General features: G+C 41.2%; 5 protein-coding genes, 4 long non-coding RNA genes and 1 pseudogene across 24 annotated transcripts; 8 read left to right on the top strand and 2 right to left on the bottom strand.

Annotated features, from left to right (window-relative positions):
* Positions 1–20,698: 20,698 nt before the first annotated feature.
* Positions 20,699–48,815, top strand: Znf207 (zinc finger protein 207). Of its 14 annotated transcripts, none has more exons than XM_078042473.1 (15): positions 20,700–20,885; positions 22,418–22,544; positions 28,596–28,734; positions 29,765–29,935; positions 30,076–30,151; positions 30,636–30,683; positions 31,884–31,954; positions 33,075–33,232; positions 34,757–34,849; positions 35,815–36,057; positions 37,084–37,243; positions 37,384–37,567; positions 37,785–37,867; positions 40,482–40,536; positions 44,814–48,815. In XM_078042473.1, exons 1-12 carry the CDS (start codon positions 20,845–20,847, stop codon positions 37,542–37,544), a joined length of 1,488 nt encoding a protein of 495 aa, XP_077898599.1. In that variant the 5' UTR covers positions 20,700–20,844; the 3' UTR covers positions 37,545–37,567; positions 37,785–37,867; positions 40,482–40,536; positions 44,814–48,815. The 14 variants fall into 14 exon arrangements, with proteins under 14 accessions (XP_077898603.1, XP_077898599.1, XP_021583734.1 ...); XM_021728059.3 differs by having other exon boundaries at positions 37,785–38,554; XM_078042475.1 differs by lacking the exon at positions 37,785–37,867 and having other exon boundaries at positions 44,817–48,815.
* A 57,576-nt stretch (positions 48,816–106,391) lies between these two features.
* On the top strand, positions 106,392–143,265 carry Psmd11 (proteasome 26S subunit, non-ATPase 11). Its single transcript, XM_005327780.5, has 14 exons — positions 106,392–106,552; positions 108,884–108,985; positions 115,737–115,861; positions 123,664–123,735; positions 124,129–124,186; positions 126,839–127,033; positions 134,813–134,957; positions 135,852–135,912; positions 138,131–138,193; positions 140,083–140,208; positions 140,655–140,690; positions 140,930–140,981; positions 141,467–141,609; positions 141,729–143,265. The coding sequence occupies exons 1-13, from the start codon at positions 106,462–106,464 to the stop codon at positions 141,607–141,609; spliced, it is 1,269 nt and encodes a 422-aa protein (XP_005327837.1). The 5' UTR covers positions 106,392–106,461; the 3' UTR covers positions 141,729–143,265.
* On the top strand, positions 127,040–134,848 carry LOC144376115 (eukaryotic translation initiation factor 1 pseudogene; annotated as a pseudogene).
* A 4,447-nt stretch (positions 143,266–147,712) lies between the features above and the next one.
* Cdk5r1 (cyclin dependent kinase 5 regulatory subunit 1) lies at positions 147,713–151,404 on the top strand. Its single transcript, XM_005327779.5, has one exon. It carries the CDS (start codon positions 147,713–147,715, stop codon positions 148,634–148,636), a length of 924 nt encoding a protein of 307 aa, XP_005327836.1. The 3' UTR covers positions 148,637–151,404.
* Positions 151,405–153,650: 2,246 nt separating this feature from the next.
* On the bottom strand, positions 153,651–458,399 carry Myo1d (myosin ID). 3 transcript variants are annotated; one of them, XM_040269138.2, is made up of 22 exons: positions 457,960–458,397; positions 376,322–376,530; positions 374,515–374,608; positions 372,111–372,276; positions 370,645–370,698; positions 368,728–368,823; positions 365,388–365,504; positions 363,230–363,433; positions 360,575–360,720; positions 360,207–360,321; positions 355,913–356,083; positions 351,742–351,812; positions 348,105–348,179; positions 345,794–345,926; positions 335,813–335,979; positions 326,052–326,259; positions 285,531–285,754; positions 279,634–279,778; positions 279,029–279,130; positions 271,762–271,875; positions 241,935–242,089; positions 153,651–156,026 (listed from the first exon to the last, which is right to left on the bottom strand). In XM_040269138.2, exons 1-22 carry the CDS (start codon positions 458,052–458,054, stop codon positions 155,870–155,872), a joined length of 3,018 nt encoding a protein of 1,005 aa, XP_040125072.2. In that variant the 5' UTR covers positions 458,055–458,397; the 3' UTR covers positions 153,651–155,869. The 3 variants fall into 3 exon arrangements, with proteins under 3 accessions (XP_040125072.2, XP_005327835.2, XP_077898595.1); XM_005327778.5 differs by having other exon boundaries at positions 279,029–279,133; positions 457,960–458,396; XM_078042469.1 differs by lacking the exons at positions 153,651–156,026; positions 241,935–242,089; positions 271,762–271,875; ... (5 more) ...; positions 345,794–345,926; positions 348,105–348,179 and adding an exon at positions 348,513–348,609 and having other exon boundaries at positions 457,960–458,399.
* LOC144376113 (uncharacterized) lies at positions 158,234–162,635 on the top strand. Its single transcript, XR_013436207.1, has 2 exons — positions 158,234–160,403; positions 161,345–162,635. It is a non-coding gene; the product is annotated as an uncharacterized LOC144376113 (long non-coding RNA).
* A 1,069-nt stretch (positions 458,400–459,468) lies between the features above and the next one.
* Positions 459,469–468,202, top strand: LOC144375798 (uncharacterized). Its single transcript, XR_013435672.1, has 3 exons — positions 459,469–459,817; positions 464,877–464,961; positions 467,997–468,202. It is a non-coding gene; the product is annotated as an uncharacterized LOC144375798 (long non-coding RNA).
* Positions 468,203–469,866: 1,664 nt separating this feature from the next.
* LOC144375799 (uncharacterized) lies at positions 469,867–472,562 on the top strand. Its single transcript, XR_013435673.1, has 2 exons — positions 469,867–470,331; positions 472,364–472,562. It is a non-coding gene; the product is annotated as an uncharacterized LOC144375799 (long non-coding RNA).
* Positions 472,563–483,316: 10,754 nt separating this feature from the next.
* Tmem98 (transmembrane protein 98) lies at positions 483,317–494,718 on the top strand. Its single transcript, XM_078042468.1, has 7 exons — positions 483,317–483,469; positions 485,697–485,908; positions 487,272–487,403; positions 488,241–488,274; positions 490,495–490,610; positions 491,786–491,845; positions 493,896–494,718. The coding sequence occupies exons 2-7, from the start codon at positions 485,778–485,780 to the stop codon at positions 494,101–494,103; spliced, it is 681 nt and encodes a 226-aa protein (XP_077898594.1). The 5' UTR covers positions 483,317–483,469; positions 485,697–485,777; the 3' UTR covers positions 494,104–494,718.
* On the bottom strand, positions 490,223–492,136 carry LOC144376112 (uncharacterized). The gene is made up of 2 exons (XR_013436206.1): positions 491,897–492,136; positions 490,223–490,657 (listed from the first exon to the last, which is right to left on the bottom strand). It is a non-coding gene; the product is annotated as an uncharacterized LOC144376112 (long non-coding RNA).
* Positions 494,719–527,095: the final 32,377 nt, after the last annotated feature.

Raw genomic sequence — 527,095 nt, 5'->3', positions numbered from 1 at the left:
CCTCAAACTTGGACTCCTCCTGCCTCAGCCTCTGGACAATCTGGGATTCAGGTGTGTCTCATCATGCCTGGCTTTTACAGTTAACATTTATTGAACATTTATTCTGTGTGAGAATTGTTTTAAATGCTTCACAAATATTAACGTGTTCAATTCTCCCTACCCCGTGAGGTGAATATTACTGTCCTGCTTTACAGAGGAGTAGTAACCCTGGGGCTGAGGTTACTTGTCCCCAGTCAATAGATAATAAGTGGCAAAATGGCATTCTAACCTAAACACTCTGGCTTTAGAACTTAGTTATTTTTTTCTTTTAGTGCTGTGGGTGGAACCCAGGGTTGGTATGTGCTAAATACACTTTGAGCTCAAGAGCTACAGCCCCAGCCCCCTGAATCTAGAACTCTGAATACCAAAGAAATGAGTTAAAGGTGACTTGTTGGCATAACATTAAGTTTTGTAATCATTCAAATGAATGGTTTTTAATTTCAGCAGCTTGTTTGGTTGGTTGGTAGGTTTCCATATTTTGGAAACTTTTTCTATAGGTCTCAAAACATTTTCATAGGCCTTTAAGAAAATACTGTATGCCCAGGGGATGGATATGCTGATGGTGCATTTTGAAGACAAGAGACTTTTCCAAGATGGGATTTTAGGGCCAATATTACAACTTGAACTAAAACCCAAGTGCTACCCCTGACTAAGCTGTATGACTTTGGGCAGTTTAGTGAGCCACCATGTATTTCAGTTTTCTCATGTGTGAAATGGGAAAAATATTACTATATTGGATTAGAGGTTGCTGGGAAAGGGCAAAGAGGAGCAGTTGAGAGCGATTATGGAGGGATACTAGGAAACTTGCACATGATGGGTATGTTCATTGTCTTGATTGTAATGAAGGTTTCATGAGTACATACATATGTCCAAACTTAATTGTATGCTCTTGCATGAGGCCTTGAGTTCAATCCCCAATACCATATACACACATAGATTCAGATGCTCTGAACATGTGCAGTTTACATGAGTCAATTAAACCTTGATGAAATTATGACTGGTGTCTGTTTTTTTTTTTTTTAAATCTTTAATTTTTTAGTACTGGGGATTGAACCTAGGGGTGCTTTACCACTAAGTTACATCCCTAGCCCTTTTTATTTTGAGACAGAGTCTTTTTTTTTAATTTTTAATATTTATTTATTTAGTTCTCAGTGGACACAACATCTTTGTTTGTATGTGGTGCTGAGGATTGAACCCGGGCCGCACACATGCCAGGCGATCGCGCTACCGCTTGAGCCACATCCCTGTCTTAGAAAGACAGAGTCTTTCTAAGTTGCTGAGGCTGGCCTCAAACTTGAGACCCTCCTGCTTCAGCTGCCTCAAATGAAATTACAGGTGTGCACCCCATGTACACTTTGATTTCAACTTCTAGCTTCTAGGACTGAGGGAATAAATAGCTGTTGTTTTAAGCTACCTAGTTTGTGCTACTTTGTTATGGCAGTCAGAGAAAACTAATACAGAGAATTCCCTCCTATGGTCCTTTATCCAACTCTAGTCTAAATCTCTTTTTCACATTTGTCTCTGTTGAGTTCTATTTTCCTGGATTATAGTTAATTCTCCAACAGCATCCTATGAAAGGGTAAATATGAGGCAACCTTTTTCAGCCCTTGCATGTCTTAAAATATATTCTCACATGCCTTTATTATATCATCATGCTTCATTAGATATTCCTCAGAAATCAGATTTTAGGTTTTATTTTGTAAGGGTCCGGCGGAGAAACAGACCACAAGAGACCAGCCTCATGCAATAAGCAGGGGGAAGTTTTATTGAACCAGCATGCTGCTGGGGCTCTGTGCCCACTCAAGAAAAGAGAGCAGCCCAGAGCCCAGAGCTGAGGTCAAGCAGAGCTTAAGAACACTTTTTGGGGAGGGTGCCTTTGCATACATCAGAACAAATCATCTTGAGGCGCGGAAAAATTGAACAACAACTCTGAGACAGGATTAGTACATTCATTGGCGGGGACAGTCTGGGTAGGGGTGATTAGTCACTCCTGAGCCGGGTACACATTTAAACTGATTGGTTTTGGAGCCTGGATGCTTACGTGCCAAGCTACTTGGAGCCCTTAGCTAATAAACAACCAGGGAATCAATGGAAATATTTACTGGGCAATTCAGGTATTGTCCTAACAACTACAGAGATTACAGGTTGGGGGGGGGGGTTGCAGAGGAATTTTAACAATACCTGGCCTATTTTTTTTTTTTTTTAGCCCAAGCCTTTCAATTTAGAAACTTTATAATGCCCAGTCTTTTACACTTTAACTCAGACTCTTGCAGCTTAGAATCAGCTTAGAAATTTCACCTTTGTAAAGGTAAAATTTCCAAGCTGATTCTATCTAAGCCGCAGAGCCTGAGTTAAAGTGTAAAAGACCAGGCATCCTAAAGTTTCCAAAGTGCAGGGATTGGGTTAAAAAGTAAAAGACTGGGTATTGTTAGAGTCCCTCTGCTACCCCCAAAACCTGTAATCCCTGTTGCTGTTAGGACAATACTGGAACTGCCCAGTAAATATTTCCACTGACTTTCTGGTTGTTTAATAGCTAAGGGTTCCAAGTTGCTTGGCATGTAAGCATCTAGGCCCCAGAACCAATCAGTTTGAATGTGTACCCCACCTAGGAGCACCAATCACTCCTGCCTGATTGTTCCCGCCAACGTATGCACTAATCCTGACTTAGGGTTGTTGTTCAATTTTCCCGCGCCTCATGATGATTTGTTCTGATGTATGCAAAGCCCCCCACCCTCTCCAAAAAGTATACTTAAGCTCCGCTTGAACTCTGCTCTGGGCTCTGGGCTGCTCTCCCTTCTTGAGTGAGCACAGAGTCCCAGCGCGCTGGAATGGATCCCCACTAAATATCCCCTTTTGCCAATTGCATGGAGTCAGTCTCTTGGGTGGTCTCTCCCTCCGACGTTTCGCCAGACCTTTACACCTTTACAATTTGATTGGATATTGAATTCTAGGTTGAAAAGAATTTAATATATTTTGAAGGCTTTACTTTTGTTACAATGCTTTTTTTTTAAAACTTATACTTTCTATCATTTTTGTTGTGGTGGCGATGGTGGGTTTTTTTTTTATTGTTGTTTTGGGTACTAGAGATGGAACTCAGGGTGCCTTATCATTAAGCTATATCCCCAGCTCTTTTTATTTTTTGTTATGAAACAGGTTCTCGTGTCACAGGCAGTATCGCATGCCTATAATCCCAGTGCCTTGGGAGACTGAGGCAGGAGGATGGCAAGTTGGAGGCCAGCCTCAGGAACTTAGTGAGACTCTAGGCAACCCAGTGAAAAACCTGTCTCAAAATTAAAAAAAGAAAGAAAGAAAGAAAGAAAGAAAGAAGGAAGGAAGGAAGGAAGAAAGAAAGAAAAGAAAAAGGGCTGGAGATTCAACTCAGTGGTAAAGTGCCCCTGGGGGATAAATCTCCAGTACAAAATAAGGACAGGAAAGGCGGGGGTAGAGATAGGATCTTGCTTAGTTGCTCAGGGCCATACCAAATCATTGAGGCTGACCTCAAACTTATGATCCTGTTACCTCAACCACCATGTCTCCACCATGCCTGGCCCTCTATTGGGTTTTGCTGAGTTTTTCTTTTGAGTGGATTGGTGTTATGGGTTTTGGGGAGGAAAGTCACAGATGTAAATTATTATGTATAATTTCATATCAAGGGTACATATTCTCAACAAGATTTATTACTGGAAATATTGACCTTGCTCACCTGGCAGAGGTAGTGTTTGTCAGACTGCTTTACTGTAAAGTTACTGCCTCCCAGCCCCTGTACTCTCTGGAAGGAATTTGCATTCTATGTAAGTGTGTGAACAACCACAGTTAAGGAAGGAATGGGGATTCATGTTCTCTTTCTTGAGGGCAGAGTATCTATATAAATTATTTGTAGTTTTTCTTTAAGGTGTATTTATCTGTTCTCCCTCAAATATTCCAAATGTCTTCCCCCAAAGACTGTTCTTAAAATTTTTTAATTGACAAAATACACGTATTGCTCAAACATTTTCTCCTGTCTAATGGTTATATTGGGTTATAATGCAATATGTATTAATTTTCTTATTCAAACTGTTCCCAGCTATGGCCATTGAGAGCTCTTTCAATAGGCTCCTGTGTCTCTTTGACATAATCCCATCTCTATAGGTGCTATTAATTGTTGTTTGGAGTACTTTCCCTTTTTTTATTTTTAGTTTTAGATGGACACAATATCTTTATTTTATTTATTTGTTGTTTTATGTGGTGCTGAGGATCGAACCGGGTGCCTCACACATGATAGGCAAATGCTTTACCATTGAGCTACACAACTCCAGCTCTGGAGCACTTTCTTACTTTCGACACTACTTCATTCTCCAAACTCATTTTGTATATTTCCTGCTCCAGTCCTAGAATCACCCATTACTCTAAGGAGCCCAGATTGCTTTTATTAGATGATGGTATTATAAAACAAGATATGGGTGCTAAGTGTCCTCTGGGACCTCATGATTTCTAGGTCATCTCAAGAGTAATGAAATATGTGTGTGTATGATAACCTTGGTATATATGCACATTTATAAATATTTCCATATGTAACTATTTAAAAATAAATATGAATTCATAGTGATTCTTCAACTCAAATCCATTGCCTCGTGGAACACTGAAACCTCCTTGCTTGTCTACTAATTCCCTTTAGAATAATGAGACACCTGGCTCTAACAGTTTACCATCCATTTACTTAATCCCAGTGTTACTGCTGTTGACTGGTGATGAGTCCTCGCTTCCCCATTGTTGAAGAATAACATCAGAGAAGCACACCGAGGCAAGGTCAGAGTAGAAATTAGAAGTTTATTAAAGGACAGCAGAAAAGACTTCTCCTGGAGGAAGAAGGGGACCCAAGAGATGGAGTCTGTGGAAGCGTGGTTGTCTCTCCATTTTATAGTTTTTAGTGATGGAATGTAGGTGGGAAGGCCGGAAGGCTTGGGACACAGGTGGGCCAAAGAATTAACACTTCTTTGGGATGGGCTATCTTTAAATCTGCTGGGGCTGTTTATTAACATTTCTTTGGGATGGACTTTGGGCCTAGGGCTTTTCTCTGGACTTCATTAACATTTCAAGAGTTTCCCGGAATTTGGGCTGGGGATGTGGCTCAAGCAGTAGGGCACTGGCCTGGCATGTGTGCGGCCAGGGTTCAATCCTCAGCACCACATACAAAGATGTTGTGTCCGCCGAGAACTAAAAAATAAATATTAAAAAAAAAATTCTCTCTCTCTCTCTCTGTCTCTCTTTAGAATAAAAAAAAGAGTTTCCCGGAATTCATTCTCAGCATGGCCTCCATTTTAAATCTTACTCGATATTAGACCCGATTTACCTAACTGCACTGACTACCTAATTTTAAATCTGGCTTCACCAGTATACATGTATGGCACTGTAAGAATTTTTAACCCATAACCCATGGGAAATAACTTTGTCAAATAGAGTACAATCCTTGGGCTGGGAATGTAGCTCAGTGATAGAGCGCTTACCTAGCATGCACAAGGCCTTTGATTCAATTGCCAACAACCTAATCCCAGATACTACTTCATTTTAGTTTTTATTTTGAGACAGGGTCTTGCTTAGTTGTTTAGTTGAACTTGTACTCCTCCTACTGGGATTGCAGGCAGGCACATGGCTCTCTGCTCTTTTTTTTTTTTTTCTTTAATAGCAACTTTATTCTGTAAGGGACTAGCAAACGACGGAGGAAGAGACCACCAAGAGACTGACTCATGCAACAGCAAAAGGGGGTTTATTGAAGATCCAGCGCACTGGGGCTCCGTGCTCACTCAAGAAGGGAGAGCAGCCAAGAGCCCCAGCAGGGGTTGAGCAGTGCTTAAGTACACTTTTGGGGGAGGGCCCGGGCTTTGCATACATCAGAACAAATCATCATGAGGCGCAGGAAAATCAAACAACAACTCTCAAACATGATTAGTACATTCATTGGTGGGAACAGGTCGGGCTGGAGTGATAGGTCATTCCTAAGGAGGGGGATACATTCAAACTAATTGGTTTGGGCCTGAGGTGCCTACTTGCCTAGCTGCACAGGGTCCAAGTTGTTAAACAACTAAGTGGTCAGGGGGGATTATTTAATGGGCAGTCCCGGGAATTGTCCTAACAGCTACAGAAATTTCAGGCTTTGAGTGTAGCATAGAGACTTAACAATACCTGGTCCTTTACATTTTAACTTCAGTTTCTTTTATCCTTTCAATTGACTTATAATTTACATACTGCACAATCATGCATCAATGGTTTTTAGAATATTCATAGTTATGTGCAACCATCACATTACTTCAAAAAGAAATCCTATATGCTTAACTATCAGCTCTATATTCTCCATTTTTACCTGCCCCAAACTCCCAATCCTAAACAGTTACTAATCTACTTTCTCCCTGTACAGATGTGCCTATTCTGAATATTTCATACAATTGGAATTATATATGGACTTTAGTGAGTGACTTCTTTCCACTTAGCATGTTTTCAAGGTTTTTCCATGTGGTTTGTTTCAGTACTTCATTCCTTTTTATAGCCAGAGAATGTTCCATTGTATGAGTATCCTTTGTTTATCCATTCTTCAGTTAATTTATATTTGTTGTTTCCACTTTTTAGCTATTATTATGTTAGACCAGGATGCAAGAAAAGACCACTGACTCCAATTAAAATCAAATTAAAGCAAGCTTATTATTTCGACTGGCCGGGCTGCCTTTCCCTCCCAAAACGGCAGGAACAAGACAGCAGCCCCACCTTTCCTACAGCCCAGCTTTATAGCCCAGAAAGTTACATAAAAGGGGGGTTACAGATAACAGAACTCTGACAAGCATCACACTAATAATGGTAGTTTACAATTTTTTTTTTTGCTGGCCCCAACATCAGAATTTATGAGGACCATTAGAGCCTCAGAGAGGGTCGTTGTCTGGCCAGGGAAGGCCAATATTTATGAGGTGTCACTAAAGTTTCAGAGAGGGCTGCTATCTGGTCAGAGAGCCAGGCATGGGTGAGTTCAAGGCACGGGCAGGCATTCCAAGCAGGTTTAGAATTTGCAGTAATTTATAGTAAAGCCGAAATTAGCTTTTCATGGCTTTGTGGCAAGATGGCTCCCAATTTTAATAAAAGATCAGGTTGGGTCTATCAATTAATAATGCTATTATTAATAATGCTACATAAAGTGTGTAGCATTATTAATAATAATGCTACACATTTTTATGTAGACTTTTTTTAAAGAAGAGAGAGAGAGAGAGATAATTTTTTAATATTTATTTTTTAGTTTTTGGTGGACACAACATCTTTATTTTTTTATTTTATTTTTTTTAAAGAGAGAGTGAGAGAGGAGAGAGAGAGAGAGAGAGAGAATTTTTAATGTTTTATTGTTTAGTTCTCGGCGGACACAACATCTTTGTTGGTATGTGGTGCTGAGGATCAAACCCGGGCCGCACGCATGTCAGGCGAGCGCGCTACCGCTTGAGCCACATCCCCAGCCCTTTATTTTATTTTTATGTGGTGCTGAGGATTGAACCCAGCGCCCTGCACATGCCAGGCGATCGCGTGTTACTGCTTGAGCCACATCCCCAGCCCCAATGTTTTCTTTTTTCCTGAATACTTACAGATGGAACTGTGGGGTCATATAGTAATTGTTTTAATAATTTGAGGTACAACTAGACTGTTTTTCAAAGTGAACACACTTTTATGGTCTCATGAGTACATATGAGAGTTCCATTTCCTCCACATCCTGGTTGACACTTGTCATATCTCATTTTGTGTATATACATATGTATTTAGGCACAGAGATTGAACCCAGAACTTTCTGTATGCTCTCTACCACTGAGCTATGTTGCCCAACTTGGCCTCAAACATGTGATCCATCCTGCATTAGTCCCCTGAGTAGTTGGGTTTATAGGCATATGTTATTGCACCTGGCTATAACTGACTTTTTAATTTGGCCATCCAAATGGGTGTAAAGTGGTATTTCATTTGTGCTTTTTTTTTTTGTGTGTGTGTGTGTGTATGTGTGTGTGTTTTGTTTTAGGTGGACACAATATCTTTATTTTGTTTTTATGTGGTGCTGAGAATCGAACCCAGTGCCTCACGCATGCTAGGCAAGCGCGCTACCACTGAGCCATATCCCCAGCCCCTCATTTGTGCTTTTGATTTTCATTTTTCTGATGCCTAAATGATATTGAGCAACTTTTCATGTTTTAAATTAAATCTTTTTTTACCAGTGCTTGAGACTGAACCCTGAGCTATATCATCAGCCCTTTTTATTTTTTGAGTGAACTTGGCATCTCCATCAAAGACCAAAGTCTTGATAAATTGCCTAGTTTGACCTTGAATTTCCAATCCTGCCTCAGCCTCTCAAATTGCTGGGATTAAAGGAGTGTACTACCATACCCAGCTTTAATTTTAATTTTGAAACAGAATCTAAATTCCAAGGCTGGCCCTCCTACTTGTGAGCCTCCTGCCTCAGCCTCCTGGTCGTTGGGAGGAATTGAATTTTAACAAAATTATATTCTGGCCATGAACATGGAATATTATAAATAAAATATTTTTAAAAAATTTCTAACAATATTTTAGTTTTTCAGAGTGAAAGTGTCTTATATCATTCATGTTGCTATAACAAAATGCCACAAACTGGATAATTTATTTATTTATTTTTTTAAAGAGAGAGAGAGAGAGAGAGAGAGAGAGAGAGAGAGAGAGAGAGAGAGAGACACAGAGAGAATTTTTAATATTTATTTTTTAGTTCTCGGCTGACACAACATCTTTGTTGGTATGTGGTGCTGAGGATCGAAACCGGGCCGCACGCATGCCAGGCGAGCGCGCTACCACTTGAGCCACATCCCCAGCCCACTGGATAATTTATAAAGAATAGAAATTTATTTCTTACAGTCTGAAGGCTAGAAAGCCCAAGGTCAAGGATATGCATTTAGTGTCCAGTAAGAGAGTTCTTACTGCATCTTCATATAGTGGAAGGTAGAAGGTAGTGCTTGACTAAAAATAATAATAAAAATAAATAAAATAAAATAAAACCTCTGCAGGGCACGAGGGACAGTGCTTAGTTCCATTTGATAAGATTGCTAGTTTTGTGGCTGGGAAAGTAGCTCAGTAGAAGAACACTTGCTTGGCACACATGAGGCCCTGGGTTTGATACCCAGTACCACAAGAAAAAGAAATTAAAAACTGCTAATCTTTTTTTTTTTTAAGAGAGAATGAATTTTTTTTTAATATTTATTTTTTAGTTTTCAGCGGACACATCTTTGTTTGTATGTGGTGCTGAGGACCGAACCCAGGCTGCACGCATGCCAGGAGAGCGCCCTACTACTTGAGACACATCCCCAGCCCAAAACTGCTAATCCTATTCATGAATATTATTCTGCCCTCATTACTAAATCACCTCCTAAAGTTTCTACCTCTTAATCTACTACATTGGCAATTAAGTTTCAACATAAGAATTTTGGGAGATGTTTAGCAATTAGGTTTGAACATTTTTTGTTAAATTTATTCCTAAGGCCAGGTGTGGTGGTGCATACCTGTAGTCCCAGCCACTCAAGAGGCTGAGGAGGAGCCCATTTGAGCCCATGGGTTCAAGGCCAACCTGGGCAATCTAGCAGGACCCTGTATCAGGGCTAGGGCTGGGGCCCAGTGGTAGCACATGTGCCTGGCATGTGTGAGGCACTAGGTTCAATTCTCAGCACTGCATAGAAATAAAATAAAGGTCTATCAAAAACTAAAAAAAAAATTTAAAAATACCCTGTATCAGAAAAAAGTAAGATGAGGCTGAGGCAGGAGAGCTGTCAGTTGGAAACCAGCCTCAGCAATTTGTTTTAATTTTTTTAACAGTTTTCTTTTTTTAAATTTTTTTTACTTATAAGTAGACACATATCTTTATTTATTTATTTATGTGGTGCTAAAGATCGAACCCAGGGCCTCGCACATGCTAGGTGAATGCTCTACCTCTGAGCCACAATCCCAGCCCAGCCTCAGCAATTTAGCAAGGTCCTAAGCAACTTGGTAAGACCCTGCCTCAAAATCGAAAATGTGTCTCAGTGGTTAAGCACCTCTAGGTTTAATTCTCAGCACCAAAAAAGTAAAATAAAAATAACCCTAAATCTTATTTAATAGAATTGTTTTCTTAGTTTCAGTTTAGTTATTCATTGCTGATACATAGAAATAAAATTTGTGTATTTCTATTGTATTGTGAACACTGTCAAACTCTTAGTAGTTTTCAAGAGTTTTTATCCTTAATTCCTTAGGATTTTCTATATATAAGTATATTCATTTGCTAGGACTGCCATAACAAAATACCAGAGACCGAGTGGCTTAAACAACAGACAATATTGCCTCATAATTTTAGAAAACAGCACAAAATCAAGGCATTAGAAGGGCTGGTTTCATCTGAATGTTGTTGGGGAAGGATCTGTTCAGACCTTTCTCCTTAGCTTATAAAAAGTTGTCTTTCTATGTCTCTTTATTTGGTCTTCCCTCTATGTGTATCTCTGTATCCAAATCCCTTTCTAGAAGGACACCAGACATATTGGATTAGGATCACCATAATGATCTCACCTTAGCTTGATTATCTCTGAAAAGAATCTATTTCCAAATAAAGTTACATTCTGAGGTACTGGGGGTTGAACTTGCCATTCTCCTGCCCCAGTCTCCAGAGTTGCTGGGATTACAGGTATGCACCACCGCACCAGGCTGCTTTTTATTTTTTGAAGATTGAATATGTGACTTCCTGCTCCCATTTCTTTACTTCAGACTCTTTTCTTCTCTCACCAGGGTTGCTGTCACATTCTCTAAGACTTGCCTTTATCCAACTTCTGACAAACCACTACCCAAATGGCAGCAAGGATGATCTTTCTAAAACTCAAATCTATCCAGGTGTTATGTCTGTAATCCCTCGGGAGGCTGAGGCAGGGGGATCCTGAGTTTAAAACCAGCCTCAGCAATTTTGTGAGGCCCTGTCTCAAAATAAAAAAAAAAATGTGGAGAGTGGATGAGCCCCTGGTCATTAGCTGATCCTGTGGCTTGGGCAGAGCCAAGCCCAGGAAACATTCCTTGCCAAAGGCAAGGAGTTATCAGCCTTGACTCTGGGCTCTAATGCTAACTGTTATAGGAGGTCTCAGGACAATGGGTGTCCTGGGTGCAGCAGGGTAAGTACAGAATGCTCTTAGCACTGCAACAGTATAGCAGGATAACTGCTGCAAATGTTTCTAGTTCTGTAACTTTTTAGTGCACAAAAAAGCCTCTGACAACTTACAAGCCTTGAACAATTTACAATGCCCCTTAGTTAACTTTCTGATTATATAATAAACTTGTGAAGCTAGGTCTGGGTCACTGTTCCTCCATCAGAGTTCGGTTTCCCACCTTCTCATGAAAGTATCTCTGTGTCTTTTTTTGTCTCTTGTGTTTTTCTTCATCTGCTGTCACCCCTACTCAAAAATCCTTTGTTGATGCTGCGCGGGTTGAAGCAGTTGCTGCTCAGTGAGGGACTAAAGAGTACAAGGGAATTCAAACAGAATCAGAGGACGAAACGCTTTTGGAACATGCACACGGTTTTTGAGATCTCGACATTAGCAGTAATCACTGTCAAACTTCAAGGTAAGGAGCGCATATTTATAGCAGGTTATCAGTCGCTGGATGTAAAACGTGGGAAAATCGGGTTCTCAGAAGAAAATTCTTTATGTACACTTAATGTAATTCTTAAAGATTGAGGATGCACTTTAAAAAGTAAACAGCTTGTTACATTTTTTAAATTTGTTGATAAAAATTGTCCTTGATTTCCAGAGGAGGATACTCTTAATTTAGATACCTGGGGGGGAAAGTAGGAGAGCAGATGTGTGCTTGCTGTATTAATAAAGGTTCAGATAATATTTCCGTGTCAACTTTTACTATATAGACATTAATTAAGGACTGTTTAAATCCTATCCAAGAAAAATCAAGATTACCTTCCTCTACCAAGGCAACAGATTCAAAACAAACTTTAGATGGGTGTCAGAAACTAAAGTCTTATCTGCCCTTTGTACCTTCAAAGGTTACAGCGTTAAGCTAAGCTACAGGTGATAAATCATTGCCCTTACAATATAAACAAGAATTAAAATCTGAGGTGAATCAAGATCAACGCCAGCATGCAGAGAAAGATGTTTCTGTTAAAAATAAGGACATTACTAAACACTTTGCTACTGTAATTCTTTTTTTTTTTAATATTTATTTTTCTAGTTGTAGTTGGACACAATACCTTTATTTCACTTATTTATTTTTATGCGGTGCTGAGGATCGAACCCAGGGTCTCACACGCACGAGGCGAACGCTCTACCGCTGAGCCCCAGCCCCAGCCTGCTACTGTAATTCTTAGAGAGAGAGAATTTTTTTTTAATATTTATTTTTTAGTTCTTGGCGGACACAACATCTTTGTTTGTACGTGGTGCTGAGGATCGAACCCGGTTCACACACATGCCAGGCGAGCGTGCTACCACTTGAGCCACATCCCCAGCCCTGTAATTCTTAATGTATATTCAGTGCCCTCTACTTTGGGTGCCAATCAGAAATGTCAACTGTTGCCTGACATGGTGGTGGCACGCCTGTAATCCCAGCAGCTCAGGAGGCTGAGACAGGAGGACAGCAGGTTCAAAACCAGCCTTAACAAAAGCAAGGCACTAAGCAACTCAGTGAGACTCTGTCTCTAAATGATATACAAATAGGGCTGGGGTTGTGGCTCCATGGTCGAGTGCCCCTGAGTTCAATCTCTGGTACCAACTGCCAAAAATGTCAACTGTTTTCCTGTTCTTTCCTTTGTCTCTATTTCAATTGAGCCCATGAGAGGAGAGAAAGCTGAGGAAGATATTTTACGCTTTCACATTTTCCCTGTAATTGAAAGGTATGATCCTAATAATTCTGGACAAATATTACCCATATTTGAGCCTATTCCTTTTAAAACTGTAAAGGACTTTGGAACAGCTTCTAGCTGCTATGGGCCAACTTCTCCGTTTGTTATTAGTTTGCTTGAAAATATCTCTAATGAAGCTGTAACTCTAAATGATTGGCAAGCTCTAGCTAGGCATGTTTGAGTCCGGGAGATTATCTAATGTGGAGGACAGACTGGATAGAAGCCAGTGTGACTAAGGAACTTGAAATCAGTCACAAGCACTACTGTGGAAATGTTAACAGGAACTGGAGCTTTTCAAAAATGTACAAAATCAGCTAAATTATACACAAGTTTATCAGCAAATAAATATATGTACAAAAAAACATGGAGGAGTTTACCAACTAAAGGAGAAAAACAACAGACATCAGTAAAATTAGACAAGGACCAGATGAACTTTATGCTGATTTTATGGCTTGTTTATATCAGACTACAAGTAAAATTATTACAGATCCTGATGCTGGAAACATTCTCGTAAAACAATTGGCATAAAACAAATAAGACATGCCAAGACATTGTGCCTTTTTTGAAAAAAGGGTACTGTGAGTGATTTTATTCATTTAGGTACAGACATCGGGCCAACATATATTCAAGGGGCAGGTTTTGCCACAGCATCAAGAGGCTTTTTAACTGGAAAAGCAAACAGATATGTTCAAGGGACTTTGTTTTAATTGTGGCAAGTCTGGGAATTACACTAATAATTGCAAACAGTTCTCTGTTCCTGTAATGGTTAGTGGAAGGAGGGCTCTCCAAGGCCATCAGAGAGATGCTCTTGATATCAGAGAGGTTATCATTGGGCAAAAGAAAATAGATTAAATATGGACACCGTTTAGTTTCTTGGCCGGGAAACTGTCGAGGGGACCAGCCCACCACCCCAACAAATAGTGGAGACACTGACACACCACCACAGCTGTATCAGCTGTGGCAACCAGCAAACCCACAGTGAGAGATCTCTACTGTGCCACCCCCAGAAGCACAGGATTGGACCTCCGTCCTACTTCCAGATTTGTACTGACCCCAGAGATGGATCCTCACGTTATCCCTACAAGGGTTTATGGAACCTATTTTGGGAAGTAGTTTAACCATGAAAGGTTTTCAAGTGTTACCAGGAGTCACAGGTCCTGACAATCAAGGGGAAACATCATGGCTCAAATGATTAATACTATTGTTCAAATTCTTCCAGAGATTAGGATAGTGCAAATTGTTCTTTTACCCTACAAGCTAACTGGTAAAATTCTTTCCCCAGAACCTAAAAAAGAAAGAGGTGTGGCTCCTCCAATCAGGTGTACTGGCACAATTAATTAAACAGGGGTGTCTACAACTTAAAATTAAATGGAAAATCTTTTCAAGATACTGGAGCTGATGTCTCTGTCATTGCCCTACAGCAATGGCCAAGGGCTTGGCCTCTATATATGGCCTATGCATACTTACAAGATTTTGGTCAAGTTTCCCTGCTTCAACAAAGTACATCTTTTATTTATTTGTTTATTGTATATGGTGCCAGGAATCGAACCCAGTACCTCACACATGCTAGGTGAACGCTCTACCACTGAGCCCCAGCCCCAACCCAGTACTCAACATCGTAAATGGGAGGAAGAATCGGCCTGGTAATACCAGATTGGTTAAGCCTTATGCTCTTAATCATCTTCCTATTAATCTTTGGGGTAGAGATATATTGGCTGAGATGGGTGTCCTATTATTCAGTTCCAACTCAGTAGTTACCTCCCAAATGTTAAATCAAGGTTTTGATCCTACTAAAGGATTAAGTATGCAACAACACCGTTTCTACCTTCTGCCTCCCCCCAACAGGGGTGAGTAGGGCTAGGCTATAATGACTCCACACCTTTAAGGGCCTTAATCACCTCTCCCACCAAAAAACAGCAGCTAAAATCACCTGGCTTTCTAGTGAACCTTTTGGGTCAATCAGTGTCCCCTAATGGGAAAGAAGTTCCAGGCAGCTCAAATATTAGTACAAGAACAGCTTCAGGATGCTCATATTGAACTTATTTTTAGTCCTTGGAATACTCCTATTTTTGTGACTAAGAAAAAAATCTGGAAAATGGAGACTACTACAGGACCTTAGAGCAGTTAACCAAACCATGGAAGTTATGGGTCTTCTACAGTCTGGACTACCATTACCTACTGCTATTCCTTATCTTATCATTTATTTATACTGGAACTAAAATATTGGGTTTGTTTTTTTTTTCTTCACAATACCTTTGCACCCTGAGGATTGTAAATGTTTTGCTTTTAGTGTTCCTACAATAAATTTTAAAGAGCCTGGCAAATGTTATTGCTGGAAAGTATCACCACAGGGAATGGCTAACAGCCATACCTTGTTCCAACATTTTGTAGATCAAGCTGTTTCCCCCTTTTGTACAAAATATCCTAATGCATGATTATCCATTACATTTAATTTTTTTTCTGATGCCATGGATTGAACCCAGGGGTGCTTAACCACTGAGCAACATCCCCAGTCCTTTTAAAAATTTTGTTTGGGGGCTGGGGATGTGTCTCAAGCGGTATGCGCTCGCCTGCATGCGTGCAGCCCGGGTTCGATCCTCAGCACCACATACATACAAACAAAGATGTTGTGTCCACCGAAAACTAGAAAATAAATAAATAAATATTTAAAAAAATTTTTATTTGGAAACAGGGTCTCACTGAATTCCTTAGGGCCTTGCTAAATTGCTGTGACTGGCTTTGAACTTGAGATCCTCCTGCCTCAGCCTCCCAAACTGCTGAGATTACAAGCATGTGTCACATATGAGGCTTACATGGATGATTGTTTTGATAGTTGTAAATGAACAGAATACCTTAATTTTATTTGTTTATTTTTATGTGGTGCTGAGGATTGAAAGTGCCTCACTCATGCTAGGCAAGTGCTCTACCATTGAACTACAGCCCCAGCACCATGGATTTTGCTCATGCAAAATTGCTCATGCAAAATTGCTTGTGCTCCAAGAAGTCTTTCCAGACTTACATATTTCTCTTTACATGGGTTATGTATAGCTCCAGAAAAGGTTCAGAAGACTTCCCCATTTCAAAACCTTGGAATTCAGATTGAAGTGCACACTGTTCTTCCCCTTTGGCTTCAAATTAGAATAGACATCTTACATACTCTCAAGGACTTCCAAAAACTTCTGGCTGATATTAATTGGATATGTCCTTCTTTTTTTTTAATTTTTAATGTTTTATTTTTTGGCGGACACAACATCTTTGTTTGTCTTTGTTTGTACATGGTGCTGAGGATCGAACCCGGGCTGCACACATGCCAGGCGAGCACACTACTGCTTGAGCCACATCCCCAGCCCATGTCCTTATTTAAAATTAACTAAATCAGAGTTGAGGCCTTTGTTCAATATCCTCAAAGGGGTTCTAGCTCCATGTTTTTGGCAACTTACTCCAGAAGCTAAAGCTACGCTGATTGTGTAGAATCTGCCCTTCAAGCAGCCCAACTTATTAGGGTTGATCTAAATAGATCCATTCAAGTACTAATTTGCCTACTACTCATACCCCTACGGGTGTTCTTTAGCCAGAAGCAAGAATTATAAAATGGCTTCACTTGCCCATTCTTTCTAAGTCCTTAACACCATTTCATGATTTCGTTGCTGAATTAATTGAAAAAAGCTTGATATTGAGTGTTGCAGTTTTTAGGGCTACAGCCTTCCCTATTGTAGTTCCTTTTACTACTGAGCAACAATTTTAGCTTTGGCAAAATTCCACAAGTTGGTAGACTGCACTTGCTAATTTTTCTGGTCAAATAAATAGTCATTATCCTGCTAATGAAATTTTACAGTTTGCTTCTATGATTACTTTTGTTTTCCCTAAAATTGTTTGCACTAAACCAATTTCTCAGGCTTTTACGGTTTTTACTGATGGGTCCACCTCAGGGAGGGCCACATTTTATAGCAAAAAAAAAAAAAAAAAGAGTCCAATGGTCATCAGACAAATTTCTCCTCTGCACACTGTGCTGAAATACAAGCTATAATTTTTGCCCTGCAATATTTTTCATCAGAATCTATAAATATTTACAATGACAGTGCTTATGCAGTAGGGGCAACTCAAGTAATTAAATCAGCTACTACTGGGCGTATTAACTCTGAGGAATTATTTCAGCATTTAGATCTTTACAAAATACTATACAACATTATCTATGTTTTACTGCTCATATTCAAACTCATTCAGGTTTTCTAGTACCTTTAGTAAAAGGTAACAATATTATTGATCATCTTACTACATCAATAAAATGTATAGCACCTTATTCCTTAGTTCAAGCTTCACATGCCCTATTTCACCAAATGTTTCCAGTTTGCACAAAAAAATTTAATCTCCTAGGGTACAGACTTTGACCATAGTTAAAAAATGCCCTTGGCCAGGTGTGGTGGCAAATGCCTGTAATCCCAGAGGCTGAGGCAGGAGGATCATGAGTTCAAAGCCAGCCTCAGCAATTTAGCGAGGCACTAAGCAACTCAGTGAGACCCTGTCTCTAATAAAAATACAAAATAGGGTTGGGGATATGGTTCAGTGGTTGAGTGCCCTCGAGTTCAATCCCTGATACCCTCCCCCCAAAAAACAATGCCCTCAATGTGCTATTCACCTCCTGGTCTTATCAATTTGGGGGAAATCCTCGGGGGCCTAAAACAAAATCATATTTGGCAGATGGATGTTACCCATGTACAAAAGTTTGGAAGACAACAATGGGTACATGTGTCTATTGACATCTATTCTCATTTTATTTTTAAGACAACACAAAACAGGAGAAAATGTTAAACATGTCATGAGTCACTGTCTGGCTGCTTTTACAGTTATGGACAAATCTCTGAAATTCAAAACCGATAATGGTTTAGCCTATGTCAGTTCTTTTCAACACATCTGTGCTTCTTATCAAATTATTCATGACAGGAATCCCATACATTGCTCAAGGATAAACAATTGTAAAACATGCCAATAAAATGATAAAAATTCAACTTCAAAAACAAAAAGGAAAATAGGTATTCCATCTCCACAGAATCAATTGTAACATGTTCTTTTTACTTTAAATTTTTAAACATTGATAAGGTGGGCCGTACTGCAGCTGAAAGATAGCAAGTTTCTGGTTCAGTTTGTAAAGCAAGAATGGAATGGTGGAAAGATTTATAATCAGGAAAATGGAACAGGCCAGATCTTGTAATGATGTGGGGAAAAGGTTATACCTGTATTTTTCCAGAAGGTGCTGAGAATTGGAGTTGGGTACCTGAGAGAACAGTGCATCATCAACATGGATCCAACAGCCAGACTTGAACCTCAATTCAAAAGATTAAGGATTGCTCCAAAACCAGTGGTTTCAAAAGATTAAGGATTGCTCCAAAAACAATGGTGCCTTAGCAACAGCTGACTCCCAAATCTCAGAAATGCTGAGAGAAACAAGCAACAAGCGAAAAGCACACTAAGTGCAACTCCCCCAACTTGGGGTCAGATCAAGAAGTTGACGATCAAAGTTCAGAATATGGTTGAGAGTGAAGGGGCCCCTATGACATTAGTTACCATATTTATGGCAATGCTGGCCATTATAGGTTTTCAGGTATGTATGGTAACAGGAGAAACTTATTAGACTTATTTTCCAGATCCTCCCATTATTAATCCTGCTACTTGGGCTGGAGAATCTATCCCAGTGTTTACAAATTATTCTGCCATGGGCAGTGGTTAATCTTTTTTTCATATTATTCCCTCTCATGACTTTAATTACTTATTCTGGATATAGTGCTGAGACTCCTATTTGTCTATTCTTCAGAAAACTGGGTGCTTACAAGTGTCCCAAGAATGTAAGATAGCCTATGGTGGTACTCGTGTTGCCACAGTTTCTAGTCCTTGGGACTTAAAAATATATGTACACAAATGTATGAAATATGATTGAAATGAAATATGAAATATGTCAAGAGCTTTGTAATGTTTTGAACAACTAATAATAAAAAAATATATTTGTACAAATTACTGTCAAATTAGCTTTTCCTAATTCTGGTGATAAGGATTCTGTCAAATACCCTCTGTTTCCTTATTGCCCTAATTCCACCACTTCAGAACTGGGAACTTTTCTTCCCTGGCTAGATTGTGATAACCTCTTTTATCTGATACTATAGTAATAGGTCAATAAAAATGGCACCTACACCAAACGTTTGTTGAGACAAACAATATAAAATTTCTGGCACATGGTAAGGTCTCCATGGATGTCTGCTAGTATTTTTTTTTTTTTGCATTTACTACCAACACATAACTCACATTACTAGTTATTACTACCTACCAAACTCTTAAGTGCAGTTGGATCAAGTTAAATAATTTTCCAGTCATGCAGCTGGGCAGTGGAATATGAACACAAAGGCTGGGCCCCTAAGCCACCTCTTACTTGCATCATTCTCTAATCGCCCTCTAAAACTCCTTCGTGGCCACCCATACTTCAGTAGGAAATCCAACTCCTCAGAATGCTTTTAGGGAATGCTACAAAACTCGCCTGAGCCAACCTCTCTGGGACTCTGTCTTGCCATCAGCACCTTCACTATGAGTGCCAGTCCCACAGTAGGTTATTTCAGATGCCTTTTTTTTCTGGTGCTTTTCTTCTTGGTACTAGAGGGTGAATCCAGGGGTGCTTAACTGCTGAGCCCCATTCCCAGCTCAGGTTTTTTTTTTTTTAATATAATTTTTTTTTTTTTTTTTTTTTAATTTTGAGACAGGGTCTTGATAAGTTGCTTACAGCTTCACTAAATTTCTAAGGCTGGCCTCGAACTCGTGATCCTCCTGCTTCAGCCTCTGGAGTCCTTGGGATTACAGGCATAAGCCATCGCGCCAGGCTCAGGAGCATTTTTTGCCCCGTTATTGCCATACCCTGTCCAGTCCGCTAGCTCCCGCGGGCCCTTCAGGAAATCTCTCAACCTCTCATCCCGCCAAAGCCGTGTTAGGTTTGCCTTCTTCTGAGGTCTTGCAGCACCTCGCACTTCCCCCAAAGCCATCGATGCTGACTACACTGCGTCATTTACTTGCCTGTCGCTACTTTTGAGACTGTGACTTCTTTCACTTTTCATGTAGTGTGCACATAACCAACACTGTAGAAAAGCTTCATCAGATAACTGAAACAGAATTCAAAAATTGGGTGCTCTCTCAATTATTACCATCATTATTATTGTTGTTCTGCGGTACTGGAGGTTGAAGTTAGGGGCGTTCTACCTCCGAGTCACGTCCCCAGCGATCCTCCCCCCTTTAAAATTTTTTTATTAGTTATTGATGAACATTTGTTTATATGTGGTCCTGAGAATCAAACCCATGCCAGGCACGCGCTCCACCACTGAGCCACAACCCCCGCCCCTCCCAGCCCCTTTTTAAATTCGACTTTCAGACAGGGTCTAAGTTTCCCAGGCTGGCCTCGCGATCCTCCTGCCTCAGCCTCCCGATTACATCCGGGCATAATCGCACCCAGCAATTTTCCTTTATTTGTAACCTGCCTTTAATTACATTGGTAATCGTTTTTGTTTGTTTTTTGGTTTGTTCGTTTGTTTCTTCCCGATTGGCGTGCGTCGGGGAGTACCTACGTTGCTGGCTCCTTTACAAAAGAAACCCACGGCAGAAGACTCTCAGAGCCTTTGAAAGCAGAATCCACTTAAACGCTCAAGATGGCGTCTGCCTCTCTGCAGCTGTGCGTCTCCACCCACTCAGGGCGGAGGTTTGCGTCATGTGATCCTCCCCTCTCTGGCCCCGCCTTCCGCCGCAGTGCCTGACGGGAGGCGGAGAGCGAACGAGGGCGTCGGCCATTTTGTGTCTGTTTCCTGTGGGAGGCGGTGGTGGCCGTTGGGTCGGAAAAGTGAGCGATTTATTTCCTCGTTTTCCTGCTTTTTTTCCTCCTCCCTTTAATTTTCCGAAAGGACGCAGCTATGGGTCGCAAGAAGAAGAAGCAGCTGAAGCCGTGGTGCTGATATCCTTTGTCAGTTGGAAGTCGAGGCCGAGCGGGGGTGCCGGTTGATGAGGACAGGGACCTGGAGGCCCGGATTTGTCGTGTGGCGGGGAGCGCCAGGGTCCTAGGCCTCAGTGTGGGTGGCCTGGTGGCTTGGAGGCTTGGATTAATTTAGGAAGGTTTCTCAGAAAATGGGAACCAGAGGTCCAGAGGCTCTGGCGGGTGTAGGACTGGACTCGGTGACTCAGGAGGATCTCGTTTGGTGCGAGCGTTGGCCCACGGGGAGGCGGCCTGGACCCTCCACCAAGGGCAGTGTCCCCGAAGAACTCTTAGGCCGGTTGTTTTGGTGACGCTTCAACAAAGGGACTTTCTTCCAGTGTAACATGCTAATTGGCTCCATCGAGGATTGGGAAGAGCTTCCGGAGTTTGTCTCCTACTTAGTTTATTTTAGCCGGTCGTTTAATCAGGGTTCAAGTTAGTCCGCTCTGGTTTCGCGCACCTCTCCGTCCCGTCCCCCCCACCCTCCCCACCCTCTCCCCACCCCGGGTGTAACCCACAACTGGCTTCCGTATCTCACCCAGAGGCGCCTTGAATCCGAAGGAAGCATTCTCTCGTGGGGCGGAGTTTCTTGTAACTTGCCCAACTTTGTAGGGCCAAAAAAAAAAAAGCCCAAAACAGCTTTCTCTTTAGAAAGGAAAAGTTGTTAAAAATGTGGCATCTTTTTAATACTTTCACCGCAAATGTTAATTTCCTTTATGTTAAAGTTAATTTAGTCTCGTACTTAAATAGATGTGTTACAGAAATAAAATTTATTCATTCTAGTTCAATAATAGCTTAAAATCGATTATGCGTTTTTAAAAAAATGTTGCTTATGGGAAAATCTTGAGTGGTAAGAATTCTAAGCATTGTAGCCTTAACTCATCAAAGTTAATACATTCTCCGACACCATAAATTAGTACGAAGTTACTAGCAGTTTTATGGCTTGTTCAGTCGAAATGCGTAATTATTCTTCACCATACAATTAGGTGTTAGACTCGAAATATTGGTGAATTGGTAACATTTCAATTGTTTTTATTTCCTTTATAGCTAATGAACTTTGTATTGAAGTGATTTTTAATTTTTTAACATGAATTTGGGGACTTAATATGGGAACCTTTTGTGTGCACTCATAAATGTTAAAATATTGAACAAAAGTCAATGTGTCTTTTCTATTAAACAAGTATTTTGCAAAATTTTGCCAAATACTGAGATGTATTTATTGGGGGTTGGTGAAGAGTTGGGTTTCTAGGAAATTGGTATTATAAATGTGAAAATCAAATTTACTGTAAAATGCCATTTGATTTGAATTGTTTCCATGTTTTGATGCCATCCCTATGATAGTTCTTTTCATTTTTTTAATTAAAGAGGTGGAGTTCCACTTTGTTGCTCAGCCTGACTCTAAACTCCTGGGCTCAAGTGATCTTCCTGTATCAGCCTCCATGTTGGCACCACTCAAGATTGTTTTGGTTGTACACTGTCATTATTGTACTTTGTACCTTAACAGTATCGATCAGGTATTGTAATAGAGATTTTGATGATGAGAAGATCCTTATACAGCACCAAAAGGCAAAGCATTTTAAATGCCATATATGTCATAAGAAATTGTATACAGGACCTGGCTTAGCTATTCATTGCATGCAGGTAAGGATTTTCTTTTCTACACTTAATTTTTGTCCCCTAATGTTGAATTTGTCATTGAGAACTACAGTTATTTTGTTCATTGCAATAAGATAACTAATTTGCTTAAAACAACTCAAATCTGTTCTTTTTCTACTTTTTCTTTGGTGTTAGGAATGGATTTTAAGGCCTCATACAAATTAAGCATATGTTCTATTACTAAACTACATCCCCAGCCTCCCCCAGTCTGTTCTATAACCATCAAAAGAATAAATTGACTTTGTGTGAAAAGAAAGTTGATATTTATATTAATCTTTAATTATTTGTGGGACTTTTCGCTCTAGGTTAGGTTAGCAACAGTTAAATTGAGATTAGAATAGCCTGGAAATACCTGGAGTAGAGAATAAGGATTGGTGTTTTAAATTTTGTGGGCATTCTGGCTGTATGAATTAATATGTCATTAGCTTCCTCACTGACTGCCATTGAATGATATATTTGTTATAATAGGTTGCTTGGGGCTAGGCTTATTCCACAGGCTGTTCTAGGATCTATTAAGAGTGGCAGTATTGCATTTCTAGGGTTTTTGAGTCTTCTCACTATGAGATAGCAAGAACTTTAAAACTTATATTTTTATGATATACTAAGTTTGTCTCATTTAACATTATTTCTTCTACTTTTGCCAAAGCTGCCTTCTACTTTTTTTCAAGGCTGCCTGAATTTTTTGCTAAATAAGAGAAATGTGAAATGAGTAAATCCCTATGCCTTAAGAACTACTTGCAAGGCAGGGAGACAATGCTTCCCTCAGTTTAAGAATAAATTTACAAAAGGGTTGGGCATGTAACTTAGTGGTAGAAGCTTGCATAGCAAGGACATACTGTGTTATGTCCCCAGTACTATAATAATCATTTCTATTTGGCAAGGCTAGGTGGTGCCTACCTGTGATTCCTGTGACTCTGGAAACTGAAACAGAGTTGCAAGTTTGGGGCCAGTGTTAGCAATTTACCAGTACCCTTAGTAGGATCTTTTCTCAAAAATTATAAAGAGCTAGTGATGAAGCTCCATGGCAAAGTGCCCCTGGGTTCAATTTCTAGTACCAAATAAATAACTTTTCACTTAAGTGCTTTATTGTAATAGCAATTCAGTATCTATTTAAAATTGAGAACCTACTACTTAATAGACTCATAGCTGTTCACTGCAGCAACTAGTAGTTTCATGCAGCTTAATTTTAAATTAACAATTTATTTAGAATTAAGTAAAAATTTAAAATTATGTTTTCAAGTCACTTAGTGACATTTTCAGTGGTTAATAGTCACATGTGGCTGTGGATAACTGTTGATATGGTAGATATAGAACATTTAATCACAGAAAGTTTTTATGGAACAACACTGCTAGACATTGTAGGTATACAGCAGTGAAAAGTCTGCCATTATGGGGATTAGATTTATGTTGTGAAGGAGTATAACCTCTAGATTGTCTTAAATTGATAAGTGATAGAGAAAACTAGCATAGTGAGGGCCATAAGGTAGGAAGGAAAGGCCTAAATTAGAAGCTAACATCTGACAAGATCTGAAAGGAAGTAAGCAAGTTTCCAGGGAATAGGAAATGAAAGCCCTTAAATACATCAGAATTCTCCTATACTGAAGGAAACAGAAAGGGCAGCACTGTGTTACTTTAATTTTTTTTTTCATTCTGCGTTAAATGGATTTGAAAAGCAATGGAACATGCTGATATACTACTATTTGTTTAGGTACTAGGGATTGAACCCAGAGGCACTTTACCACTTTACCACATTACCTTTACCACTGAGCCACATCCCAACCCCTTCCCCCTTTTTTTTTTCCAGTTGGAAACGGACACAATAACTTTACTTATTTTTTATGTGGTGGTGAGGATTAAACCCATGACCTCACACATGCAAGGCAAGCACTCTACCACTGAGCTACAACCCTAGCTACCCACCAACCTTTTTTACTTATTTTGGCACAAGGTTTGAGTTGTTTAGGGCCTTGCTAAGTTGCTAAGGCTGGTGAACTTCCTGCCTCAGCCTCTCAAATTGCTGGGATTACAAGAGTACACGGCTGCACTTGGCTGATACACTTTTTAAAATGATCATTCTGGCTGGAGGGTTGGAAATAGATTGCAGAGTGCACTAAGATCAGTTAGGGGAGCTGGGGTTGTGGCATTCACTTAGCAAGTGTGAGGCCCTGGGTTCCATCCTTAATACCACATAAAAATAACAAAAAATTAAGGCATTGTGTCCAACTACAATTAAAATATAAATATTAAAATAAAGGACCAGTTAGGGGACCTGAAATATTCCACATGAATTAAATGGTGATAGACCAAAATTTGATGATAGATTAGATATGGGGTATAAGAAAAAAATGAGAAATTAAAGATGACCTTGAGGTGTTCTCAGCAGTATGAAAAATGACTTCCCATGGAGTGAGAAAACTGCAGAAAGAATAAGGATTAGGGGGGCTGAGGCCATAGCTTAGTGGTAAAACACTTGTGTAGCATGCCTGGTTCATTTATTCCCCGGTATCTTGTGTCCACTCCCCTACCCCAAAAGAAGCTAGAAACAAGGATAACATGGTGGGTTTTTTTTTTTAATTTTTATTTATTTATTTTCTTAAACAGAGAGTGAAGGGGGGGGAGAGAAAATTTTTTAATATTTTTTTAGTTCTCAGCAGACACAACATCTTTGTGGTGCTGAGGATCGAACCTGGGCCGCAAGCATGCCAGGGGAGCGTGCTACCGCTTGAGCCACATCCCCAGCCCTTCTTTTGTTTTTTTAAAGATGGAATTTTATAGCATAACAATATAATCCATAGTAAAATTCAAACAAGCTTCTTTTTTTATTTTATTTTTTTAGTTGTAGTTGGACACAACACCTTTATTTCACTTATTTGTTTTTTTATGTGGTGCTGAGGATAGAACCCAAGGTCTTGGCACGTGCGAGGCCAGCGCTCTACTGCTGAGCCACAACAACCCCAGCCCCTTTTGTTTTGTTTTTTAACATGGTAGTTTTGTCATAATTTTGAGATCTACTGAACATCCAGTTGGAGATGTTACATAAGCCGTTGGATGTATGAGTATGGAGTTTAGACAAGTTGAATTGGAGATAGGAATTTGAGGGCATGCAGGATGGTTAGTTTAAGGCTTGATAATAGGTGTAATTTTCCTAGGGAGTATAAGCTCCGTGCTCTTTCCGCGACTCCCCCCATTTAGAGGTCAGAAAATTTTAAATAATAATCTAGGGAGATAGATTGAAATGAAGGAAAATCAAGAGAATAATGTCCTGGAAACCAATGAAAGTGTTTCAAGGAGTGAGTTATTTAAGAGGTCAAATACTGGTGGAGGTGAAATAATAAAGAGAGAGAATTGATCAAAATGGAGGTCATTAGTCAAGACAGGAGTGATTTCCTAGAATGAAGAGAATGAAAGCTTGATCAGAATACTTTGAAAATGGAGGAGGAAGTAGAGGCACCCATGCCATTTTTTTTTTTTTTAAAGGAGTTGTGCCTTGGAGAAGAGCAGAGAAATAGAATGAAAACTAGAAAGATTTTTAGGAATTTGTACTTTTCCTCAGAATTTCATACTTTTTCCCCCCCAATGCTGTGGTGGAAATTGAACCCTGGGCCTCACAGACTAGACCAACACTTTACCTCTGGGTTACATCGCAACTTGTTGACAACATTTTTTTTTTTATTCAGTGCTTTTATTTATGTGTTTGCGCAGCAACCTCTGAAGTAGACATTGCAGTAAAATCATATGTACCCTAGCTTTAAGATGGTCTGTAGTAGGTTCTCATCAATGCTTGGCCATATTTTTTTTTTAACCAAAGAAAGATGATGCTTTTTTGGCAAAGTTTAAGAAATCTAGTTCTGGGTATACCATAATGGGAGGATTTTAAGCAAATCGTTATTTTTCTTCTAGTACATATATGTTTATCATTGACCCTATCACTCAGAAATGTACTGATGTATGTGAATGCAATTGTATTTCTTTCCTTTTTTTTTTTTGGTGTGGAGATTGAACCCAAGGGTACTTTACCAGTGAGCTAGGTTCCTGGCCCTTTTTATTTTTTTGAGAAAGAATATCTCTGAAGCTGGCCTTCAACTTGCAATCTTTTTGTTTCAGTCTCCTGAGCCACTGAGATTACAGTTGTATGCCACTTCACACAGCATGGTTGGATTTCTTTAAGAATATGAGTTGCTTCATTGCACTTAATAAGAATAGCACATATTCCCCCCAAAACTTAGGAGACAGGGTCATTAAATCATTTCTTATAGTTTATTTGTGGATCTTTTAGTGATAGCACAAGGAAAAGCTGTTAAAGATTAATTAGGTACTAAGATAATTTCTAAATTTGATTTGCATGTTACATTGTATTGAGATGTTTCTGAGGAGAGTCCACTTATTTGTTTTAGTTTTTTACAAAAAAAAACTAAAAGGGACTTGCTAAGTTGCTTAGGGTCTCACTGGGTTGCTGAGATGGTTCTTGAACTTGTGAACCTCCTGCCCCAGACTCCTAAGTTGCTGGGATTACAGGTTTCTGTGCTGGGCTTTAACTTTTTAAAGGTACATCTCTATTTTTAGATTTAATTGTCTTGAGAGGAAAGAAAAGCAGTATTTCTTGGCAATCCCAATCATTAGCCTAAATCAGTTTGAGCATATATCAGGATCACTTGGAGGAACTGTGTTTGTTAAAACACAGGTCACTGGTCACACCCAAGAATTTTAGATTCAGATCTTTGGTAGAACCCGAGATTTTGCATTTGTGTAGTAGGCTTCTGATTATGGTGATAGTCGAGGCAACATATTTTGATATTCACTAGCATAAACAAAAGGCTTTTTGTGTGTAGTGGCAGGCTGCTTAGGAATTGAACCCAGGGGCATTCTACCACTGAGTTACATCCCCAGCCCCTTTTATTTTTCATTTCAAGATGAAATGGGGTCTAAGTTGCCCAGGCTACCTTCAACTTGTGATTGTCCTACTTCAGCCTCCCTGGTAGCTGGGATTATAGGCATCTCCCACTGTGTCTGGCAAGTGAATGACTTTTGCTGAAAAAACCAACTCTGTGTAAGGATATAACCATATATTGTGAGTTATTCATGTTTGAGGCTTAGAAACATTTGATCTTGCAAAAGCATACAGGGAAGAAATTATAATAACTTCCTCAAGTAATTATTAGTTATGGGTGGTGCTAATTATAATGTACATTTTCATGTTTGTAACTGTAAGCCAGACTCTTTCTTGGAAATTTTATTCTAATTTTTTTTTCTTTTTAAGTGGTGCTGTGGGTTGAACGCAGGGCCTCCTTTGTGGCTAGGCAAGTACTGCACCTCTGAGCAGCATCCCTCTAATTTAAAAAAAAAAATCTTTTTAGTTATAAGTGGACACAATACCTTTATTTTTATTTGTTTTATTATTATGTAATGTTGAGGATCAAACCCTGTGCCTCACACATGGTAAATAAGTGCTCTACCACTGAGGTACAAACCCAGCATCCCCTCTAATGCTTTGTATAAGACTGTTTGGTTAGGGATATAGCTCAGTGGTAGAACACTTGGTGTGAAACCCTGAGTTCAGTCTCCAACACTACACACAGAAGAAAGTACATTTTATAATCTTTAAAAAATTTTTCTAGTTGTCAATGGATCTTTATTTATATGTAGTGCTGAGAATCGAACCCAGTTCTCACACGTGCTAGGCAAGTGGTCTACCACTGAGCCACAACCCCAGCCCCCAATCTCATAATCTTAATTTATTTTTTATTTTTTTTAATTTTAATTTTAATTTTTTTTAAAGAGAAAGAGAGAGAGGGGGCAGAGAAAGAGAGAATTTTTAACATTTATTTATTTTTTCTTAGTTCTCGGCAGAAACAACATCTTCGTTTGTATGTGGTGCTGAGGATCGAACCAGGGCCGCACGCACGCTAGTCGAGCGTGCTACCACTTGAGCCACATCCCCAGCCCCATAATCTTAATTTAGACATGAAACATTATTCCTAAAAAGATTTTTATGAGGCACTTTTGTGTATTTACTGAAATTTTTGTTTTTAATGTTAGGTGCATAAAGAGACAATAGATGCTGTACCAAATGCAATACCTGGGAGAACAGACATAGAGTTGGAAATATACGGTATGGAAGGTATTCCAGAAAAAGACATGGATGAAAGACGACGACTTCTTGAACAGAAAACACAGGGTAAAAAATAAGATTATTATTATTTTTTTAAATATATCTTCACTTTAATGAGACTATTACTATTTTTAGTGTAAATTTATAGATGTAAATTAATAGATGATAGATTTGTTCAGAACTCCAATTTTGAGTTAGTTTTCCCCCTTATTTATGCTTAGTGGTTTTGTTAGACTTGGAATTTGAAGCTATGTACTAACTAGATGGTAGAAATTGTTATTAATCTATTTAATCACCTATGTTTTTTATTTTGATGCGAATTTTTTATCTTGTGGAGACGTCAGACTTCTTTGTCATGGTTGACCCTTTTTTTTTTTTTTGGTACTGGGAATTGAACCCAGGGCATTCAACATCTGAATCACATCCCCAGCCCTTTTAATTTAGAGATAGGGTCACACCGAGTTGCTTAGGGCCTGCTGAGTTGCTGAGGCTGGCTTTGAATTCATGATCCTCTTGACTTAGCCTCACTTACTGCCACCATGCTTGGCTCATGGTTTACTTTTTATTTGGAATAGAAATAAAATTTGGGGATTGAACTCGGGGTGCTTCACCATTTTGAGATGGTTTTGCAAAGTTGCCAAGGATGGCCTTGGACTTGGAATTCTCTTGCCTTGGTCTCCTGAGATTCTGGTATTACAGACTCCCAGCTAGAAAGCTTTTTTGGGGAAGAGGGTACTGGGGTTTAAACCCAGGGTCCTTAACCACTTAGCCACATCTTCAGTTCTTCTTATTTTGTCAGGGTCTAAATTATTGAGGCTACTCTCAAAAACTTGGGTTGATCCTGCCTTAGCCTCTCAAGTCACTAGGATTACAGGAATTCGCCACCATGTCCGACTTAACTGTGTTTTGAGTAACTTAAGTAAAACTGACTTAGGATAATCACTTTTATCTTTTATAGGATATTAATTCTCCTTAATATAGAGTAAAGGCAGATTTGAATAGTGGAGAATAATTATTGAATTATTTGAAGTTAAATGTCCTAAACTCATTCACTCTCTTTTTTAACTATCAGAAATAGTAATTTAAATTTTCTTAGCAGAGAGTCAAAAAAAGAAGCAACAGGATGATTCTGATGAGTATGATGATGATGACTCTGCAGCCTCGACTTCATTTCAACCACAGCCTGTTCAACCTCAGCAAGGTTATATCCCTCCAATGGCTCAGCCAGGACTGCCACCAGTTCCGGGAGCACCAGGAATGCCTCCAGGTACCACATAGAGTTTCATAAAATGTAACATTCTTGTGATTTTATTGATATGATGTAGAAGTATTGTTTTTGTTCCCCTAACTCTTTAATATTAATTGATGATTTTTTTTTTTTTTTTTGCTTGAAATTCTTATTTGTAGGCATACCTCCACTAATGCCAGGTGTTCCTCCTCTGATGCCAGGAATGCCACCAGTTATGCCAGGCATGCCACCTGGGTAAGAAAACTTTTAATTGTCTTGTGGGCTTATGCCTAGTAATAATATGTTTCAACTTAGGTATACTTTAAGTAAATGTTATTTTGCATTTTTGTTTCTAGAAGATATGGGCTCTTAAGTCTAAACTTTGTTTAATAAGGGGTCAGTCAATGAATTTAAGGTATAAGTTTGCCTCTAAAGAGTAGATTTTTGGGTTTTAGTATGTAGGCAGCCATCTGCTTCAATTGCATATGCTGTAATTAAAGTAGTTGGTTGTATATTTGAGTTTCTGAGATTCAGAACTATCCTTGACACTTTATAGTTGTGACAAGAAGCAAACTCTGTAAATGATTGTGTGTTGAAGCATCAAAAGTTAAGATGAAGATGAGGTGCTCATGCCCATCACTTTTACTTAAATATTGTTGGATGTGAGGTAAACAATACACTTTCCCACTGTATTTTGAAAATCACAGTTAGATTTTGATTTTGTCATACATTTTCACAGATTGCATCATCAGAGAAAATACACCCAGTCATTTTGCGGTGAAAACATGTAAGCATCTCATTCATAATGTAATTCAGGAAGTATAATCATAATGTCATTTTTTTGTGTGTGTTTAATGATATTTATTCATTTGGCTTCAGAAATTTTCTAACCTTCTCTAGAACTTAAAAGTTGCAAGCTGCTTGACACAGGTCTCTTAAAAAGAAGGAATTAAAACATCTCTGAGGAAATAGACCCATTAAATAAATCATTTTCTAAATGTGTATTTTCCCCTTATTGCTAAAATTAATGGGACCTGATAGTAAAAGTGTTTGTGTTTAAGGAAGAATATATATTCTGACAAATTTTTGTATATTAATGTTTGAATATGATTGAATTTTCTTTTAGTTAGAATTTATGTATAAAGTTAAAACTTCTGATATAAGTTCTAAGTTGTGGTATTTTGTCTATCTACGACTCTTTTAGTTGTGGAGTTGGGGTTGTTGGCTCCACGGTACAGTGGGTGCTTAGCGAATGTGAGGCCTTGAATTCAGTCCTCAGCACCAAAAAACCCCGTCCAAAATAATAATACTAAACCAAATTGAAAAACTTCTAATTTTTTAAAAAATGAATTATGCACTGATGAAGGTGAACTTTTTAAAGGAAAGAAAATAATGTAGGTTTTGGTTGTAACTCGTGGTTTAATGTTAGATAACTTGTAAATAAAAATTAGACAATAGTGAGTTTGCTTTTGACAGTATTAATTTTGGTGGTAGGTTTTCCTTGCCTTTCCAAAACAAAAATTCTTACTTTATAGTATACATTAAATATTTTCTTTTCGAAAAATCTAGCAACTCTAAAATATAAATATTTTATTTATGTTCTGTGAGTATATTTTTCAAGTGGAATAAAAGGAGATTTTGCCTTCCAATACACATTTTTGATGAGGCCTCCTGTACATGTTAAATATTTTCTCTATAACTTTGAATGTTTTGTCAACAAAGACTGATTTTCTCCCCTTTACTGATAAACCCAAGAGCTTGCTGGCTTTTTTTTTTTTTTTTTTTTAGGATTTATTTTGATAGGACTGTTGTGCATAGTTTGTTTTTTCAGCTTTTTTGATTTCAGTATTAGAGGGCAAATTCGAATCTTTAGCCAAAATATTTTCTTATAGTTTAGCCTAAATATTTTGGATTTGGCCAAAGTATTTTCTTATGGTTTATACTGCTAATTAACTTTAGTTGTTTTTTGAAATTTGCTTTCTAACAGAATGATGCCAATGGGTGGAATGATGCCACCTGGACCAGGAATACCACCTCTTATGCCTGGTATGCCACCAGGTATGACATGTTAAACAGTTTTCTATATTAATATGACTAGAATGCTTTATTCGTAAGTTTCTTGTGAAGTAGACGTAATAGGAAATAGTTCAACACACATTATGCTGAGGTATTTGCAATAATTTAAATTAATACAGATAATAATTGTTCACAGGGTAGGGTTGTAGCCCAGTGATAGAGCACTTGCCTATTATGTGTGAGGCATTGGGTTCAATCCTCAGCACCACATAAAAATAAAAAAATTAAAGGTATTGTGTCTGTCTACAACTTTAAAAATGTTTAAAAAATAATTTTTTGTAGTATAACTGGTAAAAGTTATACTACAGAAACTCAAACCCATTAATAATGGGTTTTAGTAAAAATAGCTTAGGGTGTCCAAAGGAATAACAAAATTTATAGGTTCTAATATTGTATGGCTTATGGAAATTTTACTGTCATTCACATTAAAGTTTCAGAGTTCAAGGAACATTTAAAATGTCTGGTAAATTGAAATAATTCTGATGACTGAAATAATTATATATATTTGAATACATTTACTAATTCAGTTATATCAGTAAGCTTAATTGATCATATGCCAGTTCTAGTATTATTTTCTTCTGTTACTTTTTGTTTTACTGGGGATCAAAGGGGCACTTTACTGTTCAACTACTACAGTTCTTTGTTTTTTAATTTAAAAAATATATATATTCAATTTTATTTTATCCTTATTTATTTTTATGTGGTGCTTAAGATCATACCCAGTGCCTTTCACATGCTAGGCAAGCTCTCTACCACTGAGCTACAACCACAGTTGCTATTATTTCTTTTTTTCCTAATATTTTTCTCTGGTGCATTATAGTTGTACATAATGGTGGAATTTGTTGTTACATGTTTGTATGTGCACACAGTAGAACTCTTTTTAGTATTTTGAGACAGGGTCTTGCCAAGTTGCTGAGGCTTGCCTGTAATTGATGATCTTGCCCCAGACTTCCAAATTGTTGGAATTACAGGTATACACCACCATGCCTTGGACTCTATAGAGTTGTTCAGGAGTCAATTAGTAACTTTCTAGTATAGAAACATTTTTGTCTGAACTAACTGTTTCATTGACTAAATTCCCCACTACCATTTTTTTCTTTAGGTATGCCCCCCCCTGTTCCCCGTCCTGGAATTCCTCCAATGACTCAAGCACAGGCTGTGTCAGCACCAGGTATTCTTAATAGACCACCTGCACCAACAGCAACAGTACCTGCTCCACAGCCTCCAGTTACTAAGCCTCTTTTCCCCAGTGCTGGACAGGTAAGGTGAAATTACTGCAAAAAGTGCTCTTACATTTAAAGGTAAAGCATAGTTGTTTACAAAAAACTTTGAAATTGTCATAGGTTAATTTTTTAAATAAAAATTTAATATAATTAAATATACTAAAAAGTGGCCTATCCTTTTCCATATTTACACTTCTTGACTTTTCAACCTATTGAATGAAATCAGAGATAGTTTTTTTTTCTCCCATCTTGTAATTCTTAACTGAGTTAGAAATTAAAATTGAGTTGGGATTGGTGATACAGGCCTGTAATCTCAGTGGCTCTGGAAGCTGAGGCAGGAGGATTGCAAGTTCAAAGCCAGCCTCAGCAATTTAGTGAGACCTTAAGCAACTCAATGAGACCCTGTCTCTAAATAAAATATATTAAAAGGGGGGTGGGGTGGGCTGAGGATGTGGCTCAGTGGCTAAGTGCTCTGGGTTCAATCCCCAGTACCAAAAAAGAAAGAATTAAAGTTGAATTTCTGGAGACTTAAATACATACTGTTAAGAGGCCCTCCTTTCCCTATTTAATATTAAGTAGAATGAGGCCAAAGATGAAAAGTCCTTAAGAGGTTAGGGGCTGGGGATGTGGCTCAAGCAGTAGCGCGCTCGCCTAGCATGCGTGCGGCCCGGGTTCGATCCTCAGCAGCACCACATACCAACAAAGATGTTGTGTCCGCCGAGAACTAAGAAAAAATAAATAAATGTTAAAATTCTCTCTCTCTCTCTCTCTCTCTGTCCCCCTCTCTCACTCTCTCTTTAAAAAAAAAAAAAAAAAGAGGTTAGGAAATAATTTATTGGACTACTCTTATTAGAACTGTGGTAAATTACAATGCTGCATTCATGCTAGAAGGACATCATTTAATGGCTTTATATTTCCTAGTGGTCTTGTCTTCCTTCAAAACTTTCTCCAAAACATAAGTGAGAGATGTTTGTGTTATATGCAGTATAGATATAATGGTTGGGATCTTTGCTTTTTTTCAGTTTCATTCGGAACTAAGCACGTGTATTTAAGTTCAGGATGTATATTTATTATTGGTTCTTTTTAAAAATTATCTCTTTGATGTTTTCTTGTATCACTTTTTTGTGGGTGCTAAATTAATAAAGTGTCCTTTAAGCATATTAATTATGTTTTGTGGTGGGTGGGGATTTTGTTTATTGAGAATGTGAAACTTGTAAAAATTTTTTGTAGAGAGGCATTGATGAGGATTGATGTGTCCACAATAATACTTTTTCTCAGTTTAAGGTATCAGTTCTTGAAATATCTCAGTGGAAAACACAGTTTTGTTAAAAACAAAACTGGTTAACTAGGTTTATTCATGTCAGTTTTTTTTTTTTTTTTAAGGCTCCTACTTTCACCATGTTTATTGTAAATGCATTAACTGCCTGCCTCTTAAATGACATTTGATTGCATTAAATTTTGCATTTACAAAAATGCAATCTATACTAAAAAGTCTGCCACATGGCTTATTTCACCCATTTGTTTGGAGACTTTTCATTGTTTCCTTTCTTTTATGCTACAGATGGGGACACCTGTAACAAGCTCAAGTACAGCTTCATCCAATTCAGAAAGTCTGTCTGCATCTTCTAAAGCTCTGTTTCCTAGCACAGCACAAGTACGCAGGAAGTTGCAGTTTAAAATTGTTGAAATGGCTTTATAACTTAACCCTTTGGACCCTACATGAAAATTAAATTATCCTTAAAATCTTTGTTTGATTTTTTTTTTTTTTAAGTAAGATGTCATTAATAAAATCAAATGGCTTTGGAAAATCTGAATTTATATTAACAATCCCAAAAAAGTAACCTTAACTTCTATGGTTCTAAAGGGTTAAAAGCATGTAAGCAGTAAATGCATTATCGTGGCCAATGTATTCTGATGCATGGTTTTGATTTATGCTGTTTAATGCATCACATACAATGTAAGGAAAGTAGTATTCTGCATATAGTTCAAAAAGTTGACCTGTTTGACGTTTTAGATGTTTGGCATTTTAGAGAGTAACACATTTGTTTCGTGAAATTCTTTATTTAGAAGAACCTGCTGAATTATAACCCTTTTGTCCATGAGAATCTCTCTAATTGGAGAGTTTTGAATTATTGTATAAAAAATGCTAGTAAGGACATAACTTTATTAAGTCACCATTGACAATACTGCCATATTTAGTAACTAAAGTTTATCTGAACCTTTGTATTCTTTAATTTCTTTTTTTTTGAGCTGCTTGAAAGATTACTTTTAAAAAACTATTTAAAAAAATAGGTCTGTTTATAGATTTTTGTTACGTGATACTGTATTTCAGCTATTTGAAATAAAGCTTAATTTAGAATAAAGTTACTAGTTAGGAGCTGTAGAAGGCATCTGAGAAGTTACATATATAGTCATCTTGTTTTCTAATACTCTGATATAACTTTAATCCAGTCTTTTGATATGGGCTGTCTTGAATTTTGTGAGGCATTTATTATATGTTAACTTTTGTTTGGATTTAATTTAAATTTTGGTACTTTAATGTTGTATTTTAAGTTAATCTCATAGATATACTCAGCTTTGGGTTTTGAAGTTTCATTAATGAAAAATTGTGTTTTACAGGCTCAGGCAGCTGTGCAAGGACCTGTTGGTACAGATTTCAAGCCCTTAAATAGTACCCCTGCAACAACTACAGAACCCCCAAAGCCTACATTCCCTGCTTATACACAGTCTACAGCTTCAACCACTAGTACAACAAATAGTACTGCAGCAAAACCAGCAGCTTCAATAACAAGTAAGCCTGCTACACTTACAACCACCAGTGCAACCAGTAAGTTGATCCATCCAGATGAGGATATATCACTGGTAAGTTGTTTTCTATGTCTTTCCTAGCAGCACTTAATTTTTAATTTTTACTCATTGGGTCTGATTTAGTGGTTCCAAATGGTTGTTACAATTTTGATATTTGGGCTGGGGATGTGGCTCAAGCGGTAGCGCGCTCGCCTAGCATGCGTGCAGCCCGGGTTCGATCCTCAGCAGCACCACATACCAACAAAGATGTTGTGTCCGCCGAGAACTAAGAAAAATATAAATAAATGTTAAAATTCTCTCTCTCTCTGTCCCCCTCTCTCTCACTCACTCTTTAAAAAAAAACAAAAAAACAATTTTGATATTTAAGAAACCACAAAATACTTATAAAGTGGATGGATTCTACATGTTTTGATTGCCTCCTCCCTCATTTCTAAAAGAAGGTAATAAGTCAGTTTCTCAACTTTCTTAAAAATCATTTTGGTTAGACATAAATCTGCATTTATTGACTAAAGAAACAAGTATGAGGTAAAACCTGCAGATCCTTTCAAGCCCACATAAAGGAATTTATTTCAATAGAAAGTTTTATAGTCCCCCTCTTTTGTTGATGATACTGTGATTAAACCAGAAATGTTTTGCTTCTGAGCAAGGTCTCAAGCCTGTTTTATTTTTGTTTAGATGGAGGCAGGGTCTTCATAAGTTGCTCAAAGTGTGCCTCAAAATTGTAGTCCTTCTTCGTCAGCCTCTTAAGCAGCTGGGATAATAGGCACGTGCCTGGCTAATATTTAGAATTTTCATAGCAGTATTTAAAATCTAGACAGTTTCTTGTTGAAACATTTGTCATTCCTGTGAAGTTGTTAGTCGTGCTTCAAGTATAAAAATAGACGAGGTTTTTTAAAGCATGGACATTTCAGGTATTTGAACTGGTTTGTGGGGACAAAAATAATTGATGGATAGTAAGTATAAATTTTAAAACAGGTAATTCTTATTCTGTAAATTATAAATGTTTTACGTGCTTGCCTTAATGCTTGATGGATCTCTCTGCATACATGTGTATAATATTGTTCTTATTTTTATTCCTAGGAAGAGAGAAGGGCACAGTTACCTAAATATCAGCGTAATCTTCCTCGGCCAGGACAGGCCCCAATCGGTAATCCACCAGTTGGACCAATTGGAGGTATGATGCCACCACAGCCAGGCATCCCACAACAGCAAGGAATGAGACCCCCAATGCCACCTCATGGTATTTTTCTCTTTTTATTGCTTTATTGGATTTTAGAGGATACACATAAAATGTTATCTGCAAAATATGTTGAATTTATAAGTACAATGCACTGACCAAATCAATCTTTTTTTTGTGTGTGTTTTAAATGTTTTTTTTAGGTCAGTATGGTGGTCATCATCAAGGCATGCCAGGTTACCTTCCTGGTGCTATGCCACCGTATGGGCAGGGACCGCCAATGGTACCCCCTTACCAAGGTGGGCCTCCTCGACCTCCAATGGGAATGAGACCTCCTGTAATGTCGCAAGGTGGCCGTTACTGATCTTGCTTCATCCAGTTTAATAGGTTTGGAGATTAAACCTTTTCTCAACTTGTGCTGTTTATATAGCCGAGCTTCCGTCAATAAGGCTTCATTGTGACTTTAACAAACATTATCTTCCCACATACCAGGAACTATTGGACATTTATTTTACATGGGAAAAATTATTTGGAATAATAAAGCAGGAACTTTTCCTGAGGTTGCAATTTATACTGTATGGCTTCTTTTTCATGTTTCATCTAGGTTTTTAGAAGTGAAGTATAGTAAATTTGGTTCGTTAAATTGTGAAGGCGCTGGAATTACATGAACATACCACCTTAATAAAGGCAAGTTCTGTAAGCTTACATTGCTATTTGTAAAGTTATGCCTTCACAGCATTTCAGATGCTGTTGGACTTCATGTCCCCAACCTAGCTTGGTGAGGGCTGTAACTGTTTCCAAGTACCTGTACATTGGAAGTCTGAATGTGTAACAATATTTAATGTATTTAGAGTTCCTCATGTTGCAGGGTTTAAGAAATCTGACCCACAAAGGTCATGTGACTTTTCTGTACTGTTAAACTTCATTGTAATAAAATGAGAGAAAAATTTATGCCTTTTTATTCATAACCCAGCTGTGGACCACTGCCTGAAAGGTTTGTACAGATGCATGCCACAGTAGATGTCCACATAATAAAATTCAGTTACCAATGCAGTTTTGATACATCATTGAATTCTGTCCTTTGAGTAGTAGATTGTTTCTTAGCTGCATGTTTTAAACTGAACAGTTTATATAGAATTGTATGTTGATATTTCAGTTAAAGATACATATATTAATCATTATGCAATAAGTTTGAAATCTTCATATTGTCACCTTTCCACACCCTTGGGTGTCATCAGATCTCATAGATATTTAAAAATGTATAAGCCTTAATAGTTCTTCCTTTAGCTATTTAGAGCCTAGTGCCAGACTCATTAATTTCATGCTGATTATTTTTGAGATTTCAGTACTGCATGGACCTCAGAAGCTTTTCAGGTACAAACTTCTAGAAGCTTAGATGCATGCAGTAATAGCTACATATGTTGTTAATGGGTTGTTATATGTTATTCTGAGTGTAGTACTGTGCCTCTTAGGGTAGTTTGGTAATTGGTGGACTGACAATTTTTAAATTTATTAGGTTCCTAAAAGGTAACATTACTTATTTGATTAGATGGATACCTTCTGTTATTAAGGCTACTTGGCTTTACTGTTTTTATCCTTGGCTAATTTGAATATTATTGTGTTCTAATAGAGAACTTTTCTGTAGAGATAACTGCCATTGTGCAGTATTTTGTGTTGCAAATCTTTTATAATATAGCCCTTGTTGGACTTTTTGTTTTTCCTGATCAAATAATCCATAAAGTAATTATCAATGAATACAAGTAGAGTTTTCTCTAATTGTAAGGCTTCTAAAAAATGATTACTTCTTAAAATAACTTACATGAGGTTATGGGCAAAAGGTTAAAATATAAAGTTTTAAGGCAAAAAAGGCCTTAACTTTGTAGGAAAATGTTTTCAAATGTTTACTCAGTACAGAAGAGTTTGATTTAAGTGACAGGTTTTGGTCATTCAAAATCATTTCAAGTACTTTAAAGCTGAATGATTTTTTAAAAAATGGTGCTGTGCTCTTCTGATATGGCTTCTGTGCTCTGGTACCATTGAGGTGCAAAAAATTCCATACTTTGAAAAGACCGAATCCATTTATCATCAAGAAAGCTTTTGCCAGTCCCACACTCCTTTCCACTGTTTGCATAGCTAAATTGTTTTGTAATATGCATAAGCTTCTTAGATTTGACCACTTTGTTTTTTATACTTCCAAAGAAAAAACTTAGTTGAAAAGTATTTAAGGTAAAGTGGCCTGATCAAAAATGATTAATCATTTAGAATGATTAAGTAGGAAATGTTCTCCCAAATCAGTGACAATAAAGGATTTCATATAGATTTATCCACAAACTTCATAAGAGTTGGTAGATCTGTTTTAAAAATTATGTAACGCTTTATTTGCATTTTATGAGAAGACCAATATTTTATAGCAAAATTTATTGCTCTCTGGGGTCCAAAGGGATAAAAAAATTAAATGAGTGATAAAATTCTAATAAACAATTAATTGCTGGTGTTATTCATGGCATCTAAAAAATTAAGTACATGATCTTTCCTGTACCTTGTAAGTTATGTGGCTCATAGGTGATGTCCATTTAGTGTATTTAATCTGTAATTTTCATGCACCTAAAGATGATTAAGCTTCTAGAAAATACCTTTTACCTAACTGCTTCTGGGGTCCTTAGTGTAGTTGAATCTTGAGTGAGACAAATTATGTTGAAATAACTCTTTGACTTGTGCTTCTTTAAAGTAGTTGATGAAGTTGAGTCAAATTGAATTTTAATTGTCCTACTTTGGAGATTTGATGAATTCAGGAGGCACTGTGATTGCCATTATTGAGGAAGTTATAAGATTAATAGAACTGGCAGTTTTGGCTCTTTCATCTACTCCTCTTATCACCCTTTGTAGAAAAGCAAAAATAATATTTTGTCTGGCACTAGTTTCTATTTTATAAGATTTACTACTGATGATAGTAACAAGACCGGCAAATGAGGATCAATTTTTGAGTGACTGCTGGAATTATTTCATTTGAATTTGTGTTTTAGAAGTCTCTCACAGTGTTTGCCATTAGATATGGGAGAATACCTATTCCATTGATCAAGTTATGTGTTGAACTCAGTTTAATTAAACTTATATAGGGGGAAATCCCCCTTCCCCAGGAAAAAAAAAATATGGGCTCAAAATGGAATTGTAATAGATAAAAGAGCTGCTCTTTTCTCCTTTGCTTGCTTGATCATTGGGAATTTTTTTTTAAATTTAATGCATGTCTTTTAAATTAATTGGGTAATGTTTTTCTAAAATTAAAATTTTCTTCTTCCTATAGCCCTGCCATAGGACAGGCTGAGGCTGAGTCTCAGTGTTGCCCTGTTCAGTCTGAGGCAAGTGGGATTTATTTTATTCCTTATAGGGGCTTTCACAGCTTTATGGCTGTTGGATATTTATGTCCCCAAACTTGCAGCAAGTTTGGTGAAGGCCCCTAAATTTAATTAAACTTAGGATTTTTATATTCTTTGGGCAGAGAAGGCTCTATATTAATATTCACGTTTGACTGTGGTGTTAACAAATACAAAGTACTTTATATTACATAATTAACAGCCTCAGTAAAGTTTATATTATTGTATTGAACCTTAGTGAATTGACAATTTGACATTCTTAATTTGGAGGCATGAAATGTTTCATTCAAAATTTTCACTGTCATTTCTAGGAAAATCTTACTGGTTATTTTCTCCTCAAACTATTAAATTTAACCTCAAGGATAAGTTAATTATTGGAACTGCCACAGGGTACTGATACATGTTATTAATCTTAAGCTTATACATTGACATCAAGGTTGAAAGGTCATCTGGAGATGTTTGTGATTTTTAATATTTTCAGACCTCACCACATTAGAGCAAATGTTAATGTAGAGCCCTGTGAAGAGGGGGAAGGTTGTATGTCTTTGTGTGCTTGTGTGGTATGTATGGGTGTAGAGTACACATGTGATAGAATAAAAGGGTTTGGGTGTTACAGACCTGTCAACCTGGATAGTTTAATAATTTTTAGGAAACCAAACTAAAATTGGATCATGTGGCAAAGTTACAACTATATTAAACTGGTTTTGGAAATGATTATTTCATAGTTCATACTCACTGAGCAGTGTTTTATGCAGTATGCACAAATGAATAGTATCCATGTTTGTTTTCAAGCAAGATTTGCTTTTATTTGGTGAGAAAAGTTGTATGTCTGTGTGTTTGTTATAGAAGATAAAAGAGAAAATTGGAAGAGAGGCCAAAACAAACCTGGTTATGTTTGTTCCTTCTTGTGCGTTAAGACACCATCCTAGCCAGATAGCATTTCCTCTGAACGAGAGCAATTAACATATAGTATGACATAGACCTGTATTGTGTTTTTATTCTTGGAAACTTAAAAATCATTAAAAGAATTTCAAATTTGGACCCATTTGTTAGAATACATGATTTTCATTGTAACTGAATCATGGGAATGGATTTTAAAATAGCAAAGAATATTGTTGTTTCAGTGACAAAATAGTTCACTGGAATATTTTATAACAATAATTACATGTTTTAAGACTAATTGGAGATCTGTTTTATATTGCATCCACCATTCTCCAGTGTACTGGAATCTCTTGAAGTTGCTTGGCCTAATTCAAATAGTAATAATTGGAATAAATATATTTGGAATAGGCTTTGGTTGAGTACTAGGTGGGGCTTTACTCATGGTGGCATAAGTTGATAATATCTAATTTAAAATATATCATTTATATATTTGTAATTCCATGACTCAGACACAGTTTTGAGAATTACATAATTTTCAGGTAGTCTGTAAAGACTGCTAGTAAAACTTGGTAAATGAAAGAAAATGTTGAAGTCACTTCACTCAGTCAGCTGATAAAAGTAGACACAAAAGACACTTGTGTTGCTGGGTACTTCTGTAATTCCAGCAACTTGGGAGGCTGAGGCAGGAGGATTTACAAGTGTGAGGCCAACCGTGCCAACTTAGAACTTAAAAAACTTAGTGAGACCCTGTTTCAAAATAAATGCAAAGGGTTGGGGATGCAGCTCACTGGTAAAATGCCCCCTAGTTAAGTATCCACAACTACTACAAAAATACTTGCACTGTTTAGGGAATAAAGAAACATTAAATGTATACCCTTAATTTTTATAAATGAAATATTTTTTTTTAAAAGGTGGTGTTACCTACATAGTATTAAAATCTTTGTATGTTCTTCCAAAAATGAAACTTTGTTTTATCTTGCTATAACTTTTATGAAAAGTCCTCCAAAAGGAAACTGTGGCCTATAGGGCAGGTTTTTGTAAGTAAACATTCTGCTAACTACCCTTTTAGGTATCTCATGACAATGAAGTTTGCTTGTTTCTTTTTTACCCTTATTTCTCAGTATATACTTTTGTTTTCTGTCATTCAAATCATTTTTATTTTATTTTTTATGTAAAGAAACCATCCAACTTTTCTGTGTCCTATTTGTTAGCAAAAATAAGCACTTTTAACAGTATTGTACATGTGGGGTCATGCATATAGTGGATATTCATAATTTTTAATTGCTGAATTTTCAAAACTACAAAATTTTGAGCTCTTATGGATTTAATTTAAGTGAATGTGTAGGGAATGTGTAAGAAGTGGAGAAAATAGGTCTTCAGTTTGAACTCCCTAATATTGAATGCATCAAACTTTTCCAAGTTTTTTTTTCAAAGTTGAATTTTTTTCTGACATGTTTTAAAAGTGATATGTGATATATATGGGGTACAGTTTTCTTAAGTGTTTAAACCTTTACATTTCAAACATTTTAAACATTCTTGCATGGCATTTTTGTTAGGATATAGATTAAAGTAGTATTTTTAAGAAAATGTCTTCAGTAAGACTCCGAATAAGCACTGTTTCTTCCTCTGAGTGTACATTCTTGCATAATATTTTGGGCTTTAAAGGAAGAGCCTTTCCTTTTCTTCCCAACTGAGACAGTATTTGAAAACTAAGTTAGTTGGAGCCAGGAGCTGTGATGCCCATCTCTAATCCAGTAGCCCTGGAGGCTGAAGCAAGGACGATCACCAGTTCAAAGCTAGCTTTAGCAACTTAGTGAGGCAGCACAGTGAGGTCCTGTCTCTAATAAAATACAAAACAGGGTAGGGATGTGGCTCATTGGTTAAGTGTCTCTAGGTCTAATCCCCAGTACCAAAAAAAAAAAAAAAAAAGTTTAAATATTTCGATCTATTTCTCTTTAATTTTCAGTTTAATTTCATGTTTTTGCTAAGCAGGATGTAGAAATAATATAGACAGAATTTTACACCCTTAAAAAGATTTTTGTTGAAACTAATTTTGAACAGCTATTGGAACCAAATTAAACATTGTATTAAATCAAGACTAGCTCATTAAATGGAAACTTTAAATATTAGGTTCTTTAGGAAGCAGATGAGAATTTTTTTTGTGTGTATGCTTTAACTTCAGAGGAGACACATGTGAGTACCTTATTTGACTACTTGAACCATTCCCCCAGTTGTTTTAAATGCTGCAATGATGTGTAAGGTGTTAGGGCCCAGTTTCAGTAATGTACTCTGTGTGTTTGATAAGGAGTTTGTGTAATGCTGTGTTTGTAAAAGATGAAATTCTTATTGGCATTTTTAAAGCCCACTAGATTTGTTTTTAGGTTGTTTTTGTTTTGTTTTTTACTATTAGCATGTTAAAAGAAATTGTGTGTCTTCGCCATTTCTAAATTTTAGGAACTGGTTATAAAATTCATTGATGCCCAACTTTGATAAAAATGAACAATAAACCTGGAGTATAGATCAGTGGGAGAGCTTGTGCTTTAGCATGCATGAGCCCTGGATTCATCCCTAGTACCAAAAACAGAAAAAGAAGAATGAAGAATGTTTCCACAGTTTATTAGACACAAATAGTGATTATGGGGGAGGAGGGAGGAGACCATTATATATAGTTTTTTTAGACTTGAGAACCTTAAATGTAATGAAAAGTAACAGCATTTCTACTGTTTTATTTTTTAGGTTTTACCATATTATCTCCATTGATGTAAATTATTAATGTTTTATTTATAAATATCTTAATCTTAGAAATCAGAATAAGGATTTGCAGTATCATTTCCCAGGCTGCTTAATTACCCACATAGCTTGAGATAAAAATTATCATAGTTCCTGTGAGTTTGAATCAGAAACATAATAGGTAAATGCCATATTCTTTTTACCTATTAGCTTGTTAGTGAACTTTAAGGAGTAAGTAATTGAACTTACTTTTCAGCTCATGTTTTAAAAATTTTAAAATTACTAATAATATGATTCAATTTCTTGAAAATTAAAAGCTTTTAAAAGTTGCCTCTGAGGAACCATTTCTAATTTTGAAGTAATATATATGCTTAAAATATACTCATCCACTTTTTAGGGTAATCAAAATTTCCAGCACAATTCACCTATTAGAATACATAGTATATTAAAATTGAGATGTATTCAAGAGATATTTAGTATTAACAGCACATTCTCATAAGGTCACGCTAAATTTAATAGTCATTGTAAGTGGTTAAATTTAGGGAAGAACTCTAAATGTATAACAGACTCTGAGGAATTTAAATGCACATTGACTTTTTAAACTGGATTGAACTCCTCAGTTTAATACAATTTGTGTTTTTGTTAACTAGCAGCAGAATTTCAGCATTTGCTACTTACTGGTAGAGAAGAAAAATCCCACAGCCCTGCCAGTACAGGTTAGTTTAATCTGTAAGTACCTGATGTTCCTTTTTTTTCAAACATATCCATATAACCCACACAAAGAAGAAAGCTGTGCAGTTACTTACTGTGAGTATAACTAATAAAGAGAATCCATTGGACACTTTTCACACACTCAATACTTGGGCCAAAGTAGTTCTAGGTTTGCTAACTTCAGTTGTAATAAAGGTTTAGTAAATTATGCCTTTATTATATGGTCTGGGTTGAACCTGAGTAGATAAATTGTACATAAAAGGAGAGGAGAGTGAAAGTTTCAATTCTCTCTGCCTTTATTGGTATATACTATGGAATCTCCAGGGCGCTTTGGGTCCAGGGTCTTTTGCATAGAAGCTTTTCCATAGTGGTTCTCATATTCAGCTTTTAGTTTTTTGGAGTATGAATCAAACTAAGAAAAAAAAGCAAGTTCTCTCACATCTAGCAGTGAAAAATGGTGTATTATCATAAGCCTGAAGTTTTTTTAATACTGCTTTTTTAAAAATTTTAAATGTTTTTAGTAGCAGTTGTAATTAATTGTGTATATTTTTTTTGTTCATTTTCTTTTGGTAAGTTATAATCTGTTTACCTAGGTATACCAATGTGGGTCAATTTTACTTTGAACCTTATTTTTCACATTAATGTTGAAATGAAGGCTGACTCCCTAGCAAGAAACCTAGCCAGATTCTCATGTAATCCCCTTGAGGGGCAATGGGGATATAGCAGGTTTGAAAGATAACATTTTTATTAATTTTTTTTGTTTTCATTTTACCAGAGTTCATTGACTCATTCTTAAAGCGATTGTCTTTAACCTTCAAGTATTGTGCTTTTGTGTTTGATACAAACTGAGAACACTGAGGAGGGAGGAATAAAGCATACAACTTAATTTCTACCAGATGGAATCATCCTGTCTGTAACATTGATACTTGAGTACATGGTTTCCTCCTCTTCAAGTGTAATGATGTTTAGTTTGAGATGTTCTAACCATAAAACTAGCTAATCTTATACTTAAGAAAAAAAAAAACTGGGTGGTGATTACCACCCTTTATTACCATCCTTTATTGTATCTTGAATTCATGTGTTCACATTAAAATTTTAAAAAATCCTTAGTGTATCAATTGGTGACAAGTTTTAAGATAGCCACCTTTTTTTTTTTAAATGTGAACTTGCCCAAGGGCTACAGTTTCATTGCCTTTCGCAGTTTAATATGTATAAGAAATGGTGTAGATACAATGGAAATGGTTTTCCTTAAAACCATCTCTTTAAAGCTGCCTTTCTGGTGAGTAATACTTTTATACTATTATGTACCAATTTTACCTTTTAAACTGAAACGGACATTAATCAAAGAGGTGAGCAATTCAAATTTCTTGATTTCTTTGGGTATTACTTGAATCTGAAATACTAAGATGATTATTTTATTGCTAGCCATTTCCCTGTTACTCTTGGTTTACTTTTTTCTAACCGTTAATTAACAGGTTAAGTACAAAAACATTTAATACATAAATCATTTTCTTTTGGTTAGTTGAAATAGTGTTTTTACTCAAATCCCTCTAGCACTTAAGAAAATCTTTGTAAGGGTAAAGTTTTCTTTTTAGTTTATAGTGAAAATTTTTTCTCAATGCTTGATTCTCACATTGCACAGGAATAATATTAAAATACCAGAATTTCTTTCTCTTCTTGTTAAAGCTGTTACTGCAGTTATACATGAGTAACTAAGATGGAGGATAGAGTAAAAGGAAGGTTTATCAGAATTGTTCATGCAGACCAGTTTTCAAGGTTCTCCTGAGGCTCAAAATTGTTAAGCATAGTAATTCTTAAATCATTCTCTGCATGAAAAACTTGGTTAAGAAATACTGATTTCTGGCACTTATATATCAGTGAAAGGCCTGGGAAGATATTTTGCTCGTTTTATCCTTACTAAATTATAACACGAAAGATTTCTTCCTATTTTTTAGCCACAACGTACATCATGTTGTTATATCCTAAGGGTGTTTTCACATTGTAATTCCCATTTTGACCTTAATAGTCAACTCTGATGTTTTTTAGTATGAGCAGTGATAGTCTTCTAAAGTAAATCTGAAGTTAATAATCTGAGTGTGTGATATGGTAATGTATTCTTCTAGATAAGTACTCAACAAAGTATGGACCCTCAATTTGTGTCTTTAAGATTAAAAATGAAGTAAATTTCTAAGGAACTCTGTCCTTTCCTAGCAGGGATAAGCAGACAGTGAAAAATTGGTAAGTATGTAACTTTAAATGCATGTAATAGTGATGAGAGTAAGTCACCAGTTTTCCATAGTATGTGATAATATTTAGAACTGAACAAGAAGTCTTTGATCTCCTTTGTGACTTAATGTAAATGTCTTAACATTTTTACAAAATTCATGTTGCACAATGATTAAAAATGAAATATACCTTACTCATTTTGTCCGTCTTTTTTTTTTTTTTAAGTTTGTATGGTGTTTTAAATACTAATTTTCTATTTCCAGCTCTTTTCAGGGTAGAAATAAGTGGCTGTTAAAGAAAATATCTTCAAGAAGAATTATTTAAATGTCTTTTTAAAAAACCCAATGATGACTTTCAGTTTACTTAAGTCTTCTGTTTTTCAGCTCCAGTTTAAACTGACAAATGGAAAAAAAAAAAGTTTGTGCTCTTTCTGGAATATCATAGTAATCCGTGCATAATAGCAAAATGGCATTAAGCCAATGTGTGATTTGCATAGAGATAATTTTTATTATTTCAATTAATTTATTTTGGTATTTGGGATTGAACCCAAGGGGCACTTAACCCCTGATCCACATCCCTAGTCATTTTTAGTATTTAGTTTTGAGACAATTCTCACTAAGTTGCTTATTAGGTCCTTGCTAAATTGCTGAGGCTGGCCTTAACTTTACAATCCTTCTGCTTCAGCCTCCAATGTCACTGAAACTATAGGCATGTGCCACCATACCCAGCTAATGAGGCAGTGTGTTTTAAGTTAATGAAGAAAACACATCCTCACTACCGGCTGATTTTTTTCGTAATAAAAAGATAATTACTTGAACAGGAAAAATGCCTGAGTTCTGGGAAATACGTCCATTTTATTTCCAAACTAGCATTTTGTAAAATGGTACAAAATCCCACAGGGTTTTAGGAAAAAAGAGGCCTGTTTCTTAGACTGTAAGCTTCAGTTGTACTGCAGGGAATGAAGATGAAAAGCAAGTCTCTGGGGTGATACATAAATATATTGTATTGAGGATGTGAACAAACCACATAAAGGAGAATAAATGGCTAGTCCATAAATGTGTTTAAATGTCTGGCTAGCCAAAAGTCTTGGCTAATGGCATTTTAAAGTTTAACTTAATGAGCTCAGTGAAGGAGGTTATTGAATGCTGGTCTTTTAATTTTTCCAACATTAAAACTGTAATTCCTAGATTTTGTGGAAGGTTAAAGTAAAAAAAATTTCTTGCACAAGTAATATCTTGATGTATCACCTGGTTAATACCTAATAGCTCTGTAAAAGAAGTGTGTGTGTGTGTACTTAATTTTTGTCTACTAATAGGATTTGGGAGAGATGTTCATTAGTATATGTAGCCATAAAATAATTCATTGTACCAGAACTTGGTGGACTGGGGATGTAGCTCAGTGTTAGAGCACTTGCCTACCATGCATAAGCCCCTGGGTTCAATCTCCAGTACAGTATAGTATATTCAAGTTCAAAAAGGGCATTGAAGTTTTTTGTTTGTTTTTGGGGTGGTCTGGAGATGTTTACTATGCTTTGAGTAAGCCAAAACTACATTTGAAAGTGGTGCTTTATTTTCTTATCTAGTGATTTTTAGTTTGTTTTCATCTAAAAATTGATGATTAGTAGGAGATGGTGGACTGTCTCCCATCTTTCCTTACCAAATCTTTGAGTGCCTGTTATACACAAAGATGAATAAAATTTTTTATTTATTATTTGATACTTGTCTCAGTTCATTTCATTAATTTTAATCCAGAAAAATTTATATTGAGGATGGATTATGATAGGACATAATTGTCCTAAACAGTCTTTGGTGTGCCCTGAGAATAATAAAGCAAAAGTTATTTAATTACATATACATGCTTATAGGAAGAAAGTTAAGCAGTGAAAAGCACATTTAGGTAGTATGGATATGAGGTATGTAATACAGTGCTAATTTAACTTGGGTAGGTAAATTGAGCCATATTATGATTTAGAGTAAGTCTAAAAGTTGCAGTCAAAATCCTTGCTTTCCCATCATTCACTAGTTATGTCACCTTCAGCAATTTACTATCTCAAATAATAGTAAATTTCCTCAGTTTGTGAAGCTAGTATATATTTAAAAAAGAAAACTAGTACTGGTACAGACTCAAGTGTTTTCTATGTATGTGCTTGAGAAAAGACATGATTATATGAAGAAACCTTTTCAAGCCAGTGGAAATAGTGGGGATAAAGTTTCTAAACCTAAAAAAAAATCTGTTTAGTAAATACTAGATGGATACTTTGATGCTGTCTTGTGTATAGGTAGGAAGGGAGTGCATCACAAGAGAATCCTTGTAAATGGGGTTTTAAGAAGCCAGCCATTGTAAGAAGTTAACAATACTTTTGATGGGGGTGGGTACCAGGGATTGAACTCGGGCCACTCAACCACAGAGCCACATCACCAGCCCTATTTTGTATTTAGAGACAGGGTCTCACAGAGTTGCTTAGTACCTCACTATTGCTGAGGCTGGCTTTGAATTCCCAATCCTCCTGCCTCAGCCTCCCAAGCCACTGGGGTTGCAGGTGTGTGCTACTGTGACCAGCAGTTAACAGTATTTTGGACAGTAGGAATGAAAAGTGCAGGAACCACGAGATGGGAAAGCATAGTATTCTTGGAGGAAGGAAAAAGTGAGTCTTGAGTGGTGGGTGTGAAGGGTGTGCAAGAGATATGTGGAGATTGGAGAAATGCCAAATCACTCAACGGGAACGTGGTTTGAATTTTATTCTAAAGGAAGTCTGAAGAACTTGAAACTGGTGAGTAATGTATGGTTTGTGTTTAAGCACTTATTGTAGGTTGAATGGTGGTGATTATGTTATCGGAGATTTGTGATGGGGTGAGTTTCTGGGAAGTTACAGGGATCAGTTAGGTGAGAATAAACCTGGGTGAAAACAATGTGATGAATTATTGACTGGATAATCATTGAAGAAGTTGAGGAGATGCTTACCCTCAATGTGAGAAGCACAGAAAAAGGGGTAGATTGGAAAGTGTCTTATTTTTTTTTAAATTTTATTTTAGTTGTCAATGGACATTCATTTATTTATATGTGGTGTTGAGAATTGAACCCAGCATTCTGCCACTGAGCCACAACCCCGCCCTGAAAGTTTCTTTTTCTAATGGTTGTAATAATGGTTTAATGGACCTGTGAGAGTCATATTTACTATGTGGATGGAAAAAAAAAAGTGAATAAGGTGGGGAGGGAAGTAAGGGTCAACTCAGTACCTCAGTTTTTATTCCTGCAAAATAATTAACAAGATGAACTGCCAAAATATGGTTTAATGTGCCATGTTGTCTCTTCTGTCCTTATGTGGAAGTAGTGAAGGGCACAGCAAGCATTTCAGTGTCTTTCATCAGTAAGCTCTTTAGCACATACATTTCTACTATATCTTCCTTTTGAACTTTCCCCCAATTGGTTATTCATTCTTCTTGATTTTATTCCTCATGGCAGGTAAGCCTTTGCTAACAGTTACTGCAGCATCCCTGGAATGACTTCTTTGCTTGTTGTTGCTTCCCCTTTTTTCAGGCTCCCAAGGCTGAGGCAGACACTAGGGTATCCAGTTGGGGCAACCAGTTGGGTTGGTTGGTTGGTTGGTTGGTTTTCTGATACTGGTGATTAAGTCTATTGCATGCTAGGCAAGTGGTCTTGTTTATTTTGTGGAGGGGTGGGTATTGATTGAACTTGGGACTTCCATGTCTGCTTGGTTATTGCTCTACCGCTGAGCTATATCTTTAGCCCTTTTAAAAATTAATTTTTTCCATATATGTATGTGTGTGTACATATTTTGAGGTGAAGCTAAAATAGTTGTTCATGGGTACTGTGGTTGGGGATGAGGCATGAAACTTGCATATTGGATTTTTTTTTTTTGAACTGAATTTTGAAACCACGGTTGCTTTACCACTGAGTCTCATCTCCACCCTTTTTTGAGATAGTGTCTTACTTACTTGCTGAGGCTAGCTTTGAACTTGTGATTCTCTTGTCTCAGCCTCCAAGTTGCATGGATTATAGGCATGCACCACCATACCTGGCTCTCATTCTTTTAATAACTTCCTTTCATGTAGAGTAAAACTTGAGTGATTGAAAATGGCATAGTAGGTGGGAATCAAGAATGATATACCTTTTAATTCTAAAAAAAATTTTGTCCTTTGGCGTCTAAAGGCACCCATTATCTGACCCCTGCTTATTGTTACAGCTTTATTTTTGGCCATTTCCTTTTGGTGTTCAGCTCAGGCTCACAATTCTCTTTGCACACCCGTCTCCTCTTACTGCTTTGAAACATGTTTCTAAAACCTGCCAAATTTTAGTTCAGAGATAATTTCCACTTTTATATATCCTTGATCTTCCACAATGACTTTGATTCCACCAGGTACTTAGCCACTGTTGCCCACTTACATCATTCTGAAGCATGACATGAGAGGCACTTAATTGCTGTAATGAACTAAATTGTCAGTGGGTTAATGTCATCAAAACAGGTCCAGAGAGATGTGCCTTTATTGGACATTGTGCAGTTTAAACAAACCTGATTTAGTCATGATTTCCTTTGAGCAGAATCAGTTAGAATAGCTGTTAACTAAATAATAACCCTTTCGTATAGCAAAAGATCTCAAAGATTTTTCTATTTGGAAAAATGTAACATGGAGGCTGGGCATGTTGTTGCATGCCTATTAATCCCAGCCATTTGGGAGGATGAGGCAGGAGGATCAGCAAATTACAGAGGCCCTAATCAACTTGGTGTGATTCTGCCTCAAAAATTTAAAAATAAAAAGGGGTGGTGGGTTCCTGTCCCTTCCTCCCTCTTTCTCTTCCCCCCTCCCCTTCTCCCTTTCCCTCCTCTTCTCCCTCTCCTGGCTCCTGGCTGCTATGGTCCTGCTAATAAAATCTCAGGTTAAAAAAAAAAGTTGGTGGCGGGATGGGCTGGAGTTGTGGCTCAGCTGTAGAGTGCTTACCTAGCACATGTGAGTCCCTGGATTTGATCCTCAGCACCACATAAAAATAAAGGTATTGTGTCCCACTACAACTAAAAAATAAATATTGAAAAGGGAGGACTAAGGGATACATAGTTCTGTAATAAATTGTTCCCAGATTAAGGCCCAAGGTTCCCCTTATCCCCTCTCCCTTCTTTGTTCATAAAATGGATCTTTTTTTTTTTTTTTAATTCGGGGGCGAGTACTGGTTACTGAATTTAGGGGCACACAACCACTGAGCCACATCTCCAGCTCTATTTTGTATTTTTAGAGACGTGGTCTCACTGAGTTGCTAAGTGCCTTGCCAATGTTTAGGCTGGCTTTGAACTCATGTTCCCCTGCTCAGCTTCCCCAGCCGATGGGATTACAGGTGTGTGCCACTGAGTCTTGCAAGAGAGGGTTTTTGAAAAGTGACTCTGGTATATATGTCAGAGTAAAAAGTCCTTGTTTCCTGCTCGGTGCAAATTAGCTCTTGTTTGAAATAGAGGTAGGCTCAATAAGGAATTGCAAATATGTACAAGAACAAGACAGTTAATAGAAATGAATGAAACAAGCCAGTTGGAGAGTGGTGAATTTATGACCCTTATAAACAGGACTTGTTTAAAGCATGGCCAGGGTTCAATCCCCAGTCCCACCAAAAACAAAACTAAACATTGTGCCAAATACAGTTATGCATATGGATCACCAGTATAGCTTCTTTTTGGCAGGCTGGGTAAGTTAGGGAATTTATTTTTTTATTTTTTAAAGAGAGAGGTGGGAGAGAGAATTTATTTATTTATTTATTTTTAAAGAGAGAATTTTAATATTTATTTTTTAGTTCTCGGCAGACACAACATCTTTGTATGTGGTGCTAAGGATCGAACCCGGGCAACACACATGCCAGGCGAGCGCGCTACCGCATGAGCCACATCCCCAGCCCTTTATTTATTTAAGTTCTCGGCGAACACAACATCTTTCTTTGTATGTGGTGCTGAGGATCGAACCTGGGCCTCACGCATGCCAGGCAAGCGTGCTACCGCTTGAGCCACATCCCCAGCCCCATGTTAGGGAATTTATTTACAAGAGGAAAACTAGACAGTTTCAGAGAAGATGATTTGATAATGGACAAGAGGCAGATGATATGTCAGCATGATGTACTGTTTTTTGAAAAGGTGGCTGAGTAGACTGGTATAGTTGAACTCATTGGCTGCTATTATCCAAGGGTAGTTTGTAGGTGTGAATTAAATACAGGACTTCGTGTTAAGCCTGAGGATTTGGGTTCCTGAAAAGACAGTGTACAACCACAAAAGAATTGTAATCATAACATCTGGAGTGCACAAGGGGATATCTTGAGAATAGTTATAAAACAGACTTAATAAAAGTTCTTTCATAAAGCCTGACAACTACTGAGAATATTTTTTATATTGAGGTTCATCTCTAGATGTTTTCCTCATGATCAAATCATTTAGGGTGCTGGCAAAACATACTTTAGTCCTCAGTTTCTCAATCAGCAAATAATGGTGACACAAAATCTGAATTATTTAATTTTAGAAGTTCATAATTACCAAAGATACATCATGTTACCTATGTCCTGAAATTTTGTATGTAGGGTTCATTCTGTCCTATCCTTTTAAATTTTTTTTAAATTTAAGGTGGTGGTGTGGGGAATTGAACCCAGGGACTTGCCCCCTGCTAAGTAAATGCTCCAACATTGAGCCACATCCCCAGTCCTTAAAGTTTAATCTGTATTACTTAAAATATCTTTTTTGCCGTGTTGGAGAATCAAAATCAGGGCCTTATGTATGCCAGGGAAGTATTCTGCCAGTAAGTTCCTACCCCTATTTATTCACACACACACACACACACACACACTTTTTATGCTGGTCCTCCAGCTTCACCTCAAGCGCCACTACGAAGCCACTGTCCTGTACTGTACCAGAGGGATGGATGGACTTGGGGAAGGCTCCACATGCTGGGTCCACCACCTCACCCCAAGCGCCACTACGAAGCCACTGTCCTGTACTGTACCAGAGGGATGGATGGACTTGGGGAAGGCTCCACATGCTGGGTCCACCACCTCACCCCTAGCGCCACTACGAAGCCACTGTCCTGTACTGTACCAGAGGGATGGATGGACTTGGGGAAGGCTCCACATGCTGGGTCCACCACCTCACCCCAACAGGCTGCCCACCCCTCTGGTTTCTTCTTCCGACTCACCTTGCTGTTGCCTGGCTGAGGGTTGCTGTCCTCAGGGTACGTGGGGACCTCTGTGTCTGGGTGGTCTTCCACTGGCACTGACTTCACTGCCAGCAGCGCCTGCAGGGAGCACACAGTCCGGGGTAAAAAATCTATCAGGATAACCAAAAGCAATAGTTTGCTGTCTACTGGTGCACACCTGTAATCCTAGTGACTTGGGAGGCTGAGGTAGGAGAATTACAAGTTCAAGGCTAGACTAAATGAGACAGTGGTAAAGCAGCTATAAGTTGAATCCCCAGTTACCACCAGCACCCCCCAAAAAAGGCAATAGTGTCAAGCCCCACCCCTAGCCACAGTACCCATAGAGAACTACTTTTGGCTTCACCTCAATATATTTGAATTTCCTTTCATTACTGATTATTTATAAATATCAACATCAGTTGTTTTTCACATTTATTTTCTTTTCAGGAACCCAAATCCTTATGTATGCCAGGGAAGTGTTCTACCAGTAAGTTATACTCCCTATCCCTATTTACATATACATATATATATATATATATATATATATATATATATATATATATATATATACACACACACACACAATCATAAATAAGGATTTAGTTCACTTTTCCATCTACCAAACCTTACATGTTGAGGTAATTATATTTTAAGTTTTGTTCTACTGTTACTTTTGTATGTTTATTCCTTTTTTCATCAGTTAAATGCAGTTATCCTTGAGACCTCATAAACTCCTCATAAATTGGGGCTGAAGTGTAATGTGCGTGGCATTGTGGGACTTTGGGTTCAATTCCTTTTTTTTTTTTTAAAGAGAATTTTTAATATTTATTTTTTAGTTTTCAGCGGACGCTTGAGCCACATCCCCAGCCCCTCAATTCCTATAGTTAGATATCTATTTTTGCAGTGTCAAGACTGAGTCTTTAATTTTTTTCTATAAATAATTACATGTTTTTGCAGCAAATGACTTTTATTCTTTGTACCAGGAATTGAATCCAGGGTGCTTAACCACTGAGTCACATCTGCAGCCTTTTTTTTTTTTTTTTTTTTAAGTTGTGGATGGAAATAATAACTTGCTCCCCTGCCCCCTGCCATCTTGCTAAGTTTTTGGGATCTTGCTAAATTTCTGAGGTAGGCTTTGAACTTGTAATAATTCTGCTTTTTCAGCCTTCTAAACTGCTGGGATTACAGGTGCACATCACTGCACACTTGTAAATGATTTTTAAATTAGAAATCAACAAAGACCTATTGTCTTTTTCTGGAGGGGTCACTTCACCCCTATCCTTTTTATTTTTTATTTCTAGACAGGGTTTCACCAAGTTGCAAAGGCTGAGATAGGCAGCCTGAGAGAGTGTTTCTCTGGACTTGGTACCCAGAGTTGCTTAAAAAAAGTTTATCTTAAATATAAGAACATGAGGGGCTGGGGTTGTGGCTCAGTGGTAGAGCACTTGCCTAGCATGCATGAGGCACTGGGTTTGATTCTTAGCACCAGATAAAAACAAATACAAAACAAAGGTCCATCAACAACTTAAAAAAAATAAGAACATGAAATGATGTTATGCAAAAAACTTTGTTGTCACATTTATTTTTGAAATTTAGATGTTTCTTTTTAGTGAATATAACTTTCCAAAAGCTCTTCACAGTTTGAAAGGATATCATTTATATAGGACTTTAGCAACATAAGATGCCTCATCAAATTGATGATACGAAAGGTACTTCCTTTGTCCTAGTTATAGTTACTGTTTATCATTGCATATATTTTCTTAAAATGATTTATACTCTAGACAACAGTCAATACAAATTCTAGACCCATATCTTGACCAGCTTCCTCAAAACCTTTGTATACTATTTTTTTTTTTTGAAGGGTGAATTTTAGAGATTTTAAATAGAATTTCGGGCGCTGGTGTTGTGGGTCAGTGGTAGAGCGCTTGCCTAGCATGTGTGAGGCACTGAGTTCAATCCTCAACAACACAAAAATAAAGGTCCATTGACAACTAAAAAAATATTTAAAAAAATGAATTTCAAAGATAGTCATGAGCCTCTTTACATAATTAACAGCTAAATTTTCCAAATTTTGTGCTCACCCAGCAAAACTTAGAAAAAGCAGGCAGGAAATAGTTAAAAGGGATAAAGACTTTTGATATCTATAAGGACATGTACATGAATCTTAGTCATGTTACTATGTCCTCCCTGGTTCTCTTTGCACATGACCTCTTTAAATTGCTTCTATGACTTAACCTTGTTATTTTTCTCTCTTGATGTGTTTCTTCTCTCATTAGAACATCTTTGTTCACTAGCCTAATGGTGGAAAATGCAAGTCGTGGAACAAAGGCACCTGAAGTGGTTCTTCCCAACTCCCTACCAGGAGAGGGATTTCACATTTAGTTTATATTTTGGTTTAAACCTACATTTGGAATCAGACATACTGCATCTGTTTTGAAAACTGGATACTTTATCTTTTTTATTTTTTAAAAATTATTTTTCGAGTTTTTTTAATCTAATGAAAGTTACTCTGTGTAGGACTGTAAGATAATGGAACTAGAGGTTACCTTAAAGATCTGTCTAAACTTATTTTACAGAGACACAGAGATGAACTTCTTGAAAGCACTTTATTAGAACTAAATACTTAGTTTTTGTAAATGACATCTTAGGCAACTGTTTTTTAAATAGTATGACTTTGGTTCTTTCACTTGCAAATATAGATAAATATTCCTCCCTTTTGGTTTTTCTTTTTGTTTTTGTACTAGGGATTGAACTCAAGGACATTTAACCACTGAGACATAACCCATGCCCTTTTTATTTTTTATTTTGAGTCAGGGGTCTCACTAGATTGCTTAAGGCTTTACTGAGTTCCTGAGACTGGCTTTGCTCTTGTGATCCTCTTGCCTCAATCTCTTTATTCAGTAATTTATTTTCTAATGAATTATTGGGTTTTGCTAAACGTCTTTTAGTTTCCCTACTCTAGCTCAATGTACTTTTTGCATGTTTTCTTCACGTTAACACAAATTTGTAAAGAATACCAGGTATAATTTTTAAAATTTGTGCAAACCTGCTTGGTGGTTCACATTTGCAATCTCAGCAATTTGGGAGGCTGAGATAGGAAGATGTCAAGTTTAAGGTCAGCCTGGGCAATTTTAGGCAAGGTGCTGTAGATGGATGGATAGATCGAACCAAAGAAAGAATATATATAGCTCAGTGGTAGTGTACCCCTGGGTTTAGTTCCCAGTAAGGCCAAAAAAACAAAAACAAGAAAAACAACAATGAAAGACAAAACAATACATTTGCCCCTTAATTTTATTGCTGACAGACTACACCTAAATATTAAAGAAACTGGACAAGGTGGTGCACCCCTGTATTCCCAGCAACTCGGGAGGCTGAGGCAAGAAGATTGCAAACTAAAGGCCAGCCTGGGCAACTTAGCAAGACCTTTTCTCAAAAAAAAAAAAAAGTTATAAAAAGAGATGAGGATGTAGCTCAGAGTTAAGAAGACTACTGGCTTCAATCACCAATAAGGGGGAAGGGAGAAGAAAGATTAGTGTTACTTTGAAAATTTGTGTTGAAAATTGTGGTCATCAGTTTTATTCTTCCAGTTTACTCACATTCAGGGCATTGTTATAATCCTGGACACTCTTGGGCTGAAATAGGTGCTTATGTCCTATGTGTTCTCATGGAACTTTGTAATGCTTCCATGAATTGGGGGATAAGATAGTAATAATGCCTACCTCATGGAAAGATGAAATGAGTCAGATTGTAATAAAGTATTTAATAAATATTTAATAAACAGTTCTAGCTCAACAAATGTTAGGTGATTTTTATCAGTAGTGCTTCCAGTAGTGTATTATTTATTTTGAGTGTGTGTGTGTGTGTGTGTGTGTGTGTGTGTGTGTGTGTGTGGTTTTGCTAGGGATAGAACCCAGGCAATCTAGGCAAGTGTTTCACTACTGAGCCAGATCCCAACCTCAACTATATTTCATTTATATTTTAAGTCACTATATATTCTGCATGTTTCAACATTACATGGCATCCTATTATTATGTATAGCTTCTTTGTTTTTGTGTATCAGTTTTGAGAATTTTAAAAATATGTACATACATTTATTAAATAAAGATCTACTATTCTAGATGGGGCACTATAAGCCAGGTACAGTGGCACATGCCTATACCCAGGAGGGTGAGGCGGGAGGATTGTGAGTTCAAATCCAACCTCAGCAACTTAATGAGACTCACTCTCTCTTTTTTTTTTTTAAATATTTACTTTTTAGGTGTAGTTGAATACAATATCTTTAATTAATTTATTTATTTTTATGCGGTGCTGAGGATTGAACCCAGGACCTCGTCGCGAGGCTAGCGCTCTACCGTTGAGCCACAACCCCAGCCCTGAGACTCAATTTCTTAAAAACAAAAAAGGGCTGAGGATGTGGCTCACTGGTTAAGTGCCACTGGGTTCAGTCTCTAGTACTAAAAAACCAAACCCCCCCCAAAAAAACCCGATAGGGGACTAGAGTTGTGAATCCGATATGGTTAGCTTTTAAATCAGAGGCCTAATGTAATCTTCAAAGTTTACAACTAATGTTTTTCACTTGGGGCTTGGGTTGTGGCTCAGTGGTAGCACCCTTGCCTACTAGCATGTGTGAGGCACTGGGTTTGATCCACATAAAAATAAATAAAAGTATCGTGTCTGTCTACAAATTCACTTATATCCACCACAAAAATTCTAAATGTGTAGTGTAGTATTCATATTGGTAGATATGATCAGCTCCAAAGTGAAGTCTATTTTTTTTCTTATTTTTAAAAAATATATTTTAGTTGTAGAGGGATACAATACCTTTTTTTTTGTTTTATTTTTATATGGTGCTGAGGATCAAACCCAATGCCTCACACATGCCAGGCAAGTGCTTGCCACTGAGCCCCAGCCCAACTTTCTTATTTTTAAATATAGCATTTGATTAAAAATACATGAAACATGTTATACTTTTAGAGTTATATGTATTTGTGTCTACACAGTGGTATTGTTCTGTTTGTTTCTAAGCTTTATAAAATTGGAATCATGCCTAATCATACTAAGATTCAGTCATGCTTTCTGTGTCTACTGTGCATTCATTTCCGTTGCTGTATAGTATTTCATCATCAAATGTACCAGAATTTATTCATCCATTCTCCTATAGGTATTTGGGTTTCCAATCTTTTGCTTTTCCAAAACAATACTGCTGCAGCAATGCAGCCTGTGTCTCCTGGCGCATAGTGAAGGGATTTCTCTAGGAATGAAATTACTGAGGAATAGGATTTGCAAATGATAAACTATTAAGAGAATATTGAAGTATTTTCAAAAGTAGATGAATCCAGCAAAGTATAAAGATTCACATTATGGGCTGAGGATGTGGCTCAAGCCGTAGCGCGCTCGTCTGGCATGCATGCGGCCCGGGTTCGATCCTCAGCACCACATACCAACAAAAAGATGTTGTGTCCGCCGAGAACTAAAAAATAAATATTAAAAAATTCTCTCTCTCTCTCTCTCTCTCCTCTCTCTCTCTCTCCTCTCTCACTCTCTCTCTTAAAAAAAAAAGATTCACATTAATCTGTATTCACTACAACATTTAGGGTTCATCCACTTTTATATTATTTTGTCATCAGTTTGCTTATAATGATATGGTCTCATCTTTCACTTTTTCAGCTGTTACTTTTTCTGCTTTTATTTCTTAAAATAGTTTCCAGTCCTTGGTTATCTCTAGCTTTTTCACTTTTTACCTTAACAATAATTGCACTTTTATGACTTAATTCACTAAAAGCAGAATACATAGTGGTTAGGGTTTTCCATCCTTGAACAAACTGGAGTTCTAATTATATCCTACCTATCTGTGCTTGGACAAGTTAATCAACCTGTAAAATTGAGTTTTCTCTTTATTTATTGGTACTGAGGATTGAACTCAGGGGCAGTTAACCACTGAGCCACGTCCCCAGCCCTTTTTATTTGAAACATTGATTGTAAAACAGCACATGAAATCTGGCACACAACATGTAATTAGATTTGTTTTTGTTAATACTATTATTATTAATTCATGGCAAGCTCCTTAAGAACCAGATCTAGTGCTTGACACAGTGTTTGGCTACAGAATTAGCACTCACTAAATATTAATTGCCAAATTAACATTAATGCTAATATTTCAGTAATGTAATCTCCAAATACTTTTAAGATAATGAGTGGTTTATTCCAGGCCCTGAGGAAATTTCTTTTTTTAATACTGCTGGAATCTTTCTAAGCAATAATTGAAACTCACCTTGCTGGCAGCTATCCTAACTAGCTAATGTCTTGTTCATACTGCTTAATTACTAAAAACCCACCACCTTGGGATTATGCATATCCTAACTGGCCATTTCTGGTCCCTGATGTGACATTTTTGAAGCACTGAAACTTTTTTTTTTTTTTTAAGTACCAAGGATTGAACCCTGGGGTGCTTAACCGCTGAGCCACATTCCCAGTTCTTTTTAATTTTTATATTGAGATGGTGTCTCCTTAGGATCTTACGACCTTGCTAAATTGCTGAGACTGGCCTTTAATTTGTAATCCTCCTACCTCAGCCTCCAAATCACTGGGATTACAGGTATGAGCCACCATGCCCAACTTTAGAGTACATTATTTTAAAGTTATAATATTTTTAAAGACAATGACAAGTAGAAAAAATGGTGGATTTGTCTGTTTAATTTTTAAAATTTGAGATGGAGTTTCTCTGTAGCTCCAGCTATCTTCTAATTTACAATCTTCCTGCCTTTGCCTCCCAAGTAGCTGAGTTTACTGGAGGGGCCATCACTATTGGCTCATACCTTATTCTGTTTTCAAATTGGTTCTTTCTTGAGGAATCATCCAGGTTTCTATAGTTTACCATTTGTAAATTAATGTCTACTAATAACAAAGAACTACAATGTACTGCTACAATATCTAAAGTTTCATTTCATGCTGTTCACTTATGTTGATACTGGGGGTCTCTTACTCTGAATGTATGGAATTATTTGTATAGCTTCTGCCTGTCTAATCAGTGGTGCTAATGATTGAACCTGAGGGCCTCATGGATGCTAAACATTCACTCTCAGACTGAACCATGCCCATCCCTCTATTTTGACTTTAATGTATGTGTCCAAGCCCATGACTTCTTTCCACGTTCTGTCATACTCCAGTTTTCACATCTGACCCTCTTTCTTGGCCTGCCTGATCTAGTTTATTAGGACTGCTTTGCTCTTATCAGTGCTGTCCATGAACCCATAAGCCAACTAATGCTTCACTATATGTTGCCAGTTCTCAAAGCAATTCTGCTAAGCTGACTCAGTGTGAGGATCAAACCCAGTGCTAAGCAAGTACTCCACCACTAAGCCACAACCCCAGCCCTGTGATAAGGCCTTTTCACCAAGTATTGCCTCACTCATTTTTCTCACAAGCTCATTAGATGTGACTGAACGTTTCCTTTCACTCCTTCCCTTCTGGTTCCAATGAGTCCATAGAAAATATTAGGATGCTGGCAAGTAAGTGTTTTTTGAAGTGATGTGTGAAGCCTTTTCCCTGTTCTTCTATGAGAATTGGGCTCATTCTCCACTCTTTATTTGTTCTGTCATGGTATATATAGTAAAGAAAATAAATTTTAAAAATAAAAGGTTTTTGGGCTGGGATTGTGGCTCAGTGGTAGAGTGCTCACCTAGCACATGCAAAGCCCTGGGTTCGATCCTCAGCACCACATTAAAAAAAAATAAAATAAAGGTATTGTGTCCAACTACAACTAAAAAATATTTTTAAAAGTTTAATTATTTCCTATTACAAAATACATTGGCATTCTTTCAAAATGTTGAAATAATGTATTTCCTGAATGAGATGTTAGAGTTCATTCTTCAACACAATTCCTCTGCTTCAAACACTGGCAATGACAGATTAAATGTTTGAAGAGAAAGAAAATTTATGTAATTGAAAATGAAAGAGAACCTCTAGGGTTGAGTGACACTCAACACGGAGATCACAATGGTGACCTTTGCTGTCCAAAGAGACCTTCATGAAAGCTCCATGAATGAGGAGGACTGGAGCTGGGAATATTGCTCAAAGTCAGGGCTTGGGTTGAGTTTTCCTTTGTGCAAGCAGAGTGATAAATGTGTTGACTCTCTGCCTGCAATTTGCTTTGTATGAAACTGGGCCTAATGAGGGTAAGAAAAGCTTGGCTTTTTGATCAAAAACTGCCAAGTAGCCTTTTACCTTTGTGACTGAATCTGTGACATTAAGGTATCAGAACTGTAGGCTTGGGCTGGGGATGTAGCTCAGTTGGTAGAGGCTTGCCTCACATGCACAAGGCTCTAGATTTGATCCCCAGCACCACAAAAACAAAAAACAGTAGGCTCAAAACACTGTGTACAACCTAGTTTTGTATTGGAGGCTCTGGAGAAATGGTTGAAGGCAGCTGGGAACCTTCCAGAGTCGGGTAAGAAAAAGAAAGACCCAAAAAGTAAGCAGGCAGCTGGGCGTGGTGGTACTTGCTTCTAATCCCAGTGGCTCCGGATGCTGAGGCAGGAGGATTGCAAGTTCAAAGCCAGCCTCAGCTACTTAGTGAGACCCTATCTCTATATAAAATATTAAAAAGGGTTGGGGGATGTGGCTCAGTGTAAGCAATCTGTGTTCAATCCTTTGTACCAAAAAGAGGTAAGGGAAAAAGAACTTTAACCTTACTTTATTTGAAAAGAGAATTACTGAAATTTTTCTAAAATTAAAAAAAAGCCTAAAATTTCAGAATAGGTATATACCTGGAAAACCACACAGGATATAAGATAACTCCATCTTCAGACTTACCATTGTGAAATTTCGGAACATCAGGATAAAGTTGAGAGAAAACACTTGTCTACAAAGGATTGCAGACTTCTCATCAGCAAAAACAGCCAGAAAACAAGGAAATAAAGTCTCTTACATGCTAAGTAAATGTATGTCAACCTTGAACTTTATACACAGTTTAACTAACATTGAAAAATGAATGCTAATTATAAATACTTTTAGACACGACAAAGTTTTATACAAACTCACTTCAATATTAAAGGATGCTTAGCTTCTGCAATAAAAAAAAGTGAATTTGGGCTGGGGTTGTGGCTCAGTGGCAGAGCGATTTTCAGCACCACATATAAATAAATATAATAAATATCCATTGACAACTAAAATGTTTTTTTAAAAATGTAATTCAGAGAGAAGTTGTGGGGTTCATAAGCAAAGATAATTTCTATATTGAGAAGAGTATGACTAAGTAAATAAGAGTATCTGAACATAGAAATTGATTTAACAGGCCAGTAAAATTAAGTATTGACTCTAAACGTGTCAATTTTAAATGTAGAACATTTAAAATAAATATAAAGTGTGTGTGTGTGTGTGTGTGTGTGTGTGTAATTCAGTAGAGCACTTGCGTAGCATGTGCAAGTCCCTAGTTTCAATCTCTAGTATCTCCCCCCCCGTTCATTTACAAAGAATGACCCCAGTACAGGTTAACATAACATTTTGATGAAAAATAACCTTTTTCCAGACAGATTTTATGAGTGTCATTATTTGTGCAATTTTACAAATATAACGTTTGAGAAGAAAAATCAACTGGACTCTCATATGCTTCTGTCTTCAATCTGTCACAGTATGTTTTCTGGGTTGCAGTATGTGAAGAAAATCTAGCCTTACAAAGATAAGTAGTTGGAAAAAAGGAGTCTTGTAATAGCCTTTTTTCTTGAAAGCTTAACTGTGTGTGTGTGTGTGTGTGTGTGTGTGTGTGAGAGAGAGAGAGAGAGAGAGAGAGAGAGAGAGAGAGAGAGAGAGAGAGAGAGAGAGAGAGAAATACTGAGTTGTTTTCCTTGAAGTGGCAGGCTCATTTCTTTTTGCGGATATGTCCAGCCAAATACCCACTTCTGTAGACTAACGATTGGTCTATCAGTTGTTCTTTCAAATAAAAATCGTGGGGCTGGGGTTGTGGCTCAATGGTAGAGCACTCGCCTGGCACGTGTGAGGCCCTGGGTTCAATCCTCAGCACCACATATCAATCAATAAATAAAGGTATTGTGTCTACTACAACTAAAAAATATTTGAAAAAAAATGGTGTTTCATGAAGAAGTGGCTGGTTCAACTCAGTTCATAGAATTGCACACGTGTTTTTCCACAAGACAGCCATTGTACTTTGTGTACAAAAATGCTTTATTATGCCCCTCATATCACTCAGAATTTTTAAAAGATGTGTATTCATGAGTCAGGATTTAAAAACAATATTTACTACTTTATCAAGGGCTTTTTTTTTTCTCCATGAATGCATGACAATGAAGGGTACAATGACTACTGGGTCAGTTTGGTACCACAGTCTTGAATCATAAGACACCAGCTGTTTCACCCATCCTTGCTTTTGTGTCATCAATGTAAATGTCAGTAGTGTCCAAAAAAGTCTTATTATTATGAAAATGGATTGAATCCTTCAGACTTTTTTATTTTTTTTGACAGAGACTTGAAGAACATACTCTCAGAACTGTTGTTCTAGCTCCTTTTTCTTCTACTTTTTTCCCCCAATTTTCTTTTTAATTATGGTGGGAATCAAACCCAGGGCCTTACTGCACGGTAGAGAAGTACTGTATCACCGAAGTATACACCTGGCCCAGAACTGCTGCTCCTAATAGTAATAGCATTAGAAAGGGAATGGTTAGTGGTGTGCTAAGAACTTCACATTCAAGATGAGGACAGCACTTGGCTGTAGAACATTTAAAATAAATGTAAAGTTAAGTATATCCTTTAAAATCAAGAGTAGCTGGGCGCGGTAACTCATGGCTATAATCCCAGTGGCTCCAGAGGCTGAGGCAATGGCGACCCTGTCTCTAAATAAAATACAAAATAGGGCTGGGGATATGGCTCAGTGATTTAGTGCCCCTGAGTTCAACCCCCAGTACCCCACCCCCCCCAAAAAATCAAGAATACCAGGAAACAGAAAAATACATTTAAATTTGTTTTCAAACAAACAGGATGTAAAAAGAGAATATAGAAATCTTATGGATTCAGTTGAAGGAAGGAAAAGAGAAAGAATCAGAGAAAGGGGGTAATAGAAATATATAAAAACTGGGGCTGGGGATGTGGCTCAAGCGGTAGCGTCCTTGCCTGGCATGCGTGCGGCCCGGGTTTGATGCTCAGCACCACATACAAAACAAAGATGTTGTGTCCGCCGAAAACTAAAAAATAAATATTAAAATTTAAAAAAAATATATATATATAAACTATATATATAATCTGGGGGAATAAGTCCAAGTATATCATTGGTCACAATAGTGTGAACTTAAGGCTAGGGATGTAGCTTAGTGGTAGAGCACTTGGCCAGCATGTGCAAGACCCAGGTTTGTTCTCTAGCGTTACAAAATAAACACATGTACTGATTTGACTTCTTTGTAAAAGATTAATTTGTCATATTAGAATTTTAAAAATCCATCTGTAGGCTGTATAACTAAAACCCCTAATTTTGAAAAATATTGAAAATAAAGAAGAAAGCAATAAAAGGGAAAGGCAAGTAAAAGAAAGCTCGTGCAGAATTATTACTGTGAGACAAAATAATATATAAGGCAGAAATCAGTAGTGAAACTGGGCGTGGTCGCACACATCTGTAATCCTAGCAGCTTTAGAGGCTGAAGCAGTAGGGTTGAGAGTTCAAAGCCAGCCTCGGCAAAAGTAAAGTGCTAAGCAACTCAGAGAGACCCTGTCTCCAAATAAAATACAAAATAGGGCTGGGATGTAGCTCAGTGGTTAAGTGCCCCTGAGTTCAATCCCTGGTTACTCCCCACCACCCCTGCCATCAGAATCAGTTGTGATAACAGGCATTATCTGGCAGTGAAAAAAGTTATCTAATTAGGGGCTGGGGTTGTGGCTCAATGGTAGAATGCTTTCCCAGCATGCTTGAAGCCCTGGGTTCGATCCCCAGCACCACATGAAAAACTAAAAAAGTTATCGAATTAGAAGATGTAATAATGAAATTCATTGACAGGATTGCAATAATTGAAAAATATGTCAATTTTTCGAGTTGTGGTGGGAAATTTTGAAGCACCTTTATCAGAAATTGATATAACAGATTGAAAAAGAAAAAAACAGACAGGTACAATGGTACACAACTGTATTTCTAGCCAGGGAGTCTGAGTCAGGGGAATTACAAGTTTGAGGCCAGTCTCAGAAAATTTGTGAGACACTGTTTAAAAAACAAAAAGGGCTGGGGGATATAGCTCAGTGATAAAATGTCCCTGTGTTCAATCCCCTGTACAAATAAAATTATATAATATATATAATACATTATTGTACACTTACTGAGAAAATTATTTGTAGTAGAAACATGATACTTGCTGCAAAGTTACAGTTTTCATATAAAAATGGACAAGGAAAATTCAGGAAAGGAAATTAGAAACCAATCTCATGAGTATAAAGATAAAATGCTGCAAATTTAGCAGTTCACTAAATAATATGTAACAGACAAGAAGGATTTATTCTGGAAGTGTGAGAAATAAAAATTTCTTTAAAAACACACCACTCATTTGCTCAAAAATTTCCAGTGGCAAAATACAAAGCTCTGTCCTGAGGATCTTTGTACCTCTGATTCCTTCAGCCTCCCATAGGCTTTCTTAGACCTTTTTACACCTAAATGAGACTCCTCTCATTGAACCATTTATTATTCAGAAACACTGCCTGTCTCCTTTCTCCACTTTTTTTCCCCTCAGAGAACTTACCATGACCTATTATGTATTTTATTTTCTGCCTCCCCAATGAGATGTTTTTGGGGGGGGCGGAGGGATTGAACTCAGGGATGCTCTACCACTAAGCTACATCCCCAACCCTTTTTACTTTTTATTTTGAGACAGTACTAAGGCTGGCCTCAAACTTGTGATCTCCTGCCTCAGCCTCCTAAGTCCTGGGGGCTTCACCACCCCTAACCTCCAGCTAGAATTTAAGCTTCATTAAGATGGGGTTTTCCCCCCTTTTTTCTTTTTTGGTACCAGAGGGTTTTGTTTTTGAACCCAGAGGCTCTTAACCACTAAGCCGCATCCCCAGCTCTTTTTATTTGTTTTGAGTCAGGGTCTCACCAAGTTGTTAAGGGACTTGCTAAGTTTCTGAGGCTGGCTTTGAACTTTCAGTCCTCTCGCCTCAGTCTTTCAACCTGTTGGGATTACAGGCATATAATGCACCTGCACCTGGCAGGTGGGGATCTTTTTCTCTTTGTTTCCTGCCGTTTTTCCCAAGTCTAGAACAGTGCTCAGCACATTGTAGGCACTCAACAAATATTTATTGAATAAATAAATGAATGGCTAGTTCAAAAGTAGAAGCCTCATCAACAGATTAATAAAAGCAAAATTATGATAATTTCAAATCATATACAGAAGAATTTGACAATATTGTTCATAAGAACTCTTAGAAAACAATAAAACGAAGACAACAGAAGAGAGTTTTGACTTGCTAGTGATCAGACACATAGAGCTGTTATACTTGATGGTGGAACTTGAACATTCTATGAAGTGAGAATCAAGGCCAGAAAGTTCCTCCTGTCTACCTATTCAGCATAAAGTCTAAGAGATATAAAAATAAGGAAGTAAAAACATAGCTATTATATTTGCTGAGGAAGTCTACATTGAATATTCAAGAGAGTCTACCAGCTATTAAAACTACTAGAAAGTTCAGCAAGCTATTACTTAAAGATCAACCTTCTTACACACTTGTGGTAGTAGCTGGCAATAATGCATTTAATAGGAAAAGTGATCTAATTTATAATAACCTAAACATATGGCTATTTAGAAATTAAAAGATGTTAGCTCTACATGGAGAAAATTACAGAATGTTATCAAGGGACAATAAGGACCTGACTAAATGGAGATATATTTATAGATGAGAAGAAATAACATATGACAAAATGTCTATTCTGTTCACGTTAATCTATAAATTAAATTGTATACCTGGGACTGGAGTGTTGCTTTGTGGTAGACTATTTTCTTATCATACCTGAGATTCTAGGTTCAAAACCTAGCACATGCACACACACATGGGTATTCTTAATGATTTTGCCTAGAATTTGAAAGTTTAACCCAAAATTCATGTGAAAAGACAAAAAACCCAGAATGGTTAAAAGGCAGCTTTTTTATTTTTATTATTTTTTTGGGGGGGTACTGAGAATTGAATCCAGGGGCACTCTACTACTGAACTACATCCCCAATCCCTTAAAAAAATTATTTTTTTTTGAGACAGGGTATCATTAAGTTGCTGAGGCTTCTTGAATTTTCCATCCACCTGTCTCGGCCTCCTGAGTTGATGGGATTACAGACATGTACCATAGCATCTGGTTTCCTTAAGACAACTTTGAAGATGAAAAATATTATAGGGGACTTGCCCTCAGAGATATCACAACTAATTAAAAAGTCATGGTTGCTCTTGAGTCTAGAACAGTGCCTGACACTATGGTGTCATTGAATGCTTGCTAGGTAAATTGATGGGTAAATGAATGGACTAGTGTTTAGGAGACAAGTGAAAAGCAGGTTAACTTGGGTCCAACTTGACCTGATGTTACTACTCATCTCTGGTGATAGTGGGTAGGTGGAACCTGAGGATGGTGGTGACTCAGAACTGTAAAGATTAGGGAAGATGATGGGCTGGGGTTGTGGCTCAGTGGTAGATCCCTCACCTAGGACATTTGAGGCCCTGGGTTTGATTCTTAGCACCTCATAAAAATAAAATAAAGATATTGTGTCCATCTACAACTAAAAAAAGAATGAAATAAAAAAAAAAGATTAGGGAAGATGAGTTCTGACAAAGGTCAGCACACAGAGATGGCTGATTTGTTTCATTTTCCTACTGATACTACTATAGCCTTAGGAAATTTTTATCTTAAAAAATTTGAGTATGAGATTAGTGTTTCCTTGTTTTTAGCAAGTGTTTAACAGGAATTTATTTATTTATGTGGTATCAGAGATTGAACCCAAAAGTGCTTAACCACTGAGTCACATCCCTGGCCCTTTTAATTTTTTATTGTAGGTCAGGAAATCACTAGGTCACTAAGTTGCTCACAGCCTCCCTAAATTGCTGAGACTAGCTTCAAACCTGTGATCCTCCTACCTCAGCCTCCTGAGCCTCAGAGATTACAGGTGTGTCCTAACATGCTTGGCCTTTAATAGGAATTTACTCTGTACTAAGTGTGGTATCTGTTTAGTTGAAACATAGGAACGCTTTTGATTTGATGGAAAAGCTTTTTTTTTTCTTCAGCATGCATTTATGTTGCTAAAGATTTAATTATTTTGAATTTATAGTTGACATAGTGCCCTAAAGCTGGATGCTATGGTGCATGCCCATAATCCCAGTAACTCAAGAGACTGAGGCAAGAGGATTGCAAGTTTGAGGCCAGCCCCAGCAATTTAGCAAGGCCCGAAGCAATTTATTGAGACTCAGTCTCAAAAAAGTAAAATAAAAAGGACTGGGTAGCTCAAAGGTAAAGCACTCTTGGGTTCAATCCCTGGTGCCACACACACACACACACAAAAAAAAAAAAAAATAGAAAAAAAGGAAGAAGAAAAAAAGAAACATTGTCTTAAATTGGGAACATTTCATATTTGGGAAAGTGATTATTTAGGAATGCCAGCATAAATGAAAAATAAATATTGCCAGAATCAAATTTGGCTATACATAATATGGGCCTTAGTGAGAACCCCCCCCCTTTTTTTTTTTTAAAGAGAGAGTGAGCGGGGGGAGAGAGAGAGAGAGAGGGAGAGAGAGAGAGAGAGAGAATTTTTAACATTTATTGTTTAGTTCTCGGCGGACACAACATCTTTGTTGGTATGTGGTGCTGAGGATCGAACCTGGGCCGCACGCACGCCAGGCGAGCGCGTTACCGCTTGAGCCACATCCCCAGCCCTCCCCCTTTTTTTTTTTTGTGGTACTGAGGATAAACCCAGGAGCACCTTACTACTAAGCTATGTCCTAAGCCATTTCCAGTTTTCATTTTGAGACAGGATCTCACTTATTTGTCCAGGCTGGCTTTGAACTTGTAGTCCTCCTGCCTCTGTCTCCTGAATTGCTGGGATTATAGGTATGAACCATCATACCTGGTTGTTACCTTGATTTATATATTCCAGTAACAGAGGTGTCAGCCAATATTGATGTGCTGTTCTGGTAATAACCAGTTCTTGTATAGCTCTTTTTTTTGGTATTGGGGGAGGTACTGGGGATTGAACTCAGGGGCACTTAACCACAAAGCCACATCCCCAGTTCTTTTTTGTATTTTGTTTAGAGACAGGGTCTTGCTAAGTTACTTAGCACCTCACCATTGCTGAAGCTGGCTTTGAACTCTCCATCCTCCTGCCTCAGCCTCCTGAGCCATTGGGATAACAGGCATGTGCCACCCACCCGACTTATATAGCTCTTATAGTTATCAAAGTACTTTTGCCCACTTCCTTTCACTTGTACCTCAAAGTTATGTAAAGGTCATTTTTATTCAGTGATCCTTTATAAAATAGAATTTTTTTTTGTCCTAGATCTTGAGAAACCAAAGAAAGGACAATGACTGTGACTTCAGGTAACACAGATAACACTGGGCTATACAACCAGGAATAAAAACGTGAGACAGTGATTAGAGAGGGAGACTTAAAATTAGGTGTAATGATAGATAGTGATGGCATCCATAATCTTTGTTATATTTTTGGTCAAGGAAGAATTGGTGTATCTTCCACCATTTTGAAATTATACTTCACAATTTACATAGACCATATGATGTACTTTTGAAAATTATATTACATTTTCTATGGTTACAGTTTTTTCCCTCTGAAAAATCTGGATGACATATTAGAGCGTTCAGTTTAGGTCAGCTTCCTTAATGCTGTTAGTAGAAGGATTACTTCCGTGCCACAATTTGGCCTTTTTGCATCCATAATGCAGTTTTGTTTATTAGAAATATAGCTTTTTAGGTTTTTGCTGTTAAATCTGAAAAAGATGAAGATAAAACATGACAAGTCTAGAGGAGTGTGCTGTTTGACATGTTAAACAAATCCCCATGTCAACAAAAATGGAAGCTCTTGAAATGAAGAACAGAAAAGTCAGTGATTATTCTTATTATCTGTGATTATTATCATTATTATCTCCACTTGGGTATTGAAGTGGGGTATCAATGATAGAATTAAATGAAAATGTACTTATAAAATTTGAAAAACAGAGAAACCATTGCTTTTCAATATCTGTTATATACTCAGAAAAGTTTGCTTTTGTCAAGTAAGCATTCATGTTGAATACATAGTCCATTTGTATTAATTGCACTGATAAAATTATGTATGACAAAGGAAATCCAAATTTTCTGCAGAATCTTTTGTGGATTTTGTAGAATCCCTCATTTCATATGAACTTACCCTATAAACACTGTAATAAAAGCTTTCTTAGGGGTTAGTTTTCTTTTGGAATGGTATCCCTTTATTTTCATACTTGATTCCAACAGAAAACTTCTACCCAATATAATAATGAAATGATTTCAATTTGTTTTTGTTGTTGTTGTTGTTTTTGGGGTACTGGTGATTACCCAAGACTTACATGTGTGTTAGGTAAGTGCACTGCTGCTGAGCTACACCTCTAGCCCAATGGAATGATTTTTAAGCAATGTTATTATCTTATCAGGGAAAACTAGCCTCCACGAGAATCCTGAGACTCTGCCATCTCCTCACCATTGCCAAATCAACATTTTTCATTAGTACTGGTCTTTGGATTGTATATTTGCACTGTAACAACACATTACAGATGGATGCATATTTTAAAATGGCCTTGTAATCCTCTCTGTTTTTTTTTTATGGAATTAAGATGTAGATTTTATCAGTGACTAACCACGATCCCACATGTGAAACACTGTAAGATATTTGATAATTTTTGGAAAATTTCAAATTGGTTGGATAATTTGATCTCCGTGTTTGTGTGTGTGTGAGTGAGTGTGTGTGTGTGTGTGTGTGTGTGTGTGTGTGTATGTGCGTGCGCGTTCGTGCAGGTTTTGGGGATGAATGTGGCATTCTGTAGTTGAAAGAATGGAATTTTTGTAATCAAAGTGATTTTGGTTGAAATCCTTGCCCTATCACTGATAAGCAATGTACCTTTCGTGTGTGTAACTGAACCTCTCTGAATTAAATTTCTTCACTTGTAAAAAGGAACGAATATTACTTTATAGGGTCTTATGAAAATTAAATTAAGCCTTAACATGATGTCTAGCATATATTAAATTAAATTATTCTATTTTCAATAATACAAAGATATAGGGTAATATTTAGTACATTTCATTTGCAGCTCAAAGGTTCATAAACTCAATAAAGATGAGTTTCCTCCCAATAGTAATTTCCCATTGTTATATAGAGTAATTTTGATAAAAACATTGCTATATAAATTATTGGAATTGTTGTTAACATTTGATCACCAGTGGAAATGTAAACATTATTATATTCTGGTTTTATTTATTTATTTATTTATTAGTTATAGATAGACACAATGCCTTTATTTTATTTATTTTTATGTGGTGAGAGGATTGAACCCAGGACCTCACATGTGCTAGGCGAGTGCTCTACTACTGAACCACAACCCCAGCCCCTGTTTTTTAGTTTGTTAGGGTCTCCTCCTCCCCCTTCTCCTCCTTTTCTTCCCATTCTCTCTCCCCTTATTCTTCCCCCTCCTCCTCCTCTTTCTCCTCCTCCTTTTTCTTTTTTTGGTATGGGGCATTAAACTCAGGGGCACTCGACCACTGAGCCACATCCCCAGCCCTATTTTGTATTTTATTTAGAGACAGGGTCTCACTGAGTTGCTTAGTGCCTCACTTTTGCTGAGGCTGGCTTTGAACTTGTGATCCTCCTGCCTCAGCCTCCCAAGCCACTGAGATTACAGGTGTACACCACCATACCTAGCTTTTTCTTTTTGAAGTACTAGGGATTAAGACCAGGGACACTCTACCACTGAGCTACATACCCAGTGCTTTTTATTTTAAGACAAAGTCTCACTAAGTTGCCCCACTGGTCTTGAACTTGTGATCCTTCTTTCTCAGCCTTCCAAATTGCTGGAATTATAGGCATGCTCCACCATCGCTGGTTAGATTTCTATTATTATTATTATTATTATTAACTTCTAAGGAGACAGGGCCTCTCTTGTTGCCCAGGCTGGCCTCCAACTCCTGGGCTCCAGTGATCCTCCTGTGTTACCTTCCCAGGTTGCTGGGGCTATAGTCCCAGAGTACTGCTTCCAGCTTGTTCAATTTATTTATTCAGTTGCTATTATATTAAATAAATGCATCATTGTTTCTATTGCTTATAGTTTTCATGTATAAATTGAGGATGAATAGAGACTAGTCCATATGAATAAAGTTTGTGAAAGAAATCTTATAAAATAAAAACTAAGATTAAGAAATATTAGGTAGATAAAAATGAATCAGGGGGGCTGGGGATGTGGCTCAAGTGATGGCGCCCTCGCCTGGCATGCGTGCGGCCCAGCTTCGATCCTCAGCACCACATACAAACAAAGATGTTGTGTCCGCCGAAAACTAAAAAATAAATATTAAAAAATTCTCTCTCTCTCTCTCTAAAAAAAAAAAATGAATCAGGGGTTGGGGTTGTGGCCCAGTGGCAGAGCGCTTGTGTAGCACTTGTGAGGCACTGGGTTCAATCCTCATCACCACATAAAAATAAAATAAAGATTTTGTGTCCACCTAAAACTAAAAAAATAATATTAAAAAAAGATTTGTGGGGGCTGGGGATGTGGCTCAAGCGGTAGCGCGCTCGCCTGGTATGCGTGCGACCCGGGTTCGATCCTCAGCACCACATACCAACAAAGATGTTGTGTCCGCCGAGAACTGAAAAATAAATATTAAAAAAAATAAAAATAAAAAAAGATTTGTGAAACTCTTAAGATATTTAAAAAAAAATAAAAAATGAATCAGAGGGCTGGGGATGTGGCTCAAGCGGTAGCGGCTCTCGCCGGGCATGCGTGCAGCCTGGGTTCGATCCTCAGCACCACATACAAACAAAGATGTTGTGTCCTTTGAAAACTAAAAAATGAATATTTAAAAAAAAATGAATCAGAACACATAGAATTAATAGAATACAAAGTGCTGTTGAAAAACCTTATGCTTCAGAACTGATTGTGTATTTTTAAACAAGGATAACCCTATATGTCCTAAAAAGTTATAAAGGTAAGTTTACCTTTATATTACAACTCATAAGTTACTGCTTATAAGATGGAGAGAATTCAGCAGGCATGGTGGCTCATGCCTGTAGTCCCAGCTACTGCAGGGGGATGGGGGAGGCCTGAGGATCACAAATTTAAGGATAGCTTCAGCAATTTAATGAGGCCCTAAGCAATTTAGTGAGACTCTGTCTCAAAAAATAATGAAAAGTATGGGAATGTAGCTCAGTGGTAAAGCACCCCTGGGTTTAATCCCCAGTTCACAACCCCACCAAATAAAAGAAGAGAATTGTGAAGATGTGCAGGGCTCCAAAAGTACTGGGGAATTTTCAGTAGTTCAAGGAAATGAGAGAGCGTTTCTGTGTGTCTGCATGGGGAATTTATGGGATGGGACCTGTTGACATTTTATTTATCCTGAAAGGCCTCTTAGTGTCCACTTCCCCCGAAGTCTTTCTAATGTTTCTACTAACTTGTAAGAACTCTTTTTTTTTTCCTGTCTTTCCTTTTTATTTTTTATTTTTTTGGCTTGTGATTTAACCCAAGGGTGCTTTACTACTGAGCTCCAGTTCCACCCTTTTTATTTTGAAGCAGGGTCTTGCTAAGTTGCTGAGGGTGTCACTAAGTTGTTGAGGCTTGCCTTCAGCTTGCAATCCTCCTGCCTCAGCCTCCCAAGTTGCTGGGATTACAAGCATGAACCACTGCCCACTGTGCCCAGCAGGAACTCTTTTCTTTTTATACTAGACAAGAGGAACTATGAGTTTGGGACAGAATTTTTTATTTGCACTTAGAAGAAGTAATGTTATGGTTGTTATAAAAATGTGTCTGTCTCCTTAAATCATAGTGCAATAAGAACTTGAATTCTTAGATTAAAAATACCTGGTTTTGAATACTAGTTCTGATCTTTTCTAACAATGTGTCTTTTTGCCATATAATATCTATTTTGATTTGTTGGGAGGATTAAATGTGATAGTATACACAATGTACCTTTTATTACCTGTTAATCTACAGTTCAAAACCTAATGAATTGTATAGAATTTCTGTTCTGTGCTCTCTGATAAGTGTTATAAGGGGATGGTTTGGAAAGAGAAATTTTAAAGATACTGTATGGAATCCAAAACCTATGTATATAAGGAGTTATATGCAAGATCTTTGTTCTTTAATATAATTAAGATGATGAATGTAAAGAAACTATGGTTCATCAGGAAAAGCTATCATTAGTCACTCAGGTTATAATAACATTTACATTATGTATTATATAATGGAAATGTTACCACTTTTTGCATCAGAAAGAACTTCTATGGGAAAAATTAATTCTGAGAAATTCCTGTTTATAATAACTGTATTATCAAATTAGCCATGGAAGAAGAGGAAAAATTGTAGCTTGTCATTTACCTTTTTCAAAGAAAACTGCTTATTCATCTGGTAACCACACAGCTCTACCAACCATGTCAAAATCATCTACCCAAGATGCAGTATGGACTAATACAAAGTCAACCTGTGGTAGAAATCAGAAGAACTGGACACAAGTCCTGATGTTATCTGAGAATAGCCCTCGGTTATTTGGGTCTTATGTGTCAAAGACAATGGTAAAATACAAACTTATTAGAAACATTGTACACAGTGAAATTATACAACTCTGTATATTAGTGGTGGCAAGAGCATGAATTATTAAAGATAGCTAAAACTGACCTGAAGCAGTAACCTTTTATCTCTACAAACAAAACCAGAATCCCCATAATTCCTCAAAATAAATGTGGGTTTCAGCCCAGCACAGTGGTGCATACCTGTAATCCCAGGGGCTTGGGAGGCTGAGGCAGGGGGATCACAAGTTCAAAGCCAGCCTCAGCAAAAGCAAGGCACTAAGCATTTCAGTGAGACCTTATCTTTAAATAAAATACAAAATAGGGTTGGGGATGTAGCTCAGTGGTTGAGTGCTCCTGAGTTCAGTCCCAGGGACCCCCAAACAAACAAACAAACAAATAAATAAATGTGGGTTTCCTTCCGGTCCTCTTCCCAACAAGACCCTGACCAGACTTGATAGACCTAACTATATGCTGGCGATTCTGTATTCACATACCTTGAAGAAATGTTCATCAGGCCTGAGAAGCAAAGGCAGGGAAGAAGTCCTTGGAGTGTACCAGTTTACATAAGAACATCAGGTAAAGATAGGCAAATTATGTGGCTGATGAAATTCTGTCCAGAGTGACAGTGAAATGTTCTTGTGATCAATCCAGTTCATCAAAAGGTCAGGCAAAATGTTTTGAAGAAACAAATAAATCAAGAGGACATGGTGACTCCAGGAGAAAATGAACTTATCAAATGTTTGTGTAGGGAAACAGTTGCCAAGAATATAGGCATTGAACCAGTCGTGGTGGTGCATGCCTATAATCCCAGTGACTTGGGAGGCTGAGGCAGGAGGATTGCAAGTGAGAGACCAGCCTCAGCAATTTAGGCCCTAAGCAACTTAGTGTAAACCTGCCTCAAAATTTTATAAAAATAATAAAAAGGGCAGAGATGGAGTTCAGTGACAAAGTGCCTCTGGGTTCAATCATCAGTGCCAAAAAACCAAAAATGGCTTTAATGGGGCTTGAGGGTATAGCTTAATGGCAAAATGCATGCTTAGCAGGGACAAGGTTCTATGTTAAATCCCAAGTATGCATGCAATTGTTTTTTGTTGGTGGTGGTAGTACCGGGCATTGAACCCAGGGATGCTTAACTACAGAGCTACACCCCCAGTCCTTTTCTATGATTTTATTTAGAGACACAGTCTTACTCAGTTGCTTAGAGCCTTGGTAAATTGCTGAGGTTGGCTTTGAACTCTCAATCTTCCTATCTCAGCCTCCTAAACTACTGGGATTATAGGCATATGCCACAATGAACACAAAGGCTCTTATGAAAATAAATCCCTCTTGTTTTGCACAGAATGCATTTCCATACAAGTTCCATACAAGTACTCTAAACAAGTTCCATTGTATAGAGTACAATGTCAGAGACTAAAGAAAAAACCTGAATACTTATTACAAAAAGGCAGGTGTTTAAGCAACCAATTTATTCTTTTTATTTTGAAGTTTGATTGATGTATAATTTATATGCCATATAATATACCTATGAAATTATATAGTTCTATGAGGTTTTTGCACATTCATAGACTTGTGTAACTATCTTCATAATTTTACAATATATTTTTTATCATCCTTAAAAGAAACCTGTTACCTATTGACACTCCCCATTTTCCTTCAATGTCCCCAGCTCTAGGCAACAATCTACATTATGTCATTTATAGATTTGCCTACTCCATTGGGTGAGGTGGCATATGCTTGTAATTCCAGCTACTAGGGAGGCCAATGCTGGAGGATCTCAGGTTCAGGCAAGTTGGGCAATTTAGCAAGATCTGACTCAAAATAAGGTACTAGGGATTAAATCAAGATGCACTCAGCCACTGAGCCACATCCCCAGTGCCCCCGTCCCTACGCTTTTTGTATATTTTATTTTGAGACAGGGTCTCACTAAGTTGCTGAACGCCTCACTAAATTGCTGAGGCTGGCTTTGAACTTGCAATTCTCCTGCTTCACCCTACTAAGCTGCTGGGATTACAGGTGTGCACTACCACACCTGGCTCAAAATAAAATTTTAAAAGTTATGGGGTGTAGCTCAGTGGTAGAGTGCTTGCCTAGCATATGCAAGGCTCTGGGTTCAATCCCCAGTATTGCAGAAAATATATATCTGTTTCTGCATATCTATATTTGTCTACCCTAGACCCTAGATATATCATATAAATAAATGATTGACTATTTTTCATTTAGTGTGTTTTCAAGGTTCATTCATGATGTAACATGTACCTTATTCTTTTTAATTGCTGAATAGTTTTCTGTTGAATGGTTATACCACATTTTATTTATCAATTTATCAGTTGATGGTTATTTGGAGCAGTTTGTTCTGTACTCTTCTCTTTTGCTTTTGGTCTTCACAGAGAAGGGACTTTTAGAAGAGCACTTGAGTGCCATTACAACTAAACTAAAAGTCCTGATTTAAGTGTTTCCTATGTGTATGTTATCTGATCTATATTATTACCTAAACCAAAATATGAAGAATCAATCAAATCACCTTTATTTAAAAATAGCAATACTCCTCAACTCTTTTAACATATTCAGTTATACTATTGAACTCTTTGATGATCCTTGTGACTTTTGATTTCTAATTAACTTTTGAACTTTTTCTTATAATAAATACAGGTACATTGATGAAAATGGGAAATACACATACACAAAATTAAAAAATTACCTGTAATCTCAACACTCAAAGACAATTAACTTTAACATGTTTTTAAGAACAAATTTATTTGTAAAAATAGTACATAAGTTCAGAAAAATTCAGAAAGTACAAATTGTAAAATAAACTTTGCCACTCAGAAATAACTATTTTAATAATAAGTTAAAAATATTCCAGGCATGGGGCTGGGGATGTGGCTCAAGCGGTAGCGCCCTCACCTGGCATGCGTGCGGCCCGGGTTCGATCCTCAGCACCACATACCAACAAAGATGTTGTGTCCGCCAAGAACTAAAAAATAAATATTAAAAATTCTCTCTCTCTCTCTCTCTCTCTCTCTCTCTCTCTCTCTCTCTCTCTCTCTCTCTCTCCTCTCTCACTCTCTCTTTAAAAAAAAAAAAAAAAAAAAAAAAATATTCCAGGCAACTTGACTTCTATGTATATATACAGAGAGAAGGACAGATAAACAAACAGATAGAAAAATACATATAGAGCTGGGGTTATGGCTCAGTGGTAGAGTGCTTACCTAGCATTCATGAGGCACTGGGTTCGATCCCTGGCACCACATAAAAATAAACAAACAAAATAATGGTATTGTGTCCATCTACGACTAAAAAAAACTTGAAAAGAAAAATACATATAAATGAAATTATATGCTATGTGATTTTTTTTTTCCAGACAGGGTCTCCTTATGTTATCCTTATGTTACTCATGCTGGCCTAGATTTCCTGGGCTAAGCAGCCTTTCTGCCTCAGTCTCCAGTCTGCTGGGACTACAGGCGTGCACCACTGTGTGTGGCTTTACCTGATGATTAACAGAGGTAATATTTTACTAATGGTGAACTGGGTGCATTCTGTTGTTTCCCTCCTTTTCTCCAAACTCTAGGGACTTAATATATTCATAAATGTGTTAAAAACCAAGATGAATTCTCAGAGATTGTGAGAAAGTTCTGACTAAAATCAGCTGAGACTGAATTGAAGGGGTAATGCAGTCTAGTGTACATCTGTGAATCCAACAAATCCAACATATATTGCTGCCACAAGAAGTAGGAGCTGGGCATGATGGTATATATTCCTATAATCCCAGTGATTCGGGAAGTTGAGGCAGGAGGATTGCAAGTTTGAGACCAGCCTCATGAACTCAGCAAGGCCCTTTATCAAAATAAAAATAAAAGGTCTCGGGATGTGGCTTATTGGATTTAAACCCTTTCACACACACACACACACAAAAAAAAAAAAAAAAAAAAAAGGAAGGAAAAAAAAGGAGTGGGAGCTCCATTCTCATATTGCAGATTGGAAGCTGGAAGCAAGAAGATGACTCAAAATGGAAGCTGGAATAGTACAATGAAGTAGCACCCCAACCAATTCTTCCTGAACCCCATCCTGGCCTCCCTTCTGTAAGTCATGCTACTGTAACCACTATCTCCAGACAGGAGTAGTGTCTCAGAGAGAGAGTATTGTCTTTATGTGGCTGGCAACATAAGGGAGAAATGTGAAACCTGTAAATGTGGGACACTGGCTGTGGAGGCATCTTTTCTTGTATCATACTTTATCCACCTTTCAGTGTCACTGAAAACTACGTGGAAAATAAGTTCCCACAACCAAATAAATCATCACCTCCCTTAACTACACTCCAAGATTATCTCCCCACATCAAGAAAGTTTCAATCTAATAGGAATCTCAGTGGAAAAAACAGACTCATGCTGAAGAATATTCATACACATGAGCAGCTCCTTGAAGTAGAGTTAAAACAACAACAGTAACTAAAAAGCAAAACAGATGAACTTCACTTAAGAAACAAAGCTAATAGAATTGGAACAAACCTATAGAAAATGCATAGATAATGTTGTTCAGGAGGTGCTCTGGTATTGCATCCATGAAGCAAAACAGGCATTATGGAAAGGAATCAGTAAGATGTGGTGGCACATGCACACAATCCCTGCTATGGGGAGACTGAGTCAGGAGGATCACAAATTTGAGGCCAGATTGGGCAATGTTGTAAGATCCTGTCTCAAAACAAAATAATAAAAAAAAAAAAACTGGAGATGCAGCTCTGAGATAGAATGCTCCTGAGTTTAATTCCCAGTTCTGAAAAAGAAAAAAAAAAGAAAAGAAAAACCCAAATTGGAGATCTTGAAAATGAAAAACAGTTTTGAAATAAGTCACTGAATGGGCAGAATGAATTACAGAGTAGATAAACTGAAGAATGAATTAATGAACTGGATGACTGTAGAGAGAAATTTTCCCAGAATGCAATAAGAAATGGAAATAGATGGAAATATGAAAGAGGATTTAGACAACATGGTAGATGTACATGTGCTAATTCTAGTCAAATGGGAGTGCCAAGAGAAATTGGAGAAACTTGGGAAGATCCTGTCTCAAACAAATACAACAACAACAACAACAAACCAGGCACTTAGAGATGTAGCTCAGTGGTAAAAGCACCAACAGGATTCAATCTCCAGGATCTTTTTAAAAAAGGAGAGAGAGGGTAAGAGCAAGCTATTGGAGGGGAAGATATGGCAAAGATACTTTATGCTGCAACTCTAATCCCTCTTTCTTGCTGGACAGTCTTTCTCCCACTTATAGAGGCCGAAAATGTCCACACATTGCTTTTCCAGCTTTTCCAGCTGGGTCGAGGAAGTATGATTCAGGTCTGATCAATGGGATCTGACAGGAATTCTGCTAGGAGACTTACATGAAAGTAAGTATTTCCTCATAATACTAAGAGATGCACAAGGAGAAATTGCTTTCCTTTGTTTGAATCTTGTGTGAATAATCTGGAGCTCCAAGGGTCATCTTGCACCCAAATGGAGATGAAAGCCCTGCTGAGAGTGTCAGAATGGGACAGATGACCTTGGTCTTTGTACATTTAAATATTAATCCAAAGTATGTTTTAGATGTGGCAGATAACCTTGTTTGATTGTTACATGTCTATTAATTTTGTTTATGTCTTGCTTTTCATAGAAATAATGTTGATGTAATCAAATTTATGTTTTGTATGTGCTTTTGAAGTTTTTTCCTATTTCCAAATCACAAAGTTCATCTGACATTTTATGCAGTTAATTCCATAGGTTTCATTTCATAGTCCTTTAATTCATTTGAAGCTCATCTGGACAGATAATGACAGATAGTGATCCAGTTTTGTTTTTCTTCATTTAGTGAACCAGTTTTTCCAACTTCACCTAATAAATGCTCTCTTCTTTGACCATGGGGTCTGTGATGCTTCCTCTATTAGTCCATTTTATGTTGCTAAAGACACAGCAGATTGGGTAAAGTTTTAACTGATGGAAGTTTATTTTGGCTCATGGTTCTGGAAAGTCCAAGGTTGAGGGGTCACATCTGGTGATGGCCTTATTGCTGGCAGAGTCCCACAGAGTCCCAGGAGGATCACATGTCTGTCCTCTGATTGCTGCCTCTCCACAGTATTCAATGTGGCTTCCACCCTAAACATGTCATTGGATTAAGTGTCCACCCTTCTGTACCTCACAATAGGAATTAAACTCCAACTTGAGTTTTGAAAGGAACAAATGGTATTCAAACCATAGCTAAGCTAATGCTTATTTATTTTATATCAAGTTCCCATATGTCAGTGATTCCTTCTGAGAATTCTCTACTTTGTTCCATTGGTCTATGACATTGTAAGATGTCTTAATATTTGACCCCCCCTTTTGTTGTTATTATTTTTTAAAAACTTGAATTTTATTGGAATTTACAGACTGGGAAACAAGTACTCAACAAAATGAATAAGAAAAAAGCCCATACATGGGCTAGGGATGTGGCTCAAGTGGTAGTGCGCTCGCCTAGCATGCGTGAGGCACTGGGTTCAATTCTCAGCACCACCTAAAAATAAAAAAAATGAAGTTATTGCGTCCTCCTGAAACTAAAAAAAATAAATATTAAAAAAAGCCTACAAAAGTCATGTAAAAGTGACATTTTCAGAGCATTAAACAACAACAACAACAACAACTTGGACTGTGATTGTAGCTCAGTGATAGAGCACTTGCCTAGCATGTGTGTGAGGCACTGGATTTGATCCTCAGTACCACATAAAAAAACAAATAAAATAAAGGTATAAAAATATAATAATATTATTAAAAAAATCTTAACTGGAGAAAAAGCAGATTACTGAGAACAACAACAAAAAAGAATCTTACTGACATCTGACATTTCATCAGCAACATCAGATACAAGAAGGCAATGGAACATGTGGAAGATATAGAACTTTATGAGCTTTTTTATTTTGTTTTTCTAGAAAACTTCATGAGATACCTTTAACTCAAGCCTGATAGCAGCAGCTGCAGGGAGACAAGAAAATTGAAATGCTCTCCTTGCCCCAAAGCTTTACAAAGTATCTATACCTTGGGTGGAAAACCAAAAGAAATGTATAAATAAAATAATCAAGCCCTATCCGCACCCCCACCACCACTTTTTTTTTCTAGTACTGATGATGGATCCTGGGGGCACTGTACCACTGAGCTACATTTCTAGCCCTTTTTATTTCTTATTTTGAAACAAGGTCTTGCTAAATTACTGAGGATCTTGCTAAGGTTTCCAGGCTGGCCTTGACCTTGTGATTCTCTTGCCTCAGCCTACTGAGTCACTGGGATTACAGGCTTGTGCTGTGTCTGGCAATTGAATCCATTTATAATCTAAGTGAATAGCAATAGGAATATATTATGGACCAATATTTCTTATCATTGATAGTTTCAGTTTTATGAAATTCTTTAAAATATGCTTTCTGAGGGACTGTGGCTGTGGCTCAGTGGTAGAATGCTTGCCTCACATGCGTGAGGAACTGGGTTTGATTTTCAGCACCACATATAAATATATAAATAAAGTACATTAATAGCTAATATATATATAAAATATATATTAGCTAATAATATATATAAAATATAGCTAATAATATATATAAAATATATATTTTTCTGAGATTTGGAATTAACAAATATTGGGGTGAAGTGAGGTGATGGGGTTTTTATTTATTTATTTTTTTTTGATACTGGGTATTGAACCTAGGAGCACTCTACCATTGAGCTATATTCCCAGCCCCTTTAAAAAAAATTTTATTAGTTATTGATGGACCTTTATTTTTTATTTGTTTATACATGTTGCTGAGAATCGGCCCCAGTGCCTCACACATGCTAGGCAAGTGCTCTACCACTGAGCCACAACTCCAGCCCTTTTTTATTTATCTATTTTGAGACAGGTCTAACTAAATGGCTTAGGCTGAGTTGAACTTGCTATCCTCCTGCCTCAGCCTCCCAAATTGTTGGGATTTCAGGCATGTGTCATCCCACTAGGGGTAAAGGAATTTTATTCCATGTGATAAAAAAGAGGATTTTTGTTTATTTTTTGGTACTAATGATTGAACCCAGGAGTGTTCTACCACTGAGCTACATCCCCAGGAGTTTTTATTTTTTTTATTTTGAAACAGAGTGTTGCTAAATTGTTTTGGGCCTCACTAAATTGCTGAGGCTGGCTTTGAACTTGGTGACCCTCTTGTCTCAGCCTCCCAAATTGCTGGGATTATAAGCATGCACACTTCACTGGGCAAAAAAAGAGGGAGTTTAACAAAATAATTTGATGCTCTAGAAGATATCTTCAAAGAGCACAAAAGGATGATGATAACTTAAGATAGGAAACAAAACATGTCAAATTTAACTTGAGACCTTTCACTCTGCTTGGTCATTGGGTTGTGAATTTAGCTCATTGGGTTGTGGGTGTTTTGTATTTTCCGTTTCCCATTAGCATAAGAGATTAACAAGCTGCACTACATCTCCTGTATAAACAAAATATTTTTAGGTGAACAAAATTGCTTCCTTCAGGGCTGGGGATATAGCTCAGTTGGTAGAATGCTTGTCTCACATGTACAAGGTGCGCTGGGTTCAATCCCCAGCACCACACACACAAAAAAAATAAATAAATATATATATAGTAGTTTTAAATGGACAGAATGCCTTTATTTATATTCATGTGGTGCTAAGAATCAAACCCTCATACATGCTAGGCAAGCGCTCTGCCACTGAGCTATTGCTCAGTGTTTTGTTGTTGTTCTGGAGATCAAACTCAAAGGTGCTTTACCACTTAGCCACCACATCCCTAATCCTTTTTTTTTTAATTTTTAATTTTGAAGCTGGGTCTTGCTAGGTTGCTTAGGGACTTGCTAAGTTGCTGAGTCTGGCTTTGAACTTGGGATTCTCTTGCCTCAGCCTCCCAAATTACTGGGGTTACAGGTGTGCACCACCTCATCTGGCCATTTCTCTTTTTAAAGGCAGAATTATACTTTGCAATTTCATTAACAATATCTTCAAAGTGCTGAAAGGACAAAAAAATGTTACAACTGGGCATTCTTTTGCAGCCACACAACCACTCAAATTCGTTGACAAAATATTCATAATTAAAAGCACTGAAGAAATGTAGAAAGTTTGTCACCCAAAGACTCACTCTGATATAATGAAGTTTAGTGTTTTTTTTTTAATATTTATTCTTAAGTTTTAGGTGGATACCACATCTTTATTTTACACTTATGTGGGGCTGAGGATCGAACCTAGTGCCTTATGCATGCTAAGCAAGCACTCTATCACTGAGCCACAACCCCAGGCCCCATGTTTAGTTGTTTTTTAATTAGAATGTCTGAGGACTGAAGCTCAGGTTCAATTTTATCCAGGAATAAAACATCTGTCTCACCTTATCTTATTCTAGGTGCACTCCAACCAATGTATATGCAAAGGGCACACCAGGGGATATGTCATTTATGAGGGTTTGTTTAGCTAGAAGATGTAGTCTAGAAAAAAATGAGTAAAGAAATTTAATATTAATCCAGTGGATGGCAGGAAAGTGGCAATTTGGGGGTTAAAAGGAGAAAATACATAGAAAACAAAATTGTCAAGAATATTTTATAAATTATAATATTTTATAATTATAAATATTTTATAAACTTTCTATTTTGTAAATAGAAAGTTGTTAAATACACTATTTTTTTTTAAAGTCACTGCTTGGATTAGGGGACAGGGGTGTGTCTCACTGGTACAGTGCATATCCAGTGTGTGTAAGGCCCTGGGTTCATTCTCAGCACCAACAAAAACTAAACCCAGGGGCTGGGGATGTGGCTCAAGCGGTAGCGCGCTCGCCTGGCATGCAGTGCGGCCCGGGTTTGATCCTCAGCACCACATACCAACAAAGATGTTGTGTCCGCCGAGAACTAAAAAATAAATATTAAAAATTCTCTCTCTCTCTCTCTCTCTCTCTCTCTCTCTCTCTCTCTCTCTCTCTCTCCCTCCCCCCCTCACTCTCTCTTTAAAAAAAAAAAAAAAAAACTAAACCCAAATACATGAACACCAAAATCAAGTATATGATGTTGATAAGAGACATAGAAACCAACATGGAAAACCTAAATATTAAGAAATAAGAGCTGGGGCTGGGGATGTGGCTCAAGCGGTAGCGCGCTCGCCTGGTATGCGTGCGACCCGGGTTCGATCCTCAGCACCACATACCAACAAAGATGTTGTGTCCGCCGAGAACTGAAAAATAAATATTAAAAATTCTCTCTCTCTCTCTCTCTCTCTCTCTCCTCTCTCACTCTCTCTTAAAAAAAAAAAAAAAAAAAGAAAAGAAATAAGAGCTGGGCATGATGGTGCATGCCTGAATTCCAATAATTCTGGAGTCTTAGGCAGGAGGATTTCAAGTTCAAGGCCAGCCTCAGCAACGTAGCAAGGCCTATAGACAGTGAGAACCTATTTCAAAAATAAAAAGGGCTGGGGATGTGGCTCAGTCAGTGGTAAAGCATCCCTGGGTTTAATTCCCAGTAACAACAACAGCAAAAAAAAAAAAAAAAAAAAAAGAATGGAATAATTATTTGGTGGAATATAAGTAGTTAATAGAAATGAACTAAATTTATATGAAGTATACTCAAAATCTATTAAGAAAAAAGCAGGTTGCAAAACACAGTTTACTATGTTTGCCATGATACTATTATAAAAATGATTCTCATGCAATACTATATATCAGCTACAGATACATATTTATCATCTATCTACATACATATTTAAAACTCAATGAAAGAGTTTTTGCTCTTCATGGGAGGGATGGTGTTTTAAAGGGGACATATGCTATATTTTAAAACAATGACTCAAGCCGGATGTGGTGGCATGTATCTGTGATACCAGTGACTCAGAAGGCTGTGGCAGGAGGATTGCAAGTTCAAAACCAGCTTCATCAACTTAGTAAGACCCATCTTAAAATTAAAAAATAAGAAAGACTGCTGGGTACAGTGGCACACACCTGTAATCCCAGCGGCTCGGGAGGCTGAGATAAAAGGATTTCGAGTTCAAAACCAGCCACAGTAAAAGTGAGGCACTAAACAACTCAGTGATTGAGTGCCCCTGAGTTCAATCCCAGGTACACCTCTGCAAAAAAAAAAAAAAAAAAAAACAATAAGAAGGACTAGAGATGTAGCTCAGTGGTAAAGCACCCCTGGGTTCCATCCCTAGTTAAAAAAAAAAAAAGATTAACGTCAAATTAGACACATTCACAGTTTATAAGTTATTAATTCTGGGTGGTAGGGATGTAGGTGTTTGCTTTATAATTTTTATTACTTATTTCTACTTAATCTTTTTTCTCAGAATTTAACCAAAAAAAAAAAAAAAGGAAATTAAAGTAAAATTGAAGAAATGTTTGAACTTCAGTATTTTTTCATCCAAGAGCTGTTATTTTCTGGGCTATTTGTTCAGAGATAAGGAAAAGGATATGATAAACAGTACCATTCTTGAAATCATTATATATTGTAGTTACATGTTTTATTTTTGAAAAATTTTGCTTAACATCCTTTTAAAAAAATATTTATTTTTTTTCATTGTATTTGGACACAATACCTTTATTTTTTAAAATTTTTTATTTTTATGTGGTGCTAGGTGAGCCTTCCACTGCTGAGTTAAAACCCCAGCCCCCTTGCTCAACATCTTACTATGGGTAGATGAATTGAAAATAACACTGATAAACATCCTGTCTTCTCTCCTTAATTCATTGGTTTTGGTAGTTATTATTTGTTGAGTTTTAAAACATTTCTATTATATTCTGTTTAGTTTTAATTCTATATTTAAAGGGAACCACTGCTTACCACCAGGAGTACTTTTATTTTATTGAACTCTTGTTTTGATCCATTTCTAAATTAGATTTCATCAAGTTTTTTTTTTTTCCCTAAGAGCTTTTTGTCCTATATTTCTTTGAACTTCTTGGCCAGATATAATGTTCTTGAGCCACATTTTCTTTCTGAAATTTGCAGCAATAGTTCTTCTGGTGTTGAACCTTTAGAGATGTCGGAAACAAGCCAATTCCAATGCCACTTCACCCTTCACAAGCAAGTTGATTGACCTGTCTAGTTGTTCAAGGAATTCTTTCTTTAACTTTCATGTTGAATAGTATGTCTAACATTGTGTGTCAGTTTTTGTTTGTTTGTTTGTTTTTTAGTATTAGGGATTGAACAAACCCAGGGGCACTTAACCACTGAGTTACATCCTCAGGCTTTCTTAATTTTCATTTTGAAACAGTGTCTTGCTAAGTTGCTGAGGTTGATCTTCCTGCCTCAACCTCCCCAGCTTCTGGGATTTTAGATGTGCACCACCATGGTGTTTTTGTTTTTTCCTAGAACATGGTGTGCTTTTTCCATCTGCAACTTATTTCTTCATTTATTTACGTGAAATTTTCAGGGCTGGGGATGTAGCTCAGTGGTCAAGCACTTGCCTGGCATGCATAAGGCCACAAGTTCAAATCCTAGCACTGCAAAGAAAAGAAAAAAAAAACAGTGAAAAAGGGCTGGGGTTGTGGCTCAGTGGTAGAGTGCTTGCCTAGCATGTGTGAGGCACTGGGTTCGATTCTCAGCACCACATAAACAAATTAAATAAACAAAAATAGGGGGCTGGAGTTGTAGCTTAGTGGTAGATTGCTTGCTTAGCTTGTGTGATGCACTGGGTTCAATTCTTCGCACCGAATATAAATAAATAAAATAAAGGTCTATTAACACCTAAAAAAATTAAAAAAAGAAAGAAAAATGTGGGACATATATAAAAATAAATAAACAAAAATAAAGGTATTGGGTCCATCTACAACTAAAAAGTATATTTAAAAAACGGTGAAAAAAGAAAATTTCAAAAATTGCAACTTTGAATAGTTTTCCTGCTATATTTGTTAGATTCTTTGCTTCAGTTATTTTTTAAATTGCTGCCCTTGTTCTTCATGGATACTATCTTTTTTTCTAATTCCTTTACTTTTCTCTGCTTTTTACCATGATCATGTTTTACCTTTTTTTCATCTTCCCCCTTCCTACTCCTCCTCTTTCCTCTTCATCTTCCTCCTCCTCCTCAACTCTACCTCCTCTTTTTTTTCTTTCTTTTTGTTTTTTATTTTTTATTTTGGTGCTGGGGATTGAATCCAAGGACACTTTACCAGCTACTCCCCAGCCCTATTTTGTATTTTGTTTGGAGTCAGGGTCTCACTGAGTTGCTTAGAGCCTTACTTTTGCTGAGGCTGGCCTTGAACTTTCAGTCCTACCTCAGCCTCTAATTTGCTAGGATTAACGGGCATGCACCACTGCACCCAGATTTTAACCTTTCTATAATATGTTATTTCTATGATATGATATTTAATGATGCTTTCTTGATCCTCCATTTCTTTCCTTAACTCTGCATTCTTGCTTTCATCTCAAGTTTTCTTATCATAATATAATTGAGCCTTTTTAAAACATAGAATTTCACTCTCCTATTAGATTGTTGTATTTAAAAAAAAACTTCTCACCAGGTGTGGTGGCACCTGCCTATAATCCCAGAACTCAGAAGGCTGAGGCAGGAGGATCTCAAGTTCAAAGCCAGCCTCAGCAACTTAGGGAGGCACTTAGTAACTCAGGGAGACCCTGTCTCTGAATAAAATATAAAAATAAAGCTGGAGGTGTGGCTTAGTGGTTAAGCACTCCTAGGTTCAATTCCCAGTACCAAAATCAAACCAAACTAAAACCACTTTTGGGATTCCTTTCATTTTGGGGGGGTTGGTTATTCAGGTTCGAAAAATGGCTTTATTTTTCCTCATCTGTGACTAGTAGTTTAACTGTGTGTCAAATTCTAAGCTAAAAACAACATTTTAGTTTTTATTATATTTTATTGTTTATTATTATTTTTTGGTACTGGGGATTGAACCCAAGGGTCCTCTACCACTGAACTACATCTCCAGCCCTCTTTAAATTTTTTATTTTGAGACAGGTCTCACTAAGTTCCATATCTGTATTTTTTTTAAGAGAGAGAGAGAGAGAGAGAGAGAGAGAGAGAGAGAGAGAGAGAGAGAATTTTTTTTTTTTTTTTAACATTTATTTATTTTTTCTTAGTTCTCGGCGGACACAACATCTTTGTTGGTATGTGGTGCTGCTGAGGATCGAACCCGGGCCGCACGCATGCTAGGCGAGCGCGCTACCGCTTGAGCCACATCCCAGCCCCCCGAGAGAGAATTTTTTAATATTTATTTATTTTTTTTAGTTTTTGGTGCACACAGCATCTTTATTTTATTTTTATGTGGTGCTGAGGATCGAACCCAGTGCCCTGCGCATGCCAGGTGAGCGTGCTACCACTTGAGCCACATCCCCAGCCCAATATCTGTATTTTTTAAATTAGAGCTTTAAACATAGTAGTGCGTGGAAACTCACACATGCATGGAAATTGATTTCAGTTCATGGAGTCAGTTCAGTTCCCCCTTTTCCCTCCTGTTTTTCCCTCCTGTCTCCCTTTCTCCTGCTTCTACTAGACTTCCTTTCCCTTATCTATTGATTTGTATTTGATTAGTTCTTTATGTTATCCTATCATTCCCTCCTGTTTCTTTGATTTTACTCTATATGAGAGAAAACATTTGATCTTTGAGTTTCTGAGTAATGGCTTTTTAAATTTAGCATAAGATTCTCCATTTCCATCCATTTATAGTCAAATGCCATAGTTTCATTTTTTTTATGGCTGAGTAGAACTCTATTTGGTGTGTGTGTGTGTGTATGTGTGTGTGTCTGTGTGTGTGTGTGTGTGTGTATCACAATTTTTTAATCCATTCATCTTTTTTTTTTTTTTTTTGTACTGGTGATTGAACTCTGAGGCACTTGATCCCTGAGCCACATCTCCAGCCCTAGTTTGTATTTTGTTTAGAGTCAGGGTCTCATTGAGTTGCTTAGTGCTTTGCCTTTGTTGAGGCTGGCTTTGAACTTGCAATCCTCCTGCCTCAGACTCCTGACCCACAGGGATTACAGGTATGTGCCACTGTGCCTGGCTCCATTCATTTATTGATGGGCATCTGAGTTTTACCAGGGATTGAACCCAAGAGTGCTTAACCACTGACACACATCCCCATCCCTTTATTTTTATTATTTTTTTTTAAAATTTTGAGACAGGGTCTCACGAGGTTGTTTACAATCTCACTAAATTGCTGAGGTTGGCTTTGAACCTGTAATCCTACTGCCTCAGTCTTCTAAACCACTGGGATTACAAGTGTATGCCTCCATGCCCAGCTGTGTTTCTTCTTTTGAGAAGTTTCTATTCAGTTCTTTCATCCATTTATTTGTTGGGGTATTCTTTGTGTGTGTGCTAAGTTTTTTGAGCATTTTGTATATTCTGGATATTAATCCCTTATCAATTGGGTAGCTGGCCAAGATTTTTTCCCATTCTGTAGGATCTATCTTCATGCTTTTAATCATTTCCTTTGCTGTGCAGAGGCTTTTTAGCTTGATGGCATTCCACTTATTGATTCTTGGTTTTATTTATTTTGCTTTGGGGGTCTTATTAAGGAAGTCAGTGCCAGCACCAATGTGATGAAGTATTTCTACCAGTTGTAAAGTTTCTGGTGTAATTCCTAAGTCTTGGATCCATTTCAATTTTGTCTAGTTTTCCCAGCACCATTTGTTGAAAAGACTGTGTCTTCTCCAAAATATATATTTTTTGGCTCCGTTGTCAAATATCATATGGCTGCCAGGCATGGTGGTGCATGCCTGTAATCCCAGTGGCTTGGGAGACTTAAACAGGAGGGATGGTGAGTTCAAAGCCAACCTCAGCAAAAAGCAAGGTGTTAAGCAATTCACTGAGACCCTGACTCTAAATGAAACACAAAATAGGGCTGGGGATGTGGCTCAATGGTCAAGTGCCCCCTGAGTTCAATCCCCAGTAGCAATAAATAAAAAAATAAATAAATTTAAAAAATAATAAAAATAAATAAAATAAAATCAAGTGGCTATAGGGATGTGGATTTGTCTCTGTGTCTTTTATTCTGTTCCATTGATCTTCATGTCCATCTTGATGCCAACACCTTGCTGTTTTTGTTACTACAACTCTGTAGTATAATTTCAAATCAGGTATTGTGATATTTCCTGCTTCACGTTTCTTGCTTAGGTTTGTATGGCTATTCTGGGTCTCTTATTTTCCAAATGAATAAAATAATTCTTTTCTTCTAATTCCATGAAGAATGTCAGTGGTATTTTGAGGGGAATTGCACTGAATCTGTATGTTGCTTTTGTTGTGTGGCCATTTTGACAATATTGATTCTGCCTATCTAAAAACAGGGGATACCCTTCCATGTTCTAAGGCCTTTAATTTCTTTCTTCAGTATTCTATAATTTCTTTTTTTTTTTTTATGGTGCTGGGGACTGAACCCAGGGCCTTGTGCATGCAAGACAAGCACTCTACCAACTGAGCTATATCCCCTGCCCCAATATTCTATAATTTCATTGTAGACCTCTTTATCTATTTGATTAGATTAATTCTCAAGTGGTTTTTTTTTTTGAGTTTATTGTGAATGGGATGGTTTTCCTGATTTTTTTTCCTTTGCTGAATAACTATTCAAGTAGGAAAGCTATTGTTATGAGGGTTGATCTTGTATCCTGCTGCTTTGCTAAACTCATTTATAAGCTCTAGAAGGCTTCTGGTGGAGTTTTTTTTGAGTCTTCTAGATATAATATCATCAGCAAACAGTTTGTCTTCTTTTCCTATTTGTATCCCATTGATGTCCTTGTCTGTTTGCTCTGGCTAATGTTTTGAGAACTATTTTTTTTAAATATTTATTTTTTGGTTTTCAGCGGACACAACATCTTTGTTTGTATATGGTGCTGAGGATTGAACCCGGGCCGCACGCATGCCAGGTGAGAGCGCTACCGCTTGAGCCACATCCCCAGCCCAAGAGAACTATATTAAATAGGACTGGTGAGAGTGGACAGACTTGTCTTGTTCCTGATTTTAGAGGAAATTATTTTAGTTTTTCTCCATTTAGTATAATCTTGGCTTTGGGGTTGTCATAAATGGCCTTCACAGTGTTGGGTAAGTTTCTTTGATCCCTTGCTTCTCCAGCATTTTTAACATGAATAGATGTTGGATTTTATCGTAGGCTTTTTCTGCATCTCTTGAGATGATCATGTGATTTTTGTCCTTAATTCTGTTTAAGTGGTGAGTTACATTTATTGATTTGTATATGTTGAACCAACCTTGCATCCCTGGAATGAACCCCACTTGATCATGGTGTATTATCTTTTTGATGTGGTTTTGAATGAGGCTTTCTAATATTTATTAAGGATTTTTGTATTTATGTTCATTAGGAATGTTGGTCTGTAGTTTTCTTTCCTTGATGTGTCTTTGTCTGGTTTTGATATCAGGGTTATTATACTGGCTTCATAACATGTATTTGGGAGTGTTCCTGTCTTTCAATTTCATGGAATAATTTGAGAAAGACTGATATTCTTCTGTAAAGGTCTGGTAGAATTCAACTGAGAATCCATCAAGTCTTGGGCTTTTTGTTTTTGGAAGACTTTTAAATGCTATTTCAATTTCATTACTTAATAATAATCTGTTAAGGTTTTCTGTATCTTCCTGATTCAATTTGGGCAGGTCATATGTGTCTAGAAATGTGTCTATGTTTTCTAGATCTTCCAGTTTTTTGGAGTCCAAATTATCAACATAGGTTTTGATAATCATATGGATTTCCAAAGGGTCTGTGGTGATATCTACTCTTTCATCTCTGATCATGTTAACTTGAGTCTTCTCACTCTTTCTTTTGGTTAGTTTGGCTAAGGGTTTGTCAATCTTATTTATCTTTTCAAAGAACCAGCTCTTTTTGGATATACAATCCTGTGTATTATTTTCTTATTCTCAATTTCAATGATTTTGGCTCCGATCTTATTTATTTATTTTCTTCCACTATTTTGGGGCTTAGTTCTTCTTTTTCTGAGGCCTTAAGGTGGACCATAAATTAATTTACTTGTGATTTAATTTTGAGGGGAGGGTACTGGGGATAAAATTTAGCAGCACTCGACTACTGAGCCACATCCCAGCCCTATTTTACGTTTTATTTAGAGACAGGGTTTCAGTGAATTGCTTACTGCTTCACCATTGCTGAGGCTGGCTTTGAACTCACAGTCCTCCTGTCTCAACCTCCTGAGCTGCTGAGATTACAGGTGTGCACCACTGTGCCAGGCTGATTTTGTTAAAAAAATGTTTTTATTTGTAGATGGACGCAATAACTATTTATTTATTTATTTTTTTTATGTGGTGCTAAGGATTGAACCCAGTGACTCACATGTATTAGGCAAGGGCTCTACTACTAAGCCATAATCCCAGCCCCTAATTTATGTTTTTATGACTTATTGGTGATGTATTGAAATCAACCATTGTTATTGTGTTGGGGTCCCTGTGGGATTTAATATCATGGAGTATTTTTTCCATGTAATTGGGCGCATTGACATTCAGGGCATAAATGTTATTATTCTTATGTCTTCTTGTTGGATTGTTCCATTTACTAAGGTGTAGCAGCCTTCTTTGTCTCCTCTGATTAATTTTTGCTTGAAATTTGTTTTTTGCTTGAAATGAGAATAGCTACTCCTTTTTTAAAATTTTTTTTTAGTTGTTGATATACCTTTATTTTTTATGTATTTATATGTGGTGCTGAGGCTTGAACCCAGTGCCTTACACATACTAGGCAAGTGCTCTGCCACTGAGCTACAACTTCAGCCCTGAGAATGGCTACTCCTGCTTATTTTTTTTCCAGTCCATATGCATGGAATCATTTTTGCCATCTTTTTACCTTCAGCCTATGGATGTCTTTTCTGGAAGATGAGTCTCTTGTAAACAGCATATAGTTGGATCTTGTTTTTTGATCCATTCTCCTAATCTGTGTCTTTTAATTGGTGAGTTGATACCATTAACATTCAGCCTTAGTATGGATTTATGTTTGTGCCATTTTGTTTTTTTGAGTATATTTTACCCATGTCTTGAATCTTATTTAGCAGATTATTCTTCTATTGAACTTCCTCTGGGAGCTTTGGGAATTGTTTTTCAGTTCCTCTGTATGTAGTTTATCTTTGAGCATTCTTTGTGGGGCTGGCTTGCTGCTCATGAATTGTTTTAATTTTTTCTTGTTTGTGGAAAATTTTTATGTCCCCCTTGAATTTGAAATGGAGCTTTGCTGGGTATAATGACCTTGGCTGGGAGTTGTTTTCTTTTACTGCTTGGAATATCTCACTTTAGCCCTCCTTGAGTTTAGGATCTGAGCTGAGAAATCAGAAATGAGCCTTATTGGTTTGCCTCTAAATGTGACCTGATGTTTCTCTCCTGTGACTTTTAATATTCTTCCCTTGTTTTCTATGTTAGGCATTTAATTATGGTATATCTTGGTGAGCTTCTTATTTGACTAGGTCTATTTGGGGTCCTTTAATCCTCCTATGTGTAGATGTCTATCTCATTTCTGATTTGGGGAAATTTGTCTGTAACTATCTTACTGAAAAAGTTCTTTATGCCTTTAGTTTGAATCTCCACGTTCTTTTCTATCCCAGTGATTCTCATGTTTGGTCTTTTAATGTTGTTCCAGAATTCTTGTTATATTTTTTCCCATGTTCTATAATTTTTCCCCTTTATTGCATTCTCTGTAATCAAGATCGTTACCCTATCTTCAAGGCAGTTCTATCTTCAAGGACTGAGATTTTATTTCCTACTCATTCTATTCTGTTAGTGATACCTTCAAGTGAGTTTTTAATTTGTGTCTTTCATTTTTAGGGGTTTTTTGCTTAGTTTCTCTTCACTATTTCTATTTCTTTATTAAAGTGGTCTTTCATCTTCTATAATTGCTCTCTTAATTCCTGGTTCACTGAACATTTTTTAATATTTATTTTTTAGTTTTAGGTGGACACAATATCTTTATTTTACTTTTTTTATGTGGTGCTGAGGATCGAATCCAGTGCCTCACACACGCCAGGCAAGCCCACTACCACTTGAGCCACATCCCGAGCCCACTGAATATTTTAATAATCAGTTTTCTATAATCTTTCTCTGAACTTTTGTCCACCTTCCTACCAGTGGGATCCTTTGTTGGGGGATTGTAGATTTTGGGGGGAGATTTTTTTTTGCCTGTTTCCTCATGTTTTCTGAGATTTTGGACTTGTCCATCAGTTGAAGCAGATTCTCCACCTCTTTTATATATATATATATTTATATATATATGTGTGTGTGTGTGTCCTTTTGTGTGTAATTATCTTATTTGTTCTGGGACTTCTCTCTGGTTTTGGTGTATGAGTAGATGTCACAGGGTGGGGCATGATTTCCCTCTCTGATTGTTCCTCCTTACGTCCTTATTGTTGATTTGGGGCTTTGTCTCCTCAATTCTTTAGTGGAGTAATGTCAGGGGATGTTTATTTCAGCAACAGAGTCTCTAACCTTTGAACTTTTAGTGTCCTTCAAGGTTCCCAGCACCTCACAGAATGGGTCAAAATAAATAGTAGCCCATACCTATATTCTTAAATATGAATGGACAGCCAGGGATTCCTAGACATTTGGGGGAAACTGCATAAGACACAGAGGAGATCCAATATAAACAAACAAAAAATTCTACCTTGGAGAAAATGAGATAATTCAGAGAATGGAAAGAAAGTATTTTTAAATTTCAAATAGTATCCTCTGAAAGTTTATGCATGCTACACATATATGTCAAGTGTGGATACTATACTATGTATAGGTAATCTGTTTCTTCAGTAAGTTCATGTGTTTCTTCAAGTTGGCTCAGGTTTTTTTCTCTAGAGGTGGCATGTGTCAACTTGTGGGCATAGGAACACATGCTAGGAACGGACTGGGAAGAAGTCTTTTGAAATTTCAAAATGAGAGAGGTTGCTATCCTTGGTGCCAACTCTCAACACTAGAAGTCCTAGATCTCTCCAGGCTGATTATCCTGTTTGTAATTCTTTTTAATCTTTGCATACCTGATGTGCAAAAATTAAGATTCTCTTATTATTAAGAAAGAATGAAAAAAATAGCCAGGTATGGTGGTGCATGACTGTAACCCAGCTACTCAGAAGGCTAAGGCCAAAGGATTGCAAGTTTGAGGTCAGCCTGGGAAATTTCAAAAGACTTCACCTTCCCAGTCTGTTCCTAGCAAGACCCTTTCTCAAAATTAAATAATAATTTTAAAAAGCACTGGGAATGTAGCTCAGTGGTAGAATACTTGCTTAGCATGTGCAAGGCTCTGGGTTCAACCCCAAGTATAGGGGGAAAAAAAGAAAGAAGGAATGAATGCAAATAAATGGATTAAGCATTTTTCTTTTTTTTAGTCAGAGTTTCACTACGTTTCCTAGGGTCTCACTAAGTTGCTGAGGTTGTCTTGAAAGTTGTGATCCTCCTGCATTAGTCTCCTAAGCCACTGGGATTATAGGTGTGTTCTACCGTGCCTGATGGACTAAGCAGTTTTCAAAAAAAACTGAAAAATGAGCAACAGAATAAAAAAAAAAAGAAAGAAAAGAAAAAGGAGTAAAGGTTAAAGTAGAAATTAATGAATAACAAGCCTAGAGAACAAATGAATTAATGAATAAATCCAAGAGCTACTCTATAAATAACATTGAAATAGACAAATCTCTATTAAGACTAAAAACAGCGGTTGGGGTTGTGGCTCAGTGGTAGAGCGCTCACCTAGCACGTGCGAGGTACTGGGTTCGAAAAGGTATTGTGTCCAACTACAACTAAAAAAACCAAAAATATTTTTTAAAAAAACTAAAAATGAAGTAGCAAATATATTGCATTGGAAAAGAGAAAGATAGGTGGGGTCAGATTTTTTTGGTGTTTCAAAAACTTAAAGAAAATTTTATGCTAATAATTCTCAGAATCATAACGAAACAGATATTTTAAGAAATTATGCATTTGTACACATTACCAAAATTTACTTGAGAAATAGAAACGACAAAATTAGGTAAGAAAGTAAAAACCAGTTCAAAAACAACCCCTTCCCTCAATCTGTACTAGTTCTATACAGTTTTATGGGAAAGCTCTACTTTTAATAGTTTACTTCCTGAGTTTTACCCCACCTCTAATAAAACATTCTTTTTTTTCTTTAATTAATTAATTAATTAATTTTATGGGATGCTGAGGATAGAATCCAGTTCTTCAAACATGCTAGGCAAGTGCGCTACCACCAAGCCACAACCTCAGCCCCCTAATAAAACATTCTTTTTTAAAAAATTATTTATTTTTCAGTTGTAGTTAGACATAATACATTTATTTAATTTATTTATTTTTTTGTGGTGCTGAGGATCAAACCCAGGGCTTTGCACGTGCTAGTCGAGCACTCTACCCGTGAACCACAACCCCAGCCCCCTAATAAAACATTCTTTTTTTTTTTTTTTTGTGAGAGAGAGTGAGAAAGAGTGAGAATTTTTTAATATTTATTTTTTATTTTTTAGTATTTGGCGAACACAACATCTTTGTCTGTATGTGGTGCTGAGGATCGAACCCGGGTGGCACGCATGGCAGGCGATCGCGCTACCGCTTGAGCCACATCCCCAGCCCATAAAACATTCTTAACATTTACCTTCTTCTATTCAGCTTCCTGGTAAGTTAGGATAGAAAAATCAGTTGTAAACCTGGAGGATCCATCTACCCAACCAACAGCAACCAACAGATGCTAATAGGTGCTGAGTCTTTCCCTAAGAGCTGTTATCACAAAGATCAACAAAATACTCTCTTACTCTGATACCCTATAAACATTAATATCTCTTTCCTCTGTAGATATATTCATACCATTTCATTCATCAGATGGTAGCAAAACTCCTCTTCTAGCATTCATTGATTTCCTACTTGTGAAAAATACTAACATTTGCATCTTATGGTGTATATGATCTATGATTGTCTAAAATACTTGGAAATAGCAGGGGGAAAATTTAGTACTTGGAATGTCCATATAAAATTTTTTTTTGGTACTAGGGATTGAACCCAGAGATGCTTTACCACTGAGCCACATCCTCACCTCACCTCATTTTTTTTATTTTATTTTGAGACACGGTTTCAATAATTTGCTTAAGAATCCTCTTTTAAGTTGCTGACGCTGGCCTTAAACTTGTGATCCTCCTCCCTTAGCCTCTAGTTTCTGGGATTATATCATGTGCTACCACGCCAGACTAAATTAATTTTATATTATGACATAGTAGAACATATAAAAGTTAAAGAGGAGGGGCTGGGGTTGTGGCTTAGTGGCAGAGCACTTGCCTAGTGTGTGAGTCACTGGGTTCTATTCTGAGCACTGCATATTAATAAATAAAAAGTAAAGGTCCATTGACAACTAAAACTATATAAAAAATGTTAAAGATGAAAAATACTTAAACATAACTTTTTACTTAAGAGAATATCTTGAGTAATAGTGATATAAATTCCTATTTCAAATATCTTCCTTTTATTTATTTTTTTGTCAGATCTTAGACCATTGTGGTTGATCTAATGATCATTAAATGATTATGGTTACTCTTGTGGCTTCAGCTTATATTAGAAGTTGAAGAGTTTGCCTGCTGTTTTTCTTGGTTTTCCTATACCCATGTTACCTTCAGTTCTTTAAAACCTTTTATATATTTTATAAAAACAAGTGTTTTTGAATTGAACAAGGTCTTCACAAACTGTAAAATATCACCAAATACAAGGTGAACTAACATGTGAAGGTAGCATGGAATTGTGTATTCCTGCTCTTCCTGAATCTTAGTGAGGGAGCTTCTGGTCAGTGTTCATCCATGTGTTAAACAGGAATAAACACTAGTACCTTCCTTTTTAAAAATATATGTGTGGTACAGAGGATAGAACCCAAGAAACCCAGGGCCCCATCCATGCCAGGCAAGTGCTTTACCACTGAGCTACATTCTCCGTTCATTATTATCTTATTTTTTAAGTTAAAAGTTCTAATTTTTCCCAGTACCTTGCTTGCTTAGGAGACCACTGTTTTAGAGGAGTTTGTAAATATTGCTGATTAAGTATCAGGAAAAGCCTCCTGTGATAGAACATGTAGACATGCTCAGTTAAATGTAACAAAGACCTCACCATAAGCTACAAGTCAAGACTTGGTGCAGTTGGGTGCAGTGGTGCACACCTGTAATCTCACTGACTCTAGAGGCTGAGGCAGGAAGATCTCAAGTTTGAGGCCAGTCGGGGCAATTTAGTGAGACCCTGTCTCAAAATAAGTGAATAAATAAATTAATAAGTGGGGTGGGGATATTGCCAGTGGTGGAGTACCCCTGTGTTGGATCTCCAGTATCAAAACCAAACAAAAACTGTTCTCCAACTACTCTTAAGGAAACAGTGCCATATGGGAGGTGAACAACATCAAGGCTTGGGCAATAGTAGACCCTCTGATTATATCTTCCACTATTCTCCTTTTTAGCCAATCAGTTCCAGCTATACTCAATCTTCATACCAATCAAATACTTCCCTGTTTTCTGACAGTCCATCAGACTTTTCCTCTGTCTAGAATGCTTATCTCCCTCCCAGTTTTCCACATGGCTAAATGGCTTGCTCCTTCCTCTCTTTATTCAGCTCTATGCTTAAATAGCATGTTCTCTGCATCTTGTTCCTACCACTCTATTATAACACCTCATCACTCTCTTTTATAGTATCTTGCCTTCATTTTCTTTGTAACTACTTGGTGTTACACTTACTCAGTGTCTTTTTAATTGACTGAGGACTTTGCTTTTGCTTCTGTATATTTCCAGTGCTTTGATTAGTGCTGGAAAATAACAGGGGCTCAATAAATGTTTGATAAATGAATGTGTATTTTACACTCAAGAAGCACACATTTCTAGCCACAAATGTGGACTAGCCACATTTCAAGTGCTCAATAGCCATGTGGCTATGCAGCTCCAACTTACATCTAGTAGGATTTCTAAGAGTAAAGGGAGAGGAGGTACTATTTGAAGAGGGAATGGTTGAGAATCTTCCAGAATTAATGTAAGGTATGACTTTTCAGATTCAGGAAACATACTGTGTTTAATCAGTATGTAGTATTTTTAAAAAATTTTTTTAGTTGCCAGTGGACTTTGAGTTTTCAATTGAACCCAGAGGTGTTTAATGCTGAGCCTGATCCACAGCCCTTTTTATTTTTTATTTTGAGACAGGGTCTCACTAAGTGGCTTATGGCCTTGCAAAATTGCTGAGGCTGGCCTCCAACTTGCAATCCTCCTGCCTCAGCCTCCTGAGTTGCTGGGATTACGTTGTGCTCCACTATGCTCAGTCCCTGCAACCTTTTGGAAGGAGATGAGCTTTAAATAAGTTATAAGATCACAGACTGGGGTTTCGTGTGTGGCTCAGTGTGGAGCACTTGCTTAGCATGTGTGAGACACCGAGTTTGATCCTCAGCACCACATATAAATAAATGAATGAATGAATGAATGAATGTAGTAAAAAATCGAAAAAGATCACAGGCTATGTTAAATGCTAGGAAAGAAATAGAGTGATGTAATGGTTATTAGAATGAAGGCATAAGAGATGATTCATAATGGAGGTGGCACAGAAGGCCTCTTGGAAATAACCTTTGACCTAAAACCTAAGGGGGAATATGAAGGCTTTGAGGTGGGGAAGCACTTGGCATATTTAAAAGGGAGGAAGAGGGGGCTGGGGATGTGGCTCAATCGGTAGCGCGCTCGCCTGGCATGCGTGCGGCCCGGGTTCCATCCTCAGCACCACATACCAACAAAGATGTTGTGTCCGCCGAGCAGAGTATGGGGCAGAGTGATAGGAGTAAAATTTGGAGAAGTAGTAGATAGGGGCCTGATATAATTCTTTGTGGACCACAGGAAGGAGGGATGCTAGCCAAATTTTTACAAGTCCTAGAACATTAGACATATGGAAAGAAGGTATGAAGAATCTCAGATTTTAGAATGGCAAGACAACTAACTGCAAGAGAATGGGTGGGAGCTTTTAGTGATCCTGAGAATGTCACATTCCTGAGAAGAATAATGTTTATAGTCTACTTAAGTTTAGGGACATTGCTTACCTCTAATGTAGGCAATGACAGATAACTAATAGTTTGTCATCCCTGTGATATAGATCACTTCTCAGTATTATGTAATAAAGCTACTTCATAGAAAAAAATAACATTTATTCACCTGTCCCCATATTACAACAATCTTGTGAGCTAGATTTTATCATTCTTGTATTCTAGATGAGAACATCAAAGATCAGAGAAATTAAGAAACCTGTTAAAGTCACCAAGCTGCAAAGTGGCTGGAATTTGAAAGCAAATATTGATTCTAAAGTCTGTGGTCTTTTCATTGCATTTTCTGATTGATGATACAATTTAAAAAGATTAAGAAAAGGTATAGAGATCATTCTGTTGGACTTGATGTGGAAAAGGGGGATAATCAAGGGTGACAAACGGAATAAACCAGTCCTATAGGTCTCTTACATCTCCTGGGAGATCACTTTGTACCTCCAAACAGAAGGAGCAGCAGGGCATGGTTGCTCATGCCTGTAATCCCAGCAACTAGCGAGGCTGAGGCAGGAGGGTCAGAAGTTCAAGGCCAGCCTCAACAATTTAGGGAGATCCTCAGTAACTTAATGGTTGGGGATGTGGCTCAGTGATTAAGCACCTCTGGTTTCAATCCCTGGTAAAAACAAACAGACAAACAGAAGGAACAGTAGGAGCTCATATATATAGCATCCTTCAATCATAGTCTTTAAATGATATAAGAGGAGATAGTGTGGAACCAGTGATCCTGAGGAACATATTCAGGAAAAACTAAGAGGTAATAATTAGTTATGATGATAATGGTTGGGGGAGAGAGAGGAATCAATTTAGGAACTGTGATTGTTAATGTGATATGTCAACTTGACTGGGACGAGGTGTCCATATACTCGACTGAGATCAGGGATGCCCATACACATGGTAAAATATTATGGATGTGTCTGTGAGGAAGTTTCCAGAAAATATTAATATTTGAATGGGTAGATGGAGTAAAGAAGATAGCTCTCACCAGTGTGAGTGGGCATCATCTAATCCATTGAAAGACGGAATAGAAGAAAAAGAGGAAGAGTACATTCAGTCTGCTTGAGCTGGTATATTCATTTTACACTCAGATTGGGACTTACACGATTATCCCTCTGATTCTCAGACCTTCAGACTCAGTCATTGGCTTTCTTGGTTTTCTAGTTTGCAGATTATGGGACTTCTTACCCTCCATAATCATCCCCGGTCATTTTTAATTTTTTATTTTGAGATAAGGTTTCTCTAAATGGCTTAGGGTCTTGTTAAATTACTGAGGCTGTTTTTGAGCTTGCAATCCCCCTGCTGGGATTACAGGCATATGCCACACAACCATTTTAAATTTCCTTTCCTTTCTTACCTAGCTATCTATTTTGTCTATCATTGACCTAATCTGTCTTCTATTGGTTTTGTTTCTCTGGAGAACCCTAACTGACATAGGAACCTAGGAAGTTGAGCAGATAATGGTACCGTAATAAATACTGCTAAGGTCTGAATGTCTGAGTCACCTTCCATATTTTGAAGACCTAATCACCACTGTGATGGTGTGAGGAGGTGAGACCTTTGGGAAGTGCTAGGATCTTTTGGACAGACGCCTCATTCCACCATGCGGCCTGCACAATGGTTTCATTAATGAGGTTCTAGGCATAAAGTTAGCTAGATGAGATCGAAATAAAACACACAGACTCAGTTACCTTATTTATATTGCCAGGTCCCCTCTCTGGTTCCCTCCTCTAACTGCCCAGCAGGGCAGCAAGGATTACTCAGGGCTAGCAGGAGAGAGAGAGTTTGAACACGCCTGGGAGTAGCCTTTTATTGGGGAACAAGAGATTCAGGGGAGAATTCCATCCAATGAAGGCTGAGGGGGGACTGCACTCCAAGGTCAGGGTCAGTGATTGGCCCCCCGGGGACAGTGGTCAGGCACACCCCCACACAGATGGGCTCTCTCATCAGGAAAGGGCCAGGAAAGCTCCGACACAGCCAAAGCGCCTCAGACCCTTAACGGGAGCCACCCAATCACGCATCAGAAATGGCTTCCCACACTTCATGAATGGGATTAATGCCCTTATAGAAGAATCCCAGAGAGCTGCTCTCCCTTTCCATATCATGAGGACACAAGCAGAAAGTACACCTATGAATCTGATCTTGGATTTCCCAACCTCCAACTGCACTTCTAGCCTCTAATTACTGGGTCTCCTTATTTTGGCAAATGGTTCTATTGAGTAGGTTCCATCAAAAAAGATCCTGGATGCCAGGTGTGGTGTTGCACACCTGTAATCCCAGTGACTCAGGAGGTTGAGGCAGGAGGATCACAAGTTCGAGACTAGCCTCAGTAATGTAGTGAGGCCCTAAGCAATTTATCAAGATTCTGTGTGAAAATAAAAAACAAAAAGTGTTGGAGATATGGTTAAGCACACGCTGGGTTCAATCCCTGGGACAAAAAAAGATCTTGGATAATCTGCCTTTTCAGTATCCACTTTGCCCCTAAGAACACAGGAGAGGCTGCCCTGCCCCATTGCTGCCCTTTCTCTTAGTCTTATTGTAGAGTGTGCCAGCCAGACTCCTTAATTCAGAATTCTTTAGGCCAGAATGAGTAACCATCTTCACAAATATATATGAAGGCCCCAAACTGGAGAGATGTGTCTAGCTGACTTCTTTGGGGAGGTAACACCTAGGGGTGTTCTAACACTGAGCTACATCGCCAACTTTTTTTTTTTTTTTTTTTTGGTACTGGAGAGTAGACCCAGGAGCACTTAACCAGCCATATCCCCCCTCCCCACCTTTTTTTGGTGGTAGTACTGGTGATTAAACCAAGGGCCTATGCATGCTGGGTGAGCACTCTACCAAATGAGTCATATCCATAGCTCTCCAGCCCTTTTTTTGTATTTTATTTAGACAGGGTCTCTCACCTAGTTGTTTAGGGCCTCGCTAAGTTGCTGAAGCTGGCTTTGAACTCATTTTCCTCCTGCCTCAGCCTCCTGAGTCATTGTCCAACCCTTTTTATTTTTTGAGGCAAGATCTTGCTAAATTGCCCAGGATGGCCTTGAACTTGCTATCCTCCGGCCTCAGCCTCCTGAGTAGCCAAGATTACAGGCATGTGCTACCATGCCAATTTATAACTTGTTCCTTTTAGAATGACAACTTTTGGCCTGTTCTCAGTTTTGTAGCCCATTAACATTCTGGGAAACTAGGGATGTAACTCAATGGTACAATGCTTATCTAGCATCCTAATTTCTGGGTTGAATCCTCAGCACCACACAAAACAACAACAACAACAACAACAAAATAGGGAGGAATACTTTTCTTGAACAAAGACTCAGTTTTACACTCAGAGTTGGGAGAAATTTAGAAACAATTTAATCGAACTACTAAACAAAGTCAGGAAGCCTGATTGCAACTTTATGAGATGTTATCTGATTTTCATTTAAACACACCAGGAATTAGGAACATATTCCCTGTCATTCTCAGTGCTGTCAATTACTATATGAGCTTTATCAAATCTCTTAAATCTCCTGTTTTCTCATTTACTAAAGAAGAATAGATAATATCTTCTTCAAGAGCATTGTTGGGAGGATAAAAGGCAGTGTATACATTGCATAGTTCAGTCACAGAGGAGTGCAATGTTGATTCCATTTACAGATGCTTTTATGGGTCAGGAAATTCCACTTCTGGATTGTCATCACCCAGAAAAAGCCCCCTTTTGAACTGCTTTTATACAGTTTTGGCAGCTTCTTTAAGTTTTACTTTCAGTTGTCAACAGAATGTCTTCCCCCTCTCCATTTGACATCCTCACAGATACCCAATTTTAGCTGAAGGAACTGGAGAAACACAATGAATTTTTTAATTGAGGAGCTGGGGTGAGATTTATGTGTGAATCATAATAACTATTTATTGAGACAATGTTCATTTCATAGCGAGCAGCTCTGTCCCGAGATTGAATGGACTGCTTAGGAAAGACAGTGTTCTGTGACACTGGTGGGTTTAAACACAGGCTGGCTCGGATTCTGTAGGAGTCAAGTCCGGACTGAGCGCGCGCCGGCAAGTGATAAGACACTTGAAATGCATTTGAATGGTGCTATTCCTAGCAAGCAATGTTAGAAGGTCATTTGTCGCCCTGAACGCATGGTTAAACGTGGAAGCTACAAAGCAAGCCAGCTTTCTTTGAATACTTAGCTAGGTGTCGAAAAACTCCTCTCGGAGGAATTTGAGTGAAGTGGACTTTGGGGGTGGAGTGGACTAACCTTGAGCATTGCCCCTTTCCTCGAGGGAGGGCCACCAGGCGGTGCTGCGGGGCTGGCAACCCACCCCCGAAGCGCCTCCACTCTCCCGGTCACCAGTCGCCCACCGCCGGGCAGAAAGACTACAACTCCCGGGGTGCCCCGGGAAGGGAGGCGGGAGACCCCGGGGGAGGGACGCGAGGGCGGGCCTTCCGGGTGTGTGTTTCCGGCGTCGGCGGCCGCGGCCGGGGACGGTGTGAGAGCGGTAAGATGGCGGCGGCAGCGGTGGTAGAGTTCCAGAGAGCCCAGTCTCTACTCAGCACCGACCGGGAGGCCTCCATCGACATCCTCCACTCCATCGGTAAAGGTTGCCGCGCCGTCCCCGCGGCCCCGGTGGCCCAGCGCGACCTGTGTCGGTCGGCGGCAGCGGAGAGGGGCCGGGCTAGCCGGCTCTGGTGCTGCTGACTCACTGTGTGTGTGAGGGGGGCCGGGCCGGGGGCACAGGCCGCTCGGGGTCCCCGAGAGCCCCCGGGGTCCCAGTCCGATGGGAAGCCCCGAGGCATCCCGAGCGTCCACTTGCTGGCTGCTGACTCACGGTGGGCTCAGTGTGGAGTGGGAGGGAGGGCCGGACCGGGCCCCCACCCCTCCTCAGCCTTGTCCCCTGCTCCGGCCCGCACGAGCTGGTCGGGGACCCGGAGCAGTGCCGGCCGGCCGCCTGGTTACAAACCGGTCCGCGAGTGTCGAGTTGAAAGGCCTTGGCTCAGGGCTGGGGTTTCCCGCCGTTGTTATCAGCACAGGTTGCTCGGGGTGGGAGCGCGGGTGCTCGCACTTCTCTTGGAGTTTGGTTCCACAGGACCGTGGGAGCTGCTACTTATCCCAGCCCTCAACGGAAGGCTCCAGTAAAGGAGGGCATATTTCTGAATGTTGGAAATTTAGGGGTGACACACTCCTCAGGTTGGCATTTGTTTGAGGAGATGGCCGAGACGTTCCTATGCTCGGTGTAGAGCGAATGTAGGAGCTAAGTATCCGGTGGGACTGCCGGGCTGGAGGAGGTGACTCACAAATCGTCCGGTTCTCTTCTGTAGCGAGGGTTGGAAGTTAGTTCAGGGAGTTAGTTGTCAGTCGCGGAGTTCAGGAAACTGGAACCAGCCGACTGCACGATGCTGGAGAAAAGGAAAAAAAATAAATTTCTTGACACTGTGGTATGATTGTCTTACACCTGCACACAACAGGAAAGTTGAAAGTGGTGTCCTATCCAGTTGCTTTCTACTGGGATTCAGGTGTGAACAGAAATAAATTTGTGATGACAGAGAAGGCTTTCAATGTTTAATCATGAAGGGTTCAATTAGGGCATGGCTAACTCTTCAGGCACTTGTAGTAATGTGGTCTTTTAAATGTTTCGGGTTTGATCAACAAGTAGTACGGGAATGCACGTGTTTGTGGGTCTTCCACGATGTTAGTATTTGTGTTGACTTACTGAATCTGTTGAATTTTGGTGCTCAGACTTGCTTGGAGAAAGGACAGTGACAAGATTTTGATGTCTTTATCTTTGTGGGTATTAGAGAAAGAGAGGAGTTGGGAGTCAAGATGCATCTTTGAAGGAATGATATGGTAAAAGGTGTTCCCTTTTGAAGTTTTGATCTCAAGTCTGTTAAAGTTGCAAAACCAGAGTCATGTCAATCACTGTTACCTATATCTTTTTATTCTGAGTTCACATTGATATTTAAAACTGATGTGAGAAGCATGTGTTTTATGTTTTAACCTTTTTAAGCCTAGTGCCTAATATTTTGTCTTCCAGATAGTAGAAATTATGGTAAACATTACCATTAGAGTATTTCTCTCTGGCCCACTATACTAGGAGGGAGTTCCCTGAAAGCTTCTCTGTAAGAGCAAACTTGAGTCATGATGGTGACAGCTTACTTTTTTCAGACTCGATGCATCATGGAGTATCAAAATCTTGGTTTTTGTCAAGTCATGATGCTTTGTAAGAGAAGTGGTAACTAGTAATGATCACTAAAATTATAAACTTGGAGAGGCTATTAGATGTTCACATGTTCAAATAATTATTAACAGTTGAAAGTGGGACAGAAAGTTATTTTAACAGCACCTGAATCCATTATGAAGCAGCAGTCTCTCCTAAGTGTAACTGTTCAAGATCACACTGGAACTTTGATAGCAGCTTTGAGCCCTTCACAGAATTGTTTATCCCTAATAAACCTATGGGCTGAAGCTTTCCACAGACCTGAAGTTTAATAAAAGGCTTTTGATTTATAGTCATCAATAATTTGGTCATTTGATTTTAGTTTATGGTAGAGATGCATAGGCATGTTTTATATCTTCACATAAAAGAGTGATTAGCATGGAGCTTAGCATCATAGGTATGAAGGACTTGTTTTAATTTTAATCAAGTGGTCACAACAGAAATCTCAATGTCTCTGGGCAAGGGAAATTCCCATGGATAGACTGAAAAAGCACGTTTAAAGAGAGGAATCCATTTTTTTTTTTATGACTTACATATATATGACCATTCTATTTGTTTAGAGAGTTTTTTTTCCCCTTTTGTTAGTTTTTAAACTTAGAGTTTGTTGGTTAATATGTTTAAGTTCATAATAGGTCTTGTGAGTGTGAACTTTCCCTCAGTGTTCTTACTTTTAATATGAATTTTAAGAGGACTTTTATTTTTCTCTCCCAGTGAAGCGTGACATTCAGGAAAATGATGAGGAGGCAGTGCAGGTCAAAGAGCAGAGCATCCTTGAACTGGGGTCTCTCCTGGCAAAGACTGGACAAGCTGCAGGTAAGTGCTGCAAGTGGATCATACTTGAAATGCTTTTACCTGAAGTTCTGGGTTGAAGGCCCTGTATTTTGTTGAAGGGAAGGGACATGAAACTGCTTTTACACACCCAGTTCATTTGTGATATAAATTCAGTTTTGTTTACTTGGCAACTTATTGATCTTCAGTTTTTTTAAGAAGGAAATTAAATGACCTTTTAAACTTTTTTGTTGTTGTTTGGGATTGAACCCAGGAATGCTTTCCCACTGAACTATATCCCCAGCTTTTTCAAAAATTTTTTTATTTTGACAGTGTCTCACTCAGTTACATAGGCTGGCCTTGAACTTGTGATCCTCCTGCCTCAGCTTCCTGGGTTACTGGAATTATAGGTGTGTGCCATCAGTGTCCTGGTTCTTTAGCGATATAATTTTATTCTACAGATAGGGAAATCCATTTTTATTGGGATATAGGAATCTGTGATTTGTTTCTGGTTTTTGAATAGTCAGTGTATTTCCTTACACATGGGCAATAGTAGTCTCTAGTGATTTTATTGAGCAGCTTTGATGTATTTAATAAGGGTAGTGACTTTAAACCCCTTGCTTAAAAATGATTGGGTTCTTGTATCCAAGTGATTCACCATTTTTTTTTTCTGAGACAGTGAATAAGACATTAAATAATTTGTTCTCAACACTTTTCCATTGGTATCTAGGACTTTATGCATGTTGTTGCCAAACACTTTAGTTGTAATTGAACTATTGGCTAGGTTTAAGATGATATTCTGATGATGGGTGTGTCCTTGGAATGAGGGGAGAGTTCTGTTGTTCACAAAAGGCCTTTGACCAGTAAAGTGGTAATAGTATTAGAGAGAAGTTTGTGTAAACTTAAAATGGGCTATTTTATTTATTTATTTATTTTATTTAGTTTAGTCCATTATAAAGTGAATTTTGGATTGTGGGCATGGCTAAATGTAGGCTGTTTAGCATGTGTGAGACCCTGGGTACAACCCCTAACACTGCAAAGAAAAAAAAAAGTTAATTTAGAGCATATTTGAATATTATAATAAATTAAACTATGGTAAGTGCCTTTGTGAATTACTTTCCCCCAAATTATATGTTGTTATCCAAGAGAATGATGAGAAAAATTTACCAAAACTTCTTGAACTTGAGAATTAATTTTTTTTAAAATTAGGGTAATTTAACTTATTGGCTCAATCAGTAGAAAGTTGAGTAGAGATGTATGAAATTCTGAGGATGTGTTTACATGGGTTTTTTTAGTTTAAAATATTATTTATCTATTACTGGTGATTGAACTGAGGGATACTTTACCACTAAGCTTCATCCCCAGATCTTTTTATTTTTCATTTTGAGACAGGGTCTCACTAAGTTGCTGAGATTGGCCTCAAACTTGGTGATCTTCCTGTTCAGCCTCCAAAATTGCTGGGATTACAGGCTTACACTACCATGCCTGGCTAAATTGTCATTTTTAAATAGCTGTAAGAAGGACCATACCTAATGAGTTTTGAGTACTAACTATGAACTCTTTTAAAAATGCACATGTTTTTGAGTTCTTGAAACAATTTAAAGGTAGGTACTGTTATCCATTTCACACAGGAGGAAACTGAGCACAGAGGAGTTAAATAACTTACCAGTAAATGGTGTGGCCAGGGTTTGAACTCACCATAGTCCCACTTCAGAGCTCCTTGCCGCATGGCATAGTTATTGCTTTTCTATAGTTATTTACTTATGGATTATCATTGATGGGTGTTGGTTTTTTCCAATTTAGGTTAACTTCTTTCTTGTTTGATATTATTTATGGATTCCTTTTGCCTGTGAGTGAATTTCCAAAATAATTGATAATTAGTTCATGCAAAATATAATCTATAATTTTACTGAAAGAATTATAAAGCCAGGTGAAGTGACTTAAAATTTTTTTTGTTGTTGTTGTTGAAATATTCACATCTCTGCTTTCCTCCAGGAGTATGGATAATTAAAAATTATAAATAAATAAATCTATATCTTTAGTAGTAGATATAGTCAGTGCTTCAGTAATTTTTATCTAAAGAAATTATTATTTTATTGAAATTCCTATTTTTTGCTTATTTATCTTTCATCCTTGCCCTCCTTGCCTTGTGACCCGATATGTGATCAGTTTAGAAGTATGTTGCTAAACCTGTTGGAAACTTATTTTTATTTTTATTTTTTTGAAAACCCAAAGGTACTCTACCACTAAGTTATATCCCCCGCCATTTTTCAAAGTTTTTTATTTTGAAATAGGATCTTACTAAGTTGCTAAGGCTGTCCTTGAACTCAATCTCTCAAGTCTCTGGGATTACAGGCATGCAGTACTGTGCCTGGCTTTATTAAAATTAATGAATTATAAGGGTTTTCAAAAACTTTCCTAGATTTCTTATCATTTTTTCTAAGATACTGATGAATGTAGGTATATACACAATAGAAATCCTAAAGAAGTCTTGGGGCCCATTAAATTCATTTACCTGCCTTTGTTGTTAATAATTGATAGATTTATATTGTTTGTTTTCTTTGATTTTGAGTTCCCTAAGAACAGAAATCTGTTCCATTAATCTTCCATTCATTTTCAGTTTTGCTTTATTATGCATTTAGTCTAGCAGTGTGCTAAGTACTCTGATTTTGAGTTTAAAATTAGGTTCCTGACTGACAATAGTCACTTGGATTAGTGAATAAGATGATGTTTAATGTATAATAGTGATTGAAAGTAGTGCTGAGTGTCACAGACATGAAGCCTAGGCTCACAATCTGCAGATTTCAAAGCCTGAGACTCTTTAAAGTAATCTGTTAGTTTCTAAGGAGATTTAGGTCATATAATTGCAAATACCAGTGAGAATGGGGGGAAGACATTAGTATGATTTTATGGATATTTTAAAATTTAACTCTGAACATATGAAAATGGAAAGAAATAGGGAGTACATGTAAGAATGAATATAAAACAATAGTAGACTAAAGTGGAAAAAATGAACTCTTGAACAGTGACAACTGAGCTAATTTGTTTCTCTGTTGGCATGAAGAATAACACTCATTGCTTAAAGGAAATATTGTAATGTTGTCATGCTGGAGTGAAAGGCAGAATGCTTAGCTCATGTTTTACTTCTGCCTTTTCTAGGAAGGAAAATGATTTTCAAACAGAAAAAAGATAGAAATAACATCAGAAAGAGAGAATTAAAGCCCAGGTAGGTGAGAGACAAGACAGCAGATAGTCTCTTTAAATAAATAAGGTTCTGACAATTTCTGTCTTTGAATATCAAAAGACTTGTTCTATCAGATTCAACCATAGAGCTACTTACCCTAGAAAAGTCATAGAGGATGGAGAAGTATAAGGAAACTAAGGATAGGTAAATATTATTTCACCTTTCAAAAAGATAATGAAGAGACTAGATCTAGATATTATAAACTGTATTATAAACTAAAGTCAAAGAAGCTCTGGAGAGAATTTTTTTTCTTTTTTTTTTTTGAGAGAGAGAGGGAGAGAGAGAGAATTTTTTTTTTAATATTTATTTTTTTTTAGTTTTCGGCAGATACAACATCTTTGTTTGTGGTGCTGAGGATCGAACCCGGGCCGCACGCATGCCAGGCGAACACGCTACTGCTTGAGCCACATCCCCAGCCTGAGAATTTTTTTTTTCTTAAAACATTTCTTTTTAGTTGTAGATGGATAGAATTTATTTTATTTGTTTTTATGTGGTGCTAAGGATCAAATCCAGTGCCTCACATTTGCTAGGCAAGCACTCTGCCACTGAGCTACAACCCCAGCCCTGGACAGATTATTTGATTAGGAGATTTTAATGACTTATAGCAGTGTATTATGAATAGATTACGCCAAACTTTCCTTTAGAACTGGTAGATTTGCAGGAATCCTGCCACCTGTTTTTGTAAACAAAGTTTTATTGAACATGGCCACACCCACTCATTTTCATATTGTCTTTGATTCCTTTTCTACTATAATGGCTTAGATGAGTACCTGCCAGTGAGACCATATAACCTTAAAAACCAAAAGTATTTACCATATGGCCGTTCATAGAAAAACAAAACTTCAATTTGTGAATTAGAGAAATGATATAGGCTGTATTATTTGGTTTAAGCAGAATATTTGAACATTTACCATGATTTCTAATATAGCAGGTACAGTTAGGAATTTACAGTGGGCTAAATAACTGTATCTGAAATGTGTTAATAAATGTGTCATTGTCTACCTGAAGAAAAGTCTCTAGTATCGTGTCATAGGAATCTATCCTTGTTTAGCTTGTCAGCATCTGGTATCATGATTAAAGCCATTTCAGAAGGCATGCTTATTTTTGTAGATGACTCAGTACAGTAGAGGACAGAATTAAGATTCACAGTTACTGCCAAAGCCAAGAAGATTAAATTCATTTGTGAAGTATTTATCACAACAGAGGAAGATGGGGAATTACCTGTCTTAACAGTAGTTTATGCAAAAAAAAAAGACCTTTGTGGTCTGAACAGTCTGAACAAAGAATGCTATTGGAAAAAAGCAGAATATGCTATCTTGTGGTATATGTAATAACCAGAGAAAGAATTAAACCTACTATTATACCCCTCTTGAGCATTTTCTTTAGTTCTGGGTTCAGTAGTGTATCAAATGTACCTTTATAAACTAGAGCTTATTCAGAGGAGGGCAACTGTAGGGATAAGTACTCTAGAAACTTGGACATTGGAGGAACAATTGAAATAGCTAAAGATATTTAGCTTGGAGAAAGGGAAAGTTAGGAACATGTAAATGATAGTTATTTTTAAATATTTGAAGTCATATGGGAGGAGGTATAGGCTTGAGTTTCCTAAAAGGATAGTTTGGTTTGATCAACATTGGAATAGATTACTTTTGAATATTTTCGTCACTAGAAGTCACATTGTTCATGCATAGGAGAAAATGCTATAGGAGAAGGGATGTTTAAAAAGTTATGTTGGGGGCTGGGGCTGTAGCTCAGAGAGCACTTGCCTCACACATGTGAGGCACTGGGTTTGATCCTCAGAACCACATAAAAACAAACAAATAAATAAATAAATAAAATTTTAAAAACAATTATGGGCATGTAGCTTAAGGTAGAGTGCTGTTCAGCATGTATGAGACCCTGGGTTCCATCCCAAGCACCACATAAATAAATAAATAAGATTAAAAAAATTAAAAACTGTCATTATGTAATTGAAATTTGTATTTGCATAAATGTAAAAAGCAATTTGAGGGGGAACATCGCTATAGACTGGAGTTAGCATGGAAAACTTAATAGGACTATTCCTCAAAGGCTTTGTAAAACTTATATAAGTCAAGAAGATGGGAAGACATATCAGATGTCAGATGGCATGGTGGGATGAGTGCAGCTTGAAAGCAGGAATGTAGTGTATGTGAAGGTGAATGAGAGGGCAGAATGGGAAAAAGTTGTAGACATTGGGAATCAAAGGTCAGTACTGGGGAGTGAAAGGGAAAGATGAACTCTGTGTAGAGTTCCTTTTAGTACCTGACACAGTCCTGTGCATCCTCTTACTACTCAGGCAGATGAGCATTTCAGGACACAAATTAGTGTTCTCAGGAGGGTGAAGATCGCTTGTCCTGAATTAGAGTTCTCATGGGGGTGAGTCTACAACAGGAGAGTACTAAAGAGGCACCGAGGTAGTTTTAACCTATATTGCAAAAATACTTCCTTTTGTTTAGTAGAGACATTCTCTAATTTTTGTTTGACAAGCATGTATCTCTTTTTCTAAAGTCTCTCCCTTAGTGTTCATGTACTGTTCTCTTTTCTTCTACAAGGGGGAAGAAGCAGGCATTTCTCTCACTGAAAGAGAATTGTTTTTTAAGACTCAGATTTTGTAGATTAGTAGGATTTAAAAATCTTTTTTAAGATTGATATAATAGGGGCTGGGGATGTGGCTCAAGCAGTAGCGCGCTCGCCTGGCATGCGTGCAGCCCAGGTTCGATCCTCAGCACCACATACCAACAAGATGTTGTGTCTGCCGAGAACTAAAAAATAAATATTAAAAAGAAAAAAAAAGATTGATATAATACCTGTATTTTATTTATTTGTTTTTATGTGATACTAAAGATTGGACCCAGTGCCTCACATGTGCTAGGCAAGTGCTCTACTACTACCCCAGCCCTGATTAATGGGAATTTTTTTAAAAAAATAGGGTATAGTAAAACTTTTAAGGGTAAAACACCTTAACCTCTATGTGGAAAGTTTATTCAGAAGAATGCTGAGGAAGTGATAACTACTAAAGGCGATATTGGGGATCCTTCAAGAATTACTTCAAGAAGGGAAGGAAACTTGGTATTGGAAGTCTCTATTTGAGGAGAACTGCAAAGGTAGACTTGGGATATATATACTCCTTTAGCTTGGTAATTGTTGATTGTGAGAAAGTGATTTTTGTACAAGGTGGGCAGAGGTATAGCACATTTCATGGTCTAGAAAACTGACTTTTGAGAATAGGAGTACTTTGCACATAATCTTTCATTAAGATGGGTAAATGAGGCATAGATATAAGATTTTTTATTCTGGGTTTTCATCCAGTGTCTTGAGAAGGAAATAAAATACAAATTTGGTATATGATATTAATCTTTCTTTTGCTACTCTATTTCCTGCTGGGAATGCTTTAAATTCCTAGTAAGTTTCATTTAGATTAATTTCAATGATGTAAGTACTGATTTTTATTATTTTGGGTCAGTTTTAATGGGTATTTTGTCCCTGATACTGATGCTTACTTTTTTCTTATCTCAATTGCCTTCTATACAGAGCTTGGGGGACTCCTGAAGTATGTACGACCCTTCTTGAATTCCATCAGTAAGGCTAAAGCAGCTCGCCTAGTCCGGTCTCTTCTTGATCTGTTTCTTGATATGGAAGCAGCTACAGGGCAGGAGGTAAGCTATGGTAATGACAGAAAGTAGATTATATGGAAAAAAGTGTTTTAGTGAGAGAAATGCCTGCTTCACAGTGGTACTAGGTGGAAGGGACAGCTGGGAGGATGGCTCAGGACTTATCATGTCAGTTTCTCTTTGTTACAGGACATTTGATACTTTGGGTCTGTTCCATGCTTTGCTTTGTAAGTGGAGATTGTCAGTGGTCCCTGGAATCCTCATTACATCAGGGTCACAAACTGATTCTTGTCTTTGAGGTATTGTATTGCCACACCTTTGTAATGTTTTCTGTGTCTGTGGTACCTTTCATCTTGTGTGACAATGCTCTTTATGAGCAATAATTAAGTCTTGTGGCAGCCCTTCTTGGCATGTTTATATTATGTACATGCCTTTATTGAGGGGTGAGCATTCATCTGTTGTGTCTCATGTGTGCGGAAGTGACTCTGATGTTTCTGTACATGTTCTCTCTCTCTTTCTTTCTTTCTCTCTCTCTCTCTCTTCCCCCCCCAGTACTGGGGATTTAACCCAGGGGTGCTTTGCCACTGAGTTAGATCCCCAGTCCTTTTTGTTTATTTGAGACAGGGTCTTGCTAAGTTGCTAATACTGACCTTAAACTTATGATCCTCCTGCCTCAGCCTCCTGAGTAGCTGGGATTACAGGCATGTGCCACCATGTCGAATTCTGTACATGTTCTTTACAAATTCAAACTAGATCTTGAACTGAATGGAAGAGTGCCTCTCTGTAATGACTGAACTTCTTAATTAAAAATCATTCTGTAAACAGTGACAGACTTAAGGATATATTGCAATTGCTTGAATCTTTTAGGAAGAATATAGTTGTTACCTTTCCTGTAGATACATTTATCAGGATTTATTGAGTATCTGCTGTGTGTTAGGTACTGGGATACAACTGTAAAAACACACTATCACTGTTCTCAAGAGGATTTTTAATAGGGAAGACAGATAATTAAACCATACATAAAAATTTAATAGTATGTAGTCAGGAGTTAAAATTGTTAGTTGGCTACATGTCTAGTTGTTTGCTGTATATAGGGAAAAGATATGAAAGGCCACAGTAGCATATTGAATAAATCATGAAGAATTTTAGAAACCTAAGAGCTCATGGGTCTCACTTGGAAATCATGTCTTTTGTTAAATCTGGTTTCTTGCCTTAATGATTCTTTGAAGCTTAGTTATAAACTTTATTTGTGTGAAATATTTAATTTGGGCAAAACTGTGTTTAATTGATAGTAGATCACAAGTAATATTTAGATGACTGCCTTTTGAACCAAAGTATTAGAGTTATTTTTTAATTTTAATCTTTGGGTACTAGGAATTTAACCCAGAGATGCTCTGCCACTGAGCTATATCCCCAGCTCTTTTTATTTTTTATATTTTAAGACACTGAGTAGCTTAGGGACTTGCTAAGTTGCTGAGGCTGGCCTCTAATTTGTGATCCTCCTGCCTCAACCACCTGAGCCTCTGGGATTATAGGCATGTGTCACTGCACCTGGCTTAGACTTATTTTCTATTTTTTGTAGTTGTAGATGGACAGAATACTTTTATTTTATTTGTTTATTTTTATGTGGTGCTGAGGATTGAATTAGGCAAGCGCTCTGCTGCTGAGACCCAGCCCCAAGGCTTATTTTTATAAATAAAAGAAAAGGTGACTTTTTATTTGGGACATCAGACTTATCTAACCCTGACTTTTTAAAAAATTGTACTTTGTACTCATTAAACTGGCACCATCTTTTGTTTGAAGTAGGATACTATAAAGTAGAGTGATCAATAAATGTTAGTTTGAAAATTATTAATAAATGCTACTTGAAGCTGGGAGCAGTAGTACAGGCATATAATTCCAGCAACTCAGAAGTCTGAGGCAGGAGGCTTTTAAGTTTGAGGCCAGCCTCAACAAATTAGAGAGGCCCTAAACAACTTAGTGAGACCCTGTTGTGTGTGGGAGGTGAGCGCTCTACTGCTGAGCCACAATTCCAGCCCCTTAATGGAACTTTTTAGGCAGAAAAATTATAGAAGCTGCTCCTTTGCACATGAAAGTCTGTGGAATTTGATCTTTCCTAGAACATAGAGCTGACTTCAGTTAGCAGAACTGCATTTGTTTAATGATCATTTCTTTTACATCTTTGTGAAAGTATATGCAAATCATAGTTTAATGGCGTCTTTTAATTGACCAGTGAGATTTACTGGCCTTTGTCATATGGTTCTACATCAGGTTAGGCTCTCCCTTAACTGTGTATATGTTACGTTGCATTACATATTACATTTTTGTGAACTAGCCACCTTTCTTTTTTTTCCTTGAGTATGAGGAAGCATATGTAGGCATTTTTCATTTTTATCATCAGTGTTACTTTACTGTTAAATAAAGGCTAATTTTTTTTTTTTTTTAATTAAGTGCCAGAGTCTTAACGGAACACTTCCCCCCAGGGGCACACTCCCACTGAGATATATACCTAGCCTTTTTGATTCTCTATTTTGAGACAGGGTCTCACTAAGTCCAGAAACTGACCTTGAACTTGTGATCTCTTCTTGCCTTAGGCTGAGTTCTGGGATTATAAGTGTGTACCACTATTCCTTACCCTTTTTAATTAGGGGTGTATATGTGTGTGTGTGTGTGTGTGTGTGTGTATGTGTATGTATATATAGATACACACATATTCTCCCCGCCATTTATATTGGAGATTGAACTCAGGAGCACTTTACCATTAAGCTACATCCTCAGTTTTTTTTTTTTTTTTGTTTGTTTGTTTTTTTGAGGCAGAGTCTCACTAAATTGCCTAGGAGCTTGCTAAATTTTTGAGGCTAGCTTTGAGCTTGTCATCTTCCTGGTTTAGCCTCCTGAGTTGCTGGGATTATAGGCATGCACCTCTGTGCCTGGCTTGACCTCCCTCACCCCCTTTTTTTCAAATCAGGTTCTTGATAGATGGCAGAGTTTGTGATCCTCTTTCCTCAAACTCCCAAGTTGCTGGATATTTTGGTAATTTTTGTGGATAATAGGTTATTTATTTTTTGGGGAAGAGATTATGAATCAACCTGATGGTTTCAGCTATACCCCTACTCAGTATCACCAACTTCAGTATCCAACCATTTGTTAAATTCTTTTCATGCAGCTGTCTTCAATGTCTGCTTCTCCACCTCTTTTGTATTTGTTTTCTCTTTACAACTACCTTCTAATTTAGTTCCTAATAATTTGTTATTTGGACTATAGAAGAAACTTCACTATTCCAATCATTTCATTTCTCTCCTTTTTTCCCTCCAGCTTGAGCCTTCAGTGGCTCTCCATTGTCAGTAGGTAGTTCTTGATATTTTATGATACAGCTTTCTACAGCAGCTTGATCTACTGGCACTCTACTAAATTTACCAAATATGTCAGTCTTGTTAGATGCCTGGATGTTTGCTGAACAGCCCTGTCTGCTCCTTTTGCTGTACCTTTACATAGTTCTATCTCAAGGTCCACCTTCTCTGAAATCTTTCCTTATAGACTTTGGTGTGATCATTACTCTTTCAGTGACCCATATTTACATATTATGTGTATAATTATTCTGCTTTGTATGACAATTACTTGTACATTTACTTTCTTTAATATAATCTCAGGTGAAGCATTTTATACCTTACATTACCTAAGGATCTTCCTCATTCCCAGTATAGTCCAAATTCCTTAGCCATAGCTACCTCTGACTGTATCCAGTACCCAGTACACTGATTTCTGTTTTACTTTCTTTAAAAAAACAGCTGGCATATTGTCCTTTTTGCCATAATCCCTTAAACTGTTCTGGCTGTGGGGCATTTATATTCATCTGGATTGTTCAGCCTGACCCCCCCCCCCAATCCTAGGCTTATTCAATATAATTCTTTGACTCTACATAGTGTTTTTGTAAAATGCTACAAAGTTTAAAAAAAAAAAAACCCACCTCAAACATGGTGGGGTTGTAGCTCAGTGGTAGAGCACTTGCTTCACATGTGTGGGACCCTGGGTCGATTTTCAGCACTACATAAAAATGAATAAATAAAAATAAAGATATTTGTCCATCTACAATTAAAATAAATAAACAAACAAATAAAAACTAAAAAATTTTGTATACTGACTATACAGTAAAAACCCAAAACAGCATGCAGGTGTTTGAGTAACCTGCAAGACCACCGAATGGCAGGTGAAATGGGATCTCAGCCTGATGATAACATGAGTGTTTTTCTTCATATTATTTCAAGTCTTTGCTCACATATTGCTTCCTCAGAGATCTTCTTTGAGCAATCTCTGCTTTACTTCATATTTACTTGTTTAACGTTTCTTTTCCACTTAGGATAAATGGTTCGTGAGGATAGCTGTTTTTTCCTATTTACTGCAGTATTATTGGTACTTGGAATAGTTTTGTCTCAGAGGAATTACATAACTAGTACTTGTTGAAGGAGTATGTGGATTATGCCTCTATTGTGGTAGATGCCCAGAAAATACTGTTGAATTGAGATCTGAGTTTACTGAATAGAGATGTAAGCATGGGGTGCTTGCATCTCAGTACTCCTTGTCTAGGTGACACAGAGATATCTGACTTGGAAATCAGATATAGTTTTCATTTTTGGTTCTTTTAAAATTCTTTGGGTGATGGAAAAGGATGGAGAAGTAAGACAGATGGATCACTGTCACAGTATTAATGAGGCCTGAAGCAAAATAGGAAGTTTTAGATCATTTTTAAGAGATAGAGTTTTGTGTTAAAGAATTTGTTACTTTTTTCTGATTAGGGACCAGCTGTAAGTCAGGGGTATTTACAGAACAATCTTCCAGCTTGCAGTATTCTTAAAGATGATGTGATTCAGGGTATGATCTGGTTGTTTGTGTTGCTAAGGTTTGGAATCCAGAAAGTAAGGACAGGGAATAAGTATAGGAGAATGGAGGGTGGGGGTGAAGACGGGTGGTTGGCATGATGAGGGAATTTGGAAAAGTGTGATGAAGAGAAGACTGAGCCAGATTCTTGCCAAGCGGTAAACTGAACTCAAATTAATGTTTCCTTTAGGGATTTCTAGGGAGTTGCTAGAGATGTGGGAGGCCATTGTTGGGTGTAGTCTGTCCAGCTGAAAGTAATAGCACATTTAATTTTTTTTCATATGCATACTTTTATTAAATATAATTTCCAAAAAAATGAGAAAAGTGGTATTGCTTTACATTTCTGCTTTATTACTTTTTATATAATAGCATACTTTAATAAACCAAAGGGTTAGAGAATTAGAGAATTTCAGTCGTGAAATAATGGTTGCTTTTTTCCTTAGAGGAATTTAGTTAATTCAGGTATTATAAAAGAAAATATAATAGAGGCTGGGGATGTAGCCCAGTGGTAGAGCCCTTGCCTAACATATGCAAGGCCCTGGTTTTGTTTCCCAGCACTGAAAAACAAAAAGCAAAACAACCTACTGCTCTATCCCCAAAAAACAAATAAAGAAATGGCTTAGTGTAATAGTTTAAAACTTAAATCCTTAATTTTGATTATGTTGAGCTTTTTAAATTCAAGTCAGGGCTTTCCTTCAGAAGCTTGGGCTTATGCCCTTTTTGTCAGTCACTGTTACCATTAACAAAGCACAAAGCCTCTCACACAAAAAACTGTATAGCAAAGCTTAGTGGCCTTTATAAATTTTTTTCTGGGAACTGAAGTGGTGGTTTCACTAATTACAGTTCTATATAATGCAAATTATGTACTCTAATTGAAAATAGAGTGCTGACCTTAAGTCTGGGTTGAGGTAAAAAGAGCACTGGGGGTAGGGATAAGTTCTGGTCCCAGCAGATATTATGTGACCTTGTGCTGGTCACTTCATATAATGAGTATTAGGCTGAGGTAGAAGGATCACAGGTTGGAGGCCAGCCTCACCAATTTGGTGAGACCCTGACTCAAAATGAAAAGTAAAAAGAGCTGGGAATGAATCTTGTGGAAAAGCACCCCTGGGTTCCAACCCCAGCACAAGAAAGGAAAATATCTGGACTATCAGGGAAATTAAAGTAGGTGAAATCTTGGGGTAGAATTATGTATTTCTTAGTTAGATATATATTTCATAGTTTTATTGAAGTGTAACTTAATATAGTTCCAGGCATCCATTTTTGTCATTTAAAAAAGCTCTTTGAGTAAAACTAATAGGCATTTCTTAGGCATGTGGGACTTAAGACTCTTGTATTTTTTTTTGTTAAAATATTTTCAGTTCCATATATTATGAACAGAGATATTACTTTGAGTTTGTTTTTTAAGAACTTACCTCAAAACTCCGAAATTTGATTGCCTTGCTTTTGGTTTAGTTTTGGGTTCTTATTTTTGTAGAATGTTTATGAGATTAGCCACTAGAGGGCTGCAGTGAGGAGTATGTAAAGATTTCATTGAATCTTAGTGGTGAATCATCTAAATACCATTAGTTTATTGCTGAGCTTGAATTTAGGATCTAAAGGCAAAAGGCCGATTTATTTATTTATTTAGGAACTGAGATTTGAACCCCGAGGTAGTTTACCACTGAGCTAAGTTGCCAGGCCATTTTAATTTTTTATTTTGAGGCAGGATCTTACTAAGTTGCTTAGGGCCTTGCTAAGGTGCTGAGGCTAGCTTTGAACTTGTGATCCTCCTCCCTCAGCCTCCTGAGTCCCTGGGTCTCTTAAGAGAATTTTGAATTTATAATAGTATATTAGCACTTAATTTTCTGGAAAATTGAGGGTTTTTTCCCCCCCTTATGATCTAATTAGCAATCTTCATAAAAAACTCATAGTAGTGGAAGTGACATAATATCTGTAGTACTTCATAGGTACTCTGTCAAACCTGGTCTATCAGAGATATCTGATGGTCTGCTAGGCTAGCATAGAACATGGTTTTGTATCAGTTACTTTGTATCTTACATTACTGCTTGGATGACAGAACTGGAGGTTCCAGGGTTCCTTTAAATAAAGCTTAAGAGCCCTTTTAAATTTTATGCTTTTTTTTTTTTTTTAACTCCTTTAACACAAGCTAAGTTTACTGTATCTGTTTGCTTTGTGGGTGATGATGAATTGGTTAGTCGTACTTAGAATCTGAAAAGAACCAGCATTTGTGAGTAGGCTGAGAACATCTCTCCTTTACTGCCAGTATATTCACAAATGCACATTGCCATTACTATTTCCAACTATTCGGGGAGAAATTTTGGCTTTAAAAATTCTAAGCTTTCGGGGCTGGGGATGTGGCTCAAGCAGTAGCACGCTCGCCTGCCATGCGTGCGGCCCGGGTTCGATCCTCAGCACCACATACCAACAATGATGTTGTGTCCGCCGAGAACTAAAAAAATAAATATTAAAAAAAAAAAAAAAAAAAAAATTCTAAGCTTTCCCCCAAAATACACACTATAGGGCTACATGTGTTTTGGAGAGTTCTGGGTGGATCCTAGAAGAGTCTTTTTTTTTTTTTTTCCTTTTCTTTTTGGTACTGGTCATTGAACTAGTTCTTTTTATTTTTATTTTGAGATCTTATTAAGATAATTGAGGCTGATCTCAAACTTGGATCCTCTAGCCTTAGCCTCCTGAGTAGTCTGTGCCACTGCACCTAGCTAGAAGAGTCTTAAAGAGGAAGCTCTTTTCCAAAAGAGCAGTTTAAACACAAAAGAGATTTTATGTGTAAAATACCAAGTTGATTTTCTATTATGATGTACCCTTTATATATTTGAGACACTGTGTATCAGACACTTAATAGAGCAATGTGGGTAATTCGTAAGGAGGAATTAAAGCTCTTCTGTTCTCCAAAGCATAGTTGATTGGAAGAATATGAGGATATAATGTTGCATGTACTGTCTTCATTGCAGGTCGAGTTGTGTTTAGAGTGCATTGAATGGGCCAAATCAGAGAAAAGGACTTTCTTACGCCAAGCTTTGGAGGTATGTATCCACATTAGCACTGATTTCAGTTCTCAGACATTAGTGAATATAAGTAATATCATCCTGATCAAAAGCATCTTCAACAACTTTGTGTTATCCATTTACTAAAAGATTATCACTGAAATAAGTCACTGAAAGTTGTCTCATTTCTGAGAGTTGCCCTGGTTGAAGTTTTGAGACAAACTTGCTAAAGCAGCAACATGGTAAAGTTAACAGTCTTTGGCAATAATAGGAGACAATACTGGGGTCTGGATCATTTGTTATGCTGCATTTTATCATCAGGACATGGATATTCAACAGTAACAGTTCTGTGACTGTTGATCTTTGATTTCTTTCTGTGGCTTTTTTTTTTTTTTTCTCCTTCCTTCAGTCAATGCCTTTTCTCTTTCCTAGGCAAGACTGGTGTCTTTGTACTTTGATACCAAGAGGTACCAGGAAGCATTGCATTTGGGTAAGTAAACTGGTAGAAATTAATAAGACATCTTAGTTAGCTAAATGATTATATTCTAAACCTGGCTATTCTTATTAATTAACTATTAATAATTTATATTCTACCTACTTCTGAGGATTCAAGGTAGTTTACATTTATGGAATTTGTCATGGAAAAATGCTATTTGAAAGTTATGAGAAATTGTTAGAGAACAAACATGTCAGTTTTTGTTTCCTTGAATTTGAACAATCCATTCCATTGAAGTAGCTGAAGTTCTTTTCAATATTTCTGTTTTGTATATAGCATCCTATTAAATTTCAGACTTAATTTTTAATTTTTTTTTTTTTTTTTTTTTTTTTGGTGCTGGGGATTAAACCCAGGGGTGCTTAGCCACTGAGTCACATTCCCCTCATTTTTTATTTTTTGAGACAGGTTCTTGCTAAATTTCTTAGGGCTTCATTAAGTTGCCGAGTCTGGCTTTGGACTCATGATCCTCCTGCATCAGCCTCCTGAGTTGCTGGGATTACAGGTGCGTGCCACTGCACCTCGCCAGATTTAATATTTACATTGAAAATGTTTTAAAGTATTACATATGCTACATTTGGTTTTAATTGTACTTACAATCTATTTAAAAGTCAAAAAGTGAATTTTGATTGCAAATATATTTGGAGGCCAAAGTGGGCCAGTTGAAGGCATTCCCTGTGTAGCCTGAACTCTTTCCCTGCTGCTTAGTTTTTATTAATGGGTAGATCTGGACTATTTTCCCCAAACAGAAGAAAATGGCCTTTATGATCTATTAATTTGAATAGATTGCCAATATTTAATCTGTCAGAAATGGCAATTAATATGTTTTAAACAAATAGGTCACTCTTTTAAAGTATATGATTCATTGTGTTTTTTTGTTTTTGTTTTTTGTACAAGAGATTGAACCCAGGGGCACTCAACAACTAGTGCCCTAGCCCTTTTAAATATTTTATTTAGAGACAGGGTCTTGCTGAGTTACTTAGGACTTACTAAGTTGCTGAGTCTGGCTTTGAACTCAGGATTCTTCTGCCTCAGCCCCCAGTGCTTGCTATGATTATAGGCATGTGCCACCATGCCTGGCCATTGGTTTTTTAGTATATTCAGTAAGTCGTGCAACCATCACCACTATCTAATTTCAGAATGTTTTTTCATCACCCCAGAAAGAAACTGTGCCCATTAGCAGTCACTCTCTAATAATTCTCTACACATACTTAGTGTACATACGGGGCAACTGGGCAACTGGAGGATTGTATAACATGTGGTCTTTTGTGATAAGTTTCTTTTACTTGGCATAATGTTTTTAAGGTTTATCTATGTTGTAGCATAATCAGTATTTTATTTCTTTTTATTGCTTAATAATAGTCTATTGGGTGTTTTACATTTTACCCATCATTTGGTGGCATTTGGAGTTGTTCTTACTTTTTGACTATTATGAATACTGCTGTGAAGAGGTTTCAGGTGGATATGGTTTTCCTTCTTTCTTTTTTTTTTTTTTTTGTAGTTGTAGATGGACAGAATGCCTCTATTATTTACTTTTATGTGGTGCAAAGGATCGAACCCAGTGCCTCACACATGCTAGGCAAGTGCTCTGCCACTGAGCTATAGCCCCAGCCCCTGATATGTTTTTTTTGTGTGTGTGTATATCCAGAAGTGAAATTGCCAGGTCACATGGTAACTGTTTATCTTTTTGAGGGACTGTCAAGGAGTTTTCCAAAATGGATGTACCATTTTACATTATCACTAGCAATGTATAAGCGGAGTTATAGTTTCTCTACATCCTCATCAATACCATCTCTCTTTTATTTTAGTTCTCCTATATATATGTACTGGTATTTCATTATGGTGTTGATTTGCATTTCCTTAATTGCTGATGATGTTGAACATCTTTTCATGTACTTGTTGCTCATTTGTATGTCTTTGGAGTAATGTCTGTTTAAATCCTTTGGACATTTAAAAATTGAGTTAGTTATTTGTTTTACTCTGGATACAAGTCCCTTACCAGATCTATGATTTGCAAACATTTTTTGCTATTTTGTGGGTTATTTTTTTCACCTTTTTTGTTTTTAAAGCTTTTTTTTTTTTTTTTTACTCAATACCTTTATTTTATTTTTATGAAGTTTTAGTTCTTTGGTCTGTTTTTAGTTAATTTTTGTTTGTGGCATAAATCTTTTGGTTCTTGATATTCTCATGCAGGATGGGGGAACTAGGCATATTTATATGAAGAATACTGGCATATCCAGAACTCTTTACTTTCCCCAACAGCCCCAGTGCCTAGTGTTTCTGGTATAGTCTTATGATTGCTGGACAGGGAATGAGTGAGGTCAAGTCTGTGTCTGAACTGCATAACTAGTTTTAGTATTTTATGGGTAGAGGTTCCCACTATATTTAAATCTTAGGAGTGAGCTTAGAGGGCTCTTGGCTTCAATACTGTCCTTGGGAAGCAGAATAGTTTCAATGAGATGTGTGTTTCTTTTTTGGAAGGTAGCACATTAGAGGAAAACAATTCTTTCAAGGGCTCTAAAGGTAACTTTTTTGAGTTCAGGCAGATTTCTTTATCTCAAGTGTTATTAAGGTGAGAGAATGAGATTTTTCAGCAATATGGTATTAAGATTATGGTTAACAAAGAGATACATTTTTTTCCTCTTCCAGGTTCTCAGTTGCTGCGGGAGTTGAAAAAGATGGATGACAAAGCCCTTTTGGTGGAAGTACAACTTTTAGAAAGCAAAACATACCATGCCCTGAGCAATCTGCCGAAAGCTCGAGCTGCCTTAACCTCTGCTCGAACCACAGCAAATGCCATCTACTGTCCCCCTAAATTGCAGGCCACCTTGGACATGCAGTCAGGTAACCCTCATAGCTATTCCTGGGATGTGTTTTCTTAGAGCTCATCTTGTCTTAGGTATGGAAGGATTGGGATTTGGGGCTGGAGATGGGCTGATTTGACTCAAAGAAACCAATTAGAAGGCTACCTTTCTAACCAGCTGTTCCCTTCCTATTGAGTGCCTTACTTTGTGTTTCAGCTGATTCCTTGAAGAAGTCAACTCCCTTATAATCTCTGACTTTTGGGGATGAGGGTTCAGCCCTGTTGAACCCTAGACTTCCTTGACATCACCATCTTCTTGGTTTGCCTCCTTTGACTATTATTTGTGGCCCCATGTTGCCATTTTCTTTTCCTTCCAACTGCCCTTTAACTGTGGCTGTTCCTCAGTGTTTCTTTCTTAGTTTTATTTCCCTTCCTATTTTTCCTGTTTTCTCTCTACTCCTATATTCTCTCATGGTTTTACTGCCATTATTGGTCTCCTCATCTAGATTTCTAGTAGCTTCCCTCTCTAGATCTAAATACTAGATCTAAAATTCTAGCTGCTTAAAGGATATACATACCTAACTATCCTATTGCTATCTCAGTGGGAACTTATCAAAAACTAACATTCAAACTTAACATCCAACTCCCTTCTCCAGCTGTCATTTCTGGATTTCATTTCATTGTTAATGGCATCATTGACTTAGTTGTTCAAGCTTTCATAATCAGAGTAATTTTTGACTCTTTTCCTTTTTTTCCCCTCATACCAGTCGGTTAGCAGATCATTTTGAAACTGCCTCCATATTTGCTCTTTTTATTATTTTAACATCGTGGTAATTAGGCTTTAATTGTCTTTTACTGTTGTAACTGTCGCTAGTCATTTTTTCTAATCCATCCTCATCTGGCCTTAATGTCATTTTTTTTTGAAACCAAATCTGTTTTGTAATTCCCTTGTTTAAAATTTTCCAAAAATGCTGGGCTTGGTGGAACAATCCTGTAATCTCAGCGGCTCGGGAGGCCGAGACAAGGACGATCGAGAGTTCAAAGCCCGCCTCAGCAATTGTGAGGCACTAAGCAACTCAGTAGACCCTGTCTCTAAATAAAATACAAAATAGGGCTGGGGATGTGGCTCAGTGGTTGAGCGCCCCTGAGTTCAATCTCTGGGACTGCCCCCGCAAAATCTCTAGTGGTTAAAGTAAATGTTACTTTAACATGATATTCAAAAGGAAGGCATCCTTTCCTTTTCATCCTAACCTCTGAATTTAGTCTTAGTCACTGAAAGATTTCATGGTCTCTGGGTATTCCAGGTTACTTCCTGCTTCTGTCTATATTTTGATTCTTTGCTTAAAATTTTCTCTTTTACCTCGCATTCATTGCAAACTCATGTATTCATCTGGATCTAGTTCAGATGTTTCCTTTCCTCCTTTGTACCTTCCTCTTTGATTTTGGATTTTCCTACCAAAAGAGAGAGAGAGAGAATTTTATTTTTTTACTTTTTAAAATATTTTATTTTTTAGTTATAGTTGGATATAATACCTTTATTTTATTTATTTATTTTTATGTGATGTTGAGGATCGAACCCAAGGCCTTGCTCGTGCAATATGAGAGTTCTACTGCTGAGCCACAACCCCAGTCCGATATATATATATTTGTAGGTGAACACAATATCTTTATTTATTTTTAGGGTACTAAGGATTGAACCCAGTGTCTCATGTGTGCTAGGCGAGCGCTCTACCACTGAGCCACAACCCTAGCACGGCAGGTGCTTATTAATGTTTGTGTTGAATAAGTGAGTCTAGTTTTTTGTTTTTCTATAAATAAACTTCATGCTTACCATGATATTCCTGATAAAAACATGGCCTTTGTTTACTAATGTGTTGGAGAGAACAATATGTCAGCTCTTGGGCGTTTTATTTAATTAATATTTTCAACTGTAAATGGACATGGTATCTTTTTTTTTTTTTTTTTAACATGGTGCTGAGAATCTAACCCAGTGCCTCACACATGCTAGGCAAGCGCTCTACAACTGAGCCACAACCCCAGGCCACCCCCGCAACTTTTTTTTAACTAGACTTATTTTGGGTATGATCTGTTAGCTCCTAGCTCTGTCCTGAGGGATGTGGTTCAGTGGGGATGTGCCTTATTTAGTTTGGCAGCATTAATAATTGGTTGTTGTTTATTTTTTTTATTTCTTTATTTTTTTATTTTTTGATATTGACGATTGAACACAGAAACACTTTGTCACTGAGCCACATCCCCAGCCCTTTTTATTTTTTGAGACAGGGTCTTGCTAAGTTGCTTAGAGCCTTGCTGAGTAAGTTGCTGAGGGTCCTAACTTGCACTCCTGCATCTCAGCCTTCTGAGTTGCTGGGATTACAGGTGTGCACCACTGTACCTGGCTTAATTTTGCTGGGTTCCATTAGGGGCTTTCCATGACTTTAGAGAGGGACACATTTTCCTTCAGCTGTCTCTAGTTTAGAAGAGTAATAGAATTAAAGTGATTTGAATAGGAAAAGAAGAGCTCAAACAATCCCTATTTGCCGACTACATATATTTAGAAGACCTAAAAAACTCCACTAGAAAGCTTCTAGAACTCATAAATGAATTCAGTGAAGTAGCAGAATATAAAATTAACACCCATAAATCAGTTGATTCCCTGTACATCAATCAATCAGCTGAAAGAGAAATCGGGAAAACTATCCCATTCACAATACCCTCAACTCTGTGCCTACTAGAGGAAGAAGAAAAAAATATTTGAGAATCAATATAACAAAAGAGGTGAAAGGCTTCTATAGTGAAAACTAGAGAACATTAAAGAAAGAAATTGAAGAAGACCTTAGAAGATGGGAAGACCTTCCATGTTCCTGAATAGTCAGAATTAATATTGTCAAAATGGCTACACTACCAAAAGTGCTATACAGATTAAATGCAATTCCTATTGAAATTCCAATGATGTTCTTCATAGAAATATAAAAAGTAGTCATGAAATTCATTTGGAAATGTAAGAGGCCCAGAATTGCCAAAGCAATCCTTAGCAAGAAAAGTGATGCAGGAGGCATCACAATACCAGACCTTAAATTATACTATAGAGGGATAGTAACAAAAATGGCATGGTATTGTCACAAAAACAAACATGAAGACCAGTGGAACAGATTAGAAGACAGAAACAAACCTACGAAAATTCATTCATCTCATACTAGACAAAGGTGCCTAAACATACATGGAGAAAAGATAGCCTCTTCAAGAGATGATGCTGGGAAATCTGGGAATCTATGTGTCGTAGAATGAAATTGAACCTCTGTCTCACACTTTACAAAAATTAATATTTTCAGCTGTAAATGGACAAGATATCTTTTGATATCAAAATGGATCAGGACTTAGGCATTAGACCAGACACTCTGCACCTACTAGAGGAAGAAGTAGGCCTAACTCCCTACCATGTCAGCTTAGGAACCGACTTATTCAATAAGATTTTTTAAAAAATTTTTTTTTAGTTGTAGATGGACACAGTATTTTTATTTATTTTTATGTGGTGCTGAGGATCGAACCCAGTGCCTCATGCGTGCAAGGCAGGTGCTCTACCACTGAGCCACAACCCCAGCCCTTCAATAAGATTTTTTTAAAATCTTTTTTTTTTAATATTTATTTTTTTTAGATGTAACTGGACACAATATCTTTATTTTATTTATTTTTATGTGATGATGAGGATCGAACCCAGTGCCTTACATGTGCAAGGCAGGTGCTCTACCACTGAGCCACAACCCCAGTCCTTCAATAAGATTTTTAAAGTGCAAGAAGTAAAATCAGGAATAAATAGATGGGCCTACTTACTGAGCTGCCACCGAAGTCTCAGCAGCCTCGCCCTGGAGCGTCCTCACTTCCTGACACCCGTTCCCCCCTCCTGGAAACACCTTCTGTAGCCATTTCCGCAAAGGAAAAGGAATTGTATTGCATGTCTGCTATTCAGAACCTCCATTCTTTCCCCTCTGCCGATGCAAGTAAGGGTGATGACCTGCTTTCTGCTGGCACTGAGGATTTATTATCCATATAAGAATTCAACAGAAAAATGGCAGGAAGAACCTTACTACAGTTCAAGGGATCACTGATGATTATGATAGAAAGAAACTATCTTTCTTTAAGTGAAGGCATTTAGGAAGAAATTTGCCTGCAATGGTACTGTAATTGAGCATCCAGAATACAGAGAAGTAATTCAGCTACAGGGTGACCAGCACAAGAACATATGCCAGTTCCCGGTATTGATTGGACTGGCTAAGGACAATCAGCTGAAGATTCATGGGTTTTAAGTACTTGTGGCTCACTGAAGCTTAAGTGAGGGTTTCCTTACAACGAGTAGAATTGCCCTTCTGTCCCTTGTCACAAGTTTAAAAACCTCACAGCTTGTATAATGTAACCAGTGGGGTCCGTTTTTAACTTGGACTAATGTAACTCCTTCATGCAATAAACTGAAAAGAGCTCAAAAAAAAGAATAAATAAATGGGATTGTATCAGATTAAAAAGCTTTCTTTAAAAAAAATATTTATTGGAGTCCCCTGAAAAGCTTTTCCTTTTCCTTTTTTTTTTTTAAGTTGTAGATGAACATGAAATATTTATTTTTATGTGGTGCTGAGGATCAAACCCAGTGCTGCACACATGTGAGGCAAGTGTTGTACCACTGAGCTACAACCCCAGCCCCCTAAAAAGTTTTTCATAGTAGCCGGGTACAGTGGTGCATGCCTGTAATCCCAGTGGCTCAGGAGGCTGAGACAGGAGGATTGGGAGTTCAAAGCCAGCCTCAGCAATGGTGAAGTGCTAAGCAACTCAGTGAGACCCTGTCTGTAAGTAAAATATAAAATAGAGCTGGGGATGTGGCTAAGTGGTCAAGTGCCCCTGAGTTCAGTCCCTAGTCCCTGCCCCCCACCAAAAAAAAAAAAAAAAAAGCTTTTTCATAGCAAAGGAAACAATCAGGAACATGAACAGAAATATTACAGAATGGGAGAAAATCTTTATCACCAGCACCTCAGTCAGCATGAATATCCAGGATTTACAATGAACTTAAAAAACTTAATACCAAAAATAAATAAATAAATAATCATATCAATAAATGGGCCAAGGAACTGAACAGGCATTTCATAGAAGAAGAAATATGAATGGTTGGAAGATTTATGAAAAAATGTTCAACATCTCTGGCAATTAGAGAAGTGCAAATCAAAACTATACTGAAATTTCATCCATCTCACCCCAGTCAGAATGGCAATTATCAAGAATACAAGCAGTAATAAGTGTTGAAGAGGATGTGGGGAAAGAGGTTCGCTTATAAATTTCTGATGGGAATGCAAAGTGGTACAACCTCTCTGGAAAGCAGTATGGAGATTCCTTAGAAAACGTAGAGTGTAATCACCATTTGGCCCAGTTATCCTACTCCTTGGTTTATACTCAAAGGACTTAAAATAAGCATATTATAGTGACTCAGCCACTTAAGTGTTTATAGCAGCTCAATTCATAATAACCAAGCTATGGAACCAACCTAGGTGCTCTTCAATAGATGAGTGGATAAAGAAAATGTGGTGTATATACACAATGGAATATTACTCAGCCTTAAAGAAGAATGGAATTATAGCATTTGCCAGTAAATGGATGGAACTAGAGAGTATCTTGCTAAGTGAAATAGGCCAGTCCCAAAAAAAGCCAAAGGCAGAACATTCTCTCTGATATGGATGCTAACCCACAACAAGAGAGGAGAAGATTAGAAGTTAATTGGACTAGACAAAGGGGAATGAAGGGAAGGGAGGGGGTTGGTAATAGGAAAGACAGTAGAATGAATCAACATATCTTTCTTATCCTCATATATAAATATACAATCAATGTAACCACATTGTGTACAACCACAATAATGGATCCTAATTAGAACAAGTTATACTTATTCAATTTATGTATAATATTTCAAATATACTATTATGCAAAAAAGACTTTCAAAAGGTGATTATTTGTATATATAAATATAAATTAAAAAGAAGAGTAATGGAAAAGAGATTTAATACCTCCAGTCTCAAAATGTACCCCTTTTAAGCAGGTTAAAGGGCTTAATTCAGTAATTGGTTAAGTCAAAATTCCCAGTAAGCAAGCATTCCATGTGCCATAGGTTTGTTGTAGGTGGGTTAAAGGTATGTCAAAACATTGATTCCTTGGGACCACATGTGAACAGCTTCACCTTTATATTCTACTGTGCTAAGTACTCTTCTGTGTGTATCTTGATGTGAAAATGTTGGAAGCACTGTGGTAGACAAATGATTGGGATAGAGGTCTGTAACTTCATTAGGGACTAGACAGTTGGAGTTAATACAAAGAAGTGCAGAATTTTAGGGCTTAGATGCATCTCAAGCTGGAAAGAACTAATTTTTATATTATTCCAAGTGATGGAATAGATTGGAAGTAATAGTGGGTTTAATATAGTTGGTTCATTGGGAACAAACCCACCTTCTGAACAGTGGAGAATTGGTAAAGTGAACTATAGTATCAGCCTAAGGGAATACTGCTTAACCATGTATAATTAAGTTTATGGATTTGGCATTATGTGAGATAACATGCACTGATTTCATCTAGGCAAAAGCACATCCATTAATGACAAGTGTTTGAGATAGAAATAAAGGAATTGGTTTTTTTTTTTTTTGCCCCTTATGAAAGCTTCCTTAGCTTTTCTAAGTTTGATTTTTTTTTTATACTATCTTGAAGTAGTTAATGTTATTTCTTTGCAAACATAGTGGATGTTCCTAAAACCTGTTGGATATTCTGAAAGAAGTGTGACAAACAACCCATAAAGTGACACAGTACAAGAAGGGCAAAGATTTTCTGTATGCACAGGGAAAGTGACGTTATGACAGGAAACATAGTGACTATGATGGGAAGACTAAGCAGATTTTCCATGAAAAGGCTAAAAATAAAGAGGGTGCTGAGGCTTAGGTGTGTGTTGAGCTTAACTGCAGATCTAAGAGAATGCTGGCTATTAAGAGATCTAAGCATTTTGAACTGGGAAATGATAAGAGAAAGTGACCCAGTGCTAAGTTTCATTTTGTTTTATTATGAAGATAATAAATTGTTGATGTTTTGTTCACAATAACAGTTATTCAGTTACCTAGGTGTGTTTGGGTCAATTCTCTGACCCTGTGTAGGTGATGTCATGGAGGGTAAATGACTTTTGCCAATGGCTCTAAAAGAAAGCAGAACTAGGATGGTGGTAGGCATGGGAGAAAGATGGTGCACTTTATCTTTTTAGGATCCACATTGAGTTGGATCTCTTAACTCCTTTGGGAATTTAATATGAGGTTGAGCTGAGAGACTAGAAACAGCTTGGGTTCTAATCCCAGCTTTCACTGTTGATTGTAACTTTAAGCAGGTTCTTTATCATTGCTTTTTTTTGGTACCAGGAATTGAACCCGGGGGCACTTAACCGCTGAGCACATCCCCAGCCCTTTTTATTTATTTTGAAACAGAGTCTCTCTAAGTTACTGAGGCTGGCCTCAAACTTCTGATCTGCCTGGCTCTTTAGTGTGTCTGTCTCTCTCTCTCTCTCTTTAAATTTTTTTTTTTAATATTTATCTTTTAGTTGTAGTTGGACACAATACCTTTTTTTAAAATTTATTTTTATGTGGTGCTGAGGATTGAACCCAGGGCCCTGCACCTGCTAGGCTAGCGTGCTACCACTGAGCCCCAGCCCCAGCCCTAGCCCTCTTTAGTCTCTCTTGACCTTATCAATAGGTTAATACAGCTAATCTTTTATAGTTTTTTTATTTTGTTTGGATCTTATTCCTTTTTTCTTCAATGCCCAGGTATTATCCATGCAGCAGAGGAGAAGGACTGGAAAACTGCATACTCATACTTTTATGAGGCATTTGAGGGTTATGACTCCATCGATAGCCCCAAGGCCATCACATCTCTGAAGTACATGTTGCTGTGCAAAATCATGCTCAACACGTAGGTGCACATTAACTCTGGAATATAAGAACTGTAGTCCTTCAGCCAAGTTTGTCTACTGTGACAAATGACTTGGGCAGGGAGTTTGGCCAGTTATATATGTGGTAGCACCTGTAGCCTCCGAGGCTGGTTGAGGTAGAGTGGGAGGATCAGAGCTGTTCTAGAGCACTTTGCTTGCTAGTCTTTCAGACTCAGGAGACAGATTGTAGGAATCCCTTTCCTATCTCCTCTTGGAGAAGTCTCCTTATCCTTCAGAGACTCTGTTCTCATTGGTGCTTAACCATAGAACAGACTATGCCAGACAAACTGGGCCACCCAGAATATGAAGGATAGGCTAAGAGACATTTGAAAGAGAGGACAACAATAAGTGTGACATCTTTTTTAAAAAAATTATCCTAATTTTATTGGGAATTAATAAAATATTGGCTGGGATTCTGGATCTTTGGATTACACATGGGTTGTATTTTGGTAAGACCTGTTATACTGGAATTTGACTTATACTTCCTGTTCTACCTGTTTGGCCTATTGTTTTTGGTAGATTCAATTGGGCTTCCTTTTTAGTGTTGGAATTTTTCTATTTTTCATTACTGACCTTTAGCCCAGAATGAAGAAAGCCTAGCTTCTAATGTGAGGAATATATAGGTTTTAGGGGTTGGGGCTGATTTTTTTTCTTTGGGTGGTCTTTTTTTTTTAATATCTTTGCTTATTAATTTATTTTTTATGTGGTGCTAAGGATCAAATCAATGTCTCACACATGCTAGGCAAGCGCTCAGCCACTGAGCTATAGCCCCAGCCCTTCTTTGGGCAATCTTTATAGTGGAAGTTCACTGAAACCTGTACTTAGAATCATAACATCCTGGAGCAGTTGACCAAGTATATCTTTTTTTTTTATAGCCCAGAAGATGTCCAGGCTTTGGTGAGCGGGAAACTTGCACTTCGGTATGCAGGGAGGCAGGTAGGAAATGTATTGACTGCAGTTCTACTTCATATGAGACCAGCATGTTGTCAGATTCATGATGTTTGGTGAGACCAGAGCTCTTCAGGTCTCCATTTTGCTCTTTCCTCTTCCCCACTTGTTTCCTTCCCTGAAGCCCATTCAGTGTTTTTCCTATACTGTTGGATTCTTGACCCACAAAGTCGGTATTTGGTGCTTTTACAGACATAAGGTGGTTTAAGGTAGTTACAGAACTGAACTGTAGAATTCACAGATGCTACAGTGAGTTAGGTTGCATTTAACATTGATCTGTCTCATGAGCCTGCAGATTTAACATGTGCAAAATATATGACCTGTTGGATTCTCTGAGTCAGGAGTGTGGTTAGGTCTGGGACATGTGTGCTTTAGGGAGATCTGATTATTTGTTGTAAAAACTAGATTTTGAGACCCATACTATTCAAATCAAGCCTTGAGTTTTAAATGTAAGGCAAAAAGGACCTTTGATTGTTGGTAGCCCTTCTTTTGTTTTTGGTAGTAGGCATTGAACCCAGGGTTGCTTTACCATGAGTTACACTCCAGCCCTTTTTAGTTTTTAAAAAAATTTTTGAGTTAGGGTCTCACAAAATTGCCAAGCTTAGCCTCGGATTTGTGATCCTCCTGTCTCAGCCTCCTGATTTGCGGGATTACGAGCATTCACCCCCATGCCTGGTTGAGTATAAGTTCTGAGAGCAAGCAATTTTCACCTTTGTGAAGATGATATCTAAGATTTGTTATACCCATTTTTGCTCAAATATCACTAGTTAAATAAAAGTAATCTTTTGGATTTCAAATGGATTTGTTTCTGAACAATAGATTGGCCATCTCACTACATCTCTGGAGGAATGACCACAACAGATGATTTTTTTTTTTGACAAGTGACCCTAATTGGTTTTGTATTTATTTATTTATTTTTTAGATTGAAATAATGGACATATTTTTTAATTTACACGTTGGGTTTTTGAACTGGTTATGGGCAGTGTGACTGTCCTTAAACTGACAGACAAGTGGACCAAAGTTCAAAATTGGTTTTGTATAAACAAAAGTTTCAGGTTAGTTCCTATTTTGGGTCTCAAGAATACTGGTTATCACTATAGTGAAAGATGTACTTTCCTAAGGACTACAGTTGAGATAGGTCATGTGTTCAGGATAAGATTAGATAGCTAATAAATGGTAGAGCCAGACTTTGAACTTGGGTTATCTGGCTCTAAATTCCAGGCTTTCCTCATGATGACATTTGTTCTGTCTACAAAACAGATGCTGGAGATAAACTGTTCTTGATAGCCTTGTACCACTTAGTCTGCTATATAAGGCATCCCTATTTAAGTATGTAAGCTGACACAGGGGGAGCTCCTTCTGTCTCTGTGAGCCTTGATGACAACTTTCAACCAGGTCGGACTGATCTAGAAAGATGGGTATTTCTAATTTCTTCCTAAGTAGACTTAATAGCTTGGACTATAATTTTATAATTAGGTTAAAAGTTGCCATTAGTGGGCTAGGAATATAGCTCAATGGCCAAGCCCTGGATTTCATCTCCAGTAATACTCCCCACTCCCTAAAAAAAGTTGCCCTTAGCCATTGAATGTATCTCTAATATTCTCTCTATAATTTTTTTTAAGTTATAGATGGACAGAATACCTTTATTTTTTTTTTATGTGGTGCTAAGGATCGAACCCAATGCCTCACACGTGCTAGGCAAGTGCTCTGTCTGTCACTGAGCTATAGCCTCAGCCCCCTTTGTAGGGTTTTAATGTTCAAGTGTAATATGTAGAATATATTAATACCTTAATCCTAATAAAATAGACCTCATTCAGTGCCTTGTATCGAACTTGGTAGAATGGATCTTGATAAAGCACAGGTGTATACTCATGTTTGAGCACAGGAAGGAGTTGGGTAGGTATGGAGATAAGGATTCTTAGAGGAAGGGGAAAGAAATCACAGTTCTGTCATTTTTCCCTTTCAGCTTGTCATATCTGGAGAATTCTGTATCAAGGTCTTTTGGGGAGACTTCTAAGTCACTTGAGATTTCAAAAGGAAAATGGTTGGCATACAGTGATATTTAATCCTCAGAGGCCCAGGCCTCTGAAAAAGAATCCTTATAGCACAAGTTCTGTGGATATAAACATATTATCTCTGAGACTTTTTTGGGTGTATGTAAACATGCAAAATAGATCATTTTTATGATTTATCTCTTTATTCTCAGACAGAAGCATTAAAATGCGTGGCTCAGGCTAGCAAGAACAGATCGCTGGCAGATTTTGAAAAGGTGAGCATGGTATTGGGTTGGTAGGGAATGGGGTGGAAGACCATTTAAAAACTTTTTAAAAATAGTTCTATAAGAAGTTGCAAAGATAGCATCAAGTGATCCCATGTGCCCTTAGTACAATCTCAAATCCAAGAAATAGTTAAGCACTTTTGTACAATGAAACTTGTTGATTTAGATTATATATCATATATAATACTTCTTAGTTTCAAAAAGTTCTCTCTGTCATCCTTATTTACAGCAAAGCTCTTATCTTCATTTTGAGGTTGAGGGAATCAGGAGGATGCCCAAAGTCACATAGTTATATGTATCATGGTTTGACTCCAAGTCTAGTGCTTATCTCACACAATATAATCATAGGTATTCCTTCAGCTCCTGAAATGTCAGGTCTGCTTCTTTGTGATCAAAAGAGAAGTTTTATGTGCACATTTGCTCTAAAGAAACTTCCTCAGGATGATAAAACTGTAAAGAAGAGAAACTTCCTCAGGAGGATGTTCTAGATTTTGACTAGTTAGTCAGGTTTTCATTACTGTGACCAAAATACCCCACAAGAACAATTTAGAGGTGGAAAACTTCATTTTGGTTCATGGGATGACCTCTTGCTCTGGGCCTACGGTGAGGCACAACAACATGGCAGAATGGTGTGGTAGAGGAACACTATTTCACTCATGGTAGCCAAGAAACAGAGCACTACTCCCTTACATAGGGAAATGAACCCTTCTAGGACATGCCCCCAATGATTTTCATTCCTTCATTACCACAAGAGCTTTTGGGGGATACTTCATAATCATACCATAACAACTCCTATGCCATTTGCTAATTGGGAAGTTTCAAAAGGAGAGACACTTGTTTTAGGTATATATATTCTTACTTGAGCCTCTCTCCTCTTTGTGTGATTAGAGTGACCAACTTAAAAACAGAACCTAGATCCAGCTAGATGTGGGGCACATACCTGTAATCCCAGCAACTCAAAGAGGCTGAGGCAGGAGGATCACAAGTTCAAGATCAGCCTCAGCAATTTAGAGAGGCCCTAAACAACTTAGACCCTGTCTCAAAATACAAAGGACTGGGGATGTAGCTTAGTGATAAAGTGCCCTTGGGTTTAATCCCCAGTTCCTACCCCCAAAACAAAAACAAAAAACCCTCCTAGATCCAGAATGAAAAAAAAAAAAAACATGTAGATGGATAATAGGCCATGTGGCCTGGATTATCCCCAAGACTCATCATTTTCCTGAGGACTCTTGCTGATTCTTGCCATCTCTTACTTGGTATGATTTGCCTGCTTTTTAAAACATCTTATAGTACAGTGGACATGAGACTTGGATAGTGAAACCATCGCTAAAGGTACATATGTCATGTACATGAATAAATAATTTGTCATTTTACCCCCAGCTTTGGATCTTACATGGAACACTTTTATTCCAAGTGATTCCTTGGGAAAAGGGTCCTGTGATCAGATATTTGGGAAATATTAGGATTAAACAAAATCGGTTAGGTTTTCTGTTTTAACAGCAGAGCTATACTATACTGATATTCCTCACAAAACTCCCAAGATCTTGTTGTACAATTTAGCGTTTCTCATTTAAACTCAGAATTATTTGAAATAAATGCTGAAAAATGCTTATATAGTTGATTTGGCTTACAAGTGGAACTGCTCCTAGGACTTACATGATTTGAACTGGTGACATGAAGGTTTTAGATAGAAAGATTGTGACTTCACCTTTTTGTTTGACATTCCTTTTTTTCTGCTTTGTTAATGGCTTTTCTTTGATCTCCTCAAAATTCCCAGAACTTCATTCAACCATGTAGTTAGAATGCTACTCGGGAAGTTAGGAGGAGTGTGACTTTAAAGTTCTTCTCTGTGCCAATCTCTGTGCTGGCTCTTTGGACAGGCCCTGACAGATTACCGGGCAGAGCTCCGGGATGACCCAATCATCAGCACACACTTGGCCAAGTTGTATGATAACTTACTGGAGCAGAATCTGATCCGAGTCATTGAACCTTTTTCTCGAGTACAGGTAAGAACCATCCTGGGGATTCTGTCTGGTTTTGGCCATACATTCCCACTGTAGCCACCTCCCTTTTCACATCTGTACGAAATAGGAGCTCACTTCCAAGGTTATGCCTGGTGAGCAAGAGGCCACCAAGAGCTCGGTTTATCTTGATGGGAAATGAGTGGCTATGGCACCTGCTTGTGCCCTGAGTACAGTTTCTTTCTTGATTTTGTAGTCATTGTGCATGTGGTACTCATTTTCTGTATTGGGTATGTGGGACAGGAGTGGGTTTATTATCTGTAATGGTAACATCAGGCAAATGGACCGCATAAGGGAAGCTAAGTATGGCCAGGGAAAATTTTTAGAGACATTCAACAGGTTCAAAAGACAGCAATTTCCTGTCCCCTGCTTCTCATATTGGAGGCAAAAGTAAAACTTTCAGTGTTGTGTCTCTCTGCCTTTCCTTTTAGATTGAACACATATCTAGCCTCATCAAACTCTCTAAGGTAAGGAGTTCAGAGGCCTTCTGGTGGGTAGGGATGGGAAAGAGGTGGTGTAGAAGGGATAGCATTTGTACCTGATGGGCCTTATTGGAAAGCTCCTAAGCTTCCCAGGGAATGGGAAATGTCAGAGCTGAAGTTGCTTTGTTGCTGTTTGGTTTTCAATCCATTTGCCCTAAGGTCTTTTCTACAAAGCTTTCATATCAGGGTGATATGGTCCCTTTAATCATGTGCTTTGATTTTAGGCCGATGTGGAAAGAAAATTATCACAGATGATTCTTGACAAGAAGTTTCATGGTGAGTAATAGTCACATAGGCAAGGGGACTAGTGGTGATAAAGATGGTTTAAGAGGCATTTATTTATTTATTTGTGGTGCCGGGGGTTGAACCCAGGAGCGCTTAACCACTGAGCTACATCTCCAGCCCTTTTTTAAATTTTATTTTGAAACTGGATCTTGCTAAGTTGTTTAGGGCCTCTCTAAGTTGCTGAGGCTGGCTTTGAACTTGAGATCCTTCTGCCTCAGTCTTCTAAGCTGCTGGGATTACAGGCATATACCACCGTGCCTGACAAGAGGTTTATTTTTAAAGAAATTGTTTGGTTCTCTGGGATCCTGGTCCCTCTTCCCTGTGTTAAGTGTGTAATAACATGCAAATGGGACAGGAAGATGAGTTCTATTCCCTTTTTCTGGAGAAAATGAGGCAACTAGGGATCAGGCTACTTTAAAATTGCTTTTAATGTCTAATCTATTCTTTTACTTGGGTTGCCCTTGTGTTTCCTGCAGGGATTTTGGACCAGGGGGAGGGTGTCCTGATTATTTTCGATGAACCCCCAGTAGATAAAACTTATGAAGCTGCTCTGGAAACAATTCAGAACATGAGTAAAGTAGTGGATTCCCTCTACAACAAAGCCAAGAAACTGACATAGGTGAGTGCCTGCCCTGGACCTAGGGCTGGGCAGCGCTGTCTTCTGCCTGTTGGGACTGAAAACCTCCTCCTGGTGTCCTCGTGGCTTCCTGATTGACACTGCTCTGTCTTCTCTTGCAGAATTGGATCTGTAGCGGTCCTTTGGAGAGTGTGTGTGGCGGGAGAGTGAAACCTTGGGGCAAAATGCTAGGAGATTTCTTTTTTCTTTTTGTTCTACTTTTCGCTCGGAAAGTTTTTAAATCCTCATTTGGTGCATCTGTATTCCAACCCATAGGTGTGCCAGTTTTCATGTAATCTTTACTGGCCCAACTTGGGAGTGGGAAATTGCTTTAAAAAAAAAAAAAAAAAGAAAGAAAAAAAAGATTATTCTAAATAAAAGGAAAAAGGCTTACACTACCTAAAGCTGTGCTCTCTGCCTCCTGGGAGAGGGCCGCAAAGCCAGGCACCCTGCCAACCACTGGGGGCCCTAATCTACCCGCTGGGCGTCACCTCTCCTCTTCTTCAGAATTGGGTGTTTGCTGACCATCAAAAGCAATGACTTTTTATTCTGTTTGTACTGAACCAAAACAAACAACTGTGTATAGACTGCTATTTTCTTTTTTATTTGAAATGAGGCGTTTCGATGTTCTTTCCCTTGCCATTTGGCCTGTCCATCCTTCCTTTCCTGATATTGGCTCCAGCAGACTAGCCGAAGGTCCTTCCACTACCGCCACTGCCGCCGCGGCCGCCACAGCAGCAGCAGCAGCAGCAGCAGCAGCAGCACCTGCACGGCTCCACTCTGACCTGTGAAAGGAATGGGGACAAGGCCAGGAGCTAGTGTCCACCTCGGCCACACAGGGAGCAGCGTGGGCCCTCAGCCCCCAGGGGACCTGCTGTGCATGTGGCTTTTTTTAACACAGTAATTAGACTAGATGTCAGTGTTTTAACTGCCCCTCTTCTCTGTCCTCTACTCTTCTTTCTCTTCTCTTTCCCCTCTCTCAATCAGGAGACCACTTTTTCCTTCCCTCTCCCACTCTCCTGCTGTCAGATGGATTTATTCCTTTTTAAAACAGTGAACATCGGAAATGAGACTGTGGGGTGTTTTTTGTTTCATTTTGTTTTTTAATTTTCTCTGTTGGGTTTTCAAGCAACCTCATGTCTCCTTTCTAGGGAGCGTCTTTATTTACCTCTTAGAACTCGAATGGATGGGCGGTAGAGCACTGTATTTCAGCATGCTTTGTTTTCTGATATGATTACATAGCAAGGCTTTAATGCCATTTGGGCAGGTAAGCTTCAGCACCTTGTCGCTGTGCTCAACAATATTTTCTTCTCTCATTTTCTCTTTTTTCTTCTCCCCCTCTTCCTGTCTCCTTCCTGCTGGCCTCCTTTTCTCTTTCTTTACCTTTCTCAGATTATCCTTCCAGGTTTTCGTAATAAATTTATATTTTGTAAAAGGATTTTGTTGTACCAGGTTTTGCATCTTCACTGAATCTGACTGGCTTTTATTTTCCTCTCCGAAATCAGGTTTTTGTTCTTAACATCTTTTCTCCCCATCATGTCCAGTCACTGTTTTGGTTTTGGCACCATCAATATCCAATGTACAAACGGTTCTTGCTAACCAACACCAGGTATATCTGATGTTCAGATGAGTTCCAATAAAATAATTTTTTTTTCAAAAGGTGTCATTTCTTGAGTACTGGAGGTTTTCTGAGCAAGTTCAAACAGCTCTGTGTAGCTCAGCAATAGTCTAGCCCTCTAGATTGGCCAAAGCTCCATTATCTCATTTGCTTATATTAATGTTAGTATCCTTTAGCCGAATCTGTAGTCCACTTTGGAGGGCTTTGGGCAGGAGACTTGATCTGTGATGACTGAAAGCAGAAATGGAGTTCAGGTATGTCTTTCTAAGGCAGCATGTTCCAGCAAGAACACTTGGATTCTGTCAGTAAGATCCTCCAAGGTTGATGCTTCTATGGTAGGTGATTGTGATACAAAAGTCATATGAAGTAATGGAAATGCAAGTGTGTAGAGGGTTCTCACATTCAGCTGTGGTTTAGTTTCCTTTTAGAATCTTCAGAAGCAGTGGTTTTCATGATGTTCTCAGACCCTGGGAACGATTCTAAGGGATTTGCCGACTCTTCTCCAGTTTGAGTATTTTGGTATTCTCAGTTTTAATATTGTGTTTCTGTGCATAATTTTACTTGCATAGAGGTTTGTTTCTATAAAGGACTTTAAAATAAATATTCCATAGAGTTCCTAGTACTGGAACAGAGAGGAAAGGGTTTCCCAAACTTAGGGGATCCCCTCCCCAAGAGGCTCAGGGCAGCAGCCCTTTTCTCTGCTTCCCTGCTCAGCCTGGTGACTTCCTCTAGACCCGCGCTGTCCAATGAGTAGCTGCTAGCCACATGCAGCTGTTGAGTACTTATAGTGTGGCTAGTTTTGAACTGTTAATGTGCTGCAAATGTAAAAAAAACAGATTTTGAAGGATAAGAGTGAAAAAATGTAAAATATCTCAAGTTTTTTAAAGTGTATGTTGGAATATTTTGGGTATATTGGGTTAAATAAAATATTATTACAAATCACCTGTTTCTTTTTACTTTTTTAACGTGGCTACTGGAAAGTATCAAATTATCTATGTGGCTTGTCATTGTGACGCATGTTATACTTCAGTTGGACAGCGCTGTTCTAGACCAACAAGGACCAGCAGTTGTGCCACTACTTTCCCTCCCAGCCCTCATGTGAGCTAGTTTAGGTATAACTGAGAAGGTCATCTGCTCCATAGGCTGGTCTGGGCTGGGCTATCTCACCAAGGGTCCCTTTTAGGCACCAGTCTTCACAGTGCCAGGACTTTCTTGGTTGTTAAGGAGTCACTACTGGTGTTAGGAGCAGAGGCTAAGGTGTCTGCACTGCTCTGGTGCCCTGCTGTGCATTGAATTATGTAATCTGTGCTGCCCAGAAGGGCCACTAGATGCTGCTCTGTGATCCCTAAAGAACAAAGACTTCCTCAGGAACCAGGGCTCAGCCCAGCTTTATATGGAACCCTTTCTGGAAGCTGTAGCTGGCTGCTGCTTGGCCTCCCTTCTTCAGGCTCTCATGGAAAGTGGAATATGCAGAACAGGGAACTGGTATCATAGTCCAGCAAGGCAGCCAACAAAATTGTTGGCCCTTCAGGTAACTAGAGATAGGCTGTAGGATAAGTAGGCTGGTTGACAAGGGTGCTAATTGGACATCTTTCCAGAGTTGATTGATGAAGAGGACTGGGAAGAAAATCCTACGTCTTGCCTTTTGGGTCCTTGCTTTCTGCCATTTGGGGCAGATTGTTGTCCTCCTTTTCCTGATGGAAGCTGGGGTCGGGGAGCTGTGTGAAACAGGCAGGGCTGGGGTGGGTGGGGACAGTCTCTTCCCTCAGCAGCAGGTAGGCTGGCAGTGCCATCCCATACCTGCTCTGCTGCAAATAAAGATTTTGCTTCTGACCAATGTAAGAAAGGTTGGGATAGTTCTGTGGAGGCTCTTTGAGGTGATAATGAAGGCCTGACTTGAAAAAGGTAAGAGAGAACACAAGTGTAGCCAGGCTGGCAAAGACCCAAGCAAATGTTGCCCTGTTTGGGGAAGCAGGGTGGTCAAATTTGGTATTGCCAACTAGGAATTGGAATAGCTAGTATTGAAATGCAGTTTCTAAGGGGTGGATTACAGGCTTGGAAATCTGGTTATAATTTAGGAAATTGAAAGCACTTAACCCTTGCTTAACATTGGGATCAGAAGGGAGCGCAAGACAATGGACACAAGGCCAACCTAGGAGCTGAGCCTCTAGTAGGGGCCTGGGTTCATCTTTTCTTTATAAAGGAAGAGAGACGTCTGACCAGAGGACCTGAAGGACCCAGAATTTACTTCTCACTTCTTACTATTAGGGGAAGGGGGAACACAGATAGCTTTATCTGAAGAGTGGGTAGGTTGCTGAAGTGGTTTGAACATGGTTTGTCCCTTCGAATTCCCAGGGCTTAATGGAGTTCCTTTGAGAAAGTGGGTGGTTATTGGAAGCAGGTCATCCTTGCACCTGTGCTTACTCACCCACACTGCTTACTTGGGCTTCCCATTGGCGAAGCCCTTACCTGGGCATATATTGTGCTGCAGGAGCTTGGCGGTTCAACCTCCAGAACTGTGAGCCGCAACCACCTATTTTCTTTGTAGATTATTCATTGTCATGTATTATGTTCAGAAAATGGGCAAGATGTGTAGCTTGAGGGATGTTCAAAAGGAGTATATTGAATTAAGAGCCTGCCTTCCTCAAAGTGATGAGAATAGCTATTGTGGACTTTTATATTATTTAGTACAGAGCAGTTTTGCACTGTGTGGTCACCAAGGACCCTAAAGCTTTCAGTTGCCACTATTGACAATAATCTGGGTAGTACATAAGCTCTTAGCACTTTGTGACTTGGCAGCATTCATCTAGATGATATGAGATCCCCTTCTCTGTCGCCCTAGGCAGTTGGCAGAGTATGCAAATGGTCAGTAATGGGATATTGATAGCCTCTTCTTGGGAAGCTTCCTCATCTCCAGGTCCAGATATGGTAATCTGAATTAAGAATCAGGTTTATAATCAGGTTTGCATCAGTGTCCAGAACCATACACAAATGAACCAGCAATAAACAGTAGCTTTTGCGAAGGTTTTGGTTTCATTTCTGAAGCAACTCTTACCCAGACCAGAATTTTGCTCAGTTTTACAACTACTACTGTGAAGTTTTCAAGTTACATTTAGAAGACATTTAAATCAGGGTCAGAGGCTCCTTGGAGGCGCCGCTGCCTTAGTATTTACCATAATAGATGGGTTTAGGTCCAGCCTGTCGGTTGGTGCAGTGGTCCAGAACGGTCTTCGCCTTTTTGGCCTGGGTTTGGGATCTACCTAGTGGCGGGCGTTTACAAGGATGAAGGCATACATGTGCGTGACACTAGGGCGGCCTCTAGTAAGGACTGTGCCCTCCCCGCTCAGTGGCGGACTTTTCATGCCCTGGGGGCGATAGTCTGCGTCCAGCGGCCGCGCGATGCCAGGGCTGGCGGCGGCAGATCGCCCTGGCTGCCGGCAGCTGCGGGCTGCGCGGCGGGAACAAAGGCAGCACGTGGCGGGGCGGGGCCGAGATCGGCCCCGCCTGCCCTCGGCGCGCCCCACCCGCGAGCCCGGCAGGCTGCGCGGGAGCCTGGGACTCACGCGGCCGCGCCGCTGCCGGCGAGCTGTGAGGGTGGGGGCGGCACCAAAGGGCCGGGGCGGGGCGGGCGCCGGGTGTCCCCGCTGCCGCCCGAGCTGGCTCTTAGATGGGGCGCGGTGAGTAGAAGCGCATCCCGCTTGCGGCCGCATCTGCCGCACCGTGAGCGGCTCGGGTCGAGGACCCTGGCGGCCGCGGTTCCGCGAGGAGACCAGGCCCGCCAGAGCCGACTCGTGGACGGCGCGCGCTCCCGAGGAGACTGCTGAGGCGCGCGCCGGGGGCGGTAACGCGGCGGCGAAGGCGAGGGCAGCCGAGTGGGGGGCGGGGCCGCGACGTCTGCAGAACCTTGGACAGAAGCTCCGGAGCTGCCGCCGCCGCCGAGCGCGAGCCCCGCGGAGTCCCGCCGAGCGCCGGGACTGCGGCGGCTGAGCCGCGGCGCGCATTGCGGAGGGCTCGGAGCACAGGAGCCGCCGCCTGCCTGGTAAGCCTGCGCTGGGCGGTCGTCCGCTGTCCGGCAGAACCGGGTCCCGGCCGCGCGAGGTGGGGAGGCGGGGGTCCGCGGCCGCCTCCGTGGGCGACCAGCCTCCTCCCTGCTGCGCCTCCAGACCGCGGTAGCGGCGGGCGGGGGTGCTGCAGTGGAGGCGGCGGGGGCGCGGGCGGGGCCGCGGAGCTCGAGGAGGCTCGGGCGAGGGTCTGGAGGTGAGCCCGCGGGGGCCGCGAGGCGCGGGGCAGAGGGGGCGCAACGCGGAGCATCTCTTGGTGTTGAGAACCATCTTGTTTTCCACGCAGATCTGGAGGGGCAGCACGCGTGCCGGGAGCGTCCCCTCCTCCTTTTCGGGGCCGCCGCAGGCTCAGTGAGCCGTTTTTTCCCTCTGGCCGGCAGGCTGGGCGCGCAGGGACGCGGGCCCCCGCTGGGCGCGCAGCGGCACCATGGGCACGGTGCTGTCCCTGTCCCCCAGCTACCGGAAGGCCACGCTGTTTGAGGATGGCGCGGCCACGGTGGGCCACTACACAGCCGTGCAGAACAGCAAGAACGCCAAGGACAAGAACCTGAAGCGGCACTCCATCATTTCCGTGCTGCCTTGGAAGAGGATTGTGGCCGTGTCAGCCAAGAAGAAGAACTCCAAGAAGGTGCAGCCCAACAGCAGCTACCAGAACAACATCACGCACCTCAACAATGAGAACCTGAAGAAGTCGCTGTCCTGCGCCAACCTGTCCACATTCGCCCAGCCCCCACCGGCCCAGCCGCCCGCACCCCCGGCCAACCAGCTCTCAGGCTCCCAGACCGGGGTCTCCTCCTCTGTCAAGAAGGCCCCGCACCCCTCCGTCACTTCCGCAGGGACGCCCAAACGGGTCATCGTCCAGGCATCCACCAGCGAGCTGCTGCGCTGCCTGGGCGAATTTCTCTGCCGCCGGTGCTACCGCCTGAAGCACCTGTCCCCAACGGACCCCGTGCTTTGGCTGCGCAGTGTGGACCGCTCCCTGCTTCTGCAGGGCTGGCAGGACCAGGGCTTCATCACGCCGGCCAACGTGGTCTTCCTCTATATGCTCTGCAGGGATGTTATCTCGTCTGAGGTGGGTTCAGACCATGAGCTCCAGGCCGTCCTGCTGACCTGCCTGTACCTCTCCTATTCCTACATGGGCAACGAAATCTCCTACCCGCTCAAGCCCTTCCTGGTGGAGAGCTGCAAGGAGGCCTTTTGGGACCGTTGCCTCTCTGTCATCAACCTCATGAGCTCCAAGATGCTGCAGATCAATGCTGACCCACACTATTTCACACAGGTGTTCTCCGACCTGAAGAATGAGAGCGGCCAGGAGGACAAGAAGAGGCTCCTTCTAGGGCTTGATCGGTGAGCCCTGTAGCCCTGGTCATGGCTCAAGGATTCATTTTTAAAAATTTATTATTAAATCAGAGTTTTGTGTACAGTATGTGTCTAGCAAAGCCACCAAGGGCCTCCCCCTTCCCATGTTCTCTCCTTGGGATTTTTTTCAGCCCTGTGAAGAATTCTGGAGACTTGAACTCTCAAATCTTGTGCAAACCCAGATGTACTCGAAGCCACCCAGGCTGACCTCCCCCTTTGGGGAACCCAAGGGGCTGACTAGCCCCTGCTGCCTGTGCCCTTGCTGGATCCATGGTGGGTGAGGCTGCCCACTGCTCCCTGGATGGGAGCTGGTGAGGGGGTCTCTGGCTGCGGGCCCAGGGAGGAATTGGGATTTCTGGTCAGAGGTCCAACAGTTTTGGATGGTTCATTCTCCCAGAGGCTCCTCAAGCCAGCTACCCTGACTGAGCCTCAAAGACAAGGGTTTTGAAGCAAGATCCCTATAGCCCTGGGACATCTTCAGTAGAGGAGGGGCAAAGTGGGTCTCGTGCAATGATTGTGTCCAGTGGTTTGCCTGCGCACGGCCCTGGTTTGCGTTTTCTTTTTTAGGGAGAAGGGCTTTCCTTTAGTGGAGAAGTGGAACTTGCCCCTCTGCCCCTTGCCCACTACTCCCAGCTCCCACATTAGGGTTGGCTAATGAGCTTGTTTTCCTCATTAGGTTCTTATTTTGGGTCCCAGCTGAAGGGGTGGGGTGAAACTGGGGACAGCTACTTTCCTGGGTGAATTTTTCATTTGAATAACACAGCTTAGTCACCCTGTGGTGAAAGCCAGGACAGTGGCAGCTGCCCATTAGCAACAGCCTGTCTTCTGGGCAGGTGGAGAAGTCCACACCTGAGACCAAGCTGGTGCCCACCTAAGTGCTAAGGCCTCTTGCTGGTGCACATGACATTTGTCCTGCCGAGTCGGGGGAGGTGAGATCAGCAGTAGGGGTGATGTGATAATGGTGTATCCCACCCCCACCCCGTGTTAATTTAAAGCTGTTTCCAAGCAGTTCACTTTCTTCTGGAGAGGAAGCCTTGCTCTGTAAGGCCCAGTGAGACAGCTGGATCTTGGAGATAATTACAAGATGGGAGTTTGACTCCTGATTGCTTTGGAAGCTTGGTGATTCTGTAGCTGATTACTTGCAGCTGCTAGTTTTGGTGTCCACCTTACCCCAGTTCTATGAAAACACATGTTATGTACTTTATCTGTTTTCTTTCTAATTCTCCCAGACTGGTGGCTTGGGAGAGGTCCACGAAAAGGAAGCAAGTCTTCCTGTGTGGCCCCCACTCTTCCTTTGGGGAACAAATAGCAGTGTGAAGATGCTGTAGAGGATTCTCTCTTCCAGTCCTGGTCACCAGGGAGTGCTGGAATTGGGGGCTGGGGTGGGGGAGGCAGAGGTCATTTTACATAGGATTAGGTTCTAGGTGGCTGCCGACTTCTGCACAAGCACTACTGAAATTCACATTAAAAAAAAAGAAAGCTGTGAAATTGAGGTACCAATTTAAGAGGCCTGGAGCAGAGCCTTTTGGTCTGAGGCTTTCCCAGAGATGGGGAAGAGGGCCTGCCCTGCTGGAGAGCCTTTCTCCAGCTACTCCTTGAGGCCCACACTGAGCCAGTTCCTGGGACTGTGAGATAATCGGATGCAGAGCTGGAAGGCACCTGCGGCTGCTGGCACAGACTTCACCACAGCCTCTCTTCTCTGCTGGTTTTCATGCAGCCTGTCTTTACATCCTGCTGCCACTCGTGACCCAAGGTGGGAGGCCTGTGGGGGCAGCTGGCCCCTTCGGGCACAGAAGAGGAGCTTCAGGTGCCTAGTCTCAGCAGGAGGGTGCATGTTTGTAGTCCATACAGCTGGCTGAACCTGGCCTAGAACTGTGCCATTAAGTTGCATCCACAGGATTCCGGTTTTTTATCTGTTTCCTTCTCTCTCTGTAAATTTTTTTTTTGTTGTTGTTGTTTTTTGTTTTTGTTTTTGGAGGAGGTACACATTTCAGGAGATGTTGTGGACTAAGAAAACAACTCTAGTTCCACCAATGTGAAGCCTGTGTGTTCTCTTCTCTTCCCTTGCACTGGTCATCAGTATTGTAAAGGAGCAACTGATATACTTGAGTGTGCAAGCAATGAACCCATTTGACATGCTGCTATGAAGACTACTTTTAGAACAACAACAAAAAACTAACCTACAAAAAAAAAAAAAACCTTTATTCTTTAATTGTTGCTTTTACAGTGATATTGTGCATGCAAACCAGGAGCATTTTGTGTCTTAAGAAAAATAATCTTAGAACAGATGGCTGTGAAAATTACACCCATGCACAGAACAAGCCACAGGAATAATAGTTCAGGATTTGGTTTTTCTCTTTTTCTTGTAAACCCGAGGGTTGATATATTCTTTCCATGCAGTTACTAGAATTTAGTTTTGTTCCAACAGTTGTTAAACTTGCAATGAAAAGAAAATGTGCCATTTTTTTTCCTCTCAGAACTATTCATAGCTGTATATTTGAAACTGCTAATTATACATGTGTGATATATGTTGGTTTTTTAGTGCAATTTATTCTGTAGCTATTCTTTGACCAAACTGTGGGTATTGTTAATATTAATTTATATTTGTCTCATTTTGTATGTATGTGTAGTGTGTGAGTATGTGTGGTTTATAATCTGACAGTCATGAAGCTCAGTTTGGCTGTAATTTAATTCCCCTTTCCTTATTTTTATTTATTTTTGTACTGTGCTGATTCAATAAAATGCACTGACCATCCATTACATAGACCTCTTTTTGTGGGCCCGTCATTTGTGAGTAGGCTGGGATACTTTTTAATGCATGATTTATGCACTTGGAATTAAATTGGATTTGTGTTATTGGGGAGGGCAGGTGGAACAGAGCTGGGGGAAAGGGCTGAACACACTAAGGAGATTAAGAAAGCAGCACAGGTTAAGTAGGCTTTGGGTTAGTGGTGGGGGCTCCCTTTGTGGAGGCGGATGACTGGTATGTTGAGCCAAGGAGGGTCAAGCTCACACATATGGCCTGGCCAGTGCTAGCCAAGTGGGTTTCTGCATGGGCACTGGGCCTTGGACCAATATGTTGAGGCTTGTTGCTTAAGGCTGCTGCTCCTGTGTCCCTGAGCCTGGCCCTGCTCAATGCTCACTGCCCAAAGGCTCCTGGGCCAGTAGGGGTGGACTTGTGTCCATGTTTGGGTTTAGGTCTATGTAGGTTTCCTGCAGAGAAGCTCAGTTCTGGGGCTTCCAGAAAAGCAGCCAGCCCAGCCTGCAGTTTGGGCAGGGTAAGAGCCTCCCAACTCTGGTGGTTTGGGCCCAGTCCTGTCGAGCTCATGCAACCAGCCTCAGCTCAGGGAGAGGGCAGTGGGGACTTGGTCTTCCCTTGCTCCTGCACCTGGTTGTTAGAAGCTGTCAGCCTGGGAACACGGTTACTGGTTTCCTCAAGGTAACTCCCATGGGCTGAGTCATATTTTCCTGCCAGTGACTGGGAAGCACTCTGAGATGGCAGAGCCTCAGGTGCTGGGAATGCCCCATGGCCCCCTCTAGGCCTCACCTTGTTTGCCTGCAGCTCCCACTCCTACCTGAGAGCCCATTTTTGCTTTCTCCTCTCCTTCCACCCCACCCCTTCTCCAACCAACTACCTTGGAAAGAGGCCATTTCATCCTCTGCCATAAGATTCTGAGCCCATCCAGTATACATGTTTTTTATTTCAGTTAATGTTCTCTGACACCAAGCAATGGGCTTCAAGATTTATTATTTATGGAACCCAGGGGTGCTCTACCACTGGGCTCCATTGTTTTTTGAGACTTGAGGATTTTAAAAAAAAATTTTCAGGGCTGGGGATGTGGCTCAAGCGGTAACGCGCTCGCTTGGCATGTGTGCGGCCCGGGTTCGATCCTCAGCACCACATACCAACAAAGATGTTGTGTCCGCCGAGAACTAAAAAAAAATAAATATTAAAATTTCTCTCTCTCTCCTCTCTCACTCTCTCTTAAAAAAAAGATAAGCATAAAGTTGGGAGTTCATAACCCACTTGAATCAAACTGTGAAAGATGATGTATTAAGAACTGTGTAATGTTTTGAACGACCAACAATAAAAAAAAAAATGAAAAGAAAAACCACAGGTTTAGAGAAAATATTTGCAAAGATATATCTGATAAATCCAAAATATAAAAAGAACTCTTAGAGTTAAATAATAAGAAAACAAACATTACATTTAAAAAGTGGGCCAAAGGCCTAAGCCACCTAACCAAATAAGATATACAGATGGCAAACAAGCAAATAAGAGAATACTCCATATTATATGTCATTAGGAAAAAAAAAAAAAAAGATAAGCAGGAACAATGTTTCTGTCTTGCTGGATTAAAAAAATTTTTTTCTTTTCATTTGTAGATGTTTATTTTTATGTGGTGCTGAGTATTGAACCCAGTGTCTCTACCACTGAGCCACGACCCCAGCCCCTGAGACTTGAGGATCTTGCTAAATTGCTAAGGCTGGCCTTGACATGACATCCCATCTTAGCCTTCTGAGTCACTGGGATTACAGGAGTGTGTTGTCATGCCCAGCTCCAAGCTTCTGGATTCTAGAACACAGGCTTCAAAATGGTATAAAAAAGTGTTTGGATCTAACTCCACAGCCTTCTCTCCCTACTTCCTTATTTTTCCTTTCCGTTCACTAATAACTCTTTACTGGGATTGAACCCAGAGGTGCTTTACCACTGAACCACATTCCAGCCCTTTTTATTTTTAGATTAGGTCTTGTTAAGTTGCTGAGGCTGGCCTTGATCTTTGCGACCCTCCTGCCTCTCTGCTTGCCCAGGGGCTGGGATTACAAGTGTCCACTACCGTGCCTGGCCTTGATAATGTTTTTGTTGAAAAGCCTTGGACAAATTATCCTCTATTTTACATTATTTGTGCTTAGTGCTCTCTTCTGTCCTCTAGAATAAGTTGACTTTAAGCTAAAATTTTACAATTATAATGTTCAATGACAGATAAGAAGAACACCTTTAAAAATAAGATTTAATGCTTTATTGCTCTTAATGTAAATCAAAATATGCTTTAGAAATAAAGTTAATTTAATGGAAAATAGGAATATATGCACCAAACCATAAAACTGCATTTAAGTCAATCAGGAGAACCCACTTCATTGCATACAATCACTGCCTTCTTCCCTTTGCACGCCTGATGCATTCCCATGGTCAGTCCTATCCTATAGTCTTCATCTTTCTTCGGTTGCCACACCCTGTGACTTCTTTTAGTACATTATAAAAAAGTGCTTGTGGACAGCAGCGTCCAGTGGCCTCAACAGGAAGGCCCTGGTGCTGGGCTGAGGGGCCCCAGGCTACATCAAAGGGTGGGAAAGAAGAGTCCAAGCCCTTCATTTTATCCAGCCTTTGACAGGCAACTCATTTGGCATGATCTATTTTGGTGTGTTTAAAACATGTGCAGTGTCTAGTGTAAAGCAACAAGTTTGGGGCGATAAGTGGAAAGGGGAGGTGAAGTTCCAGTTAGATGGTTCAACTAGTGTCTACTGGTGATTGGCAAAACTATGAGCGTTGCTAAACTGGGCTAGTGGCACCTCTGCACTGTGCAGGCAGTTGACCAGGTTGGAGAATGAGAAAGTGTTCCCAAGGACAGGATGCCAAAAGGATTCTTTGTTGCAAATTGCACATAGTGCAAATCTCTGCAAATCCTGGGAAGGGGGTGGGAGGATGGGGTGGGATGTCCAGGATGGTGGGACCACCTTGGGTTAGCCAGGTGACCGCATCAGGCCCAGGAAAGACACAGGAGCTGGCACACAGGCACTTGGTGAGTTCCGCTGGGTCAGGGTGGGAGGATCAGGAGGGGCAAGCATCTGTGGCAGAAGCTGAAGACAATTTGTCAGCCCACTTTATACCCTAGCAGCTGCTCCTGAGGCACGGGCATACCCTCACCCCCTTTCATTATGGAGTATCTGCTCCAAGGTTATTTTTTTAAGGCTCCCCAAAGAGAGGCCTGGGCTGCCCAAAGGCCTCAGTATCCTTAACAGCTGAGGCTTGGGGAAGAGGGAGAGTCTCTGAAGTGCGTGTGCTATTTTGCTGACAGAAACTGGCAAAATGGCAGCATTCTCCTGGCAGGAGGCCCAAGGCCCCGGGCTCCAGTGGGGATATGTGCACAGCTTTGCAGGGGGATGTGGGGACCCTGGCCTGGCCTGCAGTGTCAGGACCCCATGCTCTTGATTCCTGATGCTCTGCCTCCTATGGTTCCTGTATGCTCAGAACCCCACCCTGGTCCTAGTTCTCCCAGTGAGTAGGAAAAAAGGAGTGAGAAGAGGAGAGCTGCCAAGCACCAGCGCTCCCCTCACCCCGCACCTGCATTTCCAACACAGTGTGGCCACAGCAGAGACCATGTTTGATTAACAATCCTGTAAACTGCAAAAATCAGTGTAAGATGGACGCGGGCTGTAGGTAGGGAAGTTAGAATATCCTCAGGGCATCATCACACTGTCTCCACAAAGAGTTGGTCAGAAGGCCCAGGCTTCTGGTTCCTGGTGACACTGGTAGTCTCTGAGGGGCAGGCTCTGGGAAGGAGGGACTCTCTGTTGGGGTCTATAGGTGAACCTGCTCACCTGATGGCTTTGGCTGGCTGGGGAAGGAGGGTCTGCTTAGGCACTCTGAGCTGGGTCTCCAGGACTGCAATCACCTTGGGGGAGGAGAGGCAACCGGCAGGACTCGGGGAGAGAACAGGCTACAGCTCAGCTCAGCCACCAGGTCTCCTCCATTCTGGGCTCCCCCAGCCCATCTCTTTGCAGGGGTCAGCAGCTAGACTGACTCAAGGCCCAGTGGGTTGACCTGGCCATTTGAGGGATGGCTTCACCAACTAAAGGTACCATCCAGTTGCCTCTGAGGTGAGATGTGTTCTGGGTGTCAGCCCAGGGGTCTGGAGCAGGGTATGGGGTCTTTGGTTTTCTGAGCAGGGACTGTGGAAAGTCAAGACAGCAGAAGATGAAGACCAAAGGTAGAAAGCTGGGAAGATGAGCTCCCAGGGAAGGGCCTTAGAAAGGCAGGCGTGGCCCTCCCCAGGCCTGGGCCCTCGCCAGCTGCTTTCTGGTGGCATTAGTGGGGATGCAGCAATCGGGCTGGAAGGAGGCTGAGCGGGGCCAGCGCTCGAGGGCCTCAGGGGCCAAGCCTCTCGGACAGCCTCGCCCTAGGCCCAGCCTCCTGCTCCCAGGCCAGGCCTCTGTGATGCAGTGGTCAGTTCCCAGGCACGCTGAGGATGAAGCCCGAGCGGTTCTTGGTGAAGTCCGGCTCTGGCTGGTTGAGCCGCGTCTCCACGGAGACGGTGCACTTCTTCCCATGCAGGCTGCACTGCACTGGATTGGTGACGTTCACTTGAAGGTGGCGATTCTCACTGGAAAACCCAAAAGACCAGGCAGGCAGTTAGCAGGCAGATTTAGAATGGGGTGATTTCCCTGGCCACCCACAGGGGCCTGCCACTTGCCAGGCTCCTGTGGGCTGGTGGGTTCTGATTTAACTTGCTTCTTCACAGATGTCCAGAGAGGGCTCGAGAGTGCTAAAGGGAGGTGGAGGCTGGGAGAGAGCAGAGTCGAGGTGCTGGGCGTACCCTCCACCACCAGTGGCAAAGCACAGGGCCCACCGCTCATCTCTGGAGAAGCCAGCAGGTGCAGCTGGTCCAGGACAGGCAGGTGTGGCTGAACCATGAGCCCCCAGGTCTTGGGCGTTAGGTGTCCTGGGGGCAGGGTTCTCTGTCTTGTGACTATTAATTGGTTATCACTGATTGTGACAGGGAGACCCATAGGGGACAGTGCCTGTCTGGGGTAAGTGGACACTTCCCCCCCACACATACTCCCCGATGAGAGGAGGGTCTGCTGGGAGTCTGATCCTGGCCCCTCTCTATCATGCAGTCCACCTGTGAGAAGACTGTCCCAGTTGACCACAGCTCTGAAGGCTGTGGGCCTCCTGGAGGCTGGGGTTGTGACCTGGCGTTGCCAGGTCAACTTTGCTGATGGTGCCTACCACCCTGGCAGATGGGAATGGCGGGTACAGGTAGTGGCTGCTCCCACCCCTTTGTCCACTAGGAGCCCTGTGTGGTAGGAGCTCACGTTCCCCTGGCCTGGGAGCGATGAGCCTCCTACTGGCCAGAGAGGGGCCTCATGCACGCTCTCCTTGTTCTAAGTGGGGGGTCAAGAGCTGAGGGGCAGCATGGCGGGGCTGTCCCTGCTGTAGAGACAGGAGCCCTTTCCTTCGGCTTCTCACACTGCACTGAATATACTTAAGCTGCTGCTTATTTTAAAAGCTGAGAATCCTGTCGAGCTAGGCTGGCACCTAACATCCAGGCACACACCAGCCTGCGCTGGGGAGGGAGAGGAGAAAGGCAAGGCCTGGGAGCCTCTAATCAGGTGGGCTGGCTCTGCCCCATGTGCCTAAAGCCTTGGGAATCCCTTCGTGACTCTGGGGTGGCACGTGGGACGTGGACAGGCTGGGTGCCCCTGAACACTCTTCTGGACCCACTGGTCTGAGGTTGCTCCTGGCGTTGAACAGTGAACGCCAAGCTGCCATGTTCACGTGTGGCGGGAAGGCCAGGCCTGAGGTCAGTACATGCTGAGCGTCTGTCCAGCCTGGATGTGCCCTCACTGGGCCGCTGTGAATGTGAGGCGCTTTTTGAGCACTGGCCTGGCCGGGAGGCGACTGCCCGGAGGCTGAGGCAACCTGTCAGGCTGTGTTCACTGCCAGAGGGGGCCTGACAGCAGCAGGCCCAGGAGAACCCAGGCTTCCCCGGAGTGCCCAGCCCAGGGCACCATGTCCAGGGACTCCCCATGATGCACCCCAGAAGGCTCTGAAGTTTAGGAAGTAATTTTAGGTGTTCTTAGGGGCTCTTCTCACAACCACTTCCTACCTGCTATGATTAGCTATGATGTAGAGGCAGAAAACGGACCAGGAAGAGGCTCGTGGTTATCACTTATGGGCATTAGGCATCTAATACTTAATATCTTGTCAGCTGCAGCTAAAAGCTTGGCTTAGAAGCTATTTTTAACCAGACTTGGACATAAAAATAGCAGAGCCCATCAGAGGCAATGACTCAGGAGTCTTCTTCCTGCAGGAGTCAGGGCTGCTCTGCAGGTAGAGTGTTCACCTGGGGTCCTGGTGCAGGCCCGAAGCAAGCAAAGCCCCAGCTCTGTGGCGCTACTGTGGCTGGGGATGTCTCCAGAACCAGGCTGGTTCCTGAGCCTCCCGTCTGGGAGCCAGCGCCCTTCCTTCCCCTTCCTGGCTCTGCCCTCCTCCTTCCCCTGTGGAACCTGGTAAAGTACACCTGGTGGGTTCTAGAATCACCTGGGGAAAGGGCTTAAGTGGCCATACTCCAGGCTCTCCCCACCCCATGCTCCCGGGCCAGTGCAGTCCTCCTAGCAGGGTCCTCCTTCCTGGCCTGGTGCCCCGAGTCTGCAGAGTGGCCCTTCCCCTCCTGTTCAGCTGCTGGACCTGTTCTAGGTCTCTAAGAGGCGGTAGAGGCTGGTGAGGAGAGAGGTGTGAGGAGCACCCAAGGTACAGGGACAGACTTGGCCTTGAACACGGAGCCCTGGGGGGGGGGGGCGGGGTGAGGGAAGCTTTGGAGGGCCCTGGCTCTGGGTTGCTCCTCCCACACTGGGCTGGGCTAAGAGCTCTTGTCCCTTTCTGTCCCAGTCAGTAAGCACTGGAGTAAATACTAGCTGGGGAGCAAGCGGGAAGCAGATGACAGAAAGGGAGGGGGGCAGTTCCCTTCCTCAGGGAGCTTCCTGCAGAGGGGAGAGCAGAACACATGCTGGAAGGCGCAAGATAGGTCCTGTGTGGCTGGGGCGGGCTCTCTTCCCTCCTGGAGGCCATCAGGAAGCAGGAGCTGCTGCACTTGACCCTCCCCAGCTCTGACCCTCCCCAGCTCCGGGCCCTCTCCTCCACTCTCCCTGTCCTACCCTCCTGGGCCAGCCCCACAGCTGCTCTGTCCCCCCCAGCGGGATGCACGGTCCCAGGACAGCGGTTGGTTGTCCTGTCCTTCTGGTGGGCAAGGCTGGCTCTTGGGCATTCTACGCCACAGGCCCAGCCCACGGGGCTTCTGGAGCAGCTGTACCCAAGTGGACAGAAGGGCCGGTGTACATGTCAAGGGGCCTTGCTGCCATCTCCTCTCCCGACCACATTTCTGAGCTGCCCCTGACCTGGACCACAGATTCTGATCTGTGGCAACAATGAATTCCTACTTCCTGTGTCTCAATGCTGACCCTCAACTGAATGAGTCACAGACATATTAGGAAAGAAAAGGCAGCGTTTAGTGATGCTCCCACATCCCCTCTCCACCTCCGGGGGTTTCTGGGTGATGCTTTCTAAGCCCACGTGAAAGTTCTCCTGATTCCTTTGGGGTCTTAATGTAAGATCCAGAGGCCTGGCTGGAGGGTCTGGATTCTTATCCAAGTCTTTCATACCTCTACGAAGGTCTTTTGCAACTCTCAAATATATACAGGAAATCCATTGCCTATTTTATGGTGAAGATGAATGGAACGAATACTCTCATCCATCCATTGATCTAGCCTCTGCCCTTGGACGCCCTGGCACTTACCCAGTGCTCACTCCCCGTCAGACACTGTGCCAGGCCCTGAAAGACCAAGTGAGTTTGTAGCCAGAGAGCAGGGGAGGGGTGGGGTTCCCCTGAGCCCTGGCAAGCTGCTTGCCCTCATGGGATTTGCAGTCTGGCGAGGGATCTGCACCGGGTGCTTGGTCATAAAGCACCGTATGTGGGAAACCCACACTATGATTTTGCTTCACGGGGGAAATTTTACTCCTTTCTCAAGTGCTAAGAACCTCCAAAAGAGATTTCAGGAGAGCTATTATTACAGACTCAGTTTATGTTCTCTTCACACCATAAAAACCATACGAATGCTTCTGTTTTGAACAGTCCCTTCCTGACTGTCTTCATGGGGCGGTGGATTCTCAATCTATTTAAATCTGACAAGTTTACGGAGCATCCTGCCTTGTGCACTGCTTCCACTTTGAGGATGCAGGTGCCTGGAGCGCGGAGAAGCCTCTCACAAGGGCTCAGACACAGGGCCCTGGAGGCTGGGGATGCCTCCCAGGACAGATGGGCAACACTAGCCAGGCCGCTGGCCCTGGGCTTGCTAGGTCCGTGTGACGTTGCAGGCCTTGGTGCACCTGCTCTGCACACTGCTCGCCCAGCAGCAGAGCTCCATCCCCTCACTTCCCCAAGTTCAGATGCCCACTGCAGTCTCTCAGCCGGGGACAGCAGAGGGCACGACTGTCAGCATTTCCTAGGACGAATGCACACCCAGTCTATGAAGTGCATTCCAAAGGAAGAGTGGCCAGAAGCCGGTGAGATGGAGGGTCCCCGAAGGAGGCCTGTTCCTTAGAAAAGAAACATTTCATGTTGACTCCCCAAGTGACGGGATGTCCCTGGGCTCCTGCTCTTTTCCTTGCATAGCCCTGCGTGGCCCTGGCCTATTGGGTCTGGACCGAAAAGGGGGCTGAGATCATAACTCAACAGTGAGGGCAAGAAGAAGTGCCTCCCTCATTCTGTTCTCAGCTACACTCAAATGGTGCCATCTACACACTACCATCGACAGACCACAAAAGAAGACAATGTGGATTCAAATGGCAGTTCCTCAGTAAGTGAAACACAAAATGACAAGACAACCCTGCAATTCCACTCCAAGATATGTATCCAAAGGAAATGAAAACAGATGTTCAAAAGCTTGTCCACAAACATTCAGAGCAGAGCTATTTACAAAAGGTGAGAGCAACCAAAATGTCCATCAGTGGATGGAACCACAAAATGTGGTATGTCCATTCATTGAAATATTATAATTCAGTGGAGAATATTACTCAGCAATAAAAAGAAATAAAGTTTTGACACATGCTACAGCATGATGAACCTTGAAAACATTTTGCTTAGTAAATAAAGCCAGATACACAAGGCCACATGTGTATGGTTCCACTTAGAGTAGGAAAATCTATAGCAGAGAATCTATAGAGACAGAAAATACAAGAGCCATTGCAAAGGGCTGTGGAGAGTGGGGTGTGGTGGGGCTGCTTAATGGTTATATAGTTTCCTTTTGGGGTGATGAAAATATTCTAGAACTAGATAGAGGAGATGGTCGTGCAACACTGTGAATGTACTAAATGTGGGATTCAATTCTTGGTGAATTTCATCACGAGAGTTTTCCTTTAAAAGTGGACTGATTTTGCTAGGTATGGTGTCGCACGCCTGTAATTCCAGCAGCTCAGGAGGCTGAGGCAGGAAGATCACGAGTTCAAAATCAGCCTCAGCAAAAGTGAGGTGCTAAGCAACTCAGTGAGACCCTGTCTCTAAAATAAAATATAAAATAGGGCTGGAGGGTGGCTCAGTGGTCAAGTGCCCCTGAGTTCAGTCCCTGGGGAAGGAAGGAAGGAAGGAAGGAAGGAAGGGCTGGCAGGCATGGTGGTGCATGCCCGAATTCCAATAACTCTGGAGGCTTAGGCAAGAGGATTGCAAGTTCAAGGCCAGCCTCAACAACTTAGTGAGGCCCTAAGAAACAGTGATAACCTGTCTCAAAAAATAAGAAGGGCTAGAGATGTGGCTCAGTCAGTGGTAAAGCATCCCTGGGTTCAATCCCCAGTACCCAAAAAAAGTGGGCTGATTTAGAGGAAATAAAAGACCTGCCCTCTCACCGTGTTTTCTCTCCCTCTTTCAAGTACGACCCAAATGATTTCAAGACCGGCAAGAAGTTGCTGTGGCCGAGCAGCGCTCGGGCTGCTCCAGGGCCTCCTGACTGGCTCTTGCTGGAGCTCTACCACGTCCCGGAATCTTTATAGAGTGTGAGCCCTTTCTTCATTTTTTAAAGAAAAGAAAACAGATTTTATACATGGAAACAGGGTGTCTCCTGTGACGGCGTGCCAAGCCGAATGACAGCTGCGGACGGAGGCTGGCAACGGGGGGAGGGCTTTTTTCTGCCCATCTTCTGTTACAGGATTTAGTGGCTCAGCAAACTGTGGAATTTCGGGGGACTTTCATCTCAGTCATCTGTTCTCAGCCATCATTGCAGGCAAATGGCCTCTGCCAAGTCATTTTGCTTCCTTTTTCGTCTACACTCGCTGTGGCCGCCCAAGGGTAAATGCAGGAATGGATCAATGTGACGACCCAGGGTGGACCCTGGGCTGCTGAGGAACTGAATCAGCCCTGAAAACGACCCTACCTGTCCAGGCCCTGGTCAGTTGGCAGTGCAGGTCTCTAGACTGAAGTCGGCCCATGAAGTGGGCCTGGGCAGTGGGTCAGGTGCCCTCAGCCAGGGGCAGGATGGTTCTTCCCCATGGTGGTCCAGTGGTGCTCCTTCTGGGCACAGGGTGATGCATTTTAAATCCAACAGATGCACCGAAGGGAAGTGCAGTGAGAGTGGGGTGCAGCCCGGTGGCCTGAGAGCCCTCAGGGTGTGGGCAGGAGTGCCCTAGGGCAGTGGAGGCTGATGCCAGGTTCTGGTGTGAGGTCACAGGACATGGCAGGAGGCACTTCCTCTGCACCAAGCCTAGACAGGCAGTAAACAGACGCTTCTCAAAGAGATGAAAAGAGTCTTCAGTGCTTCATGAGGAATCCTAGAGGCTAGGTTTTTCCACCCAGATGTCACCAGGACAGGTGTGCTCTCCAGCTCCCTGAGGACAAGGACCTCGGATCGGGGTGTCTGGAGAGCCTGGCTGAGCTCTGCACTGTATTTCATTTCCTTCAAGCAGCAGGCCCCTTTGTGGGCTCAAACCACAGAGGACCCCTCTTTCACAACCCTGCCATAGGAAATGCCACTTCTGCTTTTGTTGGGGTACAACAGACACTTGTACCACAGTCACTTCTAAAGTGAGACCAGGAGGCCAGCACCCAGGCAGCCAAGGGCAGCGGGTCTGCGCTTCCCGGACTAGTCCGTCCTTTCTGGTTCCATGGTTGGTGAGGGATTGGGGCAAAACCATTTTAACTTAGAAAACAAAATTTCTTGTCATGTAACAGCTGGGTCAGATCCAGGTCCTGTCACCAGTCAGCAACTCGGAGGCCTCACCTGAGCCTGGCATCTATCTGCCAGGGCCCAGGTGGCAGAGGCTGCACTTACCACCCCGCCCACACTACCCCAGGACCCTCCTGGCCTGGGACACCTTTCCCCCAAGGTGCTCTCCTCACATGGCCCCCAAGCCCCTGGCAGCTACTGACCATGACAGGCAGGGCCCTGCCTGGAGCAAGTAGGTCAGGCCCAGTCATGGCCCTTCCATCAGAGACGGGTGATGGGCAAGGTCAACACCCTGTAGTGACTAAGCAAGGGATGCACAGAGGAGGGTGCCCTGGCCTTGGGTGGCTGAGGTGGGCTCCCAAGAGGCAATGACAGCAGACTGAAACCCCAAGGGTGGTGAGACTTCTTGTAGGAGCTTTTTTGGCTCTGTTTTCTCATTTCTGAAGTGTTACTGTATGTTCAGTTCTCCTTGTTTTGTATGTCATTGCACTGTGGTGTCACCTATGCATGGGGTTTCAGTGACAGTACCCAATCCTTGTCCCCATCTTAGCATGAAGCCCAAGCATATATTCTCAGCCACCTCTAGACAAATCCCCCAATGCCCTTCAGCCAGTCTTCCTGGGCCCAGTGCTGAGCTCATCCTCCTGACCCCCTCTCCCAAAGTGCTTCCCTCCTCTTGTCCAGCCTGTCGGCCAGAGGCTCCCCAGTCAGGGAGGCCAGGACTCAGCCCAACTCCCTTTTCTTTCTCCACTGCCCACGCAGAGCTGAGCTCTTCCGACTCTCCCCACGGTCACAGCCACGGCCCAGAGCCACGCCCCTTCCCTAGTTCCTGCCCCCAGAGCCACGCCCCTTCCCTGGTTCCTGCCACAGGGCCACGCCCCTCCCCTGGTTCCTGCCACAGGGCCACGCCCCTTCCCTGCTTTCTGCCCCCAGAGCCACGCCCCTCCCCTGGTTCCTGCCCAGCCCCCTACCTGGTTTCTCTGCCCTCCCTCCCTCCGTGCCAGGCCCTCCTTCAAGCACATCCCTGTGGTGTCATCAGAGAGCTCTGTTCCGGGCACACGGACATCCCGTGGCTCTCTGCTACCATTTCTTGTCATCCTCCAAGCTTTTGAGGTGTCCAGCCTCACACTGAGTGGTGTCCACCTGTGGCCTCTGCTCTCCCACGGCCCCTAGCATGAAACTGGCCCAGCAAGGGATAAGAGGGACAAACCTGACTCCTGCAGGATTCGGCAAGTCCTGATTATGGTTCCCAAAAGGGAACGGCTAAAATGGACATTAAAGGAAAGAAGCGGTGACCTGCAGGTGGCAGTGGGCTGCAGGGGGCAGGAGGGGACGCTGGAGCCAGCACGGGAAGAAGGCTGGGGTGCCAGAAGCACTGACTGGGGAGTCACACCTGGGGCCACCAGTGAGGGAACAAGGACTGAGCCCTGCTTACAGACAGGCCCTCCTCAGGCTCCTGGCCTGTGAAAAGGACATCAGAATTTTTGCCTCTCCAGCTCTCCTCTCTGTTGACCTCTTGAAAAGCAAATCCACTGCGGCTCACCAAAGGCAGGGAGAAAACCTCAAGAACCGAGCTCTGAGCGCAGAGGCAGGCCGGCCTGCTCCAGTGGGGGGACAAAAGTTCACTCTTCAAAGAGCTGACCGAGAGCAGAGCAGCCGTCGCCCGGAATTCTGCCTCCGTCTATCGTCTGAGCGAGGACAAAGCAAAGACTTTCTCAGAACACAGGGCCTCTGTCGCTTGGCCAATCTCTGCTGTCATGGGAAGAATCACCGCAGGACACTTCATTAGGGAAGAGCCAGGGCAGAAGGAGAGTGTGAGGTGCAGTGGAGCGAGTAAAGGGGGGACTTAGAGGCAAAATCTAGGCAGGTCAGAGCGGAGGAAACACCACTGTAACGACAGGAGTGAACCGGAATGAGTTCTAGGGTGTGAACCGTCAAGGTGAACCGAAATCCAGGATGACCACAAGAAAGGGGGGGTGTCCCAGCGGACCTTCCAAGGTCCTGGTCTCAGTGGAGGAGAGTGGGGACGCGGAAGGACCTCAGCCTTCCTTCAGATAAGCACACACGTGGGAAAAAAATAGGGGAAACAAGAACAGCAGGACACACGAATCCCTGACGATAGGAAGGGCGAGAAGAGAATCTGACCCTTCGGTGAAGGTCGGAAAGGAAGACAAAAGTCGCAAAGAAGAAACAGAACAGGAAAGACTCCATACTCCTGAATGAGCTGAACGAGGGCCCTGGATGTGTGAACTGTTGAAAGGGATTTCTCAGATTAATTTAAAAATCCAGCTACACACTACTCCCAAGAAACACTCCTGAGTCATAATGACACAGAAAAGTTAAAAAGGGGTGGAATAAGATACAGGAGTCAAATGTTAGTCAAAAGAAAGCTGGCCAGCGGGTGTGGTGGCAATGTGCCTGTGATCCCAGGGACTTGGGAGGCTGAGGCAGGAGGATCTCAAGTTCAAAGCCAGCCTCAGCAACTTAGTGAGGCCCTGAGCAACTGGATGAGACCCTGTCTCAGCATAAAAAATAAAAAAGGGTGAGGATGTGTCTCAGTGGTAAAGTGTCCCTGGGCTCCATCTCTAGTACCCTACCCCTGCTCTCCCCAAAAAAGCTGGCAAAAATCACTGCTGGAGAGAAAGCTCATAGGTAGTTGTTTTCTTTATCAAGAGCATCCTCTCGTGTGAGCATGTGAGCGTGTGAGTGTGTGTGTGTGTGTGAGTGCGCACGTGCACATGTGTGGTGCTGGGGTTCAAATCGAGGGCCTTGTCACACGGCACACTCTATGACTGAGCTACACGTCCAGTCCCAAGCGTGGGGAGACACCTCAGCAGGCAGTGCTCTCCCCTCCCAACCCAGGAGGAATACAGAGAGAAGGCGGCAGCCCTAAGCCCACCAGGGCTCTCCCCAGAACCCGACTGCCCTGGATTTGGAATCTGTGATGTCCTGGTCTGTGGTATCATCACGGGAAATAGCAGAAAAGTAGCAAGGGATTTACAAACATCAGTTTGTGGAGTCCTCAACATGACGCAAGTTCAAGTTCCACTTTCAGAAGAGGAAATGAGGCCCAGAGAGGCTCAGAACTCACCCAGAGTTACACAGTAGAAGCAGGACTGGAGCCTGGGCACTGTGGGCCAGTCATCCTGCTGTAAGAACAGGTTGACATCCTAGCGGTGTCCCTTCCCTGTGCTCTCTGCTCAGTAGGGCACTGAGCATTGTTCATGCCCCATGAAGAACTCCTAGGAGTCCATCAATGTCCACAGAAAGAATGAATTTTTAAAAAGTGACACGATGAACCCAGCAGCCAGGGTTACTTCAACCCGAGACACTGACCTGAAGACGAGGCCAGCATCAGGCATCTTCGAAGGGGGGTTGTTAGGAGGTGAGTCCAGCATGAGCGGCCAGGCCTGGGGCCCATGGAGGTCAAGTGAGGCACATGGGTGCTACTGGTTCTTTGCTCCACTCAAGGGACTGTTTATATATGTGGTTAAAAGATATTAAGACTTTAGGGACACTATCCAAGGCATGCCTTTTGTAGCTGGAATCCTTTTACAGAATGAACCGCTACACTTCTCTGTAAACCCAGACTTCCACAGATTAGGTGCTGCCTCCTCACTTTTTAAGGAAATGAAAACACTCAAAAAAATTGTTTTTTTGACAGTACTGGGGACCAAGTACAAGGGCTTTGTGTGTGCTAGGCAAGGGCTTTGTCACTGAGTTATATCCCCAGCAGGACTCATGGCAAACATATGTGCAAGTCGGAGAAGTTGCAGGAATCATATCAGAGAGCATGCTGTCACTTTTATGTCCTGAGGTTTAAGGGAGCAGTGGTTCTACGCACATTTCTCTACAGTACGCTACGTAGTGTGGGCAGGTATTCCTAGTGGTCACTTAGCTGTCTGCCGGGCTGGGGCTGCTTTGTGCCTTGGGCAACTGTTAGTAGGTCTTGGGCTGGGGCAGGGGTTGGCAATCATCATCCATTTATTAAGAACCTGCCATGGGGTAGGTATGAGCATTTTACACGCGTCATCTCATTTAATCCAAGACTGTCATTATGAGGCCCTGACATCATGCTCCCTTTATAGATGTGGAAGTAGCAGCTTAGAAAGGTCAAGTGACTTTTCACAGCTGGAAGATGGCGAGGCAGGGCCTGTACCCAGAGTGTCTGCCTTGAACGACACTTTTAACCTCCATTCCATTTGGTCCTGGTATTGAAACGCTGTTCTAGCCTGGTGTGGAGTGTCGCCTCCGCAGCATGCAATTTGTTAACCCCAGGCACGTGTGAGTCACAGGAAAAAGCACTTTGCATCTGCCGCAGCAGTGGCAGGTTTGGACATTCTGACCCATGACCCAGGCCCCCGCGGCCCTCTCTCCGCTCCGTGTCCCCTTCCTGGGCTGGTGCTTTCCACTCCTCGGCCTCCATCAGGCCCAAAGACATGTCTCCCAGGCGTGGACGGTGCCAGCTCTCCATGAAAGGAGTGTTCTCCCGGTGCTTGGAGAAACTGCGCCCCATGGCACACTATGTCTTGACTGTCCAGCTGGAGTCCCCGGGGAAGACCACTGCTCCAGGGAGACTCTCGGTTGCTGTTTTCATCAGCTAAATGTCCCTGTTCATTGTGCTTCAGCATCTTCCTCTAGCAAAGGGGACCAGGGCAGAGCCTCTGAGCTGGAGGGGACCTCTGTAGCCTGAGTGGCCTGGTGGCCGCCATGTGCCTCTGATTTATTTCCCTGCCACCAACATCACAAGTGGGGGTGGTGAGAATATGCCCCAGAGTAATCTGGACTCTTTAGGGCTCACTCCTCTGTCTCTCCCTCCCAAGGTGTCCAAATTGATGCCTCTTCGCACCAGGGATAATGAAACTTCCCCAAATCAAACTGAAGAACCAAAACTGTACCGACGGCTCCTTCAAATGTGAAAAAAAGAACAAAGAACAGGAAAGAACAGAACAACACCAAACCAAACAAAAAGCCAACCACACCACAAATCAGTAGCTGGAAGCGGGGGTGTCCCATGCCATGAGGTCCTGGGCCCCTCTGTGGGTGCCCTGAGATGGCTCCCTCCCATGAAATGGCAGTGGGCCCCCAGCCCTCAGGTCCACGGGCAGCAGCCCTCCCACCCTCCCCTGCACACCTGTCTGCCTCCCTTCTTCTCTTCTCCCCAGCCTCCTTCAGTTTCTCATCTCTTGGTGCGTCTTGCTCTGATGTCCGTAGGGCTTTATTTTATATCTGAGAGATTTTCCCCTTTAGCTGTGTTTTTTTTTTTTTTGACATCTTTTCTGTTTCCTGCTTACATTTCTATTTCTCCTCTCTTGACACTTCTGTTCATAGCACCTCCACAGTTAGCACCATCTGTGCACACTGGTGTTTATTTTCTGTTCACGTTGTTAATGAAGGTACTAAATAAGAAGAGACGGAGTCTGACCGGCACCCACACCTTTCTCTGAACAGATGATTCTTAGTGGCTTGTCAGGAACACCAGGGCACATTTTCTTTTTTAGGGGGAAGGGGTATGGGGATTGAACTCAGGGGCACTCGACCACTGAGCCACATCCCCAGCCCTATTTTGTATTTTATTTAGAGACAGGGTCTCACTGAGTTGCTTAGCGCCTCACTGTTGCTGAGGATAGCTTTGAACTTGTGATCCTCCTGCCTCAGCCTCCCGAGCTCCTGGGATTATAGGCGTGTGCCACCACACCTGGCACATTTTTCTTGTTCAGCTTGCCATTATCAAGAAGGAGTTGGATTTGCATTTGTCAGTGGCCAGAGGTCACTGAACAGAGAAGCTAACAGGATCCCAGTCTCTGCCACCTGAGAACTGAACATTTAAAGCAGGTCATATCCACACACAAACATGGGGGCTGGGGTTGTGACTCAGTGGTAGAGCGCTTGCCTAGCATGTGTGAGGTGCTGGGTTTGATTCTCAGCACCACACATAAATAAAATAAAGGCCCATTGACCAATTTTTTTTTAAAAGGATGCACATGTAAGATTAATTATTTCTATCCATCAGGGTTGTAGGACAGCATTTTTGAACTAATGAAAAGGGCGTCTGTCGTGAGCTCAGGAATTTTAGGCATTGTTTTAAAACCTGTTCTACATGGATCATCTGAGCTATGGCTCTGTGACACAAGATAATAAAATAGCTTCTGCTTCTAAGAAGTTCAGTCTGGAGAGGGAGGCGGACGTAGCAGGGTGTGACAGGCAGGGCCACGGGGGTCTAAAGAGCCTGCTAAGAAGTGCCCGGGACTCTCTTGTCCTGCTGCCAGGGGCTCTGTCTGATAGGCGCACACACACACATCTTCCAGCACCCTGGGCCAGAATGGCCCTGATTTCTCGCCCTGCCCTGCTCCCCACACAGATGATGCCCGAGCCCGGGAAGCAGGTGCTCAGCCCAGTGTGCCAGGGGCCAGCTTGCCTGCGCGGCCAGCTTGCCCCTTCACCAGAGACGTCCTCAAGTTCTAACTGCCTTTCCCACCCACAGGGATCTCTAAGATGTGACAGACGAGGCGGCCATGGGCTTCCCTGTGGAGGACGAGGAAGACTTGAAATGCCACCCCACTCATCTTGGTCCAAGATGAGTGGGGTGGCATTTCAGCGACCCTGAAGGACAACCAAGAGCTGGAGCTCTGAGTTCCAGCATGTTTGGGACAGTGTGGTGGGAGAGGAGGCCAAGCAGGCAGGATGACAGGCAGGGATCTGGGTTTGATTCTGCAGCCAGTGGGCAACCTCAGGATTCCTGAGGAGAGAAAGTGGAGGCCCTTCTGTCTCCCTAGGCACCCTGGCCACTCTCTGCAGTGGGCACGGTCCTCGGCCAGCTCCTTCTCTCCTTTCCTCTAACTCGCCATCATCTCAAAGGAAGACCCACTGTAGGGGACCTTGTCTGTATCCCCCGTGCCTAAGAGAGCATCTGGCATACAGTAGGCACTTAATGAAAGAGTCAACCCAGGAAATTGGTAGAGATGTAACAGGTGGGGTGAAAGATAGATGGATGGAGGAGTTTTAAGGCAGGAAGACGAATTAAAGAAATGGAGTCCTGGAAGGAAGGGTTAGGAGCAAAGACCATCGGCTCTGAGCCTCTGTGGAGTGGGGACTTGGTGACTGATTGTGTGATAAACCCTGTCCCCAGGTTTTCAGCTTGAGTGGTCGAGAGGAACCTAGAGAGAGAGAATGAGTTTGGTTTGGGACGATGTTGAGTCTGACTTCCTCTGAAAAGTCCAAAGGAGTTCACGATACTTTATGCAGACCCAGGAGGACCCAAAACTCACCCTCTCTTCCTGCAAGGTGATCTGGTAAGAGTGAACGTGTGTGCTCCGTGAAGGTCTCTCACATATCAAACCTGTTTTACAAGACCTATTTTATAAGCAAATTCTACTACAGAGTCAGTATTTACAGTGCTGTAGTGGTGCTATGACAGCGAGTGACAGCAAACGAAACGTCTGGGACTTGGAAACCGAGTGTTGAAACGGCAAGCGGGGCACTCAACCTGTGAAACGCCACCTCCAGCCACTGGGCTGCCACTCTGGTCCACCCGACACACCTGCAGATTCTTAACTTTTTAGTCAATGTTGTCTTGTTGTTTACACTTTCTCCACTATTCTTTCCAGTGCTCTTTGTCTGAAAATGTCCCGATTTTTAAAAACACTATTCTTAGGAGCAATAGCGCAATTATTGAGGAGGAGGAGGAGGAGGAGGAGGAGGAGGAGGAGGAAGGCTTAACCTTTGCTCTGCAAATTACCTAAAATTGTGCTGACTTACAAGAATTTGGAAATTGGTCAGTGAAAATGAGTGAAGTACAGTTTGCTGAAGAGTCAGATCAAGCCACCATTTAGGGGTTGTCAGCACATCAAACTGCTTGCTGAGCCTCGAGAAAGAGCTCTCTCATATATTAACTTTCGGAACTTCAATGATAACACATCCAAGAGTTAGATGTTCCATCTGGGAGTAGAAGGAGATGGGGACAGGGACTTCTAGGACTTTTGGGACTGTTGCTTAGTCAGAAGAGGACAGAGTGGGCTCCTAGTGCACAGAGCCCCAGGTTTGGAATCAGCTGGTCCAGGGCTCAATCCAGCTGTATGGCACTAGGCAACTCATCCTTTGGAACTCAGTTTCCTTATCGGGGATGATTGGCGATGACTCTCCCTTACGAAGGGTTTTGGTGACAGTGAAAGGAGAAAATGTGTGTGCTGGCTGGTGCAGTGCCTGACACCAAGCAAGTGGCCCGTCTATGGCTGTGAATGGGGTAAAGTACTTTAGCGAGGGAGGTTCTTGGGTACAGAGGGCTGGCTGAGCGTCCCAAGGGTGCAAGGACCCCAGGACTCACCCCTCAAGGCCTCTTCCCTGACATGTATAGCCTTCCAAGCCCCAGCCAGGCCACCTCCCAGGGCTGTCCTGGTAGAAAGGTGTGCTTCCAGGAGGCCCTATGACTTCTTGTTGGGTATTTTTAAGTCCTATTTAAGCTGAAAATGGTGCTCACCTCTCAGGACTGATGACACAGTCCTTTTTATACAGTTTCCACCTTACTGCCACTAAACCATGCTGCCCACCCAGGCAACCGTCACCCATGGCGATGCATATTTGATTGGGTAGCAAGGACCTGGGGATTTTTTTTTGTACTGAGGGGAATTCAAAGAGGTTGAAACAGAAGCGAGGATCTCATAAACCAACCCCAGAACACCAAGATGAAAAGAAACAAATTGTCCACTTTCTACCACCTGTTTGAGAACAGAAGGATTGGCACTCAGTTATGTCAGCTAAAAACGTTGCCCTCTTCTCACTGCGGTAAAGGCGCCTCTACCACACCGACGCCTTTGATGGAGAAATCTGCCCCCTGCTCCGACACACACTTACATGCTGGAGATGACAGGCACGGCAGGCCTCTCTATCAATATGTTCTGCACACTGCCTCCCAGCTCCGCTTCTCCTATTCTGCATTTGCTATTTTAAGTGAGTACATAATGCATCAATTTTCAGACTCTTACTCAATGCCTCTGCTACAGAACTGAGAACTCAGTAATCTTGTCAGGCAGAGCAGAACAATATTCCAACAGTCGAAACATTCCATGCAGGCTTAGACTTCCCCTTTCCTGGGAGGGGGCATCTATTTCTGGCCCTGTAATGAGACATGGGCCTGTGGTGGGATCCAGTTCTTGCTCAGGAATCCCACATCACAGAAGTCACCATGCTGGCACTGGTGGACACATCAGAGGCCCCACGGGGACACAAGTCCCTCTGACTGCCTTCTTATTTTTTATTTTAAGTTCCCCCAAATGGGTTGTTTGGACCTGGGCTGGAGATTGCTGGCTGGAACTGAGTGTGGGTTTTCTCAGGCCACATTTGTGCTCTTCCTGCCTGCCATGAAGAGTTGCCATTTTTCTCCGGGATCACTTGATTTAAGAGCCCAAGTCTTTTGCTGTCCCAAATCCCCTGGGAGATTCAATGTGAAGGGTCCCCGGGGGGTTTCTTGCCAAATTTGGTGTGACCTTGAGTGCAGACATCCTTCTAGCAGCTGACCCCCTGGTGGGCAGTTGAGGGAGGCTTCCCTGCTGACAGCTTTAGTGGCTTCTAATGCAGCCTTCTGATTGCGGCAGGGTTACCTGAGGGAGACAGCAATCTGCTGCCACACGTCCTAGGCCTGTTTCGTGGCATTTTCCAAAGATTTACTCGTTATTTAACTGTAGCTGGCTGCCATGAATGGGTGGGGCTGCTTCCATCAAGCCCTCCGTTCCTGCTCACTTTATCTCACATATTTATAAAATATGGTACAACAAATGAGATTGAGTGGGCGCATAATTGATTCTATTGGAAAGTGATAATTCAATAAAAACTGTACACCCCTGTTTTCTAGCTGAAGAACTAATCCATAGCATCAAATGATTCAGCCATCCTGATGGGGATTCCGGCTCAACTTCATTAGCACGAGAACAATCAAACCCCATACACTCTTTCTCTGGGGCTGGATGTCAGACACCCCGAGTAATATTTAGGTCACTGCTGCCTGGGCAAGTCTGAAGAATGGTGTGCGTCCTGATTAGACAGTCGCATGTTTGTGTTAAATGGCTGTCATAGGAGACCCTGGGGCTATGAACAGCCCCCAAACAATGTGAAGCACACTGAGGCGAATCACCCTGTCAACTGGTGCCCCACCTACTCAGCAGCAGCTCTGGAGCTGAAATCAAATATCTGGGTTCGGTGAGTCTAAGGGTTCCCACTTCCCACTTCCTCTGGTCTCTGTTTCCGGGAGACGGCAGAGCAATGATCCCTACCTTGATTACACATTAGGGTCACTTGAGAAGCTCCTGAAGAGCAGTGGCTCTGAAAGTGGTCAGCCCCACCTACAGAGGCCGCTTCACTGGCCACTGAGGCCTCTGCTGCATCACCTTCCCGAGGACGACGGGAGAAAAGCTGCTTGGCTTTGCCTCAGATGAATGCCCCAATTACCTGCCTGTGAACTGGCTTAGCAGTCGGTAGGGTTCCCTTACAGCAGTCCCCCCTTATCCACTAGGAGACATTTCAAGACCCCCAAAGGGTGCCTGAAACTGTGGACAGTACTGAGTCCCATAACATACATTTTTCCTGCCGAAGTCTGGGCTTGGCACAAGATCACGAGCCACCACACAGCTTTGTAGGTTCAAACAGCAATTCTTTATTCCCAATCTCACACCGCCTCCACACAGGTTCAGGGGCAATCCCCATCCCCCCGCACAATTCACGTCCTAAATACTTTCTCTCCAGGAGAACTCAGCGGGAACTCAGGCAGCAGGCACGCCCTACTATTCAACCTCCAACTTCCCTAAAATTCCTATTGTCACGCCCTAAACCCAAGGATCGGGATACTTCCTGCAGGATACACCCTAATCCTGGATCCACCCTGGTCATTGAGCAGGGTCACCTTTCTCAAACACACAAGCAAGGTCGCAGCAAATTAACATGGGGCACGCTGGCAAGGATTACGATGCGTCCTACTTGGCAATGGCTCTCAGCATTTTCCTATGCATACATTCTTACAATCAGGTTTGATTCACAAATTGGGCACAGTAAGAGACTAACAATAACAATAAAATAGAGCAATTCCAAGAATATATTATAATAAGACTTATTTTAAAATTATAGAATGTTATTTTTGGAATTTTCCATGTAATATTTTTGGACTGCAGGTGACCTTAGGTAACTGAAACCAGGGAAAGCAAAACGGATGGGGGCGGGGGCCAGTGTAGGTATAAATATGATTGGTTAATCAAACTTTTTTTCTGACAAGTTTCACATCTAGACTGGAGAGAACAGGCATATAAATTATTTACAGCCCCTTTAGAGAGGTGCTTTATAAAGAGGGGTGGAGCCCCGAGGGTCACCTGAGTTCAGGAGGCCCCTGCCGAGGGTGCCCCTCCTGCCACCCTGAGGTCACTCCTTATGCTCCTTATGCCACTCCTTATGCTGCCACCTCCCTCTTGTCCTCTTCTCTCTTCATTCAACAGACATTTGCTAATTCTTGTCCACGTGCCAGCCCTTGGGAAGTAAAAAGCCTTGCTCCTGCCCTCATGCAGCCTACAGTTTGGTTTAGGAAACTCTTAACATAAACATGAATTATATACTCATCACTATTTATAATTCTGGGAAGAGCTCTGAAGGAAAGAGCACAGGATCCAATGGAACCACATGAGGACAGACCTGACCTAGTTTTATTTCTTGAAGAACTGATACTAAAAATGTTTTAGTTTTTAAAAATGAATAATAGCCAGGTGTAGTGATGCTTGTAATCCCAGCGATTTGGGAGACTGAGACAGAAGGATCACGAGTTTGAGGCCAGCCTCAGCAACTTAGAGAGGCCCTCAGCAACTTGGTGAGACCCTGTCTCAAAATAAAAAATCAAAAGGGCTAAAGACATGGCTCAGGGGTAAAGCACCTCTGGGTTCAATCCCCAGCACATTGAAGAAAAAAAGAAAAAAAAAAAAGAGATAAATGCACATGGTATAATATTCGCAAATACTAGAGTAGATATATAAGAGAGGGAGAATACATTTTTCTTCTACTCTTTTCTCTGGCCTCTCTGTTTCCCTTCCATCAAGCTACCACATCTCAGTTTACTGTCTATCAGTCCAGAGATAGCTCTGTGAAGTAAATACACATACAAATACATACATAAATGTATTTTGGGGGATGACTCTGAAGCCAAAAACCTCAATCCTTAACCATTTTAAAGGTAGGGCTTTTATTTCTGATGTAGAAATGGTAGCAATGGGCACACGGTATGTTATGGAAGCAAGAAGATACTGGAGAGCCGCTGACTCGGGAATATGACAGGAGCTGCCCAAGATTTCTGGCTGCTAATCAGTTTTTATCCTTTAAATATCAGGTTACTTTCAGAACATGGAAAAAGTCCTTTCAAAGTATACTGTTAAACCAAAAGCCTATTTATGTGTTGGATAAAGTCCATGCCTAGAGAAATTTTGAAAACTTTAATTAGACCATGTTGTGTTCTTTTTTTTTGTGGACACTCAAATAGAGTGGCATAAACCTGTTTTCTTTCTGACATTTTTTAAAGAAGAGAGCCTCAGCAAGTATATGAGCTAATCTGACATTTGAAGCCAGTGCCTTAGAACAGTTTGCTAAATCTTTTGATTTGGTGGTACACACCTGTAAATCCCAGCAACTCTGCAGGCTGAGGCAGGAGGATGGCAAGTTTGAGGCCAGCCTCTGCAATTTAGAAAGACTCTGTCTCAAAAAAATTTTAAAAAGGCTGGGGATAGAGCTCAGTGGTAAAGCAGTTTAATGCCCAATACCGAACACAACAACAACAACAATAACAACAACAAAACTGCTTGCTATGTTGCCCCAGGACAAAGGAAAGGCAGGAGAATAGTTATGGGTAGGGGTCATTATTGTGGCCCAATCCCCCAGTACCCTTCCTTTCCGGGCCAGAGTGAATGCTAACAGCAGCACAGTTTGCTAACACAACAAGCCCTGTCCCCTTAATCCAGAGTTCAAATCCAGAAGTCCTGGAAATGCTAATATGGGGATAGCAATTCCACATAGATGAAAAAACTCAGGTTGTGGATGAGTTGACTGAGGTCACATGAGGTAAGTGACCAGGGCCTTGCCTGGGGAGAAGAATCAGCAAGCCAGGGCTAAGATGGAGCTGTCCCTAGGGCTCCCCAGCCTTGCCTTCTGGCACAAACCATCTCCTTCTGAGGATCATCTGCCTCTGCTCATTTTCTCTAGGTGGGGAGGGAAGGGGAATGGAGGACCAGAAGGGAATTTTTGGATCCTTTCACAGTTGTCCTCCACTTCCCACTGCATGGAGCAGCCATGTGCAAGATGGTAGCCCAGGCAGGGGACCAGAGGGGACCTCCAGCTGGGGCCTTCACACCAGGCTAGACACAGGGGCCATGGCCAATGTGCCAGACTGTGGGCCAAGGGGTGGATGTCCAGGTGAGGGAAGAAAAGTGCCTGCTGGGGGCTTCAACCCTGAATTCTTTTAAGACACTGATTCCAAGCGAGGCATCAGGCCCGGTCTGCTGAAGGGGAGGTGGGGGTTGGCGACAGGGTCCCTTCCCTGCGCTGCATGGCACCTCGCCTCACCCTCGCCTGCAGCGCTCCCAGAGCCACGCACCTGAAGGGGAGCGGAGCTCCGCAAGGTGGGGGCGACAAAGGAAGGGGGGCAGGGAGAGGGTGGCGGAGGGGGAGGGGGAGCCAGAGCGAGACAAAGAGGATCCTCGCCGCCGCCGAGGGTGGGCTGCGGCGGGGAGGCGGCGCCGGCCGAGGCTGCTGCTTTTAGCTCCGCAGCTCCGTGGTCGCCATGGCAACGCGGTCCCTGAGATTCCAGCTGACATTAAAATGCCACCGCCGCCGCCGCTGGCCCAAGAGGAGCGGGGTGCTGCTGCCGTGGGTGGAAAATATGTGCTCAAACACACGCGCGCGCGCCCACCGAGGGGGCGCCCGGGCTCCCGCTCCCCGGGCCCCGCATCATGATGCTGCCCCCCTCCCGACCCTCCCTCCCTTCCGGCGGTTTTGTCTTTCTAGATGGAGAGGGTGATGATTTGGGGCTTAGATCATCCGCTGGCATATTGATGAGCTCACTGGGTTGCTGAAGGGGAAGGGGGTATGGATTTGGATCAGGGAATATGATCAGTGTAAGACAAAAAAAACAAAGAAATGGAAGATTTGGGCATTTTTTTTTTTTAAAGCCAGGAATATCTATCTTAAGTGGAAATAGTTAAAAGGAAAGGCAAGAGAAAGAGCTACCCCGCAGACACATGAAACGGGATTAGTGGAAGCCACGAAGACTGGAGGCCCACGGGAACCGTCCTGCCGCAGCTGATTCACGTGACATTTTCTTGCTCAGATTCCTGCTCCAGAAAAAGAAAATCAATCTGTGCACTTTTTCCTTTTTTTTTTTTTTTGGACTCAGAAGCTCCACCTCATAATATTATCTCTCAAACTCTTTCAGCATGGACAGGGAAAAGCTGGGGAACGGCTCTGGTGTCAGTCACTGTAAGGGTTAGCCCACGATGGGACTTGTATGCCCAGGCAGCCAGGTGATGGCCCTGCCACTGGGCACAGGCCAAGTCCACAGAGGCCTTCCAGGCTCAGCTTCCTCCACGCCGCAGGGATTGAACCCAGAAACACCCCGTTGGCACAGATGCCTTGCTATGAAGTCAAACAAAGGGCCAAGGGGTGTGGCTGGGGAGTTTTTGAAGACTCACTGCCCAGCATATTGTGGGCAGGGACACAGGCCTTTCTACCCACTAGGAAAAGTCTCCTCTTTATGACACATCTCTTCTGGGTCTGCAGCATCATGCTTTGTAAGATAATAAAGAGGCACGTTGGTGAATAATAGGCGTGTGACAGGCTGGTGTGGGCTGGTGGGGACTTGGCTCCCTGCTGCTCCGTCTCTGGGCTGTGGGACTCCCAGGCACAAGAGGACACAGGGCTGTCTGGAGTGTTACCTAACTGCTAGCATTGATTCTTCCTATCTAAACAGATGCTGTGTCCAAGAGTTCCAAGTGCTCCCTGTGGTAACCCAGGGCAGAGCAGCCAGGCCTTGCCACAGCCATGGTCAGGAAAATTCTGGATAATAATAAGTGTAGACTTAGAATTCCTGCATTGCAAAATTCAAACCTTATTATCTTCAAAGAGGACTGATGAAGTTCACCCTCCTTGCAGGTGGTGTTTGAAATGGCAGTGGGTGAACAATGAATGGGGACTGATGGACTGAAGGACACGGGGCAGGGAATGACAACACATGGGTTCTCAGCTGGCTTACCTAAAAGAACAAGCCTCCATTGGGAAGCTTAGAATTCTAGAATGGGGCCTCGAAAAAGGATCTGACCTTGAGTTTGGCTTGAGTTCAGCAACCATCTGGCCAGAAGGCTACTTACTTCCTAAGGACCTCTCCCTTGGGGACAGATGGCCTGTCCCTCCCGCAGCTGCCTACTGCAGTATTCTTACATCTTGACAGTGAAGGAGGTCTTTGTAAGCCATGACAACCAACCTACTCCTTAGAAACACACCTAAATTAGGGAGAAGGCCCTGCAACGCACATCGTAGTATAAATGAGTGCTGTGGGGTAAAGCACTTTTCCTTTAGAGATGGACACGTGGGACAAAGGCCCCCGCATTCCCACATGGTCATGACCAAATTACTTCCAACTCTGAGGAATTCAAAATAAGAAGAATTTTGATTCCTCTCACAAAAATTCCTCCTATGGTTGACAGCCAGAGTTTTAGGGAATGCTTAAATACACATATTAGTGAAATTAATGACCAATAATTGACAGTGACTTGGGCAAACATCAGTTTGCTGGGCCATGGGTGGTAGTTACTTTTGGGTCCATATAACCCAACCAGCCAAGCTGGATTACACAACTCTGTTTCTCTGAAATACTTCAAATATTCATGTATAATAAAATTCATGCATCCTCCAGGAGCAAGTTATTTGATGTTTTGTGGTTAAAGGAAGAATTAACTAAGCACAATAAAGTGTCAAGTAAATGCTCTAACACCCTCTTCCCAACCCTACGCCCAACCCACCACTGCAGGCTGATATCGTCTCCTATGGATGAGTTCAGAGTTAGGAAGACTTCTGACCAAAAACAGGTCCCTCACTGGTGGTCACAATGGAAAAATTTTGTTTCAAGCTATCCTATTCTTTTGAAGACCTTGAACTTTAAGACTTAAAATGAGCTAAAGTATTATAGAGCCTGGAAGGGATATGGATATGGAGATATAGATATATATAGCCAGGCCTACAGAGTTGGGAACCTCCAAGATTGAGTAGGCAGGTAGTGGCGAAGGTCATATTTCCAATTCATGGTACCTTCATGTTCATGTCGTTTGCGGGAGAAAGGGAGAGGGGAAAAGTGTGAAATAGTGCCAACAATGAAAGAGCATAATGTGATTGAGAAAGACAAACTCTCTGCAGGAAACTCAGGAGACTAGAAAACCATTCCTTTCAGTCTTCCCAACAAAACACTACCTGAGGCACCCAGCAATCCAGAGTCAGGTGTGGGGCGACAGTGGCTGGGAGCAAATTCTGACTTCCTCTTAGACCAGCTGTGAGCCTTGGGGCCAATTTCCTAACCTCCCAGGCCTCATCATCCTGGACCTTGAGCTGGGCATGACAGTAGCATCATGCAGATCTTCTAAAGATTAATATATATATATATATATATTCCCAGCAGAGGGTCAGCCTGGTGCCTGGAGCATTAGAAGGAGCTCACTGAGCACGTGCTGTTATTATCATGACTGGGACCGTGGAGCCACTACTCTATGGGGTCAATTAGTTTTTCTTACAAGAAAAATGCAGCCCCCCCAATCCAAAAAAAAAAAAGTATTGATGGTATGGTAAAGCATATCTATTTCTTCTGGGGTTCAACATATTGGGTGTAATATATATATATAAAGCTCTTTAAAAATTTCCCCCCCACACAAAAAAAGTCCTCTTGCTTTTGTCGTTGGTGGAGCTTGCTTCCTTCTGAAGTCACCTCACTTTTTCCTCTGTTGGTGAGAAAGCCCCAGTCTCAGTTTCACAACTAAAAACAGAACCACTTCTGGGTGGAGAGTCCCCCATTCTCTCCTCTAACAAGCTCAGGTATAGGATGGAAACAGAAAAGATACTTATTTCTACATTTTGCTACTTTTGTTTCCCTTAAGCCATCAACTGAACTCCGGTTGCCTAGACTAGGAATTCTCAATGGGAAAGAGGCCAGGGGCCAACACGCTTTTTTCTCCATCTGTAAAATGGGTAGCACGAGGTTCAGGCAATTCATGCCAGTGGGCCACTGCAGGCTCCTCATATCATTTCTTCAGCTGCCAGGCTGATATTCCCTGGCCACTCATCCAGCGTCCCCAGGATAAGCCTCCCCTCTCTCCTGCTCCCGTCCATGGGTTTCTGTGGCTGCCTCATTGAGAGACCTGATCCTGCAGAGTTTCTACGCTCTGGGTTATTTTTAGCCCCACTAACCGAGGCCAGCATGGCATGCAGCTGTGGAAGCAGCTGCTGTGGTTTGAGCTCCCGTCACTATAACTTGATGTTTTTTGGCAGGTGATTTCTAAAATTCTTTGTTTTTTTAGATGCTGTCAAGAGCTGTTTTTTTCCTAGGGGGTACAGTATGATATCAGAGCTGTAAATCTGATCAACTGCTCTAGGTTGGGGACACATCTAGGGCCCCACTAGAAAGAAAGATTTATTTCTCTGTTCAGGATCCAAATTTCTCTGCCCCAGAAATATCAGATCTGGGGCAGAGAGATAATCTATGGGCTCTGGTCCATACAGCTTTCTGAGGGCCCCCTCTCCAGTTTCCTTCCTTCCTTCCTTCCTTCCTTCCTTCCTTCCTTCCTTCCTTCCTTCCTTCCTTCCTTCCTTCCTTCCTTCCTTCTCTCTCTTTCATTCTTTCTGTACTTAGAATGGAACCCAGATATACAACAGCTTCATCTCACTGACGAGTCTTAGCCCTTTTTATCTTTTATTTTGAGACCCGGATCATGCTAAGTTACTGAGGCTGGCCTTGAACCTGTGATCCACCTGCCTTAGCCTGCCGAGTTGCTGGGATTTCAGGCCTGTGCCACCACACCCAGCTCCAGTTTTCTAATTTGAGCTCAAGGGAGCCACTATCCTGGACTCTCAGATGTTGTAGAAGAAGCAGCTGCTGGCCTGCCTGGAGCCTGGCTTCAGGACCAACAGCTAAAGCAGACGGAGGCTGTGTCACTCTGCCCAGGGGAAACCCGAGCAGACATGTGCTTCCTCCCCCTCCCTTGCCTCTCTCTTCTTCCCTGCACACACCCACTCACCTTTTCCTGGAGGCCCCTCACCTGCTGGTCTCTTGGTTCATCAACTTGCACCTGTCTGCCATGATGCTTCTGCTTTAGGCTTCTGTAATGTGTTATTTCCGGTCTAGAATCTGACTCTTTCTCAATATCAGCATCACACTGGGGAGCCTTTCCTAATCCTCAAGACAGAGTTAACTAAGTTCCTTCAACATATATGTCCTATTATCATGCCCAATGCCTGGGGTTGGAGTAGCTATCTTCCTCACCAGATGAAACTCCTGGGCAGGCTCTGGGTTTTGTTTACTGTTGTATCCCCAATTCTAGCCCAGCACGTAGTAGGAATCAGTAACATTAGTTCAATAATGAACTGCTTTTCCCTTTCACATATATATTTATAGACAGTATCAAATTCTTCTTTTTTTTTTTTTTGGTGTGGTGTTGGGGATGTAATCCAGGACCGTGTGCAGGCGAAGTAAGTGCTCTACCACTGAGCTACACTGCAGCCCCAAATTCTTTGTTCTTCACATTGCCTAAGTCTTCTATTTTAATGGATCATAATATCTGTTCAAACCAAGTTCCTTCATCAGCTCTGAGATTAAAAAAGGTTTTACACTGTGTGTACATGAAGATGTGGTACCATCACCCCTCAACAGTGCCTGTGTCTAAATACACACCATAACAAGTGAAGATAGTGGCAGGGTCACTAAACTCAGCTTGAGGCTGTCCATCTGCAGCCCTGTCACCCACCTTCATGGAGCCTGCCATTTGTGGGCTGGTGAACTTGGATCCCTTTTCAAAGCACAATTATTCGTGTGTGTGTGTGTGTGTGTGTGTGTACTTGCAGATGGACACAATGTCTTTATTTTATTTATTTATTTTTATGTGGTGCTGAGGATCAAACCCAGTGCCTCACATGTGCTTGGCAAGTGCTCTGCCACTAAGCCACCACTCCAGCCCCCAAACACAGTTATTCTTAACAGGGAGGTGGCCAACCAAGAAAGCTCTCCAGTGATCTGGAACTGTTTTACATTTCCTTTCAAGAGAATCCTTACAGTGACACGAAATCTCCACTAATGCTCTTCCTTCTGCAGCTCTAGCCTCTCTGCTCTGGCAGACAGGCACTGAAGCCAAGAGCTGCAGTCACGGGCTGTCACACAGCATCACTGCTGGGTTCCCTATGGTGACTCTGTAAGAACACTATGGCTGTCTCTCCCTGTCCTCCACCATCACAGTGTCTGGCACAAGATTCAACCTTCTGCCTTAAAAATGGCCCCATAAACAAGGCTTCCATCCAAACGGGAAGGGCTTGTGCTTCAGAAGAACACTAAAGGTACCTGCAGTGTGCCTGGTGTGCCCAATCCACCCTAGGTGCTGGTGCAACAGTGGCTGACCATGGAAAGTCTGCCAAGGGACAGTGGGAACTGAGTCTCTCAAGGGACCAGCAGGCAGCACTGTGGACTGCAGCCAGGGATCTGGTCTCTGTCCTTGCCGGCTTTGTAATTCTAGAGATGTCCTGATGAAAAGGCAGAGGCAGGACATTGCCACACTGGTCTAAGTTGCTAAAAAGCTAAACAACTTGATTCTTATAGTAATAAAATTGGCTCCTTCGAGGTCTACTCTCTCCTGCCCCGTGGTTTGGGGGAAGAAGGTGGCCTAATGGGAGGAAATGTCTGACCTCCTGTGGCCTCTGGAGAGGTGCTGGCAAGACACTGCAGGGGGTGAGGACTGGATGGCAGGAGGCCCATATGCAGTGCTGGGGGGTGGGTGCCTCCGCATTGGAAGCTGGGGCGAGAGGAGCTGGTCCTGAAGCAGGATGAGGGGTGGTTATGGGCAGGGGTAGTGTGTGCAGCTGGATGATGGCCCCCAGGATGTCCACGTCCTCACCCTCAGGACCTGTGAATGTTACCTCATATGGCAGAAAAAGGACTGTAGCTAAGGTACAGAAGACCCTGGAGCTGGGAGGTTACCTTGGATTATTCAGGAGGATCTTAAACTCCATCATGAGAGAGGCAGAGGGAGATGTGACACAGGCAGAAGAGTGGGGTAGGGGACAAGGTGAACAGGGAGGCAGACTGGAGTAAGTGGCCACAAGCCAGAGAGCATGGCAATCGTCAAAGCCAGAGAGGCGAGGAACAGGTCATCCCTCAGTGGCTCTGGAGGGAACACGCCCTGTGACACCGAGACTTCAGCCTAGAGATACTGACTTGGACTGCTGGCCTTCAGAACCGTGAGAAAACAAATCTCTGTGCTTTTAAAGCCACCAAACCTGTGGCAATAAGGAACACAGATAGGTCGATTATGCCCTCCGTAAGCTTCTGATTCAGTCCCAACAGGCATTGCAAATCTTTATGTACAACACTCAGTGCCAGTCTAAAAATCCTGCTCACAGGTGCACACAGGTGCACACAGGTACACTCAAGGCCCCAGATCAGATCAACATCTGCCCTTCTCTAGCTCTGAGGTCTTCAGTCAGCCCTGAGAGTAATTCCTGGGACCCTGGGCCAGGAGCTGGGGCTGCGAGTGAGAACAGCAGAAAGAATCAACCAACAAGCTCCCCACCCAGTCAGGGAGGCCCAGAAGCACAGGGAGAGCAAAGGGTGCCTGGCCCTTCTCTGCCATCTCACAGCTCCTTCCTCAGGGATGAGCTTCAGTCTTGCGTGCATGGGAGTTATTTTACATAAGAGGACCAAGGGGACATGGACAGCTGCAGGAGGTGGCCAGGACATGGTACTGGCAGTGCTGCGTCTTTAGGTGGGAGGCCATGGTCCCCACAGCACTTTAGCTTCAGGGTCCGGTCACAGCAGTTCTTCTAGGTCTCTCGGAGGGAGTGGGGTGAAGGAGCCCAGTGTGAGGAGTCCTGAGTTGAGCTGAGACATTTCTCTGCACTGCTGTGGCAGGACATCCAGGGCTCCCCAGGGACCATGTCCCACTGGGCAAACAGGGAGCGGCCTGGCAGCCTCCTGATCTGGTCTCAACACCGAGTCTCAGGCACCCGGGCTCACTCCCAGCCAGCACGGCTCCCACATTCCAGGAGGTTTGGCAGGGCTTGGGCCCAGTTCTCCAGGGACAACCAGACAAATGAAAATAAAACACAGGTGACACCAGAAGGAACAGGAAAAGGGGCAGACCCACCCTCATCCTGTCCCTCAAATACACCCCTTGTGCCCTGGTGGGTGCCTCACAGGACCTCTCTCAGTCTTCCTATCTATCTGTACCGGGTTTGTTTAATAAAATAACAAATGGCTCAGACAGGGTAAGAACTGAATGAAATAATACATGTGCACACCCCTTTAAAACTAGAATAATTGCATCTCAACATGATAAACTGTAATGCATAAGGAAATATTAGAAATTAGACTAATGAGGGGAATAGAAAAACACACACTTAGCGTTAGTTTGATTCCAAGAATATGATAATCTTCCTGTGATTCATCATGACACTCTGGGACAAGGATGCTGTTAAGAGAAAAGAACACCTGGAGGGGCTGGGGTTGTGGCTCAGAGGTAGAGCACTCACCTGGCATGTGTGAGGCACTGGGTTTGAGCCTCAGCACCACATAAAAATAAAATAAAGATATTGTGTCCACCTATAACTAAAAAATATATGTTAAAAACAAAAAGAACACCTTGATATTGAGGGCACCAGTTTTTCTCTGCTCTCTTCCTTCACATCTCCACTTTCTCTTCCTTTGGAGCACTGACCCTCCCACATCCAACTCTGGGTGGTGCTGCCCATCCTAGGACTAGGCTCCCTGGGAGGGCAGGCTGGACTGGCCCATCACTCCCAGAACCCTGTTCCCAAGCCCTGGCTGTGAGCCTGTGTTGGGCGGTGATCCACGCTGAGCCAATCAGAGCCTTTCCCTGAGACGGATAGGTTTGGCTAACCTGGCAGGATGCAGGCCTGGGGCCACGGACACCCACTGTGCAGAAGCCTAGGTAGAGTAGGACCAAAGGAGGTCGCGGGAGGTCAGAGGAGAGCCAAGCGGAGGGAGCAAAAGGATCTGGGTGCTGACAAGACTGCAGTGCTTCTAGTCCCTAGATCCTTCCAGGATAGTCCATTTTAAGTTCAAACTGGTCACTTCGTTCGAAAGACTCAGATTTATATACTAAGTTTCCTTTGAAACACCAAATAAAGCTTTATGGAGGGCGAATAAAAGTGTTTTGGAAAAAGATTCCATAAAGCCCACTGTTATTCCAGCCCGGCACACAGAGACAGAGACGTGCATCCCCGGTTTTCTGAACCTGGCTCAAGGCACTAGCCGGCTCCTGGGTGAACTGAACAGAGACGGCCGTGCGCAGGCCTGGCGAGGAACGCTGGAACCTTCCACGAGGGCTTGGCTAGAGGATTCTAACACCTGACCAGCATGGGCAGCATGTGGAAGTAGATTCAAAACACACGCAGACAATCATGCTGAACGCAGGGAAAAGTGACCGGACGCCACGTGAGCTTCTAGACAGCGCGCTGTGTGCTCACTGAACCGCAGCGAGTCGCGTCTCAGCACGGCTATCCGAGTCCACCCACTCCTCACGGCTGCACACCACCGAGACCAAATAGCCAAGCATGGTGAAGGCGCGTCCTCGCCACCACAGGGACAAGGACCTTCCCAAGGCACTGCCCTGGCGCGTCCCTGGCTCCTAAGTGACTGCTGAGAGTTCCACTGGCAACTTGCAGTTGAAGTGGTGAGAAGGTGATTTTTCTGAGCCAAAATCGGAAGGAAGGAGGATAAAAATGTCCTTTTACCTTTCAACCAGATAGGATCTGCTTTCTTTTGAAAAATCTCTGTACAAGTTAAAAACCTGCTACTAAGGGGGCTAACTCGGTGACACCAATTCAGAAAAGAAGAGACTGCGAGATTAATGGCAGTGCCAACATCTGGTGGTGACCTACGGCCCCCAAAAGGGCTGTCCAGAGCGAGATATCTGGATGAATCTAAAAAGCACAAATGGAATATTAAAAGTAGAATAGAGCCAGTATTAGGTCTAAGGTCTCACTACACATCCTATGTACATTTTAGGGTATATAGAGAGATAAGCCCATTTTACCACAGCTGAACTGAGGCTTCCCTACTGTACTTGGCTTTGTCTACACTAAGGCTACTTTGTTGGGTGGTTACAAGCACATGACAGCCGTCTTCTCCTCGGAGGAACCAGACTCCCTCATTTCCCTTTGCTTCCCTGGGTCTCCCATATTGGGGAATTTTGTCAAGGTGGGTTTCTACCTTCATGCCTGTTCCCTGAGTTTCTTGAAGTCACTGGATACAGCTGCCTGAGAACACTGCCAAGTGGCTTCCACACTGTGGCATGTTCTCCTGCTCTTCTACCAGGCCTGCCGTCTCCTCCTCCTGTAACACTGCAGATATCATCCTGAGTGCCGATGACCCCCAGATCCCTCCAGTACCTCTGGCCCACCTGAACCACACACCTGACATCCAGCTGCCCTTAGATGGCTCCACGTGGACAGGGGGGCAGCTGGGTTTACTGACTGTCCACTCGCCCACGTACCCCAACACTCAAGCCTCACCGCTGCAGTTAAAGTCCTAGAGTTTGTAATAATCCATTCCAAACCTGCCTTTGCTCCTTCCCTCCTTACTGCCACTCCCTTTTCAGACTCTCCTGGTATCTTTCTTAAGTCATTAGAACAGAGTGCTCTCTGATCTCCCCGCCTGCCATCCATTCTATAAACTGCAAACAGAATGATCTTCCTAAGCGCACATCTCTAAGGTGCAAGTCTAGCCTCTGGCTTGAAGCCCTCCTTTAGCTTCCCACTGTGCTCAGGGGAAAAAGTCCAAGCTCTTGCTGGTGTCTCTGTGGCCTGCCGTCCCTGCTCCCCCTGGCTCTCACGCTCACTCTTGCCTTGGACAGTCCAGGCTTTCTTCTTCACCCCTCCCTACAGCAGGTTTTTATCCTGAGGAGAGATTTGAAATGCAACATGAATTTAACCCACAGATGCTCCATATACAGATGCACATTACAATTAAAAAAATTTACAATTTAAAAATTAAAACTATTAAAATGCCCAAAAGTAGAAATTAAATTATTTTTTGTAATTGTAGATGGACAGATTGCCTTTACTGTATTTATATATTTTTATGTGGTGCTAAGCATCGAACCCAGTGCCTCACTCATGCTAGGCAAGTGCTTTGCCACTGGGCTACAGCCCCAGCCCCCCACTTTTAAATGACACAAAAACTTCAGTGTCAATGAGAAATCATTCATGGTTTGTTAAATGAGAAAATCAAATTACGAAAGTTTCCATCATAATGTCACAGATATCAAGGCAGGAACAGCATCTGCCTCTGACTGGCAAAATAATGGGTGATTTCAATTTTTTCTTTACGTTTATCTGTTTTACAAAATTTCCCCATGAACCCACAATAATTACTTTTGTAATTAGGAAAAAAAAATACTTTTAAAAGAAGACCAGCCTGGAGCAAGGTAATATGAGGGTGAAGATTCTATTTCTCAGGGAGGAATGCTTGGGATGGAAGTTTAATCCCACGGGCATGATATCCAGAGGCTCACCCGGGAGTCCTGTAACAGGCAAAGGGTGCAGTGGAGACAGCTGAGGCGGGCGGGGGACTTTCTGCTGATGCATCCTTGACAAATGCTAGGGCTGATACTAACTCCTGGTCTTGGGGATCTGCGTTTCCCTTATGGATTAAGTCCCCCCCCCTTTCTTTCCTCTCTGCCCTGTTGAGATGGGTGCTGCTTGGGTATCGTGGAACCAGCTGGGGGCCACAAGAGGTGGGATGGAGTGGACAGAAACAGGTTGAGTCTCAAGACCTCGCTGCAGCGGCTGTGCTTCCGTCAGCAGGGGGCAACAGGTGTCACAGTCCGTTGGCGTCTCAAATATGGACAGAGAATGGAAAGTTCATGTGCAAAAGTTTTGTTCTCTAGAAAAATGAGTCATTCAGCTAAGTCCCCACAGCTGTGTCCAGGGGCTGTCAGTGGTATTTCAGTCATTGCAAACTGACACAAGACATTTGCTGAGACCTGAGTATATAACATAGAAGGGGGGAGAGGGGTTCTTTTTAGTCTTAATTAATTAGGTTTGTTGCTTAATCCACAAATTGTTAGAAGGGAATGGTAGCCAGGCATGGTGGTGTAATCCCAGCAGTTCAGAAGGCTGAGGCAGGAGGATCGAAAGTTCAAAGCCAGCCTCAGCAAAAGTGAGGCGCTAAGCAACTCCGTGAGACTCTGTCTCTAAATAAACTACAAAATAGGGCTGAGGATGTGGCTCAGTGGCTGAGTGCCCCTAGATTCAATACCTGGTACCAAAAAAAAAAAAAAAAAAAACAAGAAGTGAATGGTATACTTTAGGATCATGAGACTAAACTTTCAGCTTATGCAAAAAGGTTGCTTTAAAGCATACAGTTGAAAATATAGCCTCTTTTATTCACTTTAATTGCTAAGTGTTTACATTATGACCTACCACATAGTACTTGTTGCAAAGCATATCAAATATATAAATTGTAAGCATGTACTTCCTTATTTTTTGTGGGGCCAGGAATTGAACCCAAGGCCTTGTGCACTTGAGTCAAGTGCTCTACCAACTGAGCTATATCCCCAGCCCCAGCATGTACTTTTTGAAACAAAGATTTCAATCTGTTTGATGAGAAAAAAATATATTGTTTTATGTAACATTTATATAAAACAAAATAACATTTATATAATATTTTTGAGGTTTTCTTGAGTGTTTTGCCTGCAGAAACAAGACTGCAGTCATATGAGGTAGAAGGGCAAATTTCTTTTCTGTATTTAACTCTATTCCTGCAGAGAGGGAGAGCATAGTTGGACAGTGCAGTTGGGATAGTGACAGAGAAGGGTTATGGGTCTCCTAGCCACAGACTCTGATTCTGCCATTTTCCAGATCTGGAAAGGAGAGAACCAATGTGAATCACCAGTCATATCTAGATAAAGGAAAACAAGAGAAGATCCTAGTGTGGCAGGTTGTTTTGAACTCCAAACCGACTTTTATTACTACAGTTGATTAAAACAAGTGGGTTCTTATTGGCTTAGACAGTAGAATGAATCATACATATGGCTGTGGGTTATGTGGGTGATGAGTCTTACGTGTGGCTTACTTTGCCTGATTTTCAAGTGGCTAATTCCCAAGCCAATGACAATTGATAAATTTCCTGGAATTAGATTTGAGCAGGAAAAAAAAATACAGCATAAATAAGAAGATGCTATTATGCAGTGCGCATGTCACTTTGGAGTCTGCTTATGTCTTAGAATCTGGGCTGGTTGTACCCCATGGCGTTACTGACACCCTGAATACGGCAGCATTCCAGCAACTGTCACTGACTCCTTTCAAGCTGTCTGCCCAGGATTTCATCTTGGTGCTTTGAAAAAAGAAAAAAAAAAAAAGCCCTATGAATTGCATCCTTTCACAGTTAGAAATTCAAGGGTTCACACTTCTTGTCAGCAGGAAGTGGGTTTTGGGAAGAAATTCTATTTTTGGAATTGAAAGGCCACCTTTGACCCAGAAATGTGCAGTTGGATGAAAGCTGTTTCTCTGTTCTGTCTTACTTGATTTGCTCAAGGAATGGAGAAATGTGGAAGAGTGCAATCTCAGCAGGCCTGTGTCCTCCCAGGGCTCCAAGATGACCCATATTAACCACATCTTAGGAATTTCAGATTTTCAAGTGTTTATATTGGTCTGTGTGACCCAGGTCACAGTCGCCTTGATTATTCAGAGCCTTCATATTGTTCTTAGACAGGAGAGGCAGGATTTATTCTTCTAGATCAGGCACTGACAAACAAGGGCTCGTCTAGTTGAATGCACGTTTTTTTTTGCAAATAAAGTTTTATTGGAACACTTTTGTATCCATTTGTTGACATACTGTCTGCAGCTACTGTCATGCCACAGTGGAAGAGTTACAGGCTAGTGACAGAGACCGTAGGATCCATGAAGCCTTAAACTATTTACTGTGTAGCTCTTCATAGAACAGATTTGTGACCTCAGTTCTAGAACGTAAGCTGAGGAATTAAAGAGGGCATAAAATAGCAGTGTTGAAGAGTAGGACTTACACAGGCTGGTTTCATAAGTGTCTAGCTTTTAGGGTAAAACTACTTTCATTTATTTATTTAGTTTCTGGTACTGGGGACCCAGGGGTGCTTCACCACTGAGCCACATCCCCAGCCCTTTTTATTTTTTGAGAGAGGGTTTTGCTCAGTTGCTTGGGGCCTCACTAAGTTGCTGAGATGGACTGGGGTGGTGGCTTAGCAGTAGAGCGCTTGCCTAGCATGTGCAAGGTCCTGGGTTCAATCCTCAGCACCACATAAAAATAAATAAAATAAAGTTATTAAAAAAATTACCATCTTTGAGGCTGAGGTTGTGGCTCAGAGGGAGAGCGCTCGCCTCACATGCGTGAAGCACTGGGCTTAATCCTCAGCACCACATAAAAATAAAATAAAGATATTGTGTCCACCTATAACTAAGTTGCTGAGGCTGGTCTTGAACTTGCAATACTCTTGCCTCAGCCTCCTGAGTCTCTGGGATTATAGGTTGTGTGCCACCATGCCTGGCTGGGTCTAATTACTTTTACAGCTAGTCTGAGATTTATCAATCATGGAAAAGATATTAAGACTCAGTTATGAAATGAACAGTTTGACCTGAGGGCTGGCCATCAAGAACTCAGGCTCCATAGAGAAAGAGGCGAATCCTAAGAGGGAAATGTGACCCTAGTACACTACGTGGCTCCGAAGGAAAGGATGCTTCTGAAATTACAGTCATATAAATACTAGTGATCGATTTTTGGCTTTAGGACCAATCATCAAAGCAGAAAACAATGTAAATAGCACTATTAACCATGTAAAAGTAAAGCCATAGGGGGCAAAAGTTCAGAGAGAGAAGAGGAATAGCAGGGGAAAGCAGGCCACTCGCACCTCCATTTGTCATCCTGCGGAATCAGGAGACAGCAGATGGAGTAGACAGGGCAGGGGAAAGAGATCCCTGTGCCTTTCCGTGTTTCACTGATATTAAGGCCCGTTTGTCAATCTTTACTATCTTTGAACTGGGACGCTCCTTTCTCTGGACGGTACCTTAAAGGTATGATTACAGTGTTGTTTTTCCTTAGTGGGAGATAAAAATAATGGTGTGTCTAAGAAGAGATGTCATCTTAGATTCTATGATACTGTATCTATATCTGTATATATCTATACGTATAGCTATAAATGAAGAAAGATCTATCAATAATAGCTACATTTATATGTATGTGTGAGTGTACACACACACACACACACACACACACACACACACACAAACACACACACACACACACTTCTGAGACAGGCTCTTGTATGTTGCCCAGGTTGTGCTTGTCAAACTCCTGGCCTCAAAAGTGAGCCTCCTGCCTCAGCCTCCCAAGAGCCTGGGATTGCAGGTATGCAACACCACACCTGGCTTATGATACAGTATTTTGAGTTATGAAAATAACCAAGAGTAAACTAAACATACTGAAAAACACCAACTAAACTGGGAGGGAGTGACCGCCATATTTTTAATTCAAAGTTTAATAGATAAAGTCTAGACACAATAAATTAAAAAAGTAGCAGCACAAACATATCTTGTATTTATATTTTCATTTTAAAACTCTTCCACTATGATACTTTTTTTAAAAAAATATTTTTAGTTGTCAATGGAACTTTATTTATCCTACTGATTCTTTTAAATAGTGTTGTACTAGTTTTGGTGGCTGCCTTAACAAATTACCATAAACTTGGTTGCTTAAAACAACAGAAATTTATTCTCTCTCAGTGCTGGAGGCGAGAGGTCTGGGATCAAGGAGGTAGCAGGCCAGGCCCCTCCAGAGGTCTGGGGCCCCTGGTCTCTTCCAGCCTCTGGTGGCTGCCAGCTTTCCTTGATTTGTGACCACACCATTCCAGGCTCTGCCTCTTCCTCACTTGGTTTTCTCCCCTGCGTGTCAAAGTCCCTCTGCCTTCCTCTTATAAGGACACTTGGAAGTGGCCCTTGGGTCCCACCTGAATAACCCAAGATCATCTCCTCATTTCTAGATCCTTAATTATCTCTGCAAAAGACCCCCTTTTCCAGACAAGGTAACAAGCACAGATTCTGGGCATCAGGACATGGACATAGCTTTGGGAGCCAGCATCAGCTTACCACACAGGTGCATGTATTAGTCTGCTTTAGACAAAGATGACGTTGGGAATGGTGGCTCATGCCTTTAATCCCTGGGCTCAGGAGGCTGAGGCAGGAGGATCACGAGTTCAAAGCCAGCCTCAGCAACTTCGAGGTGCTAAGCAACTCAGTGAGACCCTTTCTCTAAATAAACACAAAATAGGGCTGGGGATGTGGCTCAGTGGTCAAGTGCTCCTGAGTTCAATCTCCGTTATGCCCCCCACCAAAAACAAAACAAAAACAAAAACAAAAACAAAACAAAAAACCCAAAGATGACAAAAAATCTTATTAGGTCATACTCTTACTTCCTTCAGTGGCTCCCCATAACTTCCAAGATCAAGTTCAAAGGATACATCGATTAAAAATATGGTCTCTAAACCGAGAACACAAGCAACAAATGAAAAAATAAATTGGACATCATCAAAACTTTTTATGCCGGGTATGGTGGTGCACACCTATAATCCCAGTTATTCAAGAGGTTGTGTAAGAAGCATGGCAAGTTCAAGGCCAGCCTGGGCAACTTAGTGAGACCCTGTTCCAAAATGAAAACTGAAAAGGAGCTTGGGGTGTAGCTCAGTGCAAAGCACCCCTGGGTTCAGTCTCTAGTACTGCCCCCTTAAAACTGTGCTTCACAGGACGCCATGATGAAAGTAAAACCCCACAGAATAAAACAGGAGAAGTAAACGCAAATCATATATCTGATAAAGAATTTTTATCTAGAATATATGAAGACGTCTAAGAACTCAATAATGATAAAAAATAGCTCAATTTAAAAATGGCCAAAGGATTTAAATAAGTGATTTTTTTTCAAAGAAGATAAACAAATGACCAATAAGCTCATAAAGAGATGCTCTCTACATCATTAGTCACCAGGGAACTGCAAATCAAAACCACAATGAGAAACCGCTTCATGCCAACGGGGATGGCTAGATCGGAAACGAAGACGTGGCCCACGTGGGCAGGGATGGCCGGAGCTAGAGCCCGTGTGGGTTGCTTGTGGAAATGGGAAATGTGCACCTGCTTTGGAAAGTCACCAGACAGTTCTCCAAGGCTGTGGTTTGATCTGGAATGTCCCCCAAAGGCTCAGCTGTGGAAGTCCTGGTCCCCAAAGCAGCAGTGGTCAGAAGTGGGATTTTGGGATGTGATTGGGTCTGTAATTTCAGCGCAGATCAACCACTGATGGCTTTAAGATTTGCACGGCCTATTGGGAGGTAACAGAAATATTGGAGGTGGGACTAGTTGGAGAGAAGGGATCCTTGGTGGTGTGCCTTGGGGGACTTGTCTCCTGCCCTTTCCTCTCTCTCTCTCTGCTTCCCAGCCATCACAAGGTGAGCAGCTTTGCTTTCACCATGAAGCTCTGCCTCGCTGCAGGTCCAGAAACTATGGTATCAGCTTCCCATGGACGAAAACCTCTGAAACTGTGAGCCGAAATAAATATTTCCTTCTCTAAGTTGTTTTTCTGAAGTATTTTGTCACAGTGATTAAAAGCTGACACACTCAAAAAGTTAAGGATGCAGTTACCATGCAACTGGTTTAACTCTAATGTAAATATTCAAGTAGAAATATGTCCGGACAAGAACTTCTACACGAGTGTTCATACCAGCAATATTCATAATAGACAAAATATGGAAACAATCCAATTGTTCATCAAATGACATATAGATCAATAAAGTGTGGTATATCCATACAATGGAATATTATTTGGCAAATAAAAGGAATAAACTTCTAATAATAGACCTTGAAAACATTATGCTAACTGAAAGAAGCTGGTCACAAGGAACCGTATATTATGATTCCTTTTATATGAAATGTCCAGAGCAGGCAAGTCTGTAGGGGCAGAAAATACATTGATTATTGCCTGGGGAGAGGGGATGATTGTCAAAGGGTTCCCATTAGAGGAGATGAAATAAATATTCAGTTGATTATGGTGTTGGTCATACAGCTCTGAATACACTAAACCCGTTGAACTGGACACTTTAAATAGGTGAAATGTATGGTATGTGAATTATATCTCAATAAAGCTCTTTAGGAAGCTAGCTAATTTGCTATGTAGAAAGTATTCAGAATCAGAGTCGTGGGTCCTGTTCCAGCTCCAAGAGAATGTACAGATGGACAGAGGGAGCAACACACCCAGCCTTCCACAGTCCCTGGCACAGGGCAGGTACCCAACGTGTGTGTGTGTGTGTGTGTGTGTTGTTATTTACCTGGTGGTGGGAGCTTTGCAGGGTTGGCCCCTGCCTCAATCTGGCTGCTTTTCATCACTTTAACCCATTAAGGTCTGTGAACATAATGTGAACCTAGTACATATTCAGATATTTCAAAGTTACCATAGTGATATATTTGTTGCCCAATTTGTGTGTGTGCGTGTGTGTGTATTGTGGATTGAACCCAGGAGCACTCTACTACTGAGGCATATCCCAAACCCTTTTTATTTTATTTTGACACAGGCTCTCACCAAGTTGCGGAGGCTGGCCTCGAACCTGTGATTCTCCTGCCTCAGCCTCCTGAGTTGCTGGGGTTACAGGCACATGTCACTGCACTGAGACGGATTTAAGTTTTCATAGCTATTCCACGTTTGGCACAATGGGACAAAGCAGTGAACTCTCCTCTAGAGTCACCTCCTCGCCACCCACACCCATAGGTAGGGGTCCTTAACTCAGCCTCCCCTGGAACAATTTCAGCACATCCTGCTCTTACTAGAACACTCTCTTCCTCCCCTGCCTTCCTCCCCCTGGCTAATTCCTCTTTTCTTCCCAAGGAGGCTCTGGAGAGGCCTCCCCTGCACCCCTCAGGTTAGCTCCAAGTGCCTCCCAGGAGCCTGGCTGCTCCCAGAGAACACGTCCACCGCTGTGCTGGCCATTCTCAGGGGCTCTGTGGGCCTCTGCGGTATCCAACTGCACATGCTCAGTGCCTCGAACAGTGAGGAGCAGAAGGAGGTGCTGACTCACTACGGGGGGGGGGGGCAGGAAGAGAATTACTCAGCACCAGCTGTGAGGCCTGGGGAGGAAGCAACGTTTCCCCGGGCTGTCTGCACCGGGGACCTGCCTGGTTCTCTGGGCTGGGGAACCTGGCACAACGTCTGCTGCGCCCTCTTTTCAATGCACACTTGTGCAGACCTGCCCGCCGCCTGCTTCCCACAGGGTGACAGGGAGGTGAGACACACTGCCTCTCCTGTGACACCGGGCAAGCCCGGTTTCAGCTGTGCCCTGACAGTTTATTAACACCTTATTGATCCGCACGTCCAGACTCGCAGACTCTATGGGAAGGGACATCTAAAGCCTAGGAACAGTGTGACATTTACACCTTGCTGCATTTGCAAAACCCCGATGGAGGTAATGCTTAAAGAGAGCCAACGGCTTAGGGACAAAAGGGAAAGCTACCGTATAAATATTCCCTGCGTCATAAGCTTGGCCTGGTGATGAGTCCAGTGAGGCTAGAGTGCCATGGCCCTTCTCTAACCCCGGGAGTGGTGAGTTCCTGACCCCAGAGGCATCTAAGCCTGGGGTGGGGCTATGTGGGGTGCGCACATACGGAGGAAACTGGATTCCATGGTTTTTAGCTCTACCCCAGTCCTGAAACTCCACGATTACACATGATTTTGCTGATTATCTGTTGAGAGTTATTTAAAATCCATGGGTTGCTGTGCTGTTCAACCCCAGGGTGCCCTTCACATTGCAGCCTAGGCAGGAGGCATCTGTGGAGAGCACAGAACAGAGACTGCGGCCATAGAGGTGGCATGCTAAATCTTTTTATTTTTTAATTTATTTTTTAGTTGTAGTTGGACACAATAGCTTTATTTTATTTATTTATTTTTATGTGGCGCTGAGGATCCAACCCAGGACCTTGCACATGCTAGGTGAGCACTCTACCACTGAGCCACAACCCCAGCCCCCCAAAATTATACTTTTTTGGGTGCTGGGGATTGAACCCAGGGCCTTGTGCATGTGAGGCAACCACTCTACCCACTGAGCTATATCCCCAGCCCCCTAAATCTTGATTAGATAATCCCACGGGTAGTAAAGCAATGGCTTGTTTACTTTCATATGACACTAGCTTTGTTGTTGTTGTTGTTTTAAATAATAGTCAAAAGTGTGTCTGTGACTGAATGAAATTGTGATACATTTTAAAGGACTCTCCCAACAAGAGGAGGATTGGGTTGGCCAGAGTGTTGTTACTGGCCACATCTTAGGGCATGCTCTTAGAAAATACTAGCAACCTGGCTAGGGGGCAGCTCAGTGGTAAAGCACTCGCCTAGCATGCACAAGGCCCTGGGTTCAATTCCAGGTACTGAAACATCCAACCAACCAACCAACTAGCAGCCTTCTCTGATCTTACTGCATTTGATTGGTTAGGATTAGAAAACCACGGATAGGTCAATAACTCTCAACCCAGGAAAATATGCCAGATGCCATTTTTGAAAGTAAATACGTTTTACTTTCATGTCTTTGTGAGTGCCAGCTCAGTCTGGCAATTGCTTTTCCTTGTCTTCATTCAAGTAGAAAAGGATCAAAACTGGCCCGAGTACACACACACACACACCCTGACACACACACCCTTCACCTTGAATGCTATTCAAAGCATAAAAATACAAAGACCAAATAGGCCAAATACCAAGTTCATTAGCTGATCTGGTAAATGATGTGATAGAAGATAGGGAATATTTTTAGTGCTCTGAGATCTCTTTCTCCAAGTTTCCTTTGTTCTTTGTAACGGAGCACAGATCTGGCCACAGCCTTACAATATGGATGAGGAGTCGGAGCTTAGTGTAGGGAGGAGGCACCTGCGTACGTTCTTTGGCTCCCCCAAATATCAGCTCCTTTCTCAAGCTCTCTCTCCTGAATGCCCCGGACCCAGTCTGTGCCTCTCTGAAGGTCACGTGGGTAAGAACATGGGGAGTCAGAGAGAACTGAGCCGAAAGCCTGACTCTGCTGTTTGCTAGGGGTGGTCACCTGCAGCAAGTGACACAGCCTCTCTAGGGCTCAGTTTCCTTATCTGGAAAAGGGGACCAATGCCCGCCTTCAAGGGGTTACACAAGGTTAGGTGAGAAGGATGTGGGAAAAGCACACGGCTCCCGTGGCACTCCAGAAGTAGTCAGGAAATGGAAGCACAGGATTTTCCCATTTGATGCGTCCTTCTAAATTTATTCTGTCTTTATTATTAAACACTTTGGGTGTGAACACTTTATGGGGAACGGAACACAAGAGGGAGGGAATCCATTTCAGTTCCTACTAACAAGAGCTCCTGGACCATCACCGCCCCCTCACTTCTGCCCCCACCTGGCCCTGAGTTACGAATCAGGCTAAAGCTACATGATTCTACCGGCCAGATGGCAGGTTTTCATTGGTAAAGAGAGTAGTAGGAAAGGTTAGTTATGATACATTTTATTGTGCTATTTCTTAGTCTCAAAAAAAATGTTGCCCGGGTTGGCCTTGGAGCTTGCCCCCTGCTGCAGCCTCCCAAGTGCTGGGATGATAGGTGTGCCCTGCTGCATGTGGCTCAGCTCGAATTTTATATGTGGTTGGCCATAAATGGCACTCCGGAATTATATAGATGCTTTTTGTTTGCTGTCTCATGCAGGTGTTCTATACTGTACCCAAGAAAGTACGGGCCACCCCTTCTCCCTCTGCTATTTGTACCCTACAGAATTTAAGGTCTGTTTCTCTGTTCTGGGTCTTTTGCTAAATACTGGAGGGTATGTGTCTCAAGCCCTGAGCTCAATTCCTGTGATCATTCATTTCACCAGGTTTGAAACAGGGCAAGCTTATCACGGAGCCTCATGTGATTCACACTCCCAGAATAACTGGCACGGAGGCCTTCTAGAACACAAGGTTGCAGGTTCACGGTCTGGACTCCCTCTCCCTGGCCTGCCACCTTGGGGTGCCCAGGCTGCCTGAGCACTGGCTGTGAACACTTTGTCCATTCTGATGCTGTACCAGGTAGGAACTACTCCCCCACCAAGGATGAACCATTCTGAGGACTGAACAGCAGTTCATCCACTCTCTGGCTTTCCTTTGGAATTCAGTAATGAACTCATTAAATCACCAACTTGTTGTGACAGGAAGTCATTCAGATGCTGATGCCATTGCCATGGAAACCATCCCTCTGCTCCGAGAGCTCTGTCTGTCTCTGCCAAGGAGCACTCCAGCTCCATAATTACTGTCACCCCCAAATAGCACAGAGCCCTCACGGTGCGAGCAGGTCCAGAAGCAGGGGCATACCGCGTCTATTTTGCTTTCAGATGATGGATCCTTCCTTGATGGTTTTAGTATTTTTAGCACACATTTCTGTTCGGTACCAGTTGTCTTTTAAATTCCTACATGCTGGCTCTTTTCTAGAAGCTTTCCTGGAGAAGCACACAAAGTATTTTTTGGGGTGGGGGTGGGACGGCTGCCAGGATACTCATTTAAAGAGAACCGACTGCTTCCCTAAATCTTCATGCTTCCAAATATGGAACAATGTGTTTCCCCGCCTGTAGCAGAGACTCCAAGAGAGAAATCTCAAATCCCATTAGATCACAGTCTGTAAAACCTACAGGCAGTACCGATAGGTCAGTAATGCTCAGATGCAAGATGCACCTCAGAGAACAAAGGGCGGTTCGCTTCATTCGGTTGGGGTTATGTAGGTTTCACTGAGCTCCATTATTTTATTATTTTATTATTAGTCTTCAGACTAACCACATCACCAAAAAAAAAAAAAAAATGGAGCACTCATCTTACTCAAAGCAGCAATCAAGACTTTGCTGTGTATGTTACAGCACAGGGTATATTGTGAATCATCACACATCATTATCAGCCACAAGCACCTGACACATACTGCACCAGGCAGTTTACATTTGTCTCCTGATTTAAATTAATGTGCATGAAAACCCCACGAGGCAGGTATTTTTATCCCAATTTTACAGCTGAGGAATGCGAAGCTCCAAGTGATTAGGTAAATTAAATAAACGCCATGCTCTTCCGTCCTGCACAGTTGTTACCGTATCTGCCTGCCGTGACAATAGGCATAAAGGTGACTTCTGCAGCCTTAGAATCATAGACGCGTCCATTAGAAACAGCTTTTGAGATTATCTTGTCCACACCTTCCACAGCATCCCAAGTTCACAAGCCCCTTAGATCCTCAATACTCTGGATAAAGAGTGATTCCCACTGGGGGCTGCTGCGGCACCCTCCACCTCTTCTTCTAGGCTTATCACCCACCGAAGAAATTTGGCTTTGTCTAAAATTTGTCCTCTAGAATATCTAGGTTAAGGAAGGGAGGTGGGGAAAAGAGAAGGGGTAGAACCGTTTGAGTTCCTCGAGAGGGACTTCGGCAGGCCATGGCTAGCCCATGTGGAAAAGCGACCTGCTCCCCAGTGCCAGGTGAAGCCACAGGTGCACAGCGTAGGAGCAGGGATCACGAGAGGCAGAACCTTTTCTTACAAACACATACTTAAACACTTAAAGGTGGGCAGTGGGCAGTGATCTCTGGGCTATGTCCTGCCGATGTCAGCAAGGCCACAGGAGGGGACAATACTGACTTTCCAATTGTAAATCTCTATTGTTGTGGTGTTAATGTCATTTCTGTTCATGGGAATTATCATTTTATTTCTTTATTTATTTTAAAGGGACATTTGTTTAATAGTAAATTGAAGTTATACCCAACATTCTTTATTTGTTTATTTTTATGTGGTGCTGGGGATTGAACCCAGGGTCTCACACATGCAAGGCAAGCACTCTACCACTGAGCTACAGCCCCAGCCCCGGGAATTATGATTTTAAATGAACATTACGTAGCTAACATTTGGAGACGGTTTACCACGAGTTAGATGCCTGCTAGGAGGTTTACTTTCATAAATGGTCATTTGCCTCACACTGTGAGCTCTTGGGTAGCAAGGTCTGTGACGTATGCAGATACCTGTGACCCGTGACCTGTTCAGTCTAAGTGCCTCCTTTCTCTCATCTGTCAAATGAATGATATGGTGACTGTGTTTTCCATGGTCACCTTACATGAGAATCGCAAAGAAGGAGTAAAATGCAGAGTGTTAAAGCCCTTTGAAAAGAAAGAAGTTCTGTGGAAGTTCACCTATTTTTATTTATTTATTTTTGTACTGGGGATTGAACCCAGAGGTGCTTTACCACCAAGCTACATCCCTTGCTCTTCTTGTTTTTATTTTGAGACAGGGTCTCGCCAAGTTGCTGAGGCTGGCTTTGAACTTATGATCCTCCTGCCTGAACCTCGGGATTACAGGTGTGTGCCACCACACCTGGCTGAAATGTGCCTAATTTAATGTTCTGAGCAATGAAAAGCTCAGTGTTGGTAAGAGAGTAAGTCATATCTCTTTGATAATGAATATTATGAACAAAATGACTTCAAACTTTAAGCAATAATTCATTTTAAGCAATATGCCATATAATATTTCTTCAATACTACAGAGTTTTGGGGGTTGTTTTCAAATGTTTTTGGTGTTGGTTTTTTAGTGTTTGGTGTCTCATAATCTAACCTGTTGCAAAGACTAAAGTAAACAGTTCCCCAGTTAATAGTGAAGGATGAGGAGGATGAGGAAGGCCTCATAATATGGCATCATTAAAAACACGTGAATCATGAGTCCAGCGTCCAACCTCTGTGTTCTTTGTAGATTTGTTTTCTAGGTCATTGAAAAGGCACTTGTGAATATACTCTTCCCATTTCTACAGTGGTTTTGAGGACTGCCTATAATAAAATGAATAGAAATAATAAGGGAAGTAAGTAAAAATAATCTTTTCATCCAATTCAAAGACAATCCTTTCAGTATCATCTGTAAAACAGAATCTGGAAATATAAATGAGCTCTGTGGTTTCTGACACTGAAAATATTTTGTTCACTCTCTCTAACCACAGAGTACGGTGCCCTGAGTCTTCAGGGCAGGGGCTGCGGTGCTGTGAGCAGACACCACTCAGGTGGGGAGCCGGGGACAGCGTCTGACCACACGACCACAGGAGAACACGCATCGACACAATCCAGGCAGATCCCGTCACACGCAGCGCTGCTCCGGCACAGACTGTGTGTCTTTGGATGTGACAGTCAGCCTTAAGCAGGATATGGTAAGAAAACCACACAGAGGGAAGTGAGTCATTTATACAAGACCGGAAAGGCTCGGCTGCCTGGCTAGACGGAGACTCAGCCATGTCTTTTCTGCCCTTGTTCCAATTCTACATCCTGAAAGCACCACCTTGTCTGAATCGTGGGCACGACACATTTTTGCAGGTACACGTAGAGCCACCCAGCTTCACTCCTGTTCTTTCCATGTCCCAACGCGCACACACACAGAGACAGCCAGCTTCAGAATGTGTGTGGGTTATTTTTTAAAATTTTTTTAGGTGTAGTTGGACACAATACCTTTATTTGATTTATTTATTTTTATGTGGTGCTGAGGATCAAACCCAGGGCCTCATGCATGCAAGGCAAGTGCTCTACCACTGAGCCACAGACCAGCCCCAAGTGTGTTGCTATTCTTCAGCAATCTTACCTCCATAATTGTGTGTGACCTGCACGAACATTAAAACACGTTCCTCTTCCGAGAAAACAACAGCATCTTGCCTGTGAGCCCATCTCTCCCCCACCCCTATTTTCTTTTTTTTTTTTTTTAAGAGAGAGTGAGAGAGGGGGACAGAAAGAGAGAGAGAGAATTTTAACATTTATTTATTTTTTCTTAGTTCTCGGCGGACACAACATCTTTGTTGGTATGTGGTGCTGCTGAGGATCGAACCTGGGCCGCACGCATGCTAGGCAAGCGCGCTACCGCTTGAGCCACATCCCAGCCCCCACCCCTATTTTCTGCTAGAATGAAAATTCCATGGTACAGAAACAGTCTGTCTCGCTCACTCTCTGGCAAGGTGCCAGGGACGTTGTTGGTACTTAATAAGTACTTCTTGAGTGAATTAAAGAAATAAACATTTTCAGTCTTTTTTCTACTCTCTGCTTTTTCCTTAGCCTATAAACATGTTCAAATCTCTTTCCTAGATCAAAAAGCCCATGTCCTGTTGTAACCACCCCAATGCCACCAAATGTCCTCAGATTTAACCATCCATAACTACTGCCTTCTCTCATCACACCTTACAGCTTCTTAAAAAGTAGTTCACATACATTCACTTTCCTTCCGCTTTGCTTATTCTTCAACCTTTGTAATCCCAACTTCCCTCCCGCTCCCCCTCCCACCCACCCACTCACACGTCTACTCACTCCCTTCCCCTCTCCTTTCCTTCTTTCCACGTACCTGTTTGTCCACCCCCTTCTTTCCTCCCTCCTTCCTTTGCCCACTCTCCCAGTGCCTACTCTGACCTAGATACTGAGCTGGGCACTAGGGATGGGGTGTTGGAGAAGGCAGTCTCTGCAGCAGAAGTGCTCTTGATTTGGTGGGAGACACATATGTGTAAATTCAAGCTTCTTAAACTGGGCCACTAGTTCCCTTGGATACCCAGCATTGTAGGATAGTAAGTGAGGTCGGGGAACGAAGATGCTAGGGAATCAGCTCTGCACCACGGAAGTACCTGGGAACATGTAGCACTCGATTAAATTACAACCCACACCTGCCATGGTAGAATGAAAACCAGCACTGATTGTTTAAAAAACACAAACACAAACACAGGGCTTTAAAGGAAGTATGCCATAGGCTGTTCTGGGCTATGTCCTCAGCAAATGTGGAGGTAACATCTCTGTTGCTGGGGGAACTTCCTTTGAAAACTATCACCCAAGGTGACATATTAGCCCAAAGGCAGCAGCAATCATGTCCAGGGAACTCTGAGAACCAGGCTGTGATTATGGGGAGGGATGACCAGGGTGTTGCTGCTGGAGGTGAGTGGCTCTCCTGATGGAGAGGACAGTCTGTGTGGGTGGAGGAATTCCACGGACCTGACAATGAACCCGGTGGGTGGGAAGAACAGGGAGGAGTCTAGCACTAGCTGGAATTGGAGGGCTCCATGCTAGAAAGCTTCAGTGCTGGGGGCCAGTCCCTGTCCTTGAAACTCTTTTTCTCTTGGCCCTGTTGTTATTCTGAGTTCTACTTCTTTGCTAAATTCTTAGTTTCTTTTGCTTATTTCTCCTTTTTGACCCCTACCCCACCCCGGTCCTTGAGTTTCAGTGTCCCCAGATCCTCCTTGATGAGCTTCATTCACTCTCACTACTTCAACTTCCCCTAAGTAGCTGGTTCCCAGCCTACAACCCCCAGCACAGCCCTTGGTCCAGACTCCTGTTCCCCATTGCTTGGGCATCTCGACCTGAATGACTTATATCCCTTCAAAATGCATGAATCCTCAACCGCCTGTATCATCTTCTCTGTGCCTCCCATTCTTGCCAAGGCTTTGACTGCGCCCCCTTCCCCCATCAGAGTCTTTAGGTTAATGGAAACACAACTATCCAGTCACCCAAGTGAAAATCCCGACACTCACCTGTTACTCTGCTCCTCTTCTACGATCAGTCACTTGCCAGCTCTGCCAGCAAACCCCATAAACCTCTCTCAGATGTGCTCCTTCCTTTAACTCTCCCCAGGGAGTCCTAACTGAGCCAGGAGTTCCCATCCCTGTCCCCCACCTGAGGTGGACAATCAATCACTGCATGTGAGGAAGGACACCACTGATGGGTGTCTGCTGCAGGGTGGCACTGTGTGGGGCAGAGAAAGAGAATCACAGGTACAAACAGATCCCTGATGACCAAGTGCAATACCTGGTTCCTTCCCCTTGAAAGCCTCCTCCACAATTTTGCAACTATCTTTTAAACATAGAAGTCTGATTAAAGCTAACCTATTGCTGAGATTTACAAAAGTATTGAAGAGTGAGTGGGAATATCAATGAATATTTACCTGACTTCTGGGTGGGTGAGACTTTAAAACTTTCATGCCAAGGCTAAAGGAGAAGACAGGTGTGACCACATAAAAATGCAAAACTTCTGTAGAAAAACTAATGCAGTTTGAAAAGGTAGATGGGGAAAATATTGCACCAAATACGAGGACTAATGGTTGATGTATAAAGTGCTCTTAAAATTTGGCAACCAAATGAATATCCCAGAAGAAAGTAAAGCAAAGGATATAATTCACAAATGACAAGCAGACCCACAGGACAAAACGTTCCATTTCATTTAAGAATTGTAGACGAAAACAATGGATATAGAAAGCTTTTCCCTGTCACATTGTCGAATTAAACTAGTACCCAGAGAGTGATTTGGCATGGGAGGTACACTCACACTTGGGTGGTGGGAACATGAAGCAATGTAAGCTTTCCTGGAGCTAATGTAGAAATATGTACAAAGCCTTGAAAAACACATACCCTTTGGCCCCATAATTCTATTTCTAGGAACTTTCAGGAAACAATTATTGATATGAGTAAACACATCTGCCTGAGGATAATTATTACAGCAGTTTTTAAAATGCTGGAATTTGGGAACATTCTAAATGCTCAACATTATGGGCTGGTTAAACAAATAGCTCATTTTAAGCATGAAATGCCATGTAGGTATTAAAAGTACTAGAAAAAGAATAGCTAATGACACAGGAAGACATTTTCAGAATGTTGGCTCTATAGTTAAGTGAAATAGCAATTATGCAATAGAAGATGTAGAGAAATCTCACCCTTGGAAAACCATATATATGTATGCATAGAAGCTATTAAAATTTAAAAAATGGTTTGGATGTGTGCTTACAGATATTTTTTCTTCACGTACTTATTTATATTTTCAAAAATTTCTTTTTTTTCTTCCTCCCTCCTTCCCTCCTTCCCTTTTTGTACTAGGGACTGAACACAGGGGTGCTTTACTACTGAGCTACATCCCAAGTCCTATTTAGTTTTGAGACAGGGTCTTGCCGAGTTGCCCTTTAACCTGTGATCCTCCTACCTCAGCCTTCTGAGTTTCTAGGCTTACAAGTGTGCACTACTGTGCCCAGCTCACTCCCCAGATTTCCACAGATGGAGGTCCTTTGTTGTTGGAAAAAATATTTTGACCAGGAAGCACACAATCGCCCTGTTTTGGCTGGCTGTCGTCTGCTGGGTGAAACCACACCCCTGTGTCTGCTAGATGAGGCCTGTCACGGTCTGTCCCCTCCTTGGCTTCCCAGCCTGCTCTTCCTGCTCTTCCTGAATCTCACATTTGTGGCCCATCAAGTCAGGAACATGTCCACCAACAAGCTGGACTGTTCCAGACCCTGGGCTGCAAGAGCCACAACACCCCACGTTTCTCTTCTCCCCAATGTCTGGTCTTTCAGTTCCTCAGCATTCCAAGTCCGTTTCTGCCTCAGAGCCTCTGCTTAGCTGCTCATTGTGTCTGGACTGGTCTTCCTACAAGCAGCTCCTTCTCATCTTCCAAGTCCTGGTATAAGCGTCACCTCTTCATCTGGCCTTTTCTGACCACTCTATCAAAGGAGGTTACCCTTTAATTTTCTATCTCACAACCCTGCTTAGCCCTTATTACCATTTAGAATTATTTTTAGTCATCTGCTTTCTTGGTGTGTCTGCCCTCGTGGAAGGGACGGTTGAGGACAGCAGGGCTGCTATCTATGTGACCCAGGGCTGCTGAGGACATGGCACATGCGCGTGGTTCCTTATGGAATGAACAAAACTGAAAGACCACTGGTCCGTAAACCCTTCCCTTGTCTTCCCACGGGTCTGCACTTCATCTCTATCACCTCTGTCGACCTATGTTTTTCTAACTCTGCCGCAGTTTATAGATGTGTCCGGTGTGCGCCCCCTGCCCCCACCCCCACCGTGAACTGCAGGTGCTCTGCGTCTCCACCAGGCATGGTGGTCAAGGCCTGGCATGATGCTGGTGATCGATAAGTGGGTGAGCTGAACGAAAGGCCACGTGGGCTCCTGAGGCGCTCCAAGTGGGAGGAGGTCAGCATTCTGGGACTGAGCAGTTGTTCCCAGTCATGAAACACTGCCCACAGGACAGCTGTAGCTCACAACGAGCCCATCCTAAACTGCAGACGTGGGGGGTTGAAGATGAATTTCAGCAACTATTGGGTCAGCAACTCATTCTTGAGATTCAAATTTTATAAACTGGACAACAGCGAATTTAGCATTCAGGTCATCAAATTAAAAGAAGGAAAAAATAGGACTATTACAGGTGTTTTGGGTTGTCAAAAGGTGAATCCTGCTTAATTCCTTAACCTAAGGAATTTACAGACTCCTTGTGGGACCTGTATCTCAGTGATGTTTCTTTGGGGATGTGGCTTGATGCTCCTAGGGACTTCAAATAGTTATCACACATACAATGTCGGGACACTGCTCCAATTAAGGCAGCTGGATATTTTAATGAATGCAGTGAATGGTTAGCGACTTGTGAGACCAAATGACAAATACAGAGTTTCAGCACTGCAGTTATTATGTAGCAAGACAGCACTAGGCAGCCTGAGCTCATCTTTGGTGAAGGGGATCCACCTGGGTGGGGCGGAGAGGTTGTTGGTCCAGTTCAGGAGCAGAGCTTGTGGGCCACACAGCCTGCATTGCAACTACTCACTTGGCCAGAATGGCTTTGTTCCTACATTTTATTTAGGGACACTGGATTTGAATTTTATGTACTTTTCAGGCACCTCAGATTATTATCATTCTTTTGATTTTTGTCCCCTCAGACATTTTAAAAAATGTAAAAATTTCCCGGTGGGGAGTCAGATTTAGTTTGGGGGTTAGTTTGTCGACCTGTGGTCTAACTTAAAACAGGGCAATGACAACCAAGAGTCTGAGGGACAGGGCCCTCCCTGATCTCAAGAGTGAGTTCCACGCTGAGTTTCTGGGCTCCCCAGGAGCAGCTCATCTCAGGCACGACAGACCAGAGAGACACGTCGACTCGACAGTTAACATCAGAGTTAGGACAGTGCAGAATGGGAGGATTTGTCCTTGGCAGTGGAGAGCGTTCTTTGAAGTCTGACTAAATGTGTTTTACTCCACACTTTACGGAAGCGCATTATATGAATGCTTTTTCACTGAGGATAAAGAGAAAATAACTAATGGGAGGCTGTCATCACAGGCCCACCTGTGCCTTGAAAACAGCAAACAAACCACTCTCCATTCAATGGCTGCCGTCAAATAACACCACACTGACAACAAGGGCCCAGAAATGTTTCCTGCTCCAGAGAAGGAGGCTCCCCCACAGCCCCCGCCCTGGGTTTGCTGTGGTTAAGAATTCCCAGGGAGATGAGAGGGCGCAGAGGTCATGTTCAAGGTCCGTCTCTGCTGCCCCTCTCATTTTCTATTTTCAAATGCACTTTGTTCTGAATATTTCCCTCCTGCTTTGAATACTGAAGTCTTACATCTGAGAGGCAGTAGAGTCTAGGGGACGGGATGCTAGGCCTAGGGACACTAGATCCAGACCTCCTGGGTTCTTGTCTGTTACTAATTAGCTGTGATCTTGAAGAAGCTATTGAATCTCTCTGTGCCTGTTTCTTCAGCCATAAAATGGGGATGATAAGATCCGCCTTCTAGCCTTGGGAGGTTTATGTGAGTTAACACACGTACAGTGCTTTAAATAGAGCCTAGCGTGGACCAGGGATGAGGTCATTAACTGTTTTTATTATTCTCTGCACAGGTTTACCAAGCATCTCAGAATGTGTGTATGTATGTGTGTGTGCATGTACATGCACAATTTAAACTTGGTCCTCAGGCTGGTCGAGCATTATTCCCCCCTTCTTTTTTTTTTTTTTTTTTAATTTCCTTTTTATAGATGAAAATAGGCTTAATGGCTAACGGCCATTCAGCTACAAATCTTCTTTGTATTACAAATTAGATTGCCTTTGAAGAGATTCTAAATTACTGAATGGGATCCTGAATGTCCTATTCTTTGCTTGTTGGGGGAAGTTTCTGAAAGAAAAGGCTTTATTAAAAAATAAAAATCATATACTGTACTTTTAATGTAAATACAATTGGGATCTCTATTGTATGTCTGAAGTTCAGTTTATTTTTCTCACATACTTTATTACCATCGCCTTCTTATTCTATTATTTCTATCCCTGACACTTTTTTTACTACCTTTAACTTCTCTTTCTTTCTTTTTTGGGTACCAGGGATTGAACCCAGGGATACTTTACCACTAAATCACATCCCAAGCTCTTTCCATTTTTTATTTTGAGACAAGTTCTCACAAAGTTGCTGAGGCTGGCTTTGAACTTGCAATCCTCCTGCCTTAGCCTCCACAGTCACTGGGATTACAGATGTGCATCACTGTGCCCAGCTGAACCTTTTTCTTTATACTGATTTTACACTCACAAATTTTTTGAAATCTACATAAATTATAACCATTCCCAGCTACAGAACTTTATTATTTATCTTTATTTCTGTGGTGCTGCAAATTGCACCCAGCTAAGCACTTGCTCTCTCCCTGAGTCACACCTCAGTTCCCCTCAAACTTTAAATGAGGTATTTCTTGATTCTTCAGTGCTATCTTATATATATTATATATATATAATATATATATTTATATATACATTTAGATGTAGATGGACACAATACCTTAATTTTGTTTATTTAGTTTTATATGGCGCTGAGGATCGATCCCAGTGCCTCACACATGCATTAAGTGCTCCACCACTGAGCCACACCCCAGCCCCAGTGCCACCTTTTGCATTTATCGATGTTGTGTTGTTGTATGCAGCTACAGAGTGGTCATCCCACAGCAACCTCATTCAACTGCAAAAAAATGTTTGTGGCAAAATGAATGTGCCTGAGGTTAAAATATGCAACTAATCTGGAGAATGGTCTAGTCCCTTATTTTCACATGAATATGGTGACTAACACATAGCTATGGCAGGTCATCAGACATAGAGTTCTTAAAGTTTATAAATATCTCAGATAGTACGATTTCATGAAAACTACTGCAAGAAAGAAATGTCTGATATGGAGGTGCTTAATTTAAGAATATTTTAATACCTAGATACAATTGCAATAAATGATTCACAATACAAAGCTCTTACACCTAAAGTTAAAAATTCTGACTCTCATGGTTAGTAGGTGAATGTTTCTGAGAAAGCAACATTTTAAAAAAAATATTGTTTTAGTTGTAGATAGACACAATATCTTTATCTTATTTATTTATTTTTATGTGCTTCCAAGGATCGAACCCAGTGCCTCCCATGTGCAAGGCAAGTGCTCTGCCGTTGAGCCACAACCCCAGGCCCAGAAAACTACATTTTTGAAGATGTTTACAAGCATATGAGCATTTCTAGCTTTTGACACGAACTCAGTCACATTTACGTTTTGAACTTTTCTTTTTTGATTTCATTTTTTCCAACTACTTTTTCTAAATCTGAAAGTCATGCAGGTTCATTGTAGAAAATTTGAAAAGTATGAAGAAACAAAATTTCACCTATCTATTTTACCATCTAGAGAAATATTAATATTTTGACATGTTAATAATAGTAACATTAATATTTTACATATTCTTCTAGTGATTAGCTTTTGCCATACAGAGTTAAAATTATGTTTTCTTTCAATACCTTCTCCCCCTTTTATTTAGTACTGGGAATTTAACCCTGGTGCCCTTTATCACTGAGCTATATCCCCAGGTCTTTCTCTCTTTTTTAAAAAATGTTTTGTTTTGAGACAGGGTCTCACTGAGTTGCTTAGGGTCTGCCAAATTGCTGAGAGCTGGCTTTGAACTTGTGATCCTTCTATCTCAGCCTCCCAAGTACTGGGATTACAGGCGTGCGCCACCACACCTGGCTCCGATCTTCCTTGATTATCAAGTAATACATGTTCATTGAAGTAAAGAAAGAAAATACAGAAAAGTTCAAAGAACATCTTTGAACTTTCTTGCTTTACTTCAATGAGCATGTATTAAAAAACAAAAACCTTCAACTTTAACCATTTTGGTACATTTCTGCTCATCTTTCTTTTAATGTATATTTTCTCAAAGATGAATGAATTGTGATTACAATTTGGATATAATCTTACCTACTTTTTTTTTTTAAAAAAACCTTATTATCATAAGCAATTTTGGCATCAAAAAGATTGTTTTTTCGATACTGGGGATTGAACATAGGGGTGCTTTACTACTGAGCTCTATGCCTGGCCTTTTATTTTTTTCTAAGTTTGAGACAGGGTCTCACTAAGCTGCTGAGGCTGGCCTTGAGCTTGTGATCCTCCTGCCTCGCCTCCCGAGTGGCTGGGATTGTAAGTGTGCACCACTGTACCCAGCTGGGAAGATAAATTTTAATGGCCCTAAAAAACTTCATCATGACTATCCCAATATTTGTTTCCTCCTCTATTGCTTAGGCTATTTCTAAAATTTTCATGCTTTATAAGTAACTTCTATAGGCATCTTTACATATAAATTTGGCCCCATTTCTGATTATTTTCTTAGGACAAGTTTTTCTCAAAAACATAGCAAGAGCTATGTGCATTAAATAAATAAATAATGTTTATCTTCCCTCGGATTCTAGATGTATAACATAATCCCTGAAATAATTACAATTAATATTTTATGATATTTCCTTTCCACCTTTTAAAGGGGAGGAACATCTGGAAAACTTCAGATTCATCTTTTCAAATGGCATTGCTTTCCTCTCAGCAGCAAGATCTCAGTGCAGACTCTTACTTCATCTGCAAGACTAAAGACAATGACTGTAAAGACAAACCACAGTGAGCTGAAGGACAAACGGTATCTTATTGTTTGGTTAACACACCCTCTGATTATGATGGTCATCATTACCCTAGGTACATGTATGATGGCACAAATGGTGTGACCCTACTTTGGGTACAACTAGAGAAGTGAAAAATTCTGCTCCATTTGTGTACAACGAACCGAAGAGCATTCTGCTATCACGTATAACTGATTAGAATAAAAAAAAAAGATAAGCTAAAGATAAAAAAAACCCTGATTATTAATGAAGTTGAACTCTACCCCCCCCCCCCAATTGTTTATCAACCATTTGTACATCTTTCTTTCTGGTGAATTGTCCATTTTCTTATGTATTTCTAAACACACAGATAACAAGTTACTGTGGGATGACTGTGTTCATCTGAAGCTCAGATGTGGTGTCTCAGCATGTGCTGCTGAATACATGTAAGGTCTGCTTTGTGCAGGAGGAGCTAAAAAGGGGCACAGTGCTTCTCTTTGCTTGTCCTGTCCCTTCACTGTCTGTGTGACATTTGATCATGCCTCCAACAGCTACAGAGCAGTTTAAGGTGAGCTACCATATAATTAATTTAATGTATTTGGCTTTTTAAATGCCACCTGAATTAAGTATAATAATTTGGTTTACTACTATTTTTGCTGGGCTAAAAGATCTGAGGAAATATAAAAGTAGCAAGAGACAGTGAGATGTATCAACAATTGACTGAAATCTGCTTTGGTTAACTGTAGGGAATCTGGAAGCCATCACATGCCTCCAGCATGCCCACTGACCATCAGGAGATAAGGTGAAGTCCTTCTCTTGTTCACTACCAGCTTCCAATGATCTGTGTGGAGTTGCCCCTGCCACAGGTGCCGGGGCTCAGTGGAGCTGTGAGCAGAGCCCAGGCTACACAGGCGAGGATCCTCACCCCTCTCTACTTCCTTCCCTTTGGGTGGTTGAAGTGACTGAGTAGGGGGCTGTCAAATAGCCAGCAGATTTTTCTTACTCTTCCTCTGAAGTTTCTAACTACTCATAAAAACCTGGAAATGAAGCTCACATCAGCTTCCTTCACAGCATCACCCAGGAAAATGTGTTGGTGTGAGGTCCCTCTCTCTAGGCCAACACCCTCCACTTGGCAATTACTGCTGCGTGGCTCTTAGTGCCCATGGTGTGTGGAAGGCCCAGGTGGCGTTCACAAGCTCCTGTCCTTGGCCAGAGCTGACCGCCCTGGCTGCAGCCTTCCTTCCCTCCTTTGGTATTTATTTACTGCTCTTGTGCTAGGTGCTGTGGGTGATTCAGACACACATGGTATGTTCCCTGCTCTCAACGGACCTCTAATTCATTTATGGGGAGAAAAGCATACAGACAATTATAAAGTAAGAGGATAAAGAGTTCCCCTAAGAGGTAACAGAGCATCACAGAGGCCCATCTCTTAATTCCATTTTCAACTGTTCCTCCGAGGTTGGAGTGTGTGTGTGGGGGTACAGCTTGTTTGGAGAAGTCAAGGTGGGGACAGGAGAGGGGTGTGGAGAGGGGCGTGAGGAGCAGCGGGCCACACCACATAGGTCCTGGGAATGATTTCAGACCTTATCTAGAGGGCACCAAAGTGGGGAGTGGCATGATTTGAGTGCATTACTGGACCTTATCCAGAGCTGAGAAAATATCTTTTGACCTACTTAATTGAAGCCCCAAGGAATCAACTCAGAGGAGTCACATGCATTAGTCAGGGTTGTTGTCTTAACCACCGGAAGCAGTTCTAATAAATGTAGAGCCTTAAATGTAAACTTCCAAAAGTTCTTTAAAATACTTAAAAAAAAAACAAAAAAAACAAAAAACAAAATAAACAAAAACTCAGGCCCTCATGCAGGCTAGGCAAGGTTGTTTTTTTTTTTTTTTTTAACCTTTGAATTGTATCCTCAGCCCAAAAAAGCAACTTTTATAACCCTCACTCAAAAAAAAAAAAAAAAAAGGTTTCACTCTTTTCACTCTTTTGGTCTTTCTTCCTTTAAACTTCTTTTTAGCCAGATCAGGCAGGGGCTGTGCCAAAGCCCTGGCGCACACTCCTCTGATCTTCCAACCCATGCAAGGAAGATGAGCTTGGCCTCCCAGGTAGGAGCCTCGGGCTGGCCCGGGGGCAGACCGCGATGCTGAAGCCCTGCTCAGGCTGCTCAGCCAGAACTGGCCAAGAGGTAGAAGCAGCTAGCCACAGGGGTGCTGGCCTTTGGGGGTCTTAAGAGGAAAAACCACTGAGGAAAAGGCAGCTTCTGGTTGAGGGCAAGGGCACAAATGAGATGGTGGTGGCAGAAATTAACACAGTGAGAGGGAAACAAAGAGAGGAGAGCTGAATCTGTGTCAGCATCCTGAGAATTGTTGTTTCTCTTGCTCACAGTGTACCCCCAGGGCACAGAAGAGTGCTCCACAAGTTAATGTGCTTAAAAAATATATGCTGAATGAAGGAATAAGGCACTGAGCCAGAACCTATGGTGTCATAGGTGTGATGAAATGAGCTACTGTCAACTGAGCACCTACTGTGAGCCACGCCTGTGCTAGGTGCTTGATTACATTAACAAGTGAAGGAGGCGCTGTTGTCCTCACTGGCTGGCCAGGAAACAGGTACAAGGCTGAGGGAATGTCCCAGGCTCCCATCCAGGAAGTGGCAGGATGTACTGAAAGCAGACTCCAAGCAAAGCCTGAGTCTCTCTCTCTGCCTGTCACGCTGCTTCTCAAGCAGGAGCACGTCAGTGCCTCGGGCTCCACCTGCAGCCACCCCTTCAAGATGACTCGGCCACTGTGGGGTCTCATTCTGCCCTCATCATTCTTAGTCATCAAGTCCAAGCAGCCTCAGAAGGAGGCACTTGAACGCCAGGAGTGGGTGATCACAGGAGCACACCTACGGAGCGCGTTTGACTGACTGTGCCTTGTGAGACTGAGGCTGTGACTGATTCTGTCTTTGTGTCCAATTAACTCAGCTCTGTGCCTCAGAGACTACACCCCTATCCAGGTCATCTGTCGCAGAGATACATTCACTAGTTTCAGTAATGAGAGCTGAGAAGTGTGGGTGGCTTGGTAAGACCTGTTTGCGAGACCTAGCAAAACATTCCAAAGGGTGTGTCACAATCATGGTCAGTGACACCTTCCCAGAAAAATATCATGCCAACCCAAACCTGGGTGATCGGAGCTCCTCTGCATTAAGACCTTTCCCCAACAAAGTCTTAAGATTCTTTTTCCTCTCAAGTGTTTCTTAGAATCCTTTTTATATCTGTGTGATATTATTAAAAAAAAAAAACAACACAGGCAGGTTCACAGGTAGCAGGCAGCTAGTATTATTTTTGAAGATTACTAAGAACTTAAAAGGCTCAGATACATTTAGAACCTCTACGCAATTTGATACAGTTCAAGAAATTATAATTGGAAACGGAGACATTATTCTAACCAAGGTTTAGGCAAATTTGTGTTTAGAATATGGTGAGTTTTCAACAAGAGTGATGGCTAATTCTTCTTCTCTGGTTTCATCCCTCTGCACACTGTTTTCCTTAGGGTCATGGGAATTGTCTTTCTAAAACACAAATCTTATCAGTTCGCTTGCCTTGAATAACCCACCAGCACCCTGTGCATGGTGCATAGGTCAGGTGGCCACAGGATCCGTCATCTGTTGGCATACTCTTGGGAGCTGAAGGAGGCAGCTCTATTATTCATATGGGCAACAGGCAGAAACCAGGACTGTCCCTGGCAGTCTAGGGCCTCCGGTCACCTACACAGGTGTCTGACAAGCTGACAAGAATCCATGGGCCTGGTGAGGGCCTTCCTTCCCTGAGCTCCCTGCTGGACGGGTAAGGGTTTTCCTTTACGCAGCTCCGAGGCACAGCTGGGGAGTTTCTGGTCTTTCTGCTCCCAGGCACTTCAGTGTGACCTTTACTGGGCCGTTGTCATTTGTTTTTCTGCATGTCGTTCTCTCTGGACTGTGAGGTCCTGGAGGTTGGGGGCTGCCCCCCACATGTAGGAGAGTATTTTGTAAGTTCTAAGTGCTCAGGAAATTTTAGTTGATAATGAATAAGTAAATTCCATGATAACATGACCTGGTACCCTTTAAATAAACATGTTGAGATCTATGCTGTCGATAAATGTTTTATGACACAGCTACTGACTGCCCTGGTTTCACAGAAACTTCTGTGGATTTCCACATAAGTGAGTGTGTAGAAGGAGAAACCTTCTATGAGCAATCTGCTTTCTCAGGGTGAAGACAGAATAGGCATATTTCACTTCTATTGTTTCCTGGAGATAGGTTTACTCTAGGCCAAAGCCAGAGCCTGCTAAGCAGTGACTAATCTCAGAAGTGTTCCATATGGTGCGGGCAGCAGCCCATAGGTCCCCTCAACTTTAGCTGGAACATGGTGCTCGCCACCAGCCGGGCCCAATTCTGTATTGGTTCCTGCTACGGAGGACACACGGAAACTCCAGGGCAACTCTTCCCTATCTAACCTGTTTCCTGTGGTGGGAACTCCCAAGGGAGCAAGAGGACATGCCCCAGACACTGGAAAATGACACCTCCCACTGGGTGAGCAATGGCACACGCCCTAGAAGGTGAGTTCCCTTTCTCAGGGTTTTCCCTCTCTGAGATCACTAATCCCGGAGGGATAAGCGATGACTGGGAAGTGCTCACATCCAACTAACTCTGCATTTCCAGTTAATCAGAGAGCGAGGACTGGAACCTGACTCCCAGCACGGGAGCTTTCCAGCTGTGGAGGATCTGTAGCATGTGTAATCTGAGCCTATTAAGGAGCCAGAAAAACGAGAGCTGGGGGTAAAGGAGAGATAAAAGGTCAGGGGATGAGAACATGGGGTGAGTCACTAGATGGGGACAGCTATTTCCCACAGTCCCTGAGAAGGAGAAGAAACACAGGGGATTTTGGTTAGAAATAGGACCAGATTTCTTGAGTGGGATGTTTAAAGTCATTAAATAAATCACCACGGGAACTGTGGGATATTTTCCTCTGGAGGTCTTTAAAGCAGCAGTAATTCAGCCAGCAGGGATGAGCTCTTGTTTAGATCTGACCACTGCCCTGAATTGGCTGGAATCTTTAAGGCCCTCCTGGCGGTATCTCATCCTCATATGCATGAACTGCCTGCTGGTGGGAGGTGAGCAGAAGCCAGAACCAGGGGTCTCGTGGAGTGATCCGATCTGTACCCCATTCACCATATAAAATGTCTATTCTTAGGTGTCGTGAGGGAGGAAAAGCAGTGCTACCCAGAGTCTGCCATTGTCTAATCCGTCTTGGATGGTCAAAACCTCACCCCCATACTTAAACCTCCTGGGTTGACAGATGGGGAGCAAGAGGTGGTCTCCTCCTGTCAGACCTTGCGTGTAGCACACTGGGAACACTGCACGCACGTTCTGGGGCTCTTCCAACATTCTCCACGCTTTCAAAGTTCCTTTTATAGCCACTGCTGTAAAGTTAAAGCAAATCTAAGACTAGGTGAGATCCCAGTTTGGCATGATTCATCTGTACATGGGTGGGTTCCATAACACCCAGCTTCAGGCCCTGAGATTAGGCTAAATATTGAGGAACTATGGATGGAACGCCGGTGGATTTCTAACATAACTTTCCTGCTTCTAACACACACACACACACACACACACACACACAAATGGTGTCTATTAATGCTATAAAGGATCTTTCATGAATCCAAGTTACCTAATGCACCTATCTGTTTTCCGGGAACACGAGGTGAGGAAAAGAAGAGGCTGACTAGTTTTATCCTGAGGTTAGAAAAGGCTGGCTCCCGCAGGCAGGAGTGGGAGAAGGATGGGCAAAAGGGAAGGGGAAGTCATGCCACAAACAGGCTGAGGGAGGTGAAGGGAAAGTAAATAAAAACACACTGAAGAGAAATTCTTCTGACTCAAAATGGCACTTGGAAGAGAGAGCTTAGTGGGGTCTTTCTACTGTTTATGCTTGGGTAGATGGATCTGCAAGAGGTGTGCTGGGCAGGAGAGAAGGAGATCAGAGGGGAAAGGAGGGGAGAGGAGAGTTGGGGTGCAGCAGGCGGGGGCAGGGGATGGAGAAGACCTCACTCTAGTAAGTGGTCAGTAAATGGACCACACAGTTGAATAGCTGCAACCTTTCAATCAGCTCTGCCCTCAGCTAGAAATTTGTAAGGGTCCTGTTACTCTGTTCTTCTGTTCCTTTGGACTGTGCCCTATGTCAAGCTTTTCTCTCTTTTTGGGAACTCTCAATTCCATTAAATTTGCCAAATAGCCTAGAAAAACTGTACATTCTGGTAGGAACTGGAATGGTAATGCCCTGTTCTCTAGACAGAATAGGGTTTAAATTAGAAATTTAAATGTTGACATTTCTTCAAGGCAAGGGAGGATTAACCCTTTTTTCCTGACACTTGGTAGCATACCAATAATTCCTCAGTACTATTTTCAAGAGATAAGACCTTCAAACCCTCTTCCCCCCCCTGTTCATTTAATTTTGGGAAATCAGAAAGCACTTACTTCCATTCAACAGCCAGAACTTCTATTTTGTTTGGATGATAAAAAAACATTACCTTTTTATTCCCTGGCAAAGGAATTTCACACAGAGGCTGAAACAAGGGAAACGTAAAAGCCCCTTGACCCAGGATCAGTTATGTTTGTTTTAAGTTACTTCTATTTTTAATTTTTTCATGGTTAGCTCCAGTCACTAACTAACTTGTTTATAGTGCTCTTAATTTATAAACTTTACATGTTATCCCCTGAGTTTATGACAGATCAGAGTTTATAACACTAATAATTCCCTTTCTCCTCATCTAAAATTTAATCAGTATAAGCCTATGCCTATTCCTCCCCCTCCTTCTCCTTCCCTTTCCTCCTCCTCTTCTTCTCCTCCTCTTTCTTTTACTTCTTCTTCTTTTAACAGTACTGGGAATTGAACCCAGGAGAACTCTACCGCTGAGCTACATCCCCAGACCTTTTATTTTATTTTGAGACAGAGGTCTCACCAAGTTTCTGAGGTTGGCCTTGAACTTGTGTTCCTCTTGCCTCAGTTTCCTGAATTATGATTAGCTGGGATTATGATTATCTTGACTATATTAAATAATATGTGCAACTTTTATTTTTATTCAATCAATAAGGAACTGGAAAAATATATATTTCTTAATTCCTCATTTTCTAAGGTGAAGACATTAACATCCTCCCTTCTCTTGGAATTTCCACTTCCCTCACCAACCTTCACCTCCTGTGAGCTAAACTTAGTTAGCAAGTGTCTAAATCTGAGGCTCCTTTTGGTCCAGGCCAAATGCCCTTTATATTTCTGTAGCTCCAATCCCAGGATCTTTCAGTGACCTTCTCTATGTAGCTCAATCTATTTAAAAAAAGTCATTAGGCAGGAGCCTCAAGCTACAAAGTTCTGCATTCCATTTATTCCATTTATTTCCAGGTATTTATATTTATTTTATATCCTTTTATTTACTGATGAAAATTTTGAATAAGTACAATAGAAATTAATGAGTTTTTATTATAAATTCATTCTCTTTATATTGAATTTTGTTAAGTGAAGTATTGATTGGATATGGGATGTGATCACATACATGCAACTAGGAGAGGGTTTTGGAAGACTTATGGACACTGACCTTGTCATTTTATTCCTATCAGCTGCTCAGTTGGCTGTCTATCTGCTTAGGGGCTCCTCTTCCCCTGTGGTGCAACCCTCTGCAGTGTGCTTCTCTTAATTTGTATCCCTTCCATTATGATTCAAGGGTTCCTGTGTCTTCTCCTAGAGTTTGCCTGGATCCTGCCCTTCAGAGAAACAACAGCTAGGTTGACGGGTCAGGGACAAATCATCAAGTAGTCTCCAGAATTCCTGGGATGCTTCTCTGTTCAATGACCTCCAACGGCTATCCATCCACAGTGGTCAGCATACCCATGACGGTGGGAAAGGAAGCAGGACTTTTTAAAAGGTAGGTTCCAGTTGTGCTTATCACCAACAGAGTAAGCTTTCTGGTTTGTGGTCAGTCAATACCCTCATCCGAGAGAGGTGAGAGCAGCGAGGGTTCAGAAACAAGGCAGACAGGAACCTCAAAACCACAAGAAGCCTCCGTTGCCTTCTTTTTGCCTACTGAGGAGAATCCACTAATAGAATTTAAGAATAAAATTGCAACAAAATTAGCTCATCATTAGGTAGATCAGGGTGAGTCAGGGAGAAGGAAGAGGAAGCATGTCAAAGTCTCTATTTTCCAAAGAACACTGCAGAATTGGCGAGCTCGCTCCTCTGCCCTATTTGCTATTTAGGTTCCAAGTGCTATGACTGATGGCGAGTTCTTAAACCACAAGGTTTCATACTTAAAGGCGCCTGGATCTCCTGACCTTCTTACTCCTCTATCTAGGATAGACGCCACAAAGGAGAGCACATTTAGCAATCTGGAGTTGGAGTCATCTGCCAAGGCTTCCTGAGGACAACTGGGACTTTCTACCTCTAATCTGTCATAAAAGGAAGGTGAAAAAGTCTTTTGAGCAACACAGAACTTTAAAGAATATTCTGTAATCCATATCCAAAGCATGTCACATCCTGTTCAGAATGCCAAAACCACCTAAATCGGATCAAAGGATGTGGGGGTTGTCCATGTGCCTTGGAAATGTGCTTCTGTGGGAGCTCTGATGTTTTAATATAATATCAGCTTTGATTTCCTACTGCCTCTCTTTCAAACGGGAGGCTGTAGAACAGAGGTAAGATGTAATACCCAACAGCTCATCGAGATCTGCCAGGGGTCCGGATGTTTATTTTCACACCTTACCTTTTGCGGGAGGTGCGTGTTCTGTAGGAGTCTACTCCTCTGAACAAACAGATGGCTATCGTTGAACTAACAATGCTGCCTTTATTTACCAAGGACTCCAAGGACAGTCACACAAAATAATGAATCTGAGTTGGTTTCCCCGAGTGACAACTGAAAATAGAGCCCACATAAGAATCTAACAGATGGAGTTTTCAAGATTCAGAAACAGGTTTCGAAGAGACCCTTGAGGTAGCTCTTTGAGTGCTCAGGTTTCTAAAACATCAGAATCGTTGGCAGCAATCGCTTAGGAGAAAATAGCAGAAGATGGTTTGGGAACCTTATAAACATAAAACAAGTTATTTGGTGAAAATATTTCTCTTTGTTAGTGGCCCTGCATTCTTTTAAAAACCCATATGAGAGGAATAGAAAGTTACAGTCCAACCAGAGAGGGAGCGAGCCTCCTGAGGGATGGACACAGAATCCGCATGTGCATAATAAGGTTTGCAGACCATACCTCTGCCTTCTGGGGATCACTCACCACTGCTCAGTTACACAATTAGGCTGTCACCTAACAGAACAAAAGCTTCAGCACTTTGCTCTTGTGGGAATCAGCGTTAACTTGCCAAACTGAATGATTTTTTTTAATTTTTGAAATTATAGTTGTTAATGCATATTAATTATACAAATTGATGGGTTTCTCTGTGCCATTTCCATACATGCCTATGTCATTCTTTGATCCTTCCACCCTCTCCTGCCCTCCCTTCTGTTCCCCTTCCTGATGGTCCCCTTCACTAATAGTCCCTCTTCTAGGTTTTCTTTTTTTTTTTTTCTTTCCAGTTTCCATATATGAGAAAAAACATGCAATACCTGTATTTTTGTGTCTGGCTTACTTCTCTCAATTCAATGTCCTCTAGTTCCATCCACTTTCCTGCAATTGACATGATTTCCCTCTTCACGGCTGAGTAATACTCTACTGAGTATGTATACCATATTTCCTTTGTCCATTTATTGACAGGCACGCAGGCCGATTCTGTTTCTTGGCTATTGGGAATAGTGCTGCAATCAACATGGGCATGCAGGCATCTCTTTCGTAAGCTGACTTCATTTCCTTTGGGTCTATACCCAGGAGTGGTATAGCTGGATCAGATGGTAGTTCTATTTTTACTTTTCTAAGGAACCTCCATACTGTTTTCCATAGTAGCTGCACTAATTTACATTCCCACCAACGGTGAGTAAGCGTTCCTTTCTCTCCACATCCTGAGCTGCCCAAATTCAGAACACATTTACCACTGGGTTTTCAGGTTCTCACCTACAGATCAGACACCTGGAACTGGTTTTCTTGAATCTGTTCAATATGAGAAATTTAACTTTTGAGCTTGACTAAACCTCAGAATAGAGATAAGAACACTTTAAGGATCAGTCGCTACTTTCTAACCAGTCTTTTAAATCAGTTGGTAGGTCCAATTTGGCTTTTATCCCAACCCCTCACTGAAGACACTTTCAAAGCCCAGCAGATCTCCTCTTTGGCTGAGGCATGACCACGATGTCCCCCTCTGCTTTCTGTGAGACACCTCCCGAGTCTCCTCCTTTCAGCTTGGTCATCTGTTCAGCACAGGAGTCGCCTGGGGTTCCAGCCTGGCTCTTCTTCTCATACCACTTGTTCTCCTAGGCGATTTCCTTCTGCTTTGGCATAATTCAAACTCATCTATGTTACCTTCATGGTCCTGACCACCTGGCCATACCTAGAGACCCTTCTAGTATTTCTTGCCACATCCTTCCACATCCTTCCACGCAACTCTGACCTTGACACACTGGATGAGTTTTCAGAATAGTGTCAGTGTATTTTCAAATAGATCCTTTATGTCTTTTTCCACGCTGTCTCCTTATATCCAAAATGTACTGGCCTTTTCCACCTGGATCCCCTCCCTACGTTCCAGACCCCAGTCACCTCTAGTGACAGCCTCGTTGAAGCATACGTGGCATACAGTAAGCTGCTCATATCCAGTGTACAGTCTGATAGGTTCTGAGAGGTGAAAACATTACCACACTCAAATATCCACCCCGCCCCCAACAGACTCTGTGTTGTCACACAGTTAGACGGGACTAAGGAGGTCTGGCGTGCTACTGCCAGTAGGGTGACCACAGATGATGACTATGTACATCTAAGAGAAAGGAATTTGAATGTTTTTTTACCATGCATGATGGATGTTTGAGTAGGCAGGTATGTGTAATCTGACCAGAACATCACACAATACACATGTCAAAATATCATACAATATCCTATAAGTAGGTATAGTTTTTATGCTCTTGTTTATGGGTAAAAAATAAATTTAAAAAAGCAAAAAACAAACCTCTTATTCTGATGTTGGGAATTTTTCTTCTGTTTTTCATAATCAGTCTTACCAGATGGTTCTAACTGATATTTGCTATAATTTTTCTAATTTTGTTGATTTCTGTTCTAATATTTTGTTTTTCTTCTTTTGCTTTCTTTAATATGTTCTGATTTTTCCTTCTTCTCCTTCTCCTTCTCCTTCTTCTTCTTCTTCTGTTGTAGATGGACATAATACCTCTATTGTATTTATTTATTTTTATGTGGTGCTGAGGATCTAACCCAGTGCCTCACATGTACTGAGCAGGTGCTCCACCACTGAGCCACAACCCCAGCGCCCCTCTACTTTCTTGGAGTGGAAGTTGAATCATTATTTGAGATCTTTCTTTTCTAATCTAGGCATTTAGTGCTACACACTTCCACCTAAGTGTTGCTTTAGCAAGAGAACACAGATGTTTTCATCTTAATTCAGTTCAAAATCTTATCTTCTAATTTCTTCTTTGACCCATAGATTACTTTGGAGTGTTATTTGGTTCCTACTTTTGAAGGAATTTTTAAAAGACCTGTTTGCTGCTGATTTCTAATTTGATTTTATTATGGCAGAGATCTCGAAACCTTTTATATTCATTATGACTATGACAAGGCCCAGAATATACTCTATATTGGCAAATAAGTACTTGAAAATAACATGTGTTCTGGTGTTTGTTATAAGGTAGGAAGTTTTAAAATATGCTAATTCATTTCCTTTGGCACAGTGTTCAGGTCTTCTGTAGGCTTAATAATTTTATGTTGACTCTTATATTGATTGCTGAGATAGGAGTACTGAAATTTCCAACTACAATTGTACATTTGCCTAGTTTTACCTATAGTTCTATTAGTTTTTGCTTAAGATATTTTGAAATTCTCTCATTAGGGGTATAAATATTTAAATTTGCTATGTTCTATTCATGAATTGACCCACATTTCTTTGTTACTGTTATTTTTTAATATTTATTTTTTAGTTTTAGGTGGACACATCATCTTTATTTTATTTGTATGTGGTGCTGAGGATCGAACCCAGTGCCTCATGCATGCTAGGCGAGCACTCTACCACTGAGCCACAACCCCAGCCCCTGTTACTGTTATTTTTAAACAGAAAATTTTAAAAAGTCTTTTAAAAAGATTTAAATAATAAGAAAAAAATGCTATGAATTTACTCATGTAGCAATTTTTCTAGTGTTCTTCGTTAGTCTTTGGAGATCTATATTTTCATATTTTTTTTCTTCCTGAAGACTTAAACATTTCTCATAATGTGCATTTCCTGTGAATGAATTGTTTCATCTTTTGTGTGTCTGAAAAGTCTTTAATTCACCTTTGTCTTTAAAGGTATTTTTGCAGGGTGTGGAATTACAGGTTGACAGTTTTTTCCTCCAGTTCTTTAAAGGAGTCGCTACACTGCTTTCTTGCTTGCACTGTTTCCAATAAGAAACCTGTTATCATCCTTATCTTTATTCCTCTGTGTACAATGTGTCTTCTTCCTCTGGCCACTTTTAAGATTTCACTCTTATCCTGGTTTTTGAGCAACTTGATGGAGATATGTGTTTCATTCTGGATGGTTTCTATTGCTGACTTCAAATTCACTAATCTTTACTTCTGCAATGTCTAATATACTGTTAAATACATCCATTGTTTTTTTTTTTTCATGTCAAACATAGTTTCTTAGAAATTTGATTTGGGTGTTTTTAGAGTCTTTTACAACTTTAACTTTTTGTTGAAATACAGTCAATAACTATTTTAATGTCCTTGTAGGCTATTACTATATCTGTGGCAGTTCTAGGTTAGTTTTCATTGATATTTCTTCTCATAATAGGGTGTATTTTCCTGCTTCTTTGCAGGCCTGCCAATTATTGGTTGGATGTCAAACACTGTGAATTTCACATACTTGGGTGCTAAATAATTATGTATTCCTCTAGTTACTTGGGAAAATTTAGTTCTTTTGGGTCTGGCTGTTAAGATTTGTTAGAGGAGATTAGTGTTCAGTTTAGGGCCAATGATTTCCCACTTACTAAAGCAAGACCCTTCTCTGCGTGACACTCAGTGCTCCAAGGATTGTTATAGGTTTTCCACTCTAGTTTCTAGGAACAGGCATTACTTTTTGCTTTCTGCAAGTGCCAGGCCTTGGTACCTCTAATCTTTTTGGACTGTTCTTTCGTGATCCTCAAGTAGCTGTATCATACACATGTGCACATCAGCAGTCAGCGGAACAACCAGAGTTCTCTCCCTGTGTGGCTCTCCTCTCTGCTGCTGTCCTGAAAACTCTAGCCACCAAGCTCTACGGCTCCCCTCTAGGTGCCGCGGCTGGATACTCGCCCAGGCAGTAGGCGGGGGTGACTGTAGTGCTCCTCTCCTGGGTTCTGGTCTCTCAAGGATGGCTGTGCTTCACTGTTGATAACCAGTGTCTTAAAATCCACTGTTTCATTCAGTTTGTTTTTTGGTAAGTCTAAATCTCATCTTGTTACTCCAACTTGGCTAGAAGTTAAACTTAGAGATCTCCTTTAAAACCCCAGCACAAATACAACCCATCTTTGATGACCTTTTCCCAGAACACTTTTCCCATCTCTCACACATGTCTGAAGGTGTACTCTGACCTTTGTGCTGTAAGCCACCATATTTATACTTCTACAAATGTTATGAGTTATGCATTTTTTTCCCCTGGATAGACCACAATGAATGGTAGGAGGTTGGTTTTTGCAATCCCATGCCTAAGACAACGTCTGATATGTTACTGAGCTTGAAGAAATAGATTTTTCTTGTTTCTATGTTGCTGGCTAACAAATACCAATTTTTATGTTACTTTTTGAGATCTTAACCACTTTAAAGTGTACTGTTCAGTAGCAGTATTAAGTATATTTACACTGCTGTGAAACAGATCTCCAGATCTTTTTCATCTTACAAAAATAAATATATATATTTTTTAAATGAGCAAATTTGGTACAGTCTTTTAATCTTTCAGATAAATCACAGAACAAAAAAATTTTGACATTCTCAAAGGCTTACAGCTAGCTGATGGTAGCGTTAGGACCAGAAGCCACATTGCCTGTTTCCTGTCAAATACTCCTTCCTACTAGGTCTGTTAATTCAGTGCATATGCTAAACAGAGAAGGCCAAGAATTGCCATGCATCAAAGAAGCTTCAGATGTGGAAAGTTACTAATTCTGAATGGCATAATTTAGCTAGGCTGGGCTTGGTTTTTTTTTTTTTTTTCCATTTGTCTTGGTACTCAAGAAATATAATATCCCTTAACAAATTGTTCCCTGATTTTTTTTTCTCTTTTCTGACAAGGAGTTCTGAGTCATCTGGTCCTGTAAGGCTGCTGTGCTTTTCCATTTTATACCTAAATTTCTTTTCTTCTTAAGTTCTCAGTCAGATTCTTTTCATTTTTTTGGTGATATTCTATGCCTGGTATATTTCTCCCTAGATCAGGATGTAACTCTTTGCTTCATTTTGTAATAATTCTGTCATACCAAGGATCAAACTGATTTTTTCCACTATGAAAATTTTATGCTCATTTATTGGTTAACTAGTTGCTTTGTTTCTGGAAGAAAAATTATCTAAAATAATTTTATAACATTGAAATATTTTTTTCTGGCTACAAAATGTTTAAAAATCAGAAAATTGGACATTCCATATTTTTTGAAATAAGTTAAAAAGAAGTCCTCAAGTAATATATATTAAATGCAAAAACCATTTTTTTTTTGGCCATAAATATGTTGGATATTTCTTTTAGTTTCAGGTATTGAAGAAAAGGAAGCTTAGGAAAAAATTTTCAATGTGTCAAAGAGAAAAGCTAAAGGAAAAAAGTGTTGCTATCTTTTAAAGAAGGCCAGGGGTCTGGCCAGGAACATACACCATGTGAAAACACCTGGGCCCATGTCAATATTCTAAGCCAACATTCTAGAAAATAACTTGCCCCTTGCCGTGTGCAAATTAACCCCAAAGAATGATTTCTATCTCTCTTCTCTAGTGCTGAGTTTCTTACTTGCACCCCAATGCTGCACGTGACTGGGAGAATCACAAGTACTAGAGTCTTGGGGACAGATGTGGCCCCAGAGGCTTTCCTTCTCCACACGCAAACAAATGCCAGACCAATTCCAAAGGCAGAACTTCACATTAACTTCATTGTGTGGTGGTTTCTTGTTGTTCTAGCTTGTCAAGATCATTTGAATCCTGATTCTGTCATCCAAAATATAAGTTCTCTTTCCTGGGATTGTGCCACTGGCAAGTCTGGTGAGTAGGTCTTCATCTTAGATGTTGTTTAAAGGAACTCCGTTAGTTTTACCCAATTTCTTCCCATTAGCTTTATGCTGATTTTTGTAGCTTTTTCTAAGTACTTGTAAATTCTGACAATTTTCGAATTTTGTTGAAAATTTATGTCAGGTTCTACAGTGATTTTACTCTTGGGGGGGTCTCTGTTCACATTTGGGAAACTAGGAGATCCTTTGCCTGCCTTTAGTTTTTGGGCCCCTTCTCTCTCCTGACAGCACAGAGATTTCTGAGTGTGCCGGGGTCATCTGGCCTGGAGGTCTGAGCTAATAAAGCACCCAGTCGCTCCCTTTCTACTAGCTGGACTTCACATTCCCTGTTAGTGCTTATTTTTAGTTTCAAAACCTCACTTCCTGATGGATAAAATAAAATACCTTCTGTCTGCAGGATACCTTCTGAGTGGCGATATCTGTCCCTTGTTCAACAAGCCGCACTCCTTCCTCATTTTTTTTTTTTTTTGTCCTGGGGATTGAACTCAGGGGTACTTGACCACTGAGCCACATCCCCAGCCCTAGTTTTGTATTTTATTTATAGACAAGGTCTCACTGAGTTGCTTAGTGCCTTGATTTTTGCTGAGGAAAGATTTTCAATGTGTCAAAGAGAAGCTAAAGGAAAGAAGTGCTGTTATCTTTTTAAGAAGGCCAGGGGTCTGGCCAGGAACATACACCATGTGGAAACAACTGGCCCCAGTCAATATTCTAAGCCAACATTCTAGAAAATAACTTGCCCCTGGCCCTGTGCCAAGAGGCTTTGAACTTATGATCCTCCTGCCGCAACCTCCCAAGGTGCCTGGCCTCCCTTATTTTTGTTATTGTTTTTCCTGAGACTCATTAGGTTAGGATTTTCTTGGATTTGAGTGACAGAAACCTGATTCATATTAGCTTAAGCAAAAGAGAGAACTTTCTATGAACTAGATTCATTGGTAAAAAGTGACTTGCCAAAAGGTGAATTCACCAAAGGTTCAATCTGCTGAAAATCCAATTTGCCAAATTTACAAAATTTGCGTATTTAACAAAGCTGTTTTCCTCCCTATTTTTGTTGGGCGGACTATCAGGGCTGGTATGAGCGCCTGGGGTTCTTGGTGTCAGACTCTTCCCAACCTTCAGCCCACCCCTTGCTGTCCCCTGGGCTTTCCCTCTGGCCCCCCTCAGCCTCCCTCCTCAGTGGGATTAGCAGCTGGGAATAGGCTCTCCTCTCTTTCCCCGTTTCTCCTCTGTTCTAGCTACCCCCAGCTGCAGTGAGGCCAGAGTCATACTGTTGAAAACTGTTAGGAAAACAAAATACAAATTGATCACTTAGAACTTTGTAGAAATCCTCAAAAGTCATCCATTGCCATCCTGCCTAAGTGAATTGTTACAAACTGTAAGGAGTCAAGAGAGAGGCATTTTTTGGTAAATTGGTGAATTTGGAAAATTTAAGTGAATTAGTCATTTGGCAGATTTGATGGGATAATACTAAATATCAAATGGAAAAGATCAGAAAAGATATCAAAATTTAGCATCTGGGCTGGGCTGTAGCTCAGTGGCAGAGCACTTGCCTAGCATGTGTAAGACACTGGGTTCGAGCCTCAGCACTACATCAAAATAAACAAACAAAATAAAGGCATTCTGTCCATCTACAACTACAAAAAAGAAAATTAAAAAAAATTAGCATCAACCAAAATTCCCATAGGAAATGCTAAAACCTGTGCATTTTTACAACGGCTTTGTATTTTGGGAACTAGTTTGCAAAGGTTAAAGTGCCAGATGCTAGGAACAATGTGGATCTGCATGACATGAAACGTAGGTAGATGATTTTTAAACGTTGAACTCTACTGTCTGGCACTGTGAGGTGGGAATGGTCATATGGATTTCACGACCTCCGTAGGAGCACTATGCTTATATAAAAGCACCTAGGAGCAGCACATCCTTCCTTGACCCTTCTACATAAACTCCAAACATACCTGCAAATCTGAGCAAAATACATTTTTCTGCTATAATTCGTTAAAAGACTAATCCAACCCAAAAGCCTTAATTTTCTTCAACTTGGACACACTTTAACAGCTGGGCAAGGTGATACACACCTGCTTACTCAGGTGGCTGAGACAGGGGGATCACAAATCCAATGCCAGCCTCAGCAACTTAGCAAGGCCCTGTCTCAAAATAAAAAATGAAAAGAGCTGGGGATGTGGTTCAGTGGTAGGATGCCTCTGGGTTCAATCCCCAGTACTGGGGAAACACGCTGCTAAGAGGAAAATATTTAAGAATTCATCCTCCATGTATAAAAAACTCAAAAAATTTAAACACGAAAACAAAACAAAAATCAAATAATTCAATCAATTAATGGGCAAAGGAACTGGACAGGTACTTTGCAGAAGAAATAATATGGATGGTCAACAAATATATGAAAAAATGTTCAACATCTCTAGCAATTAGAGAGATGCAAATGAAAACTACACTGAGATTCCATCTCACTCCAGTGAGAATGCAAATATCAAGAATATAAGGAACAGGGCTGCTGCTGGAGCTTGGTGGTAGAGCGCTCGCCTGGCACACATGAGGCACTGGATTCAATCCTCAGCATTAAATTAAAAAAAAAAGATAGTTAAAAAAAGAATACAAGTATCAATAAATGTTGGTGAGGAGGTGGGGAAAAAGATACACTCACACTTTTTACTGGTGGGACGGCAAATTGGTGCAACCACTATGGAAAGCAGTTTGGAGATTCCTAAGAAAACTTGGAATGGAACCACCATTTGAACCAGTTATCCCACTCCTTGATACACACCTGCTTACTCAGGTGGCTGAGACGGGGGATCACAAATCCAATGCCAGCCTCAGCAACTATCGATATTGATCGATATTGATCGATATTGATAGCAGCTCAATACACAATAGCTAAGCTGTGGAACCAGCCTAGGTGCCCTTCAATAGGTGAAGGGATAAAGAAAATGTGGTATATTATGATATTTGCTGGTAAATAAATGGAACTGGAGACTATCATGCTAAGTGACATAAATTAATCCCCCCAAAACAAAGGTTGAATGTTTTCTCTGATATGTGGATGCTGACATACAATAAGGGGGATGAGAATACAAGTTTATTGAATTAGACAAAAGGGAATGAAGGAAGGGGGGGGGATGGGAGTAGGAAAGATAGGAGGATGACTCAGACATAGCTTTCCTATGTTCACATATGAATGCATTACCACTGAAACTCTGCATCATGTACAACTGCAAGAATGGGATCCTAATTAGAATAAGTTATACTCCATGTAAATATAATAGGTCAAAATACGCTCTACTGTCATGTGTAGCTAAAGGGAACACATAAAATAAAAAATGAAAAATAATGAAGCTGGACATGGTGGAACATGCCTGTAATCCCAGTGGCTTGGGAAGCTGATGTAAGAGGATCAAAAAGAGCCTCAGCAACTTAGTGAGGCCCTCAGCAACTCAGTGAGACTATCTCTAAATAAACTATTAAAAAACGGCTGGGGATGTTGCTCAGTGTTTAAGTACCCCTGGGTTTAATCCCTGATACCATAATAATAATAATAACAACAACAACAACAAAGAACCCATCCTCCAACAATTCCTATAGTAAATTCTGCCAATCATCTGCAGTTCACATTTGGACTATACAAGACCACAGTGTGGATGACCTCTCAGATAAGCCAATCTGTCCCGGAGGGAGTCAGGCCCATGTCACTCAAGCCTCTGCTTCTCCCTGTAGGTCTGCTCTACTGCATGCTGCTCTCCCACTGAGACCAGCTTCTGCATTGGAAACCTGCTCAGTCATAGCTTCCAAGGGTTCCCCTCCAGACACATGAGCGGCAGTGACCTGTGGGTCTTCTCATCCCCACGCCTGAAAAGCCTGAGGATGGGAAGCGGTCTAGCTTGGGTCAGGTGCCTCCATTCCCACAAACCCAGCTCCTGGGAGGAGGGCCATGGAGGGAGGAAGCGCCTCTGCTAGAACCAGACAGACGTGTGTGGGGGGAGAGGGAGGTCCTTGAAGGGTGGCTGGACAGACCAAATGACAAATGTCCCCACACTCAAACCTTTCCTTCCCCCAAATAAATATTTCCATCATTTCCTGGGGATTTTCTCCCCTGAACAATGGCTGCAGAATGGGATGAAGGTTCTTTAATCTCCTGCTTCCTTGCAGTCCTTGAAGGTGGTGATCGAGATCCTTCTCATTTTAGGGATTTTTTTTTTTTTATTGCTAATAACTATAGGGGCAGCCAAAGAAGCAAGCAGCTGGGGGAGCTGCAAAGATGAAGAAATTTTATTACAGTTTTTCTCCTGTGAGAGTTTCTGATTTCTGGTTTCATTACTGAGGGTTGCATCTACCCTTCTAAAGAACTCCACCCTTGCTGGCTCTTTCTGTGCTCAGTGCAGCCATTTTGGCATGTGATGGTCACGTTTGTGTTCTACATCAACTAATCCCCAGGTCCCTGCTTTCCTTACGTGGATAAATAGTTTGCATTTTCGATCATGTCCAGGCAGGCTGGTGTCTATGTCATCCGGTTTTGTCTCACTGGAGAGTTTTACATTTCTATGCTCACTTCTCCCTATTACTTACATGCCAAAGTTCAAGTGGGCCGACACAGGGGTTTTTATAAGCTCCTGCTTAGTTTTCAGGTCTCATTTCTTGCTACTGTCCCTTTGGTCCCCTATAGTCACCCAGTTCTCCAAATGTGCCAGGATGCTTCTCTCCACCAAACTTTTGCATTCTGCTCCCTTCTCTGGGGAAAATCTTGCTCGATTTCCCACTTTGTTTCTGCATGCCCTCTTTCTCATGGAATTCAGAGCTGGAGTGAATGGCCATCTTTCTGTCCCTCCACACCCATAGCTGACTGGCGCAGGCACCTGCTGAATGACGGATGGCGTGGAAATGGAACGGTGTTCCCCGCAGACGAGACACTTGGCTAAGTATGTTATGCTTACATAAGATCCTGCTTCCAATATAGCAGACAGGACCCGAAATAAACACTTTAAGAAAGCTTTTTAAAAATCCCATTATATCTGACATTCAATTTAGGAAAAAAAAATCCAAAAGATAGCACAAACCAGGGTATTGTTCACTAATCATTTGCCAAATCCATGAATACCTCGCAGTACCTCCATTTTAACCTGTGTTGTAAGGTTTGGTGCTATGGCCTTTAAAAAAGCAGTATGGCTACTGTGAATGTGCATTATCTACCTGCAGAGATGCTGAAAAGATCATCAATTTTCCGGCACTTTCAGATTTACTCTTTGAACATGAAAGGCAATGATGGGCACATCATAAAGCATATAAGTGGCTTTGATCTGCAACAATCCTCCAAAAACCCCTATCATAAAAGCAGGTACAGCTTAGGATGACTGTGTGGATGGGCACACCCTCTCAGGGAGCCCTGGCTGAGGGAAATTGGGCCGGTAAGTGCTCACAGCAGACAGCAGCAGCCCCGCCTCACCAGGGACCCTGGCTTAGTCACATGGAAAGCCTGAGTGGCTGAGTTAACAGGTTAAGTTCCTGGTGAAGAGGCCTGCTACTGCAGGTGGGGTTTCCTATTTGGGAACAGGCAGGTGGGACCTCGCTACAAACTTCTTATGCTAATTAAAAACCAGTGCCGAGAATGACTGACAGCTCTCTTCTGGGATAAGTAGATGTCAACAGATTCTGGGCCTGGGTGGCTTCTGTGCCAATGGTCATCTCATTTCTAATTTCCATTGCTCCTGTACCCCTTCGGACTTCTCTTCATGGGGCAGTTGAGGATGTTTATTTTGCACTTCGGTAATAACAAAAAAACCACGAACGTGTAGTGGTTTCATTTTTTTTTTTTTAAACTTACATTTGTCACAATGGCTTCAGCAAATTGGCCACATCAAACCCAATGTGCTTATCTGGGTTGTTTCCTAAGTCAGCTCATGAAGCCAGCGGATCTCAAACTTTGTGTGTAGGGACCACTTTGGTGGCTTAGCAAAGGTGTGGATTCCTGGAGATGATGGTTTAGATGCCTGGGATGGCCTTGGATTTGCCTTTTGAACAGCAACCTCGGGGATGCCAGTGCACATGAGCATGCATTTTAAGGAGCCCTGATACAGAAAGCTCTTTTTTTATCCTCAATGGCATGCTATTTTATTTATTTTTAAAATCTAAAACATCTAACCACATTGACTCGGATGGACTTTTGTCCAAAACAAAGCTCTAGTATTTGTCTTTCTCACCTAGCTTCATTTCTACTTCTTGTGGGAAATGCTGGCTCCATTCACTTCATGACCCCAAGCACTCCTACCCAGCTCTGCCTCACCTTCTTCCAAAAAAATGCTTGCCCTAGGTCTTATTGGAGACCGCCATGTTCTAGAAGCTCCTACTTATCTGGTCACAGTGACCCCCATGGGGGTAGGTGTCCCACAACAAGTGGCAATCCTGCTGTTCTGGCTATGGTTCCTGGCTAGTGGGAACACTCCCCTGGGATTTCTGGACACATGGAAGAAGCTACTGTGGGAGAGCAAAGCTGGCGAATGAAGAGAAGTGAAGATGAAAGACGGAGGTCGTGACAGCTTTGACTCCGCACTGCAGCTGCTCCCCTTCCTGAGCGCCTCAGGAGCACGCGCTTCCTTAGGCATCTGACTGTTAAACACACATGACAACTTGGTTGGGCATAACATTCTTAGACCCTAACCTTTTCCTCTCAAAAAACAAAAGCTGTTGCTCCAATGCATTCTGGCATTTACTGTCTCAGAAGGCAATCCCGATTTTCCTTCCTTTGTAAGGGCATCTGACCCCACCCCAAGGTCTGTGTGCTTAAAAAAGAAAAAAGAAATATCTACCTATATATCTATGCACACATTATATGTCATATATAACATATGTATAAATATACTTAGCTGTGATGTATATATATTTATATATTAAAAATATACTCAGATGTAGCTGAATATATATATCACATATCATAAATCATATGTAATAAATATTTGTTACTCTTAAATTATAAAAGGTCATTATGGTAACAAATAGGCACTCTAGATTTTCAGACAAGGTACTTTCAGTATAGGAATATTTTCTTCTAGAATGCTTTAAATTACCATATTTTACTGTGTCTTATGTTGCTAAGAAAGATAAAGAGCTGTCCACCGTATCTGTGAGAATTCATTAATTTATATCCCAATTTTCACAGATGTTAAAATTTAAAATACTATATTTAGAAGCCTTAAGATATAGTATCACTTGCACTTATTCTGTATCTGTTTCAAGTACACCTGTTCTTTCAGTGGAAGCTTTTGGGGTTTGGTCTTCTCTGTCAACTTTTAAAATCAGTGCCCTCCTCTTCTGCCTGAGGGGAGACTTTTCCTTTCTTTCTTTTTTGTTCTTCTTTTCTTTTGGTGTTGGAGATGGCATCTAAGGACACTTTACCACTGAGCTACATCCTCAGTCCTTTTATTTTTTTTGAGAGAGAATCTCTGTGAATTTCTGAGGCTGGCCTCAAACTTGTGGTCCTCCTGCCTCAGCCTCTTGCATGGCGGAGATTACAGGTGTGCACCACTGCATCTGGCTTCTTTCAGATCAATCTTATCTTCTGCAATATCAACTGCTACTTTCAGATTTTTATATTGATTTAAGTTGTTAATATTTTTCTTACTTAATTCAAATCACTGAACATTTGCATTCATTTCTCAGCCAGCACTGTCTTAATCTGTTGGTCATATTGCCTTTATTCTTCTGTCTATGTAGAATCCACAATTTCTTGAAGCAGATAGTTGCTATAATATGAATTTCCTGTTGTAATCCTTTTCAGAAATAGCTTTGCTTTTTTCTTTTCAGTCTTATTGTTTACATCTTCTTACTGCTAATCTCTTTCCCCATAGGACCCATAAATAAGGAGACATCTTTTCATCCTACGGTTCTCACATAAAAGGGGCAAATGGATTCTTCTGGATTCCTTCTTATGGTCCACCTGCTTGTAGTTAGAATCCCTGGCTCAGCTCTTAAGCTGGAGAGCTGACTTATGTGCACAGCCTCTAGTTGTGGTTTCAAAGTCTTTCACTTATTAAGAAACTGCTGATCCGAGCAGGAACCCCTACATCCTGCTTCCTCATCAGCTAACTGACAAGAAGAGTCTGAAATTATTTCTAGTTCCTTAGTGGTTAAAGAAAAGTGAATGAAAAGCTGCAGCCCTCAGCATATAACATACCCAGGCCTCTTCAGCTCAGAGCCCCATTAACTGCTGACTTAATATCTTGAAATATCTAATCACTCTGACCCCAGATGCATTACAATGCTTAGAGCTGTAATCCTAGAATCAATGCAAGAAAACAGTATTCATGAAGGGAAGGACACTTCAAAAGGATGCTTCCTTTCTTTCTTACGGAAGGAGGACTGAGGTACCATCTTCTGGTAGGCAAGGTGCACACATCAGGAAGAAGAGCTGGATATATCATACTGGGCTGTTTCAGCCAGCAATGATCTATCTAACAATCATCATTCAACTAGTGTTTACAGAGAACCTTCCAAGTGCCAGGCACTGTTTTGAACACTAGGGAGACTGCGGAGCACAGCAGAAATAGCCTCTGCTCACATGGAGCTTATATTTCAGTTGGAACATGTGCAATAAACAAATGCACAAGCAGAGGTGTGGCATGTCAGAGGGAGGTGAGCACATGGGGAGAAGCACAGCTGGGGGGGGAGGTTGCTGTTGGGGTGGAGTGGAGAGCTGCTCTCCATGGGACAACTGGGGCAGGCCTGATGGGTGTCCTGAGCAGCAGCCAGGCATATCAATGGCCCACGGCCGAGTGCTGTTTCTAGTTTCTCGAGCTGTGGAAAGTTGGTCTCTCTGCAATGTTTTTATGTACATCTCCAGTGGAAGGTAAAGGAAGGGAAATTGTGGTCACTTATTTTTCTATCATCATGAATTAGATGCCTTCAATAATTACAATTTCAAATAGCCCACATATGCCCTTGAGATGACCAACATTTAATCAACCAGTCCCCTAGGTTGGCAATCTACAATTATTTTCAACTCTGCTTATTTTACTTGTATATTTTCAGTTGGAATATAAATTACCAGGACGAGTAGCCAGGCATTTGGGGGAGAGCTGCCTGGGAATACAGATCCAAAACCATGAAAACCTGTACAGACACACAGGCAGCAGCAGGAAGGCAGTGGGCAGCAGCCGGCTGGAGGGGGGGGGGCTGGGAGCCAAGACCTCCAGGAGGCAGCCCAGCCCCTCTGCTTCCTTCACCTCCTGCCAAGGAGGCCTCATCTCTCCTGGCCCCTGGCCTGCGCTCCCTGGGCAGCAACAGTGATGTGCAGCTGCCAAGCAATGGCCTGCTTCTGCGTATGAGGCTGCCCATGGTTTTAAGGGAGAGTTAAAAAGAACACAAGCAAACTGCATCAGAGGAGCAGGTCAAATGTTCAGAGAAATCCAGGAACCGTGCTCCTTCAATGAAGCAGATATTAAAGACACTGCTATGACAAACAAGAAGCAGATGGCATTGGCTTCTGGCCTTCCTCCACAGAAACAGAAGAGGAAAAATAAGAAATCTCAGTCCCTGAGAGTGGGGTTATACTGAGGTTTCCAGCATCCAGACAGGCAAATGCGTGGACAGCTGCTGAGGGCAGATGGGTCCTGTGACAGCTTAATATTGCAGGGTTTCTGGTGACTCCTTAGTTAGGGCAGCCGATGTGCGACCATCTGTTTACTAGTGGGCAGAAAGGCTCACTCCCAGCAGGTCGTCACTGCTGAGAGCAGGACATGCAACCCAAGAGCCCAGGGCGCCACCTTTGTGACCTCTGCCAAGCGGCTGGCTGACCCCCAAGCCACAGAAGGCGACCCTGCCCTGCGCTCACGTGAGGTTCACCCGACCTGACACCACGGTGACGGTCCAGGAGGTTCCGCTGGGATGATTTCAAGATTCTGCACCGCCAGGAGATGGATCGTTGGCTTAGAAAGTGCTTTTGTCTTATTGTGTTTTTTTTTTATAAACGAGGAAGAAAATAAGGAATTCAGAGCCATCTATGACATGCTAAAAACTAGCTGCCCTTTATTGTAGTAAAGTGAAAAAATTCAGAGAGTGACACATATTTGTTGCAAAGGTTTATGGTGAAAAATAAAAAAATCTGCCTACTGACTCTTTTTTTCCAAGTACTGAGGAGTTCTAGTCCCCTCCAGAGACAAACATGGTTACCCATTTCTGGCATATCTTTCCAGACATGGTCTATAATATACATAGTTATATGTGTGTGCACATATCTGTATCTCTGTGTATTGTTAAATAGGGGGGAAAAAGACAAGGTAAGAAAATGGTGTATGTTGCATACCATTTATATAAAAATTGCAATGAGAGATAGCTGTAATATAGATGGTTACATTCGCTCTCTATATAAGTAACCTAAATATCCTTAATGTTGCCCTTTGGGATATACTGTATATATACATGTATGTATTTGTGGAGAGAGAGAGAGAGAGAGAGAGAGAGAGAGAGAGAGAGATATTACAACTTTTTTTTTTTACATTGATATAGTATGCTATACACACCATTCTGTACCTTGCCTTTTCCCCCTACTTAACATATTTTGGAAACGGTTTGACATCAGTGTAGGTAGAATTCTTTTATACTGACTGCATTTAAAGTGAGCAAAGGCACTGAGAAGTACTGCAGTAAAGATACCTGTATAATAAACTCATCAGCATATCCCAACATGTATTGGGCTTTGGGCCCTGGCTTCTCCCACTGGTGGAATTCCTGATTTGTGGAGTACAGCTTGCACCTGCTGAGTGGCCATATCAGGTCTTTGGCACCTGATGGGTCTGTGTTTGAGCCATACTGGTTATTAAAACAATTTTTTTTTCTAGTACTGGGTATTGAGCCCAGGGCCTTGTGCATGCTTGACAAGTGCTCTACCACTGAGCTATATGCCTCTGGGCCTAAATAGTCTTAATGTCGCCCTTTGGGGTATACTTATCAAAGATTATTAAAGACGGTCTTCAGGGCTGGAGGTGTAGTTCAGTGGTAGAGCACCTGCTTAGCATGCACAAGGCCCAGGGTTCCATCCCCAGCACTAAGGAAAAAAGAAAGTTCTTTTCATATGTTTTAGGAAAGATGAAAATTGTGTGAGTGGGTGCTTGGGGAGGTAGGGAAGATAGGTACAGGCTGAACACAGACTGCAGGTCAGAGAAAGAACCTAACTTACACTTAGTCATTAGTTTCAGGATTCACATGGAAGGAGAGGTCTGGCTTTAGCTCATGAAAGAAGATAGTGATGAGGAAAATCTACTGGATAAAGTGAAAAGCTTTGTCTTTCTTGTTTTTAATCATGAAATATTACAAATATCAGTGTATTTTTCATCTGTAAGTCTGATGTGTGGTTTTTAAAAAAATATCTTCCACGTCTCTAATTAACTTACAAACATCTGACATTGTAATAACTTTTAATGTCGGCGTCTGCTAATTCTAATGTTCCTGTCAGCTCTAGGCTGGTTTCAATTGGATGGCTTTTCTCCTCACAGTGCTTGTGATTTCCACCTATTTGCATGCTTCTTAATCTCAGATTGCCTGTCAGACATTCAGGTGAATTCTATGTGTGGAGTTTGGAAATTTTTGTAGTCCATTAAATATGCATGAATCTTGCTCCAGGATATAAATTAGTTGGAAGCAGTTTGATCCTTTGGGTCTTGCTTTTGAGAATTATTTGGCAGTATCTACTACAGCAGTATTTATTCTAGGGCCAATTATTTCCCTCTGCTGGGGTAAAACCCTCTGGAGTTCTTGCCCAAACACCCTGTGAATTATGAGGTGCTCTGTTTGCCTGTAGGACAGAGGCTCCTCCTGCTCAGTGTGAGTGCTGGGCTCTCTTTGGTCCTCTCAGCTGGTTCATTCCCAGGCCTGGGGAGTTTTCTCTTCCTCATGCACTAATCAGTACTTTGCAGCATACCTGCAAGGGGGATCCTACACAGACCCCTGGAGTTTGTGGCACGTTGACCTGCAAACTGAACTGTCTTGGTCTCCCTGACTCTCCTCTCAGCTTCCATGGCTCAGGGGGATCTGCCAGGTTCCACCTGGGTTCCCTGCAAACATATAGCCTGGCAATTCCCTCATGGCAGGGTCATGGGGTCAGCTTCTCTCTTTCTTACCTCTTAGAGAACACATCCTTTGCTCTCTGATGCCCAATGTCTTGAAAATGGTTGCTTCACACATTTTGCCTACTTTTTGTTGTTTGAGGCAGGAGAGTTCTTATCACTCCACCTAGGGCCTATCCCCCTCCAACCTTTTTTAAAAAATACTTATTTTTTAGTTGTAGTTGGACACAATACATTTATTTATTTTTATGTGGTGCTGAGGATCAAACCCAGGGCCTTACACGTGCTAGGCGAGCACTCTACCACTGAGCTACAATCCCAGCCCCCTCCAACCATTTTTTAGTGTAAAATGTATTCCTCATTTTTTAATCTGCCTTTGCTGACTTCCTTTGTTCCTTATGCTTGCCTGTGCATAGCTCGCTTGTTCTTTTCTTTTGGTTTATCATTGACTTTGAGTGGGGGAAGCCCCTTGCCGAATGTGGCCCTTGAAGAGAGGAGGCTGTCCTGCTAGGAGTGTCCAGCCAGGGGTGTCTTGCTAGGGGTGACCTGCAGTTTCAACTGGGTTGTGGCCTCACATTCTCTTTCTAAACTGCCATGTCCTGTTCCCAAGGTCATTTCTTCCCTTAGCTTGCATACATCCTTCCCCTTCACTGGGGACAATATGACTTAGGAGAGAGGTCTTGAAGCCACAGGCCCTCTGGGTGGTAGCCACTGAACCATTTCTGTGCAACTAACTTTGGTTGGCAGCTGCAAATTTGCTTTTTATTTGTTCCCATTCCTGTGTTTACCCACTTTGTTTGTGTGTTTATTTATCAGCAGTCAGCACTGCCTTTTATCAAGTAGCACTTGTGTTTCTACTGGGGAGATGGAATTCTTTCCTCCTTTCATCTGGGGAATAGGTTACAGAGCTGTCCATGTACCCCACCACCCTTACATTCTCAGGACCACCTCAGTGCGTATGATGTGTTCTTTTGAAATCCTCTTGGATCCAATTTGTTGGCATTTTATTTAGTATTAAAAAATAATCTGTACTAAAGTGGGACTGGACTATCATTTTCTTTTCTTGTGCTACCCTTATTTGTTTGGGGTACAGTGTTGTACTAGCCCTAATGAAATGAGATACTCTTTTTTCAAAATTTGAAAAATTCTGTAACTTGGCTGAAGTTTTGCTAGTGGATTTTTAAGTTATTTTTTTTTAAAAATATATATTTATTTTTTAGTTGGACACAATGCCTTTATTTTATTTATTTTTATGTGGTGCTAAGGATCAAACCCAAGTCCTCGAACGTGTTAGGCAGGCGCTCTATGGCTGAGCCACAACCTCAGCCCTCGATCAAGTTCTGATCCTCTCTCTTTATAATTTTTTAAAGACAATGACTCCTGTTTAAATCAACCTCTGTTAATTTATGAAGTCTTGAGCCATTTCCTCCCATCTTCTGCCTAGAAAACTTCTTAGAATGCAGGTTAGAGAAATGATCTAAAGATAAATAATTGGCCTGGAGTTAAATCCCTCTTCCCTGTAGAATTCCATAGTCACCCCCAGGGACAAGTAAGATCATATGCCACATAATTATGCTTGTAAAACACAATGTGGCTGGGAGTGGTGGCACACGCCTAAAACCCCAGCAACGCAGGATGATTGCAAGTTCAAGGCCAGCTTCAGCAACTTAGCAAGACCCTGTCTCAAAATAAAAAATAAAAAGGGATGGGGATGTGGCTCAGTATAAAAGGGTCCCTGGGTTCAATCCCTAATCCAAAACCAGAAACAACAACAACAATACAAAAAACTACAACGTGAACTTCAAAATCATACCAATGATATGAGACGTGACAATAAAGGAAAATAGAAAAAAAATGAAGTTAATAATAGCTTGATCATTATAATTCTAAGCCCAAATTTCAAGCCTGATATTTTTCCTTATTTAAACATATAAATATGCATATATATATATATATATATATATATATATATATATATATAGCCGTGAATGAACCTTTATTTTTATTTATTTATTTTTATGTGGTGCTGAGAATCGAACCCAGTGCCTCACACATGCTAGGCAAGCACTCTACCAGTGAGCCCCAGCCCCAGCCCCCAAGCCTGACTTTTCTGGGGTCAGTCAGGACAGATTTTATGTCTCATTACTACTTATGCTCTTAATGCATAAGATAAAAACAAAAAGAGTAAACAAAAATACCCAGCATCTTGATGGCCTTCTTTGCCTCCATACATTTATGAATTTTAAAGAAATTAAAACTCTTGCATATATTAAAGATAGGAAGCATGCACCTAGAAATAAATCTCAGAGCACATATGCTACGAAAAGGAAGTGAATCTGTGAATTCTATTTCTGTCAGTAGGAGACACTAAACAAGGACTAAGATTGAGACAAAATACATCAGTTCTTCAGGCAAAAACTATTGTATCCGTTTTTTGAATCCATTACTACAAGCATCCAAATTCAAGATGACGAACAATAATTCCTTTAAATGCCCATGCTTTGTGATACCTAAATGTCATTAGGAAAATAAGTCTGCTTATGGGAATCACAGATAATTATTTAGAGATGCTTTTATGTCTTTACCTTCCATTCTAAATTATAAACTCTCAGTTTTATAATTATTTGGCAGTTAGAAGAGCATTTTTCAAAGGCCTCCATATAATTTATTTATTTATTTTTATTTTTTTAAAGAGAGTGAGAGAGGAGAGAGAGAGAGAGAGAGAGAGAGAGAGAGAGAGAGAGAGAGAGAGAATTTTTAATATATATATATATTTTTTAGTTCTCGGCGGACACAACATCTTTGTTGGTATGTGGTGCTGAGGATCGAACCCAGGCCGCACGCATGCCAGGCGAGTGCGCTACCGCTTGAGCCACATCCCCAGCCCCCTCCATATAATTTAAAGATCCACTTTGATCTAGAACACAAGGTTTAATAACATAAAATAAATGACCTGGGTATTCTGCCTCTAAAATTATAGTCAATACATTTATCAGGAAGAAAAAGTGCAGTAGAGTTAGACATGAGGACATCTGAGTCTAAATATCTTTAGGAAGGGGACAAAGCCAAGTAGTACTTGATTATTTCTGGGAATGTGGGAAATGTCTATAGAAGGAAAAGGAACCAGTATCATCACTTGGATCATCACTGGTTGTCTTTCCCCCCAGCTTCGAGATGGGATGGGGGATGCAAATGGTTGCCACAGTGAGAAGAAAGTACGACTATGGAGAGACCCACCCATCCCATGAGCTCTCGTGGGAAGAAAAACTCCATCTCTAAAACAACTTCAATAAGTAACCAGACAAAATCCCTCCCCCATGTTAGATGATCCATTTGCAGGTCCCCATTGCCCTCAGGGTCTGCTCTCAGTTTATATTCCTTACATCATTGTTCACCACACACACATATACCCAGATATCAACTAGGTTTTCTATGAAGTTCTCAGAGTATACCACATTCCACCATGAATCCATGTTTTTATAGGAGCTATTGCCTCTCCTGGGAATTCCTTTAGTCTCATAGACCTACATGTTATCTTGAATCTGCCTTCTAATTTGTTTAGGGTAATAGTAGACACGCTGATTATATTGGAAGCAAATGAGGAGCTGTGATGGTAAGAATACAAAGTAATTTTTTTCCTATTGTTTGGATTTAATTACATTTGGATTCACTGTGAAGAAATACCCATTAGGGAAACCTCCCATTGTTGGTTTAGCTAGAGACTGGGAAAGCAGAGGATCATTCCTAATCCTGAAGCTAAGCCTGGTTACTAATTTTACCTTCTATGAAACAGATGATTGGATTGTCTCTATGGAGGAAAATAACTCAATAGATTAAAATTGGCACCAAACAAGTTCAGTGATAATTATGATTTCATATATTTAAAACCTGTCTTAGTTACAAAAATAAAACTTTACCTCTTGAAATGATTCGCCAGGACTCCAACAAGTTCTCCAATTCGACTCTCATGGGTGGGCTGCTTGCTGAAGAGGCACACAATGAGGTCTTTGTTGTCTTTTGTATGGAACACTACAAGTTGGTCCTTTCCATTGGAGACGCTCAGACCAGTCAACTGAAAAGAGACAACACAGGGCCACTGCTAAGATGGTTCTCAAACTAATGAATTTTAAAAATATATTTTATGGGTTAGGGGATAACTCAGTGGTAAAGAGCTAGCCTAGTATGGATTCCACTTCCAGTACTGAAGGAAAATTCTAAGAGTTTTGCTCAATCATGGTGATGACTTTAATCTTCATCAAGTTTTGTGAAATAAACAGATGCATGGAAATAATAAAGAGCAGAAATGAATGCAATTGGAAGCAGAAAATGACAGAGAAAAAAAAAATAAGTGAAATAAAAAGATGGTTCTTTCTGAAGATCAACAAAATTGATAAACCTCTAGCCCAAAAGCAAAAATGGAGAGACCTTGTCACTAGCATCAGGAATAGAAGAGAAGCTACTGCTACATATGTGGATATTAAGCAGATGATAAGGGAATCTTCTGAACAGCTTTATGTACCACAATTTATTCAACAACTTAGATACAACAATAAAATTCCCTGAAATCTAAAAACTACCAAAACGCCCCCAAGAAGAATTCTCCTAAATAGTTCTCCGTTTAACAAATTAAATTTATAGCTATCAACCTTTAAAAAAGAAAACTGCAGGCCAAGATGATTTCACCAGTGAATTCTACCAAGCACTTAAAGAAGAAATAACACAATTGTCACATCTCTTCTAGAAAGAGAAGGGAACACTTCTAATTTATTTGAAAAGCTATTATTGTTCTGATCCCCAATATAGATACAGAGAGTACAAAAAAAGTATAAACCGAAATGCTTCAGCAACATGGATGTAAAAATAGGCAATAAAATATTAGCAAATTGAATCCAACAACGTGTAAAAAGAATTATGAGGGGAGTTAATATAAGAAATGCAAGGCTAGTCCAATATTAAAAGTTCACCAATGTGGCTGAGCACCTGCCTAGGGTATCTGAGGCCTTGGGTTCAATCCCCCATATTGAAAAAAGAAATCAGTATTGCAACAGAATAAAACAACAGAATAGAAAAGAAAAGCCAACTGATGTAGAAAAAAACTTGACAAAATTCATGATCTACCTATGATAAAAATTTCTCAGCAAATCAGGATGAGAAAACTTAACCTGATAAACGATTTCTATCAAAATGCCACAGCTATCTTAGTGGAGGAAGACCGAATGCTTTCCCCCTAAGACCAGGAACAATGCTAGGATTTCCACTCTCTGCTGCTCCTCAGCATCACGTTGTTGGCTCTAGCCAGTGCACAAGGCCAGAGTCAAAAAACCACACGGCACACACTGAAAAGAAACAAAAGTCTATTTTCAGACTGTGTGGTCACTGACACAGAAAATCCCAAGGAAGCTATAAAATAGTTCCCAGAACTAATGAGCAAGTTCAGTATGGTCAAAGGGTATAAGGCCAACATACAAAAAATATTTCTATATACCACAAAGAACAACTGGAAAAGGGAATTTAAAAATAAAACCACCCACAACTTTAGAAACAAAAATACTGGGCTGGGGCTATAGCTCAGTGGTAGAGCACTTGCCTCGTATGTGGGAGGCACTGGGTTCAATCCTCAGCACACATAAAAATAAATAAAGATATTGTGTCCATCTATAACTAAAAAAATTTTTTTAAAAAATACCTAAGATACAAATCTAGCACAACATTGTAGTGTTGCATCAATAAAAAAGGTGGAGAAGAAAAACCCTACAAAGTGTTGAAGAAGTAAAATTAAAATGCTGATTAAAGCAGTTTACAAAAATCTAAATAAATGGATTGGATGATTTTATCAATTGGAAAACTCAATATCGTTAAGACACCAATTTCCCCAAATTGATTGATAGAATTCTTTGTTTTCCTATACTGGGAATTGAACCCTGGGTGCTCTACCTCTGAGCTACATCCCCAGTCCCTCCCTCTTTTTTGAGGGATTGAACTCAGGGGCACTGGACCACTGAGCCACATCCCCAGCCCTATTTTGTATTTTATTTAGAAATAGGTTCTCACTGAGTTGCTTAGTGCCTTGCTTTTGCTGAGGCTGGCTTTGAATTTGTGATCCTCCTGCCTCAGCCTCCCAAGCCGCTGGGATTACAGGCATGTGCCACTGTGCCAGCCTTCATCCCAGCCATTTTTATTTCTTTATTTTGACCCAGGGGTCTTGAAAAGTTGCCAACACTTGCGTAGAGCTTGGGATTTTTCTGCCTCAGCCTCCCAAGTAGCTGGGATTATAAGTGTGTACCACCATCTGATCTACAGTTACAATACAATCTTAACCAGATTTTTGGGCAGATTATCAGTAAACAAATTCTAAAATGTGTATGGAAAGGCAAAGTAACTAGAATAGAGCCAGAGATTTTGAAAGAGAAGAATAAGGTTGTAAGACTCAGAGTAGCTGATTTTAATAATAATGATAAAGCTACAGTAATCAAGATGATGTAGTTGGCAAAGGAAGAAAAACAGATCAGAAATGGACCTGCACATGTACCTTGGTGGATTTTCACCAAGGTGTGAAGGCAAATCAGTGGAGAAAAGATACTTTGGACATTTGGGTGACTTAGGACATGAGAATGTTCACATTCCAACAGAAATAAATGTCTCCCTAAATCACGCTTCTTAAAAATATCAACTTGAAATGGACCATGAGTCTAAATATAAAATGTAAAACTATAAAACTTTCAGAAGAAAACATAGCAGAGAATCTTTTAAATCTCAGGGTAGGTAAAAATTTCTCAGAAATGATGTTAAAAAAACACAATCCATAAGAAAAAAAATTGATTAACTGAACTTGATCAAACTTAAAATGTTTGCTCTAAAAAAGACACTGGTGGGAAAGACTAACCAGGGACTGAGAGAAAACACTTGTAAAGCTGTATCTGACAAAGAATCTATATCCAGAGTATAAAAAGAACTCTTAAAGCCATAAGAAAGTAAAAAAAATTCAATTTAAAAATGGGGGAAAGATTTGAAATGACTTTGCCTGAAAAGGCACAGGAAAAGATGCTCAGATGGCTAGCCATTTAGGAAGAGCAAGTTGAATCTCTGATGACATAACATCATAACCCTGTCAGAATGGCTATGATGGAATCAAGACAGACCACAACCACAACAAGGGACAAAATCAAGTGCTAGTGTGGACACAAAACAAGTGGAACTCATATACATCGTTGGGGGAATATAAAATGGCACCGCCACTGTGAATGGAGTTTGGTGGTGGACCCAAGAAAGTACAAGCAGTAATGGCACTTTTTGTGTCCCTCTGAGGGAAATAAAAACTGAAGTTCACACACCCTTCAACAGATGAATGGATGAAGAAACTGTGGTATGTTCACACAATGGAATATTATTCAGCATTAAAAGAGATTAAAATTATAGCATTTGCAGGTAAATGGATAAAGTTGGAAAATATCATGCTAGCCAAAGTAAGCCAATCCCAAAAAACCAAAGGCCGAATGTTCTCTCTGATGAGTGGATGCTGATCCATAGTGGGCTTGGGGGTGTGGGGAGTATGGAGGAAGTTTGATTGGGCAAAGGGGAGGGATGGATGGGGAGAGAGTATAGCTGCAGGAAAGATAGTGGAATGAGATGGACATCCTTATCCTAAGTACATGTTGCATGTGTGGTGCGACAGAGAAATGAAAAGTTGTGCTCCATTTGTGTACAATGAATCAAAATGCATTCATTCTGCTGTCATGTATAACTAATTAGGAAAAAAAAAAACTTAGGTTCACACAAAACCTTGCACATGGCTGTTTATAGCAGTGCTAATTATAACTTCCCCCAAATGGAACCAACCTGAAGATCCATCAAGAATGGATGAATGAGCTGTGATACATCTATACTACGGAATGCTACTTGGCAATAAAAAGGAACAAATGAATGATAAAAATCAATTTGCAACACACAAATCTAAGAATCTAGAATAAAGAATCTCAGAGGTATTACATTGAGTAAGAGCAGCCAGTCTCAAAAGGTAACCTACTATATGACTCCATTTATGTGATATTCTCTTGAATACAAAGTTATAAGGATGGTCAAGGGATTAACAGTTGCCAAAGGCTAGGGTTGGAGAAGTCTGATACAAGGGAGTTTTTTTTAGGATGATGGAACTACTGTGTACACTGATTTTGGCAGGGGCTATATAAACCTATTCATGTCTTGAGACCCCAAAGTCAATTTTATTACATAGAAATAAAACAAAATATGGCTCCCTGGTTGTTTTGATTCCAAGACCTTCTGCTTGGGTCAATAAAGCAGAAGCTGGAGAGATTTCTCATCTTGTATTTGTTTTATTGTAGAAAATCTGAAGTGCTGCCCCTGGCTGACCCAGGTGCTATCAATTAGGTGGGTATGCAGTCAGCCTGGTCCAGGGAGCCACCTGGGAAGTGCCCAGTGCCAGCACTCAGAGTACGGGCCACTTAGTGAAGATGTTGGAGATGTAAGTCCTATTCTTGGGAGATTCATGATCCCCCAAAGAACACTTTAACAGTTATGGATTGGGAAGCCCTTTTAGTTTAATGCCCCAATTTTATGGATAAGGAAATGGAGCCTCAAAGTTAGCTGATTTGCAGATCTGGAAACCAGAAAGCAGGCTGTGGACTCAGATCCTCATTCTTTTTATCACCAAAAACCATGTGTAAACAAATGAACAAAAGATACAAAAATTAGTATCCCCATGAAGATATTTTCATTGGAGGTGAGTTCCTAAGTTGATTTTAAAGAGTGCTAAAGGCAGTGCTTATTGAACGTAAGGGAAAATATTTCAGGAGCTGGAAATCATTCAGCAGCAAATTCAGATCTCGGGCTTTCAGAGACTGTCAGTAGGACAATACAGCAATTTCTCTGCCACTTAGATGGACAGCATCTAAATGATTTTTTTATATGATTAAATTAAAAGTATCATTTTCATTTAAAAAAACTATTTCACATCGATGATGCTTCACTCTCATTTGATTATTTTTTGGCACTTCTCAGGAGAGTTTTGATTTAACCTGTAACTTGCCAGCGCATCACAGGAGCACTGGCTGCAGGGATCTGGGAAGGGGGAGCTGCAGCAAGAGGGTTGAAACCCTGGGATGGAGGCTCCCTTCCAGAGGGTTCTTTTTCAGCCCCTGCCCAGCTCAGGGTGTGGCTTCTCTTCTCTGATCCCTGCTGGGGTGGCTTCAGCTGCTGTGGATAGGAATCGATTCTTCTCAGGCCTCAGAGTGTGTCAAGCCCCAGGGTAGCACTTAACCTGCTCTGCTACACAATGAAATATTGGGTCTCCATCATCCCAGGACAGGGCAAATGGCATCCAGAAAATCTCTTTTGTTCTGGGAGAGGAGATGGTACATAGGGAAGAGAGATAGACTGCACGTGAATCCCAGGAACCTTCTGATTTCTTGGGGTTTCTGTCTCCTCTTTTTATTGTAACATAAGGAAAACGGCAGGAGCCTCGTCTACCTAACAGGGTGTGGTAAGGATCAAATGGGAGCAACTCAGGCTGCTCTAAAATAACCACAAACAAACAAACAAAAGACACAAAAGATGGCTTTTACACTCTTATGGGAAGATGTATAACAGCAAAACTCTATGAATGAAAGTATGATTTAAACACTTTATAGTACCATGCAGATGAAAGGTACTGTGAGAAAACACCTAGTTTGGGAAGGAGTTGCTCTGTGGTGATCTCTGGGCAGCCATACAGTTTCTGTGAGCCAAAGGGAAGGCCCTCCCCTGACCCTGGTGCCTCCTTTCTCACAGTCTGTGGGGTCTCTGATATGACAAGTCTCAACTTTCCTTCTCTAGTCTTGAAGGTTTGCACACAGAATTGCTGGTTGCAACCTGCCTCCACTGTCCCAGCCTCTCCTGGGTCAAAAGGACCAGATGCTGGACCCTGCTGGAGCAGCCCGAGGGTTCAGGGCAGGCACCCTCCTCCACAGTATAGAGAGCACCCGGAGCAGGGTAGGGTGCACTCCAAGAGGAAGCCTCTAAATCACATTCTCGTTTATGAAATGGGTGCAGAACAGACCCATGTTTGAGAAAGAGAGGATTCCAAAAGATAGACCAAAGTTAAGTACACCCTGGAAGTGGCACAGGGTACATACGACAGAAAACAAAAGAGTGGAAGAAAAATTCTCATGTTGAAATGGTTTGCGTCTAGACAGAGAAAGATCACACAGGGCCAGGGTCACTTGAATGTGCAGCCCAAAGTGTCAAATTTCTAGAAAAAAGTTGAAAAATCTTCAAGTACCTAGGCATGATAAATAAGTTACCTACAAAGAAAACTGAAGTTCAGGGTTTCTTCCTTTATTAAAAAAGTTGTTGCTTCTGTTTGGAAGTATAAGGAAGGATGTGGGAAGAGGAGAGAAAGGAGATGTTAATTTTTTCATCATTCGTAGGAAAAGATAAGTAAATTCATTTTATTTTTTGGTATCCACAAAGAAAGATCAGTTAAATACTTAACAGAACCATTATTAACATTAAAAAGAAAGTATGACCTTCTAATCATTAGTAAAAGGAGAATAAATAAAACTCAACCAACGTAGTAACTGGAAAAAAAGAAGGAAACAGCATTGGGAGATGAAAGTGAAAAGCATTTAAATAATGACTAAATTCAAGAAAAAAATGTTAGTTTCTGTAGGAGATATGAACTCTCATCTGGATAAGAAAAGCTCACAGATTAGGTAAAAAGTCAAAATTTAATTCTACTTTATTTATAAAATATGTATTTAAAACAAAAAAGACATGGAAAGATAAAAATAAAAGGGTGGCTGGGGACGGTGGCCCACACCTGTAGTCCCAGCTACTTGGAAGGTTGAAGTGGGAGAATCGCTTGCCTGGGCAAATTGGGAGACCCTATAGCAAAATAAAAAACAAAACAAGACAAAACAAAAGACAGACAAAGATATACCAGAAAGAAAGCTGGAATGAAATAGGAATAACAGACAATACAAAATTCAAGGCAAAAACCATAAATAAACTTTTATATTGCCAAGAATATAATTTTGAGCTGGGCACGGTGGTGCACGCCTATAATCCCAGTGGTTTGGGAGGCTGAGGCAGGAGGATCTCTAGTTCAAAGTCAGCCTCAGCAACTTAGCAAGGCCCTAGGTAACTTAGTGAGACCCTCTCTCTAAATAAAAAGTAAAAAAGGCTGGTGTGGCTAAGTGGTAAAGTGTCTCTGGGTTCAATGCATGGTACCTCCTCCTCCCGCCCCAAATTAATTGATACAGTCAATGCTAAATTCAGAAGAAAGTACGTAATCTACTATATATTATTAAATAAGAAAGAAGTAAATCAGTCAAAAGAAAAAGACAAAACAACAAAAAAAGAAATTAATTAAATAATTAATAAAGCAAGCTAAAGATTAATTATGATAAAAACAGAAGTTAATGAATGTGAAAAACAACATACATGATAATAAATTATAGAGCTGGTTCTTTGAAAAGACCCATAAAAGAAACAAATGCTCAGCAGAGTCTCATCAAGGAAAAAACAAGTCAGAACCACAAATGTCTAATGTTAGCGGTGAGAAAGGGCTTTAAGAAAAAGTGTGTTTACTTTAGAAATCACAAAAGAACATTTGCAATTATACATTAGTACATTCAAAGGTTTGTGACATGTGCGATTTCACAGGAAAAATGCAAATCACCAAAACTGACTCCAAGAAAAATAATCAGAATTGACTCATAATCCAGCGAAAATGTTTTTATGCTGTCAGGTAAACACTTTCCTAAACTTCACTGGGAAGAGGTGATGTTATAGGCAAACTTTCAAGGCCCAGGTAATTAGGTAATTCTTATTCTGCTTAAAATGCTCTAGGGCATAGAAAAATATGGAACCCATCGGATTCATTTTATTTAATCCTGGTAGCAAAACTTGATGAAGTGCCATGCTTGTGCATGTTCATATTCTCTCTCTCCTCTCTCTCTCTCTCTCATGCCAGAAACTAATAGATGTAAAAATCTCAGATAATTAATAAACTGAATTTAGCAGGATAACACACCATGACAGAGAGAGAGGATATTGCAAGTGAAAAGATGGTTCATTAATAAGCAGTGTATCAATCTAGCCCCACTTATTAGTGGGCCACATCTTCATGTTATTGGTTTGCTTGTCCAACTAGAATTATTCTCTTGAGGTCAGGCTCAATGTTTGTATTGTTGTTTATTTACAGTACCCGATGGTATAGAAACAATAGCTCTGGCAAACACTCATATGCATTTAGTAACCATCTCATCACTCTATTGATTTTAATTTTTTTTAATCTCATCACTGGTAATCTTTGGGAGCAAAGGGTTGTGGATGGAGAACAGATTTCCTTCTCAGTATAAGATTACGAGGCGACCAAAAACACACACCAAGACTGATCCCAGAAACTTGTGCCTGGATCTTTTAATGCAATTTTTATTTTATTTTATTTTATTTTTTGGACTGGGGGTTGAACCCAGGGTTGCTCTACTTCTCAGCTACATCCCCAACATCTCATTGAGTTGCTTAAGGCCTTTATTTTGAGACGGGGTCTTATTAAGTTGCTGAGGATGGCCTTCAACTTGTGATCCTCCTGCTTCAGCCTTCCAAGTTGCTGGGATTGTAGGCAGACACCACAACACTCAGCTGCAATTTTTAAATGATAGCAATGGGGTATGCTACCAGATACCATCTAGCTCTTTTTTTTTTTTACAAATAGCAGGTAAAAAAAAGAAAGAACTGGAAATTAAAACACATAATTCCCACTCCTACCCAAAAATTTATGCAATTTGATCCATTAGTCAAATAAGATTTTTTAAAAATTGAGGTGTAATTTACATATGATGAATAAAGTTCATGAATTTTAAATGTACAGGTGAGGTACAGTTAACATTTAATAAAATTCACAGATTTTTCAGGTGAACAGGTGGATGATTTTTGATGCCCAAATTAAGGCACAGAACATTTTCATCAGAGCAGAGAGCTTCCTCTGATTATTCTTTTTAAGTCTTAGTACTGTAGATACATGTCAAATTGGCTTAAAAATTCTTGAAAGCTACAAAAATAGATCAGTACTCAGATCAAGAAATCCAGGTTCCTTTGTCATATGAACAAACCCACAAATATTAAGTTCTCTCCCTATCTTTTTTGTGTTTTCATGGGCTGTATCAATTAGGACTGTGAGAATTTTACAAAGGAAACAGCTAATCTTTGAAGATGATATACCCAACACTGCAATGATGAATTTTTTTTTTTTTTTTTTTGGTACCAGGGATTGAGCTCAGGGCCACTTAACCACTGAGCCACAACCCCATCCCTTTTTTTTTGTATTTTATTTAGAGATAGGGTCTCATTGAGTTGCTTAAGGCCTTGTTAAATTGCTGAGGCTGGCTTTGAACTTGTGATCCTCCTGCCTCGGCCTCCTGAGCCAATGGGGATTACAGATGTACACCATTGCTCCTGGCTGCAGTGATGATCTTTAAGGGACTGTTTAAATTATTTTAATAATACAGGTTTACTCAAAATGGCTTGAAACAGGTGACTTGGAGTTCAAACTATTTTGGTTGCTGCTGTACTTTTCATATAGCAAGATTCTCTTTGATAGAATTTAACTTTAATTGGTTTCTCTTAATAAGCAGGCAATCCTTGGTTCCCAACTTCCCGGTTTTCAATAATTTGAAAACATGTACATGGAGGCATAAACCCATAGTTGTTGGATCAGATCCTGTCCCACGTTTTAGGACAAGAACCGTTGCCCCATCCACACTCTCAGCTGCAAAACCGTGTCTTTAGGTACACCATCACGAGGGGTCAGGGATGGGGCCATGATTCACCAAGGTCCACTGTGGCTTGGGTGATTTTGCTTGCTGTCTTTTGGCTTCACATTCCCATCTCCCTGCCTGCTCTGTGGGTCTCTGCCTTTGTGGGCCCAGGTGAATCCTCTGTCAGTGAAAACTGGGGGTCCTGAAAATGCTGGCTGCAAACCCAGAATCTTCAAAATAAGTTTCAGGAAGCTGTGGATTTCTGAAGAATGTGGGGATGACAGGGAAAGCCACCTAATAACGCAGAAGGCCACCAGCTCTTGTTACTTCAAAAACGGTTCAGCTCCTCAACTGCTCACTGAGTCCTTTAAAGCCATCAAGGGCCACCCTGGGAGGAGATCTCGGCCTTTCTCACAGAGCTGCTCTTCTGGCTTCCGCTCTGGGGAGTCTTTGTTCCTGACTTACTCCGTGGTCCTCTTGGTGGGAAGACCTCTTCTCTCCTGGGTTACTGCCGTCTGCAAAAATCCTTAACTTAACTTTTTCCCCAATGATACGCCCGGTGCACGACTTTCATGAAATGGGGGGGGGCATTGATCTTCTTCAGGTATTGCCTTAATTTTTGGTATATACACTGGCTTTTTGGATTTACTATTCTCTACTCCACTTCTTTGGTTTGATAGCAGGATTATGATATTTCTGTCTTCTGATCTCAATCAACAAATTGACTTGGCTGCTCCTCACTGGGAGAATGTTCTGTTCCTTCTATTTTCCATCCAGAAGCTTGGAAGACACCTGCTCTGGCTATTTGCAGGATGCCCGGTGATTTGATTTCTCACTCTGTCTCTCTGTTCTCCACTCATCTGCCTCTTTCAATCTCCCTCCCCCCACCCCCCCAGTTCCTTCCTTACTCCTGTGTCAACTACATACAAATCAGGACTCTTAACTGTGCTGGTTCATTATGGAAGTAACACATGGTTTGGGACAGCTGAGAATTTATCCCTTTTCAAATAACCATAGCTTGAAGCAACCAATTGCCTGTGCCCTCAGCCACATGGACTGACTATCCTGAGTCGATCAGGCAGTGAGGAAGCCAAGCCCTTGGGGAGGAAATGTGTGGACACTCTGGTCAGCAGTCCTAGTCTGAGCATCCCCAGCTCTGGTGGCAGACATGTGAGTGTTTGAGGGTTGAGTGTCTTAGTTTTTCTGTTGTTCTTAATACAATACCACAGACTAGGTAAGTCATAAAGAAAAGAGGTTTCTGTGGGGCTGCAGTTTTGGTCCACAACTGAGGGGATGCATCTGGTAATGGCCTTCTTGCTGGTGGAGTCTTGGGATGGACAGGGCATCACATGGTTAGAGAGGAAGCACGTGTACGTGTGTCCCCCAGTCTCTCCCTCTCCTCTTATAATCCACCATTCTCCAACCACAGACTCTGCTCCAATGACCTTATCTAGCCACAGTCCCCTTCCCAAAGCCCCACCTCCAAGCACCAGTCAGATTAAATTTCCACCCTTTTAAATAACGCACCATGGGATTAAATTCCAATGTAAATTCTGGAGCAGGGTAAACCAATTCAAAGCACAGCCTGAGGAATCCTGGGGTGCTGAGAAGCAGTTTTAGAGTCTCTCAAGATGCAGCCCAAGACATTGTGTTTTAATGCTCAACTGGCCCCGGTGTGCCCTGTCCAAATTCATTTCTTTGAACCCAGGGGTGCTCAGCCACCACCTCAGTCCTTTTTACTTTTCATTTTGATTCAGGGTCTTGCTAAGTTGCCTTCAAACCTGCCATCATCCGGCCTCAGCCACTGGGGTCACTAGCGTTACAGGGGTATGCCACAGAGCTTGGTCTTTTCCGTGACCCACAGAATCTGGGCACATAATAAAATGGTGGTTGCTCAACTCCACCCAGTCTGGGTGGTTTGTGACACGGCCGTGGTAACTGTGATAAAAATATGATTCGAGGAGTGGGGCTACCGAGACGTGGCCCCAACACACCGGGCGCTGGCTTTGGGAAACCAGCAGGAGCTGGGAGAGCGAGGAGGAGGCCCTGGGGAGGCAAGAAGGGTAAGGAAGGCTCAGGTCGCAGACAAGGGGACCCTTGTGATGACCCGGAAGAAAATCTGACAACATGGTGCTGGTGGGAAGGTAGAGAACAGAAAATGTACCCAGCAAGTGGGATGAACTAGTTAAGGAGGTTTCTTGACAGAATAATGAAACTGCCATCTGGCTTCTTGCTGTCTATGAAAAAAAAAAAAAAAAAAGCAAGAGGAAAGAGATGAGCCTAATAAAGAACTGTTCGGCTTTCAGGCAAAATTTAGAGGAAATACAAAGATGCCTGCAATTGCTGGGCTTGAAAATAAAACTGTTTCTTATTCCCAGCTTCTCCAGATGGCAAATGATTCTCATATTAAGAAATAGTTTCAGGGGGTTGGGGCTGTAGCTCAGTGGAAGAGCGCTTGCCTAGCATGTGTGAGGCACAGGTTCGATCCTTAGCACCACATAAAAAATGAACTAATAAATAAAGATATCGTCTGTTCATCTACAACTAATCTAAAGATATTTTATGTTCATCTGTATCTATTATATATATATATATATATATATATATATATATATATATATATATATATATATATATATATATAAATAGTTTCAGGGCAGTGGATCAGGACTGTTAAGATCCTTTGTTACAACCTCAGATAGACCTAAAGCACTGCTTCAAAGAATCTTCCAGAGAGATGAAAGGCGCTCTCAACATCTTCAGAGCATGACTTGCAAATTCTCTCCATCAAAACAGGGCTCAGCAGAGTCTGAAGAGCCTTGTCCACAGAGGAACTTGAGGAACAGGACGGCTTAATTTGCAGAGGGGTGTGTGTATGTGTCTCCTCAAATAGAGATCATAAATCGATGCACAGCGAATCCATTCATATTTCAAAGGACTGGATTAAAGAGTTCAGATTGGACTGAAAGGAACTGAGATGTTACAAAATGCAAAGAGGCTTCTGGACCCCCAAGCTTCTGCAGGCAGGCAGCAAGCTACCAAGCCCACCTAGCTGCAGACACAGATGGCCAGTGACTGGGATATGCCTCCCATTACCCCCCCCCACCTCTCTAAATAGGGGTGTCTTTGGGAACATGCACCCTTAAATGTGGGGAAGACAACCTATCAGTTTAGTTCATAGGTCTTTGGATCAAAGAAACAACTTGAGCAATGGCACCTTGACTGAATTAGACGATAAGATCCCAGTCCTCAACCTTGAACCTGATACCATCAGAAGAAAAGACTTTTGGGGCATCATAAAGAGAAGGAATGAATTTTAAACATCAGATAAATGTAAATACTTTTAAATGCAAATACTTTAAATCAGAGGGTAGACTGAGGAGGATCTGAAGCATGTTTATAAGGGTCTATGTCCCCTCCCTTTGAATCAGGGCCAACAATAAGATACTTTTTTTTTTTTTTTTTTTTTTGGTGGTGCTGGGGATTGAACCCAGAGCCTTGTGCATGTGAGGCAAGCACTCTACCAACTGTGCTATATCCCCAGCCCAATAAGATGCTTTTAACCAGTAAGGTGAAACAGAAACGAGGCTGTGTGACTTCAAGAATAGCCATAAAAGGCAGGTGATCTAATGGTCTCATTCAATGGGGCACTCTGCTTTGAGCCATAAACAGCCCCGTTAGAGGTCCACCTACTCTGAAGCCTCCACGTTTGAGGAAGCCGAGTGTCTCCAGTCTGCAGCTGCAGTCTCCACACCCACCCCCAGCCTGGGTGCCAGCGGTTCCAATGAGTGGGCCTTCCAAAGACTCAGGCCCCCCAGTCCTTGAGTCATCTCCAGCCTTGGGTCTCCCCAGCTGAGGCCTCAGATATTACAGAGCAGGCACAAGACACCTGCTTTGTCCTTCCTGAATACCTGATCTGAGAACCGCGGCCGTGATAACATGGTTGTGGTTGTAAATTGGGCATAGTTTATTATGCAGTAAGAGTGACCAGAAAACAGAGAAAGCTTTTTATTTTTGGTGTTGGGGATTGAATCCAGAGCCTTGTGCATAATAAGCACAAGCATGTGCTTTACCACTGAGCTGTGTCCCAACCCCAGTGGAGAAATCTTAATTTGTGAACACATCATGGGAAGGATACATAGTTTGGGATAGCTAAAAGTTAATTCCTTTACAAACACATATCATTTTCAACAAAATCTTTGTTTCTATTTTAACATGTTGGATGGACATTTTTTAAAAGCCCTACATACACAGAGTATATATGTATGTATATTTATTTATGTATATGTGTGTGTGTACATACACATACATACATATATGTGTAAATGTATATTTTGTGTGGAGGTCTTGTTGAGTTGCCCATGCTGGCCTCTAATTTGTGATCCTCCTGTCTCAGCCTCTCCAGTAGCTGCAATTATAGACTCATGCCATTGTGCCCTACTTGAAAACCTTATATTTTGAAAATGTTTTCTAGCTTCACAAGACAGAACAAAATTATTCTTTTATGCTTTTTTAGGGATTCAGCATTACTGGGGCAAGCATTAATCAGTAAGTGTACTCTCAAACAGATTCATCTTCAGGGCTTCTGGAGTCCACAGGACATTCCTTGGCCCTGTATTCCAGAAATCATACTGATACATGTGAACCACATGGCATATTAATGGTGAAATAAAACCTATTATATAAAATATGAGCCTTGAGCAATATTTAAAAAGTGTCCAAAATTAGGATAATTGACTTTATAAACAAGTACCCATTATAAGCCTTGTACTATTGATCAATATTATTCAGGTCAATGAAAATAATCGTAATCAACTGATTAAAGGGCTGAGTTTACATCATTGATTGACAAGGGCTTTCAACCTTTGATTTTAACAGCTTGATGAAAGCCACTCAGTCAAACTCTTCAGCAAGTTTCCAACACCAATCCATAATGCACTATATAAATAACGGCTCCATGCCCAGCTTCACTTTCTTCCAAATGTTCCACATCCTGACAAGGATCAAGGGCACCATCGAGAAGAATATTTACAATCCAGACAATGTCCCCATTGCAAATGAACTCTGTACTTTATGAAATTAAATACAAATTCCACCAGAGAGAGACACATGGGAAGCTGGGCCTGCCATAGCCTCCTCTGTTAATTTAAAGGCCCAAATCCTTTTTCCTTAGGTTGTTAAGTATCTCATTTGTAGCAAGCAAATTCAGAGTTTTCACATTTAGATTAAGCTTGTTCAAATTCCTTACTAAGACTGGTGATTAGAATGCACTAGTTCATGGCCAGTTGTTCTCTTTTTTGCTGAAAATCTCAGATAGGCCCCTTGGAAGTCTCTTTCCTAGAATACCTGGCAGTCTGAATAATGGGGTTTCTTTTGCAGCTCAGAGTTCAGTGTAAATCTTATGGAAAACTGAATTTTAATTTCAAAAGGACTACTCTGAGGAAATGGCTCAAGTAAGCACTTCCATGAGTTTTTAAAACTGAGCCATCCAGTGGAACTGAACTAGGTCTCCAGTGAGTCCCCAAACACTTCAGTTTTCATAGATTGCAACTATCAACCTGCCTGCCGGTGGCAGACGGACTCCTTTTTAATTACTGCTTCAGATTTATTGTTGTGCACTTGGGAGCCAGATAATCAAATGCATCACAAGAGCACATGAAGCAAGACAAATGGCCCAACAGGGCGCTGCTGTAGAACAAACACACAGAGTTTGGTGCTTAACACCTGCCACATCTATTTTGACTGTTCAGAAGGTATAAACATCCTTCTGCTTATATTCTGGGGGTGGTTCATTTGAGCTCATGGCTCCCAACCATGGCTGCACATTAGAATCACTGGGGACATTCTTTCCTCTGGGACTGGACTGGGCATCTGTAGTTGGTAAAAGTCCCCTAAGTGATTCTAATCACTTAAAACCATTGATATAGGTGAAACTACTAAATAATTGGGTCTTAGATAGTCAAATTATTATTTTACAAAGATAATTGTTTTACTAATTGAATCCAGTTTTATATCTACTTTAAATTTATTTTTTACTCTCTCTTAAAATACCAGCTTAATTAAGTTGCTTCCCTTATTGGTCTTTTAATTGAATTTTTTTACCTTACAAATTAATAACCCTCTCAATGCAAAAAAAATTATTCACTCATCATTTTAGGTTCACTGTTTTTATCCTATATTTACCAAGAAACTGAATCTGTGTATACTAGCTCCTATTTTAAGTATGATGGGTGATTTTTTAAAAAAATTGTATCCTGGTCATTTTGGGTATTATGTTATGAGACTAGATCTTTTTAAATTTTTAAAAATTATTTTTAAATATTTATTTTTTAGGAGTAGATGGACACAACACAATGCCTTTATTTTTATGTGGTGCTCAGGATTGAACCTGGGTCCCGCTCGTGCTAGGTGAGCTCTCTACTGCTGAGCCACAATCCCAGCCCCGAGACTAGATCTTTTAAAAAAAAAAATTTAAAATTTGTTCTTTCTAGATATACATGACAGTAGAGTGTATTTTGACATATTATACATACATGGAGTATGGAAGAATAACTTCCCATTCTTATGGTTCTCCATGATGTGGAGTTTCACTGGTGTGTGTTCATATATGAACATAGGAAAGTTACGTCTGATTCATTCTACTGTTTTTTCTATTCCCATCTCCTTTCCCTCCCTTCATTCCCCTTTGGCTAATCCAGTGAACTTCTGTCCCCCACCCCACCCCACCCCTTGATGTACATTAGCATCTGCATATCAGAGAGAACATTTGGCCTTTGGTTTTTTGGGATTGGCTTATTTCACTCAGCATGATAGAGACTGGGTTTTATTTAAATCTTGATTTAGCAGGCCTCTGTTAAAAAGGGGCCAGTAAGGGAAGGTAGCACCATTGCTACCCCTGCTGGATGGGAGTGTGAAGATAAGGCCCCCTTGGGCCTCTTCTGGTGGAGAGTCTGTGAGTGCCTCACAGCCTCTGGGAGAGTTGGGAACCCAGCTCCTTAGCCTCCAATGGCAGGTGAAGAGGGGGTGGGCCAAATGCCAGGATCCTCCCTACTGGATATCTCCCAGCAGGGAGGGGTCTAGAAAAGGCATTCTTACTGTCAGGCAAGGTTGGAGAACAGGCCTTTGCTGAGAGGAGCTAAGGATGCATTTTTTTTCCCCCTGGTGATTTTTTGGAGAAGTGTGTTTACTGTCAAAAGGTTTTCTGCTTTGCTAGGCTGCTGTTTCCTGGTCCTTTGACAAGAGAAAGCAAGTTTTTCTTCTCTTCTATTTTCTCCACTGGTATTTCTGGGTTGTGTGTTTCTGCAGCATGGAGTCCAGGATATGAGGGAGGCTACCCCCTGCTGCCCTGCTTGCCCTAAGGAGGTCCCCTGGTCTTCTTCCCTCCAGCTTTCAGAATCTTCTTGTGTTTGTTTCATAATGCAATGTCTAGGGCTTTATCCACAGTTAGTGAGACAGACTGGCAGAGATTCACCTATTCTGTTTTGTTTGGAACTGGAACTCCCAACTCCTTATTTTAGATTAGGCATGCAAAAGGATTAGAAAATGGGCTTTTCCTTCCGCGATTTTACCATGTAGTTGAGGAACCAGAAGGCACATGTCCCAGGGACTTTAGGTCAGGAGAAGGGACCAGAAGTTTTTTTCTCTTTAAAATACTGCTAACTTTCAAAAGTGAGTACCAAGCATAGCCCTTCTTCTGGAACTCCAGATGGGTGCTCCTGCCTGTCTGGGAAAAGCACAACCAGGGATCCCCAAAAGGCCTAAGGGACCCCATATGACCTGAACAAAATGAAATTCATCACCTCACCCTAACCACTATTTCCTCTTAGGCCTCTACTTCAACAAAGTGCCACCAGCCACACCATCTCCTAAGCCCAGAAGAGGAGGCATGTGCCTCAGTTTCCCCAACCTGTGAATCCTCAACAGGGAGCAGTCCAGAGCTGTTAAAGGGCACAGTCTCAGGGACAGACTTCCGGGCGCCTTCCTGGCACCACTTCTGCCTAACTCTATGCCCCTGGGTAAGCCTTATCATGCTCCATGTGCTCCGTTTCTCCTGCTTCAAATGGGGTAACTAGTACCACCTACTTCATAGGAATGAGGACAAAATTATCTAAGTTACTACATGTAGAAAATTAAACTAGTGCACATAGAAAACATTTTTAAAAGAGGTTAACTTGAGCTGGGTGTGGTGGCACTGTCTTGTAGTTCTATGGACTCAGGGGGCTGAGGCAGGAGGAGCACAACTTCAAGGCCAGCCTCAGCAACTTAGCAAGACTCTAAGCAATTTAGAGAGACTCTGTCTTAAAACAAAACAAAACAAAAAAATAAATAAAAAGACCTGGGGATGTGGCTCAATGGTAAAGCATCCCTGGGTCCAATTCCTAGTGCCACCCAAAATAAATAAACAAAAATAAATTAATTTAAATAAGAAACACTTCAGAAATTTCTTTTGTCTTCTCTCCATTTCTGGGGCTTCTATGTCCACTGGGATTATTCCAAAAGCTCTTGAGGTAGCATTTATTTCACCACCTCTTCCCATGTTAGTCCATTCATGGTACTGCTCTCAGGATTAGCTTCCTAAAAACAGGTCTCATTATGCTACTTATGCTACATTATGCTACTAACTATGTTACTCTGCATTGCCAAAAGCAGCAGGTCACACACCCCTACAAGAATTTGAAGAAAACCACCAGTGCAGAAAAATGTACAAGTGTTGGCACATACTTATGAATCCCTGAAATCTCCCCTTGTCCAGAAAAGTCATTTCCACCCCTTCTCTGTACCTTCTCAAAGTACTTCCTGTGTATCTTTGTTTTAGCATTTAATGAATTATACTTATTAATGATGGGTTCCTGTTGCTCAAGCCACTTAGTCCGTGGTTCTTGTTACAGCAGCCCAAGCCAACCAAGTCAGTCTCTGTCCTAGAATGTCCTCTACTCGACTGTCCACAAGGCCTCTCCATTCTGTATTCCTCAGACCCCTAGGTGAAACCTGTTTGAGACTGAGCTCATTCCACTCTCTCTGCTTCTTTTCCTACATTTCCAATCCTGGTCAGAAACTCTCGCCACCATCTACCCAGGGGTCTAGAAAGCAGCTTATGGGTTCAGACTCTTTCCTCAATGCTCAAAGCCTGTTATCTGCTCTTGAATCCGCCATCATCCCCCCAGTTCCCCAACTTGCCTTTCATTCCTGTCCTTGCTTGAGTTCAGATCCTTGTGACTCCTTAATAGCAGTCTCTTAACTGTTTTACCAGTCTCTAGTCTTGACCCCTCCAATTTGTCCATCAACACCTATTTACTGAGCACCTACTGTATGGCAGGAAGTGTTCTGGGGATGAGAGTGTGACCCTTGGAGCCATACTGTGAACAACGGTATGGTGAGATGGGAGGTGAGGAGGTCCACGGAGAAGAATGGGTAGTGGGATCAAGGCATGGAGACAGATGGGCTAGAACTAGAGGTGTCATTCTAGACAACCTCTGCATGGTTACACTTGAGCAGAGATCTGAATGGAGGAAGTCACGCAAAGTACTTCTTTGTGAAGTACCCCAGGAGGTCACACTCCCACAGAACGAGCAGCAACAGGGAGGGCCTTGGAGGCTGACTTCATCCTACTCCTCTAAATTTTATGGCACAGAATGGCCAGTTTGCAAGGGGCTTTAGAGCAGCTTGCAATTATTGAGCAATGCATTATAGGACAAGAACTAGGTCTGGATCTCACATGCATTATATCAGACTTACATGCACCTCCTTTCAGGCTTCGACATTTCACAGCGGCGGGGCAGGGGGGGTACCACTGTTAAAAAAGGGCATGAATTCCACAACTGCTCGTGTGCTTCCACACACCCTAACCCCAGTGTCCCAGACCCCACTGGGATGAGATTTCTCTTCTTTCCTTTACCATCCTGTAGTGTAATGATGTTCAAATGCAATATAGGATGCTTTTACAACTCCAAGAGCTTTGAGAAGGGCCATGAGGTGGGATGGTAATGGCAGGAGGGAGCAGAGGAGAAACGGAGATGCTGGAGGCAGCTTCCCAAGAAGCAAAATGACTGCCCCCTCTGCAAGCCAGAGGAGAGTCCTGACGTGGTCAGCTTTGCTGTTTCTACTGGATACTCTGCCATAATGGCACACTACTAAGATGTCTCTGTTTAGATACAGTTCCAACAAAATGAAAAATTTTAAATGTCTATTATTTAGAAAATTGGGTTCTCCCTGTAGAGCAGTAGGATGTCGTTATAACAATTTTGTGTAAAGAATGTTTGTTCTGGACCTAGCCAATAACACACTAATTCACTCCTTCACCTGATGCCTGTGAGTTCAGGATCAGGGTAGGCACCTCCCAGGGACTGGGATGGGGAGGAGAATCAAGTAAGAATGTATGCAGATGTCCATGACAAGGGATGAAATCACTGGACAGCAAGGACGTTCTCTTACACTGCTCTGGTCTAAGGAAAACCTTCTCATGAGACTGTCCTTACACGTTAAAAAAACAATGGCCAATGACCATAAGATGATTTGATTTTTGATACAGACCATGAGATCATGAGGCTTTCTAGGGGAAAAAAAAAAGAAACCACCACATTTTCCCTCTCTCCCTATGTCTTAGTTAATTTAGACTGCTGTTACAAATAACAAACTATGTGGCTTATAAACAACAGAAATGTATTTCTTATAGTTTTGGGCATTTATCCAAGATCAGGGTGCCAGGAGGGTGCAAGAGGGCTCTCCTGGGGTCTCTGGTATAAGATTCCTAATCTCATTCAAGACTGTTAGCTTGGGGCTTAGGATCTCAATGTAGAAATTTTGGAGGGACACGTTCAGACCACAGTGCGTCTTATAATGATCATGGTATGGTAGGATTAAATCATCTAATAAAAGTCTGGCATTAGGTACACGACCAATGTTGATTTTGTTATCTTTTTCTTTAACACAAGATTTTAGTTTCACGGGTTGTTCTTCATTAAAACTTGCAGCAGGCAGCAGGGGTTGGGTTCTAGGCCAAAGAGATGGGGAGGTGAAGCCCAGCTCCACTCTCACGAGCTGTGGCCTTGGGTGGGTTGCTTCACCTTTCTGAGCAGCAGCTTCCAAGAGGCATCGAGATGCCGTACCTCCGAGGCTACCAGGGTGTCAATGTGAGGCAGACACTGTGCTGCCCTGCCACTGTGCTCCCTGCCTCTCCCATGGGTCTGCGAGGTCCCACGGCAGAGACCGCATGGTGTACGCCTGAGCTACTGGTGCCCACAAAGTGCATAGCACAGAAAAGCTGCTCAAGAATATTTAAAGCACAGGAGAGGGCTCTGACAGGGCAGATGGACAAGAAGCCTATTACTGCCTATACCCAGAGGCATCTATTTCTGCACATGCAGAGATCTGTTTGCATGTCCATCTCTGTATAGAGCTTTGTTTTAAAAGGATGTTGCTTCTAGCAATCTGATAAACAAGATGGTATTGTATTTATTCCCTTATTCTTTGGTGTGCGGTCTTTAACAAGATAACTTTGTAAAGGAGTCATAAATTGGCCCTAATGATTGTTGCTCCCAGACATGGCTTTAACACATCTTTTAAATTTGAAATCAAATGCCAAGTAACGTATTGGTGAAAACGGGCCATACCTTGTGTCTATAGGCACAACATTTGACATTATTATTGGCTTGGTTTTGCAACTGTTTAGCATAAGCAGTGGCCTCTAACCAGGGTGACAGAAGGCATTTACTTCTGAGCAGGGGTCAGGAAAACAATGGATAACGGAGGTCTGAAACTTTGACTTCTTTCTTTTTTGTTAACAATAACAAAAGAAAATATAGGAGAGAACATGACTTAGATGTCACATTTTTAAGTGTTTAAAACAACATGGCTCACTCAAAATCCAAGGATAAAATCAGTGAATGCTACAAAAGGATAAGGAAAGTACAAAGATTGTTTCATTGCCAAAGCCATCAGAGTAAAAAAAAAAAAATCTTGAAAAATTAAACTGAAACCTTAACATCTGTATTTTTCCAAATTTCTTTGAAATATAGGCATCATCCCCCCTACTTCCCCCACAAGAACAGGGTTTTCCTATTTCATTCATAGGTGCTTTCTTTACTACCAAGCTACATCCCCCGTTTCTATTGAAAGTAGGAAAAATTCGAGTATTGCTTAGTGGCCCAGACTGGCCTTGAACGTGTGATCCTCCTATCTTAGCTTCCAGAGTAGTGGTCGTTACAGGTGAGTATCACCGCACCCAACCCAATATCTAATTTTGCTAAGCAACGTTCTTTGTTATCACCGGCAGAAAATATAAACATTTGCACAAGATGTTCAAAATAATACAGCTCCCAGGACCTGCCAAGAATTAATTAGGAAGGTAAAATTTATTACCTAAATAAATAAATAAAACCTGAGTGCCACTCAGGGCCCGACAGTAAGGGATTGTACGCTTTCTATTAAAGAGGACTAATAAATACCGTTTAAAGGCTTGAGGGAGGGCCGGGAGGGGAGAAGGGGAGCGCAGCGAGCCAGCTCAGGCGGTGCCAGACGTCAGCTGACTGCCTCGGTTGAGGTTGCCATGGAAACGCCTTCCCCTGGGATGCTGCCAGGAGGGGAGGGTGCTCTAGAAATGGTCGCGGGGAGGCGCGGATGGATTTCAGCAGGGCTCACCCCGGTACACATTACAAGGACAATCCATCTTCACACGGAGCATCTTTCTGGCCAGTCATGTCAAGTGGAATAATAAAGCTGGAACCCTGGCATAATTACGATCCCTTCATGGGTTCAGATAATTGTCTCTCCTCTCCCCCTTGCTTGCTTTGTGTTTTCCACCGAACTGAAGGAGGATGTGTGTAATTAACTGGCGGCCTCCTTAGCCATCAAGCTCACAATGATAAAAAGGGACTATATCAAAACTGCATTAATGGGCAGAGTCGAACGTCCCTCACACCAGCCCATCAGGCAAAACCCACACACTGGTGACAAAGGAAGGGTAAGAATCCCAGCTGAGGCCGTTCACACAGTCTCCCTCAAAAGCAGAGGGCAGATTTTATGTTTATGCAAATTACACTCAAATCTTGGCATGCGCTCAGCCGAGCACTGATTTGGGTGCGCCCATGTCCACACGAACCCCAGGGGCGCAAGTGCACCTGCTCAAGCGACTTCCTCAGCGGCAGGCAGCAGTCTTCTCCGCCAACTTAGGGTGATCTCTAGGATGAGTCCCAGAGTCAGAAAGGTTGTGATCCAAGTACAGTCCCAGGGCTAATTATGCTGGTAACTTGTCGCCTTTGTTCTCCAGACCAAGCCCCAGTAACCGTGTCTCCCAGCTTTACAAACATTCCAATTCTGACCCACTGCCCCCTGGGAAAATTTTAACCTTTGGTAACAAATGTATCGGAACTAATGCTTTAATTTGATATTACAATTTATAAATACAGTGTAGAGAGTGACTCAAAGGGGAAGATACTAATTTGACAATAACACAGATCCCAGCTGGCTGAAACCCTAACCTAGGTATGCAGTATTTGTACACAGTAAGTCACTCGGCTGCTAAAGGAGTCACCTGTAACTTGAATATTTCATTCTCAGATTGCTGTTTACTTTTATTTGACCATGGCATTTGTGAGGACAATATTTACTGAAGATATTCTTGAAAGCCTGCCATGATTTCCTATTTTTATCTTGCTTATGGAAAGCGACTGGAACCATCATTAAATAATAAACTGATCGGATAATTCTTGCTAATAGGAGGGGGGAGGTGTCAAATTTATCTTTTTAATTATATTTGCTTAGGTTTACATAAAGATCAGTCTTTTCTCTCCTAAGCACAAGCCAATAGAGGATGGAGAGATGGTTCTTACATTTTAAAGACTGAGACCTACTATGTACTGAGACATACTATTAGGTAATATAAAAATACCTATTAAAAAACTTATATGGACACAAAATTTCATATCAGTTGGGTAAATATCTAGGGGCACAACTGCTAGATTATATGACAGAAATAAAACAAAAAAGGGTTGGGGATATAGCTCGGTGGCAGAGTGCTTGCCTGACATGCACAAGTCCCCGCTGTAGTTATGGCTGCTGGCCCTAGGAACAGCCAAGGCTGCCTGCCTGTCCGAGGATGTGTGGGCAGCTTTCTTTGGGAGAGCTGAGAAGCCAACTCTGCCATCACGTAGCCTGGGCTGTATGTCCAGACCTTCTCCGGGCTCCACCCTTTGCCTCATCTGCTTTGCTTTCCTCTTTGTTGCTCCACCGTCAATAGCGTTCTTCTTCCTCCTCCTTTTCCCTTTCCTCCTTCTCCTTTTTTTGAGGAGTAACAAGATACTGCAGTGCACAGACCCCGGGAGACAGCCTGCACCACCACCAGATCCAGCTCCTGATCCTTTCCAGCCCTGGGGGGCTCTTCTCTCCCTGCTCAAGTCTGTGTCTTTCCTGCTCCTTCTGCCTGAAGTGCTTTCCCACCAAGTAAACAGTTCATTGCTAAGCTCCTTTGTCTCTGCCTAAATGTCCACTTCTCAGGGAGGCCCAATCCCCCTACATAAGATTATAACACTGTACACATTCTCCATCTTCTTTCCTAATTTGACTTTTCACCTTGTCACCTTCTTTGGACTGTGTGTGTGTGTGTGTGTGTGTACATATATGTACATACATAGAAATACACACACACATCATAGAAATCTATGGCTTTTCCCCGTTAGAATGTAAACTCCATGAGGGCAGCAATTGTGACTGTTTTGCCACCTCTATCTCACTCATACCTATGTGGATGGCACATAATGAGCACGCAGTAATCATGTGAACTGAATGGCGTAGTTATTGAAAGTGTGATTAGACAATGGTGTAAAGCTGCCTAAAGTCCCAAAGGAAAGAAGGTAATTCTCTAGCAGGTGTAATTTAAAAACACTCCCTTCCTCTAAGAAGTGTCTGTTCAGTTCTTTGGCTCATTTATTGATTGGGTTATTTGTTTTTTGTTCTTTAGGTTTTTGAGTTCATTATATATACTAGAGATTAGTGCTCTATCTGATGAACATGTGGTAAAAATTTGCTCCCAAAATGTAGGTTCTCTATTCACCTCATTGATTGTTTCTTTTGCGGAGAAGAAGCTTTTTAGTTTGAAATCCAACCCATTTATTGATTCTTATTTTAATTGTTGTGCTATAGGAGTCTTATTAAGGAAGTTGGGGCCCCATTATGGATCAGCCTCCTTATATCAGAGAAAACATTCAGCATTTGTTTTTTCGGGATTGACTAACTTCACTTAGCATATTCCCTAACTCCATCCATTTGCCTGCAAATGGCAAGATTTTATTCTCTTTTAATGTTGAATAATTCCCTTATGTATATATGCCACATTTTTTAAATCCATTCATCTATTGAAGGGCTAGATTGGTTCCATTGTTTAGCTATTGTGAATTGTGCTGCTATAAATATTGATGTGGCTATGTCCCTGTAGTATGCTGTTTTTAAGTTCTTTGGGTATAGACCGAGGAGTGGGATAGCTGGGTCAAATGGTGGCTCCATTCCCAGTTTTCCAAGGAATCTCCTTACTGCTTTCCATATTGGCTGCACCAATTTGCAGTCCCACCCAGCAATGTAGGGTTGTGCCCTTTTCCCCACATCCTCGCCAATACTTATTGTTGTTTGTGTTTTTAATAACTGCCATTCTGACTGGAGTGAGATGAAATCTTAGAGTAGTTTTGATTTGCATTTCTCTAATTGCTAGAGGTATTCAACATTTTTCATATATATGTTAAGCATGGGATGATTAGATGAACTCTAGATAGGGCAAAGGGGTGGGAGGGGAAGGGAGGGGGGCTGGGGATAGAAAAGATGGTAGAATGAGATGGACATCATTACCCTTAAGTACATATGTAAAGATACAAATGGTGTGACTGTACTGTTAGAGTCTATAAACAAGTCTGGATGGCACCTGGCAAAATGCCAGAGGGAGTGGTTTGTGAAGTAACAAAAGCAAGCCATTAAGTGTGGAGATTCCTGATTGGTTGACTGCTGTATCTAGTTTATGTTAATTAGATAAGCTGTGTGAAATGTATAAATACCGCTCCTGTCCTACAATAAACGGCTCCTACTCCTGCTGTATCAACGTACACAAGTTGCTTGTCACCCCCCGGTTAGTTTGCCCAGCCAGACGGGCTGTGGCACTGTACTTTGTGTATAATCAGAGATTTGAAAAATTGTGCTCTAGATGTGTACTATGAATTGCAATGCATTCTGCTGTCATATATAACAAATTAGAATGAAAAAAGAATAGGGGGCTGGGGTTGTGGCTTGGTGGTAGAGCACTTGCCTAGCATGTGTGAGATACTGGGTTTGATTCTCAGCACCACATATAAATAAATGAATAAAATAAAGGTCCATCAATGTCTAAAACAATATTTTAAAAAAAGAATAAAAAAGAATAATTCAACTAATAAAACAAAACAAACAACAACAGCAAAAAACCACTCCCTCCCACCCACCTTCTAAAGGAAGTCCTATAAATCTCGGTTCATTACAACTCAAGATCAAGCATCAGAGGCTGCAGGACACAAGTGCCAGAGGGGCTGTAGTTGGTTCCACATCTCAGGGTGGGGCAAAGGCAGCTCTCCTCAGCAGGGATGAAGCAGTGACAAACTATCTCTGGTGACCTGTGGGGGACAGCTGATATGTCCATTAAAGTTGAGCAGCTGGGGCACTTAGTTGCTGCTGATTACAGGAGCTCAATGAGTAAGGAGATACAAGAATAGTGGAACTCGCTAGGTATGTTTATGGCGCTTTAGGAAAGCAATGGGTATTAGTCCTATGTTGCCTGGCTGGAGGCAGTAAAGAAAGTAGAGGGAACCACCCATGCTGGGAATTCTTGGCACAATTTTAGGTCCCTGTTTGACAAAGACTGGGATCCAAACAACTGGAATGGAAGTGGCTGGCAAGAGTCCAGGAAGCTAAGAATGCCTGACGAATCTGCCTATTTGAAGCACTTTGCTCCCAGTATTCCTTTCCCCTGGGGAAACCAAACAACCCACCCCAATATTCAGCATGATCTGTGACCAAGATTCAAATGTGGCTCAAGTCTTGGGATGACAATCAGAACTAGTAGAGGAAGATGATCAGTTAGGCCTAAAATGAATTATAGGAATTATCCATGTCATACTAGAAAAAGTCAGGAAAGGCTATGCATAGATTTGCAAGTGTTTGACAAGGAACAAACGTACAGATTTGGATCATGCAGAACCAGTTGCTATGGTGAGGCTTCATCTGAGACTCGGTGTATGATGTGCTACTGCAGGATGAACAGTGAATGGCTGGCTGGAGCGGCTGATTCCAACCTGAGCCCAGGGCTGACCTGTGCTGTCTGGCAAGAAAGAGGTGATGCCTAATGGAAAGACAAAGAAGCAGAGACAGAAGGAGCAACTGAGAGGCTACAGGATAACATGGTCCTACAGAGCTGCCTTGAAACCTGAATGGCCGCATTTCCTGGGTTTCCAGGAGATTCTAAACATGGTGTCCGTCCCATCATTCATGACTTATGGATCTGAAGGGAATTTAGAGCTGATTAGCACATTAAAAGAGAGATGAGAAAATGGAGGACCACAGGAATCCTGCTTTTTATTGTTTCCTTTGGTGATTCTTTTCCTCACCATTTAACTGGATATTCTTGAATAATCTGCCCCCTTTCTCCCTCTAGATTAATAATTTCTGCCTCAAATTGTAAGTGATCTGCTCTTACATTTTAATCCTAAGTGAAGTCCTTTCTACTCTGTAGTATCAGAATTCCAATTATGTATGGAAGGAATACTTGTCAGTTTTACCCATCATGAAACTCAGCTTGCAAACTTGAAATTGCTTTCCTCCTCCCCTCCCAGCCTCTCCAGCACCATTATTATTATCGTTATAATTATTATTATTTGCTTAGGGCCTCGCTAAGCTGCTGAGGCTGGCTTTGAACTTGTGATCCTCTTGCCTCAGCTTCTTGAGCTGCTGGGATTTCAGCTGTGTGCCACTGTGCCTGGCCTTAAAAGGTTCTTTATCTTAAACTTTGTTTTTAATTTGAAACTATTTCAATTGTGTAGAAAAGTCTAAAGAACAATATAGCAAACATCATTGTCCCTATCATTCAGACTTAATGTTTTGCCATATTTGCTTCCGCTTAAGAAAAATACAGATATAGTTGGAAGTCCCCTCTCCCATCCAAATCACTCCCTCCTTGGAGCTTGCACTCTTCTGACATTAGTTCCTTCCAGAAGCAGACCCTAAGGAGCCAGCTGATGAGTTTGAGAGGCTGATGTGGGAAGTGCAAGGACAGTGACAAGGGAAAGGGAGGTGGCTCAGGGAGCCGAGGACATGGGCTTTGGGCTGCTGCAGGGCAGCTCTGGGGAATTATCTTGGCCAGTGAGTATGGAGCGGGAGCACCACACTCCTGCCCTGACTCACTGTGTGGCTGGGCACCCAGCCTTTCTGTGGGAGGGCAGCTTGGGTGCTGGCCGAGGGCTGCCTTCTACAGAGACATTGGGCTGCTGGAAATCAGGCTGCATGCACAGAAATGGCACAGGAATATGAAGGAGGGTGACGGAGCTCTGAGAGCACTTGCATCAAAGTGCCCTATCCCACCAACACCACATTTACTAGAGTACTTAAGTATTATTTTAATGATATTTTATGTTATTAGTGTAATTAGAGATAGTGATGATGACGATAGTGGTGGTGACAGGAAACAGTGACTATTAGTACAAACCAGTCAAGGTGAAAAAGGAAGATAATTTTGGAAAATAATTTTAGTTCAAAATATTGTTCAACTATTCATTGAATTTATATCATGTGCCTGATGGATTTCTCCCTAACAGAAATGCAGGGAAAATAAATAAAACTCATACCACAATTTATTTTTCTTTGACTTCACGCTTCATGAGACTTTGACACAATATGGGTTGTTTCCCTTGCCCTCCTCCATCTCCCGCCCTGAGACTGCAGGTTATTGGGCTTACCCAGGGTTGGGCTGTAAGAACACAGTCTTTGCCAAGAAGACTACACACAGTCAAGCACCTCGAAAAGTCATCTTCTTCTTGGCTGCAACCCCCTGGCCGCCTATTAACAAGGAGCAGGGTGCATGTGGAAGGGTTGGGGGGAGGGTGATACAACAAGGGCGTGTCCCAGACCCCCACCAGGGCCTTCTGTCATTCAGCGAAGCCAGGAATAGTTTGACTTCTTTGTTTCTTATGACCGAAAGACCCCTGGTATACCAAAATAAAACCACAGAACAGTAATGTTTCCTGTTCCCTTTTGCAGGGATCAAAGGAATTTAAAATGCTCTCCATACACTCTTTATAGATCTTAGCACTGGACAAACTGACTTCCTCTGTTAAACTAGGAGACTGAGAAATCACCTGACACATGAACAGATCCAGGAGTCCTGTAGGATCTTTCTGAAGAACCAGAATAGTTATGAAAACAACGAACCCAACAATCTCATACTGAGATTCAAGGCAAAAATTCCATGTTCAGATAAAAAATGATTTCAGAATTTGAAAACCCTCAGGATACAGTGAACAATAGTGGGTTTGGACCAGAGACCTCACAATCGGCAAACAGGGGCATATAAACTATGTTGGTGAGAACTTTCAGAAGCCGCTTATGTTTTATATTTTAAAGAGCAGTAATATTTTCACAAAGTAATTCCCTGCTGTTTTTCTATTTGATTCCATTTCCATAAAAAAAACCAAGCCTTTTAAAAATAAGAAAACATATTATGCACCAGCACAATCAAGCAGTAAGTAGAATTAGTAATAAAGATCCCGCAGATCCATAGTCCTTACACTTTTTATAAAATGCCTTTGTTAATCCACTGGGAACTTTGGATCATGCCTATGGAAAATTGAGCATTTGTATAAAATGCAAGATTGGAGTAAAATGTCAGGAACACAAAGGCAACAGCTCCCTGGGGCTCCAGAGAGCAGAGGGGGCAGTCTGTGGGCCTACAGGTGGCCCATGAGCACCGGCGTGGAGAGCACAGAGTACTTACATTGTACAGAGGGATGGTCTTCATCACCTTGTACTGTTTAGTGGGATCCATTTTATACAGGTGACGGTCAGTGACAAAAATGGCTCGGTCTTCCACCTTACTAAATCGATTCACCTGTAGGAAAACAAACCAATACAGCATAGTATGTCACCAAGAATCAAATCAAGCTATCCGTGTGGAAACGTCAAGGGGGCAGAGGTGACTAACCGTGAAGATAAACCCTTTAACAGATGGGTATCATGTGTGGCCACTCCACGGGATGCAACAGGGAACGCAAAAGAGATGCATGGAATTTAGCAACTGAAGATTTACAGTGTAACAGGGAAGACAAGAGAAACACAGAATTCAAAGACTAAAAATATATAAACCCAGATACCATCAACAAGATGAAAAAACAAACCCACGGAAGTGGAGAAAATTTTTGCAAATCATTTAACTGATAAGGGACTTCTATGTAGAATAAACAAAAAGCAAATATAGTCCAATAATTAGAAGACAGCCTAATTTACATAAAGCAATGACATGAAGCCCTTGGTTATAATATGAAGTGGAGACCAGTATAAGGGGGTAAGATGAATTAGAGACTAATAAGTGAAAATAAATTCATATGATAATATAAAGAAAATAAAACTAGATAATGAGATTGGGAGAAAATATAAATGTGTGAGTATATATGTATGTGTATTCTTCTGTAGGGTGCTAGGTTATTAGATAGAGGGTCAGCGAATGCCCCCATCTGCAGGCAAATCTTTTCCTAAGAGACGAAACTAACCACAGGACATTTTAACTTGTTTCAAACTTAGACTAAGCAGTTGTATTTTAAATGAGGTACCTAGCACTAAAAATGCCACCTAATAACACTGAAATGCCAAGTTTCTCAGTGAGTAGAAGGAAAAGCAAACAAAACAAAATCAGGCAAAAACAAACAGCCCTCCCCTAGCTGACCAGGAGACGGAGCTGTGGTGTAGCATCCCCTGCCCTCCTCCTAAATCCTTACTTCCAAGATGCCAACAAGGAAGTTGGAGATTGACTTGAAAACACAGCGCACTACAGTGAGAACTCGGCTGACTGAATTAGGATGGAGGATGGGACCCGCAGGGTTTACTGATGGGAGAAGGACAGAGTGAACAGGAATTCAAATCTGAGTTTGAGGTATATTCAATCTTTTCTCTCTGCCTTATAGTTTTAGAAATCAGCTGATTCTGTAAACACTTCCTTTATAACCAGAGCATATTTTCCAGTCAATTTGACAAAAAAAAAAAAAAATGTTGTCAGTAATTAAGAGTAAAATAGAGTCTAGGTGGTAAATTGTTATGGCTCTTGGTAAACAGCCTCAAACAACCTCCATTTTTGCCATAACAGAGGTTGGGTGCTTCTTGGAAGCCTTGCAATGAGGCGAGGTCGAGCACTGCCAGGCTGCTTGGCACCACACGGGCCTTGTGTGGGACTCTCCAAAAGGAAGGGTTCCATGGCCCACTTGGTTTGAGAAACAATTGTTCAGCAAGGTTTTCTTAATCACAACCAAGGCCACCACAAGGATAATTCATTACCTAGGCACATATTAAGTGCTCTGAGAATTCTGCGTTTAAATAGCAGTTTAATCCAGTGTTTCCAAATTGCATTTACCCACGTTGGAGAACACTGATCCTCATCTCCAGTGGAATATGTAGAATAGAGAATATCTAAAATAGAATCTGAACAATAAGCAAAAGGTATGCTCCTCATCTTTTGTGGAATCATATTGAGAAATATGTGAATGTGATGCAAAAGAATATGATTTAAAAAACCTTGCTGCATAATTTCGCAAGGTCATTCCAGGGTCAAACCAAAAAGGCCATGTTTCCTTTTCCATGATATGTCCAAGAATTAATCTGAAAAGCATTAACAGAACCTCACAGGCAGCAACTGTATCAAAGTTCTGTTAAGAAAGATTTTATATATATATATATATATATTTTTAATATTTTTAAAGTTGTTGATGGGCCTTTATTTTATTTGCTTATTTATATGTGGTGCTGGGAATCGGAATGCAGTGCCTCAAGCATACAAGGCAAGTGTTCTACTGCTGAGCTACAACTCCAGCCCCAAGATTGTATTTTTTATATGCAGAAAATATAATTTCTAAAAAGGACACATTTATCTTCCATTTCAGCAACTTAAATCATCCTTACAACATGACTCTAGTGAAGGGCATTGTATAACAATGTAAAAGCTTTAAGTCTCATAACTTAGCTGTACCAAAACAGCAAAGAGAATTACTCCACATACATATGTGAATTCCAAACTTAGGACAAGTATGGCACAGGAACACTGTTTTTATACCACTTAAATCATAAAGTAATAGAAAAAGAGGTCCAAAGACTCGGTACTAAAAGATCTCATATTGTTTCTTCTATCCAAAGCTAAAATCATCGACCCAAGGAAAAAACATCTCTAACATCCTGCTTTTTTCTAAACACTTCAAGTGATCTGTTTATACGTTTACTTAGTACCACAGGGGCCCGAGAGAATGCTTCCCTGGAGAGTCAGACCAGAGAGGACACATACCCAGAGAGTATGGGTGAGAGGAGCTATCTGCCAAAGTCTCTCACCTTAAAGGAGGTTTTATAACTCCAGTTAATGCAAAGTGGCTGTTTCAAAAAGAAAGCATAAAGAAGAGGGCTCTGCTGAAGTCATATTGAGCTTGCCTTTGGTGTATCTTTGGGACTGAAGAGCTCTAAAGAGGACCTTATCTAAGCTACACTGTGAAGAAAGAGTATTTTGTATTGAACTTAGCAATTCAAGAACATGACAAAACATTTTCATTTTCAGTTTTTAGCCAGAAGAACCCAGGATAAAATTGTCAGACATTAAGCTGTCCTTGCTGGAAGGAGACACATTAGGCTTTTCTGGGGTGAAAGACCTAATTTTCAAAACTGTCCAACTCTCTTTGATCAATTGTTCTGATTATTATTTTGACTGCCTGGAGATCTTGATACTAGAAAAGATGTATGCTAGATACTGGCTATAAGGACTCACTAAAATGGTACACTCCTTGGTTAACATTCACAAACTGGCATCATGTCTTTTATTATTCATGTGGGTGTGTAAATCTTGTTGGCAAAAGTCTTTTCTTGATTGTCTCATTAACTCTAGGTACACTTCATAAAAAGAGTTTCTCGATTTCTATGTTCAAATCTGGACTCGGCTGTGGTAACCACTCTGAGATATTACCAGTAATCTCTTCTTGATGACATTTTCGTCTAACTTTAAAACTGGGTGCTCTATGATTTATTAAAAAACCTATACAAGCTTGTGGCAATAAGAAATATATAGTTTGAATATCCCATATCCAAAATGCTTGGGACCAGAAGTGTTTCAGATCTGGGGAGTTCTTCAGATTTTGGAATATTTGCATAGACTTTACTGGTTGAGCATCCTTAATACAGAATTCCAAAATATGAAACATTTTTTAATGTAATGCTGGCACTCAAAACATTTCAGATTCCATATTATTTCAGGTTTTGAATTTTTGAATCAAGGATGCTCAGTCTGCATTAAGTTTTTGTCTGGGTTCTGATACAGAGCTTGCAAAACCCTTGCAAAACTAAATATATATATATTTGTCTCAGTACCACATAAAATATAGAATTGTATTTTTTTAAAGAGAGAGAGAGAGAGAGAATTTTTTAATATTTATTTTTTAGTTTTCGGTGGACACAACATCTTTGTTTGTGTGTGGTGCTGAGGATCGAACCTGGGCCGCACGCATGCCAGGCAAGCATGCTACCTCTTGAGCCACATCCCCAGTCCTAGAATTGTATTTTGGTATAATATTTAGTCTTCGCCCTAGGTTTCTGACAAGAGCTTCTAAGACCTTTAGAATCTCTAGAGTGATGAGTGTTTTTTTGTCTGCTAATGAAATGACTAGTGACTGGGGGCTCCTAGTTTCAGGATGGGGACTGGTTGCCAAAAAGACCAAGGCATGATTACAGGGTTGAAACTTTTAATAGCCTCCCTAAGCACCTTCAGAGAGAGAAGAGGGGCTGGGGTTGGGGACAAAGTTAATTACCATTAGGTAATGATTTAATCAATCATGCCTATGTAATGAGGAGGCTCCATGAAAGCTAAGCTGTTTGGTTTGGAGAGTTTCCCATTTAGTGAACATCTCCATGGGCCCAGAGGGCACATTTTTTCCTTTTAATTGTGATGTTTTGACCACTGGCACTTAATGTGATTGTCCATATGGTTAGGTTTAAATCCACCACTTTTCAATTTGTTCTGTATTTTTCCTATTTATTCTTTGTCTCCTTTATTCCCTTTCCTACATTTTCCGACTTATTTTATATTGAGATTTTAGAAAATGATTGTTTCATTTCATCTCCTTTTTTGACTCATTAGTTATAGCTTTGTTTTGCTATTTTAGTGGTTCTAAAATTTGTGGAATACATTTATAATATACAACAATTTACTGATATATTATATCAATTCAGGTGTGATATAAAAATCTTACAACAGTTTATTTCCATTTCTGTTTCCTTCTGCCTGACATTCCCTGCAGTGCACATCTGCAGATTTGTCTAAAAAAAGGTTTTATTTCACTTTGATTTTTTGGAAGATACATTTGCTGGGTATAGAATTCTCGGTTATCAGGTTTGGTCCATGGCCACAGTACTGTGTAGATTTTGCTCCACTGTCTTTCCACTTGCGTTAGTTCTGATCAGATACTGAATGTACCTTTATCTCTGTTGCTCTGTCCCTTTTCCTCTTTATTACTGGTATTGAGCAATCTGATCTCAGGGTGCTTTGATCTAATTTAGTTTCTTGTGCTTTGGGATATGTTCAGCCTCTTGGTTACATGCATTTATGTTTTACATCAAATTCAGAAAAATGTCAGCAATTATTTTTTAAATTAAAAAAAAATTCCCCCTTTCTCCCTCAGGGATTGAAAATGTACTTATATAGGGTCACATGAAATTGCCTAAGAGCTTCCTGATGTGTTGTTTCTCTAATTTTGATGAGTCATTTCTCTAATTTTGGGTAGTTTTATTGCTATACTTTGTTTTTCTTTTCTTTTCTTTTTTTTTTTTTTGAGACAGAGTCTTGCTAAGTTGCTCAGATTGGCCTCCAACTTGCCATCTTCCTGCCCCAGCCTCCCAAATCACTGAGATGAGAGGTGCGTTCCACCATGTCCAGCTTGCAAGTTTGAGGCTAGTCTCAGTAACTTAGTGAGGCCCTAAGCAATGCAGTGAGACCCTGTTTCAAACAATAAAAAGAGCTGGGGCTGTGGCTTAGCAGTTAGGTACTCCTGGGTTTAAATACCAGTAGGAAAAAAAAAAAAAGAATATGTGTGTGTGTGTGTGTGTGTGTGTGTGTGTGTGTGTGTACATATATTTCTATGAACATTTTTGAGTTCTGCTTTTGGATGCTGTTAGGTTACTTAGAAACAGTTTGAGTCTTTCCAGTTGTGCTTTTAAGATTTGTTCAGTAGGACAGGAGCAGTGTTTACTCAGGGTTAATTACTCCCTTGTGCGTATTCTACTGATGCCCCCGCATCTGAGGTTTTCCAGCCTTGAGTAGTTTCCTTGTCTACATGTCTGATCAGTACTCAGCGGGATATGAAAAGTGGACTTTGGAATGTTCTCTCCCTGCAGCTCTCTCTTCTGCAGTATGCTGCTTTGCAAATCTAGTGGTTGTGGTCTTTCTCAGCTCTCAGCTCTGTGTTTTCAGTTAGGGAATCTCTGGTCTCTATCATGGCTCCCCTCCTGGGGCCAGACTGGAGAGCCCCTCAGGCAATAACTGGCTAACTATAGCTTACCTCACTTTTTCTTCTATTTCCGGGGTCACTATCTTTCCTTGATTGATGTCCACCATCTTGAAAACTATAGTTTCACATTTTTTTGGTGCCCTTTCCCTTCCACATATATCCATTTTCCATTCATATAAATAGCTACATTGTATTCTATTGTGTACGCTTATAATTTATTAATTCAAACATTTATTGATGTAGTTTCATCTCTCCATTTTTTTTTTTGCATTACAATGTAAAAACTCAAATATCTATCTCCTTTGGATACCTGTGCAAATATATTTGTAGAGAAAGATCCTGGTTTATGGAGCTTTTGGAGTAAGAAGTATGGACATTTTACATGTCGACGGGTACTGCCAAATTGTCCACTCAGAAGAATGTGTCTAATATTCCTACAACAGTGTTTCCCTAGAGCCTGTGAACTGCAATCAACAGTTCAAAGTTTGCCAAGCTTACAATCTAAAAACTATATTTCATTTCTGATCTGAATAATACTGTAATTATACCTTTTTGAACATTTGAAACAAAGCACCTGCAAAGTCACCTAAAATTGTTGGATTTTTGTTATGAGGTAATTCTTTCATAATTAAAGAAAATTCCTCCTTTGGCCAGTGCCATATTTATGTTGACATCTCTTCTTGTATCAATCTAGGCAACAGTTTTCTCTTTCTCTACTTTTGCAGAACTGGAGATTGACCCAGAAGTGCCTTACCATTGAACCACATCCCCCAGTCCCTTTTTTCTTTTTCTTTTGAGACAAGGTCTTACTAAGTTACTGAGGCTGGCCTCAAACTTGCAATCCTCCTGCCTTGGCCTTCTGAGTCATGGGGACTATAGGTATGCACCACTGTGCCTGGCTAGGCAGTAGTGTTTCTTAAATTCATTTCATCAATATTTTAAAAGTTATTTGGATCATTTTACAAATGCCCTTTTAAAATTATTTCAATGCCTTCTCTATTCTTCTAAACAAATACTTTGACTGTGTCCCTTTCCTTCCACTTCTCAACTTCCACTTCCAGCCACCATCATGTTCAGACTGGTGACAGCCCACGTGTTCCACTTCAGACGAGCAAACACACTCACAGCATATCAGTGTTTACTCCCACCCTCCAAACCTTGGTGTGACCGCCTCCTCTTTTCCAAATTATGTTCTTCCTCCCCCAACCCTGCTTTTGTTTTTATGTGTAGAAAGTGCTGAAGGACCACCAGATACAGGTCTGCAGGGGCTATGAAAGGTCTGAGTGCCCTGAAAGGTATGTCCCTGGCCTGGAGATTTCCCAATCTGCTCCAAGAAGAAATGGCTATCAAAAGTCTTTACATCCCTGTGACATTCCAACATGCCTTGGCATAGCCAGGCACGGCCCACTGGTGCTGTGGCCTGGCACACAAGGGTTGTGTCTCATTGCAGGTCTACTTTAGTGAGTGTCACCCGAGTCTTGACTTTTCTTCCCAAAACAGTCTGTTTCAAGCTTGCCTTACCTTACGGACGTGACAGGAAAAGAGGATGTTCATGTATTTGTCCTTTCGTTTCAGTTCATTAGCAACAGGGACGAACGTGCCTGAGGTCTGAGGTGTATCCGGCTTCTGAAAGAAACCAGAAAACCATGACACGAGAATGCTTGGCACTGTAGATGCCACGGCCACCGTTTAGCACGTGGCTCTGTAACTATTCCCATGTGGAGTTTCACAGGTGAACTTTTTATCTCTTCATCCCAGATGGTAGGCTAGTAAAGGTCCCATAAATTATTTAAATCAAAAATGTAGCTTTGGAATAAATTAACATAAAGGTGGTAATTAAAAATAGTGGCTGAATAACTCCAGGGAAGTTTTCGATTTTCAAAGCCGGGTTCTAGAGTGTACCTAATCCATATGGAACAAAACAGAGAGCCCTTTTAAAAGCAGGGATGACTTCAAACACTGTACATTAAGAAGCGATAAAATCCTTTAACTTGGCACCTGTCACAGAAATCATTAAGTTTCTGAAAGTGTTTTATTGTCTTTCGTATAAATTCTTGGAGAAAAATTCTTCTTCCTTTGTAAAGGGAGCAGGAGTCGAGTCCATGCTGATCTCCTCCTGGACTTACCGAAGCAAGATAGTTGCCCTCCCAGGCCCTCTGGAGCCCAAGGTCAGCCCTCTGACCCTTCAACATTTCCATGGCTGCGACCTTTGCCCTGACCTGGGGCAGGTCGGAAGCAGGTATGCTCTTGATGAGCTGGGCTGCTCTCCATCTACAGGGAAATAAACCAAGCAGAGAGACTTCAGAGACACAATCCCATTCATCCTCAAAAATAACTTCAGCTGCCACTAAGTAAATGAAACCAAAGCACTTGCGAACTAGACTAAAAAAGAGTGAAAATGTTCCCCAAATGTATACAGAAGTTTATAAAACACCCAGTTTTATGCAAAGATTTTCTAAATCTTCCTTTGTGGTTTGTGTGCTTGAAAAGCAACCAGACATGTGACACGTGAGCCCCAGTAATACAAGTCGAGCATCCCTAATCCCCAAATCAGACATCTGAAATGCTCTGGAACCCAGAACTTCTGAGTACCACTCAATCAGTAAAGTCGGTGCGAATACTTCTAAGTCTGTGAAAACCTCCGAATTCAAACATTCCTGGTCCCAGGCATTTCTGACAAGGGATACTCAAGTAGGGTTCGCAGGGCACAAGACGTATGGAGTCACCCCATTTATTCACTGAAGTGCTTCCAAGGCACCCACTGAACTCCAGGCCCTGTTCTAGGCAGGGAAGGCATAGCAACAAGCCAAACTGACAGAGGTCCTTTCTAACAGGTGCCTGTACTCTAGAGTGGAGTGACAGGCTCAGACACTCGGCAAGTAGACATATAGCATGTGTGAGGGGCAGCCCTGCAGGACTAGGCGGGGAGGGCAGGTAGAGCCATGAAGGAAGGACCACTAGTGGTGGTGCCTACACAGAGCGTATGGTGGGGGCACCTCTGATGGGGACAGAAGAGCAGAGGCCACAGAAGCGAGGGAGCCAGCCACACGCACAGCTGAGCAGGTGCGTTTCAGGAAGAGGAGAACATGGCAGGTGCCAGCCAAGGCTGGGAGATGGGTCTGCTTGGCGGGTCAGAGGTGCAGCCAGGATCCTGTGAAGCTGGAGAGGCCTGAGGTGGGGGAGTCGGGAGAGGGAGAGCAGACCAGAATCCACGGAACCAGGAGAGGGTTATCAGGACTTTGGCCTTTCATCTGAATGAAAAGACACTGGGAGGTTCTGGACAAAGAAGGGACGTGACCTGACTCGCACTGTAATAGGATCATTGTGATTGCTGCAGGCTGGGGACAGGGCGACCTGTGAGGAGGCTATTTCCATAATGTACAAGCTGGAGGAAGGGGGCCTGGCCAGGGAGGTGGTGGTGAAGGTGAAGATGAGTTTTGGACACATTCTGAAGGAAGAGCCAATCGGATTTGCTGACTAGATGTGGGGGAAAGGGGGGGTTCATGATGACTCTAAGGTTTTTTTTTTTTTCCCCTTAAAACAACTAAAGCATAAACCAAATAAAATCCTGATTGAGAAAAACAGGTCTGAGGTGTTTAATGCTCCTTGCAGCATCTCAGCCTATTTCTGTCTTCTTTTCTGCCACAGGAGTTTGAAGCAGGGTGGGTGGAAAGCAGACTGAACTTCCTCTAATGAGACAAACCGTCAGGCCAAAGGTTCTCAAATGATGCTCCTGCGGAATACTAGAACAAGATTCAACTGAAATTGAAAATTCTCCCTGAGATCACTGAATAAATCTAAAAATAAGGGGAAAATGAAAACACCACCAGGACATGGGAATGATGTCAATCAACTGGAAGGTGCGAAGGCTTTCTGGAAGATATGAAGCAGACAGGGTGGGGCTGGAGAGGTGGCTCAGTGCGGGAGGAATCCTCAGGCCGCATGGGTTTCTTAATGAGGCCCAGAGAGTCCTTAAGCCCAAGCAGCAGGGGCTAGTATCGGGGCAGGAGGTGACGGATTTTTAAGGTGGGAGCTTTGCCAGTTCCCTGCACATGAACTGTCTGGTCATGTGAGGTCGGACACCTTGCCCGGCAGCGAGGATCAGCAATGGCACAACAATCATGGGAAAGCAAAGGCTCAGCACCTCAGCAAGAACCTCCTCCCTCCTTCCTACAGCACCTGGAGTCATGAGACAGACTGTCCTAAGGTCAAGACCAAAGAGGCTAGAAAAGTGACAGGCATGGAGCAGTGGAGGACACTGGTGACAGGCAGGCTCTGCCACACTAAGCGGCTTTCTCAGCAACTGCCCTAATGAACTCTTGAGATCTAGATTTCATTATTGGCTCTGCTCTGACTGCTGCTCTGATTCCAGCCTATGCCTGCTCAGGCTGTCCTTCTTTACTGTCCATGGTGGCCCAGGACAAGGCTCACATCTGCCTGACTACAGAGGCACAAAGGCAGACTGCTGGGGCACAGGGGACCTGACGGCACCACTGTGGAGAGACCACGCGGGCTTCTCATCCTGGTTATGCAAACCACCAGCAGCTCATAAACCAGCAGCCTGAGGACATGGAAAAGGGACAAAGCTGGGCATGAAGCAGGCTTGACCGAAAAGAATTAATGTGAAGAAGAGCAGCGATCTTAAACACAGATACGCATTGTGATTCCAGAAAAATAAAAACAAGACTCCAACAATGACTATTGACTCCTTTAATGCACTTTTCTCAGTAGTCCACAGATGAAAGAGTTCAAGATCAGGATTGGTAAGCCATAGCTTGTACCACATGTAACCCACGGTGTGCTTTTGTACAGCTTATCAGCTAAGGAGAGTCTTTACATCATTATGTTTTTAACCAAACCAAACCAAACCAAAGAAGAATGTGTTAGAGACCACATGCTGTCTGTAAGGCCTAAAACATTCACTACAGGAAAAGTTTGCTGACTTCTGAGTGGATGAATACAAATGGGAAATTCATCGAGAGCGCGTGAGAGTATACGCGGTGTGTGTACAGACGACAAACAGAGCAGACACATTATTGTCATGTGCTCGACTGTAACTCCTGGGGGGCTGAGTTTGTCTTTCCCATCCTTCTTGTTTGTCACCACATCCCTGGGACCCAGGTCGGTATCCTCCGCAACACAGCAGGTGTTAGGTAAATATCTGCTGAATGTGTAAATTCGATTTTACGCAGATTAATCAATCTGGGCCACAAAGAAAACCTCAAAATGTAAAAAGAAGACTGTGTAGGCCACAATGTAATCTAACAGAAATCGAGCACAGTTTTCTGTGGATTTTCTCCTGATTTTCTCTTGATTGTCGTGGACTGGTGTTCATGACTTGTTTTTAACTGAAGTCATAGGACCATCTATATCATCCTGCTCATGTAAAAAAGACAGGAGGGGGAAAGCCCAAGTGGCATGTGGCTGTGTTTGTGCAGTGCACTCACAGCATGGGCAAACATTTCCAGAGCACTTATTACGTGACAGGCACCGTCTGAAACCTTCCAGTAACCCTCTGACGCAGGTGTCGTTATTATAAAATTGAAGCACTGAGATGCTGGCCCAAAGTTACACAGCTAGTCCACTGCAGAGTCAGAACAGCCAGGCCCCAGGGCTCTATGGATTGTTTCTTTCTTTCTTTTTTTTTTTTTTGGTATTGGGTATTGAATCAGTCTTCAGGGCTTTGCAACTGAGCCACATCCCCAGTCCTTTTTATTTTTTTGAGACAGGGTCTCACTAAGTTGCTTAGGACCCTGTTAAGTTGCTGAGGCTAGCCTTGAACTTTCAATCCTCCTGCCTCAGCCTCCCAAGTCACTGGGATTACAGGTGTGCACCACTGTGCCCAACTGGGGTCTGTATTTTTAACCACTCTATCATGCTGTCCCCAAGTGTGTGTGTGTGTGTGTGTGTGTGTGTGTGTGTGTGTGTGTTCAGAAACACATAGAAAAAGGTTTAGAAGGATACTAATTGTTGATGAATAGTCATTCCAGGGAGAGGAAATAGCATGGCAAGAGAGATATGGAGGATTTTAACATTATAACCTATGTTTCACTTAAACAATGAGCATGCTTTTAAGTATAGCTTAATTACTTTTAAATCATAGAAAAGTAAAGATTGTAGATGATGCCATTCATGAGAGTATTTTATCTATGTATTAAAAAGCCTGAGCCTGGCGCAGTAGCACATGCCTATAAAACTCGTAGCTTGGGAGGCTGAGGCAGGAGGATTGCAAATTCAAAGCCAGCCTCAGCAATGATGAGGCACTAAGCAACTCAGTGAGACCCTGTCTCTAAATAAAATACAAAATAGGACTGGGGATATGGCTCAGAGATTGAGTACCCCTGAGTTCAATCCCTAGTACACCCCCACCCCACACACAAAAAAAAGCCTGTCAAGATTGAAAACTAACACTTATAGTATTGTATCTTAAGACTTGAGGATTGAGAAACTTCTGTTTTCAAATATATTGTTTGATCTTTTTCTTTTCAACATTAGAGATTAAACATAGGAGTGTTCCATTGCTGACCTACATCCCAGCTCCCCCCATACTTTTTAAAAATTTGAGACAGGGTCTTGCTAAGTTGCCTAGGCTGGCCTTGAATGCAATCTTCCTGCCTCAGCTACCCAAGTAGCTGGGATTACAGGTGTGTGCCAAAACTGAGCTCAGCATAAACAGACCTTTAAATAATAAAATAGCATAAATAAGTGATTGGCACACTTACAGACCCATAGAAAATTTAAAAACTGCACATGGCTGATCTCTTTTTTATGAGCATTCACTTCCTATTTTTTAAAAATGCAAATGAGGTACATGGTAAAGAGGTTTTCTTTCATTTTATCTTTTTGATACCTTCTACTGGTTATATAGAGCAAAATCTAAAGAAGATAGATTCTTATTTAACACAGAATTATAAGTTCTTTTACATTCAGTATATTATTAGTATTCTTTTATTTAATGATATCAAATGACTATTTGAGAACTGCTAGCTAAGTTTATAAGATAAAGCTACATACAGTCAGTGCTTTGTAACTATGGGTTTCACATCCAGGGATTCAATTAATTTTGGATTAAAAATTGTGTGACTTCATTGAATACATACAGACGTTTTTCTTGTCATTATTGCCTAAACAATACAGCATAACAATGATTTACACAGCATATACATTGTATTAGGAATTATGACTAATCCAGAGATGATTTAAAGCATGTGGGAAGATGTGCATGCAGAGGTGACACCATTTTACATAAGGGGAGTGAGCATCTGCAGATTTTGGTGTTCACAGGGGGCCCTGCAATGGATCCCCTGGAGTCACTGGAGGACAACTGTATATCTGGTGCACACAAGCAACAAATAAGCTCCAAAAGTGATGAGGAAGGACTTATGTAAAGACAGACTCAGATTCAGGGCAGGTTATAAAAAAAAAAAAAAGAAAATGAAGATCAGTTGGAAAGGTACCAAAGTTTACATGGATGTTTATATAAAAAAAAATAGCTTAGTCTAAAATAGTTGTTTTTCCTCCGTGGCTGTACTTAAAAATCACCAGGGAAACCTTAAAAGGCCCTTTGCCTGGGCCCTACCCCCAGCTCCACTGAACAGAACTCTCTGGAAGTTGGTGTTTCATAAACTCCCTGGGAGTCTCAGGCACAGCTGGACTTGGACCCGATGCTCTGAAGGGATCAATGGGCTTCCTAGTATGAGTTATGTGGGGGTGACTTCAAGAAATAGTTATTTTTGCTAATAACAAAGGAGAGACAGCATGCCAGTAGCTTTTCTAAATGTGGCTTCCACCCAGGGGTTATGGCATGCTGCTGTCAACTGCTACAGGAAAAATAAATTGGCAGTGTCATTATTTTGAGAGGCAAGAAGATGCCCTCTGAAAGCAAAATCTATAAAACTGAAGACACAGGGATAGGTAAATGTCACAACAGCAAGAGCAGAGCCAGCGTGAGTGTCCAGGACTTGTGACTATGTGTTAAGGGTGCTGCTCTACATGGATGTGGCACACAGGGACAAGCTCTTACCTATTAAAAATGGCCTGGAGGGATTCCTCAAATCGGCGCAGAACTTTAGGAGGGGCCGGCCACTTCACGTGCTTCCCATAGTCTCTCATGGTCTTGACGCCCTGGAAGCGCTTGGCCACCTCGTGGATGTAGGACTTGACTTTGTAACGCCGGTAGTACCTGATTATTGTCAGAGCCGCCTTGGTCCTCCTGTACCGCATGCGGGCCAAGGTGCCCCGCCACACCTTCACGATAGAGAAAGAGAGAGGAGAATGTTGCTATCTGGCTGAGCCGTAGGTGACTTTGACATTATAGAAGCTGTTTGTTTCACAAACTCAACTGAGGAACTTGCTGGCCAGTACACAGGGGCCAGAGCCTAACCATGCCAATTCCGTGTGCCACCAACAGGAGGCGCTAGGAACCACGGTGGTCATTTGATAGGTCTCACTATTCTGTGTAAAAGCTTGTGCGGAGTTTCAAAGTGGAGTCTTGTTTTAACTTTATTGTCATGAAAAGAAGAAAACCAAAAAGAAAATATGTGTAGATAAAGATTTTAGGAATGTGGAAAGGAAGCAAGAAGAATCAGAACTGAATGCCAGCTATAGTTCCTTGGTGAAGCTTAACCGTACAGATTACACCGGCCACTAGCTGATATCATTTTGGATTTATAAACTGATTCCAACACAACCTGTGCACCCAGATCCCCAGGTGCGAAGTAAACTCCCAAGAATTTAGTTGTGTTCCTGAGAAAAGGGTGAAACAGATTATCAACATAATAGGATTCTTGTTGTTTTGGGTACTTCGGATTGAAGCTAGGAGTGCTTTACCTCTGAGCCATATCTCTAGCCCTATTTATTTTTATTTTTGAGACAGGGTCTTACCAAATTACTTAGGGCCTTGCTAGTTGCTGAGGCTGGCTTCAAACTTTCAATCCTCCTGCCTCAGCCTCCCAAGTCATGGGATTACAGATGTGCACCACCACACCTGGCCACATGAATGTGCATGAAAAGTTTTTCAGTGTCAGAAATCAGTCAATATGTACGTGTCTCAATGCCAACTTCATCCAAGCATAGTGTTAGAGACACTTCTATTTTGTTCAGAATACTGTGTCCAGGTATCCATTTTCTCAACCTCATGAGCAAAAATAAATTTGATGTGATCTTCATCACTGGTCCCTCTTTATAAATTTTCTCTACCACCAGCAATATTTCCAGTTGGAATCTCTATTCCTTTCTGCTACCAGAGCTTGCACCATCCCAAATATCCTAAGTGCATGCTTACTTGTGTCCACCCCCATGGTGCTCCAGTTGCACTAACCACCTTAGATAACCATTCCAATTCTTAGGTTAGTGGCATATTCCCCGATCCTCCCCACCTGAAAGGGCCAAGATTTTCAACCTCTCATTCAAAGCCCACACTATGGGTCCTCCAGACTCCTCCGGGTTTCTTTCTTTCTTCTTAAATCTCCATCTGTGCCTACAAACACGTGCACTGCCTCTTTTATCCAGCTGTTTGGGGAGCGTCTTCACGCAGACCCCCAACGTGCCCCACATGCCTGCGATGGGCTCCCTTTGCAGCCTGCACACAGACAAGATAAATCTCTTTGCAGGTGACGTGGGAGGATCCCAACGGTTCAAGAAAGACCAAAATATATAAGGGAAGCAAGGCGCACGAGCCTTTTGTGATGGGGATCCGGAGTTCACATGTAAACAGTTATTTAGAGACAAAGAAGCAGTAAAAGCTCTCTCACGTGGCATCGGCACAGCGGCCCTTTTTAGTCCAAGTGGCTCTCTTCCCTGTCGCTGAATGCACTGTGCAGATGGCTGAGCGCCTCCACCCGGGTGCTCAAATAAGGGACCCTGCTGTAGCATTTTGAGAACCAAGGGAATACAATTAGAGGGTGGGAGTGTGTGATTCAATTTCTTAGATAAAACAACATTTTTTTAAAGTTCATGCTGTTTGTGGTTTTTTTATTTTTATTTTTTTTCAGGGGAAGAAAATTAAGACTCCCGGGAGCCACACTTACATAGAAAAATCAATCCTGAATTTCCAAAGGGCGTTTTAGAGAACTTTTTATTAAAATATTTTGTTAGATTCTTTAATAATTCTTAAAACGTTTTATGAGTAAGTACTCTTTAAGGACAAGTTTCATCTGTTGTTTTTTTTTGTTTTGTTTTGTTTTTTTACCCCAAGTTTTGTGCAGTTAGAAAAACACAAATAGGACAAAATGCTTAAAATAAAAGGCAGGGTACTTTCCCTCACCCACCTGACCCCACCTCTCCACCTCGAAGTCTCAGTTGACACAGATCATTTCAGCTGCTGCTTCTGGTATTGACTGTCACATTTATAAATAATACACAGAAGTGTTATTTCTTGGTTGATTCCTTTTAGAAACAATCCAAATTAAAGAAGTTGGTGGTTTAGCTCTCTTGCTATCATTTTTACTTCTTCTATCATCCAAATAGTATTTTACATGAAAAATTTAAGTTGATAGTGTTCACGTTACATGGATCAATAATTTTATATATTGAATGAGTAATTCATGTGCATATATTATATTGCATCATATATTACATTGGTTCATGGCTTTGCTAAGGAGTAGGACTACGATTCCTTTATCAAGTGAATCTGGTTTTACCTATAGTCAACAAAGTAGAGGCAACTTTTTAAAAATTGGCTTTATCTTCTAGTATACCTACTGCTATTTTTTGCCAAATGCTCTTGAGGACCCACCAAATGACCAGCACAACTTTTCCAACTGCCAGGCACCTTAACTGAAACTGGTGTTTCCTGACTCTCATATACTTTACGCCCTCTGCACAACTCTTCTCCTGGGACTTTTGAAACTCCTTCACACTGGTTTCCTGATTCCTGAGATAATGTCCTTCTCATTCTTCTTCCATCTGTAGCTTCCAAGAAAAGATGAGTGGCCAGTAAATTTCTATTCTCTTTAATTTCCTTGTGAGTACAGAGCAGTTGCCTAAAATGTGTGTCCTGAGGAGAGTAGTTAAGAACGGGCTCTGGACCCAGGCTGTCTGTGTCCAGGTCCTGGCTCTGGTTGTAACTGCTGGGTAGACTTGAGCAAGCTTCTTTACCCCCTGTGCCTTAGATTTATTATCTGCAAAATGGGCATGGTAATGGTGCTTGCCTCACAGTGTCTTGAGGATTAATGGCGTCAATACACACAAGACACTAAAGGAGTGCCATGCTGAGCAAGCACAGGCTACAGTGGCTTCTCAAAAGCCCATTCTTTGTCTTCAGAAGGCTGTGCTACTTTCCTTTTGTATGTGGAATTTTTTTCTTTCCTTGGATCACGTGTCAGTGTGACCTGGAAACTCCTTCCTGCATGTGAGCCATTCTTCCTCAGCCTTCCATCTGCCTCCACATAGTGCTTCACTGGTCTTATTGTATCTACTCTGTACAACGGGCTGCGTCATGGTTTGTAAGCCTTATCTAGTCTTTCAGCTGCCCAAGAGCATGGGGAGAGAGCTGGGGCTTTGGCTCATTGCCATCGAGGTCTTTCCTTCATTCTAAGGAAACAAATGCTTCCTTGAGTTGAAGTCTACCGTGGGTTTTGGCTCGGTGTTCTTCCTCCATGCTCCCTGGAGCTCTTCTTGGGTAAGCTGTAGTAATTATTGCTAGCACATGCTCCCCGCTCATGGATCTTTCAGATACAGGAAAGAGGGTACACCTTGCTGGCTCTTCTTGCTTGGGCAAGAAGTCTTTTCTCTCTCTGCTTCATGCCAACGCCTTCAAAAGCAGCAAGACTTTCCAGAATTCCCTCCTTGTGCTTCTCCATGTTCCATTTTTCTCTTTAAGAACATATTGATTTTCCAGTATCTTTTTTTGTTTTCAACTTGGTCCAATTTTTCTTTCCCTGGATGACACTTGTCAAAGCTTACAGTATAAAGCTGTATCTTTTTTTTGGCTTCAGGATTGGTGGCATGTTCTTTGTGGTTTTTACATTTGATATTTATTAACTCATACCGTTTTGAGGAAGATAAACTCTGGGAGCCGCCAGTTCTATCACCAACTTTATCAGAAGTCCTCTTAGGCTTTATTTTTTTTTTAACATCAGAGAAAGAGTACCATTGAAAATCTACAGAAGAAAATGATTCTATGGGAAAAAGTGGCTCAGGTATTTTTCTGTATAATCTAAATATATTTGGTTTAAACAGATGATACTACCATAAAAGTTTGTGTGCCCACATGGGGAAGAGTTTTGCTGCTTAACTTGCCAAGGGTCTGCAGGCTGGAATTTAAGATGGAAGACCAATGTTTCCATTCTCCCATTTTATTTCAAGCAGCGTAAACTGTTGGGTATTTCAAGAGCTATCCAAAGCTTACCTCTGTGGAGGATTCTGCCTGGTGACAGGGGTTCAGAAAGCAGAAAATTAAAGGTTTTATTCAATAAACAAATGCTTAATCCTTATTTGCACATGCCTGAGAGGTTCAACAAACAACAAGGAACAGAGAGGGGCCCTTGTTAAAACCCTTGTGAACACTCGAGGTGGAACCAGGCTTTAGGATGTGGTACAGGAGGAGTGGGGGCTGCAGGACGTGTCCTGGTGACAGGGAGCAGAGCCACAGAGGAGGAGCCAGGAGACACTTCTGAAGAGAGGACCAGAGGCCAACAGCTCAGAGGACAGAGCGAGGTCTAACACAGTGCTGGAGCAGCACTGCTGGCCAGATCGCAACACGGCACCAGAGTGACCTTCTAAGAATACAGTCCGATCATGCCACTTCCCTGCTCAACACCGCAGTGGCTCTCACTGTCCCTCAAGGCAAAAACCCACAGTCCTTCCGAGGGCTTTCATGGCCCCAGATGACCCGGCACTGTTCTCTCCCTGGCTCGCCCCGGCTACAGTGGCCTCCCTGCTGCACCTGCCCAGGTGTACGTGCTTTATGGATGGTGGACTTCCCTATAGGGTGATTAGTTGGGGACAGGCCATCTGTGGGGTATCCCAGAATATCAGTATCTTAATTATTTTGTCCTTGCTATCAGAATTCTCAAAGTGAAGAGGAACTGAGGGATGGGTCTCTTCTTCAGCATCGACACTGTCATATCCTTGGCTTCAGTATGGTGCCTGACTCCTCTTTCACTCAGCTGGTATCCCCAGACCTGGTTCAGTTTCTTCAGACAGTAAACTCTGTGCCATCTTTCAGGATGAGACTGAGGTAGCCACTGTGCTTTGTGAGGTCTGGGAGGAGACATGGTGGTCTAATTCTTTTTTTTTTTTTAATTTTTAAAATTTTTTAGTTGTCGATGGACCTTTGTTTTTTATTCATTTATATGCGGTGCTGAGAATCAAACCCAGTGCCTCACACATGCTAGGCAAGCACTCTGCCACTGAGCCCCAGCCCCAGCCCTCGGATTCTTTTTTGTACAGATTTTAAACTAACTTCCTCCTTTAGTTGTACACCTTGCCCCTCTACAGAGGTACCTGGTCCTTCCCATTCCAGATCTTTCCGCAGCCTCTGGTCAGATGGACTGGCTTGCTCCTTGGCCTTGTTCTCTACAGGTACTTTCCTCACCTGCCTGGGGGAGGGACTACTTGCTCACTTCCAAAAGTATGCTGCTGTCTCTTGTCCGCTGTTGTTTACACCACCGTTCTGTTCGTCCCTGTGGGTTTATCCAATTTTTATTCCTTTACTCTTCTTTCAGAACATTGAGAGTGAATATCAACACAAGTGTCGCATTTGGCCAGATGTTTTACAATGTCATCTTAATTCTGCCCTCTCTCCCTGCTGGTGTGTGCGGTTTTCGGTGGTCAGGCTTTTCAAGGCAACACCTGGCAGTCAGGAAAGCCCAAAATACACTCTGCAAAAGGCTCAGGATTCTAGGTTACCCTCTGAAGAAGTAGGTCAATTACGTATCTCTGGTTTATTCTCAGCATCACACACAGGCCAGCCTCCCTTTTTTTCTCGTCCCTTGCCCCAGCTCCTCATGCATTTTGCTGTTTGTTTTTAGTTCCAGTTGCCATGGGTGCTGGGCTCTTCCTGTCTAGCTGTCAGTACAAATCAGAGCTCAGAGGACCTCACAGCTCTCCAGGATCCTGGACCAGAATCCTCCAAAAATCTCAGCTTTCCAGGCCCTCTGTGCCTAGGGACAGTTTTTAGAGGTCTTTCTTCCATTGCAACCCATAATTTCCCAGGAAGGCACCCTGGCAGAGTTGGCAGGTGAGGGTTAAAGAGTGGTAGTGTTAGGGACAGAGGAGGGTTACTTAGGTCCCAGGCTGAGCTCTAGGCAAACGTAAAATACACAGAATTTGTCTTTGATATCTACATACCCCCTCCAACTTAGAATATGACAGTGGCATCCAATGTGGGATATTTTATGATTGATTAGCAAAGGCATGGCCCCTCCTAAGAATATTTTAAAGTAAGATTCAAAGATAGAAAAAACCTCCCAGCATCATTCCTCTTCCACTCAAAGAGCTCTGTGAGGAACGGCATGAGTAAAGACCGGATGTGCTATGTAAGACACGAGTGTCCACGTTTTTATCAGAATTGCAGGTTAATCATGTACTGAGAAGAAATAAGATCCAGCAGATATGATTTATAGGTTTTTAGCACAATTTCTGACATGAAAGTTCCCACGTTTTATAGATAAATTAATAACATTTTGGGATGACCTAGGGGAAATCTAACTAGCAATGAGATAACCAAATCTCCAGTCAATTAGCAAATGTAAAGCTATTAAAAAAGAGACAGGAAAAAAAATCACAGGTGAATCTGATCATTATAATCTGTTCTGATGAGCTTAACTCTCATGGCAGGGGTGCAGTGGAATGTCATTTAGCAAGGACCACCCCTGACTGCCTCACCTCAGCCTGGGAAACTAACCTGCTGAGTTAGTGGTGCATGAACCTTCATTTAGGTGCATGAACCTTCATGTATGTTTTATATGTGGTTTATCTGGATCTAGTGGCCTGGTCATTCTCCAGTGCAAACAGTTGTTGTATATTAATGATTTCTCCCCTGGGGACAGCAGACTCTGACAGCATCCTCATAACTGTGACTTCAAGAAGCAATTGGAGCTTGTAGTCTATTCCTGCCAGAAGAACCGTTCAACATGAACTCCATCAAAGGCCAACTGCACCAGCTTTGCAGGCAAATGAAAATAAAACGAGTCAGCTACTAGGCTTAGTAATTCTGATAAACCTGTCAGGATTCAGTCTTGTTCAAAAGTAAACATTTGGCAAAGCTATACAGGAGTGATTCTTTCTTTTATTTGGCTCCATTTTCTTGAAAGAAAAGGTATAAGATTGATAATTCAAAATCTTTCAAGTTAAGAATAACTCGAAACTGCTTTTTGATGTAGAAATGTGGGGTTTTTGTCAAATGTTTGAGTATTTGAGCAGATCCAATAAGGTATCCAGAGATGTTTCAATTTTGTCTCCTTAAAAATAACCCAGATACTTGCAAATGACCTCAATTGTGAATGGTTCCCCAGATCACTCAAAAACTCAGATAATAACTGATATTTGAAAGGACCAGCCAAAGGTGTACCCCAACATTCATTTTGAAACATAGGATTCTGAAATGCTCCCTGAAAAGAGGGTTTGAAAGAGATGCATATTGCACTTCCTTTTTGAAAATTCATGATACACATCATCATATTAAAAGCTCTGAGAAGTTCTACATACATAAACTTGTTTTTAACTTTAACAGAATTATTCTTAAAAACTGTATTTTAAAATTTTTATTGACATTTTCACCTACCATTGACACTCCTAGTAACCAATGCAAATAAACTATTGTTTAATTTTACAGACTTTCTTCCACAATACACACACACACACACACATGTGTTATTGTTAAGAACTGCTTAATATAAATGGAATCTAGGTATAGAAGGAATATACCTCAACATAATAAAGGCTTATATCACAGGCTCACAGCTAACCTAACACTCAATGGTGAAAAGTTAAGAGTTTGTCTTCTCAGAATAAGAACAAGAACAAGACAGGGAAGCTTAGTCTTACCACTTCTCTTCAACATAGAACTAGAAGTCCTAGCTAGAGCAATTAGGCAAGAAAAGCAAGTAAGGTCATCCAAATCAGAAAGGAAGAAGTTAAATTGTCTTTGTTTGCAAGTAACATGACTCTACCAAAAAAACTATTATAACTACTTATATGATTTCAGTAAGGTAGTAGTATACAAAAACAGCAACATTTTATACACTAATAACAAATGGAACATATTTTAAATATGTTCAATCACATACATAGATTGTGTGTAGTATGTGAACCATATATCAATGAAGCTGGTATAAAATTTTATTTTAATGTCCATCTTATATAACATGCATAACTGACATATTACTGTTTACCTTAAATGGATGCTTTTGAAGTTTAACAGAATTTTAAAAACATCTGACTACAGACTTTTTTGGTATATGAACTAATCATTTTGAAGGAGATCAGGATGTGTCCCCTCCCAAATATGCTACTTTAGCACAGGGATTATTTTAAGATGAAGCTGACAGAGAAACAGCAGGTACAGGAAGGGCTCTCTACACCTCTCCCCATCAGCCTCCTAGTAGCAGGAAGACACAGGGTGAGTCCATATGAGCAGACCTTGCTAAAACCATCCTCATCTTCCATGGCTCTCTCCATACAGCGATATAATACCTAGTCACTTTCCCACAACTTATTAGTCACAGAACTCAAAATCCCCTCTCTCTCGAATAGTCACATCTCTGCATTTTATGGCCCTTTGTTAAGATGGTATACAAGCCCCAGAGACTGACTACTTCTTAGGATTTTCATTTCTTTTTGGTGAAGCTTAGTGCATATGAAAATATTAATACCAATAAAATTTGTATATCTTTCCCCATTTATCTGTCTTTGTCAGTGTAATTACAGGTCCCAACCACGAAACCTAAGAAAGGATAAAGGAAAAGTCTTTTTTACTCCTCTACAATTTACAAAGAACCAGCTTCTATCCATTGGGGGAAATAGTGAATTATAACAAAAATAAAAGGTCACTCAAATAATGAAATAAAGAGTTAATTATGCCTCCAGATCTAGACTATAGAATGCTACTATAATTATGTATGAAGCTTATTCTAAGCTGATTAAAATTCAAAGTAGAGAGGGAAATTGGCTGTTTTACATAACTTTTCTTTTGCTAATAAAAGGCATACACATTTGTTAGGAAAGACATGCTTTCTTGAATTAAGTAAACTCTTAGAAAATAATATTGTATCAGCATTTAATTTCCTGATGTTGATAATTGTCCTATGGTTATGGAAAAGAATGTCTCTGTTTTTAAAGAAAACACAGAATATAGTAATATAGTAAAGGGGCATTATGTCTTCAAATTAAATAGCCCAAGAACCAATTGTACACACACAAATATGTCTGCATCCTGATCTCCATGTCTAGTTACATACACAGGGTGAGAGAGAAAACCAAAGAACACACACAATGCTGCAAATACAGTAAAAAATTAACATTTGGGGCATCTGGGTGAAGAACAAATATATAGGAATTCTTTATACTAAACTTTGCAACTTTTCTGTAAATGTATAATTATTTCAAAATCAAACTTCTTAAAAAAGTATCTTTAAGTGATAGAGAGGAGAAATTGCAGAATACATTTTAAACAAATTTACATACATAAAAGTGATCATCATACTTTTTTAAACACCAAAATACTGTTCTAAGGACTATTTTTACTTATGCTTTATGAATATTGGTGGGTATATATAATAAAATAGAAAATGATAGCATGTTTGGGTATGTAAATGAGCCTATGCTATTTAAACAAATTGAAAATGTGGCTAAGGATGGTAAGTTAATTCTTATGCTAACCCACTCTGGAATTATATATACATGTATATAAGGAGAGTGCCACGCTGGGCCATATTCATGCTGGGCAATATTGGAACCAGAGGCAAAAGAAAAAAAATCAAGAATCTGAATCTTGTCCTCATTTAAAAATTTGATCTTTTGTTCATATCAGTCTTTCTGCATTTGTTTTGGTTTTTTTAAATATTGCATGAAAATGTCATATATCTTTATTACATTTTAACACCGTGTGTGTGTGTGTGTGTGTGTGTGTGTATGTGTGTGTGTGTGTGGGGGGGGTAATGGGGATGAAACCCAGGGTCTTGTGCATGCAAAGTAGGTACTCTACCACTGAGACACATCCCCTGCCCTTTGACACCCCTTTAAATTTATATCAGTGCAGTTTTACTCACCTTTCCCTAAACCTGGTTCTGCAAAAAGATATAAAAATTATAGAGTAAAACCAGTGCAGCAGCTGGAAGGAAAGGGAAGGCATGCCAGGCACATGCTGGGCTCTGCACTAGGTGGTTTACACATGCTATCTCATTTAATTCTCCCCGGGGTCCGGGCAGGCAGATGTTTTAACATTTTACACAGGAGGAAGCTGGGGTTCAGAGAGAATGAGGCACTCTGGATCATACAGTAAAAAATGAAACTGTTCCTCAGCCTGGTCTAGCTCCAAGAATTGATTACAGTATCTCCTGAAGCTGTCACACTTAATGACAGTCTAATGTATCTAGAGCAATGCTTACAATTTGATTTTTCTCTCTGAATAAGAGACTTGGGCTTGCCTTAATAATTCATAGTAGGGTTGGTTCCAAACATAATATAACTCACTACAATCTTCACATAAATCCCCAAATTTATAAAGTTTGGAGGTAAGTCTGATCTTTTCCTAATGGCATTAGCATAATTTAGTTGTATGGATCTTTCATGAGAATAGGTTTATGGTATTCTGATAATAAAGGGGCAGAGATGTGGCCATGGAGATGAAATGAGTTTAGGCACTGCAGCTATCACACTTATCAAAAGGCAGAATGTGGTTTTGCTGCCAAAGCATATATTGCAACTCAACAGTTGCACAGAAAAAAAACATCTCTGTATTAGTTAGTTAAGGCTTTCTTCGTTAATTCTGGATTGACTATTGTGAGGAATTACATACACATGCTATAGAGTTACATTTTTTCATTAGAGAGTGAAACCACACTTTGGAGAAAAAGTTTTGATGGATTAAAACATGATTTAAATTTTGGCAATACCAAAAAACCTCAGACTTAATAATAGCTGAGTTACTTTTAATGCTCATGAAAAAAATTAACTAAAAATGAACAATAAACAAGATTTTGAAAAAATTATTTTAACATTAGCATAAAGGCCCAAGGACACATTAGACACCCATCAACAACTGTTTTTTTAAACAGGAAAAAGAAGGAACAAGCAACTCAAAGGACTGAGGCAGGAGGATCATGAGTTCAAAGCCAGCCTCAACAAAAGTGAGGTCCTAAGCAACTCAGTGAGACCCTGTCTCTAAATAAAATACAAAATAGGGCTAGGGATGTGGCTCAGTGGTTGAATGCCCCTGAGTTTAAACCCTGGTTAAAAAAAAAGGAGGAACAAAATTTATTACATTATTACATGCCTAAGGTATGGAATTATTAGACTCCAACAGTAATTTCTAATTCTCTTTTGGGCAACTGGATTTCTGTCCAGACATCAACTATTTATCAATGTATTACTTTGAAAATAATTTTGTATCTCTACCAAGTATTGGGATTATTTTCCTTGATTTATATTACTGTGGTAGTTAGGAATGTACCTAAAATTCATGTTTTTTTTTTTTTAAACTACAAGTATTCTTCAAATTCCTACCATGCATGGGGTTTCTGTAGGAAATACAAAGGAAACAGGAGACACCGATGACAAGCTAAGAAAAACCAAGTATGCCTATGAGACAACTAGAAAACAGCTACAACCAGTCCTTTAAAAAGTGTGATCTGGTCAAATGCCTTGTAAACTTCCACAGGGCTGGACTCCTCAGGTTGTTTCAAGGAAGTCCAGCACTGCTCAGAGGGACAGCTCCTTGACCGCAGGCACTGTATGGAGTGGAAGCAGCCTGTGCTCAGACAGGCCAGTATGGCTTGCAGGGGTCCCTGGCGAGGCAATCTTTGTAGACTTTAGGTTCTTCACCTGTAAGCTGAAGAGGTTACACTAAATGATTTATGGGAGTTTCTATTGGCATTCTATTGTTACAACTACTGAAACAGTAAAAAACAAAATGTATTTCAAAGGTTCTTTCTGATGCACAAAGTGCACATGAAAGTGAGGATCACAATCTTTGATTTTTGTCTGCTGTTATTGCCCATATGGGAAGAAAGAGGGAACATTTCATTGTAGTGTGCAGTGCCTTGTGCTAGACATGCTATACACCCTCCACCCCACCACCTGCCAGTACTGGGGATTGAACCCAGGGGTGCTCTACCACTAAATTACATCCTCAGCCCTCTTTATTTTTACTTTGAGACAGACAAGCTCTCGTTAAGTTGCTGAGGCTGGCCTTGAACTTGCAATTCTCCTGCTTTGAGCTCTGGAGTAACTGGAATTACAGGTGTGAGCCACTGTGCTCTGCTCAAAGCACTTATTCTTGACATCTATTTGTACTGCATCATGTTTCTCTCATAATAATCTGTCATAAAAAGTGGAAAATGCATTTGAGATAAGCTGAAGTTATACATTAATATCTTTTTGCTGGCAAATGCTCGATTTGGGAAATGATCATTGTTCAGCCCTGGGATCCCTGCTTCTACAGAGAAACACAATTCATGTTCACAGCTCCTGAAACTAGCCTGGCTCTGTCTGTAGGTGATGGAAGATAGGGATATGTTTTAAATTTTTAAAAACTTTTTAATGAGAAGAGTGTTCCTCAGTGTAGCCTTGCTCCCCAACATACCATCAGTTACTAGGGCTCACTATGACAATGATGCTTCCTGGAAGGGGACTTCAGAACATTGGGGGAAGGGAATAACCTGGAAGAGACCCCCTCAGTCACTTAGGGTAAACATTAAATATGCTTCCTCTTCTCATTTTCCTTTCTCAGATTGTAACTGATAGAAAGCGGGATGGCAGGATAAGCAATGTACCTTTATTAAGGACAGATACCATTTTTTTTTGACTGGTGCAAGTTTACACAAATATTCAGAACATAACAGGATGAAATAAGAGGATCAAGACTGGTCATAACTCAGTACAAAATGTCTGCAAAAAGATGGTGCTCAGGGAATACAATTCTGCTGTCTGGGAGCATGGTCTACCTGCAGCAAGTATTGGAGTAATATAGAGCTCATGCTAGAATAATGTGGTGACACAGGAAGAAATGCCCCTCTTCTAGAGAAAAATCTAGATTAAGGGAAACGCTGGACTTGTTTGGTGATGTTGAGGTTTTATGTTTGCTCACCCAGTGATAACCATCTTTATTCTGAAAAATGTTACCAGAAACATAAACTTGCACTAGTAAATCTAAAAATCCTACTGCCTCAGCAGTTTCTTCCTGAAGAAATGCTTTAAAACCCAATATTTGAAAAGTGAGGTTTCTTAGTTTTATTTCAAGTCAGAACATAACTTAAATGAGTGTCCATTTCCAACCAATTTCTATTACTGTTGAAACTATTATTTTACAAATAAGTATTTCACTAGTAATTTCTTTTTATAATTTGCACACTTCTACCTTTTATCCCATTTCCTTTAGATTTCAATTTCCTGATTTATATGAGTTCTTTATAAATTAAGAGAATCATCTTTTGTCATTAGCATTTTAAATATCTTTTCCAGTAAATACTTTGATACCATATTTAATTTGTGGTTTTATAGAAGTTATTTAATTTTTTTATATAGCCAAGTGTACTAACTTTTCTTCTATGTCTACATACACTTTTTATGTAAAACTGAGGCATATAATAATCATCAAATGCTCTGCAATGTCTTTTGTTTTCCCATGTGATCTAATATCCTCCTGGAATGTGATTCTGAATGGTCTCACAGTGCTCCTTTTGAGAGATGCGTATGCAATTCAGTTAACCTACCCCCTACTGTGAGATACTTTTGATATTTTTCTCTTTTTGCAGTTTAAAAACAATGTTTTAGTAATATCATTATGTATAATGATATATGTAATGATTACACGAATGATTTATGGTAAAATTCTAGAAAGAGAATTGATGCTTCGTTACATTTGTATTTTCTTTCTTTCTTTCTTTTTATTTCAAGATACTTTATTTTCAAAACAGGTCACAACTGCCACATATTAAAGTCTCCATTTCCAAAATCTTGCAACCACCTTGCAACCACGAGGGGGAGCCAGACTTAAAACGAAGAGGGTGCCAGAGAGGGCTCAACAGAGAGGCTTCCTGTTGTATGAAATTAAATCTGCCTTCTCTCTATGCCAGCTTGAATTGCATTTTCTGTGATTGCAACTGAACATACATGATACAGTGATTGTCTTTTGAGTAATGGAAGTTTTAAATGATTATGCAGAAATATTTATCAATCTTTGCCTATTTTAATTCTTTTGCTGCTGATATATTGAGAAAGGCCTTCCCTGCTTTAAAACCAAATCTGTGTTCATAAGGTGAATGTGAAAAATAAAAAAAAAGATGAATCTGTGATTTTAAGATACAAGCTCATGGGGGTCAGAAACTTAATCACAACTAGAGTACAGAGTCCTTTTTAAATGATCACTCCATGGATGGTAAGGGATTGTGCTTATTCCAGTAAATTACCCATAATTAAAAATTTGTGAAATGCCCACAAAAGCTCCAAATTCTTTGAAATACAAATGAGTTGTCAGCTACAGCTGATGAATATAACAAGAGTGGACTCACATCCATGTCAGTGGACTGAATCTAAATGAGCTCCTCCCTGTGGGCACCAAAAAGGTTTAAATTAGAAATCTTTATGAGAATGTGTTTTCTGAAATAGAGGTGTAAAAGTCACTGGGAAGTAATGAGGGAAGATGGATAGATACAGAAGGATAGGTAGATGTGTGCACACATCCTTAACTGCAATTATTTGATGACAAAAGTCTTAAGCTAAAAAGGGTCTGTATTATAGTTTTTATATTACCAATCATGGTAAACCAGGATGCCATGTCAGAAACACAAATATTTAATTCAATCAACTCAGCATTAGACCACCCAGTTATTCCTGTATGTGCATCATGGAAATATTTGAAGATTATCAAAATCTACCCTTCTTTTTGGTCTTTATCATTCATCTCAACTGACTTATGATCCATATTTCATGGCATGCTCCTACAGCTGCCCTCCAGGTGTCCTTCCAGAAAACCCAAACCAGAACCGCAGCTCAAACCTTGTGCAGATCTGCCACACCAAACCTTGAACAAATGGATGTGCGATAGCATCAAGAAGTGATAGAAGCCCAGACACTACGGGGATACTGCTAAAAGGCCTTTAACTGTTCAAGCTCTTTCTTGTCAAAGTCTCTTTGCTTGTGTCATTTCTCTGGCTTTAATCCTCTCTCCTTGAACTTTTCTTAGGGTCAGGTCTTCACATTTTTTTTTTCTTTTGGTGGGGGTGTGGAGTGGGGATTGAACTTAGGGCTTTGTGCATGCTAGGCAAGCACTCAACACTGATCTACATCCCCAGCCCACCAAACTCCTTTCTGAAGCAGGGTCTCACTAAGCTGCTGAGGCTGGCCTTGAACTCGTGATCCCCCTGACTCAGCCTCCTGCAGCTGGTATTGCAGGTATGTGTTACCACACATGGCTTCAAATTTTTATACTCTTAAAGTCTCAGGCACCTCCTCGGAAAGATCTTCCTAACTTCTCTAAAATACATTTCTCTGTCCTCTGAATGACTGCCCAAGAGCATTCTTTCATAACTATTACACAATATGTAATTGTTTGTGTTTTGTGCCACTCTTTGACTCTAGAATGCATACTCCGTAAGGACAAGGTCTATTTCTGTTTTGTTCACCACTGTATTTCCAAAGAGTAGCTAGCAATCAGCATATTTGCTAAATAAATGATCACTGACTTCAACAGAATAGATAAATATATGGTGGGTGTCACGCAGTTCTCAAGTCTTACAGAACTTCAAAAGCAATTTTGACAGTTGATGGTTCTAGAGCAGTTTAGTATGAATAAGCACCAACTTGAAAAATTGTTGCCAACTGGGCAATGAGCATCTTGATGCATGAAAATCTGGGCTTTAGTGAATACCCATTTATGTCAAAAGAATTTCACTATTGCAGTCACTTGGGAAGCTGATGGAGGAGGATTGAAAGTTCAAGGCAAGGCTGGGCAACTTAGCGAGATCCTGTCTCAAAATAAAAGATAAAAAGTGGTAGAGTGCCCCTAGGTTCAAGCCTTAGTACAGAAAAAAAAAATGCTAAAAAATTAATTGAAAATTCTGGTTCTAAGTACAAAAACATGGATATTCTAGATTAACTTCCTGTTTCCCTGCTCATTTCAGTTACAGGATATTTATTTATTTGCACTGGGGATTAAACCCATGAGTACTTTACCACTGAATTACATCCCCAGCCCTTTTTGCTTTTTTAAGACGGGGTTTTGCTAAGTTGCTGACGCTGATCTCAAACTTGGAATCCTCCTGCCTCAGTCTTCCAAGTTGTCAGGATTACAGCCATGTGCTACTGCACTGGGCTCACTTATGGGATTTTAATTTTTAAAAAAGCTTTTTTTCCCCCTTTCTTTTTGACAAAAGTCACTAGCTCAGTATCCCTACATTTTGTCAACTGACCAAGGAACATGTGCTCAGCCTCACTCTTTTGTAGTGAACAAGACTCAGAAAGAGCCTATTGGTTCTAAGGTGCATTATTCTATTTTTCCTGGGCCTGTGAAAATAACAGAATTCCTCTGGTACTGAAATGAGAGGTCATTAAAACAAAACAAAACAGATTGGGAAATTCAGTCAAGGGCAAATCTGCAAATATTATATATTGGTTCTCAACTGAACAAAAATCAGACTCCAAATAATGTATAAGGAACAGTTCCTGGTAACATTACCCTAATAAATTAGTTGCCCAAGTTCATGGGCCAGGAGATGAGAGAAGATGCTGCAGATAGAGGAGCTCTGGCTTTACTGCAGCAGGTGTGGGCATCTCCAGGTCCCTCCTCTCGTGCAGAGGTGACCCAGCAGGAGTCTGTCCTTGAAAAGGGGCAGGACACCCTCACTCCTTTTTCACACCTCCAGGGACTCTGGAGTCTCATATTATGTGGAGTCATCATATTATGATGACAGGAGCTAGGTGGCCCAGAGGCATCTCAGAGTTACTGTCTGGAGAGGCTTATTCCCTATGTAAAAAACAAAACAAACAAACAAAAAAACAAACAAACAAACAAAAAACATGGAACAGGGTTTCTAGGATTCTCGTATTCAGGAATATCTTTACTTGGCCAGATCAAGGCCACAGATAGAGCTGTTTGACTTACCATCCAATATGAATTACAGAAAACTATCCTATTACTAAATAACTTTGCTCTTTTTAAAAATTTTCAATACTGGAGATGGAACCCAGTGCCTTGTGCATGCTAGATGAGCACTCTTCCACTGAGCCACATCCTCAGTCCTTCATTTTTTTGAGACAGGGTCTCACTAAATTGTTTAGGCTGGCTTGGAACTTGGATCCTCCCGCCTCCTATGATGCCAGCCTGAGTAGCTGGAATTGTGGGTGTGTGCCACTATGTTCAGCATAATTTTGTTTTTCATTCTGTATTATCTCCCTCGCATAAATAAGTATGTTGGTGACTTTGTTTTAAATTACTGTCATCTACAAAGAATTCTGTGCTAGGTTATATTGTGATCCACCAAATAGTCACCTTGACCCGTTTGACCTTCATGGATCACTCTGGGATGTGACCTGTTTTGGCCAATGGGATATAAATGACATGACATTTGCTTGTGTGCTCAGCCTTGCCCTCCTGGGCTTCTGCCATTACCATGAAAAGAACGTGGCCTTGGGGTCTACTGACTTCATAAAAATGAGCAACAAATGGAACCACCCTGAACTCAGCCAAGACTGGCCAAACCACAGATGCATGAGCAAGGAATAAAATCTGACCTTTACACTAAAATTTGGGGTGGTTTGGTAGGTGGAATAATGGACTCCAAAAGATGTCCACCTCCCAAACCTTGAAACCTATAAATGTCATCTCAAAGGGTAAAAAAGTTTGAAGTGATTAAGTTAAGGGTCTTGAGATAGATAGATGATCCTGGATTACCTGGCTGTCCCTCACTGTGGTCACACACATCCTCATCAGGAGGTGGCAGTGGGAGATTTGAACAGAGCAGAAGGCATTGTGACCATGGAGGCAGACGCTGGAGTGGTGCAGCCACAAGCCATGGGATGCTAGCCTCTGCCAGAAGGGGGGCGAGGGAAGTCATGGATCCCCCTAACCTCTGGAGAGAACACCGTCCTGTCAACATCTTGATTTTGACCTTGTCAAACTGATTTCAAACTTTCCTCCAGACTGTGAAAGAATACATTTCTGTTGCTTTAAGCCACCATGTTTGTAATGAGTTTTCATAGCAGCCCTAGGGCACTAATGCAGGTGGTTTCTGGCATAATTGTGGCAACAGTTTACAAACCCAAACCAATAACGTCAGTATTAACGATAACAGCAAATACATTTCATGGTATTTACGAGTGTTCGAAGTATGTTATTGAATATCTTAACTCCTCTTTTACAACTACTCTCTTAAGTATTATTTTATCTCCTTTTTACAGATGACAAAACTGAGGTGCAGAGAACAAAAAAGGAAAAAAGAAAAAAAAAAGTACATCCTGTAAGTGTCATAGCCAGGACTGGAAACTAAAGCCAAGCACTCTCTGTGGTCAGGCAGTATAGCAGTAGAGTCTAGAAATCTAGTTAGTGACTCTTAAACTCTGAGAGCTGAATTAAAATTTCCAGTCTTCTTTCCCAGTTGAGAATAACTCTTGTAACCACTAATTTCATCATTTGCTTGGCATTACTAAGGTACCTTATTTAAATCCATGTAAATAGCTATTAAATTTTCACAAAAATTATGCTTTTTTTGTACAGCATAGTTACTAAGAAATTTACAAATCCAGAACTACCTAGTATTGAGTCATATAATGTAAATGTATTATTGATAAAATGTTGCCCAGGGCTACTATGTACTGGGCTATATGTTGGGGTCCCTTTGCAGAACACAAATTTTAAGATATGGCTTCCCTCAACAATTTGGAACTTATTTGAAGAGGTCAGGCCAATGGGCAAAATTACTAGAAGATCTAAGATTTAAACACAGGTTAAAGACTATAGAAGTTACAGAATCTAACAGGAACTTTTGGGCTGAGGAGTTTTTAGAACTCTGAGAAGTTCTCCACCCTGAGTTTCCAGGGCATTCCTCAGGAGAGACACATCCAGGGGCTGTACAATCCCTCAGGTGTGCCCTCCTCATCCACTCAAGGAGGCAAGTATAAATGTTATAGAAACAGCCCTGAGTCAGCTCCTACTGATAATTCACAATCAATACTTATGAGTAGCAAATTACTGTACAGCTCATACTTGATTATGATAGATGTGCTCCCATCCAACACTGTCATTTACAGATTAAAGAAGTGAGGATGACTTAAAAACATTATACAAACCCAAACCCTGAAACCTACAGCAGGTTCCTGCCTTCCACTGAACTTGCCATCTCACCGAGCCATATACAACCAACAACTAATAGAAGGGGAAAAGCTGATTGGACTGGTCTGGCTGGAGGACTTTGGTGAGAGGTAGAATTGATTTGAAGAATGTTGAAAATGAGGCAAACGACGTGTGCAAAAGCACATGGATGGAAAGCAGGAATGTTTGTGGGTCCAGTAAAAAAAAAAGCCACAAGATCATCCTAGGAGGTGACAGGAGGTGTGATGGGTGCCAAGTGCCGAAGAGTTGCTTTTCATTCTGTAGGTGCCCGGAGGGTTCTCACCAGAGGGCAGCCTCAGGACAGCTCAGATGTCCTGCAGACTGGACTCAAGGAAGGAGGCTGGGAGGGGCATTCAGAGGTGGACTGGGGCCGAGGCACGGCCAACTCCAGGATGCTGCTGATGCTCACCTGGAACCCCTGAGCTCGTGCACAAGGTGTGGCTTTCTTTCTTTCTTTCTTTCTTTCTTTCTTTCTTTCTTTCTTTCTTTCTTTCTTTCTTTCTTTCTTTCTTTCTTTCTTTCTTTCAAGACAGATTATTATTTTTTAAATATTTATTTTTTAGTCGTAGTTGGACACACTACACACTTATTTATTTTTATGTGGTGCTGAAGATTGAACCCAGGGTCTTGCACGTGCAAGGTGAGTGCTCTACCACTGAGCCACAACCCCAGCCTGTGGCTTCCATATTTAAAACCATGTGTGTGAGAGAGAGTGGGACAAAGACTGGAATGGTATATTCAGAAATGTACATGGTGGTCCTCTTCTAGTGGTGAGGTAGTGGGTGATGTTACCTTATTTAATTTTAAAAAACTTCAGCAACAAATATGTATGACCTTATAATAAAACCTGTCTCTTAAAATTTTAGAATGAAATGATGTGACTACAGTTATACGCTGTTCCTATTTATAATCTACTTATAAGTTTAAAGTACAATAAACTCATGAATAACATATTTTGTCTGTAAACATGCATTTAAATTATAAATGCTTGATTATATTTTTAGTTCCCCAATGATATTTGTCACACTGTATTTTTCCACGAGTTTCCTATCCATGCAAATACAATAAATCCAACTCAAGACAGCTGACTGGTAAATATCCTATTTTGAAATTAGATTTTCTTTAAAAATACAGGTTCTCATTATAGTACTAAATTTGGATAGTGATTTTTTGGTAACCTTAAGACTTTCTGACAAAAACCACTGGATAAAAATAGTCCTAAATTTTCTTTGGTTATAAACAATACCCCCCCCCCCAATGATTCATCAGTTCTGCTTCAGTTATAATGGGTATGTGTGCACACATGTGTGCAGACATTTCCAGAATTAAGTATATGGTTAAAAAGGAACCACATTGAATATTTATTTTGTAATATATATTTTTCACTTCCTTTAAGGTGAACAATTCTGATAATCCTGATGTTATTAAATTCTTTTACATTGTTACTGTTAATGGCTACAGAGTTTTCTTTCTTTCTTTCTTTTTTTTTTTTTTATTGGGGGAGTACCAGGGATTGAACTCAGGGGCACTCCACCACTGAGCCACATCCCCTGCCCTGGTTTATATTTTATTTAGAGATGGGGTCTTACTGAGTTGCGTAGCTAGCTTTGAACTCCCAATCCTATCTCAACCTCCCGAGTAACTGGGATTACAGGCGTAATCGCTTGGCTACAGAGTTTTTTATTGTGTAGATGTATCACAAATTATATAACTCGTTTCTTAACATTAAAGAGTCTTCTTATTTTCATATTGAAATACCCATGGACAGTACATGCAGAGAAATATTACAAAGAAAATTCTTGGTAATTTCCTTACTTTAGAAATATAATTGCTGGATTGTAGGCAAACAACAATTTCTAGGTTGTTTGTTTGGAAATGCATTGTCAAACTACCCTCTAGAAGTTCTTGCCAGTGTGATCTTATATGTCAGTGGTGTACAAATCCTCAGTAATATTGGTATCATTTTTAAAAAACTGAGTAATTGATAAGTAAAAATATGGTTTCTGAGTATTTTGCATTTTTTATGCGGATGGATTATCCCTATTTTAACCCAAATTTCTAATGAAGTATTTATGTAATTTCTTGGGAGGGACCTCTTGTATGTTAAAGGTATTCATATCTTGCACTTGCTTATAGCCTTTGCATATATGCAATAAATCATGACACATTTTTCAGATCATGCTGAAGGTTACATAAACATTTTTTGTTACCAAAATTTTGATAGCCCAGCCCAGGCAAAATGTTCTTAAATGTGCCATGATAAAGAACATGAGAAATTTCTGAAACACTTAGATCTCTTGGTACTCGTTACCTATATTTGCTATAGAAAGAAAAATAAAATAAACCTATCACTGTAGCCCTCACACTTAAACCACATCTATTATATACCTAATTCAGTTATTACATTTTCTTAGCTTTTATGTGATAAAATTATGTACTGTAGAAAATCCTTTCTTTTCTGAAAAGTCAGTTTTAATCATCCCCGAGGTAGCTATGTACTTGGTAGCAGAGCATTTGTCTAACAAGTGTGAGGCCCTGGGTTCCATCCCTAGCACTACAAAACAAACAAACAAACAAACAAAAACCCAAACCACAAGCAACACTTTTTTTGGGGTGATATTTATATTAAATGCCAGTGTTTTCACTAAGCAGTACATGGCCATTTGAATAGTTTAATTTGTGCTTTTAATATTTTTACCTAACTATTTCCAAAAAGACTAGAGGGGATGTACAACAATAATAACAACAAAAAAATTTTTTTGAAGCTTCAGATCAAATTCCCCCCTTTTTTGGCCATTAAAAATTTCACTTAATTTTATTCTGATTTTGACTAAACAAAGATATTGATGAATAAAACATTTTTAAATTTAATTTTTAAACTGATACATAAAAACATGAAAATCACACATATTTATGGGGTACCAATGTGATATTTCAATACATGTAAAATTCATTGCATGACCTTGCTATGTTGGAAGAGGTAGAAAACTGAAAGCTGCCCCCGCTTTTTTAAAATATGTTTTTAGTTGTAGATGGACACAATACCTTTATTTCATTTGTTTGTTTTTATGTGGTGCTGGGGATTGACCCAGGGCCTCACATATGCTAGGCAAGTGCTCTACCACTGAGCCACATCTCCGGTCCATACAACAAAATTTACACAGGTAACTAAACTACCAGAGTAAGCATAAAACAAGGACAGCAGGCCACGGAGGCAGGGGCGCAGCTGGGAAAGAGAAACTGTCATATTGAAAATCCCAAACTAAGGATGGCTCCTGGGTTGCACTGTAATTCTGAGCCTGGAGCTTTCTGACAGCTATAATAAATAAGAAATTTAACGAGTTGCAAGGATTTCATGATTAAATAGGCATTAATAAGGCTAGTAATTAAAGCAAACTCTCCCTGCACCCAACATACCCTTTTAATTTTTAAACAATAATTTCTGCTGAGAACAAAGCAAAAATGAATTGCTCAGCAGCGATTCAATGGTACGTTATTTGGCTTGGCTATGTGCACCTTTAGCTACTGCTGTGATAGCGTCTTCTTCCAGGCACACTTTTGATTATACACATCTTATCTGCAAGATCTTTTTTTGTTTGAGTCTAGAATAGCGCTCCTCACTGAATTGTCCAGAAGTTTGGTAATTTAATGTAAACATCTATTTGCTGAATCACTTCCTTTTCACTAATTAATTCCTTACAAAGAGTCAATCTCTTGAGCCTGTGGCAATTAAAGAATAAACGCGAAATAAAAATGTAGCTGTGTTTTTTTCTTCCCTTCTTTTCCCTGCCACCACCTACAGGGGCCAGAAAGTGTTGTCATGGAGACAACAGCTGTTGGGTTATGAGTGACAGATCTCCAGAGAAAAGGGTCTTGGAAAGGGAACATCTCAAGTTAAAAAAAAAAAAAAAAAGAGGTGAGGGAGAAACCACTGCTGGCCATTTCACTAAATAGGGGAGGTTCAACTGAAAGGTACATTTGGGCAAGAAAAGGATAAAAGTAACATTTCTTCTTCTTTCATCTAACATAGAAAATGTTTTCCTTCCAAAGTCGAACAGATTTCTTTTAAGTAAATCTCAAGCATATGTACATATCTTGGCATAATTACATTTTAAAATTGGGATTCACACTGATGCACCAAATTGGTTGCCTTAGTAATGAGATATCACCCAGGCAACGGATTTGCTGCTCTTTCAGGAGAGCAAATCATCTGTTTCCAACTCAGGGGGGAGTGGGCTGGAGAAGGGTGGCAGTGGGTACTTACTGGCAGCATCCAAAAGCAGATACATAAGAAACAAATTATTTTTGACATGTCACCATTATTTTCTAAATATGCTTTTATCTTTTTATTCACTGATTGGGTGGGAGAAGGAAAATGGGAGATGGGGGGGTGAGGGTATCGGGGAAGAATGTTCCAGCGTTTTGATGTTAAATTTTTGCTGATGCATTTTTATCGTTCTAAAAGGGCTTTACAATGTGTGCAAATATTTAAATGGATCGGTTATTGGCTTGTATTATAAATCAACAGACGATTTCTTCATAATAGTAAAATCAATGACTTGTACACAGGAATGCTACTTTAATAGCGTGGCTTAGTAATGAACGGAGGGGTAAGGCTTCGATGTTCAGTAATCGACATTTACTAGCAGTTAAAGAAAACAAACTTCCTTGGTTTCTTCATTAACATACATCCTTCCCCATGCCTATTCTCACTTCCATAATTAATTCATAAATGCTCAACAGCTATTTTCTGGAGGATTCTAGGCCCTGGGTTTTTTTTCTTCTGTATGCTGTGGCCTGGTCAACTTTAGCACTATCTCCTAATTGTCCGACTAACTGAGCACTTTGCAGTCCTTGTTTGGTTGGATGTTCTGGAATCTTCTGCTTCCTTTGCTATCCTCCCTCACACATCCAACTGCTTGCTCACCATCTGGCAATGTCTCATCTGAACCTTGACCACACCATTCCTGTCCCCCAAGGATGCTCTGCCCCTTCCACCTCTATCTCAGTTATTGGTGACACCAGTTACCCAGGTCCCTGAGCTGGAAACCTGGGAGCCACTGACCTGTGCCTTTCATCAGCCCCTCATCCACACGACTGTCATGGTCTGCTAATTTCATCTCCTACCTATTCTCGAATTTCTCCCCATCTCAATTCCCACATTTGTAATTTGGCCCTTTCACTAGCTTCTCCTAGATTACAGCCACAGGCTCTTCATTGGCCACCCTGCTTCCAGTCTCTAATCTCTGTCTTGGTACAGGTCAACCTCTAACCTCTCCTTGGTACAGGTCAATTTAAAACTACTAATTGACCACATCACCTCCCCCTTAAATCTTCCACAGCACAGGGTGGAGGTGTAGCTCAGTGGTACGGAGACCACCTTGTGCATCCTGAACCCAAATCCCACAGAGGATGAAGGCGGGAAAAACAGTAGATTAGATTATCTGATAATCCTCTCGCTACTAAAAATGTGACATAGCTGAGTTTACAAGAAAGAAAAGGTCATACTTAGGGGTCAATATTATTAGACTGGCCACAATTTAAAAAGTTTGACAATTCAAATAATGTTAAAAACCCTTGTGCATATTGAGAAAGTGTAAACTGGTACAATTATTTTGAAAAACAATCGAGCAATCTTCAGTGAATTTAAAATGTATGAACCCTATAATTGAGCATTTGCAGCAGTTCTCAAAGTGTGGTTTGGGGAACCCTAAGTTTTGCTGAGATTTTTTTCAAAGGACCTTCAAAAATCAAAACTAATTTCATAACAAGAACAGCAGGTTATTTGCTTTTTAAATTCTCAACCTCTCACAAGTCTGTTGTGGAGTTTCCCAGAGACTATGCCACAAGTAGTGATATCATCATTCAGATAGCCATGTTTTCGGATTTTTATATTTTACAGAATCTTCTAAGGGGAATGCTTTGGGGTCCTCAAAATTTGAGAACAGCTGCTCCCCAGAGACTTATTCACTTATAAGCAAGAGAACACGAAGAAAAATGTTCACTGAAGCATTTTGTGGAATGACAAAACACTTAAAAGCACAGTGACTGGTGTTAGGAAAGTAAATAGATAAACTATTTTCCTTTTCCTGTTACTAGATATTGAAACCAGGTGTACTTTACCGCTGAGCTCCATCCCCAGTCCTTTAATTTTTTTTTTTTTAATTTTGAGACAGGGTGTCCCTAAATTGCTGAGATTAGCCTCACACTTATGATCCTTTTGCCTCAGGTTCCTGAGTCACTGGGATGACAGGTGGGCACCACCGTACCATAAACTAACTTAATAATAAAATAGCATTAGGATAGTCTATGTGTGTGATGGGAAAAAAGTTTGAAAATATTTGTAGAAAACTTTCTTCTCTATATTTGTCACAGGAAGTGTTTTTACCCATTACTTTTATAAAGTGACAATTAACCCACTGTAACATCGATGATCTAGCTTTAATGAGCTCAACCTGTATAAATCATTTACAAAATGCAGATTAAGCTCTGTTCTCCCTGTAAGTTTATTTTTTCTTCCTTTTTACAGTACTAGGGATTGAACCCAGGGGTGCTTTACAGCTGAGCTCCATCTCCAGTCCTTTTTATTTTTTGAGACAGGGTCTTGTTAAGTTGCCCAGGCTGGCCCTGAAGTTGTAATCCTTCTGCCTCAGCCTCCTGAGTAGCTGGGATTACAGGCATGTGCCATTCATCGCACCTGGCTCTCCCTGTAAATGTATTTTCAAGTACATCGTGACTAACAAGAGTTCAGATTCTGGTGAAGTTTTTTGGCACTTCTTTTTCCAGAAAGTTTTCTCTTCCCAGCTCAGCTAGAAGCCCACAAGGCAGTGACTCCTATCTCAGAGCATCAAAATTACTCCATTTTGCTGGTTTGAGAGCTAACACATCTCCCTCCTAACTGGATCGTTGGCTTCTTCTGAGAAGAACCTGACCTTGTTCATTTCAGGGTCCTCATTCAGTAATAACAAATAAATCCATGTTCATTACTCATTTAAGAATGCACATGAGGCTGGATGTGCTGGCACACAGGTTGTAATCCCAGCTACTCTGGAGACTGAGGCAGGAAGATAGCAAGATCAAGGCTAGCCTCAGCAATTTGGCATGACCCTATCTCAAAATACATAAAAAGGGTTAGGGATGTGTGGTTCAGTAGTAGATGCCCCTGGGTTCAATCCCTAGGACTGAAAAGTAGAATACATGTGAGCACTTTCTCTAGTGTGGCCACATATTGCAATGTTGTAAAGGACACACCTGTGGCTTCTTCTCACAGCTACCAAAAAGATATAGACAATGGCCACCACCTCGGAGGTACACTTTTCTTTCTTTCAGCACTCAGCTGGAATGAACTGGTACTTCGGCAACTCCTCTTCCTGTAATTCAGCTTGTGATTTGTCAGGTGGCATCCAACTTACCTACCTTGCTCCTGGCTTGAAAATCACCTTTAGCAAAGCAAAAGGAAATCTCTTCTCCAGGAGCACACATTCTTAGTAAGAAGCTGAGAGTGGCTGATCGCTTTTCATTGCTGTACACATGTCCAGAGCTGATTCATGCTTTGAACATCAGTGTTTTCTTCCAATTGTATGAAAATTATCTCCTTCTCTGCTTGTTTGACATTAGCAGACTCAGACATCATTAGATGTCCACCATGGCCATTCAATGAAGGAATTTGCCAAATCTCAGCCTGTTCTCTCTGAGCATGATGCTGTTATCACCTTTGTGGCTGGTTTCCCAAACTTTTCTGCCAGAGTGAGAGTCATACCTGTCCCTCCTTTAAGGAGTGCTTCCTGGGTGCTGCACTGTGGCTCGGTGGCCAGGGGTGTGTGGGGGAGGCAGGACTGCCAGGTTCAGACCCCAGCTCTGCAACATCTGCATGTGACCTCCATCTCATTACTTAACTGCCCGTGGCCTTAGCTCCCTTATCTATTAAATGGAAATAATAATATACACCAGCACCTAAGGTTCTTGTTGACTTAGTTAATATACATAAAGTAACCAGAATGAGGCTTTTCACTCAGTGAATATTAGCTCCCACTTTAGGTTTTTTATTTTTTAGTTTGAGAGCAAAAGTAATTTTACATGAGAAATAATTATTCTGCTTTTAGTTTACAAAATAAAAAAGTTGACTGATTTCACAAAGAAGTCGCTGTGCTATATTTGAAAATGGTGTGAAAGCTTCATAGCTCTATTAGATGAAATTTCACAATAAACAATACATTTGGGAATAGGAGCCAATAAATTACAAAACCTATAAAAGCTATATTTAGATAATGATTCTACTCACACTTTTGGCTAGTTTACAAAATTAATGTCTATGTATTAACCTTCAGACTACTTAACAATTAAGTTATTATTCTCAGTTTCAGAATTTATTACTTTGATTTCTACTGAGCTCCCTCATGAGCTCCATCTTGTGAGTGTGGCTATAATACAGTACAGCAATAAGAATGTAATGTGGCTGGGGCTGTGGCTCAGTGGTATAGCACTCACCTAGCACTTGCGAGGCGCTGGGTTCAATCAGCACCACAAAAAAAATAAATAAATAAATAAATAAATGTATTGTGCCCAACTACAAATAAAAGAAAATATTAAAAAAAAGAGGGGGCTGGAGTTGTGGCTCAGTGGTAGAGTGCTCGCCTAGCATGTGTGAGACCCTGGGTTCGATCCTCAGCACTGCATATAAATAAAGGTATTGTGTGCAACTACAACTAAAAAATAAATAAATGTTTTTTTTAAAAAAAGAAAAAAGAACGTAATGTGCAAATTTAAAAAATAAATAATAAGGACATACAAATAATGTGAATTATTAATTAAAGTAAAGCAACCACGGCTTTGGGATACATGAACCACCTTTAAAACACACAATTTTAAAGAATAAAAGGATGTGCCAAAGATAATCATGGTTAATAATATTATTAATTAATATCAAGTTTCTGAAATACATTTGAACAAAACCCCAATCCAACTGAGAGATGTGTGACTGACAGACAGGGGCCCTGCCCTGGTGTGGACCTCGTACTGTGAGGAAGACCAGTGTGTTCCTTTCTAAATGGAGCTGTAGCTCTCCCTGGCCATCTGTGAAGACACGACTCCTAGTCAACTAGGAACAACCAATACGCTATGAATTAAATGATCATAAGGAATTTTATAAAGCATGATAATGGTATAAAGTCTTTTTTAATAGGAAATTTTATAAAGCATGATAATGGTATAAAGCCTTTTTTAATAGGACTATGTCGGTATCTTTTAGAAATATCTATCTGTAGAAATTATATTGACATTCAAGAGTGAAATGATAAAATACCTGGGATTTTAATTTTAATAATTTTTAAATTATTTTTAATTTTTTAAAAAAATTTTTAATTGATTTTTAAACAATAAATGGCAGTGGAATGCATTACAATTCTTATTACACATATACACCACAATTTTTCATATCTCTGGTTGTATATAAAGTATGTTCACACCAATTCGTGTCTTCATACCTGTACTTATAATGATGTCCATCACATTCCACCATCTTTGCTAACCTCCTGCCCTTTCCGTTCCCCTCCCACCCCTCTGCCCTATCTAGAGTCCGTCTATTCCTTCCATGTTTCCCTTCCCTATCCCACTACGAATCAGCCTCCTTATATCAGAGAAAACATTCAGCATTTGTTTTTTGGGGATTGGCTGACTTCACTTAGCATTATCTTCTCAAACATCATCCATTTACCTGCAACTGCCATGATTTTATTCTCCTTTGTTGCTGAGTAATATTCCATTGTTGTATATATGACACATTTTTCTTAATCAATTCATCTACTGAAGGGCATCTAGGTTGGTTCACAGTTTAGCTATTGTGAATTGTGCTGCTATAAACATTGATGTGGCTGTGTCCCTGTAATATGCTGTTTTTAAGTCCTTTGGGTATGGACCAAGGAGTGGGTCAAATGGTGGTTCCATTCCCAGTTTTCCAAGGAATCTCCATACTGCTTTCCATATTGGCTGCACCAATCTGCAGTCCTACCGGCAATGTACGAATATTCCTTTTTCCCCACATCCTCACCAACACTTATTGTTGTTTGTGTTTTTAATAGCTGCCATTATGACTGGAGTGAGATGATATCTTAGAGTAGTTTTGATTTGCATTTCTCTAATTACTAGAGATGATGAACATTTTTTTTAATATATTTGTTGACTGATTGAGGATACAGACTGAGGATTGACTGAGGATACAGTCTGTTCATGTCCTTGGCCTATTTATTGATTGGGTTATTTGTTTTTTGGTGCTTAGCTTTTTAAGTTCTTTAGATGCCCTAGATATTAGTGTTGTATCTAATGTGTGAGGGGTAAACTTTTTAAAAACTAACCAAAACATACACAATTAACATGCATAAGAATGGCAAAATGTTGTTAATCTTTGAATATGGGTGATGGAAACATGAGTATTCATGGATGATATTATTTTCTTTCTACTTATATAAATATTCAATTTTCCTAATAAAATATTCAATGAAGAAAATATATTATCTTCTACATGAAGAAAATATATAATCTTCTATAACACAAAAATGACTATATACCAAGTCTCAAAGTAACCTTAATAAATTCTAGAAAGTATACCATAAAGCATAACATGATCATAAAGTAACAAAACTAAACAGTAATAATAAAACTAGAAAGTACAACTGAACATACATCTGAAAATGATTTTTTTTAAATTTTAAATACATTTTGAAAAAAGAGGACACCTAAACATAAACTATATGATAATGTAATGTTCTAGATTCAGCAAAAGCAGATCTCAGAACAAAATCAGTCCATTATTTGTAAATGTGAAAGAAATTGGAGAAAGATAATCTCTTCCTTATTTCTGCTCCTTATGTTAAAAAGGAATTGATGAAGATTAAAAGAAAAATAAACATGAAAGCAAAATGGAGAACTGGTGTGCTGAGAAAGAAAATAATAAATGCATCATTACCTACAATTGACAAAGAAAAAAATGAGTGAGCATAGGTGAAATCATCACAGACACAAAGGGAAGGAGAAGAAGCTTAAGAGAACACCTTTTTTTTTTTGGTGTCATTCAGTTCAGTTTGAGAACCTGTATGACATTCTAGAAAAATATAAATTACCAATACAGATCCTATGTCAGACACAAAACAAAAACACATCAAGAAGAACAAGAGAAAAGGTATGCTCCAACAAGGCCCCTTCCACATGGTGACCCAAGGGATTCAACCTGAGCAGATCAACTCCAGTGCTATTTAGACTATCAATAAGAATAAAAGGAAAAGTAGCATGCTATCTTATTGAGGCAGACATAATATTGCTATTGGATTAGTAGTATTCTCTGTATTGGTAACTAAAGAAAAAAAATCACCTGAGTATCTTGATATCTGCTTAAATGTGATTCAATATCTATTCTTGAATTTGAAAGTATTCTTCAAACATCTGGGATAGGTGGAAACCATCTAACATGTTCAAGTGTATCTATCTCAGCCAGCATCCCGTGGAAGCATAAGCCACCATTCCCATTAATCACAGGAACATTTCAAGACTATCTGATATCAGCACTCAAGAAAGTTTCACAAGGAGGCTGTGCAGCAGCCTGTCCCTGACTGGCAATTTGAGGGTAGAGGCAAAGGAGAATTACAGCTGATCCCGACAGAGGAATAGAGAGAAAATTTCTCATGGACCATCTTGAAAAAGAACATTGGATACTTCTGTTACTTCCTTAACTACTATCATACACGGTACAGAGACACACACACATATTACATGTGTACACATCATACATGCACAGTGGATTGATAAAATCAGGCATCCCATTTTGCATACTATTTTCACAATATTACTTTGCTAGTGGAGTGCCAATTACATGCATCCCTTTTACAATTCCATGTTCAACTCCACGTAGTTAGAAATGATCATGTATAATTTTAGCATACATTTTAATTATCTTATTCCACTAACTGGAGGCTCTTTTTCGCCTTTCTAAGTCTTTTCTCTTTCATATCCTTTTCCCTTTCCTGTTTTTCCACAGACTTAGATTCTTTTCCACTTCTGGCTCTCTTCACCCTATCCTTCTTTTGCAATTGCATCAACTCTGCTATGACCTCTTCCTCAAACCGTGACCCGCTTCTAATCAGGAGGTCATTTGGCAAGCAAAAATAAAATTCAGAGCAACAACTGACCCTAGGTGACCAAAGTGTCTGAACCTTTATAAAAAGGGATTTCTGTTATTTCCTATAAAGACATGTACGTAGTTTCACATAACTATAGTAAAAGACCGCCAGCTTACTTTAGATTTAAACTTGGCAGTGGACCTCACAGTTCGTCATGTCATGGGTGCTACAAGCTGCAAGCCATGTTTAGGACTGAAATAAAAATCAGAAAACTCATAGCATGGGGTGTGGGGCAGGACAGGGGTCACATGATTAAAATTTCAAAAGCGTTGGCAGATCTTGCGGCTATGGAATTCGTGAGTTATACGTGTTATTCTAGGGCACCCACAATTTGCTTGGAAGAAAAAAATTTAAAGACTTTCAATACTATTTTAATAAAGAATTTATATGTTTAGAAGACTTCAGTATATGACACAGTAAGGGTCTTGACCTCTCATCTATATCACGATACATTGGAAGGACTAATTCCATCCCTAGAGTTAGGATCAAAGCTGTGTGATCTGAACTGGTCCAAACACATAACATGGTGACCAATTAAGATCTTTATAACCAAGTATAGATGCTCTTTAAAGAAAGGGCTATGCATTAGCTTTCCTTCACTGGAATGAAATACTTGAGATAATTCATTTATTAAAAAAGGTTTATTTTGGCTCATAGTTATGGAGGTTGTGGTTCATGAACAATTGATCTCATTATTTTGGGCCTGTTGCAGGAAAGCACATCGTGATGGGATCTCTTGGTAGAGATCTCCTTGTCAGCCAGGGAGAGAGAAAGAAGAAGGGGCCAGGATCCCACATTTCCTCCAAAGCCCTCCCAATAGTCCCAGCCTTTCAAAGGTTCTGTCGTCTCCAAGTAGTACCACTCTGGAGAACTGAAGAAATTAGTTTTTGAATCCGCAGCTTTAAGCAAGGAGGTGTTCAGTGAGGAGTCAAGCATACAGTTGGTTCAGGAGTAAACCCAGAGCTGAGTTGAAGTGAATGATGACTGTTACTCAGTGTGTGGTGACATAAATCCATCCAAGTTAATTTTGTTGTTTCAGCATTTTTTTTTTCTTCTCCAACTTGGGCCTTTCTGGCTTTTTAATTTCTTATTTATCTCCTAGTGTTATATTCTCAAACAATAGAATGCATTTTTTTTGCATTGTTGAGGAAATCCTAAAAGAAGACTATAATTTGAACTTCTACTAGTTAACGATGAACTGATTTTTAATGAAAATACTGCACCAAATACATCACCAACACGATTCTCTGATATTGTATCCAATTATTCTAAAATATTTTGTTGTCCTAGAAGAAGAATGGAATAGGGAAACTGTCAAAAAAAAAATTTCCTTCAGAGAATTCTTAGAATGATACAGGAAGGGTCTTAAATTCTTAGAACTCTTAGAAAATTCTTAGAATTCTCATTCTGAGAATATTCTCATTCTAAGGAATTAGAGGAAAAGATCAAAACTGTCATATAAGGTTAGTTATTAAGGATAAATTCTCAAAGGGAGATGGAAAACTACTGGGAAAGTTTATTTTTTGTGTGACCATTAACCACAAATTTGGATAGGTTGATAGGATGGAAGAGTGTTTCTTGACTACCTATCAGACAATTAGGTGAACTCTTTTTACCTGGTGTGTGTGTGGGGGGTAGTTAGCCTGCTACAGTTTGAATGCTGAGTACCCCCAAAAGCCCACGTTAAAGGCTTGTTCTCCAGAGTGGCACTATGGGGAGATGGTGGAGCCTTTGAAAGGCTGGGCCTAGTGGCAGGTCCTTGTATCACTGGAAAGGTGCCCTTGAAGGGAACTGTAGGACCTTGGCCTCCTTTCTCTTTTCCAGGCTGACTAGCTCAGGGGTTTTGTTGCACCACAAGGTCCTGCCATGATGTGTTTTCTTGCTACAAGCCCCAAATAATGGGGTCAATTGTTCATGGACTGAAACTTCCAAAGCTCTGAGCCAAAATAATTTTTTTTCTTCTGAGTAGATTATCTCAGGTATTTCATTTTGGTGATGGAAAGCTGACTAAGACATAGCCCTTTGTTGAAGAGCATTTATAATTGACTATAGAGGTCTTAACTGGTCATCATGCCATGTACCACACAGTTTTGATTATATCTCTGAGAATGTAATTATTCCTTATAATGGTGTAGATGAGAGGCCAAGGCTCTTCCTGTGTCACATATTGAAGACTACAAAACATAGATTTTTAAAAATTCAATGTTGCATAGATGAGTATACTATGACTGGGGCTTTTCACAAAATGCATTTTTCAATATTCAAGTAAAACATACAGGTTTTTAGGTCGTTCAGAATGAGAGTGCTTCAGTGAGACAGCTCTTTCATGCATTAGTTGATGGGAATATAGATTGGTACAATCTTTTCTGGGGTCCATTTGAAAGTGGATCAAAAAATATCTTAAAAATACCCATATTTTAAAACAACAATTTCATTTCTGAAAATTTATTCCAAAAAAATAATCAAGGATATGAACAAATGCCTAATAGTAACAGCAGTACTGGCTGTAGTAAGAAGAGCTAACATTTACCGCACTCTGAGTATGTGCCAGGCACTGGTCTAAATAAACAGATGTGCGCTGTAATGAGACATGTTAGAGTGAAGCACTGGAAATGCCTACAGCACCAGGAGAGCAGACACAACCCAAATACTACACAACAGTGACATGATAATGATTTAAATTTATGTTTAATATAAAATAAAATTATATTTAAAATAAAAATTATGTTTCTCATTTCTACATGAACTTATATTGTCATCACTTTAGTATTACAAAACCAATAAAAGTCTTTGAAGTCTAGATTTATAAAAAATGATATTTCCAAAATGAGATGGACATCATTACCCCAGGTACATGTATGATTGCATGACCCTACTTTGGGTACAATCAGAGAATCAAAAATTGTGCTGCATTTGTGTGTAATGAATTAAAGAGCAGTCTGCTGTCATGTATAACTGATTAGAACAATAAGTTAAAATTAAAAAATAATATTTCCAGTAATTTCACAAACTTCCTACAACATCAGCCCTGATCAAGTAAATAAAAGGAAACAAGACGCACTCAACAGATTACCTACAATTCTTGATATTGAGTAGGTAATGGTTTAAACGACAGTGGAGAACTATACTTGTTTTTATGAATTGAAAAATAACAGTTTATATCTCTTCTACAACCTTTCTTTGTGACTATGCAGTTTATCTGTTTAACAAAAACCAATTTTGGAGGTTCTGGTTTTAGTCAACATTTTTGATTCTGCCTCCTACAACCTGCCATTAAATCTCCGATAAGGTGCAGAAAATGTATGCAAATACGCTGCGAGCTAAGTTCCCAGAGATTAAAATCTATTATGTACTATACTAAACATGGTGTGATACTGGCATAGGAACACACTGTTGAATATAACAGTGAGTCCTGGAATAGATCACATACATATGCAAAATCAACATTGGACAAAGGTGAAATTTCAAGTTATTGGAAAAAAGATGAATTTTTAAATAAAAGATATTTAAACAGCTAGTTATTCACCTGGAAAAAAATAAAGTTGAGTTCCTATATCACACCATGTACAAAAATAAATTACAGATTCATGTTTTTTTTTTTTGTTGTTGTTGTTGTAGAAATCCAAAAGCTATACTTGGAAAGATAAGACATTTTTCATTATATTTACAGTGAAAAACTTCACATAGAAGAGTATACAATGAATAGTCAAATGACAAATCACTTTAACGAACTAATTGTAATATGCAAAATTAATACATCTATATACAGAGAGCTCCCAAAATTTATAGACAGGCAACCCAGGAGAAAAATGGGCCACAGATATGAATAAACCAACAACAGGAGAAGGAATCTGAAAGGCTAAAAGCACACCCTCACTAGTGGCCATAGAAATAAAAATTTAAAGTAGACATAAGATACCATTTGTCACTGATCAGAATGGGAAAACTTCAAATGCTTGGTAAAAGCCACTGTCATCGGAAATTTAGGGAAAAGAGCATTTGTTTAACTTTGTGGGTAGAAATATGTGAATCGTTATGATTAAACACCCACCCACATCCTTCAACTCCACAAGGACACCTCTGGGAATCCAGGGCATAGAAATGAGGGCCCCTGGCTGGAGGGCTGTGTGGACAGGAGGTCTATGGGAACCCTTCGGGGTGCCCAGAAAGGAGTGAATGTTGCAGGTCTGAGGCAGCCATTCTTAGAGGGACCTGCTGAGTGGCTGGTGTCTGGGAGATGCTTGCAAACAGCTGCCTACCTGGACATAATAAGAGTGACCCTGACCCTGTACTTAAACTGCTTGTATAAACAATGCAGTTGTATAAACAATGCAGTTGGTGCTCAATGCCCGACTTCCTTCTGGGAGTCTGGAATTTGGGTGGGGGCTAGGAAGAGGGTACCTACGTTACCAGCCCCCAATAGAAAACACTGAGCACTCTCTAATGGGCTTCCCTGGAGACCACCTGGCTTGTGCAGGCCCTACTCACTACTGGAGGAATTGCTTCTGGTGTAGCTCCACGGGAGGGAATTCTTAGAAGCTAGCTCCTGGTTTCCTCTGGACTTCCCACCAGATGTCCTTACCCTTTGCTGATTTTGCTTTGCATCCTTGGCTACAATGAACTTTACTCATCAGTACAACTCTGTGCTGGGTTGTGAGTCCTTCTAGTGAATCACTGAAACTGGGGGTGGTTCTGAGGACCCTTGACACAGCATGGGGGAAGAGAGGTGGGCAGAGGAAGAAAATGTGCAGGAAAAAAGAGAATAACAAAATATTGTAGGAAAAGAGAATGATGATCATAAGAAAATCATCATAGGAACTGTGATCGCATTTTTTTCAATATGTGTGCTTATAAATATGCCCAGAAAGGTATCAAAAAGGATGGTGGGGCTGGGGTGTAGCTAAATAGAGGAGCACTTGCCCAGCATGCTAGGTTCAATCCCCAGCACTGGGAGGGGCAGTGGTGGGGGAAGTGGTCACCGCTATATTAAGATAAGACATATTTCATTATATGGGATTTTAGGTGATCTTTCACCTCTTCCTTTATTTATTTTTTATTTTTTGTATGGTTTAGATTTGTGTGTTTGAGGGGATAGGGATGGAAATCAGGGCCTGGTCCATACCAGGTAAAAGTTCTACCACTGAGTCACATCCCTAGCTCTGAATTTGTTTTTACAATATGCATACACTATTTATATAATCAGAAAAAATAAAGCCATTTTTATTTAAGAAGGAAATAAAAATCAGTTGTTGGAGATTCTTGTTTAAAACAGCAGCTCCCGCTAAGTGTGGTGGTGCACACCCATAATTCCAGCAACTGAGGCAGGAAGATTGCAAGGTCAAGGTTAACCTTGTAATCTTGCGGCTTGCAATTTAGCAAGACCCTGCCTCAAAGGAAAAACAAAAAGGGGTGGGAGTTGGGGATGTAATTCAGTGGTAGAGTGCCCCTAGGTTCAATCCTCAGTACCACAAGCAAATAAAACACATAAAAAACCCACCAAAACAAACAACAAAACCTCCCAGCAGTTCCTGATGCTGCCTTCCTCTCTTAACTTCCTACTCAAGTCCTGTGAGGATACAGAAGAAGGAAAAAACACACATGGCATGGCAGGTTAGGTGACAGAGAATCTATTTCTAGAAACTGGGAGAAATTCCCATGACTTTTATGGCTTATGGACAAAATCAGTAGATTGCCTATATCAAGTTCTAGAATGGTCTGAGACCAGGGAGGTCTGAGACTGCTCCACTGCCTTATGAATGAGAAACATGAGACCTATCTGTCACAGAAGATGGGACAGCTTCCCTCCACTGCATGGCTAATGGTTTATGAAGCCACTGTCCCTTCTCCTTTCCAATCTTTCTTTCCTAGCTAGAGAGGGCGACTTCTCACTGGAAAGAAAGCAGAGGCAGGGATGGGTAACGGCATGCTGCATTTCTAGAAGCCAAGGGCTATCAGAGGGGGCTGAGAGAGGCAGAGGCAGAGCCTGAGTGTATTTTTTCAGGTCTGAGATGGGCTGTGAGCTGGAAGGGGAGTGGCAGACCCCGTCCTTGGCCAGCAGAGATGTAACAGACAAAAGTCTGTGGCACACTGACCACTGTGAAAGAGGTGGACAAACTGCCACTGTAGGTTTGGGAAGAAGATTCTACTAGACACCAGTGGACAGGGAGTGAGTTCCACAGAGGGTGACGACGCGGTCCATTACCCATACTGGGACACTTTGAGAGTGCCTGGGATACTATTAATAGCTACAGTGTGTGACGGTCACCAACCCGAGCTGTCTTAAGCAAACTGAGAGGAACGATCACCTGGGTTTGTGGCCTGAATCTGAGCTTGACTCAACATCTTAGGTTTGTTCAAAGAAAAAAACAACGTATCAGATCTGAAAAGAACAAAACCATCACAAGTTAGCACCTGATAGAGCACAGATGCATGAAAATAATTCACTGTGGCAGACAAAAAACAGACCCAACTTACAAATTCATGAGTATTCTCAAGAAAGAAAACCAGAACTGAACAAAAGCAATATAAAAAATGCAATTAATAAAAATTGTTGCATTTAATGAACTTATTATACATTAAAATTTACATTGCAGGAGAGCGGTCTATGTGTAGGTTAATCCATTTTAATAAAGAAAAGGAGAGGCAATGGATTTATCCTACCATACACTAAGGCATACTAGGACAAAATGTGTGTCATTAATGCAAGATGGGCAAATAGAAAAATGGAAAAGAATAGCCCTCTCTGACACACACACTCTCTTTCCCTTCCCATATATGTATATAAATATATAAACAAGTGACAAAAGTAGGATACATACACACTCTCTCAAAAAACAAAACAAAACAATGAAATAGGACAGAGGGTCCAGTAGATGAGAAGATTGGCTAACTACATAGAGGAAAATAAAAAACTGGATCCCTATATGAAGTCACATTTATAGGTAGATTTTAAATGGACTAAAGACTGAAATGTAAAAGGTAAAAACTATACAGTTCAAAGAAAGAGTCTGATGATGTAAAATTTGAGGATTTTGTTCAACAAAGCATATTATGGATAAAGTTCATTTGAATGCCTACAAGATAGGAGAACATATTTATAATGTTTAAAGCAAAAACAAGATTACTATCTACACTATTCAAGGAATTCCTGGTAATCAACAAGAAAATGCCAACTCCAGTAGAAAAATGGGCAAAGGATACAAACGGGCAGTTTACAGGAAATCCCCAGAAGCAAACAAGCATTTAATGGAAATGCTCCAATTCAGTAGCAATTTAGTAGTAGCAAAACCAAATAAAATAGTGAGATATCATTATACCAATTACCTGATACAATTCAGGGGGAAGTATCACATGGGTTAGGAATGTGGGCATACAGGAACCCTCAGAAGCAGCTGGTGGTTGTGTAAATGGGTAGTCATTCTGAAGAGGAACCTAGCACTGATGCTGGATTCTCTCCAGTGCCTCCTCCTCTCTGCTTCCCAGCGTCCACAAGCTGAGCAGCTCCTCTGCCATGTTTTTCCACCATGATGTTCCGACTCACCTCAAACCCAGAGCAATGCAGTTGGCTGACTTTGAACTGAGAACTAGAAATTACGAGCCAAATTAAACTTTTTCTCCTCTAAGTAGTTCTTGTCAGGTATTTTGGTTACCGCAACACAAGGCTGATTAACAAATACACATATAGAATTTTTTTGCAATAAAATAGTACTCATGGAAGCTATAAGAAAGGCCACGGAATAATAAAAAGAATGAATGCATGAATAAAATGAGAAGGGGGCCTTGCACAGCTCAATGACCATAGGTACAAGTTCATAAAGTGAGGTTAAGGGTGGTGGTGGGAAAATGATGGGTGAGGGCGGTGATCACAAGCATGTTGGCAAAATTTCTGAATTACAAGATTTAAAAAAAAATCCTTTAAGAGCTAAAATCAGCATGCTATAGTGATACAGCCACTTCAATGTTTATGGCAGCACAATTCATAATAGACAAATTATGGAATGAACCCAGATGCCCGTCAACAGATGAATGGATCAAGAAAATGTGGAACATACATACAATGGAGTTTTATTCATCCATAAAGGAGTATAAAATAATGGCATTTGCTGGTAAATGAATGGAAATGGAGCAAATCATGCTAAGTAAAGTAAGCCAGACTCAGAAAATCAAGGGTCGGATGTTTTGTCTCATATATGGAAGCTAGAGCAAAATAAGGGAAAGAGAGCAGCGGGGGGAGGGGAGAGGATATTATAAAGATACAGGGATGATCAGTGGAGTGAGCAGGAGGAGAAGGAGAGGGAGGTAGGAAAGAGGGAAAGGGGAAGAAATATGAAATGAATTTAACAAAATCATGTTATATACATATATAAACATACCAAGGGGAATTTCACCTTTATGTATATGTAGAAAGTACCAATCAGAAATAAATAAAGGAGTGAAAGAAAGACCAGTAAAGAAGGGAAAAAGGGGGAGGGAGGTGGGAGAAGGCAGAAAGGGGACTGAAATCAAATCCCTTGCATGTATGATTTTGTCTGAATGAACCCAAATAGTATGTAGAATTATAATGCTCTAATAACAAAAATTCTTTAAGCATCTAAGCTGAATGAAAAAAAAAAAATAGTTAACTACAAAAGACAAAAAGCAGATGGTCTATAGCTCTCTCTCCAACTCTAAATACCACAAGTCAAAAAGTCTTCAGAGTTTTAAGGATAAACTTAGGCAGCCAAATAAGTTTTCCACGTGTGAAGGCAACAAACATTCCAAGATCTGACCAGACATGCGAACGGCTCCATCCACGCACATTTCTTGAATTACAGAAAGCATTTAGTAAATTAAAAAAAAAATAAAAATAAAAGCAAAAACTACTCTTACTTAAAAAATATCAAATTACCTTTTGTAGAAAGAGAACAATCCGTACGAGCATCTGGGCACGGAGTTCCTCCAAGGTAAACAATGTACGGGGTGTTCGAATGAAAATTTTGGTCTTCCCATAAGCCACATCATCCTGAAAACCACATTTTTCTATCAGTTTCTTGACAGCCTCTTTGTCTGAAGGAAGGTCATGGTTGGGCCATGTGAATTCAGAGATCATCTTGTACCTGGATGGAAAAAAGAATAGGGGGCAAGGGAGAAAAAACCATGCAGTCATCTCAACAGAAAAACTATTCAATAAAATTCAAGATGCTTTGTAGAAGACAAAACAAAGCCTTCTTTGCAAATTCTTAACAAAAGCAAATTTCATTAGCGTGATAAGAGATGTTAAAAATGTGTCTTCAATAAAATAAAACACTCCTTCATGATAACAACTCATACCAAGCTGGGGATAGGAAGGATTTCCTTAATGTAATAAAGGCTATATACCCATTTTTAAAAATATATTTGTTTTTAAATTGGAGTTGGACACCACACCTTTATTTTACTTAATTATTTTTTATGTGGTGCTGAGGCTCAAACCCAGGGCCTTGCCCATGCTAGGCGAGCACTCTATTGCTCAGCCACAACCCCAGCCCCTATTTACCCCAAATTTACAGCAAATATCACTTTAAAGTAGGCAAACTTGAACATCTTTTCTTCCAGCACAGACACAAGACAAGGGTGCTTCTACCATGGGGTCTACTCAGTATTGTCTGGAGTTCTAACCAGCAGCACAGGGAGACCAAAGAGCAAGCTGGCAAATGACTGAAGAAGGCAAAAGACTGACACTATTTATAAACAATATGACTTTTCAAAGGAAATCAAGAAGTCCCAAGACAGATTCTTATAACTAAAACAAAATTAAGTGGTGTTGTTGTATGCATTGATGTGTAAAGTAGCTACATTTTTACATATAAATTGCTAAGCTTCTTATCACATGGGCTGCTCACTGAGTGGCAGTTGGTTTCCTGAGCTTGCAAGCAGAAGTCATGATCTTCTGCAGCCTGTACTCACAGTTGACATCCCACCATTTTTACCACACTCCATTTTGGTCCAGCCTATACTCAAGGGTATTATAGGGCATGGAAACCTGGAGGCATCTTAGAATGCAAAGTTGTTTAATATGCATAGTGAAATTAATTTTTTTCTTATATTGCACATCAAATTTTAAGTTATTGTGAGAAAGGCTTTCTTCGCACCCAGGCTATAGAGTAATCTACTGAATGTTGGCTTCTAGTACTTGCATATTTTCATTCTTTTATGTTTAGATCTCTGATCTGTTTGGAGTCTATCTTGGCATATAGTGTGAGGATGAGTCAAATTTTATATTTTGATAAAGAGCCACTCAGCTAATCCAATACCATTTTAAAGCCCATTTTTCCCCCCCTGCGATTTCATTTGCCATCTTTATCACATACTAAATGGTCATATGTGCTTTAGTTTATTTCTGGACTTTCTGATCTGCTTCATGGCTGTCCATCTGTGCATCAAAACCACACGGTTTTAATCATAGAAGCTATGAGCACAGTATAAGTCTCTCCCTGTTTTTAAAAGATCTTTCTAGCTATTCTAACATGCCTATTTTTCATATGAGCTTCAGAATCAGGTTTTATAGTTCCAGGGAAAAAACGGTATTCAGCAAATAAACAAACTTAGAAAACCAAAAAACTCCAAATCCCCTTGATAATTGTTTTACTGAATTTATATATGATGTTGAGTTGTCCCATCCAAGAGCAAGGCATGTCTTCCCACTTGTGCAAGTCTCCTTTAGTGCTTTTCCAGGAGTCTTTTTAAAGTCTCACAGGGCTTTTCACATTTCTAGCAGAGATGACAGAAATCTAAGCAGCATCTGACAGAGTTACTTTACCCAGCTTATGACCTCCCTGTGACTTCTTGGTATCCACCCCAGAGCACTCTCCTTGCTTTCCTTTGGTCTCTGGATATTCCTCCTCATCTCATTTTCTGGCAATTCTGGCTACTACCTGGACCTCTAAGTGGTGCAGTGTCCCAGGGCTCAGCACAGCCTCTAAGTAGCACACTCTCCACATGGCCTCATCCAGCCCATTGGATTTAAATAATATGTCAAATGTAAAATGTAAAACATAAATATGTAAATATTTTAATATGTACATTATAAGATGTATTTTTCAATCTGTGAATGTATCATTCCCGGGCTTTCCCTTAATTATAAGCTTCCGACTCCTGAACCCAGGGCCTAGACAGGTCCAGAAGGCGTTTAAAACTTCTCCTTCAATCTTTCCTGCCTCAGTTCATCCAGGTACTAAAGTTGGGATCCTGAGAACATTTTTATCCCCCCTTTTTTTTTTTATCATTACCTCTAATCTATCATTAAATATGGTGGATTCTCCCTCCAACATATATATAAAATCCAGTGATTCTCTTTCTTGTCACAGCTGCAATCCTAATTCAAGCCAGCTTTGAGCTTCCTATGAAAGATTCGAAAGATTCATGGGTGGTTTTCCACTTCCTTTCCAAGCCATCCTGGGTGCATCAGCCACAGTGGCTTCCTCAGAAGCCTTAAATCACTTGTTATCTACTGCTCCCTCCTTCTCACACCTTCAGACCTGGGCATGGCTGCCCCTGGCCTTTCTCTCTACAAGTTCCCCAGGTGTGGAAGGTAGGCTGGCCAGCCCCCTGCAGGGGGCAGGACATCCTCCTCCTCCTCTTCTTCCTTGATCCTCCAGGTCAACATTCCCCACCAGTGTCTCCAAGGCAACTCGCTTGGAGTTGTCTCCCCCCAGGCACTCATCACAGTTTGTGATGACAAGGATTTGTGGGATTTTCTGTTAAATGTTCCATGAAGGCAGAGGCTGTTTCCCACTCTGGGCCTTCTGCCTGTCAAGTTGCCTGCAGTGATAACGTATTTGTGGAATAAATGAAGGAATGTGTTTAAAAGTCTACTTACTTTGTTACACAGAAATCCAAACTAAATGAAAGAGTTTTAATAGGAAGACAGGTAATGCCACATAGTCTCATGTGAAAAAAAAGAAGGACGAGATCAGAAACCTCTCGAATTCATTATTAAAATAGAGTTAAGGGTCCATCCACGTTGGGCCCTTGCCGGGGTAGTGATGGTGCTTGTCTGCAGTCCCGGGCACACCACAGAAGCTGGACGCAATGCTGCTGCCACCCTGCTCAGCTCACGTGGCAGGGTCTAGGCGCTCTGCCTGCCTTCCTACCAGCGGAGGCCCTGACCCCAGTTCTCTAGCAAACCAGCGACCTGAACTTGCTAATGAAAAAGCTGAACTCATCTGCTTCCTGACAACTTGCCTGACCTCCCTGAAGGACTTGAGCAGTTTTTAAGGTTATCAGTATGCTTAAAATCCTTCTCTCTTTATTCAATAGAGGCAATGAAAATAAAGGAAAGTGACAAGTGAAAATTCAGGTTTAAACCTAGGATGTTTACCAAAAAACCTTCAAAATCTTAAAGCAAAAATTGACTGTAGAAAATATCACTTTATTTCTCATCATCACTGAAAACAACAGTCTGATGTATTACACACCTTCTATCCTATCCCATGGTCCACGGCTAATTGGTGCATTCAGTATGACCATAAAATAAAATGACACTTTCTCAATTTAAAAAAATGCACTTTACATGAAGCAGAAGATGAACCAGTCTGCAGAGTAAGAAGAGGCTCCCTTCCCAGAAGCACAGCCCATCATCTCATCTAGCACAATCCCTAGATGGTTCTAGAGAGGCATTTATCTCAACTTAAATAACCATCGGCTGTATAGTATAGATTTCTGTCTGTGCAAAAGTTATGTCTTTTAAAACAGTAAGTTCCATGTTTAACATGTTTATGATGATTAGTGGTGTACTTTCTTGTTACTCTGCTTTCCTTTAGACTGAGCTTTCTTCATTCCATTTTCATTTTCCCCTCAAATTGAAAAATATATTCAATTATGAGGCAATTTTGTTTTTGTTTTTGTTTTTTTGGTTACTAAGGATTGAACCCAGGGCCTTACGCATGCTAGGCCAGTGCTGCGCCTGCACTACCCCTACTGAGCGACACTCCCATTTCTAAAGAATTGTTGAAGTTTGTAGGGTCAGAGTCATTTGCGGGGTTCAAACATGGCACCCTTGCTACTTAGCCACATGGCCTGTGACAAGCTACTTGTCCTTTATGTGCCTGAGTTTCCTCATCTACATACAATGAAGGCAACATACCCGCCTCCTGTGAACGTTAGCGATTTATTATATATAGAATGTACCAAAGGGTGCCTGTTTACAGAGTAAACATTCTAAAATATGAGCGGCTATTTTTACAATTCTCTTGAAAATTTCAACACATAAATTATCTGCATTATCTATGTCCTTTTCGTAAATAGGACAAAAGTCTTTTCTTATCTCTATTTCTCACTTCTTTTTAATTTTAGTCCAAGGTTATTACTAAAGACTCCCTCCCCACAATACTTTTGTAGATTTAACAAAAAAAAATTGCTGATTTATTTGTACTATACTGCATTTTTGCATTCCATGTTTTCCTTCTCCATTCATCTTTCTTTCTGCTAAAGTACATACTCTGGAAGATTTTCCAGAGAGGGTCTGTGAATAATAAACTTTCTGAGTGTGTAAGAATATTTAAAAAAATTTTATTCACAATCTTGAAAGGCAACTGTGCATGGAAGACTCTAAACATGAACTTCATTTCCTTCACCTGAAGATGTGGCCCTTTGTCTGCTAGATCCAATGTTGCTAATGAGGCTGATGTCTTTGAGTTCAGGGAGAGTCCCAACCATTGTCTGAACAGCGCCGTCTCCCCTCGCCTCTCTGTTCTTCCTTTCTGGTATCCTGTGGCTGGGTTCTGCCTCCCTTGTCAGTGTGGAGGAGGCTACCTGTCCTAGCCACTAAGGCGACTTCCTGGTGCCATAGCTACTGTAAACACTGATAGGGGACAGACGAATGTAAATGAGGGGAACAGAGGTTAAGGGAATAACTCCATAAAATGGGCCCACTGTGCTGACCCCCATGTGCTTTCACTTTTAAAAAGCAATTTCTGGGGCTGAGGATGTGGCTCAAGCGGTAGCGCGCTCGCCTGGCATGCGTGCGGCCCGGGTTCGATCCTCACCACCACATACCAACAAAGATGTTGTGTCCGCCGAGAACTAAAAAATAAATATTAAAAAAAATTCTCTCTCTCTCTCTAAAAAAAAAAAAAAAAAAAGCAATTTCCCTGAAGCCCTGCCTCCTAAAGTCCACAGAGTATGTTACACTCCTGCACAAACTGCCTGTTATCTGCAGGAGATATGTAGGCCCTAAAAGCGATAAGAAGAACACAAGTTACCTTCAAGAGGGGGACTTTTGTGACCCTTCCACAGACCAGATCCCAAATCTCAGGGAGATAAGAATAATACCCCAACCATAAAAATCTTAAGAATAGGTTCCAATCAGAACCAGTCATCATGGGCCAAAGTGACCTACAGTTGTCATGGCAATGGGGACTTGAAGGTCTGATGCCATTCTGCTGTCAGTCAAAAGTCAAGAAGTGGGGGGGATAGTAGGGGATAGGAAAGGTAGCAGAATACAACAATTACTAATTGGGCATTATGTAAAATTGTGGATGTGTAACCGACGTGATTCTGCAAACTGCATTTGGGGTAAAATTGGGAGTTCATAACCCACTTCAATCTAATGTATGAAATATGATATGTCAAGAGCTTTGTAATGTTGTGAACAACCAATAAAAAATAAAAAAATTAAAAAAAAAAAACAAAGTAAAAAAAAAAAAAGTCAAGAAGTGGACAGGACTCTCTGGAAACTTCCCTGGGACCCCAATAAAACTGGAGGGTAGGAGAGGCACATTGTCCCTTTCCTGAGAGGACCTACCTCTCCCTGGAGAGTGTCCCCTTTCCTATACTTTTTAATAAACTCATGTCTGTTACTCTGAAATCTTTCTGACTTGATCCTAAGAACTGGGGCTTGAAGGGGGCCTTCCTGCTGCCTCAGTTTCCTGGAAGGCCCCAGCCCTGGAACACCAGCTGGATTTTAAAATGGCCCCATTCTAGTTTTATATGAGTATTAGAAAACATTTTAATCCTTATACCATGCTTTGCATGTCAAAAACAGACACACCAACAGCTTTTGATTGCAAAGTAAAATAAGTCCAAAAGGAGATTAAAGGTCAGCAGTAACAAGTACTTGCAAAATCCCTCGTCCAAGCTTGCTCACTGTCCACTTCGACAGCTTGCATGGCTTCCCCTTTACCTCATGGTAATATTGTTTTCAGCTTAGCCCCAACCCAGAGTTATCCGTTCCTGTGCTGTTCATTCTCATATTTCACTTCTGCTGATTTTCTGCAGGTGATGACACAGAAAACAAATTCTATGTCTGATCAACTGCTAGAATTTTCTAAGCAACAACAATGGACTGCAAAGTTTTCTTTTTTTTTTCCCCAAATTTTTTTTAGTTATAGATGGACACAATATCTTTATTTTGTTTATTTATATTTATATGGTGCTGAGGATCAAACCCAGTGCCTCACATGTGTGAGGCAAGTGCTCTACCACTGAGCCCCAGCCCCAGCCCAGTCTGGAAAGCTTTCTAATAATATAATTTGACACTGTTTGAAATCAAGACCGAGAATGAACACAGCATGAAAACTTTGCTACTGAGGTAGGAGTTTAGGGATGTCAAGTGGCAGAGCTGGGTACAAGAGCAGTGCCCTTTGGAGTGTGAGGATTTCGTCCTTATGTCCTATTGGTGATAACCCCATTATCATGGCAGCTCCCGCCACAGGTTCTGTATTCAAACTAAGCAAAAATAAAGTGACCAATGGGAAGGTCTTCAATCAGGTCCACACAGAGAGGAGGGTGAAGTGCAGCTCAGCGCATAGGAAAAGACTTGCCCAGATGAGGGGCCCTGGGCCACCAGCGCTCAGCCTACTCGGCTCTAGCTCATGAAGTGTTATTTTCACTTTCAACAAAATCTATGGTCTGCCTGTTACTTCTGCATGTCTTGCTCAATTCTTTGTCTGGGATGCCAAGAACCTGGACCTCAACTGGATACTACTGGTGTCACTGCTACACAGCCCCAATAGAAAAGAAAAACCAACTGTATAGATCTGTGTGATTTCTACAGGGAAAAAATGGTCAGTTTTGAGTGTAACCTTTCAATTAATGTAAAATTAAATTCCAACTTTCCAAACTAATATGCTAGAGACTTTTATTCATTTCAAGCAAAAATATTTTGTGCAATCTCTTGCAGAATGTTCATAGAGAAAATCTGACAAGGCTAGTTGGTCTCATCTATCTATCTATCAATCAATCAATTGTACTGGGGATTGAACCCAGAGGTACTTAATCACTGAGCTATATCTCTGGCCCTTTTAATATTTTATTTTGAGACAGGGTCTTACTGAGTTGCTTAGGGTCTTGCTAAGTTGCTGAGGCTGGCTTTGAACTTGTGATCTTCCTGCCTTAGCCTTCTGAGCTGCTGGGATTACCGGCACGTGCCACAACACCAAATTCATCTTAGGTTTATAACCATGAGTCTCAAATGGGCACTCCGCTCTTCCTGATGGCAATCCTGTTAAAACAAACCTATGCTCTCCAGCTCTCCAAAACGATCAGTCTCATTTCCCCTTAAGCCTCCTATGTGCCACTTCACCTAACCCTCACTCTCAGCTCATGATGCTGCCGCACACTTCACTGAGAAAACACAAATGATCCAACAGGAGCATTTTCGTATTTGCCAAAGCTTTGAGCTTCTTGCCCCTGTGTCTGTGTTCCCCATCTGTCTTTTTGCTGGGGTGAAGTGCCCCTTCTCCTAGGCTGACAAACTTATGTCCAGGATTCGGTCCCATCTTATGTCTCAAGGATTTATTTACTACAATTATCTCCCTCTTTCCTGCGTCACGGGTTTTCCCTGGGTCTGAATCACACCCACCTGCATACAGACCTTTTCTAGGACCTCCTGACCTCACATCCTTTTCTAGCTCATGCTTCCATTTTCTCTAATCCCAGGCTTAGCCCAAGTTTTTGAGTTGTTTTGGCGTCTGACTCTGCATGTCCCTTTTCTGACCTGCTCAAATCAGCCTCCACCCACTTTCTCCTTTTACCAAAGCATTACCAAGTCTCCTGGTTAAACTGCTTTTGTTATTTGGTTGCACAGCAGTGTCTGAGGCTTTTTCTTCTTGAGGCTATTTCATCTTCTCTTGTCTGGGCCACCCGCCCTCTCCTGGTTTTCTCCTACCTTGCTGGTTGCTCCTACTCTTTGCTGGTTCTTTTGTGTCAAACCACAAATCTAAATACTGTCACAGACCTCCTCCTCCTCCTCTTTTCCACCCAGTCCCAGGGCTTACATGTAATCTCCATATGAATGACTCCCCAAAGCTCTTGCAGACTGACTTCTTTTTAGAACTCTAGGTGTTCCTACCTAAACATGGAGCAGGCATTTCCAAGTTAACACAGTTAAGAGAATCATCTTGATTCTTTCCTTGCTTCTGTTCCATGTCCTCTCTTCAAGCTTCTTTGACCTATTTTATCTCAGCAAAGGATATCATGCTTTCTCAAATGCTCAAACTCAAATCTACTGTCATCCTTTATTATTCTCTACACTTGTCTCATCATAACCAATCCATTCATGAGCAAGTCTTCTTCTCATCGTTACCTACCAAACGCATCCTGAATCTACGCCACTCATATCTACAATACCACCTGGCTGAGGTGTTGTCTTCAAGCCATCTCTCCCGTGCTCCTGTACTAGCATCCCTAAGCATCTCCTTGCTTTTTGTTCACATAGTAGCCTCAGTGATCCCTCAAAGACCCCCATGACTGTGTCACCCGATGCTTAAAATTCACCCATGGTTTTCTATCACACCTTGCCAAAATCTAAATGGTTCAGTCTGACTACAAAGTTCCACATGATTCGGTCTGTCTCCTCTGTTCTCATCTCACACCATGCCTGCCCCTCAGTGTCCTCCAACCATAGTGGCTAGGTCAGGTACCAAAAGCGCCACACTCATTACTGCAATAGCGCCTTTCCCTGGCTGTTCCTTCCGTTCCACTCTCTCTTCTCGGGTCTTTGTATGCCTGGCATTTCTCTATCATTGCTATCTCCTTAGAGACTTCTGACCGACCAATCTACAGTATTAGAATTTTCTGCATTTTTTATGGTTTATGTTTTATGTATTAATTTATGCATCTTTTGTGGGACCTGTAGTACAGAATGTAGAAAATGTTCAATAAATATTTAAATACAAACAGATGAAACTGAAAGCATTCTTGGATTCCAAGCTGCCAACAATCATTGGCATTATCAATTAAAACAAGAACACATTTTACATTTATAAAATGGTTTCAAGTCAGGTATGATTCTAAGCGCTTTGTTTATCATCAGAAAACCTTCAAAATAGCTACCACTATAATCCTCATTTCAAATGTGAGGAATCGGAGGCATGGAAAGGTTATGTGAGTTGCCCAAGGTCACAGGTCTAGAAAATGGCAAAGCCAGGATTCAAACCAGGTCGACTAACTTCAGTGTCCCCAGGCTTAACTTCTTTACATTCTACTATTATGATAATGACCATGACCAGAAATAGTAAGCAGCATTAATTGAGTATCTATTATGTGCCAGTAACATAGGCTTTTTACCCACTAAATCCTCACAACAGCCCTGTGAAATACTATCATTCTCATTGTTTAGGTGCAGCAACAGGCCTCAGCTGCTGTGCTGCTGTGTGCAGGACTCTACTTCTCTACTGTGTCTGTTCTCACCTGTGGAGGAACTTCTCGTAGGCCTGACGGAAGGCAAACCCGGCTCGGCGCACTCTCACGTTTTCTAGCAGTCCAAGGTATTCCACTTGGTGCCGGCAACGCTCATCATCGAATATCTGAGGGGATTTCTTGTCGTTGGGTTTGATGCAACGTACATAATATGGTTCCTGAGGAAACACATCAGCAAACGAGAAGTTTCACTAGGAAAATCCCCTACCTGGGGATCAGTGCTGTGTCAACTGAAGCTCCATGCCTCTGATTTCTCAGGCACATCCTTGTGGATAAGAAGTTCTTCCTTTCTCAACACAAGGTTGGATGTTCCCATGTACTCAGCGAAGTCTTGATTTTTATTATGTTTGAGATTCATCAGAAATGACAGAAAAGGGATAAAACTGGGCAGCAAATAATTAAGACAGGTAAGCACCCATTTTCTTTTGTATTTATGGAATCATAGATAAGGTCTCTGAAAGAATAGTTCAATAGAAAAAAGCAGCAGATGTGGAAAAGACCAAAAGGAACGAGGAATGTAAAATATTAACGACTGTTCTGCTGCACACCAAGAGTTCCTAAGTGTCAGCCATGATTTGGATTACTGCTGCCATTACTGCTGCTGCATTAGTTTGTGCTTTGAAAAACAGATGGGTAAGTAGAGGAGTTACACACACACACACACACACACACACACACACACACACACACACACACACCTCTGAAGGTGTCAATAATTCTATGAAAGAGCCCAGTTAAAAATACTTCCTTCTGTGCCAATTAAGTTTTGTACCCTGCATCAGATCACAACTCCTGTTAAACAGAACACTGTGCTCGGCATAGATCCTGGTACATAGATCCAGGATAATAAATAAGGTCACACTGGATGAATACAGGAGGTCAGATATATCCTCTTATAAGAGTACAGATTTTCTTCCTCTTCTCTGAATCCTTTATCCACCATACATACAGATGCACTTTAATTAAGACACAGAGTCCTCTGTAGTTAAATTATGCAGTTTTAAACTCCATGGAGGACTTGAGATGGCAAGGGTAGCAAATACTTTAAGATGTAGAGGAGATTTGAAAAATATGAATCTATTTTCATTTTGAACAAAATAAAAGTTTCCAACATCTAAAAAGTAATACTGTTTTCTTTCTTTCTGTAAGCCCTGCTGTGCTATTTCTTATTGTTGCCAGAGCAGATTATCACAAATTTATTTGCTTGAAACAACACAATTAACTTATCTTACAGCTTTAGCAGCCTTAACTACTTCTGGAACCTTAATTCCACTTTACTGGGTAACAAAACACGGACACAGGTTCTGGGTATAAGGACATGAGCAATCCTTGGTGGAGGGGCTGTGGTATAATTGTTATAGAGACAGACGAGGCAAGGCACCAAAGATAGCAGGAAACAGTTTTACTTGGCAGCCAAGTAAAAATAAATAAAATAAAGTTTTTTTTGTTTATTTGTTTATTTTTTAAAAAATTAAGCTACAGATTGAAAAAACCAAAGAAAAGCAGGGACAGGAAGGGGCAGAGGACAAAAAAAATCCCAGATTATCTTAAAGAGCAATAAACAGACTGAACAGCTGATTTTTCAAAAGAAACTATGGACTCCAAAGGAATGCAATCTTTGAAGTACTGAAAGACATGTCAACCTAGAATTTTATACTCAGCAAAGACATTCTTCAAGCAGGAAAGCTTTTATAACAATATTTTTGGGGTAAGAAAAACAAAGAATTGGTCACCATCATATTTAAACTATAACAGGGTAAAGTTCAGGCAGAAGAAGATGGTCCCAGGTGAGCAATACAGAAAGAGAAAGAAAGAAATGATGAATGAGCAAAGCTAAAGGGGCATATTGACAATATGTAATTATAATGGCAAGAATGTCTTATTTGCTTTAAATACACATATTTAAATACACACACATATGCATGTATATGTGTTAAAATACATGACCAACATAACACATAAGTTGAGAGTAGGATAAACAAAATAAAAAATGTTTTATTGGCCTTGTGTTGCCCAGAAAGGAAGTAAAAGTACAAAATGATATCAGATTATTATATGAAAGAATAATATTATAATAATAAGTCAAGTAATTACCAAGAGCCAAGATCTCTTAAAACAACAAAGTGAATATAACGTCCAAGGTCCCCACAAAGGTCATGCCTAATACAAGAGTCCCTGAGCTCCTTCAAGCCCCATGCTTACTATTTCCATCAAACATTTATCATTCTTCCAGCATTGATGGAATCACCAACAGGGATGGTTTTTACCATAAACAATGTGGCTGTGATAAGTTGATATACATCTTACTAGGTTACCGGGGGAACAGAGGTAAAAATTTAACTGAGGTTAATTTGTAAAACAGAAGAAATAAAAAGGAAAAAAAAATTATAGAAGGATCAAATAAAAGCTCTAAGGGGATGGCTGATTTAAATGTAAGGGGAGGCAGCAGAGTAAAAAAAAAAAAACCACAGTAATTACATTAAAAGTAAATGAACTAGAAGATTTATTCAAAAGATAAAGATTTTCAGGATGGATTTTTTTAAAAAGCCCAAACTAAGTTATGGAAGACATATTTGAAACATGAGGATATAGATAGATTGAAAGCAAAAGGGTAAAATAGATATCATGCAAACCCTTGCCAAAAGAAAAGCTGGTGTGGCTGTATCATTCATGCAAAGTAGACTTAAAGACAAAAAGCAATATGGAAATAGAGATATTGACAAGGGACTCAGTCACCAGGAGATATAACAGTAGTGGCTTGAATGAACCTAATATGTTCTCCAGATATTTTAAGCAAAAAACTTAAGGTACAACAAGGAGAAGTAGACAAATTCAGAATCAAAGTGGATTTTAACAAACTTTCAACACTGAAAAATTAGTAAGGATCAAGAAAAGTTGAACATGTTTAGCAAATGCAACCTAATGGGTTTGCATGCAATACTGAATGAAAATTATATTTAAATACAAACCAAACATAAACATAAAGCAAATCTAACAAATGTCTAAGGACTGAAGTCACCCACAAGATGTCCCCTGGGAAAGTAAGACTAAGGTAGAAATCAAGAGCAAAAAGATAATTAGAAAAATCTTAGGTTAAAAAAAATGACAATGTGAACTAGAAAATATTTCCAATTGAATGATGTAAAAATCATGTGGGCAAAAATATCTAAGTGTAAGGTGTCATTTGAAGTAATATAAGTTACTTTTCTAAGAAGCAGTCAGTTGAATGGAATTGTACCAGCATTGACTGATTAGGTGCAGGAAGAAATAATACTGGATGAGATACCAATGTCCAGCCAAGGAGTAGGGGAAGCCCTTTCATCCTGCTTAGTAACAGATAAGTCTTTTGATGAGGACTCTAGTGGAAATACATTCTCTATATTTAATCAGCATTCTGTGTCAATTTATATATGCCACCTCCTCTCTCATTTATAAATATCGAGACTGACTCAGCCTAAGAAATCCTAAATTTGACAAATTCACTGTGGTATAAAGGTTAAATTGCAGAAATTAATTGTGATCTTATTCCCTTAAACTTTTAAACCTGTCTCTCTCTATATTTTATGTGAAAACATCACTTGTGAAAGTACACTGATCAGTACATGCATTAGATAGAAGAGGCTGTATTTAAATATTCACCTATTTAGCCTGCTTTGTGCATTGTCCGATAGTCAAAGTCAAGTTCATTTAATAATTTACTGGTCATGTGTCCATAGCACTTTATAGTGCCATCAAGAAGCATATAAAATCAACAGAATCTATTTCTCTATCAAAAGATAAACTAGGTGAGAAGACAGAGTATACATTTGAAACACTGTGGACAGATCCCAAGGAAGTGAGCAAGCAGGGATTCCCTCTTCTGGAGGACCAGATGGTACACACCAAGCTTCCTGATGAGGTCACTGAAAAGAAGGTGCTAGACCAGATTCAGGCAAAGGTCCTCTTCCATGCACAGACCTAATAAGACTGAGGAAATAGCTCTCCAGGATCAGAAGATGACTACAATCTCCAGGAGTGAGCCGGGTGCCTGAAAGCTACTGCTGATGGAGAAGGCAGTCACGGGGTGGGCGGATTGGGTGCAGCTTCTGATGAGGGGTGGGGGAGCTGGAGCCAGAGACATAGGCCCTGCCAGAGGGGCTGTGCTTTGGTCTGAAATCCTGGAGAGCTAACCTTGGGAGTTAAAGGTTCTTTTCCCCCTTATTAGTTTGTAAGTCACAAACTCTATTTCTACTCTATCAATGAAAACTTTAACACATATTTTTAACTCATCAGAGTTGAAAGTTAAACCATATTTTTATTCTTTTCCTGAGTAACTGAAGGTTTTAATGTTTAAATATGACCCCATTTCCAATTCATATGCTACTGTTGTGGTATTTAATTCTAACATTTTAAATACAGAATGAGATTATTTATATGCATCCACATATTTGCCTGTTTCTTTGCTTATCTTTTTGTGCTTCAGATTTCTTTTTTTTACCATATTCTTCCTACTGCCTGATGTATATCCTTTAGAATTCCTTTTAGTGAGGACCTAATATTGGTAAACTCAGCTTTGATTTTTTTAGAAACATTATTTGTTATGCCTTTGTTTTTGAAGAACTTATTTTCCGGGCATAGATTTTTTTTTTTTCCCTTGAATACTGGGGATTGAACCCAGGGGCAATAACCACTGAGCAACATCCCTATCCCTTTTCATATTTTATTTTGAGACAGGGTCTTGCTGAGTTGCTTAGGGCTTCGTTGAGTTGCTGAGGTTGGCTTTGAACTTGGGATCCTCCTGTCATAGCTTCCTGAACTTCTGGGATTATAGGTGTTTGCCATCCCACCAGGCTGGGTATAGAATTTTGGTTAACAGATATTTTCACTCAGCCTAATTGTTATTCATTTAAAGCCAATCTCCCCCCTCACCCACCCCTACCCCTTGGCCCCCAGTAGCTACTTTGATGTCCTGGAATTTCAGTAGGTGTCACTATGGAGATTTATTTAAAATTTTCCAAGTTGGGATTCTGTTGGCTTTCTGATTCTGTTGAGTGGTGTTCTCCAACATTCCTGGAAATCTCAGGAACATTCTTCAAATACTGCTCTGCCTATTCCTCTCCTTCTCTATGGCTGATTAGATGCATGCTAGACCTTTTTATTTCATCTTCCATGTCTCCTGGTGTTTTTTTCTACAGGTTTCATTTCTTAGTTGAAGTGGAATTCTGGATAATTTCTTTAATTCTTATTATTTTTATTTTGCTTTTTCTGTCAGCTTTGTCTAAACTGGATGTTAAACCCATGCACTGGGTTTTAAACTTTAATTACGTTATTTCTATCAATTGTTGAAAGAGCAAGAGTTGCTTGCTCTTTCTCATATTGTCAGGCCTTTCATTTCTTGAGACATTAAACATTCTTGTATTCTATTTCTGATCATTCCAGCGTCAGAAGTTTTCTTAAGTCTGAGCCTGTGGTTAGTTCACATGGTTATCTTGTAGAGATTCCTCACTGTGAACTCCTTATTTTCTTTGTAACTTATCTGTGAAACTTCTTTAAGGTGTGGTATGAAGGTGGTTTCCTCAGGAAAATAAACTGTGCTCCCTTCGTGCAGATGCCTGGGGGCAACGTAGGACTCAGACCACTTTAAAACAAACTGTTGGCTTGGAACTTTTCCAGTCCACCCAGTTAGTGTGAATTTGGGCTGCAAACCTCATAAAAGCTGGCTTAAAAATACACACTCTCAAGAGAGACTTATCCCGACCCCTCAACGTACCCCTTGGCTCAGTGTCAAGGACCAAGATGGGCAGTCTTCCTCCAGTTCACTCCAGATACAGACCTTTGGGGAGGTAGTCCTTGAAGACCTGCCATTTTTTTTGTGTGTACAGAATCTCACATTAGACCCTGCTTTGGGCAGGCCTGGCTGCCATCTCAAGGACCCAGGTTGAATAACCACACTCAAAGTTAGCTAGTTGACTGCTTCAACACATCAGTTAGGGCTCTGGATCATTCCTTCTTTGGCTCAGTTTACTTCTGCATTCACTTAGCCCCTGGCATGCTTATTCCTTATTTTCATTAGCTCTCAGCAGCATTCAGGAAATTGATTTTAATAGTTTACCTAATATTTTAGTTGTTTTGAGTTGACTTTAGTGGGTACCTTGTTCATCATGCTGCCAAAAAATGCATTATTCATATATATTTTTGAGATCTGTTCATCTATGTTCTCACCTGAAAGTATTCTCTCATTTTATTTTCTGATATTAGCCTTGTATTGGGGTAACATTACTTTCATAAAATGAGTTGGGTGGTGGACTCTCTTTGCATCTTCCCAAATAGAAAGGAATTGTTGGCTCCTTTAAGGTTTTATAAAGTATATCTGTAAAACTATCTGGGCCGGGTGTCCTTGACAGAGTTGGGGAGGGTAAAGATCTGATTTGTGATTCAGAATTTTTTTTCAGATTTTCCTTTGTTCTTTTTAGTTATACACAACAGTAGGATATATTTTGACATATCACACATACATGGAATATAACTTCTCATTTTTGTGATTGTACAGTATGTGGAGTTAACACTGGTTGTGTATTCATTTATGACCACAGGAAAGTTATGCCTGATTCATTCTACTGTCTGTCCTATTCCCATCCTCCTTCCCTTTCCATAATTTAGAATTTGTAGGGTTACTGATTTATTCAAATTTTGTTTCTTCTTGAGCTAATTTTGAAAAACATTTTTTCTAGAAAACTAAATTTCCAAATTTACTGGCAACCAGATTTCAAAATATGTTGATGCTTTTTAAATCTCTAGTGTCTAAAGTTATAACTTTTTTCATCTATAATTATCAGTTTTATTAGAGATATTATCTATTTGATTCCTTTTTTGATTTTTCTATTTAAAATTTTTATTACTTAAAAGTTATTTTCTTCTTTCTTTAGAGCTTCTTTTCTAGCTTTTTGAGTTGAACTTCATTCATTCTTGGTTATTTTACAAAGGCATGACAAATCACTTTAGTAGCGCCCTACAAATTTGGACAAATTCTTTATTGAGCAGTTCCAAATATTTTGTAATTATGTGATTTTCTCTTCAATCTGTGAGTTATTTAGGATTGTGGTTCTCAAGCACATTAAAAAATACTGAGTTTTATTTCACTTGCTTTCAGGATGGGGAATGTTATCTGTAAGTACATTCTTTCAAAATAGTTGAGTCTTTGTGAACTAGCATGTCATCAAATTTTTTAAATGCTCTATGTGTCATTGGAAGGAATATACACTTCATAATCCCTGGAATCAAATTTATTTTGATCTACTGGATAAAGTTTGAATCGGGTTTTCAAAATTTCTGCATTCTTATTAATGTCTTTGCCTACTAGATCTATCAGCTTCTGGTAAAATTGGTTTGAAATCTTCCATTATGATTGTGGATTTATTAATTTTGCCTTTAAAATTTTTCAATATTGGGCTGGGGTTGTGGCTCAGTGGCAGAGTGCTTGCCTAGCATGTGTGAGGCACTGGGTTCGATTCTCAGCACTGCATATCAATACATAAAATAAAGGTCCATTGACAACTAAAAAATATTAATTTTTTTTCAGTATTTTTCCCTTTTATAGAGTTCATAATACATATGTTGTTAGGTATTCAGTTCAAGTTCAATTGTCTTGGGCATTTTTGTTTTGTTATTACTAGTTTCTTTGGGGTACTTTCAACCATTTGGGAGGGGAATGGCTTGATGTTCCTTCATATCTCTCTCTCTTTCTCTCTCTCTCTCTTTTCGTACCAGGGATTGAACTCAGGGGCACTCTGTCATTGATCCACATCCCCAGCCCTATTTTGTATTTTATTTAGAGATAGAGTCTCACTGAGTTGCTTAGTGCCTCGCCCGCCCATTGCTAAGGCTGGATTTGAATTCATGATCCTCCTGCCTCAGCCTCCGGAGCTGCTGGGATTACAGGTGTGCACCACCCTACCAGGCTCATCTCTTTGTTTTAAAGCTTTCTGCTAGGTGTTATTTAGGTGTGTCTCCTGTAAATAGCTGGATTTTCTACCTATTTAGTTTGTTTAGATTATTTGCATTCATGGTGAATTCTAATGATTTAGATTTACTTCTATCACACTATTTTGCACTTTCTAAACCTAACATTCTTCCTTTCCTCCTACCCCATGTTTTTTTTTTTTTTCTTGGCCCTGTTCTCTTCCTTTTTTCCCCTCATAGAGAGACTGCGAAGCTATGGCAGACAGTGCTAGGCTAGTTACCTTCCTTGTATCTCATATCTTTTTCCTACTTGAAACAGAATTCTTATTTCTAGTGTGATGCACTACTGACCAGAATAAAAATATACTTCCCAGCCTCCCTGGAGCAAAAGGAAGGTAGCTGAAGCACCACGTGGACTTCCAGGAGGCTCATTACAAGGAAGCCCCAGCTGCCTTCTTGACAGGGGGATGAGGCCATGGACAGGAGGTAGGTCTGGTTCCTCAGTCCTGCTAACCTGGATCTGTGACTGCAGGTCTGGGACGCCTTTGCTATTTCATTTGTGGGAGAGAGAAATGAACTTCTTTTTTGTTTATGCCACAATTTGGGGATCTCTTTTACTGAAACCTGAATGCAATTCCTGACACAGATATTATAGAAGGTTCTAGAATTCTTATTTTTTAAACAAACATTTACCAATTTCAGAAAAAATTCAGTTTATTAAAAATCCAGTTTATTAAATAACACCATTCACACCACTCAGTGCTCAGCTCTTTCTTGTGTCACATGGCTCCCTTCTAAGTGCACCTTTCTTCTGTATGGACTAAGCTGACTGAAGATGGCATGGAGACAAGGGTAGGGACTGCTGATGGAGTCCAGCCTTCAGTGTCGGGGTCCTTACTCCTGCCCCTCTGGAGATCTGATCATATGAGCCAACAACTATGCTTATTTGCTGGCACTTGAAGCCAAAGAATCCTGACGCAAAGAAATAGCTACTGAACATATGCGCTCCTGTAGCATTTGCCTAATTCATCCACAGTGAAGTAACCAGAAACAGTATAGATTTCAATTTAAATTCTTAGAGAGGGAATTGATTTAAAAAAGACAATATCAGAGAAGCAAACACATAGGAAAAACACCAGAGGAGAAAGATAAAAATGAAGAACTAAAAATAACAAGTCCCAGAATGCTGCCTAATTTATCAAACTTGTCAACATCAGCAGTTAAGAGTAGGAATCTGTTCTTTAAGGGAGGGGAACAGACTTAAGCTATCAAACAGTATTAGAATCAAAGGGACAACAAAAACCAGAAATAAATGTCCATAACACATCTTTATGTATCAACTATTTAAAATAGCTTAAGGACAATACTAAGTAATGTCATGTTAAAATTCTCCCTGGTCATTTTTTGGGCGGGGGTGGGGTGGGGGGGTGGGGCAGGTACCAGGGATTGAACTCAGGGGCACTCAACCACTGAGCCCCTTCCCCAGCCCTATTTTGTATTTTGTTTAGAGACAGGGTCTCACTGAGTTGCTTAGTGCCTCACAGTTGCTGAGGCTGGCTTTGAACTTGAGATCTTTCTGCCTCAGCCTCCTGAGCTGCTAGGATTACAGGTGTGCCCCATGGTGCCCAGCTTGTCATTTAATTTCCAAATACAATGATGATGCAGTACCACAATTTAACTCAAGAATTTTTGTTTGTTTCTTGCCATTCCCTTTCTTCAGCACAGGGCTGAAGTTCATTTTGTCAGAATGGTATACCCTACATATACTTTAAACCATGCTAAGGTTTTCTTCTTGACCATGACAGTAGAACAAAACACTCAGATTAAGAAAATGTACAATACAAACAATTATTTCACCCAGGCAGGGTTTTTTTTTTTTTTAAAGAAAAATTCTATCAGAACACTAATTTTAAGTAGATGTTCTCCAATTTGATTAAAATAACTACCTAAAAAGCAAATCATAACATGCATTCTAACATATATCAAGAGGAAATCTATGAGTTAAAATGGATATTTAGAAAGGAAAATAATTACCTTTGAAGCAAGGTTGTCAACTAAAGCAATCATAGAATTCTTAAACAACGTGGCCGCAGTCAGAGGTCGCTTGGTCACCTCTGTAATGCTCAGTTTGCCTTCAGGCCACATATTCTTCAGCACAGGATTTGAACTGAGAAGCATAGAAAGAGCAATTCAGAAGCTGCATTCAGATAACTTGAACAAAAATGGCTAAGCAACCCCACTAAACTGAATCCTTGGAATCCCAACTGGACTGCAGACTAAACTCACAAGGCCTAACTGGACAAATGGTTCCATCCAGAAAATTATGCTACTATAATGACCAATACTATACCAAGCTTTTCTAAAGCAGAGCACATTTAAAAATTTCTTCAAATTTCTTTAAAGTGAGATCTATAGTGTTACTTAGAACCCTCAAATGCCTCCTACAATATATACATAAAATGATTTTGTGATGATTAAAAAATGAGGAGAACTGAGTGTGGTGGTGCATGCCTGTAATCCCAGTGGTTCAGGAGGCTGAGGCAAGAGGATTGTGAGATCAAAGCCAGCCTTACCAAAAATGAGGCACCAAGCAACTCAGTGAGACCCTGTCTCTAAATAAAATACAAAATAGGTGGGGGATGTGGCTCAGTGGTCGAGTGCCCCTGAGTTCAATCCCTAGTGCCCTGTCCCCAAAAATGAGGATAAACCATAGGAAAAATATCCTCAAAATCACGGCAGAAAACAAGAAAGTAAAAATGTCTTCTGATTGAAAGAAATATTCATACAGACTAGGTAACACTACAAGAAGCAGCTCTTTGAAAAAAAATATAGGTAGGGATATAAGATAGTCATTTTTACACTGTCTTCTAGCAAATCCCATTAGTGTAGTTGAATTTATGAACACGTTTACAGATAGCTCTGGCAGTTATGGTATTTTATTGCTATGTCACTAGGACTGCTGCAATCTGATTCTAAAAACGTATTTCAGCCCAATTTCCATGTTAAAAATTACATATTCATTATTTGACTCCGTGGGGATATTTTTAAAAATGTGTGGTGATCTCAACTGTGATTTTCTTCCTATTTCATTTTGGGTACTTTTCATTTTAAAGTAATTGGAACTCAAAATGCTGCTTCCTTCCTGGAAACTTTGTCAGAAAAAAAAATTTCTAAAAAACTTGAAAAAGAAAAGAATTAACTCCGACATTCAGTGCAGATTGTGCTTACGCTGCCACCATTTTACCTACTTTCCTGGGTAGGAAACTGAGTAAAATTCTGTTCCCTAGGTGCTCGACATAAGGGCTGCAGAAGGAAGGGATGGATGATAGCAGGGTGGAGGCCAGTGGTGACACGAGGACGGATGGTCTGGGACCGCAGCACCCTGAGCCTCCCCACTGCCCCAGGCGCTCTCTGCATCTGCACCCTGGGTCTCAGCCAGCCTGGCCTTCTTGTGGCCCTTCCTGCTGTCAGTCCGCTCAGCTCCCTCTGTCCATCTCAGAGCCGTGGTGCTAGCTGCCGTCTCTGCTTGGAAGACCCCTCCCTCCTCCAGATGCCGGGCTCCTCCCTCCCTCATCCACGCCTGGCCTCCCTGCCTGCCTCACCTCTGCTTGCCCTTCACTAGTACTCTGACCTACTTTATTATTCTGCACAGCACTTGTCAGACTTGAAAGTCATTTGTTTCCTTGTTTATTAACTGTCACCTCCACTAGACTATTAGCTCCATGAGGGCAGTGGCTTTGTCCAAGTTGTTTTCACTGTTGTGTCCTAAAGCACAGAAGAATGTGTGGCTGGAAGGTGCTCAGTATGTTTTTGATGATCTACTGACCAACGGACTGAATAGACTTTTTTGCCCAGCTTTTATTATACCCAGTTGGTTCATGAGAAAATTCTGTCTGCCGCAGCCAGGTTTAGAGCCCCGACCCTAGATGCCAGTCTGACATCAGAGTGGTCTCTTGTTTGGGGACAAGGACCCTGCAGTGGGAATGTGAGTTTGCAAAAACTTTCATCTGGGCCACCGGTTGCCTGACACTTCTGCATCCACTAGCCTGGCCTGGGGACTGCTGAGTACACTGGTAGGGGACGACAGAGACAGTAAACAGAGAAATGGTGGCAACCCAAGGGAGATCAAAGAAAACCATATTCATAGCAGGTTCCTTCCTAAGTTTATAGATTTTATCATTGTAAGGTCATGTACTGTTTCACTCATTAAGCACAACAAAGTAGAACTAGAAAACCTGCCAGAAACTCTTAAAATAGTCACATAAAATAATAATGTGCCTGTATATATACCTTGTGTAATATCTGTCAGAGAGCTTAAAGATAATCAGTAAAATATTAATCATACCTGTTATACATAAGACGCTTGAAATCTTGAAATAAAGTATCTTTATTTTTGTCAATAAAGCCAACGACAGAATAGCTAGTAGAAAGAAAACACAGAAAACATGAGTCATTCGCCATGCAAGAGCCACATTTCAGCTTTTCTAGAAGTTTACAAGCCTTTCCACTGTTGAATATGCAATCAATCATCTAAACGGCTGGTACTGTCCACCTGGTTGTGGGACCAGGGACACCAAATTTGCCCACTAAATAGAAGGGACTTTGTTCCTCCTCTTCAGAAGGAGAGCCAACATCAGTCCTATCATTCTGATTAAGACCATTATTTCCTATTGTTCATTGCTTACCTCAAGAAGACGACTTCAAAACAGAGAGCTGTCTTTATCACCCAGCACTCCTAAGAGAAAGGCAAAGCAGCCACATACAGGCGCTAACGTTTCTTCCGTAGGGAGGCCAAGCGACTGCCTAAGGACCACTCAGTGCTCAGGGTAGGGTAAAGAATCCAAGAAGAACTGCAAGGACGGCAAGAATTGGGTAAGCAGAGGAGAAAAAAGCAGGCAGATCACACAGGGAAACAGCAGAGTGGAGGGGTGGGAGCAGGCATAGGCAGGGAGTTCTGGAGAGAAGTAAGCCCAGTATTCGTGGTTTGGAGGAAGGGAGAGAGTCAGGTCTTGAAAGCCCAGCTGAGGCTGCAGTTGGCTAGAAGAGCAGGTGTGGGGGCTGCACCGCTGCAGTGGCGGGCATGGCCTCTAGGGGGAGCACACTGCAGTGGGGTGGAGGAGTCATGGGGCTGGGGTGATCAAGCAGAGGCTAGGAGGTTGAGCAAACAGTAGAGTTCTCCTTAACAGCTTTGCCCTCTGCCTGTCTACATGTTCTTCCTTGACAATCCCATCAGTGAAGACAACTCCCAGGTTTCTACTCCTGTCCCCTTGCCTTACATATTTAATTCTGTAAGAACATTCTTTCAGGCTTTGCTGCTCATGGGCACTTTAAGGTCACGACATCCACAGTCATCTCCTTGCCTGCCTCATCCTAGGTCTTCTCCCTAATACCTTCTTATCACTTTGACTGAACTCTTGAAGTCACCCGACTCAATCTATTGTCAAACCCACACAACTCCAACTTCAAAGTCGTTAGTTTGGCTTTCAAGAATGTGATTTGATCTCAACCTACTTTTCCAGGCATTTCTCATCTGTGCTACAAAAAAGAACACATTCCAATCAAAGGAACCTAGTAGCTCTTTCCTGATTTTTTTTTTTTAGCACCTTTCCCACTTTTTCCTATAAAAGAATTTCCCAGCATTCAAAGACCAGTATCGATCTTCTTGGCTTCACTGCAATAGCATAAGGTATCATGCCATTTCCTAACTCCAAATTTGGATAATACTTTTGTTGTTCATATGGCCAATAACTTAAACCATCTTTTATTGTATACACGTATGTATATGTGTGTGTGCCTAAGTATGTGTCTGGATACATTTTTCATGTAAAGCTTTTTGTGGGCAGGGACCATGCCTTATAAAGTATTGTGTATACAGAAGACACTCAGTAAAAACTAGAAGAGGATGAAGGGCTCAGGGAGAGAAGAAGAAACCTGAGGCATTAAATATCAACTAGAGTTCCTGACTGGGAGTCTGGAAACCTATTGTCTCAGTTCTTCCATAAACTTAGTATGTAACATTGGGTATGACTTTTACTCATTCTTCTAAGATTCTTTCTCTGTAAAGTAAGGAGGCTGGACTTGGGGGGTCTCAGAGGCCTCTGTCCAGCTCTGTGTTTATGCCATTCTGAGTTCTGAGACAGTGCTCTGTGAGTACAGCTTGGATTTTCAGCAGGGGCTCTCTATAAGGTACTGGATCTTCTTTCCTCAGTGTTCGGGGCCTGGGAACAGGACCAGAAAAGTGGAAAAAGGTGCCATTGCAGCACTGATGGCGAGTTTGACAGATGGGGTGATAATCTTGAGCCGTATTATTTTATCATTTTAGAGTTTTAATTTAAATCAGGAATAGCTATTAAAATTTCTTCAAATATCTTTTCAGCATTTATAGAGAAGACCATTTGCTTTTGTTCTTGTTTAATCTCTTCCTGTAATAGGTTACATGGAAAGAATTCCTAATGCAAAAAAAAAAAAAAAAAAAAAGCAAAAAGGAAAAGACTACTTTAAACTCTAAGATGAGGAGCAGTGTTCAACAAACAGCGAACAACACATCTGAAACAGTAAGCTGAGAAATGACCTCCATCAAACTCCCTGGAACCTGGGAAAGTCACCTTCTCTGAATATGTTAAAGATGTTGAGAGGAGGAGCTTAACCTATATTATTCAGGTAGGCCTATCATGACATCATCATGTCCTTTTAAGATAAAGATGGGGAGGTTTTAATTTTTTTAATTTTTATTTTTTTTAAGTACTCCTGGCTTTTTATTTTTTAGTTGTTGACTTCACAATTTTTCCATGTTTTTTTTTTATTGGTGCACTAGATTTGTACATCACGGTGGGATTCGTTGTTACATATTCATACATATATGCAATATAACAATATAGTTTGGCCAATATCATTCCTTAGTATTGCCCACTTCTCTCCTCTTCTCCCTTAGGCAGAGGGAGTTTTAACACAGACACACCAAAGAGGAGGCTAAAAGGATACACTCCAATCAAAGGAACCTAGTTGCTATTTCTTGAATATTTTTAAGCACCGTTCCCACTTTTTTCTATGAGAGAATTTCCTAGCATTCAAAGACCATGGAGGCAGAGATTCGAGTGATGTGACTACAAGCCACAAGCTGGAAAAGGAGGAGCCTCTGGGGGGTGTGTCCCTGCCTCCAGAATTGTGGAAGAATGCATCCGTTGTTTTAAGCCACTTGATTTGTGATAATTTGTGACAGGAGCACTTGGAACTTCATATGCCATAGTTCACATAACATAGTTACATTTTTTCATCCATTTCTATTTTTACTGTAAGATAATCAGAAAATGTGATATATAAGAATTTTACTTTTTCAATGATTTTTGAAAAATAATACAGTAAAATAGCTCTGCATATGTAGATATCTGGCTCCTGGTAGCTCTTCAGTACAGGGATGATCTAGCCGCTGGGCCTTTTCGTGTCTGCGGCTGCTTCTACTTGAATATGCCCTCGTTTCTCCCTCTGATATTGCTTCCTCCAGCAAGACTTCTCTACCCTCCCTGCGCTGGGTGCTGGGTTCATTATCCTTCCTCACTGCTCCCATAATGCTTTGTGCCTCTCCAGTTTAACCCTTTACTTTTTCCATCATAATGACTTGATGATGTATCTGCTTATATCTCCACTAAACTGCTAGTTTCTTCTGAACAGGGCCCATTTTATCCATGTCTCTATCCCAATCCTTAACAAATTTGCATGATTTACTGATCTATCCACTGATTGTTGCTGAATACTAAGAACTGTGCACAGGCATACAGTGTGTGCTTAATGTTTGCGAGCAAGGAATGAATGAAGCTGTGCTGTGTCTTTTTTTTTTTTTCAAGTGAGAAGAAAAAAAAATACTGACAAAAGAAATCATCAAAAATGCAAATAAAAAGGCAAACACTTGGTAGTTTCCCAGACTGCATTTCTGAAGCATGGTTGCATGCAAATCATCATGCTAGCCACTCCTGTAAGATACTCACACCACATCGCCTGCATAATGCCGGATTCGAAAATCCCGATCAAACTCCAGGATTTTGTCTGAGGCACAGACCTAAGAGAGGGAGAAGGAGATTATTTTGAAAATAGACACTTTTGCTTTCCTAAAGGTACATTACAACTTCATATGAGATATTAGTGTCACAAATGATGGAATCATGAGTAAAATCACATTATGTGAGGCTTATGTGGTAAGAACTGTGGACTTTCACCAAAAATCCACTAGCTAGACTCCATTTGCCAGCCACTCTTGCAATTGATATGGTCACGTCCACATTCTGGACAGTGGAAGTGAAGTGTGGCAGCTCCAGGCCCCAGCTGGGAAGAGGTGGATGACTCCCCTAGGGACTAGCTGGATGCAGAGGTTAGTGTCTAGGGGATGAGAGGCCAGGTGAGGGAAGAAATGGGGATCCCTGAGAGAAACAACCTCTGCTGTCATCTGTCACTTTAATCTTGGCTACAACCAGCTGTGCTTTCTCTCCTCCATCTTCCACCTAAGGAGACCCACACTGAGCACTTATTATTGTGAGGTGCACGCATCTCATGCAGTCCTCACAACCTACACTTAAAGTAAGTACTAGGGCCTCTCTCTGACACACCTGGCGACTGAGGCTCCAAGAGGCCAGGTAACTGGCACAGGACCATGCAGCTTCCCCAGGGCAGCCCTGGGAGAACTCAGGAACCCACGTAACGCCTGTGCTCTCGCATGTTCATGGGACCTGACTCCTTTGCCTGCCGCTCGAGGACTCCAGTTCACAGGAGACCTACTGTGTGCAGCTCTTTGTCAGGGAAGGGGAATAGCTATGGGAAGGCCGCTTGTGTGTGTCCCAGGGGTCTCCATAACCTTCTGCCGTCTTCCCTTCCAGGAGCACCTTTGCCCTGGGAAGACAGCTGGATGTCCTACAGGCTCTAAAGCAGTCGTCAAGACTCCCCCCAGCGCTGGCTGCAGTTATACGAAAAACCCACGGAGATTCTAATGTTGGAGAGCAAACAACCCCAATCGCTAAAGGAATAGCTTATTAATTTGACAAATGAATAATTATGGGAAATTAGAACAAGACTTCTGAGGTTCACATCTGGGCACTACTAACTACCCACCCTTCTCTCTTCTCAGAGTTTTTGAAAATTGAGTGAACTATTGTATAACCAAAGCATCTATATACAGAAGAATCTTCAAAATATGCAATTTCTCTTATTTTTCCCTCTTACTAACTCCTTTCACAAACCCTTTTATTTATAAAAGGAAAAGAACCCAAGTGGTGAAATACGTGTGTGTGTGTGTGTGTGCGCGCGTGCGCGTGAGTGTCTACCAGGGACTTTGAACACTGGGGCACTCCACCAACTCAACTATACTCCCAGCACTTAAAAATTTTACATTTTGAGACAGAGGGCTTCCCAGTTGCCAAAGCTGGCCCTGAGCTTGCAATCCTCCTGCCTCAGACTCCTGAGTAGCTGGGATTACAAGTGGGCACCACCACACAGGCTAAAGAAATATCCTTACATTTTGGATACATTGCAAAAGTCTCAATTGATCTGAACACAAAAAGGGTTCTTTCATTTTTTATTTGTGGCAATAATTTATTTTTTTAGTTGTAGTCGGACACAATACCTTTATTTTATTTGTTTTCTTTTTATGTGGTGCTGAGGATTGAACCCTGTGCCTCACGCATACTAGGCGAGCATTCTACGGTTGAGCTACAACCTCAGCTCCTATAATTTAACTTTTTACTTTAAAAGTATTTTATAATTTATTAGGTTATTGCATGCCTCTCCATGGTAACTTTAATGCATCAAAGAAGTAGTTTAGTCCATAAGTGAATAAACATTATATGCCAGAAACCCTTTCTTCAATGTGCCATTAAGTCGAGTTAATCAGTAACCAGTGGCAAATGATGATCATACAGGTTAATAGCATTATATAACAAAACAGTACATAGGGATTAAAAATATCTTGACAGCTTGGTTATTTCATTTCTTTTCTTCATTAAGCAAAAATCCCAGAAAAGAACACACTTTAAAAATCCACATCTCAGTACTTGTCCTGGGGATCCCAGGAAAAAGAAGAAGGAGCCATTTGCCTGATAGTTTGGAAATCAGAGCTTCCACAATTTGGGAGTCGGGTGGGAACATCACAGATAAATCACTAATTAGCATTTTCTATCAAATCAGTAGCAAGTGTTTAAAAAATTATGAACAATTTCTCTGAAGAGTAAGATTATATTTCAAAATATTTGTAGGCAAATTTAACTCAAGTATAGAAGTGGCCAAGGTGAAAGATGGTTTCACAATAAGGTGGGCTTGACTTCTCATGTGCGACTCATGGGTATTTGTTTAAATGAAGATTTAAACAAGATGTATTAGAAGAAAGGAATTTTTAAAAAATAAAAGCTGATTTTCAACACGACTATCTGTCACAAACTGAAACAGTTTGCAGAGGGTACTGGTCTGGGGTCTTCCACCAACTACTTTGAAAATAGCTCAGTTTGCCTTATTTTTCCACTGCAGGGTTTTTTTCTTTCTTATTTAAGAAATATTTCACTATCACAGGGTCATGAATATCCTGCTTTATTTTCTAAAATGTTTATAGTTTTAACTTCTCTACTTAGGTCTCTAATGCACCTAAAATAGATTATACGGTGTGTAGTAGGGATTCTGATTCATTTTATTTTCTCATGAATTTCTAATTATTAATTATTGAGAAGTCTGAGACTTACATTATCATAAATCAAGGATCTATTAAAGTGTGGGTCTGTTTGAAAAGCCAAAAAAAAAAAAAAGAATGCAATATATTTGGCACGATCGTGATCAATTTAATTCAACTTCACAAATACTGATGAATGTCTATTATTTGGTGGGTGGGTCTAGAGGTTCTCAACCTGACTTGTAATTACAACAGGCATTTATAAAGTATCCATCAAAGATAAGACCTTTCCCATGCAATCACTCCATTTTTAAATGCATCACTCTAGATCATTTAGGTTGTTTCTAACTTTGCTTACTGCTCTGCCTCCAGCACTGAGGAAGGCACCTGGAAAATGAGAAGCACTTGATAGTTATTTGGGATTCAAGTGGGGGATGTTTGAGTATCCCTAGCCCAGAACCCTAATGTCAAAGATCGGTCTGTGGTGTTTGCAGGCCAATTTGTAGCAGGTTACAAGTCAATCCTCAGTAACAGCCTAAGGAGAATATCTCCGAAATAATGAGCCAGAAACATACTTCAGTCAGTAATCAATTTCTTGATGATATGTGCTTTGACTAGATAACTGTGGAATTCCCTGTTTTGATTATATAATTTCAAAGGCAACAAAGTTAGAAAATAGATTTATTCATGCTAAAAAAATGGCAGCATGTCATAGATTTATAAAATAATAGAGGAGCAGAAATGTTTGCCCTTTTATTTAAGGACATGAGAAGCAGGGAGATGTTCTCCTTCAGCTTATGGCTGCTAGGCAAGCTTATGTGGAGAAGGCCAGGGGTGATGGTGACATGCCCCTCCTCAACACAGATCCTGAACAAATACTAACAGCAGGGCCCGACACAGAGGTCTGATTACCACAACTGCCATCAGTTATTACAGAAAAGTGATTTGCCTGTGACAGTTTTAGATTGTGAAAAATGAGAGCAAAAAGGATTCCTGTTTGTTCAAGCAGTGAGTTTCCCTGTGATATCCAGAATTATAGTTTCAATTTTTCCTGTTTTCAAGAAAGTCGCATAGTCTGAAGAACCATAGCAGAGCACACACCACATCTTGCAAATGAGGATTACAGTGAAAAGTCAAGGACAAAAGCTATTTTCTGTGCCAGAATTATCAGATGCAGGAGTAAAATTCTAGCACATGAACCAGGACTCTGCACCTATTGGCTGTCAATGACATCATGCTTTCCAAAGAATCATGCTCATTTTCCTCATTTCTAGCAAATAAAATGGTCTGGAGCTCCCTCTCCTGGATGCTATGATTTTATCAATCTCGTCATTCTATAAACCAGAGAGGCAGAACTAACCATGCCAATAAATCATTCAATGATGCTTATGGCTTTTCTCCTTATTCGAGTGGACATTCTTTTAAATCCAATATGTAAAGTAATTTAACTCTGTCAAACAATGAGCAAAATCTGACAGATCAAAATGAGAGGAAGATCTCATTAAGCACATTACCTTTCGGCTGGAAAAATGACCATGTTTGCCCAATTTACTGTTCAGTGCCTCAAGGAACATTTCATCAGTGACTTTGCCGACATTCATGCAAGCGTCATCTAGGATGGCAATGATGCCTTTGTGCTGCTGCTCCACAAGGTCCACAATGATCTGATTGTTGAAGTAGTCAATCTGTAGGACACAGTGAGAAAGCAATTCTCTAAGTGAACAGAGACCAGTGCAGGTGAAACACAAAGATGCCTCCATTGGTTTCTGGAGCATGTTTGACTCCCCTGATGTGAACTATGTGAACAGCGTTAATGAGGAATGAGCACACATTCTAACAGAGTATGTGAACTCTGTAATAAACAGAGTTTATTTTAAAATTTCTTTGTTATCTTTATATCATGAAACTCTTTGGCAGAGAGGCAAAAGTTATAAGGTAGACAATATTCTCGTCTTATGAATTCTTCTTTTGATCCTGTCGCCATATTGTATTCCCAAACCTACTCCTTCATGTTCTCCCCAATCCATTTTCTGATAACCTTAAGTCCCAGCTTTCCCTAACAAACAACCTTCAAGTTTTATTTGACATACTACTCCATCATGAAGTTAAAGTATTACACAGAACTTGCACTTTTAGTTATATGACCTTAAGACTAAAAGCCAAAGACCTTTACCTTCAGATTCTGAAAAGTTAAAAAGAATATGAGTCTAACAGAATTTTGACATTTTTTTCTGAATATATAAAATTAATTTTGAGATGTACATATCTATAAAAGATGAGAATACACTTTTTGTTTATTTCTATGAGCTGAATTAAGTTATAAAAACTTCTGCTTTTTTACCTACTTCAATATATACAAGCTTTGGACAAAATTCCTCTCTTACAACTGTCCTGATGGTCTGCAGCACACCAACCACCAGACACAGAGAGCACACACTGGCCTAACTCAGGCAAGCCACGTGTCCCAGAGGGACAGCTCATTAGCAAACATTTGAATCTTATGTGTAGATGTGTCCCATTTTGTGCAGGAGGTATACCTAACCTGTCTCTATTACCTTCTACCAGTCTATATACCTGTAAGGAAACACTAACATTGTCTCAAGTACCCCTGTCCCATGCTTTAAAAATTGAAGGACTTTTGCTGGCTATTTGTGGCTTTCAGCTCCAAATTCAGCTTGCATGTTGTCTTCTGTATCCCATGGACTGAAAGCCTACAATCTAGGTGGCTTTTCCCCTCTTTTTATACTTTTTCTGGTTTGTCTAAGTCTCAACTGGGGGTGATTTTGCCTCTCAAGGGACATTTGGCAATGTCAGGAGACATTTTTGATTGTCAGGATGAAAAAATTATTTCCATCTTTGGAAAAAATATTCTAAAAATACTAAAAAGAATTCTATATTAATTAATAGCTGACACCTTAAACTTTGGAATGAAAGACTGTTTTGTCTTGAAACAAAAGAATTACCTTAAAATTCAAATGGTATTACCCAAAGTGCTTGGTGTTTCCTGAAGATTCTAGAAACTCTTAGTTTGTAAATTTAATTCTGCTTCACATATTGTTTAAAGTAATGGTTTTCAAACCAGTTTCTCCCAGTAGCCTGGCATTTCCAGGAGTTTTTATTTATTTATTTATTTATTTATTTAATTTTTTTTTTTTAGGGATGCAGGAGCCAGGAAAGAAGTGATGGGATAGCTTAGGGGTATGGGCTCTGGTCTCCGTTCCAAATACTACAGTGTTAACAAGTATGCCTGTGGGATTTGATACTCTTGATTGTTAGGAAGGATAACTTTGATCAGTTACCTCTGAATCATATCTGAGTAGCAAATTTTATGTTTAAATTTGCTATAAAATCCCCTAAGCTTCAGTTATATTGTATATTATACAACAGATACATTCTTAGAAAACTCCATATAAACTTAATTGGATTGAATTACATTTTAAATGGGCTATGAGAGTTCACTTGAGTGTTCTCAATATTTAAAATGACTTGTAAACTACATTGTCAAAAGATCTTAAAAGTGGATGAATCAGAAAGATAACCAGGCGTTTATGAACCTCCTGACAGAAGTTCACACACAGTCCATGAATCAGAATGTGGAAAAAACTGATCCTGAGTCCAGTCAAGGCTCTAGATCTAACCACCACTACACAAGACGCACAAAGAACAGAGACGTATTAAATGGCACCTCAGGAATGGGATTAGCAAGATCCAGACTGTGGGAAACACCACGGAACACAAGCTCTCTTCCACAAAAGACTGCAAAGGGGGAGGGCGGGTAGAGAGGGGAGAGAGGGAGAGGCAGAGGGAGGGAGGAGAAATCTGTGGGTGTGAAAGAGCTATCATAATGCAAAACCCTCAGTGGATCCATATTCACACAAACTGTAGAACAACAACTGTAAGGCCATTGAGCAAATGTGAATTGTGCACACTAATTATACATCTGATGATCATCAAGGAGTTTTTGCTAATTTTTGGAATGTGATAATAATAGTACTATGGTTATGGTTTTTGAAGGTGTTTAAGATAAAAGCACTGAAATTTTCATAGATGAAATAACAGGGTACCTGGGATTTGCTTCAAAATAACCTGGGGGCAGATGGGTAGGCCCAGATGGTATGAGAGGCAATCGCTGACAACCAGGCTGGGTGGTGGAGACGCGGTGCTTATCACACCATGACGCTCCTTTTATTTTTAAATTTTTAGAGAAAGTGCCACTATGCCTAGAAGATTGAGGTTTTAAAGGAAATACCTAGAATAGAGATTCTAATTTTCTGGGGAATGGGCACTGCTTAGTAGCTGTCACCTTGGGGTTACAGCCTTCCGCTTTCTCCTGAATATACATTTCTTTGGCTTATTTAGCTAAGATTTTTTTTTTTCCTTTTTAGGGCTATTGATCTTTTTCAGATGTTTGGAATAACTTACTGCATGTTACTTTGCCTTTATTAACTATGCCTTTGGAACTTGATACTGATTGTAAAAGGATATATTTGACTTGTACCTTGGAATCAAGTCTGAATGACAAGTTTCAGGATAAAAATTGCTTTAAAAATTTAAGCTTCAGTTATACTTTGTACTATACATCTGATAAATTCTTGGAAAGCTTCACTTAACTTAATTGAATTACATATTAAATGTGTCACGAGTGTTCACTATTTAAATCAAACTATAGGTAGCTCTTTCATAAAGTAACTGATAACTCTGGTATATTTGTAAATAGATAAAATTTGTGCTAATGTACTTCAATGAATTTTTTTATGGTGTTCTAATACTTAACATATGATGGAAGACAAAAGATTTAATTTGAGGCAGGAACACTATTTATTATACCAATGTCTCTTTTTTTCTCCTGAATGAGAAGAGATGGAAAATAGGAATGTAGGAAGGAATATAAAAGTAATTTAAATATAGCATTTCAAATAGCTTTTTACTGCTATTATGTTGATATAAAAGTAAATATTGACTTTAGTATTATTTTTTTCTTTTCATTTCCAGGGCCAAGGATTGAACTCAGGACCTTGCATGTGCTGGGCAAGTGCTCTGCCACTGAGCTAAATCCCCAACCCCGACTTTATTTTTTATGGCATGGCAAGTTTATAAACTCAGAAAGTTACAAAAACTCAGAATATTTCAAGTCTATTCCTAAAAGTGTTTTAAAATACAAATTTGTAAGAAAAATTATGAATTTCCTTTTTATCATGAGCAGAGGGTTTGATTGAAGGCAACCAGAAAGCCAAGCAAGACATGCTTATGGGCAGCCACCTCTGGGTTTGTATCCTGGACAGTCACACTCTCTGGTGTATCTTACCAGTTTAGTGTGCCTCTGACAATGATACCAGTTCACAGAGGATCGTGAGAAGAGAGGTGATAACAGGAAAAGTAAATGGAGATGAAAGTTAATACAGGTGTCCCCATGGGCAGGTTTTGGAGTGTATGAACATCATCAACCGAAGACAGTAAAACGTCACACAATTTACAAAGTAAAGCAGGAAAAGAAGGAAGGAGAAAAATTAGATTTAGAAGCAAACTTCAGGCAACTTAAAGTAACTTCTAAGGGACGCTGAACTCTTAGCAGACACAGAGTCAGGAAGTCTGTGTGGGATGGGCCACGTGGTGATTCACCGGTTGTCAGTCAGTGTGCTCTTGGCACTGTTGACAACCCTGAAAATGAACTGGATTTACATATTCCAAAGGGGAAGCTAAGGTTGGCCGTTTCAAGTACCCAAGAGGATCAGGAAATAACTAAAATGATAAGATTGAATGTCACTGATAACAGGCGAGACACACAAAGGCATTTCCCGTGTCACTCACATGCTTCCACGGGATGCCCTCCCGCTGGTACTCCTCTTGTTCCTGCTTCAGAACCAGCTGGATAAATAGCTGCTGCAGTTTCTCATTGCAGTAATTGATGCAGAACTGTTCAAAGCTACATGCAAAAGAGTAAATTAAGTTTACATAAATAAAAAATAAGCAATAGGGTTGGGGTTCCCGCTGCCCTTCTTGTGCTTAGGAATTGAACCCAGGGACACTTAACCACTGAACCATATCCCCAGCCCTTTATATTTTATCATTTACAGACAGACAGGGTCTCTTTTAGTTGCTGAGGCTGGCTTTGAATTCATGATCTTCCCAAGCCACTGGGATTAGCAATAGGGTTTTAGGCACCTCCTGCACCTCACCTGTTGTTGTCAAAGATTTCAAAGCCATAGATATCCAACACACCAATAACAGTGTTTTTCCCATGGATGGTGGTGTCGTAGTTCTTGACCTCAATGATATCATTAATGCGAGTAACGATCCAACAAAAAAGGCGCTCATATATTGCCTGGGAAGAAGATAATATTGTAAATTTTTTGCCCACTTGGAGGTGAGTCGTCTGGATTTGTGATTTCCTATCCATCTTCTCCTTACTGTTTAACATAGCTGTTATTAGACTAAGCAGAACAATAAAACATGTCGATCATATGTTACCAAAAAAACTATATGATGTTTGCCAAAATAAAGTGAGTGATCCGGATTTTTAAAAGATGATGGATCAGCCATTGGTTGTTTTCCAGCGATGTTCCCCAGGCATGTTACCACGTCCCACTGTGCCAGGGATGGGCCTGCCCCCTTATGTAAGTCACTCTTTTATCAATTGACATCATAGTTGGTGTCAATTTCATCAACTATGAGAAGCTGGGAACAAACGAGTTAATATCTATACTTTAATATCTATTCTCCGCTAAAGTTCTGTGAATTCTAAAAAATATATAAATACTGATTTATAAGGCTCAATAAGTGTCTGAGCCAAAAGGCCAATGTTTGAAATTCCTTGAGAATCAAGTCCATGCTGAGGGTGTGGCTCAGTGGTGGAGGCTTGCCCAGCATGCATGAAGCCCTGGTTCACCCCCAGCACCACACATACACACACAAAGGTCAAATACACATCCATCGTACAAGGATATATATATTCCAAAGACACACGTGGAGAAAGGTGTCACAGGCAGCACACATCCTCAGCCTGACATGCTGGACATGTTTCTGATGTATCCCCCAGCCAGCCACTCTTCCCCCAACTTCACTTCTCCTGTTCTTTCCAATCCACTGGGGTCTTCACTGATGTCCTGCTCCTCCACTAACATCAAGGACCCAGAGCACCTCTGTGCAGACTTCTGTGTGGACATCTGAGATTCTCTATGTCACTCAATCTAGGTGCCCACTCCCTTTTTTTTGAAATATTCTCTTGTCTGGGATTTGTGATAACACCCTTCCTTGATTTTCTTCCTGTTTCCTTGGCTGACCTTTAGGTGACCTCTGAGAGGGTTTGCTCCTCATCCAAACTCTAAAAGCTGAAGTTTTTCTTGGCCCTCTTCTCCTCCCTCTAGTGCCCTCTGAGTTATCTCACCCGGCATTAAATACCACCGATATGGTCAGACTCCCAAATGGTTATCCCCACCCAGACGCTGGAGAGTCTCTGAGCTCTGGACTCAGGTGCTTGACTCTGCCTGACAATGACCCCGAGATATCTCACAGACACCTCAAACTCAGATCCTGTGAGGACTCTTGATGTTTTCACCTCCAAAAACTGTTCCTATCCTACTTGGAGCCATAAATAAGTGGCACCAGGCACTTAGAAATTAATCATTGATTCAAACAAATGATTAACTTGCTGACTACTCACAATGTCGTTTATTGAAGCCATGAGACTATTTATTGAAGAAATAGTCTCAATCTCTTAGGGAGTAGGATGAAGGACAATTACTTTCTCTGTCTCTCTGTCTCTCTGTCTCTCTGTCTCTCTCTCTCTCTCTCTCTCTCTCTCACACACACACACACACACACACACTCCCTCACTCTCTCTCCCATCATACTGTACCTAAGGAGCAGCACTTGGCACTGGAAGGGAATTTGATCTATCTGGTATTCAGGAAGGCCAGGGAAGGCATCTCTGAGAAAGAGGTCAGAAGGATAAAGGGAGAGAAAAGCAAGGCATGCTGGGGAAATAGCGTGTACAGAGGCCTGAGGCTGGAAGCAGAAGGGGATAAAGATCACCTGGGAGGCCCAGGAGAAGGCTGTGGTGCTGGAATGAGGAAAGGTGGCTGCAAGACAGTACTCGATAAGGTGGGAGGGGTCCGCTGGAGCAGACCTTGCCAAGGCATAGCCTTTCTTTCTTTTTTAAAATCTATTTTTATTGTTTTAATCAGAACTTTATAGTTATACATAGTAGTTGGGTTCATCTCAGCAAACTCATACACACATGGAATTCAATTTCGGTTCATGATCCCCCCGTTTCCCTCCTGCCCTTCCTCCCCTCTCCTATTCTCCTTTCTCTACTAGACTTCCTTTGGCTTATCTATTTATTTATATTATATTCGATTGGCTCTTTCTATCTATGCATAAAGGTGAAGTCCCCTGTGGTGTATTTATATGTACACATGATTTTTTTTTTTTTTTTTGGTGCTGGGGATTGAACTCAGGGCCTTGTACATGTGAGGCAAGCACTCTACCAACTGAGCTATATCCCCAGCCCTCACATTACATGATTTTTAAAATAATTCATTCTGCACTGCCTCCCCTTACCCATCCCTCCACTCTGCCTCTTGATCTCCTTTTGAATTATTGGTCTCCCATAAGGCTCTATTCTTGGTTCCCTCATTCCCATGGTTGGTATGATTTTGCTTTTCTGGTGTGATGCTCACGGACAGAGGGGTTCATTGAGACTATGATGGTCAGAAAGTCTTATCATGGTTTCTAAAAGCCTTTGCCTGCTGTCAAGAGGTGTCTGAATACATTCTTGATGGGTTTCACTCATGCTGCAGCTGCAATCCCCCCGGGTCTTGGTGAAACCTCACCTTGGCAAAAGCATCTCGGCCGTAGCAAGCTTCTTGTTCTGTGTGCTGCTTGTCGATGATGTCACGGCCTGTGGCCACTGTCCTGTAGAGAAGGGCTTTCTCAACCATGTCTGTCTTAGTAGAGAGCAATTCCGCTATGATAGACACAACCTTGGTGTTCTCGATGAGAGGTGTGTCACCGTCCACTACAAATTTTAAATTTCCCTATATCAGAATTGAAAAGAAGAAGACACATCATTTCCAGTGAGGTTCTGAAATATTATGTCAGGGATATATTTGCCAATTTAAAATACAATTCAAGTGTCCTTGTTTGCACCCATCTTCCCAAGATGGGTGTGATTCTGTTTGAATCTTCTGGGTTTTGAACCCGTTACATCCATGACATTGGCTGCTACTCTGAATTCTGCAACATCAAGGATAGAGGACTAGAAATGAAAATGAAAAGCCCAGCACTTTGTCTGTTTTCTCCCTCTTCTCCAGAAACTTGCACAACTTTTTGTTTTCAGCTTATTTTTTTTATAGCAATCCTATATTTTTATGCAGTCAAATTTATGAGTCTTTTGACAAGGGTTTTTCTTTCTTTGGTGTCCATACTTAGACCATTCCTTTCCAAAGAGTTTATGGATACTTAATATTTTCTTCTAATACTCTATTTTCTTTCATTTAAACTTTTAATCTACTGGGAATTTATTTTGGCATGTATTGTAAGGTAAGACTCTGACTTTACTTTTTCAGATGGTTAGTGCCCCAACACCATTTCTTGGGTTGTCTAGTTTTTCTCTTCTGACTTGAAATGTGTGTGTGTGTGTGTGTGTGTGTGTGTGTGTGTGAAGTTTGCTCAAGTGTTTGAATGTATTTATGTTCCACTCACTAAATAAACAATAAATATTTATTAACCAACAACCAAGTGTCTAGCATGTCAACTGATCTATTGATTAACTTGTTGATCTGGTGTTAAATTTTTATAACAAGTTTTAAGACATCGTAGCATTTACTATCACTTTAACTTTGGCAGAATTCATTTTGTCTTCTCTCCTCCCTTCCTCTACCCTCTATTCTTCTTTAACATTTTATTTGATCTTCTTACAGGTTTATTGGTCTAGGTAAACTCTAGGACCATGAAATCAGTTAAGAACAAAATAAGGTTCTTGTCTGGATTCTGAGAAGGGCCACTGGATTCTATTTAGAAACTAACGTGAAGACACAAGACAATGTATGATAATGCAGTCTTCCTAGACAGGAATATTTATTTATTTATTTATTTGGCCCTGTGAGGAGCTGGCTGCCCCTTTGAGGTTGTGCCACCCCTATAAAATGCCTTGTAACATTTTTCATATGGATTCTTCCTCCTCTTTCTCCTCATTCTGATTCTTAAGGTTTTAAGCTTTAATACTATCAATTATAATTGTAAAATTATACTAGGAGCTAGGGATCTCATAGTCACCAAATGGTAAGGCTTTTAAAAATTTTTTTTTTAAATTCCATGTACTTCTGACTCAGAGTTAAATCTTGTTATATTGAGGAGAAAGGTAATTTTTGTTCCAGATTTGTATCTGTGTCATCTTTCATGAAATGTAAGGTTGCATGTTCATAAAGTTTCCAACACCTCCAATCATGTTAGGGATAGTGAAATAAACCCAGCAGGTGGTTCTTCATTTCTCCTGGGTTTGAGGAGCTCTAGTGGAAAACCCCTGGACCACAGGTGTGTGGCAGTGGCTTGTGGTTTTGGCCCTGTGAGGAGCTGGCTGCCCCTTTGAGGCCATGCTACCCCTATAAAATGAGATGACTAAAATCCAGTACTGATCATCCATGATCTTATGTTTCAAATGCTATTAGAAATTTACACTATTAGTAGTCACATTATTGTTGGGTTTTTTTCTCCTCAAAATTAACTAGTTCGAGGCTTGACAATATCAATGAGACAATGAGCTGAAATCATAGTTTCAAAACCCACAGTGGTTATCCCTCATAATATTATAAAATAATAGTGAGAACCACCAATTAATTTCTTCAAAATATGAGCCAAGTTTTCTTTAAATAAATTGCTTTTTAAATCCACAGAGAAAAAACAAAATTTTCTTAAAGAGTATCCTCTCTCCACAGGGAGCCAAAACATTCTGAGAGGTGAACCCCACTCTAAGCACACACTCCCACTTACCAAGTGAAGAATAGTAGCCAGAATTTTATATACTGTTTGAATCTCCTCGGGTTTGAAGCCAATTACTTTCATGGCATCAGCTACAACTTTAAATTCTGCAGCATCATTGATAGAGGACTAGAAATGAAAAGGGAAAGCCTAAGTCAAGACATTTCATATTAGCATTAAAATCTAACAATTTTGAAACTAAGTTCAAGTTTAGCCATGGTCTTGATATCTTTGGAGTAAATCACTAAAGATGATGAGTATCCAGATAATAAAAGTATTTCAGGGATGGGAACATCATTCAGCACATTTACAAGCCCACTTGGGTGTGATAGCCATCTACCTAATAAAAGCACTGTGCACTTTTCTGGAAGCTTCAGTCCTGAGTTGGGATCAGACGTACTGATTAGCACTCCTGATCGGTGAGGGCAAAGGCATGGAATGCAAGATCACAAATGGAAATGTTGAATGTGGGAACTTTCAAAATATATGATTGGCTATTATCATCTGTGGCTCTTTCTGCATAATTTATCTCCCTCTCTTGCATAATCAGACTTTTTATTTCCCAGATGAGGAAAGCAGGCCCCCAAGAGCAAAGCAGCCTGTCTCAGTCACTCGGTAAGCTGTGAAACAGACTGGGCCCGCTTCACTTTTTCACTCACTTGGAAATAAGTCAGATCTTCTAAATGTTCAGGGGAGTTCGAGGATGAATCACCTGCCCTTACGGAGCCATGGCTATGAATTCAGGCTGTGAATTCAACAGAACTTTATAATAAAGCAATGGTTAACTGCCTATGTTACAACGTTTCCCAAAGCAGCCATTATAGACTCATCCTTTTCTTGGTGAGTTGCTGCTCTTGCCTGGACACAGAGACCCAGCATGATGCTCACCTGATGAGGGAACCTCTCTGCTGAGGAACACATGCTCCTCTGGTATCCAGGAGATAATCAAGCAAGAGGTTGCACCCTACTAATTTTTTTTATAACCTTAGGAAAGATAATTAACCTCATTGAGTCTCAATTTTTGTCATGGTTAAAATGGACATAGTATATTTATTTTAGTACTAATGTGAAAATGGAATGAGAATTTGTATAAGGTACCTCCCTAGCTAATAGCACATAAAGACACACAAATATCAGATACTACTATTATTGTAAACCACAACAATGTTGAAATTGCAAAGCAACTGGAGAAAAGTTCTAAAAGTGTGGGGAACTGCTTACTGTTTCCCCAACACCCCTTCCACCCGACTTGTTTCTTACTAACAGAACATTTGTTTACTCTTCTCCAAGCACACAACTGGCCTGCACCTCACCTCATGGGTACATCTCCACTGGTCTAAACTAATTATGTCTAATTATGGGGATCTTGTTTCCCCTGCCAATCACCTGGTTAGCCACATGCATGTGATGCTATTTTTGATCAATAAGAAGCGAGGGAGGGAGAGAGGGAGAGAAGAAAAAAGAGAATGAATAGAGACAGATAGATATGTGCGTGAAGTGAGTGTTCCAGGGAGAATTATCCCAGTTTATAAAGAGATATAAGGCCAGGAATATTTCTTTTGCCTCTGACTCCTAGAATTTTGAGACCATGAGGAAAACCAGACTAAGAGGACAAGATAGTCCCCTGAGTAGAGGAAAGCTGTAAGTTAGTAAGACAAACAAACAAACAAACAAACAAACAAAACCACCTGGGTTCCTAACAACATGTGGAGGCAACAACCATTTCTGGAAGTGCCCTGTCTGGAGGCTTCTTGTCTTGTAAGATAAGTAAGCAACCCATGGTATCTTAATTGTGTAATGAGTTCTACACCTTAAGACTAGTTAAAAATATGTAAAGCAATATTTCTAGATAAAATTATCATTAATTTATATTTGTCTGCAAGGGAAGACAATAAGAATTACACTGTAATATAATAACAAGTTTACTTATTGTGTGATTTCATTTCTAAGCATGCACACAAACCCTGATCAATTATTATTATGTGTGGATGGTAAGATTTAAGCATATTTTTGCTTCCTTTTGGTTCAACTTTATTTTAGGTTTTAACTCAGTTGTTTTTGTTAGAGGGGAAGCGTGGGTGGGGGAGGGAAAGTAGATACAGAATACTTATCAATAAAAGGGAATGTAAGCTGAATTTAACTTAGAAAAAGGCCTAAATATTAACTTAATACTTACTTTCTTGTGGGGGCTCTACTTGGGCCAATCTGACTAAAAAAGAATGTTTCCAGCCACGGGCTTTCTAAGTGTTGATTTTATAATCCTCTCTACATATTCAAGTATCTCTGATGATTCTCAGAAAGGTGGAGTGTTGCCCTCTATTGTTCTATTTTCAATTAAATTTCAGCCAAATATTTCTGCTCTGTGAAAAGTTGGTGTTATCTAAATGTCAAATAATGGAAAATTAATTGCAAAAACGTATTATTTATTTTTATGCCTAGTGATAAAAATGGAGCTAAACCAGTAGTGAAAGTATAATTAGCTGAAGGTAAATAATAAAAAAAAATTAAAGACATATATTCTACAGCTTAGATCCTTTTTTAAGTTTATTTTTCATCCAATGAGAAAAGCAATGCATCTTTCATTAAAGTTTAAAATGTTGAAGAGTAGAACACAAATATCCATAATATCACCCTTCCTGAATAAACAGTTAAAAAATGATCTATGTCCTCCAGATCTTTATTTAATGCATTTATATACTTTTCCTTCTGCAAAACAGAATAATGTAATTATTGCTTATAACCTACCACCAACAAACAGCTGTATTATCACCAATAGTTGTAAAACGACTAGCAGAAAGTTAATTAGAAATAAAAGAGCAAAAATGTACGTGCACATGTGTATGTGAGTGTTTGCACGCAAAGGGAGGGGGAAAATGGATTAATTTTGAAAGCTGAATACACAGAAATGCCCCATGGGCCAAAAAACTATTTCTAGGATACGTAGAAATCAGCATCTGGGGGAAAAAACAGTGAATGGAGAATCAGAGTTCTTTTTAATTTTGTTTTGTTTTACTAACTTGCCTTTGGCCAAATCATATGAAATCTTAGAAGGCAGACTTCCTTGTTCTACTAATATCTTTATAGTAGCAAAATATTGGAATAGGATTAAAAACATTGAACACAGAAAGAACCTTCTTTTCTGCTAGATGGTAACAAAATATAGGGATGGATTATTTAACAGAGTTGTTGACTATAATGTACGTGTCTCTGTCTCTGAGAGTTTAAAAAATAGAAGAGAATTAGAAGAAATGTGCATTTGCCTAGAGGCAGCAGGCTCAGTCAGATGAATAGTTAATGTCCCTTCGGATTGTCTGATTCTGTATCTGAACAACCTTGAAGAAGAAATTCCCACCTTTAACTGAGCTCCAACATGGATGTAGTTGTAGGATGAAAGGGATTTCTGCAGGTGTAGAGAGTGCAGTATCTGCTCTGACCCTCCTTGGAGTAGCTGAAAAACATTTCATTAGAAATAAATTGGTAAGATATATACGGAGGCAAATATATCAAATACCCTACATTTATGTCAATCTGGGGGATTTGGGCTTTGAAGAGTTTTTAAAAGTTGTTTGGGCTTTTTGCTTCTTTTTACCTGAAGGTAAATAGCTTCAGTGTCATAAGTTAAGCAGAATGTTATATGATGCAGGACAAAAGGTGTGAGTAGGATTATCTGGAAAACAGCACCCTGGCCCTGAGGGGGTCACTTGTTTAGCATCCTCAGTACAGAGGGATAGAGCTGTGCCTCTGAATCTGGAGAAAGTCAACCCTCCACAGAGTGAAGAGGCATCGCAGATGCTGGAGGCACACTCAAGAGGAGACTGCTTTTTAGGGCTTGGCTAGCTTCACTTAGCATAATCTGCTCTATTGCCCAGAGGGGTGAAGACAAGAGGACAGGAAGGAGGAGGAAAAAAAAAAAAAAGAGGAGACTGCTTTTCTTCACCTGTTACCCTCTGCGGGGAGGAGGACCAAGGGGGTAAGACTCAGTGTTGGATGAAGACAGATTTTAGCACCTTCATTCAAGGGGGAAAACACTGGGAAAAAAGTTTTGAGTGCTTGAAATTAACAACTTTTCTACATGTGCTAGAAAAACAGTTCACTCAAGACAGCCAATTGTCAACAAAAACGGATACAAAATTGACAGCTCTTTTATAGAGAACATGCCTTTGGTGAGGCATTGTGTTTAAATTCTCTATGTTGAACTGTATGCTTTGGTTTACTTAAAAGGGATAACTATCAGACTTTGAAAACCGAGTTTTCATGCAAACACCCAGGAACTTGCATGTGTGAGTGAGGGGTATCTACCACAGTAGTTACCAGACCCTATGGGACACTGTGCTCGATTGCACGGTGGTCCTTCAATCACCTGCATAGACAGCTTATGCATGGAAAGCAATCTCAATTGATTCAGAGCTTTACTTCTTAAAAATCCAAATTAATATTGCTTAATTTGACCACTCTATTTATTAGCCTTGGTTTAGATCAGTTTGGGCTTTAAAAAATTATAATGATGCATCAAACTTGGTTTCTTAATGCAGATTCCATAGCACAAGGGACAGTTAAAAGATTCTGGCCTAGACTCTAACAGTATTCCCAAAAGAATTGTTCAGTTTTTTTCTCCCCTAAGCTTTGATGGGATAAAGACAATTCTCCCTTGAATTTATAAATCCTGGTTATTTTTTGTAAAAAGAAATCATATTGCTTTAGAGTCTCTTTATAATAGCAAAATAAACTGAATTTGCATTTCCAGTTCTGGAACTCAAAAATATAGGGACAAGAGCTTCAATTAAAATGTAATGTTTTGAACAACCAACAATAAAAATAAAAAAATAAAAAAATAAAAAAATAAAAAATAAAACCAGGGCCGAAAACTGAAAAATAAATATTAAAAAATTCTCTCTCTCTTTTTTTTTTTTTTTTAAAAAAAAACCTTTTAAAAAAATAAAACCAAATTAATTTAGCATATTGAGAATTGACCATACCAAAAATTTTCATGGTCATTACACCATTCTCTGCACTGCAAAGAGACGCAGGTGATGCTCAATCTAGTTCATCTGATTGGTAACCACTGCTAGCCCTCACAAATGGTCATGCTAATTAAATCTCTTATGAAGCATGTGGGGTAAGGTGTGTGCACATGTATACACATCTGTAATGTGTGTGGACCAATGGGCACAAGAGAGGGACGGAACAGGGGAGAGCCCAATACAAAAACACCAATTTCTGGAGCAGCTGGGTAAATGATCAATTCTCTGGCCAACAAGAGATCACTAACCTGATAGAAAGAGTGAAAGCTTCTTTCTCCTGGCTGCTGCACAATCACTCGAGACTAAGGAAAAACACATTCAAATGGTTAAACTCAAAATGTCCCCATAAAATAAAACGGAAGCCACTTTCTTAGGGAATCTTGTGTCTCCAGTGCATTTCAATGTCCTAGGACAAGGAATAGTTCTCACCTAAGACTAGATCTTCCCTGTTTCTCAAGCATTTTTTTTTTTTATAATTCTTAAAACAGAGGTTCCTAAAACTTTCTGAGCAATGAAGCTATTTTGATTTTTCTTTTAAATCAGGAGCCTAAAGATAGTATTTTGTGAGGTTTGGAGATTGGAAGTAGGGAGAATAGAAAGGAATGCTTTGGGAGGACTATTCTCAACATTCCCTTCCCCAGGGTCTGCTGGCATTTTAAAGAGCAAGGCTGTATATCCTGTAATAAAACCAGTTGCGCAAGATCAGTCCCTAGGGACTCCTGCCTTAGATGGTTCCAGAAAGACTGCTGTTAGGATAGGGCTCAAAATGTGAGTTCGTCCAGTCTGAAGGGATTCTTTTGATTAAACATGTGCGTAAAGCCATGAAATATTTTGTAAAAAGAAGACTGATAACACTTGGCATTTCCCGTCCTTTTCTAACAGGCTCTGATAAAACACTCATTTCCTTAACACTCTGACCTCAATATAACAAAAATAAAGATTATGCTGCATTATACTGCCCTAAAAGAAGCTACAGAGTAAATGGGACGGGAAATCCTTAACTTAGAAGGCATGTCCTCTTAGGTCAGAGCACAACTTAAGGTGGAGACTCAGCTCTATTAAGTACAAGCTTAACAGTGAATCTTGGGGATGCACGTGCTCCTGCAGTCAGACCCAGCGATGATCAAGATTAGTTAGGACATGACTGTTCTGCCAGTCCCAAGAGGAAAGTTTTATTTGAATCTCCTAGAAATTGGGCCTAACATTTGCTTAGGCAGATAAAACATATTCCAAGTTTTCACTGACCAAATACAGTATGCTTTATAATTAGGGTGTAAGATCGCAGAGTATGTATGTGATACTACAAAGCAGTGAACAAACAGAACCTAAGAAGAAAAGGAAATTTCAAATTAATTAAAAAGAACATAGATGGAAGAGGGTGATGGATAAAGACTAGAACTGACGAGTCCTAGTTGGTTTTTGGTTAAACCTGACCCAGAAGTTTGTGTTCACTCTCTTTCAATCCCCCTGCATATGGCCCTTTCCCCCAAAATCTGTATCTACCAAATCCATAAATTTTTCTAACTTGGTATTACAAGTGCTAATAAGAAAACACAAAAGGAGAATCTTATCACACAAAGCTAACTTGAGGAGGGAGAAAAGGATTAAAAACTACTTTAAAGCTAAAAAGTTAAATTCTATAAATAGAATCAAGTATTTAAAAAATAACATTTAGCATTTATAAACATTATCCTCAGAAATTAGCACACTTTACCTTCTCCAATAAGTAGTTGTTGATATGCCCACCAATAGGGTCTCCTTTGAAATCAAAGTTGATATCCATGTATTTTCCAAACCTGCTTGAGTTGTCATTACGGTTGGTTTTGGCATTTCCAAAAGCTTCCAAAACACAGTTGGACTTAAGCAGCATATTCTTCACTCTTTAATACAGATAAGTGAAAGTCATTATAAAAAGTTGCAGAGACTAGGACTTTTAAAAAATTGGACTTTGCTAAAACATTCACATATTTATTGTAAATATGCAAATATTTACAGATTGTAGCACTGTTTGCAATATTAAGAAAACAAAAACAAATGTGCACTAAGGGGGTAGATAAAATACATTTTTGTTTCCCAGTATAATGAAATGCTACATAGATGTTAAAAATAAAGAAGTACATCAACATATATAGAAAGGTATCCAGAAATGTACTAATGGATGTGAAATCAAACTGAAATATATATATTGCAGGAACTGAGTGTGTATGTGTGCATGCACAACCAGGGAATGTCTGGTGCACACAAACATGTGTTAGTAAACCTCTATAGATCTAGAGGGAACAGCACATGTCACTATGTAATCTAGGCAGGAGGTTGACGGGGTAGGCAAGGGGAGATTTCAGGGAACTTTTACCTTCAACTTAGTTCAATAATTTTTGGGTTTTTTTTCATTTTTAAAAGAATATGTTTTATTTCTGTAAGGAAAAAATTTTAGAAAGTATGTTCTGAAAAGAAAAAGAATAGATGATACAGTAGAGGAGAAAAAAATTAAAAGTATTTGCTTATCAAGCCTAGATTAGTGACATTTAAAAGACATTGTTTTAGTTGTTGATCAACCTTTAATTAATTTATTTATACATGGTGCTGAGAACCCAGTGCCTCACACATACTAGGCAAGCGCTCTACCACTGAGCTACAACTGCAGCCCCAAATAGTGACATTTTATTGTACTTAGTTATACCCAATAAATTTGATCTTTACTAATTCAGGAATTGTTCATTATTTTGTTTGAAGCTGTGTGAAATCTCTCCTTTGTATCAGTCGTGGAATGCATTTTTCACTCAATACTAAGTTTTTATAGAGTAGTCTTTCCCAATGGATATATTTTAACTTCATGCTAGTCCTTATGTCTTATTTTTATTTCTCTGACAAAATCCCTCTCATACAGGCATACCTGCAGAAAAGTAGCCTCTGAAACAGCCCAATGGAACAGATCCATTGTTCTTCCCACGAATACCGCAAGTGACCCTTCGGCCTTATCACCTCATAAATTAAAGTATACTTTTAAAATGTGTGTGGAAACTTCTTGTTCAAAAAGGAAACTATAAAACTATGGTAAGACATGCTTGTGAAAGACTAGTAAGTGTTTACATGCCTTACTCTACTCCAAGAAATAAGATTAATTTCATTCTCAGCTAGTTATTCTCCTGAGCTCCTAAGGAAATGAGGAAACCTTGATCCAATCCTCATCTTTGTTAGACTACAACGTCAGAAGTGGGATATGGCACAATTAAGAAGAATGCCTGATTAATGATGGAAAGCGCTCACCCATGTAGGGCCACTGAGTCTATATTTTCCTCTTTATGTCAGCCCAGTTCCCTGTCTTCCTCATTAGAAAAATGAAGGTTGTGACGCCTAGATGGGATGTGACTTCAGGAAATTAACAACCCCCTTTAAAGCTGCTGCCTATTAGGAAAAGATTCTTTTTCTCTTCCAAAATGCTGCACCACATAAGAAAGTCAAGTAATTTTGCTTTATAATCACATCTTTTAAAAGCCCATCCATTCATTCCTTGAATGTTTGCTGAATAAACGCTGTTTGTCAGTGGGTCCTACCTGCAGGGCTGTGCAGACCAGCTGTATTGCTCATCGCAGCGTGAGCAGCAGCGTGGCTTGGCACGAGCCCCTCTCAGGGGTGAACCTTACTTAGAACTTCCAATATGGGCAGGTTCTGGTTGCAGCAATGATGGGAAGGCACAGATAGGCCTTCCAGACCAGCTTCACTCAGAACACAGTTTAAAAATAAAACAAACAAGGAACAAGGAACTTGCGACAGCTTCGACAATAAAGTACAGAGTACTTTATAATGTACTAGAGTACATTATAACAGCTCTGTTGACTGCATGTAAGGCAGAAGTTATACTTTCAACTGTTTCAGAGTAATAAAAAAGAAAAAAATATGTATATATATATAAAATATTTACTATAGTAGTATTTTTCTACTAAAAACAAATCTAGAAATAGAGTAACAAATAGAATTAGAGAGAGATGATATGCAATATGAGAATCAAAGCAGTTTAATTATCAAAAAATTATTTGACATCTGTCTGTTTAGGCCCTGCCAATCTGTAAAGAGAATGGGGCTCCCACATTACCTACTCGCTGTCCGTCAAGCCTTACCTTTCCACCTCTGCTCTCTGACTGGGGTTGGTGATGGCCGCAATGTACTGCATGATGTACTTACTGGCTTCTGTTTTACCAGCTCCACTTTCCCCTGGAGGAAAGAAATTATGCAAGACTTAACATCTTAATTTAAACCAAGATTAAACTAGTTTTCAGTAGAATAATTTTAAATTTCGATGTTATTCACTTCAGATCCCTTGTGCTACAGAGAGCCCTTCCATTTTGCAAGTTATCTTGCCCTGTATTGCCTCTAACAGATCTGAATATATTGGGGGAGGGGAACTATTATAGAAGTAAAATAATGAATAGACTGAAGATCAAGGGTAAATTCTGGTAAACCATTTCTTACACTAAGTCTTATATTGAGCCTTAATTTTAGACAATGGCTTCTAAAACTAGTAGAAATGAAGCAAGGTTGTGATTCAAGCAGTGGCCAGAGCTAAATTTGTGTAATGTATTTTCTATGATGGAATTTCATTTAACTTAAAGGGGATAAATATAGGGTGTTCATTTATATATTTATTTATTTTGGATTGAACACAGGAGTGCTTAACACTGAACCACATCCCCAACCTTTTTAAGATATTTTATTTAGCGATAGGGTCTCACCGAGTTGCTTAGGAATATAATTCTTTTTTAAAACTAAAGTTAGAGCTAGGTGTCATGGCGCATGCCCATAGTCCTGCTACTCAGGGAAGATTGCCTGAGCTCAGAAGTTTGAGGCTAGCTTGGCAACATAGTGACACTTAGTCTCTTAAAAAAAAAAATTAGGAGTAATTGTAGTGAAGAAAAACCCTACCAAACTCCAGAAACAAAGTATCACAGAAAAAGCATGACACTCAGGATAATTGGTGGTGGAAGGAAGGGATCAATTTGGAAGTTCTATCTTATTTTTGACAATCAAAACAAAATAATGATCATAAAAGTGTTTTTTAAAAGCATAAAACCACTAATAAACCTCACAAATGTGAGGTCTTATTAGCACTAACAGAAATTCCCAGAGGTGGGGCGAGGCCAACCTGGACTAGCCAACAGATATCTCCCAGTTCTCATTTCACTACACAAGATGCCTTGAAGGGCCTGAGGTACTTGGGTAGCTCAGTTCCAGTTCCTGCATGTGGGGCAATAGTAGCCCAGGTCCCTCCACAATGGGCTTGAAAGCTCAGGCCCTGAGCTCCAAAGGCCTATTTTTGCCCCTGGGCCTCTGCATGTGCCACCGCACTAGCTCCCAAGCAGCAATCTGACTTTGACTTTATTCTTCTGTTTGGAATCTCAGTCTTTAATTTTCTTGGTTTCGTTCTGTTACTATTTAAAATGTTTTGGTTACTTTTATCTGGTACTTACATGTGCTGGGGATAGGAGGGAGCATATTCCATGCTGGGTCAGTCTGCAAACCCACTGGAAGTATCACATAATTTTTTTTTCTTTGAGATGGGTCTCCATTGCCCTGGCTGACCTTAAACTCCTAGGCTCAAGTGATCCTCCCCACCTCAGCTTCTAGAACCAGGACTAGCAGATGATCAGAAATGACATAAATAACTTGGTATGTAATGGTCATTACTACCCCCCCCTATAAAATTGCTTAGGTTTTTGCCTTAAAGATTATTTCACTGGGGATGAGGATGTAGCTCAGTGGTAGGGTGCTTGCCTGGCACAAGCCCTGGATTTGACTCTCAGTACTGTGCATGTGTGTGTGTGTGTGTGTGTGTGTGTGTTTGAACAGACACACAGACATACACTCTCAGCAATTATGTACCAAATAAATACATCTTGACCTTGATGTGCCGGGGACCCCTTCAAATACCTGATATCATGATACAGGTGTCTTTTGATCGCCTCTTCATAGCTTTGTAAGCAGCATCAGCGATAGCAAAAAGATGAGGGGGTCTCTCGTAGAGCTCGCGGCCTCGATAGTGCTCGATTACGTCTCTCCCATAGATGTTCAGAGACTTGTAAGGATTCACAGAAACAACGACTTCGCCAATGAACGTGTAGATGCGCCCCTTCTCAAATCTGTACGGGAGCAAAACAAAGGAAGACATAGCTATGGTTTATGTAGAAATGCTACTTCTTTCCTGAGCGTCTCTTATTTCCAGTCAAGTTCAAATACCCCAGCAACAACTTCTGAACTGATGTGCCATTGATTCCGAGTTTGCTTTTAGAGACCATGTTTGAGGCTATTTCCTTCCGATGCCACCAACAGAAAACACCGGTAAGGATTAAAAATCAGCAAGAAAGAAGAATTTAACTTGTTGGAGGCCAAAGATTTACTGTTTCCAAAATATAGATGGCCAAGAAGAAAAAAGTAAAATCAGTAGAAGAAAATCTCAGAGTTCTAGGAGAAAAAGAAATAATGTTGAACCACTCAGCTACATTTTCAATTACAAAGAGGCCTGCCCAAGCACGAATATATTTCTTCTCTTACTTGAAACCTTGCTAAAATGTCAGGAAAGGAATAAAAACAGTGAAATCCATACCAGCATGGTAGAGGAGAAGACACTTCTGTCTGGTATAAATAAAATTTATTTTTTTTTTAGTGACAGCCTAAAATCCCATGGTGTAGGTAAATCACAGTCTAGTCGATGATTCTCCTTCCCTCTGGAGACTATGTATAGTACTGCAGAAATTACTGTGGACACATAATCTTACAAATCAGGGCTGTTATTTCTGTGGGAAAGAGTCTAAGGAATGGGACAGCTGGTTGAAAGATATGTGTATTTTAAAAGTAACTTTAATATGATTGCAACTCCCCCTCCCCCCAAAAAAAATACAAAGGTTGAAAAGCTATCCATATACGTATTTGCATGCATATGTGTACATGAATATATTTGATGAGTATATGAGCATGGGAAAATATGGAAGAATATGTTGCTTCATTCATCCTTGGATGCGCACAGTAGGGTGTACGGATAAAGGGGTCTGATGAGGAAGGTGACGTGGGCGGGTGGGAGGAGGACAAAGGAAAAGAGTGAAAACCCCATGATTGCAATTGTAAATATAGACACATCAATTTGCATGAAGAAAGCACTTGAACATAAAACTTAGAAAACCTGTAGAGATCTGCTATTTACCTCGCAATCCACCCCCCCACACACATGTGAACCAGAGCTTGGCTGTTTCTACACAAGTGTTTGTCACCACACTCCGCCTGCTGGACCGAGGCACAGGTGGACACACGTGTTTGCCCTTCAGTATCCAGGGACACTGGCTCCAGTAACCCCAGAAGATATCAGAATTTGTGGATGCTCAAGTCCCTTATATAAAATTCCATAGTATTTGTGTAGAACCCAAATACTTTAACTCATCTCTTGGCTTTTTGTAATACCTAATATGATGTAAATGCCATGGAAATAGTTGTAATACTATGTTATCTAGGGAATAATAAGAGGGAAAGTCTGTACATGTTCAGTATAGGCACAATTTTCTTCCCCAGATATTTTTGATCCAGAGTCGGTTGCTTCTGTGAATGTGGAGGGGCAGCTGTATATCATCACATCCCAGAGCTGGTGGAGAAGAGCCCCCAGAGAGGCTCTGGGGTGCTCCCCAGACGCACGCCTCTCAGCACCCGGCTGGTGGCCAACAGGGCAGGGAAATAACTAAGCTTTGGGGACCAAAATGTAAGATCTTTGAACTTCCTTTAAACTAGAATGAAGGTTGTTGGCTATAATTAGGAGTAGAAACAAACATGCAGATAATGTCAATAGTAAGTTAGAACCAAGATTTTTATCAAGTACTTAGTGAGTATTTAAATAAAAGTTATCAAGTATTTTGAGATTTTCTGTGCATTTTTTAGCTGGGGTTTTACTATTCATCCTCCTTGCTGTTAGAAATTTTATAAGGTAGTTGAAAGCATTGACTTTAGAGTCTTTTCATCTTAGTCTGAAGGTTCATATTACAAACTTAACAGTAGTGAGGTCTTGTGAAAGCTAATTAACCTCCCTGTGTTTCAGCTTTTCCATCTGTAAAATGGCAATGATTACACTCCTCTATCCTTCTAGCATTGAGTAAGTACTTTTTTTTTTTTTAAAGCAATTAATCTTGGGGCTTGCCTGGGCTCAGTGGTAGAGCGCTCGCCTAGCATGTGTGAGGCACTGGGTTCGATTCTCAGCACCACATAAATATAAGAAAATGAAATAAAGGTGTTATGTCCATCTTCAACTAAAAAAAAAATTTAAAAAGGCAATTAGTCTTTATAATTCTGATATGTTATTCATGAAGAGCATTTTTAGTAAAAGTTTATATATATAATATATGTATAAATATATATATACATATAGTTGTAGGAATTTTAATTGTATTTTATATGTGTATATATATTTAGTTGTAGTTGGACACAATACCTTTATGAGGATCAAACCCAGCGCCTTGCACATGCTAGGCAAGTGTTCTATCTCTGAGCCACAACCCCAGCCCAGGCTTTTAATTTATTAACATTGCTACTGAAATCAGAGCCATTAGTACACCTGAGGCATCACCATAGTCTGATTGCTTGCCTCAGTTGTCAATGAACTCCAAGTCACCAGAAAAATGTCTACACAACTCATGTTTAAAGACCTACAAAAAAATGGGCTGGGGCTGTAGCTCAGTGGTAGAGTGTTTGCCTCTTACGTGGAAGGCACTGGGTTTGATCCTCAGCACCATGTAAAAATAAAATGAAGACATTGTGTCTACCTACAACTAAAAAACATTTTTAAAAAAGACCTACAAAAATAACAAAAGGTAAGATTTATCACTCAAGTGTTTCTGGCTTAACCTGCAAATCTGTAGTATACGCCCACCAGGTATCTCTAAGGAACTTAATTAAAATGACAAGATTCTTTAGTCTTTAAAAACTTCTCAATGAGGAAAAAATAGCAGAAAATAGCAAAAGGACATTAGGAAAGTCAGCTCATGATTCTGGGACCCCATGACTAGGAGACACAACAAATAATATGAGTTAGAATGTTGTTCTAAGATTCCAGGTTTGTTCAATAATATACTTTATTTCTCACTAGTTACTAGAGCCAGTAATAGATCATTCTTCTTTAAAATTCTATTTTAGCAAATAAAAAATGTTTATCAAAACCTCTGGGCATCATGTTTGTAAAATGCAATTAAAATTCCTACACACAATCAATGACTATTATGAATCATGCATAACTATTATCTTGACGATAAACAGTAGAGACTCAGAAAAATACAATATTAAATATAATGCTTCAACAATTTGCAAAACATCAGAAGCACATCTTATTTGAAATTCTATCAAACTTTCAATTTGATTAGGTCTCAAAAGTCACCACTAGATGGTGCTAATATACACTTTAACACAAACTCAAAAGATTTGCGTCTGCTTTGGATGGGTTCAGGGTGAGGAGCAAGCCAGGTTTTCTGGAGGAACTGCAGTAATTATCCTAGATGACAAACAGGATTATGCCATCTGTTACAGGAGAACGTGGAAGGCATTTCTATGACCTCAGAGTGAAAACCTGTTAAGACAAACTTGTAAGTCATCCTTCAAATATGTATCTGCTTGGCTTCAGACAGTAGGCCTAGCCCCTGGCGTTAAAAAAAAGAGAGAGAGAGAAAAGAACATGAAAGCACTATAAATAAATAATAACAACAAAGAATGACAGGTGGGGAGATAAAAGCATGTGCTATATGGTGTCAAAGGCTGTCACAACACACTAGTCTGAATGAGGAATACTGGGAGTCATGGCAGGGCGTGTAAGGTCTGGCCTGGACGTTCCTTTTCACTTAAATTCTAACTAGCACCCAAACTTCCACCCATTAAAACCTTCCCCACCCTCTCTGTCACCCTTGCTCTCACGTGAATGAGCTATTTACAGTTCCCACGGGCACCATGCCTTCTTGATTTTGCCCGTGGGGTTCCTTCTGCCCAGCACACCTTCTGCCTGGTCTCTTCCTGCAGGTACCCGGTGGGTTCCCACTCATTCTTCAAAAGCAGTTCATTCCTTGAGAGAGTCATTCTTGATGTCCTGCCTCTGACACCAAGATTCGGACCTTTGCTCACTTCTTTTCCCCCTTTAGAGTTCCCCAAATGGTTAAAATAGCTTGACAATCACTGATGCTTTTTTTTAAACGTAAGAAAATTTTAAAGTATTTCTTAAAAGGGCTAGATGTTTTCACTGGCTTTTAAATGAAACCAAGGAGTTCTAAAAGGTTTTGGATGTGTAGCAATGGAAAAATTATAAAGATAATGCCTTTGGAGAACAATAGCCCTTTGGAAATAAACTCTGAAACACTTATTTTTTTTAAAAAGGTAGCCTCCTTAACTTGCAAATGTCACTTGTATTCAAGACCATCCACAGTAGGAAGTCAAGACGTGAGTTCCTTAGGATGAGTCATGGGCAGACTGCGTAGGACCCTACAGAGACATACAGGCTCTCTCTGTGTGTGTGTGTGTGTGTGTGTGTGTGTGTGTGTGTGTGTAACAGGGAAGTGGTTGGCCTCACCAGAGCTACTGAATGTCACTGAACAGTTAGAAAAATTCAACAAAATAAGATTTGTTTATGATATTATAGGCTTTGAAAGCCAGGCTGTGAAGAATTAGCAAAGATTCACCCACTGCTAGAATTAATAGCCTTGGTTGACTTCTTGAAATACACGTAATCAGTCAGAATCAGGAGGAAAAGCCTCTGTAAATGGTCTAGCATGCATTTAATAAAATCTTTTTTCCATAGGTCTTACTCATTGTTTCATGAGGAACCTACACATTCTGAATAGGTCTTGCTTAGTCACACTATCTGACCCAATTTCCTTCCCTTTCCAGTGTGAAGAAAATCTTAAACACCCTTATTTCTCAGGAGAGGTTTGTCTACATATGCTTTCTTCAGTAGCTATTGATTAAATTTTCCAAATAAGTCCCCAGGGATAGTGCTAAATTCACTGGCTGATCATTGTGCTGTCTGAGTTTCTCAGCAGCATTGGACATGGACTCCCGATTCCTCAACAGCCTCTTTCTTGGCTTCTGGGAGGTCATATTCTCTAGGTTTCCTTCCGACTTCTACAGTTTTCCTTTCCATGCTCTTTTGCTTCTTTCTCCTTTTCTACCATTCTCTAAATATTCAAGTTCTCTAGGGTTGATCCCAGGATCAAACACTGCCCAAGATTCCCATTTGAGAAGGACAAAGTGAGGATATCTTGGCCCCGTTCCACCCTCTGAAAATCAAGAATAAAAAATAAAACCCACGAGAGAAGAGTGTTACCTATCACGAAATAAAACACTCGCCACAATTCCAAGACACAATATATATACATGTACAATATACAATTATATATACAATGTATAACATATTCACATATACAATATATGATGAAGGGCTGTAGAATATTATGGAAACCAGACCTAGGTGAGGACAGGCCTCTGCGATCTAAGGCACTGGAGCCTTAACCACTAAATGTAAGTTAGAGTTCCAGAGCAGCCAAACCACAAGTCTCTTGCCAAGAGTAGCATGGTCACAGTATGCAGGTGAAAAAATTAGCCCCATTAGAAACTTCTGAGTAGCTGCAAGGAAGGGTTAAATGAAAATACAAATACGAATTATTATTTTTCAAAAAGTGGGCTTCAGAGTTTTAAGGCATAAGAAGTAGGTGCAATCACCCTTATCGTGAATAATCTCAATAAATGGAGATTTATCCCCGAAGCCCTGCAGCATATTCACAGGACCTACTATCAAGAAAGATGTTTGTCCTTTCAGGGCAGAGTGCTGGTCTGGAAACAACAGAACCTAAACTCCAGTGTCTACTGGCCACTCTGATAGGGGACAGAATGGTGGAGTGGTGGGGACGTGAGCCTGGAGGAAGGGTTCTGGACTGAGCTCACTGTGTTGACCTCCACAGGCTTTCACTTTTGAGGAGCAATTTACCTGCAGCCTCGCCCTGCCTAAGTCCACAGGGTATATTACATTCCTCAGAAAACTAGATATTATCTGCAGGAGATATGCAGGCCCTAAATTCCAGTAAGAAGTATAAAAGTTACCCTTAAGGGGGAGACTTTTGTGACCCTTAGGTTTCCAAACAGGTCTCAGAACACAGAGAGGTGAGGATAATTCCCCCTATCCATAAAATCTGTAAGAACAGGTTCCATCCAGTTAGAACTGGTCGGCATGGGCCAAAGTGACTTAGAGTTGGAAGGCCCCAGCCCGGGAACAATTCCACACACATACTCTTTTGATAAATGATCCAGAGTGAATTACATCTATTCAAAGATGACAAAGTGAACCAGAATGGGGTTCATGATAAGATTTTATAAGAAAAAAGTAGGTAAAGAATTTGATAAACAGAAGGCAGATCAAGAACCCCACACTCCCCATAATGAAATAGGTCATGAAGTACAAAAATAATTTTAGAAACTTCCATGTCAAGACAAAGAAAGCATAGTCCTCTAAAACAAAGTATCAAAGAAGACACCATTAGGAAAGAAAAATCTTATTTAAAATCATTAAATGGGGGGTGGGAGGGAAGGAGATAGACAGGAAGTTGGAAGAGCTTTTAAAAAATGGAAAAGATTTTTTTTGTAGACCCTTTTGGGTCTTCTAGGTATAAAATCATATCATCCACAAATAGTGATAATTTAAGTTCTTCTTTTCCTATCTTAATGCCTTTAATTTCTTTTGTCTGTCTAATTGCTCTGGCCAGTATTTCGAGAACTATATTGAATAGAAGTGGTGAGAGAGGGCATCCCTGTCTTGTTCCAGATTTTAGAGGGAATGCCTTCAGTTTTTCTCCATTTAGAATGATGCTAGCCTGAGGCTCAGCATAGATAGCTTTTACAATGTTGAGGTAAGTTCCTGTTATCCCTAGTTTTTCTAATGTTTTGAACATAAAGGGATGCTGTACTTTGTCGAATGCTTTTTCTGTGTCTATCGAGATGATCATATGGTTCTTATCTTTAAGTCTATTGATGTGGTGAATAACGTTTATTGATTTCTGTATATTGAACCAGCCTTGCATCCCAGGGATGAAACCTACTTGATCATTATGCTAAGTGAAGCTAGCCAATCCCTAAAAAACAAATGCCAAATGTCTTCTTTGATATAATGAGAGCAACCAAGAACAGAGCAGGGAGGAAGAGCAGGAGGAAAAGATTAAAATAGAGTCATGAGGTGGGAGGGAAAGGGAGAGAAAAGGGAAATTGCATGGAAATGGAAGGAGACCTTCATTGTTATATAAAATTACATATAAGAGGTTGTGAGGGGAATGGGAAAAAATAAGGAGAGAAATGAATTACAGTAGATGGGGTAGAGAGAGAAGATGGGAGGGGAGGGGAGGGGGGATAGTAGAGGATAGGAAAGGTGGCAGAATACAACAGTCACTAGTATGGCATTATGTAAAAATGTGGATGTGTAACCGATGTGATTCTGCAATCTTTGTAATGTTTTGAATAACCAATAAATAAAATAAAATTAAATTAAATTAAAAAAAGAAGAAAAAATGAAAAAGAAAATAAAACCCAGGACTATGAAATTCACAATTAAAAGCAGACTGGACCCTGCTGAAAACAGACGGGGGCAGGAAGAAAAGGTGGAAAAAGTAAGCAAAATGAAATGGAGAAGTAAAATTGAATAAAGAAAATTACAGAAGTGGAAGATAAGGGAGATCACACAATTGGTGTCCCTGGAGATTTAAGTATTCGATAAAGTGACATTTCAAAACATTACATAAATATACCAAAGAAAAATGTCAATAAATGTTGGAGCATGGACTAGTTGCTGGGGTGCGGTGGACGTCATCTAGCCTCCAGATCATTAGTGTGTGGCTGAACTGGGTTCCCCAAAGGGATCTGTTGAGTCCTAAACCTAGTCTTCGAAGGCAACCTTATTTGGAAACAGAGTTTTTGCAGATGTAACCCAGTTAAGATGAGGTCATTAGGGTGACCCTAATCCAACATGACTGGTGACCTTGTAAGAAGAGGAAATGCTCTGTGGAGACAGAGACAGGAGAACACGATGTGATGACAGAAACAGACTGGAGTAAGGCAGCTTCGGGTGAGAGAAGCAAGGACTGCCGGGCCCTTCAAGCCTGCCATGAAGGAAGCAAACGGTGGGATTTAGGTGCTGAAGGGACTTATGTTCTAGGCCACAGCACAGCCATGGGGTAGGTGGCCCGAGGTGAGCCTCACTCTCCGGGTCAGATTGACTTGACATGAGTTGACCCCCAGAGCGAGGCTCACCTTGGGCCATCTACTCCATGGCTGTGCTCTGGCCTAGAACCTGAGCCCTTTCCTCACCTAATCCCCTCCTACTTGTTTCCGTTGTGGCAGTTGTCACAGTCTTTTCTTACTTGTCGTCTTGTTCACTGTGTCATCTTCAGCAGGCAGCACAGGTCCCGAGTGAGTGAAGCAGGGTTACATGAAGTAAAAAACAAAGCACTGAATGAATGACCCCCTTGGGCCCACCTCCGTTTTCTCTCAGAAAATGTAATTGACTTAGAGAGCAAATTCAGGCTCTGAGGTCTGGAGAACCTTACATCATCTATCGTCATTTATCATCATTCCCCTCCCCATTTATGTAGTGGGTTCCCCTTCCACCTCGACCTTTCTCTTATGTGACCTATGACTTTTAAAATTAGAGGAAAGGGATAAAGGTGTCACCTAGTCTTCAAAAGATAGACCATATATCCATATCCCAGCAGAAAACATTCTACTCTTTCTGTGTGCAACTTCAAATCATCTGGATATAAATAGCAAGTTGTATCCCAGAAAAATAAAATTCGGGTACCTGCTCCAACTCAATCTCTGAGACAGGGTTTTCAGCGTTGGAGAAGGAGGTTGCAAAACATGTGGGATTGAACTGAAATTGTAGGTAACAGTAGGAATTGGTGGTATGTGAAGAGCAGAGAGAGGAGAGAGCAACTGTATGTGTCCTGTCCCCTGGGAGAGCTGACAGGTATAACACCCAGATGTTGGCTTGTAAATGCTAAAATCTATCTTATCTAAAAGAACTCAGGGCTCCATGGAGATAGAGCGGTTCATTCACTGGGATAAGGTACCTTCAAGAAGAATCTGGAATAATCTGTTGAACCAGAGAATGGGAAAGTACTCAAAGAATGACAGCTTGAATGGGCTCCCACTGGGACCTATCTGGGACCACATCAGCATTAAAATAAATCCCAGGACAGATTGTAATCCACTGAATAGAGATACAATGTAAGCAAAGAAGTCTACAAGAGGAAAACAAGTTCTTCCTTAGGGTAGAATGCCAAAGAATAAATATAGAAGGGATGATGTGAGTTGGGACACTGTCAATGGATGCTAAAGCCAGTAGCTCAAAGTATGGTGAGGAACAGGAGATTCTCATGGCCTCAAAATATCTCCCCACTAATTAATTATTAACTACAAAGGTAAAGATAATAACTTTGCAGTAGAGAAAGCCTGCAACCACGTAAAACCAAGTGATCAAAATTAATATCATCAGTATTGGAACGAACCAACATAGGGTTAATTTCATGTATCAAGTTGACTGGGCCACACAGTACTGAAGTGTTTGATGACACATTTTTCTGGGTATGTCTGTGGGGGTGTTTCTGGATGAGCTCACCTTTAAATTGGTGTACTGAATAAAGCACATTGCCCTCCCTGGTGTGGGTGGGCAGGCCCAGTCTGTTGAAGTTCTGAATGGAATAAAAGACTAAGGAAGAAAGAATTCTTTCTCTCTGCCTATCTTTGAGCTTCTCCTGCCTTCGGACTTGGACTGGAACTGACACCAGCAGTTATCTTGGTCCTGAGGTGTTTGGACTCCGACTGGGGCCACCAGCTCCCCTGCACATGTTGGACTTCTTGGCTTCCACCATTGCGTAAGTCGGGGCCTATGGTATGCCTAAGGCATTGGCATGGGAAAGGTGTGTGTGTGTGTATGTGTGTGTGTGTGTGTGTGTGTGTGTGTGTGTGTACACACATATATATACATACACATCTGTATCTTATTAGTTTTCTCTGGAGAACCTGGACTAATACAAATTTTGGTACCCAGAGTTGTTAAATGTTAAGAATTTTTAAAAATTCTGGAATGATTTTCAGAATAAGTTTTCTAAATTGATTCTGGAGTTTCTGGAATTGACTCTCTAATCCGATGAAAGACTCTTTCCAGACAGTTGATAACATATGGTATGACCTAGCAATAGAGATATGGAAAGTTTCTCCACTGCATACTCCTAATCAACCACTCATAAGATGCAAAGGGCTGGGAGACTAGTATAAGATACTTCTGAACATTTCTGAAAATCTAACAGATAGAGTGAAGTTGGCTGGTGGCTCCTGATGATGCCCGGCAAGGTGAAGAGAGGGAAGGATGAGCTCAGGGACTGCAGTGCCCAGCTCAGGAGCTGCCATGGCCTGGAGGCATCCAGGTGGGCTCTGAGGGACCTTCAGTCTCCTGTTCAGCAGGCTGAGAATCTAGACCTCCCCATCAGATGCAGGAGAGAGGCCCAGCAATCACTTCTGTGGCATCCTTCCAAACCACGGAAACAGTCTAATCAGGAACAAACCAAGACAACCTAAACTGAAGAATGTTCTATGAAATAACTGGAAACAGACACGATCAAGAAAACAGTGATATTCCAGGTTATAGGGAATTAAAGAGGCATGACAATGAACACACAGGACGCTACTGGTTTGTAACCTAGAGGAGGGGAAAAACTCCTATTAAGGGTTTTCTTAGAGCAACTGATGAAATCTGAACATTGGCTATGAATTAAATACTAGAATTGTGTCAAAATTAGAGCTCCAGAGTTTGATGATTGTACTGTGGTTAAGTAAGAGAATGTCCTTGTTCTTAAGAAACATACCTTGAATTATTCAGAGGTAACAGGAAACAGTGTCTTCAGAATACTCTCAAATGGTTAAAAGAATTACATAAAGATACAGGAAAACATAAAAAGAGAAGCTGAGAAGCAAAAAAAAAAAAAAATGCAAACAGTTGGTAAAGAATACAAGGCGGGGTTGGGGCTGTAGTCAGTGGCAGAGCACTTGCCCTGGGTTCAATCCCTCATGGTGCAAGAAAAATGCAGGGGAGTGGGGGAGAGGGGGTTTCTTGTGATATTCTTGCAACTTTTCTGTAAATCTGAAATTATCAAAGCTAACAGTGGCAAATTAAAAAAATCCAACTTCCAAGTGTATTTGTAGAATTAATTTAAATATTTATTAATTCTTTAATTGTGAATAAGATTCTTAATAAAGGACTTGAAAGATATAAATTAAAAAATTGGCGTGTTCCATCTTTTCTACAGCTTCACTCCTCAGAGGCAACTACTGCTGCTGGTTTCTTGTGAATTCTTTCAGAAATAGTTGATACATCCACAAACATGTGGCCTCACATAGGTTTTAAAAAAAAACCATGAATGGCAATGTTTTTCTAATTAAAATATTTATATTGGCAAAAATCTCTAATATTTTAGGCCTGCATAGTATTCTATTTCATGGGTGAATACATAATAATACACTGAATCAATCCCTACTGGACATTTAGGTTGTTATCAATCTTTTGCTTTGGACAATGCAACTACAAATTAATGGTGTCTATTTCTATGTGCATGCATGTTTGCATACTCATGGAACATATGTCCAGCATTGGAAATGCTGGTTCAAAGGATATGTGCAATTTAAATGATGAATTATGGCCAAATTCTTCTTCACAGAGGTTATACCAGCTTATCGTCCACCTATAATGTATGAGAATTTCTATTTCCTGAGGTGTTTTTTTTTAAATCAACAGTACCAGACCATTTTGAATGGATAGACTGTACTGCAGCTTTATTTTCAAAGTACATAAAACTTTGACCCCTTTCTTCACCACCGCACCTGCTGATGCAGCAGTCATTAAGCGACTGCCAACTTTGAATAAGGCTCAGTCCACCTCCCCAGTTCTTAGGCAAGAACCTCTTCCCAAGGGTGGAAGCATCCTATTTATGCTTTCTTGGGTCAAATCCCTTATCTGTGAGATGGAGTCACTCTGTTTTATGTCTTTTACCTATGCATTCGACCGTGTGTTGGAAAGATTATGAACTTTGAGTCACACAGCCCTGGGGCCCTGAGTTTGAATCCTGGCTCTGCTACTTACTGGTTGTATGGATTCATAAATCTCTGAGTAACTAGTAAGTGCCCATGTGCCAGGCACCATGCCAAGAGCTTGAGTTCCGGAGGAGAATAAGAGTCAGTATTCCTACACTCCACAGTTCACATAAATAGACAATGCCACACAGAAAGCACAATGGAGGATTTAAAAATTAGCTTTTATTTATCATTCCCCTCTTGCTCCTATTCACCCTTCCACTCATAATCATGTTGTTTCAAAATATATTTAAGACAATAGCAAAGATAGAAAGAATGCTGTGGGGCCAGGTGGGCATGCACACCTGTAATCCCAGCTCTCTGGGAGGCCAAGGCAGGAGGTGGTGATTTTGAGGCCAGCCTGGGCAAATGAGTGAGACCGGGACTAAAAAAAAAAAAATGTGCTATGAAAGCTTAGAGAACAGGGACAAACACAGGCAACCTGAATGAAGAATGTTCTACAAAATAACTGGAAACAGACATGATCAAGAAAACAGTAATATTCCAACTCTAGGAATGAGAGGATCCAAAGATATCTGAAAAATTATGTAGTTTGACATTTTAATTATTCAAGTAATTATAAAATCTCTGTATTTGCAGTTATGGATATTTCTTGATTTATTCTGCATTTAGAATCATCTGGAACTGGATGCTTTATTTTTGACCTTTTATTGACATACTAAAGCCCACACGTCACGACCTAGGACAGAATACTTGAGCACTAGCATAGCCCACCCACAAAGCGCATGAGTATTTCCAGTCCCATGAACAGCAGAGGTAAGGGGGCACTGATATAGAGAGCATGCTCTAGAATCTGGTTGCAGTTTTAGCACTAACTAGCTCTATGATTATATGCAAGTTATTGAACCTCTCTGTGCCTCACTTTCTTCATCTGAAGAATGGGATGATAATAGTGCTGTGTTAGCCAGATTTTCATTGCTGTAACATAATACCTGAGACAATTAATTTATCAAGAGAATAGGTTTATTTTGGAGTGATGGTTTGGAGGTGCCAGTCCATGATTAGGTGGCCCCCACTGCTTTGGGCCTGTGGTGAGGCAGCATCACATAATGGTGGGAGTGAATGGTAGAGCAAAATGGCTCACCTCACAAGCCAGGGAGCAAAAAAGAGCAAGGAGGGGGCTGGGTCCCACAATCCCCTTCAAGGGCACACCCCCAGGGACCTAAAGACCTCCCAATTATACCCCACCTCTTAAAGGTTCCACCACCTCCTAAGAAATCCACCTTCTTTTTAAAATTTTTTTTAGAGAGAGGAGAGGGAGAGAGACAGAGAGAATTTTTTAATATTTATTTTTTAGTTTTCGGCGGACACAACATCTTTGTTGGTATGTGGTGCTGAGGATCGAACCCGGGCCGCACGCATGCCAGGCAAGCGGGCCACCGCTTGAGCCACATCCCCAGCCCAAGAAATCCACCTTCTAAGGAAAGGAAAAACCTTTTAACACATGGCTTTATGATTTGGGGGACACCTGACATCCAAATTATATCAAGTACCTACCTCACGGGATTTTTATAATAAATATTCCACACAGAGTGCTCAACACACTACTGTCATATGCTAAGAGCACAAACATTCTAAATCCTATTTTTTCCATCTTTGTTTAAATTTGTTTTACTTAGTTACACATGACAGTACTGTGATCTTGACATATCATACATTTGAATCAGACGGGATATAATTTCTCATTTTTCTGAGGACTATTTTTATGACAGATAATATTTAAGTCCTTTAAATGTTCTTATTGATGTCTTTGATTTTATTTGTAGTCAATTGTTCATCCAACCCATTAATACTGTCAGCACTCATGTTCCAAGCATGGTGAGTCATGGCTAGTAAACAGCAGATCATCTCTGCCCTAATGCAAGCAAGGAAGAAGACAGATACTAAACAGGGGCTCTAGAGGAGGCAACAGAATGTACCCTGCCCTGGAGGAGGGAGGGAACAAGCATCTGAGGAATCCAGAGCAAGAGGTGACTTCACCCCAGCAGGGAGAGCAAGGGGAGGGTGTGAGAGGAGGGGCCACAGTATGCAGGGGTGCAGCCATTGCTGGGGTCTGGGGTTTATCTCAAGGGCAGAGTTGTGTGTCTGTTGATAATGTCTGCTTTGTCAAAAGCACCCTGTGCCTGAAGAGTGTAAGAAACGGAGTGCCACTGAAGGCCCAGTTAGGAGGTCGGGGTCCTGAAGGGGGATGGCTTTGGTTGGGAGGGAGCAGTGGAGAGTGGAGAGGTGAGGGGGCTTTAAGAGCGGAACTGACTGGACGTCAGAACTGAGGCAAGGAAGCGTCAGGACTTCTTACGTGGACAACTGAGTGAACCACAGTGCTATTTGTTAAAGACAGGGACAACCGGGTAAAAGAAAAAAATTAGGTGACTAATTGAATTTTATCATGTCAAATTACTCAATAATTTTACTTTTCTAGTATAAGAAAATAGTATAAACAAATATGACATCTTTCCCCCCAACTGAAACACTATGTACCAAGGACCCAGGCAATGTGACTTAGGAAAAAGTGAAGATGCTACCTATTATGCAATGTCAGCATATAAATAAGCCCAAACAGCTCTGTTTAGCTATGAAATAATGAGTGCTTATGTAATGAGAGGCATGAAGATTTAGATCAAAACATAAGAATGAAACTCTTTTAATAAAAACTATGTGTGTGTGTGTGTGTGTGTTTGTGCAGTGCTGGGGATTAAACCCAGGACCTTGCACATGTAATATAATGTTCTAAACCCACCTTCCAGCTCTGAAACTTTCCTATTTTTTAAAAAAATATTTTTAGTTATACATGGACACAGTATCTTCATTTGTTTATTTACTTTTATGTGGTGCTGAGGATTGAACCCAGTGCCTCACACATGGGAGACAAGTGCTCTACCACTGAGCCGCACCCCAACTGCCAGCTTTCCTATTAATAATAATGACACTATATTTTCTCTTTCAATCAGCCACGAATTAAATTCACTAATGTGGGGCTCAACTTGTGCATGACACTGTTCAGGAAAATGAAAGATGCCTGGACCTAAGGTAGAAAACCTATTGATAGGAACACAATTAAATGAATCAATAGTAATTGTGCATTTTTAATAATACTATAAACACTTGAAGTACCATACGGAAAACTCTTACAAGAATAAATAAATCTGAGGGCGTTAACTGATAGATCCACCAGGATTCCCATCTCTTCTTCCCATCACGTTGGTACCAGCAGGAGGTGCACCACTTTACACTGAGGTATTCCATCTGTGGGGTAGGGGTGGGGTCCGGATGACTGCAAACTTCTTCAGCATACACTGCCGCTTTTAATAACTATGCCTAATTTAGTAAAGGACAGAAAACCTACTCAGTATACTACATCTCCTTTTAACACTGAAGTTCTCTATCCCAATTTTATAACATGGGAAGGCTTTGGCGTCTGTAAAACAAGATTTTCCCAGGCGTTACTGAAAACCTTCAGGCAGCCAGATAGGCAGCTGTGGGGTGCAGGCTGGAGAGTGGTTGTGTCCAGAGACACTGAGGGAAAACAAATGGCTAAAGTTGATTGAATGGATTATTTCCATTTCTGTTTACTATGACAATCCCTGTTTTAAGTTTGATAAACAGATGCACATTAAATAATTATTTATTGTGCACCTACTCTGTGCTTAGGATGATGTTAGATGTTTTTCATGTCTGTTGCAAATCCTAAGTTTACTAAATATTAGTAGAAACCATCTTCCCAAACCCACTTTTGTTGCAATCATGTACCCAGGTGCAGGTAAGGAGGATATTATCATCCATCTAAGCCAATTGCTTAACCATTGTTTTGTTTGCAGACAGCTAAGTGCAAAGCAAAGCCGTCGCAGGCCTGGAAGCACTGTTTCTACTACAGAATGGACTGAACGAGTGGAAAGACCAGGATGCTCCCAAGTTATGGATTCAGCTTCTCTTTCTCTTGGGTTGGACTCATGGTCATCATAGAACTGAGAAGATGATTTCACAACCAGCAAAAATATTTATCAAATAAATGAAGGCCAGAGACCTTATCCTTCCTAGGTTCTCCTTGGCTTTTGTCAAAAATTAGTAACATCCTCTAAGGCCACATTTTCTCCTGAGAAGCTTTGAATAGTTCTATGTTTTGCATTAGCCTTATCCTTGTATTTGGCACTTTCTTTGGGTGTACGTGTGTTTTTGCAAGCTTCCTTGTGTCTAAGTCTGAGGAAAACCGATTTCCTGTGTGTTGCAGGACTTCTGTCATCTAAGCAGTTTTGCTTTTGGACTGTGGACATGGGCCTTGGGTGAAGGAGGGAGGTTTGATGGGCACACACCTATTCCCATGCTGGGAGTGTCCAGGGGGCTATGGGACATTTACAGCGTTAATCTGGTACCTCTATAACTCAGTCTCGTGTCGTGAGACCCTAATGGGAAGTTAGGAATGTCAGGTGTCATCCCCAAATGAAATGATCAGAGCTGTTCCCTGGGGCCTCTCAAGAATGGCTGGTCACATGGGGATAGAATTTTTATGTGAAGGGAGTTAAATTCAGAGGGGTTTAAAGATGATCTGAAAGACGAAGGACATTGCCATTACCACTCTACAAAGAGCTTTCATTTTTAAATGATATTTTAGATGTTGTATTATACAGCTTTATTCTTATGTTGTAATCAAGTGTCCTAAGACACTGCAAGTCATATTTTTATTTTTTACTTATTCCTAGTATATTGCCAGGGGACAAAAGGGAGTTTTTACAAAGTGGGAAGATACTGGGAACCAGTGAGAGATTCGTTATTAAAATCTCCAAGTGTCCAACAGGCCCACATTCAGACTGAAAATCGACATACTCCAAAGACAAAACATGATCTGGCCAATTCAGTTCCTCTGCTTTAACAGGTCAGTCCATCTCCATTTGTGAAAATAACCAAATGTTGTCTATGCTCAGGAATACCAGACACCAGGAAGTGAACTAAGAAAGTAAGAATGTGGTGGCAAAGAAAAGAGTCAAACTAAAAACAGATCAAATACACCAGGAAATGGAAAAAACAAATAATTTTCCCTTTTTTTTCCTTAGTTCTTCTAGCAGAAATTAAAATCTTTTTTTATTGCTAGATCATACTGAGAAAGGAATTTATGTAGGCGGATTGGTTGCCAATTTAAGGTAAACACTATAATGTTATTTTTTTTAAATTATTTAAATAACACCCCAACCATGACTGTGTATTTGGAGTTTCACAGGCTGATAAGAAAAGCTTTGAGTGCCTCAGAAAGTAACTGTCTTCCAATTCAACCTGGCTCATGGAAGCACTACAGTTTCTCCAAGTGCCTGTTAATGTGACATTTCAAAAAAGGAAGAAAAACTAAGACTACTTGTAGACAGCATGAGTTCCAAATCTTCCCTTAAACAAGTCCCATCATCCTCTGTGAATAAGAACAGAACCCAGACAAAGTGACCGAATAACTAAAAATTTTAATATTCTTGTTTTCAAATTTCAGGAAATACTTTGTCTCAACTTTTTGCTTATAATTCATCTAGGTTTAAAAAGTCAAAGGTTTGGCCAGCATGGTCAGTGTATTTGGCAGAGCCAAGGCTTCCAGCTGGCCCACTATGTGCACGGTGGGGCCAGGGTAAGGGCTCCACCAGTGTGGCTGGGGTAGCTAGCAGTACCCACAAGCTGGGAAATTAGTAGTATATAGGGTTGAAACAGATAAGTCAATATGTTGAGGATAACAGAAGCCAGATTTCTTCCTCTTGCAGAAGGGAATTACAAATACGTTAGAGGAAAGACTGAAATAAATCCCACAGTGTTAGGCTGAAATGAGAGGTATCAATATGAACTCATGATGCATAATGTAGACAGAGACGTATAGCTGTCCCTCAGTATCTGCAGGAAGTACTGGGATTCTGGGACTTCCACACCCACTGTGGATATTCAAATCCACAGACGTTCAAGTCTTTTATATAAAATGGTATAATATTGATATATAACTATGTGCATCCTCCCATGCCCTCTGTCATCTCTGTATTCCTTATAAATACTTTACCTATACATCACTTCATTGGCACAGATGCAATATGGTACTTGACACACTGTAAATTCAAGTTTTGCTTTTTGGAACTTTTTGGATTTTTTTTTTCACAAATATTTCCCATCTTCAATTGGTTCATTCTGTGGATGTGGAACCTACAGATCACAGAGGGCTGATGGCAGATGGGGAGGGTATACATGCACATTCCCCTGCCTACTCCCCAGTTCTGGTTGCTGAGAAGCCTAGAGACAATGACACATTAGTAGCAACTTCCACACCTCCACCAGATGTTGATTTCTGAATGCTATATCCTACTAAAAGATTCCAAAGTGTTTTGGAGAAATGGTTGATTCCATCATTGGGCCAGGGAAAGTATATGATGAACCTGCAGTGTCCCATTGAGCCAGGATGTAAGGAAGTTCTCAAAGAATGGCAGGCCCATGTCACATATACTGCTGTCAGCTGAAAGGGGTTTTCACTATCCAAATCTGGGATAAAGAGTTTATTGGTGGGGCTGGGGATGTGGCTCAAGCGGTAGCGCGCTCGCCTGGCATGCGTGCGGCCCGGGTTCGATCCTCAGCACCACATTCAAACAATGAATATAATATATATATATATTATATATGTATATATTATATTCAAACAATGAATATAATATATATATTATATATATTATAATATAATATATATATATATAAATTTTTCTGCCGAAAACTAAAAAAGTAAATATTAAAAAATTCTCTCTTTTTTAAAAAAAAGTTTATTGGCAAAAATAAAGAGAATGAATTATCTTATGGACTATTATTTATTTATTTGCAGGGGGTGGGAATTAAACGCAGGACCTTACACATGTTAGGCAAGTGCTCTACCACTAAGCCACACCCTCAGCCCTCTTTATTTTTATTCTCTGTCCTGGCTGTGTTGACTACAGTTTTTATTCTGACCAGTCTCCTAGGACACACACTACTGATTACAAGAGAGACCAGCCCAAAGGGTTGGCACAAATTCATCACTGTGAATAAATGGCTTACGTCTGTGCTCTGCTGACAGTATAGTTTGTTTAAAGTACCTAATATGCAGACGCCCACCTGTCAGCTGACATGTATTTTGCTAATAAGGTCCTTCTTTGGAAACAGAAGCAAGACATTTATTTATACTTTGAATGCTTTATTATGGCAAGGTACCAAAACTGGATGCACAAACAAATTGTTTCAGTTGTTAATGCATATGAAAATATTTTTCCTAAGTTATATTTTTAATATCAGCTAAGTTATATTCCTAATATCAACTAAAGGAAAATATTTTTTCCTGGGAAATAACTCATAAAACATGGTATCAATTAGGTTGGCCTTAAATTTTTCCTTTCCTCAAATTCTGACTAAAAGATAAATCACTTAGGGGAAAAAAAACCTTTTTCACTGTTGAAAATCTGTGGTTGAGAGTTAGCTTTGACTTTTAAAAATAATTTTCATGCTGAAAGAATTTCAAACTTGAAAGTTTGTAAGATATTTTTAAAAATCCCAAATATCCTTCACTCAGATGATTCCTCAATTGTTAGAATGTTTTCATATTTTTCTTACTCTCACATACATGTATGTGTGTGTCTATGCACACACACATCTGTTTCATTTACTCATAGATTATAATAATCTATTTCTGAGGCCTATTTATTTCAACCACAGAATTATATATTATTTTGTTCTTCAAATGATGCATAATGCAAGTTATGTAAGGGAACTGATGGTGCTAGAAAAGCTGAAGGCTTTGTTTGGGCATGGCTTTAGATCTGCTGGGTAAGTCACACTGTCACCCACTGGCCCAATAATCCAACTAAGATGTCTCTGAAAGCTAGGAGGCCAGACAGATAAGCAAAACAGAAAGAAAGTTAAGTCAAGAAGTGCCTAGTGGGGACTCTGGCAAGCATGTGCCCCTCACAAAAGGAGCAGCAGTGACTCTGGCAGATGGTTCCCATTCTGAAATGTGGATGAGCTAGGCCAGAATTGCTGATTTCTCAAGAGAAGCCGGAAATACAGATTTTTAAGGGATGTTATCCCATTTTAAAGTGGGACTAAAACATAAAGAAGATAAAACTGGTTTGAGCATATAACTTGCACCCCCACATCTACCCCATCTACAGCCCATCCCACAATACCAGCTGACAGGTGTAATAACAATCTCCACTGGTCATGACTAATCAGTGAGTCCTAACACCATAAACAGGTAATACACATTGTGCAGAACAATGAGAAAATGACCCTATCCTGAGGATCCTGCAGTCAATCCTCTCGCAAAGGAAGTGATGCAACATAAACTACACTGTGCTGGCAGAGACCGATTCCATATTACAAAACAACATCTGCAAAACAGAGCTTCGAAAGGAACCTTACAGAGTGTTCCCACTTATAAAGGATCTCTGGTTCAAACACAGTAATTACCAGGAAATTTGTGATGACTCAAAAGAGCAAGGACTTTTGTTTTTAAATTTTTAAATTTATTTATTTATTTTTTTAAAAAGAACACAAGTAAGGAAGTTCCTTTTGCACTCAAAGACTGACCTGAGGATTTATTTAGTGATATCATTACTTATATATCATTAACTTGTATGATTAACAGTTAAGTTGACTTCAGGGTTTACCAAAAGACACTGTAACTAATAATAAAATTATTGTATATATATATATTTATTTATTTATTTTATATTTTATATACACACACACACGCACACACACACACACACACATACATATATATATATTTTTCCCTTGGTACCAGGGATTGAACCCAGGGGCACTTAACTACTGAGCCACATCCCCAGCCCTTTTTATATTTTTTTTTTGAGGCAGGGTCTCCCTAAATTGCTGAGGCTGGCTTTGAATTTGCAACCCTCCTAACTCAGCCTCTCAAGCCACAGGGACTACAGGTGTGCACCACTGCACCTGGCTTCATTTCATATTTTTAAACATCTTATCATCCTTCAAGAAATCTTAGAAATAGTTTAAAGGCTTCTCCTTAAGGCTTTTCTTGCATTGCTAGCCTGAGGCAATCTCTCTTCTTCCACTGGACTTTAAGACACTGACTGTCTTTACACCTACCTGCCAATTAGCTGATGTTGCCCTAGGAAATTCTTCTGTTGCCTTTTTAAATTATTAAGTGTTTCTATAATTGTTTACACATATTCTCCAATAGTTTCTAGAATAATGTTATACCAGGTGTTCTGTCTGCAGATTGTTCTCTGGTCTCTGATATGTACAGAAATAGAGTATTTAGAGAATTTTAGGCAATTTGACACTACAATGACAGACAAGAGTCAAGAGTGAGATCAACAGACTTAGTTTGCTCAACAATGTCATTTTGAATGCTGTCAAACTCACCTGCTCAGCTTGCATGGCAAGGAGGCAAACTGGATATCACAGTAGCTCTGTGTTGCAAAGCATAATATTTAAGGATGATATATCAACTCTAATCCAAAAGCATATACAGATCAGAGGGAAAAAAGCATTTATTTTTATTACTTATGATGTTTGCATTCATCTTAGTTTTTAATGAAGCCTGTTTTTAAAACTGTAACTTAACATTATTACCTAAAATAGAATGCAATGGTCTGGAAATGTCCCCTCAAATTTCATGTTGAGATGTAATCTGCAATGTATTGAGAGTTGGGGTCTCTGGGAAGTGATTAGGTTATGAGGGTTCTGCCCTCATGAGAAGAATTAATGCCCTCATAAAAGATGCCTGAGGGAATTTTTTTGCCCTTTCCTCCATGTGGGGACCTAGAGCAAGAAGGCAGCTTCTGTGAGGAACAGACCTTCATCAGACATCAGGTCCTTTGGTGCTTTGATCTAGGACTTCCCCTACTCCAGGACCTTGAGCAATACATTTCTGTTGTTTATAACTTACCTGTAAGTTAAGTTAATGTGTAAGGCACATGGTTATAGGCGCCCAAATAGACTAAGATATTAGGGAAGAAAATGCATATTATTTATTTTAATGCTAATTAATTTAACTTCATGCTTAGTCCTTTGCAAAACAAGCTTTATAGACTCCTTTGTCCTTGAGAGACATATGTTTTCCAAATGTCTAGTTGCAATGAGTCAAATTAAGATGGTGAAAGTAGGCCCAGAGAAATGATGCCCGAGAGTTTATACTAGGTTTTACTGGGAGGTATGATCCTCTCATATAGTGAGCTGGCTTGGGAGCCCACACTGATGGTGAAGTGTGTTATTTGAAGAGAATGACTCACTGAAGAAACAATAAAGCCATCAAAATTGGACAGCATTTACATGCAAAACATAAAGAAATAACTTCAAAGCCAAAAGAATTATTTGAAAAAAATATGCATTTAAGAAAGCTGACATTTACAGGATAGCCTACACCTGGTCAAGACAGTTTGGATGGACATTAAGTTTGGGGCAGGTCTGGCCAAAGAAGCATCCACTTTGCACTGGATTTCTGCAAGAGCCTCTGCAAAGGCTATGTGCTTTTTCCTGGAGGTTCAGAGACTGTGACAGAGGCAGGAGCTCAAATCACATCTTTAGGACCAAGACCATATTTATTTTAGGGCTATATCCAACTTTGGGGAATACATTGCCCTCTGCGGTTTAATAAGAGGTTGAAGTTCATGATCATCAAAGGAGCCATATCCCACTACACCTACAGGGTTATGCTGTTAGTTTTTTTTTTCAATTAAGAGTTAAAATGCATTTTAAAATACATATTTAATATATACCCCATTAGAATGTCTGGCTTTGTGGAAAGAGTACATAAACCTGTAAAAGTGAACCTTCGTATTCTGAATGCCTAAAGAGATTAATGTACTTTAAAAATATTTCTCTTAGAAACAAGGATTATGTCATCTGTTACTGTATTTTTATAGCTCAAAGGGTGTTTGGCTTTCCAAGGCGATGCCAGTCAGTTCCTCACTGTTCACTATGAATGAATTACTTATTTCTTTGCCTGCCCTTCAGTTGCAGCATATTCAGGAAAGGAGTGGTGCAGAGTAAATGGTGAATGGCATTTCCTATTTTGTAAAGCTGGGAACTTATAAGGCTTCACGAACCTAAGGAAGAATAAATATATGTGGGTTTTACAATTCTCCCTACACACATAATATACACATATACATACTACGACTCTAACTTTCATTTAAGGCAAGTTAATAGTTGTTCAACTCAGATTTATCAAAACTCAATTTATTTTAATAGAGGATTTCACAAAGTCAATATAAGCTAGACTGAAAAAAATCCATTAAAAAGTAATCTATAATTCTCCTGCCAGGAATAGTGGTGCATGCCCGTTCTCTGAGCTGCTTAGGAGGCTGAGGCAGGAGGATCACAAGTTCAATGCCAGCCTTGGCAACTAAGTGAGACCCTGTCTCAAAATAAAATATTAAAAGGGCTGGGGATGGAGCAGCCTGGGATTCAGTCCCTTGTACCCAAGGAAAAAGTGGAAAATAACAACAAAGTTCCTACTGTTAACAACTTCTCACAGAGTCTTCCAGAAACCTTTGTGTCTATAATCCCTGTATGATCCCTGTATGTACATTGAGTTTTAAAATAAAATGATATATAGTATATGAAAGATATTATTTATCATACTATATATGATAAATACAAGATAATAATATCATATAATCTGGCCTGTATGTTGTTTTTCCCAAGATGGGGCAGGACAGGGTTCCGTTCTCCCACACAGCACCCCTTCTTGCAGTTAGGCAGGGCCTTGGCGTCAGCTCTGGCAAACGGGCTGTGGGACACACAGACTTGGGCCAAAGCACTGAGAGCTGGTGTGCCTGGGCTTTGGTGACTGCAGAAGCTCTGGGCTAGGACGCCAGAGCAGTGCATCTGCCCAGTCACCACCTGGAGGGGCTCCGATCGATCCTTGAAGATCTTATGTGAGTGAGAAATAAATCTTTGCTATATTAAGCCCTGAGTGCTGGGGGTTGTGTGGAGCTGCAGTATGACCTTCCCTATCCTAATTCAGCAACTCTCCCCATATTAGCATATTTGCAGGCCCAGATTTTCCTATATGGCAGTACAGAGCATCATAACTGATGTGTCCCCCCCCCACTGATGTATTTTTAGGCTACTGCCAGTTTTGCTGTTGCTATTGTTACTGTAAACAATGTTATCATTGACATTATTTTATCCACAATTTTGTAACATACAGATTTTGTGCAGGATAAATTCCTTGAAGTAGAATTGATGGGTATGGAATAGTAAATTTAAATTTAAAAATAAACCAATAACCAAAATTCAAAAGGCACAAAATGCATGCTGGAAGGAAAGGCCTCCTTTACGCTTTGTTCCACAACCTCCAATGTTTACAGATCCTCAAAGTCATAGACATGAAAAACAGTGACCAAGAATATTCATTTTCAATCAATTTGCTATTTATTTTTTATTTTATTTTATTTATTTACTTTTTTACAGGACTAAATCTTTAAACATTTATTCAGTACTGCTTTTTTTGAAACTGCTTTTTCAGTTTTGTTTTTAGGAACATTAGCATTATTAACTTTTGTTATAGGCAACTTTGAGATGAAACCAAATTATTTCAGATTCTATAGATAAATGGAGATTCCTGTTACATTGGTATCATATTTGTCTTTTTAAAAAAATTTCTTACATACATGACAATAGTGGAATGTATTACAATCATAATTATCCATTCACAGCACAGTTTTTTGTAACTCTGTATATAAAGTATGTTCACACTAAATTATGCCATATACATGAGCTTTCTTCTTATTTTTTACATTACGATTCTTAATGCACCTTACACCTTTATACCACAAATTATCATATCTCTGTTTGTATATAAGGTATGTTTGCTATTAAATTTCACCCAGTATGTCTGATCCACATACATCCTCCTGACTGAATTCTAGAACTCTGCATTTGCCCTCTGTTTCTCCTGCTGGCTGCTCCCCTGCCTTTCTTCCTTCCTTGACCTCCCTATCTGCTCTGCACACTCTTGGTTGCAGACTTATCAGGAATCCACTGTCATGGGCTCCTGGTCTGGGGCCACGGTTCTATCCTGCCACCACTTCTTAGTGCCGCACACACCTTGGGCCACATTCCTCCAGCTGCCTGCTGCTCACACCTCTCCCCCTCCACACGGCTGCTCCTGCTTTGTTCTTGCTTACCCTCACCTTTCACTTAGCCCATCCCCACGACCTGTAGGTAATGAGGATGAAAAGGTAGGTCTGTGCTTTTCAACGTGCCTTTAAATAACTGTCTACTTACCACGATTTCCTGGACTTAGGGGTGGAAAAATTTCAATTTGGGGGTTGTTTTGGTTTTTGAAATTTAATGATTCATGGACTTTTAGAAAAGTAGATCAAGTGATTTACTTGAATATCTAAATGCTGAATTAATTTTAACGGAGGTGGCCATTTGTCTCCCATTACACTGAACTCTTGGCAGACAGTGAGTGAAGCAGTGGCTTCACCAAAAGTGACTGCATATCTTAAGAAGAGGGTGAGGACTATGAACTGAGAAAGGCAATAAAGAAAGAGGAAGGCCCGAAGGAGACTTGAGCTCTAGCTTCAAGAATGATGAAAAGTGGCTAGGTATGGTGGTGGCACGTGCTTGTAATCCCAGCAACTGAGGAGGCTGAGGCAAGAGGATCACAAGTTTGAGGTCAGCCTCTGCAATTTAGTGAGACCCTGATTCAAAATTAAAAAAAAGGACTGGAAATGTAGCTCAGTGGTAAAGCCCCTCCAAGTTCAATCTCCTGTATGGAAGAAGAAGGAGGAGGAGGAGGAGGAGGAGGAAGAAGAAAAGGGAAGGATCACAGCTTCTGTCCTCAGAAGAGCAGCATTTTGAAATCTACAATTCCAGCCCAGCTATTCCTTCCAAATGGCTGTGGAATATTCCCACTAAGATGTTTCACTAGGATCCTCTGACTCATCTGGTTAAAGCTTAGCTAAGACTCTGCCCATGAAACCTACTCATCCTGCTGTCTTCTCCACAATGGTCATGCACTTAGCCATCTGGTTTCCTGATTCAGTGTCACTCTCAATTCTTCATTCTTGGATCTTTTTTTTCCCTCTGATTATGAAATATTTCAAACACTGCAGCAGACGCTGTAAGCTCTCCACTCACATTCATCCCGTACTCTCCTTTGCCAAAGAGCCCTGGTTCTGCTCAGGTGTTGGCCCCTCACACAGACGTGTGCTCAGGGCACGGAATCCTATCCTTAGCTCCTGGACATGAACCTTGGTGGATCTAAGCTGAAACTGGGAATTCCAGTCCTCCTGTAGGGACTTACATTAGGAAGGCTTCTCAGGATCTAGTAAAGGCAAAGGGAAATCCCTTTTGAACACTGTCTAGCAAACGAGTTGCCAGAACTTCTGTCTTGAGGGGACAGAGCCAAGTTAAAGGATAAGTCAAAAATGCGGAGAAGATGGAAAGGACCAGGTGCTCAGGACAGGACTGAGCACCAGAATCACCTAATGCTGGATTCATCCAACCTCCGGGTTTCTTGTCACAGGACAGAAATAACTGTCCTTGTGCTTCAAGCCACTTCTGTTTGGGCTTTTTTGTAGCCAAAGCCTCCTGCTGCAAACAGAGAGGAGCTTGGCCTAACAGGGAAGGTGCTACGTTTGCTTTTGAATTTTGAGTTTGGGTTTCCTGTGGGACAACTAAGTGAAAACAAGATCAAAGGAGGGATGAGAAGAGGGGAGTGCAGGGATTCAAGAAGGGGTACAGAAGTGGTAGAATTCCATAAAACTGGCTGAGGTCATTGCGACTCATGATGGCTAATAATCATTCAGCGCTCACAAGGTTAAGATTTTCCATTCCCATGTTACATATGGAAAAAATGAGGACCAGCAAGGTCCACGTTCACCAAAGGTCCAAAAGGTCAAGGGAGGTCATGCCAGGTGTCAAACCCAGTGGTCTGACAGCTGAGTAAATGCTCCTAGCACTTTATGCTGTGATATCTACACTTAATCACAGAAAAATAGTGGGGTCACACATAGCAACAGGCAGAGAAGTAGAAGCAAAGTGCAAAACAATAATTAAAAAAAAAAGCAGTTCCCATCAGAGAGGGGGTGAAAAACCAGCCTAAGAGTGAAAAGAGCTCCCAGTGGGAGAGCTGGAGGTGCCTGAGGGACTCTGTGTGGAATGAGAGCTAGGCTGCAGCAGTTCCGGCAGACAGGGATGTCAACTTCACCTGCTGCACAGTTTTGCTTAGGGTTGGTGACATGTTGTAACACACTGGGGGTTTTGTTGTTTTGTTGTTGTTTGTTTGTTTTTCTTTTCTTTCTTTTTTTTTTTTTTTTGGCCTGGATAAGATAGTAAGTCACTTAAAAATCAGGAAAATACTTTTACTGAGTAACTATAAATGCCCAGCACTTGGTTAGGTAGAAACTTCACAATGCACGTCATTAGGTCATTTGATCCTCATAATAACCCTAGCCATAACTGCAATATTATGTTTTCATGAACAATTGCATCAAGCAATTGTGGAGTCCTTCACACCCACCACCCAATCCATCAGCACATCCTATTCATTCAACCTTCAAAATACACTCAGCATTCAACCATTTCTGCTGCAAATGGTCTTTACACTGAGAATTTCCCAACACTTGGAAAGCTATTCTGGCACTGACTTCAATCTTCTTTAGTGGATCCTGAAATATCACCCTAGAGACAGTCTGAAAAAGACTGGGTTCCCACACCCTGTTACTCATTTATGTAACAGATACGCATTACGCTAGGCAAGGATTAGAGGTGACAGTGATCGACACCATCATGACTGTGATGCTCCAGAGAGCCTAGCAGAGGAGATAGGCCAGCGGAGCACAGGGGCTGATGAGAGAGGAAATGCAGGTTGGTATCAGAATAAGAATGAAGGGCAGTGAACCTAGACCCCAAGGATCTGGGAGGGTGATTCCAGAAGTAACATCTCAGTAGAAAAATGAAAAGATGGGGAGGAATTACCAAGGTGATGGGGTGAAGGGAACATGGGGAGGGGCGGAGAGTCATAGCAGGGTCAGAGGCTGAGAGGCCTTAGAAAGGGTAAGGCATGTTTAAAAGATGGCTGGACACAGAGTGCAGAAGAGACAATGGGAGACAACACAGGGGACTTGCTCGTTGATGATGTAGGTCTTAAAATCACAATCAGAAATTTGGGCTTGGGCTGGGGATGTAGCTCAAAGGTAGAATGTTTCCCTAACATGGACCAGGCCCTGGAATTGATTCCCAAAACTGCAAAATATTTAAAAATTAAAAATTAGGTTTTACCCAAGAGTGAGGGACAATCTCTGAAGGATTTTAAAGCAGAGGCATGAGGTGTTGGGGTCTGCACCTTGGAAAGGCTCCAGCATGGAGGTTTAAAACTGGCTCTAGGGAGGTGTGACAGGCTGTGGCACTCATGGGGTACCTAGTTGGAACCTAAACAAGAGCATGGAGGTAGTTAGGATTCAAAAGATATTTAGGAGACTGGATTGACCTTGTCTGGGACTGACCAGAGAGAAGTGAAATGGTGAGGAGAGACATTAACTAAGATAACCAGGTGACTGGCTTGGATATTAGGTAGAAGGTTGAATGTGGAGTAATTTTTCCTAGGTTGGTAAATTTCTCAAGGCAGCAACACTTTTTTGGAAAGTGACCTGCCAGGATCCAGGTCAACCACAGAAAAAAACACTTCTGTGCTGAAATGTTATTCCTTCTTTTTTTTCCTACTGCATTTATAAATAAAAGTAAATGCTCTCGAGATTTATAAACACTGAAATGTAAACCATATAAAATGGTGTGGGAAGAAGGAGGATAAACAAAGGACCTACTTAATCAGGGTAGCCATTAGTTGGCTGTTAAAAAAAAAAAAGTCAAGTAATTTGGAATAGTGAAATCAAGACTAAGGACTAGCAGACTATTTTAAATGAAACCATGCTTCTTCCAAATGGGACGCATTACAAATGAAGACATACATTAATCATTCTTGAAAATTCAAATACTTACTCTAGAATTGCTATATTACCTACTAAAAGTTGCCTGAGGGTAATGCTAATTGCAATAACAAATACAGTCCAAACTTTCAGTGGTTTAACACAAGAAGTTTATTTTAATCCACACGTGTCTCCAATACAAATGTTTTCTTGGGGCAAGGAGTGGGCCTTTGCTCCATGCAGTCATTTAACGACCATCTGACAGCAATTCTTCCATCTTCCACACATGGCATAGGGCTTGGAGTTCATCTTGGGCATCAATGACCAGACAGGGGTAGAGAATGGAGAATCAATGCCCCAGTACTTAGTCACATGACACATACACATGCAAGGGAGGGTAGGCCACAAAGGACAGAGTCTGATGCACAATCAGCAGTCTCTGTATAGCAGGTAAAACTCTGAGGACAAAAGAGATGACTTATTCATCTTTGCAGAGCCTAAGAGTATCTTAGAGAAAATAGGCATTCAAGTTCTCAGATGTGATTCCATTAAAAAAAAACTTTATGAAAAATAATCTCATAAGAAATTCATTTTACTGTATAAACTTCTGCTAAAAGATCATTTTGGAATACATAAACTGTGGGGAAAAAAATAAAAGATTGCGAAGATCTTGATTTATAGAAGTTGTTCATTTTACCCTAAATGTTTCCTTATTTACCAAGAAGATACCAAAACTATTAGGGCAGAAGAAACTATTGTAAACCTTTGGTTCAATAAGAATTACAAACAGTATTTTTAAAGTACTATAAAATTCCATGTTTACAGTTATGTCACCCTGAACACGTCTGATCCAGTTAGTAATTCCAGTTAGTAATCATTAGTTGCTTAAGTGTTTTAAATTTTTATGTTAGTTCTTTTTCTCATAATTTTTATAAAAAGCACAGTTATTATTTTAGGTAGACCAAGTACAGGGAAACAAATAAAAAGCTCCAAAAGCACAGAGTTTTTCCAAGAAACAACCTACATATATGTAATCTGTCTCTGAATGGAAACCTATAAATCAAGAGAAAGTTCCTCATTTTATTAATCAGGATAATACTAGGTTAAGCTACAGTAACAAAAAAGCCTCTGAAATCTCAAGCCCAACACAACAAAGTTTTATGTCTTACTCATGTAAGTCCAGTACTGGTCAGGCAACCATCCTCCATCTTATAGATTTGCCAACTAGAACACATGGACTACTAAGTTGTCATGGTGAAGGAGAAATAAAGAAAACACATTGGCTTTCGCCTACCCCAACTGCAAAATGACATGAGCTGCTTTTGCTCATAGTTTATTATCCTGTACTAGGTCTAGTGCAAGTTAGGCCAGGAAATGTAAAGAGGTACAAGGTTATTCAGTGATTACTGTCTCAACCACACTAAGACATTGTAAAAACCATAAATCTAGACCTTAGGTACATTTCCTATTGTAAGTTCAAAGGTTTTTGTATTTATATTCTGGCATACAAATTAGTTTCTTGGGAGTTTAATAGTACCAATAACTTTGATATTTAAAATGATAAAATCAACTTGCTAGGTTTGCAACCTATACAAATCTTTTACTCATGGTGACCTAGTAGCAACTAATGTGATCTGAAACCCTATGGAAGTAGCCAGTTGATTCCACTATCTCTTAGCTATCATACTAAATAAAGAATCCCTTCATCCATCAGTCAATAAGTATTCATTGAGGATGTGTGACACTAAAGATATAGAGGGAAAAAGACATTTGGTTTCTGCCCTGATAAAACTTAACAGTCAAGTAAGGGGAAGAGTCTCCAAATTACAGATAACTGCACTGTTATAACCCAGACAAACCTGGGCCACTCTAAACCTAGTTAGAGTGCTAACAGTGTTAAAAATGAGGCCTAACCAGTTTTGAGAGAGAAAAGCAGGGCCCAGAAGGACAAGTAAGGATTAGGCAGGTGAAGCTGGATGGCTAAAGATGTCTGGACCCAGGTTGTGGTGGGAAGAATCGGGAACTTCAGTAGTATTTATGACCTGTGGTCTTGAACTTTGAAATCATTTAAAAAATTATATTGGTTTCTTATATACCTGATTGTTGCAGCACTATTAAAACTAAATTTAAATAACTCAGTTCCATCCTCACCAATCAAGTTTGCAAGAGATTGCAATTACTTAACAACATTTTCAAATGTTAGGTACTGTGGTTTGAATGTGATTTGTCCCCTGGAACTTATGTGGGCATTTAATCCCTAGTGTGAAGCATTAAGAGGGCAGCAATTTAGTCTGAAGCCGGTGTTTGAGGTGGGACTTTAGAGAAGCAAGTAGGATTAGCTAAGGCCATGGGGTGGAGCACCTGCGGTTGAAGACTGGTGCCTTCATAGGAAAAGGGAGAGACCAAAGGGGACACGTACACGTGTTCCTTTTCTCTTCCCTTGTGATGCTATGAGCCACCTACAGACCTTACCAGCAAGGTGGCAGTTATGATTTGGATGTGAGGTGTCTCCCAAAAGCTCACGTGTGAGGCAATTCAGGAAGATTCAGAGAAGAAATGATCGGATTACAAGAGCCTTAACCCAATCAGCGAATTAATCGGCTAATGGGATTGATTGAGTGGTAACTGAAGGCAGGTGGGGTGGCTGGAGGAGGTGGAGCACTGGGGGCTTGGCTTTGGGGTATATATTTAGTCTCTGGCGAGTGGAGTCTCTCTGCTTTCTGATCATCATATGAGCTGCTTCCCTCTACCACACTCTTCCTTCATGATATCCTGATGTTCAGCCTCACCTTGAGCCCTGAGGAATGGAGGAATGGAGCCTGCTGTCTAAGGATTGAGATCTTTAAAAAACTGTGAGCCCTCAAATGAACTTTATCTCCTCTCAAATTGTTCTGGTTGGGTATTTTAGTCCCAGCATCAAAAAAGCTAACTAAGACAGTGTCCATTCCCAGCTGCAGACCCTTGACCTTGGGCCAGAACTGTGCACCAAAACAAACCTCTTTTCTTGATAACTTTCCATTCTGTGTTACTGTGTTATCAGCAACAGAAAGTAGACTAAGACCCTAAGGAGGTGGGGCACTTGAATATAATTTTCTTTGGAAGTAGTATACTATGTGTATGCAATTAATGAACCACGAGTGAGTAATTTCACTGTACTTATCAATTGGCCTGTATCTAATCAGTGGAAATACTTACTTGCAGACATTATAAAAAAATCCTGAATGCAACCTTAAATATGAGTTTAAAATTTAGCATCAAAACCCTAATTCATCTCTATCACAAAAATAGGATTTTGTCTTTCTCCTTCAAATACAGTCCTTCTTATATTTTTAATAATTAAAAAAATAGTGTTTTTAACTGAAGTGGGGAAAGACAAGTGGCAAGGATAGCCATATCATTAAACTTTTCAGTTAGGTGAAATTTTCACAATTCATCTGTATAATGTAAGCAAGTAACTATTTCACCTCAAATTTCTATTTAGTGAAGCACTAGATATGCTGTTATAAATAAAGTAAAGCTAGTTTTATCTGCTGGCTACTTCTCAGTAATGTTATGAGAATACATTTTTTAAAACCTATAAATTTTATAGCCCTAAAAGATGTGAGGACTGACGCCTCATTATGCTGCTGAGAAACAGGAAAACAACAGCCATATTACTTAATGGTTTAGCTACAAAACAATTTGGAACATATTTCTACCTCTCTTCATTATGGTCATAAAATGCAGATATGTTTTATGCACTTTGAAACTAATATTTTACACTCATAAAATGACTGCAGTTTTAAACTGGCTCTGTCAGCTAAGCACAGGAGTTAGCATTGTCAAGGAAAGCAATCTCTCCACCTTTATACGCCTAGAAAGCCATGACTTGTTTTCAGCTGAAAAACTTAAAAACCATTAACCAAAAGAGAACAATTTTAGTAGGGAGGCTGATACTACCTCTTTCTTGCTGTTTCTCTAAACCATTTTCAAGTAGGATAGCAGCAGCCAGCATTTACTGAGTATTACCACGTCAGGTGCTGTGTTAAGTGGATCCTTCACAACCCTATGTAGTACGTACTTAAAAAACACATACTAACAAAGAAATTCCTATATCACAAAGAAACTGAAATTTTAGAGGCAGCAGGTACCTACCCAAGGTCACTCAGATATTAAAGGAGAAGAGCTGAGACTCACCCAGTCTCTTTCTACAACCATGGCTCCTAACCTCCCCTCCATCCTGCAGATCCTCTGTAAATAAGTATTAGTTATTCTAATGTTCAAACCATGGATCTCTGCTGCCTGGTACTTCCTGACAATCCTCTCCAGCATCACCAAATGGTTCCATGGGAAGCCTCTGTAAGATAGGCTAAGTGTCCAACAGCAGCTCCAGCACAGTGGGAAAAGATCTGCTTGGTTGCGACAATATGGCCCTAGTGGGGGAGCTAGATGGATAATTCAAGACTGATTGGCTCAACGATCAAAAAATGGGGTTTTTGCCAGGGGCAGTGTTGCATGCCTATAAACTCCTACTTGGGAGGAATGAGGCAGGAGCATCATGAGTTCAAGGCCAGCCTGGGCGACTTAGCAAGACACTGTCTCAAAATGCAAAATAAAACCGGGTTCAATGGCACACACCTGTAATCCCAGAGGCTGAGGCCGGAGGATTGCAAGTTCAAAGCCAGCCTCAGCATAAAAGTGAGGTGCTAAGCAACTCCGTGAGACCCTGGCTCTAAATAAAATAAAAATAAAAAAAAATAAAAAAAAAAAAGGCTGGGGATGTGGCTCAATGGTCAAGTGTCCCTGAGTTCAATTCCCTGTATTCCCCCAATAATAACAACAAAAATATAAAAAAAAGGGGGGGGGCTCAGTGGTAAGGCATTTGTCTGTCATGCATGAGGCCCTGGGTTCACTCCTCAGTGCTGTAAGTAAGTAAACAAGTGGAGATTGTAAGGTTCCAGCCTTCTTTTCTAGAACAGATGCTAAAAAAAGACCAAGAAAGGTACGGTAAAAGCCTCACTCTTCTCTTGCCTGAATTTTACAGCCCAAGGAATCACTGCAATATATTCTTTGTAGTCAGGAAGACCTGGGTTCAAACCTATTTCTATCCCTAGCTGTATTTTTGATCTTGGGCAAGGAGTTAACTAACTGTGTGTGGGTCTTACACTACACAAGGTTATTGTGAGTGCTAAAGGAGACTGAGTAGGTGATACACACTGGGGTTCAGCTCTCTTTATGTATGAAAGTAGTGGGACTAGAAAAGCTTTTAAGTCCTTTCCAGCTATAAATCTTAGAAAGTTCTGCTTCAATTAAAGTTCAAAAATATTTTTAAAGTACCAAAAAAAAAAAAAAAAAAAAGATCTACTAGCAAGGTCGATGTCAACTCTTCCTTGCCTTTTCCTTAAACTAGAGTACCAAAAAAAAGAGGCTATGCTTGGCAAGTGCTCAACCTACTCTAAAGGAAGTCGGCAGCCGTGAAAAGTAACTGCGGCTGGTTATTCACTTTGTTCTGAAAGCATCTGCTGTTGATACAATCGCCTACAGGAAAGCTTCCTAATGCTGGCCACCAGCAACCTGGAATGACACAGCAGTACTGCCCCACCGTGCAGACGTCAGCTCCATTACTTTTGTCTGGTTGTAAGTCAAGAGGCTAGGCCAGCTTGGTCTAGGGCCGTTCACTGTAAACAGACAAACAGGGATCTTACGGGAATCCTGGGTACCAATCGCTGGACTCAGAACTGAAGGGCCATGTCACATGTTTCTCTCTTCTCATTCAGTCCACTTCCATCTCTTTAGAGAAAAGGCTCCTTGTGCTGTGATGGCAGTTCCTGACCCTTCATCCGTCTGACTGGCAGATGACTGACTTGCCTTGCACCCTCCTCTGGTTCTCCACATCAGGTGCTTTCAACTTTGATTTTGTGGGTGTGCTGATATGCACATATGGACTTGGCTGCAGGAAGGTCATGATGTCACCAGATTCCTCTAAAGGGCAATGACCTCAAAAAGGAACAAAACCCACCATCCTTTTTATTTACATTTTGACATTGGAGCATGTGGCCTGAATGAAGTGAACTGGGATCTATGAACTGAATAAATGACTCTATATACTGAATAATTTAAAACTTAAAAACTTTTAAAAAACTTTTTAAATTTTTAGAAAAAAATAAAGAAATACAAATTCGAACATTTTCTGAAAAAAAAAAATAGGGCTGGGGATGGTAACTCAATGGTTGAATGCTTGCCTAGCAATGCATGCGGCCTTGGGTTCCATCTCTGGGACTGCAATCAATCAATCCATCAATCAATTTTAAAATGAAAGAGAATCCCCTTCCCAACCAAATTGTTTTTGTGCCTTTCTCAGAAGCCGTCTGCTCACACCTGTGTGCAGAATCACTGTTCTATCCCATGACACTCCACCTTTAGTTTCTATTGGAAACTCATAGTCATTCAGTTTCCTAAGAACATATTTCTCACAAAGTAATAATAAAGCTACCATTTCTGGAGCTTCAAATCTGAGTAAGACACTGTTCTGAGGACCTGATATGGATGAACTGCAGTCTTTTTAATTTTCAAAATAACAGTGTACAGAATCTAGTATTTTACAGAGAAGGAAACTGAGGCATAGGGATCCTTGAGGAACTTGCTTAAGGTTACACAGCTAGTAAGTGTCTGAGTCTTAATTTGAACTTAGCCAGTATCACAGTGAAAACGGACAGAGCTAAACTTCCCACATCGAGCCACAGGTGGTTGTTATGCCTACTCTATAAATAAATAAATAAATAAATAAACAGATAACTAAATAATGAAAGATCCACTGACAGCTAAAAAGAAAGAAAGAAGAAAAAAAGACAGGGTAGAAATACTGAATCCACTCTAGGAGAGAATAAGAACATTACATAAAAGTGATAATGGAGATTAAAACCAGAAGGAACAAAAACAGAAGGTGGAGGGGGATAAAAGTAGACCACATCCATAATGGGGGCAAGTGACAAGAGATTCCCACTCCTGGTCTAAGTTGCTGATGGAAGGTATCACGAGAGGTATAAAGGAAACCTGGGCCTCACTTGGCTCACTGCCTACCCTTTGTCTTTTTACCTTTCTTTCTTACTAACAGAACGCCAATTGGGTTCAGAGAGCCAAGGTGCCCATTTAAAAATATTCTGCAGCAGGGGGCCAGGTGGGGGTTAGGTCGCTGAAGTCAGGGCAGGTTAGTATTTCTAGGGAAGCTTTACCTCCCCAATAAAGATGCCCATTTTCCTCTTCCTCTTTAATTTTCCTCCCTGTCTAGAATGCAGATGAGAGGTCGGAGACAGAACAGCCATCAGGTGACTATTAGACAACAGGAACACAAAAGTCACAAGCCAAGAATAGCCCTTGGGGAAGCTGTCAAGGGTCAGAGCCACAGATGACACACACAAAGTGGCTACAAAACCAGCCCAACCTTGACCAGCCCACTCTTCATTTTATGGGAAGAATAAACCCCTATTTAGTTAAGCCACTTACATGGGAGTTCTGCTCCATAAATGCCAAACATGATCCTAATGGAAATCCCATCAGAAAAGCTGAGAATAATAACCAAACTGTGGGTGATAAAAGGGAGAGAGGGAAGGTAAAGTTGTAGTATAGAGGACTTCAGAAACTGACTGCGAGGACCTGAGGAAGTACTGGGGAGTACTGTCAAACTATACCATGTCCATGTGCTAACACTCCACAATGAATATTATACATATTAATTAACATAATAATGACAACAATAAATAGGAGGGAGATCAGGAGAGTAGAGCAGATGAGAGAGGGGCAGGTAGGGAAAGCAGGTCCTAGGAAAGGAGAATGATCAAGTTATGTTCCCTGCTTATATGAATGTGGCACAACAAATCCCACTACTATGTATAATTATAAGGCACCAACAGAAGTAATGGTAAATGTTCAAATAACAGAAGAAATACACACAGCAAAGCAAACACTAAACTTAATGTGAAAACTATTTAACTAGCACAGAAGACAAAAACACAACATAAAATATGACACAATTAATATCAAATGTATCTGTCCTTATCAATAGACTGTCATAAAACCACTGAAAGCAAGACCCCCAATATGATCACCAAAGTAAGATCAAATTATATGAACACAAGAGATTCATCTGGAACAAAGCAACTCTGAAAGTTGATACCAATTTTCCCCAAATTCAACCTGTATATTTAAAGCAACTGCAGTTAAAAATACTAATGAACTTTCATTTTGAAACTTAAAAAGTTGGGGTTAAAGTTCAGTTTTTAAGCTGGGCACAGTGGCTCATGCCTGTAATCCCAGTGGCTTAGGAGGCTGAGGCAGGAGAATGGAGAGTTCAAAGCCAGCCTCAGCACCATCAAGGCCCTAAGCAACCCAGTGAGACCCTGTCTTTAAACAAAATACAAAATGGGGCTGGGGATATGGTTTAGTGGTCGAGTGCCCCTAAGTTTAATCCCCTGTACCCCAAATAAATAAATAAAGTTCAGTTTTTGAAAAAAAAAACATGAAGTTTTGTTCTTTCATACAGCTTCATGGGTGAGCATTCACTGCGATAGCAACACCACCATCACCAAGTGTCAGGTGCTCCTCATGGGGCTGTCACTATCCTGGGTTCTTTCCACATGTCTCACTTAGTCCTCACAATCCTGTGAAGTAGCCTGTACACTGCTCATTTTACAGAGGGAAAAACTGGAAGTTAGAAAGATAGCATCACTGTCTAAAGTCACAAGGCCAGTAAGTGATGGCTTAGGTTGGACTCACGGCCACTTTCTCTAGAACCTGCACTCGGGTCTAACTGGCTCCACAATACTGCTGCCCAGCAAGACAAATGTGAAACATGCATTGGGATTTCATAGAACTAGTCAGACCATAAAACCTTAATGAGAAGCATGCTATCAAGATTTTATTTCTAAATAACAACTAAAGGATAGATAATCCAATTAAAATTAGATTTCTACCTTCATATATTACATAAAAAGTAAATTCCAAATAAATTACCAATTTAGCATAACAAACTATGGAAATAAAGCTACATAGGTGAATATTCCCATAATCTGGATTTGGAAGGGTCATCATAATCATGACACCAAAGATGGTGAAGGGAAAAGTTGGCAGACTTGACAAATGAAAATTAAAAGCTTTTATCTGGCAAAACTAATCATATACAAAGTTAAAAGAACAAAATGAAAAAAATCATATAATAGAAGAGTAATATCTATAAAGGATCATTAAAATCAGAACGAATATGACAAATACTCCAATAAAAGGCTATGAAGAGAAAATTTTCAAAACATTAATAGATGTATCTATGAAATACATCCTAGATTTATCTAGAAAGTCAATCTTACTAACAATCCAGGAATGTACAATAATGACATTCCATTTTTCACCTACTAGATTGGCAAATGCTATTTACAATTGCAAAACCTAGGGCTGAAGGCATAGGTTAAATAGGTCGAGTACAAGCACCTAAGAGAGCAGTTCAGTGCTACATAGCAGAGTCTGAAAATGACAAATGCATGCAAGCAAATGGCTCAGCAATCCCACAACAGGTAGCTACTCTCTAGAAACAACAGGATATGTGTTTACACATGCATATGCCAGGATATTCACTGAGGCATGTGTACAATACCAAAGTTATCATGAACCTCAGCAATATCAGTGAATAGAACAATTACGTTCAAACCGAAAAAAAAAATCATACAGCCACTGGAAAGAGTGAGGCAGAATTCAATAGACTGACATGGAAAAAGGTCAAGGTCACATTGTATTAAAATAGAAAGGAATCATGCTATAGAACAGTATTACGACAAGGTCTCCTTTAGTTTTTAATTTGAAGTTATATGTCTGTGTGCACACACACTCTCTCCTTTTCCTTCTCCCTCTTTCCCTGTTCTCATACACACTCAAGTAATTGGTTGTCCAAAGGACTGCTGTTTTGGAAAGAGATGCCAAACTCTCCGTGTTTACTTTTGGGGAGGACTGGTGGAGAGAGGACAGGGAGGAAATTTCACACTTCATTTAATTCTAATTGTTTGTTACTAGCATGTTTTTATTTAGTAATTAAAAAATAAGGATTTAAAAAATGTAAACCAAGATTCAACACGATGACTTTTTTTTTTTTTTAAATTGGAAGGTTTTATGTGTAGAGTAGCTTATCTTTGTTATCTCAGCTGTGGCTTATGTGAAAATTGTGATATCAGAAATACTAGTTGAGCTTGTTGTTCAGCTCTGAAAGAACACTTTCACGCCCAAATTAAGTATTATTCAAACAAAAATTCCTGTGAGACATTACTTTAAAATGCTTGGTATTTTTTTTTTTATTCCAGAATGAATTTCCTTAAATTAAGGCCACACGCTCATATGCATAGAGTTTTGAAGCTACTGGTGATTTTAATTGCCTGGGCTTGATGAAAGTGAATGGCTGCTTCCTTAATATGATACTCATTTCACAAATGAGAGATGATGTTAGAGTTTAGGTAAGTGCTTATCATTGCCTTATTCTGGACATTAACTCCTCTAGGGAGGACACTTTTCTTGAAGAAGTTGGAAGTGTTTGAGATCTTGATGATTCATTCTCTTCTCCTCTCCAAATCTTGGTTAGCTTTTTCCTTGCCATCTACTCCAAAGCACTCTGCACTCAATTTTCATAGAATGAAAGTTAGCAGCACTGAACTGGATTTGTGTGTTCACTTGTCTGCAATCCACATCCCACTCCTACCCATGTAGCACTGGGCCTGGACAGGAGGTCAAAGTTTGTTGATGTGAATGAATAAATGCTTTTAAGACCTGTAGAAAAAATGTATAAGAATACTTTACTTATGGCAGCCAGCTGACTACCTTAGAAAGAATATATTAATTCCAAATGAGTAAAACTATAGCTTGAAAAGTATGGGAAAAATGAGGATTGTTTCAGCAATTTCTGTTATTTAATAAAACTGAACACCAAGTAATCTATATGTATTAGATTAGACCAAAAACCTGGTCTAGATTTAAAAGACAGCAGACACTAGATTCCCTATACTCTTGTGATAGCAGAAAATTTCTATCTGAACAAAAGACAACTAGTACTAATTGTAAACTAATCTGATGAGCCTAAAATCATCTGGACAAAACATGAAAAAGTACAATATTTGGTTATGTAGCTCTCGTGATGTTTCATGACTTCTGGTTAAGTTACAATTATACGCACACACTTGCACATTATATATTTCATAGATCAAAAAAATTTAAAGATTTATTAGGAAGCATGGGGATATAAAATGGTCCAGCCAGTTGTGGAAGACAGGATGGCAGTGCCTCTCAAAAATCAAGCATAAAATTACCATATGACCTGGTAATTCTACTTGTGGGCAGAGGCCCCAAAGAACAGAAAGCAGGGGCTTGCAGAGATATTTGCACACCCCAATATGCACAGCAGTGGCACTCTTCACAATACTGAAAGGTGGAAACAACCTAAATCCGAAGATGGATGAATGGGGAAACCAAATGTGGCGTCTACATACAATGGAAAAGTATTCAGTCTTAAGAATTGGGATTCTGATACGTGCCTCAACACGGATGAACTCTGCCAACAGGATGCTAAGTCAAACAAGTCAGACACAAAAGAACAGATATCTCATGGTTCTATTTCTATAAAGTACCTAGAATGGTAAAATCCAGAGGAACAAAGTCAAATGATGGCAAGCAGGGGTTCATGGGGGATGGGAATTGGGGAGTTATTGTTTAAGGAGTACAAAGTTTCAGTTCGGGATAATGAAAAAGTTTTGGACATTTGTACAAAAATGGGAATATATTCAGTGGGGCTGAAGCACTAAACTGTACACTTAAAAAGGGTTAAAATGGTAAGTTTTGTTATGGGTACTTTACCATAATAGAAAAATGAACAGGAAGCATTTCATTATTCTTTTTAAACCTTACTATATTTTTAAACATCCAATCTAGCCAATCAACATGCACACTCACAAAAAAAAAAAAAGAAAAAGAAACAAAGAAATGAGAGAAAGAAAGGAAAATAAAAGAAATGAAAAAAGAAAGAGAAAGAAAAAAGCAGGGAAAAAAAGACATCTCTAAGTTTAAAGACAGTCTACAATCTACAGCCCACAAAACAGATGGTCAGTGACTCTGTGCACAAGGAATTATCTTTTATGCCAAAGCAATGAGGGGAAAAAAAAAAAAAGAAAAAGCCACAACTCTCCTTTAAGCAGACAAATATTTTCATAAATTTATAAATTTGATTTATAGGTAAAATAGAATGCTCCTCTCACTTATGAGCTATATTTTCTCTAAGAAATTTGGGTCACATTGCAAAGTGTCATGGCATTATTCTTATTATTGAGTTGAAACCACACCATTGGTGAAAGCACATGATCACAAACCACTAAATACTGGGCAAAGAACAAAACACTGGTGTGGAAGAGGCTAAACACATGCTGGAAAACACTCCAGGCTGCACCGAGTGGACTGGCTGGTGGGAAGGCCAGCAGTGCTCAGGGCAGCGTGATGTTTTCAGAAAGGCCCTGGTAAGGGGGGATTAGTTTTGGTAAAAAAAGTTGGGTTCCATTTTCATTCTCCGGCGTTATCAGAAGAAGACAGGAAACAGGTGTGGACAAGTCAAGGGAAGAATGAAGTAGCTCCTGGGCAGCCACATCCCTAGTTCCAGGGCTCTCCTTGCTGAGTTCACATGCAGGGTGAGATGGGGACAGGCCAGAGGGAGAGGGGAAGGGAAGACGTCAGGTGAGCCCGTGGGCAAAATCTGATCTCATACAGCTACAGGGACTTAAAGGGGTGGAAAAGGGCACCTATTCTGAGTTCTTGCTCTGTGCTGGGAGGCAAGGTGACGCTCGCATGCCGATTACCAAGTATTGTTTTATCAGTTGTGAGTTCTGTATTATTATTATAGTCCTGTTTTGTTGCTATGGAAACTGAGGCACAAGAAGTTGAGTAAACTTCCCTAAAACCATGCTATTAATAAATGACAGAGGTTGGAGGTAAACCTCAGGGCTGACTCCAACACTCAGGACGTGGTCACTGAGCTGCACCACCACAGTTCCACATAGACAGGAGAAAATAAGTTAGAAGCAAAAATGGAAATGATAGAAAGAAAATATGCTAAGGTCCATGCCAAAATAAACTACAAAACATTTACTTCTGAGATGAGATCTTGAAATAGTAGCAAAAAACAGTCGTCTAGCAGGGAGGAGCTGACAGGCCCTGGAACAGGGAAACTGGACACATGAGGGGCAGTTCTGAGTAAGGCCTCAGGCCGCTTTCCTCCTTCCCCACCTTTTCTTTCTGCAGAGTCCATCAGTAAACGAGACAACTCATCTTCCAATGAGTGGAGAAGATCATGTGCCCGGGTCATTTATTGCACTTGGGAGCATACACACCCCTCTGAAGGAACCCTGGAAATGTGGGCTCTGCAGTCCTGGCTGAGGCCGTGCCCATGCCTGTCACCTTCTAGGACTGGGAGTCGGAGTCTCCTGTACTTTATGCAAAGGAGGAAGCAAAAATTCCTTATGGAATTTTTGTGCTGTGGAAATGAGAAGTGCCTGAGACAGTACCTACTACAAAAGGGCCTCTCCATCCCCCTCCCCATTAATCAAATACAGAAAGCACTTGATCTAGTAAGTTTAGAGTTATTTAATTAGCCTATCATCACATTTTCCAGGCAATCAAAGTGTAGCCCTAGAGTCATGTCCAAAGTTAGAAAAAAATTAAGGCCTGAGATAGTCTCCTATGAACAAGCAAATTGATAACAGTGTCTGTTTTAGCTTTCCTGAAACATATTTTACTTTATTCACCACAACTGGATAATGGGGGCAAACAGAGAAAGTGGTAAAATTAAATCAAGACTTTTATCACTAAAGTGAAATTCTCTATCCACTGAAAATATGCAGGAAACTTGAAATGGCATTTATCACAATGTGATATCATTGGATGAAAGAAAATACTACAAACGACATCAGCACAGTGTCCTAGTTGCTGCCGTCATTGGATTACAAGCAAGGTAGGGAGAAGTCAGGCTGGAAAACAGAAGAGCAGGAAACCAGCAAAAATAATGCTTCAGAGACATAAAAAGATATTAAAGACACAGTAAGTAAAAGTTGCAGTTTAGTGTGTATTTGGTGGTATGCACTCATTTAATTTTTCAAGATCACATGAGCATTTATTTAACTTACATATCTATAACTAGAAAAACCTCTGTGCAGATAAACTCAAAATATTAATAATGATTATAACTTAATGGTAGAATGAGAATTATTTTCCTTTTTCCTGATATTTATTTTCTGATTTTTCTATAAGAAAAAGATTTTTAAAAAGATACTGACAATGGAAAAAATTCAGGAAAAGATGAAGTTTTTATAAGTGGATCAGTAACTTGTGATCAACAGATACAAGAAATCATCACAGATTAAAAAATAAAACACAATTTGGCACAGAAGCAAGCAGAAATTTAATAGAATGCTAATCTAATCAGAAAAGGCTTTCAGAATTCTGCTGAGAAAGAGAATAACATTTTTTGAAGCATATGATATTTACTTGGAGGAAAAAGAATAGCTTTTTGTTAATTTTTGCTGTGTTAGATCACGCTGGGTTTTTACTGTAGGGGATCTCTGAAAAGTACCCTCCCTTAGTGGCACCCAGGTATGTCCTCACAGAATTTACTTCACTTTGATTTTTACTAATTGGTGACTATTGCTTAGGAGACCCAAGCCACTAGAGCAGTCAGTATTTTCACACAGTGAGAGACTTAGTAAGCCATTACAGTACCCCTTGAAAGAGGAACGTGATCACTAGTTTGTAATTACTGCTGTGACACAAAGTATTAACAGAAATTATGTGCAGTAAAAATCCTGTATTGCATTAACTCAATTTGTGCTCCCAGAGAACTGCATTACTTTTCTACACATGTAAAGATCATTTATGTTCAGATTCTTGTACGTATTAGGTATACATTTTAATTCTTAAACAAATATTTAAAGTTCACTGTGACCTGCTGCTTTCTTTTCCTGGAATTTGAATGGCGTGGTCAGGTTACCTGGGATGCCATTATCATTACACATAAGGGCAAGGTGTTTTTCACCATCTCCTCATTTTTTTCAGGTGACAACATGGTCCTCAGCTCAGCCACTTTCTAGCTGTGTGATCTGGGGTCATCATCTCACTAGCTTTTGCAGCCTTGGGTTTAAATGGGGTAACTTATCTTCTAGTGAGGTTAGACGAACTTGCACAGGCATTCCACACATAACCTGGCTGGAAGGAAGCACTCCCAAATCTGACCAAGTAAGGTCAAATGCTCTACCACTTAGAGCTGTGTGAAGTTAAGCAAGTCACAACTGTCTCAGTTTCCCCAAGTGCCAAATGGAGATCATTTGGGTATCTACCTACTCAGGATTGTTGTCCTGAGTTTATTCATGCAAAGTACTTAAATTGTCAGGCACACAGCACCATGCGAGTGTCAGCCTCTACCATTAAGTCCACAGTGAGGAGCTGGGTAGGACTCAGTGATGCTGCCTCTCTGGCACTTGATTCTATTTTCTTCTATCCAAGTACTGTTCTTCAGAGTATCTTGTTTCTCTACATCTTACATTCATTAGGTTAAATGAAAAGTCTAAAACACAGTAGACTTTCCAAAAATATTTCTTAGAAAACTAATAAAGTTATATTTTTACCAACTCAATCTCTATATTTATCTTTCTTAGGTGGTACCTGCCACAACTGCCCCAGCCTCCTAGCCATGATCAAATGCTCTCCATAAATGCTGACTGATCATGAAGGTAAGGCCAAATATTAAAAGAAGAGTCAAAGATTTCAGTAACTAATAAACACATTCCCATTTCACACCACTGTATCAAGATGGCTGTTTTTTATAATTTCTCACTAAAGTAAATAATATTCAGGGTTTTCAAAGTAATGGAATATTAAATAGAATATCAGTGTTTACATATTTTAAAGTGTTTAGCAATAAAAACAACGGTTTTATATGATTAATAGTTCCCAATCTTCTTACAGTAATTATTCCATAAATCAAAGATTAAATCTGGTATACTCGGCATTATTTCCTACTAATATGTTATGCATTTCCTAAAATTAACTTGCAATCTGGCACACACACTAATGAGAAGAGCAAAGCAAGGTAAGAAAGGAAGGATGTTCAGAGTAAAGACAGCTGCATTGAAAATAGCCAGTTTCACCAATTTTTACTGACTTGAGGAAAAGCCATGTTTTATTTTTTAACTAAGTATAGAGAAGAGAAGTTATACTGTACACAATTTAAGAATCCATTGTCCTTTGAATTGCAAGTAACTCTTTATACAGGTACAAGTTCACAGCTTATTTTATCTTATATACAAAGTGTTTCTGAGCCTATAAAAATATAATCTGAAATTTCCCCCAAGGGACCTTTACATGATTCTAAAGCAGTGTTGTGTATGGCACTCCCCTGAGTCTTGGATATTCAAATCAAACTGCTCGCAGTAACAAAATCCCACAGAATTAAATTTGTATTTGTAGCCTGGGCTTCTATCCTGATTCTCAGAATTAAATATCCAGCTACCTATTTAGTGTTCCCAATGTAACATGTTCAAGCTGAAATTACCCTGAACCTGCTCCTGCTGGCTACATCCCACATCTGATCTATCAGTAAAGACAGATGATCTTCAAAATAAATCCAGAATCCGACTTCTCACCACCTCTACTATCATCGTGGTTCATGGCACAGCACCATCGTTTCTCTCATTTGATTTATTACTGCACAGCTCCTAAGGTTTTCTCACCTCTGCCATGGCCACTCCCCCTTCAGTTCGTTGTCAAAACAACAGCCACAGAGATTCTGTTCACAAGTAAGTCTCATTATGTCATTCCTCTGCTTGAACTCTCCAACAGCTTCCCAATTCAGAAAAATGTCAAATCTTTCCATCAGCCTTCCTGACTCCCGTCCACCCCCAGCTATGACTGCATCTCCTTCTACTCTCCCCCACACTCACTCTGCTCCAGCCTGGCACAGAGCAGGCACCTGACAAACGTTTGTTGAATGAACAATGAATGAAGTTCTCCAAAATTTAATATTGACCATTATGCTTAACTTGATCAGTATTATATTAAGACCATGAATTGTTACCATATTAATAGGACACTTTGAGAGAAATAGCAGTTGGTTCATCCATTTATTATCCTGATCACTGGGAAAACAGCAATGAGCAAACAGATATGGTATCTGCCTGTTATGTATGGTTTAGATCTGGAATGTCTCTCAAAGGCCCATGTGTTGAAGGCTTGGTCCCCCAGGCAGCAGTGTTCAGAGGTGGGGTTTTGGGACGTATTTGGATCATGAGGGCTCTAACACATTATGATGAAAATGCAACATCCAGAATAAGGTTAGAATTTTAGAACCTGCTAGAGAATAATGACAGGTCACGTTTCAAGGTAAACCAATCTGAATTTCGGCTGATTTCTTAACCCTGACCCTAAAAGCTAGGAGGTCTTGAAATAATATATACCAATCTCTGTAAGAAAATGGATGACAACCAGGAATACCATACTCAGAAATATTAAACTTCAGAATTGAAGATGAAATAAGAACCTTCCATGATTAGAGACTTAGGCATTAGACCAGAGACACTGCACCTACTAGAAAAAAATGTAGGCTCAGCACTTCAACATGTCAGCTTAGGAACTGACTTCTTCAACAAGACTCCTCAAGCACAAGAAGGAAAATCAAGAATCAATACATGGGATGTTATCAAACTAAAAACCTTCTTCACAGCAAAGGACACAATCAAAAGTATGATGAGAGAGCCTATGGGATGGGAAAAAAATCTTTGCCACCTGCACCTCAGATAAGGTGTTAATTTCCAGCATGTACAAAGAATTTAAAAAGCTTAACCCTAAATCAAACCAAACCAACCAACCAAACAAAAAAACTGCAAATAACCCAATCTATAAATGGGCAAAGGAACTAAACAGACACTTCTCAAAGGAAGAAATAAGAATGGTCCACAAATATACAAAAAAAATTCAACATCTCTAGCAATTAGAGAAATGCAAATTAAAAATACTAAGATTTCACCTCACTCAAACCAGAATGGCAATTATCAAGTAACAATAAATGATGGTGAGGATGTAGGGAAAAGGGCACACTTACACATTGTTGGTGGAACTACAAATTGGTGCAACCACTCTGGAAAGAAATATGGAGATTCCTTTAAAAAACTAGGAATGGGGGACTGGGGTTGTAGCTCAGTGGTGAAGTGGTTGCCTCACCTGAGTGAGGCACTGGGTTCACCCTCAACACCACATAAAAATAAGTAAAAGGTATTGTTTCCATCTACAACTAAAAATATTTTTTAAAACTATAAATGGAACTACCATTTAACTCAGTTATCTCACTCCTTGGTCTATATTCAAAGAAGTTGAAATCAGCATACTACAGTGACACACCCTGAAAGCAGCACAATTCACAATAGCTAAGCTATGGAACCAACCTAGATACTCACCAACAGATGAATGGATAAAGAAATTGTGGTATATATGCACAATGGAGTATCACTCAGCCATAAAGAAAAATGACTTTATGAACCTTCTCAGTAAATGGATGGATCTGGAGACTATCAAGCTAGGTGAAATAAGCCAATCCTCCAAAACCAAAGATTGAATGTTCTCTCTGATATTTTGATGCTAACCCTCAACAAGGCAAGGGAGGGAAAGAATAGAAGTTCTCAGTGGATTAGACAAAGAAGAATAAAGGGAAGGGAGGGAATAGGAATAGGAAAGATAGTGGAATGAATCTGACATAACTTTCCTATGTATGTATATGAATACACCACAGTGAATCTCAATCTCTTGTACATCCATGAGGCTGGGATCCTAATTAGAATAAGATTTATTTCATTCTTGTATAAATATATCAAAATAGATTCTCCTGTCAAGTATAACTAAGAAGAACAATTTTTTAAAAGAAAAAAATAAGTAGATTATTCTATTGGAAAAGTTCATAATTTGATGGCATTTTGGGGAGATGGCAGAAAATGTAGACGATAGGACCTAGTTGAAGGGAGTAGTCTTTGGGAATGCCTCCATGGGGACTATATCTTGTCCTGGCCCCTTCTCTCTCCCCCTCTGCTGCCCAGCTGCTATAATGTGAGTGGCTTTCCTCCGTCATACCCTTCTTTCATAACCACAAGTTATGAAAGTCCAGTCTTACCTCAGAGCAATGGAGCCAACTGACCTTGGGCTGAAACCTCAAAAACCATGAGCCCAAATAAATCTTTCCTTAAATTGTTTTTCTAGGTATTTTGTCATAGCAACCGAAAAATGATTAGCACACTGTCCTCATGGAAGTTATCGTCAAGCAATAGTGTCCAACTCCCTGCACGACCATCATCAAAGCGTATCCCCGGGTAAAGACAGGATTAGCATGTCCCCAGTTTCCAAGCTGGCAACCTAAGAATCGTCCTCAATGTTTTTCTTCCTCATCTTCTAAACCAGTTAACCAATTTGCTGTCAAGACCCCGGGAGTCTACTCAGGAATGTCCCCTAGGCACTCTAACTAACTGCACTATCACATCAGATGCCACCTGGGAACTAGAGTATTCTGATTAGCATCCTGTCACCAGCTTCTCTAACCCTGGGGCAATGCCTCCAAAACAAAAGCTCCTCCCTTCCTTGAGTTTCTTCAACAGTTTCCCCCTGCTCACCAAAGGACACACAAGGTCCTGTAGGAGCTGGTCACAAACATACCTTGATGAGTACAGCTCTGTCCACAGCTGTCTCCCCCCATACCATTCCATGACTGGCTGCTTGGCAGGTTCATCCATCATTCAATACGCCACTAGAACATCCCCTCTTCCACAAAGCTCTCTCCAGTCCCCTGAAGAAGAAGATGCTTCCTCCTCTGGGCTCCCACAGCACGTGCTCTGCTTCTGTCACAGCACTGGAAACACTGGACTGTCTGCACAGCTCAACTGGTCACTGCACAAGCTCACTGAAGGGGCCATGACTTGCTTTCTGATGCTCCTTGCTAAGTAGGGCCTCCAACACAAAAGCACTAAGTGTCCTGTTCACTAACAGCGCTGTCACGAAGAGTTTTCTTACCTGGCCCTGAAGCTGCTTCCCTGGCATGCCTTCTACTACTGATATGAGTTTTGCTGAGACCACAGAGAACACGGCAAACTCTTGTTCACAGAATTGCCTGTCCAGTCAGAGGAAAGACACTGGATCCTTCTGGGTATTCCTTCTCCAAGGAAACTGGGACAGATTCCTTCTGCCTTCTTTCACACATCACCACGTGAAGTCTCTTCCCCCCTGGTTGTGCTGCTTCTGAACACTCTGTAGGTTACTTATATGCTTTAGAATGGTGGCATCTGAGAACAAATGGGTATCATTCTTTGTTGTAGTTACTGTTCTTCAATTAACCTATCCTCAAGGAGAATTAACATTTTCAGGCTTACACTAATTGTGGATCATACTGTGCTTATAATAGTGTGAATGTTTTAAAATTAATTTAAATTTTTATTTTTTGTTTTAATGTTTTATAATGCTGGGGATGAAACCCAGGGCCTTGTGCTAGGGAAGTGCTCTACCACTGAGCTGCCCCCCAGTCCCCCCAAATTATCTTTAAATGTTTAAAATAGGACTCGTTTGTTTCCATTGTCAATGTAGGGCTCATTGTATATTTTTGTAAACTGAAAAAAGAAAGAAAAACAAATCCAGCCAACTACAGACATCCAATCCATGTTATAGTTTGGTGAACTAAATGATCAATGCAAAAGGAAATTTGGCTTATTTTATACTTCTCCAACCATATACCATATTAAATTTATAAATATTTACATATAATAAGCATTTAAAAGTATTCCTACTTGTAAATAACTGTCATTTATCACACATCAACCATGTGCTATTTTGACAATAATCCTGTAAGTTAAGTGTGGTTATGATTGATAGATGAGCATATGAAAGCTCAGGGAAAATAAATGACTTGTGCAAGGACACACATTCTTCCCATTTTTTTTAATCAGTGAGGAGTGTAAAAATGTACAGTTAGGATTTGAACATATGCATATACATACTATATAGCCACCTTATGGGCCAACATATAGGATATTTCCATTCCATCAGAGGGCTCCTGTGTCTACTCTCAGCCTCTCCTACCCAGGGATCCCCACTGTTCTGACCTGTATCACTGTCAATTACCTGCCTGTTTTCCTGTCCCATCAGTGGAATCATTTAGCGTGCGCTCCGTTGGTCTGCTTTCCTTTGTTCAGCATGATGTTAGTGAGAAACATTCATGCTGGGTATCACTAATTTGTTCTTTTATTTTTGCCTCACAGTCTTCTGTATAGGAAATATGCATCGATTTATTAATCCACTCTCCTATTTATGAACATGTGGGTGATTTTCAGTTTGGGCTACTTTGAATAAAGCTGCATTGAACACCTTAAGACTTTGGTAAACATAAGAACTCTTTTCTCCTGGGTAAATCCTTAGTAGAACTGCTGATCACTGGAAGGGTGTATTGTAAACAGTCTGTTCATTCTGTGTATGTGCATTTATTGAGCGGTCTTTAAAAGTTTTTCTCATTTGTGAAGAAATTGAGCTTTTCTTTTCATAACATTTTATTATATTTTTTGTCATTTCATATTTACAATAATCATTTTCTGAGATGTGCTTTGTGTTCTTAAAATTTTTATGTGGTTAAGTCTTTCACCACTACAGCTTAGGAATGTTTCTTCCCTATAATATTTCCTATACAATATGCCATATAAATATAAGTATTTCCTTACAAATGTTCCCATCCATCTCCTACAGCTAAAAAACATACATTCAACCCTTTAATTCCTTAGCAAGATTTTGGGGGGCATTATATTACACTCAAGTCTAAATCTACTCTTTTTCCAAATAGGTAACCAGCTGTGGCAATACCGTGAATCCTATGGATCTGTGATGCATACTGTACCATTTTTGAAATTTTCATTCAGTCTACTTTGGGGCTGTCTTTTCAGCTGATGGATGTGTCTACAACATCCTCATGTTGCCACGCCTGCAGCCATAGGATTATTTCACATCTGACCAGTACTTGTTGAGTGCTGCATCTTGTTGGATCCTAAGGATAAAATGGTGAATGCAAATACCTGGTTCTGATCCTTATGGGCAAGCGGGAGCACGATGACACGTAACCAGTGACACTGCATGTGATGAGCATGACAGACTTGCAGGGAGCTTAGGCTCTGCAGAGAAAGGCCCTTAATGGGCTTGGGAAAAGAGGAAGAGCTTCCTGGAGGGCGTGATGTCTATGGCTGAGTAGGAGAAACAGATGCTGGAAGGGCTGGAAGCGGAGGAAGAGAACTGAGCCGAGAGCTCAGGATGCAGAAGGACGAGTCACGCAGAATCTTACAGACCTTAAAAACGACAGTGTACCTTATCCCGAGGCAGGGCAAACCAAACACCTGCCATCAGGGAGCGAGAATGACTGGATAAAGAATGGATGAAGAATGACTGACTAGAGCAGTCAAGGGTACAGCCACGGAACCTCACCAGGGGGGACTGCAAGGAAGACACAGTGCAGAGTTTCTCAACTTTACTGTGTTGCCTTCATGTACTCGCTTTCCCAAATTAACTTTAACATTATTTAGTCAAGTTCCTGCCTGGATACCCAGTTCCACTAGAATCCAATAGTGATTTTATTTGGAACTGCATTCAATGTTTAATTTATGAAACATTATAACTTGATTATATAGAACTTTCCCTAAGGTTAAACAATGGCTGCTAAGCCGCTTATCCTTTCATCATATATTTTTGTAATGAGAATGTACAATCATTAGCCAAAAAAAAAAAAAGAACACCCCACCAGAGACAAGATAGGAGAGTTTTAATAGCTTGACCTAAAGTAAAGGGACGCAAAAAGGACTAAGTCTAAGAAAGTAGATTGAGCTATTGGAGAGACCCTCAAGGACAGTTTTTTTAAAGTAAATATTAAATAAAGGTATGCCAGGGTTCCAACAAAGAAAGAACCCTGTTTTTCCAAAAGTCAAGAAGTAAATTTAAAAAAAAAATCCACTCCAACCAGAATTCAAAGCAGAATGGGGTGTCAACAAAATAACAATGAGCCACAGCGGCAGGGCCTGAGAACTAACGGAACAGGAAGGACCCTGGCAGAGATTTTCAGTGCTGTAGAACTGAGTGGGAACTGAGTGCAGCGTCACTTAATCCTCATAGCTGGGGTCTCTTAGGCCACAATGAAGGGAAGCCGTGATCCTGGAGACTGTGAGCCAGGAGACAGGGCAGACTGGAGGTCAAAAGTAGGGACACAGAACATGAAAAAACCTAGGAAATGCCCATACTGTTAGGATGGTGCTTAGGCTCTGGATTTTTAATGATTTTTTTTTTTTCCACAGAAGATTTGTTATTCTGAAAATGGGCTGAGTCTTCTTTTCTACTATGAACACTGAGCACCCTAACTCAAGTCAAAATACAACCAACTGAAAGATTTGATGGTCTGACAAAACTACTAGGTCGATAATGCCAAAAACACATAGTTCCCATGGACTTTCTTTTCCAAGGCTCCCATTCAAAGTTGTCTCCTTGAGAAAGAAAGAACATTTACACATAAGATCTTGTTTCAATTACAGTTTCCTTGTTAATCTTTTCATGTGGGCAGAACATAATTCCTGCATTCAGGAGATGTTTATCCCACTCGAGGCACTGGGCCTAGAAAGATGAAAAGACAGATGTGCCTCCTATCCTCCCGGGGCTCCTGTACAACAGGGCATACAGACAAATAATTAGATCATTTACGGTCTAGGGCCCAGGGTGTTACTGGAACACACAGGAGAAGCACCTGGGGAGCAAAGAGTCACCAGGGTATCTCACAGGACCCAAGCTAGGACCTTGTGAAGGACTAGAACCAGATACTGCCACTGAGCTTCCCCATCTGGGTATGTGACCGAGTTCCCTCCCAGAACTAAAACCTGTGTTCCAATTACTGCTGTACTCACCAGCCATAAGCACAGCCCTGCCTCTTCCTCTTGATGGGCAGTTCTAACATTGCCATTTTCTATGCGGGTCATGACAGGAGAAAGGCTGGGAATCACTGCCTGTAAAGCACTCAGGGCCTCTGAGCTTTATTCATTCACTCCTTCCTCCCTTTCCCTCTCCATTCTTCTCTCACTGCTATCTTTTCCACTCTTCATTCTTCATACAGGACTTGACTGCCAACATGTTGAGTCTTAGCCAACAAAAGAGAGAGAAAGATGATTTCAGTCCAAATATAAAATCCTGGTGAAGAAGTATGATTGGTCCATCTCGAGTCAGGTGCCCACCCCAGGACAATTCAACAGTGGTCAGAAGGGAGGATTACTTTGCACTTTAACTGGTGCCACCTGTGATAGGAAATAAGGAAGAAAGAGTAGGTGAAGATGTGGTCTTTATATATGCCTGCAGGAAGCGGGTGTTGAGGCCTGTGGAGGTATTTCTTGAAGAAGCAGAAGGGTGATGCGTGAGAGGGAAGGCAGGCTAGAAATACAAGACTAGTGGAAAGACTATGCAAGAGACATTAAGCAACATGAGAGAGGGGCAGGGGAGAGAGAGGTGGGGAGGATGTGCCAGACGAAGGGAACACAGGAGGAGTGCCTGGCAATTTTAAGATCTGCATGAGGTTAGCAACTATAAATGTGGTGGTACCCATCTGTGCAGTAGGATCATTTTCTCCAGCAAGTCTCAGCAGCCTCAAAATACTGGGATATGGAGGCAAATTAAAAAGAGCAGTTTGGAAGGTTCCAGACTGGGGTTTTGTAGGTCAGACAAGTTCCCCTGAAGAACAGTAGGTCACTGCAGTTTAAGCTGAGAAAATAGGGATGCAATGAGCTTGGGTTTGCTAGTCTTGGGTAGAAGAGGAGGCAGGGAGCAGCATGTGAACAGGATGACAGGTGGCATTTTGAGAGGCAATTGAGAGCACAAGGAACGTGAAGCATGGTAAATTTAGGGAGCTTTGAAGTTTCTGGGACAGTGAATCCCAGCAGTGCCCTGGTAGACAGGGGTCCCTCAGGCCCCCTGTGGAGACAGTGTCTCCCCAATGGAGACAGCTGACACTGGGTGGATGGCTTTCTGATTTATTTTTTTTAATCGATGAGATACATTTGGGTATTCCTCAAAGTCTTTTTATACTTTATACTTATCTTATTTATACCGTCTCTTCTCTCTCCCTTGGTCTTCCTCTGTGAACTACCCGCATCCTTTTTTCAGTCCCAGTGACCCCCTTCAGACAAAGCTGCGTGCCACTTCCAGGGTGCTGCCAGTCCCCAAACTTCCACCCATGGCGTCCTAAACATCTCCTCCTCGCTCTCATTCAGAATGTCCCTGCACATTCTATGTATCCAGCCTTCAAAATTTCACCCAATTCAAAATCCTGTAAGTGTCCACTTACTTGGAGGAAACCTTCCAAGATTTTCCCCACCCAAACCACTATTTCTTTCCATTATACTACCATTTGTATTCTATTCTCTATAATGTTTGTTATACTGTCATTTATTTTTTTTACTTTTCTTTAAAGTTCTTAAATTCAATTTTTAAGCCAATATGTGTGTGTGTGTATGTGTGTGTGTGTGTGTGTGTGTCTAAGAAATACACTTGACAAAGCGGTGCAGGGCCAGCTAAAGTAGACAGCTTATTCTAAAGCTCATGTGCCTCTCGGAGCACCCATACTGAAAAACTTCTATGATTGGTGAGCAAACGGAGAGTGTGTCTGTATTCAAAGCTGCACAATAACCTGCCAAATTAGTCATGGAATGCTGAATGAATCGAATGGAATGTTTACCACCAATGACAAGCCTTATGCTTTTTAGTCACCAAATCATGTTTCGTATGTAGTATGCCAAGGAAATCCAAGGTCACCAAGTTTTCTACTTCTCTACCTTTTAGGCAAATAGAAGAGATGGAGATGAGAGAGGAAAGAGTCATTTACACATCCAGGAATCAGGACTTAAGGCAGTAGGTCTAATTAAGGTATTATAGGCAAAATGTTAGATCTACAATTTTCTAAGGACACATACACATAAACTCATCTAGCCACATTCCAACTGAGGACTAACATGTACAAAAATCCATTAATGATGTAAACCTTTTGGTCTTCCTCCTCCAGGTAAATATGGTAATATTTACTTTGGAGACATTCTCACTCTAGGTTGAATTAATGCTACTTTTCTTCAGGGAAATCAAGCAATAAGTACAAAAATGTTAAATTTGAATATATTTTGATACCTTACTTTATTCTAGGAATCTATTTTTAAAAGATAAAAGTTATATATATGTATATATGCATATATGTATATATGCATATATGTATATTCATTAAAACAATGCTATCTTTGCTATCAAAGTCACTAAAATCAACTCACCATTTAATTGGTTAAATATTCTAGCATATAGAACAATATATATGTATGTGTATGTGTTTATATGTGTGTATGTGTGTGTATACGCACACACACATATAATGAGTAAGATTTTATTTTAGGTGAGTATAAAGCATATGCTAAGTGAAAAAAAAGCAAGTTTAGGAACAAGTATGTGTAGTTACATTTAAATAAATTTAGAGTAATATGCATATATCTGTAAAAAGATAGAAGAAATATATATTAAACAAGAATGTGATGGGGGATATGGATTCTGAGGATTTCTTTGTAGATATTGTATTCACATTATGCTTGATAATTTGCACAAACTTGTATTATGTTTGTAATCAGAAATCTACATACTTTAAAGTCCCTACTTATCTACTGATATGTAAAAATGTCAATAGATTTTTTTAAAATGAAAAAATGCAGGTCAAAGCAACGTATTTCCAAATTTGTATTTTAAAACAGTTACAACATATTTCTAAATTTGTATTTTAAAATACACAAGAAAAGAGATCTGGATGGCTATACCATAGTAGTCACAATGATCATTCTGGGCAGTGAGAGTTTACATGACTTTTTCCCCCTTCTTTGTAATTTTCTATCTTAACTCCATTTTTTAAAAATAAATGCCATCTATTATTTATATAAAGTTTTTATTTTAAAACTTCATCTTTAATATTCACTTTCAAACCTTTTTAAGAACTGAGAAGGTTCAGCTATCACTCCACAATAATAATTAATTTTACTTCCTTTCCTAATTTATTCAACAGACTCTAGGTTAATCTGTCTTCTAAAAAATACTTGGCTTAGAACAGGAAAAGTAGCAGGACTGAGATACACACCAACAAGATGTGGATGCTTCTAGTTTTGCTAGGAAGCGGTGCCATAATTTTGATAGTCATTTTATATTTTCAATTTATGATTTGGTAAGTGCAAAATCATATAAAAGACTATGATAAAGGTAGGGAAGTTCAATCCTCTTACTCTTAAGGTAAGTATTCTGAGTTGGAAGAAGTGGAAGGATGTGTCTGGGGATTGGTGAGTAGTAATGCTAGCCTGCCCAATCCAATATGGTAGCTGCTAGCCACATGAGGTTTTTTTAATTTAAGGTAATGAAAATGAAATAAGTTCCTCAGTTGCACTAGCCACATTTCAAGGGCTCGGAAGCCACTTGTGGCTAATGGTTACTGTATTGGACACAGAATATTCCCATCATCATAGAGATGGTGTGATTTCCATCCCAATAACATTTTCCCTTCATGTGGTATGTTTCTACCCTTGCTTTGCCTTCTTTTGAGAAAGGAAAATATTATGCAATGATCTTACTCTAAGATCTTAAATACTGAAGGGAAAATATGCTGTGCTGAATTCAGGTAACAAAGGGAGCTAGGGTAAGTAGAGAATACTGAGTAGTGGGAGAGGACACAAGAATAGCCCCAAGCATGGTACGGTGAACTCTGCATATAGCCCACCTAGTACCTTCTCGCTTTCTTTTTCCTTCTAACAGAATTAAGATTTTGTTTTGTTATCTACACCATGCTCCCAAAGAGTTTATGAATATGCCTGAAATGCAATTTGGGCTTAAAGAAACAAGATGAGAAGTTAGCTGTTAGAGGTACACCTCTCGTGGCTTTGATCTTGACCCCAAGGATGAATACAGCATTAGTATGTGTATATTACATGACCACACACACTACTATCACAGTAATGTCTGCTCTGCAGAACTAGCAATGTGAACAGAGCAGGGAACTAAGAGTTACCACACAGGTTGTAGGCAGGTTATCTAGATGTGTCTTGGCATGACAACCAGACTTTGTACTTTCTGGTCAAAATTCTTCCATCTGAAATAGAAGCATATTCTTGCAAAAGTAAATTACAATCATGATAGTTATGAAAACTGCTCATGTTATGTTCAAAACCTATTAAAAACTTTCAAATCATTAATAAAGCAGAATAACAACATAAATATGAAGAGAGCATAGGTACACTATGGGAGAAACTCTCTACCATTTTGCAGCCAAACTTTTATAAAAATTTAAATAATCCAGATGGAACAGAGAGATTAGATGATAGCATATTTCTCATATTTGCAGAATTATAAAAATAAACAAATTAGCACTTTAAAACTGTACTGGATTTAGTTATTTGATTCCACTGAATTGCCATGAGTCTTTTAAGAAAAAAATCTCAATTTGGGATTTGGGAATTTTAGGATTTCTTCGTATCTTGTGGGAATAAATTAGAAGCAGTATGTCAACTCTGCCGAACATTTATATAATGAAACACTAATATCAAAAGCTGTCATACAATTGCCAATAGAATAAAGATGATAAAAGTTATGAATGATTTTGGAATCATAAGCATATGCTGCTTTGCTCACATACTTCAGAGAATAATTACAGGCTCCAAAAAATCAACCAAATTTTTAAACAGAAAGATGGTGGCCACCAGTCATTTTTCTTCAGCTGCAGACAAGCTGCAGGATGTATTTTGGAACTTTGAAACTATTCCATCAGGAACTTACAAAAATGTCCCAATAGAATGGAATAGCAGCTATTGCATCTTTAAAAGATGGCTTTAACCAAAGAAAGTTTAAGCCAGTTACAGTGGCACATGTCTATAATCCTAGAGGCTCGGGAGGCTGGGGTAAGAAGATCGTGAGTTCAAAGGCAGCCTCAGCAAAAGTGAGGTGCTAAGCAACTCAGTGAGGCCCTGTCTCTATATAAAATATGAAATAGGGCCCGAGATGTGGCTCAGTAGTTGAGTGCCCCTTAGTTCAATCTCTAGTACCCCCCCCAAAAAAAAGAAACAAAGAAAGTTTAATATCTACTTGGCACAAAACAGTACCTATATAGCAAGAATTGGTAAGAACCAATGGTTGCTTACACAGAAAGTAATTCATTTGCTTAAAAATGTGCTAACTAATGAGCCATGAAATGTGAGCATTTCCTACAGAATACCTACCATGTAAGATCTCTGGTCTTTGTTTTCAAGGAGATGCTAAAATGGATGCACATATAATAAAGCAAATGACACGTGTAGTTAAAAATGCATCCCTCTCCATTCCACTTAAAATTTAATTCATTTCAGATTAAGTAAGAGATATGATGTGAATCTTGGACCAGGAAAAATATTATAAAAGACATTATTGGAGGCAACTGGCAGAATCTAAATTTGGACTTTGATACAATACTATTATCTAATACAGGGTAAGATGTCTGGCTTCTAACAACTGTGGACTCTCCTTATTCTTAGGAAATATGCAGCGAAGAGCTGGGGTAAAGAGGCATGGTGTCTGGAGCTTACTCTCAAACACTGGTTGTGGGGTTTTAAAGCAAATATCAAACAAATGGTGCACCTGGGTAAAAAAAAAAATACAGGTATTCTTAAAAATTTTCTGAAATTTTCAATGATGTCAAAATAAAAGGTCACTAAAAATGTCAATTACTTTCTCTGTACATTTCCTTGATAAGAAAAGTCATACTGTGATAGTCAAGCCTCAGAGTGATTGAGAAGATGAGTGTTTTGGAAACTTCGAGACCAAAGTTTACCTGAGGAACCACGACATGCTGAATTAGCTCTGCAATGGGTATGCTAGGTCTAGAAGTGATTCACTCCTTATAGAGAACACTCTCTTGTTTAGCCCATGTGGAATCAGTCAGTGACCACTTCCAACTTGAACTATTGGTGTAGTCACCATCTAACCACAGCCTCTGGCCCACACCTTACTGTCATGGTGTGCAGCTGAGTTCATTCTGCACAGCGGTCTCCTGTCCCATACTTGTTCCTTAAAGTATATGCTTTACAGAGAATAAACCCTGTAATAAAGAGGCTCCTAGTTGCTCATTTCAAAGACCATGCCAAGCTCCCTAGTTCTTATGTATCAATGCAAAGTTACATAAACCTACAAAGTAACAGGAGAAATAAATTGTTAGAAATAAACATTATGTAGTAAGACACGTATAACTTAGAACAAGCAGTCCCTTAAAAATTAAGTATACTCATCGTACAGCTGTAAAAACATGTTTGAAGCCTGAATTGTAGTGTTTCAGGTCGTTTCTACCATTTAAAACAAAACACAGAAGGAAATTCACTTTACTATCATGACTTGTCATCCACAAATTATATGTCTAACCCTAGAGCTTATTTTAGAATCTCTCCTCACTAATTTGCCTGCATTTTTGAATAGCAAGTAATATGTTTTCAATCACAAAAGGTTACAGGAAAATTTTTGTGGTAAAAACTGGACTTCCACTGGCATAAAAATCATCAGAATTACGGCAATCCTTTGGGAAATAACTTTTTTTTTTTCATCATTGTCAAGTGACTTTCAAATGCATTTTAATAGTTACTGTTCCTGAGAATGGTTGTTTACATCTATTGAAAACTAATATACTCAAAACCATGTAAGGAAAAATGTAAGTTTGGTACAGAAGATATTATTTCTTTACAATACACTAAGAGAATCAAAGTTGGTGAACTTTCCTCTTAAAAACAATTATCCATTGATATTTAAATGGCCAACTGCCCATCCTCTGTCTCATTATACAACCCAGCCCTCAACTACTGTATCTCCACCATTTGAACAGACAGCAGCACTCTCAAAGAAGGTAGCCGCTTTACTTTGACACAAAATTGTATTTGATATCATTTTTTCCAAAGTATTCTTCACATAAAAATGTTTGAGCGGCACAAAAAACGAAATGGCTTTTTAAAGTGCTCTATTGGCCTTCTCTTTCATAGTTTCTCTTCCACTTTCACTGACTAAACAATTGTTGTACTTCCAATAACATTAAGCAATTTTTCACAGGAATAACACAAAGGCTGCCTTTCTTTTTCTTCCCCGTAAACCAACCTTCTGTACCCTGTTAAAGATACACCGTACAAGGATATACCCACTTTCTAAAACTCAACTACAAGCATTAGTGAGTCTGAAGGTCAGAGTCCTACCAGGGCCTGGAGAGGGCTTGATCACTAGCTTACATGGGGCTCAGTGCCCATTTCTTTCAAGTTAGTTAAGTGAACTTGTTTTTAAAAAATGTTTTCAGAGGACTGACAGTTGATTTGCTTCTCCCCTGCACCTGAACTAAGGACTGCTAAGGAATCTGACTCCTGGATTAGCAGACTGGAAGGTGTGTCATTCCATGATTCTCAATGTCAGGGGGACTCTGGACATTGCTTGGGGATCAGTGTACTTGTCCTTGAGCTCCTTGGACTCCCACCTACAGCAGGAGATGTTTCAATCATTCTCCTCACTCTCAGGCTTATCTTGTGCCTTACACAGCAAACCAAAGCCTCCTGGGGAGAAACTCCTTTAGCCCCTGCATCCACTCCCATCCTTTTTCCAGTCCCTGAGAAGGAAGGGGTCCTAAAGCTCTGGACCCCATCTTCACTCACTTCCTCAAGCACCTGTTCAATCAGTTATTAATTCCTATGCCCACAAATGTGCTTAAAACCCTCCCATTAAAAAACAAACAAACAAACAAAACCACAACATCATCACCCATCAATTCTGCACCTCCTCTACCTAATAACCTTTTCTTTTCTGCTTCTCATTGCTAAGATTCTGGAATAAACTGTACCCACTTCATGTGTTCCTCAGCTCATTATGGCCTGGCTAACTCTTACCATTTTACCAACACCTCCCATCACCAGAACCCATGGGCCTGTCCATCCTTTGTTTATGTGACCTCTCTGTGGCATTTACTACTGCTGACACTTCCTTCTAGGAATTCTCTCTCCCATCAGTTTCTCGCCTACCATTACTTTCTGGTTCAGCTATTTCTTTTGAGTCTTCCTCCTATAAAACTCTTAAAATGTAACATTTTACACTTGCTTTTGCCTTTTAACCAAGTAATTCTACATCTCAGAATCCATGCTAAAAACATTATGATCTTAAAAATTAGTATAATAATAAGTATACTTCAAACATCTCCTCTGAGGGGGGTGCTGCAGCCTGCCGTAGCTTGGGCCTGAGTGTGGTGCCCCTGACAGCTTCATCCAAATAACTCTGCTGATTTCAGATCTGAGTATGTTTCACAGCATGGATTGCTTACTTTGTCATGGACTCTTTCTATCATTTACCTTCCCCCAGAGATGTGTCCTCCTGTCCGTTCCTGTGGCATGCCATCCATATTCTACCCATCATGGATCACATTGCTGCAAATATTTCCATGTCCATCTTTACTTCTAGACTTGGGGAACGTGTGGACAAGGACAGGGTTCTCTTCATCTCTGTACCTTTAATACATAGCATATAGTTGATGTATAATTAAATGTGCTAAATGCCTGAATGAATGACTTGGCTTCCCCTACTCCCTCCCCCTCCCCCCCAAAAAAGGACAGGATGGATTTAATAACTTATGGATTTCCCCCACATACTACTTAGTCGATACACAAGAATCAGCATATGTAAGATGGTAACTGTACCCAATACACTAGTAAAACAAATAAGTCCAACATTATGAAGCATGGGGGTATTGGCTTCAAATTCACAAAGCTACCTTGTAGTGATGTTTAAGGTACACAAGTCTTTAACACAGTTCATAAGAATCTTCCTGCCTTTTTTTCTCTTTCTGAGGCATATAAGCTTAAAAGTCATCTTTCATAGTTACTAATTTCAAATGTAGGCAAAAAGTTATCTTAGTTTCCCAAAAATAGAAAAAAAAAATCTGATACTTTTTACTAGCAATGTCAACAACTTCACCATACTGGAATCAGTACAAACTAAAGAAAAATAAAATCCCCTTTTCACTTCATGGAGAGCTTCTTTTCTATTCATTACAAACACATGCATTGGAAACCTTGAGAATTCTAGTTTATTAATCAGAATTATAAAGAAGATCTGGGGCTGTGGCTGTGGCTCAAGCGGTAGCGCGCTCGCCTGGCATGCGTGCGGCCCGGGTTCTATCCTCAGCACCACATACCAACAAAGATGTTGTGTCCACCGAGAACTACAATAAATAAATAAATTCTCCCTCTTAAAAAAAAAAAAAAAAAAAAAAGAAGATCTAACTCATAAAAGGGTTCTGAACAAATTAGAGTGATCTTGGCAGAAAAGAGACTACTAAAAAAATCTATGAAACTCTGAAAAACACATCTCTTCCTTACTTAACCATTCAAAATTCCCTGCAAGTGAGTCACCCTCTTCCAAGAAAAGCTAAGTTCCACCTGAAATAAACCTGAATGTGAAGAAGCCCGCACATCTAAAGAAACCAACTTCATTTTATTTTATTTTTTTCTGAGCAAAAAGAGGAAATCATTGATGAAGCCAGTCGCTAACAACAAACAATCCCAAAATAATTCTTGCTTCACTTTGGGATACACTATACACTTCATGCAGTGGTGACAGACTTAATTTTATTTGACAAACTAATGTCAGAATTATTTTGTATTTCCTGTACACAGATGATCGGAGCCAGGTAAACATAGCCTGAAAGGCATCGGAGGCTCAGAGTGAAATTAGAAAGTGGCTTGAGGAGATGTAATTCACACAGAGTGAAGGCTGAACTGGCAAGATGAAGTCTATCCCTACAGCCTCAGAACATACGGACGGGAAGCTGGGAGCTGGGATCTCCCCTGGATGAGTGGGCCTGGCTGAATCCAAACCCCATGCTACTAGTCATGCCAAGGTCCCTGTGGAAATGTCAGTATATGATACACTCATGTGCATGTGTTCCCATCTTTGTACACACACACACACACACACACACACACACGCGCGCGCGCGCACGCTGCATAGCTGGCCGTTGCTCTTCCAGCCTGTGCAAATCCACTGAAATCATGGCGTGCCTTCAGCTAACATTAGCAGAGTGTTGCTCAATCCTCCCTGGCTGCCACGAGGTTTACGATGCCTTGTATAAGGTCAAAGGATTTCTACCAACTTTTAATTGCTTGCCGATCTTCCAGTTTCCTCAAATACTTCCTTGAAGGCTCCTCATCGCCTTTTTTTTAAAAACTCATTTTTACTGAAGTGTAATTATGTATATTAAAGTACACAAATTCTAAGTATTCAACCTGATGAATCACCAAAGTGAACACACCTGTGTGACTGAAGACTGTCACTAGTAGCAGCCGGGAAGCCCTTCTGGTCACTGCTCCCTCTCTCCTCTCCAAAAAGAACCATTATGCTGACTTCTAACACCACAGATTAGTGTTGCTTGTTTCTGAATTTTACATAAATAGAAGCACAGAGTAGGTATTGTTTCAATGCTGGCTTCTTTTGCTCAATGTTATGATTGTGAGATTAACTCATGCTGATGCATGTAGCTATGATACATTCCCTTTTGTTATCATCCAGCATTCTGTTGTATGAATACCACAATTTACTTTTCCTCCCCACACTAATGGACACTTGCATTCTTTCCAGGTTTTGGCTCTTATGCTTTTCTGCATTTTAGCTTTAAACACAACACTTTTATTTTTACACAGCAGGTCTAGCATTATCGAATTTTTGCATGCCTCATATATCATTCATCCATTTACAAAATCTTTGTCAACTACTGCAGATCTAAACCGTTCTTCAGAACTCAAACTAAATGACAGAAAGATTCCATGACAAAGTAAGCAATCCATGTTGTGAAACATACTCAGATCTGAAACCGGCAGAGTTCCTTGGATGAAGCTGTCAGGGGCACCACACTCAGGCCCACACGGCAGGCCGCAGCACCCCCCCATTGGCAGAGAGCATATTCTCATTCCCTTGTTCCCTCTTTACTCCCATTTACAAGGAAGACATTTCAAAACAGCATTATAAAGACCGTACTCAATCAAGCAGTTTTAAACAGATGTACCTTGGTTGGCATCACTCAGAATGTTAACGCAGATGCTCATGTTGGATAATTTTTTTTTAGAAATGCTGTAGACCATGCAGCAGCTATGCTGTGGTCAGTGAGAACACCCCAAATGCACACACCAAAGCTTCTGTGCTCAGGGGAAGAGATAAAGGCAAATTAGGCAATGAGCAGGGAGCCTCCATGCCCACCCATCCTGCCCAGCCCTGCTGCCCTGGGTGCCAGCACTGACATCGCCTCAGGCACCCTGTCAATTGTTAGAGCCTCTCTTCTTTCAAACTCTCTCCTCCCTTCTGTCTCCTGCCTCCTTCCCATTATTATTTACTCATGTTCAATTCTCCAGGCTTAAAAACTAATAGAAGAATTAAAATGTATCTGTGGTGTCCTGTAGCCATGGTCTCCCCTCCTTCCCTCATGGCACACATCCTGCAGGCCTTACCCCACTCTGCTTCTTCTCCTCATTCGCTGTTCAAACACCACAAACTGTTTTCTGCCTCTGCCCCTCCACTGAAGCCACCTCCATGCAGTCCCTAGGCCCTCCTTGATGCTGACACTAATGGACCCTGCTTCATCACCTCTCCCTCCCCTTCCTGGGTGTCCCTCTTTTCCAGCCACTTTCCTCTCACCTCCTACGACATCACACTCTGTTTCCTTCCATCATCCCTGGATGCTCCTTCTAGGGTCCTTATTCTGATTCTGACTGTCCTTTAAATACTGATGGATCTCAAGGTTCACTCCTTGGCCCCTTTCTCCCTCTCTATGCTTGCTGGTGACCCTAAATCTCATAGGCATGTTCCTGAGCAGCTAGATCAACATGAGAGATGTTGGGAAGTACTCTCCTTTCCCAGTATCCTATTGTACACCCATGCTCCACGCCCTTATCACTGCTCTCTATTCCTTTCCATGGGTACAAGGCAGTGATGCTCAACAATAGAATGATCATGGGCTCTGAAGTCACACCAATCTAACTTCAAATTCAACTGTTTTTTAATTAGTTACGTGACTTAGGGAGAGCCATTTTCCCCTCTGGACAGAGTTTTCACCTCTGTATTAGGCCTGTCTTAAAGGGCTGAATAGATGAAAAAAAGATGAATAAGTGAATGAAAAACCATCTAACAGCACTAAACACCTACAGCTGTCCTGGTAATTCATTTCCCCCCACTTTTCCTCCTATGGAAGCTAGTTCTTTTCCTCAACTACAGGAGAACCCCTGTTATCTGTGGTTTAAATTACCCACAGTCTAAAAATATTGAATGGCAAATTCCAGAAGTAAATGATTTATAAGTTTTAAATTGTGCACCATTCTGAGGTTACTTGAACAAAAGCCCTGTGAATTCTGTGATAATTTGATGACCAAGACGGCTGTCATCAATCTCCCCCTGCTGCCCCCTATCTCCCCCTGCGGTTCCCAAGACCTTGTCTGTATGGATGCTCTCTCTTCCACACCCAGCTCCTCATGCATGGCCCCCCTCTGGGTCTCTATAGTTCCCTTCCCATGGCATGGACACCTTCCTGGCTGTATCCCAAACTGGTGGCTTTAGGATCAGATTCATCAGGAAGAAGAGAAGTAGAAGGATAAATACCACCTCTCTCACTTTTACCCACTGGCATGGATTGTGTCTTCTGGGGTCTCCCAGAATAAAGATGAGTAGTCATATCCAGTACTTAGGACAGTATCACACCCTAGGTCTTATTCCTTGTCACTCCTTAAATTAGACTCGGTGCCCTCATCACATAGAGCTTTCTTTTCTGAACAAACTCACTCTGTCCACAGTTTGTAAACGTACAGCGAGTGGGCACTCTTGGTGGCCTATCCAATACCTTACTTGGCCTCTAAACTTCCTTCTTCCTAAAAGGACATGGCATTGTTCAGGCAGTGACTTTCCGGTCATGTGATGCAAAAGTGAACTCTATCTTGAGCTCTCAACTATTCTAAGTTAACCAGGATGCCTACACTCCTTTTACTAGTGATAGGTGTAGTAATGGGCATGTGACCAAATGCTGACCAACAAAGCACCTAAGAAAGAGCACAAGACAAGCAGACAGCTCCTCTGTGGGTCACTGTGGATGGGGTGCACAGAACTGCTGCAACCATCAGCCTGAGGACGGACCAGCGCAGGGGGGTGGGGCCTGATGGGTCACAGGTGGAGGCAGAGCCCTCATTCCTGGACTGACCAACTGGACTGGCCAGAGCTTCTCATATCACTGAACTTCTTGGTGCAGGAGATACGGTTTCCCATCTGTTTAAATCAGTTTGCTCAGGTATTCGCTGAGGCTGCTGCCCACAGCATTCTGGTACAGAGTGATAGTGGGAACTGCCCTCACCCCACCAGGGGAGGTGAGATGAGCCACAGAATTTCCAAGCCTCTATTTCCTTAGCTACAGAGCAGTTCATTGTTGATACAAAGTATCCAATGTGACTACCTCCAGTCTTGCTCACCCCTACAATGTTACTTTGTAGCTATCTTGTTAAATTGTTGCCCTTCAGTAGAGAACTAGGAGCTTTTTAGTTACATTGTTACCTTTTCTATTGCTTCAACCTATTCAGACCCTTAATAGTAACAATTTTTTAAAGTGGAATAATAAAGGAAGTTCAAGAGCTGCTCCTTGATTGCAAATCAAGACTATGAAGAGGGGGAAATAGAAAAAACAAGTGTGGAGCTGGGAGGCAGGTGACTTCTGTCCAGTGCTAACTAGGCCACTACAGAGAAGAGTCCTCATGAACCACATGCTCTGTGTCTCTAACTTGGTGACCGTGTGCAATAGTGAGGAACCACAAGGGCCCTTTTTGGCATTATTATTCTACCACTTAGACTTCTTTAGAGGATCCGTGGCTCAGGATCGCTCTACTGGCTGAAGCACAAAACCAGAAAAACAAACCTCCTCAAATCAGTCTGTGGCCTATTAGTCATTATCAAGACTCACTTATTTCAAATAAATAAAACACTTAAATTAAGAAACAGCTTTGTTACACTGCAGAGATCACATCAGGACTGCATTTGTGTTTACTATCACTACAGGAAACAGAAAGCACGGCCAAATCTGCACTCAATTCATCAGCCTGATGAAAATGAATATTCACAACAGCTACCAGGCCCAGGGGATTTGGCCCTGGGGGACGTGACTCTAAAAAGGACCCCGCTTTCTAGAAGCATGCCATCCCCTGACACTGACATCTTACTGCAAGATGTGCTAAGCCCTTGACTGCCTCCCAGCATATGTCAAGTCTGCACCCTTCATTCCCCACGCTTTTCAGGCAAAGTGTGGTCCCTGACTAGGGAGGGCTCCATCACCCCCGTCCCCACTCCCTCCAGAGACCCCAGACTCAGTGGCTGCCTTTCAGTTTCCAAAATTCACAGAGAAGTCTGTCTAAAAGTATTTCTTTCTCTCTGCTCTGCACATGTGATTGCGCCTGGCCTGGATCCTCCTCTGTCTGCTTCTCCCCCCACCCCACCCCACAGATTGCCCATCTTTCTGATCCCATGTAAAGCCAGCTTCCCCACAAAGTGCCTGCTCTGGGGCATGCGAGCACACATTCAAGTTGAGTCCACTGCCCTGCGAGGCAACACTGCTTTCCCCTCATGGTTGGAGTTATCCTTTGGTTCATTTGCTAGTTTAGCATGTCCCCCAGTGGTTGATCAGCTCAATGAGAGCAGGGACCATGCCTGCCAGGGTCACTCCTTCATACCCAGAAAAGAAGGAACACGACATGGTGGCTACCATACTTTCACAGGCAACTTAATGCCATGGGAGGACACTGAAGAGACCACACTAAATGAGAAAACAGCTTATAAAACTATCGTGTAAGTGGAAAGATTTCAAATTTTTAATACACACTCAAAAGACAACAAAGGAACTACCTCAAGGTATTAATGAGGATGGTAGAATTATACTTTTTTGTATGAAAAATCTGGGAACAGATACAAAAATAATATTCAATTTGGCAAAAATGGACAGCTACATTCATAAGGTGAAAACAGAAAACTTGTTGCAAGGTGAAGAATAAAAGTGTGATTATCAAACAATTAAGTTGATTAATAACTATCACAGAACTACACACATTGATTATTTGGATGTTGTATTTGTTACCATGCTTGTCAGCTTATAATGCAGTTACACCCCATTTGGCTTCAACAGAACACGATTGCAGAATGAAAACACACATTAGCTTAGGATAGTGACTGCTCATCAAACTTTGGTAATCATCTGGACATTAATGAGGCTCAGTAAATCAGAACCTCCAGGAGATAAGGTTCAGGGAATCTTCCCAAAACTGGGTAATTCTGATACAAAGAAAGATTTAAAAACTTCCAATCTAGGATAAATTAAGAAGTTAAATAAGAGATGCATTCTAGCTGGGCACATGCCTGAAATCCCAGTGGTTTGGGAGACTGAGACAGGAGGATTGCAAGTTCAAAGCCAGCCTCAGCAACTTAGCAAGGTGCTAATAAGCAACTCTGTGAGACCCTGTCTCTAAATACAAAATAGGGCTGGGGATGTGGCTTAGTGGTTGAGTGCCCCTGAGTTCAATCCCCAATACCAAATAATAATAATAATAATAATAATAATAATAATTACTCTGCTTCATGTATAACTAAGTAAAACAAACAGCAAATAAATAAGAGGTTTATTTTCAGTAAAAGTTTCAGATAAGACAGGAACCTAAGAGGTAAAGAGGGAAAGAGTAACAGATTCTGCCAATAGCAGCTGCCTACCCCAAATCAAGAAGCAATTATAAAGTGCACAGCATGGAAAAATCTACCCATCATGCTTTGGTTTGCTCAACCACACATAATTCAAATACTAAGAACAGCAGGAAGTTTTAGAGTGGCACCTTACCTACTTAGGACTCAGTGTTGCCCTACATGCCTTTCCAGCCAAACATGCCAAAACAGTACCAAAAAAAAAAAAAATAGCCCTCAGCAGAGAAGATAAAAACAGTATCTTCAAACTCATACCTTACAGGTGATATACACAAAACAGCCCCTGCAGGGCATGGTAGCACATGCCTGTAATCCCAGAGACTTGGGAGGCTAAAGCAGGAGGATCATGAGTTCCAGGCTGGCCTTACAAATTCAGCAAGACCCTCAGCAACTTAGGGAACACTGTCTCAAAACTTAAAAGTAAATAATAAGAACTGTGGGTATAGCTCAGTGGTTAAAGCACCCCTGGAATCAGAACCCAATATGGAAGGAAAAATAAAAAAATAAAAAAGCCCTTCAGTCTCATCAGAACACATTAATTCCTTCTTGTAATATACCCTTCTAATGAGTTTATTAGCTGACTGCCAAAACTCAGAGTATATTAGATTTGTAAATTAAGAGGGAGAGAAAATTCACAGGCAGGCACACAACGAAGACCTAACCACATACTCTGGAAAGTTAAATCATTCAAATCAATTTGATGTGGAACAAAACATTACACATCATGATAAATACCAAAGACATGAAGACAATTGTTAATAATTATGGTCATGATGATCTAAGTCATTAAGGAAAAAAGTTAAAACACATCTTTATATTCTGCTACCAGGAAGCAAAAATGAGAAAGCATTAACCTCTGAGTGCCTTCGATGTGTTAGGGATGCTAAGTAACCTGCATTAGTCCATTTGATGTAATAACCTTTAATGTAGGAACAGTCCCACTTTAAGACTGGGCCATAAAGACTCTGAGAACTGAAGTAAATTATTTAAGTTGCACCAAATACAGTACAGTCAACTTCAGATAACTGAGGTATTTGCTCATTATTTTATGCTCCACTGTCACTTTTTAGTTCGCTTTGGTTGGAAATATTTCTCTCTGTGTGTGCATGTGTGCATATGTAAAGCCTTCTGGGGGAAAAATCATCTATAACAGTAGTTTGCAAGTTGCTGTTTAATTTTTTTTCCAAATGAAAAACTCCTTGGAACCCAATACAATATAGACACAGAACTGCTGCCAAGAGCAAGGGATAGCAGGTGGCTTGAAGACCTACCCCATCCTTACCTGGATTCCAAGACTGCTCTGGGGACCTCAATGGCCTGGGACACAGAACACAGATTGTAAGAAGCACCAGTCTAAATGAGCACAGTCACTGGATTTGCTTAGAGACACTCAGCAAATGACAGAAAGCTATATAAAGGCATCAGGATGTGTAAAAAGTTCTGGACTTTGATTAAAAACTTAGTTAACCTGCTAAGATGAGTGAGATGGTAAGACTGCTCAAGAGTGCGGTGCCACTCAGCGTTTCCCCCATCATCATATGGTATTAGGCTTCATACGAATGAGTTCTACAAATCTTTTAAAAGAAAAGATGCCCACCATTTCACAAAGATGCTGAATATATTTTAGTGTTTTTGTTTTTTGTCCCCCTGCCACCAAGAAAGATGGTAATTTCCTTTTCCCATCTCCCCAAAGGCTGGAATTACAACAAAAGCAGGTTTTATAAATACAGATACAGTATGCTAGAAACATACATAAGTAACACAGAGTAAATGTATAGTTCAGCTGAGAATCAAAGAGGCAGAAATACTAAGCACAGTTGGGTGCGATGATGTCTCTTGTGGTACCAGTGGCCAGGGTCGGGGGCAGGAGGATTGCTAGAGCCCAGGAGTTTGAGGCCAGCCTGGACAACATAGCAAGATTCATTGATGGGAAAACCTTTCATCCTTAATACCTGAAAGCCAAGCCTTCCAAGATCAGATCTTGCCTTGCCCTCAGGGCTAGAGGTAGGACACAAACATAAACTGATCAGACAGGCTGAATAGGGTTAAAAACAACAAGAAACTCCTTATAATCGCACTCATTGGCATTTAAACTATTCTAGGGTTTTTACAAAAAATTTAAAGGTTTTCTTCTTAATCATAGGAACATAGAATAGAAATGACAGAATACGGTTAATCCAACATTATCTTAGAATCAACTTAAAATGACCTAGATATCTATCAAGTTAAGAGTAGAAACATTCAGTGATACACAAAATTATAAGAGGTTATGAGGGGCAAGGGGGAGGGGGAAAAAAAGGGGAGAGAATTGAACAACAGCAGAGGAGGTAGAGAGGGAAGATGGGAGGGGAGGGGAGGGGAGGGGGGATAGTAGGGGATAGGAAAGGTAGCAGAATACAACAGTCACTAATATGCCATTATATAAAAATGTGAGTATGTAACAGAAGTGAGTCTGCAATATGTATTTGGGGAGTTCAAAACCCAACTGAGTCAAATGTATGAAAGATGATATATCATGAGCTCTGTAATGTTTTGAACAATCAATAAAAAAAATGGAAAAAAAAAGAGTAGAAACATTACCATTGATAGGGTTATCTAAAACAATTGTGGTTTTCATGGTGGTTTATCATTTTTAATTGACTATAAAATTGTTCTTGACTCACTGTTAAACACAAGGCAGCGGACTGAGGTGGAACTATCAGGGGTCACCCACCCTGCTACAGACGCTCCCCCATTATACAAGTTGCTCAAAGCTGACTTTGTGGTTACATAAAAGAATTTTTTTTTTTTTTTTAGTTTCTCTCAGTGTTTGCTTCATTGTTTTAGAAGAGGCCATTTTTTTTGATTGATTCATTTGCTTCTATTGCTTATGTGAACCTTGTGCACACAAGTGGTCATTTTTTTCCTCTCAAGACTTTGTAATATAACCGAGTAAGAAACATGGACAGGAGGAATGAAAGGAAACCTATGTTTGCTCCTTGATATATTTCCCATTTCTTTGAGAAGGATTATTTAGGACTCTGTATGGGCCAGTGGTTCTTTGAGAAAAACCCACCTTCGGCAGGCAACGATCTTTTTATTGAAACAACATAGCCATACTAGAGTTACTGCTTTGATCTTCTTAAAGTGAAATCCATTTCTATATTGTGCATCGAGGAGCAGAAATGGGAGGGAAACAAAGGAAGTCCTGTTCAGTCCTAATGGCAACTCGTCCCACGTGAGCAGCTGAGCAGGACTGTAAATTGGGGTCAATTCAGCGTGAGGCTGGGGATAATGAGAGGCTGGAGGTGGGCAAAGCTGCATGAAGAACTGGGGGGTGTGCTTTATTCCCTGCCTCCATCAACTGAAGTCACTTCTTGGAGCCCTTTGTTTAAAAACGATGTACTTTTCAAGAGCAGACCATTCTACTTCATTAAGAGATGTTGAAAGCCATCATCATCAGACAGGCTGGCTCACTCATGTCCCTAACCCACAATGCCATGCCAGAGTGTTTGCCATACAGTCTGGGTGCGGAGTCTTGGGGATTCCATAATTGGGCATAAGATAGATACGGGGAAAATTCCTTTCCTTCATCTTCTTCTATGCCCAAAGACACACTTTTTTTTCTAGTTGTGCAACATTTTACTTGAGGATCCTCCTCTCTGTCACCAGAACCTGCTTCCCCAAGGATGAATTGAACTACAAAATCTTTTCCCATTAGGGTTCAGTTCTCCAGTTCTCCATTCTACATCTATCATCAGTACCATGCTGCAAAATCACTTCTCAAAAATAAATATTTCAGTTCTTCATTCTGATGGATTTCATTGGGGCACAAGAAATTAACTGGACTGAGCCAATTTACACTAATGTGCCTGCGCTGCATTCACAGTGTGTGACTTTCTAAAGAGGATCCTCCTCAACCTAACTCAATCTCTACGTGGAAGATCTGGAGGATGCATAAGAAAGGAATGAAAAAAAAGTACAGATAGTGTAGGGGTAAATATTTTTGAGCAAGGAAGCTGCCTAGCAGCATGGATAGCCCACTAAAATGGAAGAGTGGGTTGAGAGAGAAGAAAAGAAAAGCCAGGAAGGCCCAGGTCCCCAGCGAAAAGGCTGCTCTGAATGGGAGACATCTGCTTCCACAAGGGTCTGCTCCTGTTCTGCCTCTTCTGCAGAACATGTCCTACCTACTTCCAGTCTCAATTTTTCTCTTTCTGAATTCTCTCTGAACTAAAATATGTACAGACACAATAACTCAATTATTTAAAAATATAGCATGTTGATTCCTTTTCTCTGGGAGGTCCTTAAAACAACTGTCTGCACTCTTCATGTGCACTCAATCATAATCCACCTTACATTGATCAATTTGTTAAGGTGTCCTTTACTCCCAATTAAACTATCCTTTTTTTTTTTTAAAGTTTCCTCCATCAGAGGGCTCAACATACAGCAAGAATTCAAATAGTTGCTAGCTTTACAACCAGGAGATGATATGAAAATCATATCGAATCTGTGGTAATACAAGGAAATGAGTTTTGATTTTTTAAAAAGACTATATACCTGAAGTTCATCACCTGGCCTTAAGTGCCTCAATTTGAGGATCAGTATCATAAATTTTCATGAAAGCAGAGCACTGTGACATACAAAATATGTTGGATGTTTTAAAATACAAATAGCAGATTTCATTTTCTAAAGGGCTTAAAACGATTTTCAGAAATCAAATAGTGGTACCCTGGAAGGAAGCATGATTATGAGTATGTTTAAGGTGACGGCACACTTTTGCCCCATGAAGCTGGCCCAGGGGATTCAGCAGCCCCTGAGCACCATGCTCTGGCCACCACATTAGGTGTTAGTTACACAGATGCTATCATGTAATTTTCACAATAACACATCATCCTTACAGATGAAGAAACAGAGGCTCAAGAAGGCTAAGTAACTTGTCCAAGGCTACACAGCTGGGAATAACTGGACACAAAAAAGATTAAGGTCCAGACCTACCTCTAATGCTCTTGCTCTCTCCCCTAGGTAATCTGAATCCCTTCTAGAACCTTTTTTCATCCTTACCTCCCACCTCTCTCTCTCCCACACACACAAAACACTAAAAGAAATAAATCTGTCTTGGTGAGGAAGGTAGAAATGACAAGAAAGAAGTGCAAATACCCAGCTCTACAGTAGTTCAGGGACAGGGCAAGGAGGTAAGGCCATCTGGGGAGGACTCAGGGGGACAGTAACATTAATGAGGAGGGAATTAGATAACAAGCACTGACCAGGCACTTCCTACTCATGTGATTTCATCCCAATAACCCTAAGAAGTGATCACTGTACAAATAAGGAAACTGAGGCTTAGGGAAACCTAAATCAAAATGCTAATAAAAGAAAAAGGGAAGCAGAGATTTGGACTTGGTCCATCAGGTCTCAGGCCTATGCTCTTTCTTTCCACAGCTCCCTGTTTAAGCAAACTTTCCTTTCTCTTCCCAGAAATGACAAAAACTAAGGTTTGGGAGACACTGTTCTCTTCAAGAGCTCTAACCAGTAATTACATAGCAGTTGGACAAAAGAAGCCTCAGGAAATAAAACTGTCATCTCAATCAAGGGATTTAATAGATTATTAGAGGCTTCCAATGTATACTTTTAAATGCTGTTACCCTCTGACCCATTTATGAATATAGTTGACATTTTTAGTGACCATGTCAGTGAGGCGTGTCAACAGGGAATCTACCGTTGGGGCCAGAGCCTCTCTTGGCAATGCAGGTCCCCCATAGACTGACTCAGCAGTGGCTGGGTAATGACATAATGACCCAGTCCAGTCCCAGAGGCAGCACAGTAGCGAATGCTAAAGAATTATAAAACAGAGCCACTCCTTGCTTGAGATAGGGTATGTTTTGCTGAGCAGGCTCAGACATAGGTGAAAATGTCAATGCACAGCTCTCCACATAACACTACTTCACAATGCAGATAGCTTACACACAGATCATTAAGTAAATGAATTTCTATACCAGATTTGCCATTTCTATCTCAAAGTTCGACAAAAAGCCAAATCTTGTCTCTTTCATGTAAAAGTTGATCCCTTCAGAACCTGTAATGAAACAAACCAGTAACAGCTTCTAAGTGCTTGATTCCACCCGCATCTGGCTCTATTTGGAAGCTAAATTCAGCAAAAGTCTCTAGGGTCAAGAAATGACCCTGAATAAAAATAGTCTTGGAAATCTGTCACAGAGTAGGAAAGGAAACAAGGCGGCAGGGTGATTCACTCCAAATGGCAGCTCCAAACCCCAAATTCCCATTTTTGTCCCAATATGAAGCCAATGTGCAAAACAGGCACAGAGCAAACTGTCCTTTTCCAAAAGCCTCCAAAAGAAGTTGCCAAAGAATTTCATGTGGAAGCCAAAAAGCTTTAGTGTGCCATTCACCTCTCCTATAAATCTAACCAGGGCTACTTCTAACTAGTGCTCTAGACCAATTGCTGGTTTACATTTGCTTGAAGACCACCCAAGGTATCTCGTTTTTCCTCTGGCAAGCAAGAGAAATCTTTTGTCCCACTGAATCTTCCAGATGACCAAACAGCCATAGAAAATGAATATAGAGGTGCTGCGGTGAGCATGCGTGCATCTGGTCACTGCTTTTCCACTAATTCCATTATTCACTGCCTGCCGCCCAACAGTTAAGTGAATCAAAAAAAAAGTATTTTTGAAAAGGTTGCAAGTTAAAAAAAAAAAAAGGTAAGAATTCCACAGCTGAAGTACAGTCAATATCTGACTGCTTAGTTAACTTATTTCAAGCTGTTTTGAGCAGATGGATGCCAAATTCTGTAGTGTGACAGGACACAGGAGCAGAGATATGCTTCTCAGACATTCACTGGTACCTTCCCCTTCCAAAGCCCTGTATCTAATTTTGCATTCATAATTTATATTCTTTTTTTAAAAAAATATGGTGGTTCCCAACCATACTGAGTTTCAAAGTACTAAGTTTCAGAGTTTCAAAGAAAACCTGGATCTACCTCAGGATGACATGACTTTCTTTGAGCATCGCATAGGCTAATGAAGCAGGCATGCAGAGAACAATGGAACATGATAAATTCCAAGTTATCACCAAGTATCCATGTATCCTGGCAGCAGAGTGAAATTAACCCATCTTGGAGGATTGGGAAAGACTTTTCAACACTGGTCTTGAGGGGGGAGTAGGAGTCTGACAGGGCAGAGATGAAGGGAGGAGGAGGACCTTCTAGGGAATGAGAGTAGTCCAGGTCAGAGGTTCTCAGCAGGAGGTGATTTTGCACACACATACTCTGGGCACATTTGGCAATGTCTGTAGACCATTTTGGTTGTCACAAATGAGGGGGAAGATGTGCTACTGGAATCCTTGGTTAGAGGCCAGGGATGCTGCTAACCACCCAATACCATGCAGGAGAGCCCCCCCACACACACACACACAACCCAATAAAGCTTTATCCAGCCCCAAATGTCAACAATACTCAGGCTGGAAAACTGCTGTAAGTAGAGGTATAACAGTCTTGTGTTAGGTTAGGAGTTAATAAATGGGCTGGGAATGTAGCTCAGGGGTAAAGCACTTGCTTTGTATGTGAAAAGCCCTGGGTTCAATCCCCCACACCATTATACAGAGAAAAAAAAAAAGGGAGTGGGAAAAAAAAAGAATCACTTCTTTTCTAATCTTGTTTTTTCTCTTGGAGATAAAGCTTGCTTTTTATCCACCTGCTACAGTTGGTGCAGCTTTTCCTTTACTATTATTATCTGTAAAAATGGATGTAGGTGTGTGTCTGTGGATAGGGGTCTGGAGGGGGCAATATTAAAGGGATGATGTGGATGATGTGTGAGTATATTTGAGGAGTTTCAAATTGTATTTCTTATTCTCATAACAGAATCTGCTAGCATCTTGAAGTCTGCCTTCTTTTCCTTACAGAAGTCTCTTGCCAGGAGAGATTTGTTCTCTTTATTTCTTTTTTCTTCTTGGAGGAGGTAGAGGTCGTGGTGGTAGTATACTCCTCAGTCCATTTCTCAAAGATCTGTGCCTTGGAGTAAGATTCCTTGTGGTCAAATGTCTTCATGTTTTCATGATCAGAGATGTTTCCTGCCTACAACTCCAATGTCCACTTGAAGCCACAACCACAGCATGACCACCATGTTCTGCTTTCTTTGTAGCCACTTCTGTTTTGAACCTGCAGCCCATAGTCCCTCTTTTCCTTGTCTGGGCCATTTCTACTCTGGAGTTCTTGCATTGAAACCATCAGTGTGGCCTCCTATCTAATTGAGAGTCCCTCCAGGCAAGCTGCATGGAACCCCTAGTCCTTCCTCCCTGTGCTACTTACTCTTCACCTAATTATCTGCATAAAATGAAGAATGTAGGCTGCTGCTCAGGAGTGGACTAGCCAGAGCTGAAGACACTGTCCCTGAGACAGGTATCTTTCATTTCACAGGACCGTGAGGTATATGTTAGGCTTCCAGAGATGTCCATACATTCCCAGTGCAGCCCAAACCACTGATGTTCCATGGGACAAAACACTTCAACATCATCTCATTGCACCTACTTGATCTGCAATGGTTGTTTCTGGTCACCTACAAAGTGAAACAAATATCTAAGGGGCACAGCAGCAGGATCCCAGGAGTGCACACAGCTGAACACTAAATAATCTAGAGGGATGTTAGGGTGATACAAAATTCAAACTATCTAGGAGAGAACTGTTTTCTTTCAAAGGATTGATTTATGGCTGGAAAGAACAATATGGAGCTTCCCTTTGCTGTGACTATGTTAATGACTACAGAGAATCTACTCTTATAAGTTAATCACGAACAAGCACTGTTCTATACAATGAGAACTGCAGCCAATTCTCATTGTTGAGCACACACACACATCTGAACATCTAGGATCCTGGCTGATGTGATGACTGGGTGTAAAGGTAGCCCTAGAGACCTGGGCATAAGCCAAGCACTGGGCTAAAGAAGCTGGTGATCCTCCCACAGATCCAACACCAACTCCCTCCCCTCCAGACAACCTGTCTTATTCATTGTCACTCAAACAGAGTCAGCTTTCATGCCATCAACCTCTGCTCATGCCACTTATCCACCTGGAATGTTCTCCACCTACACACCTACCTAGACAAATACAGACAATCCTCTGGGACTCAGCTCAACTCCTCCTCTCCATGGGGTTTGAGACAACCTCTCGCATCTCTCCCTCTTCTGAACTCCCAACACAATTAGCTCACTTAATTACTTCACAAATAATCACTTAAGCTCTGTAAAGTTCATCTCTTCTGTTGTTTTCTTGAACTATTCTTTATATCAACAGAAATTTTCACTTTCTCCCTATTTTTGCTGACATGCCACCTCTTTAAAAGGTAAGGAGCATAGCTTATTCAGAGTTCTTTGGATCCACCTACTCCATCCTCAGGACTACCTCGAATAAGGTACAAAAACGAACTGCAGCATTCTCTTCAGTGCACACAGGAGTTAAATTAGTTTCACCTTAGACATTTAAAGATCCAAACAGAACACTTAGAGACTCTGCCACCAATGAATGTGAAAGCCTTTTTTTTTTTTAAGTCATTCTAAGTGCCCTCCCCAAATTTATTTATTAAAAAAAAAAAAGCCACGAAGGTTGAAGATGTAGCTCAGTGGTAAAGTGCTTGTGTATTATATATGAGGCCTTGGGTTCAATGCCCTGGGGAGCACTCCCCCTAACAAACAAACAAACAAAAAAGAATAACTTTCACAAGCGTTTTAATTATATTACAAAGGACTGGTTCTACAAACTGATGTAACTCAGTTATACACAGCCTTCAATTTCAAATTTGGAAAATTCTGCAAAGTTCCAACTAACATCATGTATTTGCTAGTGGTGACATATAGAGGTTAGAATGAATGAATCTATATTCAACTATTATACAGTGTCTCATATGCAGTATTATTTAATAGTGTCTGATAAACTGAAAAGAATATAAACAGAGTGACTAAATTAAAAAGGAATTTTTCAAAGTAGGCATCTTCCCCCATAGGGAGGGAGGGGTGGAATCTCTTTAATAATTTTAAACAACACCAATCCATGAAATTATTATTTAGCTTACCACTTTATCTTCTTTATGTGCACTTGGGAAAACTTTTTAAATAGTATTGTTAATAAGTATTTGCCAGGTATTAATCTTTGGAGTTTCATATATTAACTAATTTAACAATTAAGACAACCCCCAATTGTATAGATAAGAAGATCTAGGCACAGAAAGATGTAAATAACTGGTCTGAGAACCTCAGCAAAAAAAAGTGGTAGAACTAGAATTTTTACCTCAACAGTCTGACTCTTTATCACTATAATAGTGGATACTGGTCATAGCTGATGTAGAGTTATGTCATTTTAATTAATATGGTATTTGAAGCAATTTCTATAAAAAGGTGGGAATCCAAACTTTGGGAAAAAATGTAGCAGTTTAGGGTTGGGGTTATGGCTCAGTGGTAGAGCGCTTGCATAACACGTGCAAGGCCCTGCGTTCGATCCTCAGCAAAACATAAAAGTAAATAAATAAAGTTATTGTGTACAACTACAAAAAAATATTTTAAATGTAGCAGTTTATCATAATGCTGTGTAATAAATCTGATTATGATTGACGCAGTGTCTTCTAGGTTTACATTCTCAATCAACTGAGGATTGAAAATATTTGGAGAAAAATTGTGCCTCTGCTGAACACATAAAACTTTTTTTCCTCATCAGTAGTTCCTAAATAATATAGTACAACAACTAATTCACATAGCATTTATATTGTATTAGGTATGTAAATAATCTAAAGCTGATTTAAAGTATACCAGAGGATATGCTTAAGTTACACGCAAGTATGGTAATCCCACAACCGGAAATTTTGTTTCCTCTAATTTTAACTATCTACAGGCAACAAGAAAGATGAATGCAGTACAATAAAATATTTTGAAAGGGAAAAATGGAAACCACATTTGCATAACTTTTATTATAATATATTGTTATAATAGTTCTATTTCATTAATTATTGTTTTTAATCTCTCACTGTGTCTACTTTATAAATGAAACTTTGTCATAGATATGTAGGTATAGGGAAAACAGTATTTATAGGGTTAAGTTCTACTTGAGATTTCAGGTATGGAGGGTGTCTTGGAACATATTCCCCACAGGTATGAAGAAACTATTCTATTACATCATTTTATATAAAATTTAGGATTAACCGGGAGTCCTGGTACCAATTCCTTGAGAAGGAACAACTATGTTCCTATGCAACGCTATTTAGAAAGATACTGTGAAACTTTGAGACTGTCTACCCTTGGAAAACTTGGAATCATTGAAAGATATCCTGGAAAACTTGGATCACAGAATATGAGCACTGAAATTCTGGAGGTCCCTCTTATTTTACAAAATTAGTAAACCGAGGCCCACTAAGCAGCTCGAGGTCAATTTGTGGTAGGCAGGTGTAGAACTTAGGTCTGTACTCCTGCTCCATGCTCTCCCTCTGGGACTTAATGAAACTGATAAAGAAGAGATGAATTCTTCGTGTGGTTTGCAATTTCAAAGAGTAAACCAGCTTTTCAAAAGAATTCTGAAATTAGAGTTGACAGGGGCAATACAGACAAGTAGGGTGAGTTAAGCATCCAAACTAGACTATGACTTTCATGTTATAAGCTTAAGGTGACGTTCAGCTATAAACTTTACAAAAAATAGGACAAAACTTCCAGAAAAACACCCCCCACCCCAACCAGCTATTTTGATTAAAGTCGAACTGCTTTAAACCTCTGCTTACATATTACTGTATCAAAATGAAATTATCACATGTAGAAGACATAACAAATTCAACTTGGGAGCCCATTTGGGGGATTCAGTTGTGACTACATTCTCAAGGATGTCAGTAACACAAGGGCTCCATCCATAACTCCTTGAAAAAAAAAAAAAAACGGAAACCATGAACTCCTTGTCAAATTCAGACAGTTTATCTTGGCACTGCCAAGTATAGCAGTCTCTTCGATGTCTGGAAACGTGTTTAATTACGTTTAGCGAATAACTAAAAAATAGCCGGCATCCCGGAACAGACAGCTCAGGGATCACTCCATAGCATCCTGAATGACATGATGGAAACAGTCCAGGAAACAAAAAAGAAGACGAAAGAAAAAAAAGAAAAGAAGCAAGTGTGAAACAGGGAGGAGACGCCAGCCTCTTTCCAAAACAACTCTCCAGTCCTCCTACGGCCCTGGGGAGAGCCAGCAGGACTCTCCCTAAAGTTTTTATTTTCTTTTACTTTTGTTTCCATTAGGTCACTCGGTTCCGCCTACACGATTTACCTGGCGTAGGGGGTGGGATGGTGCGCTGCCCCAAACGCACCTCCAGCTCAGCCTGCCCCTTCCATCACCAAGGATGACACCCCTCCTCAGGACAGCGCAACCCACAACACCGGCACGCCCCTTGAGCCCCCAAAGCCACACCCATCTGCGTCTTTTCTCGAGGAAACGTGACCACCGAATTCAAAGGACCCCCCCTGGCACCGTAATCCCGCCGCGCTCCATCCCTCGCGCTCGGCGCGCCCCGGACACCCCGAATCTGGCCACACCGCCCGAGCGCCCCCTCTCGGGAAAGCCCAGCGTGCGGCCGCTCCGCCCTCACCTGAGTCTGAGGTTGGCCATGAACTCGGGCATGGACACAGTGTCCATCAGCACGAAGTCCGCCTTGCCGAACTCCAGGTTCTCCTGCTCCGCCATGGTGCCGGCACACGGGCGCAGGTGGGCGCGGCGATCTCAGGTGGTCGCGATCGGGCCCCCGGGGACCGGTCAGGGGCCAGCGGCCAGCTGGGGCGAGGTCTGGGCGGGGCTGCGCGGAGGGGATCGCGCGCGCCACTCGGGGGGTCCGGGCTGGACAGAGGCCGCCCCGCCGCTCCTCTGCGCGCTCTGGGTCGGCGAGGCTCTGGGCGGGCGCACCCGGCGGTTTCCGCTCCTCCCGCGGCGGCTGCCGGGCGCTGTGGGGGCCGGGACACAGAGACGGAGACGGCGGCGGCTGGTCCCGCCTCTGGCCTTGGTCTCGCTGTCCCTGCCCCGCCCGGGCCTCTCAGGCTCCGCCCCTTCTAAGGAGCCCGCCCCCGCCGCAGCCCAGGCCACCGCCTCCTCACCTGGGCGGCGCGCACGCGCGGGGCGAGAGCGCGCGCCGGGCTGGCCCGGCGGATGGGCGGCAGCGCCCTCTAGAGATGGACGCTGGAATCCCGGGCGGCCCTAAGACCTCAGTGGAATCAGATTTCTAGGATGGCTGCCTTCTGCCCTTGCTTGCTAGATGATAATAGGGTTGAAAAAGTAGGTTGTGAAGCTTTTGGTGAGGATTATTCATTATGATTCTATCGTCCTGCAGCGCAGCCCTCACTCCTGTGCTTACATCCTTAAAGTGGTGGTTCAATCACAGATGATAATAGCTCCCATTTTGAGGGCATCAAAAATGCCCAGAGCTATCCTAAATGCTTGAAAGAACTTAAGTTTAAGTTGTCACGCAGTTTGGAAGTGGAGAAGTTGTAACTTTGTGCAGCTCCTTTGACTTATGAACCCCAGCGTTGAGCCTTTTGGTGGAATGTCTCCATTCCCAATGATCCTGGTTTTCTCTTCCATCCATCTGAGCATACCACCATTCTTATCTTGTATTAATACATTTTTAATAAAATTGTGCAAAATCTCTCCTGGATGGTTGTAGGCTTCTTTCACACAGGACCATGTTCTATGCTTCTTGATATTCCCCTTGGCACCCACCAATTAGCTATTGTACTGTTTTACCTATGTGAATATGAAATTCATCCTGGTTCCATGGAATGAAATGAGTTAGAGGAGGTCTTCAGGTATAGATACATTGGGTGAGCTTGGAAAATTATTTTAGAACACAGAATGCATTTTCTTTTTTTGTTTTTTTAAAGAGAGAGTGAGAGAGGAGAGACAGAGAGAATTTTTAATGTTTTATTTTTCAGTTCTCGGCGGACACAACATCTTTGTTGGTATGTGGTGCTGAGGATCGAACTCGGGCCGCACGCATGCCAGGTGAGCGCGCTACCGCTTGAGCCACATCCCCAGCCCCAGAATGCATTTTCCCAATGAAAAATTATTTAAGGCCCTTCTAAGGCATCTGCTTTTCTCCAGTCCTGTGTTTCCATTAGGACCATCTTCTATTGCAAAATCTACATGGAAATCTAGAGGCCTCCCAGGACCTGGCTGGGCTTCAGCTCTGTGGCTGAATTTGAGATGAGTAAACTAGATGAAGGACCTTACTCAAGGTCTGCTTCAGCTGCCAGCAACCCATACTTGCCAAAAGAGAGGGAAGTTGGTGGCTTGATCACCTTCAAGGGAGCTACTCTGCAGTGGGAACTTTGGCACAGGCAGAGCTATCGGAGTTGCAGCCTGACTGCCATTAGCAGCTTCTCCCCTTCAGAAGACACCTGTCTGTGTCTCAGTGTCCTCATTTTTGGAACGAGAGCTCTGGGCTAGACCCTTTCAAGGTAGGTCTGTCCTGTGTTTGAGTCATTGTGTGGGTGGGTGGGTAGTCAAGCAAGCAATTACATAGAGTATGCTTGCATTTCTAAGTGTTCTTATTGGTATGCCCTGAAATAAATAGAACTACATTTAAAAAAGAAAAATAAAAAAAAAAATAGTTCTCAAGATTGGTGTACTTTGGAGCAAGCTGGGAACACTGCCCCGCCCAAAAACAAAAACAAAAACAAAAAAACCCCCCACACTGGTAAGTGAATGTATGTGTGCTACCTGAGCCCTAGAATTGTTGAAAAGTAGGATGAAATCCCAGCTACCAGGAAAAGAAACATCAAGGCCTGCAGATGATGAGAGGATTGCAGAAATTGTTTGGTGTTAGGAGCTGTGGTAGGATAGGATGTGATTTTCAAATGACCAAAGTAAGAGATTTTTGTTAGAATCATTATCTCATACATATATATCCAAAGTATAAAACATATGCGCAACATATTCAAAGTGTTGTTGTATTCAGTTATAAGCAGAAATTAGTATCAAGTCAAGCATTGAGACTAAGAAGTCTTTTTTATGAACTCAAAATATGTCCAATGAAGCTCACCATTGACTTAAATCAGTGTCAGGATTCCAATTTACTTGTGTATGTTGTTTTGGTTGTACGATATCAAGGAGATTCTGATTCACTTGGCTTAGCAATAATTTTTACTTGTATAATTTTACATTCAGTCTTTTTAAGGCCAGTTTACAGCTATAACGGTATTAAACAATGACACACACACACACACACAGTTCAAATATATGCAGAGATGGCAGAAGACACAGACATTGAGGCTGCATTCAAACAAGGTAAACTTGAGCAGTTTAGCTCATTTATCTCCTTTGTGATAAAATTTGAATAGAAGTATATTTGGATGTGTATACTTTTGTTACCATTTAAAATATACTAAAAAGCCAAATAAACGTTTATATCAGCAATAGTGAGACACAGTGACAATGTGAGCTTCCTAGTGTGATCTCCTGAAAAGTATCGCTTCCCAGCTACAAATACATAAACTGAATCTAATCATGAAGAAACATCAAACAAACCCATGGTAAGGGGCATCCTACAAAACAAGAGATCTGTGTTCTTCAAATAATTCAGTGGCATGAAAGACAAAGAGGCTGAGGAGTTATTCCAGACTAAAGATGACCAAAGAGGGCTGGGGTTGTAGTGCAGTAGCAGAGCGCTTGCCTTGCACATGTGAGGCACTGGGTTCGATCCTCAACACCACATGATCATTATTATCCAAAGTACGGGTATGAAGACATGAATTGGTGTGACTATACGTGTATACAACTAGAGATATGAAAAATCGTGCTCTATATGTGTAATAAAAATTGTAATGCATTCTGCTGTCATATATCAATAAAAATAAATTAAAAAATTAAAAAATAAACAAATAAAATAAAGGCATGCTGTTCATCTACAAGTACAAAAAAATAAAAATTAAAAAAAAAATGACCAAAGAGACATTATGACTAAAGGCAATGTGTGATCCTGGTCTACCCAATGTAAAGAACTTCCAAAGTACACTAAGTTTGAGATTTGTTTCTTTTTGCAATTTCTTTCTTCTTGTGTTAAAGCACAGAAAAATGTCAAGGATATTGTTGGGACAATTGGTGAAATAGATGGTAGAGTCATGCCAATGTTAATTTTCTTGAATTTGATCATTGTGCTGAGTTTCTGAAAGAGAATATCCTTGTTCTTAGAAAACACTTAATGAGGTTTTTAGGAGTAAAACGTGATGTCTCAAACAGGCGAATACAACAACAACAATAATAACAGTAAGAGGAGGAGGAGGAAGAATAAGGAGGATGTGTGGATCTATACAGGTTGATAGATAATCAATGCATAAAGCAAATGCTAACAATTGGTAAAGTCGTTAAATAAATATATGAGCGTTTTGGTGTGTGTGTGTGGGGGGGTACTTGAGCACTATCTTAAAAAACATTTCTGTAAGTTTTAAACTATTTTTAAATGTAAAGTTAAACATCAACTAACAACCTAAATATAACCACCTTCTGAATATTTTTAGTTTATTTAGAAGATATCAAATAACATGTAGGAAACAATAGTCACATCAAGAGTTGGCAGACCTTTTAGAATGAGCCAATACTTGGAAAACCATAGTCCAGGGCATCTGTTAGCTCTGATTGGCATGGATGTGCTTGGAGGTTATAGACAATGAACAGGAAATTCCACTGAACAGTGAAGTGTTTACCTTAGTTGACAAACAAATCCATATCCCCCAGAGAGGGTCCATCCTGTTCTCTGCCTGAAAGTTTCTTCCCTGCCGTGCCATCTCTCACTCTGTGGCCCAGCTAACTGCTGTTCACCCCGCAGCTGTCAACCTCAGCACCCCTTCCTCCAGGAAGGCTTCTCTGATCTCCTGAGTCAGAAGTGGCTGTCCCTCCTTTATGCCTCCCCACCCCCACCCAGTATCCTGAATGTGCTGCCCCTGTTAGAGCACTGGATGCCCCTAAGCCTATTGTCTATCTCATGAGTTTTTAGGGGCCTCCAGGGCTGTTCTGTTTGGGGGTGTGATGCTGATGCTCAGCACCCTGCCTAGGATGTGTGTGAAGCTCTTCATAAATGCTTGCCTGATAAATGAATAGTGAACAGTCTGTGAATCTATAGGTCAGGTGATGTGGGTTTGTAAATCCATCCCCTTGGTAGAATTTCAACATAAAAGTGTTTCATATTATACAATGTTTACCTCATTCTCACCTCCTGCCCCAGAAGCAGATCTCAAGGCTCTGTCTCCTTCTCCCCTGGAGACAGGCCTGTGCACCGTGCATTTGCATTGACCAAAAGCTGCTGTTCCAAAAATCCTTCTATTATGGCCAACCACTGCTGCAAGTCTACTCTGAACTATCAGTGAAAAGTAACTCTGAATGTCCCACGGCGAGTATTTGCTCCCATTCTATTTTCCTAACATGTTTCTAGGCTGCCCCACCATTTTTCCCCCTTTATCAGGGGCTCTGCATCCAAGGAAGTCAACTCCTTCAGCATGAGTCTAGCGAGACTAGCAGGATAGGAAAAGGATAGAAAAAAAATATAGCCACACAGCATATTTCAAGGGCATTTTATAAATTTATTTGAAAAACTCAAATTACTATAGAGCAGGAGTTGTAGGGCAGATTTGCATTGCAAAGTAACTTCATAAGGTACTCACAGCCATATAGGAATGATTTGGGACTCCCTGTCTTAGAGAGAATTCAAAGCCTACTTCCTCCTTTTTATACTGCTAGATTAGAACCAAGACGGACACATCAAAGGTTGCATATCAACTCTCTGTGCTTTCTGAAGCCTAAATTTTTAAAGTACAAGCAGACCAATAATTATTCTTGCCTATCTGTAGGCCCCTTCTCTCTCCCTAGATCCCCACCTGACACTCTATGGGCATTTCATATGGGAAAGATAGTTTTCATGGCTGGGGTCACTGCTTTATGCCACCCAGATGGTTCAGAAAGTGACTTCAAAATTTCATCATTTCACTTCGAGCTATTAAAGACAGAAGGCCAGCTGGTCAATTGCTAAGATTTGGTGCTGAGTTCTAGGGATTTCTCTTCCCCACTACATCGGTGGTCCAATTACTTGTGACAATGTCAAGTGGGGCCAGGGTCTTTCCTTGATTCTTTGGAACAATTGTGATACTCTACTTTTAATGAATCAGACTAAGCCTAGAGGAAGTTGGCAGATGGAGGAGGAGAAAGAGAGAGAAGGAACTGTCTTTATAAGGCTTTCTTGGTAGTAGATGGACAGTAACCAAATGCTCTCAATTTCTGGGTTTCATCCTTTGGTAAAAATGAAAGGACTTTTGTCTCCTGAGATAAATATAATAAGGATATACCCAAAACAGTTTGCATATAGATTGCCTTTTGTCTCCCATTTCTAGAAGTGACCTCTTTATGGACCCCAAGTTAAGAAACCCCAGGCTAAGGAAAAGATCACACCCCAAGTAGTGATCACTGGGAAATGGAGAAGAATGTAAGCAAATTATCACTGTCAGTAGCTTGTGAGACTGTCCCAGTAACTCATCCCTCTGTGTGGGCAGAGGAGCCACACATAAAAGACCACAGCATCAGAGAGGAGAGGCAGGCAGTTTGGAATTGCCTCCAGAATTATTCCTGCTTGTGACAGGTTCTGACTATAACAATTCCAGCAGAATGCATCCTCTTTCCCAACTACAGAAGTGCTTATCACACTGGATTGAACTTGGCTGTCTAGGCCTGTTCCTAAAATGTCCTAGGAAGTACCATGCTCCTTCAGCTGTGCCTGGTGCTCAATAGGTACTTCTTGAATCCAGTTGGTGAATTAATTAGCGTGCTCACTAATTAGTAAATGAATTTGCATAAATATATTACATTTTAAGGGCCACCTGGTCTTTCTGTATGCCCCAAGCAAGACAATCACTAAATCTCAAACTATTCTGGCCAATGGATATAGTCCTAGAGATAGAAAATTTGATGTGGGGCTGGGGTTGTGGCTCAGAGGTAGAGCGATGGCCTTGCACATGCGAGACCTGGGTTCGATTCTCAGCACCACATAAAAATAAATAAGTGAAATAAAGGTATTGTGTCCAACTACAACTAAAAAATAAATATTAAAAAAAAAGAAAATTTGAGAATGTGATAGGAACCCATGAGAGGAAACCCCAAAAGCCAATTTACAAATAATGTATAGATTGATGGTGTTTGAAGGCAAGTTTTTTTTTTCCAAGCTTTAAAGTATCTAAGAATCACTTAGGGATCATGTCAAAATGTGCATTTGGATTCATAGGTCTGGGACCTGAGATTCTATACTCAAGACTTGAAAGTTCTGATTTAGATAATGAGTTGTTCCTACTACCCAACATGAACATCCAATTAAGAGATTGCTCTTTGAGACAAAATGCAGGAGGCAAAGTAAAAAGAAACAAGAAAAGTCAGCACCCTAGATCCTCTCTGGGTAACCCTGGGGCCTCTGTTGCTACCCCATTCATAACTGGGGTGCTAATGTCTTCCTTTCTTCACCCCCCACCTTTCTCCTAAAAGCTCAGAATACAGATTAGAGGAGACATATGCTTGAAGTTGGAAGGAAACCATTCCAGTCCCTTTCTTCCTTCTACCTGACAAAATAGTAAGTAGTTAATACTTTGCTATTGTGGTATATTGTTTTTTTTGTCCATGACTTCCGGCTCATGACTCTCTCCATAAGGCAAACTGCAGATGCTAGAATTTCTCCTCCCCAAAGCAAGTTCTAGAACTCCAATCCTCCCCTGGCCTTCCTATGTTGGGACTGGCCACAAAGAAATTCTTTGATGCACCTCGTCTGATGGTAGATCCTAAGACCCCCATTTCAGAAGGGGTCCTGCCCCTTACAGGGAAGTCAAGAAGGATTTGAACAGACAGGTCTTGCTGGGCTTCCCCTCTCAGTCTATTAGGGATAGATCAGATCCTTCTCTTCCAATCACATTTCCACATGGTTGTCCGTGCTTCATGGTGTCTCTGCAATGAAGTCTTCATTAGAACCCAAACAGATGGGGTTCAGAGATCTTCCAGAGGGCCAAACACGTGGCAGTTCCAGGAGGGTAGCATACAAAGAGGGCATGGAAGCTCTGTATGCCTCACACAAACCTTGCCCTGTGGGTCTCTTGTAATCCCTTTTATCATAATCTGGCGAATATAAGTGTTTGCCTGAGTGCTGTGAGCTGCTCTAGCAATCACTGAATCCAGGGAGGGATCTGTGGGTACTGTGATGTGCCCAAAGAAGCACAGGTAAAACAACCTGGGTTTGCAATGGGCCTGTGACCATGGGGACAATCTCATTGAGTGAACCCTTTAGCCTCTGGGATCTGGTGCTATCTCTGGATAGACAGTGTTAGAATTGAATTAGGGGACAGCTTGCCTCCACTGTAGAATTGCTTGCTTGATGTGTTAGAAGGAACTCCCTACACATCTGGTATCAGAAATGATCTGTGTTGAGTGTAAAATAGAAGAAACTGAGTCTGAGTCTATTTTTCTGTGGCCCCAGAGTACCCACATGTTGGGACTGGCCACAAAGAAATTCTTTGATGCACCTCGTCTGATGGTAGATCCTAAGATCCCCATTTCAGAAGGGGTCCTGCCCCTTACAGGGAAGTCAAGAAGGCACATGTGGGTGCCTAGAGAATGGACCTTCCAGGCAGAGTTTAACATCATATTTCAGGTGACATATTTAATCTGTTCCCTCCAACCCCTTTCCTCCTGTCATTCACCCAGAATTTCTCAGTTTCTCAACCGGCGAGCTGCAGCAGAACCCATACCCCAGAGTTAAGATCATAAGATGAGAGAAAATGAAAACACACACAATGTGACCCATTGACTTTTCCTGATCCACAAGGTTCATTCTTCAGGTTTTCTATAGGTAGAAATAATACGAGCCATACTTGGGTCCCGATTCTGACAACCTGAACCTTAAAGAAATGATACAAGGGGAAAGTTTCAATTATTTAAAAAGTAGAATCAACAAAACCTAGGAGACTTCAAAGGTCATGTAATCCAATATCCCACTCAGTGCCCGAATCCCTTCTTACAGTATACTGTCACATGTGGACCTATCTGGGCCATTTGACTCAAGCCCCTCTTGTGATAGCAGACCCCAAACTACCCTTTTCCATGCAGTCTAAGTCCTGAACCACCGGCCATTGTGCTCCACTTCCCTGTACCAAACAGCTCCCAGCTGCCTCATCTTTTGGTCTTGTTACTCATTGATCCCTCTTTATGAGCTTGGTTTGTCCTCTGGGTCTGACATTCCATCCAGATAAGAGCAGGCTGTAGTGAACTGTAATCAAGTTGGCGAGTCAAAGTCCAGGCCAGATAAAGACAGACCTCCTACTTTTCTGAAGTTGACCTCCCTTTTCGAGTTTTTATCCATAGTAACCTAGCTCTGTCTTCCCTGATCTTTTCTAAGGTCACCTTCTTGATGGCAGTCTGACTGTGCTTGTCTCCTAACAGTGTCACTTTTTTCCTGATGTTCCCATTCTTTCTCAGTTTTTAATCAGCTTTTCTGGACTGAACAGGATTCAGTTCACAGTAGCATCCTTCCTGTCCTCAAGAGGCAGGTGAGGCCTTGGTACCCAAGCATTGAGTACCTACACCAGAGGCATAGAGTGGGATTTGGGGATCTGAACTTTAATAAGCATTGCAAGAGATCCTGCTGCAGGTGATCAGAGGCCTAACTTGGAAAAATGTTGATTGGAGTTTTGGTGTCAGATACTCTGGAGTTCAAGTCCTGTCTCTGCATCTCACCAGTCGTACAACCTTGGGGAAATTGTTGATCTGTATAGGCTTCAGTTTCCTCGATTTTTATAGGCAGATGATAAAAACCCATCTCTGAGATTTAGAACTACAAAATGATGTTCTAGAAAGTGCTTCCTATAATTCAAGGCAGGTTAGTAAGCCCTCATTAATGTGAGCTAGCATTGCTATTAGTATAATTGCTTTCTTTATCTTTAGGATAGGAATTATTATAAGATAACTGTTTATCACACGTCCTTCATAGCTGGCTGAGATTTTTAATTGATGCCTGTGAGTTCTTCTGATCACCCTGTGATTTTCCTCTGCGTGAATTTTGTCATTCCTATTGGTACTTTATTACCATTTCCATGCATAGCCATGGGCCTTGTATTTAGTAGGGAATCAAAATTTGCTGAATATTTTTGAATGAGCGCATGCCATCTGGCCAGGCCCTCTGTGCTCTACTCTCCCTGCAACATCACACATCTGTTCATCTTCCCTCCCCACGTGTTCTCCAAGGATGCTTTGGTCATATAGACCTGGTTGGGTTCCTTCCTGGCCTGACCTGTGCCAGTTCCCCATTTTAGGTGAAGAGTGCCATCCCGTGGGATCTCAATGATGCCTTCTTTGTATTAAAACTTCAGATTCACTTAATCATATAGCATTTGCATTGTGCACATATGGAATGTTAGAAGAGAGAGATAATGAGAGCCAAGGCTGGTGACTTGAGAGTAAGGGTTGGGGTGGTGGGCAAGGCAGGGGGGTGGGGTGGAGAACGTGGCTTTGATGACCCATAGGGAATAGGCAACCACGTTCCCTTGCACAGAAGTGTTCAGTTGAGTTTTTGGTTTTGTTCATTCCGGTGCTCTACAGTTTTGAAAATTTCATTTACTTCAGGACTTGGCAAAGAGTATCAAAAGAATAATTCAGAAGACATTGTCATAATGTTAAGAGACGGTGGAACCTGCTCTGTGGATAAGTTCCGTTTGAAGTCCTCGATCAGTGAATAAGTGCAGGTAACAGCTACACAGAGAACATGCATGGAAATACAGCTGTCCCTTGCTATCTGGAGGGAGGCAATTGGTGTTGATACTGAACCTACAGATGCCCCAGTCCCTTATATAAAATGATACAGTATTTCCAAGTAACCTAGCAATCCTCTCATGTACTTTAAATCATCTCTAGATGACTTATAATACCTAGTATAATAAAAACAAGATGTAAATAGTTCTTACACTGTAATGATTAGGAAACAATGACAAGGAAAGAGGTCTATATTTTCAGCACAGACCTAATTTTTTTTGCATATTTCCAATCTGTGATTGATTGAATCTATGTATATGGAACCTGTGGTTCTGGAAAGTCGACCATACAAGGATCATGGGGTTCCAGTGTTCAGAGTTTGAAGGCAGTAATAAAGCATGGGGTTAGAAGCAAAGGAGTTTTTTTTTGGGGGGGGGTGGAGGCATCTCTGCCATTTATAAGTTGTATGTGACCCTGGGCAAGTCACTTGAGCCCCCTGAGCCTCAGTTTCCTCCTCTGTAGAATGAGAGTAATAGTCAGATTTTACTTCCCAGGGTTGCTCTGGTAATTAAATGTTAAGCACGTAGTATGAAGCCCAGGACGTAGTTATCCCAGGACTGTTGTTGTTGTAGTCAGCTTTTTCATTGCTGTGACCAAAACCCCCAAGAAGAACAACTGAGAGGAGGAGAAGTTCACTTGGGGATCAGGGTTTCAGAGTTCTCAGTCCATAGATGACCCACTCCATGGCTTGAGGTGAGGCAGCACATCTTGGGGGAAGGGCCCAGCAGAGGGACGCTGCTCAGCTCCTGATGGGGTTCAGAAGCAGAGGGTCAGGGAGAAAGGGGTGCAGGGCAGATGCAACCTTCCAGGACATGCCCCCCAGTGACTCACCTCCTCCAGCCATGCCCCAGCTACCCACAGCTCCCACCCAGTCATTCCAATCATGAGGATGGACCGATTCGGTCACAGCTCCTATAATCCAATATTTTTACCTCTGAATATTCTTGCAATGAATAGGAGCTTTGTGGTGAGGGGACACCTCATATCCATAACAATATTGTCCACTGTCCCCTTCCCCTGCGGCTTGGATGCTGTTTATAACCAGTGGTAGGGGAGAGAATGTCTTTCCTATTCTGGTTCCTCTCTGCTTTTGACACCCTCTTTCTCTGGTGTCCTCTTATCTGTTGGTTCATATCAGACTGGTCACTTCCTTGTAGCTGAGCCAACATTCTAATTGCCGAGAGTTCATGGCCGCTCTATCTGAAGTTTCTCAAAGTTCAGCCGTGAAGGTACATTGACTTCCTGGCTTCCCATTCATTCACCGTCACCTGAGTTCCTAATTGCTATTGCCTAACCAGGTGTGTGCTCGCCTCTCAGGAGGTGCATTTCTCTCCCAGGGTAAATATAAATGCATAGAGCATAAGCATAATTTCCAGGATTTTCTTCCCCCCCAGCCCCATATTTTGTAGAGGGAAGTTTCATGGCTCAACGAATCCCAGTCTTCTCAGGCATCAGATCCCTTTGAAATGCTTTAGAAAAATACAGCTTCCAGGTCTCCCTCCTAGTTCTTTTAAATTGAAGTCTTAGTGGCTATGAACCTCTGGAATAAAATAAAAAACTAGGATTAGGTGCATAAATAGTACAATTTCTGAGATGAATCGTTGCCTAGTCAACTGAATGGCCGTTGCATCCAAGTGGTCTCTCTCTTTTTCACATGGGTTAGAGCAGAAGAAAACTTAAGATTTTGAGTTTCCTGCTTCCTGATTCTCTCAGGAATGCTGCAGACCCCACCTACGATGGCTTCAGGATTCTGAGAGGCTTCATCTCCTTCAAGTTCAATCGTGACTGCTCTCACAACAGTGCTTTCCAGCCTTCCGTGTAAAACCCCTCTGGAGTGTGCACTGGCTCCAATCAGTGCCCTGCGCTAGGGGTAGAAGGATTGAGCCTTCAACTTGTACTTCATTTGCTTCAGTGACCTAAGACTCCATGAGAAGGTGGAAGTTTATTTGCTTCAGTGACCTAAGACTCCATGAGAAGGTGGAAGTTTATATTCAAACAGGGGTGAGTCAGAGCAGCCACTGGGAAGAAGAGGTGGCAGAAAAACAGGAAGAGGAACAAGAAGATGCCTATTTAAGTTACATGGGAGGAACAATCCTAAAGCACATGAATTGTGCTCTCTGTGAAGACTCAGAATGGCTGAGAGAACGAGGTATCCCGTTAGTGGCCTTGTGTGTGTTCCTGACTTCCACTTACTCTGATAGGGGAGCCCTCCTTCACACATTGTGTTCCTGGAGAGTTATGTGCAAACCGCTTCTGCAAACTGGATCTGCTAAGGGCTGCTATCTTCTCCCACTTGGCTTTCTTTCTGTTGGCAGCAGCTCTGAACACCTGAGCTCTTAGTGCCTCTCTCTAGCATCTGTCAACAGGCACTCTGTAAGTGGATTCTGAAGGGCCCTCCCTTTTTCCTGGTGGAGAGGGGACGCACCACCTCCTCGGTGCCTCCTAACAGTTGCATGAATCGGTTTTCATCACACGATGCTTTGTGTTTCGAATGCTCCTCAGGTGGTTCGGCACCCTGATTCCTTCTTCCCACCTACGGCACACATGCACATTGTAGAAAAATGATAGGGAGACGTTCAAAAGACGGAAGGAGGAAGTTCTATGAAAGATGAGCTAGAGCTCGATTTTTGAATTTTCCTTCTTCAAGACAAGGAAGTTGTGTTGGGTGCTCCAGGGTGGCCTTGTACCATATTCCTGTAGCATCATCTGGAATGGGTTGCTGGCCTGGGAAAAGGAGGGAGAAAGATTCAGGCAGGATGGGAGAAGGAGAAGGGTGTGTGATACACACAGGAGGGTCTTTCCACCACAGCACTGGTGACATTCGGGGGCCAGATGACTCTTTGTTGTAGGAGATGGTTGTGTGCATCCTGGGGTGTTAAGCAGCATCTATGACCTCTACCCAGTAGATGCCCATAGTGTCTTCCCTCCCAGCAAAGATGTCCACAGACATTGCTAAACATCTCTTGGGGGGCACAGTTGCCTCCGGTTAAAGATCAACACATGCTGTTGAGCTTGCATTGGTCTGGATCTGTCCATGGAAGAACTTGCCTTAACCATTCCTCTGGTGTTTCTTAGATATTCCCTCCTAATAACTAGGCTTTCCTTGGCCTGTCTTTAACTGTGTGGTCCTGGAAGGCCATTCTGCTTCCTCACACCTCCAGTGACTTGGGTCTGTGCCTAGAGTCAGCGTCCCAGGGCCCTGCCAGGATACAACAAGATATTGGTTGGGTAAAATGTATTAAGTGTCGACGTGCAAGCCAGGTCTGCTGCAGGAACTCCAACCAGAGCCATGAGGTCTCTATCATAAGGAAGCTCACCACCCTGCAGCAGGAAGCACTGTTGAGGGAAGGTTTCTAAATTATGAGAACCAGGAGACACATTTTGAATCCCTCTTCAAATCTTTCCTCTCACAAAGAGAAACTGAGGTCAGGGTGAGCATGGGACTCACCTGGTGATGTCCGTGTCCAGGCAGAAATTGGGATTGGAGGGCTGTGTGGATGATAGTCACAGCGGATTCCCTCTGGTACTTTCGCTGTCTCTCTAACTTTAGACAAGAATACTAGTGACCTCGGTGGTGGTGATACCGCCAGAGTGTCAAGGTCCTCTGGGAGGAGGGACTCCATAAGGATGAGTGGGCTACCAATAAGTGGGAGGTGGTTAGAGAAGGAGCCCTAAAGGAGGGATAGGATCCAAAAGGTGAAATTGGGCACCAGCATGGCAGGAGGTGACAGAGAAACAGTGGCAGGGGCTGGGGTTGTAGCTCAAAGAGCAAGGCCCTGAGTTCAATGCCCAGCACTGCAAAAACAACAGCACCAACAACTGTGGCACGAAGTTTGGAAAACAGGGACACCAGGGAAGAGCAGTCCGATGGGTCGGAGAACAAGCTGGCAGAAGGAAGCGATAGGAAGGAAGGGAGGCTGGAAATTGGGGACCGTTAAATTAAAATGCTCACTAATGAGAAATAAAAAGTGTGAAAAAGCATTTTAAGCTTAAACAGTATTTTGTTTCTTTGTCACATCCCCTTCGTTGTCCATTTGGATTGTTTCACATGTGCATGCATCCATAGGAGTAGTGAGTACTGGGTGCTGGGTTAGACCATGAGTGTTAGGCACTGAGTTAGACCATGTATTGTTGACCATGGAGATTCTTCACTTCCCACCCCTGTGTCATTTCTCTCCCAGATCATCCTGGACTTCCATGGGCGCTGCTGAGTCTTGGATGCCCCAAGCTCTCTGGATGATTGGCAGCCGGAATGAGTTAGCCTGGAGCCGTTCAGACCGCCTTTCTATAACCACAGAAGAGGTGTCAACCGCAGATAGATCCTTGGAGCAAACAGAGATCCGCTCAGAAGAGCTTTTGAATAAATGAAATTGCTCTGAATGGCCCTGGTGTTGAAGTGACTTGTTGCAAAAAATTGGATATATTAGAGGGCTGGGTGCCCTAGAAGCACCTGCAGCATCGGGATTTTCGGTGTGACACACCTGTCCTCTGGAGCTTGCATCGCTAGCCTCCAGCTTACAGTGTGAAAAAGATACAACCTGCTTGTTTGTGCTTTGTGTGCGTGTGTGTGCTTCTCTGGTCTGTGGCTGTTTAACTTCCCACACGTGCCTGTCCTCCACTGTGAGCTGACATATTGTCTTCTTGGAGGTCACCCTGTCTCCAACGTCTCTCCCACTCCAGGCTGGGGTGTAGACTGCTGTGCTGGAGTCAACTGCAGTCCATGGGGTGGGGGAGGGGAGAGCTTGGAGGGGTGTGAGATCAGGGAGGGGGTAGTTGGCAAGGGGTGGCATTGCCCAGGCTTGCAGTGTGGAATAGTGAGGATTGCTGTCAGCTCCGACGTTCTCCCTGTACCCTCCCAGACCCTCTCAAGCTTTTTCTCTGGTCACAGTGTTCTCTTTTTTCCCCACACTTGTGTGGAGAGATTGCTGGTGTTTATCTTCTTGGTATCTGGGGTTGAGCCCAGGGGTGCTTTACCACTGAGCCACATCCTCTGCCCTTTTTAGTTTTTATTTAGAGACACAGTCTTTCTAAGTTGCTTAGGGCCTGGCTAAGTTGCTGAGGCTGGCCTTGAACTTGTGCTCCTCCTGCTTCAGCCTCCCGAGCCCCTGGGATTGCAGGCGTGCACCACTGTGCTGGGCTATTGCGGATATTTAGAAAGTCATTGTTTAGACTCCTACAGGCAAGGCAACCTTCTTAAGCATCTCTATCATGATTTGTAGGAATTCAAAAGGAGAGTGCATGGGATCTGTCTGCTCTTTGAATTTATGACTCATAGCATTGACTATCTATGTCGCACTTACCCATCACAGTATGCATGCAGCAATGTATTTGTCAAAAGTATGAGCTGATCAGGGACTCCCATGACTTTCCCAGGCAATAAGAGCAAAGTAGTGAGGGGCAAACGCATGTGTAGTCACTGAAGTAACCCACAGCTACCTTTACCTTATTGGCATAGTGAAAGCACACCCCCAGGTGGAGAGTCACAATGACCATGAGACATGCAACACATAGCATGACATGATAAAGAAGAGCAGAGGCTTGACTCAGTCCCACCTCCACATGTGACATCCAGAGACCATGTTCCTGCCTAGCCTGTACATGCCACAAAAGCTGTACCCCTTTGTTCCTCGCTGGAGTTAGCTTGGGATTCCTGCCCCCCCCCCACCACCACCAAGTATTGTCTCCTTTCTGGCTCAGGCAGAAGCCTTGACTGTGCTTCATTTCTTTCTGGGTCCAATGTCTGTTTAACTCTGGTTCCAAGAACCTGAGATTGGAAACAGTTCCAATTATGATGGTGTGATAATCCCATGAGTTAAGAGAAGAGAGATTAAATGGGCGAAAGGCTTTAGATGTGGGGGGTCTGGACAAGCCTACATAGGTAAGATGAGGGAGATGATGTTAAGAATGGGAAGGGTTCTGGGCTAAGGGAATAGCCTGAGCAAATGCCCTGGGGCCAGCAAGATAGCTGTTGGCATGTTGGAGAAACTAAATGAAAGGCAGGGCATCTGGGCTGTAGCAAGCAAGAGGGAAGTACAATAGGGGATGAGATGGGAGCAAAAGGCCGGGGCCAGATTCTGCAGCAATGGGTTTTTTTTCTCTGAGTGCATAGAGAAGCTGCTAGTGAGTTTCAACCTGGAAACTCACATCTTAGGTATTTTGGTTTGTTTTGTATTTAGTTGAGGCGTAACCCACCGGAAAGTGTTCAGATCTTAAACACACCTCAAGTTTTTAACATATATATACCCAGACAAGGATACAGAATATTTCCATCACGGACTTTGGTTTTAAGACCACTGTTGATGCTGTGTCAAAAACAGATTGAAGAGACTGAGGTAGAAAGATCTCAAGTTGGAGGCCAGCTTTGGCAGTGTAGAGAGACTGCCTTTAAATAGATAGATAGATAGATGATAGATAGATAGATAAATAGATAGATAGATAGATAGATAGATAGATAGATAGATAGGCTGGGTCTATAGTTCAGCAGTTAAGTGTCCCTGGGTTCAATCTCAAGTATGAGGAGGTTGGAGGCAGGATTGAAGACAGGGTGGAAAAGGGAAGATCGGTTATAAATGTTTTGAGTCCATTTGGCAGAGTGATGATAGGCGTGGGATAGCAGTGAGGAGGGAGAGAAGTGAGAGATTTGAAAAGAGTTTTGGAGATGGAGACAATCAGACTTGCCATGAAATGGATATGAGGAAGTGAAGGAAAGAATACTGATCCCTAGGTGTGGAGCCTGTGCCACATGGAATGACAACGGTGCCTTCACAGAGATGGAGCAGCTTAGTGGAGGACGGGTGTTGGGGGTGGGGAAGAGAAATGGAAAAACCCCCCTCTGGACATGCTCATGTTGAAATACCCATGGAAGATGCAAGTGAGATGTCAAATAGGACTGGATTAAAGATACAAATCCCTAAGGCAACAGCATAAAAAGGTGAGAGGGATCAGCAGACATGGGTAAGATTACCTAGGAAAATCAGGAGACAAGGAAAGAGAAAAACATGGGCCTCATGCTTAGATGCAGATAATGGAGGAACCAGCAAAGGAAATGGAGGCAGAGAAATCTAAGACAGAAAGAGTCTGTTGTGCGCAGTCGTGGTGCATGTGCAGGGGCGAGGGGGACAAAGTTAAAATAAAATATTTATGCCCATTGCATCTGGTGATAAGGAGATCAAGGTGACCTTAAGAAGTCACCCCTGTGGAGCAAGGTGGGTATCAGCCAGATCTGACAATAGGAGGTACTTAATGGAGACAGGTTTTGATGGTATTGAAGCAAAAGGAGAAATGTAATACTGAAAGAGAACACACGGTGGCGCATGCCCTGTAATCCCAGCAGCTCAGGAGGCTGAGGCAGGAGGATAGTGAGTTCAAAGCCAGCTCAGAAACTTAGCGAGGCCCTAAGCAACTCAGCGAGACTCTGTCTCTAAATAAAATATAAAAAGGGCTGGGGATGTGTGGCTCAGTGATTAAAACAAAACAATAAAAAACCCAAAACAAACAAAAAACAGACACCGGCTGGTCTGCAGAGAGTCACTTGACATAAAGAGAAATTTTTAAAATGAGAGCTTAGTTGTCTGATAATGGGAATTCTCCAGGATAGAGGGAGATGTCTGGTCCAGAGGAAAGTAGAGAGAGCTTAAGGACCTAGGACCACTAGGAACCCAGGGCAGAAGTGGAAGAGAAGAAGATGGACACAGGCGTTGGTCAGTTGGAGGTTTGGTAATGGGAAGATGAAGAAGTTAGGACCTATTTCTCTTTTCTGTTTTGAATGAAAACTAATGAAAGTGAGGTTGGGGCATGGAGGCCTGAGGATTGGATACGAAGTCGTTGTATAAAGGAGTTGGAGAGTGCGCTCTGGACACATCTGGATAGGTAGCTGACCACGAATGCGTGTCTGTTTTAGGTTTTTGATCAGAAGTGAAAAGCAGAGCCACTCTGTGTGAATTTCCCTGATCCCATGCTGCGGTGCTGACTGGAGAAGGCAGACTTTGAGTGGACAGAAAGAGGAGCAGGGGAGATACTCTGTGATCAACCGTGCAATCCAGGTCAGCCAGGAAGACCCCGGCATGAGGGGAGAGGGAGCACCCAGGAGCTCACGGGAGGCACAGAAGGCCTGTATGCTGAGCCTCCAAAAAGAAAATTCTCTCTCTGCACCATTCTTTGTCATTAGTGAACAGAACAGAGCACTTGCCTAGGAAGCAGGGGTGACACCCAGTGGCCACTCCTGGGAGTGCAGCTTCTTGGTCGTAGGTCATGAAACCAGGAGGTGCTTGCCCTGTTCCACTTGGGGGGGTGTTCAAGCTTCTCTTTCTCCCCGCAACTGACCCTCAGCATTTGGTCCCACTGGCCCTGGGCATTCTAAGGCGATAGACTAGGGAGAAGGGACTACCTAGACCCCGAAGGCTGTTAGTTCCAGAGCTCAGACCCGCACTTCTCAGCCAGTTCCCTGCTCTCCTGGGACAGATCCTGCAAAGCCCTGCCCAGGTTCAGATAAATGCCAGGTAGTGACACCAACGTCTTCTAGCCCACAGTTGTCCTGGGAAATTGCCCTCCTCTCCACCACCTCCCAAGAGTTGACTGTCCTTTGTGATCAAAGAAGGTCCTATTGTCCCTGGCTCTGCTTGACCCACGTACTGGGATCTGGCTTAGTGCGGGAGGCCGCCATGTCGTGTGACCAGCATTTTCCTCTCCTGATTGGTTTGAGGCACTGTCGGTCACTTCCAGTGATCTGGCCGCCTTCAAGTGGCTGTAGAGGGTAGCCCCAATCTTGAGAGTAGTAAAAATGTAACAAATGTGTCTTCGTGCATAGGGTGCCTTCCTGTAGCCCCATGGGTAGAGCTGTGCTCACCTGTTCCTTAGTGATATTACCCCTTTGCCCTGTTTGGGATAGAATGTTCCATGGAAACACCCTTTGTGTGTCCCCTTCTCTTACTCTGCACTTGGGTGTGGCCTTCCTAGATGTCAGTCAACCTGCTGACAGCAGACATCAGGAAGCTAGACTCAACCCCCTGAAACCTGACCCCTTGCCTCATTTGAATGGCTTTTCCTCAATAAAAGGGGTCAGCACATGCTCTCTCTCTCTCTCTCTCTCTCTTTCTGAGGACTCTTAAGGTCAGAGAAGCCATCACAGGACCCCCAAAGAGAAAGGTATCTCTATCTCTTGTGTGGTTATTTCGTGCAGCCCAGTTCCTCTGGAGTGACTCTGAGTGTTTTTTGGCAACGGGAACACAACAGCTTAGTCCAGAGAGAATCGAAGCTTTCTCCCCATCACAGGTCCCTGTCACTTGTCATAGCTGGCTGAACTTCTGGGCCAAAGAACCAGGTGCCTCTTAGTGTGAGGCTGTTCTGCCCAAGGGCCATACAAAGAGGACCATAACAGAACAGCTTGCCCTTTTTGCAGCACCCCCACCTTTTTTTCTTCTTTTTTAAAATCTCAACACCTTTTATAGTTTGGCATGATTATTTAATGTTTGAAGCATGATATTTACACCAAAGCATATTTCATAAACTTTAAGGAGAAAGAAATAACTTCATAGCAACGCGATCTACTATCGGGAAGGTGACACCTGATGTCCTTTCAAAAACTAAGAGAGCAGGTCGGGAGGTAGTTGAAAGAGAAGCATGCAGGACTCGGAGTCCCACAGACTTGGCTTCACATCTCAGCTCTGCCAGTGACTAGCTGTGGCACCTCTGGTAGGTCCTTGACCCTCCTGAGTACTTAGTGTTCCCCTGGGTGAAGTGGGGTAATCCCTCCTTCCCAGAGCTGTTGAGATGATGAAACAGGGTACCATCTAAGAAGCATCTGGAATAGAGTAGACCCTCAGTGAATGTTATCTTGAAAATGCATTAATTCAGGTCATCCAAAGCTAGTTATTTGGGACATAAGTTATGGATCAAGCATTGAAGTTGGACACTTGGTGACACCACGTAGCACAGCTTTCCCCGTCCCCCACCTTTTTCTGGTACTGGGGATTGAAGCCAGGGGCACTTTACCACTGAGCTAAATCCAAAGCCCTTCGTATTTTTTTAATTTTGAGACATAGTCTTCTTGCTAAGTTGCTGGGGCTGGCCTCAAACTTTTGACCCTCCTCCCCCAGCCTCCTGAGTTGTTGGGATTACAGGTATGTGCCACCGTACCTGGTACATAGCACAGCTGTTCAGAAAGATAATTCTAGTTTGAATCCCAGATTATCACTTACTAGCTGTAGAAATGTATATAACTTCTGGGTCAGGGAGGATAATCTATTATTAACAATAGAATGATCGATTATAAGAAATTATTGTGATAATTATGTAGTCTAGATAGCGTGCCCAGCACAGTACCCGACATACATAAAGTGTGAAAAATGACAGTGATTATAAATGAATATGATCATGCTGAAACATTAAAGGGAGGAGATGCTTTTGGATCACATTTAAAGCCAGAAATGCAAATGATTTTATTTAGAGCATTAAACCCATTCTTAAACCAACTTCAGCTGCATTAAATAAAATGTGAGGTGCTGTTTCCCCTTACGTACATCTACCCATCACTCCCTAAATATTTAGAGCAAGAGAGATTTTCATTTGCTCCAAAGAGGCATGTGGTAAAATATTAAAATGGAAAGGAAGGCTGTACAATCTCTATAGAGTGCTTTTGGAAAAGTCTTTTGAAGATTTTAGATGTCTTTGCCAAGATTTTAGATGTCTTTGCCATGTCCCCTATGGCCTGGGTGCACATGCCCTAATGTCCCCTGGGGAAATCCCTGTTGAGGGTCTCTATGTGCTTTGGTTCAGCTGCCTTAACTGAGAGGAAATGCAAACTCAGCCTGAATGCCCCTGCAGCTAGCTCCCAAGGCTCCTCCCAACCCTCACTTTCTCCCTGCTTCCTGCTCCTGCCCCTTGCTCCAGGAAGCCCTAGCAGTCCTGAGTGTTTGCTGGCTTTCCGCTCCTGCAAGGGTTCGGTCCACGCCCACAGCTCAGAGAAGCCCTGGTCTGTGTACACAAACCCTTCCCTAGCTGCGTCACTTTCCTTGGAAAACCATTCACTAGTCCATAAAAGGGCCCCGAGCAGCACTTCAAACAAGCATGGACTCAGAGTCAAATCAGGGATTTAGAATCAGGATCCTTTAATTCGGATCAACCTTCCTTCTCTTTCCTATGCTGGTGCCTCCCCCTCTCTGAGAGTTTCCCAGGGCTTCCCCCTCCTGCCGCACCCAGCAGGCTACCAGGGCTGGGTGAGGGTCTAGAGTTCCTATCTCCGGTCTCCACAGTAGAAAGCCAAGTGCAGATGGCTCAATTTTATTTTCATTCCTTGCACAAGGTCTTACTGAGCACATGCTAAGTGCCAGGGACTGTTCCAGATACTGGAGGTCAGCAGAGAACACCGACATGGCCCTTGCAGACTTTAGATTCTGAAAGAAGACAAGTAATGAACAGGTGCATCAGGGAAATGTCAGGTAGTGATAAGTGCCCAAGTCTGGGGTGCATGAAGGACAGGAATTGTTATAGAGGGCTCCTCGGTAGAGGTGACATGAGCAGACATCTGGGCAAAGGGAGGGAGGGAGTCATGGGAATGACAGAGTCAGGATTCCAGGCAGAGGGCACAGCCGAGCCCTGACATGGGCTGAGCTTGGCATGTTTGAGAAACACTGAGGAGGTCCCATGTTTTTTCTGTGTCATGCTATAAAGAGCACTTCTTTTTACTTGTGAAAGAATATGCAAAACATGCTTTACCGTTTAAACCACTTGTAAGCATACAATTCACTGGCAGCACTTTCTTTAATCTTCCTAAACTGAAACTTGGCACCCATTCAATGGTAACTCCTCATTCCTTTCCCCCGGGCACTGGCAACCCCCATTCACTTTCTGTGTGACGAACATTTGACATGCTGTCTCATTTCAGCCTCAAAACTCCTGCAGGCCATAGGCTTTGCTATTATCCCATTCTACAGATGAGAACAGAGACCGAGGGACTAATCTTAGATCACACAGCTAGCAAGCAGGGGAAAAAGGCCTCAGTTTGCAGCTTTTTCTGACTCAGGCTTCTGTTCTTCTTCACCTCTCTGGTAGGGTAAAGGAGGCTGTTTTGCTGAGGATTTAGTGTGGATTATAGACAATGCCAGAAGCTTTTAGCATTGAGACAGGATGGGGTTTTCTGGGCCATACTAGTGCTATCTGAGAAGAAGGAAGGAGCTGCTGCCCAGAGACATGCACTGGGGGTGGAGGGGAAGGCAGGTGATTGACACCTGTCTCTGCCACTCCTTTTCCACCTCTGCCTTGATACTCAGCTTCTCTGAGTGCATAAGCATGGTGTACCTTGGTGCTCGGTATCCAGATAGCCAAGCAATGCTGGCACCGCTTATTATTAGTAAAAAGCACAGCACGAGGTGCTGCCAAAAGAATCACCCAGGAGCTACTTGTGACCTTGACACGATGATGCAGCTGCTACCAGAAGAAAAAACAAAGCAAAAGTATGTCAAAGTGGGACTAGTAGAGTAGACTTACTGCAGGAAGAACAGTACCTAGCTCCCACCCAGGGCCAGAGTAAGTGCATTTGTGAGGATGGAGTATGTGTTGAGGAGAGACTGGCTCTATCTGTTGCAGCTGACAATCTGCCCTGTTCCAATATCCAGGTTGTTGGAAGAGCTATCAGGTTCCTGGCTTGGTGGTCTGGGCCAGGGGGTGTTGAGTTCCACTCCCTGTCCTACTCTGGATAGCTGGCAAGTTGACTTACCCCTCGGAGGCTCTTTTCTCTTATAAACATAATCATACTGACTTCTCAAGGTTGGTGAGAGGATCAAAAGACATAAGGTGCATCTGATGCCTAATCAATGTCTAACACATATACAGTAGGTGCCCATAAATGTCCACTCCTTGCCTGGGTGAAGCAGGAGCTTGCACCCATCATCCAGGAGTCCAGCCTCTTCCCTCTTCTCATGATCTGCACCATTTCCAATCTTCTGGCTTCCCCCTAATCACCAGGTTCGGCTCTGGGTTTGGGGACCCTAGTGTCTCTGTCTGATGTTTAGACTTGGTAATAAGAGACCATATGTAGTGTATTTGAATTTTGGGGAGCAATCTGGAAACTATCCCTCTTACCTATTTGGGGGTAACTACCTTGCCTTTAGCTATATTTTCCGGCAGGACAGTGCCTGTACCTCACCTCCCACTGTGGGGGCAGGAAGGGTCAGGTCCTATCCAGTACTCAGAATCTGGAGTGAAGGATAATGTTGGAAAGAGGGACACAATCATTTTAGGGCAGCAATACTCAGCCCCACTTCCTAACCTGTGTCTTCCATTTCCTGATGATTCTGTGGGCACCCCATGCTCTGCCCATAAGTCCCCTGTTCATGTGGGCAATAGTTCCTGTTGTTTACAAATAAGGAAACTGAGTATCTCACAAGATCTCAAATTAATCCAGAGAGGCTTCAAGGGGACTGGGATGGTGGGAGTTGCTAGAACATGGGAGACACCTGGCACAACCTTTCTGCAACCCTGTTCTGCTGGCAGCTGGGCAGCGGGTTGTTTTGTTGGGGCATGAATGCTGTCTGCTCCGGGCAGCAACTGAGCTATTATTTACTTGTTTATATAATTTGTTTTTTAGTTGTACACATCGTTTCTACTTGTGTTATAAACTCCTCGGGGCTAAAGCTTCCTTTTATATCTCTTGTACAGTGTTGGAGCCCCAGACATGGAAGAGGCCACGAAAGATCTTGTGGTTTGGCTTCATCTCTTAACACCATGGAATGTCTAACCACCCAAGACAACTAGAAACAGCTCATCTCAGAGAATCTCCTAGAAACGGAGACGCTGACTGTCCCCGGTCACCCTTTCCAATGTTTGCTGTTTTACAGTAAACCCATTTTCCCTACACAGAAGTCAGGCTCAGCAGTTTTCTCATGAAAACCCTTCAGCCTTCTCTTCCCTGAGCACCAGTGATGGGGAAGCCCAGCTGCCCACAGGACCAGGCAAATAGGGTGTGAATGAATGTGCTTATGTTGTTTGGGCAATGAGGATGGCCAGGGTCCGGAGAGCAAGCCTGAGACAGCAGTAGCTCTTCTCTTACTGCCGGCAGAATGTGGACTGAATTTTGGGAGATTTGATAAATTTTTCAGAGAAGCTGGAAACCTAGAATTCTAAGTGGAATTCTTGATTTTCAAAAATGTTGGCAATGAATTTGAGTTTTAAAAAAACATGAGTCAAAGAAATACTTTCAAGGGCTGGGTGTGGCCTGGAGGCTACAGATTTGCAGATGCTGCAAGAAGCTGCCTGGGAACTAATTTGCATCCTTGGTACTTGTCACTGGTGACCTTAGACCTGGACACTAGGAACCAGCTCATGCTTTAGTCAGCCTACTCTGGCTCTGCCTTGTCCTTAGGAAGGTCAGGGATACTGCCATCTGGAGCCCATGTCTTCTCCTAGGTCAAGCCTCTGGCACCTTGGACTCTGGGAATCCCTGGCCAAACAGCACTCACCCGGCTTCCAGGGCCTCTGGGGGGACTCTAATCTTCCAAGCACAACCTGTACCACCTGGTGTCAACATCTTTAGGCCTGAAGGATGGCCAAGGGATGACTGTTAGCCGGAATCAAGCTGTGTCCCTATGAAGGAAGTGGTCCCCCATTGCAGTAAGGTTGGAGTAGTGAGGGATCAGGGACAGAATTGCCCGCAGGAGTCCTGGCTTGGGCCAGGTCTTCTTGCCACTGTCCTGCCTGTATCAGGCTACTGATTCATTATCTCCCCCGGACCAGGCACTCTTCAATGCACCGAGCGCTTTGTGTCATTGACCCCGATACCAACCCAGATACTTACAAGCAAAGGAACTAACCAAAGCATAGAAAAATAAGTTGCCCACAGCTAGTGAGTGAGTGGTTCCATCAGTTTGCAGACAGTAAAAAGCCTCAATCAGTGACCAGTCGCACTGTGGAAACGGTGGGTGCTCCCCAACCTCCACTGGATGGCCAGCCCGGACCGGGTGGGCGCGGGAGATAGGGACCCTCCCTCCATCTGCCCCCGGCCCAGCCTCCTCGGGGGCACGAGGAACCTTCGTGGGACCGCTAGTGTCTGCTTCCCAGCTGCCCCGATCCCGCCACCCCAACCCCCGGGCCGCCTGGGGGCCTGGCGGGGACGGCGGCGCCTGGCAGCGGGGGATTTGGATGCGCCGCCGGGGGGAGGGCATCTGGGTCCCTCCGCCGCCCGCGGCTTCCCGGCATGCCCTGCTGCAGGGCCGCCCCGGGCCGGCGCCCGGACTTCGCCATCGGCGGGGCGCGGGAGGCACCGGGCGCGCGGGGAGCCGCAGCCGCAGCCACAGGTGGGTGAGCGCTCGTGCCGGGGCTCCCTCGGGGGCGGGCAGCCGGAGGGTCCCGTGGGGAGCCCACCGGGTGGGGAGGGTCCGGGGGGCGCGGCGGGGGCGCGGGCTGCTACGGGGGGGGGAGGGGCGCCGCCTCTTTGTCCCTGTCCCGCGGGGCGCACAAGTTGGGCCCGAAAGTTGGAACTGCGCGCTCGATTGCGATCCGACCCTCGCGCCGCGCGCTCCATGCCCGTCGGGGTCCCAACTCTGGAGCGTTGGAGTGGGATCTGGGGTTGGGAGGTGGCCCATCAGGGGACAGAGAGGGTCTTGGGGCTGCTGAACCTCCTGGACTTGGACCACGAAGAGGGGGAAGTGGGGCTGGCGAGAAACTTGCAGAAATCGAGAATACACCGAGAAAGAAAAGCGCACAAAGAAACGCCCGCACAACCCAATCAGAGAAAGGCAGGGACAGCCCAGGAACTCAGACACACTCGGAGGAACAAACTCCCGACACACAGAAAGAGAGGAAACCCAGAAGCTCTGGGAGGCCTGGGGGTAGGAGCGAGAAAAGGAAAGAAACCCTGATCAGGGGAGAGGCTGAAGGGAAAAGAGTGGGTGGAGAGGAAAACAGACGCGCAGAGACAAAGACCGAGATGGGGGGACGGGGGACGAAGAGCTCATGGCCGTGGGGTGGGCACTACACAGAGCCACCCACCTGGAAAAGCTGCGCAGACGCTGAGATACACCCCTTCCTCCCACAACCAGAGAAAAAGAGATGAAAGAGACATCTCTGAGAGAGCAGCGGTGGTGGAGAAGACCTCCTTGGCATTTTAGGCCAGCTAAGGTCCCACCCTGACCCCCGGCAAACTCCTACACATCCTTCAAAATCCAGCTCTAGCATCACTTGTCCCTGTGAAGAAGGCTTTCCCAGAAAATGTTCTGCATATGCAGTTAGTCTCTTTTCTAGGTGCTTCTGCCCCTAACCCAGGCACATGGAGCTGAAATGGTTTTTCTAACTTTCTCACCTTTCCCACCAGCCCCTTAAGATTGGCCTCACTCTCTCTGTTTTAATCTCTAATCTTCAGACTCCAGTCCAGAGCTTGGTGCATTATACATGATCAGTATATGCTTACTGAATGTCAACCAAGAGCATTTGGATCCTCTAAGACATAATGCACAGACAAGTGCAGATAGAAGAGATGCAGCATCCCGGGGTCACAGAGACCCCCATGTCAGAGCACCCCTTTCTGCAGATGGATACATGAAATGAGTACTTCCATGAGATGCCCTTGTTCCTTTGACCTAGGAGTTAAAAAGACAGCCATGCCCTTTGTACGACATTTCACTAAATGATGAATTCCTATGCACAAAGGTGGTTCTGTAAGATCATATCATAGCTGTGGTGTTTGCACAATGACAAAATCTCAGAACTCATCCCTCTTGCCAAGCCATGCATAACTGTAGAGGTGAAAGAGCCTCCTGAGGGAAAACAGGCAATAGGCAGTGGATGCTTTGACACCATTTGTAAGTTTCCAGCATTGAAAATGATGATCAGAAGCCTTTTCAGAGTTTCTACAGTCTTCTTTCCTCCTGAGAAAGAGGAAGTCCACTTCCCTGTCTACTTTCTGACTATGGAAATGTGGACAAATTCCCTGAACCTCAGTTTCCCCAATTATAAAATAGGAACACCCAGGTCTAGCTCATAGCCTTGTTAGATGAGTTAATGCACAAAATGCCTGGCACAGAGGAGACCCTCAGGAAACATCTCTCACCTCCCCCCTGCTTTCTCATGCACATTTAAAAAAATATATATGAAAAATTAATGGCTAATTGTTTCCTTTTGTCTCAGGTTTAAAAACCCATCCTAGCTAGGCACAGCGGTGCATGCCTGTAATCCCAGCAACTTGGGAGGTCAAGGCAGGAGGATCCCAAGTTTGGAAGCCAGCCTCAGCAACTCAGTGAGACCCTGTTCAAAAATAAAAATTAAAAACACCTAGGGATGTAGTTCAGTGGCCCTGGGATCAGTCCTCAGTACCAAAACAAACAACCCTTCTTGGTTCACTCAGGAGGCAAACTCTTAATGAAGGGAAAGGTGAATCTGGGCAAGTCATATAATGCACTTTGGGTTTCTTTAGTCCCTCAGATCTGTGCAGATGGGTTGGAGGAACCTCACTCTACCTCCTTCCCATTTGCCACTTCTGACAGGTGAGACTCAGCAGCCCTCTTCTCTTTCTGGCTTCTTCACTAGGTCTGCCCTGACCTGGCGTTCTCTCAGGCATTAGCCTGTGTGGAGATGTGAGCGGGATTGAGTCGGGAGCTACCGGGAAGCATGGAGACGGTGGTGATTGTTGCCATAGGGGTGCTGGCCACCATCTTTCTGGCTTCGTTTGCAGCCTTGGTGGTGGTGTGCAGGCAGCGTTACTGCCGGCCCCGAGATCTGCTGCAGCGGTATGATTCCAAGTGAGTGGCTCAAGGGGTGGGAGGTGGAGGAGGAGAGGTGGGCTCCCCTGAAAGGAACAAGAGAGGAATAGAAATAGCTTGGTGCTGGGCTACTCTGGCTCAGTGTTTGCTCTCTGAAATGGTACCCACACGCTGTCCTGCCCAATAAAGACCTCAGAGCTTAAGAATATTCCTTAAGCCCTCAGCATCCTGAGCCACATCTTTCTCTGTTCACTGAGCCATTGAAAAAGTCACTGAACATGTTCACCTAGCATAAAGGCAGAGCCATCTGTACAAAGCTGGTCATCTCAGCAGTGGGACAAATCAAATCCCTCTCCAACCAGACCCCTGGGAACAAAGATCACATGCCCACACTCAGCCACACAGCCAAGTAACAGATGCTTCCTACCGTGAAATCCCAGCCCAGGCCTGTTTCTGCCTTTGCATAGCGGATTTCATCGTGATTCATTTTGTGTGAAATGGATTTTTTTGTAAGGAAGATCCAACTTTCAGTTTAGGGATGTTTTAATTGATAGGTCCTTAAGGGACCGTGGCAACTAACCCTTAGTTTCTGTTCTACCTTTATCTTAATTCTATCAGCTTCTCTGTTGAGTGGTTAACTAATTTTTAAGTGCCCAATTTCATGGCCTAGGAAAGCTCTGCTGTTGCAAAGAATGCCGTGGTGGCTTGGGTTTTCAAGATCCCCTTATAAAGGAGGAGGTGTTTCTCCTTCTCTCACTTCTCCAGGATGACTAACTTGGAGAGAGTGGAGTTTGGGGGTGGGATAAGGAGGTCCCCCAGAATGATTCTGCAGCCGTAGCAGGGGGTGCAGGTGGGCTTGGGTAATGGGGACTCTGGCCTGTCTGTGACGTATAGGCTTGAAGGGATGATGAGCAATGAAAGGATACTATTTTGTCCTGAAGGAGTAGCCCTAATACATTTTTGTAATCATAGAATTATAGCTCTATTTTTTTTTTCTCAGTAGCTCATCTCATTCTGTCCACTTGTATTTTTGGTGTCCCTGGCCTGACTCCCTAACTCATCATTCAGCCAGATACTCTATCCTCAGCTGTGTTTCCTTTAGGGTTGGGTTTGGATCTAGGATAACAGGGTGCTGCTCTAAGTTATCCCCTTTATCCTTAGGGTGGGTATGTGGGTGTATTAGTCAGTTTCCCATCACTGTAACAAAATAACTGAGATATTTAACTTATAAGAGAAAAAGGGTTATTTTGGCTCACAAGTTTAGAGGTTCTAGTCCATAATGGGGTGGACTCACTACTTTTCAAACCTCTGTGAGGCTGGCCTGACGACAATGGTAGGGAGTGTGTGGTGGAGCCGACTGCTCACCTCATGGCCACGACCGTAACGGGGTCTTCCCTTCCAGGCCCATCGTGGACCTCATCGGAGCCATGGAGACCCAGTCGGAGCCCTCAGAGTTAGAGCTGGATGATGTCGTCATCACCAACCCCCACATCGAGGCCATTCTGGAGAATGAAGACTGGATTGAAGATGCCTCGTAAGGCCCGGGACCTCTGCTTCTGTCACTGGCTTGACATGGGGAGAAATCAGAATAGGGCATCTGCCCTTGCTCTCTCCTCCTGTTTGGTAGACCTGAACCCTCAGGCTCTCAGATGTGTGGCAAAGATTGTTACAAGTCACCCCCAGGTGCTCGGGTTATATTGGGGTGCCACGGATTTGACAGTCAGGCTCCAGGGAAGAAGCGTTGGTCCCCAGTATCCCTCAGGCACTCTCTATCCAGCAGGAGTCTCTGAGGTTTCTTTCTTTTATCCCTTTGGTCATCCCTTCCCTGGGCACGTGGTCATGGGGCATTATGTGTAGGGCCCCGGGTCGGTCCTGCAGGTATTCGAATAGCAGGGAGATGGAACCGTCCTGAACACGGTAGAAACTGAAGGTCATCTCTGCGGGTGGTGCAGTGGGCACACTCAGGAGGCAGTGTCTAGGTTTGCCTGCAGTGGGGAGGCCCAGGTGGCTTTCACGAAGGATGCCACAGAGGGGAGCCTTTTGACTTGGGAGTGAAGGATGGGAAGGAACTCACCAGGATAAGCCTAAGGGGAAGGTCTTGTTGGACAGAGGGAAGAGTCCACCCGGGGGCAGAGTTAGAAAAGCGTGCCTTGATAGACAGTCTGTAGAGCCAGTGGGAGAACCAGGTGGGGTGGCGGGGGTGGGAGGGAAGGGAAGGGCTAGGGGCTTGTCTGTTTTAATGCTGAAGCATCTGCTCTGAGGTGGTGTACCCTGTGCCCATCCGTCAGTGCTGGGCGAGGAACAGAGGCGGTAGCTGGAGGGGAGGTGGGCTCTCTGCATAAGCACTGACGCCTTCTTCTTGTCTCTCCAGGGGTCTCATGTCCCACTGCATTGCCATCCTGAAGGTAATACTCCCATTTCCCTGTGACGTCAGGGCAGTCCCCAGGGCACCCCAGGCACAGACAGTTGGAAAGGACCTCAGCACGTGCCCTGAACGTCTGCCAGGGTCCTTCTTTTACTCTGCACTTGGCATTTCCACTCTTGCCTCTTCAGTCTGTTTTGCTTTAGGATTCTCAAGGCCCTTTGTGGGTTTTATTTCATCTGGTCCTCTTCACACCGTGGGAAAGACAGCCTAGGTGGGCAGGAGCCACGCTTTCAACAACCTAGGGGAAAGCCATGCACCCGAGTCCACACGGCTGCCGAGGGAAAGCGGCCTCTCTCTGAGCACACACTTTTGTTAACAGAGAGCTCCAGCCTATATGGCCCGTGCCATTCTGAATGTAGACTTTGGTGATTAGCAAGTCTTCACTAACTGAATCTGGCTGTGACAGTAGTCAGTCAAATGGACAATGAGTGTTTAAAAATCCACATAATTACAGCATTGCACACCTGTAATCCCAGTGGCTAGGAGGCTGAGGCAGGAAGATTGCAAGTTCAAAGCCAGCCTCAGCAACTTAGTGGAGCCCTGTCTCAAAATAAGCTGGGGATGTGGCTCACCCCTGAGGTCAATCCCTGGTACAAAGCGGGGAAAAAATCCAAATCATGAGTTCTTCAACCTGTAGGAAGAATTGTTTTCTCTCTCTCTCTCTCTCTCTCTCTCTCTCTCTCTCTCTCTCTCTCTCTTTTGGTTTTGTTCTTGTGATGTCGGGAATGGAATCCAAGGACTCATTCTTGCAAGGGAAGCCCTCTACCACGAAGCTATAGCCCAGCCTGACTTTCTCCTTTGAGTGTCTGAATCCTTTGGAAGATTGTATCCAATTTTTCATTTTGGGTAAATTTTATAGTTCCAGCATTTTCCTCCCCAATTCTTGTCTGATACCATCCTACCTAATATCATCATAATAATACTCAAATATTTGGCCAATTACAAATGTGAGTTCCTTCACTTCAGTAACCCTCTCTCTTTGTCTCTTTGCCTAGTTATTATTTGAAATTTCAAAAGAGATCATTTTGTCATTTCTCCAGTGTCATTCAATGTAAGATATCAAGAAGTCCTTTATCCTACCTCATGCAAATGATACATCTTTCGCTGTCTCTTTTGGGACAAAGAAAGCCTAGCAGGAAATGGTTGCCTCGGAGCCTGGGCTTATTATGTAATTCTGGGAAGTTCTTTGGGTGTATAAAATATGGCTTTAGCTAGAGACAGGATTGTCGATACGGATAGCTAGGTATAATGACGGGAGCAGTGAAGCCATATCACATTTTCCTTGTCCCAACTCGTGCCCTGGCTGGTGCCCAAGCCTGCACCTGTCAGAGGAGGAGGATAGATGGCACCTGTTGGGGGAGATGAATTAGCTGGAAGGAGCCTTATTAGATTGGTATAAGGGAGGACCCAGGGAGGACCCCAGATCCAAGGAAAGGGCTTCTAGTCCTCCTCTTGGGATCTCAAGTCCCTTTGCTTAGTCCCCTGCCTTTGAATCCCTGTGGCTGGAGTTCGAGGAAGGGGACTGGTCTCCTTTCCCACTGGGTCCTTGGGCTTCTTTTTCTCCTTATTTTCCAGTCCCGAGTCCAAGGCAGGCAACGGAACTTCTTTGCAGGGATAGAGGCCGATCCAGCCCTCACCTGGGGGAGGCGTGGAGGGCACTGAGCTTGGGGGGGAGGTGGCTGGCACTGAAGGTGGATGATGAAAACATCCTTGTGTCGTGGATTTGCCTTTCCCCTGTTTCTTCTGTCATCATCACCCTCGAAAATTGTTGAATTCTGCGCCCTTATTGAAGAATGTGCTTAAAGGGAACAATCGCCCTCTGTCCGGCCCTGTGTGTGCGGGAGCTATTCCCCTTTTGGAAGACTAAAGCATGAGGTGGAGGCATAGACAGAGAAAGCAGGCTTTCCCCCCTAAGTGAGAAGGTGAAATCAGGGCACATGATTTTTATTAGAGGGATTATTTCAGCTTAGACTCCTCTGAGCTGAAGCACCTCCTTGCTCCGAGGTTCCCCACCACCCATCTCCTCTGCCCTCTGTGAGCTGCTGCTCACTCAAACTCCGTCGCTAGGGGAGGGGTCCAGCTGTATGGTGGCACCCGGGGGGTGGGGGTGGGGGCATATTTTGTCCTGTCGTGGGGGTGGCGGAAGTCCTTGGAGGGGACTAGCCTCTGCTCATCACTTCTGTCCTCCCTGCCACATTAGATTTGTCACACTCTGACGGAAAAACTTGTTGCCATGACGATGGGCTCTGGGGCCAAGATGAAGACTTCTGCCAGTGTCAGCGACATCATCGTAGTGGCCAAGCGGATCAGCCCCAGGTGAGTGATGGGTGGCCTTGAAGTCTCCGTGTACTTCACGAGAGAAGCTGAGGAAGGGAGACCGCAGGGTTGGGCTCCGATAAGAAGCAGTAGGTGGGCCACTTCCGTTATCTGCATCCCAATGTTTCCCTGGCAGCCAGGAGGGCTTAGATAGAGGGACTCCCAGGTCAAGACGGTCACCTGGGATCGCCATCCCCAGCTTGCCTGGCTACTCCGGCTCCTTCTCTTGCTACTCCATCCTCCCAGGTGCTGCTGAAGCCAGCAAGTGCATGTCCCAATGGTGCCCACACCTGTCTCCAGTGACCTCCTGGCCATGCCCTGTGTCCAGCCTGTGTCTGTCCTGGGGACCCCTCCCTTGATGCCACAGTGGACTTCACTGCCCCCATGCCCAGCCCAGCCAACAACCTCCAGGATGGGGTGGGAGGTGAACCACAGCATTCAGACCTCCCAGATTCCAGGCAATCTGCAGAATTCCATGTGGGAGGCAACCAGCAGACTGCAATCAACAACTACACCCCCTCATTTGGGTTCTGTTTTGCAAAGAAAAAAGTCCTTTTCTTAGAGCAAAGGGCTGTACTAAGTTTGTGTCGCCATCTGGTGGCTGGTATGTGGACGTGCCTCATCCCAGCAAAGACCCAACTCTGTCAGTTGGCCATTCCCTGAGTTCCAGGGACCTTGCTTTCTTTGTTGCCAAGACCTCCGGTAAATCACCAGGAACCAGCCCTTTACCATCCTCAAAATTAACCAAGTAAGAAGCTAGGGGCAGCGGCTGGGAGAGGGTGCAAAACCTTGCACCCCACAAATCAGAACCTGATTTTAAAAACTTAGCCGTGGATTGAACCACATGGTAAAAGAAAAAAGCAATGGAGTGGTTTGAACTCAAATTAAACTGGTGACTTTGTTTTTTAGTGTTCTGTGTAATCGCCTTAAGCCACATCTCCCGCACTCTGCCCCAAACACAAAAGTTAATAAATGCCTGTGAAAGTTAAAATACTGCAAACTCAGACCATCTGGGAAGTGGAGTGCTCCCTAATTCTACTTCCTCCCGATGCCAGGAGACAGGAGAATGCAGAAGCAGGAGGGAAGGAACCACTGAGTGGGCCTGGAATATCAGCAGACAGGGGAGAAGGAGAAAAGGAAGTAAAGTGAAATATTTGACTTTTGTCTCCCCTCAGAGTGGACGATGTCGTGAAGTCCATGTACCCTCCGCTGGACCCCAAGCTCCTGGATGCACGGTGAGAGGGGTGGGGTGGGGGGCTGGCTCGGCATGTCCCGCTGAGGTTCACCTGTATCAGCTCTGTGAGGTTGACCCGTTGGGTTGTTTAGAGAGGGCTGTTCTGCTGGGTTCCCAAAGCCGCACCCACGTTGGGGCACATTCACTTCTGTTCAAGTGGTTAGCCAAGCGGAGTGGAGGCTGGCTGGGTGGTGGACACAGTCTTCCAGAAACCCCGCAGGAGAAAGAGCCAGTCTTAGGTTTGGAATTTTCGTGACTACACATCCGGCTGGGCTGCGTTCCACCCGGACTTCCCTCCCTTCATCCCCTACTGCTCCCTCTGATCTTTGGACCCCAGAAGTAGACACACCTAGCTGAGAGTGCTGCCCTGTGGGGCCCGGTTGAGCAGAGCTGGGGGGGAGCAGAGGTGACAGGACAGCTGCAGGGGTGCACACCTTCCACTGGGCACCCAGAAACCCTTCTCTCCTGACCCTTCCCTGTATACACAGGGAACATAGCTTTATGAAATTCTATGCTCCTATACCAGATGTAGACTCCTTTAAAGAATTCTTTACTCTTGATTTATAGTTCATGGACACTCATGTGAGGTCGCTGGGCACACAGGGCACCGTGATACTTCCAGCTTTTCTCTGCCTCGTTCCTGCTGCAGCCTAGATTTGTCCACAGATTAGTAATCTTCAGCACATTCCCAAATGCAACAGGCACACTCAATATATAAAAGGGGTCTTACAGCGACTCTTTCAATGCTAAAAAAAAAAAAGAAAAAAGAAAAAAAAAACACAAAAAAGAAAGACTTCTCAATTTGATTTTTAGTTATTATTATTATTATTCTTATTATTTTAAGAGTTTGGGTAAAGGGCTCAAGACATGACTCAGTGGTAGAGTGCTTGCCTGGCATGTGTGAGCCCCTGAGTTTGATCCTCAGCCGTGCATATAAATAAATAAAAGCTGTATTGGCAACTAAAAAATATTTAAAAACAACAACAACAACAACAACAAAAAGTTTGGGTAAATGAGAACTGAGTCTTACTGATTGGTGATCAATAAGAGGTGCTCAAGGTTGGGGTATTTAAATCCTGTCTTTAGATGAGTGGCACTTGGAAAATGTGGTCACTCAGTTGGCCAGATCTGGCCTGTTTCACGAAATGCTTTTCTGGGAGATGTTCATAGGTGTGTTGCAGAGAGTGGCTTCCATGCTCTGCAATGCCTGTGAGACACACATTCACAGTCTCCCCTGGATCTCTATCAGGGTCTGTCCACAGCCCAGTAGTGCCAGGGAAGTGGGGAGGTTGCAGACAGCATGGGAGATGTGGTTTATTGGGGAGAGCTCACAGGAGCTCAGAGACTGCGCCCAGAAGAGTTCAGTTGCGCAGGCTGACAGAGAGCACCTCGGATCCTCATGGTGCTTTGCCATGCGGCACCCCCTCTCTTCACAATCTTTTGTCCAGTGGCAGCTGGCTGGATGAGTGACACATATCCTTTCCATAGTGCCTTTACTTCTGTGCCAGTCACCACTGACAGAGGGGTTTTATCTGTTAGGCTGCAGAAGCAGTGACATCATCAGCATGAGCTTGCTTACTTTGCTTGGGTGACCAGCATCCCAAGGAGCAACTCTTCTTGTGTACCTGCAAGAAAGTAGCTTTCTACAGATAACAGTAACTCGCCCTCGTTCCCAGCAGGCATGAGGGAAAGCTGGAGTCCTTCAAGATAATATGGATCTGGGCTTTCCAGCCCAGGCTTGCTCTCATTGGTCCCTCTCCTTAACTTCCTAAGGTTTTGGGAACAGAAAAGGTATTTTCAGGGACATGGTGTTTAACTGTCCCCCTTTACTCTAGGGACCATATAATCTAGTACATCAAAGGCTCTGAGATAGGCTCCCGTTAACCTTGTTAACCTAAATCTGTTGAACATGGAACCATTCAATTCCACACCTACCAACCTCTCGGGGAACACTAGTCTAGAGCGTGTCTGTTTGGGATTTTATGTGAATTTTCTCATTTCTTAGGAAATGAGAAAAAAATGTTTTTTTTTTTTTTTTTTTTTTTCCCTAGGACGACTGCCTTGCTCCTGTCTGTCAGTCATCTGGTGCTGGTGACCAGAAATGCCTGTCATCTGACTGGAGGACTGGATTGGATTGACCAGTCACTGTCAGCTGCTGAGGAGCACCTGGAAGTCCTTCGAGAGGCTGCCCTGGCTTCTGAGCCAGATAAAAGCCTCCCAGGCCCGGAAGGCTTCCTACAGGAACAGTCGGCCATTTAGTCCTGTAGGAAAGCAGGTGGTCACGAGGGCCAATCTGCTGCTATCCTGGGTGGCTTAGCTGAGCCTTTCACTTTTCCCTGTAGAGTTAGTTGTTCTCCAGGGCTCGGGGGTCCCTCCATGTGTGTACAGTAAAGCAGAATCGCCCCATCGTGGATGCTTCTGTTGCAATGGCAGACGGTGGCTGGGGAATGGTATTCTCATACCAGGATTAGGGGACATGCCTTTCGCCACCTGTACAGCAGAGTGGGCTGTCAGCTCAATTTCGCTCACCTCGTGTTTTCAAGAAAATTGAGCCACCCTCTAAGAATCCAGAGGTTTCACCTAAAAATCAGAATTCCCAACTTCTCTTGGACAATCAGAAGGCGTGGCGAATCTGAACTGCGTTTTCAAAATAGGACAATCATTTGGAGCTCGGTAGAGGTTCACTCTCCGAGTAAGCCTTCTACTCGGTCCCTGGCCTGATGTGTTTATTTGTGTTACTTCCTGGTTCCTTTACAGGCTTGGGTCTGAAGCTGAGCACTGCAAAGTTGATTATTTCCTTTTTATCATTATGCCTGCGATTTTACCTAGCCACCACTAAGTGAATAGTAAATTTATACATGTGTTTTCCTCAAATGTGTGGTTACTGAGTCAAATTCACTTGTGTGGCGTGGGAGTGGGGTGTCGGTGAGAACCGAGGGTGGAGGGAGACAGCCTAAGAGTCCTGAGGATGCCTCTTGTGTATATTTCAAGATGAGATATTTAGGGACTGCTCAGAGCTCAGGCACCCGCAGAGATGCCTCCATGGAGTCGTTTCAACCTCCAGCAGTGACATCTGTGAAGGGCGTGTTCTCTTTTCTTCTAGTATCTATGTGTCTTGCAGATTTTGAAAGATAAGGAGCACTTTTATGACTCAAGACCTTAGTGGGACCTAGAATCACAATCGCACATTCCAAGCATGATCTAAACGGCCTAATCTCTATCATGAGCAAACTGGAAGTACTCTGCTTCTTCCCCAATTCTCAGAACCCACCTTGCCCTTGGAAGAGGGTCCTGGTTTGGAGAGTTTCTGGGTTCGTATCCTATGTCATTAAGCATGGTTGGAGCTGCCTATGGGTTCCTACTTCATTTTCTGTGTCCTAACTCAAGTCAGCAAACCCTTCAAGTCAGCAAACCCTTCAGACTGGTGTTGGGGAAGCAGGAACTCTCATTCTCAAATCCAAGATTGGGTTTGTTTGCAGGAGTGCACTTTATTCTCTCCTGGAAAATAGGCAAGCTTCTAACCAAATCCCAGCTGGGGAAACAGAGTCAGGAGAGGGAAGCTAGGGCTCAGCCCGCATGGGCTTTGGGATGGATTGTAGGGGAGCCTTGTTGGACGGTCACGTTATTAACTCCCGTCCTGCTAGCAAGCTGTGAATGGGAAATGTTCACAACGTCACTGACCTTTCTCTTCAAGGTCTCCACAAATAGGCATCCACTGTCCCATTTTTTGTCTTTTTCCCTCCCTTTAAAAACTTGCTTTCGGGCTGGGATTGTGGCTCCGTGGCAAAATGCTTGCCTCATACGTATGAAGCACTGGGTTCCATCCTGAGCATCCCATAAAAATAAATAAATAAAATAGAGGCATTGTGTCCATCTACAACTAAAATAAATAAATATATATATATAATTAAAAACATATATACATATGATTAAAATATATATATATATATATATATATATATATATATATAAAATTAAAAACAAAGCAAAACAACAACAACAAAAAAACCTTGCTTTCATCACTGGACTGTAAACCAATTCATGCTGAGGTTGCAATGGCTGTCACAGTTGTAAATGTCCCCTGCATTTTAACCTGGCCCAGAGCCTTGAGCAAGAGAGGCAGCTGTGGGTCTGCATCTCAGTCACCATCTGCCTCCTTGGAGAGGGGCTGGATGGTTAGCACAGAGAATCCCAGGACTGTCTCTGCCAGGCGTGGTTTGCTAGGGGACAGACATGTCCCAAGTCCTTTGATCACTAGAACGAGGTGGTAGATCATTCTATAGCCCCTCCTTATCCTGGGGTAAGATCATTAGATTCAAATTCTAATGAAAAAGAAATTACTCAGGGGAAGGAGTGAAATGTGAAGAGAGAAAGATATTTGAAGTTAAAATTAGGTTTAAATATGAGCTTGGTCTTTTTTTTGTGGTGTTGGGAATTGAACCCAGGGCCCCTCACACACTAGGCAAGTGCTTTACTACTGAGCTACATTTTAATAAAATTCAAGATAGGGTCTTACTTAGTTGCTGAGGCTGGCCTTGAACTTGCAGTCCTCTTGCCTCAGCCTCTTGAGTAGCTGGCACTACAGAAGTATGCCACCATGCCTGGAAATGTCTTTCATTATGAGAGCTTGGACAAGTTTTTTAATCTCCCTGGTCCTTAGTTTTCTCATTGGGTTGGTATGTCAGTCAAATGAAATGGTATGTGTGAAATGCCCAGGCGTGCACCTGGTTCCGACAAGCCAATGCCAATCTTTCTGTCCCCAGGAGTTCCCGTGCTCCGATGTAGTTGACTTATGTGGTATCCCCTCAGTTACCATGACTTTGTCCAAGTAGGGGCTGCTAGCCATGGGCCCTAGAACTGAGTGTCCCTAAACAAACAAACAAACAAAAATCACTACAGTAGGGAGGGTAGCCCTGCTTCATCCCCTCCCCACCCCAAATATGTTCACATTATGCACACATTCAAGCTCCTGGTCTCTTATCAGTGTTCCAAAGGTTGTTTATGCAAGTTCACATTCCTCAGAGGAGCAACCCACCCAGGGAACTTCCTCCAGCTTGTGAAATCTCCAGGGGAAACTGTTCCCGGCATCCAGCTTCTCCCAGTGCTCACCCTGAACTCCCTCAGTCCAGGGCTTCCTTCTCTTCCAAGATTCTGCCCACCCGAACTTGATCTTTACAAAATGGCTCGAAGTTCAAAGGCTCCATGTTGCTTTATGACCTTGGAAATTTGTGGAAGGTGTTGGTTGAAGAATGTCCATGCATTTTCTCCTCCCTTCCATCCCACTAACGAGCAATGAGAGGTTCCTCTGGGGGAACTAGATGTGCTAGATGCTGGGGATCTGGAACAAAAGTCACAATCCGTGTCCTTAAGGAGAGAGAGAAGACTAGCGAGCAGCTGGTAGAACCAGAGCTTCAGCCAGTATTGAGATGAGAGGGCCACACAAGGACACCTGGGAGGAGCTGTCGCCTGAGTGGGGACCTGACAGAGTGATCTGGAGAGATGTCATGCAGACAGGATGACATGGGAAGGGTCCAGGGCCAAGAAAGCATGGCTGTCTTGGGAAATGCAGGTGGCTGGGGAGGACTGGAGTGTGGAATGTAAGGGGTGAGTCTGGACAGGTTGGTAGATGTCAGATCATACTAGGGAGCTGGCGCTTCATCTTGAGCATAATGGGGACTATAGAAAGGAGACAGGTGGGCTCTCTGGGAGAAAGAAAAAGAGACCCTTAGTAGACCTGGATCTTCAAGCATGGAGCACAGAGCTCTACCCTGACACTCAGTTTCTCTTCTCTGACAGGCGAGGGGCACACGTACTTACCTGTCTTTGGGGTATGCATACCTTTGCTATCCTTTAGCTATTTAGATATAGATATCTCCTTATGCCTTGCTTCTGTCCATCAAGAACCCACTTGCAATGAGTTGAGTTTCCATTGCCCCTTGGAGGGATCTCCTTGGACCCCTATCTGGTGACATTCTTTTGGCAACCACAAAGAGATTATACACGGAGGCATTGCAAAATGCTTTCCCTTTCTCTTAGCTTTGGCCTTTTAATTGCATGGCATCCCTATGAACCTCTGCACTCCTAGTCTCTCCACCCCAGAGACTCCTACATTCCTAGAAAACGAGTGCTTAGCATTGAAGGTGCTGAAAAGAAGAGGTGCTTGCTTCCTTTGACCAAAACCAAAGGGGACAAAAGGTGACAGGGGAATTCCCCACAAACAATGAGTGGCCTCAGCAGGGCATCCTTCAGCACAACCTAGCTCCTGGATCAGAGGAGACTGAAAAGGCTGTCCTGGGGGACATCCATATAAGGCCTGATCCTCCTGTGCTCCAAGCTGATTTCCTTGTCTAATTTCATGTGACCCATGTTGGGGTAACCCGGCTCTGAACTGAAAATCAGAGAAAGTGTCTCCATCAAACAGCACACTCTGGATTCAAAATGCTTATTTATGTCATGTTACATTCTTTTCTCCTGTAATGCTAAAAATTTGTCTCTGGCCTGCCGTCTTTTTCTTCTCTCCCTTCCTTCTGTTCACAGTGTGAACTCATGAAGTTTTAAGCCTCTGCAAATAAACTGTACTTTCTTTTTCTTAAATTTAAATTTACTTTTTTTTTTTTTTGCAATCCCTGGGGATTGAATCCAGGGCCTCATGCATGGTGGGCAAGTGCTGTGCCTGAACTACATCCTCAGCCTTTTTTATTTCGAGACAGTGTCTCACTAAGGTGCTGAAGCTGGCCTGGAATTTGTGATCCTCCTGTCTCAGCCTCCTGAGTTGCTGGGATTACCAGTGTGTGCTACCCACACCAGCTGTCACAAAATTTTTCTCTCTTTCCTTCTCTTTCTCCTTTTATCCTTCTCCTTTTCCTTCCTCTTCCTCTCCTCCTCCTCCTCCTCCTCCTCCTCCTCCTCCTCCTCCTCCTCCTCCTCCGCCTCTGCTTCCTTTTTTAAACAAACAACAGCTCCACCTTTGGAAGCAACACTAGCATTGCTCCAACATGTACTATGTTTTGAAAGTATCTTTCAGGGAAAACTGTCTCAAGGCATGATGCCAGTTGGTCCCTCTGTTCCTAATAAGTCCTCTTCTGTGGATTCTATTTGACTATGGCTAGTTCAGAGGGAACTCCCCAAACCCAATTCAAGAATACTCACAAGGTCTCTGTATAATGCTCTTTTAAAGAATTCTTAATAGCCTGGCATATTTAGGTTACAAAAGATTTAAGGGCCTGTCTTTCTTTTTTTTTTTCATAAAAGGGTGAAGACCCAGCCTTTTGTATTTTTTTTTTTTGGGGGGGCGGGGTACCAGGGATTGAACTCAGGGGCACTCAACTGCTGAGCCACATCCCCAGTCCTTTTTTTTTTTTTTTTTGTATTTTATTTAGAGGAAGAATCTCACTGAGTTGCTTAGTGCCTCACTATTGCAGAGGCTGGCTTTGAACTCCTGCCTCAGCCTTCTGAGCCACTGGGATTACAGGTGTGCGCCACTGGACCTGGCTCTCAGTGTGTACCTTTTGTCTTTGTTAAGGGTATTCATGAAGGATTTGGAACAGCCTTATAGGATCCTGTAAAATTTCCAGAGACAGCTGAAAATATTTGCTGATTGAGGGCGAGGACCCTGGAAACCCTGGTGAATTACAGAAGGAATGGGGCAGCTTTTCTAACCCAGGGTTAGGGACTTACTAGTATCCTGTTTTGCTTTGTTTCTTCTCTTTCAGAACACACAGAGGTGAGCTTCCAGGGTGCTATTGGAAATTTACCTCTGGGCAACTCAATCTCTGTTCCAACCAATTCCCTTTTTCGGGTGTATTTTTTAAAAATTAAAGTTTCTTTAAGGCAGAAGATGGAAAGAAAAAGAAAATTATTTTCTTTTGTAATGTTGCTTGGCCACAGTATGAATTGGAAAGTGGAGAAATTGCGCCTGAAAAATGGAACTTTAAATTTTCACACAATACTTCAGCTTGACCTATTTTGTAAACAAGAGGAAAAATGGATGGAAATCCCATTTATCAGACCTGTCTGACCCCATACCAAGACCCAGAGCTTAGGGACTTTCACAAAATGTGTTGTGCTCTTGTTCCCTTCAGTTAAAAACAAAAACAAAACAAAACAAAAAAAAACCCAGAAGAATCAGTTCCTATAGAGGATTCGCTTTTAAGCACCCCAAAAAGATCTTTCCTGCCCCTCCAGGTAGCTCAGTTACAGACCAAGCGGAGCCTTTGTCCCCTGGAATTGACTTTTCAGTCTTCAACCCCATTGTGCCAATGGCGCCACCTACCGGTATCAGCCGGTATCACCCTTTATATTCTCCCTTATCAGGTAAACATTGCTACTGGCACCACCTGGAGCAGAACGTCTTGTCACTCAAGAACTTCTAAATCTTCAAACATTTGCCTGCTCCATGAAGTGGTTGATGGAAAAATGAGACATAATGAGAGTACATGTCCCCTTTTCCGTGACTGATTTAACTCAGTGCAAACAAAAACTAGGTCGGCTCTCAGAGGACTCTGGCAAAGTTGTAGATGAATTTCAGGGATTGACTATTACTTGTGATTTAACATAGGCAGATATTCAGGAAATTCTTTCTGCCTATTGCACCCCAGAAGGAAAGGTTTGCATTTGGGCAGCTAGTCAAATGTATGCAAATGAAGTAGCTGCCCTAGACTAAATATAGCTGTTAGGAGCAACTGGGGTGCCCAACCAAAATCCTGCTTGGAATGATCAGATCCTGAGAGCAGACCTTAAAAGGTGCAGTCCTATGATCACATGTTTAACCGAAGGACTGAGAAGAAGCATGAATGAACCAGTTAATTACAAAACGATTAGGGAGACAATCAAATAGAGATGATCACCCTGTTCTCTTCTTGGGATGGCTGACAGAAACCCTTCAAGATTATACAAACATTGATCCAATTCCCATGGAGGGCAAATTTTGACGGGCACCTAATTCGTTGGCCACGAAGCCCTAGACATTAGAAGAAAACTTCCAAAGAAGATGATGGTCCTTAGACCTCTATCAACCAACTTTTAAATATGGGTTTTCAAAAACAGGGACAAGGTAGAAGAGACAATAAACATTCCAAGGGGTCATAAGAGCAAGAGAACAGCCCAGTTATTCTCCATAGCATTGGGCAATAGATGCCTGCCTCCTCAGAGATGCCCAGAGGCTCCATATGAACAAAAAAAAAAAAAAAAAAAAGGGAAATGACTTGGTGTTTAGAGGCTACTGCCATTGCAAAGTGGGCACTGTAAAAGGACTTCTCTAAGCAAGGTCTACCCACACCTGGGATGTGCTACCTCAGGAAAGAGGGAAATGACTGGAGAGGAGATGGTCATCTGCTCCCATTATGGTTATCCTGGAAGACTGAGGATGCCCCAGTTCTCTCAAAGCCCCCTGAGATCAACTGGAGGTCACCCCCAGCAGAGCCTTTGGGGACTTTCTCGATGTGGCACGTAAAGACATTCACTCCCTTTTGGATATGGGAACCCAGTTATCTGCCTTATTCAAACCTCTCGCCTCTTTCTGATCAAACTTGTGCTGTGACGAGTGTTGACGGGGCCTCTAAGCCCAAAAGGATTTACAAGGCCTGTAAATTATAGATTTAAAAACTTAATTCTCACTTAAGCTTTTCTGGTTCAAAGGAAGATTCCTCATCGATCAGCTCCTTCCTAAGTTGAAGGCCCTTTTGGGGTTCTTTTAAATATCTCCACAGCAGTTAAATCAGAGGGACACACACACTTCATGGATTCCAGTCTTAACAAATCTGGGCTAATGCTTTGCTTTTGATGCATCCTGGAATTTTTTTCAGAGCTGCAAATCAAGAACCCACTCGGACCCAGAGGAGTTTCCATTGCCCCTTAGAGGGACCCCCAGGACCCTTGCCTAGTGATGGAAAGAATTTAGGCAGGGGAATGACTGGGTCAGATTTAAAATTTAGAAAGATAAGTCATTTCTTTCAGAACCTATAACCCTAGGCTCCAAGGCCCACAAATTTGCTCCCTGCCACTCAGGACATGTTGCATTTTGCTCAGGTCTGAGAGGCTCGAAACTGGACCACAATATGAAGGTAGGGTGGGCATTTTGTTAGGAACAAAGAAAAGGGGGGCAGGCATCGGAGCAGGGAACTCTGTGGGAAATAACATGCTGTTCTGTCTGTTTTCTGATAGGTAATCACAATGTCCCCATACCAGAAAGGCTGATGAAAAATTCTGATAATTTGAAGCAATACTGGATTCTTCCTGTTTCATTTTTTGTTTGTTTGTTTTTGGAGGTGGTGGTGGGCGGCAGTGCTGGGAATCAAATCCAGGGCCTTGCATCTAATACCTAGACATCTGCTTTACTGCTGAGCTACATCCTCAGCCCACCTTATCTGGAGTCGTATTTTTATTGTCCTCTTCTTACTGGTAAGGAGATCAAAACCTTGAGAGACCAGGAACTTTTCCTGGAGTCTCACAATGAACAGAATCAGAGCAGAAACATGATCCTCCTAACTTGTATTTTTAACCATTATTCCTTCCCTCCTGGGTGTGGTAGGTGAGGAAATGAAAAATAATGGAAAACACTGGAAATGGGGAGGAGAGATCAGCTATGAGAGCCGTTCTATTCTCTTCTGCTCCTAATCCTTTTAAAAAATGGTGGTCATGACCCATAAATTAATTTCATGGCCCATAATTGGTTACAACCCACAGGATGATAGAACATGGGCACTAAAATCAGGACTGGGGCATGGGTGAGATATTTTTCTCTCCATCCAAAATGACTTAAATTTATCCATTTTAAGTAAAACTTGCATTTTTTATCAGAAGAGTGGCAAAAATTTATGGTGCAAAATGGAATCATTAATTTATCCCATGATTGATTAGTTCAAAAGTCATCTGTTGAGCGTCTCTACTGGACTTGGCTCAGGGATACAGGAATGAATAAAAATATAATGTCTCTCTGGAGGAGCGTATAATCTAAGGCGGGAAGAAAGCCATAAAGAGTCATTTTCAATATTGCCTAGTTTTAAGTGCTAAGTAAGGGAACTTGTGCATAAGTCAGAGTACAGGGCAGGGGCCCCAAACTCAGCTCCTGAGGGTTTCCTAGGTGGTCACGTCTCAGGAGTACCAAGGAGGAACAGAGAAGACTAGGTGGGGTCAGGTAGTGGGGAGGAGGGAGACAGAGCTTTCAGGAAAGGCAGTCTGGGCAGACAGAACATGCCACACTGGGCTCAGGATATTCCAGCTGGTTGAATTCTGCAAGGGTCCGATTGCAGGACAGGAAGGCAGGAATGAGACCCTTGAGTCTTGCACAATCTTAGAGCTTTTTCTGTAGGCGGTAAGGAGCTACTGAAAGTCAAAAAAAATTCTGCCTTCTTTTTCCCTGGGAATCTAGTAAGTGATCGCTGCATCCTTACCTCCTTTAATATTATCCTAATTTGATAGGTGAACAGAGGCTTGGTGTTGTATTAATTTGCATTTCCCTGATGACTGGCGAAGTTAAACATTTTTTTTATGTGTTTATTAAGCTATTTGAACCTATTCATGCCCTTTGTCTCTATTTCTACTGGAATTTTAGTATTTTTCTTATCCATTTATATGAGCTTTTTACATATTAAGGATAACAACCTTTTGTCATGTTTACTCTATGTGTTTTCCTTAGCCCTTGTCATTTGCCTTTTAGTTTTATTTAGAAGGATTTCTGATAGCCCAAAATTTCAAATTTGGCCATTTTCTATTTTGGGTATCAGGGATTGAACCCAGAGGCACTTCCATTCCCAGCCCTTTTAATTTTTTGAGACAGGGTCTTGCTAAGTTGCTGAGGCTGGTCTCAAACTTTCCATCCTCCTGCTTCTGCCTCCTGAGCCACCAGAATGAGAGGTTTGCACCATGGATCCCCCCCTGGCTTTTCTTTGGCAATTTCTTTCATTGTTTCGTATTTAGAAAGTCCCTTTTTTTTTTTTTTGTACAGGGGATTGAAACCAGGGTAACTTTATCACTGAGCTACATCCCTGGCCCAATCCTTTCTTATCCAGAGATCAAGTAAATATTATTGAGTTAGGTTCGGCGATGCACACCTGTAATCCCAGAGACTAGGGAGGTATAGGCAGGTGTATCCCAAATTCAGGGCCAGTTTTGACAACTTAGTGAGAGCTTGTCTCAAAACAAAACAAAAACCAAAAAAGAGGGCTGGGCATGTGGTACCGTGGTAGGGTGCCCCTGGGTTCAAGCCCCAATACTACAAAAAAAAAAAATCATTGAAATATCTGAAGCAATAGAGCGCCATGGGTGGATGGCGAATAATATTTGCAGGTTAAGTGTAGTGGTAGGAACCCCCCCCCCCAAAAAAAAAATAGGAGATAAGAAACCAAATCTTCCATTATCTTCCACCCAGCTCAGGATTATGGGGGAAGAGTTAGGGGTGGCAGAATTGGACCAAAGAGACAGGAGAGGTAGGGAGGGTTTTGAGGGACCTGGAGGAGGTAGTTGGACACATGAGGTGGATGGGAGTTGTACATGGAGGAAGTTCATGTCCCCAGGCTGTATAAAGGCTGAGGATAATGGGCAGGGGGAAAAAAGTAACTTCTGTCCTCATGAGATTATACTCTCGTGGGGGAAAGGCAGACATTAAGCAAACAATTGCTTAAACACATTTAAATTAGAAGGTGTGAAAGTGTTTTGAGAAAAGAGATGGAATCTCTTGAAAGACCTTATGGGAAACTGATCTATGCAGACGTTGGGGGAGGCTGCCATCCCAAGGGCTCTTTGATTTACCTCTGGAGGATATGTAGGAGTCCAGAGGTGGAGGAGGGGGAACACAGGAACAGCACGTGCAAAGGTCCTTTGGTATGAGAACTGGCCAGTGTGACTGGTGGGCAGACAGAAGGAAGGCCAGGAGAAGACAAGGCAGGAGGTCCAATCACCCGTGATCGGGAAGGCCATGCAAAGGTCTTGGGTCTTTAACCAAAGATCTATGAGAGTCCATTCCAGTGGCTTATTTAAAGCTGGTGGGTTGGAGTGGATTAGCGGTAGAGAGGCACAGTCAGGTTTGTATTTTGAGAATGTCCTCTTGGTTTCTATGTTGCTGTGGTCTGAAAGTTGGTGTCCCCCCCCCATTCATATGCAGAAGCCTAACCCCTAATATGAGAGTCTTAGGAGATGGATCCTTGGGGAGGAGATCCATCAGGCACAAGGGGAGCCTATTGCCTCTTTTGCCTGTGAAGATAGAGCTAAAAGTACCAGAGGTAAGGAACGGACCCTCACCAGACACCAAACGCTGATGCATTGATCTTAGACTCCCAGCCTCCAGAAGGGTGGGCAATAATCTGTGTTGTCAATTACCCCGCCTAAGGTATTTTGTTATAGCAGCGCAAATGGACTAAGACCGATGTGGAGAACCGATGGGAGGGGTCAGAGTAGGCAGGAGGGCCCCGGAGCTTTGCAGCAGTCTAGGCAAGAGTCGCTGGCAACTTGGGGTAGGCAGGGACAGGAGGCTAGAAAGTTAGGGAACTGGCTATCTTTAAGTATACACAGTCTTAAAAATCCACTTAGGATATATTATGGGATGTTAAATAAACAGGATTTGGGGTGGATCGCTCATGGGATAATAATGCAGGGAGGCATGAGAAGAAAAGACTCTTAGGTTTTAGGTTTGCACAACTCTAATGAGACAGTTTGGGGGATAGGAATCCCTGGCAGAGGAAACACCAGAAAAGGATCAGGTTTGAGCAAGAGGTTAAAGGCACATATTTTGGATTTGGAGAGTTTGGGGTGCATTGGCGACATCTGAGTGGAATTAGAGATGGTGGTGGAAATGTCAGAGAAGACCGGGCTGAGGACGGTTCGTGGGTCCTTGTTGTTGGAGAGGTGCTCCTGGAGGTCCTGGGGGTGAGGCTGGGGAAAGAGTGTGGAATGAAGAGAGAGAGAGTCCAGCGCTGAATATGATCTTGGGCCAGTTCAAGGCTAATGGTGGTTAAGTGAAATCCTCTATGCCCAGTGTCTGGCACATAGTAGGCATTTACAAAACGTAGGATACTTCTTTCTTCTTTCCTTTTTGACTCTGCTCCTGTCCCGCCCCATCAACCTCGAACCCTTTTAAAAACTCCTCCCTCTTTTTCCAGATCTATGTGTTATAGAAACTCAAACCCAATTCTCCCAACTTGAAATGGCCCCCAGAATACTTCACATATATAACAGGCATGTCTTGCTCTCCTGCGAGAGACCCAGCCCCGCAGAGCCTTCTTCTTGAGAGCTGTCTGAAACCGATTAAAGGAGACTCTGGGCCTTTGTGTAGTTGACCATTGACCAATGCTCAATGCTCAGCGAGCCAATTTTCTTAGCACACACGGCAACACCCAGCGGATGATCATACCTTAGAATGATAATCGCACCATCTTGCATTTCTGGAAGGGTTTGCATTTTTTCCCCCAGAGAATTTTCCATAATGATCATCTCAGTTATTCATCACAGGATTCTTTCATTATGAAATGCATTTGCATATTTTATTTACCTATAATCCTTTTCACTTCTGAAACAATAGCATACATATGGATGGCTTACAAATTCACTCTGCTCTTAATGACAAGCTTGCCTTCTCTTGTTTCCCCATTTTATTTTTAAATCATGAGTTTTATCGTCTCGGCCATATTCTCTCCCATGTTTCAGTTATTCTCGAAATCAAGCCTCTGTTCTTTCTCTTTCTTTTGAGCAACCTGCCCTCCTCATCTTCTCTCACCAAAGCTGAGGGTTCTGGCCCCCAAAGCCTATTGTTTCTACACATTCGGAGGCTCACGTTTTTGACTCCCCTTCACCTCCTTCCTCTCTGCCGCAGGTGCTGTTTATTCTGCACGGAAACTTCCTATTACCTTTAACTAGACATTTGTTATGCAAGACAACCTCTGCGGATGCAGCTTCATCCAGATCCTTCCTTGGCCCCCAGCATCTTAAAGATTCTCTTCTGCTTCTCAATCTCAAATCACCGCCCCCCACCCCAGACACACGGATCTCCTTTTTTTGTATGCTTGGTCTTTATCTTCTGCTATTTTGATTCATCCTCTCACTAAACATGTGTCAAGCACCTATTCTGAACCAGACTTTATGCTGGGCTCTGGGGATTCAAAGACTAGAGACCTGGTCTTTGACCTTGAAGTGCTCACTTTCTGCATGGTGCATCTTTTGGTGGCACACTTGAATTGTTTTCTGAAGAGCTTAGAAAAACCAACGCCAGAGTCCTATCCCTAGAGATTCAGGTTAAGTGGTTATAAGCAGGGACTCAGACATTGTTATTTAAAAAAAAAAGAGAGAGAGAGATTCTAAACACGCACCGAGGGAGGAGAACAACTTGTTCATCTAAGCAGAAAGGGCTGGAGGAGAACAGGAGAGAAGCCCTCATCTAGTCTGGGAAGTGAAAAAGCAGCATTGGTTGCTCTAGAGTAAGAGCAATTATGAGCACAGGCGTGGGAGTCAAAGACACATCGAAATCCCAGCTCTGCTGCTTAACTGGCTGTGTGACCTTAGGCAAATCACTTAACCACTCTTGAATCTCAGGGTTCTTGTCAATAATGTGTGTGGGTGGCCTGCATGCACGCATGAGAGTATGTGTGTGAGACAGAACTTCGGAGGCTAATGCATGTAATGTACATAGCCCACTGCCTTAACACAACAGGTGCTCAAAAAATTGTAGCTAGCTAACACAGTGCTGCCCATCTGTAATCCCAGCGACCTGGGAGGCTGAGGCAGGAGGATCAAAGTTGGAGACCAGTCTTAGCAACTTAGTAAGACCCTGTCTCAAAAGAACAAACAAACAAAAATGGCTGAGAATGTAGCTCAGTGGCAAATGACCCCAAGTTCAATCCCCAGTACCAGACACACACACATAAAAGAAATTGTAACTACACAGAATTGGGGTGTCATGATGCACGGGGTATGCTCAGTGCTTCTTTCAGTAGCAAGCTCTCAGATGGTCTTCTGTGTTTGCCCCACCTGCTCATCCCTGCTTGCAGAGAGCACTTTGTTTGGCCCTTCTTCATGCTGTCTCTAAAGGCTGGTGTCTGAGCCTCAGCCCCTCTGTGCAGGCTCCTCCCCTGGTTCCTTCTTTTCTCTTCCCTGGTCACTTTGCTCCTTCTTCATTTCCACAGCTCCCACCAATGCTGCCCCCCACCCTTAATCCGACCAGGAGGACTCTCTCACAACTTCCTCTGCCTGCTCCACTGCGATCTTTCTTACAACGGTGGACGGGTTTGTGGCCACCCAACGTGCCCCCACCCCAGCCTTGTCTGCTGTTGCAGATGCTTGTGGTGGGACTTTTAACCACAGTGGGAGCCCCCAACTGCCCACTGGGCTTTCTAATGCACTATTGTGTCCTTGGCCTGTCCTCTCCTCTTCCTGGGACAACAACCCAAGCTTCGTGGGCCAGCTTAGAGAATTTGGTGGCTAGATCTGAAGTCTGTGGGGAGCACTTTTTATGAATTTTATAGTTTGATCAATTCTGGAATCCTGTTTTGTTCTTTCTCCGTAGCCTGGGTCCCGCCTTCTCGGAGCCTTTCCTTGCTTCTAACAGAGCTAGGAATATTGCTTTCTTGTCCACGTGGTACTTTATTATTTTTTTTTTCAAATGCTTTTTTCAAATGCTGCTGTTTTGCAGGTCTGATCACTTCCCCCAACCTGCTGGGACATTGTGTGTCTCTCCATGCCCTCTCCTGCTGGAACACACTGTGTCCTCCACCTATCTCGCTGAAGCCTATGGACTCCTTCAGACTTTCCTGGGAGACCCAATGGGAGTGGTGACTACTATTGTTGTCTTTTAAATCAGAAAAGTGAGATTTGGCAAGGAGGTAATTGAGGCCTAGGAAGGGCAACGACTTTCCACACTCATGCTGCTAGTCAGGAAAGAGATGGGAGAAGGATTCATGGCAAAGAATCCACCTTGACCACACCCTTAGTGAACACTGAACCGTCCACCGGGGCCAGGTTGAGGGCTGGATTCTGCTCTCTGCAGGTTAATAGAATATTCCTATTGGTGAAAGCCTGTGACCCTGGCCCACTCGTCTGTTGGGTTCATGTTTCAAAATGGCAGGGGAATCACCACATTTCTATTTAATTTTAGAGTGACAGCTACAAGGACCCTGGGAGCAAGATTCAGCCATATAGTCCCTTGGGCACAGGGTACATGGAGGTCCCACCATCTTTCTAAGGGTTCTCTGGTTGGGGGCATGCCTTCAGTCAAATTTCTGAGTGTTGTGTTTGGATGGAAAGTTCCAGCCTCTCAAATTTTCCATTGCCCCACTTGATTTCCTCCTCGTGCAGGAGGGACCTGGTGGGGTGTGTGTGTGTTTTATGCACGCACATGTGCATGCTTAAGGATACATGGGGGTTTGCGTTGGCCAACAAAAGTCTACAAATGGAAGATTTCTGTTGTTGGGTGAGGGGCAACATTTCTCCCCTCCTTTTCACCCTTCTTTAGAAATTCCACTTCGACCTCTTTTCCCACGGCAGTGGAGTTGTAGCTTATGTGTGGCGGGTCTCCAGATGCTGTCTTTTGCTCCTGCCTAGGAAGAGTATTGTCTAGATTGAATGGATGGACGCTGATATCACTGGTCACATTTTTTTTTTTTCTAGTGGGCAGGGCTGCTGCAGCTCAGAATCAGAAACCAAGTCAGCCACTCCCCTGACTTCCCCTCCTGGGCTCAGGGGACCCTGCACCTCTAGCCTCAGAGTGGAACACCTGTGGTATCCTTCTAGAAGGCTTCCATCCTTGTCTACATCACCAAGCCTCCTCTTTAGCCTTCGTCACATCTCTGTAGGCAAGCTTTGGGGTGTATGTTCCAATGTCTGGATTGGGGATGAGAGTTGGGGGGGGGTCCCACTCTCACTCACAGCTTGATCACAGATGATAGGAGTGCCTGTGGTTAGACAGCTGTCATGTGTCAGAGGAGAATGGACTTGGCATTTGCTTCCCATTTGGCTCAGTGTCCCTGTGTGTCTTGTGCCATCATCTCATCTCCTTGGGGCCTGGAGGAGAGGAGGGAGCATGCTACTGGGCGCTCCCCAACACCTGTCATCATGTCATGAAAACATGGTGTGACAAGGTTGAAAGGTCAACTCATTCATTTCAGAAATTCAGGGTAAGCTTAGGGTGGGGAAAAAAGAGAAAAGTCCCATCCCTTACGTGACCCGTTCTCAGTGTGGTAGAACGCTGAAGCCGAGAGAAACCTGAAGAGACAGGGGACCTCTCACGGACTGGGTCCCTACTTCATGTTGGAAGCTGTTCTAAACACCTGATGTGCATTGTTTAAATTAATCTTCACAAGAGGTGAGCAACTTTATGAGACTGGAATTATTCCCCTTCACCCAAAGCTCACGGAGGTCAAGGTACTTGCCCGAGGTCACAGAATGACTTCTTAGTTGATTTGAGAATCCAGGGGCTCCCGTCTCATTTTGGGACTCTATGCCATGATTTGATCAGGTTATGGAGGATGGACCTGCCCATGGTCCCCTGAGGGTGTGATTGCTCCTCTGTGGGTGGGTTGACATTGGAGAAGATGGTCCCGTCTCTCAGGCTTCCTGCTGGTCACATACAGCACCCTGGCTGAATAGTCTACCGGGTGTGACTCTGTGTCGTTTGTTGTCCATTTCTTAAGTACACAGAGAGGAAAGTTTTTCTTTCTGGGAGACAAAGTTCAGCTTCACCCGGAAGGTGAGGTGGGTGCTGCAGTGTGGCCAGCTATGAATGATTAACCAGAACACGTGGGACATGGCATGATAAGGAGAGAGATAGAGCAGGGACCCAAGTTCATGTCCTTTCCTCTGGGTGTTAGACTGCCCCTACCTGCCTTTTCATGATGCTGGTGCCGTGGAGAGCATGCAGTTGGGAGTTAGCATGTGCCACTGCTCCCTTCCTTTCTAGAGAGATGGAGATGCATGTCTCACAGCCTCTCATTCTTAAGGGTTTTCCTGCGACCTATTCAAATCCCAAGTATGCCCACTGAGGACCCTCTGTTAAACGCTGGAGCTGGAGAGAGGCTTGCCAATGCCTGTCCCTCCCTTATGGCTTCACTCAGCTGTTACCTCCTCCCAGTTTTGGATTGGGCTGTTCTCTCCATCTGGAACACTTCACCCAATCCCATTCCTCAGTTCTTTCTCAAGGTACATTTTAAATGTTGCCTAATGGGAAACGCTTACACGTAAATACTGCCTGCCAGGTACATTAACTTGTTAATCATGTCCACATCCCTACAGCGTAAGCATCGTTAGGATTCCCAATTTGCAGAAATATGAGGCACAGGGAGGTTAAAGAACTTTCCAAGGTGACATTGTTAGTAAGTAAATGGCAGACATGGGCAGGAGGTGATGGCACATACCTGTAATCCCAGCAGCTCGGGAGGCTGAGGCAGGAGGATCGCAAGTTCAAAGCCAGCCTTAGCAACAGCGAGGTGACAAGCAACTCAACAAAATAGGGCTGGGGATGTGGCTCAGTGGTAGAATGACCCCTAGTTCAATCCTCGTTACTGCCCTCACCCCCCCAAAAAAAGGCAGACCTGAGATGGTGCTTAGCTGTACTCTCAAATACAACCACAAGTAGCTTAACATAGGGATACATTCCGAGAAATTAATCGTTAGGTGATTTCATGTGTGTGAACATCACAGAGTGTACTTAGACAAACTAAGACGGCTACAAGGTCACTGTGGTATACGTGGCCTGTCGTTGACTAAAATGTCCGTACATGGCATTTGACTGTACCAAAGTTGGCAGTGTGGTGTGGCGAAGGAGCCTAGATTGGGTTCACGTTCTGCTCCCACCACTTGAAGCAGAGAAATGGCTTAACCTTTTCAATTTTCTCAATTGAAAGTCTCAATTTTCTCATCTCTAAAAGGGGATAATACATACAACATCTTCTAATGGTTCATGAGGTTTAAGAGAGACCAAAGACAGTGTGGACCATTTGTGAATATGTAATACTTCACTCCACCTCTTCCAACTTTGAATCCATCAGTTATGCAAAGACAACACTGAGAACATAACAGCTCCTGGTCAAGGCCAGCCATGCAATCACCTAGTGACCATGGCAGAGATTGAGAGCCACCTTTTCTAAGGTTAGTTCTCCCTGATTCCTTAGCAATAGAACTTTGGGTTTTAGCTGGGATCATGGTGTCTCAGAGAGAGAGAGAGAGAGAGAGAGAGAGAGAGAGAGAGAGAGAGATTATTTCCTAGCTTTCCCTGGACCTAAGAGTGGCCATGGCTGGCAGATGAGACACAAGTGGAAAAATCATGGGACACTTTCACAAGGGAGGAAGCCATTGTCCTCCTCCCTCTCTTCCTCCTGGCTGCTTGGAAGGCACATCTGGTAACTGGAACTTCGGCTGTTGTCTTGGAGGATGTCACAGCCTAGGAATGGCAGCACCTTGACATTATCCCGAGTCATGGACTTCGGATTTATTTCACATGACACAGAAATAAACTTCTGTCTTGCTTAAGCCACGGCTACTTGGGTTTTCGGTGACTTTCAGTCCAACTGAATCCTAATTAAATATGGACTAGAACCAAGGTCAGTAAACGTTTGTTAAAGGTATGGGGCAGGGGTTCCCCCAGAAGTTTCTGACCTGCTTTTTTCTTCTTTCTGCAGATATTGATGAGAGAAATTGGAGTTTCCACAATGAAACTTCTGGAAGCCCTAAAAGGACTTCTCCTGCCTCATGGGTGAGGGTGGGCTTATCTCTAGGAACTTGGCTTGTGACTAGAGGCTGGTGCTTGGATATGGACAGTCGGGGCTCTTCCAGCCTTCCCTCTCCTGCCTCACAGGGACAAGCCTGTGGGCAGAGCCGTCCTGTGGCTTGCAACATGGGTCTCTGCACAAGGTCGCTCCCCAAGCTCCAGGTTGGTGGACTGAAGAAGCCAGAGAAAGCCAGGGAGGGTTCACGAGCTTGGCTCTCTTTTTCCCCCCCTAGTCCTTCTGCTGCCAACATGCTTTGAAATAGATAGTTTCTCCACCCCCAAAACAAACAAACAAGCTGGGCACAGTGTGTACACCTGTAATCCCAGTGGCTTGGGGAGACCGAGGCAGGAGGATCGCAGGTTCAAAGCCAGCCTCAGCAACTTAGCGAGGCCCTGTCTCTAAATCAAAAACAAACAAACAAAATGGGCTGGGGATGTGGTTCAGTGGCTGAGCATCCCTGAGTTCAGTTCCTGGTACTGAAGAAAACCAAAACAACAACAACAACAACAACAAAATGTTTCTCCCTTTGCTTTCCCCCACCTTTACCTTTTTTTTAAATTAATTTTTTCATCACAAAATATTTCAAAGATCAGACAAGAATAGAAAAGAACATAATGAATACTTATTTACCCTCCATTAAGCTGAATCAAATCTTAACATGTCATATTTGCATCAGATCTCATTTAATAAAGGCCAGCATCATTCGAAATGGAGAAAAATTGAAAGCATTCCTGCTAAAAACTGGAACAAAACAAGGATGTCTTCTTTCACCACTTCTGTTCAGCATCATCTTTGAAACTCTAGCCAGGCAATTAGACAAAAGAAGAAATTAAGGGAATACAAAAAGGTAAAGAAGAACTCAAACTATCACTATTTGCTGACGACATGATTCTATATCTAGAAAATCCAAAAAATTCCGCCAGAAAATTTCTAGAATGAATAAATGAATTCAGCAAAGTAGCAGGATATAAAATCAACACCCATAAATCAAATGCATTCCTATTCATAGTTATGAATCCACTGAAAGAGAAATTAAGAAAACTACTCCATTCACAATAGCTTAAGAAACAAAACAAAACAAAACAAAAACCTGGGAATCAAGCTAACAAAAGAGATGAAAGACCTCCACAATGAAAACTGCAGAACACTAAAGAAAGAAATTAAGAAAACCTCAGAAGATGGAAAGATCTTCCATGTTCCCAGATAGGCAGAATTAATATTGTCAAAATGGCCATACTACCAAAAACGTTATACAGATTTAATGCAATTCCTATTAAAATCCCGATGATGTTTTTCATAGAAATAGAAAAAGCAATCATGACATTTATTTGGAAAAATAAGAGACCCAGAATAGCTAAAGCAATCCTTAGCAAGAAAAATGAAGCAGGAGGCATCACAGTACCCCGACCTGAAACTGTACTACAGAACGGTAGAAACAAAAATGCATGGTATTGGCACCCAAACAGACTTACAGACCAATGGTACAGAATAGAGGACACAGACACAAACCCACATAAATACAGTTATCTCAGACTAGACAAGAGTGCCAAAAACATTCACTGGAGAAAATATACTGTATTCAACAAACGGTGCTGGCAAAACTGGAAATCCATAAGTAGTAAAATGAAATTGAACCTCTATCTCTCACCCTCGACAAAAATCAACTCAAAGTGGATCAAAGACTTAGGCACTAGAACAGAGACCCTGCACCTAATAGAAGAAAAAAATAGGGCCAAATTTGCACTACATCGGCCTAGGATCTGACTTCATTAACAACACCCTTAAAGCACGAAAAGTAAATTCAAGAATCAATAAATGGGATGGATTCAAGTTAAAAAGCTTCTTCTCAGCAAAAGGAAACAATTAACAACGTGAGGAGAGAGCCTACAGATTGGGAAAAAATCTTTACCACATGCACCTCCGATTAAAGCATTAATCTCTAGGATATATAAAGAACTCAAAATACTTAACACCAAAAAAAAAATAAATAACCAATCAATAAATGGGTTAAGGAACTGAATAGACACCACTTCACAGAAGAAGAAATACAATTGATCAACAAATATATGAAAAAATGTTCAACATCTCTAGCAATTAGAGAAATGCAAATCAAAATTACTCTAAGATTTCATCTCACTCCTGTCAGAATGACAATCATCAAGAATATAGGCAACAAAATGTGTTGGCGAGGATGTGGTGAAAAAGGTATGTTCATACCTTGCTGATGGGACTGCAAATTTTTGCAACCACTATGGAAAGCAGTATGGAAATTTTTTAGGAAACTGGGAATGGAACCACCATTTGACCCACCTATCCCCTTCCTTGGTTTATACCCAAAGGACCTAAAATCTGCATACCACAGTAACACAGCCACACCAATGTTTATAGCAGCTCAAGTCACAATAGCTAGACTGTGGAACCAACCTAGGTGACCCTCAATAGATGAGTGGATAAAGCAAATGTGGTATATATGCTCAAATATTACTCAGCTTTAAAGAAGAGTGACATTATGACATTTGCCAGTAAATGGTTGGAGTTGGAGAATATCATGCTAAGTGAAATAACCCATTCCCACAAAACCAAAGACTGAATGTTTTCTCTAATATGCAGATACTAATTCACAATAAGGTGTGGGGGGGCACTAGGGAAGAATAGCATTACCATAGATTAGGTAGAGGAAGTAATGGGAGGGGAGGGGATGTGGGGATAGGAAAGATAGCAGAAGGAAATAGGCATTATTACTGGATGTATATATGTGACTACACGAACGATATGATTCTGCCACGTGCACTCAGAAAAATGAGAAATTATGTCTCATCTATGCATATCAAAGTGCATAAATGCATTCTATTGTCATGTATAACTAATTAAAACAAATAAAAAATTTAAGAAAAGAATATTACTGTTTTGATAGGGCCCCTCGGAGATCATTTCATTTCTCATTTTGTAAGTGAGAAAACTGGAATCCAGAGAGGCCATGGGATTTTACCCAAGATCATATTCATTCCTTCATAACACAATATTTCTTAATGTTTGATTTCTTTAATTAAACAAACAATTGTCCACTGGAAAAAAATCATATTAAAAAAAAAAGAAATAACAGATCACTGACATAGTTTGAAGCACCTGTGTATCCCACTCCTAAATCTTATTTCCCTCAGAAGTAACTATGACCACAAATTCAGTGTTTTATCATTCCTGTGCATATTTTTATGATTTTACTACATATCTAGTATCCATTCATATGGATACTATTCCATTATTCAATAGGGTTTTAACATATAAATCATAGCATATTTCATTTATCGTTAGGCATTTCATTGTATAAACAATTTACAATGTATTTCTCCATTTTCCATTGAACAATTTTTTTTTTTTTGTACCAGGGATTGAACCCGGGGAACTTAACCAATAAGCCCCATCCCCAGCCCTCTTTTATATTTTCTTTGAGAAAGGGTCTTGCTGAGTTGCTTAGGGTCTTGCTAAGTTGTTGAGGCTGGCTTTGAACTCTTGACCCTCCTGCCTCAGCCTCCCAAGCCACTGGGATGATAAGTGTGCACCACTGCATCTGGCTCTCTCTTCTTTTTGATGATCTAGACACAGCTGTGATGACCATAGCCATCTTCTGGGGCAGATGTGTGACAGTTTTTTTTAGGGCAGTTGTAGACAAACTAGAATCCTATATCAAATCTGGCCCCCACTTGCTTTTGTAAGAGGCATTGATTTAAGAGTAGTTTTTAACCTTTTTATTTTAATTTGACTTCTAACTTTTATAAGCTAAGGAAAAAAGAAAACTTGTAAAATATGCAAATATTTTACAAATATTTACAAAAATTACAAATAACTTGTAACACATGCATAAGAGTTACCACTTGCACGCTCTTTTCAGTGTGTAGTTTAGTGGAATCGAGTACATTCACATTAAGTACATTCATTTAGTGGAATTATGTGCACTGTGCATCTGTCACCACCATCCTTCTTCAGAACTTACTTGTATTCAACATTTTCTCTAGAACTTTCTCATCATCCCAAAGTGAAACTCTGTAGAGATTAAACAGCAACTCCCCAATCCTCCTACCTTTAGCCCCAGGCGACCACCTTTCTATTTTCCATTTCTATGAAGTTGACTCCTATTTGGGACCTCAAATAAGTGGAACAAAACAGTGTCAGTTCTTTTGTGCCTGGCCTGTTTCATTCAGCTTCATGTTTCCAAGTTTCATGCATGCTGAGGACTGTGTGTGTCAAAATTCCTTTCCTTCTGGGCTGGGGTTGTGGCTCAGTGGTAAAGCACATGCCTAGCATGTGTGAGGCACTGGGTTTGATCCTCAGCACCACATAAAAATAAATAAATAAAATAAAAGTATTGTGTCCATCTACCACTAAAAATGTTTTTCAAAAATTTTCCTTTTTTTTTTAAAGGATGATTAATATTCCGTTGTATGGATGTCTGTATTTTGCTTTTCCATTCATCCATTATGGTTTTTACACCTTAGTGGTTAAAAAAAAAAAAAACAAGAAGACTATTTTAGACATGTAGAAATTACATGAAGCTCAAATTTCAGTGCCCATTAAAAAGTTTCGTTGGAACATAGCCACGGGCATTCATCTAAGTGTTGTTTACTTCTGTCTTCCTGCTAAAACAGCAGTGTTAATTAAATGGTTGCAACAGAGACTACATGGCTTTGCAAAACCCAAAATATTTACTATCTGGCCTTTTACAGAAAAAGTTTGCCAACTGTTCCATGTTATGTAATTACCTGGAATGGTTATCGGATGGGAATGTATGTGCATCCTTAGCTTTGCTCTCCAAAAACGACAGAACAAAGTATGTACTTGAGGGTTTTTAAAATTTTTTTAATATATATATTTTTTAATTTTTGTAAAGATTTTCTCTTTTTAAGCAGTCAGATTCTTTCTTCAAATGCTGGAAAGGTCTTTAAAGGGCACAGGGTAGTCAGGGATGTTGCCACATACCAAATAACTTTGAAATTCCAATCGCTTACCATGAACATTTATTTTGGGCTCACAGGCCTGCAAGTCAGTGAGGCTTTGGCTGATCTGTACCAGGCTCAGCTAAGTTTGACTCCAAGCCCTGTGGGTTGTGTCCACGTCTGTCCCACATGCCTCTCACTGTCTTTAGATCTGTTGCTTATGGAGGTGAATTTTTCTCATGGAGCTGATGAGGGTAGGTAGGTCCAAAGATACCAACACATTTCAAATGTTTGCTGATGTCAGGCAAACACATCCCTTTGGTGAGTGTATAGGTAAGCCCCAAACCAAGGGCTGGAGAAATATACCCTGTCCTCCATGAAGCCCCGGTAAGAATGCAAACGTATAGCTATAATGGGGAGTCGAAGACATGGGACCAACGATTCAATCTCATAGGCATCGACCATTTTTAGTTCTAGATCCTTGTTCTGAAACAAAACCTAAGGTGAGGATTTTCATCTAGAATATAGAGAAAAGTAAAACTGCTGCTGCTGACATGGGGGTGACGGTAGCAACGTCCTGCTCGCTCAGCTTCCCTCTGCACCCCTTCAGGGCTTCCTGGGACATCTCTGCAGAGGCGCCCAAGCCTCATGAAATGTAGTTTGACAGCCTGTTCTCTAGGTTGTTTGCTGTTCAGGGAGATATCAGAATGCTCTCCCTTCAGGATCCAGGGAGCAGAACTTCCCTTGTGGTCGGGTCTCAACCTGAGCACAGGGGGCAGGTATAGGATGCTTGAGGCCATATCTAACTGCCAGCAAAATCAGAGGACAAGGCGACCAACACGTTTGGTTTGTTCTAAGGTCGGGAACCATCTGGCTGGATTGCTATGCCTCCAGCTTCTTGCCTGCCTGTGACTCAGGCCAGGGACATCCTTCCCTGTGGAACATCTTGCTCTCAGGGAATGGGTCTCCTGTTAGGGGGATGACACCTTTTTTTATTATTATTGACCTCACCATGGTCTCCGCAGTGTCTTTTGGGCAAGCAGCCTGGTTGCTGTTCATAGAACGGAGCCACAGGTGAATCCCAGCCCAGTAGCTCTCTCTACTTCTCTGCTCTCTCTTTGGTTGGATGAGAAGTCCACACATTCAGGAAGTGCTTAATAAGTGTGAGCTGCCCTTGTTATTGTGCTCTGAGAGCCACAGTTGGGGCCCCGCCTATGCATTGCCCACCGGGCTCAATTGCATTCTCATTTAAGATTTCCAGGAGAAACCATGAGATAATGCCAAACCCCATTATGATTCTATGAAAAAGATGTTTGGTAGCCTCGGCTACCTCTGGCCTCTACCCACATACACTCACACAAATGCACATACATGTTACATAAAGAAAAGCTAAGATCATTCAATCAAGATAAGGATCTGTTATGGTTTAAAGGATGTTTTTCTAGTGCCTTCTCCCTCCCTTCAACATACCCCAAGATCATCTGAGTTCCCTGTGTCTGTTTAGGGGCCAGGAAGTAGAGTCCAGCCTCTGTCCTTGCAGAGGCCCCACTTGTTCCGGCAGCTGCCAGTTTTACTGCTCCCAGGCTCTGCTCCCAAGGTTCAAGATGCAGATTCATTTTCGTGTTTGATTTTCCCATTAGATTTCGCCTACAATATTCTGATCCTTTACAACTTGTCCTGAGACTTTTGTTCTTGGGATCTAATTAAAATAGGTGAATCCATTAAAACTACTCTAGGAAGTCAGAAGAAAAGCATCCCCTTTCGCTCCTAGAGGGCAGGATGGTGGAGATGGGGAGAAGGGAAGGAGACTCGGTGTCTACAGGGGCTTTTTCTTGCAATGCCTTCAATTCTACAAACATCTGTTAAGCACGAATTATGCATTAGCGTCTGGGTTAGATACGAAGAAGATCCCTATAAGAAAATAGGGCCAGCTACCTGTCTCCTTGTGTACTCATTTGCCATATGGGCAGGTTTTCCGGGATGCATCCATCTGGCCGCTCAGCTTTGACCAGCTGCTTAGGTATTCTGTGCTGTGCCCTCATCCCAGCCAGAGCAGTTCCGATGACATTTGCAGCTTTCGCCCTTGAGCTTGCTTCACCTTTTGAACTGAAACGTCGAATCTTTAGGGCTGCCTTCTCCAGGGGCCCAGTCTGCTGCTGAAATTCTCCCCCTCCTTAACCCTGCCCTGAGCTCTGACCTGACTCATTCTTGTCCCCTTGCCCTAGACTCAAAGGACGTGGGTACCTTTTTAAAGCCACGCACTGAATTCTTCTGGTAGTATAATTAGATCAAATCTTCTAGAATAACTTCATGGCCTTTGTATAAATTGGCTTCCACTGATGGGAAAAACTGAGTAAGAACTAAAACCACCTTTTCTGGAGAAGTGAAGGATGAACCAGGAGAAGTTTCTACTGCTTATTTGGAATGTTGAAGGGACCAGATCTGGGCGGCTGCTGCTTGCCTAGGTGGGTGCCTGGGTCCCCTTCTGTCTCCTTTATCTTCCTGCCTTCTTGCCTGACTCAGTGCTCCAGGGGGCTGGAGTCCTGCTCTGGAGCTCCTGGTCTGCCTCTCTTACAGTCCTGTCCACTCCGGGTGTGTTCGCAAGACGCTGTTTTCAAGAGTGGGGGCTCAGCCCTCTGTGCATGAGTGCATTAGCAGGACCCTGGTGATCCGGGTTTCAGGGGCAGTAGAGTGGTCTTGGCTCTGAGGATCCTTCCAGATTGCATCTCCTGGTATTTTTGAATGATGAGGTTTTGACTTTTAGCCTTAGGACTTGGCATTTCAGAAGGTTCTGTCTCTGCATAGCTTAACTTATCTACATTCTTGTTGACCTTTAATCAATAAAAGGTGGCCTCTGCTTAACCATGGAACAGATTTTGTTTTACAAGATTGCTGTCTTTGCCAAGGCTCAAGGGTAGATGCTGTCTGCCCTTTATCAGTCAAGAGCCTTTATTTAACCTCATGATGGTGTGTTCTTGGGGGTGTGGTGAAGGGAGGGAGAAGGCACTGGAAGAACAGGCTTATATCCTCCTCCTTTAGACCATAACAGATCCTTATCTCGACTGAACAGTCAGTCTCTCTAAGCTTTTCTTTATGTAACACGTATGTGCATTTGTGTGAGTGTATGTGTGTAGAGGCCGGAGGTAGCCGAGGCTACCAAACATCTTTTTCATGGAATCATAATGGGGTTTGACAGTGTCTCATGGTTTCTTCTGGAAATCTTAAATGAGAATGCAGTTGAACCCAGTGGGCAATGCATGGGCGGGGCCCCAACGGTGACTCTCAGAGCACAATAACAAGGGCAGCTCACACTTATTAAGCACTTCCTGAATGCTTTATCTCACTTGAAATTCAACAGGCTTCTTACTGATTTGCATTATTATTGACAATTAGATCACTCCCCAAGAATGGCAGAGGAGGGGTGTGACCTCAGGTCAGACTTGCCTCAGCTCTGTCACCTCTATTCTCACCTCCGTTCCATAGAGACTAGAGCTGTGGAAATGCCGCTTCTAATGGAATCTTTTCTTTTTTTCTTTCTGATGAAATATTTTTTTTCTAAGGAGGAGTCAGAAAAAGCAGCAGACTGCCTGCAGAATCTAAGATCCACTGCTGCCTTTTGGAAAGTTCTGAAAAAATATTCTGTTTTCTCACAGGCCCTTCTTCCCTGGAGGCTATTGAATGAGGAAACCTGTCAGTGAATCAAAATTTCCTTGGAGGATTTTTCCATGCTGATCCATTATGGTGGTTTTTTTTTTTTTTTTTTTTTTTTTGCATACCAGGATCGAATCCAGGGGTGCTTAACCACTGAGCCACATCCCAGCCTTTTTAAAATTTTTTATTTCAAAACAGGGTCACTGAGTTGGTTAGGGTATCTCTAAGTTGCTGAGGCTGGCTTTGAACTTGTGATCCTTTTACCTTAGCCTCAAGAACCACTGGGATTGCAATGTGTGCCGCTGCATCTGGGGGTGTTTTGATTTCTTTGGAGATGAATTTTATGAAGCACCTACTATGTATAAAGCAATTTCATATGCATTATTTCCTTTCTTTCCCCATACTAAATGGGAATAATGAAGGAATAATTACTATCATTGTAGTGTTGAGAAAACAGAGGTGGGGACACTTTTTTTTTTTTTGGCTTATGAAGATGACGATGTAGAGTGAGGGCTTGGGTTGTGACGGGCTTATGTATCACAATAGGTCCGAAATTGACCTCAAGAGCAATGGCGAACAGAAGCCTTTAGGCAAAAGTGACTTATAGGCAGGAAAGATGAATGAGGGCCATGCAGACCCAGGAGTGGAGGTGGTGGCAGCAGTTGGAATGGATCATGGATCGGAAAGAACTTTAGAAGTGGAACCAGCCGTTGAGATGTGTATGGAGATGTGAGGGGAGGGGATGCAGTAAAAAATGGCACCATGTATTTGTATGGTTGTTAAAATGCTTTCCAGCAAACCTTCCTTAATTCCCACAATCATTTATGAGCTAAGTATTGTAATTATTACATATTTTATATATATATAAAACCTTTTTTTTTTTAAGTGTGATGGACTGAACCCAGGGGCACTTTACCATTGAGCCACAACCTTTATTTATTTATTTATTTTATTCTGAGACAGGGCCTCACTAATTTGCTGAGGGCCTCGCTAAATTGCCAAGGCTGGTTTTGAACTTGTGATCCTCCTGCCTCAGCTTCCTGAGTCACTGGGATTATTGGTGTGTGCCACCAGGCCCAGCTTTTATGTGTAAGAAACTGATGGTCAGAGAGGACAGGCCACAGGACACAGAGCCAGTAAATGGCAAAAAATCAGAACCATGGGCCTGTGGTTTCTCACACTGGCGATACCTCTTGGCTCACACTGCCTCTCAGGACTCAGTGTGCAGCTGCTGCCAGAGGGAGAGGTGGTCTGGGTCCAGGTTGGAATGTGTACTGGGTCCCCAGGTTGTGTAATCTCCCTGGTTGCTAGGAAGTTGCTGATAATTAGAGTCCTCGGGGTTGCTAGGCAACCTGAGTTACTAAGAGTTGCAGTTTATTATAGGTCTTGGGTTGTTAGAAGCCCTAGGTTATTCAGATTTTCAATTTAAAAGGCTTCCTGTTTCTCAGAGGCCCCAGGTTTTTAGAGACCTCAGCTTTTAGAGCCCCAGGTATTAGGATGTGAGCCTATCCTGGTTGCTAGGAACTCAGGGTTCTGCAGGCTCTGGGTTCAAAAAGGCCTTCAGCTTTTCCAGGTGTCAACTTGACTCAAAGCCACGTTGCTAGGGACATAGATTCAGATTTTCAGATCTGCTGGCTTCCCAAAATTGTTTTCTCCCCTGTACCCAGCCTCTTTCTAGCTGGTCAGATACTGGAGCTGTGTTTTTTCTTTTTAATTTTTTTTTTTTTTTTAGAAATCATAGTTGGCCTTGCTCAGCTCCCATAACTGCACTGATGCCAATTCATTATACTTAGGTCTCTAACCACTTAGGAAGACCTTACGAAGACCCTGAGAGCAGAAACTTGTTTCTTAACTAACCAAATGTTAAAGCACACTCCAGTTACGTTTCTGTTGTAGGCTTTCATCTTCCAAGTTTAAATAGTCTGATGTTAAATTTTGTGAAAAGTTCCGGAGTTGACAGTTCCTTGCTTTCAATATATATATATATATATATATATATATATATATATATATATATATATATATATATTTAGATTGGCCGTAACAATAAAACCAAAGCTTGTGTGTTCTTTTCCTTTTTCTTTTTTTTAAAGTTTTTATTTTCCAATAATTATCAATTCTCAAAAAATTGCAAAAATAACACAGAGATCCCATAATCTTTATCCATGTCCCCCAGTGGCTTCCATCTTACATAACTACCACAGAGAAGCAACATCAGGATGCTGGCCTTACAAATCTGTGCACAGAGTAGGTCCTTTTTTCACATGAGTAGATCTGTGTACCACTGCCCCAATCAAGATACAGAATTATTTCATTACCGCAAAAAATATCCCTTGTGTTATGCTCTATAGTTAAGTTCTTTCCAACCTGGGTGTGTGTGTTCTTTTTCTGGGGGGTGGGTGGGTATTGGGGATTGAACCCAGGGGCACTCAACCACTGAGCCACATCCCCAGCCCTATTTTATATTTTATTTAGAGACAATGTCTCACTGAGTTGCTCAGCATTTTGTTTTTGCAGAGGCTGGCTTTGAACTCACAATCCTTCTGCATCAGCCTCTGGAGCCACTGGGATTACAGGTGTGCACCACTGCACCTGGCTCCAACCTGTGTGTTTTTAAATGCATCCCCTTAGCCTCTCTTTAGTACTTTCTGTGTCTCATTCCTCAATAGTGGGTCAAGAAGTCACATATGGATCAAGTGGGTCAAGGGTCAAATATGGTATTTGTGACAGGTGGGGCCCAGGTCACATATACCATAGAGTAGAGTGTAATGTGGAAATTCTATGATCAGGATAAACTCAAGGTCTAGGGACAAGAAAATAGATAGGAGGGTTGAGGAACTAGGATGTTGGATTAACCTTTTCTGTACAACTTGTAACATTGGGCTGATTTTGAAGAATGAACTGGTACCTGATGAGGCAAGACTGAGACAGGTAAGTTTGAGGAGGAGATGGTAGGTAGTTCAGACCTGTCAGAGTCCTGGGATGGGGTTGAGGGAGTGCTGGGGATGTGACTGGAAAGGTAGAAGAGAGTGGACTGTGCAAGGACCCATGGGGCTATTGAGCTGGTTCAGCTGACCTCATCCTGCAGGACGGTGAGCCTTAGAAAGGCTTCACCACAGGGAATGGTGCATTTGGCCGTATCATTTAGAAGCCCCAGCAGTGGAAACAAAACAGGGCTGACAACAGTCAGAGAAGTATCTTTGATCTTGGAAAGAGCTCAGGATGGGAATGGGGAGTAGGAAAAGGATGAATAAACACCTTCTCTAAGATTGACGATTTCCCTTTTTGTTTTGGCTGTATCCGTTTCCCTGAGAGAAAAATCCCTATTATAAAAGTCCAAGAAGATAAATGTGAGTAGAGAAATTTCCTGCTTATCCAGAGATCTTATTCCTTCAGAGATCTTGCATTTTTACGACTTCAGGGAGGGCCAGTTGCAGCACAAACTTGGGGAAAAGTCCTCGGAGCAATTAAAGAAGCACCTCCTGTTGCTCTGGGGGGACCCTTAAGGCCCCTCCTCGGAGTCTCTTCCTGATGAGTCAAGTGCAAAATATGGTTTAAAATGGTTTCTTTGTTTCCTTATCCACAAAATAACAACGATTAAGAGCTAACTTTTTTTTAAAGATTTATCCTTTCTTTATATATATATATATATATGGTGTAGATGGACACAATACCTTTATTAATTTATTTATTTTTATGTGGTGTTGAAGATGGAACCCAGGGAACCCAGCAAAGTGCCACAGCCCCAGTCCCAAGATCTAACTCTTATTAAGTGTCTGCTTTAGTGCCATAATCCCTCCATGACCCTCTGGGATGGCTATTCCTTTTCATTTCACAGTGAGGATCCTGAGGCTCAAAACAAACAAACAAACAAACAAACACTCCCCACCCCCAGCAATAACGTGCCAAGGGTTACAGAGCTAATAAAACTTCCAGAGCTAGAAAGTTTTGTGAACTCAGGACTCTAGGCCAGGTCTGGCTGCCTTCAGCCTATTGTCCTGTACTGAGGGAAGAGATCAGTTTGTAGTGGCTCAAGATCAAGGAGGGAATCAATGTGGATGGAGGAACTTGACAACTGTTAAATGGTTTTCTACCAACTTCAAGGGAAGGTTTATCAGTCAGGAAAGTAGCATTTTAATAGGGTGTCTACAAACTTACCTGTCAAGAAAGAGATTCTATATGTAAACATATTTGGAGAGAGAGAGAGAGAGAGAGAGAGAGAGAGAGAGAGAGAGAGAGAGAGAGAGCGCGAGCGCACACTTGTAAGAGAGATTGACTTGTTATAAGGAATTGGCTCATGTGTTTATGGAAGCGAGTCCCCAGATCAGCAGGGTGAGTTGGCGAGGTGGAGACCTGGGAGTGCCTATGGCTTAGTTCCATTCTGAATCCCAAGGTCTGAAAACAAGGAGAGCTGATGGTATCATTCCCAGGAGCGTCGAAGGCTGGCAGGCTCGAGACCCAGGAAGAGTGGATGTTCAATTTGAGTCCAAAATCAGGAATTGAAAAGACAGTGTGTCCGTTGGAAGGCCATCAGGTGGGAGAAATTCTGTCTTGGAGCAGGGCCAGCCTTTGGAGGGCAATCCACTTTATTCTGCCAACTGACTTGAATGCTAATCTCATACAAATACACCCTCACAGAAATAGCCAGAATAATGCACCATCAAATATCCTGTGGCCCAGTCAAGTGGATACATAAAATTAACCATCTCACAGGGGGAGGAAGGATGATAAAGGAGACATGACACTAAAAGCATATGGTGGTGTGAGGTTGCTTAATGTAAGCGTTTCAGAAAAACATGGTCCCTGTGTTTGAGAACAGGCAGCCAAAGTCAGAAGGTGCTTTGAGACTAAGGAAGGAGGCTGACAGGTCCAGGATTACACAAAGGCGTAATTAGGCACTCACAGATGGACGTGCATCTTGGGCAGCAGCAACGCAGGGTGACCCCAGCACCCCACGGCAGGAGAAGGGATTTGTATACTAAGTGAAGACAACAATGGGCTGCAGCTGATCAGAATGTACCTGGCCTTTCTCAAAAACTATGAACATGTCCAATGTCAGTTAAGAAATGAGCAGGCACGACTAGCTGAATGACTTTGTCCATAGTGTTTTCGATGCAGGCCAGGGTTATCTGGTGGGCAAAATGGCAATTTTAGTTATGTCAAGGTGGATCCCTACAGTAGAGGACCTTAGTCCTTCTGCAAATAGTGTCATGTAATTGCAGCCACACACTGTGACCACTGATGGGAAGAAGAGGGAACAGTTCATGGAGAAGAGGTCCGTGGAGAAGAGATGTGGAGCAGGGCAGCTGAGGGCTGTTTTCCTGAAGCTCTAGGCTCTCCTCACCTGCAGCCAGAGGAGGATGCTCTCCTCCATTGCCCACAGTCTAAGGGCTCACCTGAGATCCCTGAGCTAAGTTCCTTCTGGTTAACTGACTTGGTGATTTTCACTTGTTCCTTTTTTCCTGGCTCAGCATTTTTTGACTTTGGTTCTTGACGCAGGGAAGACAGCCATGAGACCCACCAGATGCCTGCCAGTCTGATGGGAATGATGCAGAAAGAAAGAAGCTACTGATAAAGAGTGATAGATTCTGAGATCCTAAATTACCACTGAGCACTAGGTAAGAAAATGGGGGGGCCCCTAGGTCAGCCCAAAGAGTCCAGGGGAGGAAGTCAAACTTCAGAGATGCTTAAAAGAACACCAGAAGCTAGCCAGGAGATTGGGTCAGAAAAATGGGTATGACATATATAATACCACACAGGATGTAAAATACAGTCACACATTTTGGAAACTCTAAGAAGTTCGGTTGGAATAGGGTTCTCAGCCTGGGAGGTACTTTGGAATGACCTGGGAGTAGCAACAGAAATACTGATAACCAGCCCACGCTTGCTGAGATTTGGATGTCATTGGCCTGCTTGGGGCCCAGGAATCAGGAATACTTATAAATTGCCACAGGAGCAACAAAAACTTAAGAGAAGTTGCTAGAG

The sequence above is a fragment of the Ictidomys tridecemlineatus genome, chromosome 3 (assembly GCF_052094955.1).
Source record: "Ictidomys tridecemlineatus isolate mIctTri1 chromosome 3, mIctTri1.hap1, whole genome shotgun sequence".
In the NCBI taxonomy this organism is placed as follows: domain Eukaryota; kingdom Metazoa; phylum Chordata; class Mammalia; order Rodentia; family Sciuridae; genus Ictidomys; species Ictidomys tridecemlineatus.
Note: the sequence above shows the minus strand (reverse complement) of the source record. Positions and strands in the feature narration are given on the sequence as shown.

Excerpts from the sequence above, each read along its gene's own strand:
- Znf207 (XM_078042475.1), top strand. The coding sequence starts at position 20,845 with ATGGGTCGCAAGAAGAAGAAGCAGCTGAAGCCGTGGTGCTG. Across the intron at positions 30,152-30,635 it reads ATGCCAGGCATGCCACCTGG|ATTGCATCATCAGAGAAAAT; the intron begins GTAAGAAAACTT and ends ACATTTTCACAG. Across the intron at positions 37,244-37,383 it reads ACCCCCAATGCCACCTCATG|GTCAGTATGGTGGTCATCAT; the intron begins GTATTTTTCTCT and ends TGTTTTTTTTAG.
- Psmd11 (XM_005327780.5), top strand. The coding sequence starts at position 106,462 with ATGGCGGCGGCAGCGGTGGTAGAGTTCCAGAGAGCCCAGTCTCTACTC. Across the intron at positions 106,553-108,883 it reads CGACATCCTCCACTCCATCG|TGAAGCGTGACATTCAGGAA; the intron begins GTAAAGGTTGCC and ends TTTCTCTCCCAG. Across the intron at positions 124,187-126,838 it reads CCAGGAAGCATTGCATTTGG|GTTCTCAGTTGCTGCGGGAG; the intron begins GTAAGTAAACTG and ends TTCCTCTTCCAG.
- Cdk5r1 (XM_005327779.5), top strand. The coding sequence starts at position 147,713 with ATGGGCACGGTGCTGTCCCTGTCCCCCAGCTACCGGAAGGCCACGCTG.
- Myo1d (XM_005327778.5), bottom strand. The coding sequence starts at position 458,054 with ATGGCGGAGCAGGAGAACCTGGAGTTCGGCAAGGCGGACTTCGTGCTG. Across the intron at positions 376,531-457,959 it reads ATGGCCAACCTCAGACTCAG|ATTTGAGAAGGGGCGCATCT; the intron begins GTGAGGGCGGAG and ends GCTCCCGTACAG. Across the intron at positions 365,505-368,727 it reads ATGTTGGAGCTCAGTTAAAG|TCCTCTATCAATGATGCTGC; the intron begins GTGGGAATTTCT and ends TTTCATTTCTAG.
- Tmem98 (XM_078042468.1), top strand. The coding sequence starts at position 485,778 with ATGGAGACGGTGGTGATTGTTGCCATAGGGGTGCTGGCCACCATCTTT. Across the intron at positions 487,404-488,240 it reads GACTGGATTGAAGATGCCTC|GGGTCTCATGTCCCACTGCA; the intron begins GTAAGGCCCGGG and ends TTGTCTCTCCAG. Across the intron at positions 491,846-493,895 it reads CCCAAGCTCCTGGATGCACG|GACGACTGCCTTGCTCCTGT; the intron begins GTGAGAGGGGTG and ends TTTTTTCCCTAG.